This window comes from Calliphora vicina, chromosome 1, assembly GCF_958450345.1.
Source record: "Calliphora vicina chromosome 1, idCalVici1.1, whole genome shotgun sequence".
NCBI lineage: Eukaryota > Metazoa > Arthropoda > Insecta > Diptera > Calliphoridae > Calliphora > Calliphora vicina.
In genome coordinates, this window is record NC_088780.1 from 65317024 (window position 1) to 65879954 (window position 562931).

General features: G+C 30.5%; 3 protein-coding genes and 1 long non-coding RNA gene across 5 annotated transcripts; 3 read left to right on the forward strand and 1 right to left on the reverse strand.

The window, feature by feature from the left end:
- Positions 1-100362: 100362 nt before the first annotated feature.
- Positions 100363-454212, forward strand: nAChRalpha4 (nicotinic acetylcholine receptor alpha4). Its single transcript, XM_065514945.1, has 10 exons — positions 100363-100688; positions 226337-226491; positions 227122-227302; positions 347140-347255; positions 347847-348015; positions 348121-348257; positions 368384-368527; positions 377380-377499; positions 449025-449271; positions 453922-454212. Exons 1-10 carry the CDS (start codon positions 100485-100487, stop codon positions 454117-454119), a joined length of 1671 nt encoding a protein of 556 aa, XP_065371017.1. The 5' UTR covers positions 100363-100484; the 3' UTR covers positions 454120-454212.
- Positions 454213-507192: 52980 nt separating this feature from the next.
- LOC135949256 (RNA-binding motif protein, X-linked 2) lies at positions 507193-526066 on the forward strand. The gene is made up of 3 exons (XM_065498762.1): positions 507193-507332; positions 518730-519015; positions 525789-526066. The coding sequence occupies exons 1-3, from the start codon at positions 507319-507321 to the stop codon at positions 525969-525971; spliced, it is 483 nt and encodes a 160-aa protein (XP_065354834.1). The 5' UTR covers positions 507193-507318; the 3' UTR covers positions 525972-526066.
- Positions 526067-539023: 12957 nt separating this feature from the next.
- On the reverse strand, positions 539024-539837 carry Vha14-1 (V-type proton ATPase subunit Vha14-1). Its single transcript, XM_065498763.1, is given in 3 exon segments — positions 539024-539204; positions 539271-539618; positions 539675-539837. Coding segments are annotated over 3 exon segments (435 nt in total). The 5' UTR covers positions 539729-539837; the 3' UTR covers positions 539024-539171.
- Positions 539838-545666: 5829 nt separating this feature from the next.
- On the forward strand, positions 545667-547863 carry LOC135963170 (uncharacterized). Of its 2 annotated transcripts, XR_010576826.1 has the most exons (5): positions 545667-545948; positions 546110-546213; positions 546271-546363; positions 546424-547492; positions 547602-547863. It is a non-coding gene; the product is annotated as an uncharacterized LOC135963170 (long non-coding RNA). The 2 variants fall into 2 exon arrangements; XR_010576825.1 differs by having other exon boundaries at positions 546271-547492.
- The last annotated feature ends 15068 nt before the right edge of the window (positions 547864-562931 follow it).

Consider the following 562931-nt stretch of genomic DNA (forward strand, 5'->3'; position numbering starts at 1 on the left):
GCTTGAATTTTTTTTTAGTCCTTCAGTGCTTATTGGGTTAGTGAATTAATAAATACTTCATTTTATGCTATTATGAATACCTATGAAATATACGAGCACTTATATACAGTGATTTATATAAGTTTTTGGATTTTACTACATTAATATGAATTAATATGAAAATATACACAATTTTGTATATAATTTCCAACCAGTTTAAAGGCAACGATAACGCTAACTTGGAATAATGTTGTTGTAACAGATCCGTATAACCGGCAATATTGTAGGGAATGTTCAAAAATATTTCGACATCGGTATTTGATATTCTTTTGGCAACGGTGTCACTTATTAAATAACCAGTTCCTTTACGCACTTTTCAATTCGAATTTTTGCCTTTTTTGTAAGTAGTAATGTTTTATATCCGGGGACTTTTGACATTTAAAATTTGGTTTATTTAAAAGAAATAAAACACATTTTTTTTACTCTATATTTGTTGTGAAAAATGTTTCAAATTTGTATTAACAAGGCTGATTTCATTGTATATGTTGCTATTGTCTGGTTCTCCAGGTTTGTTTATACAGTTTTTGCATTTGAATAATATACCGCTGTGTTTTAAAGTGCAAAAAATCCATCTTCTACCCCAGCACAGTGTAAATGAAACCATAACATATTGCTTTGATTTTTATTAGACTTGTGCTTAATAGTTCATTTTAATGACCGCTCATTTTAGTTCATAGTTCAAAAATGAACTAGGTAACTCTTCTAGTTCAATCGCTCTTTTTGACTTCTGAACTACCTATTTATAAAAGAACAAGAATCTAGTGATACATATTAAAATTGTCTCTCTGTTCTGAACTAAAACAACAGATATGACACTAGAGCTAAAATGCTCCTTGAGTTTTTAATTTGCTTTCAGTTGCCGTATAATTCTGAGATTCTATTCATTATGACCCTTATTTTTTCGGCATTATGTCAGAATTCGTATAAAAAGAAGCAGGAAAAACAACGAAAACTCGCATTATGTAAGAGCGTTCATTTTAGTTCATAGTTCAATACTGAACTAAGCACACAGAAAACAGTTTGGTTGGAAATCGATTATTAATATTTAATTAAATGAACTAAAAGTTTATTATAACTATGGAAAATGTATTAATTCAATAGATTTTCCACATTTACAGCTAAAAATATATGCTTATAATTGTATTACGATTCCAATAATTGTTAAATTGGTTTATGTAATCAATTTGTGTGAGATTAAAATAAATTGAAGTGATTCGGTAACTTCAACCGATGTGAATTCCACTTTTAATAGTAAATATGGTGGTTAAAATGAAATTCTCGGTTGTATTAAAATATGTTCTCCTAAAAGTATGCTTCTAGTTAAAATAACCAATACTTATTTAAACTAATTTACAAAATTCGGCGTTCACAACCGTAAAAATAAGTACATAATCCAAGCGAACTATTTGTTGACTTATTTGACAATGAAAAATATGTTATTATAACAAACCAGAAATAACAAGCCAAAAAAGGGTACTACAGTTGCGGTTATAAATCTAACATTAATGTTAAGAGATTTCCTTGCTACTTTTAGATTTACTCTGGTTTAATAAGTATAAGGACGAGGTCTAATTTTTGGTGAAATATTTTGAATCTCCATGCTTTTCCATTTGATGCCTTATTGAACTATTACGTGTTTGGTGCTGCTGTTATCTCTGCTACAACCGTTTCAAAGGAAATATTGAGAATTTAAAATAGAAAATTTTAACCATAGAATAAACACATAGAACGGAAGGAGAGAGTAATATATATGAAAAAATTACACTCTTTTCACACATACGGGTGATACAATAACAAAATACATGCAATACATTCTCATGAATTAGGTTTTTGACATCAGGCTTAGGTTTTTAGCTCTCAGTTACCTATCTAGTTGTTGCCTATGATTTTAACTGCCATGTAGATGTACCAAAAAACGGTAAAAAGAAAAGTTCTACCGTTTATGCTCCCACCGCCAATTTTAAAGATCAATCTTTGTATTTTGTATTACACACTTATTTTTGGAAAATAAAATAAATAAAAATCATTTTGTAATCATTTTTATAGGAAACATAAATTCGGTACTTGCAATCGATTTATGGATTGGTATGGTAACCGATTGAATTTGAAAAAATTCGGCTGTCATAACAAATTTATTTTCTCTGTATACCAATAAAGTGCCATTAGGACCTCAAAAATTCGGTATTTGCAACTGATTTATTTGATAGTAGATGTAACCGACTAAATTCGATTGGCGACAAATTTGGTTGCCATAACGAATCTGTTTTCTCTGTGAGTGAGCATTCGATTTGAACTAGTTCATTTAGTTCAAATAATGGAATCTTTCAATTGTACTAGTTCATTCATGAACTACCCAAGTCTAATTTTTATATTTCAAGCGCTTTCTGTTTTTAGAAATACAATTTATATTACAAACACGAAACATTTATCTTGAAAAATTTTAAAATTAACAAATAAGAGAGCTATATTCAGCTGTGCCGAATCTTATATACCCTTCACTAAATTATACTTCAAAATAAAAATTTTAAATATTTTTATGTAAACAAAATTTGTTTCCAGTTGTTTTTTTTTTAATTTTAAATTTTTTCAATTTTTTTTTAATATTTAGCGAAAAAAAAAACTTTTGCTGAAAAAAAAAATTCGGGATAAAAACTATTTTTTCCGATTTTGACCCATTGTAGGTCTACCTTACTATGGTCTTATATACGTCGCACGGTGGCTCATATCTCAATTTCATCGGCCAAAAGTCCAACTTTTTGTTAACTCCGATTTAAAAAAATTTAATGCTATTCAATAGTAAGAAAGTATGGTCGGTCAAGTCCGACCATATAATACCCTAAATTTCCCATGGCTATAGAGTAGGTGTTAATAAGTTTTAGTTTTGAATTCGGGTTTATAAAACCAAGGGCCCCAAAGTGGGGCACCTCGGGTATATCAAAAATTAAAAATGATGCCAAATTTTTGTTTGCTGTCCGATTTGAAAGATTTATATATATATGGAATGTACTAGACGATCTAGTGATCTACAAAAAACATTGGTTTAGCCATATATTATCTCTTATTGTTTACGAGTTATTCGCATTTGGAAAGTAAAATTTTATTTTATTTACCCACCTTGGTCTGGTTTTTTGCTAATAACGGATCCAATTCTTTCCCGATTTTCTTGAAATATAATTGTTTGAATTAACAAGAATTGTTTAAAAACCTCTACTGAGTCAAAAGTTATGTCCATTCAAACTTAAAAAAAAATAAAAAAGGCGTTTTTACGCCATTTTTTTTTTCGGAAAAAGTACTTATATTAATTTTAAATTATACAGAAAATAAGAAAAAGATAAATAGTGTATTTATATTTTTCTGAAAGACAACATTTCTGGAAATATTATAAAAGCAAAATAATATCAAAATTCGTATTATTGCGTGGTACAGAGCGAAGTAGACCTATTTTTTATATAAATTTCAACTTTAGACAACATTTTCTCAAATCGCGTAGCTGATTTCATAAAATTAAGACCTGTTTTGTATGTCCCAATATGTTCTTCAATATTGTGCAAAGGGATTTCATAGCCCCGAGCTTGATCCCTTCAATAAATCAAAAAATCTAAAAAATCCCAATTTTGGGATTTTTGGAAAGTTTTTTGGAAATTGTGGGATTGTCATTAACAATTCACAAATATCTTTTTCACTTTGGGATTTGGATCGAAAGTTTCTATATAAGTGTAAAATTTCATTAAAAACGATTAATAAAAAAAACTGTTATTGCATTTTAATAATTAAAATTTTCCAAAAAAATCAGCTATAATTTTTTATTCCCATATTTTTGAAAAAAGTCTTTTATAATTTTTTTAATTATTAAAAATTGTGTACATTTTTGAAAAGAGAACATAATTTCCTACATGTTGATATATAATATGCATATCTTTTCTTTTGCTAGTAGGGTATAAATATTATCAATTGTGTTAAAGTCAAATATTTTATGTCATTTTAAAAAAATTGTGATTTTTGTAAATTTGATCAGAAGTAAATTATCATTACTCACAAACTATTATCGATAATTGGATGATTTTTTTTGTTATGTTGGTAGAATAATAGTCTTTAAGAACTCGTATGATTTGTCACTGTACCGTTTATACCTGCTGTGTTATTAAATTTTTTCTCAAGTACTATAATTTAGTCAAATTTGAATTTCAGTGGAATAAAAGTTCTTAGGGTCAAAAGGTGTTAAACAAATTTTACTACCACGAAAAAGTTGGGAACCCTGGTGCGTGAAAGTCAAAATTAGAATGTCTCTGCAAAAATATTTTCAAAGAAACGTATAAATTTGTTTATTAAAGTATTTAAAACATATAAACTTTTTTAACTAATAAAACAAAGAGAAAAGAACGTGAAGAAATTGAAAGATGCCTGGTAAAAGTCGCCGTAGCATTAAAAACAACAAAAAAGTTTGTAATCAATGTAGAATGGAGGTAAAAGAAAACGACGATTATATACAATGAGACAAGTGCGCTAAAACCATGGCGTAATGATTATAAGGTGTATGCGTTATGGCAACAAATACAACAATACAAAAACAAATAACTTTTATAGTGTCAAAAACAACTGACATAATGTATACAAACTACAGCAAAAAAAAATTTTGACAAGATTGAAGTTGTAAACAAACTCGAGCAAAAAAATAATCAGCTGTTTGATTAATGTCACCTTGTATATCATTACACCATGGCTAAAACATTACATGCAATATGTACAAAATTAAATAAGAGCGAATTCGAACAGCTGATAGAAGATGAGAGTATGGAGTACATTTGTCATTTATGTAGTAATAATGGCAGCACAGTCAAAGAAGAGCTAAATGACATTAAAACACAATTGAAAAAAACTTGATCAGCTGTCTGAGCTACAACAAACAATGATGTTTATGTCCAAACAATATGATGATATTTTACGAGGGGTGGCTGATAACAAAAAGAAAATTGAAAATGTACAAAAAGAAAATCAAAAATTAAAAAATGAAATAACAGTGTTAAAAGATTCTGTTAAACTATTGAATAATGAAAGAGTAAAAAAGGCTTGCATTAGGGTTACCAGATAACAAAAGTCAAATAACTGGACCATAAGAAAAATTTAACTGGATTTTTAAAAAATAATTGGACAATTTAAAAATGCGCTTATAGTTCAAAAATGTTAAACTTTAGTTAAGTTTTTTTACAAAAATAAAGAAACGTTAAATTCAGTCCTACATACATATCGTCACCTAAAATGCAAAACAACATATCGTCAAAAAGTTCGAAGTTGATTTTATTATTGATTGCGATTTACTACATCATATTACATATGTGTAAAAAATTTTAAACTTTAACTTTCTAAAATAACCAAATTATAACCAAAATTCAAACAACGTAACATGATTTTCATAAACAAAATAACGTTAATGCTTTGAGTAATTAATAAATAGTATTTTACCCTATTTTAGGTAGTTTCCTTATATTGTTTAATAAATTTGTTGCAATAGAACGGTTCCAAAGGCCCCTCAAATCAATCATCGGAAACCCTTTCCACTTCAAAAATATCGGGATTTGAAAATTTAAAAATTTGTTAAAATTATATCCAACATAATGTTTGATTCCATTTTAAATGCAAAGATATTGCCCTTAAAATTGTTTACTTTCAAAAGGTTAAAGATTAATTTTCGTAGTAATGTAAAAATATCAAAGATCGCAGTGCTAAAAATTCAAAAAAAAAAAACATTATCTTGCGGCAAAAGCAACATGTCGTCAATTATATTTGATATTTCTAAAACTTTGGAAGCTTTGATAAGTAATCCCACGATAAAAGGGATTGTTTTAAATTTAAAAATTAAATTTTGTTGTAAAGCGATTCGTCTCCGAAATCATATCATTGCTCTAATGCCCAGTTTTTGACTTGTTATTTAAATACGTATTTAGTTAATTTTAACTTAAAATTAAGTTGTATTTAAATACAGTTTGAGTTTTTCAGTGCTACATAATTTGTCTTATTTAAATAAGATAAAAGTATGGTAGCACTACTAAATATCAAAAATTTATCGATAGTTTTGCTTAAAACAGCTGTTCAACCAAAACAAAAATTGATACATTTTGCCCAATAAGAAATAAAAGTTTATTAAACAATAAAATTATTGGTAGGAAAATGCACAAAAGAAGCTCCAATTGCCCCGCATCGGAATTGTAGTTTTTGCAAGACGCTTTTTTTAGCAAGACGCTGTTGTTTGTTTTTTTTTACTACAATAGAGTGAAAAAAAACCAAACAACAAAAGTCAGCTGTCAAAAACATATGGTAGTTTATGAAACTTAAATAGAATTTAAATGACCAACGTCGGCCATTTAAGTATCACTTAAAAAAGCACTGAGAAACTCATTTTCGCATTTAAATAGAACTTAAATATAATTCATATTTAAATACGAAGTCAAAAACTGGCTCTAAGTACGCAATATAATTTTTAAAAATTGATTTGCTTCTAATTGTAAACGTTTTGTTCCGAAAGATGAAATCTTTTTTAAAATAGTTACAACTTTGCTTCCATATTTTAACCGATTTTTAAGGCAATTCAAAAGATTACTCACTGTACAGTTCTATAATAGTAAAGGAATCACTTTCTAATACAAATACAACTGACTATACATTTGCACTCACAATTGTATAAATTTTCAAATATTTCTGTACAAAATATTAATTAATAAAAAATATTATTAATAAAAAAATATTTTGCAAAATGAAAGAAATTATTTTTTAACTGGACAAATTGTGTTTTAGCTGGAAACTAGACAAGACACAAAAAACTGGACAATCCAGGCCATTCCAGGCCGTCTGGCAACCCTAGCTTATATAGTTAGCGGAGTTGAAGTTGAAGATAATAAAACCGCGGTTGAAACACTATTAAATATTTCTTCTAATGCTGGTTTAAACATAGAAGATAATGATGTGGAAACAGCGTATTTTTTAAATAAAAAAAGAGTGCCAAATAAGAAAAATACGATGGTAGTAAAATTCAGTTCAACTATGTCGAAGAATAAATTAATGTCAGAGAAATCCAAACTTAAAGAAAAATCTGAAACGAAGTCGATTTATGTTAATGATTTTCTGAGCAAAGAAACTTTAAACCTTTTCCGATATGCAAGAAGCCTTAAAACAGTTGGTTATCAGTCAGTATATAAACTGCATGGTAAAGTTTATGCTAGAAGAAATGGAATATCTACTCCTAGATTTATTAAGACTGAAGAATATTTTAAGAAGTTTCAATTATTTCTGAATATTTTCAAAAAATATTCAGAAATAATTGAATATTTTCAAAAAATATTCAGAAATAATTGAAACTTCTTAAAATATTCTTCAGTCTTAATAAATCTAGGAGTAGATATTCCATTTCTTCTTTCAATTATAAAAATTGCCATAATTTAATCACAAGGCCTGAATCTGGTACATCAATAGATAATGTATTCTGCAACATTACTGATGAAATTTTTATTGACACAATTCGCTGTTCACTTACAGATCACAATATATTATCGTGTAAATTAAAAAGGGAAACAACTTGCGTAGAATATGTTGAAAAAACACAAACTTTTTGTAATTATGATGTTGCAAAAGGAAAGCTTTGTACTTTTTTACGTTCATTTGTAGAAACTGGAAATCCTGCCTCAGATCTTTCTCAAATTACATCGTATGTCTCTAATGCAATTGAAAATGCAACTGTGCAAAAAAGAACCAAACGAATTTTTAAAGGTGAAATGACACCTAAACACAAACTTTTAAAACAAAGAAAAAAATATAAAACGTATGAAACTGAACAAAGGCTTACGGCCATTTTCACAATGTACGATTAAAAGTTAACGTGAACTTTAACCGCAAGTTAGGCTAATATGAATTTCACAATGTACGATTAATTCTTAACTGACACTATTTAACAACAAAGTTGCTGTTAAATATAACCGAATAAATTTCGCCGGTTAGCACCTTAATTGTAAGAAATATAATAAAAGAACATGGAAAAACATTTATATTTTTGTAATATTTATAATTTTTAAAAGTGTAAAGCGAAGAAAAGTAAATTTTGCACGGGGTGATCCATATACCACCCGGATATTGCACTTACAAACCAAACAACAAATGTGCACTTTTCCTTTTTGGTTTTCAGTAATTGTTGTACAGTTTGTTCTGTAAATTTTACAGTTAGGTACCTTAATATTTTTGAGTTTTATACGTTTTTTTATTATACCACTAAGAAAACACAAATTATTATTTTTTATGCCGTCTTTTAGACAATTTTTTATATTTCAATCTTTCATTACACTTTTTTTCGTAAACAAATGTATGCATTATTGCCATACTTTCTACTGAATGCTTTGGTTAAGTAATCAAATAATGGTGAAACGTAAATCGGTAACCGTTGGTTAAATGGTCCCCGTTAAACAAACCGACAGTTAGTTAATTTTCCGGTTAAAATGAAATAATCGTACATTGTGAAAATGGCCGTTAAAGTAAAGTTGTAAAAAATGCATGTAAACAATGTGTGAATAATTATTATGCTGAAACTCTTAGCACAATACAAAGTGACCCAAAAAAATGTTGGAAATTTCTAAATGATAATTTAGGAAGAAAATCTAAGGCTAAAGCTGTTGTAACAAATTCGGATGAAGAAATAATTATAGATGATCAGATAAAATGCGATGAAATCAATCGTTACTTTTTACAAATACCTGAAATTTTAAGACTTCAAATTCAAGACTTACCTGGTGACTCATATAATGGTTTTCGAACACTAAGGCAAACTTCAACTATTTTTGACTTTAAATTTACAACAGAAACTGAAATTTTAGAAATAATTTCGAACTTAGATTTAAGCAAAAGTTGCGGTTACGATGGAATATCATCAAAAATGTAGTACAAATGTCGAGATATTGTAAACCTATATCGGATGAAAATATTTAACTCTATGATTGGACGCTCTTTGTATCCGGATGCTTTAAAAATTGCAAAAGTTATACCTATACCTAAGAATACTTCTAGCCTGCAAATAAACTCATTTCGACCTATTGCGTTAGTTCCTGTGTTTGATAAAATATTCGAAAAAATATTACATAAACAACTACTTGAGTACTTCGATGAAAATAATTTCTTGCTAAGATCACAATATGGATTTAAAAAGGCTCTGGAACCGATGAAGTAGTTGCGAATACAATAAATAAAATTTGTGAAGGACTGGATAAAGGTTTCAGCGGTGTATGTGGTATATTTTATGATCTTTCTAAAGCATTTGATCTTATTGATCCAAAGATTTTAATGCAAAAACTTCAGAAATATGGTTTAAATCAAAGATCACTCCAATTATTGTGGCATTTGATAAATATAAAAGTTATCTAGGTGATGTTAAATATGGTGTGTTGGGTCCATTACTTTTTACTATTTATATTAATGATTTTTTAAATATTCAATTATTTGGAACCACATACTTGTTTGCAGATGATATATGTGTAATTTATCCATATAAGCATGAAACAATGTTAAAAATTCAAATGGAAAGAGATTCAGCTTTAATAACTGAATATATGAGAATGAACAAATTGATTTTAAACACAGAAAAAACTAAAAAAGCTGGTAATCTAAACTTCAGTATACTTGTAGATGCAAAAAATGTTACAGAAACTAATACAACAAAATATCTTGGAGTACATCTACAAAATAATTTGTCCTGGGATATTCATATAAAATATTTAAAATCAAAAATAACGTATGCCATAGCATTGATGTATAAATACAAAAACAAAGCTACTTATATACTATGCCTTAATTCACAGTCATTTGAATTATTTGCCAATGATATATGGTTACGAATTTATGGTCCGAATTTAAATCCCTGCAAGAGTACAGAATAAAGCATTGAAGTGTGTTTTTAATTTGCCCATAACATATTCAACTTCGGATTTATATAATAATATTTCAAAAACTATTTTGCCTGTCCATGGTTTATATAAAATGCAGCTTTTGCTATATGTATATAAAGAAATACATAATATTGGTCATCATACCATTATATTTAACAGAAACCAAATAGCTTTCAACACAAGAAACAGTACAAATCTACGAGTAGCAAGATGCAGATTGGAAACTACAAAACAACGAGTGGAATATATGGGTAGCATAGAATTTAATAATCTTCCACAAGATCTAAGAAATTTAGAACGAATTTCAGTTTTTAAAAGAAAATTAAAACAATTGCTACTTGAAAATATTGAAATGCTTTTTTTGTAAATCTATATAAATTAGACTTGCCACCTTTTGAAATTTCCAAAACGGGACACCACTAAATGATCTGGGAAAAATTCAAATAAATTCGTTTATAATTATTGTCCTATTTTATTTATTAAAATCAACAATTTAGACTTTAAAAAAACATAAACGTAAATAAAATAAGAATAGTTAATATTATAGGAATATGTTTATTTGTTTGTGACTTATAGCAGAATAAACCACTGGACCGATGGTCTTGAAATTTGTTATGTATGTTCCCCTATATCTGGATGGACCAATGGGCTATTTGAAAAATTCAAGTGTTCGTCGTACTTCCCATACAAAGTAAATAGTTATTATGGAATATCTGATGAACTATAACTGTGAAAGCCGCAAAACTTTGCAGAATTTACTTCGGTATAATTGTGCGCATCTTGGCTAAAAATGGGCGTGACACATACAAAGTAAATAGTTATTTTCGAATATCTGGAGAACTATAACTGTGAAAGTCTTACAACTTTATACGAGCCAATTTCTTATCTGTGTATGAAGTCTTACCATAAATGGGACTGATCGGAATAGGGGGTGTGGCACCTTTCATAGAGTGTAAATAGTAATTATCGAATAGTGGAAGTCTTAAAATTTTTCCCTAATATCACCCTTACTATTCTACATAGTTTGGGTGAATATGGTATTGTGTTAGTGGGTGTGGCACCTCTGATACACAGTAAATACATAATTTCGAATATCTGGAGTACTATAATTGTAATGTATTTAAACTAAATATGAATCAAATTCTAATTACTGTACGGAGTTTAGCTAAAAATGGTCTGGATCGGAACAGTGGGTGTGGCACTTTCCATACAAAGTACATAGTCAATTTTAAATATCTGGATAATTAAGACTGCGAGATTTTCAAACTTTGTCTGAAAATTTATTTTTTATAATTTTATCTAATTTTTTTATTTTACTACGATAAAATTTAATAAAGTTTAATTATTTCAGTCCATAATTTTGAATTTATATTTTTAATCAATTTTATCAGCTTTTATTAAATCTTTATTTGAAGTAATAAATTCAACAAATTTAGCATATCTTAGCTCTGAAATTGGAATGGACCAACAACTCAGCTTTAACTAAAGGTACAAGCATCCTTGAACGATTATCGTGCCATTTATGTTTCATGAATGTATACTGTAAACATTATCTTCTTCTTTATTTATATAATTATTCTGTACGTCTGTTAGTTACTGAACTCCTCCTTAACGGCTGGGCCGATTTCGATGAAATTTGTTGTGTGTGTTTGAGTGAGTCCCTGGATGGTTTAGATTCACAATTGACCTATATAGGTACAATGGGCATGGCACCTCCGATACAAAGTAAAAATTTATTAATGCATATCTGGAGTACTATTATAGTGGGAGTCTTCAAACTTTGTGGGAGCTATGGCAGAACAACGTTTGCCGGGACAGCTAGTTTAACCTTCGCTTTACCAATACCCACACGGGTGACCACATCGATTTTATTGGTTTAATATTTTTTAATTTTGTTTCGATTTAAATGAAATTTGTACTCACTGAACAAATTCTAGAGTTCTATAGAATTTAATAGAACCATTTTAAACTTTTTATAAGGTTTTTTAAATTTCTTAAAATTTCGTTCGTCGTATATATTTATAGAAGTGTAGTGTCACCCGGGTGGGTATTGGTAAACCATGTACATAAAAAACCTTTGGTAAAGCGAAGGTTAATATATAATTGAATGAGTTTTTTTGGAACTCATAGAAGTTAATGCACTAAAGGTTTATAAAACAGATTTTGTATGAAAATTTTATTTTATAAAGCTTTTATAAATTTAAAATATGAATATGGAGTAAGAATATGTTGTTAAATAGTGATTTTTTGAGAAAATACTATATTTCAGAAATTAAAGCATCCTTGTCTTGGTATTTTAAATTTTTGATTTCTGTATACTTTTGTGGTAATTAATGAAAAAGTTATGTTTTTTTTTCAAAACGGGACAAATGGCGTCCCGTTCAGAGTATCGCCGGCACACGGGACATTCGACTCTAAAACTGGTCTGTCCCGTCGAAAACGGGACGGTTGGCAAGTCTAATATAAATATATAAATGTCTTTGTAAGTTTGTTTGTTGGTTTGTTTATTTGTTTGAGCATCACGCCTAAACGGCTGAACCGATTTTATTGAAATTTGGAACGTAGATAGATCCTTACTGGGAAGCGTCAATAGGCTATATATTTTTTATTTTACTACGACAGGGGTAGCGAAGCGCACCGGGTCAAGCTAGTATGAATATAAAAATGAAATTATGAAATAATCACTTCATATTGTAATATTATTGCTTCTTTTATTTTTATATTATAAAATTGTATAAATTTTTGCATTGAATTATAATGCCAACTTGCCTCAATAATGTCTTCGTGACGCAGAGGCACTAAACTTTATGGAAAATAAATAAATAAATATGAATTATTATCACTAAAAAAAAAAAAGTATATATGGGCTTAAAGAGGACACAAGCCCATATATACTTGTTGACCTGTTTGTTGAACACTTTTTTCATTTGAATGAAATTACTCCCAAATTTTTTTTCTATTTTTATTTTACCTGTTCATATGACTGGCGCAAAGTACAAGTCGCAATTTGAAGATATTGCGATAAAATTTGGTACATAAATTTTTTTCGCCCCGAAGACTATTGAAACTGGCTGAAATCGGTCCATTATTTTACCTAGCACCCATAATAATGTTCTCCCGAAATTAAACTTTATCGGTCGTAAATGGTTAATACCATTTACCTATATAAGTATCTACACAAATTTTGCTCCAAATAAGTTTTATATTTCTTTTTTTTAACGCTTTATTGATTTATTGAATCTGTATATTTTGACCTTACAATAAGTATTTAAATCTTATAACTAAAATTAAAACTATTTGCTCTTCAGCAAGAGAGCCATAATGGTAAACTGTCACTCATCTTAGCGGGTTGGTAGATCTGCTCTATGGAGCCTGGATCGGGTTTGGGTCTGCACAAGTTGTTTTGTAAGAGTATTGGGATGGTTTCGCAGCTTCACAATATATTTCTCACGGACTTTCTTGAACTCTTCCTTTACCAATGTCACTTCTAGGTCTCTGTGGATGTTTTCATTTCTTATGTACCATGGTGCTCCCGTCATGGTCCTAAGAATTTTAGATTGGGCCCTCTGTATAAGATCAATACTGGTGTTGCTAGCAATTCCCCATAATTGAATTCCATATGTCCAAATTGGTTTTAAAACGGTCTTATACAGGATGACTTTATATTCAAGGCTTAATTTTGATTGGTCACTGATTAACCAATGAAAGCTAGAGGCTTTTAACTTCATGTGAAGTCTCTTGGTTTCTATGTGTCGGCGCCAAGTAAGCCGTCTATCTAGATCAGCGAAATGCAAACTCACACCACTACAGTTTTTAGATATTGTAGTTGTATGAGTTGAGAATTATTCTCTAGCAAAAACAAAAACAAATAGCTGAAATAAACAAACATAAAAGCGTAACACAACCTGCTTCTATCAATGCTCATGCGAGACTGACTGTTTTTATACAATGTGTGTGCTTGCGTACATGTGAAAATAAAAACAAGAGAGCTCATCTGAGAGCTCACTGCAGCTCGCTGATCTAGATCAATGATGTTCATTTCATTGTGCTTTCGCGCTGAGTAACAACACACATATTCTTATTCTCTTTAAAAGAGCGTAACAAATGTGTAATTTTTTCAGAAATTCATTAAGCATTGTTGTTGGTTGGTTTTTGGACGAAGCAAAGCAAACACACGCGTTTCAATTACAATTGAACACAAAACAACAAAGTCAGAAATAAATAAAAAATTTAAGAGAATTTCGGCTGTATAATGTGTATTCTTTTATTTCCTTAAAATGTAAATTACATTCATTTAATAAATCGGTTATATCTGGCAAAAATTCTAAATCTAAACATTCTTTATTTTGTTCTTATTTTAAGTGTTTGACATTATGTTTGCTGGGTAGCTCTCTCACCAATTCATCTTCATTTTTATTTTTGAACATCACTGATCTAGATGAATACCAAGGTAGGTGACATAATCAGACTGCTGTATATTAACGTTGTTGAGTGTGACAGGTGGGCAATTTCCTCTCCTTAGAGCGAACGTAACATGTTTACTTTTCAGTTCATTTACCTTTATTCGCCAGTTTTTCAACCATGACTCCACACGTACGAGGTAATTCTGTAGTTGACTAGATGCCATGAGTGGGTTTTCGTCTGAGCTAATAATGGCGGTATCATCAGCAAATGTTGAAATTGTTAGTTTATCGCACGTAGGGAGGTCGGAGGTGTAAATCAAATATAGCGTAGGTCCTAGTACACTTCCCTGTGGAACGCCAGCTCCAATATTGTATTCTCTCGTCACATAATCATTGTACTTAACTCTGAAAAGTCTATTCAATAAATAAGACTCCAGCAATTTATGAGTACATAGTGGTAGTAAACATTTGATTTTATGTACTAGACCAGAGGTTCGCAAAAATAAATCCTCTCACCAATACACTTACTCTCACCAACACATTCAATTCTTTATTTTATTCAGTGCACCTACAAACACACAAATACAAAAACTGAAAAAATAAAGAAAAAGTCATACACCAGTGCTCATGCGTATTCCTAGTTGTCTCGTTGATTGGACAACGACTACTAAAATGTAAGAGCATAAGAATACGTGTGATTTTATTTTCCACAATTGTGGTATGGGTTGCGCATTACTGTACTAGACCCTTATGCCATACCTTGTCAAAAGCCTGAGCAACGTCTAAAAAGACGGCAGACCAATATTTCTTTAATTCAAAAGATTTTCTAATCTCTCCAGTTAAACGATTGACCTGTTCAATGGTGCCATGATGTTCACGGAAACCAAATTGGTGTACTGGGATAATGTTTCCATCATTCAAAAAAGGTATTATCTTTTCCTGGAATATTTTCTCGAATAGCTTCGACAAACAAGGGAATAGGTTAATATGTCTATAAGAAGATGGCAGGGTTAAATCTTTACCCGGTTTAGGTATCATTATTATTTGAGAAATTTTCCAATTTTTTGGATAAATTCCTAGTTTCAAGATCGCATTAAACAATATAGATAGCACAATTATTGCCACATTTGGTAGGTTCTTAATCATTGATGGCATTATTAAATCATATCCCGGTGATTTTTTCAAGTCTAATTTATTTTTAATTACTCTATTAACATCCTCAGGACTAATATCGAATTGGGCTGCATTAGCCATTGTTGAATCTGGCAGTTCTTCTAGTTCAAACTCATTTGCCGTGGAGTTGGGTTGAAATACTTCACTTAAATGTTCAGCAAATACTGAGGCTTTTTCTATAGCACTTCGTGCCCAGGTTCTGTCAGCTTTGATCGGTCCATAATTAGTCATAGCTCCCATATAAGGCCCGCTTCCGAATATCACTTTAACGAGCATAAATCTCTTAAAAATGTTGGTATAAACACAAAATTCAACACAAATAATTTCCATGTAGACATAAATCACAATAACTAATTTCATGGCGATCGGTCCATAATTAGTCATAGCTCCCATATAATGCTCTCTTCCGAAAATCTCTTAAACGAGCATAAATCTCTCAAAAATGTTGCTATAAACACAAAATTCAACAGACAGATGGACATGGCTTAATCGACTCCGCTGTATATAATGATCCAGAATATATATACTTTATAGGGTCGGGAAATTATATTGTGGAAATTAAAAACGGAATGACAAACCTATATAATATATATATTATACCCTTCTCACGAAGGTGAAGGGTATAAAAATAAACGTTTCTTTATAACGTCTTGCAAAATAAGGGCATAAATTAGTAAAACCAGAATTAAATGTTATGCACTACTGCTAAGTACTGAGATTTTGGTTAAAATGTGCAATTTTTCTTGTTTTTTTCAAATGTGAACAATAACGGTTAATCAGAACCTTGGTGTATATAAAGAATATATTTGTTTATATTGGATTAACATTTTAACGTCCGCTAGTGGATACATTTAGAATAGATTTAAGATCCCATTTAATTAATGGCAATAAATGTTTGTAACACTAGTCTTAAAAATCTCTTACATAATGGATGCGATTTTCGGTGCTCCTATGACGGAGCATCTTAAAAACTATCGATTAAAATTTGACCAAAATCTACTAACGCACAGTCGTATAGAAAAGTTTTTAGGAAATAATTCTGTATATCGGGAACTATTGAAGATATTGTTACGAAATTTCACATGGTTGGAGCTGAGGCATTTTGATTTGCACTTGTTCAGCTTTAGATAAAAATTTTTTAATTGAAATTAAATTTTTATTTATGAATATTTTTTAATAAAATTGTATAGATTTTGCCATTGAAAATAGAAAATTAAAATCAAATTTTGAAATTTGTAGTCAGGAATCCCTCGATTCCCAAAAAATTGTTGAAAAATCCCAAAAATGGGCTTTTTTAGTTTTTGGCTATAATATCCATACCAAGGCGGGGTTATCGGAACCCTTAACAAAACAATTACAAACATATTTGGCCATCTAAAATGGGTTACTATATTTTGATATCGAGTATGCGATTTCAGAATTTTTGCCCTAAAGTTGAATTTTAGATACAAAATAGGCGTTTTTTGGGGTACCGTGAAATAACTTCCAAATGAAATAACTCCCCACGAAAAGATGAAATAACACCCAACAAATTTTTCATACAACTTAGGACTTATTTCATAATGAAACAACTCCTAACGCGTAGGGTGTTATTTCATAATTTTTTGTTTGGAGTTATTTCATAATGCAATAACTCCCAATTAAACAACTCCCAATGACATTTTTGTTGGGTTTTATTTCATTTTATATTAGGAATTAGGAGTTATTTCACTGTATTGGGAGTTATTTCATTTCTCTTGGGTTCTACTTTGCAAAAGCAGAACCCATAAATATCAAAAACTGGCTTCACTCAGAAAAGTTTTTTGCATTGCCGGCCTTCGGCAGGGCGCTAAGGTTTTCTCCTCTGGGGTGTATCAGAAACTGGCTTCGCTCAAAAAAGTTTTTTGCATTGCCGCCCTTCGGCCGGGCGCAAAGGTTTTCTCCTCTGGGGTGTATCAAAAACCGGCTTCGCTCAGAAAAGATTCTTTTTACATCGTCGGCCTTTGTCAGGTTGCAACGATTTCTTAATCTGGTGCGAAATGAAAATCAGCTTTCTGAAATATTATAAAACCTTTCTGCAATGAAAGAAATCTTTTCTGAGCGAAGCCAGATCTTGATACACCCCGCAGGAGAAAATCTTAGAGTCCGGCCGAAGGCCGGCAATGCAAAAAACTTTTCAGAGCGAAGTCAGTTTTTGATACACCCCAGAGGAGAAAACCTTGGTATCAAAAACTGGCTTTTCTGAGCGAAGCCAGTTTTTGATACACCCCAGAGTAGAAAACCTTAGCACCCGGCCGAAGGGCGGCAATGCAAAACAAATTTTCTGAGTGAAGGCAGTTTTTGACACATCCCAGAGGAGTAAAATTTTCCTTTTTTCAGATTACATAAATAAATTGCTTCGGATTGGGAATTATTTCATTTCTATTGGGATTTATTTTATTGGGAGTTATTTCGCTTTTTTTGGAGTAATATTTTTAAAATTATGAAACCGCCGATTATTGGGATTAATTTCATTTTACCATTTGGTAGTTATTTCATTTTTCAAGTTTGGGAATTATTTAATTTTTGATGGGAATTATTTCATTGGGAGTTATTTCATTTGGGAGCCGTCACGGTACCGTTTTTTGGATGGACCTGGTACCCTCTTCAACAATTTTCAAATTTGTTTTCATTTAAAATATTTATTGTAAAGTTAGCTTTTCAAAAAGTATAAATTCCTGATACATCTTTTCAGAATTTTTTTAGATAACTTAAAAAGAAAAAAAGTACTTTTTTCCCAAAAATTAGCGAAAAATCGCATTTTTTTAAATTTCTTAAATTCAAATGCATATAACTTTGTATTCAGTCACAATTTTTAAACAGTTCTTTTTTTATTTGATACATACACAGAAAAAATTATGACTAAAATAATTTCAAACATGCATTATTATTTATTTTATTTTTTTTTTATAAATATTTTAATTGGTTTTAAATTTTATTGTTAATAACATGATATAATAAAATTACAAGGTAGTTTCATTTATATTTTTTTTGACAAGAAAGGGGATTTTTGAAGTTTATTTTATTTGTAAATATTCAGTGAAGCGTTGCCACATTTAGAAAAATGTTACAATACTCCGAGAAATTTTCAATGAAATATTTGTAGTATGTAACAGTTCACAATACTGCAATTTATATTTAAAATATATAAAAAACGGATTAATCTAAGACGTGTGCTTTTATATCACATAGGCCATGACAATTAAGAGCTGTCCGAAGATAGTGATACCTTTTTCAATCAGACTTTTAACAAATGGATGTTTTTAAATTTATCAGAGGAATTCTAACGTTGCCTCAATTGTTGCATCAAAAGGATTTTGTGGTCGACTTTCTTTTATAAAACTAGCCTATGCTACAAACTTGTTACTGCAGTCTTTACTGGAACTACTCTATGTGTTGGCTAGAGATTTGAGAGATAAAGCGCTTCGTAAAGGGACAATTCCATTGCATTGCCGGAGACTTTGCAGTTTATTTTAGAATCTTTGGTGGAGGATAAGAAGATATTACCACAACAGAGCCAGCTGTTGAATGATATAGTGGAATATCGTCAACTATTCCACTGTATCATTCATCATATCGGAGAGTTGTCCCAATGAAATTGTCTCTCAAATATTATTAAGAGATTACACAAACGGTTGTACATTCGTAAAATTGTTCTCTTATTCATAGAGGTGCAAGAGGTTTATGCCGGCAAACAGCTTTGTGATTTAGTTGCAGATATAACCACAATCAAGCATAACCTAAATACTTATATTAACGATACTCAGGAATTGAAAACCTTGGCCAGAATTGTGTTGCTGCTCAATGCCTTAGATAAACGCACAATAATATTTTGAATAAAATATTTTTAAATATACTTCAATAAAGGCAAGTTCAATGAATATGATAGCTTTGTTTTAGATATAAACTTCAAATCCCCTTTATTGTCAAATGCTTAATTAGGTTGACATAAAGAGAAAATGAAACTACCTTGTATTTTTTATATCATGGTTAATAATGCTAACAACTTTTTGTTAATAATGAGAAACGTCTATTTGTTTTGTAAATCTTTTAACATAAGGTGTGTTCGCGTACTTTCCAGTAAAAAATATCCAGTAACTTTATTTTAGAGAGTAAAAATAAATTACTCTCAATCTGAAAAGTAACAAAAAAAAGTATGCGAACAACAATTTGTAAAAATAAGTTGTATTTTATTATAAACTAGCTCTAACCCGGTGTGCTTCGTTACCCGTACCGTAAAGATTTGCAATATATTTAGTCTATCTAAAATTAGTTTCTGTTCATGTGAAAAACATGGATTTTCTAGATTTAGTCCGCAAACTTGCAAAGACTGACGTTGAGCTTTATCAATTATCATTGCAAATACTAATCAAATAGGAAACTGCAATCGAATAAAATCAAATGGCATTTCCGAAGTTATAATTCCCAGTTATAAAGGTCGCTCCGATTAGATTGTTCATTAATTGCCTTACTGTAAGTCGAGTGCCATTACAAATACGCAAACAAACACACATTGACTTTTATATATATGTATATACATATATATATGTAAATTAAATATGTCAGTTGTTATTTGAAAATCGGTCGCTCCGATTAGATTGTTCATTAATTGCCTTACTGTAAGTCGAGTGCCATTACAAATACGCAAACAATCATACAAACAAACACACATTGACTTTTATATATATATACATGGGGCATTTCACGTCAAGTGAACCAACTTTTGAAATCGATGTCTTCCGATCGCGATGAAATTTGCACCAATGTTAGTTCTATTGGATAGTAATTCGGACACCATTTTTCACCATTTTCGGTCAAGAACTCTCTGAGTTATAGGAGGTCAAAATTTGACATTTTGGCCAAACAGGTGTTTTTTTTTATCCATATAACTTATTACCTATTGTTCTTAGCAAAATGTGTCCCAAATAGTTTAGATAGCTATTTATGCAATCTTTCGAAAAAAAAAATTAAAAAAATTAAAAAAATTTAATAAAATATTTTTGATTTTTTTTTTAAATCAAAAATATTTTTTACTTTTTTTTTCAAAATGGGCCCTTTTTATTTTTTTTTTTATTTTTTTTAAGAAAGCTTAGGTCTTTTCCTAAGCGACCTATATGGTCGCTTAGTGGGATGCGAGTGGGATATCTATCAAAAAAAATATTTTGTAACTCAAGATTTAAAATTTTTGAATTTTTTTGCAAAATCAAAAACTTTGTTGACTTTTTTTAAAAAAAATGGACCCATTTTTTAATTTTTTTTTTTTTGCTCAGAAGAAAGCTTATGTGTTTTCCTTTAACACCCTTTTTGTCGCTTAGTGGGATGCGAGTGGGATATCTATAAAAAAAATGTTTTGTAACTCAAGACATAAAATTTTTTACTTTTTTTTTGAAAAATCAAAAACCTTTTTGACTTTTTTTTTCCAAAATGGACTCTTTTTTTATTAATTTTTTTTTCTCAAAAGAAAGCTTAGGTCTTTTCCTTTAAAACCTTTTTGGTCGCTTAGTGGGATGCGAGTGGGATATCTATCAAAATAAATGTTTTGTAACTCAAGACAAATGTTTTTAAATTGATTTTTTTCATATTTGTGTGTAAGTGTTTCTAAAACCTTAAAAATAAAAACCACAACAACTGACCGATAATAGCCACTGCACATAGGTCTGGCGAACCACATTTTTTGGCCAAAACTCAAAACTCTTTTTCCTATATTTGTTGTTAGGATGTAGTAGCAAACACTTCAGATAAACAAAAAAATATTTTGTTTTTACAAACTTCAATTAACCGTTATTCTATGAAGGGAGAAAGTTCAATGTTTTAAGTGCAGTGGTAAACTGAAACACGTGGTGTAATTTTTTGTTTTCTTTGAGTCACATATTACACGAAAATAAATAAACTTTTTAAGTCAGTTAGTTATGGATATTAATGACGATGGAAAGTAGTTAAATTTTTAATAGTGAAATATTCAATAAAAATTATGGTAATAAGAAATTACATAAAAAACTTTCATAACCTAAAAATCAGTGATTTTAACTTTTTATAAAAAAAAAATAGTATATAACTTATATAATTTCAACCGATTTCAACGAACCAAAAACGCACAAAATTACAGTGATATTTTGTGCTTAGGAATCATCCATAACTTTCTGCTAGTTTTTGCTTATTTTTAAGAAATCAATTTTTGTTTCAGGATACTTTTACTTCAAAAATTGTGATTTACTCAGAATTTGGCAGAGTGGAAGTAAAAAACAAAAAAAAAATTAAATTATTAAAAACTTAAAAAAAATATGTTTTTTGTTATTAATTGTATCATTTGTATGAATTTATGTATATAAGTGAATATTTTAGTTTTGGCCAAAAAAAGTGGGTCGCCAGACCTATGTGCACTGGAGGGGTGCAATATGAGGCCGACCGCTATTAATTTTCCACCCCCAAAATTTGTCTGAGTTTTGTATCTTGCGGCTTTTTTAGTCAATCCTAGAGGTAGTTTTCAGCGCACGTGATTTTCATTGTTAAAATATCAGGTGCCCCAGAAACAAATTTTTGGAATCAAGTGGAAATATTTTATGGCCCTTCTCCGAAGTACCAGTTTATTTATTATTTTATGACATTTGACTTTAAGAAGTGGGTGGAGAGGTAGAAGTTGACAGGTAGGTTATTTATATGGTGGTTTATTTTTATTATTATTTGTAACATTTGGTTAAACTAGGTACTTTAGTATGTAAGCCCTTCTTGACCCTAATAAAAGATTTTAGACTCATTCATTAAAACGTACTACCTATATGATCTTAAAAAACTATTTATTGTCATTCTGAAGACATACGGAAATCAGTTTTTTAGAAACAGCGTTAAAGTTAAGACGTGTGTTATTTACATAAATACTTACAAAATTCAAAATGTCTACGACTTCTAAAAAGGCTAAGGTTGAAAATGAAATTTATTCGTCTTTTTGTTTTAATCCCTTTAACAAAATGAAGCACAGATCATCAGATATGTGAAATATTTCCGACGGCTTATTAAAAAAATTCCCTACGCTGTCAAAACGATTGAAAATTTGTGGATCATGCAGGAAAGAGCTCGGAAAGTTGAACGAATTACCGAATTTGAATAGTAATGAGCCTTGCGTTGAAGTTATTCCAGATGAAGACAAAAGTAATTCCGAGAATGAAGACAGAACTGTTGATGATGATGGTTATTCTAACTTTTCAAATTCAACGAATGAGTGTCGAAACCAATACCATAAGGATGCAGTAGAAGTTCTTGAACAAATAAAAGAGAAATACAAAACGCCACAGAGTGAAGCTGAAAGAATTCAACTTCTCACGCTTGCTCCAAGAACATGGAGTTCTGCAAAAACAATGACTGAGTTTGGAACGTCTCAACGAAAAGCAAGAATTGCTAAACAATTGGTTGCTGAGCATGGGATTCTCACACTCCCAAACAAAAAGAAGGGAAAAACTTTGGAGTGCGATACTAAATCTCTAATAACTCAGTTTTATCAGCGAGATGATATGAGTCGCCTGATGCCAGGGATGAACGACTGGATGTCTGTACGAATCGATGGCAAGAAAGTTCAAATGCAGAAGAGAATGGTTCTCTGTAACCTGAATGAATTATTCGCAACATTTCAATCTGAATACGAGGATGTCAAAATTGGATTCACAAAATTTACACAACTGAGGCCAAAACATTGCGTTTTGGCAGGAAGCAGCGGAACTCACACAGTATGTGTTTGTATTTACCATGAAAATGTTAAATTGATGTTGAAGGAAATCAACTTAAATTACTTAAAAGATGATTCATCAGAAGATTTACACCATTACCGCGATTGCCTTAAATTGACTATGTGCCCTAATGCTACAACTTCTTGCCACTTAGGTGAATGTTCGAATTGCCCGGAAACCACATCCATCAAAGAAAATTTAATCAACTCTTTTGATCGAGAGTATTGAGGAGTTAAAATTTGAATCTTGGCTTCAGAATGAAAGATGCACACTGAAAACCATAATTTTAAATGTGGATGATTTTGTGGAAGAACTGTGTAGAGGATTGCTAAATTTGAGAACCCATGACTTTTTAGTCAAAGAGCAGTGGTCATTCTTCAAGGACTTGAAAACACATTTGAAGTCTGGTGAATTCATTATTTCATTTGATTTCGCAGAGAACTATAAATATGTTCTTCAGGATTCCATACAAGCATTCCACTTCAATAACGACCAAGCAACTATATTCACAGTAGTTATTTACTACATGAAAGAAGAAAACCTGGAACACAAAAGTATGGCAATCATATCCGACGATTTAAAACATGACACCGTTGCAGTTTATGAGTACCAGAAGATAATACTAAATTATCTAAAATCAAAATTTACAGTAGAAAAGGTATACTATGTTTCGGACGGAGCTCGTCAACATTTTAAAAACAAAAGTAGCTTCGCAAATCTTACAGCCCATGAAAAAGATTTTGGAATGCCAGCTGAGTGGCATTTTCATCCTACTGCTCATGGTAAAGGAGCATGTTATGGTATTGGAGCAAACCTCAAAAGAAATGCAGCGAAGTATAGCCTCCAGTGCTCTCATCAAGATCGCATCTTAGATGCGACTGCTTTATTCCATTGGGCAAAGAATTATTGTAAAGAAACTAAAATAGTTTTTAGTAGCAAAGAGGATCATGAGGAAACATTGAAAACACTAAAGAGCAGATTCGATGCTGCGGTAACAATCGATGGCACTGCTCAATATCATGCTTTCATACCGCTTGTCGATGGAAGACTCAAATTAAAAAAGTTTTCTGCATCTACTTAATGCGATTTCTTTCCAAAGCCAAAAAAGAAGCCAGCAGCGAAATCAGTAGCTGAATCTAATAACGCCAAGAAAGGATTGACAAAAAAAAAGCAGCTAATAAAGGTGACAAATAAGGAGGATAAAAGTATGGATATTTGAAAATTTAAAAACTTCATAAATTAAGTGTAAAAATAGTTATTATATAAATTGATCTATTGTGATTAAGATTAAATTTTACTAAATTATTCATCTTTTTATTATTATTATTATTATTATTATTATTATTATTATTATTATTATTATTATTATTATTATTATTATTATTATTATTATTATTATTATTATTATTATTATTATTATTATTATTATTATTATTATTATTATTATTATTATTATTATTATTATTATTATTATTATTATTATTATTATTATTATTATTATTATTATTATTATTATTATTATTATTATTATTATTATTATTATTATTATTATTATTATTATTATTATTATTATTATTATTATTATTATTATTATTATTATTATTATTATTATTATTATTATTATTATTATTATTATTATTATTATTATTATTATTATTATTATTATTATTATTATTATTATTATTATTATTATTATTATTATTATTATTATTATTATTATTATTATTATTATTATTATTATTATTATTATTATTATTATTATTATTATTATTATTATTATTATTATTATTATTATTATTATTATTATTATTATTATTATTATTATTATTATTATTATTATTATTATTATTATTATTATTATTATTATTATTATTATTATTATTATTATTATTATTATTATTATTATTATTATTATTATTATTATTATTATTATTATTATTATTATTATTATTATTATTATTATTATTATTATTATTATTATTATTATTATTATTATTATTATTATTATTATTATTATTATTATTATTATTATTATTATTATTATTATTATTATTATTATTATTATTATTATTATTATTATTATTATTATTATTATTATTATTATTATTATTATTATTATTATTATTAATATTAAGTTTAATTTTTAAGGTTTACACACAAATATATGAAATATAGTGCAAATTTAAAAACCTTTGTCTTGAGTTACAAAACATTTATTTTGATAAATATCCCACTCGCATCCCACTAAGCGACCAAAAAGGTTTTAAAGGAAAAGACCTAAGCTTTCTTTTGAGAAAAAAAAATTAATAAAAAAAGAGTCCATTTTGGAAAAAAAAAAGTCAAAAAGGTTTCTGATTTTTCAAAAAAAAGTAAAAAATTTTATGTCTTGAGTTACAAAACATTTTTTTTATAGATATCCCACTAAGCGACAAAAAGGGTGTTAAAGGAAAACACATAAGCTTTCTTCTGAGCAAAAAAAAAATTTAAAAATGGGTCCATTTTTTTAAAAAAAGTCAACAAAGTTTTTGATTTTGCAAAAAAATTCAAAAATTTTAAATCTTGAGTTACAAAATATTTTTTTTGATAGATATCCCACTAAGCGACCATATAGGTCGCTTAGGAAAAGACCTAAGCTTTCTTAAAAAAAATAAAAAAAAAATAAAAAGGGCCCATTTTGAAAAAAAAGTCAAAAATATTTTTGATTTAAAAAAAAAATCAAAAATATTTTATTAAATTTTTTTAATTTTTTTTTTCGAAAGATTGCATAAATAGCTATCTAAACTATTTGGGACACATTTTGCTAAGAACAATAGGTAATAAGTTATATGGATAAAAAAAAACCTGTTTGGCCAAAATGTCAAATTTTGACCTCCTATAACTCAGAGAGTTCTTGACCGATCTTGTTGAAAAATGGTGTCCGAATTACTATCCAATAGAACTAACATTGGTGCAAATTTCATCGCGATCGGAAGACATCGATTTCAAAAGTTGGTTCACTTGACGTGAAATGCCCCACATATATATACATATGTAAATTAAATATGTCAGTTGTTATTTGAAAATCGGCAATTTTAAATTATTCGAACAGTTAACCGATTAACGGTTCTACAAATACATGCCCTTTCAGAATTATAGGGTCGCTATTCTGTTCCAAAAATGCTGTTGGTCAGTGTTATTGAACAGCTTTTTTTTAATAAATGTAAACAACAGTTTAATTTGGATAATGAGCTGAAATATGATAAAGTGATTGAAGTTGTTAAAAAATTGGAAATACCGATAGACAAGGATGCTTTATTTTCTGCAATATGTTTTCTAAATAGTAGTTTGTCAAAACTGAATATCACTATTAAACAATATAAACTTCTATGAGTACCCAAAAAACTCATTTAAATACAGTAATCCAAAAGTGGTTAAAATTTGTTGATAACGGGGAAAGTCTAAATTTGTTTATGAGGAAAAACCAAGCGTCTTCGAAAATATTTTATTTATGCTTCTAGAAGAAACAATAGAATAAAAAATTGGTTTGAGGACATAAATAGGGTTTTCAACTCGGGAATTCCCGGTACAAATTTCCCGGGAATTTTGCCAATTTTTCACTACCCGATTCCCGGGATTTTTAGTCGGGATTTCCGGGAATTAAAAATTGATGAAATTAAAAAAGAAACCATTTAGAACTCTCTTTTTTTCACAAAAAAAAAACGTGAAAAGTTTTTTTTTTACAGTTTTTCGTTTATATCTCTGCAATAATAGACCGCTTATTGTTATTATTTATTTGGAGTTTATCGAATGAACATTTAAAAAGACATGGAAACTACACGATCTAGAAATAAAGGTGAATTGATTAATCTTCAATTCCAAGATGTACCGGTGCGAATTATTCCAGAAACCTCTAGTAGACCGAATGTGTTGGTAACAATGACAGCTTTACAATGAGTGTGTTTTGCAGATATTGTACTATAAAAATTCATAATCATTAGGTACATTAGGGTGGTAGGAACAAATACTAGAACGGGATACTTGAGGCCAATGGCCCTTAGAGCAAAACATCGAGACAAAACCATTGATATATCATACTTGAAGATCTGACTGTAAATGTCAAAGATATAACGAAAAATATAAAAAAGCGACACCTAATTTCGGCAAAAAAAAAATTTCGTAACCTCTTTGCAAAAATTCTTTATATTAGGGGGTCTAATGTACATATCACATACATAACAAAGGATCGAAACAATTAACTCAAAATAAATTTTATCTCTTAACGATTCAGTTAAATGTATTAAATTCATTCCTTTCATTTACGCTTAAGAAAACTTTTCTTCAATTCATTTTGTAAATGATTAAAAGCTGAATAAAACTGAATGAAGAAAAAACATTTTTAATCAATTTGTAGTAGATTTGAATCAACAAAAATTTAATCATTCAAAGTTTGAATAAATTCTGTTATTAATAAACTTCAAAATTAATTGAATTTAAATTAAGCTTTGTAATGAAGCTTAAGAATTAGATATTGAGAATTGATTTATGGAATGAAAGACTGACATTTTTTTAATTACGGATAGAGATTTTAGTGAATTAAGCTCAAATTGAATTAATTAATTAATACTAAGCTCTATATATAATGATTATAACACTAAGTTTTTATATGAAATTTGTATTATATATTTCGGGAATAGCCGGGAATGTAGAACAAAATGTTTCCGATTCCCGGGAATCAAAAAAGGTCGGGAAATTAGACATAAAGGACGAAAGGATTGTGAGATAGTGTAGGTGTAGCCAGGGACATTTGGAACCAAATGAAATAAAAAAAACTTATTTATTCAAACATTTTTCTTTTTAAATTCATGAAAATAATTATACTCCTGGGTGAAAATTGATTGATTAGGAATTGAACTCCATGAAGCACTACCGATCATTTGTAATGCATGCAAAATGCTAAAATGAAAGTCATTTTAGCCGCTTCACTTTTGCAAAACTTCGGGTGGTGCTGACTCTTCTCTTTCCATTAATTCTTCCGCTATTACTCATTTGTTTTATTTTGTCTGTTCACGAACAAGTGAACCTAAAGGCTACAACAAAATCGCCAATACTAAGTGAAGATTTTTGGAATATGCTGAAATTCAATTTAAAACGGTTTCAACCAATGCACATAGGTCTGGCGACCCACTTTTTTTGGCCAAAACTAAAATATTCACTTATATACATAAATTCATACAAATGATACAATTAATAACAAAAAACATAATTTTTTTTAAGTTTTTAATAATTTAATTTTTTTTTTGTTTTTTACTTCCACTCTGCCAAATTCTGAGTAAATCACAATTTTTGAAGTAAAAGTATCCTGAAACAAAAATTGATTTCTTAAAAATAAGCAAAAACTAGCAGAAAGTTATGGATGATTCCTAAGCACAAAATATCACTGTAATTTTGTGCGTTTTTGGTTCGTTGAAATCGGTTGAAATTATGTATGTTATATACATTATATAATTATGAGTAAATCACAATTTTTGAAGTAAAAGTATCCTGAAACAAAAATTGATTTCTTCAAAATAAGCAAAAACTAGCAGAAAGTTATTGATGATTCGTAAGCACAAAATATCACTGTAATTTTGTGCGTTTTTGGTTGGTTGAAATCGGTTGAAATTATATAAGTTATATACTATTTTTTTTTATAAAAAGTTAAAATCACTGATTTTTAGGTTATGAAAGTTTTTTATGTAATTTCTTATTACCATAATTTTTATTGAATATTTCACTATTAAAAATTTAACTACTTTCCATCGTCATTAATATCCATAACTAACTGACTTAAAAAGTTTATTTATTTTCGTGTAATATGTGACTCAAAGAAAACAAAAAATTACACCACGTGTTTCAGTTTACCACTGCACTTAAAACATTGAACTTTCTCCCTTCATAGAATAACGGTTAATTGAAGTTTGTAAAAACAAAATATTTTTTTTGATTATCTGAAGTGTTTGCTACTACATCCTAACAACAAATATAGGAAAAAGAGTTTTGAGTTTTGGTCAAAAAATGTGGTTCGCCAGACCTATGTGCAATGGCGCAATGGATATCTATTTTCGAATTCTACCAATATAGTATTCATCGGGTATATTTAGATTTTAAACACATTCGAAATAAGTTACGAGATACATTTATACCAATAACTAAAATTGATGATAAAGAAAAACAAGAATTGTTGTCTTCCTTTGACGAAAGGTTGAAAATGTTTGTTAAACCAATACATTTGTCTGCTAGTATTCTTGGGCAATCATCCGATTGTCTAATTACTATGAAGTTTATTTATGATATGGGTACCAATTTGAATATAAAAATAATGGCGGACCTAGCAAACTATAAAGCTAGAGAGGATTTGTGGGCTAAACATTTTGTGTGGAACTGCATAAAAGAAATATCTCCTTCGACATGGTGGAAAAGTATTTGCGTGTAAATACACATAAAAAAATCTATAGGTTATATTGCCTAAAAATATAGTATAAATTCAACTAAGCGCAAGTGTAGAATGGCATTTACAAAGTTATTTATTTATTTTGAAAGCCGCAAAACTTCGCGGAATTTTCTTTGGTACCATTGAGCTCTTCTTGGTTGAAAATGGACGAAATTCTAAAAATGGGCGTGGCACCACCCATACCAAGTAAAAAGTAATTTTCGAATATCTGCAGAACTATAATTGTCACAGTCTTCAAACTTTATACGAATCAATTTGTTATCAGTTTATGAATTCTAACCAAAAATGGAATGGATCGGAACAGGGGGTGTGGATCCTCCCATACAAAGTAAATAGTTATTTTCGAATATCTGGAGAACTATAATTGTAGAAGTCTTCAAACTTTGTCCGAATAGCAGCCTTAGCATTTTACATGGTTTGCCTGAAAATGGGCGGTATTTAATTAGTGGGCGTGGCACCTACCATACAATGCAAATGGTTTGTTTCCATTATATGAACTATAATTGCAAAAGTATTTAAACTTTGTACGCATTAATTTCTTATCACTATACATAGTTTGGCTGAAAATGGGCGGGATTGTATTAGAGGGCGTGGCGCATATCATACAAAGTAAATAGTTATTTTCCAATATCTAGAGAACTATAATTTTGAAGGTCTTTAAACTTTATATGAATCAATTTTGTATCACTGCATGAATTATAACCAAAAAATGGGAGGAATCGGAACAGGGGATGAGCCACCTCCAATACAAAGTAAACAGTTATTTCTAAATATCTTGAGAAATATAATTACGATATTATTCAAATTTTGTCCGAATAGCACTCTTATTATTTTACATATTTTGGCTGAAAATGGTCGGGATTGGATTAGTGGGTGTGGCACCTCCCATACAAAGTAAATAGTTAATTTGGAATATCTGGAGAACTATAGTGGTAAAAGTATTTAAACTTTGTATGAACCAATTTCTTATCTTTGTATCTAGTTTAGCTAAAAGTAGTCGGAATCGGAACTGTGGATGAGGACCCTCCTATACTAAGCACATGGTAAATTTTTAATAACTGGATAACTAAAATTCCGAGAATCTTCCAACTTTGTCAATTTTGAATATCTGGATAACTAAATTTGCGAGATTCTTCAAACTTTGTCTGAAATTTTTTTTTATAATTTTACGTATGTAATTTGTCTAAGAATGGGCGGGTCATTATTGGAGGAATAATATGGTTTTGTATGTTTATTTTTGTTCACGGCTAAACGACTGTTTTAAATGTTTACATGTTCCTGTATGTCTTTTTACATGAGCAATTCCACCGTTTGTATAAATATTTGAGGCAAAATATGGGAGTAGTAGCTACAGAGGGCGTGGCACTTCTACCATCAGTAGGACAAGAATGGGCGGACTATCAATAATGGGCGTGCACCCTATATGCAAATTAAATACTATAATTCATATCTACCTGTATATCTAATTGTAGTACGTAAAGCCTTAAAATTGTGTATGAATTACTTATTTAGGTCAAAAATGGATAAACTAGCAATAGAGGTCGTGGCACCTTCCGTAGATGTGACAAATTAATGTTTATTTGTTTGTATGATTGTTTGCATATTTGTACTTCATATGATGCTAAACTAAGAATTACTTTCAGACACCACGACTTTGTAATGGTACTCGACTTACAGTAAAGAAATTAATGAACAATCTAATCGAGGTGATCATTATAACTGGGAAGTATAAAGGGACAGATGTTTTGCTGCCACGTATTGCCATGATAACTTCGGAAATGCTATTTGATTTTAGTCGATAGCAGTTTCCTATTTGCTTAGCATTTGCAGTGACAATTGATAAAGCTCAAGGTCAGTCTTTGCAAGTTTGTGGACTAAATCTAGAAAATCCATGTTTTTCACATAGACAGCTTTCATTTGCATTTTCGGGAGTGGGAAACAAATAAACAACAAATAATTAATAAAAAATGTTATATACAGTAGTAAACATCAAATACAAGTATTATTAGTTCTAAACTTTTCTATTTTATTACAATTCATATTATGGTTAAAAAATAAAAAATAATATACTTTTTATTATATTAGAAACTAATTTTAGATAGACTAAATATATTGTAAATCATAACAGTATGGGTAGCGAAGCACACCGGGTTATAGCTAGTTTTATATATATGTATGTATTGTGACGACAAAAGTCGTAGACTCGTTTTTGCCACCATTAAATATTAATTTTATTATTTTATATATATTTTATTTTATGTTTAGTTTTAATCTGATTATTTTATTTGTTTTATGTATTTAAATTTAACGGTTTCATTTATATGAGTACGCCATCTGTTGGTAAATAATAGAGTCAATTTAATATCACTACCCCAAAATACAACCATGCAGAATGTAATAAAAGTACCATAGTACGATCGTTACCAACGATGGTTGTAGTCACTTAGTTGTCCGACACGGGTATAAAAGAAGGCACACTGTGAAATTGAAGTCAGTCTGCCAACAGGAGGCCAAGCGGTAAGAACCACTCGACGTTAGCGACGAGTAGTACTAACTAATTGGTTAGCTTTAAAAGGCAACTAGTGGGAAACCAGTGGTACATCCAGAGGTTATACCTCTACCTTGTAACACTCTTGTCCGACACTTACGACGTTAGCGACGTGGTGTAAACAAGTCCCAATAGAGGCATTTTAAGACTAATTGGCTATTCTAATAGGCACTAGTGGGAAACCAGTGGTACATCCAGAGGTTATACCTCTACTTTGTAACACTCTTGTCCGACACCTACGACGTTAGCGACGTGGTGTAGGCAAGTCCCAATAGTAGCTTATTGATCTAGCTCACCAGGGTACAACTAATTGGCTATTCTAAGAGGCACTAGTGGGAAACCAGTGGTACATCCAGAGGTTATACCTCTATCTTGTGACACTCTTGTCCGACACCTACGACGTTAGCGACGTGGTGTAGGCAAGTCCCAATAGTCGCTTGTTACTTTAGCCCAACAGCGTCGTCGCCAGCAGATTTTATCTCAGCACGACTGACTAGTTGCTACCTTGCTTCCCGTGGCTCCACTCAGACAGTTGGCGTTACTCTAGATTGAGTTTTTGTGTTATTTGTAAAATTAAAATAAAGTGATACGTATTATAACGTTTAAGAGAACTACGTATTTTATTCTCTTTACTGAGACGACATAGGAGAACTTTGTGGTTTCTCTTCAATCAAGACAACAATACGACCCTGGACTCCGCTGAGACTACCCCGGCAACCAGCGGAAAAACGTGTCGTTACAGTATATGTAGATTATTGTTAGGGAAGTCTATGGTCCGCGAACTATTGGCTATTTTGTACAGTCCTTAAATTCATCACAAAAGGACCGTCTTATGATACAAATTCTCCTGTTTGTTGAGAGAACGAAAATTTCCATTTTTGATATTGAAGCCCTTCCGAATGTAAGTGATCTAGTCGCGTATCATGCAATATCTACATTGTTCTGACTCAAAATTACCAAAAAACGAATTGATTTTATCTAAGACCACAATGTCTGGCAAATAGCCCCGTTAGTACTCTAAGATCACTCTTTTCCAGCATTGGCAGCTTCTGAGATTTACATCTGAACAGAAAATCAACCCATTTGCGAGCGGTTGCAAAGAAAGGCTTAAAATATACAATTATTAAAATAAATTTTATTAAATAAAATTTGTACAAACCTTTTTTCTTCATAAATATACAAAGAATAACAACTTTGTAAATGTTTTTAAATTGACAATAATTTAAAAAAACACACAAAAAAATGTTCGAAGAAGATAACTAACAACAATAGTAGAATTAACATAGTTTTTAGTTAAAATGTATTGTATTAATTAACTACTGGCATAGGTAATACAACTTATTTATTTAGTTTCATATAAAAATAATTTAACTTTGCCAGCTAAGGTAATATTACCTCGAATAATTTTGTGTGTAGTATTAAGCAGAATAGCGGTTCATTATTTTTCAAGTGCTCTGTAAGCATTTCAATTTATATTTATTATAAAATTCTTGAAATTTTTAAAATGTTTTTAGTATGTCCTGCTTGAAAAAAACTTCCCGGTTTTTAGAACAAAAAGCATGTTCTGCTAGCTGTAGAAGACGTAAGACGAAAAATATTTTTTTTAATCAGATCTGCAGACGTTTGATAAATGTCCAGCGGGCTGCACACCAGAACCGAGGAGGATATATTTATATTGTAGCGCCTAGTAATTGCTATGTAGAGCGTGTTTTCAGCGTCATGAAAAATAAATGCATGATACTCGCTCTAGGATGCTGTGCCTTTAGTTAAAGTTGTTGGTTCATTTTCTTTAGCTTCATATTTTTCTGGGAGTGTTTTAAAAATATAATTTTTATAATAATGACATAGTTTTGATCAAAGAAACACAAAATTAAATTTTTTTTTGAATTGTGATTTTTTGACTTTTGCTATATGGCAATAATTTTCTTCAATGTAAAAAAAATTTTGGGTTATCGTATTGATTTTAAAATTTGTTTGTTTACAAGTTTAAATTTTTAAAGGTTTTTTGCAAGTAATCTTAAAATAAATTAAATTTAAATAGTACAGAAATATGTATTTTACCTACAGTTTTTTATAAAAGATTGGACGCTTGCAGATCAGCCCTACTTCTGGTATGGTCCAGGGACATTTTTTCTATCGAAAGTCATCCAATTTTTTGACAGCATATTCATTCCGAAGATAGATCTTCAACAACTTCTATTTCTTCATATTCAATATTAACTTCATAGCTACCTCCGGCAAAATTTCTTGCCTGACAAAAGAATGTATATCATAAAAAAAAATAATTTTGTTGCAAAATTATATTAAAAAAAGTGTTTTAGAAAAATCGCTTTTTTCTCCAAAAATACCGATGCATATAGAGTATACTTCAAAATCCATTATGAACTACTTAATTTGCCCAAAATAAATATTTTTTATTTGATGTTAGTACCTACATATAGCACAATTAGAAATAATAAAAAAATTATGGATTAATCAATTCAGAAAAAAACACAGGCTAAAAAAGTTGATGTTGCCATATGGCAACAAAATCGCGAAAGGGTTAATATGTGCACAGTTTGTTGAATTTATTACTTCAAATAAGATTTAACTATTCCTATTTTATTTATGTTTTTGTTATGTTAAAGTTTTATGAGTCTAGAATTTACGCAATTCTAATTAATGTGTTGTTGTTGATTTTAATAAATAAAATCAACAACAACAACACAGGAAAAACGTTCGACAAAATAACCACTAATATTAATTTAAAAACACCGGGCACGGTGGTACATGTTTAATGATCTTCTGTAGTGACTGATAAACAGAATCAACATAGAAGAAACAACAAAAACAAACATAAAAAAACAACAATTGCTTCATTGTTAGCTGACAACTGACTAAAGCAAAACAAAACAAGTAATAATACTAAAGAATACAACACTGAAAAAGCTCGTAAATTTCGTCTAACTCAATCAAAGTAGAAACAGAAATAAGATTAAAAAATGCTTTGATATAGAGTTGGGTTTATTAGCTCAGTGAAGTGACCGCTCTTTTCAGCTCAGCTCACTGAAATGAACTAGGTCGCTCTTTTAGCTCATTAGCTCAGTATGTTGTATAATGACCAGCGTTGCCACTCATAAAATATTTTTCCTACCAAATTTCTAATTAAAAACTACCAAAACCTACCAAATTTATAATATTTGAGAAATGCTATATGGATTCGTTTCAAAATTAATAGTTAACTTAAAATTATATTATTGCTGCTATAAAATTACCCACACAGAGAAACCGAATTCGTGATGGCAACCGAATTTGTTGCCAATCGAATGATTCTACCTTAGTAACCGAATTTTACAGTTGTGGGTAAAAATTTTTAGAAGGAGTAACAAAAATTTGGTTATTTCAACCGAATTTCTTCTTTATTAACTGACTTTCTGTTGAAAGAAGCGAAAAATTCTATGTGTGTAACCGAATCATTTGATTGGCAACAAATTCGGTTGCTACTACGAATATGTTTCTCTGTGCAGAGGATGAAAGTTATTTAATAACACTACAATCATAAATATGTTAAAATCGTTCAGTTTTCGAGATTTTATTTTTGAGTCGATTTAACGATGTTCTTCCGTACGTCTGTCTGGCTGGTTGTCCATGTATTTCATATAGCCCCCATATAAATGTCCTCCAGAAATAAGACATTATCCGTCATAAATGCTTGATTTATATAGATATTAAATAACATTTTTACAAATAAATTACACCTAAAAATTCAATTCATAATTGACCATAGCTCCCATATAAGGCCCGCTTCCGAAAATTACTTAAACGAGCATAAAACTCCTAAAAGTGTTAGTATCCCGAAAAAATTCAACACAAATAAGTTTCATATAGAAATAAATTACGCGTCCTAATTTCCATAATTGGACATTTAAAGTGTCAGATGAAACTGAAATATTGAATAATAACACATATTATTAGAAAATAAAAGTTTTGAGAGCCCTTTGGCATTTTTTGAACTCAACACTACTAAATAAATACACATTTACCTGACTAAACTAAATATTTTAGAAAATGATATCTTCATATTTTGCAAATATGTAGTTTTATTATTTTGGCTTAACATAAGTAGTTTTTTCGTTATTATTTTAATTATTTTGTTCTTAAAAATACTGATGTATTCAGAAATATCGTAGCCTACCAAAATACGACAAATATCGGAACAAACCAACCAAACTACAAAAAGTCAATTTGTTAACTTGAAACTACCAATTTTGGTCCAATTGGACCAAAGCGGCAACGCTGATAATGACCATTTCATTTTGAGAATTGCTTGTAGTGAATTAAATCAATTATTTCTGTTGTTAGTTGTAAAAACACACAGTTTTTTGACAATTAGAGATTTATGCGTGAAATAATTGATTAAAATTTTAAAAAATAAAGTTGTATTTGATTTAAACTAATATTTTTGCGTAAAAAAGAGTTAATTTTTTATTATTTCTAATTTCAAATGGTAACCAAATGTTAAGACAATATTTGTTAAGCAGAACATTCACTAACTATAAGGTATTCTTTTACCACAAAATAATAAAATTACCAAAAAACAGATATTAACTGGAATCTGAAAAAGGAAAAATATTTTGATGATCTGAAAATTGTGATCCAAAATAAAAATGTGACAATAACTAAACCAAAATGAATATTGTTGCAATTTTTTGGGTGTTTTCCCATTTACATAATGTTAGTTATCAATTGGCAAAATATATAAAAATATATTAAAAAATATATTTTACCTGACTTTTACAACTTATTTATATATGATCAACAAAATTTCTACTAAAAATACGAAAGAAAAATAGTTTTGTGATACAATTTGTATATTTTCAACATTAACTTAATTATTTTATGATATAACAATATATAAATAGAATTTCTGAATTTAAGGAATAAGATTTTATAAATCTTATTCCTTAAATTCAGAAATTCTAAACTGTCATTCCAAAAAACAGCGAAAAACCCACGATAGGTCGCTCATGGCAGCTGACAAATGTTCTGTTGATGTAGCAGTATAGTAAAAAAGTGCATAAGATATATGTTTTCTAAAAAAAGTGATTGAAATAATATTGCTAATTTAATTAAGAATATCAGTACTTTGTATTTTTTTAATTATGTGTTTTGTTAGATATAATCCCACTAATGTATTTTTGAAATAGTATTTTTTTTTACTAATTACATACACAGAAAAAAGAAATTCATAATTGGAATGAATTTTGTAATAAATATTATTAATCGAACTTGACTTTTTTTTCCCAAACTATTTTCATTCAGAATAAGAACATATTCGTAAATATTATAAAATTGTACATGACGGAAATTTTTGCTTTTTTTACGTAAATTGTATGCTATTTTATAATAAATTACATTATAATTGTATAATCGATGAATTATTTCAAACATTTTTGCATAATAGCCATATATTGGCCAATATACATATGTATTAAGACGAATTATAAACATCTGAAACTTAAAAAATATAATTAATCATAATAAAACATCAAAGGAAAATTTCTAACATTTTTGAACAACATAAAAATAAAAATGAAATTGAAATAATATTTTTCAAGCCTTCTAGATTTTTTTTGAAAACATAAAATATGAACAAAATCATACTATTTAAGAAATTATTTATAAATGTTATGAATTGAATTCAATGAAATCAAATCATAATATTTATGTTGAAACTTTTTTCTGTGTACTTTCAATTACAATTATTATTTTAACAATAACAATTATGTATTTCCCTTTTTCATTATTTTTTTATGAAATTTACTTACAAACTGTAGCAATACTCTTTCTTTATTTCACTCTACATCACCATACCATAAATAAATTCACATTCATTCAATAGCACACATATAAAAATTCCTTCATGAAAACAAAAACAATTTGAATAACTCTAATAATTCTTGAAACAAAAATATATACGCGGCAGCATACGATCATATACATACATAACAAACCTACATTCGAATGATCGTTTTATTTTTGTAGGACACAATACTCACTCACTTTTCAATGTCAGTAAGCGAAAGAATGTTACAGAATTGACGAGCAAAGTGAAACATGTGAAACATTGAAGATGACAAATGAATGTGCTTGTGCAGCTCTTTCATGAGTACTGAAAGAAACATGAGCATAAAACAAAACCGCTCAGTTGAATTCGCTCAGTGCTGAGCTGAAAACGCTCAGTGAGTTAAATAGATGATATTTACAAGCCAGGGATGTTAAATGAAGTTTTCAATTTTGTACCACCCTCCAAAAAAAATTGTACTTTTTGGACCTTCGCGGTACCATTTTTTTAATTTATTAAAAAGTATCTACATAAAAATTCAATTGTACACAAAAAACTAAACTTAACATTAACATAGATTAAATTAGCTACTACCGACCAAAAACTACAAATGCTTTAATTTTTTACTGACTTCAGCTGAAGCTCTAAATTGATTACACAAGGCAACAAAATCGGAAAAAAATTTAGAGGATTTTTAAACCACTACAAAATTTTGATGTATTGTGGTCCAGTACTACAAATATGGTCCAAATTGTAAATTCTATGTAGAGGATTTTTTAAAAAAAATGTTTAAGTAAAATTGTGCTTTTTTATAAGTTTCTCCACATAAGTAATGATAACTCAAAAACGGTTACTCCGATATTATTAAAATAAACTTAAAAAAATTTAAATATACATAACCTATATTCCGTTTAATCGGCTCAGTAGTTTCGGATTTATAATAACAAATTAGGAAAAATATATTTTTTACGTGAAAATAGCTAATAGTTTTGTATTCAAAAACTCATGAAAAATCGAAACGGCAGAAATTGTTCAGGTTTAATGCTTTATCACAAAGCCACGTATAATAGAAACAACATGAGAAATATATCATAAAAACCATTATTTTCGAATTTATTCACAATTAAGTGAATTCGCCCATATTCGCAAAATTTTTGATTGAATTTTGAAATAATTTTCCCCATGCTATGTACAAATTTTAACATACATATCGTCACCTAAAATGCAAAATAACGTAACATCACTTTTCATAAGTTTATAGGAGAAGCAAAAAACGATATAATATGAAAACTACTTGAGATATTGAAACAAAATTTTCAAATTTGAATTACATTACTCTAATATATTTTATGAAAAAAAAAATAATTTTTTCAAAGCACACTTTAAGATACGTGGCTTACGTTTTTTTGAATTGTTATTTTCTGAAACAAAAAAACGTATCATCAATATAAATTTTTATGAAAAAATAAAAACTTAAATAAAAATATTTTTTTTTATTTTAAATAAAAGCAGTTTATATATACATTTTTTATTTTATTTTAATTACTAACAACTACTTTTTTAAACTAAAAAAGGTTCTTCATGAAATTTTCATTAAGACTGCAAAAAATATTCAATTGCAACAAATTTATTAAAAACAAATTAGGATACTACCTAAAATAAGGTAAAAACGATTTATTAATTAATTACTCAAAGCGTATACGTTATTTTGTTTAAGAAAATCATATATGTATTTGATGATACTTTAGTTTCAATTTTGGTTATAACTTGGTTATTTTTGATAGTAAAAGTTTAAAATTTTGTACACATATGTATGTAATATGATGTAGTGAATCGTAATCAATAATAAAATCAATTTCGAATTTTTTGATGATACGTTGTTTTGCATATTAGGTGACGATATATATTGCGTTTCAATCGGCTCAGTACTTTCGGAGTTATAATACCAAATTGAAACAAAAATATTGTTACGTTTTAACCTTTTCAAAACGTTTGGTTTATTTCCTTTAAATAAACCGGATACTTTTGATTGCAAATAAAAGCCGTTTAGTAGTTTGAAAATTGTAACAACTCTTTATTTATTTAAAATGTACAACAACAGAATTAAATAGTCACTCAGTGTTTTTTTATACACGTTTATAAATTCGCAGAAATAAAGACACACTTTATAATGTACACGAATTCAATTTAAAAAAACAACACACTTTAAGGCACTCAGTTGATGTTTATTCGAAAAGCGTCTCTGATAAACTCACTCACGACTGCAACCTCTGCCACTATTTATAACACTGCCATCTGCACTCTAGATTGTTACTTAACTGTCAAAATTCGAATATTCTAGATCTTACTAATACATACGCCATCTGTGGTGTTCTTTAACTGAATATTCGAATTCGAATACAGCGTTGCCAACTTACGATCAAATCAACTGAAAGCTTTTATTTAATAATGCCCACAGATATGTTAAAGTTTGCTATTACAGCACTGTTATTTGAAAGCATTATGCTACTTTTAAATCAGCCCTTAAAATCGTTATATTTGAATTCAAGTACAATTTCGTAACACTGCCTCCCGCTTAAGCCTGTTCGTCCCGAATAGGCATAGATTCACTTCTCCCATAGGCTGCTAGTCGTTTCAGATGTTCAACTTTAATTCCCGATATCGGTCTTCCACATTTCCGTATTCTATAAACCATGTCGTCTAATTTCTTAACTACTCTATGTGGTCCTTTGCAGTGATTCCTTAATTTGGATGACAAACCCTTATTACGTTGTGAGCTATATCTGGTTTTCATTTGGTCATTTGTCATTTTAATTCGTCTTCGAACGAGTTCATGCATTTCTTTTTATGCTGAAGCAACTTCACCCAACTTGGAACCCGGCCTGATGATCTTTTCTCTGCGGGACAGACCAAGCACTCCAACGGAAACCATTCTGTCGTTGCACTGTTCAACGAGGGCCTCCATTGTTACATGGCCACTTCTCACATCCGTCTATACAATCCTCCACTTCCTCACGGGCCCATACCAAATCCTCTGCCTCAGTGCTAGCTCTTTTTAAAGGTGGCTCCTGTAATGCTTGATGATTCGCCAGCTGGTTATTTCTTGATGGTGAAACATATCTGGTTCGTTTTCTTGGTGCTCTACAGTTTCGCTGAATATGACCAATTTTACCACAGTTATAACATTTAATTTTGGTTTTACATTGTTTCTCATTTAAAGCCTCTACAACTGCCTCTTCTTGACATTGAACATTATTCAAGTCCGACACCTTTTTATCAATGCCATCCACTCTGTTGTTAATAACATCAGACACTTTCTGAATTTTCTTATCTGTGACTCTAGAAGATTCTTGAAGTTTTGTTAGAAGTTTATCGTTGTTTACTCTGAAAGTTTCTTTAACTTCAGCTAACAGCTTCTCGTTGTTTACTTGAAGTTCAGCTAGAAGCTTCTCGTTATTTACTTTAAAAATTTCTCGAAATTCTTTAAATTGTGCCATCATAGCAGCAAACATTGTGCTTAAATCCATGCTGCTCGTTGTTGAACGTGTAGAAACTTCCATTTCTTCCTTATACTAGAATTCGTAAGTACCGATGTCAATATCACGCCGCTTGAATTCGTCTATCTGCCTCTTCTGCAATTCTGCCTTATTACCTGCTGTTGGTAGCTCCAACTTACTCAATCCTTTCTTGAGTTGTTCAAGTTCTAGTTCCTCAAACTTCATGCTTATTATTTTGCAATCCCACTTCTGACACCAATTGTTACGTTTTAACATTTTCAAAACGTTTGGTTTATTTCCTTTAAATAAACCGGATACTTTTGATTGCAAATAAAAGCCGTTTAGTAGTTTGAAAATTGTAACAACTCTTTATTTATTCAAATGTACAACAACAGCAGAATTAAATAGTCACTCAATGTTTTTTATACACGTTTGTAAATTCGCAGAAATACTGACACAATTTATAATGTACACGAATTTACTTGAAAAACACAACACCCTTTAAGGCACTCAGTTGATGTTTATTCGAAAAGCGTCTCTGATAAACTCACTCACGACTGCAACCTCTGCCACTATTTATAACACTGCCATCTGCACTCTAGATTGTTCTTTAACGGTCAAAATTCGAATATTCTAGATCTTACTAATACATACGCCATCTGTGGTTTACTTTCTACAATGTTCTTTAAATGAATATTCGAATTCGAATACAGCGTTACCAACTTACGATCAAATCAACTGAAAGCTTTTATCTAATAATGCCCACAGATATGTTACAGTTTGCTACTACAGCACTGTTATTTGAAAGCATTATGCTACTTTTAAATCAGCCCTTAAAATCGTTATATTTGAATTCAAGTACAATTTCGTAACAATATATTTATTACGTGAAAATAATAAAACAAATGTAAAATTTCCACTCAAAGTTTCGATTTTTCATGAGTTTTTTAAAACAAAAAAATTTGCTATTTTCACGTAAAAATATATTGTTTGCTTCAATTTGTCATTATAACTCCGTTATAAAATCTCAAATTTTCTAATTTATTTTAATAAAATCGGACTAACCGTTTTTGAGTTGTCATTAATTATGTGGGGAAACGTCTAACAAAATTTTGTAATTTTACTTAAAAATTTAAAAAAAAAATGACTCCATAGAATTGAAAAATTTTACCATTTTTGTACTTAAGCTTAGTACTCTGTTCATATCACAAAGTATACAGAGGCGTCACGAGACAGAAAATAATATAGTTCTATATTTGTTTCATTTTTAGTAACTGCCCTTTTCATTTTGTTTTAGTCTTAATTTTCTGCCGCAATAATTCAATTTCTTTCCGATTTAGTTTGATGCAATCATTTATTTTTGTAATATTTCACTTTTAATTGCCATTGTACATGTGGAGTTTTATTTTACAAATGTAAAAAACAACCAAGAATTTTGTTTCATTTAAATTTACACGTAAACAATACACACATTTTTATAATTTTCCATTTTAAACAATTTTGTGCCACAGACGACGAAAAAATTGTCTTACAAATTTATTTGTTTGTTCACATTTCTTTGTCTACCAAATTCGTGTTGTATATAGCGTTTTGCTTTAACACATCACTGATATTGTAGTACAAAATATATTGCTATCTCTTTTTATGAGAACTGGCCTAACATCTGATTTGGCGTTTTTTAAATGTCAAATTTGACACTTCTGTATATTCTGTGACCCAGACCTACTTTACGACTGCATATAAGGTGTTCTCATTTGCCCAGCTGATCATCAGCTGTTTTTGTATTGTTGTATTTGTTGCAGGGATTAGACTTGCCACCTTTTGAAATTTCCAAAACGGGACACCACTAAATGATCAGAGAACGATGGAAAAAAAACACGGAAAATGACCTAGTGTGGGTTATAGACTTGCTGAGTACATTACAAATTGTGTCAAAAAATTTCAGAAACTCCTTCAAATAGAGAAGTTATTCTGAAAAAACCGTTTACAGTGATGTTTTTCAACTTATCGATCTGTAACTCAGTCAGTTTTTGTTCAATTTTTATTTTTTTAACGTGTTGGGAAAGAAAACTTATTACGCTTCAAAATGACAGGCATTTATTGATACATTTGTAAGTTATAAGTATTGTTTTTGTTACGATCTTTTTTGATTTGAGTCGCTTTTCATTGCTTATTTTGATATGAAAGCTTATAAAAATTTATATCAATGTATGTATAAAGAAAAGTTCTTAATGGTTTTAATTTTTCAAATCGGATGAAAACTGTAAAAGTTATTCAACTTTTCATTAATACCTTTTTGAGTATTTTCTCCCCCAGCGCATATAAATTTAAAAAAAACCAGGGTAAATATTTTCGAACTTTTTTCGAAAAAGTTTAATAACTTTTGCAAATATAAACCGATTTTAATAAGTAATATCTCCTTTTTGTCTATATAAAATTGTCTTTAAAGCACTGTGCAAAAAAAAATTTGGTTTTCATAGAAAAAAATTAAAATAACTATTGTTGAATTTGAAAAATTATGAAAAAAATAAAAAAAAAATTTAACTTTTTTAATAACTTAAACAATTTCTTAGATTATTTTTTAAAATATTGAAATCGGTTTTAAAATGTCTGAGTTAGAGGTATTGAAGTACTACCTACCCTAAAACACTTGGTTCAAAATAACTTAAAATTTTGAGACTTTTGAAAGTCTTCGAACATTATACAGGAGTAAACTATAATTATTATACAGGAGAACTATAATTGTGGAAGTCTTAAAATTTTGCCCTAATATCACCCTTACTATTCTACATTTTTTGGGTGAAAATGTTATTGTGTTAGTGGGCGTGACATCTCTCATACAAAGTAAATAGTTAATTTCGAATATCTGGAGTACTATAATTGTAAAGTATTTAAACTTTGTATGAATCAAATTCTTGTCACTATACGGAGATTGGCTGAAAATGGGCGAGACTGAATTTTTTAAAGTAAATAGTTATTTTCAAATATCTGGAGTACTATAATTGTGAAATTTTTCAAACTTTATATGAATCAATTTCATATCACGACATGAAGTTTAACCAAATTGGGATGAATCGGAACAAGGTTTAAGTCACCTACCACACAAAGAAAAATAAATATTTTCAGAACTATAATTGCGAGATTCCGATAGCTCACTTATCATTTTACATAGTTTGGCTGTAAAATGGTCGGGATTGGATTAGTGGGAGTGACACCTCCCGTACAAAGTATATAGTTAATTTCGAATATCTGGAGTACTATAATTGTAATGTATTTAAACTTTGTATGAATCAAATTCTTATCACTGTACACAGTTTAGCTAAAATGGTTTAGATCGGAACAGTGGGTGTGAAACTTTCCATTCAAAGTACATAGTAAATTTTGAATATCTGGATAATTAAAATTGCGAGATTCTTCAAAATTTGTCTGAAAATTTATTTTTTATAATTTTACCTAATTCAGTCCATAATTTAAAATTTATATTTTTAATCGCTTTTATCAGCTTTTTTATTATTTGAAGTAATAAATTCAACAAACTCAGTCCATTTCAATGGACCAACAACTCACCTTTAACTAAAGGTACAAGCATCCTAGAGCGAGTATCGTGCCATTTATTTTTCATGAAAGTTACATAATGTTTACTAATGAGTTTATTGAAACTCATAGAAGTTAATGCACTAAGTACCTATGTATATTGTTAAATAGTGATATTCAGTTTTTAGAAAATACTATATTTCAGAAAATAAAGCATCCTTGTATCGGTATTTCCAATTTTTTGTGGTAATTAATGAAAAAGTTATGTTTTTTTTTTAAACGGGACAAATGGCGTCATGTTCAGAGTATCGCCGGGACACGGGACATTCGACTCTAAAACTGGTCTGTCCCGACGAAAACGGGACGATTGGCAAGTCTAGTAGGGATGAGTACACCTTATATGAATTCGCCTTGCAATCAACTTTATTTTTTCATTACTACTATTTTTTACTTTTAAAATTTTTTACTTTTCTACTTCTTGTTTTTTACTTTTCTACATTTATAATTTTTTACTTTTAACTTTTATAATTTTTACTTTTCCACTTTTTTAATTTTCTACTTTTTTTGTTTTCTACTTTTTTACTTGAAAATTTCGTTTTATTACTTTAAAATAAGCTTTTTGTTTTGAAACTTTATGTACTTTTTGTTTTTTTTAAATTTTTTGCTTATTATTTACATTCATTGAAAAATATTTTCAATTAATTGAATTTGTGTTGAAAAAGTTAAGAAAGTTTTTTCAAATATTTATTTTCAAAAATTAACCATAAAATTTCTTTTGTTGTTAGGCTAATTAATTTTGTTGTTTCCAAAATAAAACATTTTTTTATTTTTTAAATATTATTGTTTAACAAATATTCATATTATTACAATAATAACTATTATAAAATATATATCTTATCGACAAATATAACTCTTTAATAAAGAATTTTTAAAAATTTGTTAAATAAATCATACATCAAATTTCAAAATAATATGCCATTCACATGCACTCGATTTTTAAAATCATCTAGATAATCCACAAATCATGTTATTTTCATAAGATTTCACATATTTTTTTTTCATACAAAAAATTTACCTTGATAATATTTAAGATATTTGCAGACTACACAGAAAGAATTATTGCTAAAATATTTTCAAACAATCGCCTGTCTGAAAATAATTTTATTTTCTATAAATATTTTTATAGATTCTATTAATGTTTTTGTTTGATTTTTATTTTAATACAACACTTGGGATAAAACAACAACACAAGCAAGTAAATACGGGTGTTTGTTTAAACCAATTTTTTTTAAAAATATTATTTAAAACAGACAAACTTTTCACTGAATCAGTAAAACTAAGAAATTCCAGAAAACCAGAATCAGTGAAATTTTTGTATGTTTTAAACAAATATTTGTTTGAAATTGTGTGTAATCAGGGCTGTCAGATGTGGCGATTTCTCGCCAAACGTGGCGATTTTTGATTGCCTTTGGCGACCAAAATTTCCAATTGGCGACATGGCGATTTACAGACTAGTTGGCGATTTATTTGGCGATTTTTTAACAAATTATTTATTTTTCTTGAAATAATTTTTTGATATTATAATCATATATATTTGAATGCAGGTATACATGATCAAATAGTTTCAACAATATTAATTTTTTTCTAATATGTTTAAGCCGTCATTTTTAAATAATAATGGAAATATTGATAACTTAATAGGCTCATTAAAATTGGCTATTGGTTCGACGGATTCTTTGGAATCCGGAATTTATCGATTTTGGCACAGAATTCGAAATGGAATTACAAATTATAAAAATGGAGTATTTTTCAAAAGTATCTGCAGGGGAATATGATGTAGAAATTTTAAAAGAAAATTATTTTTTGTACTTAAAAAGCTTTTAAAAGAAATTCTTAAACGGTTACCAGAAAATATAACTCTTTTTAAAGTACATAATGAATTTTCAGTATTGAAATGGAATGAAAATTTGCGGTAGTTCAAAATTCATTAACTTTATTTTTAAATTCAAAAGTATCTGCAGGGGAATATGAATTGCAATGGTCAAAACTAGTATATATCAATTGAAATCAGATCTTTAGAGGCAATATTCCAAAAAAATTTGTTAGATTGCCATGCAGGTGGAACATTTCACTTTAAGACTTAGCAATGACTTATGACTTATACCAAAACTCGCCTACGTAATAAAATTCAATATGAATGTTAATAATTTTTTTTACAATTCATTTCAGCCTACAGATAAAATGTTAAAAATGTTTAATTCTAATGCAATGTTACTTTTGATATCAATTTAATATAAATAACTAATGCATTTGATTTAAACCGAAATAATTGACTTTATAATACATAAAATTAGTATGTAAATACATACTAAAGCTAGGTACTCTGTTCAAAATTTCGTGCGAAATGCTGTCAAACTACATATAAAATATTTGGAATGAAAGATATGCGAAATAATTTCGCAAAAGCAGTAACATGTGAAATACAAAAACATGTGAAATACATCTGGCAACGTTATTTTTCCACACGAAATAACATACGCAGCACTTCTTTCGCACGAAATTAAAACCAACAGCATGTAAAATTTTTCGCAAGAAAAAACCATATTTTTTCGCAAATATGAACAGAGTACTAGGCTTTACAATAAAAAACTAGAAAAAAACATTTTGGCGATATTTGGCGATTTTTCGTTTAGCTTTTGGCGATGGAGGTAAATAAAATCTGACAACCCTGTGTGTAATTTCAAACAACATTTTTATTCAATAACGTATTTTTTTAATTGAAAAAAACAACAAATTGAAAAAAACAACCAAGAATTTTGTTTTATTTAAATTTACACGTAAACAATACACACATTTTATATGTAGTTTGACAGCATTTCGCACGAAATTTTGAACAGAGTACCTAGCTTTAGGTAGCAATGGTGCATCAAATCTATATAATGGTTATTCACGCCTTTTTTGCTGTTTACCTGTGTTATTGATTGAATCAAAATTTGCAATTCCCATTCGGGAACATTTTTACTAGTAGACGTACAATACTACTTGAAATAACATTTCCAGGAGTAAATTTATGGAACCAATTGCACTTCGTTATTAAGGTTGACTTTAATAATCTTTAATTTCTAACAATTTAATTAATTTTCTTTAATTTCTTTAACAATATCAATATTGATATTATGTTTACAAATTGCTTGTGGTTTTTGTAAAAGTTGTTTATATAAAATATTTTAAATTGTACCAAATGAGACGCGGTAGTACCACGGTACTTTAGAAGGTCAAAATGTACCAAAAAAAGTACAATTGTACCAACTTTAACATCCCTGTTACAAGCGACACTTACATCGACACAAAAGAGTACAGATGAGGGGGTGTTGGCTAACCCCGAAAATGCATTCCATTCTGCCGTGTTTCTAAATATAACTTTTTCAGTATTCTTTAGAATTATGAAAATTTAATAGAATAAATTGTATTTCTAAGGAAATCAATTTAATGAACTTGAGCCTAAATAATAATTAATAATATTAAAATAGGAATGTTTTTTCATACCAAAATGTTCTCCGTAAAGATACCTTACAGAAAAATATAAAATTGTTATACGATCTTAAATAAATTATTTTTTTTTAATAAAAAAAGTCACCTTTTCGCCCAAAAACATTTTTGAATATTTAAATTGAAAATCGTTTATTTTTGAATCCAAAATTGATATTGCTCTGAAATCTTTTGTATGTTATTCGCAATTTAGTTGTCTAACTAACAAACAAAATTAGAGTAAATTCGGTTTAAAATTACGACCTATATTTTTAAAAAAGCGGACCAAGGTATGTCAAAATTTTAAAAATATTAGAGATATACATATAGCACACGCAAGTATGTTTTTACAAGACCTAGCCCAGCGCTTTTCAAAAATATGAAAATCTTTGAAAAAATCGGACCAGCCGTTTAGAATTGCCAGATTTATTTCCAAACAAATTTGTCCCGTTTTGGAAATTTCAAAAGGTGGCAAGTCTAGTACCACCAAGAGTGTTAACCTAGCGTTTACACATGCAACATGTGTAGGTTATTTCTATTAGTTGAAGAGATATTTAGGTTATTGATTTATTTTTTTTAATTTAGCTTGATCTTTTTTGGTTTTTTAGATATAGCGGGCCTACGGAGGGTCCAAATTTATTTTTAAAATATCAGCTATATTGGTGATAAAATTCTAATTCTAATAAATAAAACTTGCTAACATTTATCTGGTCCCTATAAAAAGTTACACGCATCCAAAGTTGGATTATGTAAAAGCGGCCGTATTTTTGAAGTTTTTTCCCAAAAAATACCATATATTTTTTCTTTTGTAAAAAAAAAATTTCTTCGGGACTATACACAATTTTTATCTGATCCGGAAAGAAAACTTAATGAAAAAGCGTGGAAAGTAAAATTTGGCTCCCTTACGAGGACCTAGTCCCCACCAGGGCCATACAAACTTGGCCAATTTTAAAAAAAATTTTAGGTTTGAGTAAAAAATTCTAAAAAGGCAAAGCACCGATCCTCAAACCTTGCCCACTTGTCCAATTTTTTTTAAAATTAGACAAGTTTGGATAGGACTGGGGGTCTTATGTCCGCCTAAGTGAGCGAAATTTTTCTTTACACGCTTTTGCATTAAGTTATCTTTCCGGATCATATAAAAATTCTATAGTCCCGAAGAAATGTTTTTTCTACAAAAAATAAAATATATGGGCTTTTTTGGGAAAAAAATTTAAAAAATACGGCCCTTTTTACAAGTTCCAACTTTGGATGCGTATAACTTTTTACAGGGAAGAGATAACTGTTAGCAAGTTGTTTTTATTTTATTTAGAATTTTATCGCCAATAAAGCTGATATTTAAAAAATTAATTTCGTCCCTCCGTAGACCCGCCATATCTAAAAAACCATAAAAAGATCGAGCAAAATTAAAAAAAACAAGTAAGAGTGCTATATTCGGCTGTGCCGAATCTTATATACCCTTCACCAAATTATACTTCAAACTTTTAAATATTTTTAGGTAAACAAAATTTATTTTTTTTTTCCATTTTTTTAATTTTTTGGAAAAAATTTTTTTTCGATTGTTATTTTAATTTTTTTTTTTAATTTTAAATTTTTTTTTTTTAAATTTTAAAATTTTTTTTTTTTAAATTTAAAATTTTTTTTTTTTAAATTTTAAAAATTTTTTTTTTTTAAATTTTAAATTTTTTTTTTTTTTTTAATTTAAATTTTTTTTTTTTTAAATTTTAAAAAAATATTTTTTGTTTTGAAAAAAAAATTCGGGTTAAAAATTTTTTTCCCGACTTTGACCCATTGTAGGTCCAACTTACTATGGTCTTATATACGTAGTTTTTTTTTTAATTTTAAATTTTTTTTTTTTAAATTTTAAAATTTTTTTTTTTTAAATTTAAAATTTTTTTTTTTTAAATTTTAAAATTTTTTTTTTTTTAAATTTTAAATTTTTTTTTTTTTAAATTTAAAATTTTTTTTTTTTTTAAATTTAAATTTTTTTTTTTTTAAAATTTTAAAAAAATATTTTTTGTTTTGAAAAAAAAATTCGGGTTAAAAATTTTTTTCCCGACTTTGACCCATTGTAGGTCCAACTTACTATGGTCTTATATACGTAGTTGCAAATGTCTTTGAAATATCTATCATTAGATATCCATAGTGTCTATATTAATGTCTTAGTAATCCAGATATAGGTAAAAAATAGGTCAAAAATCGAGGTTGTCTTGGTTTTTTCCTCATATCTCAGCCATTTGTGGACCGATTTTGCTGATTTTAAATAGCAAAATTCTCGAAAGCATGTCTGACAGAATTATTGAAGATTTGGATCCCGAAGATATCTGGGGTCTTCAGAAAACTGATTTCAACAGACAGACAGACAGACAGACAGACAGACAGACAGACAGACGGACAGACAGACAGACAGACAGACAGACAGACAGACGGACATGGCTTAATCGACTCCGCTATCTATAAGGATCCAGAATATATATACTTTATAGGGTCGGAAATGAAAAATGTAGAAATTACAAACGGAATGACAAACTTATATATACCCTTCTCACGAAGGTGAAGGGTATAATAAATCAATAAACCTGAATATCTCTTGAACTAATACATTTGATCTTCTCAAGGACTATTTATATTCAAAATTTCAGCTCATTCGGATCATAAATGTATTTTTGGCGATTTTTTTAAAAAATTTCAGACCCGAGGTAACCAACTTTGAGGGGATACGTACTGGCATCCATTAGCGCTAGGAAGCTGAACAAACGTAAATCAACTCGAAAACACCTCAGCTAAAACCATGTGAAATTTCGTAACAATATCTTCAATAGTTCCCAAAAAAAAACTTTTTAAACCACTGTGCATTGGCCATCACGTGGTGGTATGGCAAAAATTTCGCCAAAATTATATGCCTAATGTACAGTACCTTAATCAAAAAAAATAGTGTTTATTTTAAATAGCTTCTTAAGAATACTATTGCATCTATGGTTTCATCTGCCATTCTGGAACGAATTTTGTTTCCGACATATGCTGCTGCCGAAAAACATCTTTCACATTGGCAGACCCATTTCCAAATACTTATAACAAATCTGCAAGTATTTTCCTCTTCCTTCAGAAATAAAATGATCTATTTATTTTACAAATTTACATTATAATTTGGTTTCGTTATTTTTATTTGGGTTTTTTACATTTATTAATAACTAGTTGATCGCCCCGGCTTCGCCCGGTAGAATTTACTAATGTTAGTTCGTCCAGTTTCTCCAACACTGTCTGTTCTTATTTATTTTCAAATAAAATATCTAAATGTGTACTGCATACTTTAGGGGCTTTTTTATTACAGTTGACTGGACTCAAAAAAGCCGGTTTTTGCCGTCATTTTTTCTTTACAAACCATCTCCTGAAATAGAATAATAAAAATCAGCCAAATCGCTCCAGCCGTTCTCACCTGATGACATTACATACATGGACCATTTCATTTTTATATATATAGATATCTATTAGCCTTTCATTTCGAAATATTTTCATTTTGTTCGAGCTCCTCACCTGAGATAAAATCAATTTCATTTGAAGAGGATTTAAATTGAGTTTTGTTAGATAACTTACAAAAATAGGTAAAGAATTGATTTTCTAGAGCCCCACTCAAGGAAAACCAAAAATACCGTTTTCCTTTATTAACTATATTATAGCAGGAGTTGAGCTTAACAACATCACTTTGAGATATTCGGGCATGTAGAATGTCAAAATGCATGAAAAAGGCACACAAAAATGTCAATTTCACCTATTTATTTATTTATTAAAAACGGGATTTGGTAAATCCCGAAAACCCCGGTATTTAAAATTAAAAAATACCGGGCCTCGGGATTTAGGAAATACCGAAAACCCCGGATTTCCGGGAACGGGATTCCCCTTTTGGCATCTCTAGTTGTGATATAGTTGAAGTATAGTCGTAATTTGTTTGGCTCCCGAGGTTCACTGGTATTTACTTTCAAATGAGTAACATCACTTTAAAATCGGTGATCATAAAAAATACGTTTTGGTCGCCTTCTCAAAATATGTGCCACTGAGAGCCGGTTAGAACGTCTATACCAATCATCGAAACCATAGCCGTTAAACTGTGGAATACCATGAAACTCTTTGGAGTTGCTCATAATCTGTTGTAATCTCCGTATTATATTTAAATATTAAAAGGCAGATATAAATTTTAATTTTTAAAATGCAATAAAAGTTTTGTTTATGAATCGTTTTTAATGAAATTTTAGACTTAGGGCGTGAAATGGTAGCAAAGTTCTATGGTAAATTACAATTTTCCTATGGTGAAAAAATTTCATAATTTTGCTGTTCCAAATGAAATATATTTTGACTCAAATAAATTTTGACAATTCTCTAGAAAATCCAAAATACTTAAGAACAAATTATTTGTTTTTCACTCTTCATATATATATTTTTATTTTATTGAATATATTAAAAATTAAATACAAATGAAATTAGAAATATATATGTATTTTAGTTTTGTATATTTTATGTTTGTCAAATATTTCTGTTTATTTGTCAAAAATTTGTGTAGCCCTATGAGCTAATGAAATTTTATTCATCTCATATCTATCAAAAATTTACTTTCGTTTCACACACGCCCTTATATAGAAACTTTAAATCAAAATCCAAAAGTGAAAAATATATTTGTGAATTGTTAATGATAATCCCACAATTGCCAAAAAAACTTTTCAAAAATCCCAATTCGCACTAATACGAATTTTACTTTTATAATATTTCCCGAGATTTTATCTTTTAGTAAAATATAAATATATATGTACATTATTAACTTTTTTTCTTATTTTCTGTATAATTTAGAAATAATGTAAGCACTTTTTTCGATAAAAATGGCGAAAATACACATAACATTTGACTCAGTAAATTTGTTGTTAATTCAAAAAAAGATACCTCAAGAAAATCGGGAAAGAATTGGATCCGTTATTAGCAAAAAAGCAGACCAAGGTAGGTAAAAAAACATAAAAATTTACTTTTCAAATGCGAATAACTCCTAAAAGTAGTAGATTCCATATATATAAAAATCTTTTAAATCGGATGGCAAACAAAAATTTGTCGTCATTTTAAATTTTTGATATGCCTCCTTGGTTTTATAAGCCCAAATTCAAAACTTAAACTTATCAACACCTCCTCTATAGCCATGGAAATTTTTATTAAAATCGGTGTATTCGTTTAGAAGTTACAGATTTATTTGCACTTTTTTCCTAGTTCCTGTGCAGCGTTCGAAATTTCGAACAGTCAAGTTTAGACCTACATATGTGAAGTCACCCATTTGCATGTAAATCATGGTTTTTATTGGCAATAATTCCTCATGTTTATTATTTTAGTTTTATTTTTTTTTATTATTTTTAAAAGTGTCTGAAAATATTGGTTGCAGAAATTTACCCCTACCATCCGGGGGAGGGGGATGTTCACTGCGGGATATAGTCTTTTATTTTCCTGATATTCCACCTTTTTTCACACCTGTACATTTTTTGGAAAAACGGTGATTTTTACTGTTCGAAAAATCGAACAGCGGAGCGAAACGGGTTAAACTAATTTTCTGATTGGTTAACTAATTTCAACAATATGAAAATAAAAAGGTTTTGAATTGTTTTAAACAAATTATGAATACCGATCATAATCAAAAAAATTATTTGTATTATTTGAAAATCAATACAATTTTTGTTTAGAGGATGAAATTGTATTATCTATATATATAAAGAGTAATTTTACTAGAACCATGACATTTTGACTGTGAGTTCCTCCCACCCCAAAACGATCCAATAAGAAGGGAATTTTGGAAATTCGTACATTTAGGGTGTAAAAAGGGTAAAAAACGGGTAAATTCGGTAACCATATATCTTTTAATCTAAGAAAGATACAAAAAAACTTAAAATTGCATGTTACTCGATTTAAAAAATACGGGGAGAAAACGGGTAAAAACCATATGTTGGTACTTTTTTGGCACCCCATGTATCTTTTAAACCAATAAACATAGAACAAAATTTTAAATCGTATGCTTTACTTATCAAAAAATAACAAATATAAAAAGGGGGTAAACACGGGAAAATACATTTTATTTCAAATTATTAAGCCAATTTTGATAAAACTTTTAACATAAAAATTAACTAAACAGTATTATTTGGAACTGGAGTGCCAATGTGTATATTGGGCCAAATCGGGATAAACAGTTTAGTACTTTTTTAAAACATATTTTTCTTGAGCTCATTAATACAGTTTTAATCGTTTGAAAATTGGAGTATTTTTTAAATTTCAAACTTGAGGTGTGTTCAAGAAGGAAAAGGGAAATTGGTACTTTTCTCCTAATGGTACTTTTTAATATTTTAGGTTATTTAACTTATCGACATCAAAGATAGCTGATATGTATCTGAGTGAAATTAGAGTTAGGAATAGGGGATAATATTTATGTACCAAAATGTGACAACTGAACTATAGAATTTTTCGTTCTTCTATGGTACTTTTTGAATTTTTTATAACAATGGACCTAAAAACATGAAATTAGGCATATATGGTCCTAAGTGAATGAGAATTCTAGGGTGAGACTTTTTGGTACTTTTTCTTTACTGAAATGATACTTTATGCTTCAAATAAAGCTTATATGGGTCCGATTGTGTGGACATCCACAAGTGGAGACCTTATGGCACTTTTTCTTTATTATAATGGTACTTTTGAATTTTCTATAATAATGGAGCTAAAAACATGAAATAAAGCTTATATGGACCCGGTTGAATGGGAAACTTTTTCTTTATTCGAATGGTACTTTTTGAATTTTCTGTAATAAAATTAAGCATATATAGTCCTAAGTCAGTGAAAATTCATGGTACTTTTTCTTTATTCTAATGGTACTTTTTGAATTTTCTATAATAATGGACATAGCAAAATTAAATAGGACATAGCAAAATTAAATAGGACATAGCAAAATTTGATAGGAATAAGATAGAATAAAGAAGTGTATAGAATAACAACGCCCCCTGTTATCAAAATGGAAAAAGATTTACAGATGTTTTTAACAACAAATCTACCGTTATTCTACAATGAATTGCAAGTCATTATAGGTGCGTTCACGTACTTTCCAGTAAAAAATATCCAGTAACTTTTTTTTAGAGAGTAAAAATAAATTACTCTAAATCTGAAAAATATCCAAAATAGTACGCGAACAACAATTTGTAAAAATTTGCAAGTAAAAATATTCTGTGATTGCAAACAGCTGATTAGTAATGCCAACTTTTTAATAAAAAAAATGGAAGTTATAAATGGAATGGAAATTATAAAATAAAGTATAGAAATATTGAACATGAACTATAATTTAATATTTTTTTACGTCGATTAATTATTTCTAACTTGAGGGATGTGATTTGAGCTAATGAATATTGTTTCAGAAACGTTTAAATGGGAAACGCTATAGTTGAATTAAAAATCGCTCGCATGGTATTACTCATATATAAAATAGTAAACCATCAAAATAAACAACACCATAAAAAAGAATAAATCATTTGCCCCCGAGAAGATAACAAACTCTGGCCAACAAACTTTTTTGGTTTTACTCATTTTTAAGAGAGTAAATAAAAAATTCTCTCTGAGAATAATTTGCTGCAGAGAAAATTGGGTGTTTTCTGCTTTACAAACCGAATTTTAAGTGCTGCCAAGTTTAAATACACGAATTTACTACTTAATTTATATAAAAGTCAATTAACAGTGAATGCCTGTTCTTCTTCATTTTTGTGCATGGGAGAGGATTTTCGGCCTCTAACAAACTTTTATTCATTTTCTAACAAACTTTACAGTCACTTTAACTAAATTTTTAATTTATTTAAAAATTTATTTAAAATGATAATAAAAAATAAAATAAATTACATTTTTAATTTATATATTAAAAACAAATTTATTTTAAAAAACACTCATGTTATGTATGCTTCAAAAACAAATAATAACGTTTATACAAAAAAATCACTCAAACCACTTTTTAGCCTATTGTTTAAAAATGGGGCCTTGTGCTAAAATTTGGAAAACGGGGCGTGATAGAGGAAGGTCTTGGCTACATTCCGCTATACTTGGTTTTTTCCTGTACGGATAGGCGTTCGAACAAATTTTTCAAAAAACTGTTTTTTGAAAAATCACTCTAACTATTTGTGGACATATATGGCAAGAATGGTTATTTGTGCCAAAATTTGGAAAACGGGACGTGATAGGGCATGTTCTTGGCTACATTTTCCCATACTTGGTTTTTTCCTGTACGGATAGGTGTTCGAACAAATTTTTCAAAAAACTGTGTTTTGAAAAATCACTCAAACTATTTGGGGACATATAGGGCAAAAATTGTTGTTTGTGCCAAAATTTGGAAAACGGGGCGTGATAGAGGAAGGTCTTGGCTACATTTCCCCATACATGGTTTTTTCCTGTACGGATAGGTGTTCGAACAAATTTTTCAAAAAACTATTTTTTGAAAAATCAATCAAACTATTTGGGGACATATAGGGCAAAAATGGTTATTTGTGCCAAAATTTGGAAAACGGGGCGTGATAGAGGAAGGTCTTGGCTACATTCCCCCATACATGGTTTTTTCCTGTACGGATAGGTGTTCGAACAAATTTTTCAAAAAACTATTTTTTGAAAAATCACTCAAACTATTTGGGGATATATAGGGCAAAAATGGTTGTTTGTGCCAAAATTTGGAAAACGGGGCGTGATAGAGGAAGGTCTTGGCTACATTTCCTCATACATGGTTTTTTCCTGTGCGGATAGGTGTTCGAACAAATTTTTCAAAAAACTGTTTTTTGAAAAATCACTCAAACTATTTGGGGACATATAGGGCAAAAATGGTTGTTTGTGCCAAAATTTGGAAAACGGGGCGTGATAGAGGAAGGTCTTGGCTACATTTCCCCATACATGGTTTTTTCCTGTACGGATAGGTGTTCGAACAAATTTTTCAAAAAACTATTTTTTGAAAAATCACTCAAACTATTTGGGGACATATAGGGCAAAAATGGTTGTTTGTGCCAAAATTTGGAAAACGGGCTGTGATAGGGGATGATCTTGGCTACATTTTCCCATACTTGGTTTTTTACTGTACGGATAGGCGTTCGAACAAATTTTTCAAAAAACTGTTTCTTGAAAAATCACTCAAACTATTTGGGGACATATAGGGCAAAAATGGTTATTTGTGCCAAAATTTGGAAAACGGGGCGTGATAGAGGAAGGTCTTGGCTACATTTCCCCATACATGGTTTTTTCCTGTACGGATAGGTGTTCGAACAAATTTTTCAAAAAACTATTTTTTGAAAAATCACTCAAACTATTTGGGGACATATAGGGCAAAAACGGTTGTTTGTGCCAAAATTTGGAAAACGGGGCGTGATAGAGGAAGGTCTTGGCTACATTTCCCCATACATGGTTTTTTCCTGTACGGATAGGTGTTCGAACAAATTTTTCAAAAAACTGTTTTTTGAAAAATCACTCAAACTATTTGGGGACATATAGGGCAAAAATGGTTGTTTGTGCCAAAATTTGGAAAACGGGGCGTGATAGAGGAAGGTCTTGGCTACATTTCCCCATACATGGTTTTTTCCTGTACGGATAGGTGTTCGAACAAATTTTTCAAAAAACTATTTTTTGAAAAATCACTCAAACTATTTGGGGACTTATAGGGCGAAAATGGTTGTTTGTGCCAAAATTTGGAAAAGGGGCTGTGATAGGGGATGGTCTTGGCTACATTCCCCCATACCAAGTTTTTTCCTGTACGGATAGGCGTTCGAACACGTTTGTTTATTTCCTTTAAATAAACCGGATACTTTTGATTGCAAATAAAAGCCGTTTGTTTAGTAGTACTCTTTATTTATTTAAAATGTACAACAACAGAATTAAATAGTCACTCAATGTTTTTTTTTATGCACGTTTATAAATTCGCAGAAATACAGACACATTTTATAATGTACACGAATTCACTTGAAAAACACAGCACACTTAAGGCACTCAGTTGATGTTTATTCGAAAAGCGTCTCTGATAAACTCACTAACGACTGCAACCTCTGCCACTATTTATAACACTGCCATCTGCACTCTAGATTGCTCTTTAACTGTCAAAGCTCGTATATTCTAGAGCTTTCTAATACATACGCCATCTGTGGTGTACTTTCTACAATGTTCTTTAACTGAATATTCGAATTCAAACAGCGTTGCCAACTTACGACCAATGGTCAACTGAAAGCTTTTATTTAATAATGCCCACAGATATGTTACAGTTTGCTATTACAGCACTGTTATTTAAAAGCATTATTCAACTTTCAGCCGTTAAAATCGTTATATTTGAATTCAAGTACAATTTCGTAACAATATTATTTAATACATTGTCGCCTTGATAATTTCAAAATGCGCATCAATAAATGTATAAACCATTAATTGTTTACAAGATATAGTAAAAAGTCGATTAAAAAAACAAGTCGAATGTTAGAAAAGTTGACTTTTGTAAATTACAAAAGGTCGAAAAGTCGACTCTTTAATAGTCGATAAAAGTCAAAAGGTCGAAAAGTCGAGTTTTGTTTCAACTAATAAATCCTATTATTCCCAAATTAAATTTTACACAAACGAAAAACTTTTAAAGCAAATCAGAAAATGTCTTTATTAGTATTTCAGAAATTTGTAATAATATTTATTAAATTTATTTTATAAAAATTACTATTACATATATTTTTATTGGAAATGGAAATTTCTAAAAAATTAAATAAAATAAGAAATTTCTGAAATATAACCGAAATTTTCTGAAATACAATTAGAAATATCTGAAATACAGTATAAAATATATATTGAAATGTAGTTGTACAAATCACATAGAGCGGAAACTTGAAAAAACACAAACAAAAATATTACTCAAATTAATCACACATACGAGTGTTGTTTTTGTTTTCACATAGTTTTTTCTACTAATACATTCTCACCACTTAGGTTTTTGACATCTGAGTTAGGTCTTTGGCAGGAGAGTGTCCGCTATATGTCTATTCTCTATGTTTAAAATGTTTGTATGAAAAACACTCAAAAATTATTTGAAAACTGAGTGATTTTCATACAAAAATTATAATATCGTTTTCCTTTCGTGTTTCTGAGTTAGGCCCTTCTTTACAAAAAATTTCATGTAAAAGTTTTCTAATTTCAAGATTTTCAAAAATATTTTCTTAGGAAAATCTGATGTACAAAAAGATTTTCTTAAGAAAGTCAGTTAAATCAGTTGATTTTCTTAAAGGGATGTAGCCAAGACATTCCTCTATCACGCCCCGTTTTCTAAATTTTGGCACAAATTACCATTTTTAACCAATTAGGCCAATAGGCCAATATTTTTCAAAAAATAGTTTTTTGAAAAATTTGTTCGAACACCTATCCGTGCAGGATAAAACCAAGTATAGTGGAATGTAGCCAAGACCATCTCCTATCACGTCCCGTTTTCCTAATTTTGGCACAAATAACAATTCTTGCCCTATATGTCCCAAAATAGTTTGAGTGATTTTTAAAAAAAACTGTTTTCTGAAAAATTTGTTTCAAATTTTGGCACAAGTAACCGTTTTTGCCCTATATGTCCCCAAATAGTTTGAGTGATTTTTCAAAAAATAGATTTTTGAAAAATTTGTTCGAACACCTATCCGTACAGGAAAAAACCATGTATGGGGAAATGTAGCCAAGACCTTCCTCTATCACGCCCCGTTTTCCAAATTTTGGCACAAATAACCATTTTTGCACTATATGTCCCCAAATAGTTTGAGTGATTTTTCAAGAAACAGTTTTTTGAAAAATTTGTTCGAACGCCTATCCGTACAGTAAAAAACCAAGTATGGGAAAATGTAGCCAAGATCATCCCCTATCACAGCCCGTTTTCCAAATTTTGGCACAAACAACCATTTTTGCCCTATATGTCCCCAAATAGTTTGAGTGATTTTTCAAAAAATAGTTTTTTGAAAAATTTGTTCGAACACCTATCCGTACAGGAAAAAACCATGTATGAGGAAATGTAGCCAAGACCTTCCTCTATCACGCCCCGTTTTCCAAATTTTGGCACAAACAACCATTTTTGCCCTATATATCCCCAAATAGTTTGAGTGATTTTTCAAAAAACAGTTTTTTGAAAAATTGGTTCGAACGCCTATCCGTACAGTAAAAAACCAAGTATGGGAAAATGTAGCCAAGATCATCCCCTATCACAGCCCTTTTTCCAAATTTTGGCACAAACAACCATTTTCGCCCTATAAGTCCCCAAATAGTTTGAGTGATTTTTCAAAAAATAGTTTTTTGAAAAATTTGTTCGAACACCTATCCGTACAGGAAAAAACCAAGTATGGGAAAATGTAGCCAAGACCTTCCTCTATCACGCCCCGTTTTCCAAATTTTGGCACAAACAACCATTTTTGCCCTATATATCCCCAAATAGTTTGAGTGATTTTTCAAAAAACAGTTTTTTGAAAAATTGGTTCGAACGCCTATCCGTACAGTAAAAAACCAAGTATGGGAAAATGTAGCCAAGATCATCCCCTATCACAGCCCTTTTTCCAAATTTTGGCACAAACAACCATTTTCGCCCTATAAGTCCCCAAATAGTTTGAGTGATTTTTCAAAAAATAGTTTTTTGAAAAATTTGTTCGAACGCCTATCCGTACAGGAAAAAACCATGTATGGGGAAATGTAGCCAAGACCTTCCTCTATCACGCCCCGTTTTCCAAATTTTAGCACAAGGCCCCATTTGTGGTTTGAGTGATTTTTTTGTATAAACGTTATTATATGCTTTTGAAGCATACATAACATGAGTGTTTTTTAAAATTATTTTTTTTTAATATATAAATTAAAAATGTAATTTATTTTATTTTTTATTATCATTTTAAATAAATTAAAAATTTAGTTAAAGTGACTGTAAAGTTTGTTAGAAAATGAATAAAAGTTTGTTAGAGGCCGAAAATCCTCTCCCATGCACAAAAATGAAGAAGAATAGGCATTCAATGTTGATTGATAGTTTATATAAATTAAATAGTAAATTCGTGTATTTAAACTTGGCAGCACTGAAAATTCAGTTTGTAAAGCAGAAACCACTCAATTCTCTGCATCAAATTATTCTCAGAGAGTATTTTTTATTTACTCTCTTCAAAATGAGTGAAAACAAAAAAGTTTGTTCAAAAAGTTTGTTATTTTCACGGGTATAATCATTTTCTCTTTATGTCAACCTAATTAAGCATTTGACAATAAAGGGGATTTGAAGTTTATGTCTAAAACAAAGCTACCATATTCATTAAACTTAATCCGATTTTTGCCTTTGTTGAAGTATATTTAAAAATATTTTATTCATAATATTATTGTGCGTTTATCCAAGGCATTGAGCAGCAACACAATTCTGGCTAAGGTTTTCAATTCCTGAGTATCGTTAATATAAGTATTTAGTTTATGCTTGATTGTGGTTATATCTGCAACTAAATCACAAAGCTGTTTGCCGGCATAAACCTCTTGCACCTCTACGAATAAGAGAACAATTTTACGAATGTACAACCGTTTGTGTAATCTCTTAATAATATTTGAGAGACAATTTCATTGGGACAACTCTCCGATATGATGAATGATACAGTGGAATAGTTGACGATATTCCACTATATCATTCAACAGCTGGCTCTGTTGTGGTAATATCTTCTTATCCTCCACCAAAGATTCTAAAATAAACTGCAAAGTCTCCGGCAATGCAATGGAATTGTCCCTTTACGAAGCGCTTTATCTCTCAAATCTCTAGCCGACACATAGAGTAGTTCCAGTAAAGACTGCAGTAACAAGTTTGTAGCATAGGCTAGTTTTATAAAAGAAAGTCGACCACAAAATCCTTTTGATGCAACAATTGAGGCAACGTTAGAATTCCTCTGATAAATTTAAAAACATCCATTTGTTTAAAGTCTGATTGAAAAAGGTATCACTATCTTCGGACAGCTCTTAATTGTCATGGCCTATGTGATATAAAAGCACACGTCTTAGATTAATCCGTTTTTTATATATTTTAAATATAAATTGCAGTATTGTGAACTGTTACATACTACAAATATTTCATTGAAAATTTCTCGGAGTATTGTAACATTTTTCTAAATGTGGCAACGCTTCACTGAATATTTACAAATAAAATAAACTTCAAAAATCCCCTTTCTTATCAAAAAAATATAAATGAAACTTCCTTGTAATTTTTTTATATCATGAATATAATTACATATTTTTATATAATAAATAAGTTATGCTTTGATAAATAAAAATGAACAAAAGAATGCTGGACGTTAAATGTTCACCAGAAATATATCAGTTAGTTGAAGAAGGTAAGTATGTAACAAAAGTGTTATTTGCTAAACAAAAATTAACTTTATAAATTAAGATGAAGATTATAGGGCGGAATGCTATGATGAAATTATATTTTGACCCAATGAAGAGCAATTGGATATAGCAGAAACAAATGATTTTCATAAGCAAAATTACAATCCGAATACTAATAGCTATAATTCCATGGTTTCCGAAGCAAGTTTTGAATTGTCTACTGATTTAACCGAACTTCCATGTAGCTCCGGAGTAGACGGAAAAAAGACATTGTGGTTGGATTCTTCAACAAAATTTTTAATTTCTAAGGTCAAAGATTTGAAACCAAAAGTTGGGAAAAGCTCGAGCCTCAAAAATAAAAAACAAATGTGGTCAAAGATTGCTGAAGAAATGTGCAACAAAGGATACAACTTCAGTGCAACTCAGGTGGAAGCAAAATTTTTCAGTTTGGAGCGGCAATATAAAAAAATACAGCTCCACAATTCTAAGACGGGCCGAAATAGGCAAACTTGTCCATTTCAAAGGTATTTGTACAGTTCTGTAATTTTTACATCTTTATTTATTATTTCAAAATATATATTTATTCAGCAAGTTAGATGAGCTCTTGCAGCAGAAAAAATCTATAAATCCCGACTATTTACTTGACAGTGAGGCTCCTGTTGTTTTAGATGAAACATTACCCAAGGAATCTACTGATACTCCTTTATCAGGTACTTTTAAAATTAAAACTTTTCAAAAATCACATAATTTATTAGTTTATTTTAAGAAAAATTGTATATGACACCTTCCTGTTCAAAAAAGAAAAAAACTGTACTGGAGAAGTTTTTAGAGGTGTCGGCGGAACACTCCAAAAACAAAGAGGAAACTGATTTAGCTTTACAAAAGATGTTGGAGGAAAGTATTAAAAAAAAGAGAAGAACGGACTGATAGAAAAGATGCTCTAGAAAAGAAAAAACTGGAGTTGTTGGAAAATATTTTGGATATATTAAAAAAGTAGTATTTAGTAAAAAGTAGTATACAGAATATGTTTAGTGTAAGAAATGTGGTACTTTTAATTTAAAATGATTTCGTTTTTTTTTTCGTTTTTTTTTTTATTTCATATTTTATTTATTGTATCTTCACAAAATAATGTGAACTATCAATAATTTGTTCAAATCTTAAATCTAAATATTATTTTTTTATTTACGTCCCACCACAGTTGGACGAAAATTTTTGTTTAATTTATAGATCCTATCATTAGCGCAGGTCTGTTGGATTCCTTCTTCTTAGTCGGATGTAGCCATTACTTCCCATTAATGTTCGTGCGAGTGGGTTTGGGTGAACTTCTAACTTTTTAAAATATGACTCCGCTTGTTTTTTTATTTCATTTTTCACCAGGGGGACACCTAGGTCCTTATGAATGTTAATATTTCTCACATACCAAGGCGCTGCTGTTATCATTCGTAATATTTTATTTTGGAATCTTTGAATTTTTTCAATATTAGAAGCTGAGGCCGTGCCCCATAATTGAATTCCATAGCACCATATGGGTTTTATTATTGAGCTGTACAGCAAAAGTTTGCAATCTAAACTCAATCTCGAGTTTTTACCAATTAGCCAGTAAATTTGTAGTAATTTTAACTTCATTTGAGTCAATTTCGTATCTATATGCTTCTTCCAGGTAAGACGTCGGTCTAGATGCAGACCTAGATATTTAACTTCAGTTTGTTGAGGTATTATATGATTATTTATTAGGATTGGAGGGCACGATTCTCTACGCAATGTGAATGTAAGATGTATACATTTTTGCTCGTTTACTTTTATTCTCCATTGTTTTAACCACCTTTCTATGTCGAATATATGGTCTTGTAACAGTACAGATGCTTCTTGGGGGGTTTTCATGAATGGCTAGTATAGCTGTGTCATCAGCAAAAGTAGATATGTGGGTTCGACTGTTTGTTGGCATATCACAAGTATATGGCAAATATAGGAAGGGACCCAGTATACTTCCTTGGGGTACGCCTGCTTCAATAGGCTGTGGTGAATTTATGAAGTCTCCCTCTTTAAGAACGAACTTTCGATGACTTAAATAACTTTCTAGAAGCTTGTGTGTGTTCACTGGTAAATATTGTTTTATTTTTATGGATAATCCTTCATGCCATACTTTGTCGAAGGCTTGCGAAACGTCGATGAAGAGTGCAGAACAATATTTTTTTTCTTCAAATGTCTTGGATATGATTTCTACCAACCTGTGAGTTTGTTCTATGGTGTTATGTTTTTCTCGAAATCCGAATTGATGAGTTGGAATACAATCAAAATGATTCACTATCGGCTTTAACTTGTGCATTAACAGTTTTTCGAATAGCTTTGATATATTTGACAATAGGCTAATGGGTCTATATGATTCTACTTTACTGTGATCTTTTCCCGGCTTAGGTATCATTGTAACTAAAGAAACCTTCCATTCTGGTGGATAATATTCAAGGCGTAATATAGCATTAAAAATAAATAGGATTATTCTTAATGCAATTTGGGGTAGCTCGAGGAGCATCTTGTTACTGATTTTATCAATACCAGGTGATTTTTTGGAGTTTAAATCAACAATAGCCTTGTTAATCTGTGAAATCTCAAAACGAAGTGGTTCAGCTGCAGTAATATGGGGTAATGTAGGTGGTAACTCTATTATGTCGTTTGACTCGTTTGGGGAAAATCCATTCTTTAGATGACTAACAAACAGGTTTCCGATTTCGTTTTCGAAATCGATTTTCTATACAGAATTGAATTTGTTAGTGCAAGAAATTTGATACTTTTTATTTAAAATGATTTCGTTTTCGAAATCGATTTTCGTTACAAAATTTGTTTAGTGTAAGAAATATGATACTTTTAACTCAAAATGATTTCGTTTTCGAAATCGATTTCCTTTACAGACCTGAATTTGTTTGTTTTTTAATATTAATAGGATGAATTAAATAAAATTTATGTCAACTTTTATTAAAATTTTTTGTGAACGGGACACAGTGGGAGGGATTAAAATGATTTTAAAATTAATCAGCAATTTCAATCTGGATTTTCCAATTACGTCAAATTTTACCGAGACAAGATTAATTATTTTCCAAATGATGTTGAATAACTTGTCTAATGGCATCTCGCACAGAATTTCCTGTAGAAACTTGCTCATTGTCTGGAACATCTTCAGTAACTTCAGGCATTGTATCTACTTCAAATTCTAAGTCATCTTCATTGGCAATATTGTGCAACACGCAACAAGCTCTTATGAAGTGACAAAGTTTTTTTATGCCGCGTAAATTACAATAATCTAATTGTCTGAATCTCTGCTTTAAAATTCTAAATGCATGTTCAATGCAAACACGACCAGAGCTTAGTTTAATATTAAACTGTTTTTGTGCTCTTGTGAGGTGCCCATTATCCCTGTATGGCGTAACTAAATATTTGTTACAGGGGTATGCAGAATCCCCCAGTAAATAATAGTCTGAGATATTAAAAAGATGAATTACTTTTATATATCAAACAATTTTCATGTGTATTACCTCCACAATAAGCCGGTAGCTTATAGAAAACTGGTGAGAATTTAAAAACCCAACTGTAACCCAACTGCATTATATTCGGACTTAAAGAACTTAAAAACATTGAAACTTTATGGACAATCATACTAATCGTCGAAAGGGACAAGTTGAAACGGTCAGATAAATCTCTAAAACTGCAAGCTTCATGACCAGCAAACCATAAAAAAACCAATATGTAAGTGCTTTCCGGAAGCCTTTTGTCATACCGAAGGTTTTTGTAGTGGTCACATTCTAAAAGATTTTGAATCAAATTTTCAAATAGAATTCTTGAAATTCGGAAATGTGTACGGAATTCTCGGTCACTGTAAGTGGGCACAATGTCTGCAATATAATTCTTTACAGTATTACGTTTATTTTTTTCCAATAACAAAAGTACATAATTTGAATAAATCGCGTGATTCTTCAACTTTTGCCTAATTATAAATTCTTCATCATCACTTTCCGATGTGGATGAATCCATCAACACCATTAAGGAATTTATAATAATGTTATTTTTGTCCGTAAAGCAATTTGTTCTTTATTGAAACACAACAGAACTTGAAGCTAAATGTATTTGAGACTATTTTTATGCAATTGTCCATACCTTCAATAGTTTCAACTTCATGTTGTGCTTTTGCAAATTTCACTTTTCTCACACTTCCTCTGACACATTTTCTTTTTGGCGGATTCTGAATTTTAATTCATTAAATGAATTAGCTCACATTGTATAACTTTTTTCATTTATACACTTACATTTTCCATTTCTAACGCCGGTAATATTTCTCCACTTTCCTCCCCGGAACACTTTCTTTTAGCGGGATTCTAAATGTTTATTTATTAAAAGTATTTGCACACATTTTGTTAAATTTTTCATTTTATACTCACATTTTCCATGGCAATTTTTAATTTTATGTTTTTTCTCGTTATTTATATTTTTTATTACTGTATGAATAATATACAATGAGTTGTATTTTATTATAAATCAATTTAAAACGTTTGTTTTGTGTTATTTTACTTATTTTCTTTGCAAAACATGTAAATTGTATTAATTTTCAACTTTTTTGTTTTGTTTACATTTGCAACCATATGTTTTAAACAAATTTTTTTATGTTGATATTTTTTACTGGACAAAAAATGTCCAGTAAAAAATATCATGTTCTCTATCTACGAACTGTCACTTTTCACACTCTCTTGTTCTCTCGTTACAAGTTTTTAAAAGTAAACCAAAGTAAATTAATAAAGTAGCGACAGTACTACAACAATTGAACAAAAATATTAATTTGGGAGGCAATCCGCAGCTGCGGTTTGAAGAGTTTTTAAAGAATTTTCAGAATTATATATAAAAAGAGAGTTTGGAAAAGCGATTGCTGTCATTTATAAGCAGTGTTGCCAATTCTTGGTGATCAAAAAGGGCTAAATACTTAGAAAAAAGGATAGAAAAGGCTAAAAAAGGGCTAACATTTTTTAATTAAAAAAATACATACATTTGACACAAAAAACAACTTAGAATGTTACATTTGGCTATGCCGAATAGACAAACAAAAATGTATGAATATAACACACTTTCAAATGGAAGAAAATAAGAATATTTATTCCTGTATGATGATCCTTAACTATAAAATAATGTAATATGTGGCGACACGTATATTAGGGATATAACTATTGACAATTTTTGCAAATATGCAAATTGGCTAGAATAGTCGAATAGAGCATTAAGAAATATGAAAAACCACGGTATTATTTTTTTGCGGTTGTTAAAAAAGTTCACGCACCAAACGCAATAAAGTTTTTCATGAAATATTTTCAATTATTTTGAAATACAATATATTTTATTTTAATAATAACAGCGGACAAACTACAAAAGATAATTTTTAAATAAGAGAAGTACTTGCAAAAAAAATTATGAAATTATTTATATAATTTTTCAGAGAAAAAAAAGTTTGGTTTATTTTAGAAATTGGTGTTGGTGCGTGATGTTTTTGATTCCAAATGACCTAAAAAAATGCTTTTCATTACTGATACAACATTGCCTAACGTATATCATATACAAATGTTTTTAAAACCTCGTATTTATCACCTGGCCTGCAAAGTGCTCCTAGGAAAATTTGTTATATGAAAGACAAATTATATACAAAGTAATCCTTTGTGATAACTTCGAAATCGATGGAGAATATTTTGATAAGTGAATATATGACAAATATGCCTCTCATGTAATGCAGAAAAAAATATTCTAAAAATTATACACGTCGCACAGTAGTATGAGAAAAAGAAAGAGGGAAATAAATCTGAAACTTCTAAACCCTTAGTCCGATTTGAATAAAAGGGGAAGTGTTGTCGAGTTTAAGTTTTTAATCTGGAGCTCATGAGATCACCAGGAGCTGGGCCAGAAGTCTCCAAAGTAGGACACCTCGTATGGTCAATTTTAAAAATGATCCTATTTCTTCGTTTGTGTTCCGATTTAAAAAAAATACACAGATAGAATCTTCTCATCGAGCACTACATAAAATCTCGTCGTAGCTATCAATTAATTATATTTTGTAACGAAATTTTGCACATACACTGATGGACAAAAGTCACCGCCATTTCCCTTTAGAATGTTTAAAGGACTACCACGTTATAAATATAATTGAAACACAAAATTTTATTTTTTCAACAAAAACAATAATTCATTTTGATTATACTTCAGTTAAAACAAGTCTTTTTAAATTAACCTAATTTACAAATACATAGCGTGGCGGTCCTTTACACATCCTAAAGGGGAAATGGCGGTGAATTTTGTCCATCAGTGTATATAGATTTTTTTATTAAAAATGGAAAAAGGAAAACTAATTTGGAAATTTGTAATCAGGAATCCCGCAATTCCCAAAAAGTATTGAAAAATTCCAAAAATGGGATTTTCTCTTTTTTTGCCTATAATAATAGGGGCGGGGTTATCGGAACACTTTACAAAATAATTAAGAACATATTGGGCCATCTAAAATTGATTATTATAATTTGATATCGACTATGCGATTTGAGAATTTTTGCTCTAAAGTTGAATTTTACATAAAAAATATGCATTTTTTGAATGGACCTGGTCCTGGTCCCATTATAATTTTTTTTTTTATTTAAAATATTTTATTATACATCCATTTAGAAATTTCTTAGATAACTTAAAAAGAATAAAAGTACTTTTTTCCCCAAAAAATAGCGAAAAATCGCCTTTTTTAATTTTTTTAAATTCAAATGCATGTAACTTTGGACTCAGTCATAACTTTTAAACAATTCTTTCTTTATTTGATATATACATCTGTTGTTAATCCTATAAAAGAAAAGTGGGGAAAATCGGGAAATATTTGCAACCGCGGTTATTAAAAAACTGGAGTAAGGTGGGTAAAAATGTTGAAAATTTAATTTTCAAATGCGAGATATTCCCATTTGATAATTGATAGCTACGACGAGGATTTATGTAGTGCTCGATGAGAAGATTCTAAATAGAGACTCAAACGAAGAAATAGGATCATTTTTAAAATTGAACATACCCGAGGTGTCCTACATTAGGGACCTCTGACCCAGCTCCGGGTTGGCTCATGAAGTCCACGTTCAAAACTTAAACTCAACAACACTTCCCCTTTGCGCACGTGAAATTTCATTCAAATCGGACTAATGGTTTAGAAGTTACAGATTTATTTCCCTCTTTTTGTTTTTCATACCACTGTGCGTCGTCGAACAGAATTGATATTCATTGGCAAAAACATAAATTTTGCCATTAGTTAGTAAACGTATCAAAACTACGGTAGCAAAAATATTTAATCAAGATATTAGAAATTTTTGAAAAAAGTTAATTTTTTATATTTGATAATGAACTGAATTTTTCTTTCTAAATTGGTTGGATTGTAGTCTTTGAAAACGGCATACATGGCATGTATAAGGTGTTATAAAATATTTTTTAAAGTACTAATTTATGTCAAATTTTAATTTTAGAGGAACCTATCCTTTAAGGATCAAAAAATACATCGCCCAAATAAATTTAAAAGTATTCTCTTTAACCCTATATATAATTTTATAAACACCCGGGCCCGCGAGTAAAACATTAACATTGATATTAATAATTTTTATTCAAATAACTCCAATTTTCTGTTTAATAGTTATGGCATTTTAATTTACATCTTTGTAGTCGTTTTTATTATACATGCTTATATTTATGAGTCTATACATTAAAAAAAATACAAAAATATCTCAATCGTATCAAAAGTTACAGAGTTTTGGCCGTTGAAACACAATTCTGAGCAATCATGCAAGAATACAACATGTATTTTGAATGCGTCCTTGATGCAAATAATAAAATGCTTGGGCAAAAATTTAAAGATATAATTTGAGAACTAGAGCAATTTTGAAGAATTTATGGAAGGTTCCAACAATTTGGATGTGCTTAAATTGTTTACTGGTTCAAAATTTTTAATTAATTTTTGTCATAATATTTTTGCCAATTTTTTTGAACAGATTTTACTAATTTTCAACACAAAAATTTCAGATCATTAGAGTAAATATATAAGTTTTTTTAGACATAAAAATGGCTAAATGAAAATAAAAAAGGCTGAAAAAATGGGTAAAGGCTAAATTAATTTTATTGTGGCTAAAAAATTGGCAACACTGTTTATAAGACATCACACATCTGATACAAAGTTTTAGCCAAGTTGTCATTACTCAATGACAAGTTGTCATTATTCAAATACAACTACGAAGTGGTATAATGAGAATAATATTGATGTTATACCAAAACACATCAAATTGTCCAAATCTTCGTAAAATCTAGATATATTGGACAGTTGTTAAACGTAAAGTGAAAAGAGTGCATGTACAGTAAATAACCAGATTTTGATGAGAACAAAGTGGAATAAATATGCTGGAATAACGGTAGAAGTGGGAAGAAAAGTTGTGCAGCTATTAATGGCAGGCATAAAAAGAAAAACCAATAAATTTGTTCGCAATAAAAACTCATAAAACTACAGTTACATTTTTTTAAAGCTTAATAAATTACCTTTAATTTTATGTATAAAATGTTAACATACGTTGGTTGTTTCATTTAACAGTTATGCTCGCTTTAATCCGTACCGATTTTAAGTGGCCACTTCTTTAGAACGATTAAATATTTTTAAAATTATGTACAAACGTTATTTGCTAATCAAATAATTTGGTAAGTTTAGATGTTTCATGCTACATAAGTAACACGTTTTTATACCCTTCAACTTCGTGAGGAGGGTGTACAGTGGTTGACAAAACAATGGAAACTTTTCCAAATATTCCATAGCCCATAATTTAAAATATTTTTTAAAAATAAAATTTTTTTTTAGTATTTTACTTGTATAGTTTTATTTATATAAATTAACTGAAAAACAAACAACATAATTAATTATATTCTGAAAAAAGGGAACAAAATTAAAAATATACACTATTTCGCTACTGACAAAACAATGGAAACTTTAAAACTTCTGCAAGAAAGAACTGTAAAACGAAAATAATATTTAAAAGAACGATGTAAAAAGCATCCTGTTTACGGTTATTTTATTTTTAAATTCTGGTAATTTTTCACAATTTATTTGTCTAAGTTTTTCGCATAATTGCTTTTTTTCAAAGTTAACAAAAATGGCTAAAGTTAAGATTTGTGAAGACTTAAAAATTAAAATAATTAACGATTTTAAAGCTGGTTTAAAACAAAAAAGTATCTGTGACAAATATTCAACAAATAAATCAGCAGTTTCAATAATTATAAAGAAATTTCGTGAGGTTCTGTAAAAACTCCACATTTAGGTGGATTACGAGGTCTTCCACCTAAATGAGGACTACTCCTAGACAAGATAATTTAATAGCGAGAGAGTTCAAGAAATTCCCAAAATTAACTCGAGAGGTTGTTAATAGTCTAAAATTAGAAATAAGTACCCGAACAGTTAGTCGCAGGGCAAATGAGGCTGGTCTTGGTTGCTATCGTCCTGTGAAAAAATCACAGGAAGAATCGTTATGCTCGTCTACAATTTGCCAGGGATCATTTAAACAGGTCGATACAGAAATGGAATACTGTCCTCTTTTCCGACGAATCCAAATACAATTTAAGAGGCAGTGATGGGAGAACATTTGTAAGACGACCAAAGGGAAAAGGATTAGATCCAAAGTACACAAAGAAGACTGTAAAGTTTGGCGGTGGCAATTTTATGGTATGAGGATGTTTTTCAGGGCAAGGTATGGGCCCAATTCATATTATAAAATATACAATGACAGGTATAGGATACAGAACCATATTAAACGATGTTATGTATCCATACTCTGAGGAAAATATGCCCCTAGTTTGGAGATTCCAACACGACATGATGCCATTACATACATGGACCATTTCGTTTTTATACCCTTCACCTTCGTGAGAAGGGTATATATAAGTTTGTCATTCCGTTTGTAATTTCTACATTTTTTATTCGTGACCCCACAAAGTATATATAATCTGGATCGTTATAGGTAGCGGAGTCGATTGTCCGTCTGTCTGTTGAAATCAACTTTCCGAAGCTCACAAATAACTAACATACCGGCTCGGTTGCTATTTAAAATCGAGAAAATCGGTCCACAATTGGCTGAGATATAAGGAAAAAACCAGGACAACCTCGATTTTGGGCCTATGTTAGACTGGATTACTAAGTCATTAATATAGAAAATATGGATATCTAATGATAGATATTTCAAAGAACATCGCGACGCACAGTGGGCAGAATCGAAATAAATCTTATCGGGATACAATTTTACTTGGGCGTAGCCAAGGAGCATTCGAGTTTAAGTTATTAAAATGAGCCATACAAATGCTCCAGGGGCGTCGATATGGGAGTCAAAGTAGGGTACCTTCGACATGTAAAATGTTTAAACACGTGCCATTTTTGTGTTTCCCATCCGATTTCAAAGCTTTTAATATTTGAAAAGCGTTCGGCTAGGTATTCAAAAAACATGTTTGTGTGTGCTATTTATTTCTTCTAATTTTCGAGTTATAGGCATAAAATTTAAATTTGGCCATACCTTTGCCCGCTCTTTTAAAAATATAGGGCGTAATTTTGGACCGAATGGACTCGATTTTATTTTTAGGTAGGCAACTAAATTGGTAATAATATACAAAAGATTTGAGGTCAATTTCTGTTATGGATCTATATCACAGATATTTTGTGATATGTTAATAAAATAATATGTTTGTATGTAAGTTATAAAGTATAATCCTGTATGTCCTATAATATTTCGATAAGAGCAGGGTGAGCGGCACCCACATAGGTAGCAAATATTAAATATCGCATATCTAAAGAAAGGCTTAATGCCATGTTTCCACGGCAGTCTGAATTACTTAATTCGCGTTTTGAATTACGATTGCGAATCAACCTGTTTACACGACAACATTCGTAATTCAGTTTGACATTTATTTATTTCTTCTTCTTGTTTTTTTCTTCTGTTTACATGTTTTGTTTTTTTTGTTTATTTTGTTTGTTTGGTGCGAATTTTAAATTTGTAATTTGGCAATGGATAAAAAAGGTAAGTAAAAACATAAAATTGTAGCATTATTAATTAAACAAATATAATTTAATTATTATTTTCATTATTAAAAAAAATGAAAAAGTGCAAGCAAGTGGGACCAGGGCAGCGAGCGGGCTTTATTAGAGGTGTGGGCTGAAAGAATGGCAGAGCTGCTACTTCTACAAATGAATTTAACTTTAATCAGACTTTTTATTTCTTATAATTTATTTATTTAATACAAAAATCTTTTTTTTTATTTTGTTTTGACATTTTTGTTTGGACAGCTGATTTTGATACATAAATAATCGATAAAAATTAGAGATGGCAGTCATTCGTTCGTAATTCATAAGGTAATTCAAACTGAATTACGTACGAACAAGGTAATTCGCACTTGAAATTTTGTATAGCGAATCATGTAATTCAGTTCATAATTGGGGGTTGAATGACGAATGAGAGCTTGAATGACGAATAATGCCGTCGTGTGAACATGGTATAAGACATAATGCGATTAATGATTAAGTTAACTAGCGGCGAGTCTTACCTGGCGTTTACACATGCAAGTAATTGAACACATTTATACGTTTGCTTTAACACAATCACTATGCATGTGTAAATTTACACTGTAACTTGCATGTGTAAACGCTAGGTTAACCCTCTTGGTGGTACTAGACTTGCCAACTTTTGAAATTTCCAAAACGGGACAAATTTGTTTGGAAATAAATCTGGCATTTCTAAACGGCTGGTCCGATTTTTTGTTTCCCATCCGATTTCAAAGATTTTCATATTTTTTATGTATATCTCTTATATTTTTAAAATTTTTACATACCTTGGTCCGCTTTTTTAAAAATATAAGTCGTAATTTTAAACCGAATTTACTCTAATTTTATTTGTTAGTTAGACAACTAAATTGCGAATAACATACAAAAGATTTCAAAGCAATATCAATTATGGATTCAAAAATAAACGATTTTCAATTTAAATATTCAAAAAATAGATGATTTTTGCTGTTTTTGGGCGAAAAGGTGACTTAACTCTTTTTTATTAAAAAAAAATAATTTATTTAAGATCGTATAACAATTTTATATTTTTCTGTAAGGTATCTTTACGGAGAAAATTTTGGTATGAAAAAACATTCCTATTTTAATATTATTAATTATTATTTAGGCTCAAGTTCATTAAATTGATTTCCTTAGAAATACAATTTATTCTATTAAATTTTCATAATTCTAAAGAATACTGAAAAAGTTATATTTAGAAACACGGCAGAATGGAATGCATTTTCGGGGTTAGCCACCACCCCCTCATCTGTACTCTTTTGTGTCGATGTAAGTGTCGCTTGTAAATATCTATTTAACTCACCAGTTTTTACAGAAATAGAATAAAGGACTTATATCAAAGCTTTCTTTAATCTTATTTCTGTTTCTACTTTGATTGAGTTAGACGAAATTTACGAGCTTTGTTGTATTCTTTAGTATTATTACTTGTTTTGTTTTGCTTTAGTCAGTTGTCAGCTAACAATGAAGCAATTGTTGTTTTTTTATGTTTGTTTTTGTTGTTTCTTCTATGTTGATTCTGTTTATCAGTCACGACAGAAGATCATTAAACATGTACCACCGTGCCCGGTGTTTTCAACAAACAAATTCAACAAACTCTGCACATCTTAACCCTTTCACGATTTTGTTGCCGTATGGCAACATCAACTTTTTTAGCCTGTGTTTTTTTCTGAATTGATTAATCCATAATTTTTTAATTATTTGTAATTGTTCTATATGTAGGTACTAACATCAAATAAAAAAATATTTATTTTGGGCAAATTAAGTAGTTCATAATGGACTTTGAAGTATACTCTACTATATGCATCGTTATTTTTGGAGAAAAAAGCGATTTTTCTAAAACACTTTTTTTAATATAATTTTGCAATAAAATTATTTTATTTTATGATATACATTCTTTTGTCAGGCAAGATATTTTGCGGGAGGTAGCTATGAAGTTAATATTGAATATGAAGAAATAGAAGTTGTTGAAGATCTATCTTCGGAATATGCTGTCAAAAAATTGGATGACTTTCGATAGAAAAAATGTCCCTGGACCATACCAGAAGTAGGGCTGATCTGCAAGCGTCCAATCTTTTATAAAAAAACTGTAAGTAAAATATTTCTGTACTATTTAAATTTAATTTATTTTAAGATTACTTGCAAAAAACCTTTAAAAATTTAAACTTGTAAACAAACAAATTTTAAAATCAATACGATAACCCAAAAATTTGTTTACATTGAAGAAAATTGTTGCCATATGGCAAAAGTCTAAAAATCACAATTAAAAAAAAAAAAAATTTTAATTTTGTGTTTCTTTGATCAAAACTATGTCATTATTATAAAAATTATATTTTTAAAACACTCCCAGAAAAATATGAAGCGAAAGGGTTAAGCTGAAGTTAAAATGAACCAACAACTTTAACTAAAGGCACAGCATCCTAGAGCGAGTATCATGCATTTATTTTTCATGACGCTGAAAACACGCTCTACATAGCAATTACTAGGCGCTACAATATAAATATATCCTCCTCGGTTCTGGTGTGCAGCCCGCTGGACATTTATAAAACGTCTGCAGATCTGATTAAAAATATTTTTCGTCTTACGTCTTCTACAGCTAGCTGAACATGCTTTTTGTTCTAAAAACCGGGAAGTTTTTTTCAAGCAGGACACACTAAAAACATTTTAAAAATTTCAAGAATTTTATAATAAATATAAATTGAAATGCTTACAGAGCACTTGAAAAATAATGAACCGCTATTCTGCTTAATACTACACACAAAAAAATATTCGAGGTAATATTACCTTAGCTGGCAAAGTTAAATTATTTTTATATGAAACTAAATAAATAAGTTGTATTACCTATGCCAATAGTTAATTAATACAATACATTTTAACTAAAAACTATGTTAATTCTACTATTGTTGTTAGTTATCTTCTTCGAAAATTTTTTTGTGTGTTTTTTTTTAAATTTTTGTCAATTTAAAAACATTTACAAAGAATAACAAAAAAGGTTTGTACAAATTTTATTTAATAAAATTTATTTTAATAATTGTATATTTTAAGCCTTTCTTTGCAACCGCTCGCCAATTTCTGTTCAGATGTAAATCTCAGAAGCTGCTAATGCTGGAAAAGAGAGATCTTAGAGTACTAACTGGGCTATTTGCCAGACATTGTGGTCTTAGATAAAATCAATTCGTTTTTTGGTAATTTTGAGTCGGAACAATGTAGATATTGCATGATACGCGACTAGATCACTGACATTCGGAAGGGCTTTAATATCAAAAATGGAAATTTTCGTTCTCTCAACAAACAGGAGAATTTGTATCATAAGACGGGCCGTTTGTGATGAATTTAAGGACTGCACAAAATAGCCAATAGTTCGCGGACCATAGACTTCCCTAACAATAATCTACATATACATACTGTTTAGGTTGCATCCTTTTGGTAATAACTACATTAAACGTATTATACTATTTTTAACAACGTTAGAATCTATTGTTGCTTCCTTTTTTATGCAACTTTGCTGGAAGTATTTTACTAGATTCTAGCGAGTAAACCGTTAACGGGTCCTTAAATATTGTTTGCCACCAAATTATGCTTGTTATTTTAGCATTAAAAAACACTTGTCAAATTGTCTTCGACATAAGCACTACGTGCATTTTACTAAGAAAACGCAATATATTCCTTCTACGAGGTAATATTTATTAACAATAAAAAGAGATCTTCGACTCTAATTTAAACTTGAAATTTGTTTGTTTTATTTTTATAACAATTTTGGAAAACTTGGATTGATGTCAAACATTTGGTCCTAGCGAACCGGATTTTGAAACGAGTACTGGATATTTAGGCATCATTGAACTCCATCATCCCTTGGCAACAATACAATCCACCGGCAATATATATTTATTACATATTTTATTTTTCATAAAATAAGGTACGTAAATATATTTCAATTTGAGCAAAAGTGAAGTGATTAAAATTATTTTGTTTTTAACGCGAAAAAATACATATTTCATTTGTGCTTTTTTTAAATATAAAACTCTTCGATTTTAGAAATATTGTCACTATTTCTTGTTTTGTTTGAACAAATAAATTAAATTGTTTAGCCGTATTATAAACTAACGTGATCATTGTCGATATTATTATTATTATCGCATACAAATTAGTAATTCTTACATTTTCTTTTGGGCGATTATTTGTTTACAGATTTACATCTGTAAATAACAATAATATATTCCTCTTCTTACATTGTATTGGTCACCCTACGGTCGGTCAGTTTGACTACAACATAGTTTCGGGATATATTTTTTTTATATTTTTGTAATTAATTTTTATATATTATCGAAAATTGAATAAGGAAAATGCCAGTCACTCCACTTAATAGATTCATTAGAGCATCGGATGCTCTTATTGCTTTTGAGACAAATTTTAATGATTTTCCTGAGGACATTCATAATGTTTATACCTTGGAAGTTCAGAGCGCTGAAATAAAAGTTTTATGGGAGAAAGTTAAGACAACATATGAGGCAGGTTTAGAATTTTTGGAGAATTCTGATACAGAGCCTAGTGATGTAGATGTAGCTGCGTCTAAATATCATGTCACATATGCAGCCTATATGAAATGTTTAGGTTCGATTAATGAGAAAGTGAGCAAATTTAAATCGGTACCGAACGCAAGTGATTCGCCAGCGGTGAATTCTGATTCTGGGCATACTTTGACTCTACCCCCTTGCGATGTCGACGCATTTGGAGGGGATTATGATTCTTGGCCGGCCTTTAGAGATTTATTTACGGCGATTTATATAAACAGCTCGCGCCTTAGTAATGTAGAACGTCTTTGTCATTTAATACGTAAGACCGAAGGTGAAGCTAAGGATATTGTTTTGAAAAGTCCGTTGAGTAATTAGGGCTTTGAAGTAGCCTGGCGGGATCTTAAGATTGCATATGAGAATCCTCGTATATTAGTAAACAACCAACTGAAATTTCTGTTTAGTCTGCCATCCTTTGAAAAGGAAACTAGTGTCGGACTTAAGACCTTACAACGCGGAATTAATAGTTGTCTTACATCCCTTTCTATTTATAAAGTGTCTACTGATAATTGGGACCCAATTATCATCTTTATATGCATACAAAGGCTACCTTCATCGACAGTTTCTCTTTGGGAACAGAGCGTAAAGGACAAGACGGCTCTTTCCCTTTGGCAAGATTTGAATAACTTTCTGACGGAAAGAATTCTGACATTGGACTGTCTTCACAATCTTAAAGGTAACGTTTTAGAAACAAAGTCACATCACGTGAACTATTCTGCACCTTCTGACGATGTTATTTCTTCGAATATTTCTTGTATTTTATGTCCTAACCAATTCCACTTTTTAAGCTCTTGTCGACGATTTAAGAGTCTTCCAATAACTGACAGAATTTTAGCTGTGAACGAAAATAACTGTTGTTCTAATTGTCTTTCAAGGACACACCATGTCAGCAATTGTAAAAGCAATAATAATTGTTTAATTTGCGATAATCGACTTCATCAAGAGCCAATAGAAAATTCAAACGTGGAATGGCCTACGACTTCTTCCGGTCAGAGTTCTGCTGAGGTTCTTCGACCCACTAACTCGTCACCGACTTATCAACGACCTTCTACTTCTACTAATGTTACGCAAACTCGACAAGTATTTCATACACGTCAAAATCAATCTGTTATCTTAGGAACTGCATCAGTAAATATCATACATAATGGCAATAGGTATCAGGTCAGAGCTCTTATTGATTCAGCTACGGAATGTTCATTCGTTAGTAATCGATTACGAAAAAGGTTTAAACTTCCCACGCATTCTGCAAATGTTAAAGTTTCTGGCGTAAATAATGCGGTTTCTGTAGTTTCGAGAAAGGCTTGTTCTCTGAAGATCGGCTCTGATTTGGATTCTTCTGTAGTAATGAATACCACGGCCTTTGTTTTGGCAGATATATCGGAGAATTTGCCTTCGATTTCTGTAAACGCCGACATTAAAGGATTATTGTCAAATCTTCATTTGGCAGATTCCAATCCTTTCCATAGCCGACCTGTTGATATTCTTATTGGGGCTGATTTATATCCGCAAATTATGTTACCGGAAATTCGACGAGACGTATTAGGGTCATTATTGGCTCAGAGAACAATTTTTGGTTGGATACTGACAGGTCCAGTTAATTCTATATAATTATCAGTTAATGGTATTTCACAAACTCGGGATTTCCTAAAAGACCTAATGCTGTCATTTGATTATTCCTCTTTTTATTACTATGGATCTACATCTATGAATTAAACACAAATGAATTCAACATTTTAACTAACATTCGAATTGTATATTTACATTATCATTAAAAAAGCTCATTGAAATATATTTACGATTTACCCTAGTATGTATTATTTTACTATATTCTTTATAAAAACCATTGCCCGCAAGGGTCAGTTGATGGATCTGTCTAAAAACCATTCAGTTGATGGATCTGTCTAAAAACCATTGCCCGCAAGGGTCAGTTGATGGATCTGTCTAAAAACCATTCAGTTGATGGATCTGTCTAAAAACCATTCAGTTTATGGATCTGTCTAAAAACCATACCTATGCTATTAACATTACAACATACATTAGTGTTGCAATGTGGACGGCAATGTTTAGGTTGCATCCTTTTGGTAATAACTACATTAAACGTATTATACTATTTTTAACAACGTTAGAATCTATTGTTGCCTCCTTTTTTATGCAACTTTGCTGGAAGTATTTTACTAGATTCTAGCGAGTAAACCATTAACGGGTCCTTAAATATTGTTTGCCACCAAATTATGCTTGTTATTTTAGCATTAAAAAACACTTGTCAAATTGTCTTCGACATAAGCACTACGTGCATTTTACTAAGAAAACGCAATATATTCCTTCTACGAGGTAATATTTATTAACAATAAAAAGAGATCTTCGTCTCTAATTTAAACTTGAAATTAGTTTGTTTTATTTTTATAACAATTTTGGAAAACTTGGATTGATGTCAAACACATACATATACATATATAAAATAAAAGGTATTTATAAATGTAAATAGTTTCAGGATGCATACATGCGAAATCATATTCCAATGACAGTAACATGATATTGAGGAAAATAAACCTGCACTGAGGATTCGACTGTGTTATATTTGCAGATAATGTTGTGAGGAAGAGGATAACACTTCTTCTTGCAATAACCTGCATTATCATGCAATCAGATTTAATGTTTTGGTTCTTTCTTTTATAGAATCTTGAAAACTTGAAGGGGTAGCAAAACATTTCTGAAAGATTGGATGGATGACTAAACTATGAAGGCTGTCATCGTTAAAATAACATTAATGTTTTCTTTTTATGAATAAATAAAGATAAATTAAATAAAAAAACAATATCATTGTTATTAGTACAATAGCATAGAAAAATAGTTAATTTAACTAAACAGATATTTTATTACATAGATAATTTACCAAAAATAAAAGTATAAATTAGCTTTGCTATCATTTGTTATTTTGAAAAGTTTATAAGAAAGTTTAACAAAAATATTTGTTGAATTTTCGAACAAGGAAATCAACTAAAATTTTAGGCATATTTACTAAATAACTTTGTAAATGACATTCTACCCTTGCGCTTAGTTGAAATTATACTATATTTTTAGGCAATATAACCTATAGAATTTTTGTGTGTATTTACACGCAAATACTTTTCCATCATGTCGAAGGAGATATTTCTTTTATGCAGTTCCATACAAAATGTTTAGCCCACAAATCCTCTCTAGCTTTATAGTTTGCTAGGTCCGCCATTATTTTTATATTCAAATTGGTACCCATATCATAAATAAACTTCAGAGCAATTAGACAATCGGATGATTGCCCAAGAATACTAGCAGACAAATGTATTGGTTTAACAAACATTTTCAACCTTTCGTCAAAGGAAGACAACAATTCTTGTTTTTCTTTATCATCAATTTTAGTTATTGGTATAAATGTATCTCGTAACTTATTTCGAATGTGTTTAAAATCTAAATATACCCGATGAATACTATATTGGTAGAATTCGAAAATAGATATCCATTGCGCCATCGGTTGAAACAGTTTTAAATTGAATTTCAGCATATTCCAAAAATCTTCACTTAGTATTGGCGATTTTGTTGTAGCCTTTAGGTTCACTTGTTCGTGAACAGACAACATAAAACAAATGAGTAATTGCGGAAGAATTAAGCATCAATGATCGGTAGTGCTTCATGGAGTTCAATTCCTAATCAATCGGGTAGTGTTTTCATTCCCGGGAAATTTGTACCGGGAATTCCCGAGTTAAAAACCCTATTTATGTCCTCAAACAAATTTTTCGAAAATAGATATCCATTGCGCCATCGGTTGAAACAGTTTTAAATTGAATTTCAGCATATTCCAAAAATCTTCACTTAGTATTGTCGATTTTGTTGTAGCCTTTAGGTTCACTTGTTCGTGAACAGACAACATAAAACAAATGAGTAATTGCGGAAGAATTAAGCATCAATGATCGGTAGTGCTTCATGGAGTTCAATTCCTAATCAATCAATTTTCACCCAGGAGTATAATTATTTTCATGAATTTAAAAATAAAAATGTTTGAATAAATAAGTTTTTTTATTGCATTTGGTTCCAAATGTCCCTGGCTACACCTACACTATCTCACAATACTTTCGTCCTTTATGTCTATTTTTTTCTACATTCCCGGGTACCCGGCTATTCCCGAAATATATAATAATACTGTAAATTATGAAAATTATAGCAAAAAATTTCATATAAAAACTTAGTGTTATAATCATTATATATAGAGCTTAGTATTAATTAATTAATTCAATTTGAGCTTAATTCACTAAAATCTTTATCCGTAATTAAAAAAATGTCAGCCTTTCATTCCATAAATCCATTCCCAATATCTAATTCTTAAGCTTCATTCCAAAGCTTAATTTAAATTCAATTAATTTTGAAGTTTATTAATAACAGAATTTATTCAAACTTTGAATGATTAAATTTTTGTTGATTCAAATCTACTACAAATTGATTAAAAATGTTTTTTCTTCATTCAGTTTTATTCAGCTTTTAATCATTTACAAAATGAATTGAAGAAAAGTTTTCTTAAGCCTAAATGAAAGGAATGAATTTAATACATTTAACTGAATCGTTAAGAGATAAAATTTATTTTGAGTTAATTCTTTCGATCCTTTGTTATGTATGTGATATGTACATTAGACCCCCTAATATAAATAATTTTTGCAAAGAGGTTACTAAATTTTTTTTTGCCGAAATTAGGGGTCGGTTTTTTATATTTTTCGTTATATCTTTGACGTTTACAGTCAGATCTTCAAGTATGATATATCAATGGTTTTGTCTCGATGTTTTGCTCTAAGGGCCATTGGCCTCAAGTATCCCGTTCTGTATCCCTAATGTACCACCCTAATGTCAGAAAATTGAAGCTCGCAAGAAATCATTAAACTTTTGCTAACAAAGCTTAAAGATGAACATTTCCAAATTATTAGATTCAAAGGTGTTCATTCACAAAATCACGACGATTATGAATTTTTATAGTACAATATCTGCAAAACACACTCATTGTAAAGCTGTCATTGTTACCAACACATTCGGTCTACTAGAGGTTTCTGGAATAATTCGCACCGGTACATCTTGGAATTGAAGATTAATCAATTCACCTTTATTTCTAGATCGTGCAGTGCCCATATGTATTTTTAAATGTTCATTCGATAAACTCCAAATAAATAATAACAATAAGCGGTCTATTATTGCCGAGATATAAACGAAAAACTTTTCACGTTTTTTTTGTGAAAAAAAGAGAGTTCTAAATTGTTTTCTTTTTTAATTTCATCAGTTTGTAATTCCCGGGAATCCCGATTAAAAATCCCTGGAATCGGGTAGTGTTTTCATTGGCATCGGGTAGTGTTTTCATTCCCGGGAAATTTGTACCGGGAATTCCCGAGTTAAAAACCCTATTTATGTCCTCAAACTAATTTTTTATTCTATTGTTTCTTCTGGAAGCATAAATAAAATATTTTCGAAGACGCTTGGTTTTTCCTTGGGACTGAGGAGGATATTGCAGTATCATAAACAAATTTAGACTTTCCCCGTTATCAAACAATTTTAACCACTTTTGGATTACTGTATTTAAATGAGTTTTTTGGGTACTCATAGAAGCAGAGTTTAAAATTACTACTATATTAGTCAAAAAATTGCAAAAAAATTCATAATTTTACATGAAAACTGCAACAAATATTTAACAAAATAATATTTCATTGTATACATACTAAAAATATAAATACTATTTACGAATTCCATATATGCACAAGCTTCATGGTAGAAATATTTGTCGCAGTTTTTCCAAAAATAATTTGCCTAATATAAATATATGTATATTTTTGGTTAGCAAAAACAAATGAAATTGCTTGTGTATAATATACAAAAAATTTACTACAAAAACATCATACATGCAAACAAACGATATGCGCAGTGAAAAATTCAAACAATGAAAATATGGAAGATGCTAAAAGTAGACTGCCAAACCATACAAAGTTGAAAAATGTAAAATACGAAATTGTGCAAAGTTAAAAATGTTTAAAGCGAAAATGTTTATTTTTAAAATATTTCCGCCGCATATATGGTTTTGTTTTGCCGCATATAGTCATTGAGTAGAAAAATGTGAAAAAAACTATGAAGTTGATTTGGATGTACAAAATAAAAAATTGTACTGAAATGTGTGTTAATAAAGAATTTTAGTGTAATGAAATAGAAGTTTTATTTTTGAGGTATGTAATTGTATGTATTGTGAAAGATAGCAATGCAGTGAAAATTAAATTAAATAAGATTCTGGACAAAGGATAGCTAGCGGAGGATATTATTATTGAATTTTTTGATTGATTGATTTTTTAATTCGAATTCAAATGTATTCATGCTGGTAGTAATAGGAGTCCAGAAAAATTAGTAAGAAAAAAAATAATTTTGTATGTAAAGCGGTTAAAAAGGATATATAATGCAACAACAAAATGTGACAACAACAGCCAAATACCATAAAAAACAGGATCATTCATTTTATGAATAAAATCTATCATAAAGTGTTGTACATTCAAAAGTTTCCTTTCGTAAAATTTGTAACAGGAGAACAAACAAAAAAAATAAGCCGCATAGAAAATAATTGTGCAAGAACAATTTTATGTGTAAGATATAATGCAAAAAAGGCACAGGTATAAGTACAACAGGAGCAAAAGGAAATTAACTGCAACAACATCAACTTAGGGCTAGTTTCTGGGATAGAGATAATCTACATTCTTCGCTTAAACCTAAATTAAACTAAAAATTGTGTTTCTCACTTATTGTTTATATGCTATATAATCTGGGTTTAACTGAGCATCATTGGCGAGTTAAACCTAAGTATAAAATGCCAAAGCACAAACAGATGGAAAATAAAATAAACAATTCAGCACAGCAGCTCTTTGTTTTTATTTGCTTTATTAACATCAATATAATTTTTAATATACATTTTATATACTTTTATGTCGCTTTTTCTTTTAGAAAGTTAAAATTTACAAAAAAAGTTATGTAACGCGGTTGCTTTTTCTTATAAAATGTATAGTATTGCCATATTTATATGAAAAAATTTGAAGAATAAACATATGATTTGACTGAAAAGTATGGCAATGCTAACAAAATTAATCCACTAGTGAGAAACACAATCATTGGTTAAATTCCGGCAAAATATGTTTCAGGATTAATATAACAGCGTGTTAAGCTGAGTTTAACTGACAAGTAAGAAACTAGCTCTTATACACACAAGTAGGTAATTATGATATAAAATTGCTGTATGTGTGACATACAACAACAATTTATGCAAAAATCATAAACAAATACATAAATAGGTTCAATCGTGATCGTGAGTGATTTTGTAGCAAGAGAAAAAAGGATAAAGAGGAATGATAGAAAATGTAAGCATCAACAAATGAAAGGAAAAGAGTTAAAAAGGGATAGAAAATGCAACAACTAGATTATGGAAGGACACATGTATGAAAGCAAGAATAATTTATCACTACAAATGAATACAAAGAGGTTATAAATAACAGGCGATACGAAATTTAAGAAAGTTCCTGACAAATATAATTCTGCAATGAAGAAAATTTTACTGTATACAAATATCAAGTGAGAGCGTAAATGATCGACTTTGTTTGTGTTTTTAAATGTTCATTCATATGTATCCATTCGTAGTATTTCTAACAGGAGAACAAAAAAACAAATAAGCAACAGAGAACAAATTATGCAACGAAGGCACAACAAATTTTTTACATAGGCACGAGTGCAGCAGGAGAAAAAGGAAATACAACAACAACTACTACCTCAACCCTGCCAACAATTACTATCCAAAAAGTGTCCCAAACGTATCATCTTGTAGTTGAAACTCATCGAATATGATATCGCTTTCTTATCGTAATAGTGTCACAGTGCGGGAGAAAACGTGCCACGCATATGATACCTACCAATTCTATCCATTTAGTGTATTATTATTATATCTAAATTTATGTCTAAAAAGTGTCCAGAGAGAAGATAATGTTTCCAATTCTGCTTCTTGCAGTAAAATGGAAATATTTTATTGCATTCCAGTTATGAAAACACTATGCATATAAAATAAATAAAATAATGATATAACTTAACTTAATACGACTTTAATTAAAAATTATGGTATAAAAAATTATATAAAATATGTTTCACTAATTAATTGGAATAAGTATTTACATTTAAAAAAAAATCACTAGTTATTGCACTAACTCTATACCTTTAAAAAAAAACTTTATTTATTGGTACACTTTTAACAAACACTTCAATTACAAATATAATTTAAATTAATCACTAATTATTTAATAAAACTTTATTTATCACTATTTAATTTGAACTTAAGTTAAAACACACACTTTTTATGTAACACAACCGATGATTTTAAAATTCATAAATATACTGAGTAGTGTCATGTTCTTCTTCTTTCTTTTAATATGTAAATAGTAAAAAGTCGGTATTAATGTAATTTGTTATTGTAAAATTTGTCACTAACCAAAAATAATATTCTTTTGTATACTAAAATGGATCGTTTTTGTATAATAATGTACTTTTTAATATTATCTATTAAGTTAATTTTTAGGGATCTTTGTTTGTAACTAAAATGTACTTTAAGATGAGCATAATTCGATAGTAATGTAATTTGTTTTTGTAAAATGTTTTCTATATGCTGAGTAACATTTTTGCTACACAAAAGAGACACATTTTAGTATACATATCGAAAATATAACTTCCAATTGCTGGCAGGGAAGTAATTTTGAAATGCAACTGTTGTATGTGTGTCCTCTAGCTGCATAAAGCAACAACAACACATTAAAAAATAGGAACAAATAGAAAGCAAAGGAATTTTTTTATTACGCATTACACAATGACAAGTGTACAAATAATAAAAAACAAATAAGCACAAAAATCCTTTACAAAAAACAACAACTCAGTGCACATGACAAAAATTCCTCGATCTAAAAATAAACCAAAATGCGTAATAAAAAATGATCTCTAACGGTATTCAACAAAAATCAATTCTACACAAACAATGCAATAATAATATCATCCGATATCCTTTGCTCATAACCTTATTGAATGTACTTTCACTGCATTCCTATCCTTCACGATACATATTTTTTTTTAGCATTCTATACTTTTTTTATTTTACTCCTGTTACAAACGCTCAGCCAATCATACTCATTTGCATTTCAGATTGCACAAGTTGTTGTTGACTTTTTAATTTTCTACATTAACAGTAAAGAAACAACAAAATGCAATTAATTGCAACGGTACTCCACCACATGTCTAGAAATTCCTTTGCTTTGTATTTGTTCCTATTTTTTAATGTGTTGTTGTTGCTTTATGCAGCTAGAGGACACACATACAACAGTTGCATTTCAAAATTACTTGAGGTAGTAGTTAAGTAGTTGTTGTTGTATTTCCTCGTGCCTATGTAAAAAATTTGTTGTGCCTTCGTTGCATAATTTGTTCTCTGTTGCTTATTTGTTTTTTTGTTCTCCTGTTAGAAATACTACGAATGGATACATATGAATGAACATTTAAAAACACAAACAAAGTCGATCATTTACGCTCTCACTTGATATTTGTATACAGTAAAATTTTCTTCACTGCAGAATTATATTTGTCAGGAACTTTCTTAAATTTCGTATCGCCTGTTATTTATAACCTCTTTGTATTCATTTGTAGTGATAAATTATTCTTGCTTTCATGCATTGTCCTTCCATAATCTAGTTGTTGCATTTTCTATCCCTTTTTAACTCTTTTCCTTTCATTTGTTGATGCTTACATTTTCTATCATTCCTCTTTATCCTTTTTTCTCTTGCTACAAAATCACTCACGATCACGATTGAACCTATTTATGTATTTGTTTATGATTTTTGCATAAATTGTTGTTGTATGTCACACATACAGCAATTTTATATCATCCCAGCAGTTCGAGGAGACAGTACCGAACTAGTGATTTTACCCATCATTTAGGGTGGGGGCTAGTCACTTCAATAGCCACGTGACTAGTCATTTTAACATGGGCATGTCCTAGGCAGGGGGTCAATTGTCTCTTTTTGATTACAATGAGACTGTCTTATAGCTGGTCCAAAGTAGTCAACGCATTGGATTCACATATTGGTTACATAGCGTCAGTTACCTTACTAGCTTTTTAACTGGTTACTTGATCAGCTACTTGACTAGTTATTTTAACACGTGCATGTCCTAAGCAGGGGGTCAATTGACCCTTTTGATTACAATGTGACTATCTGATAGCTGATCGAAAGCAGTCAACGCTTCTGGTGGGTAAAATAAAGTGCAGTACAAAAAAAGTTTGAAGTGACTTCACCATAGGTTACTAAGAGACACTAAAGTGACTATTGACTTCATACTATGTTACATGGGATATCAGTATACTTAAGCATAAATAAAAATAAAATGTATGAGCATTATATCAACACAATTTGTATAAAACCAGTTTGTACGAATTACTCACAAAACGTTTAAAGTGACTACACTCCAGATTACTTAGAGACACTTAAGTGTCAATTGTCTTCACGATAGATTACTTGGGATGTATAAAGTAACCAATTGTCTTCTCTCTGCACTACAAAGTGCAGACACGTGTCAAATGACCAAAATATATAAATTGGAGTCAGCCAAGTGATAAGACATTTGTGACAATTACTATCTTTAAGGGATGCATTGACTACTTGCTTAACTGCTGGGATAATTACCTACTTGTGTGTATAAGTTGATGATGTTGCAGTTAATTTCCTTTTGCTCCTGTTGTACTTATACCTGTGCCTTTTTTGCATTATATCTTACACATAAAATTGTTCTTGCACAATTATTTTCTATGCGGCTTATTTTTTTTTGTTTGTTCTTCTGTTACAAATTTTACGAAAGGAAACTTTTGAATGTACAACACTTTATGATAGATTTTATTCATAAAATGAATGATCCTGTTTTTTATGGTATTTGGCTGTTGTTGTCACATTTTGTTGTTGCATTATATATCCTTTTTAACCGCTTTACATACAAAATTATTTTTTTCTTACTAATGAAATTAAGCTTATATGGACCCTCTAATGGTACTTTTTTGAATTTCCTATAATAATGGACCTAGAGTTTACTAATTTTTCTGGACTCCTATTACTACCAGCATGAATACATTTGAATTCGTATTAAAAAATCAATCAATCAAAAAATTCAATAATAATATCCTCCGCTAGCTATCCTTTGTCCAGAATCTTATTTAATTTAATTTTCACTGCATTGCTATCTTTCACAATACATACAATTACATACCTCAAAAATAAAACTTCTATTTCATTACACTAAAATTCTTTATTAACACACATTTCAATACAATTTTTTATTTTGTACATCCAAATCAACTTCATAGTTTTTTTCACATTTTTCTACTCAATGACTATATGCGGCAAAACAAAACCATATATGCGGCGGAAATATTTTAAAAATAAACATTTTCGCTTTAAACATTTTTAACTTTGCACAATTTCGTATTTTACATTTTTCAACTTCGTATGAAAAAAAAAGGTACCCTTAAAAGTAACTTTAACTATAACGGCAAGTTGTAATACTGGCCCTAAGAGTATTATATTCGGCTGTGCCGTAGAAATCAACATTTTTGGTGAAGAAAAATTCGTTAAAACTCGTATATTTAATATATTTTTAATTCGGCTGGAGTTTGAACAATAGCTATTTTCGAGATTATAAACAGCAACATTCTCGGGACCATATCCAATATATTTATTTGTGAGCCTCGGAAAGTTGATTTCTACAGACAGATGGAAATTACTAAAACGCCTCCGCTATATGTATGTATATATAAAAATCAAAATTGTGAAAATTACAAACGGAATGACAAACTACTTTTAAAACTACACTTGCCAGTCTGCGCGAAGTGTAGAAAAATCAGCTGTTTAAACCCTCTTTCAAGTTCTGTATATACACGTGTTATGCATATACTTAAATTTATGTACATATATGTACATATACAAATCAGTTTCAGCATGTATCTATGTATACATATTTATGTACATACAACGATGATGGGGGATGGGATGGAATGGTTATGTACATGATAGTAGGAAGGTATTGTTTGTATATTTTTATTGTGCCATACATTTCTTATCAAACATTTCATTCATGACACTGTGTTTCAAATAACAATAGTGTTGTACACTGGAAAGTTACAAATGTACGAGAATGTATTCTGACTGTGATTGACTGGAAGGATACTTACAAATACATCTATATACGTATATGTATACATATTGCATCCTTCTTAACTTAACGAGAAGAGTGCTTAGATTTTAACAGCATCAGCATCAACCATCCAGTTTCCTGAGAAATTTTGCTTTGTTTGGTAGCTAAACGGATAATAATTTTTACGATTACAGCCAAAATGATTTTTTTCTTTACTTATTCAAATGCTGTTATATAAATGTATACCGAAGTGATAAAAAATCCATGTATATGTATAAATGTGTGCACATCATTTTTGTGAAAATTACATAAATAAATCGTTAAGAATTTTCAGAATTAATAAAAGAATTAATAAAATAAATGAATATATAAAAGTACTTGAAAAAATAGCCAAGAAAATTTAAAGTAAATATATAATACCAAGTAAAATACGAAAAATTAATCGATTGAAGACGAATGAAAAATGTATTTGAAAAAGAAAATCGAATTAAAAAGTGTTTAAAAGAAATAACTACTCGGTTGTGTTCTGAAATTATAAAAATAAAACATAAAATTAATAAAAAATTAAAATGTTAATTTTATATTAATTTTTATATAAAAATTTTATATGTATGTATGTGTGTAGATATTGAAGGGCGTATCTTTTCGATACCATAGTTGTGTGCAAATTTGATTATTTAATTCATATACAACCTATCTGCTATATGTATACGAAAAAACTAACACAGATATATGTACATATGAATGTGTATATGTATGTGTATGTACATACAATGTTTGTAAATATGTATGTATATATATGTACATATCTACATTAGATTGTCTCGATGAACTGCTTTTTGCGAATCTATTGTAGGGATATGTACCTGCAAACGGGGTGTATTGATGAGCTGAATACGGAAAAGATATAAAAAAATCTTCTATTCCTTAGCAGAGTACAGGATTACGAATTCAGAAGGACAAACAGTTTATCATTATTTATATAGTCAAATCTAATGTTGATTAAAAAAATAGGGGATGTAAAAAATGTTTTCCTTTAAGAATTTTTAAATTTTCCTTTACTAAATTCCCTTAACGTTATAATTTCGTTAACGATGGTGTCTAGTTGGAAGTGTGCTAAACCATCAGTATGGCGGTTGTGTACTTATAGCATACATGGGAATACATTACCATTGTTTTCCTAAATTACAATGTTTTTAATGAACTGTTTTCATTACTGATTATTTAAAAATTTGGAGTGATTAAATTATATCATTGTTTATATAAACAATGTTTATCAGCTGTTTATTTATTTACATTTTTTTCAGGCTCTTTCCTGTCGTCATAAATAATAAAACCGTAGGAAAACTGAGTTTTACAAATTCTTTAACGTAACTTGATCAGTTTACATTTGAATGTAATTTTTTTAAACAATTAAAATTATTAATTTTACATTTTTTTCCAATTAAAAATTCCCATGTATGACTTAAGGATCCATTAGTCTTTGCGTTCTGTAACGTTTATGTTCTGTAACGTTCTGTACGCATCAGCTGTTTTTGAAATAAAAAACCGGTGTTTTTTGAACTTATGCCATCAAGATATTACGCGAATGTTTTCATTTTCATAAATATATTGTTTGTTAATGAATTAATTTGCAAGATCTAATTTAAACTAAATTTAACTTTAGCGTCTTATAAATATAAATATGTTTCAAATTTGATCATATAAATTTAAAATGGTATACACAAATACGAATATTGCATATATTTACATACATCAGTACAAATTTATAAATATTTTATAAAATGTTAAATGTTTTTTTGAGAATATTATAATGTTCATTAGACTTGTTCATTTTAATGACCGCTCATTTTAGTTCATAGTTTAAAAGTGAACTAGGTAGCTCTTCTAGTTCAATCACTCTTTTTGACTTTTGAACTACATATTTATAAAAGAACAAGAAACGAGTGATACTGACTTATAATAAAATATTAAAATTATCTCTCTGTTCTGAACTGAAACAACAGATATGATACTAGAGCTAAAATGCTCCTTGGGTTTTTAATTTACTGTCAGTTGCCGTATAATTCTGAGATTCTATCCATTATGATCCTTATCTTTTCGGCATTATGTCAGAATTCGTATAAAAAGAAGCAGGGAAAAACAACGAAAACACGCATTAAGTTAAGAGCGTACATATGAACCATTTTATTTCATAGTTCAATACTGAACTAAGTGAGCATACGATTTGAACTAATTCATTTAGTTCAAATAATGGAATCGTTCAATTGAACTAGTTCGTTCATGAACTACCCAAGTCTAATGTTCATCCTTTTGTCAATGTTAAATTCATCCGCAGAATGATTTTCGCTTACTTTTAAGTAAAAATTATCCAGTAACTTTAATTTAGAGAGTAAAAATACAATTTATTATATTTTATACAAGTACTTCGACATGTATAAAAACGATAAGTTGACATTGGTTTACATAATTTTCATTAACAAACAAACTCATTTAAAAGCAAATATGTATTTAATGCAGAGAAATCTAATTATAAACATATTTTAAGTGTTTAATATTATTTTACATTTATTCATTTGAACAATTACAATATTTGTGTATTTTAAGTTTCTGTCCTTTGTTTACATAATATTCTTTATCTTCTTTATATATATAATTCTTCTGTACGTATGTTAGTAACTGAACTCTTCCTTAACGGCTGGGCCGATTTCGATGAAATTTGTTGTGTGTGTTTGAGTAGGTACAATGGGCATGGCACCTCCCATACAAAGTAAAAATTTATTATTGCATATCTGGAGTACTATTCAAACTTTGCGTGAGCTATGGCAGAACAACGTCTGCCGGGACAGCTAGTATAATCATATATTTTAAACAAAAATTGCTCATTAACAAATATCAAGTTCACTATACACAACTTCCCATAAGCTAAACACAAAACAGCTAATTCGTTACGGAACGGATCGTATAAACTAATTAGGCCTTTAGAAGATATGTTTTTATTATGTCCTGTGCTTGCTATTAGTAACAAAGGACCACAATGAATCTATTCCATTCGATTCGGTTTGATGGTATTTGTTTTACTTCTCTCCACCTTGGATCACTACGGCTAACTTCGATGTTCAGTTGTAGGCGCCAGGTGTGTAACGGTCTGTGTCATCTGAAGGCATGCGCAGCGTGTGACCAATTATGCGCCATTTGCGTTTCAAGATATCAATATGAATTTATAGATAACAGCTGTCCATAAAGAGTGTGCATTATAGCATCACCTATCAGCAAATTGGTCTCTGTATCCTTAATGGGGTGTAAACATCTACAAAAACAAGAAAATATGTTCAAGAAGTAAAACAAACAGGCGAAGCAAAACAAAAAGTTAGACTAATTTGTTTACATTGTTTACAAAAATTCAAATAAGTTCTTAATTAAAGAAATCTTATACCAGATGCAAACAAAAACCGGCCTGCCGAATTATTGGGAAATATAAAATAATAGCAATCGGCCGTTTTTTAAACAGAAATAACGAGTTCGGTCTAGAAGAAGTTTCAGTTGCACTTTTGTTTTATTTTTTTATAAATTATTTGATAATATTTGTTGATATCACAATTATTGCTCTCAATCAATTAGAACATAGCTTCCCACCATTTTTTTTACCAATGCAGAATAAAAAACTGATGCAATAATCTATTATTCAGCCCAATCTACCTCAAACAGAAACTTATGAGTTTTAGTCGATGGATAGTTTTTAGGATTTCCATTAACTTAAAAAAAATCAAATAATTTGTAGTTGTTTACTAATTTTAGAGGCTGTGTTTATAAAAAAATTTCCCGATTCCTGGGAATCAAAAAAGTAATGGATAAAATACCAATTGTCAAAGAAAACACTTCAATGTATTTAACATACAAAATCAAAACATTTTGGAATCGAAATACTGAGTCATTGATTATATCTTATAACTAGTGTTTGGGGTTTCCCAGATAATTCAATAAGTCATCTGTCATCCGATTTCTTATTTTAGTGGCAAAGTTTCCAGTCACCGATAAAACTATTTCGCTTTCCACAGATGTTGGCTTTATCGTCAGTAAAGTATTATAAAGACAATATAAATTTTTTGTCAGATTGCTGCTTGCTTCAAACGACTTTCAGCATTTGATTTTAAATGTTTAGGATTTTCTTTTTCAATATTTGGGGGATTCAAACGGTCTCCTATTAGGACGTATTGCCATAATGTCATAAAATATTTTTTTAGTTTAAACAAATTTTTGTTGGGTTTCAAACAAAAAAGTTATAAACTAATAAGACTTTTTGAACTATGTTTATTGGTTTGCCATAAAATAACACTTTTTTTGTTTTCATCACAAGAATTTCTTTTAACTAAAAAAATATTTTACGACATTATGACAATACGACCTAATAGCAGACCGTTTGAATCCCCCAATTGATTGAATATTCTAATTCGTTTTTAAAATGTTAATTTTTAATAGTTTCATTATGTGCAATTGATTCTGAAAAAGTTTTTAAGTAAACTCATCGTCCTATACAATTTAGCATAATTGTAGTTCTTAAAAATTTGTATCGAAAGAGGTTTATATTGTATATCAGCAGTTTAGGTCTCAAATCAGACGAAATAATTGGTATAATCTGAATACAATGAATATAAAAAATTCACCAAAACTTTTTTATTTTTTAATTTCGGTCACAAATTTTAAAAACCGTTTAACCGAATGATATAAACCGGATAAATCGGTTAACCGAAAATCAACATTTTATATTAACCGGTTCGCAAAAACCGAGATTTTGAAGAAAAACTGGTTTTTCGGTTAACCGGTTTATAAACACTACCTATAATGCAATGGTTCATTCAAAGAATAGTTAGTTTTATGTTATAAACTGATAAAAAAGTAATTATGATATGTATATAGATAATGATCTAGATGTACACTTATATTAACATATGTCAACAAATTCAATAATATTTTGTATACACGTTTTCTATGGTCAAACTAAATTAAAAGTTCTTCAGAATTTCAGAATATTTAACGGAACAGCTGATCGTTTTTGTTGTGAGTAAAGTAGCTTAAGCTGGCCACACACGGAATGATTTGTTCGCCTGGGGCCAAATTACCGCATTCGTGATCGAATGAGCTATCGTATCGAAAAATGATTTCGATATCGAAATTATGATAAAATGTATTAAATTGTTTGCTCGATATCGAATGCCATAATCTCAAATAAGAAAATTACGATCAATTTTTCTCGATATCGAATGCGGTAATTTGGACCCTGATTTGTGATTGAAAATTTTCAATTACTTGTGATTTTCTTCGCGCACAGCCCCATTAACAAGTCGAACACGAACAAATCGGACTCACAAATCATCCGTGTGTGGCCAGCTTTAGCCAGATTTAATCATTTTTAATCCCATATTAAAGCTAATGAATAGTCGATTTTAAAGCTTGTTTTATAGAAATGCGTTATCTTCCATATATTTTAAAATAATTATATACAATACGTTTGTTGTGCATATTTTAATCAGAGTATGAAAACAAACAAAACATTTCGCAAACGTTTGCAAAATGTACAAAACAAATCAAAATTTTTATATTGTATTGTACATGAGCAAAAACAAAACAAAAACTTTTCAAGTGACAAAGAGAGAAAACGAACGTAACAATTAGCTTTTCACTCATCTGCATTATTTAAGTTACCGTTACAATCGTACATTTGAGTACAAAACAGATAGAGAAACGTATTTTTTATTCGTTTTGTTTTTTTTTGTACTGCATTCTCTATTATAATGAGTAAATCAATTACCAAACGTTTGTTAAACTTTTTTATCAGAATGTTTCAATATTGTTCTTAAGGTAGGGTCACACATGACAAATATTTACTCAAAAAATCATAACCACTTTTTTAACACAAATTTGTTTGACGTGTTTACTCTTGCAGGTGTTTTGTAAGATCAAACAGCATCAAATAAAAAAATAAAACTAAATTTTTTATTTTGATTCATACTAAGTAAAATAAGTGTTTGAAATAAATATACGAATTCAAACATATTCTAGTTAGTGGTTACGTCCTTTTCGTCAAATATTTGTCATGTGTGACCCTACCTTTACTCTTTTCTTTTCTAGCTGCGTACGTTTATATTAATGAACAGTTTGCGCTCATGAGCAAAAACAATACAAAACAAAATGGGACAATCATTCTCATTGTTTATGTTTGGTTTTTGTTTTACTCACTGCAAAGAACAAAAACAAAACGATAGCAAACGTTTCGATTTGTTTATTTCCGTACTCTGATTTTAATAACTGATTGTCCAATTTTTTAAAACATAGTCGAATATTAATCCTTGAAAGTTTTTCATTGTAATAATTAGTATGATTACTTATTACTAATTTTTAGGAAAAATATGGAAATGAGTTTCTAAGGATGTATAAGTAGAGTTTTTCTTTTCACGCACTTTTTCATTTCCCGGGAAAACGGAATTCATTTTGAAATTTCCCGGGACCCCGGGTATTCCCGCCTAGAACAAATTATTCAATTTTAAGAATGTAGACTTCGTTAAAAATCTAAAAAGTGTAATTGGATACAAATAAAATATCCAATAATTTTGATTTTATATTGTATTCACAAGTGCTTTTAGACAATTTACAGAAATTTCCCGCAGGAAAGAGATAAACTGATACGATTTCTAATTTTGATTATATATGTACAAACTTTTCACCATTTGTCTTATGTATCGGAATGGCTGCAATTTCCATTAGATTTTGTTCTATCTTCGTTAGGTAAATATATATGCTTATTAAATCAAAAATTAAGTAAAGATGTTAATTAAAACTGGTTGATAATCCAATAATATTTAACAAAATTCAATTCCACGGAAGGTGGAGCATTCATGAGTTTTTGGAATAATTTGAATAATGAACTTGTTATTGGTCTATTTGGATTAAATCTTTTTTCGTGTATGAATCTTCAGCATTTGTCCTGAAGCTTTAAGCTTCTTTTATAGAATATCAAGTTCAAAAACTCACATAAAACTAAGGTAAATAATTCCCGGGAATTCTCGCACAATTTCCCGGGATTTCGGGATTGAAAATTTTGCGGAATTCCCGGGATTTCTCGTTCTGGGAATTCCTGTGAAAAACTCTAGTCATAAATAATGGCTACTACATAGAATATTTGCTTTTAATTTTTGATGAATATTTCCAAAATATAAGTAAAATTCAAAATATTATGATATTTTTAAGGAATATTTTATGGTATCAGTTTATGTTTGTGACATACATATTTATCTTCACATTATGAGCTATTATTAAAATATGATTGCTTAACTCTTTCAGCCACGCTTTTTTGTGTATAAGTTTAAAATGAAAACAATTGCATTTTTACTTTAATCAAGGTCAGTTTATTATAAAAAGTAAGAAAAAATTTATCAAAACATGAAAAAAACACCCGATTCCAAGGTTTTTTGTGGAGTGAAGTGGTTAGTTTACTAACCACCGCGGTGCACCGCACAGAATTATAAAGAGTGGTCGTAAGCGCTGAAATTTGGCACCGATAATTATATGGACCAAACTAAGAAAAAAATAAAATTTTATCAAAATCGACCACGCCCATACAATCCAAATCGATTTTTTCGCATAAAATTTTTCCTATCCAAGTAAAAGTCTAGAAATTTGGTACGTATATTTTTTGAAATAAAAAAAGAACGCATGCCGAGTTTCAATAAAATCGGTCACGCCCACCGGCCACGAAACCCATACATAGATAAGAATTTTTATGATATTTCGTTTATTATTCGAAAAAAAATTTTTAGTTTTCATCCTGTTCCGAAAACTATTTTTTTTTAATCGAAACAAGACACTCCCAACTTTCATTTTATTAAAAAAACAGCTTAGGGGAAAGTGGGGCTACATTTTTTTCCCATGGAAAATCAAAAATAAAATAATTTTTAGAGGTTTATAGATTTGGGCATATCTTCTTAACGGTTTATGATATCCCCATAATTTTTTTTTTTATTTATGGAGAAATGTTATATTTTTCAAATATGTTAAAGGTAAATGGTATTATTAGGAAAATTATACATATATAAACCACTGAATTGCGTGAAAATATAAGTAAATTTTTGCTTAACACCCTTGCATGGACTTAACTTAAATTTTTTAAAAATAAAATAAAATTTTTCTTAAAACTATAAGTGTACATTTCATCTTTAAACATTTCTCTACAAAACTGCATCATTTGATTTTTGAAATTGAGTGTTTGAAAATTGACTTTTTGACACCAAAATCCCTCTGTGCACCGTGGCGATTGGCATTAAAAATAACTATGATAAAAAAAATTTGTTTCGTATATATTTTTTTGAAATCGAATATTTTTGACTAAATTTTCTAACCAAAAAACCGAAATATCAAAGTAACACTGAATTCCTTGAACAATAAACACTCTGTGCTTTTTTTTATTGAATGAGTGAAAGAAGGTCTCTTAAAAAAACTGATTTTTACAATATTTTCAAATTAATATATTTATCTAACCACAGCACCCTGACGGCAAAGTTTTGCAAAAAATCATAAACGATGTCTTCAAAAAATATAATTGTTTAGCAAAATGATAATAGAGGCCAATAAACTATGTTTTAAATACTATAGAAAATGTGGTTAGTAAACCACCAAACCGCAAAGAGTTAAAGGATTATTGTTTTCCTTCGGAAAAGGGGTTTTTGGTGTTGTACTCAAAGATACAAAGATATGCCTAAAAATACATTTGAAGTTTATTCATTATTCTTCGAAATACTAAGAAATTAGTTTGAAATGTTTATTATCTCGGGATCCCCTTATTGTTAACCATACAATTGTTTATAATTGTGAAAAATCTTTATAAAATGGAAGATATTGATTGTTCAATTAATATTTTTTGGTTTAATATCCTTTGTTCAAATAAAAGGATTTTTAGAAAAATATGGTGGCCAGCTATTTAGGGGCTAATATTTGAATTTTTGTTATCGACAGAATTTTAAGTGCGTTGGTGTCTAAACGAAAGGACCTAGGGGTATGAAATTAGTATTCTGTGTTGTTCAAAAAATGTTTCGAAAATCGATTTAACAGGTATGAATAAAAATATGTTAAAAAAGTTGACCCGCCTCAGCGTATATCCGCTGTTAATAAGATGATATGTCTAAAACAAGTGGAACTAAAAAGATAAAATATGGTCTGAATATTTTCTAATAATAAAAAGATAATTATATAAAAATTAACAAAAATGTTTCTTAAAAAAAATAATTTTTCAAGTTGTAGAAAGATCATACTTGTATGTTATAAAACATTTATTTTGCATACAAATTTGTGGAAATATTATAAAAATGAATTGAAAATCACAGTGAATTTGTCCTTAAATAGCTGGCCACCACGGTATATTAACAGATGGATTCTTATATAAAATAGATTAAAATAAATTATCGTTCCGTCTAAATATGATTATTTCGAGTCATAAACATAAAACGAAACCTTTCATTGTATAACACTATCTAAATCTTAATTCTACATAACACATATAAAATGAAACCAACGACCGGTGAAACCATTAGAGCATGGTTATTGTCTGCTCTAATGGTACATGGAGCCGTTGCCGGAAATCCGGATGCCAAGCGTCTATATGACGACCTTCTGAGTAACTACAATAAGCTGGTCAGACCGGTGGTCAATACAACAGATGTTCTTAAAGTTTGCATAAAATTGAAATTATCTCAATTAATTGACGTGGTAAGTTTTTAAATAAATTTTATATTTACGTATACTGTTTTTCTATTGTTTAAATATAGTGTTCAACTCAAAATTATACCTTTACCGATAAGGTACCGTTACCGAAATAATCCAAATTAGCGTTATCATTGCCTTTTAACCGTTTTGGATCGGTAGCCAACCTTGATAAATTCTGGTAATTAACTACTGACGCAATTGCATTTTAACTCATTATTTTAACACGGTAATCTTATTGAAGGCAGTTACTTCACTAAAACTAGATACAAGTAATAATTTAAATAACACCTTGATAATTAGGTCTCTCATAAATCATTATCAGCAATAAACAGAATGTACTAATCAAATGACTGGAAAATAAGCATTTTTTAGTAAACATATTGAAAGTAAGGTAGCCTAAAATTAGATAAACATACTATATAAACATATTTTATAAAAAAATGTGGTCCATTATTTTAACAAGCACCCATACAAATGGTCTCCCGGATTTGGACTTTAACGGTCGTTAATAGTTTATTTATATAGGTATCTACACAAATTTCTCTCCAAAATAGTTTTATATACATATTTTGAATTCATGTCACCTAATTTCCTGACGATCGGTCCATAATTAGTCATAGCTACCATATAAGGCCCTCTTCCGAAAATCATTCACGAAAATAAATTATAGTGAGGGTATTAACCGAACATACTTTTTTATATGTTTTTATCCACTTTTTCTGTGCAAAATTAATAACGACTACAAAATCATACACAGAGAAAACTGATTCGTAGTAGCAACCGAATTTGTTGCCAATCGAATGATTCGGTTGCACACATACAATTTTTCGGTTCTATTAACAGAAAGTATGTTGTTAAAAAAGAATTTTGGTTGTAGCAACCAAAATTGTGTTACCCCTTCTAAAATTTTGTAGCCACAGCTGTAAAATTCGGCCACTAAGGTGGAATGATTCGATTGGCAACAAATTCGGTTGCTACTACGAATCTGTTTTCTGTGTGTAGTATTCAAACCAAAACCTGAAAGAATTTCATAAGTAAGAATAACACTATTAAAAAAATTGAATTTGTAACCATTAATGCAAACATGATACATTAGTAATTTCATTAATAAAAATGTCCTCTTCACTTTCATTAATTCCATCGACTTGGTGGCTAAGGTGAAATTCTTCCATGGGTTCACTGTTCAATTACTTCAAGTAGAAGTGTGGAACGTTTCCACTTTTGTAAGCGCCTATTTAAAAATGATGTGGAAATTAATGGATCTGAAGTATCGACAGCTTAATATGAATTCGGAGCTTAAAAAATTCGTCTTCTCCGTTTTCATTGCATCTCAACAATTCTTTCAGCAATATGAAGTAAAATAGATTGCACCGAAACTTTGGGAAGGGTGTCATTTGCCTTTATCATTTTTCTTTTAAAATTTCAATAATGTATATTCGTGAGTAATTTTCGGAAGTGGGCCTTATAAGGGAGTTATGACCAATTATGGACCGATCGCCATGAAATTAGGTCGTGTGATTTATGTCTATATGAAAGTTATTTCTGTTGAATACTACCATTTTTAAGAGATTTATGCACGTTAAAGTGATTTTCGGAAGCGGGTCTTGTTTGGGAGCTATGACTAAATTTAATTATGTGACATGAATTCCGTATGTTTATTACGGGTTAGAAAGGGTAGGGTATATAAGGGACTTTATATATATATGTATGTATATTTGTTGGGTCAACAAACCTTTGAAGGGGAAGTGCAATATATATTAAATAAATATTTGTCCAATTCATAACCTAGTTGTATGTTGTACTTTGTATGTTACAACTATTGTGGTTGTGAACACAAATTTCGCCAAATCGTAAGTTTACCCTGCCGAGCCTTGACAATTCCAAACGAAGATGATAAAAAAAACATTCCAAACTCTATTAATATATAAATATATAAATTTTCATACAACATTCGAAAAACATATGTAAAAATGTTGTAGGTGTTGTACAAAACATTTATATAGTAATTATCAACAACATTTGTACAACTATTGTACATTCAGACGACTTAAAACTCATACGACTGTACAACGTCAGTTGTGAATTGAACAATTGGATTTCAATTTTAGGTTAATGTATTCAAATTATTTATTTTCTTATTTAGGATTTTGGTTAACATACAATTGAGTTTTAGTTTAGAGATTTATGTTTATATTGTAGGTTTTATTATATTCACAAGGTTTTTATAATTTAGTTTTTTAAGGTTTTATATTTAGTTTTGTGGTTTTAAAATATAGGTATTTAGGTTTAAGAGCTTTTTAGATTTTAAATGTTTTTAACCTTAGGTTTTAATTATTTGTAATTTTAGGATATTTAGTATTAAGTTTTAACCAAATTTTATAATATTAAGTTGCACTTTAGGGTTTAATAAGCACTTGCTGTTTTTGCTACAGAACAATCACAACTGATGTGTTTGTTTTGTTGAAGTTGGCTGCAGTTTTTTTGATTGACATCAGAGAGTTCACGGAGTTGAACACCGTATACATATATAAAACTTATTTGGATCGAAATTTGTGTATATATATATATATATATATATATATATATATATATATATATATATATATATATATATATATATATATAAATTAAACATTTATGAAAGATAAAGTCCAATTTGGGGAGGACAATTGTTTGGGGGCTAGGTGGAATAATGGACCAATTTCAGCCAGTTTCAATAGGCATCATCCTTGGGCCGAAAAATTATATGTACCAAATTAAGGTGGGTGTTAAATTAATATTTTTGGACGTTACAAACATCTGCACAAACGCATTGTACCCTCCCCATTATGGTGGTGTAGGGTATAAATAATGTATTGTTTGCGTTATATGCTTCTCCACTTCATCTTTGAAAACGGCATCAAAATTTTTATTTTTTTAATTTTCGTTAAGCCAAATTTTGAACAACTTTGCGTTTTTTAGAACGCAATAACCTAAAAAGTATGGTATTATTCTATGGAAATTGCTATTGAATGTAAATGAAAATTGCTTTATAACATTTCAATATATTCATTTGTGATTGCATTCAATCCGCGGATCTTCGCCGAAATTTTAAAAGCTTCCACGAAGTTACATTTTGAATACAGTCGCAGCACTTTTAATGTTATGTTAAAAAAGTGGCAAGTCCAACAAATTTATCACCTTTTTTAACAAAAAACATTAATACTTACTTAATTTATTCTCCATTTTCAATTTCTTCTTTATAACTCGCGAAATTATTTAAACTGGAAATTGAATCTTTGAAAGCAATGCGAGCTTTTCAACAAAATTTATTAAGTGATTACAATGCAATCTCTTTGACTGGGTGTTGTCCAATGAAATAAAATTTGGAGTATTAGTTACAAAATGGCATTAAAAGTGAAACAGTTTTGGTAGCCGTTTAACCTAATGTGCATTGTCATGATGCATAAAATCACATTTGACAATAAAAATTGTCAGACAATTATCTTACAATAATCTGGCAATGGCAACGTATGTAATGTGTTTACGATTGTCAGATGTCTAACAATATTATTGTTTCACAATGTACTGACAATGGATATATTGAAGGCACCAAGCTCGGGGCTATAAAATTCCTTTGCACGATATTGAAGAATATATTGCGACATACGAAACAGGTTTTAATTTTTTGAAAGCAGCTATGCGATTGGAGAAAATATTGTCTAAAGTTCAAATTTACATAAAAAATAGGTCTACTTCGGAAGGCTCTGAACCACGCAATAATACGAATTTAGATATGATTTTGCTTTTATCATATATCCCGAAATGTTATCATTCAGAAATATATAAACACATTATTTATGAACCTTTTACTTATTTTCTGTTTAATTTACATAAGTACTTTTTTCGAAAAAAAAAATGGGGAAAAAACTTTTTTTAAGTTTGAATGAACATAACGTTGACTTTTTGTTAATTCAAAAAAGACATTTAAAGAAAATCGGAAAGAATTGAATCCGTTATTAGCAAAAAAAGAACAAGGTAGGTAAATAAAATAAAATTTTACTTTTCAAATGCGAATAACTCGTAAACTATAATATATAATATGTGGCTAAAGCAATATTTTTTGTAGATCACGTCTAGTAGATTCCATATGTATAAATCTATCAAATTATTATACCCTTCACCATGAGTGGCAAGGGTATATATAAGTTTGTTTTTTACAAATGTCAGCTGTTTTTTTTTGCTATGCAATGCACGTAGCAAAAAAAGCTATACAGTTTTAGTATTGCGCAAAAGCAATGATGCTAATATTGCAATTTTGTGTGTTTTGTTGTTGGATTGCAAACAAAAGCTACAGTATTTTACATTTGCACTTTCACTTTCACAAGACCATACGCATCAAACACTGAACTCCGCTAATGTACTGACAATGTTTTTTCTAACGTTGCAATACAAAAATTGTAGGCAGCTTTGTATTGATATTAATAACATAAAATAGTAAGTTCACACCGTAGTTACTAGGGTATTCAATCGATTAACCGTTAATCGGTTAACCGATTAATTTTGGGCGGTTAACTGTTCGAATAATTTGAAATTGCCGATTTTCAAATAACAAATAAACCGATTAATTTGTTTCGATTAACCGATTAACCGAAATTCCTTTTTTTTTGCACTTTAAACAATTTTTTTGTATTTATTTTTCCATTTCAATTCAAAGACAAATTTCAAATTAAAATTAGATATTTTTGAACATCCAATAAACATGATTAGTGAGTATGTATAACAACTGACATATTTAATTTGCATGTATTTGAAACTTTGTTTGTATTTACATGTATGGACGAAACTTTTTTTGAAATGAGTCTTTTATCATAACTAAACGAAACTATTAAATTGATCAAAATCTAAAACAATTCAAAAATGAATATTCCTTATCATGCTTTTGATTTCTCCAACATATACAATCAGCGAGAGAGTTTTTTTCCAAGAAAAGTTTTATTAAATCTAAAGAAAAAAATCGTTTAAATTATACAAATCATGCGATTTCAGAAATATAAATAGTAGATGTTAATATCTTTCTAATCTGTATTAAACCCAAATTTTTACTTATCAAATATACGAGAAAACATGAATTTTAATTTTGATGTTTACAACAAAAAAACACTCTCACACAAAAAATAATTGACTTTTTTGAAAACTGATGAAACTATATGAAAGATTATAGAACAGTTCATAAAACACGGATTTTAAGTTATGACGTTGTTGCAGCAAATAGGCGATATGTTTAAAAAAATTATCTCAAATACCTTATTTGCTGTTTTTGTACACAAAATTCGTTGTTGTATTTTCAATTTAAAATGAAAATAGAAATTATTCGGTTAATCGAATAATTTTAAATTAACCGATTATTAACCGAATAAATATAAACCTCGGTTAATTATTTGCTCGATTAACCGATTAAACCAGAAACCCGATTAATTGAATACCCTAGTAGTTACACATTTTCTGGTAATTTTTCTGACAATATTGAATATCTGACAACCGTGTATACTAGGGTATTCATTCGAATAATGATCGTTCGATTAATCGAATAATTTCTTACGAATAAATATTCGAACAATTTAAAAATTACCATTTTCTAATAACGAATAATCCGAATTTTGTGTAGAATAATCGAAAAAAACGAATAAATATACAGATATATTTAAATTTATTAAATTGCTTAAAATTTTTCATAATTCCAAATTTAAATAAGTAATAATGACTTACAAAAATTGTATTGTTTTTGAAATTCGACAAATAACTAAAGATAGTTAAAGGGAGTCTTTCGGTCACTGTAGATGAGTGGTCCGATAGCTACTTCTATAATTATATAAATATTAAAGCAAGAAGTTACAATTCTAAAAACATGTCTTTCAAAATGTTACAATGTACGAAATAAAATATTTGTTTTTTGTAAAAAAGGCTGACTAATTTTAGAATTGATTTCGAAACATACATTTTAGGGTCTAGACATGACGGGTCGGCTGTGGTGTGAACATATGCTGGCGAAATATTAGCAGAATTGCAATTAATAATCAAAATATTAACTTGGATTAAAGTGGTGTTGAAAGTGATGGCGAATGTGATTGAAACGGTCGAAAGTGATATTGAGAATGACATTTATAATGATTACGTTGAAATAGACGAAGGCCATGATCTTAGAATATGTACAAGTGATTGTACATGATATTAAACATCGTTGGATATCTTTGTCTAACATTGTAATCAACTTTTTGCGTATTCATAAATGCGTCAATAGTGCACTGTCTGATTTCAAATTAGTTCACTGCCAATTATATCAAACTTTGGACAGATTTGTGTAATTCCCTAAAACTACTTGATTAAGCAAAGATTCGGCAACGTTGATAGAACTTGCGGGTATAATACAATTTGTTATAAATAATTTTTGAAAAAGTGAATAATTCATTTACTAAAAAATTAGTTTAGTAAATTTTAAAACCCGAATTAATGAACGATATAAAAAAGTTCTTAATTCGTTTATATTGTACTTGAATTCAGGATCATGTCCAACTAGCTCACATTTTTTAAAGCATAACTCCAAAAGGGAAACTAAAGAGTTTGCTAGTCAATTGTGTTGCAGTCGAATTTTCCTTAGGAAAATGTCCCTCAATACGTCTGGGATGGTTATGGTGTTGAACATTTATGTAGTATTTTGGGTCGTAGGAATTGTGAAGCGGATGCGCCTACGACATGGTTGGGTGGCATCATAGAGACCAACACGTGTCCCTGGACATTCTTCGTGTGGTATGGTAAGTGGGATTGTCCCGCTTTTAGTCATAAAATCCCGCGTCCCGCTAGGGATTCGTAATTCCCACATCTAACAACTACTTCATATTTAGTTTAAAAAAACAGTTGATTTTGAATTAAATATTTAAATTGTAAATGACTTTTACGTTGAAAATTTATAAAAAATTCAACAAAACAATTAAATGGAACTGATGTGTATGTATTTCCCGAGTGTAAGTATTTATTCAATGTATGTTAAATTCTAAAACAGCATTTCTACATATGTTTGTGTAGCTCAAAAATAATGGATCTTAATAATCAATCGACTCAGAATAATTAAAAATGTATCTACCTACCGAAAAAAGTTTGAAACCCAAGAATTGGAAACATAACTCCAAGAAGATTTTTCATTCATTGGGAGCTACATGGAAATTGGGTTTTGAAAGACGATTTTTTATGTCTGAAATGCTGCTTCAACGCTATAAAAGAAAATCATTTTTGCACCGAATAATTACTTGCGATGAAAAATTGATCCATTGCGATAACCCGAATCGTAAGGGATCGCATGTGAACCATATGAATCTACACCAAAGTCAAATATCCATGGCGCTAAGGTAATTATCTGTATTTGGAGGGAGCAAAAGATTCCTATCTATTATGAGCTGCTGTCATCTGACCAGTCCATCACAGGGAACCTGTACCGAATACAACTGATTCGTTTGAAGTGGTTGGGAAGTTTTGCCTCACCCGCTTTATAGTCCAGACCTTGCCCCGTCCGACTATTATTTCTCTCGTTCGAGGCAGAACGCTCTCTCTGGAATACGCTTCATTTTGGAACAGAGTATCCTCAAAATATGATCACTTCTTTTGGTTCGGAATTAGGGGTGCCAGATTCAGATTCGCAAATAGCTGGACATTTGGCTTTAAAAAGATGGACAAATCAAAAAAAAAAACTGGACATTAAAAAAATTACTGAGAAAATGTTAATTTTGGTTTTGTGTAAATAATTTTTTCAAATATATTTTTAACTATTGTAATTCACTGTGCGACAGTGAAAAAAACTTGGAAGACTACCTAGCGTGGGTCTTGTTGAGAAACACCCTCTAATTCAGAAGTTATTCAGAATTTTTTTTCAGTGATGTTCGTCAACATAACGAACAGTAACTCAATCAGTTTTTGTGCGATTTTAATTTTTTAATGGGTTTAGAAAAAAACTGATTACGCTTTAAAATTAATTTTATTTGTATGTCCTCACTTGTTAGCTTTTCAAGTTTAAGGTTTTATTACCTACTAAAAAGACCTAAAATAATAAAAATTATTTTTTTGATATGTCGTAGTGGAAATTGTTTTTCCTCATGCCAAAAACTATCGAAAAATCGATGGCACAATATCGATTGCAAAATCGAAAGAGTTAAAGTAATAAATTAAATACTAAAAACACTGCCACTTTATTTCGTTTTTGAGCTTACGGATTTGGCCAATTCCAAACCTTTAGAGATTTGTAAACAATTTTGAAAATATTCCTCTAAATTTGTTCGTATTAATATTTCAGCTCAAACTAGGTCCAATGACATTCGGATCTTTCTTAAGTATAGAGACAGAAAAAGTAGTTAAAGTAGCAAACAAACGAACAAAACATGTTACATATTTTTTATACAGGACTAAATTTTCTTTAATTTAACTCTATTAATAGAATCTATATAAGATTTCTACATTTATTGCATAAATTTACAATTTCGGAAAAGTACAGTGTTATGAGGCATAATTGTTTATCTTTTGTCCCGCGGAAGTTTTGAAAATCCCGCCATTTTTCACCTATTTTTAAAATTGTCCCGCTTTTTGGAAAAATAATACTGGCAACACTAGTGTCGTGTCTGTTCAGTGTAGTTTTTACATTTGCATAACTGTGTGGATACGCGGCTGGTGAAAGGGTTGGAACCACCTGAGATCTAAAACATGCCCGAGTTAGTTTGGAAACCTCGCCAGGCTAACAGTTCCGTAACAATATGGCGCCCAGTTAAATGTGTCAACTTAAGCTGCTTCCCAAATATATATGTATACAACATACATATGAAGTGGAATTCTTGGATATAATGATCGGGGAAGTTTTACATATCGGAAGGAATAGCAGTAGCTTGAGAGTGACTTGTAGTGTCCCCAAATGTATTGTATTCGTTTCCTTTCTTGTTTGAGTTTGTTTTAGTAATTTTTCAGTGTTTAATGTAATGTCTGATATCCTGTCGAGTTGTCAGAGTTATATGCGTTCGTCCTGAAAATGACTGTTAAAGTTCAATTGTCAGTTTGGAGTGTTGCATAATGTCTGATAGCCTGTGTGTAGTGTGTAGTATCAATAATGTAAAGTATATCTGTGTACAATTTGTCCATGTAGTTACCCAGCTAGCATTGGCTAATTTTTAGACAATTGTGTATACAACTCTTAACAGAATCTTCTAATGATGATCTGACGAGTAGAGTAAGTTCGGGTAATGTGGTATACCTATTTTATATTTGACTATAATTTTTAGAATCTTAATTCGATTGAAACAGTTCTCAGCTGGTGTTCTACTGCAAGTGTTAGGTTTACATCCATGAAAGTGAAAAAGTAGTTTAAGTTCAAATTTCGGAAAAAGATTAAAAAAACCATAAACTAGCCATTAAAAAATACTATTTTAATTTGTGAATGAGTTGCGTTTTATTTAAATCATTTTCAATGGATGCGGTTAAAGTTGGCGGCTGACCAAACTTACCAGAAGCTCCTCAATACATTTTTCGCTTCGTAGGAGACATAAAAGACATTGAAAATAATGCGAAAATAATGTCCATCTCGTTGTTTATAATAGCTCAGATAGCTTTGTTCAAATCTTATGCTGCCCATTTTCTTACTTCACCTTTCTTTGGCATATCATTTGTGTGAAATTTTTAGCTATACCACATTAGCCGACCAAGTGGTTTATTAAAATTATTATAAAATTAAACATATACACTAAATATGCTATATTGTTGCATGTGTTATTCAATAGAAAAATATTCCCATTTGACTTTAAAATTAAATTAATGAAGTTTAAAACACGTGATTTTAGAAAAGAAATAATTTTTAACAGATCACAAGAAAAAGTCTACCACAAGATCACGCTGATTTTTTACAACTGACTACTTCCATGACCTGCAAAAATGAAGTACACTCACCCAATGTTAATTTTCTGAGATCATAAAACAAAGAGTTCAGTTGGTAATTTTGTAATTAAAAAGTGAAGTGTTTGTGAAATTAAAAACTAAGATTAAAATCTATTCGATGATTTTAATCTTATTAGAATTATACGGCTGAGCATTTCACGAGTTGTAAGATAATCCCTACATGAGTCTCATACGATTCTTGGCATGCTTTATTAAATACTCTTTAGATAATCTCTACACAAATCTCAAACGATTCTCTCTACGATTAATGTTAGCGTCTTTCGCTGTGTTGTGGAAGAATCTTACAGAAGAATCAGCAGCTGAAACAGTTACTCCCGTGCAAGAATCTTTTGTGATTAAAAAATGCGCTCGTCGACAATCAAAAACGCACTTCATGAGATTCCCAGTGGACTCTTCGACGATTGAAAATGCTAGCTGGGTAGTCTCTTTGATTTATATTTGTCCTGAAAAATAAGAAAATAAATTAGAAATTTGTAATTACTTACTTGTGTCTCGTGTATAAATATTTACTCACTGTCCCTAAGTGGAAATGCATTAGATTTCAAGGCCAAAGGAGAGCGTGCATTGACCATTCCGCTGTATATTGTGTGTAATATTATGCACCGGTATCTGTTTTTTGTTAAGGTTTTAATTGTGTTAGTGTTTATGTACTTTTATTTTTAGTTGCCGGGCAAATACAAAAGGATCAGCAAAAATTCTATGTGTTAATTTAAAATAAATTAGTGCGAGCCGGGTTTTGTGTTCATAGTACGTTTCTTTTCTTTTGTGTTAGAAATCCCCGGTTAAGCCTAGTACTCTGTTCATATTTGCGAAAAATTATGGTTTTTTCATGCGAAAAATTTTACATGCTGTTTGACAGCTAGCTGTTGGTATTAATTTCGTGCGAAAGAAGTGCTGCGTATGTTATTTCGTGTGGAAAAATAAGGTTGCCAGATTTATTTCACATGTTTCCACAATAAAAACAGAGTACTGCTTTTGCGAAATTATTTCGCATATATTTCATTCCAAATATTTTATATGTAGTTTGACAGCATTTCGCACGAAATTTTGAACAGAGTACCTAGCTTTAGACAGGAGACAGTTGAAAACACCAATAAGCACCTGTTAAACAGGAAACCTTCGGAAACACCAATGAGCACATATGAGGTCAAGTGGCCGAAGAAATTTAATTAATATTTCAAAAAGATAAAGGTAACGAAGTTAAATAACGTCCAAGTCTGGTGAGCAAAACGTGGCATCCCAATATAGACATACACACAGTTACTAAATTTTACGTACGATTTACTTTTTGGGACTTTTTTTAAAAAAATATATATTTAAAAATACAAGGCCTGTCTCATTCATTCACTCACTCACTCATGACTGATGAGTCAGTGAATGAGTGAGTGAGTGAATGAATGAGCCAGGCCTTGTATTTTTAAATATATAGACTTTTAAAAAAAGGTACAAAAAGTAAATCGTACGTATACTTTAGTAACTGTGTGTAGATATGGTATAGGGTTCTATAGCTGAAACAAAAAGTCGACTTTTCGACCTTTCGACTTTTTCCGTTTTTTAAAAAGTCGACTTTTCGAACTTTCGACGTTTTCGTTTTTTAAAAAGTCGACTTTTCGACTTTTGGTAATTTATAAAGTCGACTTTTCGTACTTTCGACTTTTTAGTTAAATCGACTTTTTTCGACTTTTTTAGACTATTTTCGACTTTCCGACTATTTTCAACTTTTTACCACTTCTTGTAACAAATACATAGTCAAAAATAAAGTACATTTTAAGAGAATTAAACTGGACTTTACTTAAGAGTGGACTTTAGGTCTATCATAGACAAGTTAAAGTATACTTCTGACGCTGAAGTCGACTCTAAATATAAAACTAGCTGAAGTTGTTTTTAACTCGTTTAACAACAGCATCAGCTGTTCTTCGCCGAGTAAAAAAGTTCGTCACAAAGTAAAAAATGTTTAACGGCCATTCTCACAATGTACGATTAAAAGTTAACGTGAACTTTAACCGCAAGTTAGGCTAATTTGAATTTCACAATTTACGATTAATTCTTAATTGACACTATTTAACAACAAAGTTGCTGTTAAATATAACCGAACAAATTTCGCCGGTTAGCATCTTAATTGTAAGAAATATAATAAAAGAACATGGAAAAACATTTATATTTTTGTAATATTTATAATTTTTAAAAGTGTAAAGCGAAGAAAAGTAAATTTTGCACGAGGTGATCCATATACCACCCGGATATTGCACTTACAAACCAAACAACAAATGTGCACTTTTGCTTGTTGGTTTTCAGTAATTGTTGTTCAGTTTGTTCTGTAAATTTTATAGTTAGGTACCTTCATATTTTTGAGTTTTATACGTTTTTTTTATTATACCACTAAGAAAACACAAACTATTATTTTTTATGCCGTCTTTTAGACAATTTTTTATATTTCAATCTTTCATTACACTATTTTTCGTAAACAAATGTATGCATTATTGCCATACTTTCTACTGAATGCTTTGGTTAAGTAATCAAATGATGGTGAAACGCAAATCGGTAACCGTTGGTTAAATGGTCCCCGTTAAACAAACCGACAGTTAGTTAATTTTCCGGTTAAAATGAAATAATCGTACATTGTGAAAATGGCCGTAAGTTACAAGATATTGGTAGAGATTTTGCAATTATTGAACAGTTATCAATAAAATTAGTACCAAAATATCGTAATTATGATATTAATCTTATATTTTCCATTTTTGATATTAATCTTATCTTTTCCATTTTTCCATAACAAACAACTTTCTTTCTTTAGATGTCCCGGTTACTTTTATTGTTTATGTTTTTTGGATTTTTTTTAATGTTGTATGTCAGCTGTTCATCGTTGCCACTTGTCTGTTTTTTGTTGTATATTGTGTGAAAACATTTTCTACATTTGCGGTGGCACCCAGTTAATAGGGTTTTTACACTTACGTACATTTTGGCGAAACGTATGGAAGATGTTGAAAACTTGAAAGATTTGTTCACACTTGCAACATCTAACATCTACCATCAGTAAAATTGCAAAAATATTAAAAATCATATTGTTTTTATGAAAACAAAATGAATTGAGACTGGTTTTCTTTTTTATACTATCAAATTAAATAAGAAAATAATTTCACAAGCAAATTTCAAACAAATAAAATGTCCCCTCATTATTATATTGTTACGTTTTAACCTTTTCAAAACGCTGGTTTATTTCCTTTAAATAAACCGGATACTTTTTAATGCAAATAAAAGCCGTTTAGTAGTTTGAAAATTGTAACAACTCTTTATTTCTTTAAAATGTACAACAACAACAGAAACAATAAAAGTAACCGGGACATCTAAAGAAAGAAAGTTGTTTGTTATGGAAAAATGGAAAAGATAAGATTAATATCAAAAATGGAAAATATAAGATTAATATCATAATTACGATATTTTGGTACTAATTTTATTGATAACTGTTCAATAATTGCAAAATCTCTACCAATATCTTGTAACTTACACATTTTTTACTTTGTGACGAACTTTTTTACTCGGCGAAGAACAGCTGATGCTGTTGTTAAACGAGTTAAAAACAACTTCAGCTAGTTTTATATTGTTGTTGTTGTTTTATACACGTTTATAAATTCTCAGAATTACAGACACAATTTATAATGTACACGAATTTACTTGAAAAACACCACACTTTAAGGCACTTAGATGATGTTTCTTCGAAAAGCATCTCTGATCAACTCAACTCACGACTGCAACCTCTGCCACTATTTATAACACTGCATTACCATCTAGAAAGCTCTTTAACTGTCAGAGTTCGAATATTCTAGATCATACGCCATCTGTGGTGTACTTTCTACAATGTTCTTTAACTGATTATTCGAACTCGAATACAGCGTTGCCAACTTACAATCAAATCAACTGAAAGCTTTTATTTAACAATGCCCACAGATATGTTACAGTTTTACAGCACTGTTACTTGAAAGCATTATTCTACTTTTAAATCAGCCGTTAAAATCGTTATATTTGAATTCAAGTACAATTTCGTAACAATATTATATTTGTTTACGTTTTTTTCTTAATATAAATGCCATTTTATTAGTGGGGACACTAGAATAATCGAAAGATGTTAGGTGGAACGAAATGAGATAGGAACATTTTTTAAAGATGTTGATGTTGGCACTCAGCGCTGTGCAATTATTATGGGAAGATGTTAACATCTTTCCAAATTGATGGTAGATGTTAGATGTGCGCTAGTGTAAAAACCCTATAAAATCGGTTCAATTTAAAACATACTTTTTATTTTAAAGTTGTTTTTAAAAAGAACCGACTTTAGTGTTTGACTATGATTATGGGCCATAGTTTCTACATTTATTGATGCGCCTTTTGTAATGTTTAGCAATAAAAATGAAATTTATCAAGGCGATAATAGTTAGAAGAATGTTGTGTAGAAAAAAGCTTTAATTTATAAACATTTATTTATTATTTATATTAGCATACACTACAAAAAATGCAAGTGTACCAAATTGCAATAGTTTTAGTATAATGTTGCAGTTAAATATTTTTTTTAACATTCTAAAAAGTCGACTTTTATCGACTATTCGACTTTTATCGACTATTTTCGACTTTTATCGACTATTCGACTTTTGAGATAACATAATCGATTGTTCGACTTTTTTCCGACCAAAAAGTCGATTTCGACTTTTCGACTTTTTCAGCAAAAGGTCGATTGTTCGAACAATCGACTTATAGAACCCTAATATGGTACAGTGTTGCCATTTTAGAAATGAAGAAAAGCGTCAAGTGTATAGTAAAAACGGGTAAATAGGGTAAAAAATTCCGAAAAAAATAGTACAAAATAGAGTAACAAAAAAATTTGAAAATTTATTTTTTCGCTTTGCAAATAACACATAGAAAACGGGTAAAAAGGGTAATATAATTGGCACTCAAAACAAGGATAAAAAGCAAAAAACTTTAAATATAAAAAGCAGGTTTAAATTTTGAATTAAAGTATTTATTTTATTATTTACTTAAGCTACGTTTCTGCATACTCGACATTCCATACATTTGCACCGAAAAAAAGTTCGTTTCAGCAAATTTTTTCGGTGCAAATGTGGGGAATTTCGTTTTCGGTGCCGATTACGGTGTATGCGGCAGGGTATTTGGAAAATATAAAAGGGTAACGAGACCAAAAAAGCGTCATAAAATACCCGAAAAGCGTCAAAATGGCAACACTGCAGAAAATAGTCAATCCCTCAGAGAGCTCTTTCAGGTTATAAACAAAATTGGTTATTTTTTTCCTGATGTGTAGATGTGTATTTATTTTTCATTTTGATTACTTTTTTCAAAACATTTTGTTATAGACAGATTTTTCATTATACGATCCTAACGAGATCGTATATTTAGTCTAAAGCCCGTTTTCTCAATGTATCGACAAACTGCCTGTTACTAAGGCCCTAATTTTATAAAACGCAACGCCTCCATTTTCTTTGCGTTGCATTAAATTACAGTTTGCAAATCACTGCGTTCAAGCAAGTGACTGCTCGCGTTTAACATCTGATTCTTACGTTATTGTGATTGCAGTTGTTTGAAATTGTACATTTTATACAACGCAACGCTTACTTTTTTTGTCACTTTGATTGTCAAATTTAACGCTTCAATTTTCTTGGCGTTAGTTTAAAAAGTGGTCAAATATTCTTAAAAAAAATAACAAATATTTAAACATTTTTAAATATGTATAATTGTTTCTGAAATAAACATACTTATGTAACTACTTTAGGTTTGGACTAGCATCAAATGTCTGCCCAGTACCGCAATTCTGTAAGTTTTTATTCCTACCGATGTTGTTAAGTAACGAAAAATATCGGTTGCTCTAACGAATTTAATATTCAGTATTTGAAGTTAACGATTTCTCTCGGTAATACATATTAACGACGAATATAGTTACAAATAAAAACTTCAATATTTTTAAAATTAAAAAAATCATTTTTATTTATTAAAATGTTCACTGTATTTTCGTGTTGGCAGATAAAATTGTAGTCGTGGGAATAAATAATCGCATTTATACATATATTCGCGAAACCTGAAAACTGAAGAACAAGAGTTTTTTTTTCTAAAAATCAGAGTAACCCAGTGTAATCCATATGTCTATGCCACCACAAGTGATCATTGATTCAGAATTTAGATATTTGTTGTTATAAGGACCGTCGAAAAATTCGGATGAATTTCCTTCTAAGAAAACGGTCTTAAAAACGATTTTTTTAGCTTTTATATAAGTTTATACTCGTATCACATCGCCAAATAAATTTGAATATAGGGATAAAAGTTGCTCTTAAAATTCGAATACTATTTTTTAAAAGCAAATGATAATTAAGGCAAGTTAATTTGTATATTGAAAACTCAAATCAGTCTGTATCTAACGAACACAAAAAGGTTGACCAATCGTACTTTCAAAGAACGGCTTATTTCAAATATTTATGTTACAAAACTAACTTCTTAACAATTATCGTTATGGCTTAACTAGAACATTTTATTTATTGTTAACCTGACAAATGTCGTTATTTACCGACTATTTTTAACGAAAATAATCCGTATAATTCAATTCGGAGTATCTCTTAACGATAAGTATTGTTAACTTATGAATTTTGATAACTTAACGACAAAATTTTGTCGTTAAAAAGTTACAGAATTCCGCTACTGAGCTTCCACAAGTATCGTTCTCTACCCCAGCAGAAAACTTCACTTTTATGTTTTTAATATTTATTTATTTTTTTTTTATTTTTTTGTTATATTTTTGTGTCTTCTTTGGACAAATATTTTATGGATTCAAAAGTAAATAAACGCCATACAGCTGTTTGGCTTACAGCATTGCCAACACGATATAAGTACATCTTTTTGTATGTTTTTATTTTAAATTTTAGTATCAACTTATACAATGGCAACCACGGCTACGTAGAGATTTGACAATAGAAGTGACAACGAAATATTTCGGCGTTGACTAAACGCAATGCCGTAGTGATTTATAAAATTTTATATTTTTTGTTACGCGTTCACAACAGCGTTGGTGAAGCGTTTAACGCAAGTGATTTACACAATTAGGGTTTAAATGTCGACATAAATTTATTAGGCCGATAAACTGTCCGTTAACAATTTGGGTTTTCTCAATATGCCGACAAAAAGCATTATTTTCAGATGGCAATACCTCTCAAAATAGATGTGAAAGTTGGGAACCCTGCCTTCAAGTGACAACATGTTTACCTAGCGTTTACACATGCAAGTATCTAATAATAATAGGGAAAACTTAACAACTCGCTGAGAATTTACCTAGCACTGTTATTTACATCCATTAACATGGTGTTATGTAGGCAACATGTTTTTTTATGAATTTCTATTACTATGTTTATACGCACGGCTTATTCGCAAATAAAAGTATTGCATTTAGAAAAATTTGCCGCATAAACAGTGAATTATTTTTTTATTTGCGAATAGCTAACTCACGAAAACAATTCCTGATTAACGACACTATTTGCAAATAAGATTTTAAGCATTGCCATATGTTTTAACATTTTTAGTTTATTAAGACTTTTTTTTAAATATTTCATTGTGTTTATGCATTAATTGGATTGCGAGACAAATATGAATTTTAGATTCTATCATTTTTGCATTTAAAAAATAAAAAAATTATCATATTTTGTTCAAAAACATTACTACCAATTTATTAAAGTTTACCATCCGGCATCACATAAAAACATAAATTTTCCGACTTATAAACAGTGAGTTAGTTAATTGCAAATAATTTTTATTTGCGAATAGGCTACGTATAAACGTAGTTAGCTAAATTATATGCGAGTTGTTATGTTTTCCCTAATTTATTTGACACGTAAAAAACACAAGGTAGACATTTTATATATCAGTGGATAGAGGATTTTGTCTACTTTTCAAAAATGTATATATCTTTTGACAATTGAAAAATTCATGGAATACTTTTTTGAAAAATATGACAAAAAATGCTTTTTATTGAATTTTACATAGATACAAATTTTTCAAATTGAAATAAAATTTTTATTTATGAATATTTTTTAATGAAATTTCACAGTTATGTAGATTTTTCTATTTAAAATGGAAAAATAAAAACAAATTTTGAAATTTGTTATCAAGTATCCCACTATTCCCAAAAAAATCTAGAAAAGTCCCAAAAATGGGATTTTTCGTTTTTTGGCTATAATATCCATAATAGGGGCGGGGTTTCGGAACCCTTTGCAAAATAATTAAGAACTTATTGGGTCATCTAAAATAGGTTAGTATATTTTGATATCGAGTATGCGATTTGAGAATTTTTGCCCTAAAGTTGAATTTTATATAAAAAATATGCATTTTTTGAATGGACCTGCTCCCGTCGGTATCAAAAATTATAAATGTTTTTTTCATTTAAAATATTTGGCGTAAAGTTAGCTTTTCAAAAAGTACAAATTCATTGTACATCCTGTTAGAAATTTTTTATATAACTTAAAAAGAATAAAAGTACTTTTTTCCCAAAAAATTGCGAAAAATCGCCTTTTTTAATTTTTTTAAATTCAAATGCATGTAACTTTGGACTCAGCCATGATTTTTAAACACTTCTTTCTTTATTTCATATATAGATCTATTGTTAATCCTATAAAAGAAAAATGGATCAAATTGGGGAATATTTGGAACCGCGGTCACCAAAAACCTGGAGTAGGGTGGGTAAAAATGTTGAAAATTAAATTTTCAAATGCGAATATCTCCTAAGCTGTAAGAGATAATTGATTGACGAGGTTTTATGTAGTGCTCGACGAGGAGATTCTATATGTGTAATTTTTTTTAAATCGGAACACAAACGAAGAAATAGGATTATTTTAAAAATTTAACATACCCGAGGTGTCCTACTTTGGGAACCCCTGGTCCCGCTCCTGGTGGGGTCATGAGGTCCAAATTTAAAACTTAAACTCGACTACTCTTCCTCTTTGCGCATGGGAAATTTCATTTAAATCGGCGTAAGGATTTAGAAGTAACAGATTTATTTCCCTCTTTTTTTATTCTCATACCACTGTGCAACGTTGAAAGAATTTTTAATACTGTAAATTTAAATAAAACAAAAATCAGAAATGCTTTGGATTCTTCAACATTACAAGGAATATTGTTTTCAAAAGATTATCTTAAGTGTTTTAATATAGAAATTAAAAATGACTTATTAAAAAAATGTCACACAGAAATCACATAATACCAAAATTAAATTATAATTAAATTTTTTTTTTATTAAATAATAACTTTATTTGCATGTAAATAAAAAAAAATATTTAAAAAGTTAATAAAAAAATGTTTTTGGTATTTTTAACGTATTTTTGTCTTGACGATTTCTTGACAATTTTTTCTTTTTAATTTGACGATTTTTTTTTTGTAAATTGATTTCTCCAAAAAAAAGTTGGCAGCACTGACCAGCCTTTTTGTATTTCTAGGGCTCTGAATTTTAAAGCAATTATTTTAACTGGAATGTGTTTTTACCTCTGGTCGACTAATCAACAATTAAACTCCTTTTTCACAAGGGATACACATCATTCTTTATAGATCGATGATTATTTGAGTCATTTTTGATCGCTTGATATAACTAGGCTTGCCAGATTTGAAATTGTCAAAAAACGTACATCGAAGTTAAAAAAGCAGTACAATTGAGTAAAAAGAAGTACATACAATTGTTTATTTTCAAAATTTATTTAATTCAATAAAAAAAACTAACAAAATATAGTTCACAACAGTAAAGGCCTAATTAGTTTGTACGTTCCCTTCCGTTCCGAATCAGCTGTTTTGTTTTTAGCATAAGGAAATTTGTGTATGTCGTTAGTTTTTCTGTAACGTTGCCGTTCTGTTGCGGATGATGCATTAAACACATTCAAGACAACAGGCTACACGACTACACGAACACAAATTCTGCTGGTTACAATTGTGGTCGTGTGGCAGCTACTGAATTATTTTAAAGACGACAGCTGCAAAGTAAACAGCTGATTTAAAATTCAGTGGTGCCACTTTAATAAAAAATAACCGTACAAAATTCCAAAGTAATTAAGATTGAAACAATTATTTTGAGTAAAAATATATATATGGTTATAATTAATTATACACCCTTTATTAATTTATTTCAATATGGTTATCAGAAACATCTCTTAATTAAGTAAAAAAATACATTTTTTTAAGCACTAATTTGATTTACATTTTTTTTATTATATTAACAACACTATTTCTGTTTTGTAGTTGACAAAAATAGAAATTAGCCTAATTCGGCTACAGCGGCATGAGTATTCGTGTGGCCGTGTAGCTGTGCTGTCGTTAAAATAATCGTAAACGTGTGCATTTTATTTTTGACAGATTGAAGTTGGTAGCCTGCTGTCTTGAATGTGTTTAATGCATGAATCTGTTGAAAACTGATTTTGTCCGCAACGTTAAGTGACAGCTAAAACAGCTGATATCATATACACACAAAAATGCTAACAATATGAAAGCAATGGTGCCAACATTTTTGAAAGGAAAATATTTATTATTAACAGAAGAATAAAAAATATAATATTTTCAAAAAACATTGAAATTTAATAAAATAAATCAAGGACTTAATAGTTATAACTTTTATTCGATAAAAATTGAGAATAATTATTAATAATAAATTATTATTTCATTTATTAAGAATAATTATTATTTCCAATTCTTATTTTTAAAAATATTATAACTATTACTATTCGATAGATATATTATTAATTATTTTTAATAGTTATGAATAAGAAATAACATAACTGTTATAACTCATTTTATATAATAAAGTTTAGTCACACAGTTTTTTTAATAAATGATGTTTTATTGCAGTTAACCCTTTCGCTACATTGTATCCATATGGATACATTTTAGATTTTTGCACATAACTTCGACAATTATGAATATTTTTAAAAAATAGTCTTTGAGTCTATTTTTGGAATATATTTAGAGATGTTTACAATTTATTTTATTGAATTATCGCTATTCGTGTTCGATTGATAGCAATTTGAAAATGTGTGAAGATAGATTTTTGAATCCAACATTTTTTTTAAAAAAAAGTGCCTTTGATTTTTTGCATATAAAATTTGTAAAAACTATAATTTTGTAATAAAAATTATTTAGAATGCTTAGAAACATATTAGGGAAATATAAAAATAAAAAATATTTAAAAAAAAATCATTGGGGGCTTCAGGATAAGCTTCCAGGACTAAAAATTTAATTTGGTATAACGGATAAACCAGGACACGTAGGACCTTAATATTAATATCAGTCAATATTGATATCAATACCAACCATATGATAAACTTAAAACATCTATTAACACCTCCAGTTAAAACTTGTAGCGAAAGGGTTAAGTGGTTTAAATTAAAACAAAACATAAAAACATTGCTCTATTTAAAAAGAAATAACACTTGTTTACTTGAAAATTATTGTTAAAATCTATAATAAAAAGGGAACACCAAAATTACAACTGCTATCGCAACGAAATATGATATCAATATTTTATGCACTTGAAAATTTCTTATACATAAATATTAAAATAATTTATATTGTCCCGTTACTTTAGTTTCATTGCAATTGCAAAGCCTATTATATGATCAATGAATACAAATCAGGTTATTCACCTAATGTATCCATCCACATGCATAATCTACAAAAATAAAACAATTAATATCAAGAAAATATTCAAAATAATTATTATCGTAAATAAAAATAATAAAAATCTTTACTAATAGTTATCTGTAAGAGAAATTAATATTTATTGATCATAATAGTTATGAGCCAATGTAAAAAGATATTAATTGGATATAATAATTATGTTTAATAAATATTTATTTTCATTACACATAATAATTAAAACCAATTTTTATAAAATATTTCTGAAAATGGTAAATTTTTTGGTACCTGAGAAATGAACATAATTATTATTTAGGGTCCTTGAAATAAATATAAACTTCTTCTAATGTATGTAAAAAAATTAGGTTAAATTAAATCATTAACAAACAATATATGTATATATTTATAAAAATGTTCACAATAATATGTTGACGGTCTAATACAAAAAACACTAAAAATAGTAACAAAATCACCAAGTTGGTTTTTTGGTTATTATTTTAAAAACAGCTGATACGATCTTACGGAAAAACTAACTACAATATAACAGCATTCAGAACATCACAGAACAGAAACGTTACAGAACGCAAAGACTAATGGAGCCTTAACAATGAAGAACATAAAAAAAGAGATCATAACTACATATTTCTATTTAATATAAAAAAATGAACTTAAAATTTAATTTAAATCAGTTTTTGTGATTTTAAATCTATTGAATTTATATATATTTCAGACTAGACTAAAAACAATGTATATATGATAGTATTATTGGTTTCTCAAAAATAAACAAAAGCTTAGATATTATCCTTGAAGACCCTTTTGGTCGCTTAGTGGGATGCGAGTGGGATATCTATCAAAATAAATATTTTTTAACTCAAGACTTACAATTTTTGACTTTTTTTTTTGCAAATACGATTTTTTTTCCAAATATCCCACTCGCATCCCACTAAGGGACTAAAAATATCTTAAAGGAATGGACCTAGGCTTTCTTTTGAGCAAAAAAAAAATTAAAAAAGGGCCCATATTGGAAAAAAATTTTGATTTTGCAAAAAAAAATTAAAAAATTGTATGTCTTGCGTTACAAAATATTTATTTTGATAGATATCCCACTCGCATCCCACTAAGGGACTAAAAATATCTTAAAGGAATGGACCTAAGCTTTCTTTTGACTACAAAAAAAATTTTTAAAAAAGGGCACATTTGGAAAAAAAATCGTATTTGCAAAAAAAAAAGTCAAAAATTGTAAGTCTTGAGTTAAAAAATATTTATTTTGATAGATATCCCACTCGCATCCCACTAAGCGACCAAAAGGGTCTTCAAGGATAATATCTAAGCTTTTGTTTGACCTAAAAAAAAAGATTAAAAAAGGGTCCATTTTGAAAAAAAAAGTCAACAAAGTTTTTGATTTTGCAAAAAAAGTCAAAAATTTTATGTTTTGAGTTACAAAATATTTATTTTGATAGATATCCCACTCGCATCCCACTAAGCGACCAAGTAGGTGTTCAAGGAAAATATCTAAACTTTATTTTAAGAAAAAAAAAAAAAAAAAAGGACGTATTTTAAAAAAAAGTCAAAAAAGTTTTTGATTTCGGAAAAAAAATATTAAAAATTTTTTATTTTTTTTTTTAAATATTTTTTTTCGAAAGATCGAAGAAATAGCTATCTATACTATTTGGGACACATTTTGCTAAGAACAATAGGTAATAAGTTACATGGATAAGAAAAAACCCCTGTTTGACCAAATTGTCAAAATTTTACCCCCTATAACTCAGAGAGTTCTCGACCGATGTTGTTGAAAAATTGTGTCTGAGTTACTATCCAATAGAGCTAACCTTGGTGCAAATTTCATCGCGATCGGAAGACATCGATTTCAAAAGTTGGTTCACTTGACATGAAATGCCCCATATACATTTTTAATTTTGGAAAATTATTGACTTTAAAATTTACTGATACATTTAAATAAATTATAAATATTTTTCACTTTTTTTGTATTTGTTGTACAATTTCATTTTTACCTTTTTCGGTTTTTAAAAAATTTAAAAACTCAGTACAACTGTATTCAAATATTGTTTTTATTATTAACTCGCTTTCCAAATTTTCTATTAAAAGTTTATTTCGTTCTTTCCTCCAAAAATTATACATTAAACTAAAAATTCGTTCACTGGCTGCATTAGAATGAGGAATTGAAAAGGCGAATCAACAAATCTTTTCAAAATTAGGAAATGATCCACTATTTAAGAATTCTTTCCATTTTTCTTCTGCAAATTTTTCTTTTTCAATGTTTTCAGCAAATGTTTTTAATGATATATGTAAATTCGTCAAAAAGTTGATCTAAACCAATATTTTTTATTGAAAATAATGTAATTAAGATGGAAAATTTAAAGTTTTTCAAACTTATTATTTTCTAAATTGAAACGACCTTTTATATAAGTACTTATATTCAATAAAAACTCTGCTGAGCGTTTTTTTTAAAAAGACAAATCTCTTGCTGATTATTGCAACTACTACATATACGTTCGGCTAAACACCCATAGAAAACCCCAATTTTCATCCTGCTGTTGTTCAAATTTGTCGTTTAAGTGACATGTTTACCTCTATAAAATTATGGTGATAGTACAAAAAAGTACAGATACTAAAAAGAAGTACATTTGCGTACTTCTTTAGGGGTTATGCAGTTAAAAGTACAAAAACCTAGATATAACTCTCAATGTTACCAATGTTATCGTTCGTTTGATTTTGTTTTATTTTTCTCAACATTCGTTATATCGAGTACAAAATTGTTGAAACGTTCGTTATATAAGGTAGTTAATGTTAAAAATATGGTTGTACGTTATATCGGATTTTCGTTAAAGTGAGATTCGTTATACCGGGATTTGCCTGTATATGGTTTTGGTAAAAAAAAGCTATACTCCAAATATATGTGCAATCGTTTAGATGGATTTGAAACCTAAACTGCTCTTTCAATAAAATTTTTTAATAATTACAATGATTGTAAAAACTTTTTAATGAAACTATTAATAATTAAATTCCGCGTAATTCTAGAAGTTTAGGCTAAATTAAATTTCAAAATTTCGCTGGTTTTTGCCTGATTTTTTGATTTTTTTTTTGCCTTTTTCATGCTTTTTGACCATCTAAATGTCCGAATATCGCAAAGTTATGTTCAGAAAAGTTGTTAAGCTCAACGCCGGCTACAACATAGTCAATAAAGAAAAACTGGAAAATCAGTTTTTCATATTTTTTTTTGTTGTTAGTTTTCATACAAAAATCAATTAAAATCATCTAATACTATACTCAGAGAAATAATATAGTTGTACATGTAGAACAGCGAAATGCAAACTCACACCACTACAGTTTTTAGATATTGTAGTTGTATGAGTTGAGTATTATTCTCTGGCAAAAACAAAAACAAATAGCTGAAATAATGAAATAAACAAGCATAAAAGCGTAACACAACCTGCTTCTGTCAATGCTCATGCGAGACTGACTTTTTTTATACAATGTGTGTGCTTGCGTGCATGTGAAAACAAAAACAAGAGAGCTCACTGCAGCTCGCTGATGTAGAAGCTTCTACTTAAAGTTTTGTGTTTTGTGCCATGTATTGGGACATTTTTCCATATGTAAACATATACATGTAATTCCATATGTGTCGAATACATGTCCCAATACACAAGAAATACATGCCGTCTGACCCCCCTATTATCAACAATGTTGATAGAGTGCAGTTGTTAGCACTGTTTGTAAGTGTGGCAACACTAACAGCCATATGCATAAACATTTACAAAAGGTTTATAAACCAATTATAGGAAAATTTTCATAAAGTTGTATTCATAAACGATTAATAGCTTAAAATACCTTTGATAAACAATTGTTAAATGTAAAAATTTTATAGTAGGTTCGGCCCTACTTTAAACCTACTTTAAGGAATTCTTTTTGCTTTTTATCTTAAAACAGAGGATTTTAAAGATAAATTTGGAATAATAGATGATACTATTGCAATTTCTAAACACAATTTCCACTCCGCTGGCGATTAAGTTCCATTTTAATAGTATATGATTTTGTTTGATATTCCTCCGGCAGTGAACTATATGAGGTTCACAAGTGAGTTTGATTGGCATTTTTGTCATTTACTTTTAACCTGCAACGCCATATAGTAATAAAATGTGTAAACATTGTGGAAGAAGGTCCACAGAATCTAATATACCCACTCCGGAATTAAAACTATGTGTTTCCACATAGAAATTCATTTGTTGTGATGGTGTAATAAAAATGCTATGAAATAATTGAATATAAAAAGTGTTTTATTGAACGTGTTATTTCGCCGTACAAAAAGGAAGTAAAGAAGGTTAAAATAAAAAAAGGATAGATATAGGAAAAAAGCAGAGTTGTGATTAAAAGGCAGTAAAGCCGTGTGGCCAGATTTTCACACCAACACCTCCACTAAAAGCTGGCTATACGAATGAAAGTCCCAATACTGCCGTTTCTCCTTTGGTAAGGGTTTTGTTAGAAAATCGGCTGCCATATTTTCCGATGTTTCATATTTTAGATGTACATGACCATCATTTACCTTTTCCCGCACAAAGTGATGACGCATATCTATATGCTTGGAACGACTATGGTATGCGTCAGTTGATGCCAGGTTCAATGCACTTTTATTGTTGCAATAAAGTAATATATTATTTTCAAAAACATCTCCAAACATATCGTGTTGAAACTGTCGAAGCCATTCTGCTTCCTGTACAGCCGCAGCCATGGCCATGTATTCGGCTTCTGTTGTTGAGAGGGCCACTGTTGTCTGACGCTTGCTACTCCAACTAATAACACCTTGATACATGAAAGCGTAACCGGTACAAGATCTTCTGTCAGAAACATCACCGGCGTAGTCTGCATCACAAAATCCATGCATTTTAAAAACATCACTTTTCTTGTATGTAATTTTTGCATTTATTGTACCCTTTAGGTACCTGAATACTCTTTTCACTGCCTTCCAGTGGGAATAGTCAAAATCATCATTAAACTTACTTAGGTAGTTCACCGCATAGGCAATATCCGGACGTGTTCCCTGGACCAAGTAGAGTAAGCAACCAATTGCCTCTTGATATGGAATCTTTTCAACGGGTTTAGAATTTGATGACGGTTTTGACAATTTTACATTGCAATCAAAGGGTGTAGAAATCGATTTGCAATCATTCATGCCAAAACGTTTTAAAAAATCCCTCGTATGTACCGACTGGTCGATATAGATTTCGCCTTTTTCACGATTTCTGGTTATGCGTAAACCAACACAATTTTTCGCCTCTCCCAAATCTTTCATCGCAAATAATTTCTCCAGTTGCGATTTCACTTTAGATTTCAGTGTTGTATTGTTTGAGAAAATAACAAATCGTCTACGTAAACTGAGATAAGCAATATTTTGTCGCCACTTATATCAAAATAAATGCATGGGTCCAGTTTGGACTGTTGTAACTTTAAACTCTTTAATGCGCCATCTAATTTCTTATTCCATTGGCGACTTGCCTGTCTCAGCCCATAGATTGCCTTATTGAGTTTACATACCTTTCCATCGACTTCGCCTACAATGCCCTCTGGTGGTTCCATAAATATTTCCTCCTTCAGATCGCCCTGCAGAAAAGCAGTCACTGCATCCATGTGATCTATGTCTAGATCATAGCTGTAACTTGTGAATAAAATACAAAATATAAATATTTTTTATATTATTTTAGTTTTTGTTTCCAATTACAAATATTTATTTTACAAATTATTTGTTAGTTAAATATAGTATTTGTCTAATTTATTATTAATATTTACAATTAAATTTATGCATATTTATATCTTTTAAAACCAAATAAATTATAAATAAAATCATTTTATATTAGTTTAATTAAATTATATTGATATTTTTTAGAAAATAGTAAAATTTTATATATTCAAATAAAACAAAGTTGAATAAAATTTAAATTTATTTCATTTAGATACAAATAAAATCAACTAATTTCTTTGGAATATTTATTCAAACAAAACACAAAAAAATAAAATTATTCAAACAAAAAATGATTGAATAGAAATAATTCTAATAAAACTTTAGAAATATTTTTATTTCTCTCAAATTTGAAACAAATAAATTTATTTTTCCAAAAATTACTGAATAGAAATAATTCTAATAAATGTTAAATAATATTTTTATTGCATTCTGAGTTGAAAAAGTTATTTTCGAAACGAATTACAAATTTTTTTTAACTTGTTTTTTCTTAGTTTGGGAATGGAAAAATTCCGGGAAATTGGAACCCTAGTTCTCTGATATCTAATATTCTATTTTTAAAAACTACTAATTAATCATTGATTATCTCTAGAATATGGACACAGATTAATGGTTTCAATTGGAGGTTTATTATTAATTTAAATTGTGAAGAACAAAATTCATTAATTATTTTTAAAAACTGCTTTTAAAGTAACTAGTTGTTCAAAATCATCGTCTTACATGGCATTCCTTCTAGGGCTATTTAATAACCCTGCAAGTGAAATTAGACGTTCAAAATATCGTTGAATTATTTTTGAGCATTGCTTCTGTTTATTTATAGCAAACTAAGGATCTTTTTCATAATCCTCGGAAGAAAAATCTTTATCGTCCGAGCTCATTTTCACAAACAAAAATATTTTTTTATAAAATTTTTCAAAAATTTGTTGTTAAAATATTTGACTTTATTTTCACAAATAAAATTATTCAAAGAAAATTTCTATGAATAAAAAAGTATTCAAACATTTTTTGTTGATTATTTAAATATTTTTTTTTTTTTTGGAGAAATAAATTTATTCAAAGAAAATTGCTTTGAATAAAATCTATCAACAAATTTTCGAATAAGTAAAATAATATTTTATTCATATCTAGTTGAATAAACTAAATTAATATTTAATTTTTACTATAAAAATACAATTTGAAAATAATTACATGATATCATATTGATTAGAATATTTTAAAATCTATTCATTACATAACAAATAAAATACAACTTATTGTTACTAAAATACTAATAATATTATTATAATTTCATAAATGTTTATTCAAAACTTTTAAGTATAATTTATTTAATATCGTATTCTAATGAAATCAAATAATATTTAATGATTTATATTCTAAATAGATATATGTTAATTAGTATCCTATTTTGAATAATATTGAATGATTTCAATATAAATTTATTTTTTCAAATATAACGAAAATTCAAAAATAATTAAGTTTTTGGAAATATTTTGAATAAAAATATTCACAATTTACAGCTATGGTCTAGATTAAACTGAGCTGCCACTGATAGAAGATATCGTATAGACGAGTAGCGCACTACAGGCGAATATGTTTCCTGAAAATCGATACCGGGTTTCTGCGAGCATCCCTTGATCACTAATCGGGCCTTGTGACGTTGGACATTCCCATTTTCATCTCTCTTTCTCTTGAATACCCATTTGCTCTTTATGGGCTTTACACCAGGTGGCAAATCAACCAGCGTCCAAGTATTATTTTTCACCAAAGACATGTATTCACTATTCATCGCCTGCCTAAACTGCTCACCATCAACACCATTGAGAGCCTCATCAACTGTATATGGATCACCAGCACTTTCTGCCTCCACTAAATATAGATGATAGTTATCCATGTTAACTGGTTTTGGTATACGGGTCGTGCGTCTGACATTTCCATCTTGATTGATTGATAAACCGGGAAATGTTACGCTTTCACTTGCAACTGTTTCATTAGGCTCAAAAAATTCCTGAGAGTTATCACTTTCATCATCAGTAGTCAACTCATCTCCATCATTTATACCATCACTATTGTTTGTGTCTTCTCTATTATTAGTGTTATCTCCATCATAAAATAAATAACATTCTTCGATTGAGGCAACATTTGTGTGTTGAAAGTAATTTTCAAAAAATTTGACGTCTCGGCTTTTTGTTAATCTCAAGTAAACGGTAACCTTTTGTGTTCTCGCAATAGCCAACAAATATAAAATCTTTTGCCTTCGAGTCCCATTTCTTTCTTTTCTCCTTAGCTACATAAGAAACCGCTCGACAGCCAAACACACGAAGATGCGATAAATCAACTTTAGTGCCGGTCCATTTTTCTTGTGGAATATTTTTTGCAATTGCGGCAGAAACGGAGCAATTTAGGACGTAAACAGCGTTTGCAACAGCCTCAGCCCAAAATTTCTTTGGCAATCTGGCATGAAGAAGCATACAGCGGGCTTTTTCAACGATTGAACGATTCATGCGTTCCGCCACCCCATTTTGTTGGGGACTGTATGGTACTGTGGTCTGATGACGTATGCCACTCTTGTCCAGTATCGTCAATAGCTCTTTGTTGCAAAACTCTGTGCCGTTGTCCGTACGCAAGCATTTTATTTTAAAGCCGGTCTCATTTTCGACCCTGGACTTAAATTGAACAAAGCATGCTAGTACCTCCGTTTTTGCCTGCAAAAAATAAACAAATACTTTGTGTGTGAAGTCATCAATAAAAGACAAGAAATACTTAGCTCCACTTATAGATGGTTCCTCCATTGGACCACATAGGTCAGAGTGCACAAGCTCAAGTATTCCATTGGAACGAGAATCAGAAGATTTAAAGGGTTTTCTAGACATTTTACCTCTAAGACATGACAAACAATCTTCTGCCGGAGACTTCTGAAATTTCATACCATTAACCAGTCTGAATAGTTTAAATGCCCCATACGAGCATGCCATATATTAATGTTTAAATTTGTCGCCACCATACACATATGACCTGTGCTGCCATCAAGCTTGAACATGTTTTCCACCAGACTGGCTGTTGCCATTATTTCATCATCCCTTTCAATAACACATTTGTCACCCAAAAAATTTACGCTATAGCCTTTGTTTGTAATTCGGCTCACAGATAGGAGATTCACTGTTAAGTCAGGTACATAAAGCACATCATAAATTTTTATGTCAAGCACTTTACCGTGCGTCTGAAGCTGGATGTCAATGTTGCCCATACCTTCAACTTTTCTCTGTTGGCTACATATATTTCTTTTATCTGTGAAGGCTTTATATCTACAAACCAGTCTTTTCGCATAGTCATGTGTAGACTTGCACCTGAGTCCACAAACCAATCATTGGCATTAATTACACCTGCCACATACACCGTACAAAAACCATGTTCTCTATTTTCTGACTTCTTCTTATTACGACAATCTGTTGATATGTGACCGAAGCGGTTGCAATCTGTTTTTTATTGTTGTTGGTCTTCTTCTTATTTTTTCCAACGAAGTAAGCGGCACTGTTATCAATATTGGCTTTTTTAACGTCTTGTAAAAGTTTCGTCTTGATCGAATCGCACGATATTTTCACCCCTGAGCTTTCTATACCCATAATCATAGGGGAATACTCTTCTGGCAAACCTGCGAGAAGCAGCGTACCGATCCATTCGTCATTCACGGGCATGTTGACTTCCTTCAGTTTATGAGCCGTCGAAACTATTTTGCTTACATATTCCTCGGTACTTTCACATGATGAAAAATTTGTGGTTATGAGTTGGCGAAGCAATCCAACACGGCGCGTAAGACCCGAATCTTGAAATGCAGCTTTTAGACTGTCCCATACTTCTTTCGACGTTTCAGCATTCTCAATGTGGACATAATTAATTTTATCAACTAGCAAAATTATCTTTGTTTTTGCTCTGGTGTCCAACTTCGCATTCATTCCGGTTGTAGGATAATCTCCCTGGACGGTATCCCACAATTCTTCATGCTGAAGCAGGTTTTTCATGGCAAATGCCCACGATGCATAATTTTCTCTACCAAGTAATTTTTCTATACTGAAATTTATAGGATTAGCCATTTTAACAATTTAATATAACTCCGACACTTTTGAAACGATTCAATTAATTTCATTGAGCACACTCTGGGCCCATAACCTGTTGTGATGGTGTAATAAAAATGCTATGAAATAATTGAATATAAAAAGTGTTTTATTGAACGTGTTATTTCGCCGTACAAAAAGGAAGTACAGAAGGTTAAAATAAAAAAAGGATAGATATAGGAAAAAAGCAGAGTTGTGATTAAAAGGCAGTAAAGCCGTGTGGCCAGATTTTCACACCAACATCATTAAATTTTGTTAAAATTTAACAAAATGTCAATAAAAATAAATTAATAAAACAAATTATAAAACAGTGATGTTTATTTTATCACAGAATATTCGTCATTCGAATACTTTAAATAATAATTGAAATAAACTATATAAAAAAGTTTGTACATTAATACATTTTAGCTTAATATAAATTTACTAGAATCAGATATACATTTTTTTATCTAAAAGTTAGTTATCTTCAAAAATTTATTATTACTAAAAACAATTAATGAAAAAAAGAAAATTAACGAATATTTTATCCTAATTGAAAGCAACACTAACAACAAAAAAGGGGAAATAAATGAGAAGCATTGCCAGCTTAGACAAAAATCAGTACATTGGTTATTGCACCTTTATCAAACTTTTATGAATACAATTCTTTTATAAATGGTTTTTAAAGCTAAAGTGTTCGTTAACAAAATTGTGTTTTAAATCTACAATAAGGTTTTTTTATGCATATAGCCGTAAATCTTTAAGCTGCTTATATTAACATCGGAGGCTCTAGAATTCGAATATACGAGTTTTGACCGTTAAGAACAATCTAGGCTACTCAGATGTAGATGGTAGTGTGCATAGACTAACATAGACCCGAATCAGCTGTTTTTAGCAACATGGCATAATAAACCACTGTAGATTTAAAAGAGGGACAAACATATAAATTTATCTTTCTATATCTCGTCTCACACACTCATCGATTTTTTACTACATTTTATTTTTTCTCTCGCTCTAAGATCTGCCTTAATGGCGGAATTGAAAAAATGTTAAAAAAATGTAAAAAACCATACGGTTCGAAATTACTTGTTTGACAGCTGTCAATGGTCTCTTATCTGTAATAATCTGTGGTAGTGTGTATAAATAGTGACTGCGGTTGCAGTAGTAAATTAATTTATTATAAACGCTGTTAGAGTTAACATCAACTGTCTTGTACATTATAATGTGTAATTTGAGTGTGCGTGTGTGTTTTAAAAACACATAATGTTGTTGCTATACATTTGAATAAATAAATTAATAAAGAGTTGTTACAATTTTAAACTACTTAACTGCTTTTATTTGCAATCAAAAGTATCCGGTTTATTTAACCTTTATGTGCTCGGGATTGTAAAATTACGTTGGCGGTCGGAAGTCTACATTTGTAGCAAATATGTACAGGCAAATCTCGGTATAACGAATCTCACTTTAACGAAAATCCGATTTAACGCACGGTCAAATTCGTAATATTGACCACCTTATATAATGAACGTTTCAAAAATTGTATGCTCGATATAACGAATGATGAGAAAAAACTAAAAAAAATCAAACAAACCACCAAATTTTTAACATTGACAACCTTATATAGCGAATATTTCGAAAATTGTACGCTCAATATAACGAACAGAAAATATAAAAAACAAAAGTAGTAATGAATGTAAAAATAAGTCGTTACTGTACCGTTTTCAATGGTTACTTTCTTTAATAATAGGTGCTGTCTTTTTTTCTATAGTGGTTTTAATTGCTTGTTTTCACAATATCGAATGAAAGATTTCGTTCGCATTCTAAGCAAAAGAAAACTGATTCGTTCACATTAACATGAAGTTAATGAATCCAAAATCAGATTTCTTCCGCTTAGAATGCGAACGAAATCTTTCATTCGATATTGTGAAACAGGCTATAATTCACGTGAATTAAATATGGAAAACCGTAGAAGAATTTTATTGAACCAAAAACTAAAAATTTAGATGAATTAATAACAAAATTCTCAACATGTATTTTGAAGAAAATAAAAACAATCATTTTATCGTGACTAAGTTTTTTCTGTAAATTATCTTTACACAAATTAAGTGGAATCTTCAAAATCTGTTTTTTTTTAATGTTTGTCCGAGTTTAATTTTCTACAGGTTGAATCAGTTTCAGATTCGAAATCCCTTACAATGAAGGCTTTATTAATCGTGGAAAATACACCAAGCCATCCTCCAGAAGAACAGTTAGTAAAAACTACTAAAGATATACAAATTTTAACGATATTCTTGCCTCCTAATGTCACACCGCTCATCCAACCTAGGGATCAAAACGACATAGGTTTAGTTAAATTCCAAAATAGAAAAAGTTGTCCAAAATTAAAAAAAAAATCATCTCGATATAACGAATTTTTCAATTTAACGAATGGGCCTGACAACATATCGTTCGTTATACCGGGATTTGCCTGTACTTTCTTTTTTACGTTGAAAATTAATTGAATACTAATAAGTGAGAGGTTGAAATCAATTTTAGCACTTTTTAACCTTTTGTGACCAATAAAAAAAAAATTTTAATATTATTAATGTTATTAATGTGCACGATTCACGAAACTAAAATACAGGTCAATAGCGAAAATTATTATAGAAAGGTTGTAACATATTTTGAAACTCACACTTATCAGCTGAAAGGGTCTACAAGTTGTAATAAAGGGTATTGACTGTAATGTTGAACCACTCGAAATAAAGCAAAGCTTAGAAGATAAAGCTTTAGGACAAAGAATGTGATAAATATTAGAAATCGCGAAAAAAAACCCCAACCACTCTTCCGTGTTGAACTTCAACCCGGTGACATAAACCTGAAAAAAAAGAAACACATCCCATATATAACCTGAAGTACTTATTGCATCGTAAAATTACGGTAGAAGAACCACATAAACGATTTGGCCCCGTCCAATGTATGAATTGCCAAGAATATGGACACACCAAGCCATATTGCAAATTGCCACCAGTATGTGTTATTTGCGGGGAGTTGCATAACACATCCCAATGTAACAAATCCAAAGATGATCTAAAAAAAAAAATGCACCAATTGCGGAGGTAACCACACAGCAAACGCCAATTTTCATTTTACCCGACTAGAATCTACAATAGAAACTCTTGTGCAATCGGTAAGTCCCGGTCCACACTGTGAAACATTTGCTGCAAAACATTTGAGTTTGTTGATGAAAGGGGAAAGATGAATGAAAAAGGAACTTTGTTTCATGTACATGAAGTTTTTGTTGAGTATGTCATCCACATTTATTCGTTCGTATTCGTACTGTACAGAAATATCAAAAACTGAAAAGCAAAAACTTCACTGTGTGGACACGAATGCAGTTTCAAATGAGAATTTAAAAATGTTTTGCAGCAAATGTTTCACAGTGTGGACAGGGACTAAATAACTTTACAAACTCAATGAGTAACATGATGCAAGAAATGCTTAAGATGCAATGAATGTTATTGAAGGCTGTGCTTAACAGACCATGAACTGCCTAAGAATATGTTTTTGGAATGCAAACGGCATACGCCAACACAAAAACGAACTCGAATATTTTTTAAGAAACCAACAAATTGAAGTAATGTTGGTTTCTGAAACTCATTTGACGTCCAGAAGTTCATTTCGAATAAACGGATATGTAATATATGAAATCAAAGATCCCAGAGGTAGAGCATGCGGAGGCTCGGCAATTTTAATAAAAGCTCGAATCAAACACTACTTAATGTGTGATTTTTGCGAAGATTATCTTCAAGCTATTACAATCTGTCTTGAAGATTTTCATCGAAACTTAGTGATTTCATCGATATACTCACCCCCTAGATTTTCAATTACAGAAAGTCAATATAATAGATTTTTTAAATCACTAGGCCCCGTTTCCTGGCTGCTGGCGATTATAATGCTAAGCACACATTCTGGGGATCACGAATGAATGTGCTTTCGAACGACCAACCTACTTACTGGTCTACTGACCCACGAAAAATACCGGATGTTATTGATTTTAGCGTGACGAAAAATTGAATCCTCGCTGGAACTATCTTCACATCACTCACCCAATTTTGTTACTTTATTGAGCCCCCTAGAAATTGTATCCCCGACTGGAAATTTAGCGATGGCAGGCCCAAGAATAAATTGGCTCAAATATGAAAAATACCTCAGTACACATTGCTCGGAAAACATAACGCTAAGAACACCAGAAAACATCGATCACTCTCTTATCAATTTCGATAAAAATCTCAAACTGGCTGCTCAATATGCTACCCAAACCCCCCGACAAATTAGATATAATAGAATTAATTCTGCTGATGTCGAACGGCTCTTAAATGAAAAAGAAGAGTTCGAAGAGAGTGGCAATTCCACACTCCCCCAACTAAAATCGAAGCTTAAAGATTGTATAAAAATACTTAAAAAGCTCTTGGAATTTCGAAAAATTAATAAATTGAATTGAATAAATATTTAGAAATCCTGGACGCAACCCCGCAATCGGATTACTCATTATGGCGTGCAACAAAAAGTCTTAAAAGACCCGTTATATGTAAGTCCCCCTTGTGAAATTCAAGTGGTGGTTGGGCAAGAAATGATACTGAACAAGTAAGAGTGCTATATTCGGCTGTGCCGAATCTTATATACCCTTCACCAAATTATACTTCAAAATTTGAAATATTTTTAGGTAAACAAAATTTATTTTTTTTTTCCAGTTGTTTTTTTAATTTTTTGGAAAAAAAATTTTTTCGATTGTTATTTTATATTTTTTAAATTTTAAAATTTTTTTTTTGTGAAAAAAAAAATTCGGGTTAAAATTTTTTTCCGATTTTGACCCATTGTAGGTCTAACTTAATAAAAAAATTATGGCAACTCTGCCTGAGTAAACGTGTTTGTTAACAGCTGGTCTTTTTCATTTTACTTTTTCTATTAAATAGCAATAAAAAAATATAATAGAGCTTAATATATATCCTGACTTAATTCTGATTGAGGAATATATTAAGTTTAATTAAAAATAAAGTAAATTTGTTTAAAATTGTTTTCGGTTGCTGATGTTGAAGCTGATTGCTGTTGTTTCTTTTGCTTGTTCTGCCGCCATTGCCTTGTTATTTTCTTATCTATTTTTTACGTCCTTTATACAACTTTAAAATGCCTAATAAGTGCTATAAGTGCGGTACTTGCTCTCTAAACATTGGAAAAACACAAGCTAGTGTGCAATGTAAAAGCTGTGGAGATTGGTTTCATGCTCAATGTTCCAATATTAATGACGAGATTCTTACATTGCTCAAGGAGGTAAAGTTTTTATCATTTACATGCGACAAGTGTGAAGCAAATCCTCGTAAGGTAAAGTCTGAAATGTTGTCATGTCGTAAGGAACTACAAGAAGATATTTCAAGATGAAGCAAACTCATAAACCAAATTGATTCGTCCACGTCGACAAAAATATCTGCTCTTGAAGACGAGAATAACATTTTACACAGGAGGATAAACCGTACAAACTTCATTATTAGTGGCCTACCTGCTGGTTTGGATGATCTGCTTGCTCCTGTCATTAAGATTGGCCCCATATACAACGTCAATTTAACTACTGATCAAATACAACATTCTTGCTATATCAATAAGGGCAAGTGTATACTTGTTAAATTGAACAATGTTCTTCTGAGAGATAAAATTATGAAGGAATATTTCAAGACTCGTACTATGAAGCTGTGTGATGTTATTGGTGGCAATATTGATAACCGTGTTTACCTGAATGATCATTTTTCTCCTGCTGCGAGTAGACTTAATGCAATGTAAAAGCTATTAATGCAATGTAAAAGCTATTAAAAGCTATTAATAAATTCAAAATATTGAATAAGGATAAGCTTGAAGTGGAAATAACTCTTCCGAATAATGATATTGTCGTTTACAGTGCTAAAGGATGTGCTGCTTTACTTACTGGAGTTGGGAATGATGCTACTGTTTAATACAATAAATATAATAGGTTTTATATACACACAGCCCCAAAAGATTTTTATTATCTTAAAAAAAAATCAAATAATTTTTGGTGTATACTCACTTTTGAGGCTCACTGTAGATTGTTTATCTTGGATTGTAAGTTCCAGGGCACACTTAGAAAGGTGACTGCATCACTACAACAATACAAAAACAACAGGGACTTTGTTTTTGTTAAAAAGTAGGTGAACTGTCAAAGTTGCCTGTTGTTGTTTTTGCTTTTGGGTTTGTTGTATTTTTCGCCACAACAACCACAAGTGAATTGACAATTCAAACTGAATAAACAAAAATAATCAGCTGTTTCATCGCAGTCACCTTTCTAAGTGTGCCCTGGTAAGTTCTATTATTTCTATATTATTCTACTTTTATCTTTTCCTTTTTTATTTTTATTGTTCTTTATGTATAATTTGATCTCATGAATTTCTTATGATTGGCTGTTAATTATAGTTATGAAATAATCTATAAATTTATTTTTGTATATGATTAATTATTATTTTTGTTTTTTTTTTCATTTTTGTTTTTATGGTTCCCCAATGTAATGTATTTTACCTGCTTCGATGTTACCTAATATTAATATTGGCCCAATAATAAGTGGTAATACTGACATTAGTAATTTTTTTCAATTGGGTGGTAATTACCTGAATGTAGCGCACTTGAATTGCCAGAGCATCAGGCCGTATGGTAATTATATGAAATTTAATGAGTTAAAAAGTTTTTTAGAAGGATCGCAATTTGATATTTTTGCTATTTCAGAAACGTAGCTTAAGCCACATATTTCGGATTATGCTGTAGGTATTTCCGGATTTAAATTGTATAGAAATGATCGTCTTGATTCTAGGGGAGGAAGAGTTGGAATTTTTGTTTCTAATAGATTAAAATCTCGAGATGCATTTAAAGTATCGGTTATTGGTGCGTGGGAAAGTTTATTTTTAGAGTTAGGCTTCGGGGATTCTAAGGTTCTCTTTGGAGTTGTTTATCTCCCGTATGGGGATATTACTACATTTGAAAACGAACATTTTCTACTTTTTTCTCAATTTTCTAATATAATTATAGTTGGCGATTTTAATTGCAATTTATTTGATTTAGCTAAGTCATCTACTGTTCGTTCCATGTGTACGAGGTTCAATTTGAATATTGTTCATAACAATAAACCGACTCACTTCGATGTTTCATATGATTCGACATCACTTATAGATTTTATTTTAATTAGTGATTATTCTCTTTTGTGTTGCTCTACTCAATTTTAATTTCCTTCGATTTCGCGACATGCTATGATATGTGCTTCATTTGATTTGAGTGTTGAGTATGTGCAAGAATATATTCAGTTTCGTGACTATAGAAATGTGAATTGGAATGATCTTCTTCAGTTTTTATCTGAATATGCTTCCTCAATTATTTTTGCCACTAGTAATGTTGACGTATTGTGTTGTCGTATTTACTCTTTACTTAACAACTTATTAGCTTTTATTCCTGTAGTTAAAAAAAGAATACACTATAGACATGATGATTGGATTGTATCGAGGGAAGTTGTTTTAGCCAGGTCTTTAAGGGATCTTGCTTATGGTGCTTATTTGAATGATAGATCTGTTCTAAAATGGAAAGTTTATTGTAGGCATCGGAATAAGTTAAAGAGTGTGATGCGTAAGACAAGGAGGAGGTACTATACTGCGTTGTTTAGGAGTTTGGATAATGCTGGTGTATGGAAGGTTCTAAAAGGTACTGGTTGTTTGGGAGATAAGGGGCCTACTTGTGATTTTGATGCTGATTGTGTAAATGATTTTTTTGCGAATATTTCTGGGCTGAGTAGTGATGAAATAGTTGACTTTAATTGCTTTGATGATTCTGAGATTGCTGGGTCGTTTAGATGTGTTAGTGAGGTGGATGTAATTATGGCTGTGAATAAGGTCAAGTCAAAATCTGTTGGTACTGATGGGATTGATATCAGGTTATTAAGATTAATTTTTCCTTATGTTTCGGGCTATTTAGTTCATTTGTTTAATACAATTTTGACTACATCTATATTTCCTAGTTGCTGGAAGACTGCTCGGGTTGTTCCCATACCTAAATCAAAGGTTGTGAATAGTCCCGATGATCTTAGGCCTATATCGATTCTTCCTGTACTTTCAAAAATTTTTGAACATTTGATTAAGGACCAGATTTTGGAGTCGTTTAGGATCAGTTTATATGAGTCACAATTTGCATATCGTAAAGGACACAACACTACATCAAATCTACTGAGTATGACTGATGCAATTAGGAATAACATTAATTATAATAGGATGCCTGTTCTTGTCTCGCTTGACCTTTCTAAGGCATTCAACTCTGTTGATCATTCTAAGTTGGTACACAAGCTTCGTGGTGAATTCAACTTTTCGAAATCTGCATGCAAACTTATTTATTCTTATTTGACTGGAAGATCGCAGTTTGTGACTTTGAATAATGTGAATTCGTTTTTGTTGCCTCTTGCATCGGGAGTTCCGCAGGGTTCGATCCTAGGTCCTCTTTTGTTTATTCTTTTTATTAATGACCTGCCTAGTGTTGTTCAACCTTGTGTATGTAGGACTTATTTGTATGCGGATGATGTTGCCTTACTTTTTGACTGTGATTATGACTTTGTTGATGTTTTGGAAGGCAGTATTAACTTTAGCCTCCAGTCTGTTTCTGTGTGGGCTTCATTGAACTCCCTGTCTATTAATAGCTCAAAGACTAAGGCGATAATTTTTAATCCTTTTAATAGATTTAATTATGGCTTAAATATTTTAATGGGAGGTTTGAGGATTGACATAGTGAATCAGTTTCGGTACCTCGGGATTACGTTGGACAGCAAACTGGATTTTGTATCCCACATTAATATATTGAACGGAAAGATTTTGTTTACCTTACGGAGACTTTTTTGTACATACATATTTTTGCCGGAGTACATTAAGTATAGGTTGGCTTATTCCCTCTTGATGTCACAGATTATGTATGGATTAGAGGTCATAACTGGTACAATTGCTGGTAATATAGCTAAATTGAATCGTATTGTTAATACGATTGTACGCTTTGTGTATGGGGTTAAAAGGCGCGAACATATATCTGAATATGTTGCTAGATTTTTGGGATGTTCTTTTCCAAATTTTATTAAGCTTCGTTGCATGATTTCATTCTACAAACTGATGAGATTGGGTATGCCTTTGCCGTTATATAGGTCTTTTGTTTTTACTCGATCATCTAGAAGTCCTCAGATTCGGATCCCCAGGATATCATGCTCAATATTTGAAAGATCGTTTTTGATAAGAATAGCTCGATGTTGGAACTACTTACCAATTGAATTACGTATTTTCTCACATTCTAACAATGCTTTCAGATTGAAACTTATTTCTTACTTATTGAATTCAAGTACCTGAATGATTTATAGGTGTATTGGTCAAAACTTTTATAAATATATGTAAATGCATATCCTAATTTTGTGGCAATGTGTTATTAGGTATTAACTGTTTGTTTGAATTATCAATTTCAGTTACCACTTGTTGTTATTTTGGGTCTAGGTTTTTACAACATTTTGTAATGCAAATTATTTTGTACTTTTTTTGGCATTACGGCAGGGGAGCCATACAAAAAACAAAAATAAAAATAGTGAATTAAAATTTGTGAATTTTCTGAATTTTTGATTAATTTGTATTTATTAGTATTATTAGGCATATTTTTTATTTACCTTGTAATATTGTTATTTTGGCCTTATAGGCTTTATATTACATATATGGAATAATAAATAAAATAACTTACTCTGGTCTTATATACGTCGTTGCAAATGTCTTTGAAATATCTATCATTAGATATCCATATTGTCTATATTAATGTCTTAGTAATCCAGATATAGGTCAAAAATAGGTCAATAATCGAGGTTGTCTTGGTTTTTTCCTCATATCTCAGCCATTTGTGGACCGATTTTGCTGATTTTAAATAGAAAAATTCTCGAAAGATATCTGGGGTCTTCAGAAAATTGATTTCAACAGACAGACGGACATGGCTTAATCGACTCCGCTATCTATAAGGATCCAGAATATATATACTTTATAGGGTCGGAAATTAAAAATGTAGAAATTACAAACGGAATGACAAACTTATATATACCCTTCTCACGATGGTGAAGGGTATAAAAAGGGAATCTGTTTGTTAATCATTTTAAAAAAGTATTTACACCGAACACATCAAACGAAGCAATTGAGTTGCCACCTGTTGTACCCCATTTTGGAGCAGCCGTACCCCTACGTTTTGAGATTCGAGAGATCGAAAATGCTATTGTTGATTTAAACCCCAAGAAAGCGCCTGGTATGGACAAGATCAGCAACAAGATGCTTATGGAGCTACCCCGGATAGCAATTAAAATATTATCCTCCAGAATGGAAGGTTTCACTGGTTACCATGATACCAAAGCCGGGAAAAGATCACACAAAGGTGGAATCACACAGACCCATCAGCCTATTGTCTAATATATCAAAGCTATTTGAGAAGATACTTATGAACAAGTTGTACCCGATGTTAAATTAAAACAATTGTATTCCCAATCATCAATTTGGATTTAGAAGAAAACACAGTACTATCGATCAAACCCATAGACTTGTAAATATGGTGAGAAAAGCGTTTGAAGAAAAGAAATACTGTTCCGCACTCTTCATCGACATCTCTCAAGCGTTTGGCATGCTGGATTAATATACAAATTGAGTCTAAATTTACCCGCAAACACACATAAGCTGTTGGAAAGCTATTTCCATTTAAGGTTAAATACTTTTTAAGTACTGCACAACCCATTAAAGCTGGAGTCCCCCATGGCAGTATCCTGGGACCTTTTTTATATTTGATATATTCGTCTGATATGCCAACTAACAATCGCACTCATACATCAACATTTGCTGATGATACTGCTATTCTAAGCATTCACGAAAACCCTCATCAAGCGTCTCGTTACTTACAAAACCACATATTTGAATTAGAAAAATGGTTAAAACAATGGTTAAAGTTTCCCAACTCTGACACATTCTTATTGTTAATCTTCATAAGAAACCATATGATCCTTACATTTTACGTATAAAATGTCTTCAGCAAATTTATGTAAAATGTTACGAAGAACATTTTGGTATAATATGTTAACCCTCTAAATCCCCAAGACATGGGTCTTTTTTGTCCTTCTTTTAAAAAAGAGCAACAAACCCCATTAAAACAGGGATTTAAGGGGTTAAAATGTTCCGCAAAAATATTATCCATGAAATTTTACTATGAGTCATTAACTACACCAAAATGGAAAATTCAACCAGAAAGTCAGAAATAAGACACAACAAAAGAGAGCTTAGGGTTAATTTCGTATTTATTAAGAATTTGGATAGGAAGTCTTCATTAATTACATTTATTTAGCTCTAGGCAAATTCCACTTCATTACCATACGCATATTTCAGCTATAAGCGTTCTTCACTGGGTGCGCATGTTAAATTTTTGCGGTACTTTAAAATAACATTCTTAATAAATGCGAAATTAACCCTAAGCTCTCTTTTGTTATGTCTTATTTCTGACTTTCTGGTTGAATTTTCCGTTTTGGTGTATTTAGGGACTTATTGTAAAATTTTACGGATAATATTTTTGCGGAACATTTTAAGCCCTTAAATCCCTGTTGTAATGGTGTTTTTCGCTCATTTTTAAAAGAAGGACAAAAAAGACCCATGCCTTGAGGATTTAGAGGGTTAACATATTCTACAAAAATATTCTCCGTAAAATTTTACATAACTTTGCTGAACACATTTTATACCTAAAATGTAAGGATCACATGGTTTCTTATGACGATTAACAATATGAATGTGCCAAATGAAATTCAGATGTAAACTTTCAAAACGCCGATACACGTGTCTTTTTTTTTGTCTCCTCTATCAAAATTTATTGGTCGGAACTCGTAATTTTGTTTGGTGTTGTGTAGTGTTATTATACATACATACTACATATATATAAATATGTATAAATTAAAATTAAACTAGTATTTTCACTGGGGATTTTTGGGGATATCACAAACTGTTTTTTGGGGAATTTCGGGGATGAAAAATTTAAATTTGGGGATAAATCTCGAAAAAATCTGGGAACCCTGATCAGATCCTTTAATTTCTTCGCTACGTGTGAAGAGTGTGAAATATTAGCACATTTTTATTTTTTTTTTCATTTTCATTTATTTATTGTATCTTCATTATTTAATGAACTAACAATAAGTGGCACAAATCTTATATCTAATAATTATTATTTAATAAGTCCAGCCAGTGCCGGACGAAAAAGTTTGTATTCATGGTTGTTTTGGTTAAATTGGCATTCTTCCTTCTAGATTAGGTCTGCTTTTAACCATTTTGTTTTATCTTTGTTTAAAGTCTGCATAAATATTTAAATTATATTTTTAGTGCAATTTTTAACAAAACGGGCAAGGTATGATAAAATAAATTGATTGCAAATATTTTCTTACATATTGGTCTAATTCTGGGTTTTTATATTTTTCTTAACACTTTTAACCATTTTGTTTTATATTCATTTCTGTATAAATATTCAAACTATATTTTTTAGAAAAAGTTAGCCGTTATAAAAAGTGCAATTTTTATCAAAACGGGCAAAATGATAAAATAAATTGGTTGCAAATAATTCCCAACATATTGACCTAATTTCGCTTTTCATATTTGTCTCAACACTATTAACCATTTGTTTTATTCTTATTTAAAATCAGTACAAACATTCAAACCAAATATTTTAAGTAAAAAATTTCTTTTGATTGCAAATATTTTTCACCATATTGCTCTAATTTCGGGTTTATATACTTTTCTCAACACTTTTAACCATTTTGTTTTATCTTTGTTTAAAGTCTGCATAAATATTTAAATTATATTTTTAGTGCAATTTTTAACAAAACGGGCAAGGTATGATAAAATAATTTTATTGCAAAAATTTCCCAACATATTTGCCTAATTTCGGGTTTTTTTATTTTTTCAACACTTTTAAACATTTTGTTTTATTCTTAATTAAAGTCGAAATTTTAATGAATAAAAATAAAATTTTTGAAAAAAAATAAATTTTTGAAGCAAAAAGAATCTTAAGAAATTGCTATTTTTAACGTAACGGTCAAGTTATGGCAAAATATATTAATGGCAAATAATTCATAACATATTGGTCTAGTTCGCTGTTTGATAATTTCTTTTGTTTTATTCATAACTGAAGTCTGTATAAAAATAAAAAATAATAATGGCCTACCAGGATGTTGATAATCATCGTGTTTTATTTTTTATAATTATAAAAAACAGTCTATGTTTTTATAATAGAAGGGTTTCATAGCATATCTCAGCTGTTTTAATTGAGAAATTTGGGCTGGAAACTGGAAAATTTTCTATTTTCTTTTTAAGCTAGTTCTAAAGACATTTTTACATTTAATTACTTTACATTCTTCTTCAAAATCACTCTATTAAAATCCATTAAGAAGAGAAAAGTGTAAGGAGAACAAAAAAAGTTCGAATAACGGTTAATTTTTGCTTTGTTTCTTATCTATGTTTTAATCGTACGTTCGCGCCCGAAAACATCATTTTATTGTAATTGCTTTGCATTAAACGTCAACTGGAGCCAGCCAGAACATATTTTAATTATGTTCGGTGTCACTAATTTGTAAATAAACAAGTAACAGAGCTATATTCGGCTGTGCCGATTCATATATGTATACCCTTCACCAAAGTATACCTTAATTGTATGTTAAAAAAAATAACAAAAATAAAAAAAATAAACCAAACGCACTCAAATACATACAAATTATGCACGCGTGTGTTTGATTTGTAATTCTCATTTCATTCCACATTGTAGATTCTACCCAACAACAACTTGTTGTTGTTATGTTAAGCCAAAATAATAAAACTACATATTTGCAAAATATGAAGATAGCATTTTCTTAAATATTTAGTTTAGTCAGGTAAATGTGTATTTATTTAGTAGTTTTAAGTTCAAAAAATGCCAAAGGGCTCTCAAAACTTTTATTTTCTAATAATATGTGTTAAACTCTGCTTCAATATTTCTGTTTCATCTGACACTTTAAATGTCCAATTATGGAAATTAGGACACGTAATTTATTTCTATATGAAACTTATTTGTGTTGAATTTTTTCGGGATATGCTTTTAGGAGTTTTATGCTCGTTTAAGTAATTTTCGGAAGAGGGCCTTATATGAAAGCTATGATCAATTATGAATATAATTTTTTGGTGTAATTTATTTGTAAAAATGTTATTTAATATCTATATAAATCAAGCATTTATGACGGATAATGTCTTATTTCTGGAGGACATTTATATGGGGGCTATGTGAAATACATGGACAACCAGCCAGAAAGACGTACGGAAGGACATCGTTAAATCGAATCAAAAATAAAATCTCGAAAACTGAACGATTTTAACATATTTATGATTGTAGTGTTATTTACTTTCTTCCTCTGTGTAATTTTATAGCAGCAATAATATAATTATATAGTTAACTATTAATTTTGAAACGAATCCATATAGCATTTCTCAAATATTTTAAATTTGGTAGGTTTGGGTAGGCTTTGGTAGTTTTTAATTAGAAATTTGGTAGGAAAAATATTTTATGAGTGGCAACGCTGGGCGTGAACATCACTGATCTACATACATATATACCAGTGATGTTCATCCCATACAACAATTGTTTAAAAAATTTAAACACATTTGTTACGCTCTTTTAAAGAGCATAATAAATGTCTAATTTTTTCGGAAATTCAATAAGCATTGTTGTTGGTTGATTTTTGGATAAAGTATAGCAAACACACGCGTTTCAATTACAATTGAACACAAAAAAACAAACTTAAAAATAAATAAAAAAATTTAGAGTATTTCGGCCGTATAATGTATATTATTTCATTTCCTTAAAATTTAAATTGTATTCATTTAATAAATTGGTTTTATTTGACAAAAATTCTAAATCTAAACTTTCTTCATTTTGTTATTATTTTAAGTGTTTGACATTATGTTTGCTGGGTAGCTTTCTCACCAATACATCTTCATTTTTATTTTTGAACACTACCCCTGCTAGCAATTGGAAGTTATATTTTCGATATGTATACTAAAATGTGTCTCTTTTTTGTCGCAAACATGTTACTCAGCATATAAAAAACATTTTACAAAAACAAATTACATTACTATCGAATTATGCTCATCTTAACCTTCGCTTTACCAAAGGTTTTTTATGTTCATGGTTTACCAATACCCACCCGGGTGACACTACTCTTCTATAAATATATGCGACGAACGAAATTTTAAAAAATTTAAAAAACCTTATAAAAAGTTTAAAATGTTTCTATTAAATTCTATAGAACTCTAAAATTTGTTCAGTAAGTACAAATTTCATTTAAATCGAAACAAAATTAAAAAAAATATTAATCCAATAAAAACGATGTGGTCACCCGGGTGGGTATTGGTAAAGCGAAGGTTAAAGTACATTTTAGTTACAAACAAAGATCCCTAAAAATTAACTTAATAGATAATATTAAAAAGTACATTATGATACAAAAACGATACATTTTAGTATACAAAAGAATATTATTTTTGGTTAGTGACAAATTTTACAATAACAAATTACATTAATACCGACTTTTTACTGTTTACATTTTAAAAGAAAGAAGAAGAACATGACAATACTCAGTATATTTATGAATATTAAAATCATCGGTTGTGTTAAATAAAAAGTGTGTGTTTTAACTTAAGTTCAAATTAAATAGTGATAAATAAAGTTTTATTAAATAATTAGTGATTAATTTAAATTATATTTGTAATTGAAGTGTTTGTTAAAAGTGTATCAATAAATAAAGTTTTTTTTTTAAGGTATAGAGTTAGTGCAATAACTAGTGAATTTTTTTTGTTTAAATGTAAATACGTATTATATAATTTTTTATACTATAATTTTCATTTATAGTCATATTAAGTTAAGTTATATCATTATTTTATTTATTTTTAATGTAAATAAGTATATGCATAGTGTTTTCATAACTGGAATGCAATAAAATATTTCCATTTTAATGCAAGAAGCAGAATTGGAAACATTATCTTCTCTCTGGACACTTTTTAGACATTAAGCCTAGTACTCTGTTCATATTTGCGAAAAATTATAGTTTTTTCATGCGAAAAATTTTACATGCTGTTTGACAGCTAGCTGTTGGTTTTAATTTCGTGCGAAAGAAGTGCTGCGTATGTTATTTCGTGTGGAAAAATAAGGTTGCCAGATGTATTTCACATGTTTTCCACAATAAAAACAGAGTACAACTTTTGCGAAATTATTTCGCATATATTTCATCCCAAATATTTTATATGTAGTTTGACAGCATTTCGCACGAAATTTTGAACAGAGTACCTAGCTTTAATTTAGATATAATAATAACTAAATGGATAGAATTGGTAGGTATTAGGGTATTCAATCGACTAATGATCGTTCGATTAATCGAATAATTTCTTACGAATAATTATTCGAACAATTTAAAAATTACCATTTTCGAATAACGAATAATTCGAACAATTTTATGTAGAATAATCGAATAAAACGAATAAATGTTCATTCATATATGGGGCATTTCATGTCAAGTGAACCAACTTTTGAAATCGATGTCTTCCGATCGGGATTAAATTTGCACCAAGGTTAGCTCTATTGGATAGTAACTCAGACACAATTTTTCAACAACATCGGTCGAGAACTCTCTGAGTTATAGGGGGTAAAATTTTGACAATTTGGTCAAACAGGGGTTTTTTCTTATCCATGTAACTTATTACCTATTGTTCTTAGCAAAATGTGTCCCAAATAGTATAGATAGCTATTTCTTCGATCTTTCGAAAAAAAATATTTAAAAAAAAAAATAAAAAATTTTTAATATTTTTTTTCCGAAATCAAAAACTTTTTTGACTTTTTTTTAAAATGCGTCCTTTTTTTTTTTTTTTTTTTTTTTTTTTTTCTTAAAATAAAGTTTAGATATTTTCCTTGAACACCTACTTGGCCGCTTAGTGGGATGCGAGTGGGATATCTATCAAAATAAATATTTTGTAACTCAAAACATAAAATTTTTGACTTTTTTTGCAAAATCAAAAACTTTGTTGACTTTTTTTTTTCAAAATGGACCCTTTTTTAATCTTTTTTTTTAGGTCAAACAAAAGCTTAGATATTATCCTTGAAGACCCTTTTGGTCGCTTAGTGGGATGCGAGTGGGATATCTATCAAAATAAATATTAAAAATTTTTTATTTTTTTTTTTAAATATTTTTTTTCGAAAGATCGAAGAAATAGCTATCAATACTATTTGGGACACATTTTGCTAAGAACAATAGGTAATAAGTTACATGGATAAGAAAAAACCCCTGTTTGACCAAATTGTCAAAATTTTACCCCCTATAACTCAGAGAGTTCTCGACCGATGTTGTTGAAAAATTGTGTCTGAGTTACTATCCAATAGAGCTAACCTTGGTGCAAATTTCATCCCGATCGGAAGACATCGATTTCAAAAGTTGGTTCACTTGACATGAAATGCCCCATATATTTAAATTTATTAAATTGCTTAACATTTTTCGTAATTCCAAATTTAAATAAGTAATAATGGCTTACAAAAATTTTATTGTTTCTGAAATTCGACAAATAACTAAAGACAAAGGCACTTTCGATAGCTTTAAATATATAAATATTACTGCATGAAGTTAGACCCCTTTCACACTAGGCAATATAGTTGCGCAAGTCTCTTGCCCAACAACAAAACAGCATGTAAAATTGTCTTCTCCTTTGCCCGACATTACCTCAGCAATCAACAAACACGAGAGACTTGCGCAACTAAATTGCCTAGTGTGAAAGTGGTCTTGCAATTCTAAAAACATGTCTTTCAAAATGTTTAATTTATGACTTGAGTCAATGAAAATAAAAGGTACGGAATACAATATTTGTTATTTGGTAAAAAAAGGCTGAATTTGGAATTGATTTCGAAACAGAAATTTTAGGGTCTTAACATTACGGGGAGGCAGTTGTGTGAACATATGCTGGTGAAATATTAGCAGAATCGCAATTAATAACACTGTACAACACCAACAAAAATTACGAGGTCCGACCAATAAATTTTGATAGAGGAGACAAAAAAAAAGACACGTCTATCGGCGTTTTGAAAGTTTACATCTGAATTTCATATGAGGGGGGTTAAAGTTTCCCAACTCTGGCACATTCTTATTGTTAATCGTCATAAGAAACCATGTGATCCTTACATTTTAGGTATAAAATGTGTTCAGCAAAGTTATGTAAAATGTTACGGGGAATATTTTTGTAGATATATTTTTCCCATGCCCTAAATCCTCAAGGCATGGGTCTTTTTTGTCCTTATTTTAAAAATGAGCAAAAAACACCATTACAACAGGGATTTAAGGGGTTAAAGAGAGCTTAGGGTTAATTTCGCATTTATGTGCCAGAGCACAGTGGGGCAGAATCGAAGTTTTTTGGAAATAAATCTGGCATTTCTAAACGGCTGGTCCGATCGGGATAAAATTTGAGTTGGGTGTAGCCAAGGAGTATTCGAGTTTAAGTTATTAAAATGGGCCCTAAAAATAATCCAGGGGCGGCGCTATGGGGGCTCAAAGTAGGGTACCTTCGACATGTAAAATTTTTAAACACGTGCCATTTTTTTGTTTCCCATCCGATTTCAAAGAATTTTATATTTTTGGAAAACTCCGTCCTTCAAAAATATTGCACTTTTTCATACTAAAATTTTTTTATAAATTTTCTTTCACAGTATGAAAAAGTGCAATATTTTTGAAGGACGGAGTTTTAAAGTGGCATATTTTTGAATCTAATTGAGATATTGACTTGAAATTTTTTTTGTAAGACCAAAAATTAACTTTTTTAAACAAAAAAATATAGCTCGGAACAAATATGGATCAAATTGTTCCTAATATTTGCAATCCTATTAAAATTTTGATATAAATTTTAGTTTTAGAAAGTCAATGAATTTGTAATATGTAATAAAATCTTTATTTATTAACGAAACTCAATGAAATTTTCAGCGTTTTTTAAGTTTCTCATTCTAAATAACAAGGTTGTCAAAAGGTCAAAGGGAATCCCGCAATTCCTAAAAATTGGAGCGAAAATCCCAAAAATGGTATTTTTTACAATTTTGTCTATAGGGTCCACATTTCCTTCGGGGCTGGGAAAATACTTTAGGGATAAATAGGGAACACATCAGGGTTTCCAAAACTGTTTCCGTTTTCTGATCCCAGCTTTGGGATTTTAGAACATGTGGACCAAAGTTGAAATTTTGATAAAAAATAGGTCAATTTCCAAAGGGTGTAGGGCCGACATGTTCAAAAATAGGACATGAAGTTTTTTAATAAAATAAGAGTTATGTCACTTTTTTGTCCAAAAAACAGCAAAAATATACTATTTTTTGAATTTTTAAATTGAAAATCTGTTATTTTTGGATTCGTAATTGATATTGCTCTGAAATCTTTTGTATGTTGTTGGTAATTCAGATGTAAACTTTCAAAACTCCGATACACGTGTCTTTTTTTTTTGTCTCCTCTATCAAAATTTATTGGTCGGAGATTGTAATTTTGGAAAAAATTTGTTTTTTTTGTATAGTGTAATCAAAATATTAACTTAGATTAAAGTGGAGTTGAATGTGATGGAGAATGTGATTTTGAAACGGTCGCCGAAAGTGATATTGAGGTTGACATTTATAATGATTACGTTGAAATATATGAAGGCCATGATCTTAAAATATATGTATATAAGTGATGTTATTAACCACGTATTTGTAAAAGCGTCAATCGTGCACTGCCTGACTTCAAATTAGCCACGTTCACTGACAATGATATCAAACTTTGGACAGATTCCCTTTATTGTGTAATTCTCCAAGACCACTTTATTAAGCAAAGATTCGGCAACGTTGATAGAGCTTAATGTATAATACAATTTGTTATAAATAATTTAGAAATAGTGAATAATTAATTTACTAAAGAATTAGCTACTCAATTTAAACGCCGAATTAATGAACGACATAAAAAAGTTCTTAATACGTTTATATTGTATTTGAATTCAGGATCATGTCAAACTAGCTCAAATTTTTTAAAGCATAGCTCCAAAACGGAAACTAAAGGGTTTGCTAGTCAATTGTTTTGTAGATTGTTCGGGAGTTAATCTGATCAGAATATTTCTGTTGAAAATTTAATAATGGACATTGTTTTCGAATGTTTTTTAACATTACCAATACTTGAATTGTTAACATTAATGTTATTTTTTGTTTTTCTTTAACAATAAAATATTACAAAACCGACATAAAAACTTTATTCTTTACTTTTTTAAAAAAATGTAAATTATTCGAATAATTCGATTAATTTTAAACGTGTGATCGAATTATTCGAACAAGTTAAAATCTCTTATTCGAATTATTCGTTTTATTCGAACAAGAAAAAACTCGAATAATTCGAATACCCTAGTATGTCCCGCACTGTGACACTATTACGATAAGAAAGCGATATAATATTCGATCAATTTCAACTTCAAGATGATACGTTTGGGACACTTTTTGGATAGTAATTGTTGGCAGGGCAGCAATTGGAAGTTATATTTTCGATATGTATACTAAAATGTGTCTCTTTTGTGTCGGAAAAATGTTAGTCAGCATAAAAAAAAAACATTTTACAAAAACAAATTACATTACTATCGAATTATGCTCATCTTAATGTACATTTTAGTTATAAACAAAGATCCCTAAAAATTAACTTAATAGGCAATATTAAAAAGTACATTATGATACAAAAACGATCCATTTTAGTATACAAAGGAATATCATTTTTGGTTAGTAACAAATTTTACAATAACAAATTACAGTAGTATCAACTTTTTACTGTTTACATTTTAAAAGAAAGAAGAAGAACATGACAATACTCAGTATATTTATGAATATTAAAATCATCGGTTGTGTTAAATAAAGTGTGTGTTTTTAACTAAATATAATTTATAAGTTTTATTAAATAATAAGTGATAAATTTGTAATTGAAGTGTATGTTAAAAGTGTAAATAAAGTGTCAATAAATAAAGTTTTTTTTTACAAAAGTGTAGAGTTAGTACAATAACTAGTGAATTTTTTAAACAAGGTAAATACGAAATTGGAATTAATTATTGAAACTTATTTTATATAATTTTTTATATTCCAATTAAAGTCATGTTAAGTTATATCATTGTTTTATTTATATTTAATGTAAATAAGTATATGCATAGTGTTTTCATAACTGGAATGCAATAAAATATTTCCATTTTAATGCAAGAAGCAGAATTGGAAACATTATCTTCTCTCTGGACACTTTTTAGACATAAATTTAGATATAATAATACACTAAATGGATAGAATTGGTAGGTATCATATGCGTGGCACGTTTTTTCCCGCACTGTGACACTATTACGATAAGAAAGCGATATCATATTCGATGAGTTTCAACTTCAAGATGATACGTTTGGGACACTTTTTGGATAGTAATTGTTGGCAGGGTATATGTACATGATTTCATGAAACACTAACAAAATACATGGGCTTTTGTGTGTTTTTGCTTATATCTCGGCCATTTGTGGACCAATTTTCACGATTTTAAATATCAACCGAGCCGGAAGAATTCCGGAGATTTTGATGTATCAATCATTTTTGTAAGTTATTTAGGGGATTTGGAAAGTTGATTTCAACACACAGACGGACATGGCTATATCGACTCCGCTATCTATAACGATCCAGAATATATATACTTTATGGGGTCGCAAATGAAAAATTTAGAAATTAGAAACGGAATGACAAACTTATATATACCCTTGCCACTCATGGTGAAGGGTATAAAAAAAACTTCTGGGTTGCAATTAAATGAAGTTTTTTTTTATTTGCAAAATTTCGTACGTTCGTGACCGTAACTAATTTTTTTTCATAGAGAATGCATTTATGTTCTTAACACGTATCAGAATGATGCATTCGATCTCCTGTGATTTTCTATGACTCAGAATAACTTTCTGAGTCGATCTGAAACTATGTTCGTCCGTCCGTCCGTCTGGCTGGCTGTCCATGTAAGCCTTGTGCGCAAAGGACAGGTCGCAATTTTGAAGATATTTCGATAAAATTCGGTACATATAATTTTTTCGACCCTAGAACGATGCCTATTGAAACTGGTTGAAATCGGTCCATTACTTCACATATCCTCCATACAAATCTCCGTACGGAATTAGACTTTATCGGTCATAAATATTTAATTTATATAGGTATATACACAAATATCGTTCCAAATAAGTTTTATATATAAACTATAATGTAAATATTTTATTATTTTCTTTATTTAACTAAAAAATCTGTTGGATAAGTGTAATATTGTACAAAAGTCGACGGTTTATTTTAGTACACTTTTTCTCAAATACCCTGTAATTTGAAGTTCACAAGTATTTTGTTATAAACCGTTATTTCTTTACTCTTATAATATTTATTATACATATATAATAATATACTCTCTGTACCAATTATTTAGATTTACAACAACAATAACAAATGAACACTGTTTTAGGTTAAGCTCACATTTTGTTATATATATGAACGATTTGTATTTGAGCAGTAGAGTTGAACACATTTAAAATAAAATAAAGAATACAGAACAATAAGCATAGTACCAACATGATAGGAATATATATTTTTTTTTTTGTAATTTACGAAAAATATTTTATTTTTGATTCATCGCGGTCTAACGTGTAGTAGGTTTTTCAAAAAACAGAAGTCCAAAATTTGTATATTTCAAGTGTTTACTTCAACATTGCAGTACCAAAAATGTCATCGCAAGATTTGAGTTTTGGCCATAAATTGTGTATTTCTAGACCTATGTGGATTGATATAATTGGTCAATTCACAAGGTATCTTATAAGTCACATTGTCATAATATATCACGACTCGGCGGCTTGGCTTAACCGACTCTTAAGGCAGAATTAGTCTTTACTTTCTGTTACGTTCCGAATCAGCTGTTTCTCTTTTGTACATGAAAAACATGTATAAGTAGTTAGTTTTTCTGTTCCGGACGAACCTCTTAAAAACGAAAATTGTCTACGTAATTGTAAGTGACAGCGGCTTTTCAAATAAAGAAAAAAATTATTTGTTATTGATTTTGTGAAATTTAATAGAAATTTGGAAAAAACGAGCCGTCTGGTCGAAAAAATCAAAGGAAATGGGAATGCCAGGTAAGTTAATGTGTTTTAAAGAGGAATTATGTGTTAAAAGAAAAGAAAAATTATATATTTTGTCACAGAACAACTAACTGCCATAAGTAAAATCCAGAACGGAACAGAACGCAACAGCAACGGAAAGTAAAGACTAATGAAGCCTTTAGGCATTCGGCGCAGGTATCTGCTGGTTGGTTACGATAACACAATAAACATAGCATAGAAAATAGTATTTTTTGCTTGAAAAGCAATAAAGACCATTATGAAATATTAGGACATTATGAAAATATGACATAATAAGAGACCTTGTGAATTGACCAAATGTGTATACAATTACTATAAAAAATTCACCAAAACATGAGATCTATTGAGTTTAGTCCCAAATTTTAAAAACCGGTTAACCGAGTGATATAAACCGGTCAACCGAAAATCAACTTTTCAAATTATGCGGTTCACAAAAATCCGAGATTTCGAAGAAAACCGGTTCGCAAAAAAACGTTTTTTCGGTTAACCGGTTTATAAACACTACTTCTTAGTCGCTAGAAACTCTGGTGATACAGTAATTCTCATATGCCACACTTATTGGTACGATTTAGTGCGCGTTGCTTTGCCCTACATTTAGTCTAACATTTTGAAATAAAGGTACATCTTATACACGCTTAATTTATACATAGCTGTTAATTTTGGATTACGATTAGTAATCAATTAGATTATTTTTTAAAAATATGTAATTTAATTGATTATATAATTCTCTTTAGAACAATTTCTGATTACTAATTGATTACGATTACAAATAATCAATAATCAAGATTATTTGCGATTACGAGAAAATAATAAAATGTAATCAAAAAATAATCCGACTATTTTCAAAGATTACTTTTGATTATTTTAGATTATTTAAAATTTTGCATTTACATCATTTTAATTTCAAAAAATTGCATTTACAACGTGAAAAATTCTAGACAAATAAAACAAAATTAGATATTTTTTCATACAAAAATATACGTATATTAATTTTAATAATAACACAAACAATAACAATTTTTGTAATTCCCGACTCAACAAAAAAGGGAAAATACATGAATAAAATAATAAAGAAAAAGAAATACATTCAGTGTACATTAAATCATTTTACAAAAAAGGGCTATAATTTACATAGCATTTAGCGCCAAATTATCGTAAGCGACATTTTCGAAATTTTTTTATTGCAGAAAATAACTTAAAAAATATAGGGGGTAAGATTTTATCGTAAGTTAATGTTTACATTTTACAGTAAACTAATTTTATCGTAAGCGACACACAGTGGTATAGAAAAAAAGAGGGAAATTAATCTGTAACTTCTAAATGATTAGATTGGTTTGAATGAAATTTCACATGCGCAAAGAAGAAGTGTTGTCGAATTTAAGTTTTGAACGAGAACCTCATGGACCCACCAGGGTCGCGACCTCAAAGTAGGACACCTCGGGTATGTTACATTTTTAAAACGATCATATTTCTTCGTTTGAGTTCCGATTTCAAAAAAATTACATATATATATGTAATATAGGATTACACTGCGTATAGTTAAGCTAAACGGACGTGTTTTTTTCTATCTCCGCAAATATCTCGTTTTTTTTTTGATGATATTGACGGCTAAAAATAAATTAAATATAAAAAAAAGAATATATATATATCTTTAACGCGAATGGACGCGAAATTATATTTAAATATACTATCGTTTTTTGATTAAGTCATAAAATATAATATTAAAAGTGCCAATTAAAGTTATCTTTTATTATTTTCGTTCTGGTGTTTGTTTTCTTTTTTCCACCAATAAAGAGCACAAGTGCAAAAAAATAAACAGAGAATACTCTTTATGAGTTTCTCAAGTGGTAATCATAGTGAGCGCAGGCTTAGCATGAACGGCAGAAATGCATATGTGTTTGTGAATGTTGAAGAAAATTCGAAAGAAAACAAAAATACAAGAGTTGATGACAGCTTGTATTTGACCGCCAAACAAAGTGATCGAGCTCGTTCATTATCCCCCGCTTTGTTTACGAAAGGTGTTTGTACAACAAAAGAAAATTTGCCGTTGACAGCTGTTGATGGAAATATGGTAACCAAAAGTAAACTTTTAGTAGCGCCTGAAGGTATGCTAAATAATTCACCCCCTAAAACAAAAACCTGCACAGTAAGTACAAACCCAATTAACCATAGTACGGGAGCAATACCTAAAAATGTTCAGCCCAAATATAGTGCACAAAAACCACAAATCCAAGTGGGAATTGATAGGTACATTACCGTACTGAAACGAGGACGCAGCCCAAGATCCTCAAAAATCGCATCAACCGCAAAAATTCCTAAAGATAGGGAAATTGAAAGGAAAACTACCGAAAACAGATTTTCTATTTTGCAAGATGAAGCAGCTGACCACCCAACATTACCCAAGTCGTCCAAACCCCCTCCTATTTATCTGAGAGAGCAAAATTAGAATGCTCTAATTAAGAATTTAATCTCGTTGGTCGGAGAAAATTCTTTTTACGTTGTACCTTTTAAGCGAGGTAACATAAGCGAGACTAAGATACAGGTAAATCATGAAAATGATTTCCGTAAGGTTGTTACCGAATTTGAAAACAATAAACAAAGTTTTTACACATACCAATTGAAGAGTAGCAAAGGGCTTCAAATTGTTATTAAGGGTATTGACTCTTGTGTAGATCCTGAAGATATAAAGGCTGCTTTGGAACATAACAAGTTTAAAATAAAAAATGTAGTCAACATTAGAAATCGCGAGAAAATTCCCCAACCAATGTTTAGAGTTGAACTAGAACCAGGTGATGTTAATCTCAAGAAAAATGAAACACACCCAATTTACAATTTAAAATATTTATTGCATCGTAAAATTACGATAGAAGAGCCACATAAGAGATCGGGACCAGTCCAGTGTTTAAACTGTCAAGAATATTTGCGTGGTGTGTGGAGAATTGCATGGTTCTACCCAATGCGATAAATCCAAAAACGACTCAAAAGTAAAAAATGCAGCAATTGTGGCGGAAATCACACAGCAAATTACAGAGGATGCCCAGTATATTCTATAGTTAAAAGAACATTAACACAGAAACCCGGTATTTATCCTGTGCAATCAAAGAACCTAGTTGATACCCATTATCCCCAAATCTCGCAAACCATGAATAATAAAGGTTCATACGCTAGTGTTCTAAAAACGAATCCAACTTTTGCTCAAAACCCACCAATAGGAAAAGAAAATAACCCTAATATCAATGTGGAATTTGCAGACCAACATCCCACTTTTAATTTTAGTCGACTGGAAGCTACAATAGAGACCCTAGTGAAATCGGTTAACAATTTTACCAACTCTATGAGTAATATGATGCAGGAAATGCTTAAAATGCAATCCATGTTATTACAAGCTATCCTAAATAAGCCATGAACTGTTTGAAAATATGTTTCTGGAATGCAAACGGCATACGCCAACACAAAAACGAACTCGAATATTTTTTAAGAAACCAACAAATTGATATAATGCTGGTTTCTGAAACTCATTTGACGTCCAGAAGTTCATTTCGAATAAATGGATACGTAATATATGATACCAAATTTAATAAAAGCTCGAATTTTAATAAAAGCTCGAATCAAACACTACTTAATGTGTGATCTTTGCGAAGATTATCTTCAAGCTACTACAATCTGTCTTGAAGATTTTCATCGAAACTTAGTGATTTCATCGATATACTCACCCCCTAGATTTTCAATTACAGAAAGTCAATATAATAGATTTTTTAAATCACTAGGCCCCCTTTTCCTGGCTGCTGGCGATTATAATGCTAAGCACACATTCTGGGGATCACGACTGATTACCCCTAAAGGTCGTGTTTTGTTTGATACAATTTCTAAAATGGGTTTGAATGTGATTTCGAGCGGCCAACCTACCTACTGGCCTACTGACCCACGTAAAATACCGGATGTTATTGATTTTAGCGTGATGAAAAATATCCCTGGAGAAATGATTCAAGTTGAATCCTCGATGGAACTATCTTCAGATCACTCACCCACTATTGTTACTTTATTGAGCCCCCGAGAAATTGTATCCCCGACTGGTACTTTAGCGATAACAGGCACAAGAATTGATTGGCTCAAATATAAAAAATACCTCAGTACACATTGCTCGGAAAACATACCGCTAAGAACACCAGAAAACATCGATCACTCTCTTATCAATTTCGATAAAAATCTCAAACTGGCTGCTCAACATGCTACCCAAACCCCCCGACAAATCAGATATAATAGAATTTATTCTGCAGATGTCGAACGGCTCTTAAATGAAAAAAGAAGAGTTCGAAGAGAGTGGCAATTGCACAGATCCCCCCAACTCAAATCGAAGCTTAAAGATTGTATAAAAAGACTTAAAAAGCTCTTGGAATTTCGAAAAATGGAATCATTGAATAAATATTTAGAAAGCCTGGACGCAACCCCGCAATCGTATTACTCATTATGGCGAGCAACAAAAAGTCTTAAAAGACCTGTCATATGTAAGCCCCCCTTGCGAAATTCAAGTGGTGGTTGGGCAAGAAATGATACTGAAAAAGGGAATCTGTTTGTTAATCATTTGAAAAACGTATTTACACCGAACACATCAAATGAAGCAATTGAGTTGCCACCTGTTGTACCCCATTTTGGAGCAGTCGTACCCCTACGTTTTGAGATTCGAGAGATCGAAAAGGCTATTGTTGATTTAAACTCCAAGAAAGCACCTGGTATTGATAAAATCAGTAACAAGATGCTTATGGAGCTACCCCGGATAGCAATAAAAATAATTCTTTTTATTTTTAATGCTATATTACGCCTTGAATATTATCCTCCAGAATGGAAGGTTTCACTGGTTACCATGATACCTAAGCCGGGAAAAGATCACACAAAAGTAGAATCATACAGACCAATAAGCCTATTGTCTAATATATCAAAGCTATTTGAGAAGATACTTATGAACAAGTTGTACCCGATGTTAACTGAAAACAATTGTATTCCGAATCATCAATTTGGATTTAGAAGAAAACACAGTACTATCGAACAAACCCATAGACTTGTAAATATGGTGAGAAAAGCGTTTGAGGAAAAGAAATACTGTTCTGCACTCTTCATCGACATCTCTCAAGCGTTTGATAAGGTATGGCATGCTGGATTAATATACAAATTGAGTCAAAATTTACCGGCAAACACACATAAGCTGTTGGAAAGCTATTTAACTGGTCGAACATTTAAGGTTAAAGAGGGAAACTTTTTAAGTACTGCACAACCCATTGAAGCTGGAGTCCCCCAAGGCAGTATCCTGGGACCTTTTTTATATTTGATGTATTCGTCTGATATGCCAACTAACAATCGCACTCATACATCAACATTTGCTGATGATACTGCTATTCTAAGCATTCATGAAAACCCTCAAGAAGCATCTCGTTACTTACAAAATCACATATTTGAATTAGAAAAATGGTTAAAACAATGGAAAATTAAAGTCAATGAGCAAAAATGTACCCATATAACATTTACATTGCGTAGAGAATCATGCCCCCCTATTCATATCAATAACCAAACAATAATTCAACAATCGGAAGTGAAATACCTCGGAATACATCTCGATCGTCGCCTTACATGGAAAAGTCATATAGATGCAAAGTTGATTCAAATGAAATTGAAGTCAATTCAAATTAATTGGCTTATTGGTAGAAACTCTAAGCTTAGTTTAGATTGTAAACTTCTACTTTACAACATGATCATAAAACCGATATGGTGTTATGGCATACAGCTATGGGGCACGGCCTCAGCGTCAAATGTTGAAAAGATCCAAAGACGCCAAAACAAGTTTTTAAGAATGATCACAGTTGCCCCCTGGTATATCAAAAACGCGAATATACACAAAGATCTAAACGTGCCCCTTGTAAAAACTGAGATCACGAAAAATGCAGAAAAATATTTAAAAAAACTTGAAATTCACCCAAACCCACTGGCCCGCAACATATTAAATAACCGTGGCCACACTCGGTTAAGAAGGAGGGACACAGCAGACCTAATCCAAAGAATAGAAGGAAGAATGCCAATTTAATAAAAGCTAAATGAATAAACAATTTTTCGTCCGGCACTGGCTGGACTAATTAACTTATAATTATTATTAGATATAAGATTTGAAGTACTTGTTGTTAGTTCATGAATGAAGATACAATAAATAAAAAATAAAATTAAAAAAAAAAAAAAAATATATTGTATATGTAATTTTTTTGAATCTTCTTATCGAGCACTACAAAAAATCTCATCGTAATTGTCTATTATCTCTTATAGCTTAGTAGATATTCGTATTTAAAAATTAAATTTTCCACATTTTTACCCACCCTACTCCAGTTTTTTGTCAACAGCGTATCCAAATATTTTCTGACTGTCTTCAGTTTCCCTTTATTGGACTAACAACACATGTATGTGTCAAAGAAGAAAAAGAATTATTTAAAAATAATGACTAAGTCCAATGTTATATGCATTTGAATTTATGAAATTTTAAAAAGGCGATTTTTCGCTAATTTTTTGGGAAAAAAGAACTGTATAAGGAATTTATACTTTCTGAAAGCTAACTTTTCATAAAATATATTAAATGAAAAAAAATTAAAAATTGTTGTTACCGAGGGGACCAGGTCCATTTAAAAACACCTATTTTTTATGTAAAATTAAACTTTAGGGCAAAAATTCTCAAATCGCATATTCGATATCAAAATATAGTAACCGATTTTAGGTGGCCCAATATGTTTCTAATTAATTTGTATGGATATTAAGCCAAAAAACTAGAAATTCCCATTTTTGGAATAATAAATTTCAAAATTCGTTTTTAGTTTTCCATTTTGAATAGAAAAATCTACATAACTGTGAAATTTCATTAAAAACTATTTATAAATCAAAATTTAATTTCAATTCGAAAAATTTGTATCTATGCAAAAATTCAATAAAAAATATTTTTTGTCATATTTTTCATAATTTTTAATTGTCAAAAGTTATAAATATTTTTGAAAAATAGACAAATAGCTTGAACGAAATTATATTATATCGCATCATAAAATTTTTAAAATTTGTGTTTTGTCGCTTACGATAATTTGGCGCTAAGGGCTCGATATATGTATTTGCATTCATAACAACTATTTTTCAAATGAAATATCAGTGAAATCAAAAAAATCTGGCAAAGTCGATAAATTATTAGTTTTGGTTTCAAAATTAAATGTTATGGAATTTTGGGCGTAAAATTTGTAAATTGTATCCAAAACTCTGCTACATATATTCTTGACAGTTAATTCTGGACTTAACAGAGCTATATTCTTATATGTATATATATATGTACTTCACCAAAGTATACCTTAAGATAAAGATTTTTGTTAGAAAAATATTTTGTGTGAAATTTGTATTTTGTGTATCAAAATATTGTGATACACAAGATTTTCTTGTCTGTGTAAAACACGCTCACGTGTTAGTTATGAAACCAAAATGTGATACAACCTAAAAAAAAAAATTATAATTTTCACATATTTTTTTTTATGTGTGTAAATATATAGCAGATAATACCATACAATTTTACACTCGTTACTTTTATGATAAAATTACTAACTGCTGAAAATTATGACCCCGATTACCGTTTACAATAGTTGTTATTTTAGTGTTGTATTTTTTAAAATGCGATCATGATTTACAACTGTTGTCGGCACTGTTGTATTTGGAGTTGTTTCATGCGCAAAGAGGAAGTGCTGCTTAGTTTAAGTTTTGAACTTGGACGTCATGACCCCACCAGGAGCAGGGCCAGGGGTCCCCAAAGTAGGACACCACGGGTAAGTTCAATTTTAAAAATGATCTTATTTCTTCGTTTGTGTCCCGATTTCAAATACACATATAGAATCTTCTTGCCGAGCACTACATTAAACCTCGTCGTAGCTATCAATTATCTCTTACAGCTTAGGAGATATTCGCATTTGAAAATTAAATTTTCAACATTTTTACCCACCCTACTCTAGTTTTTTGATGACCGCGGTTCCAAATATTTTCGGATTTTCTCCATTTTACTTTTGTAGGATTAACAACAGGTATATATATCAAATAAAGGAAGAATTGTTTAAAAATCATGACTGAATCCAAAGTTATATGCATTTGAATTTAAAAATGACGTTGCAAAATCGACAATGGTTGGTGTCATTTTGACACCATACGGTGCCACTTTTTTATGACACCGTATGTTTACAATTTGTAAACAAACGGGTACGAATCGACAACGCAATGTTGTTATATTATTCGCCGACGCATCTCAACATGAGTTGCTGACAAGTTATTGTCAAAGTAGTGCGGCGAAACTTTTTGCTCTACTTTGTTTTTATAAGTGAGTTTTAATTTTATTTACATTAAAAAAGTGAAAATATTTAAAAACGAAAATATAAAAGAAAGTGTAATTTTGTTTAATAGTGAATTTGTGTTGATGCAGATGAAGATGAAGATCCAGGCAGTGCATGAAATGAGAAGATCACCGATTCCTGTGAAGACATACAACTCCAAAAATTCCTGGAAACAATAAACATGCCTTCAGATTTTGTACGTATAAAAGGAAAGCAGAGCTATATATATATACAGTTGCGAACAAGATAATAGCAGTACCACGAAATTTTGAAATATTTTAACTTTGTTCACAGTGTACTGTGTTTGACATACAGAAGAGGATGGACGTCGAATATATTGACTACAGCCTGAGCTTCCAAATAAAACCAGTTTAGACCCGCCAGTTCACAAAATATTGCGATATTTGCTTGCAAAACAGTCGGCATTCAGCGTACTCCAAACGAGTACCACTATGTATTTTTGTTAATAGTGGCTTTTTCCTTGGACTTCGTTCTGTGAAGTTTGCATCTAGAAATCATCTCCTTACTGTCATACCAATAACTTCTAAATTTCATTCGGTTTTTATTTGCTTGACAGATTAAATGGATTGCATTTGATGATTCTGACGATATTTCGATCGTCCTGAGGTGTAGTTTTCCGTTTGCAGTCCCTTTTTTTATTTTTTTCTTTCTATTCAATAGCGTTTGATATAATGTTGAATATGTGGAAAAGATTTTCCTTATTTTTTTAACTTTAAAATTAATTTTCCCTAAGCAATAGTGCAATGTATTGCGCGACCCACTAAAACAGGAATTATATAAAAAAGAACTGTTTTTAATCTTAAATATACAATAAATTCAGCATATTTAACTAAATTGTACTTAAATCTTGAAAAATATTTGACTTCTTTAAAAAAAAATTAAAAAAAAATTAATTCAATAATCCGGCACTGCTATTATTTATAAAAAATACATATTGTCATATATAAGAGCCTTTATTTTCAAAGTTATCATTATTTTTTCAAAAAGATTACATCACACAAAATTTACAGGATTGACCGATTATGGGTATAAACAAAATTTTAAGTTTAACATTTTTAAAGACGTTGTACGCCGTTTCAAAAAAATTTCCTAGTGGTACTGCTATTTTCTTGTTCGTAACTGTATATATAATTATCAGCAATGTAGAATACAATAAGTATTTGTTTTATTTTTTAGAATGAGGACCTGTGGAAGCAGTGCCACAATTAGGGATGCTATTTGAAATTTCACATACAGGAACTCCGACAATTGACACCAATGTTTTGCCACATTTAAACATGGAATATTTATACATATGTATTTTATATTTAAGTATTTTTTAGTACTGTATTTAAAAATTAATGTAAAACATAAAGGAATTATTATTTATTTATTTCAATTGCCAAATCGTACACGAACGGTATCAAATCGACAACATATGGTTTCAAATTGACAACGGTGCGGTATCAAATTGACAACGGTATGGTGTCAAATCGTACACGAACGGTGACAAATTGTCAACGGTCTGTTATAAAATCGTACACGAACGGTGTCAAATCGACAACGGATGGTGTCAATTCGGCAACGGAATGGTGTCATATTTTCGTTGTCAAATTGACACCGTTCGTGTACAATTTGTACACATACGGGGTTGATACACTATTGACACCGAATGGTGTCAAATCGTACACGGATGTGTTCATTTTTTCTCTGGGTGTATGTATCAAAAAAGAACAAATCGGTTATATTACTATCGACAATGCCATGTTGTTTTGTCTTTATTGAATCTTTCTTTTTAGAAATTTACAATAAGTATTCAAATCTTAACCTAAACTAAAACTAAAGTTGTTATTACCGCTGCAATGTCCAACATGAGTGCTCGTTAAATGATTATCTGGCCAGATCCAGTGTTTCCAATCGCCTCAGTCGTCTATGACCCACAAATGACAGCAACTCCCTGGCGAGGGGGTTTGGATGATCCATTAGTTTTGAAATGTATTTTAGACTGGAGAGTTTGATGCGAGGAGATCAAACTCTCTCTATTATGGGGACATTGAGATCCCTATGGATATTACTATTGCGAATGTACCATGGGGCACCTGTTATTGTCCTTAACAGTGCTGACTGCTTTCTTTGCAATTTTTCAACGTTAGATGAGGAGGCTGTTCCCCATAGATGAATGCCGTGTAGCCTTATCGGTTTTATAATTGTTTTGTATAAAAGCACTTTGTATTCCAAGTCTAGAGCAGACCGTGGGCCAATTAACCAGTACAACTGAACTGACTTTAATTTTATTTGCGTAACCTTGGATTCAATATGGTGGGACCATGTTAAACCGCGATCAAGATGGATACCGAGATATCTCACATGCCTCTGTTCTGGGATTTTGATATTATTTATCTGTATGGAAGGGCAACTTTCTCGTCTTAAAGTAAATGTAACGTGAATACATTTTGTTGCATTGACCTTAATTTTCCATTTGTTCAGGTATTTTTCCAAATCGCCGATGTGAGACTGGAGTTGTTCAAAAGCTATTGCGGGTTTTCATGTGTACTTAAAAAAGCGGTATCATCCGCAAATGTGGATGTGTGAGTCAGTGCGCTCGTAGGCATATCTGCAGCATATAAAATATATAGGAACGGCCCTAGAATACTTCCCTGTGGTATACCAGCGGATATTTTTCGACGTGTTCACATCCTTTGATCTGATTTGAAAAGATCTTTCTTGTATGTAATTTTTAAGCAGTTTATGTACGTTCGCAGGTAGTAATCTAGTAATTTTGTGTATTAGTCCATCGTGCCAGACTTTATCGAAGGCTTGAGATATGTCAATAAATAATGCGGAGCAATACTGCTTGCTTTCGAAGGTTTTGCGAATAAGTGTAGTTATCCGATGTACCTGTTCGATAGTACTCTGTTTCCTTCTGAAACCAAATTGATGGTCAGGAATAATGCAATTTTCGTCAAGATGCACTGAGGATGAGAAATATCCAATACGTAGTATTGAGTTAAATATGAACAAAATAATTCTCAGTGCTGAGATGGGCAGATTACTTATCATCGTGGTAGTAATTTTATCAATACCAGGTGATTTTCCAGCCTTAAGACCTTTGACCGTCGTCCTCATGTCAGAGAACCGGAGTTTTAGTGTGGCTGGCACCACATTATTTATGACATTATCTCTAATATATGAATTTGTATCATTTGGGGTAAATATATTCTCCAAGTGATTGGCAAATGCTTCGATTTTTTCTGAAGTATTTTTTGCCCATTCTCCGTTATGAAGGCGTATGGGCGACTCATATACAATAGGACATTGCATATTTTTGACAGCTTTCCAGAGACTATATTCAGTTTTCTTAGTAGGGTCTAAGATTTTAAGATAATTTCTCAGGTTCTTTGGCACTGATTAAGTTTAGCCTTTACTTTCGGAGATCACGATTGCTGCCATTGACGTCTGAGTGTTCTCTTTTCTCTGATAAGAGACTCAATGTTTTTAGGACATTTTGAATGTCTGTAATTCTCCAGCGTGACTGGGGTCGTGGACACTTTAACGGCGCACAGTGGTATGAGAATAAAAAAAAGAGGGAAATAAATCTGTAACTAAAACCTTACGCCGATTTGAATGAAATTTCACATCTAGTCTGTTAGACGATATTGCTTCTAACAGTTGCCTCCCTCTAGGAGTAATAAGGCGAGAGCACCAAAATGTATGTTTTGCATTGTAATCACCAGCTGCTTTAAATCTTGGACCTAGAGCCCTAAAATATTCGATAAACTGCTCTCGATTAATATTATACCTTGGAGGACAATATATTGAAGATATTGTAACTCTACCATCAGGTATATTTATAGATGTGGCCTGGTTGTGGTCCGTTTTATATTCTGGCATTGGGAAATGTCTAATATCCTTTCTCACTAATATAGCTGTTCCACCACAAGCTCTACCACTTGGATGTTTGTATCATAAGTATAGTATCCGTTAATTCTGAAGCAGTTCTTTATGGTAAAGTATGTTTCAGAAACGTGTAGTACATCAATTTCCTGAAGGTGGAGAAATTGTTGTACTTCATTCTTATTTTGGTTAAGGCCGTTAGCATTCAAATTCTTAGAGAATTCATTTTTTATTTAGCAGGATCTGCATGAGCATGCTTTGATTCTGCATCAATTGTTGAAACATATGTTGCATGTTCGTCATGAAACTGTTCATGGTTTGAATTAGATTCTCAATAGAGCTTTGAGAGTTATTGTCGGGTACTGGTACACCCTCTTTCAATGCATGTGCATATGAAAATAATGGGGCATTATTTCCATTGCTTCTTTTCATTTGGGTAACTGAACCCTCATTTGTCGTATTGGCATACGATTTGTTTTGATAATTATCATTTATGATACCTCTATATTGAGCACTAGAAGCACCATTGTTTGTTTTCACTTGGGTAACTGAACCCTCTTTTGTCGTATGGGCAGACGATTTATTTTGATTATTGTTTTTTATGATAATTCTATATTGAGCACTAGAAGCATCAGGAAGGCTTGGAAAGTTGGAAGCCTTATATTGAGCATATAAAGGTCTTCTTGCCTTCGTTGATTTCTGTATGCGTAGGAAGACTGGGCATCCCCGGTAGTTTGCGGTGTGATTTAGACCACAGTTACTACATTTTCTTATATTATCTGTTTTTGGGTGGGGGCATTCTTCACTTTTATGAATATCTCCACATCTTACACATTCAGAATGTTCGGGTGTGACCGAACTCTTGGCAATTAAGGCACTGAGGTGGACCTTTGCGCTTAATTGGTTCTTCTACAATTATTTTACGACTAGCAGACCCGGTGCGCTTCGCCACCCCAATTAGAAGAAAGAAATAGTACTATTAAGTCTCCGTTTGTGAATCTAATTGTAAATGTCTAATTTCATATTTCTGGGTCCATTATTACAGAAAATGCAAAATGTGTTCCAAATTTTAAATTTTTATGTTTATTATTATAAAATATTCAAAAAGTACCATTGCAATAAGGAAATAGTACCATTGATTATCACTTTTAAATTCGCATTCACTAAACCATAACCCGTCAAGTTTGAATTTTAGATTTGTATATCATTTCCTATATTATCAACTAATTTTGTTTCTATAATACTTAAGATTTAATAAATTATCACAAAACCGAAACCGATCGGTTTTTAATTTTTTACAACCGAAACCGCGGTTTTGAAATTCTTCGATTTTTTGGAAACTCTAGGTCCGTTATTATAGGAAATTCAAAAAAGTACCTTTAGAATATATAAAAAGTACCAAAAATCCCCCACTTGTGGTTTCCCACTCACTCTGGTCCATATAACCTTTATTTCATGTTTCAAGGTTCATTCGAATAAAGAAAAAGTACCAAAAAGTCTTCTCTAGAATTCTAACTTACTTAGGACCATGTAGTATGCTTAATTTCATGTTTTTAAGTCCATTGCTATAGAAAATTAAAAAAAAAGTACCATTAGAATAAATCACTTAGGACCATATACGCTCAATTTCATATTTCTAGGTCCATTATGTTATAGAAAATTCAAAAAGTAACATTAGAATATAGAAAAAGTACCAAAAAGCACCCACTTGTAGTTGCTCACCCACTCGGGTCCGTATAACCTTTATTTAATGTTTCTAGGTTCATTGGTGAAGAAATTACAAAAAGTACCATTTGAATAAAGAATAAGTACCAAAAAGTCTCCCCCTAGACTTCTCACTCACTTAGGACCATATATGTTTAATTTCGTGTTTCTAAGTCCATTGTTATAGAAAATTCAAAAAAGTACCATTAGAATATAGAAAAAGTACCAAAAAGCATCCACTTGCGGATTCCCACTCACTCTGGTCCATATAACCTTTATTTCATATTTCAAGGTTCATTGGTGAAGAAATTACAAAAAGTACCATTCGAATAAAGTAAAAGTACCAAAAAGTCTCCCCTAGAATTCTAACTCACTTAGGACCATGTAGTATGCTTAATTTCATGTTTTTAAGTCGATTATATTATAGAAAATTCAAAAAGTACCATTAGAATATAGAAAAAGTACTAAAAAGTATACACTTGTGGTTTTCCAGTCACTCGGGTTCATATAAGCTTTATTTCATGATTCTAGGTTCATTGGTGAAGAAATTACAAAAAGTACCATTCGAATAAAGAAAAAGTACTAAAAAGTGGCCCCCTAGAATTCTAACTCACTTAGGACCATGTATGCTTAATTTCATGTTTTTAAGTCCATTGCTATAGAAAATTAAAAAAAGTATCATTAGAATAAACAAAATGTACCATGAAGTATCCGCTTGAATTTTCAATCACTTAGGACCATATACGCTTAATTTCATATTTCTAGGTCCATTATATTATAGAAAATTCAAAAAGTACCATTAGAATATAGAAAAAGTACCAAAAAGCACCCACTTGTAGTTTCAAACTCACTCGGTTCCATATAAGCTTTATTTCATGTTTCTAGGTTCATTGGCGAAGAAATTACAAAACGTACCAATCGAATAAAGAAAAAGGACCACAAAGTCTCCCCATAGAATTCTCACTTACTTAGGACCATATATGCTTAATTTCATGTTTCTAAGTTCATTGTTATAGAAAATTCAAAAAAGTACTATTAGAATAAACAAAAAGTACCAAAAAGTCTCCCCCTAGAATTCTCACTCACTTAGGACCATATATGCTTAACTTCATATTTCTATATCCATTATTACAAAAAATTCAAAAAGTACCATTCGAATATAGAAAAAGTACCAAAAAGCAGTCACTTGTAGATTCCCACTCACTCCGGTCTTAATTTCATGTTTTTAGGTTCATTGGTGAAGAAATTACAAAAAGTACCATTCGAATAAAGAAAAAGTACCAAAAAGTCTCCCCCTAGAATTCTCACTCACTTAGGACCATATATGCTTAATTTCATGTCTCTAAGTCCATTGTTAAAGAAAATCCAAAAAAGTACCATTAGAATATAGAAAAAGGACCAAAAAGCCCACACTTGTGGTTTCCCACTCACTCGGTTCCATATAAGCTTTATTTCATGTTTCTAGGTTCATTGGTGAAGAATTTACAAAAAGTACCAATCGAATAAAGAAAAAGTACCAAAAAGTCTCCCCCTAGAATTATCACTTACTTAGGACCATATATGTTTAATTTCATGTTTCTACGTCCATAGTTATAGAAAATTCAAAAAGTACCATTAGAAAAAAGAAAAAGTACCAAAAAGTCTCCCCCTAGAATTCTCACTCACTTATGACCATATATGCTTAATTTCATGTTTCTAAGTCCATAGTTATAGAAAATTTAAAAAAGTACCATTAGAATATAGAAAAAGTACCAAAAATCCCACACTTGTGGTTTCCCACTCACTCGGTTTATATATAAGCTTTATTTCATGTTTCTGGGTTCATTGGTGAAGAAATTACAAAAAGTACCATTCCAATAAAGAAAAAGTACCAAAAAGTCTCCCCCTAGAATTCTCACTCACTTAGGACCATATATGTTTAATTTCATGTTTCTAAGTCCATTATTATAGAAATTTCAAAAAAGTACCATTAGATGAACAAAAAAGTACCATAGTACAGTTCACACATTTTGGTACCTAAATATTATCCCCTATTCCTAACACTAACTTCACTCAAATACATATCAGCTAACTTTAATGTCGATAACTGAAATAATTTAAATTTTAAAAAAGTACCATTAGGAGAAAAGTACCAATTTCCCTTTTCTTACTTGAACACCCCTCAAGTTTGAAATTTAAAAATATTCCATTTTGCCAAAATTGTTTATGCTACAGGCATGTATCAAAATATTAAAATCTGTGTTAATGTGCCCAAGAATAAATATGTTTTAAAAAAAGTACCAAACTGTTTACCCGGATTTGGCCCAATATACACCTTGGTACTCGAGTTCCAAATAACACCCTGTTAGTTAATTTTTGTATGAATCCAGGAACCAACGTTAAAAAAATTATCAAAATTGGCTTAATAATTTCAAATATAATGTATTTTCCCGATTTTATCCCCTTTTTGGTACCTTTTTTATCCCCATTGAGGTGGTACAATTTCATAGAAATAAATTTCTGTAACGTGGTGGGAGCTCATAATAAAATATTCGTATGTCTATGTCAAATTATAGAAAAACATATTTTATGAAAAAGTACCAAAAATTAACACAATTTTTATCCCTTAAAGGTTCGAATTTCCAAAAAGTACCAAACTTATATTTTTTATTTTTTGTTAATTAAAGAATACGATTTAAAATTTGTTTCTATGTTTATTGGTTTAAAAGATACATAGGGTGCAAAAAAAGTACCAAAATACAGTTTTTACCCGTTTTCTCCCCTAAAAGTTTCGAATTTCCAAAAAGTACGAAACACCTGTCAGCTTATTTTTTAAATGGAGTAACATGCTATTTTAAGTTTTTTTATATCTTTATTAGTTTTGAAGATATAAGGTTACCGAATTTACCCGTTTTTACCCTTTTTTACCCCCTAAACGTTCGAATTTCCAAAAATCCCTTCTTATCGGATCGTTTTGGGGAGGGAGGAACCCACAGTTAAAATTTCGTGATTCTAGCTTCAGCCGTTTGGGCTGTGCGATGATGAATCAGTCAGTCAGTCAGTCAGTCAGTCAGTAACGTTACTCTTTTATATATATAGATTAAGAAGATATCTTAAATCGTATATGGGATGAGTGTCACCCTTTTTCTTTAATTGAGAAGAGTTGAATGTAATTTCAACTCTAAAAATTGGTTGATGAATTTTGTGCTTATTTATTATATTGTAAATGGCCTTTTTTATATCATCAGTAGGCACAGCACTATCTATGCCTTTGATGACTACTGTCAAACCTTTAGCACTTTTTAGTTGATATGTATAGTAGTTTATTTTCTCGGAATCGAAATTATCTACTACTATTCTGACATTTTTTTCCGAGTAGGTTTGTATCTTTGTCTCTTGTATATTTCCTTTACGCAGAGACAATTTGTTCACCAAAAATTTTTGTAGAGGGTTCACTCAAATATAGGGGAGGTGGCTTATAGTCTGTTACAGGCTTTGCGGGTGTTTTTTCACTTTCTTGATTGGCAAGAATTGCAAAAGGATTTTGACTTACCGGATTTTTCTTCGCCTGTTTTGGATTTGGTTCCAATTTTGATGTCCTAGGACTGGCCTTGCGTTTAGTTATAGTGATGTAACGGTCCATACCTGTTAGGATTTTTCCCGTGTTTTTCACTATACTTTGATTATTTTTTGGTAATACACCAGTATTTTTTGGTATGGCGCCAGTATTTTTCAGCATTGAACTTAATTGGTTTTCATCACCGGTTATTATAGAGTTAATATTATCAATACCAATATTTGTGACATTGATCACGGTAGCATTACTATTTTCATCAACCATTTGAGTTGTTGTTTGTTTTTCTATATTTTCTTTTATGTTGTCTTCAGCACAATTGTTTTGTTTTGGCGCACTAGAGAGTGATCTCTCGTTTGTTGTTGTTCTTACACTTAAATACCTAGCAGTTTGAAAAGTGCCAATTGGAAACCTTGCACTAGCTATATTACTACTTCTACAACTAACTAGTTCGATGTGTCTGCTAAAGTGGTAGTTAAATGGTTATCATTTGCACTACATTTCACCAGCATATTCAGTAATAAACAATAGTAAGATATTTGTCTTTAGTTTTTGAAAATAAATTCAAGAAAAATAAAATCTTCTAAAATATACCACTTCGATGGCCACATGTAATGCTGAATGTGGCCGTTTGTGTTTTCATTCTCAGTGATGATGTAGAAAATGCAAACATAGAGAGTAGACTCACATGTTATTCTTAATAACAATTAGAGAACAGTACAAATAAGAGCTCTGTGGTTTAGTGGTTAGAGCATTTGACTACAAAACGAGAGGTTATGTGTTCAACCCCGCTCTCAGAAAAATTTATTTTTTCTTTTTTTCCCAAATGCTGGAGTATTTTCACTATTGAATTTAATAGTGAAGTGTTATGCAGAGTGTGCCAATCGGCCACTTGCAATGACATCCCCGTGTTAAATTCACCAGTCAATAATGTTGCGATTGGGTTGAAAATTCACTAGTAGTAGTTCTTAGTGGCCAACGAATTCGACGTAGCGGAACTAGTGCAATGAACTGCAGGGTAGTTCTTGTGATCTTTTGGATCATATGTATTTTTATTGTTGTATGGAGAGCTCACAACAATGTATGCATTTTTCCCATTGCTGCTGAGCCTCCTTTCACTTGACGGAGAGTAAGAGAAACTCATACACAATAACACAAACACTACACTCTTTATTTAAGATTTTATTTATGTTGTTGTTTTTTTTGTAATACTTTTTGTTTTGATTTTTTTTTGTGATTGTTAATATTTGCATTAACAAAACGACAATTTATTTTTGGATGTAAAAATTTATTTTAAATATATTACTAAGCCCTAATTTTGTAAATCACTTGCGTTATACGCATCACCAACGCTGTTGTGAACGCGTAACAAAAAATATAAAATTTTATAAATCACTACGGCATTGCGTTTAGCCAACGCCGAAATATTACGATGTCACTTCTATTGTCAAATCTCTACGTAGCCGTGGTTGCCATTGTATAAGTTGATACTAAAATTTAAAATAAAAACACACAAAAAGATGTACTTATATCGTGTTGGCAATGCTGTAAGCCAAACAGCTGTATGGCGTTTATTTACTTTTGAATCCATAAAATATTTGTCCAAAGAAGACACAAAAATATAACAAAATAAATATTAAAAACATAAAAGTGAAGTTTTCTGCTGGGGTAGAACGATACTTGTGGAAGCTCAGTACCGGAATTCTGTAACTTTTTTTTTAACGCTTTATTGATTTATTGAATCTGTCTATTTTGACCTTACAATAAGTATTTAAATCTTATAACTAAAATTAAAACTATTTGCTCTTCAGCAAGAGAGCCATAGTGGTAAACTGTCACTCATCTTAGCGGGGTGGTAGATCTGCTCTACGGAGCCTGGATCGGGTTTGGGTCTGCACAAGTTGTCTTGCAAGCGTATTGGGATGGTTTCGCAGCTTCACAATATATTTCTCACGGACTTTCTTGAACTCTTCCTTTACCAATGTCACTTCTAAGTCTCTGTGGATGTTTTCATTTCTTATGTACCATGGTGCTCCCGTCATGGTCCTAAGAATTTTAGATTGGGCCCTCTGTATAAGATCAATACTGGTGTTGCTAGCCATTCCCCATTATTGAATTCCATATGTCCAAATTGGTTTTAAAACGGTCTTATACAGGATGACTTTATATTCAAGGCTTAATTTTGATTGGTCACTGATTAACCAATGAAAGCTAGAGGATTTTAACTTCATGTGAAGTCTCTTGGTTTCTATGTGTCGGCGCCAAGTAAGCCGTCTATCTAGATGAATACCAAGGTAGGTGACATAATCAGACTGCGGTATATTAACGTTGTTGAGTGTGACAGGTGTTCAATTTCCTCTCCTTAGAGCGAACGTAACATGTTTACTTTTCAGCTCATTTACCTTTATTCGCCAGTTTTTCAACCATGACTCCACACATACGAGGTAATTCTGTAGTTGACTAGATGCCATGAGTTGGTTTTCGTCTGAGCTAATAATGGCGGTATCATCAGCAAATGTTGAAATTGTTAGTTTATCGCACGTAGGGAGGTCGGAGGTGTAAATCAAATATAGCGTAGGTCCTAGTACACTTCCCTGTGGAACGCCAGCTCCAATCTTGTATTCTGTAACTTTTTAACGACAAAATTTTGTCGTTAAGTTATTAAAATTCATAAGTTAACAATACTTATCGTTAAGAGATACTCCGAATTGAATTATACGGTTTATTTTCGTTAAAAATAGTCGGTAAATAACGACATTTGTCAGGTTAACAAAGCCATAACGATAATTGTTAAGAAGTTAGTTTTGTAACATAAATATTTTAAATAAGCCGTTCTTTGAAAGTACGATTGGTCAATCTTTTTGTGTTCGTTAGATACAGACTGATTTGAGTTTTAAATATACAAATTAACTTGCCTTTATTATCATTTGCTTTTAAAAAATAGTATTCGAATTTTAAGAGCAACTTTTATATGGGGCATAATATCCTTATTTAACACATTTCTGGAGTGTATAATGTTTATCCCTATATTCAAATTTCCTAGTGAGCAATTTATTTAGAGATGTGATTCGAGTATAAACTTATATAAAAGCTAAAAAATCGTTTTTAAGACCGTTTTCTTAGAAGGAAATTCATCCGAATTTTTCGACGGTCCTTATAACAACAAATATCTAAATTTAAAATATCACTTGTGGTGGCATAGACATATGGATTACACTGGGTTACTTTGATTTTTAGAAAAAAAAACTCTTGTTCTTCTGTTTTCAGTAGGTTTCGCGAATATATGTATTTGAGGGAGCTGGTGTTTGATTTTTAAATATAAATGCGATTATTTATTCACAAGACTACAATTTTATCTACCAACATGAAAATACAGTGAACATTTTAATAAATAAAAATGATTTTTTTAATTTTAAAAATAATGAAATTTATATTTTTAACTGTATTCGTCGTTAATATGTATTACCGAGAGAAAAATCGTTAACTTCAAATACTGAATATTAAATTCGTTAGAGCAACCGATATTTTTCGTTACTTAACGACATCGGTAGGAATATATAAAAACATACAGAATTGCGGTACTGGGCAGACATTTGATGCTAGTCCAAACCTAAAGTAGTTACATAAGTATGTTTATTTCAGAAACAATTATATTTAAATATGTTTAAATATTTGTTATTTTTTTTTAAGAATATTTGACCACTTTTTAAACTAACGCCAAGAAAATTGAAGCGTTAAATTTGACAATCAAAGTGACAAAAAAAGTAAGCGTTGCGTTGTATAAAATGTACAATTTCAAACAACTGCAATCACAATAACGTAAGAATCAGATGTTACAACGCGAGCAGTCACTTGCTTGAACGCAGTGATTTGCAAACTGTAATTTAATGCAACGCAAAGAAAATTGAGGCGTTGCGTTTTATAAAATTAGGGCCTAAGTATTTGATTAGCGTCCACTCGCTGTTACTTATCTTTGTATATATGTATATATTTATTTGTATTTCTATTCACAATGTTATTTCCTTGTGAGAGCGATTTAAAACACGTATATCCACTATGACAGCTACGTTGACAATGCCATGTGACAACACAATATCTGATATAAAACATAAACCAAATATAATATTGTTTTACAATCAGACAAAGGGTGGTGTAGACGTAATGGGTAACATGTTAGGACAATATACAACGAAACGCCAAACAAAACGCTCGCACTTTTTTATAATATTTTAGACATATCAGCACTTTCGGCATACATTATTATATTCTGAAAACAACCCGTCACATTTTGCATCAAAAAGAGGTAATTATTTTTTATAAAATTCAATCCGAAACAAAGAGGTAATTATTTTTTATAAAATTCAGTCCGAAACAAACATTGCAATTTATAACAAAATAGGTGCACGTCGCACGGTGCTTTGTCTCATAGACGAAAATCAAAAAGTTTTGGTCTCAAAATATAATAAAATATATGTTGATCGATAGCTAACAACACAGCTCAAATAAAATTGTAAGAATAGGTTTTATTTGACTCTCTTAGACTTCACCAGAGGTCGCTAAAGTCAGTCAAATTTAAGAAAAAATTAATTAATAAAAAAATGAATTGAATAGCTTCAAGAAAATTATTCTCAAAAATTCATGTTTGTAAAAATAAGTTTAAATTTTTGTTTTTTGAGTTCTTAGAGTTTTTGAAAATCGGCAGTAATAAAATTTTTATTAAAAATTTCGACTAAAATTTTTGTTATAGCTCAAAAAAATACATTTTTTTAAAAAAAATTCAAAAATTACAAAAGTTTGTTGGAATTTAAAAAAAAAACGTATAAAAACGTACATTTTTTTATTTCGTTTTTTCTTAGTATATAGTGTTGGTAAAAAGGCTGTGAAAAGATTAGTACCAACTTTTTGCCACAACTTAAAAAAAAATGCATTTTATAGAGTAATAATGTTAAAGTTATGTTTCAAGATATATGAAATAATATTAATATCTTAAATTTAACTAAAGAAATAGTCAAAACGTATTATTATATGGATATCAAATTGTGCATCAAATCTTAACAGGAGTGCGCTAATATTATATAATTTTAAGCAAGATGAGGTAATACTTTATATACCCATCTATTTTTGTGACACATCTCTGTCAATATTTTTCTTATGGATTATAATTCAACAACAATCTTAAAATTTACAGAATATTGCCATTTTGTAATGTATTTGCACTGCATTGCCGACTACTGCATTACCGAAAATCGGAGAACACAACAAGATGAAGTTAATTACTGTGAGTTATGAATTTTGATGCCATTAATGAGACTTTTGGAAAATATAAGATATATGTACATATTATATATCAACGTTAAGGAAATTGTGTCTTCTTTTTAAGAATATATTAAATTTTTAAGAATTAAAAATTTGATAGAAGACTTTTGTCAAAAATATGGGAATCAAAAATGGTAGCTGATTTTTTATAAAATTTTAATATAATAAAAGTTTTGTTTATGAATCGTTTTTATCGAAATTTGAAACTTATATAGAAATTTTTGGTCCAAATGTATGAAAGAAATTTGTGAATTCTTATTGAGAATCCCACAATTCAAAAAAAAAAAAAAAAATCCCAGAAATGGTATTTTTTAGGTTTCTGACTTTGTTTAAGAACATATAGGAATGGTTTTAATATTTTAAAAGCATGTGATAATAGTTAATTTGGCTATGGAACTCGCAGATATAAAAGTTTTGAAATTATTTTTCTTTTATAGTTCTTCCAAAATGTTATCTTTGAGTAAAATATAAACACATTATTTATTTTGTTTTTATTTTCTGTATAACTAAACATTAATGTAAATGTTTAGTTATACAGAAAAAAACTACTTTTTAAAATATTTTTAATTTAAAACTTTTGTATTAGTATAGATTTTAAAATTATTATTTTTTTTTCTATTACTAATATATTTGTTGGTAGTTCAAAAATGTATATTTGAACAAAATAGAAAGAGATTTGGATACACTATTAGCAAAAATCCAGATTAAAGCAGGAAAAAAACATGAAATTTTAATTTTCAAATGTGAATATCTCGTCAACTATAAGAGATAAAATATAGTTCATGCAATATTTTTTGTAGCAATCTTCTTGTAGATTCTACACCTATAAAAATCTTTCAAATCAAATCGAGAACAAAAATTTGGCATCATTTTTAATTTTTGAGGCCCCGCCAAATTCAAATATTAAACTCAGCTACACCTCCTCTATAGCCGTGGAATTTTATTAACATCGGACTGTTGGTTTAGAAGTTACAGACTTATTTCCACTTTTTTTTCATTCCCCCCACTGTGCTCGAGAGGACATTTGTATGGGGGCTAGGTGTAATCATAAACCGATTATGACCAAAATTAGCAAAGTTGTTCCTTGGCTCGAAAAAGTGATGTCGACCAAATATTGTGGGAACATGTTTAAAATTGCGACATATACATACCTTGATTAACAAATTTACTTGGACAGACAGATGGAGACGGACAAAGCTTATTCAACCCAAAAAGTTATTCGGTAAATTCAAATAAACATACAAAGTTTCATTACAATCAGATCATTTTTGCAAAAGTTATAGAATTTTTACAATTAAGGATATATGGCAGGACCAATAGTCCTTGCTGCAATCACAATAAAAATCAACAGAAAGATTGTAAGCTTAGTGCGTATAACAAATGCAGATTTTCATGATTTTTAGATCAATTATGTAGCCAAAATTAAAAATTATATTTTTAGTGTATATGGTTTTTTCCAAAAATTTAATTTTTCTTAACTAAGGTATTTTATATTGGCATACCAAATTTCAAGGCTCTACGGCAACTCCTTCTATTTTTGTCCCATCGTTATATGGGGACAAAGCACTGTGCGTCGTTTGTTTCTACAAAAATCAGCAGAACAGTTGTGTATGCCAATGATTTTGAAGATAGCTAAAATTCCACGAGTTGTGTAATTTTTTCCAACGAAGAATGCAATAGTATGCATTCTAGGAGCACCTATTCACTAGTTGACTAGCTCCACACAGGAAGATTTTGTCCCTGATGAAGATGACCGTGAGCATTCAAAGGTAAAAGGTTCTTGCTATATGTGCTACCAAGAACAACATAGAAGAAAGCGATGTACCAGAAAAATATGCGTTCAATGTAAAAAACCTGTCTGCCTTGAACATAGCAAAGTTCAAACCAAATGTAACCAATGTTTTAAAAATTGATCTTATAGTTTTTCAATACATTTATTTACTTATTTATCTGAAAAAATAAATCGAATTGTATTCAAAAAACACGAACATATTGTTACGTTTGACCTTTTCAAAACGTTTGTTTATTTCCTTTAAATAAACCGGATACTTTTTATTGCAAATAAAAGCCGTTTAGTAGTTTGAAAATTGTAACAACTCTTTATTTATTTAATATGTACAACAACAGAATTAAATAGTCACTCAATGTTTAATTTTAACACGTTTATAAATTCTCAGAAATACAGACACACGTTATAATGTACACGAATTCACTTGAAAAACGCAGCACTCAGTTGATGTTTAATCGAAAAGCGTCTCTGATAAACTAACTAACAACTGCAACCTCTGCCACTATTTATAATACTACCATCTGCACTCTAGATAGCTCTTTAACTGTGAAAGATCGAATATTCTAGATCTTACTAATAAATACGCCATCTGTGGTGTACTTTCCACAATGTTCTTTAACTGAATATTCGAATATACGGTCGCAGCAAACAGCGTTGCCAACTTACGATCAATGGTCAACTGAAAGCTTTTATTTAATAATGCCCACAGATATGTTACAGTTTGCTATTACAGCACTGCTATTTGAAAGCATTATGCAACTTTAAATCAGCCGTTAAAATCGTTATATTTGAATTCAAGTACAATTTCGTAACAATATTATAAAAATTATTCATATTGTTACGAAATTGTGCTTGAATTCAATTATAACGATTTTAAGGGCTGATTTAAAAGTAGCATAATGCTTTCAAATAACAGTGCTGTAATAGCAAACTGTAACATATCTGTGGGCATTATTAAATAAAAGCTTTCAGTTGACCATTGATCGTAAGTTGGAAACGCTGTTTGCTGCGACCGTATATTCGAATTCGAATATTCAGTTAAAGAACATTGGATAAATAGAGCTTTCTAGATGGTTATGCAGTGTTATAAATAGTGGCAGAGGTTGCAGTCGTGAGTGAGTTTATCAGAGACGCTATTTGAATAAACATCAACTGAGTGCTGTGTTTTTCAAGTGAATTCGTGTACATTATAAAGTGTGTCTGTATTTCTGCGAATTTATAAAAACAATTGAGTGACTATTTAATTCTGTTGTTGCACATTTTAAATAAATAAAGAGTTGTTACCATTTTCAAACTACTAAACGGCTTTTATTTGCAATCAATAGTATCCGGTTTATTTAAAGGAAATAAACCAGCGTTTTGAAAAGGTTAAAACGTAACAATATTTACAAATGTTGTGCAAAAAATAACGGTAAAATTTATTTATTTTTTATATATACTTAGAAAGAGCATACAAAATTAGTCACTGAGTCCAAAACATATCCAAATCGGATCAGAAATGCACCACTTATAGCTATTTGAAAATGTAAATAGAATGGCAAAGAGTATATATATATTACTTACAATTAATTTGTATTTTATCATAGGTATGGACTCACTATAAGGCAAATTTAAAAAAAATTTGCTGCAAATGAAAGAAATTTTCCATCCGTCCACAGAAATAAGTTTGAGCTACTAACAGAGCACTGTGGAACTCATCTCAATGCAATCCCAAGTGAATCCAAATGGTTCTGCAAAATCAAGAAGATTCCAATGGGGCGGAAATAACATTTAGACCTAAGGAGCCTTTACAGACAGTTGAATCTGCCGAACCACAATTGCCAAAAAATCGCAGAAAGAAGAAGTTGGGGGACGAACGTTAACAAATATTAAAAATCAAAAAATTAAGAGAAGATTTTAGAGACTTCGATAAGGTTGGAGAGTAGTTCATATAAAAATTACCAAATAAATAAAAAAATTTATGAATTAAAAAAAGAAGGCTGACCTGCAAATGAAATTGATAGTAGCCAAACTTCAATTAACAAATAAAAGAATTCAGAATTGTGATAAATAGCTTTTATTTTGGTTTACTTTTTATTTTTTTTTTACTTTTTATTTGTTTTACTTTTTATTTATTTACTCTTTATTTTTTTTACATATGAATAAGTTTTTAAATTTGTCTTTTTTTATATTATTTTTAAGATCAAGTGAATTAAAGCAATAAATATGTTAACAACAATTTTTATTCATTTAAAATTGCAAGCATTAACTTATTTCTAATTTGTTGTGCAGACTTTTCAATGTTTGTTACTATAGGTTCTCCGCCTTCTACTTCTGGGTCTAATGGAAAATGCAATTCTTCAATAAATTCAGTTTTAAAATCTTTGCTTAAATTGTGCAATGCGCAACAAACATTTGTAATTTGAGTGCTTTTTCGGGAGTGCAAACCTCTCGCAGAGAGTAAACAACGGCTTACTTGTGATCCCTCAGCAGCATTTCGAAATGGAGTTATTAAAAATGGTTCCAACGGATACCCAGCATCACCTAAAAATTTGTGAATTTAAAAAAAAGAAATACGAAAAGATAATTTGATACCGTACGTGTGTACCATCTATATATCCAATTACTCCTGGAAATCGCGTTTTAGAGAAAAATTACATTTTGTTGGAATTTTTTCTTCTTCAGTCATCCGGGCGTTTATCCATTTTTTGCATATTTTTCTTTCAAAGAATTCTAATATATCCTTCAAAATCATGCAGACTGTTGGTTGCGAAACTCCAATTTAAAGTCGTTACCGCTGCTTCTTTGGTGCTACAGAATTGCTAAAATAAATCACAAGACTAAATTTATCTTGAATCGGCCCATATTTGACTGTAGTGATGGTCGTTGATTATATATATTTTTATATTATACTTTGTTAATTTTGTTTTGATCAAGTAATATCTGAAAATTCATTTATAAAAATGTATTGATTTTTAATTGTAATTGGTTTTGAAAATTGTATAAAATAAAGAAACATTTGCTTTATAAAATAAAATAAATAAATATAAAATTGTAACTAAAATTGGCGAACCTGCCAGGAGCTTTGTAAAACATCGTAATTATTTTACAAATCTGTAATCTGCGATTACACTAAAAGCCTGTATGAAGATTATAATTATAAAATTGAGAATTTGCAACTATTTTACTTAATTTAAATACTAATTGAGAACATGAAATTTTAATCAAACGAGAAAAACTGCATAACATATTCGCATAAAGTTTAATTTGGCGAAAACAATAATCATTATTATTTGGAATAATCACAGATTTTGGGAATCTAAAGGAAAAGAACAAATTAAAATAAATAGAAGTCAAGATTCAAGATTATATTCAAATTTCAAGATACTAATTTCACGATCGAGAATCTCCACAAATTACGATAAGTTCTTGCAATTTTTACATAACTATTAATTTCAATATGAAACATACTCACATATAGATTTAAGTTTCTTACTATTATTTTCACATCATAACAGTTTAGTTAAAAGATTTTTTTTATTATCTACACATTTTTTTTATTATTGTAAACGTCACTACGATTACCAATATGATTCGGTCCCCGGTTAATTCTCCAACACGTTCTAATAATATAAATCCTCAAGTTTCTGGTAATAGTACTAATAGTTCATCTTTAAATGTTACATCTAATAATTTAAATAGCAATGCACAATTAGAAATTTGCGCTACTTCAGTAAAATTACCTCCCTTTTGGGTGGATCACCCAGAAGCGTGGTTTATTCATGCTGAAACTCAATTTAACACTAAGGGTATAACTAGAGATAATACAAAATATGAACACCTTATTGTATCGCTTCCTCAAGATGTAATAGTATCGGTTATTGATGTTATTCAGAATCCACCGGATGAAAATCGTTATTTAAATCTTAAAACAAAACTTCTTGAACGTCACTCGCTTAGTGAACAAAGAAAGCTTGATAAGCTATTGTCAGATTCCGAAATAGGTGATCGTAAACCTATGGTTACTAAAATTACCATGAAATCTTAATATTGCGTTGGTAGGGTCTAATGTTGTCAATATTGAGGATTTGCTTAAATTAGCTGATAATATTTGGGAAGTGACAAATAAGGTAGAATTGTGTACCCTAGAACCCAAAGATTCGGTACAGAGTAATTGCTGGTTAGATAAAACAGTGGATACTTTGGTTAAAATTACATCAGCGATGCTTGATAAGTTTACAAAACTATCTATGGAAATAGCTGATGTTAGACAATCTTTTCAAAATAGTCGTTCAAGGACACCATTTAGAAATAGGGGTCGTTCTAGGGGACGTTCGTCAAATAGTAAATGGCTTTGTCGTTATCATTATCGTTTTGGTAGCAAAGCTAGAAGATGTGAACAACCATGTTCATATGAAGCATCACAACAGGAAAACTAAATTGTCCTATTATCCTGACGGCTGATAATGGACACAATATTTCTACACGCCGTCTTTTTGTATATGATTCGGAAAATAAATTAAATTATTTAATTGATAGTGGCACTGAAATTTCAGTACTTCCATTATCTAAATTTAGAATGTTTAAACGGTCATCAGATGTAGTTTTAACAGCTGCAAATGGCAGTAGCATTAAAACATATGGTAGGAAACTACTAAAGGTGAATTTGGGTTTGAGAAGAGAGTTTTCTTTTATATTCACGATAGCAAATATTTCAAAGCCTATAATAGGAGAAGATTTTCTCTCGAAATTTGGTCTACTTATTGATCTCAAAAGGAAAACATTAATCGATCCTTTAACAAAAATATCAATTAACGCAATATAATCATTTAGTAAAATCTTAATATTGCGTTGGTAGGGTCTAATGTTGTCAATATTGAGGATTTGCTTAAATTAGCTGATAATATTTGGGAAGTGACAAATAAGGTAGAATTGTGTACCCTAGAACCCAAAGATTCGGTACAGAGTAATTGCTGGTTAGATAAAACAGTGGATACTTTGGTTAAAATTACATCAGCGATGCTTGATAAGTTTACAAAACTATCTATGGAAATAGCTGATGTTAGACAATCTTTTCAAAATAGTCGTTCAAGGACACCATTTAGAAATAGGGGTCGTTCTAGGGGACGTTCGTCAAATAGTAAATGGCTTTGTCGTTATCATTATCGTTTTGGTAGCAAAGCTAGAAGATGTGAACAACCATGTTCATATGAAGCATCACAACAGGAAAACTAAATTGTCCTATTATCCTGACGGCTGATAATGGACACAATATTTCTACACGCCGTCTTTTTGTATATGATTCGGAAAATAAATTAAATTATTTAATTGATAGTGGCACTGAAATTTCAGTACTTCCATTATCTAAATTTAGAATGTTTAAACGGTCATCAGATGTAGTTTTAACAGCTGCAAATGGCAGTAGCATTAAAACATATGGTAGGAAACTACTAAAGGTGAATTTGGGTTTGAGAAGAGAGTTTTCTTTTATATTCACGATAGCAAATATTTCAAAGCCTATAATAGGAGAAGATTTTCTCTCGAAATTTGGTCTACTTATTGATCTCAAAAGGAAAACATTAATCGATCCTTTAACAAAAATATCAATTAACGCAATATAATCATTTAGTAATATATCCCTTCCGAAAATATTTACAGTTGACAATAAATATACAGATCTATTAAAGGAGTTTAGTTCGATTACAGGATCCCCGGACTATAACAAAGAAGTTAAACATAACACAGTACATAGAATTGAAACTAACGGTACACTTCCGTTTTCGAAACCACGAAGATTAGATGCAAAGTATAAAAAGTATAAAATGTCGAAGAATGAATTTGATTTTTTAGTATCTACGGGCATATGCCGCCCATCAAAATCACATGCATCATCTCCATTACATCTAGTTCCAAAAAAGGAACCAAATGATTGGCGTCCTTGTGGCGATTATCGCAGGTTAAATTGTGTCACTGTACCTGACAGGTATCCAATTCCACATATACACGACCTGGGTATAGATTTAAGGGATAAATATGTGTTTTCTAAATTAGATTTGATTCGGGCCTACCACCAAATTCCAGTTGCAGAATGTGATATTCATAAAACGGCTATTACAACTCCTTTTGGCTTATTTGAATTTGTTCGAATGCCTTTTGGTTTAAGGAATGCCGCACAAACATTCCAAAGATTTATTAATGAAGTTTTTCAAGGTACAGATTTTGTTTTTGTATATTTGGATGATGTTTTAGTTGCTAGTAAAGATGAGGAAGAGCATATTGAGCACCTTCGTGTTGTTTTTGAACGACTAAATAAATATGGATTAAATATTAAAATATCAAAATGTATTTATGGAGTGCCAAATATTGACTTTTTGGGTTACAATATTTCACATGATGGGATAAGACCATCAGACGAAAAAGTAATGGCAATTCGTGAATCAGTAAGACAATTACAAAAGTTCGTTGGAATGGTCAATTACTATCACAGACATATACCGAAAATAGCAGAATTACTAAGTCCTATACATAAAATGTTGAATGATGCAATTAAGGAAAAAGTTAACTATTGATATGGTCAGAAAAAGCAAACGGTTCATTCACAAAAGTTAAGGAGAGTTTTGCTAAAAATGTAATGTTGAATTTTTTTAATCCTGAAGCTAATTTATCATTAACTGTAGATGCTTCAAACATAGCTATCGGGGAAGTCTTACAACAACAAATAGGCAACCAAATTGAACCTATAGCATTTTATTCGAGAAAACTCACGTCTTCAGAAGTGAAATATAGTTCTTTTGATAAGGAGTTATTGGCAATATTTTTGAACATAAAGCATTTTAAAATTTTTTTGGAAGGGAGACGTTTTGTTGTTTATACAGACCACAAACCGCTTACTCAAGTTTTAAGCTCACGTGTTGAACGTAGTCCACGACAGACACGCCATCTTGAATTTTTTGCACAATTTACAGATGACATTAGGTACATTAACGGAGCTTCGAATATTATTGCGGACACCTTATCAAGAACTCCAGTAGTGCGATTCACTAACTTTTAACGAACCGACAATCGTAATGTTTATCGACATAAATAATCGCTTGCAGTAACGATAGTGTGATTCAGTAATTTATTTTTAACGATTGTTTAAGATATGACATCTCTGTCTACAAAATATCAAAATAAGCGAAAAGTAGAAAACCATCATTTGACACACAATGAAATAATTAACCAGTGGTGTAGTGCGTACAACGTTGACTAGCAATCGGAAGGTTGTTGGTTCGACACTTGGCTGCGACTTACTTTTTTTATTTATTTTTTTTAGTAAATACATAATTTTATAAATAATTCTATTAGCAAAACAACTTATTTCCGTCCAAAATGTAAAGGATTACTTTTGGGACATCGCAAACAAAAATAAGTACTTCTTCCAGGTGAATAATTAGTAGTATAATCTTCAAATTCCCCTATTTTTCAGCTTATTATTTTATATTTTATTGTAAATATTAATAAGTTAAGTAAACTAAATTGTGTTTCCATTATTTTTACGATAGTTCCAGCTACAAAAGATGAAGATGACCAAGAAAAAATTGCAAATACACTTTATCGATTAAATAAACACAATTTAAATTATTGTCGCTAACATAACGAAAAAAAAACTGCTTTAAGTAACAGCTGACTTCAATCGACAGCGAATGTCGTAAAAAATGTTACTGAATAGCAAATTCGATAAATTTTCGTTATATTTATTTTAACGATACGATTATCGTTATAAAAGTTAGTGAATCGCACTACAGAGATAGATTCTTTTGATAGTGACACATTAAACATAACCGAACTATCTAGTGAACAAATTAAAGACGGGTGTTTAAAGAAGCTTATTGAAGACAAAAACAGCTCATATAATTTAAGGAATGTTTATATACACACGCATAATGTTTATATATGGTGCGAGGAGTCTAATGGGAAAATTAGACCATATAGATTCCTTTGGAAATGAGAAAACGTATTTTTAATAAACTGCACAATATTTCACATCCAGGAACTAGAGCTACAAGGAGATTAATTGTTTCGCGCTATTTTTGGCCAGCAATGAATAAAAATATAAATGAGTGGGTCACCAATTGCTTGCATTGTCAAAATGCTAAAATTTTTAAACATACAAAATCGGAAGTTCAAAAGATTGATATTCCTAAAGGACGATTTGAACATATTCATATCGATATTGTAGGTCCGTTACCAATATCAAATGCATACCGTTATATTCTTACAATAATAATAGATAGAACTACTCGATGGGCAGAGGCTTATCCACTTAGGAATATAACTGCTATATCTATATGTAACATTTTTTTAAACGAATACGTGTCTAGATTTGGAGTTCCCTTGCGTATTACAAGTGATCAGGGCACACAATTCACCTATTTTATATTCAAAGAAACTTTCAAAACTATTAGGTATTGACAACATTGTGACTACTGCATATCATCCTCAGGCCAATGGGCTAGTCGAACGATTTCACCGTCAATTAAAAGCGTAAATTTTAGCACGCGGAAATGTGGTTAATTGGTCAGAGGAACTTCCTTTGGTTTTATTAGGGTTACGTTCAGTAGTTAAAGAAGATTTAAAAGCGTCACCGGCGGAAATGGCTTACGGGCAATGTTTACGATTACCTGGAGAGATGGTTGTGGATTCCACGAAAGGATTTGATAATTCTGAATTTTTAAGGAAAATCAGAAATCATTTTAGTAATTTTCGTTCCAATATTTCACATCATAAAAATTCATTTAAAGTTTTTATACCGAAAAATCTTGAAAATTGCCAATATGTATTTATTCGCGAAAACGTAGGTAAACCAGGATTATTTTGTCCATATATCGGACCATTTAAAGTGGCAGAGAGAAATGCAAAATATTTTAAACTTCAAATGAACAATAAAACGAAGAGTGTTTCAATTGATAGAATAAAACCCGCATTTTTAGAGGATGAATCATTAAATTCTATAACTATAGAAATAAGAAAATGATTACTTTTAATTTGAATAATATTACTTTTTCGAAAGGGGGGGGGGGGGGGGGGGTAATGAAGATGGTCGTTGATTATTATTTTTTTAAACATATATATATTATACTTTGTTAATTTATTAATTTTGTTTTGATCAAGTAATATCTGAAAATTCATTTATAAAAATATATTGATTTTTAATTGTAATTGGTTTTAAAAACTGTATAAAATAAAGAAACATTTGCTTTATAAAATAAATATAAAATTGTAACTAAATGACCATAGCCCCCATATAACGATCATTTCTGAAAACACCTAAACATAAAGCATAAATTTCTTAAAAATATAGTTATCAAGTTGAAATTCGAAACAAAAAATTTCAATATATATAAAAATCTCTGTACCAAATTTTAAAATGATCGGCCCATAATTGGTCATAGCCTCCATATAAGAATCACTTCCGGAAAACACATTAACCTACCCAAATGAAATTCTACAAAATTAGCCCTTAAAATGACAATCGAATCACAATAGGTCATAGCTTCCATATAAGTCCTACAATCCAGAAATACATTAACGCATATAAACATTAATATCGATAAAAATTCCAATCATAATGCTTGATTTTGTGACTATGGGTTCATAATTACATATAAGGCTCATATCAGGAAAATTCATTAATCGCGATATATATTAAAATTTTGTTATATAACTCATTTACATATGCAACATTTTGAACTTTGTCTAAATATATTTGTATACCCTTTTTTATACATGTTTATTCACTTGAGGTTAATAATTTTGTTATTTATTTTTTATTTATTAAAACAGTTTATTTTATTTTTTATTTAAGGACATTATATTTAGCTCCAGAATAGATCACTATGATGTGGTTGCTTTGAACACTTCTCTAGAATTGATTTCGTATATTTCTTAGCAATAAAATAAATTGTTCGTGGACGATTATGATTGGTCAAGTTTATTTCTTAATCTTTCTTACGCGTTGTGTGTAAATAGACAAAAAAAGAACATTAGATTCTGCATTCCCAATTATAATGAAAGACTTGCACTTAGTAACAACGTAAGTTATTAAGACAATCTTGGACATGTTCGATCATGTCTATTGTTTTTGATTTTAAAACAATATACTTACGTACGTATGTATGTGTGTACATGCGTATGTAAGTTAAAGCAAATTTCTGAATGCCCAATCATAACAGCTAGCAACAATTAAAAGCGTAAGAAAAATGAAATGTAATTTGTTCAAAACAATCACTTAGTAACAACTATTACCTAAAGCATTATAAAAAATATATTAGGGTGGTACATGATTTATTATATGTATTTTATATAATGCTGTTTATTTTACATGCTGTATAATAATATATATAAGTGTATAAATATGCACATGCATATAACTCCCCCATCATTAGATTGATGCTCCGAGGAAATAAATTTGTTTATGTACATTTGAAAACAGTTTTTCTTTTTTTTTATAAGATTATTTAAGTTAATATTTAGAATATAATTAACATTTTTCTTAATATAATTACGTATGTATAAAACAACTAGTATTTTCTTATGATAATATGTCTTTGTACATTTATGTGATACTTTATATACATATATATATTATTTTTTACAATGCTTTATATGAATATTTTTGTATTATTTTATATGATTATATTTTAAAACAAGTAAGAAAGTATGGTCGGTCAAGCCCGACCATATAATACCCTACACCAAGTAAATGAGTAAAAATATTTTTCTTTTAAAATATCAATAATTTATATTTTTGAGTGATTTTCGGAAGTGGGCCTTATATGGGAGCTATGACCAATTATGGACCGATCACCATAAAATTAGGTCGTGTTATTTATGTCTATATTAAAGTTAACTATGTTGAATTTTGTGTGTATACCAACATTTTTAAGGGATTTATGCACGTTAAAGTGATTTTCGGAAGCGGGTCTATGTGGGAGCTATGACTAATTATGGACCGATCGTAACATAATTTGGTGACATGAATTTTGTATATATAAAACTTATTTAGAGCGAAATTTGTGTAGATACATAGATAAATTAAACTTTTATGACCGATAAAGTCCAATTTCGAGGGGACATTTGTATGGGGGCTAGGTGAAATAATGGACCGATTTCAGCCAGTTTCAATAGGCTTCGTCCTTGGGCCGAAAAAGTAATATGTACCAAATTTGATCGAAATATCTTCAAAATTGCGACCTGTACTCTGCGCACAAGGTTTACATGGACAGCCAGCCAGCCAACCCTCCCCACTATGGTGGTGTAGGGTATAAAAAACAAATATTTATGAATATGGCTTACAATTTCTTTTTCCTTTTAATATGGGATTTATAATACTTGTGCCTTGTTTGACTTATATCGTGGTCCTCATCCAATATATCTGCTTGAATCTTTCTAAATTTGGCATGGTTTTTCCCACCCCTATCGCTTTTGAGATATATTTCTCCGGTTTGAATTTCGCAATCTTCACGGTAATTATTTAATTTCGATATAGACTGTTCCTTACATTTCAGGATTTTTTCCTTTATTTTCGGATAATCATCAACTGTTATGAAACCGTTCTGAAAATCTGTAGGTTTGCAACCTGTTGTCGAGTGAATTGTGTTGTTATAAAATTTAATCACTTTATTCATTTTTTCGTCAACACTATCGATTTCCCTCGACGGATCGTGTCTTAAAAGACGAATGTGTTCATTAATAGTATTATGAAGACGTTCTATATCTGCATTGGATGTGTGGTTATTATTGGAGGTATAATGAATCTCAATATTATTTTCTCTTAAAAATTCGGCTAAAGGCAATGCCTTGAAACCTAATTCATTGTCGGTTATGATCCTCCCAATACCGCCTACAATACTCATATATTGAATTAATGCTCTCTTAAATTCTACCCAAGATCGATTCTGAATCCTGATCGCTTGAGCGAATTTAGAAAACTTGTCAATAATTGTCAAGAATAATGTTTTCTCCAAGCAATAAAATACATCAATATGAACTATCTGGCCTGGTTTGTCAGGAGTTTCTGTAAACTTAAATTTTTGCCTTATTGGATTTCGGTCATATTTCTCTACGTTACAGATATGACAATTGTTTATAAATTGTTGTATCCTTAGCTTAAGGTTTGGATGGTATATTTTTCGTTTTAGTTGCTCAAAATTCTCATTTATGCCGCGATGATTATTTCTCTCGTGCTCTTCTTGAATATGTTCAAGAAGGATATATTCATCTTGAATATCATCCAAGCAATTACTACACCTTGTTATTTTCAGATATGGGTTGTGTGAAAAATATTTGGAAACAGTTTTCTGAAATAGTTTGTAGATCAGGTTATCCTTAATAAGAACAGCATTTAGTCCCTTAGGGTGAAAATGATTTCCTATGATCGTCATCATTATGGCCTCGTTGAAATGATTCACACTAAAAATTTTCCTCATGTTTCTAAAAATGTCCTTATTTTCTATTTTCAATGATGGTGAATTTGAGCTTTCTATAATAACCTGATTCTTATAGACATTAAGGGGAGAGGTACTAGAAGAAATTATATTTAGTTGTGGCTGTTGTATCAGATTTATTTGAGGTTCTATCCTGGAAAGCGCGTCCGCATTTTTGTTATCCATACCCCGTTTATACTTAATTTCGTAGTCATATTCCTCAAGTTTTAGTCGCCATCTTATTAATTTTGAATTTGGTTCTCGAATAGATACAAGCCATTGTAATGGTTGGTGGTCTGTGTGTATTATAAACTTTCTCCCGAACAAATAAGGACGGAAATATGTTACGGCCCACACAACAGCTAACAATTCTTTCTCAATCGCACTATAATTAATTTCATGATGATTCAACGTTCTACTTGCATAACAAATGGGGTGATTTTCCTGCGATAGAATTGCTCCTAGAGCGAAATTGCTTGCATCAGTGTTTAAAGTAAATTTTTTATTAAAATTTGGATAAATCAAAACTGGATAATTGGTTAAAATTAATTTCAACGTCCTAAAACTTTCTAAATATTCGAGATCATTTGTATCCACTTTTACATCTTTCTTTAAGTAACGAGTCATTGGTTTGGCAATTTTAGAATAGTCCCTTATAAATTTCCTGTAATAACCACTCAACCCCAGAAATTGTTTGATCTGTTTTTGAGTTTTCGGCAACGGGTAATTAGTAATACATTCTACTTTTTTCGGGTTCGGTTTTATACCCTCCTGTGTTATCGCATGGCCTAAAAACTCTGTCTCTCTCTTTAAAAACTCACATTTGTCGATTTGAATCCTTAAGTTTGCGTTTTTTAATTTATCAAAAACTAGACGTAATGAGTTCATGTGTTCTTGAAGAGAAGTTGAATACACAATTATATCATCAAGATATACTAAGCAAACTTTATTTATCAAATCTCCAAGAATACTATTCATAAGCCGTTGAAACGTGGCTGGTGCCGTCTTGAGTCCAAACGGCATTCGAGTGAACTCATAATGTCCTCCTTCTACTGAAAATGCGGTCTTATGAATATCCCTCTCATCAATTTCAACTTGATGAAATCCCTTAGCCAAATCTAATGTCGTGAAATACATACTTCTACCTAGTTTCTCGAGAATTTCATCAATATTTGGTATAGGAAAACGATCGTCAATTGTTTTTTCGTTAAGTTTTCTATAATCGACTACTATACGCCATTTCCTAAGTCCACTAGCGTCATCCTTCTTCGGGACTATCCATATAGGAGCGGAGTACGGTGAATTTGAAGGTCTTATTATCCCATTGGCTAACATATCCTTGATTTGGTTTCTAACTTCGTCCTTATGAACGTAAGGGTACCTATAAGTTCTTGAAAACACAGGTATGTCATCTTTGGTAATGATTCTGTGCTTAATTGCATTTGTATAACTTAAACTTGAGTTTGCTTCATGAAATAATTCCGCATAGTCCTTTAAAATCATCCTTAAATTAAGACTTTCCTCTGAATTTAAATGATTGGTTCTTATTTTTCCTAATAAAGGTTCCTGAAAATAATTTTCACTATCAATTAAGTGGTAATTATCGCGCGTAACTGGCCATGAATTATGTTCAGAAAGATGTATAACATCTGGACATGTGGCGAAAGTTTCAACTTCAACTTTAAAATTCTGAGCATTGTAAAGATTTTCCCTAACAATCATCTCACCTTTACCATCATAAGTCCCTGCTGAGTACTAGTGATCAACATAATTTCCCGAAGATCCGAAAACAACAATGGCAAAATTTTACCATTTATTCTAAGTTTATTACTTTCATAATTTACTACTGCCCCATAAGGCTGAAGTATATCATTACCTATAATTCCATCGTAATTGTCATGGAATTTACATTCAATTAAAAAAATGTTTTCCTTTTCATCTCCTAATTCGGGAAACATTGGTACCCTGTAAATTGTATCTGTCAACACTTCATTTTGAAGAGTTTTTAAAGTTAAATTTGTTGAATTAATTCTCCATTTCGGATTACATAATCCAGGATTTACTATTGAATGTGTTGCCCCAGTGTCTATAATGAATTTGAGATTGTTTTTTAATATTATATGAGGTAGCTGTCCGGTGAGGCCGGAAAAGGAAAATTTTGTAATGCATTATTTCCATTTACTATGTTTGAGTTGTTTGGTTTTTGAAACTGGTTGGGTAAGTCGATATAATTTGTTTCACATGAACATTTCTGCACATTATTTAAAAAATGTTGATCCATAACATTACCTCTCGATTGACTACTAATTTGATTAGAAGAAGGATTCTGGTTACTCGAATTAGGATAATTACATCTTGACATATTTTCTAGTTCCGAGTTTTTCGGAAAATGATTTGGAAAATTAGAATTTTGAATGAAATTAATATCCATTGGCTCTGAAATAGGTTGCCTATTTTGATTAAAATGTGAAGAATTGTGTCCGTAGTTTTGATTATAATTATCATGATTATGGCTGTAGTTATTCCGGTTATTGTCATTATTCTTCTGATTTCCATTAGCATAATTGAATCTGTTAAAATTACCTTCACCATTTCCGTTATATTGACTATTGCCATAACTGTTTCCAAGTTTAATCGAACTGTTATTACTTCCAATATTTTGAGTATTTTTACGATTTCCGTTACCATTTTCTAGACGAGATCGATTTGAATTTCTATCATAACTATAATTCTTTCCATTTTCCCCATAATTAGCGTATCCTGATATAAACAAAATATTCATTGCATCTTCAAGGCTCTCTGGATTCCTACACGCTAATACTGTCCTCATTGGTTCCGGAATTTTTGCCTTAAATATATCAAGGGCAGTTCTCATGTTATTTTTACCAATCTGCTCACTATTCAAGTTCACTCCTAATTCTAAAGCTGTCTTATTATTCAGATTACGAAGTTTATCTTTAATTTCGTTATAGAAGTCAACTACATTTGTTCTAAAACATACAGATCGGAGATTGTGGTAAAGTTGCTCCACACTATGATATTCTCCAAAATAATTGCATAAAATGGTCTTTATTTCAGGCCACGTTTGCGCCTGAAAGTTAATTTCAATGGCTTCTTTGGCCTTACCTCTGAACCTACTCTTGACCAAAATCCATAAAAAAATAATTGGGACTGTGCATCATACTGAACAAAAAGAGGATTAATTCTATCTACTAGAGAAATAAATGTATACAAGTCCTTTTTATCACCTGAAAACTCGAGTAATTTTGCAAGAAAATCAATGGGGTTTAAAGCTATAGAGTTAAGAGCCATTTTTGGGAAGAAAAATATTTTAAATAACGAAAAATAAGTTAAATATGGAGGAAAAAGAAAATTATCTACCGAAGTCAAAAAAGCACAAATATTTAAAAAAAAAATTTCATTCAATAAGTAAAATATTTTGTTATTTTTCTTTTTAAACAGAATTTATAGGACAACTAATTTATGATATAAGTATATTAGACATAAAATAAATATACTATAAAAATTATGGTAGGTTTTAACAATTTTAAGAAAATAATAAATAGAATACTTATTGTAGGTTTGTAACTGCTTCCGCCTTTAATACAAGTTTTTCCTTTATGTGTTGCAATGCCCATTAAAGATTTGTTCCAAATGGCCTTTTATATTTTTCCTTGAGATATTTCGATTAAATTGACATTTACTTTGTTTGTAGATTGAAGTTTTGTTTGTATTTTAATTTAATGTTTATTCTTGTTTTTAACTATGTTTTTGAAAAACAAATTTAAAATTTTTTTTTTTTGCCACTTATTATTTTTATTTATTTTTTGTTTATTGTAGTTTGCAGTTTAGTTTGTATTTTATTGTTTTTAGCTATGAAAAACAAAAAAAAAATTTGATCTTCTTGCCACTTATTGTCCTTATTTTATTTTTGTTTATTGTGGATTGAAATTTAGTTTGTATTTTATTGTTTAAACAATTTAGTCTTCTTGCCACTTATTATTATTTTTTTTTTTTTTGATTTCTATTTAAACATTAATTGATTTATAATTAATACTTTTTATTAAATAAAATATTTGTTTTTTAAGTTTTCTTTATTTTGTAAGAGTTTTCTTATTTTGTTTAGAGAAAAAAAGATTTGGCAGAAATACCCAATTTAACATAGATATGTTAAGTATCCTGTATTGTAATATAATATTCACTTATAAAAAAAAAATCACCAGGATACTCGGGTATCCTACCGACTGCGCCAATTTTGTTATTTATTTTTTATTTATTAAAACAGTTTATTTTATTTTATAAAATAATTTTTTATTTTATTAATTTTTAAGTTTTAAATTAATTTATTTATTTTATATATTTTATTTTTTATTTAAGGACATTATATTTAGCTCCATAATAGATCACTATGATGTGGTTGCTTTGAACACTTCTCTAGAATTGATTTCGTATATTTCTTAAGGTAGGATCACACGATTGCCGCAATGCACCAATTATTGGTCTATTTTATACGTCAATCGTGTGATTTCACAACTTATTGGCTCATATGTCAAACCACAACAATATTGTGCTTATTTGGCCCAATCAAATGCAACCCTGGTACGGCAATCATGTGAATGCTTGATAGGCAACATGCACCAATAAAAAAGTTAAAAATACACCAATATTTATTGTGTTCTAGTGCGGCAATCAAAGAAGACAATTAGCGCCAATATTAATTTTTGTAAATGAAATATTGTTTTTGTGAGCCACTCTCTGACCCACATACATCTTTTAACATTTCTTTATTAATTTTTTTATATGATAATTAAGGCCGACGCAATTTTCTTTTTTTATTTAACAAATATTTTTTCAAAAACAGATTGGTTTTACATTTATGTAAACAAAACAAAATTTAACATCTAGCACAACAGCTGTTTCTCTGAGTTGCCGTAAACTAGAACAATCGTGTGACTGAAATGCGACAATTATTGCCACTAAATCGCTTTGCGCCAATTTACGACAATCAAATTTATATAAAATGAAGCAATCATGTGACTGCAGAGAATTTGATTGGGACAATTTCTTTATTGGGCCCCAATTCAGCACAATAAAATTTGTATTAAATTGGTTCATTGCGGCAATCGTGTGATCCTACCTTTAGCAATAAAATAAATTGTTCGTGGACGATTATGATTGGTCAAGTTTATTTCTTAATCTTTCTTACGCGTTGTGTGTAAATAGACAAAAAAAAAACATTAGATTCTGCATTCCCAATTATAATGAAAGACTTGCACTTAGTAACAACGTAAGTTATTAAGACAATCTTGGACATGTTCGATCATGTCTATTGTTTTTGATTTTAAAACAATATACTTACGTACGTATGTATGTGTGTACATGCGTATGTAAGTTAAAGCAAATTTCTGAATGCCCAATCATAACAGCTAGCAACAATTAAAAGCGTAAGAAAAATTAAATGTAATTTGTTCAAAACAATCACTTAGTAACAACTATTACCTAAAGCATTATAAAAAATATATTAGGGTGGTACATGATTTATTATATGTATTTTATATAATGGTGTTTATTTTACATGCTGTATAATAATATATATAAGTGTATAAATATGCACATGCATATAACTGTTAATAAACGTGTGATATTAACAATAATTGGTTAACCTCAATTTAAGCTCAACATTTATATATAAGTGACAAACTGTGTTGAAATAGAAGAATATGTATTTATTTCAATCATAAATTGCTGAATTAGATTAAATTTTTTTACATGGTTAACCTTGGGCCTTAATTTTTTTTTAAATATAAGCTATTTTTGCTATAAAATTCTGAATAAAATCAAAACAACTTGCTAACGAAGGAGATATAGGGTTAAGATCTTCCGCAAAAATGATCTCCATAAATTTCCACAATATAACTCTGACAATTCGAATTCTTTCGATAGGTCGGATGAACATATCTGTGGACATTTGACAAAACGGCTTCTTTTTAAAAAGTCAACTTTTCAGGAGAGCGAAAAAACTGTAAAAACTACTAACAAAAGTTTTTCTGTAGAAAATTAAAGAAGTGTTATATATAAACATTATAGAAAAATATCCAATAAACAATTAGCGCTTTTTCTTTTGTTTGAAAGAGCAATAGTTTTCTTTAAAACAGCAACAACAAATTTTAAGCTTTTTTGTCAAATGTATTTTTAGCAAACAAATTAGCTTGTATCATATAAGTCGTTTTGTCAAAATTGTTTTAATTAAATTAGAGTCGGCTTATGTAAAAACAAGTTGTTTTGTGAAATTGAAATATAAAAAGAAAGTCGAAAGAAGTTGATTTGACAAAACATATTTCGGTATTATTAAAAAAAATTATTCAACTTTTTCGGTACAATAGCCAAATAATTAACCAAATATAAAAATATTTCTTTAAAAACAGTAAATATTTGATTAGGTTAAATTTTAATATAAAAATTAACTTTTAAATAAAATAATAATATCTTATTATAAGAAGAAAACAGTAAAAAATAATATTTTGCGATTTACTTTGAGAAACTTTATCGAGTTTTTTCTTCGTCAAGATCCAGATAGATTTTAAACGATCTTTATGCTTTAAAAAATGTGTAGATGGGTATTTATCAGTGACAGCATATCCATCAAATCGCGGTTTTTGTTATGTGATACGACTAATGGAGACATGTAACTTCGACCAATTATGGAATCGGCATCTTTAGACGACGAGGGTTGATCTAGCTTATCCTGGGTATATGATTTGTACTGCAAAACTCCAGGTTTACTTTACTCGTACCGCATCCATCGAACCTATTTTCACTCAAATTAAAATAAATAAATATATATTTATGTAAGTAGTAAAAAATTAATATATAATGTAGCCTATAAATAAAATTATCTTTATAAATACCTGAAATGTTGCATTTCCTCCATGTGTATTTATCTTTCATCAGACCAATAACATCTAAAAAATAGTTTTGGTTTAATTCGTGAACGATTTGTAGCCGTTATTAAATTTTCCCAGTCGTGTGTATGGTATATTGAAAAGGATGAATTTTTCTTAATTTTTTTCAATTTGCTCATGCACTGTGTAAAACTCAAGATGCATATGACCCACAACTAGAAATGTATGATCAATCCATTCACATGATCGAAATTTTTGGCAATCAAAGTATTTCCATCACTTGAACCATATATTTTTCTATTTTTTGGTCTTTGGTCGAAAACAAAGACATATTTACGTGTTCTTTTTTCACTTTATTGGTCATAGCCTTAAATTTTTTTACTTCATTTATTTACACGAATTTTAATTTATTTTCATTTATTCTACTATTAAGTAGCAAAACAGCTTCTTTTCTTCTTTTTTCCATTTTTAAAAGCACTTATATTAAGATAAGAATTAACTTTTTTAAATTTTCGTTTTTGTAAAAGAACCTCTGTCTATACAAGACGTTTTGTCAAAACGAAAATTCGCGATCAGCTGATTCAAAAATCTACTTGTCTCAGACAAGTGGTAGGTTTTTCAATCTTTGCTTTCGACAAAAAGACTTCTTTTGAAAGAAGCTCTTTTATCAAAAAATAATTGTCAAAAGGCAGTTACTAGTTTTTTTAAAATGTTTTGAATTCTATGAGAGAAGTTGTTTAGTCAAATTGAAATTGGGGAAAAACCTGAAAGAGGTATTTTTTTCGATTGCGTATCTTATGTTCAAAAAGTCATAGAAATACGGCGATAAGACCAAAAGAAGCGCATTCAAATTTAATATTTACTACAAAAATCCTGTAAACTTGTCCTATCTCAAGAGAAGTCGTTTTCTCAAATGTCCACAGATATGTATTATCTTTTAAATCAGAGAGCAAACGAAGAAACAGTATTACGACCGTGAGGTCCTAATTCAAAACTTTAACTCGACAAAACTTCCTCTTTTCGCATGTCAAATTTCATTAAAATCGGACCAACCGTTTAGAAGTAACAGATTTATTTCCCTCTTTTTTTTCTACTATACTGTGCAGCGACCTCTAGCGTAAGTTTTAGGTAAAAATAAATATAAAAAAATAATTTCCCGACCCCAAAAATAATAAGATACCACAACTTTCCCGGATAATAAAAGTAAATAGGCATTGTTTTATCAAATTTTTAATAATTTTTTCTTGTTCGCCAGCGCACATAGGGATGGCTTCATACATTTTTGTGCAAATATTATAAGGAGTGGTCGTAGAGCATTGAAATTTGGCAACGATAAAAATTAAAATTTTTATATCCAAGCAAAAGTGTAGAAATTTGGCACATAAATTTTTTGAAACAAAAAAAGGAACGCATGCCGATTTTCAATAAAATCGGTCACGCCAACCGGCCACGAAACCCATACATAGATAAGAATTTTTTTGATATTTCGTTTATTATTCGACAAAAAATTTTAAGTTTTCATCCCGTTCCGAAAACTTCCGAGAACTATTTTTTTTAATCAAAACAAGACACTCCTTCATTTTATTAAAACAACAGCTTGGGGGAAATTGGGGCTACATTATTTTTTTTTCCATGGAAAATCAAAAATAAAATAATTTTTAGAGTCTTTATATATGGCCATATCTTCTTAACGGTTTATGATATCCCCATAATTTTTTTTATATTTATGGAGAAATGCTATATTTTTCAAATATGTTAAAGGTAAATTGTATTATCAGGGAAATTATACATATATAAACCACTGACTTGCGTGAAAATATAAGTAAATTTTTCCTTAACAAACTTGCATGGACTTTACTTAAATTTTTTAAACATAAAATACAATATTTCTTAAAACTATAAATTTGATCATTTGATTTTTGAAATTGAGTGGTCGAAAAATAGGGTTTTTGACACAAAAATTCCTCTCTACAGCGCACATTGTCAGATTTTGCCAATTTATGGGGACTAAAGTCAAAATTTTGTTTGCGTTTTTTTCCTTAAGTTTCAATTCAGAATTAGAGACAATTGTCCAAATAAAAAATAAATGCATATCAAAGTGAAGAAATGTGAACCAAAACAAAGTAACGGTGCTCCGAATGTCGTGTTTATTACAGAAAATAAAAATCCAATTTCTACCCGCTGCATGTTCACTAACTTTGAACAATGATAACGTTTTGCTTTTTGGATATTTTTTGCCAATTTCTTTTTTGTTTTCTCAAGTTTTTATTCTTTTTAATAATAGTAATAAAGCTTTTTAATAAATAATTTACGATAAATTTTCCGTGGCGTTTTAGATAAATCGTTTTACTATAAGTATATCTGAAAAGTAAGAAATCTTTCATGGACTCAAAAATATAGAATACCATTTGATTCCAGGGTTCTGTTGTCATCACATGATAAATTGATATATAAACTATTGGGGTTACAAAATATTTTGTGCAACCTTTTGCATACTGCATACACATTTTTTCAAAAGTTCAGCAAGATAGTTTTCAGGGTTAAAGTGGTTTTTCATTGTTATGATTAAGGGTAAACGTTTACCGATTTTAGTAAAACTTTCAGACTATATTAAAAATTATATGCACTATAATATTCTTCATAGGTTTTACTTAAAATTCGTAACAGTAAGGAAATTGGTATCATTCGCAAAAATATGGCCAAATAATTAGTTTTTCTCGAAAATTGTAAAATTTAAATCGCAGGTACGGAAAAACTATACGAGATATTTTCATACTTTTTTCATATTTTTATTCCCTATTATATTCTCAATAGGGTCTTTCTCAGAGGTGCCCTTGGGCGGAAAGCTTTCTGTCTGCTATCCACTTGGGGATAGCAAGAAGCGATTCCTCTGATGAAATTCTCAAGCAGCTCACTACTCCCGGTCTCAAACCAAGTATTCCCTGGTAATGTCGTACAGACACCCGTTTGTCGGCAGCTAGAGTGAGAAGGCGCATAGCTGAGTAACCTGATCGGCTCGCTAACACCGACACGTCTCAGGAAAATAGGTGACAGAAGGAACGCACATAGTCACTGAAACTCAGCCGTGTATCATAGTCGGGATGGCGACTATAAACTGGCAGCCCCAGTACCATCATAGGATACAGTGGACCAATCACCCGCTTATCTGAAATATAAATGATTAATGAAACTAATACAAGAGAAATAGAAAACATATCCCCTACATTGATGACAACCTTTGGCACACGAAAACGGATACGAATTGGACAATGGAACGTTAGAACGCTAAGTGAAACATCAAGACTAGCTCAATTAGAGGCTGAAATGGTGAAATTTAATGTTGCCATTCTGGGTATTAGTGAGATGCGGTGGTGTGGAAATGGGCAAATAGTATCTACAAATAGAAATATGGTATTGTACAGCGGGAAGGAGAACAGATGCGAAAGTGGAGTTGCATTTGTAATATCTAAAGATTTAAAATCAACCTTACATTCATGGAATCCTATATCGGATCGAATTATAACAACCTGATTCTTCAGTAAGGTTGGGAAATATATCACTATTGCTCAATGTTACGCACCAATTTGTTACTTTAGGTGGTGTAAGTGTTTTAAAAGTGGCCAATCGTGGAACCCCGCAGGTGGGTGTTTTATCACCACTTCTGTGGAATTTGGCTATGAATTCCCTGTTGATCAGGATGGACAACAGAAAGATCAAGACAGTCGCATATGCTGACGATGTTGCAGTTTTTATATCTGGTAAATTTCTGGATACAATATCCAGTTGTATGGAATCAGCATTAAGTACACTGAGTGGAGTATTTCATGTGGACTTAGTGTGAACCCACAAAAAACGGAACTGGTTCTCTTCACTAGGAGGTATAAGATCGATGACTTCAGACCACCTAGACTGAATGGAATCAGTCTTGAGATTAGAGATAATGCGAAGTATCTTGGCATCATTCTAGATAAAAGATTGTCCTGGAATTTGAATATTCAAAACAGGATTAACAAGGCTTATGTAGCCATCTACTCCTGTAAGAAGGCAATTGGTACAAACTGGGGTATTATGCCGAAGGGTATCAGTTGGATCTTCAAAGCAGTTGTTAAACCCATCTTGTTCTATGGTGTGTTGGTGTGGTGGCACGCCTTGGATAATGCTACTCACCGTAAGGCTGTGGAACGAGTTCTCAGGACTATTGCGATACTGATTACAGGCGCTATAAGGACTACCCCCTCTAAGGCACTTTTTACTATCCTGAACTGGTTACCAGTTGATTTGATGGTGATACAAATGGCTCTCAACTCTGCTGTGAGACTAAATGCTGGATGTTCGTGGTATGGTAAAGATCATGGGCACTCTAAGATACTGAACTACTATGGGTACTTACATAGTAATGTCGATTACTGCATCGCAAAACCATTTTTCGATATGCATTTCCATATTAAGATCCCGAATAGGGATTCATGGCAGCGCGGACTCTTACCCCCTGATGATGTCATAAGGGTATTTACTGATGGCTCAAAGAGGGACAATAGGGTCGGTGGTGGTTTCTTTATTGAGAACTATGGGATTAAATCCTATTTCAGGCTACCTAACTTCTGTACGGCTCTTCAGGCGGAAATTACGGCCATTAAACGTGCATCCAACTGGCTGAGGTTTTATCAAATATCTGGTGATATATGTATATTTACCGATAGCAAGGCTGCCGTTAAAGGAATAGCGGGTGTCTTTACGACATCTAGGTTAACCGAGGAATGCCGGGTATCCCTTAATGAGATAGCGAGACATTCTAGGATAACGCTTATATGGGTCCCTGGCCACGATGGCAATCAGGGTAATTGTATAGCTGACGAACTGGCCAAAATGGGGGCGATGATGGATGATGATGAGATCGACCCCTTTTCTGGTATTTCCCTTGCTATATGCAAGATGGCTGTTCAGCGGACACTATATGAATCTGCACAAAGCAGGTGGACCAATGAGTCTTCCTGTGTTACAACGAGGTCTACTTGGCCCGTATATGATGCCAGCAGGACGAATCTACTTATGGAATTTCGTCGTGAGCAAATAAGGCTAATTGTCTCCTTCATTACAGGACACTGTATAATTGGGACACATGCTTGGAGATTGGGCCTACGGTATAATGACTACTGTAGGAGCTGCCATAATGAAGAAGAGGATGAGACGGTGTCACACCTATTCTGTCAATGCCCGGCTCTGATAAATCTGAGGGAACGCATCTTCGGAACACCATTCCTATCATGCTTAGATGAGCTATCAAGGATAAGTCTTAGACGAATCTACTCTTTCATCAGAGAATCTGGTTGGTTTAGCCTGGAAACAACGGACGTATAATTAATACCAAGATGTTTACCCCTTGGGTATCACAATGGGATCAGTTTTGAATGGACCCAAGTGAGCTGCTTGAAGAGTGGCTACCCATGGAACCTAACCTAACCTACGCACCAACGGAAGACGCTGACGATTCAGTCAAGGACGAATTTTATGATCAATTAACTACTACGGTACATAATATCCCTAAACGCGACATACTTATCCTCACTGGTGACTTTAATGCTAAGATTGGAAACGACAACCATGGCATATCCCAAATCATGGGAACACATGGCATGGGAACTAGGAACAAAAATGGTGAGCGGTTCATAGAATTCTGTCAGACCTTCCAATTAGTTATTTTTGGTTCAATCTTCCCCCACAAGAACATACATAAATATACGTGGACATCTCCAAACGGTAATACTCAAAATCAAATAGATCACATTTGCATTCGCCGTAAATGGAGAGGATCATTAATAGACGTGTGCACTAAAAGAGGTGCTGATATAGACAGTGACCACGAGCTAGTGGCGGCGACAGTAAAAATTAAACTAAAGAAAATGTTCAAAAGGGATACACAACGGATACGTAAACGTTTTGATGTTGGGAAACTACGGGACAGAGTGAAAAATAATGAAATTGGAGAAGTTCTAAGAGAATGTATACCGGAAAACAACACAACATGGGAAGAAACGTGCAACTCACTCAGGGCCATTGCAGAAGAGAAAATAGGTTACAAACAAAGAACAGAAAGAAATGGCTGTCAGACAACACCTGAAAACTAATTCAAGAAAGGAACAACTTGAAACAACGGAAGATTGATAACCCAAACTTCAACCCACAATATACCACCGCTGCGAAAGCCGTAAAGAAATCAGCCCGAAACGACAAAAGGAAATATATTGAAACTATGGCCAGTGAAGCGGAAGCAGCTGCTGGCGCGAACAATATGAGGGAGTTATACCAGATAATAGGTCGCCTCTCAAACCAAAGTATGAATCGAAATCATGCAGTGAAGGATGTGAATGGCCAACTGCTTACGAACGTAGAAGAACAAACACAAAGATGGCGGCAACATTTCGAGGAAATCAGCCACATTGTCGATGATAACACACAAAGCTCCACACATACTGATGCGTCTTCAAGTACCAACGACACAATATCTACAGATACCCCTAGCATTGAGGAAATAACATCCGATGTACGAAAACTGAAAAGAAATAAAGCGCCGGGTGAAGATGGTATACCCCCAGAATTACTCCAAGCTAACCCAGGAATAGCAGCAGAAATCATCCATCCGTACATATGCGATGCTTGGTTAAACAAGCAGCTACCTAATACCTGGACAAAAGGCGAAATAGTAAAGCTACCAAAGAAAAATTATCTGACTGAGTGCGATAATTGGAGAGGTATTACTCTGCTCAACACTGTTTACAAAGTTATTGCTACCATAATAAATAACAGATTACACAGCATCGAAAAATCACCACGTGATGAGCAAGCAGGCTTCCGTCTACACCGCAACTGTGTAGATCAAGCCAATACGCTCCGTGTAATAATAGAGCAATCGGTCGAATGGCGAACACCGCTTTATTTAGTATTTATAGACTTCAGAAAAGCATTTGACTCAATAAAACGTAGTGCAATATGGCAAAGGTGTACCAACAAAATTGATAAATTTGATCAAAGCTATGTACAACAATAGCACACTCCAAGTTCGACACAATGACATGATCAGTGAATCTTTCATGACTAATGCTGGAGTTAAACAAGGTTGCCCTCTATCTCCATTATTGTTTGCCGTTGTTTTGGACGAGGTTATGTTACAGTATGCAGTAAAAGAATGGGAATTATCTGGGATCTCCAAAACCATCTAGAAGATTTGGATTTCGCTGACGATATTTGCCTCATATCGCACAAGTTCAACGATATGCAGAGCAAAGTAAATGATTTGGTTGCTGGAAGTAAATATTGCCAAAACACATGTAATGCGTATAAATAACACTACTGACAACCACTTTGTAGTACAAGACCTACGCATAAAATATGTTAAGTCCTTCTGTTATCTAGGATGCATGATGTCGATAGATGGAGGATAAGGCAAGGTCAGCTTTTGGTCGGTTAAATAAAACGTGGAGATCCCCCCAAATCTCGAAGAATACAAAGATCCGTATTTTCAATGCCTGTGTGAAATCCACACTATTGTATGGAAGCGAAACATGGCTTATGACGAATACTATAGCTAGAAGACTGCAAGTTTTCATAAACAAATGTTTGCGCATAATATGCCGCATCTTTTGGCCTAACCAACATTGAACTCTGGCAACTAACAAACGAAGAGCCCATAATTCGCCAAATAGCAAGACGAAAGTGGAAATGGATAGGCCACACATTGCGAAGACCAATTGGCAGCATCACAAGGACTGCACTAAAATGGAATCCCTAAGGTAGCCGACGCTCAGGCCGTCCTAAGAATACCTGGCGCAGAACAGTCCTAAGAGAACTTAATATCCAGAACAAATCGTTTGACGAAATAAAAGTTATATGTAATGACAGAATAAGTTGGAATTTTCTTGTAAAAGCCCTATGTTCCCAAGTGGAATTAATAAAGGATAAAAAATATATATTCTCAATAAAACCCAATGTGATGACAAAAAAATACTAAAATTAGCTTAACAAAATTTTTAAAAATTTTAAAATGGAGTTTTGAAACTGCCGTTAATTATATTTAATTTTTTTGATCATACCTGATTAATGGCATCCTACGACGACAAAAACTCATAGACAAATAAATATGGATATACTATTATATATATATTAAAAATGAGCTTATTATTTTAATATTTCTCAAAATATGTTAATTTTCTTTCTTGTTCTAGTGGCTTGAGACAAGTTAATGGTCTGGGGATTTTTTAATAACTTTAATATTTTTAACCAATTTTTGTCTTTTATATCTCATTAGAACGACCATTATGTACACATTTCGATTCATTTAAATTAAATTGTAAAAGTAATTACTTAATGGCTAAATTTTTACAAAAACTGAAAAATTTTTGTAATTTAATTTTTTCCCCTTGTAAATGCACCTCAAAACTTCAGCGTTGTTGCGGCACCAGTTAGCGTTATCCTATCATCCTAATATTTTACACAACGTGTTTCTACAATTCATAGAACAATTCTAGAGGGGGATGGTAAAAATTCGCAATTTTATTTTTTTGGAGCAATCTACAGGAACTGACGGTGGTCGTTCCAGTTGTCCGATTTCGCCCAATTTTTCAAAAAAGATTCGTGTTTTCATGGTAATAACTTGTGGAAGAATTCGTAGCTTTACCCAGCAAAAATTTTGTGAATTTTTGTAATGACAACTAGTTATTTCATGCATTCTTTTGTAAGGACTGGTGGTTACCCAGCACATTATTTTATTTACTAGAATAAGTACTTATTTTTATACAGGCTGGTAATGAACTTTTGCATTTAGCACAGCTATCTAGTGTGTTTGACTGGAAAACGGGAAGTTAGTGGTTCGCCACCTGTCAAAGCCATTAATTTTTTGTTCATATCATATTCATTTATATGTTGATGTTAAGCAGCTTGACTATCAAACACAAGCAAATAATGTGACTGTTCGATTCCCACACAAGGCAATATTTTTTGTGTTCTTTTTTAGCTACATATTCTTGTTGTGAATTTACTACTTATTTCTCAACAGATTGTAAGTACATTTGTAAGCTTAACCCATGCATTTTTTAAAAATCTCGAACAAAGATAAGTAGTTATGCCTTGGCTCCAATGTTACTTGCTGGCTTACTAAGTAAAGTTTTTGCTGGGTACCTTTAATAGTTTTCAAAACACAGATTTTAGTTCCGATAAAATGGAAAAATCTGACACTGTGCAGCGTTCCAAAATCACTAACTTCAAATGCGTGTAAAAAAAATCTAGCGCTGAACTAAAAAATGCCTTGAAAGTTTTGTAATGGAAAACGTAAGCTTTAATTTGCTTTTTGATTCATCCCATTCCGATTCGGAAAGTTCGATTTTGTGTCACGGTGTTATTATGATTAGTAATCATTATTTAACAGCTATGAATTTATATAAGAAAGCCAAGGTAAAACAAGATATTCGTTTATCGGAACGCCTGCTGGAATGATGACATCTGGAGCCCGGTGATTTGAACGGGTCGAAGCTATTTAATTTCCAGTGTATTCTTTCCCTGTTAAAACGGACAGATCTAGTACACGTAGCGTTTATGTTTTCATCCACGTCCACTGTCATTTTAGTGACTGGGATACAAACATTAAGGAGACCTCAACGGTCTCCTCAGGGTCCAACTACCGCAGGATTTCTGAATGTAGCTAGGTACAACTGGAGAGGTTGCTAATATTTTACGAAATCAGTTAGTCTCAGCTACAAAACTTGCTCCAAGTTTTCATATTTACATTCCTTATATTTCAGAATTTCCTATTTACATATATGAGGAAACAAATTGATTTTTTGGTATTTTTATAATATTTGGGTTGAAATCTTCTAGAAACAATCAAGTTAGCAACATTTTTTGAATTTTTATACTAAGTAAATGGGTTATAAAAAATTGTTCTTAACAAAACGTACAACACTAGTATAAAACGACAAAAATAATTGATCAATTCACAAGGTCTCTTATCAGCATTGTTGCCAATTTAGCCATTTTCCGGCTAGATCTAGCGATTTTATTTTCATTTAGCCATAAAAAAATGGCTAGATTTAATCTAGCCGGAAGATTTAGCCATTTTATATTGTCCTACCCATTTTTATTTTAAACTTTTCTCGAAATTTTTTTAAAAATAAAATAATATTTTTAATCAAATGACAAAGAAATAGTATTTTTTAAAAAAAATCTTATGTAGAGGATTTGATGAGAACAGACTGCGAAATTGTTTCCAAAGCAAACACATCAGTCATATTCAAAAATCAATTTTGCATTTATTTAATGGATCCGATTTTGTTTATAAGTGCCCAGAAATTTGTTTATTTTATCAAAAAGGAACCAATTTTTATTGATATTGCAATTTTTAGTCTGCTAAGAAATGTAATATTATATTGTTACGTTTTAACCTTTTCAAAAGGCTGGTTTATTTCCTTTAAATAAACCGGATACTTTTGATTGCAAATAAAAGCCGTTTAGTAGTTTGAAAATGGTAACAACTCTTTATTTATTCAAATATACAACAACAACAGAATTAAATAGTCACTCAATGTTTTTTATATACGTTTGTAAATTCGCAGAAATACAGACACAATTTATAATGTACACGAATTTACTTGAAAAACACAACACACTTTAAGGCACTCAGTTGATGTTTATTCGAAAAGCGTCTCTGATAAACTCACTCACGACTGCAACCTCTGCCACTATTTATAACACTGCCATCTGCATTCTAGATTGCTCTTTAACTGTCAAAATTCGAATATTCTAGATCTTACTAATACATACGCCATCTGTGGTGTACTTTCTACAATGTACTTTAACTGAATATTCGAATACAGCGTTGCCAACTTACGATCAAATCAACTGAAAGCTTTTATTTAATAATGCCCACAGATATGTTACAGTCTGCCATTACAGCACTGTTATTTGAAAGCATTATTCTACTTTTAAATCAGCCCTTAAAATCGTTATATTTGAATTCAAGTACAATTTCGTAACAATATATATGTACTAGTAAAGTCGATCTCACTAAATAAAAAGACAATATTTATCAAATAGTTTCAGTTATTTTGGGTTTTAGCCATTTCTAGCCATTTTTAACTCTTAAGCCTAGTACTCTGTTCATATTTGCGAAAAATCATGGTTTTTTCATGCGAAAAATTTTATATGCAGCTTGACAGCTCGCTATTGCTTTTAATTTCGTGCGAAAGAAGTGCTGCGAATGTTATTTCGTGTGGAAAAATAAGGTTGCCAGATGTATTTCACATGTTTTCCACAATAAAAACAGAGTACAACTTATGCGAAATTATTTCGTATATATTTCATTCCAAATATTTTATATGTAGTTTGACAGCATTTCGCACGAAATTTTGAACAGAGTACCTAGCTTAAATCTAGCCATTTTCTGAGCTGAAGAGTTGGCAACCTTGCTTATCAGTCATATAGCCATAATGTCTTTTTATTTCACGACTCGGCCGCTCGGCTTAACCGACTCCAAGGCGTCCGGCGCTTGTATCTGCTGGTTGGTTACGATAACACAACAGCGGCAACGCTACATTAAATTCCAAATTAAAAAAGAAATACATATAAAAGAAAATCTTCTAATATATAACATGTAAGAGTGCTATATTCGGCTATGACGAATCTTATATACCCTTTACCTTTGTTGTGGATGCATTATTATTTTTTATAATAATTAGTATATGTACTACATATTATGCAGTATGTATTTTGCCCACTTTCAGCGTACAGCATCCTAAATATATCAAGAACACTTTTAAAAATTGTAGAAGTTACAAACGAAACAAAACACCAAAAAATAAAATACGCAAAGCAATAAAACCAACACACATCCAAACATACGTTTTGTTGTATTAAAAACAACAACAACGCCAAACAAAACACCAGAATAAACAAAACACAAAAAAAAAATACGCAAAGCAATGAAATCAACACACATCCAAACATACGTTTTGTTGTATAAAAAACAACAACGTCAAACAAAACACCAAAAAAAAAACAAAATACGCAAAGCAATAAAACCAACACACATTTAAACATTGTTGCTTTTTTGTCAAAAAAAAAACAAAAACAAAATACGCAAAGCAATGAAACCAACACACATCCAAACATACCTTTTGTTGCTTTTTTGTCAAAGCATGCAATAAATTGAAGTTTTTTGATGAAATTTTCAGAGGTTGTTTAGGATTTTTGCTCATATCTCCGTTATTTATGGACGGATTTTGCTGATTTTAAATAGCAAAGTTCTCGAAAGCATGTCTGACAGAATTATTGAAGATTTGGATCCTGAAGATATCTGGGATCTTCAAAAAATTGATTTCAACATGGCTTAATCGACTCCGCTATCTATAAGGATCCAAAATATATTGTTACGAAATTGTACTTGAATTGAAATATAACGATTTTAACGGCTGATTTAAAAGTAGCCTAATGCTTTCAAATAACAGTGCTGTAATAACAAACTGTAACATATCTGTGGGCATTATTAACATTGAAAAAAAGCTTTCAGTTAACCATTGATCGTAAGTTGGCAACGCTGTTTGCTGCGACCGTATATTCGAATTCGAATGTTCAGTTAAAGAACAATGTAAAAAGTACACCACAGATGGCTATGTATTAGAAACCTCTAGACAGTTAATGAAAAATATAGAATGCAGATGGCACTGTTATAAATAGTGGCAGCGTTTGCAGTCGTTAGTGAGTTTATCAGAGACGCTATTCGAATAAACATCAACGGAGTGCCTTAAAGTGTGCTGTATTTTTCAAGTGAATTCGTGTACATTATAAAGTGTCTGTATTTCTGAGAATTTATAAACGTGTATAAAAAAACATTGACTGACTATTTAATTCTGTAGTTGTTGTACATTTTAAATAAATAAAGAGTTGTTACAATTTTCAAACTACTAAACGGCTTTTATTTGCAATCAAAAGTATCCGGTTTATTTAAAGGAAATAAACCAGCGTTTTGAAAAGGTTAAAACGTAACAATTGGTGCCAGAAGTGGGATTGCAAAATAATAAGCATGAAGTTTGAGGAACTCAAAGTTGAACAACTCAAGAAAGAATTGAGTAAGTTGGAGCTACCAACAGCAGGTAACAAGGCAGAATTGCAGAAGAGGCTGATAGACGAATTCAAGCGGAGTGATATTGACATCGGTGCTTACGAATTCGAGTATAAGGAAGAAATGGAAGTTTCTACACGTTCAGCAACAATCAGCATGGATTTAAGCACTATGTTTGATGCTATGATGGAAAAATTCAAAGAAACAAATGAGAAATTTGCTGAAGTTCAAGAAACTTCTAAAGTAAACAACGAGAACCTGGAAGCGAAATTGAACGAAAATTCTAGAACCATCTTAGAAACTTCTAAGGTATACAACGAGATACTTCGTGCTGAAGTTAAAGAAGAAAATAAAATAATGGAAATGAAATTAGAAGAAACTTCTAGAGCGACAGTCGAGAAGCTTCAGCAAATATCGGAAGTTATAAACAGCAGAGTGGATGGCATTGAGAAAAAGTTGTCCGACTTAGAAAGCTGTTTAGAAATACAAGCCATAGACGTCAATAAAAAACTCTCCGACTTAGAGATTGGTGTCGACAATAAACTGCACGATCTGCAAATAAAAGATAATAATCTTCAATGCCAAAATGGAGTTATTTCAGAAGCATCTAGCAGAAGGTTGTCGATGAAAATAATAGAAGTATGGTCAACGAATTAAAGGAATTAATAGACTCAGTTTTAAAGGCTTTAAGTAAGAGACAAACTAAAGCCAAAGTTAAATGTTATAACTTTGGAAAAATGGGTCACATTCAGCGAAACTGCAGAGCACCAATAAAGCGAATCAGATATGTTTTAGCATCAAGAAATAACCAGCTGGCGAATCAGCAAGCATTACAGGAGCCACCTTTAAAGAGAGCTTGCACTGAGCGACAGGATCTGACACCCACACCTGATGGCCCTACCATGTCCATATCAGTACTGCAGCAGGAAAATAACAATCTTACTGCTAGTGGGTACATCAACGGTCGGAAGCACATCCTTACTATGGACACGGGAGCGTCGCAGTCTATCATCAGAACAGATTTAGTAAAGAAATCGATGGAACCAATTTGCAATGTAAGTCTACGCACCGCTACTGGAGAGCCTGCCGCTGTCCATGGTAAAGTTAATGTGAAACTAACTATTGGTGGTATTAGCGCAAATCATGTCTTTGTTGTTGCCGATATTGTGGACGGAGTAATCATTGGTGCAGACTTCATGATTAGTCACAGCATTACTTTGGATATGGGACAAAAAGTCATGAATTGGCGAAATGTTAAAATACCCCTTGACGTCGGATATGAGAGCAAGTCTCAAGTAAGAAACTTAGTTTTTGTAAAGCACAAAAGGTTGCCATCGCAGTCAGAGGATTTGGTATGGGCCCGTGAAGAAGTGGAGGATTGTATAGACAATGGTTTGTTGGTGTTGGAACCATTGGATGTGAGAAGTGGCCATGTAACAATGGAGGCCCTCGTTGAACAGTGCAACGACAGAATGGTTCCTGTTGGAGTGCTGGGTCTGCCCCGCTGAGAAAAGATCATCAGGCCGTGTTCCAAGATGGGTGAAGGTGCTTCAGCAGAAAAAGAAATGCATGAACTTGTTCGGAGACGAATTAAAATAACAAATGAGCAAATGAAAACCAGATATAGCTCACAACGTAATAAGGGTTGCCATCCAAATTAACGAATCACTGCAAAGGACCACTTAGGGTAGTTAAGAAATTGGACGACATGGTTTATAGAATATGGAAATGTGGAAGATTTAAAAAAGTAGCCTAATGCTTTCAAATAACAGTGCTGTAATAGCAAACTGTAACATATCTGTGGGCATTATTAACATTGAATAAAAGCTTTCAGTTGACCATTGATCGTAAGTTAGCAACGCTGTTTGCTGCGACCGTATATTCGAATTCGAATGTACAGTTAAAGAACATTGTAGAAAGTACACCACAGATGGCGTATGTATTATAAACCTCTAGACAGTTAAAGAAAAATCTATGTTGCAGTCGTTAGTGAGTTTATCAGAGACGCTATTCGAATAAACTTCAACTGAGTGCCTTAAAGTGTGCTGTATTTTTCAAGTGAATTCGTGTACATTAAAAGTGTCTGTATTTCTGAGAATTTATAAACGTGTATAAAAAAAAAACATTGAGTGACTATTTAATTCTGTTGTTGTACATTTTTAAACAAATAAAGAGTTGTTACAATTTTCAAACTACTAAACGGCTTTGATTTGCAATCAAAAGTATCCGGTTTATTTAAAGGAAATAAACCAGCGTTTTGAAAAGGTTAAAACGTAACAATATATACTTTATAGGGTCGGAAAATTATATTGTGGAAATTACAAAGGGTACATATACCCTTCTCACGAAGGTGAAGGGTATAAAAAATCTCGGGTCACAATGTTTGTGTTTGAACTCCTCCGAAACGGCTCAACTGATTTTTATGAAATTGTGTAGGTGTATTAGGTTGTATTTTATGAGAATAGCTCGTAAAGTATATTTTATACCGCTAGGACCAGTTTTTTTTTTAATTTTTTGCCAAAAACTTTTTTTAGTATTTTTTTTATTTGTCATTAAAAAATACATATAACGCCAAGTTTTCATCAACCAACCCTCACCCATCCTTATTTTAGTCGTGATTTTAGTATTTTGTATGAGCAATCTTTTTGAAATTTTGTATACATATATTTTTGGTATTTGTGTTAGCTAAATACAGATTGACAAAATATATTGTACAATCATTGCTCTTCGAAATTATTGTTAATATTGTTACGTTTTAACCTTTTTAAAACGCTGGTTTATTTCCTTTAAATAAACCAGATACTTCTGATTGCAAATAAAAGCCGTTTAGTAGTTTAAAAATTGTAACAACTCTTTATTTATTTAAAATGTACAACAACAGAATGTTTGTCACTCAATGATTTTTATACACGTTTATAAATTCGCAGAAATACAGACACACTTTAAAATGTACACGAATTCACTAGAAAAATACAGAACACTTTAAGGCACTCAGTTGATGTTTATTCGAATAGCGTCTCTGATAAACTGACTAACTACTGCAACCTCTGCCACTATTTATAACACTGCCATCTGCACTCTAGATTGCTCTTAACTGTCAAATTTCGTATATTCTAGAGCTTTATAATACATACGCCATCTGTGGTGTACTTTCTACAATGTTCTTTAACTGAATATTTGAATATACGGTCGCAGCAAACAGCGTTGCCATACTTACGATCAATGGTCAACTGAAAGCTTTTATTCAATGTTAATAATGCCCACAGATATGTTACAGTTTGCTATTACAGCACTGCTATTTGAAAACATTATGCTACTTTTAAATCAGCCGTTAAAATCGTTATATTTGAATTCAAGTACAATTTCGTAACAATATGAATTTAGGAATGAATTTGACAAAAAAAAAGAAAGCTCAATCAAAAATTTAAGAACTTTCACTACAAAAAATATATTTTTGAATAATTTATTTACAAGAAGGACTTTATTTAGCGATGCCGCCTACCGCGTTGTATGGAGGAGAAAGTCCCTAAGAGCGGCATTCTTGGTTCTGACTCAGTCACATTAAGAAAATTTATACAAATTTTTTAGTATGAAAAAGTGCAATATTTTTGAAGGACGGAGTTTTAAAGTGGCATACTTTTGAATTGAGATAATGACTTGAATTTTTTATTTGTAAGTCCAAAACTTAACTTATCTTAACACAAAAATATAGCTCGGAATAAATTTGGATCTAATTGTTCCTAATATTTGCAATCCTATTAAAATTTTGATATAAATTTTAGTTTTAGACACTCAATGAATATTTAATATATAATAAAATCTTTATTTATTAACGAAACTCAATGAAATTTTCAACGGTTTTTAAGTTTGTCATTCTAAATGGTGTAAAAAAACTTGTCAAGGTGTAAAAAAACTTGTCAAAAGGTCAAAGGCAATCCCGCAATTCCCAAAAATGGTATTTTTACAATTTTGCCTATAGGGTCCACATTTCCTTCGGGGCTGGGAAAATACTTTGGCGGTAAATAGGGAACACATCAAGGTTTCCAAAGCTGCTTTTTGTTTTCTGATCCCAGCTTTGGGATTTTAGAACATGTGGCCCAAATTTTAATTCTTGATAAAAAATAGGTCAAATTCCGAAGAGCGTAGGGACGACATATTCAAATAATAGGACATGTTTTCTATATCAAAATGTTCACCGTAAAGATATCTTACAGAACAACATAAAATTGTTATATGTTCTTAAAAAAAGTTTATTTTTAATTAAAAAAAAGTTAAGTCACCTTTTCGCCCAAAAAACAGCAAAAGTCAACTATTTTTTGAATATTTAAATTGAAAATCGTTTATTTTTGGATCCATATCGACGTCCTGGAGCATTTGAATGGCCCATTTTAATAACTTAAACTAGAATGCTCCTTGGCTACGCCCATGTAAAATTTTATGCCGATCGGACCAGGCGTTTAGAAATGCCAGATTTATTTCCAAAAAATTTCGATTCTGCCCCACTGTGCGCTGAACAGCTGACATAGAAAATTAAAAAAAAACCAAAAAAAACCAAAGTGGAAAAATGGAAAAAATAAGATTAATATCATATTTAGGATATTTTGCTAGTAATATTATTGATAACTGTTAAATAATTGCAAAATCTTTGCCAATATCTTGTAACATAAACATTTTTTACTTTTTGACGAACTTTTTTTACTTGGCGAAGAACAGCTTATGCTGTTCAGCTAGTTTTTATATTTAGAGTCGACTTTAACGTCAAAAGTATACTTTAACATGTCTATGATAGACCTTAAGTAAAGTCGAGTTTAATTCTCTTAAAATATACTTTATATGTGCCATTATGCCATTCATTCAAAACATGAATGAAATAAAGAAGATTACGACATCGACAATTCCGTTATTTTAGTGTACTCTTTTTTCGTGACGTCAGCAATGATTGTTTTCTTATGTTTTGAATGTAAAATACTTACTTTTTATATGAAATTTCAAAACAACTAGTGAAAAATAAATAAAAAAATTAATTAAAATGTGGTGTGCAGTCAAAAATTGCAATAATAATAATAACTAGGATCGCCCGGTGGCCGAAATTCGACCACTTTTAAACGCTTTTTACCACTTTTATGGAAAGAATTTAAAAAAAATATGATGTTCTGCAAATCTAGAGAAAATGACCTTTTAAACCATATCCTATTTATATATAAGATAATAATAAAAAATCAAAATCGTGAACTAAAATATAGCAAAAATATTGAAAATTAATAAAGTAAAATATGTCTAATAACATAAAACCTAAAATACATTTTATTTTATTAAACATAAATAACTTTTAAATATAATTATTGACTTTTCCATTATAAATCACATACAATTTGCATATAATACAATCAGTTTTAGTCAATGTTGACGTCACTGAGCTTAAGAGAATTTTTTTAAGAGAGCGAAGGCGCAATCTTGTTTATTTCATTCATGCATTCAAAATATTATCGTTTAAAAAAAACGCATAAAAACGTTGGCTCTTTTTCGAAACAACTTTAAAATAAAAACCTGCTTTTAATTATTTTGCAACTATAGTTAAAATTAAAGTGTGTTTTAAATTGAACCGACTTTAACTGGGCGCCACCTCAAATATAGAAAATGTTTTCATACAATATACAAAAAATATAGACAAGTGGCACCGCTGAACAGCTGACATAGAAAATTAAAAAAAAAACTAAAAAGGTAAACAATAAACAAAAAAGTTAAAAAACAGCGAAATCTAAAGAAAAAAAGCAAATTGTGGTGGAAAAATATTTTGGTTCTAATTTTATTGATAACTGTTCAATAATTGCAAAATCTCGGCCAATATCTTGCATCATAAACATTTTTGACTTTTTGTCGAACTTTTTTACTAGAATGAAGAACAGCTGATGCTGTTATTAAATGAGTTAAAAACAGCTTCAGCTAGTTTTATATTTACAGTCGACTTTAACGTCAAAAGTATATTTTATCTTGTCTATGGTAGACCTAAATAAAGTCCACTCTTAAGTAAAGACGACTTTATTTCTCTTAAAATATACTTTATTTCTGACTATGATTATGGGCCATTCTTTTTAATTTTGTTTTTAACAAAACGTACTTTTTTTACTTTATTTTTTAACAAAAGGGTTCTTTTTCCAAAATAAAAATGGTTTTATATCAAACATCCATAACATTTAATGTGGTGACTTATGGCAGTTAGATGTATCTAATGATAATTAAGAAACTTTTAGGGTATTAATTGGATTAATCTTATCTTACGAATAATTATTCGAACCATTTAAAAATTACCATTTTCGAATAACGAACAATTTTGTGTAGAATAATCGAATAAAACGAATAAATGTACATATTTAAATTTATTAAATTGCTTAAAATGTTTCATAATTCCAAATTTAAATAAGTATTAAAAATAAAAAAAAATATTAAAAAACTTACATCAAAACTTTACTTTAAAAAAATTTTATTCGAATAATTCGATTAATTTTAATTTTAAATGTGTGATCGAATTATTCGAACAAGTTAAAATCTCTTATTTGAATTATTCGTTTTATTCGAACAAGAAAAATCGAATAATTTGAATACCCTAGAAACTTGTTACCATTTTCAGGTTCATATAGTTTTTTAAGGTGGCGAAATAAATTTCCCAAAAATTTTAAATGAGTAAAAAAGTACCTTTTGTTCTTCGGCTCCTCATATACTAGTATAATAGGAAAATTCTGAGATAAATTAGATATTTCTGAAATAGAATAAAAAATTTCTGAAATATAACCGGAAGTTTCTGAAAGATAATTGAAATATTATGAAATACAATTAGAAAATTGAGAAATATAATTGGAAATTATTGAAATTCAAACGGAAATTTTTGAAATACAATTAGAAATATCTGAATTACAATTGGATTTGGCGCAGTTGAATATAGCACTCTTACTTATCTTCTATATATATTCAAATTAAATGGTCCATGTATGTAATGACATCACGTGAGAACGGCTGGAGCGATTTGGCTGATTTTTTTTATTCGATTCGAAATTCTCAGGAGATGGTTTGCAAAGAAAAAAAAAATTAAAAAATTACGGCTAAAACTGGCTTTTTTGAGTCCAGTCAACTGTAATAAAAAAGCCTCCCATACAAAGTAAAAATTTATTATTGCATATCTGGAGAACTATTATAGTGGGAGTCTTCAAACTTTGTGTGAGCTATGGCAGAACAACGTTTGCCGGGACAGCTAGTTTCTTATAAAAATCTTAATCTTTTTACTCATAATTTAAGTTCCAGGGAAATGGTTAGAGAAACAAATCTAAAATACAAGCAAGAATTTATGAAGTTGTGAGGACGCAAAGTCACACATTTGTTTTGGCCCACACATTTATTTATTTTTGTCTTATTTTATTTAATTATCTTCTCTTTTGCTAAAATACTAAATTACAATTTAATTATCCTTTAATTTAAATTTATTTGTTACGCCATCTATATGTCGATGTATTATTTATTAACTACAACTCTACCAACAGAGTTGTATAAAACAGTACTAGTAGTCAACTGTGGCTAGTAGTCAACAGTGTGTATGTCTATGTATGTATGTGTCTGTGTAATTGTACTATGTGTATAAAAGGCAGGCACAAACCACAGAACAAGATCAGTTGGTTTTGGGCTGTTTAATAGGTAATATGTTTGTTTGACTATTATCTATAGTAAAAAAGAAAAACACTTGGTAGAGTTTGTATGGCCTGCCTTTTGTTTACTTGATAATTAGTGTTGTTCCCTACCACGCGTACGGTTTTAGAGAAAGTGTATTTAAATTTAATAAAAAGTTTTATAACGTAATATGAAAAAATATATTGTGTTATTATTTTAATAAATTCTGATAACGACCCTGGACAACGTTGAGCTACCCCAGCGTTGAGGAGAAATTCCGTCGTTACAGTGGCGCCCGAGCAGGGACTTTTAAAAAAAAAAAAAAAAAATGATGATCTTTACAAAAAGACATTGAAAAAAAAAAGTCATATTGTGAAAAATAATGTTGTGTATAAACTGTGCGTGTTACTAAGTGTGAAATAAAAACGGAACTTTTGCTAAAGAAAAGATTCATAAATATTAAATAATAGTTAATCGGGCTTCAATAAATGGATTATCGCAAAATAAAAAAATTAACTAATATACGGATAATATTTATGATATTAGCAAAATATCCATATACGTCAACTGTGTTTATGTCGTGTTCGTCATAAATATAAATAAATTTATATTTAACGCGCTTCGGAAAAAAAAAAAAATGTTAATCGGGTCGAAAATTTTAAAAATAAATATAAAATTATAATAGCGGAAATGCACTGTAATACACGTTGCACATTAAACATTTGCTCACAAATCTCTACGAAATAATTGAAAAAAAATATATATATTTGTTTATGTCGTGTTTGTCATAAATGTAAATAAATTTATATTTAACGCGTATCGAAAAACAAATCGGGTCGGAAAATATAAATATAAATTTATCATCGCGGAAAGGTTTTATTCAATGGAAGAAAAAAAAAATAATAATAATTGTGAATCATGTTAAAAATTTCCTGGGCCTACACATTACGCAAGGATGACTTGGTATCCTACTTGGACGAGTTTGGAATTCAACCGGCTGGCAGCGTGGACGAGATGAGAAGGCAGATGGCACAATTTATTGGTAGCCCACACTCTCCTGACCAATTACATCGTTTACTAGAATTGCAGGCAAAGTATGAAAATTCCTCAGGTAACTCTCCAAATCCAACAGTGTCACCATCGAAAGCTCCCAGATTATTAATAAACGGAGAATCGAGCCCACTAAAAATGGAATCAGGTACGTCATCAAATATTAATGCCAGGAAAACAGATGGATACGATACAACCGTACATAAAGTGGAAAATAGGGAAACTGCATTAATCAACACGATTGATTTAGTTCGAAAATGGGGTATACGTTATGATGGAGGAAAGGATCCCCTCATATTCATTGAAAGATTAGAGGAAATGTCGGAACTATACGGTGTCGATAAAAATTTCTTACCAAGAACTATGCCAGAGTTATGTAAGGAAAAGGCATCGATATGGTTCCGAAATAACAACAAACATTGGAACACATGGGACTCTTTCAAATCAGATTTTTTAAAATTTTTCCTTACTTCTAGATATTTTGAAAAGCTGGAAGATGATATCCGAAGAAGATGTCAACGATCTCGGGAAACTTTTAAAGATTATGTCCTGGCTCTGCAGAATTTAATGCGACATGCAGAGATGACAGAGGAACAAAAATTGGAGCGGATTTATCGTAATGCGCATCCCAACTATTTGTTATATATTCATCGAAGGGATTTTACCAACTTGAAGGAACTGCTATCCCTCGCCGATGATTTCGAAAGTATACCCACGACAAATAATCCACCAATAAATCCCCAACCCCCTCGATATGAACAACATCGGATGATGACTAATCAAACGCCCAACAATTATAATTCCATCGAAAGGAATTTAAACCAATCTGGTCAACATCGCCAAAATTCTAGGAATGAGGAAATTCTAGAAAATGCGATCCAACACCCATCACCACCTTTGGAGTTAATAAATCTGAGATGTGATGAAAACCGAATAAGTGTAATTACTAAAATTGGAGTGAAAACCATAAACGCTACCATTGACACTGGAGCCACTAGCAGTTATATTAATGAAAATATGGCTGAAACTGTTTTCGCAGCTTATCCAAAAATTACCACCAACCTTGAGGTCATACTAGCCGATGGATCCACCAACCGAATATGGAGTGCTATTGAGAGCCCTGTGAAAATTGGTCAGGAGTTACACAACATAATGTTCCTGATTATGCCTACAGCCATAGAAGAGATGATCATCGGTCTAAATCTACTTAAAATCTTCAAAACTACGATGTCATTTAGTAACCTATCTCTATGTTTGGATGATACCTCATCTGGAGCCGACCCAACGTGTATGGTTATGCAAACCCAACCTGGTTGTTCCGGAAATCCGTCACCAACATCAACAGAAGAAATTGAGATAACACATACCCAACATGAGGAACAAGAAGTTGTACCTAATCCGGTAAGTGTATCCATTTCAATGACAGACGGGACTACTAATAATGACAAAGACGCAGAAAATCAAGAAACAATTAATGCATTTATCGAAGAGGAATTGCAGAAATTTAGAGATATTCACGGCCCTACGAATCTAACGGAGCATCAGATAGTCATGAAGGATGACCGTCCCATAAAAATAAGATACTCAAATCGCAACCCAGCGATGCAGTCAATAATTGATGCGGAAATCAATAAATTACTCGCGAAAGGATATATAGAACCCTCTACCAGTCCATATAGTTTTCCCATAACACTAGCCAAGAAGAAGAATGGCTCATGGAGACTTTGTATGGATTTTCGTCAACTTAATAATCGTTCGATCACCGATGCTTACCCTCTACCGCGTATTAATCATATTCTGGACCGATTAAGAGAAGCAAAATACATCAGCTGTATCGACTTGGAAAACGGTTATTGGCAGATACCAATGGCTGAAAATAGCAGAAAATATACAGCATTCACCGTACCTGGCCGTGGTCTATACCAATGGAGAGTCATGCCATTCGGACTACATTCAGCGCCAGCCACATTTCAACGAACCCTTGATTACGTTATTGGTGCAGAGATGGAACCTCATGCATTCGCGTATTTGGACGACATCATCGTTACGAGTCGTACTTTTAAACAACATATTCATCACTTAAAAGAAGTATTTCATCGATTGAGAAGAGCAAAATTGGTATTAAATTCCGAAAAATGTGAGTTCTTCAAAAGGGAAATTAAATACCTTGGTCATGTCGTGTGCGGAGAAGGTATCAAAACCGATCCCGACAAAATTGCAGCTATCATCAAAATACCAACCCCGAAAAATGTGAAGGATGTACGAAGATTTCTGGGAATCACCTCCTGGTACAGACGCTTTGTTCCAGACTTCGCAAAAATTTCACAACCATTAACATTTTTATTGAAAAAGGGAAGACATTTTAAGTGGGGTCCGGAACAACAGAAAGCTTTCGGAGACTTGAAATGCAAACTCACCGAATCCCCTATATTAGCTTGCCCAGATTTTTCGAAATCGTTTCAACTACAAACCGATGCCAGCGATTACGGACTTGGAGCAGTACTCACCCAGGAGATAGACGGGTTGGAACGAGTAATTGTCTACGCAAGTCGTCACTTAAATCAAGCGGAGAAAAACTATACAACTACAGAGAAGGAATGCCTCGCCATCGTATGGGGAATACGTAAAATGAAAATGTATTTAGAAGGATATACATTTGTGGTAATCACCGACCATTTGTCGTTAAAATGGTTAAATTCGATTGAATCACCAACAGGCAGACTAGCCCGCTGGGCTTTAGAACTCCAGCAATATCAGTTCACAATCCAGTATAGAAAAGGATCTCACAATGTGGTTGCCGATGCTTTATCTCGACAACCTTTAGAAACTTTTCAACGTATGGTAACCAGTGAAAAATCAATAGAATGCCCGTGGTTAAAACGAAAAATTAAAGATGTCAAAGAGAATCCCGAAAAATACTCAGATTATTTAATAATAAACAATTCTCTTTACAGACATTTTCCAAGAAACCATTGTGATGAAGATTGTCATCCATGGAAACTTTGTGTGGGAACGAATCTCAGAGAACGTGTATTGAAGGAAAATCATGATGATGCAACAGCCGGCCACCTCGGAATTCGGAAAACAATTAATCGCGTTTGTAATCGCTACTATTGGCCAGGCCTATTCAGAGACATCAGTCGTTATGTGAGAAAATGTTCATCGTGTCAGAAATATAAAATTAGCCAACAAAAGCCAGCAGGAGAAATGTTAGTCAGAATACCAGAGGAACCATGGGCTACCATTTGTCTCGATTTTGTTGGACCATTACCACGTACTAAACACGGAAACACCATGTTACTCGTTATCATCGATCGATTTTCAAAATGGACGGAAATCATACCCCTACGGAAAGCAACATCGGAAAACCTAATTAAAGCATTCAGAGAACGTGTATTATCTAGATTCGGAGTTCCCAAAACAGCTATCACAGATAATGGCTCACAATTCACGAGTAGAGTGTTTCAGAAATACTTGGAAGAAATTGGTGTTACGCAACAATTAACTGCACCATATACACCACAACAAAATCCTACGGAACGTGTCAACAGAACGATAAAAACGATGATATCGCAGCTATCGAATAACAAACACACCATTTGGGATGAACATCTCCCTGAAATAACCTTAGCTATAAATACAAGCTGTTCTGAATCAACCGGTTATTCACCAGCATACATTGTACAAGGTCGAGAACCTCGGTTACCAAGTGCACTATACGATGCAGTAACCATAGGCTCAGGTGCTCCAACACTAAACCCAAAGGAGAGAGCAGTACAATTAAAAGAAATCTTCAGGATAGTAAGAAGTAATCTAGCCAAGGCTTCACAGGATCAAAAACGACATTATAACTTGAGACGTCGTATATGGAAGCCGCAAATCGGAGAACAAGTATTGGTCCGTCAACATCAGCTTTCGAAAGCTGTAGACCAATTCACAGCTAAACTTGCACCCAAGTTCGATGGTCCTTACGAGATAATTGAAATGCCATCCAAAGTCATTGTGAGACTTAAATATTTTTATAACAATGTTCTAACAATTGTTTTATCTTATTAATAGAATAATGGACAAATAGACAGATGAGAAGAAATTCCAACCAACTCACGAGAATTTGAGAAGAAGCTATGTTATTATCAACCCTCTATCTCTAGAAATGTACCATACGTGCCACGGACACAGAGATCTCTTCGGTGCACAGTCCGACAAACCATCATTGTGCCAGACACTAATCAGCAAACAACAACTATAAATATAAACGAAAACAACAATTTATACTTTACCACGACGTACATCGGGGCTTACCATAGCCAGCCCAATTCGAAACACGATTCATCAACCCAGCCATAGATACATCGGATTTTGATGACCATAGCGTGTACCGGCTACAAATCCACCCCAACCGAATAATTATAAAATTCGTCAACCGACGAGAGGAGGACGTGTGAGGACGCAAAGTCACACATTTGTTTTGGCCCACACATTTATTTATTTTTGTCTTATTTTATTTAATTATCTTCTCTTTTGCTAAAATACTAAATTACAATTTAATTATCCGTTAATTTAAATTTATTTGTTACGCCATCTATATGTCGATGTATTATTTATTAACTACAACTCTACCAACAGAGTTGTATAAAACAGTACTAGTAGTCAACTGTGGCTAGTAGTCAACAGTGTGTATGTCTATGTATGTATGTGTCTGTGTAATTGTACTATGTGTATAAAAGGCAGGCACAAACCACAGAACAAGATCAGTTGGTTTTGGGCTGTTTAATAGGTAATATGTTTGTTTGACTATTATCTATAGTAAAAAAGAAAAACACTTGGTAGAGTTTGTATGGCCTGCCTTTTGTTTACTTGATAATTAGTGTTGTTCCCTACCACGCGTACGGTTTTAGAGAAAGTGTATTTAAATTTAATAAAAAGTTTTATAACGTAATATGAAAAAATATATTGTGTTATTATTTTAATAAATTCTGATAACGACCCTGGACAACGTTGAGCTACCCCAGCGTTGAGGAGAAATTCCGTCGTTACAAAGTACAATTGGAAACATTTAAAATATGTACAACTGAAAATTCCGCAAATGCAATACGACTACATTACAAATATTTGTTTTTATTATTATTTCAGAATCTTAAGAATCAGATAATGACAACTAATTTGTGGGTAGAGCAGTCTTGGTATGATTACAAACTAAGATGGGAACCAAAGGAATACGGAGGGGTACATATGCTTCATGTGCCATCTGATCATATTTGGCGGCCGGACATTGTACTTTATAATAAGTAAGTATAGAAAAGTACTAGTTATATTTTGTCAATTTGAAAATAATTTTTTGGACATTAATATTTTCCACATGAGCAAAGATCAGCGATTGCATTTACAAACTTTGATATTTTTAAAGGTCGATTTATGTAAAATAATAATTCAATTTATACTTATATCAAATAAGTTTTTACAGATCTGATCTCACAGCAGCTCAGTGTTTAATTTAAATGAATTCCAACACACCTTTCACCAAAACATTTACAAATCATTTAAAATTCACACACTCACTCACTCACTCCCATACATACGAATAAATTCAAGTCTTCATAATTGTTCATTATTAGTATAATTAAAAAAACAAAAATATTCTCACATCCATTCATACATATGTATGTATGTATTAAAGAAATTTTTAGAAAACTAATTGTTTTTTTTTTAAATTTAATATACTCATTCACATTTTGTATGTATTTATGTATTATCTTAAAATTAAATTAAATTAAATCAAATGTAATGTAATTAAGCGAAATAAAAATGTAAAACAAATGTACAAATACACTAACACACACACATCAACACAATATGCGTTCACGATTTCCTAAAATCGTAAACGTTATTTGTAATACATGTTGAAATTAAATGTTCAGTGCCGACGGCAACTTTGAGGTGACACTTGCGACAAAAGCAACAATTTACTCTGAGGGATTAGTTGAATGGAAACCGCCGGCAATTTACAAATCATCCTGCGAAATAGATGTAGAGTACTTCCCCTTTGACGAACAGACTTGTGTCTTAAAATTTGGAAGTTGGACATATGATGGGTTCAAGGTAGGTTTTATATTGTCGTTTTGCAAAAAAAAAAATCCCAAGTGTCCATGTACTGTCTTCTCAATCTATCTATATTATTCTCACCCCATTACCAAAAAAGAAAATACAAAATTAAATAATAATAATAATAATAAAAAGTATTATCTATACATGCCTGTTCTTTTCTGTTTTGTTATCTGAATTGTATTTAATTATTTCGTTCTTTTATTTTTCTATCTCATAAAACTCCTGTGAATGTAAATTAAATTCAACAAATGTATATTATTGTAATCATTTCCCATCTCTTAATGTCCCCCCACACTATAACTATTTACTGCACACACCCTACTTGCATATAAAACTTTCATACAAACAAGAATGTACAGCAATCTATAATAAAAACATCATCATCATCATAATTCATCCAGCATCCATCACACAAAAATTTAATTATCTACATAATTTAGTTAACTGAGTAGTTAAGTGGATGTGGTAAACTGGTCCATATTTCTGAAATTTTGAAAATACCCCAAAAACGTTGAGTTATAGTTAAAAAAGGATTTTCTGTTACTTTACACATTTAACTAATAGTAACGCAGTCATTTCTTACAAAGCTTAACAAGATGCAAATTTAGTTTTTTTTTGCTAAATTGTTTTAAGTTGTCGGCAATTAAGTTTATAAATATGTTTGAAATTAACATTATGAATGAATTTTCTAATTTAGAGTCCACACGTTCATGTTTTAGCTCTCAAGTTTCAATACACTCACACTTTTTAAAATTTCCAGTCGTGTGTTTCAATTTGCAGTCAAGAAAACAGCTAATTACAATTCTTATGAATAATTTTTTATTTTTATACCCTCCACCACCACAAGTGGTGAATGAGGCTATATATGTATAAGTTTGTCATTCCGTGTGTAACGGAGAAATATTCATCTGAGACCCAACAAAGTATATATTTTATGAAATTCCAAGTCTGTCCGTCTGTCCGTCTGTGTAAAACACGCTCACGTCCAAAATACGCAAACAAAATTGGTAGACTTGCAAAAAATATGTTTATTGTTGTCCTAAGCAATTTGGTATTGAAAATCAGCAAAATCGGTTTAGTAGAACCAGAGCTATGAACCAAAATGTGAGACAACCTAAAAAAACTGACAGGTCATAATATTAAAACAACCTGTTATATATTTCAATGGGTAAAATGTTGAACATAGGTATTTATATAAATGCATAGTATTAAACAACCTGGTGTATACATGAATTGCTAAAATGTTTAACTATTTATATTACCTATACCGCAATTCTGTAACTTTTTATATTTTCCTACCGATGTCGTTAAGTAACGAAAAATATCGGTTGCTTTAACGAAATATGGTTTAAAATTCTCACTAGGAAATTTGAATTTGGATAAACATTATACACTCCAAAAATGTGTTAAATATGCCCCACATAAAAGTTGTTCTTAAAATTCGTATACAATTTTCTAAAATTAATATAATATATGTCCAAATTTATCTTAAAAAGATAATTAAAGCTTGTTAATTTTTATATTTAAAACTCAAATCAGTCCGTATCTAACAAACTCAAAATAGTTGACCAATCGTACTTTCCAAGAACAACTTATTTTGAATATTTATGTTACAAAACTAACTTATAAACAATTATCGTTATGGCTTAACTAGAACATTTTATTTGTCGTTAACCTACCAATAAATTTCGTTATATACCGACTATTTTTAACGAAAATAATCGGTAAAATTTAATTCGTAATATCTATTAACGATAAATATTGTTAACTAACGAATTTTGATTATTTAACGACAAAATTTTGTAGTTAAAAAGTTACAGAATTGCTTTAAAGTTGCTTGCAACCTACGTCACAGCTGTCAATTCTAATGAATTTTGACAAGCAGTATGTGTGAAAAACCCGGGATCCCGGGAATTCCAGCCTAGAACAAATTATTTAATTTTAAGAATGTAGACTTCGTTAAAAATCTAAAAAATGTCTTTGGGTTTAAATGTAATTGGATACAAATAAAAAATCCAATAATAATTTAATATAAAGATATAAGCTGACACGATTTCTAATTTTGGTTATATACAAACCTGTCACCATTTGTCATTTGAATGGCTTTAATTTTCATTAGATTTTCATCTACCTTCAATAGATTCCAATTACATAATTCTGTTAAAATAAATATTTAATTTTTTTAAATTTTGAATTGGAAATGTTTTGCTTATTAAATCAAAAATTAAGTAAAGATGTTAATTAAGACTTGAAGAAAACTTAATAATATTAAACAAATTTAAATTTCACGGAGGTGGTTTTATTCCAAACATATTTGTTATACTCTTTGTGAAAAAGCAAAATCTATATAAGTAAAAAACAAAAGGTAGACATTAGGGTGGCCCTTAATAAACGAAAGTTGGATTTTGTTAAATCGGTTGGGGATAAGACGTGCCGCAAGCCCTCTGAAGTTTTAAGATGCATTTACAAGGGGAAAAAATGCATTTTTTTCAGTTTTTGTAAAAATTTTGCCATTAAAAAGTTACTTTTGCAATTTAATTTAAAAGAATCGAAATGTGTACGTAATTGTCGTTCTAATGAGACATAAAAACAGAAATTGGTAAAAAAATATGTTAAAGTTATTAAAAATTCGCCAGGCCATTAACGTGTCTCAGGCAACTAGAATAAGAAAGGTAGGAACAAAATTAACATATTTTGATAAGTATTAAAATTAAAGCAAATTTTTACTTAAAATATGTCCATATTTACTTGTATATGAGTTTTTGTCTTCGTAGGATACCGCTAACCTATTCATAGGTATTAACAAAAAAATAATTTTTTTTAACGGCAGTTTCAAAACTCCATTTTAAAATTTTTAAAAATTTTGTTAAACAAATTTCAGAATTTTTCGATCATCTCATTGGGATTTATTAAGAATATAATAGAGAATAAAAATGTGAAAAAGTTATGAAAATATCTCTTATAGTTTTTCCGTACCTGCGATTTAAATTTTGAAATTTTCGAGAAAAACCAATTATTTGGCAATTTTTAGGCGAGTGAGCTCTATTTCCTTACTCCTATGAATTTTAAGCAAAACTTATTCAGAATATTATAGTCCAGATAATTCTAAATATACTCTGGAACTTTTAATAAAATCGGAAAACGTTAACCCTTAAATCGTGAAGGTCAAAGGTCAAATTTTTCAATATTTGGAATTTCTCTTGGAAAGATTTCGAAATGTTCGAAATGTTGTGTATTTTTGGGCCGATTTTGATCAAATTTAACAAAAATATAACACAAAGCCTAGTATTTACAAAAACAGCAGAACAATTAAAATTAACCCTATATAGCACTTGGGGTTAAAATGACCCCAAACTTCTAAAACAATAAAAAAATTATTATTTTAAAAGTTTGGGGTCATTTTAATCCCAATTGCCATTAAGCGTTAATTTCCATTCTTGTGCTGTTATTATAAACCCTAGAGTTTATGTTATATTTTTCTTAAGTTTCATCAAAATCGGCCCAAAAGTATATAATATTTCGCATCTCTCCATGAAAAATTCCAAATATTGAAAAATTTGACCTTTGACCGTCACGATTTAAGGGTTAACGTTTTCCGATTTTAGTCAAACTTTCAGAGTATATTTAGAATTATCTGGACTATAATATTCTGTAAAAGTTTTGCTTAAAATTCATAAGAGTAAGGAAATAGAGCTCATTCGATTAAAAATTGCCAAATAATTGGTTTTTCTCGAAAATTTCAAAATTTAAATCGCAGGTACGGAAAAGCTATAAGAGATATTTTCATAATTTTTTCACATTTTTATTCTCTATTATATTCTTAATAAATCCCAATGAGATGATCAAAAAATTCTGAAATTTGTTTAACAAAATTTTTAAAAATTTTAAAATGGAGTTTTGAAACTGTAGTTAAAAAAATTGTATTTTTTTGTTCATACCTAAGAATAGGTTAACGGTAGCCTACGAAGACAAAAACTCATATTAGCTTTAATTTTAATATTTATCAATATATGTATGTTAATTTTGTTCCTACCTTTCTTGTTCTAGTTGCCTGAGACACGTTAATGGCCTGGCGAATTTTTAATAACTTAAACATTTTTTGACCAATTTCTGTTTTTTATATCTCATTAGAACGACAATTACGTACACATTTCGATTCTTTTAAATTAAATTGCAAAATTTTTACAAAAACTGAAAAAAATGCATTTTTTCCCCTTGTAAATGCATCTCAAAACTTCAGAGGGCTTGCGGCACGTCTTATCCCCAACCGATTTACATAAAATTTTTTCAGGATGATTTTTTTACTAATATTCACCAAACTGGAGGGTAAGAATGGCGAAAATCCAACTTTCGTTTATTAAGGGCCACCCTACTAGACATGTTATATATCAATGGATAGAGGATTTTGTCTACTTTCTAATAATGTATATAACTTTTGACAATTAACAAATTCATGGAATATTTTTCGAAAAATATGACAAAAAATGCTTTTTATTGAGTTTTTGCATAGATAGACATTTTTTTAATTGAAATAAAATTTTTATTTATGAATATTTTGTAACGAAATTTTGCACTTATATATATTTTTTTATTGAAAATGGAAAAAGGAAAACAAATTTTGAAATTTGTGATCAGGAATTCCGCAATTCCCAAAAAAGTATTGAAAAATTCCAAAAATGGGATTTTCTCTTTTTTTGGCTATAATATCCATGCCAGGGGCGGGGTTATCGGAACACTTTACAAAATAATTAAGTACATATTGGGCCATCTAAAATAGATTATTATAATTTGATACCGACTATGCGATTTGAGAATTTTTGCTCTAAAGTTGAATTTTACATAAAAAATAGGCATTTTTGAATGGACCTGGTCCCCTCGGTATCAAAAATTATATTTTTTTTTATTAAAAATATTTGACATAAAGTTATAGAAATAAAATTTTTATTTATGAATATTTTTTAATAAAATTTTACAGTTATGTAGATTTTTCGACGTCAAATGAAAAACTGAAAACAAATTTTTAAATTTGTAATCTCGAATCCCGAAGTGTTGAAAAATCCCAAAAATGGGATATTTTAGTTTTTAGGCTATAATATCCATACCAGGGGCGGGGTTATCGAAACCCTTTACAAAATAATTAAGAACATATTGGGCCATCTAAAATGGATTACTATATTTTGATATCTAGTATGCGATTTGAGAATTTTTGCACAAAATTTGAATTTTACATAAAAAATATGCGTTTTTTGAATGGACCTGGTCCCCTCGATATTAAAACATTCATTTCATTTAAAACATTCGATGTAAAGCTAGCTTTTCAAAAAGTATAAATTCTTTATACATCCTTTTAGAAATTTTAGAAATACCAAAAAATAGCGAAAAATAGCCTTTTTAATTTTTTTTAAATTCAAATGCATATAACTTTGGACACAGTCATGATTTTTAAACAATTCTTTCTATATTTGATATATAAATTTATTGTTAGTGCAATAAAAGCAAAATGGAGAAAATCGGGAAATATTTGGACCCACTGTTATCAAAAAAACTGCAGTAGGGTGGACAAAAATGATGAAAATTTAATTTTCAAATGCGAATATCTCCTAAGTTATTAGAGATAATTGATAGCTGCGACGAGGAGATTCTACATATCGTTTTGAAATCGGAACACAGCCGAAGAAATAGGATCGTTTTAAAAATGTAACATACCCGAGGTGTCCTACTTTGGGGAACCCTGGCCGCACCCCCGGTGGGCCCATGCGGTTTTTTTACTGAAAGAAAAATTGACCACGACTACTTTTACGCCCACTTTTACGATTTATCCGAAAACGGCTGCACCAATTTTGGTAATTTTTATTAAATAATCGTAGTAATCCAATTTAAGTTTTTACTAAAACAAAAATTAACGACATATGATATATCTAAAATCGCAGAACGCATGGACGGATTTGGTGTGTTTTACTGAAAGAAAAATTGTCCACGCCCACTTATCAAATACATCTGCAAATATGTAACCAAAGGCAATGACTTGGCTGAGTTAGTGCGGATAATTCCAACGATGAAGTCAATCTACTTCAAATGGGCCGATATGTTAGCAGTAACGAAGCAATTTTGCGCATTTTTCCATTCATGAAAGACATTGGAAATTGTCCAAAAAGTGTACTTTACTGAGGAGAATGTATTACAGCGAGTTGATCGAACGCCATCTACAACATTGACCAGATGTTTAGAAATGTGCCCAAACGCTGCTATACTCCGAAATGCCAATATATTACTTGGAATCATTCGACAAAGAAATTTCAATGGCGGAAACAAGGAAATTCAGTTCCAGGTTTCCCCCATTTATTTTTATACGACGCATTGGGTCCCATTTACACAGTCCATCCAAGAAACGATGAGTGTTTCTATTTGCGTTTGCTATTAGTCAACGTTCGTGGCCCAACATCATTCCGAGATTTACGAACTATAAATGTTGAATTGTGTAACGTATAGAGAAGCATGTCAATGCATGCGATTGTTAGATAATGACACTCATTGGAAATAATCCCTCGGAGATGCAGTGCTTTCGTGAAATGCTCATCAAATACGTACATCTCAACATATGGCAAGCATGTTGAGATAAACCGACTGATTTGTGAAGTAAGTATTATTAGAAATCAAATCCAAATTTGCAACTGGGAGAGGAATTTTTTCAACTAGGCTTTGATATTAATTGAGGACATGTGATTGATGTCGAAAAAGGTATTATCTGAGTTAGGCATGACAGCTCTCAATCGTCCGATGCACTACGCATTTAATCAAGAGTTGCGATGCGAAAAACAATCAGTTCGAACAAAAGTTCCACTGTTGAATCGTCAACAAAAATATGCGTACGACACTCTTATGAAAGTTGTGAAAGATGGAACTGTAAGGATAGTTTTTGCACGCTCCCGGTTGAACTGGAAAAACTTTTTGATCGCGTTTATTTTGGCAACGATACGCTCGCAGAATGATATTGCACGTGCTTCATCAGGAATTGCAGCTACAATCGAGAATTAGTATTTCCCTATTTTAATTGGTTACCTGAACATCGATCTTTCAATTAAAATGTAAATAAAACACCTTAAGATTCGTTGTACATACATACATATTTTTACACATTTTAAACAGCTCACAAATTCACAAATCGAACTTTTTTCTAATTTGGACAGGACAACGTCTGTCGGGTCAGCTAGTACTAAAATAATTCCACTTTGAATAGAATAGAATTCTGTGGCAGCCGTGAACATTCACGAGTTTTTGGAATATTTTGAATAATGAACTTGTTATTGGTCTATTTGGGTTAAATCTTTGTTAATGTATGAAACTTCTGCATTTGTTTTGGAGCTTTAAGCTTCTTTTAGAGAAAGTCAAGTTCAAAAAACATCAAATAAAACTAAGGAAAATAATTCCCGGGAAATTTTGTGAGAATTCTACTTATGACCATAGTAGAAAAATAGAAGGTAGTTTCATTCTCTCTTTATTTTTTAAAATTCTACGTCTGACATGCTTAAGGATTTTGACGTTTTCGTTAAAATAGTAATACCATATTAATTAAAAATTTTCCCATATATTCTTTGAAGTTTGTGAAAAAATTAATACATAATTTTCATTAATTTGAAAAAATATTAAAAAAAATATAAAAAATATTTACTATCAAATTGGGATCAAAGGTAAGATTTTCAATTTCAAATATTTCAAAGCTAATTTGTGAACATTATTTTAAGATTTAACAAACATGAGTTGCATTTTACCCAACTGCGAAAATACCAAATATTTTTGCAAAAATTCAAATGTAAATTTTTTTAAAGTCCCTACATTACCTAACAAACGACAACAGTGGCTGTATGTATGTAAAACTTTCGAATTCGATTTTTAAACCGCCATTTAAAAGATACAAAAAATGTTCATAGTAATAAAAAAATGAAAAAAAATCTTACTTAATATACCTATAAAAATGGTCAACGTGTTTTAATTATAAGTAAGCGAATGTTAGGAATTTAATCATTAACTTCCAACACAACATACTTAATACATTTTTATTTAAATACTAAATTATAAATTACACATTTTTTGTAAAAAAATTTCTCTAAAATAAAAATCATTTTTAGGAATGTGGCAACGCTTTTTATAATGCTCACAAAATAAGGAAACTTCAAAAAACCTTATTTGAAAAAAAAATTTTGATTGAAACTACCTTCTATATTTTTATCATGCTTATGACCTTAATATTATAAATATAAAAAGTGAACGTCTCTAAGTACCTGTCACGCCCATTTTTTTTAGAAACATAAAACGTGGACTTAAGGTAGGATCATACAAAGAAAATATTTGACCAAAATGACGTAACCACTAAATAAATTATATTTTAATTCTCTTATTTATTTAAAAAATCCAGATTACTTAGGCCAATTCAAAACAAATATTTAGTTTTATTTTATTTGATGCTGTTTGATCTTACAAAAATTACTTGTAAAAGTAAACAATATCAAACAAATTTGGGCTAAAAACGATTTAAGTGAATATTTGCCATGTGTGACCATTAGGGTGGCCCTAAATAAACGAAAGTTGGATTTTGGCCATTCTCACCCCCTAGTTTGGCGAACATTAGTAAATAAATCATCTTGAAAAAATTTTAGGTAAATCGGTTGGGGTTAAGTCATACCGCAAGCCATCTGAAGTTTTGAGATGCATTTACAAGGGGAAAAAATGCATTTTTTCCGTTTTTGTAAAAATTTTGCCATTAAAAAATTACTTTTCCAATTTAATTCCAAATATTGAAAAATTTTACTTATGACCTTCACGATTTAAGGGTTAACGTTTTCCGATTTTAGTAAAAGTTTCAGAGTATATTTAGAATTATCTGGTCTATAATATTCTGAATAAGTTTTGCTTAAAATTCATAAGAGTCCAAATAATTTCCAAATAATTGGTTTTTCTCGAAAATTTCAAAATTTAAATCGCAGGTACGGAAAAACTATAAGAGATATTTTCATAATTCTTTCACATTTTTATTCCCTATTATATTCTTAATAAATCCCAATGAGATTATCAAAAAATTCTGAAATTTGTTTAACAAAATTTTTAAAAATTTGAAAATAGAGTTTTGAAACTGCCGTTAAAAAATTTTTATTTTTTTGTTCATACCTAAGAATAGGTTAGCGGTATCCAACGAAGACAAAAACTCATATACAAGTAAATATGGACATATTTTAAGTAAAAATGAACTTTTATTTTAATTTTTATCAAAATATGTTAATTTTGTTCCTACCTTTCTTGTTCTAGTTGCCTGAGACACGTTAATGGCCTGGCGAATTTTTAATAACTTTAACATTATTTGAATAATTTCTGTTTTCTATGTCTCATTAGAACGACAATTACAAAAACTGAAAAAAATACATTTTTCCCCTTGTAAATGCATCTCAAAACTGCAGAGGGCTTGCGGCACGTCTTATCCCGATTTACCTAAAATTTTTTCAGGATGATTTTTTATTAATGTTCTCCAAACTGGAGGGTGAGAATGGCCAAAATCCAACTTTCGTTTATTAAGGGCCACCCTAGTGATCATTCCTTTAAAAGCATTTTTTAAATACAGTGCAAGTTCGGTATTCGAACTTTTACCTGTTTTTTTTTAATTTGATTACAATGTCTATAACCAAGAAAGGGTTTTTTGATATATTAACCTTTTTGTATTATTTAGATCTTCAATTGTGCAAATATGTACATCTCTTAATATGGGAAAAGTTCAACATATTTTTTTTTTGGAGATTCTATTAATTCAATTTGAGTGAATTACAAGTTGCATAAGTCTTCGGTCTACCGCGTTATAAAGCATCAAACTTCATTAAAAAAGTTCGTACATAAATACAACAGAAAGTGGCCCTGCCAAACGCAGCACCTTAAAGAAAGATGAGTACCGAATAATGGAAAAAATTCTGTATACATAAGTGGTTTGTAAAACAAAGATCAGCAGCGATCAAAAGTCAGTCATTTGTGTTCCAAAATTTATCAAACCAATTCAGGTTTCAATGCCAGTGAAGGATGGTTGAATAAATTTAACTTTCGACATGGAATTAGATTTATTGATCCATTTGTGAAAAAGTTTAAGGAATACGTTGATGAGCATGGATTGACTCTTCACCAAATCTACAATGCCTACGAATCCAGTTTATATGCTAGGATGCTTCCAAATAACACTTTTGTCACTCATATAATGAGAAAACGGCTCACAGAAGAAAAATATGTAAAGAGCGAATAACTTGTTTACATGTTCAAATGCAAATTGCACAGACAACCTGAAATAATCCTGTAATATACAACTCGAGTAATAACACCTGGATGACATCATTTATATTCAAGGACTGGTTCCATCCAGTTTTGGTTTTAGATAAAAGTGATGACGGCTTCATTATAGAAATGAATGTCCCACCCAATTGCACTGCGCTTATTAAACCGTTAGATCAAAACGTTATATTGGTCAAATTAAATTATAAAAAATAACTGCTCACCCACTTGCTTGTCTAGAAGGCAACAAATTTGGAGCTCAAACTAAAAAACTCAAAAATGCAGTTCAGATTTTAACTACGTTCTGAGATAAAATATCAATGTCCAATATCCGAAAATCCTGGAACGCCTTGTTCCATTCAGTAATGGAGTGAAGACGATAACATGCCCTTAAATATTTCACAAAATATAACTCAGGATGAAAACGAAGATCTATCAACTATTGGTACACTTGTAGCTCAAATTGGTACGGAACATCAAATGGAATTATCAGATACGGAATCGGAGGATTTACACGATAGAGTTCATACAGAAAACTAAATTAAAGTGGACGATTGTATAACATCGATAAACACATGCATACAATGGGATTTGGAAAATGATAAGCCGACAACAGCACTATATAAACTATGTGATTTAGCTGTTATTTTAAAAAATAATTTGCCAAAATTTCTTTAAAAATATTTAAAATGTAAATATATTACTAAAAACAATTCTAATTTTAAAAATGTAGTAGTATATTTGTATAGTATTATATTTATGTGAATAGTATTGCATATTTCTCCATGTGTATTTATAATTTTCACAGTGTACCTATGATATTTCACTAATCTAAATAATTTTCCTGCTCATTTATATAAAGTAGATATAAGCTTTTTATAAATATATACCTATCCTTTTCATTTTCATTGCCTAGCTTTAAGTTATGAAACTGATTGTTACTTAGTTTTTAAGAAGAACATCATAATAAAGTGTGACGTTAAACCGATAAGTTGTGTGTATCTTTTACTACAAAAATTACATAAAATTTTTCAATAAAGTGTTTTTTTTTTTAACTTTTTTATTTATTTATTGAATCTGCCTATATCATTAGGCCTAACAATAAGTGATTAAATCTTATAACTAAAATTAAAACTAATTGCTCTCTAAAGAGAGCATTGTTTGATGCATGAACATCATCTTAGCGGGGTGGTAGATCTCCTCTACAATGCCTTGATCTGGTTTGGCTCTGTGCGAGAAGCTCTGGGTGTGATTACAGTTTCAGTATATATTTATCGCGGACTTTCTTAAACTCATCCTTCACTAGTGGCACTTCCAAGTCCCTGTGGATGTTTTCATTTCTTATGTACCATGGTGCACCCGTCATGATCCTAAGAATTTTCGACTGGGCCCTCTGTATAAGCTCAATACTGGAATTACTGGCCGTTCCCCACAATTGGATTCCATATGTCCAAATTGGTTTTAAAATGATTTTATACGGGGTGACTTTATAGTCCAGGCTTAACTTTGATTGGTCACTTATTAACCAGTGAAGGCTACATGCTTTTAACTTCATGTGAAGTCTCTTGGTTTCTATATGACGGCGCCATGTAAGTCTTCTATCTAAGTGAATACCAAGGTATGTAACATAATCGGACTGAGGTATATTAACATTGTTAAGTGTGACAGGTGGACAGCATCCCCTCCTCAGTGTGAACGTAACATGTTTGCTTTTTAACTCATTTACACGTATTCTCCATTTGTTTAACCATGTTTCCACACATCTTAAGTAGCCATCTAGTATACTAGATGCTATATATGGGTTTTCATGCGAGCTAATAATTGCGGTGTCATCAGAAAATGTAGAAATAGTCAATTCATCGCTCGTAGGCAAATCAGAGGTGTAAATCAAATAGAGGGTAGGTCCAAGAACACTTCCTTGTGGTACTCCTGCTCCAATCCTATATTCTCTTGTCACGTAATCATTGTACTTAACTGTAAATATACGGTCCGATAGATAAGATTCCAATAGTTTATGAGTAGATGGTGGCAGAAAACATTTTATTTTATAAAATGTTGGGTTCTGTTTTCGCGATAGGTCTGGTTTTTAATTAGTCTCGAATACCGAGCTTTCACTGTATGTATTCTTTATTCGTTATACTACTTTTTAAATATGGAATATTTTTAAGAAAGAAAAAAATGTAAAGCTTTTATCCAGATTTTTGAGACATGTGTACCTATTTTCTATTGAAATAATGTTTTTAAATAGATTAAAATTTAAATTTTAAAAAGGTAAAATACGTGTGCGGTGTTATCAATATTTTTGCTGTACGTCACACAGTGGCGCCATTTCAGTTTTTTCGTTGCAAAAATCATAACTTTTGAACCAAATGAGATAATCAAAAAATGTAAAAGTCATATGATAGATTAGCTGACCCGGTGCGCTTCGCCACCCCAATTAAATGAAAGAAATAGTACTATTAAGTCTACCATTGTGAATCTAATTGTAAATGTCTAATTTCATATTTCTGGGTCCATTATTATAGAAAATGTAAAAGAAAATTACGGCGGCATGAAATAACCCCCCACGAAATAACACCCCAAAAATAAAATTAAATAACCCCCCCCCCCCAAATTTGGGGCCTTATTTCATATGCAATAAAACCCCAGTTTTGAAAATGAAATAAGACCCCAACGAAATGAAATAATTCCCCAAACAGAAATGAAATAACACCCCATTATTGGGGTCTTATTTCATATGAAATACAACCCCAATTTTTAAAATGATATAAGTCCCCAAACACAGTGAAGGTGATCAAAAAGGCGGCATGAAATAACCCCCCACGAAATAACACCCCAAAAATAAAATGAAATAAACCCCCAAAATTTGGGGCCTTATTTCATATGCAATAAAACCCCAATTTTGAAAATGAAATAAGACCCCAACGAAATGAAATAATGCCCCAAATAGAAATGAAATAAAACCCCATTATTGGGGTATCGCCTCATAATATTCCTGCAAGATCTTCGCATTAGTCCTTAATTATATTCAGAGCCTTTAACTCCTTATACAATTCTTTTTCGTTCTTGTGGTTGTGCTCAACATAATATAATTTTCTTAACACAAGTTGTTAATATATCGGAACATAATTTACAGATTAATTTACGTTTTCTTTATAAATTAAAAAATGAAATTATCCCCCAAAATTTATATTGGGACTTATTTCATAATGAGTTTTTGAGGTATTATTTCATATGAAATAACCCCCCAATTAAAAAAATTAAATAATACCCCAAAAAATTAAATAACTCCCCAAAAATCGTTGTTGTTGCTCTCTGTACTAATTTTTGGGGGGTTATTTCATTTTATTTTTGGGGGATTATTTCGTGGGGGGTTCTTTCATACCGCCGAAAATTACAACTAAAGTCACCTTTTGTGAATTCAAATTCATTCAGAATCATGTGTGCCTGATTTTAAATTTTTAGGTTTATTATTATAAAATATTCAAAAAATACCATTGCAGTAAAGAAATAGTACCATTGATTATCACTTTTGAATTCGCATTCACTAAACCATAACCCGTCAAGTTTGAATTTTAAATTTGTATAGCATTTCCTATATTATCAACTAATTTTGTTTCTATAACACTTAATATTTAATAAGTTATCACAAGACCGAAACCGAAGAGTGGATTTGAACGTCTTTTTTATGTCCATTATTATAGAAAATTCAAAAAGTACAATTAGAATATATAAAACTTACCAAAAAGCAGCTACTTGTGGATTCCCACTCATTCGTGTCCATATAAGCTGTTTTTAAGGTTTCCAGGTTCATTGGTGAAGAAATTTCAAAAAGTACCATTCGAATAAATAATAAGTACCAAAGAGTCTCCACCTAGAATTCTCACTCACTTAGGACCATGTGTGCTTAATTTCATATTTCTAGGTCCATTATTATAGAAAATTCAAAAAGTACCAATAGAATATAGAAAAAGTATCAAAAAGCTGGCACTTGTGGATTCCGGATCCATATAAGCTTTATTTCATGTTTCTAGGTTCCTTGGTGAAGAAATTACAAATAGTACCATTCGAATAAAGAAAAAGTACCAAAAAGTTTCCCCCTAGAATTCTCACTCACTTAGGACCATATATGCTTAATTTCATGTTTCTAAGTCCATTGTTATAGAAAATTCTAAAAGTACCATTAGAAGAATAAAAAAGTACCTATAGTTCAGTTCTCACATTTTGGTACCTAAATATAATGCCCTATTTCTAACACTAACTTCACTCAAATACATATCAGCTAACTTTAATGTCGATAAGTGAAATAATTTAAAATATTAATAAAGTACCATTAGGAGAAAAGTACCAATTTCCCTTTTTCTCCATGAACACCCCTCAAGTTTAAAATTTAAAAATATTCCATTTTGCAAAAATTGTTTATGCTACAGGCATGTCTCAAACGATTAAAATCTGTGTTAATGTGCCCAAGAATAAATATGTTTTCAAAAAAGTACCAAACTGTTTACCCGGATTTGGCCCAATATACACCTCGACACTCGAGTTCCAAATAACAACCTGTTAGTTAATTTTTCTATGAATCCAGTAGCCCATTTCTGTATTTCTCAAATCGAAAAACTTTCCGAGCCCTTTTTCTAATTCATTCCTATGTACACTGATTTGAAGAATTTAAAAGTTCTATCAAAGAAAAAGTATTAATAAGTAGTTTCTTGTAAATTCCAACTTTTTTCAGATATATTTAATGTTTTCAGGCTGGTTAATTAAGAAAAAACAAAAGTAGATCCCTAATCGTTAGCGAAGCTAATCAACCAAAGTATAACGCAATTGAGAAAATTAATGTTTAATTTGTTAATTCACGGATTTGGGAATTAGCTTGTTATTACCAAAAATACTGTAAGTACAAATGAGGAGCCGCACAACAAAATGTACTTTTTCGAACTGGTTCAGACTGGTTAATTAAGAAAAAACAAAAGTAGATCCCTAATCATTCTCTGGAATATAGATGTGCACTTTAATTCTGATAAGCTTATTGATATAATAAATCAGTCTCAGATAAAAATATTAACTCCCTTTTAGCTATAACCATACTAAACTTAGGTAGATGAGTATAATGCAAATAAAGAAGAAGAAATGTAATCAGAAGAAAGAACACATTTTTGAAATATCTAGAAATTTGTATTTTACTAAGTTCATAAATCAGGGAAATCAATAAGTAAGATAAAAAAATACAATTATGTATCCATTTTTTGTATAATTTGTTCTTGTTTTTCATGAATTTTATGGTAATATTTACAGAGTGATGTGATTTTTTTCTTAAATAATAATTGGCAAAATTAAATTTCCAACATCTAAACCTTATTTAAATACATATATTATACCTTTTAAGCTCCAAAAATCAAAATTAAACCGTAATTAGTGACACTCTAATGAACATACTTAGATTCTAATGACAAATATTTGACGAAAAAGACGTAACCACTAAATAAAATACATTTGTATTCTTTTATTTATTTCAAAAACTTATTTTACTTAGGATGATTCAAAACAAAAAATTGAGTTTTATTTTATTTCATGCTGTTTGATCTTACAAAGCACTTGAAAGAGTGAACACGTAAAAAAAAGAGGTTACGCTTTTTTGAGCAAATATTTGCCGTGTGTGACCCTACCTTAAAGAACGAAATGTATGATTTAGAGTGACGTAACTCACGCAGTTGAGAAAGCCGGCTGTGTTAAATTATGTAATAATGTGTATCAATAAATTAAAGCCTATTCACATATGATTTTTGACAACAGACCTAGGTTTTAGGCTCTCATAAGAAATATTTAAAAAAATACTTTCAATTTAAATTATTGAAACAAATTTTCAATAAAAGTAAATAATAATAAAATTAAAAATACTGTTTGAAATTAGTTTTATGGTACGAAATTTAAGATAATCGTAAAATTTATATATTTAATATTGACTTTTCAGCTTTAGTGGTTAGGGTGTTAAACATTATTATTGACAGTTCATATTTGGCAGTCGTGAAGTTGAAGTAGAAATTAAACTTTTATGTGTTAATCCAGTAAAAATTGAGCTTCTATCAAAGCACTTAAGAAAAATAGCATTTTTAATGAACTTAAAGGCGCTTCTTAGGTGAATTATCAAATTTAAGCGAGAAAAGAAAAAAGTGTTAAGCAATATAAAATTGTGCTATGATGAATTCCACTTGTATTTATTTTATTCGGTTTTAATCATAGTTTTGTCGTTTGTCTCTATTTCTTCGATCCTTGACTACCCATATACAATGCACAAACTCTATGTTGTTAGTTAGGTTCAATAATTATAATGAAAATTAACATGATGTCCCATACTGATATACATACTTTAATATTTATTTGTTTAGCTAATCTGGTTCACATAGCTTTTCCAGAAGCACTCTCATTAACTATAAGAAGCTTTATCCATCTTAGAGATCCTCAATACACTTAGGATAAATATTTATAAATTCACTTTTTTCCCTTTAGGGTTAAGGTCAGCGTTGCCGCTTTGGTCCAATTGGACCAAAATTGGTAGTTTTAAGTTAACAAATCGTCTTTTGGTAGTTTGGTTGGTTTGTTCCGATTTTTGTCGCATTTTGGTAGGTTTTTTGAATATGTATTTTTAAGAACATATTAACAAAAATCTTAACAAAAAAACTATGTTAATCCAAAATAATAAATTTATTTATAAAATATGAAGACAGAATTATCTTTAATTTTTAGTTTATTCCAATAAATGTGTACGTATTTAGTAGTGTTCAGTTCAAAAAATGCCAAAGGCCTTGTAATACTAAAACTTTTAACGTATTATACATTTAATTTACACATTTTAAATATTTCAAAAATAAGTTTGCGTACAAACTACTTTATATATTTTAACAGGCTATTTTAGTCGTAAGTAACAACGGTAATCATTTGAAATTTGTTTTTATGTATAGATAAACATTTGAAAATTACGATAGGTATTTTCTTTTTGCATTTGCAAAGTTTGGTTTAATTAACAGCTTAAAAACAATGGTATACAAACTTTTCGTGTATGCAAAAGTATGCGTATACGTAAAATTATTATACATTTGCGGAAACAAGGGAAAACTTTGCGCGAAATCGATCAAGTAGTTAAACGTACTCACTCCTCCATCCAGAGAGTGATAAACAATTTTAAAAATACTGGAATTTTTGTCCCAAAGCCTCGTTCTGGTCGTCCAACAAAATTAACTGAACGCGAAAAAAGGGTTATAATGCAATCTGTGAAGAAAAACCCCAGATTTACTGTATCGAAAATGGCTGAAAACTTAAATTCACAATTTAATAAACATGTGTCCAAAGACACTGTGCTCAGAATTTTGAAAAAGGCCAACTATAGAAGCCATGTAGCACGGAAAAAGCCGCCAGTTTTGATAGTTAATTAGGGTATTCAATTAATCGTGTTTCTGGTTTAATCGGTTAATCGAGCAAATAATTAATCGAGGTTTAGATTTAATCGGTTAATAATCGGTTAATTTAAAATTATTCGATTAACCGAATAATTTATATTTTCATTTCAAATTGGAAATACAGCAACGAATTTTGTTTACAAAAAAATACAAAATGGCAAATAAGGTATTTCAGATCATTTTTGTAAACATATCGCCTATTTGCTGCAACAACATCATTACTCAAAATCCGTGTTTATTGAACTGAGTAATACAAAATATGCGCTGTTCTAAAATCTTTCATATAGTTTTATCAGTTTTCAAAAAAATAAATTATTTTTTGTGTGAGGGTGTTTTTTTGTTGTAAACATTGTAAAAATTCATGTTTTCTCGTATATTTGATAAGTAAAAATATGGGTTAAATACAGGTTACCCCCAGTAACACGAAGTCTGGTTATGTTTTAACTAATAGTTATACTGACAGTTTTCATATAAAAATAATTTTAACCGGCAGTATAACTATTAGTTAAGGCATAACCAGACTTCGTGTTAATGGGGGTTAGAAAGATATTAAAATCTCCTATTTAAATTTCTGAAATCGCATGACTTGTTGAAAATTTATTTAAGAAATAGTAAAATGTCATAAAATATTCAAAGATGTTTTTCTCGAAACGACTTTTTTTGATGTGTGAGCGATGTGTGAGTTTTTTATAGTTTTAGTGAGATCTTCTGAAATAATCTTTTATAAAAAGAATATAATTTAAAAGATTTTTTTCTTTAGATTTAATAAAACTTTTCTTGGAAAAAACTCTCTCTCTGATTGTATATTTTGGATTGTTTTAGATATTGATTAATTTAATAGTTTCGTTCAGTTATGATAAAAGACTCATTTCAAAAAAAAGTTTCGTCTATACATGTAAATACAAACAAAGTTTCAAATACATGTAAATTAAATATGTCAGTTGTTATACATACTCACTAAACATGTTTATTGGATGTTCAAAAAATATCTAATTTTAATTTGAAATTTGTATTTGAATTCAAATGGAGAAATAAATACAAAAAAAAAATTTAAAGTGCAAAAAAAAGGAATTTCGGTTAATCGGTTAATCGACACAAATTAATCGGTTTATTTGTTATTTGAAAATCGGCAATTTCAAATTATTCGATTAAATTATTCGTCCAAAATTAATCGGTTAACCGATTAACGGTTAATCGATTGAATACCCTATAGTTAATAGACAAAAACGAATTGCTTTCACTAAAGAACACCTCCAGAGTTCTGGAAAACACCTAGTGAAAGCAACGAATTGCTTTCACTAAAGAACACCTCCAGAGTTCTGGAAAAATGTTCTGTTCACGGATGAATGCAGGTACTGCATCTTTGGCATAAAATACTGTCAGTTTGTTTGGAGAAAGCCTTGTACAGTACTTAGTCCCAAAAATATAATACTAACAGTTAAGCATGGTGGTGGTGCAGTGATGGAACGGGGGTACATGACAAGTGAAGGCGTGGGAAATTTAGAATTTATTCCATCGACAATGGATCATAAGGTCTATTTAGACACTTTAATGAAAAATCTTACCGAAAGTGTTAGCAAATTGGGATGATTATATATTCCTGCAAGACAATGGCCCAAAGCATACTACACACAACACAAGGCTTTGGTAGTTGTTTAATAAAACAAAAACAATTGGAAACTTTTCCGCAGTCACCAGACCTAAATCCCATAGAACATTTATGGGATTTGCTGGAGTGAAAAATACGAAAACATGTAATAACATTAAATGAAATGCTTCAAACAGTATTAACTGAGGAATGGAGAAATATTAATTCCAAATACACCGAAAAACTGGTTTCCTCAATTACAAAACGCATTCATGATGTTCTTGGTCGTCGGTGTTTTCTAACTAATTATTAAAATACAGTTTAATTTATAAAAATCAGTAATATTTCATTTTTTATGTACGCAAACTTTTGCCTACATGCGGAATTGAATTTTTTTATGAATTGAATTCTTATATGTTTTGTTGATTCTTAAATATGCATTTTACAATGCAGTTGTGTTCATTAATATTTAAGAGTTTTATATAAAAAATTTCAAATGAGTAGCGTTTATTTTTATATCCAAAATTAGAGTAACTTTTAATTTTCGTTCTTGTATGCAAACTTATGCGGCCAAGTGTAAATTGTGTGTAGTCATGTTAAAAGAAGTAACCCTAAGTCTCCACGTAGCAATATTTATTGCTGCAATTGTCAAATTTGATTGCGTCAATGAAATTTGCGAGTGTAGACCGCAAATTGCCATATGTAGCAATCCATTGCGCAATGATTGCTCTACTGATTGCCTGAGCAATTATTCCTAAGCAATAAGCTGTCAGATCAGTTGTTATTAATGTAAAATTTCTTCTTTCTATGATTCGGTGCGATTAATTCATACATATTTAATTTATTTAAGTACCAAAAGTAAAAAAACAAAGAAATTAGTGAAAAAAATCATGCAATACAAAATATAAACAAAATACACCAAAGTTTTTCATAGAAATATTTGTGACGAACGTTTTCTCCACTTAAAGCAATCAGCAATCACTCTGCTGTTGTTCTGCCGACGTTATTGCTTGAGTTTAGCAATAAATATTGCTACGTGGAGACATGGGGTAATAAGTAGTGAGCAAAAGCATTTTTCTTTTAAAATTTCAATAATTTATTTTCGTGAGTGATTTTCAGAAGTGGGCAGCTATTACCAATTATGTACCGATCGCCATTAAACTTATTTGTGTTTAATTTTGTCGGCATACCAACACTTTTAGGAGTTTTATGCTCCTTAAAATAAGTTTTAGAAATGGGCCTTATATGGGGCTCATGGTCAATTATAAAACGATTCACACACAATTTTTAGATGTGACATAATTATGATTGTAGTGTAATTAAATAATATTCATCCTCAGGGTAATGCTATAGCAGCAATAATATAATTTTAATTTAACTATTAATTTTGAAAGGAATCCAAATAGCATTTCACAAATATTTAAAATTTGGTAGGTTTTGGTAGGTTTTGGTATGTTTTGGTAGTTTTTAATCTGAAATTTGGTAGGAAAAATATTTTATGAGTGGCAACGCTGGTTAAGGTTACTGTTTCTATTTTCAACACCAATAGAATTCAACTAATATAATTCACCATTGGTGAACAAACAATTTTGAAAATAAAATAATTTTTTAAATATGAAAAAGAAACGTTGTGATGTAGTCCAATGGTTTAGATTCCTGCTTTGTAATCGAACAACATGGGTTCGAAACTCTATGGCAGCGCAACAATTTTTATTAAAAAAAATAAATAAAAGTACACAATATAAAATAGGGAAAAAATACTTTTGAAAAAAGTACCAAATTATGTGTATTGAAGTTTTTCCCCTTTTTACACGTTTGTAATAGAATTTCAAATAGTGTGTTAGTTTTTGAAGGATTTTAGGATTGTCTGTTTTATTTTATAATTTCGTTAATGTTAGATAATAAATGTCCTTTTTTACCTATTTTTTGGCCCTTTTTTGTCCGCCGTGAAGAAATAATTTTCAAAAAAGTACCTATTAATTATCAGTAATACGTACTATTTGAAAATAATAGTTCATGGAATTTTTATTGAGAAAATACATTTTGATAAAAAAAGAATACAATTTTTAGGCCTTAGGAATTCGAATTTCAAAAAAGTACCAAAAAAATTTCTGTCTTTATTGATCTGAGCCAGATGTATTTAATATAGTATTTCTATGTTTATTTATGTAGGAGATATACATGTTAACAGAGGGTTTTACGGGGACTATTTTTACACCATATGGCCACTTGAATTTTGAATTTCAAAAAAGTTTCTAGCTTTAGCCGTTTGGGCTGTGCGATGATGAATGAATCAGTCAGTCACGTTACTCTTTTATATACAGTGACGGACAATACAATAGAATCACTACATATAAATTTAAGTAAATCATTAAAACTACAGAATTTAGTTCAAAAATTTAAATTATTTCAGTATATATTAATGCCTATGGTGTACACAAAAAATAAATAAAACTAAATAAAAAATTAACACATTCTTATGTTACAAACTATGACAAATATAAAAAAAGTAAATGAGATACGCGACATTAAAATAGAATCAATCAGTCTAATACTTCTAAAAATTAAAGAACATCTTAAAAACGCATCGTTTTCCTAATATTTTGTTGCATAACCATTATTTTTGATAACAGCATCACATCTTTTTGGCATTGAATTTACCAATCGTTCGCATGTAGAACGAGGAATAGCGTACCAGATTTCCTGAATTTTTTGCCATAATTCTTTTAACTTTTTCAGGTCCAAGTTTATCATTGACTATTTTCCATAGGTTTTCGATAGGATTTAAGTCAGGGGATTGCGAGAGCCACTCCATAATATCAATTTTGTTATCTGAAAACCACATTTTCGCAAGACCTGAAGTGTGCTTTAGGTCGTTATCTTGTTGGAATACCCATTTTAAGGGCATACTCCATTCTGCATGTGGCTTCATAGCATTTTCCAAAATATTCACGTACAGGTGCTTATCCATATTTTCCTTAATCCAGTATATTGGGCCAACGCCATACCAAGAGAAGCATCCTCATACCATAATATTTCCACCACCATGTTTGAACGTTTTTGTTGTATACCGAGGATCTAATTCAGCATTTTTTGGACGTCTGACCCATGTTTTACCATCGATACCAATCAAATTAATTTTTGTTTCATCCGTCCACAACACATTTCGCCACTTTTTTATATTTTCCGGGCCACACCAATCCTTATGTTCTTTGGCAAATTTCTTTCTTGCTGCCACGTGCTTTTTAGTGAGCATAGGAACTTTTCTTGAAGTTCTGCCATGCAGACCAGCATCCATCAATCTTCTTTGAACAGTTCTTGTGGATACTTCACAACCAACCTCCTTCCGGATTGCGTCAGCGGACTTAAATGGATCTCGTTTGGATATTATAACAATTAAATTATCTTCATGATGACTAGTTTTTCGTGGTTTTCCTATGGAACATGGCGGCTTGCGGATGGATAACGCATTGAAAACAAATTTCTGGGATCGTCCTACTAATTTAGCAATTTCACGTTGAGATCGGCCGGAACAACTTAAATTTTTAATAATTTTCCTTTCTTCTTCAGTGCAATGTTTTGCGCGACCCATTTTTTGATAAATATTTTATTACCGATAGCTAATATTTAAAATTACTATTAAAATATTTTCTCATTAACAAAAAAATCCAAAAATGAAAAGTCAGAGCCAACTTTTAATTTAATTTTTTAAATGTGATTCTATTTATTGTCGCAATGTATTCAACAAAATTTACGTTTCATATCATTTAATTTGAAAAGTAACAATGTTATTAATATTGTAATAAGTTGTAATTGTAAGCGTTGACCACATAGACAAAATTCAAAGGCAAAATAAAAATAGAGTTTAATATATTATATATAAATCATAGTTTTATATGAAATATTGGTAGTGATTCTATTGTAATGTCCGTTACGAAATTGTACTTGAATTCAAATATAACGATTTTAACGGCTGATTTAAAAGTTGCATAATGCTTTCAAATATAATGTGGACATTATTAATATTGAATAAATGCTTTCAGTTTACCATTGATCGTAAGTATGGCAACGCTGTTTGCTGCGACTATATTCGAATTCGAATATTCAGTTAAAGAACATTGTAGAAAGTACACCACAGATGGCGTATTTATTAGAAAGCTCTAGAATATACGAGCCTTGACAGTTAAAGAGCAATCTAGAGTGCAGATGGCAGTGTTATAAATAGTTAGTGCGATATTATTGAAATAAACTTAGAAAGGTTAAAATAGCCTTTAATTTGTACATATATTGCGTTTTAATCGGCTCAGTAGTTTCGGAGTTATAATAACAAATCGAAGCAAAAAACATATTTTTTATGTGAAAATAGCTAATTTTTGTGTTTTAAAAAACTCATGAAAAATCTTGACATAAAATTCAACCTGTGTAAAAGGTATTAAAAAAAATAAAATTTCATACTTTTGTTCATATTTTTTTTAAACAAAAAGTTAAAAACAAGACTTTTGCAACAAATTTTTGTTGGTTACTTTTTTAACATTTTGGTTATTTTTTTCATCAAACTTGGTTACAAATATTTTGAGGTTGTGGCAACACTGCTCACAATCCGTAAAAGAAGGTATATCTAATGGGTTTTCATTGTTATATGTCATAAATTGCCCAAAGATACATGCAACACATTTTGGGAACTATGTATTTTTTAAACATTTTACCTCTAGCAAAAAAATTGGACGGGCAGTTGTGAATTTTTGCATTAGGAATAATCAAAGAACTTATTTTGAAAATATTGCAAATATAGAAATTTATCAAGAGTTATACGGGAATACAAAATTAATATTAAAATTAATTAATATTTGTAAAAATATCAAAGCTTAAACAAAACTCCAACAATAAACAGTGAGTTTATCTTTTCTTACATTTGCGAAATGGTTTGTTTGTTCTCATACTCTGATTTTCGAGATACTGTATCTGAAAGCGGACCAAATTACCTATAAATGGTCTGTTTTTTTGAACACTGAAAATCAGTCGCACTGAAATAAATTTAAAAATTTAAAGAAAGCTTAAGAACTATCGAACACAGTTCTGTAGAGAACCAGATTCTGCATCATATTGTGAATTTAAGTTGAGATTTGCAGTTCCGGGACAATGTTAAAGTCAGGGAAGTTAAGAAAATTACATGCGTTTTTATTGATTTTTGTCGGTTTTAAGGTTTTATGTGATTTTTTTTGGCTAAACCAATTGATTTAATTTTTCGGTGAAATACTTGATCAACAGCTATTTTCAGTAATTAAAAAAAAATATCTTAAATAGTGATTATTTCTTAAAAAAATAAATGTACGTACGAGTACCTATATACCAACTATCAATATAATACGAATATTGTTATGCATTTTGTATAAAAACATTTTCGGGTTCACCCAATTTGATTAGATTAATATTTTCTATTACAGTCAAATATCAGTCCGAACAAAGTTTTATATGGGAGCTATGGCCAATGATGGACTGATCGCCTTAAAATCCAGTAGTATAATTTTTGCATACATACAACTGTGAAAAATTTTGGTTCGATTTAGATATTTATTTTTTTAATTTTTTTTATTATTATGTAAATATTTTGCATCATTTAAATTACGGTTTAAAAACCGAATTCAAATTTACATTATTTATGTGCAACAAATTTAACATATAATTTGGGATACTTGACAAAGTATTGCCATTAGTGTTTATAAAAAACCGACTTTTTAAAAAACAGGTTTGTCGGCCGAAAATTAATCCACCCTCTGACTCAAATGTTATCCCGATCGGACCAGCTGTTTAGAAATGCCAGTAGTGCGATTCACGAACTTTTATAACGATAATCGTATCGTTAAAATAAATATAACGAAAATTTATCGAATTTGCTATTCAGTAACATTTTTAACGACATTCGCTGTCGGTTGAAGTCAGCTGTTACTTAAAGCAGTTTTTTTTTCGTTATGTTAGCGACAATAATTTAAGTTGTGTTTATTTAATCGATAAAGTGTATTTGCAATTTTTTCTTCGTCATCTTCATCTTTTGTAGCTGGAACTATCGTAAAAATAATGGAAACACAATTTTATTTACTTAACTTATTAATATTTACAATAAAATATAAGAAAATAAGCTGAAAAATAGGGGAATTTGAAGATTATACTACTAATTATTCACCTGGAAGAAGTACTTATTTTTGTTCGCGATGTCCCAAAAGTAATCCTTTACATTTTGGAAGGAAATAAGTTGTTTTGTTAGTAGAATTATTCATAAAATTATGTATTTACTAAAAAAAATAAATAAAAAAAAGTAAGTCGCAGCCATGTGTCGAACCAATAACCTTCCGATTGCTAGTCAACGTTGCACTCACTACACCAGTGGTTAATTATGTTATTGTGTGTCAAATAATGGTTTTCTACTTTTCGCTTATTTTGATCTTTTGTAGACAGAGATGTCATATTTTAAACAATCGTTAAAAATAAATTACTGAATCACACTATCGTTACTGCAAGCGATTATTTATGTCGATAAACATTACGATTGTCGGTTCGTTAAAAGTTAGGGAATCGCACTACAGATGCATTTCCAAAAAATTTCGATTCAGCACCACTGTGAATAGTTAATGCATTATGATCGGTAATGATTAGAGATACATATTATCCCCTTAATAAAACAATAGTGTATAATTCTTTTGCCATTTCGAAATAATTGAGTTTAAAAGTTTTGTGTTAGTAGACATCTAGAACAAAAGTAATATTTCAATTGATCTTTTGACCCACTTTGTGGAATTTTGACCACATATAGAATCAGTTATGTAGATTCTTATTATGCAATAAAAAAAATAATGGTGTATATGCTTATACACTAGTGTTTTATTGAGGGGACGATATATACCCCAAAACATGTTTACATATTAAGTAGTATTTTGAAGTTACCTTGTGGTCATTGGGACAGCATTTCTATCCAATCTCACATGTTTGGTATTAACTGAAATATTGGTAAATCTTCAGCGCAAGTTTTACATATATCCAGCCATTGTTGTTCTTTGTTGGGTAATGTAGGGACTTTAAAAAATATGTTTGAATTTTTGCAAAAATATTAATTCTTAAAATAATGTACTCAAATTAGCTTTGTAATATTTGAAAAGATCTTACCATTGATCCCAATTTGAAAGTAAATGGCCCATAATCATAATGAAAAATAAAGTATATTTTAAGAGAAATAAAAAGTAGTCTTTACTTTTGATGTTAAAGTCGACTATAAATATAAAACTAGCTGATGCTGTTTTTAACTCATTTAATAACAGCATCAGCTGTACTTCACCAATTGAAAAAGTTCGACAAAGATATTGGCAGAGTTTTTGCAATTATTGAACAGTTATCAATAAAATCACAAATGAAATTGCATAAATATGATATTAATCTTACCTTCTCCGGTTTTCCACCATAAACAGCTTTTTTTCTTTAGTTTTCCCGGTTACTTTTATTGGGTTTTTATTTTATCGGGTTTTATTTTAAAGTTGTTTTTAAAAACAACAGACTTTAGTGTTTCACTATGACACAAAGATCCATAATCATAGTCAGAAATAAAGTATATTTTAATAGAAATAAAGTCGTCTTTACTTAAGAATGGACTTTAGGTCTACCATAGACAAGTTAAAGTATATTTTTGACGTTAAAGTCGACTGTAAATATAAAACAAGCTGAAGCTGTTATTAACTCATTTAACAACAACATCAGCTGTTCTTCGCCATGTAAAACAGTTCTGCAAAAAGTAAAAAAAAAATAAGTTACAAGAATTTGGCAGAGATTTTGCAATTATTGAACAGTTATCAATAAAATTAGTACCAAAATATTCTAAATATGATATTAATCTTATCTTTTCCATTTTTCCACCCCAAAAACCTTTTTTTCTTTAGTTGTCCCGGTTACTTTTATTGTTTACCGTTTTTGCTTTTTGTTTTAATTTTCTATGTCAGCTGTTCAGCGGTGCCACCTGTCTGTATTTTGTTGTATTGTATGAAAACATTTTCTTTAATTTTGACTATAGTTGGGAAATAATATAAAGCGGGTTTTTAATTTAAAGTTGTTGCAGAGTTGAAATAAATAACCTTAATAAATTTGTATGAAAAAAAAATTTTTTAAAAATCATCAAATTGCAGAAATTATCAGAACGATATTTGTGAAAAATTTTAAAAATTATCTGATTATTTCAAAAACGCTTTAAATACGTTTTGAGTTATGATTTATTAACTAAAACAAAATCTGAAAGAGTACTACAACTTCGACAATCAAATTTAAGTGAAATTAGCTTATTTTATTATATGGAAGTCATTTTTGGAAGTCATATTAAATTCCGTTCGACAACACGCAGTCAAAGACATTGCATTGTAATCACTAAAAAAATTTTGCTGAAATTCCTATATTGCTTTCAATTGCTCGTTTAAATAATTTCGCGAGTTATAAAGAAGAAAGTGAATATGGAGAACAATAAATTAAGTAAGTATTTAAGTTTAAGGTGATAAATTTGTTTGACTTGCTTGAAATAAAGCCACTTTTTTAACATAACCTTGTGTTACAGTGTTGCGACTGTATTCAAAACGTAACCTCGTGGAAGCTTTTAAAATTTCGGCGAAGATCCGCGGATTGACTGCAATCACAAATGAATATTCAATAGCCGTTTTCGAATAGTACCAAATTTTTTAGATTATTTCGTTTTAAAAAATGCGGAGTTGTTTGAAATTTGGCTTGATGAAAATTCAAAAATACCGTTTTTGCTTTTTGTTTTAATTTTCTATGTCAGCTGTTCAGCGGTGCCACCTGTCTGTATTTTGTTGTATTGTATGAAAACATTTTCTAAAACATACTTTAATTTTGACTATAGTTGGGAAATAATATAAAGCGGGTTTTTAATTTAAAGTTGTTGCAGAGTTGAAATAAATAACCTTAATAAATTTGTATGAAAAAAAAATTTTTTAAAAATCATCAAATTGCAGAAATTATCAGAACGATGTTTGTGAAAAATTTTAAAAATTATCTGATTATTTCAAAAACGCTTTAAATACGTTTTGAGTTATGATTTATTAACTAAAACAAAATCTGAAAGAGTACTACAACTTCGACAATCAAATTTAAGTGAAATTAGCTTATTTTATTATATGGAAGTCATTTTTGGAAGTCATATTAAATTCCGTTTGACAACACGCAGTCAAAGACATTGCATTGTAATCACTAAATAAATTTTGCTGAAATTCCTATATTGCTTTCAATTGCTCGTTTAAATAATTTCGCGAGTTATAAAGAAGAAAGTGAATATGGAGAACAATAAATTAAGTAAGTATTTAAGTTTAAGGTGATAAATTTGTTTGACTTGCTTGAAATAAAGCCACTTTTTTAACATAACCTTGTGTTACAGTGTTGCGACTGTATTCAAAACGTAACCTCGTGGAAGCTTTTAAAATTTCAGCGAAGATCCGCGGATTGACTGCAATCACAAATGAATATTCAATAGCCGTTTTCGAATAGTACCAAATTTTTTAGATTATTTCGTTTTAAAAAATGCGGAGTTGTTTGAAATTTGGCTTGATGAAAATTCAAAAAAAAGAAAAATTTTATGCCGTTTTCAAACATGTAGTAGACAAAATTGAAGATAACATATTTTCAGATGAAGTGGAGAAGCATATTACGCAAACAATACATTTGTTATGTCCTACACCACCATATTGGCGAGGGTACAATGCGTTTGTACAGATGTTTGTAATGTCCAAGAATATTAGTCTAACGAAGCCTGGCTGAATTCGGTCCATTATTCCACCTAGCCCCCATACAAATGTCCTCCCGAAATTGGACTTTATCGGTCATAACTGTTTAATTTATATAAGTTTGTGTAGATACTTATATAAATTTCGCTACAAATATGTTTTATATATACGAAATTCATGTTACCAAATTTTGTTATGATCGGTCCATAATTAGTCATAGCTGCCATATAGACCCGTTTCCGAAAATCACTTTAACGTGCATAAATCTCTTAAAAATGTTGGTATATACACAAAATTCAATATAAATAACTTCCATATAGACATAAATCACACGACCTAATTTCATTGTGATCGGTGATCATAGCTCCCATATAAGGCCCACTTCCGAGAATAAGTCGCGAATATAAATTATTGATATTTTAAAAGAAAAATGGTTTTGCACATTTACTTAGTGGATATGGACGGGCTTGACCGACCATACTTTCTTAATTGTTTTTTGATTTTAATTTAGAAAATGAATTAGATTTATGCAATTACTAAAAGTTTAAGTATAATTAAAATAAATGAATGAATACAATGTTACATGTTTGCATTAATGGTTGCAAAAGGATTAATTTTTGGTCGTTAGTGGGTTAAATTCCATTTTTTTAATAGAGTTATTCTTACTTATGAAATTCTTACTTTAAGGTCTTGGTTTGAATACCATGATTTTATAGTCGTTATTAATTTTGCACAGAAAAAGTGGTCATTTGACCTGTAGTGCAATGTTGAACAATTTTTAGGAAATAAAAAATCATTAAAACATGAATCCATGTTATTTTGCATTAAATTTAGATTATGTGGGGTATTTTCAAAATTTAAAAAAATTTGGCGATTAAGTACTCAACCAGGCCTGGCTGAAACCTACTAATAATTCACTTGGCAATTTTATTATTTTTTTTCAAACAATTTGTGTATACATAATATGGTTTTTAACTTTTTAATTTCGAGCAGTGGAGATTGTATTGTAATATATTTTAAGTGAAATCGTATAATGTTAAACCGTGAGCAGGCTCTGAAGTTTGGAAGTTTGTTTACAAGGGATTTTTTTTTAATTTTTAAAAATATTTAGTAATGTTTACTCGTGGAGTTTCCTATTCGATAAAGTTATCGGTTAAAGGGGGGTCAGACGGTATGTATTGCTTGTGTTTTGTGCATGTATTGGGACATTATTCCACATGTAAGCATATACATACCGTGTGATCCATGTGAAACTTTGTGTATGTAAAATACATGTGTATTACTCGTGACATTTTTGGCAATTAGAGCATTAGAGCAATTATAACAGTGTTGTATTTTGAAATACAACACTGAGTGAGTGCGAAATAAAAAAAAACAAAACAAAAAAGAGTAAAGAAAAATCATAACAAAATAAGTTTCATTGTATTAAATATATTTATTGTGATTTAAAAATGTTTTAAATAAATATATTGTTAAAAACAACAAACATATAAACTAATAGAGGTTATGTCACATGCAATTACATATTAACGTTTGAACGTGGAAATTATGAATCGTAAGTATAACGTGAATTTTGACATACACATGGAATTCTATATGTATCGTATACATGTCCCAATACACACGCAATACATGCCGTCTGAACCCGCTATTAGGTATTTTACGATTTCAGTAAACAAAAAATTACCTTTTTGTCCGCTGATGGGAATCAATAATAGATCTTTTATAAATCTGAAATAATCTTGGATAATAAAATTACCAATTTTTTCATGCATTTTTCTGTATAGAATATGTATGTATGTAAAATGTTTTCCCTTTAAGCGTATTTTCAAATTTCAGAGCCGAAGCGGCTACTTAACATTAGACGTATTGTATCATATAATCCGCACTCCTCGAAATTGAGTAAAAACAACACCACATGTTACACGTTAAAACGTCATACAAATCAAGAATCATAAATTATTATAACAAATACATAATCATTTCATACATAATATGTTTAATATAAAAACTACATACAATTTCATACCGAAACCTACATGTAAATAGTGTTCATCCTATATATCTCTCATATACATACAAGTATATTTTAAAATTAAGACTAAGACAAATATCTCGAGTAGTTTCGATTTCTTATTTATTTACTTATTTTTTAAAGGAAGAGGTGAATGTTTATTTTTTTTTTTTACATATTTGTATATGTATTTACATTGTTTACATTTTCTTTTAAGATATTCATATGTATCTTACATATACAAGAACATCATACATCACAACATTTTGTAGGATATAAATATTTTACAGTCACCTACTGCTATTCATAACTATTAAATACAATCAATTATTATACAAACATAAATACCGAATAATAATTCATACATATTTACTCTAAACTGGAACTGATACATATTATTTATTATACATATGTACTTTATGTAATAAGAAAATACACATTAACAACATCATCGCGAATATGCGAAATCTAAAATAAGTAATAAAAAATAAAATGTAAAAAACTATAATACTAACTAACCTACATATATAGCGAAAAAATTAATGGTTTTAAGGCATTGTACTCTGTAATTTTAGTATAATTTTTATTATTATTATTAGCACTCATTTCTTATTATTTAACTATTGTAACTACATACTATTGTAAAATCAAATCGGTTCATGTATTTACTACTTATTAGCATTAAAATTACATCTATCAAAACACCGGAAATACATTCAGCCCAATCTACATACATACCTATGTATGTACACTAGAGCGACTCACTTGGTTTGTTTTAGGTTGCCTCCAAAAATATTTTGGCGCTAGCTGGACAATTTTCAAAAAGTAATTTTTTTTAAGTGTTTTGATTATTATAATATAATATGAGCATACAACTCTATATTATTTGTATTATTCTATAATTTATAAGATTTTTCAAATATTGTTTATGAAAATGTTTATTATTAAATTTAAATATATAAAAATTTACTTGATTTAAGAAATAGTTTGTTATCGGACAGTCAATCTAATAAACATTATGTTTCCAACATGGCACAGTGGTTTAGAAACTTTTTTGGAAATAATTCGGTATCTTGGGAACTATTGGAGATATTGTTGCGAAATTTTATATGGTTTAAGCTGAGGAGTTTTCGAGTTGATTTACGTTTGTTCAGCTTCCTAGCGCTAATGGGGGCCAGTACGTATGCCCTCAAAGTTGGTCACCTCGGGTCTCAATTTTTTTTAAAAAATCGACAAAAATCCATTTATATTCCGAATGAGCTGCAATTTTGAATATAAATAGTATTTGAGAAGATCTACAAAAAATACGCTTACAAGTGTAGGTTATCTCTATTAGTTGAAGAGATATTCAGGTTTATTGATTTATTTGTTTAATTTTGCTCGATATTTTTATGGTTTCTTAGATATGGCGGTCTACGAAATTAATTTTTAAAATGTCAGCTATATAGGCGATAAAATTCTAAATAAAATAGAAAAAAAAACTTGTTATCTCTTCCCTATAAAAAGTTATAAGCATCCAAAGTTGGAACTTGTAAAAAGGGCCGTATTTTTTACGTTTTTTCCCAAAAAAGCCCATTTATTTTTTCTTTTGTAGAAAAAAAAAATAGAATATATAGAATTTTTATATTATCCTGAAAGATAACTTAATGCAAAAGCGTGTAAAGAAAAATTTGGCTCACTTAAGCGGACATAAGACCCCCAGTCCTATCCAAACTTGGCCAATTTTAAAAACAAAAAATTTCGGTTTGAGTAAAAAATTCTAAAAAGGTAAAGCTCCACGAAAAAGCTCCATATTTATATAACACCATATGTGTCTTAAATACCTACTAAGTATTTTTACTATCACACTGTAAATAACGTCACAATAGGCAATATCTCCAATAGTTCTCAAGATTACCAAAATAAAATGTTTTTAAACCACTGAGTATGGTCAGTATGGGTATCAACATTATTGTTTTGACAAGTAAATACTTGTACGTGTGCAAAATAAAATTGGGATTTTGCAGAATTAATATATTTTTTACAATTTTAGTAAACTATTTACTATTTAAGTTGGCTCAGTATGAATAAACTAATTTATATTATTTAAATATGTGTCAAAGTTTAATAACTCGCAAAGTTAAGACATCCTCAAATCAATTTGTTAATGCGTTATAACAACAAATATTTTTTAAATTCGCAAACAAATTATGCTGGCCAAAAGCGGCCGGTAATTTCGTTTTAATTTTTAGTCCAATTTTGAAATAAATATACTTTGGAACTAGATTAGCTTCAAGTATTAATTAATTTTACGCTACAGTACCATGAAAAATGCACAAACATTTTGATACCCATATTATCCATCTTAAATCACCTATATTTTAAATAAGCCTTAACTAATAGTTATACTGTAGTTAAAATTATTTTTGTATGAAAACTGTCAGTATAACTATTAGTTAACACATAACCAGACTTCGTGTTACTGGGGGTAAGTAGTTTAATTTACTTTCAAAATAATAATAATTGTTATACATAAAAAAATCCTTGAAAAATCGCTGGAAGAGCCTTTTCAAACCGCATTTTATTTTATTTTGGGAGAAAATACTAATAAAAACTAAAAATAATTTATTTTTGAAAATGGTCCTGCTCATGAACCTTTTCCACTAGCCAGAAAATATTTTGAGATTATTCCTAAACCAAACCAAAGATTATTTTGAGGGGGAAACAAAATCACTTTTTTCTGGGTGTCGGTCTAATGTACACATACACACATAAAAATCATTCATCATAAAATGTTTTCAGAATAAGTATTACAAAAAAAAAAACGGATCAATGGAAATATACATATGTACATACCTACATATCTGTATGTATATAAAAGTATGTATTCATAACATGTACTTTATGGGGATGTATTAATGAACACATACACAAATACGTATACGTTCTGTAAAACACATACATACATGCATATTCTGTAGATTACATAATAAAAGTCATGTAAGAGATTTAGGTCTGACGATTTTCAACATGTTGTATTTAATAATAATATTTTTTGAGTCCCCGGCCGCCCTACATTGTACAATGGATCAGAATTTAAATATGTTGGAAATAAATTGGCCATTCCTTATGAATGAAAGAAAATAATGAAGTTTCATACATTTGTAACTGAGGAAGCTTGGGTTCCAAAAGTAAGTAGGTCAACTGAGATATGGACCAATATATTAAAGTATGTATGTACTAAATTTTAACATGAAAATTAATGTAATAAATATGATTACTAGATTATGCACTACATATGCAATTATACGAAAACATACGTTTTGTAGTAGTTCATTTTTATTAAAGGTGTTTCAATACCTTGTGATTTCTCCAGTGATTTTCCAAATATCAGCCAAAATTTTGGACTAATTTCTTTTGAAATAATTTGTTTATAATGTACATACATGCATATATACTAGTTTATTTTTGTTCGCATAAAAGTTGAAATCTTTTTTCTTATTCGAACGAATATCTAGCAACAAACAATATTAAAATAATAAAAAAAATATACATATGTACAATGTACATATGTTGTACATATGTATATATTTAAAACCAGAAAATTTCCAATAATTTGTTTGTTGACAATGAAGAAAAATACAAAAATAATAGAATCGATTTGTAAATACTACAAAACATGTAAGTACTGTCGGGTATGATAAACTATATGATACCTTATATCAGCTGTGTATATATAGAAATCATTTTACAAATTCCAATTCTATTACAGATACATACTTTCCTAGGTATTTATTTGTGATCTTAATTCGAAATCCAATAAAAAAATAAATGCAGAAATTAGTTTCAAATAAAATTTCCGAAACCGATATTTTACAATATTAATCAGTGACAAAGACTAGAAAACTCTGAAATTTCTCTTTTGGCCTATTGAAAACGGTTCATGTTTTCATGCAATTTTTAACACATACAAATTTATCAAACATTCCAGATATGTACATATGTATATGAAATTTATTAATAAATGAAATTCATTATAAATAAGTGTGCAGTAGCTGTGTTAGGGCATAGTCGGACATATATTATAGAAAATTATTCGAATAATATTTTTACTTGAATTTTCGTTCGAATAATCGACGTAATTTAAAAAATTAATAGATCACTCGAATAAAAAAAATGTTAAGTTTTATTCGATCACAATTAAATACGAATAATTGACACCCTTGTGTTATAACACGGACAACGAACTTCTTCAGACAGTCCTTTTATATAAACACATTCAACGTATTTGAAGTTTTCAAATGTTTCAAATATACTGAAGACAGAAATTTGTATACATATTTATGCAGGAACATATCTTTGTTCAAAAATAAAAACCGGAAATATCTGTAACTCATAAAGTGTAAGAGATAATTTGTTTGTTAAAATTGTTCCTTTCCGAGGAACCCAACTTTGGGAACCTATGGCGCTTAAACTAGAATACACCTTTGTTACAAATATATAGAATTATTAATAAATTAAAAACGACAGATTTATTTCCAAAATATTTCGATTCTGCTCCTCAGTAGTTGCCTGTGTAGGCAAGTGTGGCCCGAATACGTACGAGTGCATTAGTGATGTAAAAGTAATGAGTTTATCGGCATTGAGAACTCAATAAATTCAGTACTCGATACTACTCTATACATTTAGAGTTGTACTCGTATCTAGACATCTTTCAATGTAATTGCATTATTAACATATGTATTTTAAAGTAAGTTTATATTGTGTAGACATTTTCTGTGGAATTAACAAGCCTTCATCAAATTGAAAAGGTTATAAGCTTTTCAAATATGTATATATTCAGTGAACAGAAATGTGTTAATTTATTAAGAAACGGTTAAAGTATTAAGTAGAATTGAGTATTCAATCGGAAAGTGCTGAGTAGTGTCGAGTAGTCAAAAGTGTCTATATTTTACATCATTAGACTGCACAGGAACGATAAAGGTAAATTGTCTTTAGGGGAAAGTGAAAATTTTATAAAAAATGTTAATTCATTTCATTGAAATCCACAATGTATGTATGTGTAAGTCTTCAACAATGAGAACAAAATCAATTAATTACATAATTTACATCTACAAATTTCTGAATAAAAATATGTATGTATTTACTATGTTCATTAGGGATATAACTAATTTTGGCAAAATGTTTGGCATACCACCAATGTTGTATAAGTAATGAAAATATTTTGTTTTAAGTCATTTGGAATCAAAAACATCACGCACCAACACCAATTTCTATAATAAACCAATTTTTTTTCTCTAAAAAATTATATATGTATGTATGTAAATAATTTCATATTTTTTTATTTTTGAAGTATGTCCGCAGTTATTATTAAAATAAAATACATGTATTGTATTTCAAAATAATTGAAAATGTTTAATGAAAAACTTCATGCGTTTGGTGAGTGAAGTTTTTCAACAACGGCGAAAAAATAATACCGTGGTTTTTCATATTTTTTAATGCTATATTGCCTAATGTACATACATACATACATATATGTATATTAGGGTGTTCTTTTTTGTATAAACATTTCTTTTTTTAATACAAATAATTCGAAGAGTGTGTTTTAGAATAATGTTACATTTGATATATAACTGTAATGCTAAATTAACCAGGTTATGTTAACTTGAACGTAAAAGGGTAAATATTAGAAAATCCCTTTAATGTCGTTGTGACATAAATGAACCGAATAACAACGTATTTGATGTAAATGTAATGCATTGTACTTTTATAGTTGTCACTAAAATCTTAGTTCAGAGTTAAAAATGCTCCCAATGATTTCCTAAGAACTAAGTAATTATTTAACTTCATTTGAAAGCCTTTATTTTAATATAATTAATTCCTTATTGAATTTATTCGTAATGTAATTTCAAGATATAATTTGTATTTATTGAAATATAATACAAATGAATTGAAAATATTCTTGAATTATTTTGGTTGGTTTTTGTTTTCCTAAGATTAATAGATTTGAATTGAAGAATCATTCAATAAATAATAAGAAATAATTGTATGATTCAATAAGGAAATAATTCTCGAAGGAATTCATTTGAAGTCCAAATGAATTAATAATACGTTACTAATCTTGATTTTTAAAAATAAATTTGGAATTAATTCTTTCGAATTTAGTCCCGAATCGTACTATTTGCACTCTTTATGTATGTAGGTCGAATAATTGTAGAACTTGGTATAATAGTCTAACTTTCGAAATTTCTGTCAAATCAATAGAAACTATTATTCGAATTATTTACTAAAATATATTTAAAAACAAGAAAATGCATAAAAATTGATTTTTTGACAATGAAGAAAAATACAGAATTAACAAAACATACATGCAAATAAAAGAAAATGTCCCACATGAACCACAAAAATTCTTATAATGAAAGTCATTTTCATACACACATATCTGGAAATCATAAACCGATATCAATAGGTTGCAACATTTGCCAAAATCAAACATTTCATCACGTTACATTTAAAATTGCGACACACTTTTCATGTTTTAATTAAGTTTGCTAATGTTGTAAACTTGAGATCTTAATCCAAATCTATGAAAATTAAATGTAGAAACTAGTTTCTACTAAAATTTCCATTGATGAACCATCGTACCGTATGTATTAGGGTGGCCCTTGACAAAAAAGTTTGATTTTTCCCAGTCTAGTAATTATAATAACAGCACAAAAATGGAAATTAACCCTTAATAGCACTTAAAAATGTTTTCATATTTTTATTCCCTGTTAAAAATATCCCAAGATTTTTAAAAAATTTAAAATGGTGTTCTAAAACAGCCGTTAAATTTTTTTGGTCATATGTTAACGGTATACTTCGAAGACAAAAAGTCACATACAAGTAAATATGCTTTTATTTTAATATTTCTTAAAATATGTTAATTTTGCCCCTACATTTCTTGTTCTAGTGGTCTGATACACGTAGATGGCCTGGGGAATTTTTAATAACTTTAAAATATTTTAACCAATTTTTGTCTTTTATTTCTCATTAGAACGGCAATTACGTACACATTTCTATTCTGTTAAATGGCAAACTATTTACAAAAACTGAAAAATTTGCATTAATCGGCTTGCCCATATAGCTAAGGGCCACCCTAGTAGGTATACACAAATAAAAGCAAAAACTAAATGGTTAATACCTTTCAGAATGTATGCCATACTATTGCTATTTGTACTTTAGGATATCGAAAAACAAATCATATATTAATGTGTTCAACTAATATGATCCGAGCAAAAACTTAAATTACAAAGTAATGAGTTAAAATGCTAATATAATTACTCTTCACTACTGATACATTGGTATTGTAATTATATTGTAACGTTGGATGCAAGTAATTATCACAAACGCTTACAAACACGGAGTTAAATAAATCATTCGTTAAATAAACGATTCGAAATGGCAACGCAAATTTGGCATATCGGTAGCTTAGTGGTAATGATTGTTTCGGCGTGACTCATTTAAATAATAAAGGCCATAAAAATAGAAGTAAGGTGTCATTGGTAGTTCAATTTAAAATTATTTACAGAATAGCTGTAATGGTAACGATACTTTAGTGGTAACAGTAATTGGAGGTAGCTTAGCAGTAAACTATATAAAAAGATATTTTAGGGGTAACGGTAGCCAACATTGATATATGGTGAAGATTTTACAGAAATTGGGAAACATTAACCCTTTTGTGGATTTCGGTGAAACACAAAAAAATATTTCACCAAATAAAAATTGAAAAAAATAATGTTAGTCATTTTCGACCCCAAGTACCAACATATTATGGTTAATTTTCCTTTTCAAAAATCCAATAAAATAAAATGTTTCAGAGTTCATTTGTCAAACATTTTAATCAGAGAGTGTTTTTAAACTATATATATTTGAGTGTCCCTTAGAATTAATTTTTTTGGAATGTTGAGACGGTATCCCCTGAAAACTTTCGTAATGACATAAAATACTACCAAAAAGATTTTTTAGCTTGTTCTAAAAAGGGCAACCCGAGGTGCATTTACAAGGGGAAAAAATTAATTTTTTTCAGTTTTTGTAAAAATTTTGCCATTAAATAATTACTTTTGCAATTTAATTTAAAAGAATCGAAATAAGTAATAAGTTTGTCATTCCGTTTGTAATTTCTACATTTTTCATTTCCGACCCTATAAAGTATATATATTCTGGATCCTTATAGATAGCGGAGTCGATTAAGCCATGTCCGTCTGTCTGTCCGTCTGTCTGTTGAAATCAATTTTCTGAAGACCCCAGATATCTCCGGGATCCAAATCCAATAATTCTGTCAGACATGCTTTCGAGAATTTTGCTATTTAAAATCAGCAAAATCGGTCCACAAATGGCTGAGATATGAGGAAAAAACCAAGACAACCTAGATTTTTGACCTATTTTTGACCTATATCTGGATTACTAAGACATTAATATAGACAATATGGATATCTAATGATAGATATTTCAAAGACATTTGCAACGACGTATATAAGACCATAATAAGATGGGTCAAAAAAAAAAATTTTTAACACGAATTTTTTTTTCACAAAAAAATAAACAATCGAAAAAAATTTTTTCCAAAAAATTAAAAAAAAAACTGAAAAAAAATTAAATTTTGTTTACCTAAAAATATTTAAAATATTGAAGTAAAATTTGGTGAAGGGTATATAAGATTCGGCACAGCCGAATATAGCACTCTTACTTGTTTTTACTTAGAATATATCGATATTTACTTGTATATGAGTTTTTGTCTTCGTAGGATACCGTTAACCTATTCCCAGGTATAACCAAAAAAAAAATAGTTTTTTTGACGGCAGTTTAAAAACTTCATTTTAAAATTTTTAAAAATTTTGTTAAACAAATTTCATTTTTTAATCATCACATTGGGATTTATTATAGTTTTTTATCGTTTTTTTGTACCTGCGATTTAAATTTAGCGATTTTCGAGAAAAAATAATATTTTGGCCATATTTTGGCGAATGAGCCGAATTTCCTTACTGTTATGATTTTTAAGTAAAAGCTATTCAGAATAATATAGTTCAGGTAATTTAAAATATAGTCTGAAAGTTTTACTAAAATCGGAAAACTTTAACCCTTAAATCGTGAAGGCCAAAGGTAAAACTTTTCAATATTTTAAATTTCTAATGAAAAGATAGCGAAATGTTATATATTTGTGGGCCGATTTTGATGAAACTTTAGAAAAATATAACACAAAGCATAGCATTTACAAAAACAGTAGAAAAATTAAAATTAACTCTTAATAGCACTTGGGGTTAAAATGACCCCAAACTTCTAAAACCATTAAAAATAGTCAATTTCAATAGTGCTGATGAAAATTTGATTTTTATAGGAAACAAACTTCAAAATATTGTATTGTGTATTGGAAAATAGTATTACTAAGCCATTTTGAAACATTTTCACATTTTTGTTCAATTTTGACCACACATTTTTCAAAGGGCAAAATATTGTATAATACAATTTGTATTTATACCTGATTTTTGCTTTAACAACGTAATTAATATTTAATTGAGGATTTTTGAGTAATAAAATTGATTTTAAGAATAATATAACATGATGTCTAGTTTTTATAATAACAGCACAAAAATTAAAATTAACCCTTAATAGCACTTGGGGTTAAAAAGACACTCATCTTTTAAAATCACGAAAAACACATTCAATATGAATGGTGCTAACTTTAATGTTTTTCAGAGTTAAATAAACTCAATAATTCAAGTTATTTTTTAAATTTAATAAATCAAAAGTACACTAAGGGGTTAAAATCAATTTTATTATTCAAAACTCCTCAATAAAATATTAATTACGTTATTAAAGCAAAAATCTGGTATAAATACAATATTTTGCCGTTTGAAAAATGTGTGGTCAAAATTGAACAAAATTGTGAACATTTTTCAAAATGGCTTCGTAATACTATTTTCTAATACACAACACAATATTTTAAAGTTTTTTTGATTTTTATAGGATAAAAATCAAATTTTCATCAACACTATTGAAATTGACTATTTTTTAATGGTTTTAGAAGTTTGGGGTCATTTTAACCCATAGTGCTGTTATGGGTTAATTTTAATTTTTCTGCTGTTTTTGTAAATACTAGGTTTTATGTTATATTTTTCTTAAGTTTCATCAAAATCGGCCCAAAATTATATAACATTTCGATATATTTTCATTAGAAATTTAAAATATTGTAAAATTTGACCTTTGGCCTTCACGATTTAAGGGTTAAGGTTTTCCGATTTTAATAAAACTTTCAGACTATATTTTAAATTATCTTAACTATATTATTCTGAATAGCTTTTACTTAAAAATCATAACAGTAAGGAAATTCGGTTCATTCGCCAAAATATGGCCAAAATATTAGTTTTTCTCGAAAATCGCAAAATTTAAATTGCTGGTACGGGAAAACTATAGAAGGTATTGTCATATTTTTTTCATACTTTTATTCCCTATTATGTTGTCAATAAATCTCCATGTGATGATCAAAAAATTCTGAAATTATTTTAACAAATTTTTTAAAAATTTTAAATTAGAGTTTTGAAACTGTTGTTAAAAAAAATATTTTTTGCGAATAGGTTAACGGTATCCTACGAAGACAAAAACTCATATACAAGTACATATCGATATATTCTAAGTAAAAATAAGCTTTTATTTTAATATTTCTCAAAATATGTGATTTTTGTTCCTGGCCTGGCGATTTTTTAATAACTTTAAAATTTTTTAACCAATTTTTGTCTTTTATATCTTATTAGAATGACAATTACGTACACATTTCGATTCTTTTAAATTAAATTGCAAAAGTAATTATTTAATGGCAACATTTTTACAAATACTGAAAAAATTAATTTTTTCCCCTTGTAAATGCACTTCAAAACTAAATCGCTAAGTCGGCACGGGTTGCTCTCTTAGAACTAGCTAAAAATTCTTTTGGTAGTATTTTATGTCATTACGAAAATTTTCAGGGGGTACCGTCTCAACATTTCATAAAATTTAATTCTGAGGGACAGTTAAGTCGGCACGGGTTGCTCTCTTAGAACTAGCTAAAAATTCTTTTGGTAGTATTTTATGTCATTACGAAAATTTTCAGGGGGTACCGTCTCAACATTTCATAAAATTTAATTCTGAGGGACAGTCTAATGTATATATTATATTTTAATTCAAATTTAATCTTCATAGCTAATGGAATATATATATCATAAAAGTTTAAATATAAAAGATAATTCGATCCATATATTTTCTATGGATTGATTATTAAAATTCTAAAATTCTAAATTTTATTACAACTGAGCAACAGAACAAAATATGTAATTGCATTTAAAACAAATTAATGTCAAAAATTTAATTTTTCCTAAAATCTTCAAACCCCAAATACGGCAAATTATGAGAGATATTGATCTTATTATCTTTTTGTTTTTATTCTCGTACATAAGTATTCTTAATCAAATTCAAAATAGCAGTTATTTTTTAATTTTAGAATGTCTTTAACAAAATTACAAATATGTATGTATATTGAAATTTGAGTTTTGAAAATGATGAAAAAAAATGTAAAATTGCATTATAAAATTTACCAAAACGCATAAAATTTGTTTTACATTACATTATCCTTTACATGATATTTATTATATCTTTTTAGAAAGATGAATAAAATGTTTGTGTAAACATTTCAATATTCCCCTTGTATACGCACGAGTTAACATTACGCGATTTGAGTCAAATTTGCAACGTTCCAGTTTTATAACAGTGTCACACTTATCCGAACCGCTCTCCTCAAAATTCGAATAAAAAAAAATAAAAGAAAAACACCCTAATAAACATATTTAATTAGTTTTGATTTTGTTTTTCTTATTAATTTAATTATCTTTATGTTTTCCAAAAAAAAAATATAAAATAAAATGTATGAAACAAAATTTTAATTTAGGCGGTTTTGTCATTTTTACAGTGCTGACGGGCATTATGAAGTCACTCTAATGACTAAAGCAACAGTCCATAGTAATGGATTGGTTATATGGCAACCTCCTGCCGTCTATAAATCATCATGTTCAATTGATGTTGAATATTTTCCCTATGACGTACAAACGTGTATCTTAAAATTAGGCAGTTGGACATATGATGGTTTTAAGGTGCTCATATTTCTATTTATTTTCTTATACAATTTACTTGCATATAACTACTACCACTTACTACTTCTACTACTACTACTACTACAACAACTATCAACATACTACATATACATAATAAAAATAAAAAAATACTAAAAAACAACTACATAAAAATTCAATTAAATATTTAAATTTAAATCTTACATATCCAAATATATACATATGTATATATAAATATATATGTATATATAAGTATATAAATTAAAAGAACATTAAATACCTATTTAACGAAAAAATTAGAATTAATAAACAAACACAAACAAAAATAAATAAAATTAAAAAAAGGTATATACATATATCAGGCGCGTATCCAGGTCAACCATTTGGGAATGGGGGGTTTTAAATCAAAATTTTGTTCTACATTTTTCTTTTTGTCTTCTTTTTTATATGAAAAATGTTCGGTTTTGGGGGATCCGCGCCTGATATACATGTATGTATACTTTTACCACCTACAAACAGACAATGATAAATAAATGAATTTTTATACAACAAAACTTAACTGAATATTTGCCACAAATAACTTGTGCATATGTATGTATGTACAATGTACATACATATGTAATGTATTGTTTGTACATACATTCCCCGAAATACATATTTATAAGACAAAAATAGTTTTTGTTCTAACTCGAGAACTATTGCCGAAATCATAAAATAAATCGACGCGTACATTCTTTTAGTTGCCAAACATCTTTTGTAATATTAAAAAATTGGGTTCTATTATTCCTATTAAAAAATAACAGTACTTTAACGTTCATATGAAATAATTACACTGTCCAACAGAATTTTTGGAACAGAATAGAATAAACTTATAGTCCAGCTGGTCTCAGTTTTATTTTAAAGTGGGTCAAAGTTTTAATTTTTTGATAGAAGGGAGCATTATACTAAATGAAAAAAAAACGTTATAAGTCAATGTCTGAGAGAATTCTTATTATCAGAGTTATATTGTGGAATTTTATGGAGATCATTTATGTGGGGTCAATTTGAACCTTTATTCGAGAAAATCAAAAAAAAGTCCATTTGTTTGCCGAAAAAATTCAGTGGGGCTCACCAAAGATACTAAAGTTGTAAATAAAGCTCTTTATACTTGATTAGCAATATTACACGCCACTTTGGGTCTCACATTTTTTTTAAAAAATCTCCAAAAATCCATTTATGATCCGAATGGGCTGATATTTAAAATATAAATAGTCCTTGAGAAGGTCTACATAAAACGTGCATACATATGTAAGTTATCTCTATGAATTCAAGAGATATTACGTTTGTTTATTTTATTTCGTTCGATTTTTTTCGTTTTTTATTTATGGCGGGATCGAAATTTTTTTTTAGAAAATCAAAACAACTTGCTAACAGTTATCTCGTCCCTATAAATAGTTACACGCATCTAAAGTTGGAATACATATGTAAAAAGGGACGTATTTTTACGTTTTTTTTTCCCAAAAAAGTACCTATATTTTCTTGTTTTGTATAAAAAAATTTCCTCGGGACTATATACAAGTTTTATACGACTCTGAAGGAGAACTTAATGCAAAAGTGTGTAAAGTAAAATTTGGGTCACTTGTCGAGCATAGCTAGCAATTATCTCTAATAGCTTCGGAGATACATATTTGCATTTGAAAACTAAATTTTCAACATTTTTATTCCAGTTTTTTTGGTAACAGAGGGTCCAAATATTTCCCGATTTTCTCCATTTTAGTGGACTAACAAATAAAGTATATGTCGAATAAAAAAAGAATTGTTTAAAAATGGCGATTTTTCGCTAGGTTTTTAGATAAAAGTACTTTTTTTCATTCCAAGGTATCTAAAATATGTACTTCTAATAAGATTTATAAGGAATTTATACTTTTTGAAAAGCTAACTTTACATCAAATATTTTAAATGAAAAAACTAGCCTTTGCTCGTTTAGAAGGTACAGATTTATAACCCTCTTTTTTCTATACCACTGTGCGTCGCAATTCCCAAAGCCTAGACAACAAGTTTCATTCTCGCCTACCAAAATAATTTCGAATTTATATATGGGGCATTTCACGTCAAGTGAACCAACTTTTGAAATCGATGTCTTCCGATCGCGATGAAATTTGCACCAATGTTAGTTCTATTGGATAGTAATTCGGACACCATTTTTCAACAAGATCGGTCAAGAACTCTCTGAGTTATAGGAGGTCAAAATTTGACATTTTGGCCAAACAGGTGTTTTTTTTTATCCATATAACTTATTACCTATTGTTCTTAGCAAAATGTGTCCCAAATAGTTTAGATAGCTATTTATGCAATCTTTCGAAAAAAAAATTAAAAAAATTTAATAAAATATTTATGATTTTTTTTTTTTAAATCAAAATTATTTTTGACTTTTTTTTCAAAATGGGCCCTTTTTATTTTGTTTTTTTTATTTTTTTTAAGAAAGCTTAGGTCTTTTCCTAAGCGACCTATATGGTCGCTTAGTGGGAAGCGAGTGGGATATCTATCAAAAAAAATATTTTGTAACTCAAGATTTAAATTTTTTGAATTTTTTTGCAAAATCAAAAACTTTGTTGACTTTTTTTAAAAAAATGGACCCATTTTTTAATTTTTTTTTTTGCTCAGAAGAAAGCTTATGTGTTTTCCTTTAACACCCTTTTTGTCGCTTAGTGGGATGCGAGTGGGATATCTATAAAAAAAATGTTTTGTAACTCAAGACATACAATTTTTTACTTTTTTTTGAAAAATCAAAAACCTTTTTGACTTTTTTTTTTCCAAAATGGACTCTTTTTTTATTAATTTTTTTTTCTCAAAAGAAAGCTTAGGTCTTTTCCTTTAAAACCTTTTTGGTCGCTTAGTGGGATGCTAGTGGGATATCTATCAAAATAAATGTTTTGTAACTCAAGACAAAGGTTTTTAAATTTGCACTATTTTAATTTTTTTCATATTTGTGTGTAAACCTTAAAAATTAAACTTACGCAGAGAAACTAGACACATTAGCCTTTCCGATGGTATGTAACATACCCAACTAAAATTTCATAGCCTCGATACTGTAATACCCATAATATATTAACCTCAGGAATAAAAATCACTTTTTTTCTATGGAAATGTTGAATAGTTTAATTTTGTTATTTATTTGTAATAATAATTAATTTAATATATAATAATAATAATAAAAAGATGAATAATTTAGTAAAATTTAATCTTAATCACAATAGATCAATTTATATAATAACTATTTTTACACTTAATTTATGAAGTTTTTAAATTTTCAAATATCCATACTTTTATCCTCCTTATTTGTCACCTTTATTAGATGCTTTTTTTTTGTCAATCCTTTCTTGGCGTTATTAGATTCAGCTACTGATTTCGCTGCTGGCTTCTTTTTTGGCTTTGGAAAGAAATCGCATTGAGTAGATGCAGAAAACTTTTTTAATTTGAGTCTTCCATCGACAAGCGGTATGAAAGCATGGTATTGAGCAGTGCCATCGATTGTTACCGCAGCATCGAATCTGCTCTTTAGTGTTTTCAATGTTTCCTCATGATCCTCTTTGCTACTAAAAACTATTTTAGTTTCTTTACAATAATTCTTTGCCCAATGGAATAAAGCAGTCGCATCTTAGATGCGATCTTGATGAGAGCACTGGAGGCTATACTTCGCTGCATTTCTTTTGAGGTTTGCTCCAATACCATCACATGCTCCTTTACCATGAGCAGTAGGATGAAAATGCCACTCAGCTGGTATTCCAAAATCTTTTTCATGAGCTGTAAGATTTGCGAAGCTACTTTTGTTTTTAAAATGTTGACGAGCTCCGTCCGAAACGTAGTATACCTTTTCTACTGTAAATTTTGATTTTAGATAATTTAGTATTATCTTCTGGTACTCATAAACTGCAACGGTGTCATGTTTTAAATCGTCGGATATGATTGCCATACTTTTGTGTTCCAGGTTTTCTTCTTTCATGTAGTAAATAACTACTGTGAATATAGTTGCTTGGTCGTTATTGAAGTGGAATGCTTGTATGGAATCCTGAAGAACATATTTATAGTTCTCTGCGAAATCAAATGAAATAATGAATTCACCAGACTTCAAATGTGTTTTCAAGTCCTTGAAGAATGACCACTGCTCTTTGACTAAAAAGTCATGGGTTCTCAAATTTAGCAATCCTCTACACAGTTCTTCCACAAAATCATCCACATTTAAAATTATGGTTTTCAGTGTGCATCTTTCAGTCTGAAGCCAAGATTCAAATTTTAACTCCTCAATACATTCTCGATCAAAAGAGTTGATTAAATTTTCTTTGATGGATGTGGTTTCCGGGCAATTCGAACATTCACCTAAGTGGCAAGAAGTTGTAGCATTAGGGCACATAGTCAATTTAAGGCAATCGCGGTAATGGTGTAAATCTTCTGATGAATCATCTTTTAAGTAATTTAAGTTGATTTCCTTCAACATCAATTTAACATTTTCATGGTAAATACAAACACATACTGTGTGAGTTCCGCTGCTTCCTGTCAAAACGCAATGTTTTGGCCTCAGTTGTGTAAATTTTGTGAATCCAATTTTGACATCCTCGTATTCAGATTGAAATGTTGCGAATAATTCATTCAGGTTACAGAGAACCATTCTCTTCTGCATTTGAACTTTCCTGGCATCAGGCGACTCATATCATCTCGCTGATAAAACTGAGTTATTAGAGATTTAGTATCGCACTCCAAAGTTTTTCCCTTCTTTCTGTTTGGGAGTGTGAGAATCCCATGCTCAGCAACCAATTGTTTAGCAATTCTTGCTTTTCGTTGAGACGTTCCAAACTCAGTCATTGTTTTTGCAGAACTCCATGTTCTTGGAGCAAGCGTGAGAAGTTGAATTCTTTCAGCTTCACTAGTTTCTCTGCGTAAGTTTAATTTTTAAGGTTTACACACAAATATGAAAAAAATTAAAATAGTGCAAATTTAAAAACCTTTGTCTTGAGTTACAAAACATTTATTTTGATAGATATCCCACTAGCATCCCACTAAGCGACCAAAAAGGTTTTAAAGGAAAAGACCTAAGCTTTCTTTTGAGAAAAAAAAATTAATAAAAAAAGAGTCCATTTTGGAAAAAAAAAGTCAAAAAGGTTTTTGATTTTTCAAAAAAAAGTAAAAAATTGTATGTCTTGAGTTACAAAACATTTTTTTTATAGATATCCCACTCGCATCCCACTAAGCGACAAAAAGGGTGTTAAAGGAAAACACATAAGCTTTCTTCTGAGCAAAAAAAAAAAATTAAAAAATGGGTCCATTTTTTTAAAAAAAAGTCAACAAAGTTTTTGATTTTGCAAAAAAATTAAAAAATTTTAAATCTTGAGTTACAAAATATTTTTTTTTGATAGATATCCCACTCGCATCCCACTAAGCGACCATATAGGTCGCTTAGGAAAAGACCTAAGCTTTCTTAAAAAAAATTAAAAAAAAAATAAAAAGGGCCCATTTTGAAAAAAAGTCAAAAATATTTTTGATTTAAAAAAAAAAATCAAAAATATTTTATTAAATTTTTTTAATTTTTTTTTTCGAAAGATTGCATAAATAGCTATCTAAACTATTTGGGACACATTTTGCTAAGAACAATAGGTAATAAGTTATATGGATAAAAAAAAACACCTGTTTGGCCAAAATGTCAAATTTTGACCTCCTATAACTCAGAGAGTTCTTGACCGATCTTGTTGAAAAATGGTGTCCGAATTACTATCCAATAGAACTAACATTGGTGCAAATTTCATCGCGATCGGAAGACATCGATTTCAAAAGTTGGTTCACTTGACGTGAAATGCCCCATATTGTAATTCAGAAGTCTTACAACTCAACAAACACAAATTTATGAAATACGTTGCCGTCCAATTTGTTTTATATTTTAAGAATTATTGGCTTAATATTTGATTTGAACTATTTTCTAGAATCAGATGAAAAATGTATTTAAATATAGTGCAATATTCTCTTTATTAAAAACAAAAAAAAATATTTTGAATTTTTTATATAGAACCGTAATTTTAAATAGGAATAAAGGAACCTTATATGTATTTCAATATAAGAAAAAATGTTTTAGTTTAACTAATATTCATGCCAAAATTTTTAGAGATTGCAATGATAGTTTTGGAGTTATGACAAAAACAATTTTTGTCTTTTAAATATTTTGGGGAGTGTATGTATGTTTTCCATTATTGTTATCACTAAATATTTAGATTACAAATTACATATATAAATATATAAATTATTCATTCACACCTTGGGATGATATGATTAATGATAATAATGGTATAATGTAAATGATAATATTTAATTGGAATATAACATTAGTGGGTAATTTGATGGCAAATTCGACTGAATGTTCTTTTAGATTGTTTTTTAGAAATGTTCTTCTTTAAAAATTTTTACTAGATGCCAAATAAAAATTTTGTGGATATTTTACAAATGGACTCAATTGCGAATCTATAAAGATCTTTCGAGGTCGGTAATTTCTTAATTTAAGAAGCAAAATGGCTGTTCCTTTGAACGCTTTTTATTAAAACAGTACTATTTAGTTACAAATTTATTTATTGTTATTTTCATAAATACAATTGAAATGAGTTAATAAATATAATAAATTAATTGTATCTAATAAATTCACAAATTAAAGTGTGATCTTCACTCGTGCAGTGCAGAATGAATAAATTGTAAAATTTGATAAAATCGAAAATGACGTGTTAATAAAGAACATCGCTCTCTCAATCTCTCATTGTAAATATCTGCAAAGTTTATATGTGGTAATTGCCATGTATGTATGTCTATTATAAACATTAGTTAAGATATTTTGAATATTCAATGATGTTTGTTGCATTTTGCATGTATCTTCTATCTAATACTTTATTTTCATATCGTTTGTCTTTTTTTTAGCTTTTTGCCCTTATAAATTTATAAAAGTGATTTTTGAATGCTTTTCAATGTTAATCTAATAATATTTTCTTTATTTTTATGGATGAAAAAATGTTTTTTCGACTGTTGAATGCATTCGAATATTTTGCATGATCTTGAAAATAACATTGCACTGAATATAGCATGATTCGAATTAAAAAATGAATAAAAATATATATAATTATTATAGGTACATAAATTTTAAAATATCGTTTAATGTAAGAACAATCTAAAATAAGAAGTAAAGTAATTAAGAAATAAATAAAATAAAGGATTTCAAATGCCAGGTCACAAAATTCTTCTTCAATTTAAACTATGTGTTGATAATCAATTCACTACATATGACTTTAAAATATATAAAAATATATTGAGGTTTTATATTTATAAGGATTATTTGCAGCATATATACACCTATTTGAATATAAGCCCTCGATTTGTAGTAAGTAATATGTTTTTATTTTTTGTTTTTGAGAACTTCGAGGAGTGTGGATCGGATTATTATGACACTGAATAAAATAGTACAACTCTGAATATTTTTGTCAAATATGATAATGTTAGCCCGCATGCGCTTAGTTTACAAATTATTTTAAAGGGAAAACATTCAAATTTATCATTTTGTGTAAAAAACGTGTTAAACTCTGTTGGAAAATTTTTTAGTTTTGAGTAAAAATTGTTTAGAAAATAAGTTTCTAGTTTCAACTTCCCAAGGTTAATACAAGCTCTAATATAAATTTTAGTCCAACTATTACAATTCCGAAATTTTTAAACATTTTGTTAATACTGATCTAATTCTTGAAAATTAAAAAGAATTAGATTCACTGCTCTGGAATCTTAATATCAGCACTCTGCTAAAAACAATGGAGCAAACATGTTGCACAACTCCTGCTTATGCGGACGATGTAACTACGGGAAAATATTAGAATGGTGCCAGGAATGTGAGCTTGAAGTAAATCCAGCCAAAACAGAACTAGTATTATTCACAAGGAGGTACAAAATCACTCAATTTGTTACCTCTAGAATAAATGGAGTAACACTATAATTATTCTCTAATGGCAAATACTCGATAATAAACGAAATTGGAACTGGAACTCATAGTCTAGGACCATTAAAGCGGCAAACTGCATTGACTGCTGAAAAAAGTCAATTGACTTAAAAACGTATACAGTAAATAAGATTTTGTTATCAAACCAATTCCATTTAACGGGACTATTAAAATAACCGATGCAATTAGGACTACTCAATTTAAGACATTGTTCACTATTCTTAGCTAGTTACATCCAGAGAGTGCAATGTTCAAAAGTGACACAACTCAAAATTTAAATTTTTCAGAAATCAAAAATAAATATATACCAATTGAAACATAATGAAAGACATTATTGTTTTTTTTAGCCACAGTTAACAACAACAGAATACACTGATATCTTTTGTATAGATAAACATGCGTATTGTGCATAGTTTAAGCGTAACATTAATTTTTCGGGTTTATATAACCCGACAAATTAATTTTGAGTTGTGTCACTTTTGAACTGAGTGTGCGATATGTGCATACATATGTAAATAAATCCAAACAAATTATTTTCTCTAAATAATTAGTTGTAATGTCAAGCATCTCAATAATTTTCTAAGAACATACAATTTTAATTTGTATTAAGTCAACCTACTAGAAATGTTAATTTTTCTGTTTTAAATAATTTTTTTTTAAAAATTTTTTTCTGAATTTTCTGTTGTGGCTCAAAAATTTTAGTTGGGGTTACAAAAATTAAGTTGTTTAAATTGCAGGATATAATCGAATCATTCGATTGTCAAAAAATTATTTGTGCTAAAATAATACTATAAAGAAGTGGCCACTTTAAATCCGTACGCACTGTAGTAATCATAACAACGCCCCATTATCAAAATGGAAAAATATTTACATACGTTTTTAACAACAAATCTACCGTTATTCTACAATGAATTGCAAATCTTTATGTTTAGTTTTAAAAAGTGTAGACACAATGGAAAAAGAAGCTAGAGAAAGAATTGTGCACAAATATCTAGAAAATCCTACTTTGTCGGGATATAAGATAGCCAATATCTGATTTTCGACAGATATCAGATAAAAAATTTTGCTCTCGGCAGCTCGAGGTTGTGTGGCCTTTAAATATGAATACGTAAAATTTAACAAAAATATTAATTTTGCAGACAATCCGCAGCTGCGGTTTGAAGAGTCAAGCTTTTCAGATATGTTTTTAAAGAATTTTCAGAATTATATATAAAAAGAGAGTTTGGAAAAGCGATTGCTGTCATTTATAAGACATCACACGTCTGATACAAAGTTTTAGCCAAGTTGCCATTATTCAATGACAAGTTGTCATTACTCAAATACAACTATGAAGTGTTATAATGAGAATAATATTGATGTTATACCAAAACACAAATTGCCCAAATCTTCGTCCAATTGAGATATATTGGGCAATTGTTAAACGTAAATTGAAAAAGATTGCAGGTACAGTAAATAACCAGATTTTGATGAGAACAAAGTGGAATAAATATGCTGGAATAACGGTAGAAGTGGGAAGAAAAGTTGTGCAGCTATTAATGGGAGGCATAAGAAGAAAAGCCAGAAAATTTATTTGCAATAAAGACACATAAACCTACAGTTATATTTTTTTAAAGCATAATAAATTACCTTTAATTTCACGTATAAAATGTTAACATACGTTGTTTCGTTTAAAAGTTATGCTCACTTTAATCCGTACGGATTTTGAGTGGCCACTTCTTTATTTTTAAAGAGAAATTACCGAAATTTCCAAAAAAAAAATTCCCGAATAGGAATCCTAGTGTACATACATGATCAATGGTTACAAATCTTTTACAACAACTTCTGTAGAAGCTGTGACTGTCCAGCATTTGGGGACCTGAGACGTAGAATTAATGGTCAATAAAGACTTATTGACAAAACCTGTATATCGAATTGTGATTTATGTAAGATATACACCTTAATTGGCGTTACAGCGGTTGGTTGGTGATTTAAGGATTTGATCAATAAGTCATTAATTTATAGTATTGCTCAGTTTTAAAGAACAAATTCAGAATAATACATATTAATCAATACGTGGAACATATATACTGAAGACTTTAAATAATTTGTAAAACGTTAACCACGAAGACCGTAACCGTGTCAAGTATATCAAAGGTTTGATTTTATTCTAAAAGGATCTTCAGACCTTGTAGAATACTGCTTTGTTTAAAAAAAACTCGATTAAGAAATATATAATAGTTCGAATTCATTTTATTACAAATTCCAAATATTTAAAAATATTTCCTTTGACGCCAGTGGTGAAATTGTTAAAATTTCCCAATTTCAATGAAAAACGTGTGCTTTCTCGAAATCCTTTAAGTTCAAATCAAGGAGAAGTGTTTACATAATAATTACTTTCGAGTTTTGATCTCCTATTTGCTCTTAATAAAATCTTTAAGTTTAAAATTAGAGTTTTGAGTTTCAATTTATTTGAAAAAATCAAATCAGAGATTTTACGAATCTTAAAAAATGTCAAGCATTATAAAATATGTATTCAAAAACGAGTAAATTGTATTGTTAGATTTTCTAATCGATTTTTGTTGTAAATGCGACTTAAAAGTATTATTTGCAAAAATTAAAAAACCGGCAGGCACATCGACATACGTTAACATTATCCGATTTTACTAAAATTTTCAATGTTGGATTTAATATCAAGTGTCACAATTACACGCACTCCTCGAAATTACAAAAAAAACTAAAAAACAGTTCTGTTAATTTGTCCTTTCACATGTCTATGATTTTTTACACACCTGTACTTTCAATTATTGAAGTTAGAAGTTTCATTTTTCTATTCGAATGTATAGATCGATTGACAATTTTCGAATTGTCAAGACGTATAGCGAAGTTTGTCATTAGGTGTTGTCATTATATCGATGCTAAATAATTTATCTCCATCGCTTTATTAAGAAATAAATCTATACTCGAACCAAAAATATGCCTCTTCCTCAATATTTAAGAAATTATAAAATGGGTAGTAGAACGTCTTAATATATACGTAGTACTCATCAGTTCTGGTACTCGATTGATTGTACCGATTTTAGAAAATCACTGAACATACATTGCATGTCTATGTTGTAGTGGGCCGATCGCAAAATAAATAGTAATAATTGTGTATTTTAATATCACTAACCTCTATATTCACAATGTTTAGTTATTTTTTAACTTCCCAGTAATAAATATACAAATTATTTTAACAGACCATATCAAAAGTTAGGTTTAAAACATACACGAAAGTATAGTCGGTCAAGCACGACTGAGTAAATGAGCAAATACATTTTTCATTTAAAATTCCAATAATTACTGTATTTTCGTGAGTGATTTTCGGAAGTGGGCTTTATATGGGAACTGTGACCACCTATGGACCGATCGCATTAAATTCGGTAATTTCTTTCAATATCAAATTTACATATTTATATAGAACTGGTTTTGGATACTGATATTTTTAAGAATTTTATGCTCGTTAAAGTAAATTTCGGAAGTGAACGATATATGAGAACTTTGGTCATTTATATATCGATATGCACAACGTTTTTAGATGTGATATATTTGTATATAAAACTGATTTGGAGAAAAATTTGTCTGGATATCTTCGACATGTAAAACTGTACCGAATTTCATGAAGATTGGTCTATAATTGATCATAGGTCCAATATAAGGTTCTCTTCTATATAGATTTGATGCATCATGGCTACCTAAGTACAAAAATTGTAAAATTTTTCAATTCTATGTATAATTTTCTCAACAACAACTAGTCTGATATTATTAATGGGAACAAAATGATATATCAATCATAAAAATCGATGGAGTCTTTTCTTAAAAATTTGTACATAACATGGGGAAAATGTTTTCAAAATTCAATCAATCGAAAGAAGAACATTAAATACTAAAATTTTTTGAAAATGAGCGAATTCACTTAATTGTGAATAAATTCGAAAATAATTAATCGATTTTGATCTATATCTTATTTTGTTCCTATTATATGTGACTTTTTTAAAATCCGGTTTGTCGGTTAACCGAAAATTGGGCTTTTTTAGAAAACCGGTTTTTCGGTTAACCGACTTCGAAAAAACTGGTTAACCGACATATATGTGAAGAAAACATAAAATGTCCAATAAAGTATACATAGCTTTAAAGTTTAATATTAAATAACTATAAATATGCAAAAGTGCTAAGTCCATTTTATTTTGTAAAAATTTCAAAATTATTATCTCAGTCGAATGGAATTGAGTATAAATATGATACTAAATATTCATTAAATTTCAACCAAAATATGTAAGTCACAATTTTTTTAATTAAATACATATTTAATAATTTTAAACCTCAACTTTCTGATATGAAACAGAAAATGTTCCAAGTCCCAAAAAAGGACATATAATATTCAAACTCAATTCTTCTTAACTGTGATTATTTTTCATTATAAATCTTACCAAATAATTAATAAAACTACATTGACAGATTTCAAAAATATTTGAAATCATGAATTTTAGACTGTTTATTTCTGAAAAGGAACTTTCTACAATAAGAGAACATTTCGAACAAAATACAGTAATGAAGTCAAATTTATTGACAGAAATCATACCTAAGTTTATAATGAATCATTAGTAAGATTTAGCTTAACTTCTAGAATTATGCGGAATTTAATATTAATTTTTAATAGTTTCATTATGTATAATTTATTCAGAAAAAGTTTTTAAGTAAACTCATCATCCTCTACTATTTAGAATCATTGTAATTCTTAAAAAGTTTTATCTAAAAAGGTTTATATTGTAAATCAGCAGTTTAGGTTTCAAATCAGACCAAATGTTTGATATAATGTGGATATAAATGCAACAAAACATGAATTTTATTAATTTTAGTAAACCGGTTAACCGAAAATCAACATTTTAATTAACCGGTTCGCCAAAAACCGGTTTTTCGGTAACCGGTTATCCGGTTTATAAACACTATATAAATCTGAAAAATTTTAGCAGTTTTCGATTTTTCATAATTTTTTTAAAACAAAAAAAATTTGCTATTTTCACGCAATATATAAACGGATTAAGATTATGTAAATCTCAATTTTTCTATGTTTATTTTAATAACATCGGACTAACCACTTTTGACTTATAATTAATTATGTGGAGAAACGTCTAAAAATATTTATAATTTTACTTAACATTTTTTTTTTTAAAAAAAACCTTACCATGGAATTTAACCTTCCGTTAGTCGCAACTGATCTGGTTGATACAGGCAAACATTTTTTTATTGTAAATTTTTTTAATCACCCTAAATTTTAACCTATTTTTTTGATAAAATAATATTTTTACTGCAATTTTTTATGTATTGCTCTTTTAAATACATTGCATTTAATATTGTTTTTATGTTTTCGTAATAAAAAGTGAAGATTATTTTAAAACGCTCCTTTTTTATGGATTGATATCATTTGATACATTGCGACTAGTCTCGATTGAAAATGATTGCGACTAACGGAGGGTTAAAATTTGGACCATATTTGTACTACTGGAACCACCTTTAAAATTTTGTCGATTTTGTTGTTATTGTTTCTTATGAAATTCTTAGCCGATTGAGCCATGTCAGCTGTTCTCATGTCCAAAATCCACAAAAAAACTTTACAGTATTTTCAAAAAAAAATGTTGTGGGGTTCTCATATCAATGACTTTTCCAATAGAAACTCATTCCGATGTAAAATTATCGCTATTTGAAAATTGAAAAATTTGTTACAATTGGCTAAAATTATATACACATAATTGCCTATAACTTTGAAACTATTCAAAGACCAGCATAATTTTTAACTCCATTTTAAAACCAAAGACATTGTCCTTATAATGGTGTGAATAAAATAGTTTACTCCCAAAAGGTTAAAGATCAATATTCGGAGTATATATTTCAATATAAAAAATATCAAAGATCGCAGTGTTAAAAATTAATAAAGAACATGGTATGAGGACACCTAAACTCTCTACTATATTCGTGCTAAAAAATTTCGATGGAAACTCGATTAGTTCAGGCGTTATAAAGAAAAACGTTATTAAAAGTACGTTTTTTCATATAAATTCATATAAAAATTTAAGCACTTGTGTTTTACTATATAAATTTAATTTTATATGAAAAAACGTACTTTTAATAACGTTTTACTTTATAACTCCTGAACTAATCGAGTCTCCATCGAAATTATTTTGCACGAATATAGTACAGAGTTTAGGTGTCCTCATACCATGTTCTTTTTGAATTTTTAACACCATTTTTGTTATTTTTTACATTGAAATATATACTCCGAAAATTTACATTTTGGAAGTAAACAATTTTATTCACACCATTTTAAGGACAATATCTTTGCTTTAAAATGGAATCAAAAATTATGTTGGACTTTGAGTGGGCAATTATGAGTATATAATTTTAGAAAATTTTTACAAATTTGTCAATTTTCAAATAGCGATATTTTTGAAATGGAAAGGGTTTCCGATGGAAAAGTCATTGATTTGAGGAATCCTTTGGAACCGTAATATGTCCGAAAATCCGAAAATAGCTGTTTTCTGTCCGTTTTGATATGGATTCTCCCTATTGTCATTTTATTAAGAAAATTATAAAAAATTTCAATATATTTTTGAACATTTTTGCCAATTTATAAAAGAACAAGTTATACCAAAGACTAACATTTATTATATTTTTTTATTGTGATCGGTCCAAAGTGGAATGTCAAGATTTTAACACATACATTTGTACATATGTATGTAGATATAATTGAAGAATAAACTTATTTGAGAATTATAAATTGAGGTTTTCTAAAACGAATGGGGGTTAGTCTATCTAAAGTTCAATGTGTATAAATATGTTCTATACTTATGTATGTATATTAAAATCATTTGATTTCTGGATGAAATGCATGCAAGTTATGAAAGAGGAATATGTTTATATATATATATATATGTATGTATCTAATTTTAATAGATGTGTTGATGCATGAAAAGAACATGATATTTTGTTAAATATAAAGCTGTTTGACCAAATTGGATGTGGCATGTTATGCTCCTTGCAACAGTGTCCTTTATCTTTAATTACATATTTATTTGCGAATATATTTTAACATTTTATTCATCATCAAACTACAAAAGTTGCATGCGTATGAGGGATCTGAAGGGCATGTATCTGAAGCATGAGAACGAACACTGCATGTTAAATTTCCGTTAACGATGAGTTTATATCTCCATTTTTGCATGATTTAGATAATAAATACCTATAGAAAAAATACAGTTGTATGTATGTAAATGTTTAAACATACAGACAAACATACATATGTACTTATTCACATACATTATTATTATTATATATTATACATATCCTATGTAATTATTATATGTATATACATACACACATACATACATAACTACATATGTATGTATGTATGTATTTTGTAATTATATAGTTCTATATTGTTTAAACAGTTTCGAACGCCAATAAGAAGAATTAGATTAATAAATAAATAAATAAATAAATAAAAAATATTTATTATTGATATGATCAGATTTGCATTTTAAAACACACAAACCAACCCGTACCCCTCTTTTTCCCATCTTGTGTATAATTCGTAGTTGAATGCATGTTTAATTTCTGATCTTCCGTTGATTCAATTTGGAGATGATAATGGATGATCGATTGTTTGTTTCCAAAGCTCATTGAATATTCAAAACATTTGAAAACGTTCAAAAAATAAAAATAACACATATTTGCGTTTCTTTATTACATGTATGTATCTTCTATTTAACTCCTTTGTGTGTGTGTGTATGTTTAATAAATTATTTTAATTTTTTTCATTATTAATTCCGTTGCTTTAAAATTTTCTAAAAATTTATACGTAAACATGACAACTACTTATAACTAAATTAAATCAGTGATTTCTAGTGCAAGAACTAAATTGAAAACACATACCTATGTACCTGCAGGAACATTTCAAACACTATAAATATTTTATAAATAAACTGTAGTTATACTTCAATTTATTAGGTCGTTTAATCGAAAATGGAATGTGAATTCTTAAGATCCAAAAGATTTTCGATGAACGGGTTCGCGCAAATCGATTTCATCCACAAATCAATTTAAGGTCACTCACTTTGAAGATCTTAATGGTAAAAAGTATTTCTTTTTTATAAATTTCAATTTTTACAACAATGAATTAAAAATATGTATGTACGTTTTTAAATGAGTTTGTTTTTCATTGAAGATCATAAATGTAGTATATAAATCAATGTCGGAGTATTTTCATTTAGCGATTTAGGAATAAAAAACATTTTTTTCTAATTTTAAATGTTCAACAAAATATATATCTTATTACCATTAACTGTTATTTTTACAGTTTGTATGTGTTAAACACATTGTGTTTGTTGCTTAAAAATCATTATATGAACTTTTTGTTTCTTTGTGATTAAACAGCGATTGTTATTTTTTTTAATAAAAGTTTTTACAAATTGTTGTCCGCGTACTTCAGATTGAGAATAAATTTATTTCTATTCTCTAAAATAAAGATTCTGGATCATTTTTACTGGAAAGAACGCGAACACAACTATAATAAACTGACGTACAGTGGTATGAGAGAAAAAAAAGAGGGAAATAAATCTGTAACTTCTAAACCCTTAGTCAGATTTGAATGAAATTTAACATGCGCAAAGAAGAAGTATTTTTGAGTTTAATTCTTGAATTTTGACCGCATGGGCCCACCAGGGGCCATTACATATATAGAATCTCCTTGTCAAGCACTATAAAAAACCTCGTCGAAGCTATCAATTATCTCTTATAACTTAGGAGATATTCGCATTTGAAAATTAAATTTTCAACATTTTTACCCACCCTACTCCAGTTTTTTGATAACAGCGGGTCCAAATATTTCCCGATTTTCTCCAATTGTATTTTGTTGGACTAACAACAAATGTATAAAAAGAATTATATACCAAACCAAAAAAGAATTATATAAAAATCGTGACTGACTCCAAAGTTATATGCATCAGAATTTAAAAATTTTAAAAAAGGCGATTTTTGGTTAGTTTTTTGAAAAAGGTGTATTAGGAATTTATACTTTTTGAGAACCCTTTACAAAGTAATTAAGAACATATTTGGCCATCTAAAAACGGTTACTATATTTTGATATCGAGTATGCGATTTGAGAATTTTTGCCCTAAAGTTGAAATTTACATAAAAAAATAGGCGTTATTTGGATGGACCTGGTCCTCTCGGTATCAACAATTTTGAAATTTATTTTCATTTAAAATATTTAGTGTGAAGTTAGCTTTTCAAAAAGTGTAAATTCCTAATACATCTTCCTAGATATTTTTTAGAGAACTTAAAAAGAAAATAAGTACTTTTTCCCAAAAACTAAAATCACCTTTTTTAACATTTTTAAATTCAAATGCATTTTGGAGTCAGTCACGATTTTTAAATAATTCTTTTTTGTTTGCAGTTTTTTGTTATCAAAAAACTGGAGTAGGGTGGATAAAGATGTTGAATTTAATTTCCAAATGCGAATATCTCCTAAGTTATAAGAGATAATTGATCGGAACACAGCCGAAGAAATAGGATAGTTTCAAAAATAGAACATACCCGAGGTGTCCTACTTTGGGGAACCCTGGCCGCACCCTAGGTTGGCCCATGCGGTCAAAATTCAAAACTTAAACTCTGCAACACTTCTTCTTTGCGTATGTCAAATTTCATTCAAATCGGACTATGGGTTTAGAAGTTACATTTTATTTCCCTCTTTTTTTTCTCATACCAATGTGTGACGTTTAATTTTAATATGGGCTTAAGAATCACATATGACTAGGATATCGTCTACAATTTCCGATTTTTTTCTACAAAATCAAGTTATGCAAAGATGTAACGAAAAAATCTGAAAGAAATTCTTAAAAATCGTTTGGGTCAAAAGAATACATGTTCCTATGTAAGAGAAAAGAAACGCGTGATCAAAAAAATCAGTCATGTTCAAAACTAAAATAAATGTTTACATCATTTTAAGATATCACTTCTCAAAATATTTGTCCTAGAGCTAGATGTTGGTAAACTTTCATATGACACCTACATATATTATTGAATGTTGAAATTAGGGTTTGGGGTTTCCCGGATAATTTAATTTCCCGGGAAACGGGAATGAAAAATTTCATTTCCCGTGATTCCCGGAAATACCGGGAATGTTTTTTAACTAGAAAAATAAGTAAAAAAGAAAATTATTTTATAAAATTGTGTCATTTTATTAAAAAAAAAAGAAAAACAATACATTACAATTCAATTGTACCCACATAAAACCAAAAAAAGTTTGTTAAAATATTTGGAGATCACTTGTTACTATAAAATTAAATATTTGCGGTATTCATAATAATTCGAGTTATTCGTTTATAATTCGAGTAGATTAAAATGGTAATGTGATTTTTAATGCATTTTTTAGATTCTTTCTTTTGATTTTTTCTGTTATATTTTTTTTTTTTATATAAAATATATATATTTTAAAATTAAATTCATTTTAAAACAAAAATATGAAATTCAAAATTACCTCATATAGTTTAAGAGTAAAGCAGTAAAAAAGTAGTTCTAATGTATTTTGTTTTCTGCTAAACTGCTACTTTGCTATAGAAAGTACTCTACATTGTGAATACCGCTATTATATCATAAAAATAATGTTATATGTCCGTCATAGAACTATTAATATAATATAAACTATTATAATTTTTAAAAAATTGATTTGTCAAAATTACTAATGCATTCAATAAGTCATTCGACGAGAAAACACTTTCGCTTTAAACATGTGTTGGCTTTGTCGTTATTAAAGTATTATAAAGACAATCAAAATGTATTCTCCGATTGCTACTTGCTTCAAATAAATCTAATTCCCGCTTAAAACTTTCAGCATTTGACCTTAAATGTTTAGGGCTTTCCTTTTCAATATTGATTGAATATTCTAATTTGTTTTTAAAATTTTGTTCCATTTGTATTTCGGAAACCTCATCATCAACGCTTTAACAGATGAGGGAACATTGTGGTCAAATAGACGTTCATACATTTGCTGTCAATAAATTTTTAACATTGTGTTTTTATATTATAATTTATCTTATAATGTTGAAGTTTTTAGGTTTAATTTAATTGAATGAACCGTTTTTTGAGAAATCGTAGAATTTTTAGATAACTGCTGTTCATAAAGTGTGTTCATTATAACATCACATATCAGAAAAATGGTTTCATTTCGGCTTAATGCTTCTACTGTATCCTTAATGGTGTTTAAAACCTCCACTAATATTTGGAACAAGCCATTCATCAAGCAGAGATGTCATATTTAAATATATTAAAGTATTTTTAATTAATTTTAAATTTCCCGGGAATTCCCGGACCCCAAACCCTAGTTGAAATTGATCCAGCTTATTATCGGTAACACCTAGAAGAAACATTTTGAGAAATGGATCTTTAAAAATGTAAACATCTTTAATTTAAGTGGAAAATATTAAGAATTCTAAATGTAAATTTAAAACAATATAGATCAAATATTAATATCATGGCTGCTCCAACAAAAATAGCTATTTGTAATTAAAATAATATCTGAATATCAAAGTATTATACAGGCGCAACGATCATATACTACATACATATATTATTATTATTTATTACAAATATACTTACATATGTACCTACATACTTTTGTATTGGAAATTATACAATAGGAATCAAAGACATTTGAAATTTCAAAGGTATCGAGTATAGCATGAACTCAAATGGAATCGGACCAAATCAGTAAGTGTTACGTTTCTCATTTTCCAATCTTTAGCAAATACAATAAAAATGTATATTTGTTCAATTCACAATTTGTAGTACATACATATGTATGTATATTGACTGATTTAACAATAAATAGTTGTACAAATGACGTATTGTTTGGAAATTTTTCAAGGAATGGCTGATATACATACATGTATGTGTATGTATTTCAAAATATAATTACGAAGACATTAAGTTATGGTAAAATTATGTTAAAACAAGAAATATTTAAAATTTTATTGGTGCCGAACAAAAATTACCTTTTCCATCCTTATTAAATGACAGAAGAAATGAAAAAATAATGATTTGTACAACTCTAGAATACGTTGTGAATTGACCAAATAATTTGTAAGTATACGAAGCACATTGGCGGAAAGCAGATATAATTTTAGGATTATATGCGATTATTTTTAATAATTAGCGTTTACTTTAAATGACACTGTTCCTCTAAATGTGTGTTATAATTTCATATTGAATGCAATTAAGAAGTTATACATTAAGACGAATTTATTTTCAGATAGTCCCAATTCTACAACAAATACAACTCTACAAAAAATATGTATTTTATTTTTGTAAAAATATTTCTTAGCGGTCAACAGCTAAAAAACAACTGAATGCTGAAATCAACAACAGGGGTGGAGATAAATAAAGACTTGAAATTTACTTTCGCGGTGTTCAGCAATGCATTTTATTAATATTTTTTTTACCTAAAATGCAAAATAACGTAAAAATACCAAAATCAAGAGTTTGATTGATAATGAAGAATAACTTAAAAATAATAATAAAAAGAAAATTCTAAATTCGGAAATGTATTTGTTATTCTGTTTAAAGATAAAATCGTAGAAGTTAAGTTTATATCATAGATACTTTTCTTGTTGTAATGGTTTTTTGTCCATCACTTTTACTATTGAGGAAATGATATTATGTTATTTTGTATTTTAGGTGACGATATGTATATTATTTAATACCATCCCTTATTCTCTATTCCACTGTTTTAATTTAAAACAAAAGCGTAATGATTAAATAAAAATTCTGTCTAATTTGAATGTCACAAAAGTTGAATATTTAAATTTAAGTTATGTTAAATTAATTTTTAAATGACTGAACGATTTTTTAATTTTTTTTAATAAAATAAAATAATAATTTAAGCTTAATTTATAAAAATACTTCCACATCTATGTTTTATAGAAATGAAATCATTCTTATACACTTAAACACTAGCAGTTCGAGGTTCCATCATCAAAAAAAAACTTTATAAATATTAAATTAAAAAAAAACTGTTTAGCTAACTAAGGATTAAATAAACGACTTACCCCCAGTAACACGAAGTCTGGTTATGTTTTAACTAATAGTTATACTGACAGTTTTCATACAAAAATAATTTTAACCGACCGTATAACTATTAGTTAAGGCATAACCAGACTTCGTGTTAATGGGGGTTAGATGGTTCAAATTTCACAAAATCGTTTAATATTTTGTGACAATAGCAGTTAATTCTAAAAATTTAATTAAACGCCACTTTGGACACAACTGAACCCAATGTGCGAAGGTTTGTTCTTGTGAGTACAAAACGATGGAGTAATGTTCTAGAAATAAAAATACTGAAATTGGTACCTGATGCCATTTATCTGTCATAGCCTTTTCTCCCAAATTCCAAGTATTTCATCCTATGATTCGCATTTCCATTTATTAAGTGCAATTAATTTTGTTTAATGTCACTCAACAGTATTGACGCATTCAAATCCAATTCTCAAAAATCTTAATCATATACATACATATCGCACACCCATTTCAAAAGTGACATAACTCAAACTTCAAAATACACTGATATTTTTTTTTATAGATACACAAGTGTATTGTGCATAATTTAAGCATATAAAACCAGTGTTTTTGAGTTTAATTCTTGAATTTTGACCGCATGGGCCCACCAGGGGCCATTACATATATAGAATCTCCTTGTCAAGCACTATAAAAAACCTCGTCGAAGCTATCAATTATCTCTTATAACTTAGGAGATATTCGCATTTGAAAATTAAATTTTCAACATTTTTACCCACCCTACTCCAGTTTTTTGATAACAGCGGGTCCAAATATTTCCCGATTTTCTCCAATTGTATTTTGTTGGACTAACAACAAATGTATAAAAAGAATTATATACCAAACCAAAAAAGAATTATATAAAAATCGTGACTGACTCCAAAGTTATATGCATCAGAATTTAAAAATTTTAAAAAAGGCGATTTTTGGTTAGTTTTTTGAAAAAGGTGTATTAGGAATTTATACTTTTTGAGAACCCTTTACAAAGTAATTAAGAACATATTTGGCCATCTAAAAACGGTTACTATATTTTGATATCGAGTATGCGATTTGAGAATTTTTGCCCTAAAGTTGAAATTTACATAAAAAAATAGGCGTTATTTGGATGGACCTGGTCCTCTCGGTATCAACAATTTTGAAATTTATTTTCATTTAAAATATTTAGTGTGAAGTTAGCTTTTCAAAAAGTGTAAATTCCTAATACATCTTCCTAGATATTTTTTAGAGAACTTAAAAAGAAAATAAGTACTTTTTCCCAAAAACTAAAATCACCTTTTTTAACATTTTTAAATTCAAATGCATTTTGGAGTCAGTCACGATTTTTAAATAATTCTTTTTTGTTTGCAGTTTTTTGTTATCAAAAAACTGGAGTAGGGTGGATAAAGATGTTGAATTTAATTTCCAAATGCGAATATCTCCTAAGTTATAAGAGATAATTGATCGGAACACAGCCGAAGAAATAGGATAGTTTCAAAAATAGAACATACCCGAGGTGTCCTACTTTGGGGAACCCTGGCCGCACCCTAGGTTGGCCCATGCGGTCAAAATTCAAAACTTAAACTCTGCAACACTTCTTCTTTGCGTATGTCAAATTTCATTCAAATCGGACTATGGGTTTAGAAGTTACATTTTATTTCCCTCTTTTTTTTCTCATACCAATGTGTGACGTTTAATTTTAATATGGGCTTAAGAATCACATATGACTAGGATATCGTCTACAATTTCCGATTTTTTTCTACAAAATCAAGTTATGCAAAGATGTAACGAAAAAATCTGAAAGAAATTCTTAAAAATCGTTTGGGTCAAAAGAATACATGTTCCTATGTAAGAGAAAAGAAACGCGTGATCAAAAAAATCAGTCATGTTCAAAACTAAAATAAATGTTTACATCATTTTAAGATATCACTTCTCAAAATATTTGTCCTAGAGCTAGATGTTGGTAAACTTTCATATGACACCTACATATATTATTGAATGTTGAAATTAGGGTTTGGGGTTTCCCGGATAATTTAATTTCCCGGGAAACGGGAATGAAAAATTTCATTTCCCGTGATTCCCGGAAATACCGGGAATGTTTTTTAACTAGAAAAATAAGTAAAAAAGAAAATTATTTTATAAAATTGTGTCATTTTATTAAAAAAAAAAGAAAAACAATACATTACAATTCAATTGTACCCACATAAAACCAAAAAAAGTTTGTTAAAATATTTGGAGATCACTTGTTACTATAAAATTAAATATTTGCGGTATTCATAATAATTCGAGTTATTCGTTTATAATTCGAGTAGATTAAAATGGTAATGTGATTTTTAATGCATTTTTTAGATTCTTTCTTTTGATTTTTTCTGTTATATTTTTTTTTTTTATATAAAATATATATATTTTAAAATTAAATTCATTTTAAAACAAAAATATGAAATTCAAAATTACCTCATATAGTTTAAGAGTAAAGCAGTAAAAAAGTAGTTCTAATGTATTTTGTTTTCTGCTAAACTGCTACTTTGCTATAGAAAGTACTCTACATTGTGAATACCGCTATTATATCATAAAAATAATGTTATATGTCCGTCATAGAACTATTAATATAATATAAACTATTATAATTTTTAAAAAATTGATTTGTCAAAATTACTAATGCATTCAATAAGTCATTCGACGAGAAAACACTTTCGCTTTAAACATGTGTTGGCTTTGTCGTTATTAAAGTATTATAAAGACAATCAAAATGTATTCTCCGATTGCTACTTGCTTCAAATAAATCTAATTCCCGCTTAAAACTTTCAGCATTTGACCTTAAATGTTTAGGGCTTTCCTTTTCAATATTGATTGAATATTCTAATTTGTTTTTAAAATTTTGTTCCATTTGTATTTCGGAAACCTCATCATCAACGCTTTAACAGATGAGGGAACATTGTGGTCAAATAGACGTTCATACATTTGCTGTCAATAAATTTTTAACATTGTGTTTTTATATTATAATTTATCTTATAATGTTGAAGTTTTTAGGTTTAATTTAATTGAATGAACCGTTTTTTGAGAAATCGTAGAATTTTTAGATAACTGCTGTTCATAAAGTGTGTTCATTATAACATCACATATCAGAAAAATGGTTTCATTTCGGCTTAATGCTTCTACTGTATCCTTAATGGTGTTTAAAACCTCCACTAATATTTGGAACAAGCCATTCATCAAGCAGAGATGTCATATTTAAATATATTAAAGTATTTTTAATTAATTTTAAATTTCCCGGGAATTCCCGGACCCCAAACCCTAGTTGAAATTGATCCAGCTTATTATCGGTAACACCTAGAAGAAACATTTTGAGAAATGGATCTTTAAAAATGTAAACATCTTTAATTTAAGTGGAAAATATTAAGAATTCTAAATGTAAATTTAAAACAATATAGATCAAATATTAATATCATGGCTGCTCCAACAAAAATAGCTATTTGTAATTAAAATAATATCTGAATATCAAAGTATTATACAGGCGCAACGATCATATACTACATACATATATTATTATTATTTATTACAAATATACTTACATATGTACCTACATACTTTTGTATTGGAAATTATACAATAGGAATCAAAGACATTTGAAATTTCAAAGGTATCGAGTATAGCATGAACTCAAATGGAATCGGACCAAATCAGTAAGTGTTACGTTTCTCATTTTCCAATCTTTAGCAAATACAATAAAAATGTATATTTGTTCAATTCACAATTTGTAGTACATACATATGTATGTATATTGACTGATTTAACAATAAATAGTTGTACAAATGACGTATTGTTTGGAAATTTTTCAAGGAATGGCTGATATACATACATGTATGTGTATGTATTTCAAAATATAATTACGAAGACATTAAGTTATGGTAAAATTATGTTAAAACAAGAAATATTTAAAATTTTATTGGTGCCGAACAAAAATTACCTTTTCCATCCTTATTAAATGACAGAAGAAATGAAAAAATAATGATTTGTACAACTCTAGAATACGTTGTGAATTGACCAAATAATTTGTAAGTATACGAAGCACATTGGCGGAAAGCAGATATAATTTTAGGATTATATGCGATTATTTTTAATAATTAGCGTTTACTTTAAATGACACTGTTCCTCTAAATGTGTGTTATAATTTCATATTGAATGCAATTAAGAAGTTATACATTAAGACGAATTTATTTTCAGATAGTCCCAATTCTACAACAAATACAACTCTACAAAAAATATGTATTTTATTTTTGTAAAAATATTTCTTAGCGGTCAACAGCTAAAAAACAACTGAATGCTGAAATCAACAACAGGGGTGGAGATAAATAAAGACTTGAAATTTACTTTCGCGGTGTTCAGCAATGCATTTTATTAATATTTTTTTTACCTAAAATGCAAAATAACGTAAAAATACCAAAATCAAGAGTTTGATTGATAATGAAGAATAACTTAAAAATAATAATAAAAAGAAAATTCTAAATTCGGAAATGTATTTGTTATTCTGTTTAAAGATAAAATCGTAGAAGTTAAGTTTATATCATAGATACTTTTCTTGTTGTAATGGTTTTTTGTCCATCACTTTTACTATTGAGGAAATGATATTATGTTATTTTGTATTTTAGGTGACGATATGTATATTATTTAATACCATCCCTTATTCTCTATTCCACTGTTTTAATTTAAAACAAAAGCGTAATGATTAAATAAAAATTCTGTCTAATTTGAATGTCACAAAAGTTGAATATTTAAATTTAAGTTATGTTAAATTAATTTTTAAATGACTGAACGATTTTTTAATTTTTTTTAATAAAATAAAATAATAATTTAAGCTTAATTTATAAAAATACTTCCACATCTATGTTTTATAGAAATGAAATCATTCTTATACACTTAAACACTAGCAGTTCGAGGTTCCATCATCAAAAAAAAACTTTATAAATATTAAATTAAAAAAAAACTGTTTAGCTAACTAAGGATTAAATAAACGACTTACCCCCAGTAACACGAAGTCTGGTTATGTTTTAACTAATAGTTATACTGACAGTTTTCATACAAAAATAATTTTAACCGACCGTATAACTATTAGTTAAGGCATAACCAGACTTCGTGTTAATGGGGGTTAGATGGTTCAAATTTCACAAAATCGTTTAATATTTTGTGACAATAGCAGTTAATTCTAAAAATTTAATTAAACGCCACTTTGGACACAACTGAACCCAATGTGCGAAGGTTTGTTCTTGTGAGTACAAAACGATGGAGTAATGTTCTAGAAATAAAAATACTGAAATTGGTACCTGATGCCATTTATCTGTCATAGCCTTTTCTCCCAAATTCCAAGTATTTCATCCTATGATTCGCATTTCCATTTATTAAGTGCAATTAATTTTGTTTAATGTCACTCAACAGTATTGACGCATTCAAATCCAATTCTCAAAAATCTTAATCATATACATACATATCGCACACCCATTTCAAAAGTGACATAACTCAAACTTCAAAATACACTGATATTTTTTTTTATAGATACACAAGTGTATTGTGCATAATTTAAGCATATAAAACCAGTGTTTAAAAAACTAGACTACAAGTAGCAGTAGCAACGAAAAAACACAAGTAGTCTAGTTAAAAAATTAATTAAAACTCGGAGTCAATCAATTACTACTACTACTGCTACCTACACATTTTGGTAGCAGTAGTTGTCGTAGTACCAATAAAAGAAAAATTTAAAAGTAGCAGAGTAATTTATTTTCTATTGCTACCTTAAAAAAGAAAAAGTTTTGATGTAGCAGAGTCATTAGATTTTTTTATTAATTCTGCTACTTTTAAAATTAGGAGTAATAGAAGTAGCAGTTGAGGTAGTAGAAGAAGTAGCAGCTAAGTAGCAGTTGAGGTAGCAATAAAATAAGTCAAAAATAAAAATATTCAGCCAAAAAAGTATATTATGTGTTGTTGTTGTGAATGTATATTTGTGTAAGTTGGTCGTGTTGTAAACAAAAGTTCGGCTTTTTTGTTATACACCAGTGATGTTCAAAAATAAAAATGAAGATGTATTGGTGAGAGAGCTACCCAGCAAACATAATGTCAAACACTTAAAATAATAACAAAATGAAGAAAGTTTAGATTTAGAATTTTTAAAACTAAAACCAATAAAACCAATTTATTAAATGAATGTAATTTAAATTTTAAGGAAATGAAAAAATATACATTGTAAGTCCGAAATTCTCTTAAATTTTGTATTTATTTTTGACTTTGTTTTATTGTGTTCAATTGTAATTGAAACGCGTGTGTTTGCTATGCTTCAAACAAAAACAACCAACAACAATGCTTAATAAATTTCTGAAAAAAATTGCGATAGTCCGTCACATATGGTTTCTTCGCATTCTCAGCGATGAATGAACAAAAGTTTTTAAAAGAGCATAACAAATGTGTGTAAATTCAAACAATTCAAACAATTGTTGTATGGCGTGAACATCACTGGTTTAATTCTGTCAATTTTGGTGTTATGACTGAAGATTTTCTATTTTGACTATTTTTATTGCTACCTTAACTGCTGCATCAACTGCTACTTAACTGCTACCTTATTTCTAAATAATAAAAATTAAAACTCGATATAGAGCAATAGCAATGATTTGTATTTTTATGCTACTACTTCATTTACAATTCATGTTTTATTACTACTGCTCTGTTAAGAGTTTTATATTTTGAAGGTAGCAGTAGTTTTAAAAAAACAAGAAAACGAAACAAGACAAATGCTACTGCTACCGCTACATACACTTTTTTGAAGCAGTATTTGTAGCAACAGTTAAAAATTTGTTAGTTATCGTAGCTTTTTAAACACTGTATAAAACCGAAAAATCAATTTTGCGCTGCGCCACTTTTGAACTGGGTGTGCGATATGTATGTCATAAATGTACATTAATATAAAGTGGAACTGATTCGATAGACTTATAAATACAGATATTGCAATATCATGAAAAATTATTAATAATGTGAATTTTTTAAATAAAAAGTATTATTATCTTTATTTAAAAATAGTTTTATTTAAATAGCTTCTTTATCATGTTGTAGGTCCACAACGGAAATGTTTTTTACTTAGGTTTGGTTGTTGCATTACACTTGATCAATAAAGGACGATAAATATTTGAAGATGTTGGAAATTCTATTGTTTCCAACAGCATATTTCACATCACAATGACCATACAATGCTTCGTACAGTGGACGTTTGTTGGAATTTTTGAAGGACGTTGACACAAACGTTAATCTTTATCAATATGCTCGATAGCGTAATCCAATCTCTTTTTCATGTTCACTTTTCGAACAAGGGGCTTCTTACGGCTTATTCGACCATTGTATCCATTTAGTTTAAGAGTGTTTCTTACAGTTTGGGGGTTTGCCGTTAATTCATCACTAATTTTCAAGTTTCCCGCAATTACACATGCGTTAATTTTTGGATTACCTTCTACAAATCGTACAATTCTTCTCTCTAAGTGGTGGTCTATTTTTCTTGGATGGTCAGTTCTTTGTTTATTTTCCATTGTTCCGGTTTTTTGAACTGTTGAATAACGTACTTAATGGAAGAGCGTGGTCTTTTTACAATATTCTTGATTTCGGTTAGATTTTTTCCTTCATTTTGCAAGTTAATAATAATTTTCTTTCTATCCATTAAAATTTGCTTATTATTGGATTCCCTGACAACAAAGCTGGTCCATTCCATGCACAGCCATTAAAATGAAGCAATTGCTCAGAAAGGAGGACCTATTACATAATAAATTCAATTAAGATTAATATTGGGATTCCTTGCCTTAAAAAGGTTAACTGTACGGCGACTTTTTTGGTGATACTTTTCGTACAATTATTGAATTTATGTAAATTTTTATGTTTTTAATGAAAATGTTTGTAGTTTTTTTTATGTTGATTTCTAGTTTATACGATTTTTTATAAAATGAATTAAAAAAAAGGTTTAAATATGTATTGAAAAGTGACCATAATTTGCTAGTTAATATTATGAGTATGTCTGTACGGAGACTTAATTGATTCAGTGTATGTATATTATGGATCGTTATAAATAGCAGAGTCGATATAGCCATGTCCGACTGTATGTTGAAATCAACTTTCCGAAGCCTAGAAATCGCTTACATGCATGATTGATACATAAATATATCCGTTAGGTTGCTATTTAAAATCGAGAAAATCGCCCAATAAATGACTGAGATATAAGAAAAAACTTGTTGTTTTTACTATTTAGAACGTATAGCGTTGCCACTAGGGTGATCGGCCTGGTTTATAATAACCGGTTATAACCGGTTTTTTGGTTAAGTCGGTTTCGGTTTTTTTGAAAATTGAAGAAACCGAGTTTTTCTCCTCGAATAGCCGGTTTTTTCTAAAATTGTTTTTTATGAACTTTAGTATATTAAAAGTTTAAAAAATATTAAATATACAAAAAACTTATTTAAAACAAATACTTGAAATCAACTTTCCGAAGCCTAGAAATCGCTTACATGCATGATTGATACATAAATATATCCGTTAGGTTGCTATTTAAAATCGAGAAAATCGCCCAATAAATGACTGAGATATAAGAAAAAACTTGTTGTTTTTACTATTTAGAACGTATAGCGTTGCCACTAGGGTGATCGGCCCGGTTTATAATAACCGGTTATAACCGGTTTTTTGGTTAAGTCGGTTTCGGTTTTTTTGAAAATTGAAGAAACCGAGTTTTTCTCCTCGAATAGCCGGTTTTTTCTAAAATTGTTTTTTATGAACTTTAGTATATTAAAAGTTTAAAAAATATTAAATATACAAAAAACTTATTTAAAACAAATACTCCAACTATTTAAGAATATGTACTTTTAATGTCAAATGTCACAAGCGATCTGGAAAGCTTGAAGATCATTTTCATTGTCTAGCTTTATAAAAACAAAAGAAAAAAATGTATATACTACAATGCATTTAAACCTTCATAAGGTCTTAAAATTTACTGACGTTGACGATCTTCAAGTAGAATTTAAAATAAATAGAAAATATATATTTTTTTATGTAATTTTTTTTTTAAAAAAACCTAATTGTTGAATTTAAATAAAAGTCATAAAATATCAACCACTCATTTTAGAAAAAATTAAATTTTAATTTAAAAATGGGTCAAATTGAATGATAAGAAAATATAGCTTGGTATTTACTCGGGAAATCCCAGTTTTCATAAGTATAATGTTCAGCCAGTATGATTGAACTTAATTGTGCCTAAGAAAAATTCAAGGTTTTTACTCCAGGTCAATTATGACCCAAAGACCTTAAGTGCAAACAATTTTATAGCTATTTTTCTCTTCAATTTGTGTTTCTAAAAACCTAAACCTTGAAATTAATTAAAATCCATAAATATACAATATGTAATAAAAATATTAACCACTCACTTTTAGAAACAAATATATTCTAACTTTAAAATGGACCAAATTTGACCCGAAGACCTTGTGAATGTTAAAAGAAGCAATCAAAATTAGAATAAATGTAGAGTAACTTCGGGTAATGTGGACTACCGTTCTGTGTTTTCTAAATTTTGGCCACAATATATATGGATATTAAAAAAGTTGTGAAGGATAAAAAATGTATGTGAAAATATTGTAAGGAACCCAAAAACCAGCATTAAAAAAATTGGAGGGTAATATCCCTGCCAGCAATTGGAAGTTATATTTTCGATATGTATACTAAAATGTGTCTCTTTTGTGTCGCAAAAATGTTACTCAGCATATAAAAAACATTTTACAAAAACAAATTACATTACTATCGAATTATGCTCATCTTAAAGTACATTTTAGTTACAAACAAAGATCCCTAAAAATTAACTTAATAGATAATATTAAAAAGTACATTATAATACAAAAACGATCCATTTTAGTATACAAAAGTATATTATTTTTGGTTAGTGACAAATTTTACAATAACAAATTACATTAATACCGACTTTTTACTGTTTACATTTTAAAAGAAAGAAGAAGAACATGACAATACTCAGTATATTTATGAATTTTAAAATCATCGGTTGTGTTAAATAAAAAGTGTGTGTTCTAACTTAAGTTCAAATTAAATAGTGATAAATAAAGTTTTATTAAATAATTAGTGATTAATTTAAATTATATTTGTAATTGAAGTGTTTGTTAAAAGTGTATCAATAAATAAAGTTTTTTTTTAAGGTATAGAGTTAGTGCAATAACTAGTGAATTTTTATGAATTTTTAAATGTAAATACGTATTCCAACTAATTAGTGAAACATATTTTATATAATTTTTTATACTATAATTTTCATTTATAGTCATATTAAGTTAATTTATATCATTATATTATTTATTTTTAATGTAAATAAGTATATGCATTAGGGTTCTATAGCTGAAACAAAACTTTTCGACCTTTCGACTTTTTCCGTTTTTTAAAAAGTCGACTTTTCGAACTTTCGACTTTTGGTAATTTATAAAAGTCGACTTTCCGAACTTTCGACTTTTTAGTTAAATCAGCTTTTTTCGACTTTTCGACTTTTTTAGACTATTTTCGACTTTTGTAGACTATTTTCGACTTTTTTAGACTATTTTCGACTTTCCGACTATTTTCGACTTTTTTCAAGTTTTTACCATTTCTTGTAAAAAATACATACTTTCTACATTTATTGATGCGCCTTTTGTAATGTTTAAAAATGAAATTTATCAAGGCGATAATAGTTAGAAGAATGTTGTGTAGAAAAAAGCTTTAATTTATAAACATTTATTTATTATTTATATTAACATATACTACAAAAAATGCAAGTGTACCAACTTGCAATAGTTTTAGAATAATGTTGCAATTAAATTTTTTTTTAACAATCTAAAAAGTCGACTTTTATCGACTATTCGACTTTTATCGACTTTTTTCGACTTTTATCGACTATTTTCGACTATTCGACTTTTGAGATAACATAATCGATTGTTCGACTTTTTTCCGACCAAAAAGTCGATTTCGACTTTTCGTTTCAACGCACCATCGTCGCCGCACTGGATTTATCCAAGGCTTTCGATACGGTCGATCACTCGATGCTGATTAATGACATCGTGAACTTCACACTCCCAAATGATGTCAAACGCTGGATAGCCAACTATCTATGTGGAAGACATGCGTTTGTCGAATTCAGAGGCCAGAAATCAAAATACCGCAAGATAAAAATGGGCGTGCCACAAGGAGGAGTACTATCACCGATGCTCTTCAACATATATCTTGCTCAGGAAGCTTGGCAAGATATAAATATCTCTATGGTGTCGTATGCAGATGATTGCACTATAATTTCATCAGGTGTCAACATCGACAACATAAGGACCAAAATCACCCAATACCTGGCCACCATAACAGACTTTTTTCAGGAACGAAAACTAAGGTTATCTGCTCCAAAATCCTCGATGTCCCTTTTCACCTCTTGGACCAAAGAAGTAAGGACGGCGCTCAACATCTCAGTCGAAGGTCGAATTATCCCAACGGTTCAAAACCCAAAACTTTAGGGGTAGTCTTCGACAGCCTCCTTCACTTTTCAAGGCACACAACCTACATCAACCAAAAGGTTAGAAATAGGAACAAGGTCCTTAAAGCTCTAGCTGGCACCTCTTGGGGTATTAGCAAGGAGACGATTGTAGCGACATACAAAGCGATTTGTCGCTCTCTTCTCAATTACGCTGCCCCAGTATGGACCTCATTCCTTAGCGACACCCAATGACGCGGTTTACAAACGGCCCAAAATAATGCTCTCCGGATCGCAACCGGTTGTGTCAAGATGACGAATGTGGATCATCTACATGAGGAGACCAGGTTACTGTCGGTCAGACAACATAATGTGTTGTTGACTAGACAGTTCCTGTTGGCATGTCATCTGCGAGTCACCCAACCATCAGATTCTGATGCAGGATCCCCTTCCCCGACACATCCAGATGGATTTTCGACGCTTTCGCAGCGACATCCAAGACGTCATACCATCGGACGTCAACCGATTGTCTATTGCAAGTGCTCGAAAATTGTTGCATCAAACGGCGGTTACTGAAGCCATTAATGGATACAGATGCAACAGAGTCCTAAACGAACACCCCCTGCGATATCGGATTGTGATAGACAATTGCCCAGGCATTCAAGAACTATATTAGCACAATTAAGAGCCCGTTGGTGCAGTTTCCTCAACTGCTACCGAGAACGAATCGTTCCTGGCACTTTAAACCGTTGCCCCGCCTGTCATCACGATACAATGCACTTATTTAATTGTCCCACCAGGTCTACAAATCTGCGCCCCATAGACCTGTGGTTAAGACCAACTGAGGTGGCGCAGTTTCTCCAGCGCCCACTACCAACTACTGACATAAACACAAATAATTAAAAAACTTATATTCTTGTAATTTCAGGAAAGAACAATTGGTCACAGTCGAACTGTTACAACAACAACGAATAAGGGGAAATAAATGAGAAGCATTGCCAGCTTAGACAAAAATCAGTACATTAGTTATTGTGCCTTTAACAAACGTTTATGAATGCAACAATTTTATAAATGTTTTTTAAAGCTAAAGTGTTCGTTAACAAAATTGTGTTTTAAATCTACAATAAGGTTTTTTTATGTATATAGCCGAAAGTTTTTAATACACTAAGGCCGGGTAACTTATCAAAATGTTAAACAAAGTTAAAGCTTAATCAATGTTTAAATATATTGTTTTCATAAGTTACCCGGCCTTAACCCTTTGACGCATATTCGGGGCACCGGTGTCATAAATGTTTAACATTGGATATTTTAAAATTAAAATTCTTTTTGTAATCAATTGTAATACAAACCGACTATTTATAAACAAAACTTTATTTTCTTTAAAGTTTGGTACCACTGATCAGGAAAAGTAAAACAAATAATTCAACTTTCATTTTGGTAATTTTGAAGTTTTTTTTTTATAATATTAAAAAGTGTTTTGTAATACATTAGTGCATTTCTCAAAGCTGTTTTTCGATTGATTTTGTTAGAATGTTAAGTAAAGATTGTCATTAAATTGAGTTTTGATATAAAAGAATATTTTTAACTATCGAAATACGAGATTTCTTGTAAGGGACACCGGTGTCCCAATATGCATGAAAGGTCGAGAGTGTGGAAATTATCCATACAATGTTTTATGATTGTTATATAACATTTTTATATATTTAGGCCTATAGAACTACTAGAATATTCCGAAGCTACTCGTCCACTGAACCATGTATGGGAGAGTCATGTATAGCTTCTGCTATGCCTCTTTCACGGTTTGAGGAACTAAGAACAAATTTACATTTCTGTAACAAGAGTCACAATTATTAACTTCTCTTAAATTTAGACAAGTATAAGTACGCCATACCATCAACATCCATAACAAAAAAGGGTAATGGAAAAAAAACTTCACGTAAACGATGTATGCAATGTACTAAAAGTGGAATATGCAATGTTCATTTATGCTTCATATCAAACCGAAATTGTTTTGTAGCTTTTTAGAGATTTTCAGTAATCTACTTACAATTTTTATTTTTTATTTTTATATATGATTAAAATAGCTCTTAATACTTCACAAAGTGCACTCAGATTCACAAAAAATTTTGCGTACAAGTTTTGTGCGTGAAAGGGATAAACTCACAAAAATACACTTTTAAAAAAAACCGACTATTTTTTTTATTATTATTATTATATTTATTTAATCAAAAATCATATACAGGTAAGCCTCCATTTACGCGGTACTTTATTTACACGAATTCAATATAACGCGAACTCAAATTAGCAACCATTTTTTTAAATACACGACTTTTTTTTACACGATTTGTATATAACGCGGCAACAATGATGAGTCTACCGAAGATGAAAGCACAAATGCCACAACTTTTCAACTTTTCAAATGGCTCAAGAGTTGGTTGAATTTTCTGCTGAAAATGATCCTTAAGGATCAAATCAACATACGTTCAAATTTATTTCAATATGCTGTTAAAAAAAATTGTTGCATTGTATGAAGAGCTTTTCAAACAACAATAAGCGGAAATAAACAGAAACGATAAACAGATTTATTTTTTGAAAACTAATTGCATTTTTTTATTATTTTTAAATTACTTTGTTAATTTTCATGAATTTTTTGTTATGTTTTGATCTTTTTTATGTATTGGAATAATATTTTGTTTTCTTAATTGACATTTTTTTCTTAATTTTCGATAAGAAATAATTTTTTAGTTGAGTTTTTTAATTTACTTTTGTTTTAAGTTTTTAAAAGTTCAAATAAAATAAGTTTACTTATTTACTAACTTACGATTTAACGCGATATTTAGGTCCCAATTTCGTTTTTGTTATGTGACCGACGTATTGTTTTACGCGAAATAAAAAATTATTGGCCCACAGAAGCATTTCGTTCTAAATTAGAACCTTGCTTTACGCGAATTTGATTTACACGCAACTTTTTTGGGCCCAACAAACCGCGTAAATGGAGGCTTACCTGTATATAAAAGTTCATAAATTATTTTATAAAGAGATATGGCTTAAATCTACCTTACATCTATAATAATTTTATATTTTTAAGACGAAAGAATAAAAATTACGAACAACGCAAGGAAAAGGAAAATATTTACAAAAACCTTCAATAAAATTTGCATAAAAAGGTTTGATGAGGGAAGATTACGAAGACTTCTTTTTCTAGTGAAAAAGATAGCTTGTGACTTTCCATCATTGATTTTTATTTTCCATTTAAATATAAAATATCAAGAGAATTTTGTATGTTACCAAGAGCTAACTGAGGGGAAAGATCTGAACAATAAATTGCTGTATCATCAGCATAAAAAGCATAGTTGCAAACCGTGAGTTTCGGAATGTCGGCACAATAAATGATACTAGGATCGCCTGGTGGTCAAAATTCGACCACTAATAACGAAATTATACAGTTACTTTTGAGTATACGCAAAAATATTTTTCACGTTTGTATACAAATACACATGTATTTAGATGTGCATAAACATATTGTTGTTGTTTTTCAAGCAAATTTAAAATGCTTTTTACCACTTTTTTGGAAAGAATTTTTAAAACAAATTTATATTGTGCACATCTAGAGAAAATAACCTCTTAAAACATATAAGTTTCATCAATATTGGTGAACAATAACATACTTAAAAGTGTACCACAAAAAAACGTGTAGCCTATTTATATATAAGATATAACAGAGGTCCTTATACAGAACCCTGTGGTACTCCCGCATCTATCGAAAATATGTCAGAAGACACAGAATTAATACGAACAGTAAAACTGCGATTTGACAAAAAGCTTTGAATAATTTTTACGATGTATCCCGGAAACTCGAATGTGATTAGCTTGTATAGTAGGCCCTTATGCCATACTGTGTCAAAAGCTTTTTCGACATCTAGTAAAACCATTGCTACTGATCTTTTATTCTGAAATTCATGTCTGACGAACGAAGTAATACGTTTAACTTGTTGAGTAGTATTATGGGAATGTCGGAAACCAAACTGTTCGTTAGGTATGATATTTCTACTACTATCAATAAAGCTACTGAGTTTCTCTTTTAAGACTTTTTCAAACACCTTTCCAATTCCGCTTAGCAAACTAATAGGATGGTAGCTTCCCGAATCATTAGCGGGTTTTCCCGGCAATGCGCCAAGAAATAGGAAAATATTGAAATTTTAAGCAGGAATTTAATATGAATGTGAGCAGCTTGATTCCAGAATTTGGAAGATTTTTTAAGAATTAATTTCTAATCATATCTTCACCATAAGATTTTCTGGGTTTTAAGCTCTTTAAGATATATTTAACATGCATTTCCGAAATAAATTCAGATTCAGGAGTTCTATGGTTCACTGAAGTATTACAAGCCAAAACGTCATTCACGACATCTACAAGATTTGAGCATCCTAGACTATCAGATACATGATGGTTATTATGAAAAGTCTCCGCAAAATAATTTGCCCTCTCAAAATCCGTAGTTATTGTCAGATTACCATTAATCAATGTAGGTATGTTAGAAATCTTCTTCCTCAAAATTTTTGCTATGTTCCAGAATGGTTTTGATCGATTATCAAGCCTACTTAATCTTTCATTCCACTTTCGATTTCTATAATTAAATATTGCAAATTTAACTATTCTATCATAATTTTTGTATTCCTGTAGATCTGAATAATATCTGTGTATTTGCCATTGTCTCCTATAATAATTTCTTTTACGTATAATATCAATAATCTCTCTTGGTAATTTCATACAATTTTGGTGTGAATTTGGAACGATTGGAGTACTAGCCTCAATAGATCTAATAATAGCATCGGAAAATGAGTTCACATTAAGGTCAATTTCTGAAATATTATTTATTTCATTCATTTCAATAGTCGTATCAATCATTTCAGAATATCTCCTCCAATTTGTCCGGTTATAATCATACTTCACAGTTTCTACCATATAATAAGAAGTATTCATCGAAAATAATACTGTGAGGTGGTCTGAGGAAAGTGTATCTAAGACCTGCGGTTGTGAAATATACTCAGGAATGTTAGTGAGTAGAATATCTATTGTAGAAGCACGCGACCTGGCTGTGGTTGGTATGTGAGTAGAATCATTTGGGTACATAATAGTAAACGGAATGGTAAAAGTAAGATCATTGAGTAAATTTCCATAAGTGTTTGCCCTAAAACATCCCCAATTGCGGTGCTTACTATTTAAATCACCACATAAAAAAAAATGTCCTTGAATGCTTAGCAATTTTCTTATGTCTCTCCGATAAGACGGCAAAATATCGGAAGTTCTTCCACTGCCAGGAAAATATACACAATATAATTTCAGAGAAATATGATCTAACATAATATCAATTCCTATATTCTCTATTCAATGGTTTTTATGCACTGTAATTGTCGATATATAATTGTCTTTTTAATTACAATTGCCACACCACCGCCCTGTCTGTTAATACGATCTACGCGCATAACATTAAACATTGGATGTGAGAATTTAGATTTCTCATTTAACTAAGTTTCGTTTACTAAACAAATATCAATATTTTTATGAATTATTAAATTAAAAAATTCAATTATTTTTCCGCCGATACTTCTTGCGTTCCAAAACATTATTTTAACTTGCGAGTTCATTACTTAATATTAGAATATAAATACTTAATTGTTAATTCAGCCATTACATTAAACTGCTGCAATCTCTTAATTTATTTACCAATTCAATCGATAATTGAGTTAATTCTGTCATTGTAAACAGATCGCTTTTCTTAAACGTGTTATTGCGTGGAACATCTTGTGATGCATTGATTGACTGGTTATATTGTTGTTGTTGAGAGCTACTCTGTTTGGGTAACTGAGGGAATTGAGTGATATTGTAAGTAAATTGATCTCTTTTATTTGAGTGTGGAATAGTACGGTTATTTGATTTTTTATTTGTGATCTTATTTCTTATACTTAAATACATCTCTCTGTTTGGACAAGAGAGATCATACGATTTATGATTTCCATTACAGTTGGCACATTTTGTAATGTTAATATTGCAATCCTCAGTTTTGTGCTTTCCCGTGCAATGAGCACATCTAAAACCAACAAAGCAACCTTTCTCGCCGTGACCCAGTATTTGGCAATTATGACATTGTACAATTCTGTTTTTGTTCTTTCTTTTAAACTCCCATCTCACAATTGTACGAAATAAGCATTTATGGTCTCTTTTGAGATCATTCAATTTAAGAGAACCGTTCGCAAAATAAATTATGTAAATAGTATCAGTAAGGTTATCATAAGATTTGTCTACACGTTTGACACTAATAACCTTCAGATTTCGTGAAGTCAATTCAGTTTTTAATTCAGTTTCTGTTTTATTTTCAAGACCAAATAAAACTACTTTAAATACACGATCCCTTTTTTTATCATGCGTAAAATATTGGCAGTGATTTTCACTCAATATAGTCTTAACAACAAAATGTACCCATTGTTTCACAAAAAAATTTTGTACCAATTGACATGCGTTTAAGCTGGTAATTAACAATACCTTTTGTAGAAAGTAACTTGTGAATAAAATCTCCACTTTGCGCTAAGACCTTTTGGTGGAATGTGGTCTTTGACAATATTTTCCGCCGCTGCAGTCCTCTGATTAGAAAAAACCGGCTATTCGGTGAAAAAACCCGTTTTTTTCAATATTCGATATGAGCTTTTCAAAAAAAATCCGAAATCGACTTAATTAAAAAACCGGTTATTAAAAACCGGGCCGATCACCCTAGCCCTAACTCGTGTTCTTTTAAGTCGAGATTCTTTTGGCTAATTATGATACATATGCTCGGACCATTTATCGAAATAAACGAAAATCTGGATTTACAAAAAAACACGAGTTAGAGCCCTTTTATATTAAGGCATCGATATTTACTAGATTTTGGGTGTGTTATTAATCAAGATATGGATACAAAAGTTTTTTTGTGTTTCGTGGTATGCTACTCTGATATCTTGGTTAAATGAGAACAAGACGTCAATGCGAAAAATCTAATGTGAAACATATACCATTGATAGATCCTAAAAATGTCGTTTTACCACCACTCCACATAAAACTTGGTTTGATGAAAAATGTTGTCAAGGCGACGGATAAAGAGGGAGATGGCTTTTTATATTTAAAGACATTTGCGGTATTCACAATTGTGTGGAAATGGTCTAGCATCATTTAAGTGATGACAAGCTATAAGAATGTATATTTGTGGGACCGCAAATAATACGCACATTGATGAAAGGCACTAATTTTGATAAAAATCTTACTAACAAGGAACTTGATGCCTGGTTTTCACTGAAAGCTTTTATAAAAATGCCGAAAATGCAGAACAGCTACTAAACGACATGTCAAAAGAATACTAAAAGTTGGGTTGCATAATGTCATTGCAAATTCACATTCTTCACATTCATTTTTCTTTCTTTCCATCTAATCTTGGTGCGTTCAGTGATGAGCAGGGTTAGAGGTTCCACCAGAATGTAAATAAGCTTGAAAAACGATTTCAACGCCATTGGGACACAACTATGCTAAGTGATTACTGTTGGCGATTAAAACGAGAAGATCATTCAAAGCACAAAAGAAAATGTTTAAGTTTCACGATATTTAAAAGTACATATTATAAATACATATGTATGATAATTAAAAAAAGATAAGTCAGTTTTGTTACAATCAGAGCCTAAAAAGTAGAAGTTTAATGAAAGTAAATTTGTAAATTTCATTTGCCATCCCTGTCTCATAACAAAAACATTTTTAATATGTATAACAAGAGGTTTAGAATCTGTTCGTATTAAACAAATCTTTTAAATGATTATAATTATGACGAAAATTTCGATTTTTTAGAATAAATTTCGATATAATTTCGGAACGTAAGTCCAGATATTTTTCAAACTTTTATTTTTCTTAATTATACCATATTTCATAAGTCTAAGACTATTTCTTCAATTTTTACGCCTTCGCTGAGCGGCATGGATTTAAGTTTACAACTATGTTTGTCTGTATCTCAGATACTATGAGTTCTACATGGAGAATGTATATATCAAATAATTTATGAAAAAGTTATGAGATTTGGGTCGACAATGGGCAAATTTCGGGAAATATATTATGTTAACACGACTGTTTGGAAAAAATCTTGAAATAGTATATAGCAGATTAAGCTCTAATTTAACGCATAATACGATTCAGCATGTGATCAAATGCCAGAGATATTAGACGATTTTTCAAAAAAATTCCTGCCTGGCTTTCACATAACCAGGTATCAAAAAAGTGCATTTCAAAATAAGTGAAAACTTCTTTCAAATTCATTTCATTTTTCATAAATCTAGTTTTTGTAATATACATGTACATTAGGGTGGCCCTTAATAAACGAAAGTTGGATTTTGGACATTCTCACCCCCCAGTTTGGTGAACATTGGTAAAAAAATCATCGTGAAAAAATTTTAGGTAAATCGTTTGGGGTTAAGACGTGTCGCAAGCCCTCTGAAGTTTTCAGATGCATTTACAAGGGGAAAAAATGCATTTTTTTAAGTTTTTGTAAAAATTTTGGCATTAAAAAATTACTTTTGCAATTTAATTTAAAAGAATAGAAATGTGTACGCAATTGTCGTTCTAATGAGTCATAAAAAACAGAAATTGGCCAAAAAATGTTAAAGTTATTAAAAATTCGCCAGGCCATTAACGTGTCTCAGGCAACTAGAACAAGAAAGGTAGGAACAAAATTATTATATTTTGAAAAAGATTAAAATTAAAGCTCATTTTTACTTAAAATATGTCCATATTTACTTGTATATGAGTTTTTGTCTTCGTAGGATACCGTTAACCTATTCTTAGGTATGAACAAAAAAATAACATTTTTTTAACGACAGTTTCAAAACTCCATTTTCAAATTTTTAAAAAATTTTGTTAAACTAATCTCAGAAATTTTTGATCATCTCATTGGGATTTATTAAGAATATAATAGGGAATAAAAATGTAAAAAAATTATGAAAATATATCTTATAGTTTTTCCGTACCTGCGATTTAAATTTTGAAATTTTCGAGAAAAACCAATAATTTGGCAATTTTTAGGCGAATGAGCTCTATTTCCTTACTCTTATGAATTTTAAGCAAATCTTATTAAGAATATTATAGTCCAGATAATTCTGAATATACTCTCAAACTTTTACTAAAATCGGAAAACGTTAACCCTTAAATCGTGAAGGACAAAGGTAAAATTTTTCAATATTTGGAATTTTTCATGGAGAGATAGCGAAATATTATATACTTTTGGGCCGATTTTGATGAAACTTAAGAAAAATATAACATAAACTCTAGGGTTTATAATAACAGCACAAGAAAGGAAATTAACGCTTAATGGCACTTGGGGTTAAAATGACCTCAAACTTTTAAAATCATAATTTTTTTGTGGTTTTAGAAGTTTTTAACCCCAAGTGCTATATAGGGTTAATTTTAATTTTTCTGCTGTTTATGTAAATACTAGACTTTGTGTTATATTTTTGTTAAATTTCATCAAAATGAGCCCAAAAATTTCGAACATTTCGAAATCTTTCCAAGAGAAATTCCAAATATTGAAAAATTTGACCTTTGACCTTCACGATTTAAGGGTTAACGTTTTCCGATTTTAGTAAAAGTTTCAGAGTATATTTAGAATTATCTGGACTATAAAATTCTGAATAAGTTTTGCTTAAAATTCATAAGAGTAAGGAAATAGAGCTCATTCGCCTAAAAATTGCCAAATAATTGGTTTTTCTCGAAAATTTCAAAATTTAAATTGCAGGTACGGGAAAACTATAAGAGATATTTTCATAACTTTTTCACATTTTTATTCCTTATTATATTCTTAATAAATCCCAATGAGATGATCAAAAAATTCTGAAATTTTTTTAACAAAATTTTTAAAAAAAATTTATTTTTTTGTTCATAGCTAAGAATAGGTTAGCGGTATCCTACGAAGACAAAATCTCATATACAAGTAAATATGGACATATTTTAAGTAAAAATGAGCTTTAATTTTAATATTTATCAAAATATGTTAATTTTGTTCCTACCTTTCTTGTTCTAATTGCCTGAGACACGTTAATAGCCTGGCGAATTTTTAATAACTTTAACATTTTTTGACCAATTTCTGTTTTTTATGTCTCATTAGAATTACAATTACGTACACATTTCGATTATTTTAAATTAAATTGCAAAAGTAATTTCTTAATGGCAAAATTTTTACAAAAACTGAAAAAAATGCATTTTTCCCCCTTGTAAATGCATCTCAAAACTTCAGAGGGCAACTGATTTTCCTAAAATATTTTCAGGATGATTTTTTTACTAATGTTCACCAATCTGGAGGCTGAGAATGGCCAAAATCCAACTTTCGTTTATTAAGGGCCACCCAAATGTACATACTTATTTTCCCGGATATAATCGAAAATATTTTCATATTGGAATTAATTGGAATAATATCAATAAAATACTTTAATGTACATTGGATCGATTGAGACAATGTAGTGTAAAATGGCAACTCATCAGAAGATTTATAATACAAATTATGGAAGAAAATATTCAAAAGTATTTTATTTCTCAATACTAGTACCATAGGGTAACATAGAGACGAGACGTAATTGTCAAAAACCTAAGTCTGTTGTCAAAAACCTATCTCTGACAACAACAAAATACATACTAGTCAATATATTTTGTTGTTATATCAGACATATGATTTGTTGTATTTTTGTTTGATAAATCGGAGTGTCTCGTCTCTATGTATAATTCTCTATGACTAGTACAATATGTTGACAATGTATAAAATATACATACATATAAATGTCATTCATATTATGTATTTTAGATAATAATATTATATATGTATGTACACCAGAATGGCCCCAAAAAAACTTATGGATGTTCACAACTAAAATTATATTCATCCATTCTAATGCATTAAACACATTCACGACAACAGGCCACACGAGTATTTTAAAGACGACAGCTTCAAAGTAAACTGGTGATTTATAATTCAGTGGTGCCGCTTAAAAAAAATAACCGTACAAAATTCCAAAGTAATTAAGATTGAGTAAAAATATATATATGGTTATAATTAATTATGTACCTGTTATTAATTTATTTCAATATGGTAATCATAAACTTCTCTTATTTAAATAAAAAAATATATTTGATTTACATTTTTTATTATATTAGCAACACTATTTCTGTTTTGTAGTTGACAAAAATAGAAATTAGCCTAATTCGGCTACATCGACATGAGTAGTTGTGTGGCCGTGTAGCTGTGCTGTCGTCAAAATAATTTTATTTAAATAATTTTTGACAGATTGAAGTTGGTAGCCTGCTGTCTTGAATGTGTTTAATGCATAAGATACTCGTATTTTTTGTTGTTGTCCTGACATCAGTATTTGATACAGTATTTAAAGATTTTTTTTCGCTTTCAATGTCATATCTAAAATTATCGTGAAAACCTTAGTACTCTGTTCAAAATTTCTTGCGAAATGCTGTCAAAAGCAATACTCTTCGTATTGTAAAATACATCTGGAAACCTTATTGTTTAAATACGAAATAATATAAGCAGCACCTCATTCGGATGAAATTAAAACCAACAGTTGATCATTTGTAGCATTTAAATTTTTTTGCAAATATGGACAGAGTGCTAGGATTAAGTGAAAAAATATTCGAACTTTTGTATTTTTTTGCTAAAATTTTATGTTTTTAAGTGTTTACGTAGGTATAATTATTTAAAATAATCAGTTTAAATTAATATGTATGTACATAATTTCACTCAACCAAGTTTTTCCGTTTTTCGAAATTCAATCTATTGTAGATATTTCGAATTTTATTTGAATTTTTGGAAACCTATTTTCTTTATATATATGTATAAAAAATCGTATAACAATAATTTTCAAATATGTTATAATCACATTTTTTCATTTATTGCATAAAATAAATAAACTTTAATTTTAGTTGGGATTATTTTCCTCTATACAAACGGGGCCACCCTAATGTACACATATACTACATACTTATATAGAAATGTCATATACACACATATGCATACATACACATTAATACATAAGTATTTAGATTAATTTTTAGTTAGTTTATAATTAAGTACTTGCATCAATATTTTGATGTACATATTTATAGGGACTTGAATGAAAAGTGTCTCTGTAAAATTTAATGCATGCACATACATATATAGTTTTTAAAATTTGACACTCACTTTTACATTAATTGATAATGTTAATTAACATTTCACAGGCCCGACCACAATTTTATATATCTTTCATTGGAAAATTGTAAAATACAAGGCATAATGGGAAATTAGTAGTCCATACACATATAAAATATACTTAGATATTTTACAAATTATATTCTGCATGTTTGTTTACTTGTACTTTACTACACAAGTGCTTAATATCATTTTATTTAGATATTCATTATATATTTTAGACTTTCCTGCATATGTTTTAATACATATGTACACATTTTGATAATCATTTACATTATGATACACACAAAATCATGTTTAAATGATCACAATATCATTTCAATAGATTTTAACCAAATAAAATTTCGCTGGAAATGAGATTTTGTCAAAATTGCATCAAAAATTTTATTAAGGTTACACATGGCATAGCGTAACCACTTGTTTTTAGCACAAATTTGTTTCATACAGCATTTAATAAAATAAAACTAAATATTTTTTTTAATCATCCTAAGCAAAACATGTTTTTGAAATAAAAAAATAATTCAAATTTATTTTATTTGGTGGTTACGTCTCTTCGTCAAATATTTGCCATGCCTGACCATATATATAGACTTACAAATTGAGCTAGGTACTCTGTTCGAAGTAGTGAAATTTAAATTTCACGTTGAAAATCTGAGTACTAAGTTGCATGAACATTTTTGAATACATTGATGGATTTGGGAATACTTTTTCACGTGAAATCTAATAGAGTACCTATAGGTATTTTGTATTTTGAAAACTATATCGATAAATCTATAGCTTAATCGATAGTTTTCAAAATACAAAAAATACTAATTTTCTCAATGTGTTTGTGAAATGCTAAGTTAAAATTACACTACTTTTACTTTTGTTGTTTACATACAAAAATTTGTAAAATTATTATAAAACTATGACAATACAAAGGTGCTGAATTTAGCAGTGCCAAATAAAAAAAAATATTTTTCAACTATTTGTTTTTTGTACGAAATTATGGAAAATGTCAATCATTAATATAAAATATATGTATAATTTTGTATAAACGTTTATGTTTGAATTAAATAATTTAATGAATTTAATTCCCTCTGTTTTTGTAGAAGATTTCAGAATTATCCCAGCAAAAACTTTACTTACCTAGTAAGCCAGCAAGTAATATTGGAGCAACGTAAGAACTACTTATTATTTGACTGAAACACTACACCATTTTTAATTGAAATTGAGAACATTATACATGATATTGAGAAAATTGAGATTTTCCATTTTAAATTGAGAAAATTCCAATTGAAGATGAGAATTTCCATTTTAAATTGAGAAAATTTTAAATGAAGTTGAGAATTTCCATTTTAGATTGAGAAAATTTCAATTGAAATTGAGAAAATTCCAATTGAAATTGAGAATTTCCATATGAAATTGAGAAAATTCCAAATGAAATTCTGAAAATTCCAATTGAAATTAATAAGATTCCAAATGAAATTGTAAAAATGTTATTTTACTCTACAAACAAACAAATATGAAACAAATAACATAAATATGTAATGTTATTGACCAACAGGCAATTCCAAAGCGCTTTGTTGGAATGATGTTGTATGTTGCATAGCTCTACTGCAATCTCCAGTAGTTATACAGGACTTGGAATCGTTAATTATTAATTCTTCAAGATATAAAATCATCTTGACTTCCGAATACTTTTGATTTTGGACCAAATTATTTTAACAAGGTTAAGCATTGGTGAAAATTTTACGTTGACGACTGTGACAAGGGGCATTGTCACATGCAAGAACGAGTTAAGATAACTGATTGCCCAACTCTTGTCATCTATCAAGAACGCTTTTGACCCATTCGTTTGCGCTTTCTGCGGTGAACGAACCTCTGCGTCTATCCATTTGAATAATGCCTGCGGTACCAATTACACCTATTAGGTGGTTGTTGTGGCCACGGGAAGTAGGTATCGAACCGTTCGGGATCCAACACGAGACCAACCATGTTTTCTACGACAAAATAAATTAAAATTTGTCTCTCTATCCAGACCACCACATCTTTCCACATCTGATAAATCTTTAGTTTTGTTTTTTTAATATAAAATAATTTATATAATGTTTCTCAATTTTATTTAGAATTTTCTCAATTTCAAATTGAATTTCTCAATTTTAAATGGAAATTCTCAATTTCATTTGGAATTTTCTCAATTTTACTTTGAAATTCTCAATTTCATATGGAATTTTCCTAATTTCAATGAAATAATTCATGGGTCCAACATACAAATGTACTTACATTCGACACAGATAACAAGAATATGTCGCTAAAATAAAAACAGCAAAAATTGTGCCTTGTCTGGGAACCGAACCGATACATTTTGTTTGATAGTCTAGCTGCTAACTCACTGCTCCATGTACCAGTTATTTTATCGTAAATTAGCGATGGTTTTAACGTAAACATATAAATTACTGAAATATGAACAAAAAAATTAATGATTTTGAATGTTGTCGATCCACTAACGTCTCGTTTTTCAGTCAAACACACTAGATAGCTGTGCTAAATGCGAAAGTTCATTACCAACCTGTATAAAAATAAGTACCTACTCTACTAAATAAAATAACGCTGGGTAACCACCACTCATTACAAAATAATGTATGTGGTAATTAGTTACCATTACAAAAATTCAAAAAATTTTAGCTGGGTAGTTATTTCTTCATTTGTGTCGTTATATTTATTAACTTTTCCGCTTTAAAATTACTTGATAAAGTTTCAGTTCCATTTTGCAATATTGGGCCTAATTTCGAAGTAACCAAAATAAATTTATTGAAACAATTTCAGAACATTTCATATTGAACAGAGGTAATAATCACCCCTATCCCTATCGGCAATAACATGTGAAATTTTGTTCGCATGAAATATCCATTTCCCTCGAAGGGAAAATTGCTATCGTGATATTCCCATGAACTTTTCATTCACAATAGTTAATTTTGTTCGTAACAGCTGTTTATTGTTTACAAAATTCCATCTAAAACAAAGTTGATGAACGAAAAAAGGAAAAGGGAAAATATTTCATGTGAAATATTGATTCGCGATAGGGGTGAATATTTCTGAATGGTTTATAAATATATAGTATAGCTTTTTTCAATAACTTTAAAAATTTTCTCTTTCAATATTGCATAGTTATTTCTTTTTAAACGTTTCGGTATTCGGAAATATCTGAATATGTATCTGAATAACGAAAACTCACTGAAACCGAATATTCGATCGAATTCTAAGCATTACTGACTAATAAAAAACGAAATGGATCAAAAACCCATAAATATACATATGAAAAAACAATGATCAAATATATGTCAATTAAAATCCCAATCAGGTTGAAAAAATAGAATAACTTATTAATTTATAATAATATAGGTACGTATAAAATGTATCTTCAATGTAAATGAATATAAATATAAACAAAATTAAAATTATTTTTGAACAAGTGATATTTATTTCCAAAATATTTTTTTTCACCATCTATTCAAATGTTATTGCAGCCATTATGCCATTATGCCACTTGATCATTTTGTATTTTATTCGTATTGAATAGGAAGAATAAACCAAATTTTAACATATTCCACTATACCAGACGCAGAGTCTGGTCAACCAATAAAACTTATTTTATTATACATACTTAAAAAATAGATTTGCTTTGGATGGGTCTTATTTATCGTATAACAAGAACCCAGGAAGTCGATTGAATGATCTATAATTGGGTAAACAGTGACAATTTCTTATAAAATGTTGGCTATTAACACATTTTGCAATATCATATTATTAAATTTTATCTTCCAGAAAAAACTATCTCTCCAAAGAAATCGAAGGTAAAATAACCAAGTTAATAACATTTTCCCCACCCCATAATTTCACAAAAATTATTATCTACATAAAATTGCGGTTAAAATATGCGTAAACTAGCAGTTTTTCCTGCTAACAGATTAGCGATGCCAATCGGGATTGATTTTTGAAAATCAGGGTTCAGGATTTTGATAAAGAAATAAATCCCGAAAATTATAAGAAATAAACGTACATTTTTACACCTTCACCTTCCTGAGAATGTTATGTATATGGGGGATTTCACGTCAAGTGAACAAACTTTTAAAATCGATGTCTTCCGATCGGGATGAAATTTACTCCAAGGTTAGACGTATTGGATAGTAATTCAGACAAAATTTTTCAACAAGATCGGTCCAGAACTCTCTGAGTTAGAAGGGGTCAAAATTTTACATTTTGGCCAAACATGTGATTTTTCTCATCCATGTAACTTATTACCTATTGTTCTTATCAAAATGTGTTCCAAGTAGTTTAGATAGCTATTTCTTCAATCTTTCGAAAAAAAATATTTAAAAAAAAAATAAAAATTTTTTAATATTTTTTTTCCGAAATCAAAAACTTTTTAACTTTTTTTTCAAAACGGACCCTTTTTTTAATTTTTTTTTTTGCTCAAAAGAAAGCTTGGATATTTTCCTTTCAGACCTATTTGGTGGCTTAGTGGGATGCAAGTGGGATATCTTTCAAAATATATGTTTTGGAAAATTCAACAAAGTTTTTGATTTTGGAAAAAAAGGAAAAAATTGCATGTTTTGAGTTACAAAACATAGATAACAAACTCGCATCCCACTAAGCGACCAAATAGGTCTTCAAGGAAAATATCTAAGCTTTATCTAAACTATTTGGAACACATTTTGCTAAGAACAATAGGTAATAAGTTACATGGATGAGAAAAATCACATGTTTGGCCAAAATGTCAAATTTTGACCTCTAACTCAGAGAGTTCTGGACCGATCTTGTTGAAATATTGTATCTGAATTACTTCCAAAAGGTCTAACCTTGGTGTAAATTTCATCCCGATCGGAAGACATCGATTTTAAAAGTTGGTTCACTTGACGTGAAATCCCCCATATATAAGTTTGTCATTCCGTTTGTAATTTCCACAATATAATATATATAATATATATATTTCACCAAAAAAAATTTTAAAAACAAAAAAAAATTTAAAAATTTAAAAAAAAAATTTAAAATTTAAAAAAAAAAAAATAAATTTAAAATAACAATTCGAAAAAAAAATTTCCAAAAAAAATAAATTTTGTTTACCTAAAAATATTTAAAATTTGTATTTTGAAGTATAATTTGGTGAAGGGTATATAAGATTCGGCAACGGCCGATATACATAGATCTCTTACTTGTTTATTATCATTTCATTTTTATTACACACTAAAAAGCATTGAGGTTCATTTACAAGGGGAAACAAATTTTAAAAAATATAAATATAAATAATCAAAAAATGTTGAAATAAAACCAAAATAAAAGTAACCGGGAAAACTAAAGAAAAAAAGCTGTTTGTGGTGGAGAAAAGCAAAGATTAATACTTATTGTTACGAAATTGTACTTGAATTCAAATATAACGATTTTAATGGCTGATTTAAAGTTGTATAATGCCTCTCAAACAGCAGTGCCTCTCAAACTGTAACATATCTGTGTGTATTATTAACATTGCGGTGGAACATATAACATTGAATAAAAGCTTTGAGTTGAACATTGTTTGTAAATATGGCAACACTAAATGATCAATGATTAACATCGAAAGCTCTAGAATTCGAATATTCTAGTTTGACGATCATTGTAGAAATAGAGCTTTCTAGATGGTAATGCAGCGTATATAAACTGGCCATGAGAACACCAAACGATTGAGTCTAATTTGAAATATCGCTATGTATCGTTAAGCAAAGACATCAACTTTATTACCTGTGTAATATACTTGTACATTATAAAGTGTGTGTATTTCTGCGAATTTATAAACGTGTAAAAACATTGAGTAACTATTTTAAAGTGATGCTGTTTTACGGCGACATGAAATAACACCCAATGAAATAACGCCCAATTAGGAAAATGAAATAAGATCCAATAAAATTGGAAAAATTTTAAATTGGGCTTTATTTAATTTTTTTGGGGTGTTAATTAATTTTTAAATTGGGAATTATTTCATTATGAAATAGCTCCCAAATGAAGTAAATTCAAAAAGAAAAAAAAATGGAGTTTACTTCATATAAAATATTTTTGGGCTTTATTTCATTTGGGCCTTATTTCATTTTCATAAAAATGATTTGTTGATAGTTAGGTACGACTTAAAATATTCTTGATGCAACTTAATAGCATTAGAATTGGACTACTAGACGATAGAGTGTTGGGCTATCAATCTGAGGGTTGCGGGTTCGATTCCCGCCAGAGACTCTGGGTGTATCTGCAGACAAACAAAACGCTTCGCAGTTTGTGTTTGTTTTTTAATGAGTAGTCGCCGTAGAAATAGAAAATTGTTGTATTTTATTACTGAACATCAATTATACTTAAAAAATCATTATACAGAAATACAGTGCTCTACATGTACTACAAAAAGAAGCTTTACTACTGTAACAAAAATCGCCGCGATTTCTCTACTATTTCTCGACTGCGGTGCTACTCTTTTTTCCATTACAAAACTTAAGCTTAGGATTAATCATTCCTCAAATCTTAATGTGAATTTGTTCTTGTATTTCCATTAACATTTGATCCTGCAAAGGTTACAACCACTTATTTAAATATTTTAATTCAGAGGTGTTAAATTTCAATGCAGCTACACAAAACTAACTATGAGCAAGGTCTCCGTAAGGCAATACGAACCGTATTTTCAGGTTCCAGAATATTTGGATGCTGGTTTCATTACTGCCAAGCATTACGTCGACAAATAACATCGAAACACAAAAATTTAGATAAATTCATATATGAAACACTAATAAACACATTTCATTAAAATTTAAAATATTAGGGTCTTATTTCATTTTTTTTGGGACTTATTTCATTGGGCTTTATTTCCATATTTTTTGGAAATTATTTCATTATGAAATAAAACCCAAATATTGGGAATTACGTTGTAATTTTAATTGGGAGTTAGTTCATTGAAATTGGGTGTTTATTCATTTTTTTTTTCATTTGGGAGTTTCATTTTTCTGGGTTTTAATTTATTGGGACTTATTTCATTTTCCTAATTTGGCGTTATTTCATTGGGTGTTATTTCATGTCGCCCTGTTGTACATTTTAAATAAATAAAGAGTTGTTAAAAATTTTAAAGAACTAAACTGCTTTTATTTGCAATCAAAAGTACATATTTAAAGGAAATAAAGACCCGTTTTTAAAAGGTAAAAACGTAACAATATCATATTTATACTATTTTGATACTAATTTTATTGATAACTGTTCAATATTGCAAAATCTGTTCCATATCTTGTAACTTAAACATTTTTAACTTTTTGACTTGGGGAAAAACAGTTCATGCTGTTGTTAAATGAGTTAAAAACAACTTCAGCTAGTTTTATATTTACAGTCGACTTTAACGTCAAAAATATTCTTTAATTTGTCTATCTTTATATATATAATTCTTCTGTACGTGTGTTAGTAACTGAACTCCTCCTTAACGGCTGGGCCGATTTCGATGAAATTTGTTGTGTGTGTTTAAGTGGGTCCCTGGATGGTTTAGATCAGAGCTAGGCATTACCTATGCACGCGTGCTTTTCGGCCGTTACTAAATTTATAACAACGTACTCACACGTATTAAAACAGGGAAAGGCAACCTATACTATTGCATTTTACGATTGTATTAGTTATACACTCTCTCCACTCTCACCACGAAACGGTGTTGCCAGTAAACTTTCGTCGCTTTTCCCCAATTAAAAATGTAAAATCTCATATTGTTCATCATACATCTTTAAATGTTGGGACATATTTTTTTTCACTGGCAACGCTGATTCTTAAATTGTGCAATAAAAAACGATACACAACCTGCTTGTTTGAGTTCTCAAGTTAGACCGATTAGAAGTTGTTTATTTCTCTACAATGCGTGTGCACACGTACGTAAGAGAAGAGTAAAGGCCTAGTTAGTTTGTACGTTCCGTTCCGTTCCGAATCAGCTGTTTTGTTTTTAGCATAGGGAAAGTTGTGTATGTCGTTAGTTTTTCTGTAACGTTGCCGTTCTGTTGCGGATGAATCTGTTGAAAACAGAATTTTGTCCGCAACGTTAAGTGACAGCTAAACAGCTGATATCATATATACACAAAAATGCCAACAATATGAAAGCAGTGGTGCCAACATTTTTGAAAGGGAAATATTTATTATTTACAAAAGAATAAAAAATATAATATTTTCAAAAAAACATTGAAATTTAATAAAATAAATATAAATATCTTTTAATGTATGTACTATGTATGTAAAAAAATTAGTTTAAATTAAATCATTAACAAAAAATATATGTATGTATTTATAAAAATGTTCACAATAATATGTTGAAGGTCTAAATACAAAAAACACTAAAAATAGTAACAAAATCACCAAGATGGTTACAGAACGCAAAGACTAATGGAGCCTTAACTTTTTAATTTCGATTACCGTACAGCCCTAAAAAAATACCGTTTTTTAAGTAAAATTACCGTATGCAAAGTTTTGTACAAAAATAATAATATTTTCTTATTGAAACAGGTTTATTACTTGAGTTATTAAAATTCGGTATGCTACAATTATGATTTTAAAGCAACTACTGAATCTCACATATAATGCCATCTGTCAGTTTTTAATGTGATTTATTTAGATAACGGCTAATAATACAACATAAGATAAAAAACACTTTAAAAGTAGATACTTTTTAAGTAAACTCCAACTTTAACCATTAATTGTTATGCCATGGAAATTATATTTTCCAAAAACATGTTCAGCATTCAAAAATTAGTAAGAACACATGAATTGCAAGAAGAAATTATTCCAAAAAAAATATTTGAAAATTAATTATTTGAAAAGATAGAGACTTTTGCATTCGGAAAAAATTAATTGTATAACATAGAGAAATAACAAAAATGCAAATAAAATAGCAAAAAACAATATGCTTGTAAGAAATTCACATCATAGATGAGGGTTGTTTTACTGAACATTTTACCATCAAAAAGTAATTTTCATGAATATCAAAGATAGAGGGTTTTGAATATAGGACCAAGTTTGTAAAACAGCAGAATGCCATTTTTATCAACATCTTTTATTTGCCTTATAAGCATAAATTCCTTATCAATTTCATTAAATTCATCCATTTGAACATTTTCTGGGAAATGCAAAACTAAAGGATATTTTAATATTACAGAAATATTGGCATCGAACAATTGGAGATTTATTAGTCAACGTTTTTAATGATTGCATTTGATTTGATTCAAAAAAATGTTTGCAATCAGTTTTTAATACAATTTGTTTGTATTTGTATCCATACTTGAAAGACTTGCGGTAGTTGGTTATCATCATCCTCAAAATTTTATTATTATTTTAATGAGAAATATGTATATCATATGTAGACACATTATGGAAATATAACTTTTGCGATATAATTCTTAAAAATTTAAACTTTTTAAAATTACCGTACAAATGTAGAAATTACCTGCCTACCGTACGGAGGACTAAATTACCGTACAATACGGTAATTACCGTACGGTTAACATCACTGGCGCCATCGACAATTCCGTTATTTTAGTGTACTCTTTTACTCTTTTTTCGTGACGTCAGCAATCATTGTTTTCTTATGTTTTGAATGTAAAATACTTACTTTTTATATCAAATTTCAAAACAAATAGTGAAAAATAAATAAAAAAAAATTAATTAAAAATTAAAATGTGGTGTGCAGTCAAAAATTGCGAAATTCGACCACTTTTAAACGCTTTTTACCACTATTATGGAAAGAATTTTAAAAAAAATTATGTTCTGCAAATCTAGAGAAAATAACCTTTTAAACCATATATGTTTCATTAATATTGGTGGACAATAACATACTTAAAAGTGTACCACTGAAAAACGTGTGGCCTATTTATATATAAGATAATAATAAAAAATCTAAATCGTGAGCTGAAATATAGCAAAAATATTGAAAATTAATAAAGTAAAATATGTTTAATAACATAAAACCGAAAATACATTTTATTTTATTAAACATAATTATTGACTTTTCCATTATAAATCACATAAAATTTTCATATAATACAATCAGTTTAGGTCAATGTTGACGTCACTGAGCTTAAGATAATTTTTTTAAGAGAGCGATGGCGCAATCTTGTTTATTTCATTCATGACTCATAACAATACTCATAACTTATGAGTATTGTTTGCGATCGTGTTGTGTACATGTTAAGGCCCAACTATAATATGCATAAGCTAGCTTAAATTAATGTCAAAACCGAACGAAAAGACTGGCAAATGCTTAAGAAAATTAGCCCCATTTGCACATTTATGTGCAACACGTAATTAAAAAAATACGTATTTTTTATTATTTTTTATTATTGTATCTTTGTATACAATAAACAAACTTACGGAATGTGCGACCAGCTTCGCTCTTTGCTTAAGCAAATAAAATTTGACGAAACTTGACGGAACTCTCTTAAGTACATTATAGTTTGTCACATACGTTTTATATGTATTCGAACAGTTTTAAGCTGACTTAAACTACTAGTGTATGCATATTATGGTTGGGCCTTAAATTGACGAAAATCTTCATATTCTGGACAATACTAGCGTCGGTATACATATGTCTTAAAGCATACTTTATGTTTGACTATGATTATACCCCAATGGCCCATACATAAATCATTAAAAAAATGTGTACATTAGGGCTATAACCAAATTTTGGCCCTAGCACCACATGATAGTGAATGTTGTGTTATTTAGGAAAAAAAATGTCGGGTCAAAACGATTTTTTAAAATCTCCCCCAAAAAAAAGTACATTCATTTGAAATATTTTATGAATATTATTCATTGAATATAAAATAGTAAAGTGAAAAATGTTATATATTTAAAAATTATATACTTACATACACTAAAGTTGTGTTCGCATACTTTCCAGTAACTTTATTTTAGAGAGTAAAAATAACTTATTCTCAATCTGAAAAATAACAACAAAAAAAAGTACGCGAACAACAATTTGTAAAAATGAGTTGTTTTTTATTATAAATCAATTTAAAACCTTGTTGTGTTATTTTACTTCTTTTCTTTGTAAATCTTGTAAATTGTATTAATTTTCAACTTTTTAGTTTTATTTACATTTGCAAGCATATTTTTTATGTGGACAAAAAATGTCCAGTAAAAAATATCATGTTCTCTATTACAAGTTTTTAAAAGTAAACGAACGGAATCCCGTAACTTCACGTGATAATTTGTACAAATTACCTTTTTTAAAATTAAATTTTTAACTCAACTACATGTTTATTTTATGATTTGCGTTTTTAATTTTAAAAAGTAAAAAACCATTTCAGAGTATAATAAACCATTTTTAAATTTTCTTCTTTATTTCACCCGAAAGATTATCGGTGCTGCTAGTTCTGTGAGTGTGGTATAATCTGTCGGTCTTGTATACCTTATTTCTGGACTCAGCCGTATCCTCTCCAAAACAACCCACCGGAAGCAACGTGTTTAACATTATTTCTTTTGAACGAATTAGGACCTTATGGACCGTAGGCTTCATGGAACACCAGACGTAAATATTTTGAATAAGATGCGCGGTTTCAAAACAATAGTTTAAATAGTTTAAATCCTCCTACTTTTGGCATATCAACACGGAATCCCAGCTTGGACCAAAATTGGGTTTGAATGCGCTCTTTTCTTGGCTTTACATTCTCCTTATCGGCATTGTCTCTTATTCTCCACCTTTTGAAGTCGCTTTTATATGCCAGCAGTGCGATTCACTAACTTTTAACGAACCGACAATCGTAATGTTTATCGACATAAATAATCGATTGCAGTAACGATAGTGTGATTCAGTAATTTATTTTTAACGATTGTTTAAGATATCACATCTCTGTCTACAAAATATCAAAATAAGCGAAAAGTAGAAAACCATTATTTGACACACAATGAAATAATTAACCAGTGGTGTAGTGAGCAGCGTTGCCGCTTTGGTCCAATTGGACCAAAATTGGTAGCTTTAAGTTAACAAATTGACTTTTGGTAGTTTGGTTGGTAGCATTTTGGTAGGTTTTTTGAATACGTATTTTTAAGAACAAATTAACAAAAAACTTAACAAAAAAACGATGTTAATCCAAAATAATAAAATTATTTATAAAATATGAAGACAGAATTATCTTAAATTTTTAGTTTAGTCAAGTAAATGTGTACGTATTTAGTAGTGTTCAGTTCATAAAATCCCAAAGGCCTTGCAATACTAAAACTTTTAACGTATTATACATTTAATTTACACATTTTAAATATTTCAAAATTATAACACATTATTTAAATTGTGTGTAGTCATGTTAAAAGAAGTAATAAGTATTGAGCAAAAACATTTTTCTTTTAAAATTTCAATAATTTATTTTGGTGAGTGATTTTCAGAAGTGGGCAGCTATGACCAATTATGTATCGATCGCCATGAAACTTATTTATGTTGAATTTTGTCGGGATACCAACACTTTTAGGAGTTTTATGCTCCTTAAAATAAGTTTTAGAAAAGGGCCTTATATGGGGCTTATGGTCAATTATAAAACGATTCACACACATTTTAGATGTGACATATTTATGATTGTAGTGTAATTAAATAATATTCATCCTCAGGGTAATGCTATAGCAGCAATAATATAATTTTAACTTAACTATTAATTTTGAAAGGAATCCAAATTCACAAATATTTAAAATTTGGTAGGTTTTAGTAGTTTTTAATCTGAAATTTGGTAGGAAAAATATTTTATGAGTGGCAACGCTGGTAGTGAGTACAACGTTGACTAGCAATCGGAAGGTTGTTGGTTCGACACTTGGCTGCGACTTACTTTTTTTAGTAAATACATAATTTTATAAATAATTCTACTAGCAAAACAACTTATTTCCGTCCAAAGTGTAAAGGATTACTTTAGGGACATCGCGAACAAAAATAAGTACTTCTTCCAGGTGAATCTTCAAATTCCCCTATTTTTCAGCTTATTTTTTTATATTTTATTGTAAAAATTCATAAGTTAGGTAAACAAAATTGTGTTTCCATTATTTTTACGATAGTTCCAGCTACAAAAGATGAAGAAAAAATTGCAAATGCACTTTATCGATTAAATAAACACAACTTAAATTATTGTCGCTAACATAACGAAAAAAACTGCTTTATGTAACAGCTGACTTCAACCGACAGCGAATGTCGTTAAAAATGTTACTGAATAGCAAATTCGATAAATTTTCGTTATCTTTATTTTAACGATACGATTATCGTTATAAAAGTTAATGAATCGCACTACAGGTGTAGTATAAATTCAAAAAACCTAATGTGGCAGTGTATTGGACTTATACCATATTTCAAATTTTATTTTTTTTTTGGTTGGAATCTTTCCGATTTGTAATCTTTAATTTTAATAAAATCTGTATCGCTTCACATGTGGGACAATATTGTGTTGATTTGGTTAATGTCAGAATATTTAAAACGGTCAAACTCATCCTGAATGTATTGTAAGGTTTTCCAGCTCTTCAATCTGTTTGCTTAATTGAGCACCCTCTTTTAATACAACTTCTTTCGTCTCCTTTACGAATTCCAGTTATATTGGTCTACAAAAACTTTTAGATTGGGGAGTTCTATTGCAACAAATCACACTGTTGCTATTCATTACTGATGAAATGACATCTTTCTGCAATTCAACTAACCTTGTTGCAGTGTGTATTAAAAGCTGTTGTAGAGAAACTTTACCAGTGGTTTCACATACACAAACGTCATGACGCGTCATTTAGTCTACAGCCGAGGACGTTCACACGATGACGAAGGTTTGTCTTCTGAGGGTTCTTTCAAAAAAAAGATTCTTCAGTTGAGTCACATACTTTAAGATTTTTAAATATAATTGGGGGATTGAAACGGTCTCCTATTACGTCGTATTGTCATAATGTCATAAAATATTTTTTTAGTTTAAATAAATTTTTGTTGGGTTTCAAACAAAAAAGTTATAAACTAATAAAACTTTTAGAACTATGTTTATTGGTTTGTCATAAAATAACACTTTTTTTGTTTGCAGCACAACAAGAATTTCTTTAAACTAAAAAAATATTTTACGACATTATGACAATACGACCTAATAGCAGACCTCTGACAAACTCTGAAAGTTATTGATGACTAAATATCAGTGTAATTTTGTGTGTTTTTGGTTCGTTGAAATCAGTTGAAATATGTAAAGCTACTTACCTATATATTTTTTTTTTAATTTTGGAACTCATACCTTCTATTTTTTTTATATATATAAAACTATAGTTAAATATGAAATTATGTCTTTCTATCATGATTGCAACCCGTGTCGACTTGCGATTTAGTTTTGAGGTGCATTTACAAAGGGAAAAAATGCAATTTTTTTAGTTTTTGTAAAAATTTTGCCATTAAATAATTACTTTTGCAATTTAATTTAAAAGAATCGAAATGTGTACGTAATTGTCGTTCTAATAAGATATAAAACACAAAAATTGGTTAAAAATATTAAAGTTATTAAAAAATCGCCAGGCCATTAACGTGTCTCAGGCCACTAGAACAAGAAATGTAGGAACAAAATTAACATATTTTGAAAAATATTAAAATACCTCCTATAGTTTTTTCGTACCTGTGATTTAAATTTTGCGATTTTCGAGAAAAACTAATTGTTTTGGCCATATTTTGCCGAATTTCCTTACTGTTATGATTTTTAAGTAAAAGCTATTCAGAATATTGTAGTCCAGGTAATAAAAAGCAAAAATCAGGTATAAATGCAATATTTAGCCGTTTGAAAAATGTGTGGCCAAAATTTAATAAAATTGTGAACATTTTTCAAAATGGCTTCGTAATACTATTTTCTAATACACAACACAATATTTTAAAGTTTGTTTCCTATAAAAATCAAATTTTCATCAGCAATATTGAAATTGACTATTTTTTTAATGGTTTTAGAAGTTTGGGGTCATTTTAACCGCAAGTACTATTATGGGTTAATTTTAAGTTTTCTGCTGTTTTTGTAAATACTAAATAAATGCACCTCAAAACCAAATCGCAAGTTGGCACGGGTTGCAATCATGATAGAAAGACAAAATTTCATATTTAACTATAGTTTTATATATGTATATATAAAAAATAGAGGGTATGCGTTCCAAAACACCAAAAAAAAATTTTGGGACACTCTACTATACACGGATGTTAGATTGTCAGAAACATGCTCAGAAAATGGTTAACACAACCATGAGAACTTATGTTGAAACATCTGGTTGTTAACAATTTATTGAACATTTTCTGACAAATTTGTAAGAATATGACAACCGTGTATTAGAGGACTAATTAGTTTGTACGTTCCGTTCCTTAACGAATCAGCTGTTTTGTTTTTAGCTTATGGGAAGTTGTATATGTCGTTAGATTTTCTGTAACGTTGCCGTTCTGTTGCGGATGAATCTGTTGAAAACAGAATCTTGTCCGCAACGTTAGGTGAGAGCTAAAACAGCGATGTCATATACAGATCAAAATGCTAACAATATTAAAGCAGTGGTGCCATTTTGAAAGGGAAATATTTATTTTTTACAAAAGATTAAAAAATAAAATATTTTCAAAAAAACATTATCGTTTTTCGTAACGACAAAGAAGTGGCCACTTAAAATCCGTACGCACTGTAGTAATCATAACAAAGCTCCCAGTTATCAAAATGGAAAAAGATTTACATATTGTTACGTTTTAACCTTTTCAAAACGCTGGTTTATTTCCTTTAAATAAACCGGATACTTTTGATTGCAAATAAAAGCCGTTTAGTAGTTTAAAAATTGTAACAACTCTTTATTTATTTAAAATGTACAACAACAACAGAATTAAATAGCCACTCAATGTTTTTTTTATACACGTTTATAAATTCTCAGAATTACAGACACAATTTATAATGTACACGAATTTACTTGAAAAAAACACAACACACTTTAAGGCACTTAGATGATGTTTCTTCGAAAAGCGTCTCTGATCAACTCACTAACGACTGCAACCTCTGCCACTATTTATAACACTGCATTACCATCTAGAAAGCTCTTTAACTGTCAAAGTTCGAATATTCTAGATCATACGCCATCTGTGGTGTACTGTCTACAATGTTCTTTAACTGATTATTCGAACTCGAATACAGCGTTGCCAACTTACAATCAAATCAACTGAAAGCTTTTATTTAACAATGCCCACAGATATGTTACAGTTTTACAGCACTGTTACTTGAAAGCATTATGCTACTTTTAAATCAGCCGTTAAAATCGTTATATTTGAATTCAAGTACAATTTCGTAACACTGCCCCCCGCTTAAGCCTGTTCGTCCCGAATAGGCATAGATTCACTTCTCCCATATGCAGCTAGTCATTCTAGATGTACGACCTTCATTTTAAATCTCAGGCTCTTTTCTTTCTGTATTCTGTACACCACGTCGTTTAATTTCTTAATCACCTTGTATGGTCCATCCCAATGGGTTTGTAGTTTGGGAGACAGTCCTTTCTTGCGTTGTGGGTTATACAGCAGTACAAGTTGGCCTTCATTAAATCCATCAGAATTCGCTGCTCGATCGTATCTGGCTTTCATTTTGTCGCTGGTCATTTTTATTCGTCTGCGTACGAATTCGTGAAGTTCGTTAAGGTCATCTTGCTCTTAGGAAGTGTTTTCATTACTTGATGAGGGCTTAATACCGAATTCTAAATCACCAGGCAACTTGAGTTCTGTCCCGAAGACAATTTTTGCAGGTGTTCGAGAGGTTGAATCATGAACAGCTGACCTGTATGCCAATAGAAATTTTGGTATGTGTTCATCCCAGTCCTTCTGGTGTGCACTGACCACTTTTCTTAAATATTCCTCCAGGGTGCGATTGAATCTTTCGACCATGCCATCAGATTGAGGATGCAGTGGCGTTGTTCTGGTTTTTCTTATTCCGTATAAGTCGCACATTTCCTTGAATACGGCGGATTCAAAATTTCTACCCTGATCCGAGTGCAACTCCAGTGGAACACCATAGCACACCCAGTTGTTCACAAATACGCTTATAACCGTTTTAGCTTCCTGATTGGGTATTGCATATACCTCTGGCCATTTGCTGAAATAATCCATAACCACTAGAACGTAACGGTTTCCAGCATCACTGACAGGGAAAGGGCCTGCTACATCCATCGCAATCCGCTCGAATGACGCACCTGAGTTATAGGTGTCCACGACTTCTTCTTACTGGGCCCTTCGCTGCTATGCATTGTGGACAATTGGCTACCCAATCGGCTACTGCTTGCTGACAACCCACCCAATAAAAACGTTGTTTTAGCTTCTCTAAGGTTTTTGTCACACCAAGATGACCACCACTGGTACCATCATGAAACTCTTCCATTACTTCGTTTATTTTAGAGGATGGTACAACAATTAGATTTGTCACTGTTTTACCGTCAGCACTTTCCCATATGCGGTATAAGCAGCCATTTAACAATTGTAGACTATTCCATAGGGCCCAATATGATTTCATCAGTGGACTTTCGGCCGATATTTCATTGCGGGCTGGCCTTCTGCCTTCTTCTTTTGCCGATATTATTTTTGACAGTATGGGGTCATTTCTCTGCGATACAGACCAATCTGCACTGGACTCTATATGCATTAGTCGAACGTCAATGACACATTCCTTTCTCTCGGCTTTTGCGCAATGCTTGCATTCCACGTTGCAAGGCCGTCTTGAGAGCGCGTCCGCATTGCCGTGTTTCAAACCCTTCCGGTGCTCGATGCTAAAGTCATAGCTCTGAAGCCGCTCAATCCAACGAGCCAGTTGCCCTTCAGGTTGTTTAAATTGCAACAACCACCTGAGGGCAGAATGATCGGTTCTCAGTTGGAAGTGCTGACCATACAAATACTTGTGGAAATGCTTCACACACTCCAATACTGCCAGGAGTTCACATCGCGTTACGCAGTAATTTCTCTCAGGCTTGGAAATCGGCTGTAGTAGCCTATGACCTTTTCCGTCCCGTTGATCACCTGCGAAAGCACACCGCCTATTCCGTATCCACTCGCATCGCTGTCTAGCACAAACTTCGCCCCTGGGATGGGATATGCCAAAATTGGGGCTGTACACAACAATTCCTTTAACTGAAGGAATGCCTGTTCTTGAGATTCACTCCACAGGAACGCTCGCGACTTCTGCGTTAGCTCATGTAGGCTTGCGGCAACACTGGCAAAATTCGGTACAAATCGTCGGTAGTACGTGCAAAGGCCTAGAAAACTGCGCAATTCGTGAAGATTTCTCGGACGAGGCCAGTCCTTTACGGCTCGTATTTTATCCTCATCTGTTGATATGCCGTCTGCTGTTACGCGATGCCCTAAATACTTAACTTCTTTCTGGAACAATGCACATTTCTTTACGCTAAGTTTTAGTCCAGCCGCTGCTATTCGTTTAAGGACTTCTTCAAGGTTTTTCAAGTGTTCATCGAAAGTCTTCCCCATGACAATTATGTCATCGAGGTACACCAAACATGTCTTCCAGTGAAGTCCTTTCAACACATGTTCCATTAAACGCTCGAATGTGGCTGGAGCATTGCAGAGTCCAAAGGGCATCACATTAAACTGCCATAATCCATCACTAGCACTAAACGCAGTTTTCTCTTTGTCTTTTTCTGCAATCTCTACCTGCCAATAACCACTTTGCAAGTCCAATGTGGAGAACCATTTTGTTCCAGCTAATGTGTCCAGGGTGTCGTCAATTCTTGGTAGCGGGTAGCTGTCTTTTTTAGTAACGTCGTTCAGCTTTCTATAATCGACGCAAAACCTAGTGCTGCCGTCTTTCTTTTTAACTAACACAACAGGCGAGCTCCAAGTACTTGAAGATGGTTCGATTACTCCATCCCGCTCCATTTCGTTAACCAACTCCTTCACCTCACTTCGTTTTGCTAGAGGAATACTTCTGGGCGCCTGCTTTATGGGCCTCGCTTCGCCAGTATTTATTTGATGCTTTACAATTGCCGTTCTACCTTGGCTTTGACTTTTTAAGGCGAAGACCGAGGTATGTTTCTTCAGAAGCTGTTTGGCCTTATTTCTATCGGGCGGCGCTAATCCTCCTACCCATTTCCCCACATATTCCGCTAGTAGCTCGTGTTCCTTGGTGGATTTATTGGCATGTTCCGGGTTTTTCTCGCAATTGATTACTGCCTCTGCTGAAGTGCATCGACCTATTTCGGAATTTGGCTTAACGATTTTTACAGAGCTGGACAGGTTAAGCACTCTTACAGGAACTATTTTGTTGTTGCAGGGTTTAACGAGGGCTTTTGCTGTTATAAGATCACTTTTTATTTCTGCTGGTTCTACCACCCACAAACTGTTGTCCTCACAATCTCCCTCCATACAGGCCCATACTAAAGTTTCTGACTGTGGTGGTATTCTCTGATGCTCGACGGTAACTAGCTTTCTTACTTGGGTCCTATTTTCATATCCGACGTCAAGGGGTATTTCCACATTTCGCCAAATCATAACTTTTTGTCCCATATCCAAAGTAATGCCGTGAGTAATCATGAAATCAGCACCAATGATTACTTTGTCCACAATATCGGCAACAATAAATACATGATTGACGCTAACATTGGCAATGGTTACTTTCACATTTACTTTACCATAGACAGTGGCTGGCTCCCCAGTAGCTGTGCGCAGACTTACCCCACGTAATGGTTCAATTGTGTTTTTGACTAAATCGGGCTTGACTATGGACTGCGACGCTCCTGTGTCTATAGTAAAAATGTGTTTCTGACCGTTGATGTATCCACTAGCCGTAAGATTGCTATTTTTCTGCTGCATTACTGATATGGAGATTGTGGGGCCCTCAGATGTGGGAGCTAGCTCTTGCCCCATAGTGCTAGCTCGTTTTAGTTTAAAGGTGATTCTTGTGACGATTGATGATTTGACGGCTGGTTGTTTCTTGGAGGCGAAACAGATCTGGTTCGTTTTCTCGGTGCTTTGCAGTTTCGTTGAATATGACCAGATTTACCGCAATTATAACATTTTACTCTGGCTTTGCTATGCTTATCATTAAACACCTCCAAGACCTTTTTTAATTCATCGACTATATTTCTATCGTCTTCAGCAACAACCTCGATATTGCGCACCTTGCATATTTGCGGCTTTGAAATTATTTTCGCCGTTTCTTGCGCCAGTGCAAATGAGACTGTTTCAGCAAATGATGGTTTATGTGTAGCACAAACCGCATGTTTTATTTCAGGATCGCGAATGCCATTGACGAATGCCTCTATCTTGATAGGGTCCAAAAATGGGTTGTTCTCCCCTGGATAAGTAAGCTGTAGCAAACGCTCGATTTCCAACGCAAAATCTTGTAGCGTCTCATTGGGTTTCTGCACTCTACCACGCAATTCCATTCGGTATAATTATTTTTTATGTTCGCCACCGTACTTACGTTGTAGCGCATCCATTATGTCATCATAACAATTTCTGTTGCTTGCTGGCACGCTTTCAAGAACTACTGCTGCATTCCCTTTTAAGGCCAAAATCAATTCTATAGCTTTTTCTTCATTGTTCCACATGTTTCTAATGGCAACTGTATCAAACTGGAATTTGAACACATTAAATGGTGTAGTGCCATCAAAACTAGGGGCCTTTATTCTACTAGAGGATTCTGGAATAATTCGTACCGCTCCTTCTTGATACTGATGACTATTCACTTTTGTTACCAAGTCGGACACCTTTTTGTCAATTTCATCCATTCTGTTGTTAATAACTGCTCCTTCTTGACATTGAACATTATTCACTTTTGTTTCTAAGTCCGAAACCTTTTTATCAATGACATCCACTCTGCAGTTAATAACCTCAGACATTTCCTGAATTTTCTCATTTGTTACTTTAGAAGATTCTTGAAGTTTCGCTTCCATTTCCGCTAAGTGTTTTATAGTTTCTTTGACTTCAGCTTTAACCTCAGAACGAAGTTTCTCATTGTCGGCAAGAAGTTTCTCATTGTTGACTCTAGATGTTTCTTGAAATTTCATTTCCATTATTTTATTTTCTTCTTTACCTTCAGCAAGAAGTTTCTCGTTGTTTACTTTAGAAGTTTCTTGAACTTCTGCTTTAACTTCAGACAGAAGTTTCACGTTGTTTACTTTAGAAGTTTCTTGAACTTCTGCTTTAACTTCAGACAGAAGTTTCTCGTTGGCTGTTTCCATTTTTTTCATCATAGCCGCGAACATTGTGCTTAAATCCATGCTGCTTGTTGTTGAACGTGTAGAAACTTCCATTTCTTCCTTATACTCGAATTCGTAAGCACCGATGTCAATATCACGCCGTTTGAATTCGTCTATAAGCCTCTTTTGCAATTCTGCCTTGTTACCTGCTGTTGGTAGCTCCAACTTACTCAGTTCCTTCTTGAGTTGTTCAACTTTCAGTTCCTCAAACTTCATGCTTATTAATTTGCAATCCCACTTCTGACACCAATTGTTACGTTTTAACCTTTTCAAAACGCTGGTTTATTTCCTTTAAATAAACCGGATACTTTTGATTGCAAATAAAAGCCGTTTAGTAGTTTAAAAATTGTAACAACTCTTTATTTATTTAAAATGTACAACAACAACAGAATTAAATAGCCACTCAATGTTTTTTTTATACACGTTTATAAATTCTCAGAATTACAGACACAATTTATAATGTACACGAATTTACTTGAAAAAAACACAACACACTTTAAGGCACTTAGATGATGTTTCTTCGAAAAGCGTCTCTGATCAACTCACTAACGACTGCAACCTCTGCCACTATTTATAACACTGCATTACCATCTAGAAAGCTCTTTAACTGTCAAAGTTCGAATATTCTAGATCATACGCCATCTGTGGTGTACTTTCTACAAGTTGCCAACTTACAATCAAATCAACTGAAAGCTTTTATTTAACAATGCCCACAGATATGTTACAGTTTTACAGCACTGTTACTTGAAAGCATTATGCTACTTTTAAATCAGCCGTTAAAATCGTTATATTTGAATTCAAGTACAATTTCGTAACAATATGTTTTTAACAACAAATCTACCGCTTTTCTACAATGAATTGTTTAGTTTTAAAAAGTGTAGACACAATGGAAAAAGAAACTAGTGATAAAATTATGCACAAATATCTAGAAAATCCGACTTTGTCGTGTTGAAAGAAACCCAAAATCTGATTTTTGGCAGCTGTCAGGTCAGAAATTTTACATCTCGGCAGCTCGAGGTTGTGTGGTCTTAAATTATGAATACGTAAAATTGAACAAAAATAATAATCCGCAGCTGCTGTTAGAAGAGTCAAGATTTTCAAAAATGTTTTTAAAGAATTTCCAGAATTATATATAAAAAGCAATTGTTGTCATTTATAAGACATCACACATCTGATACAAAGTTTTAGTCAAGTTGTCATTACTCAATGACAAGTTGTCATTACTCAAATACAACTATGAAGTGGTATAATGAGAATAATATTGATTTTATAGCAAAACACATCAATTAAACAATTTGCACAAATCTTCGTTCAATCGAGATATATTGGAGAATTGTTAAACATAAATTGAAAAAGAGTGCAGGTACAGTAAATAACCAGATTTTGATGAGAACAAAGTGGAATAAATATTCTGGACTAACGGTAGAAGTGGGAAGTCAAGTTGTGCAGCTATTAATAGGAGGATAAAAAGAAAGGCCAGAAAATGTATTCGAAATAAAGACACATAAACCTGCAGTTATATATCTTTTTTAAAGCTTAATAACACTGTACAACACCACCAAAAATTATGAGGTCCGACCAATAAATTTTGATAGAGGAGACAAAAAAAAAAAGACACGTGTATCGGCGTTTTGAAAGTTTACATCTGAATTTCATTTGAGAGGGGGTTAAAGTTTCCCAACTCTGGCACATTTTTATTGTTAATCTTCATAAGAAACCATATGATCCTTACATTTTAGGTATAAAATGTGTTCAGTAAAGTTATGTAAAATGTTACGGAGAATATTTTTGTAGAATATGTTAACCCTCTAAATCCTCAAGGCATTGGTCTTGTTTGTCCTTCTTTTAAAAAAGTGCAAAAACCAGCATTAAAACGGATTTAAGGGGTTAAAATTTTCTGCAAAAAAATTATACGTAAAATTTTACATAAGTCCCTGAATACAGCAAAACGGAAAAGTCAACCAGAAAGTCAGAAATAATACATAACAAAAGAGAGCATAGGGTTAATTTCGCATTTATTTTGAATTTTATCTTAACCCAGATATGCCAGCGGCTTGAGCTTGATCATTTTAAAAGTACTTTTATATTATTTTGGAAGCAAACGAGAAATAAAAAACAGTGCAATTAAAGTTTTTTAAAAATTTATTGAAAAAAGTGGTTTTTTAAGTCGTCCTATATATAGGCCTTTGGGGTCTCAAAAAAAAAACTAAAACGCAATATTGAAACATTCATGCATATAACAATCAAGCTACTCTTCATAAATATAAATTCCAAAAAAAATATAGTATTTATTCACTTGTAAATGTACAAAATTTTACTTTCAGTACAAACGAGATGTGTCCATAATGACTAAATATGGGCATTTTGAAAATATCACAAACTAAAAATTCAATAACTCAAAAATAGTAGCAAAAAGTAATGCGATCACACAATCTCCCATGAGGTAGTGGTGAGTACTAAGTATGTGAACAACAAAAAATGGTATTTTGATAAACGTGACGTATCCTGTAAACAAGAACTACATGTAGTACAGTCGGCATATCTGGGTTAAAGAACATTTTAGGTATAAAATGTATTCAGCAAATGTATGCAAAATATTACGAAGAATATTTTTTTAGAATATTTTAACCCTCTAAATCCTCAAAGCATTGGTCTTTTTTGTCCTTTAATTTCATGTATACAATGTTAACATACGTTGTTTCATTTAAAAGTTATGCTCGTTTTAATCCATCCGGATTTTAAGTGGCCACTTCTTTAAACCTCCAATTAACATTTTTTTGTATGAGAACTGTCAGTTTATCGTCACGATAAAAATAACCAGAGATGGAGAAAATGGGGGTGAATATTTTATAAAATATATATAAATTTGTACTAATGTTTGACCCCTTTCACACTAGGCATTTAGTTGCGCAAGTCTCTTGCCAGAGGTAATGTCGGGTTAAGGAGAAGAAAATTGTACATGCTGTTTTGTTGTTGGGCAAGAGACTTGCGGAACTAAATTGCCTTTGTAAAAAAATTTGTAAATAAATTTATAAAATCTTGCAAATAAATTCATTAACAAACAATATAATATATCGTCACCTAAAATGCAAAATAACGTAACATCACTTTTCATAAGTTTATAGGAGAAGCAAAAAACGATATAAAATGAAAACTACTTGAGATATTGAAACAAAATTTTCAAATTTGAATTACAATGACTCTAGAAATATATTTTATGAAAAAAAATAATTTTTTCAAAGCACACTTTAAGATATGTGGCTTACGTTTTTTTGAATTGTTATTTTCTGAAACAAAAAAAGTATCATCAATATAAATTTTTATGAAAAAATAAAAACTTAAATAAAAATATTTTTTATTTTAAAAAGAAGCAGTTTATATATACTTTTTTAATTTTATTATGTTTTTTTTTTATTTTAATTAATAACGACTACTTTTTTAAACTAAAAAAGTTTCTTCATTCAATTTTCATTAAGACTGCAAAAAATATTAAATTGCAACAAATTTATTAAAAACAAGTAATAGTGCTATATTCGGCTGTGCCGAATCTTAAATACCCTTCACCAAATTATACTTCAAAATTTTAAATATTTTTAGGTAAACAAAATTTAATTTTTTTTACAGTTGTTTTTTGAATTTTTTGGAAAAAAAAATTTTTTTTTGTTTGTTATTTAAATTTTTTTTTTTTAAATTTAAAATTTTTTTTTTTTAAATTTAAATTTTTTTTTTTTAAATTTAAAAATTTTTTTTTTTTTAAATTTTAAAATTTTTTTTTTTTAAATTTTAAAAATTTTTTTTTTTTATTTTTGAATTTTTTTTTTTTAAAAAAAAAAATCTGGTTCAAAATTTTTTCCCGATTTTGACCCATTGTAGGTCCAACTTTCTATGGTCTTATATACGTCGTTGCAAATGTCTTTGAAATATCTATCATTAGATATCCATATTGTCTATATTAATGTCTTAGTAATCCAGATATAGGTAAAAAAATAGGTCAAAAATCGAGGTTGTCTTGGTTTTTTCCTCATATCTCAGCCATTTGTGGACCGATTTTGCTGATTTTAAATAGCAAAATTCTCGAAAGCATGTCTGACAGAATTATTGAAGATTTGGATCCCGAAGATATCTGGGGTCTTCAGAAAACTGATTTCAACAGACAGACAGACAGACGGACAGACAGACAGACAGACAGACAGACAGACAGACAGACAGACAGACAGACAGACAGACAGACAGACAGACAGACAGACAGACAGACAGACAGACAGACAGACAGACAGACAGACAGACAGACAGACAGACGGACATGGCTTAATCGACTCCGCTATCTATAAGGATCCAGAATATATATACTTTATAGGGTCGGAAATGAAAAATGTAGAAATTACAAACGGAATGACAAACTTATATATACCCTTCTCACGAAGGTGAAGGGTATAAAAATTAGGATACTTCCTAAAATAAGGTAAAAACGATTTATTAATTAATTACTCAAAGCGTATACGTTATTTTGTTCAAGAAAATCATATACTATTTTGTTTTTGCAAAGTAGAACCTAACAAAAATTAAATAACTTCCTATACAGTGAAATAATTCCTAATTCTCATAATAAAATGAAATAAAACCTAAAAAATTCATTGGGAGTTGTTTCATTGGCAGTTATTGCATTATGAAATAACTCCCAGCTAAAAATTATGAAATAACTCCCTATGCGTTAGGAGTTGTTTCATAATGAAATAATTCCCAAGTTGTATGAAAAATTTGTTGGGTGTTATTTCATTTTTTCGTGGGGAGTTATTTCATTTGGGAGTTATTTCACGGTACCTATAATTAAGGATGAATGCGAAGATGTTCCAGGAATATTAAGGGTCATACCTCTCCAATGAGCTTAATAAGATTTGAGTTGTATGTTAGTAAGTTAAAAAATATTGTTCTATTTCCTATTGTTGCTTTCCGAGGCAGCAATTCAATTTATTTATTCACATTTAAATAAATAAAAATAAAAATTATGTAGATTTTAATTTTTAAAAAGGGGTACTTTTTCATAGGAAATTTGTATATTTAGTCAGCTTTAACTTTTTTAATAAGAGCTATAAGGTTTAACTTAAAACAAGTTTAGTTGAAATATTGATTTGCAAATTACTGTAATGCTTTATAATCAACTTGCTTATACATTTTTAAAGTTACTAAAAATTCCCCAGAAATGAAGGAACAAAATTAAGATATTTTGAGAAATATTAAAATAATATTAAATATTTACTTGCATTTGAGTTTTTATCTTCAAAAAACTGAATTTTTTTAACGGCAGTTTCAAAACTCCATTTTAAAAAAATTTACAATAACAGCTCAAATATGGAAATTAACCCTTAATAGGGTTAACTTAACTTTGATAATCACGAAAAACAGTCTAATGTTTTAATAGAATTAAATAAACTGAATTATTCAAGGTTTTTTAAATTTAATAAATCAAAAGTACACTAAAGGGTTAAAATCAAATTTATTCTTCAAAAATCCTCAATAAAAAATTAATTACGTTATTAAGGTAAAAAAATCAGGTAATGTAATTAACATTTTTTTTAAATGTGTTAGCTTAGTATTTTCTAATACACAATATAATATGGGTTCATGGTTACCTAGTTATCAGGTTATAAAATTAAAAACAACATCTGTGTACCATGAAACACCCTTTTGAGTTGCTTTTTTTTAAATATTGATTGACTTGCAATTTAGCTTATGAAATGTATGTAATATGCTCTTCATATCGAGGGTTTATATTCAAATAGTGCTATAAGGAAAATCAACATTTTACAGGAGAGCGAAAAAACTGTTTTCTCATTAACTTTAAGAGTAATAACTAAAGTTTATTTTACAATGTTATTTAAAAACGACGTCTAAATCCTACATATGTTAAGTTTTTATTAATTCCTGATATTCGCGCTTATATGTTAGATAGCACTTGAAGTTTTTTCGATTCTAACAGTGAAATAAGCAGATAGCACTATTTGAACAAAAATAAAAATGAGCTTTAATGTCAACTTTGAGGTTTTTATGTAAGTAATAGGGTTCATACACAACACCATCAATGATGTGCCATCAAGCGATTGTGCAATTAAGCTGGACACACACACTATAACCAGCATGCTGGTACAAAATAAATTTTCTTACCAAAAATTGTGTGGAAATGTTTGTAATGAATAACGATAAAATATGTAATACATTTATTATTGCTATTATCCTAAAACGAAAAAGGAGTAAAAAAAACGCGTTTGGATGAAGAAATTGCTAGAAAACAAGGAAAGCTAGGTTTTATTTAACTTTTATGAGCTAATTTTACAACACTCGATTTAATCATACTGGTTCAATCAAAAATAAATCAAACTATTTTTGATAAAGCAGCAGCAGCTGGTACAATCACACTACAAGCTCATACACGGCCACTCAGCTGGCACAATCGCTTGATTGCACATTCATGATGGTGTAGTTTATGGGCCCTATAACACGAGTTTTTAATATTTGCTTAGTTGAATAACACATAGTTTTACATACGTGAAGAACTTCGTAGTTGTAAGAAAGTTTATACATAAAGCTAATCAGCTTTCTAGAATTTTCCACAGAATTTATTTTTGTAGGAAGCTGTGCTACATGGGTCTTTAAAAAATTTGCTTACTTTCTCAGGACATACTCCAAAGCGTTTCAAATGTAGGCTGCAGGGAATTAATTTTGTTGGTTGATCGGGCTTGCCCGACTATACCATTTTATTTGTTAATTAAAAAGTGTTCTTCGTTTCCTTTCACAACGGTTTTTGTTATATTTTTTCGAATCAAATATTAAAATAAAATATAAAAAATCAAAGAATGCAAATTTAAAATATTATTTAACACTTAAGCCTAGTACTCTGTTCATATTTGCGAAAAATTATAGTTTTTTCATGCGAAAAATTTTATATGCTGTTTGACAGCTAGCTGTTAGTTTTAATTTCGTGCGAAAGAAGTGCTGCATATGTTATTTCGTGTGGAAAAATAAGGTTGCCAGATGTATTTCACATGTTTTCCACAATAAAAACAGAGTACTGCTTTTTCGAAATTATTTCGCATATATTTCATTCCAAATATTTTATATGTAGTTTGACAGCATTTCGCACGAAATTTTGAACAGAGTACCTAGCTTTAAGTAGTGAAGATAGAAGGATGAAATTTTGGCATGTGGTATTCAATATTTGGAATTTTAACTCACTATTTTTTGGAAAAAAGAATTATTGGAAATCTAAAAGGATATTTAAGGATAAAAATTTTAAAGGACATTTTGAAAATATTTTGATCCCGACAGGATAAAAACAAAATAATACGAAATATTTTACAACCCTTCTTGATCAAATTTGGCATAGCAGGATGATCAGAAGTACTTTAAAACATTTTTTCAAAAATTTACTGCTCTGAAAATTTGAAGTCCTTCTAAAATTAAACAGGCTCACGAAATGAAAAACTGAAAACGCAGTTTTTCTCCATATAATTTATAGTTTAAGACGCATATCATCCGATTCGTGTCTAATATTGAGTGTCGTATGGTGTAATATATATTATATTTTATAAGAAACACTTTTAATATTTTATTTCATATGCATATAGCACTTTTTTACTAACAAAATAAATTGTGTATTAGATAGCACAACACAAATTTTATTGGAAATATTTTTTAAATTTAAATGACAGATGACAAATTAGTCAGGAAATACGTTGATATAAAAAAACTCATTTTCGCGAAAATTTCGTATAGCACTATTTGAATATAAACCCTCGATATATGGAAATGTTAAAGGTTTTTAGATTTATAGACAGAACACACACCGACCAGTGCCATGTATTGATAAAAAACTAGAAAATATATTTTCAAACGATATAATTATAAATGTACAAGTTCGAATTTACAACTGCCCTTGGATTTGTAACTCGCAATCCGGTTGTACCATCTAAACACGTCGTTGTGTCTAGATGGTGCAAGATGGCACGATAAATTGCAACAATATATGGAGGGGAGATGGTGGGGTGGTACCCTGAATTAAATTACCGAAAGAGTATTTTTAAATAAATTACTGAAGTATGTATGTACATTCAATACGGCAGTGCGACTTTGCTCCAATAAGTTGAATTTTGTGTATACTAAGCATATTACACACAGATGTGGGTAGCCCAGGATGCTATCACGATTCCAAAGTATTTATTTAGTGGTGAAGAATGGATTGCATGTGATTCCGCATACCATTCTCATTTCGTTTTCGATTTTCTTTACAAAACTAAAAATTGAATAAGCATAAAATAAAAATACAAAAATATAAATAACATTTTTTGAAATAAATTTGTATTATTTTCCACTAGAAATAAGCAGATAACCACATAAGCTGTAAACATAACAGGTATGAGTTGGGCAAAGTTGATTATATTTTTGTTGTTGTTGTTGAAATTTTTTATTGTTGAAATAATCCAATAACCAGGCAACCGTGAACACCTTAATATTCTTTACTTCCAAATTTTGGAGTTAACAAAGGTTTTTATGGTCTTAGAAGTTTGGGGTAATTTCAACTCCAAGTGCTATTAATGGTTAATTTCCATTTTTGTGCTTTTATTGTAAATACTAGACTTTATGTTATATTATTCTTAAGTTTCTTTCAATTCGGGCTTCTGCTTTACATTTGACCTTCACGATTTAGGGGTTAACGTTTCCCGATTTTAGTAAAACTTTCAGAGTCTATAGTTTAGCAGGTACAGAGGTATTGACATACTTTTTTCATATTTGTATTGCCTATTATATTCTTAATAAATCCCAGTGTGATGATCAAAAAATTCTGAAATATGTTTAATGCTAGGTATACAAGTTACGATAAGTCGTACGATAAATCGTATAAGTATGAAATTAGTAAAGTGTATCATGTTGTCGTACTAACGAAGTATGAAAATCAAGAATTTTTGATTTTTGTGATATTTTTATTATTTGTCATTTTTTTCAAAGGAAATAGTACGATTTGTAGTAACGTCTATCACAAAACCGTACTTCAACTCATACTACGATTAGTACGAAAAATTGTATTGTGTATATCCACCGGGTATGGATTTAGGCGGTAAAAATTCGCAATTTTATTTCTTTGAAGCACATTGTTATTTTTCATTCGAAATTATTGTTTTATACCTTCTTAGAAAGATAATTTTCTCTAGAAGCTTAGGTTTATTGCAAATGTTTAAAAAACAGTATTCAAATATGGAATTTTTTTAAGATATCGGAAAAAGTACCATTATTTACCCAATTTTACAACTTTCTATCGATTTCCGGCACGTGTTCTAGTTATCCGATTGCACTTAAATTTTGCAGTAGTTATTTTTAGCTGCTAATGAACAAAATAAGTCCCATCCAAAGCAAATCTATTTTTTAAGGGCATGTCTAATGTACATACATGTGTTCATTAGAGCGTACCACCTTACAAGCAAAAAAAAAAGTTCGCCGTACAACACCCCCTATTTCAGCAAGGCAGTTACGAAAATTTTTTTATTTTTTGCCGAATGTAGGAGTCGCCTTTTTACATTTTTTGTTATATCTTTGGTATTTACAGTTTGATATTAAAGTATGATATATCAATATTTTTGTCACGAGGTTAGCAAAGGTTTAATGATTTCTTCCGAGCTTCAATTTTCTGAAACTATGGTGGTGTGTTAAAGTAGAAGGAACAGATATCTACTGGATAAATACTAGAACCTGATACTTAAGGTCAATGGACCTTAAAGTATAACATTTATCTCGAGAAGACAAAAACATGGAAAAGATATAACGAAAAATGTAAAAAGGCGACCCCACATTCGGCAAAAAAAAATAATTTTTTTTCGTAACTGTCTTGCAGAAAAACTTCATATTAGGGGGTGTACGGCGAACATTTTTTGAGTTACGGTCTAGTATACATCTTCATACGTAGTATGTAGGCGTTCAAATGAGTGTTTTTATAAGGTTTTGTAAAATTAGTGTGAAGTGATAATATTATAAATAAAAGATCATCTACAGATGTCACATTCATACTTACCTACATACTATTTATTGCTATACCTGCTAATATTCATAAATACATACATAAATTTATACATACCTACTACATATATTCATACATACATATATATTTAGAGATACATGCATACATATATTCGTAATATTTATTTATTAATTAATGTTGCCTAGTTACTAATTATTTAAAATAAATGAGATGAAATTATGTTTACTAAATTAGATTGTATCCTCTTACACTGTCTAAATTATTTACTTATTTGAATTTTCGTTTTGTTTAATATTATTAACATAATTTCTTACTTAAAGATTTTTTAAATATTTTTTTACCATAAAATATAAGTGCATGCGCTTTAATCAATTAATCTATTACTGCATTTTATTGGTTGTTGATCTCTATGAACTGCTTAAATTGTACAATAACTTAATAACAATCACTTGATGTCATTCGATTTCAAATCGACTACAATAATATATATATATATTTTTTTAATTATTATTGATATTTTTGCGAATCAACAAATACTTCTTGAATGCTAAAATAAGGTTGATTTACGACATATGGATGAACAGCAAGGAAGTAATATAGTCGATGTGGGAGTAGATCTCTCCGAGTTCTATATGTCGGTCGAATGGGATATCTTGGAAGTACCGGCAGTAAGGTGAGACACATAAAACCATATAAATATGTACATTAGGGAAATAACTTTTTTCAATGCAAATGCATGCAAAAATCTTTAGAAATATGATATTATTTTTTTACAATAGTAAAAATAAACGCGATGAAGTTTTGTATAAATATTATTATACCCTACACCAACATAGTGGGGAGGATATTCTGCGTTTGTGCTGATGCTTATAACGCCCAATAACATTAGCCTAACGCCCACCTCAAAGTTAAATAGACTCAGGTTTGGGCGACTATACTTTCTTACTTGTTTTTATAAAATTAGTTAAATTAACTATATACTAATTGGTCATTTGATTTTAATATCTTTAACAGAAAATCATATTTTTTTTTGATCGAACCGAGTGTTTTATATAAACGATGCTTTAATTAATATTTCCACATGGTTTGCAATATATTAAAAATTTTAATTAATAAATTAATTAAAGCATTTTAGAAATCACTTTCACATGACTTCAAAAATAGGTTTTTCTTATCAATACTTATTTTGCGGGCAAAAAAGTTATACCCTAATGTACGTTGTAATACAAATAGATTCTTAATTTATTTAATTTTGTTTTGATAGAAATGAAAAATTTTACACATGTTGTGACGAGCCGTACCTAGATATAACATTTAATATAACTATGCGTCGTAAAACTCTCTTCTACACGGTGAACATTATTATTCCATGTATGGGTATCTCATTCCTCACAGTCCTTACATTTTATCTGCCATCCGACAGTGGAGAGAAGGTGAGTAATGTTACATTTGATAATTAATATTAAAATTGTGCAACTATTATGAGTATAATTGCTTAATATGTAAATAAAATAATTAAATGTATTTGTCTTCAACAGGTTACACTATCCATTTCAATTCTTATTAGTCTCCACGTGTTCTTTTTACTAGTAGTGGAAATTATACCGCCCACATCATTGGTAGTGCCTCTACTAGGCAAATATTTAATATTTGCTATGATATTGGTATCTATAAGGTAAAATAATTGCATTAATATTTCCATATAACCGCTTCTATGAGCAACATTTTTATACCCTACACCACTGTTTGTGCTGATGTTTGTAACGCCCTAATAACACCCATCTTAAAGTAAACCGATCGACTAAGAATCACTTTCTGAGTCGAATTAACGATACAAATGTGCTCCCGAAATAGGACTTAATCGATCATAAATGTTTAATTTATATACATAGGTATCTATACAATTTTCAATCCAAATAATGTACATATCCATTTATGGTGATCAGTCCATAATTAGCTCCCATATAATGACCACTTAAAAAAATTTTCATATAGAAATATGTAAATCACATGGCGATAGATTCATAATAGCTCATTGCTCCCATATAAGGCCTACTTCTGATCACTCACGAAAATAAATTATTGAAATTTTAAAATAAAGATATTTTTTCTCATTTACTCAGTGTATTAATTGGTGTCGGGGAACATATTGTTAGATTTTTACCTTTTAATAAGGGTGGTTTATTTCCTTTAAATAAACTGTATACTTTTGATTGCAAATAAAAGCAGTTTAGTAGTTTAAAATTGTAACAACCTTTCAAATTTAATCTCATATTAATGCCCGACTTCGAATATACATATTTAAAAAAAATGTATATAAATTGTCTTTAAAACATATCTTTTAAGCAGCGACTGAAAATAAAAGGTCCACTTTCATTTTAATGCAAAATTCATTGCCTTAACCATTGAAAAATCGTGTTTTTTAGGTGAGTGGTTAAGAGAAACAGAAAAAAAACAAAAGTAATCAAGAGATTTATTTATATTGTTACGAAATTGTACTTGAATTCAAATATAACGGTTTTAACGGCTGATTTAAAGTTGCATAATGTTTCTCAACCTTTCTATTTTATGTTAACAGCAGTTAACATAGCTGTGGAACATACAACATTGAATAAAAACCAGTCAGTCAAATTTTAAGCATCGTTAAGTAAACACAAATTAACTGCCTTTAAGTGTGCTGTATATTCTCGTTCATTATAAAGTGTGTAATTCTGTGAATACAAAAACGTGTATTTGTATAAGAACACTGAGTGACATTTAAACTGCTGTAGTTGTACATTTGAATAAATAAAGGGTTGTTACAATTTTAAACTACTAAACTGTTTTTATTTGCAATCAAAAGTATCCGGTTTATTTAAAGGAAATAAACCACAGTTTTTAAAAGGTAAAAACGTAACAATACTTTTTTCGTACAGATCAAGTTATAACCTTTAATTGTTATAACGTTTGAAGCGTGCATTGGCCGAAAAACGACCAGAATATGTGACCAGACATGAAACCGTAATATTCCATTATGACAATACTCGGCCACATGTTGAAAGCTATTTAAAATGAAGTGGTTGGGAAGTATCGCCTTATAGTCCAGACCTCGCTTCGTCCGACTACTATTTGTTTCGATCGTAGCAGAACTTTCTCTCTGGGATACGCTTCACTTTGGAACAGAGTATCAGAAATTGGCTTCATCAATAAATGAGATAAGAGCAGCTTGTTATGTTGAGTATTAGAAAAGAACTGTAATTTATTAAAACTTCAAATAATTCATTACATGACATAGTGATATAAACTTAGTAACTACTTTGTATAAATAGGTTATTCAAACATTTACAACATTCCGCCTGTATAAATTATTTATACGATTTATTATATAAATATTAATTTAAACCAGATTTAGAGCTTAGTAATTTAAGCTTGTCAGCACTAACTGCCTTAGTGAGAAAATCAGCAACCATATTACTGGTGTCCATATATTTCAAAATAACCTCCTTACTCTCAAGCTTTTCTCGAATGAATTTCGCTTTCAGGTCGACGTGTTTAGTTCTGTTTGAGAATGAGTTGTTTTGAGCTACATTAATCGCACTTTTGTTATCGCAATTGAGTATTATCTGTTCTTGTTGTCCTTGTACCAATTCTCGATGTAAACGTTGCAACCAAATACACTCCTGCAGAGCTGACACCATCGACATGTATTCCGCTTCAGTTGAGGAGAGTGCGATTGTGCGTTGTCGCCTTGTAGACCACGAGATTGCTCCACCTTCAAATGTAAACAGATATCCTGTGGTTGATCGCCTGTCATCCACATCACCAGCCCAGTCTGCGTCACAAAAACCAACCAGACCACCTTGACCACACTGATACGTGAGTCCTTTATCAATTGTGCCTTTGAGATACCTCATAACTCTTTTAACTGCAGCCCAATGAGTTTTACCGGGGTTTGCACTAAAACAGCTTAACAAATTCACTTCATAACTGATGTCGGGGCGAGTAATTTGTGCTGCAAATAAAAGACGAGTTAACGATAAAAGAAGAGGCACATTCTCCATTTCCTTTTTTTCAATTTCATTGGTGGGACACATTTCCGATGTTAATCTTTGACCAACATCCATAGATGTCGATACTGCCTTACATTCAGTCATTGAGAAACTCTTCAATATATTTTGTCTGATCAATTCTGATTGTGTCATCCTTATAATCACGGGTAACTCTCACTCCCAAAACTGAATAAGCTTCACCCAGATCTTTCATCTTGAAGTTTGTGACCAAATCATATTTTAGTCGATTGGTCAAGTTAATGTCGTTGCAAACACCACTACATCGTCGACATAAATTGCAACATATAAAATAATCGAACCTTTTATATACATAGTAATAAACACATTGATCGACATCGCTCCGCTGCAAACCGAATTTCAGTAGCACTTCATTGAGTTTCTTATTCCAAACGCGGCTAGACTGCTTCAAAAAATATAGCGAGTTCTTTAAACAACAAACGCGACTGCTGCCGTCATTAAAACCTTCCGGCTGCACCATAAAAACCTGCTCTTCGAGGTCGCCATTAAAAAAACGCTGCAGCGAGCTGTTACTCGTAAGATGTAAAGATGTGTATCGCACTACAGGTGCAAACGTCTCCTCGTAGTCGATGCATTTCTGCTGACTACAGCCTTTTACAACCAGTCTTGCCTTATCATATATTTCGTCACCATTCGCGTTGAATTTTCTTTTAAATACACATTTGCACTTAATGGGCTTTTTGAGGCAAATTAGTCAGACACCACGTATAATTTGCCGTTAGGGATTCCATTTCTGAAATAATCACTGACTTCCATAAATCGGTATTTGTAGCTTCGTCGAATGTTTCACCCTGTTCGCCTTCAAACTTAGTGTGCGTAACACATAAATTATATCTTCGTCGAGGCTTACTAGCAATGCGATCTGATCGACGGACATTGTGCTCATTTTCAGGATCACCATTGTTCTGCTCATCGCCATTGCTGTTGGTAGCTCCGATAATGTCAATTGCATCCTGAAACTCATCACTATCAAAACCAATGAAGTTTTCCTGTTCACCAGTTGACAATTCTTTTTTTTAATCAAATAAATAAAAATTTGCTAAGTTATCCCACAACAATAATATATATGAATATTCGTTCTCTACGACTAAACTTCACCCCTTTCCTAGCTAGTTTGCATAATATTATAAATAATTTAAACTTCATTCTACTTGTGGAGACAAATATCAGCAATGATGAACAACAAAACTACAATATAAATTTATTTAATTCTTACTTTTTAAATAGAGATAGCAGAGGTGGAGGTGTAGCCGTCTATATCATAAAGAAATAAACACAGATGGCGACATGGCTCTCTTAAAAAAATTCTCTTAAGCTCAGTGAAATGTATGAAAATTGTATGTGATTTAGAATGGAAAAGTCAATAATTATGTTTAAAATTATTTGACATATTATAAAATAAAATGTATTTTAGGTTTTATGTTATTAGACATATTTTACTTTATTAATTTTCAATATTTTTGCTATATTTTAGTTCACGATTTTGATTTTTTATTATTATCTTATATATAAATAGGCCACACGTTTATTTGTGGTACACTTTTAAGTATGTTATTGTCCACCAATATTGATGAAACATATATGGTTTAAAAGGTTATTTTCTCTAGATTTGCAGAACATAATATTTTTATTAAATTCTTTCCATAAAAGTGGTAAAAAGCGTTTAAAAGTGGTCGCATTTCGGCCACCGGGCGATCCTAGTTATTATTATTATTGCAATTTTTGACTGCACACCACATTTTAATTTCTAAGAGAACTTAAGAGAGCCATGTCGCCATCTGTGTTTATTTCTTTATGTATAAAACAGGGAAAGGCAAAACATGGGCGCCGCGTTTTTCATTAACTCTTTTCTTACGTACGTGTGCACACGCATTGTAGAGAAATAAACAACTTTTAATCAGTTTAGCTTGAGAACTCAAACAAGCAGGTTGTGTATCGTTTTTTATCGCACAATTTAAGAATCAGCGTTGCCAGTGAAAAAAAATATGTCCCAACATTTAAAGATGTATGATGAACAATATGAGATTTTACATTTTTAATTGGGGAAAAGCGACGAAAGTTTACTGGCAACACCGATTCGTGGTGAGAGCGAAGAGAGTGTATAACTAATACAATCGTAAAATGCAATAGTATAGGTTGCCTTTCCCTGGTATAAAAGAACAAAAGAAAGATGTAAACCAGGGTGCGGAAAGCATACTTTTTCAGGGTGCGAAATTAAATAATTTTAAAGTTAACAAAAATAATAAAGCAATAAAATGGAATGAATTAGTAAATCAAAATATGAATACTATGATATATATAATCAAATTTATGCAAATTTTAAAAACATCTATGAAACATCTAAATTATATAACACACAAAATAAAAAACATAGAAAAGTGAATCCGTGGATGAATGATGATTTAATAAAATATTGTGAAGTTCGGGATAAACTTTATATCAAATGGTTAAATAACAAAAACAATAAAACTTATGAATATGAGTATACAAAATTTCGAAATTGTTTAAACAAAAAATTGAATTACGAAAAAAACAACTACTTTAAGATAAAATTCATAGAAAATAGAAACAACATTTTACAACAAGTTACGTGGCAACTTATAAATGAAAATACCGGAAAAAACAACCAATATTGACTCTTCTATTATAAAAAATTTCAAAAGCGATAATATACTAAGCATTGCAAATAACTTCGCGAAAAACTTTAATGATAATGTTAATAAAATTTTACATAAATGTGATATTAGAACAGTGATGTTCATCCCATACAACAATTGTTTAAAAAATTTAAACACATTTGTTACGCTCTTTTAAAGAGCGTTTTTTTCAGAAATTCAATAAGCATTGCTGTTGGTTGGTTTTTGGATGAAGCATAGCAAACACACGCGTTTCAATTACAATTGAACACAAAAAAATAAAGTTAAAAATAAATAAAAAATTTGAGAGTATTTCGGCCGTATAATGTATATTCTTTCATTTCCTTAAAATTTAAATTATATTCATTTAATATATTGGTTTTATTTGACAAAAATTCTAAATTTAAACTTTCTTCATTTTGTTATTATTTTAAGTGTTTGACATTATGTTTGCTGGGTAGCTCTCTCACCAATATATCTTCATTTTTATTTTTGAACATCACTGTATTAGAACTTGCCAAAACCAACCAACAACAATTCAAAACTCAATGTTTCTCTCTCCCACCACCGATGAAGAAGTATATAGAATATTAACAAATTTAAACATACGAAAAGTTGCAGGAGCTGATGGAATAAGACCGAGAGACCTAAAACATAACTCTGCTATTCTTACGAATATATACTTACAAATTTAATTAATTCAAGTATAGACAATTCTATTATACCGAATTTGCTAAAAACATCAATAATACGTCCGATATATAAAAGTGGTCCCAAAAACAATTTCAACAACTACAGACCCATTGCAATACTACCAGCTATAGAATAAGTTTTGGAAGAGATTCTTGTACGAAGGCTAAACGATTTCCTAAGAAAATTCAAAATTATAAATCCTAATCAATATGGATTCCAAAAAGGAAAAAACATAAATAAATTATTAGGAGATTTCTCAAACAATATAAACACATGTTTAGGAGAAAATTTACAGTGCCTGGTACTATTCATTGATTTCAGTAAGGCTTTTGATACATTATCGCATTCTAATTTAATTCACACACTAGAACGAAACGGCGTAAGAGGCAAATCTTTGGAATGGTCTAAAAACTACCTAGAACTCAGAACATACCGTGTCAAAATTACGGAAATACTAAGCGATGAAACCTGCTCCAATAATGGTGTCCCACAAGGATCAAAACTTGCTACATTTATCGCACTTTTGTTATCGCAATTGAGTATTATCTGTTCTTGTTGTCCTTGTACCAATTCTCGATGTAAACGTTGCAACCAAATACACTCCTGCAGAGCTGACACCATCGACATGTATTCCGCTTCAGTTGAGGAGAGTGCGATTGTGCGTTGTCGCCTTGTAGACCACGAGATTGCTCCACCTTCAAATGTAAACAGATATCCTGTGGTTGATCGCCTGTCATCCACATCACCAGCCCAGTCTGCGTCACAAAAACCAACCAGACCACCTTGACCACACTGATACGTGAGTCCTTTATCAATTGTGCCTTTGAGATACCTCATAACTCTTTTAACTGCAGCCCAATGAGTTTTACCGGGGTTTGCACTAAAACAGCTTAACAAATTCACTTCATAACTGATGTCGGGGCGAGTAATTTGTGCTGCAAATAAAAGACGAGTTAACGATAAAAGAAGAGTTTCTCAATGACTGAATGTAAGGCAGTATCGACATCTATGGATGTTGGTCAAAGATTAACATCGGAAATGTGTCCCACCAATGAAATTGAAAAAAAGGAAATGGAGAATGTGCCGTATATGCAGCACAGCCTGCATATACGGCACATTCAATATATTTTGTCTGATCAATTCTGATTGTGTCATCCTTATAATCACGGGTAACTCTCACTCCCAAAACTGAATAAGCTTCACCCAGATCTTTCATCTTGAAGTTTGTGACCAAATCATATTTCAGTCGATTGGTCAAGTTAATGTCGTTGCAAACACCACTACATCGTCGACATAAATTGCAACATATAAAATAATCGAACCTTTTATATACATAGTAATAAACACATTGATCGACATCGCTCCGCTGCAAACCGAATTTCAGTAGCACTTCATTGAGTTTCTTATTCCAAACGCGGCTAGACTGCTTCAAAAAATATAGCGAGTTCTTTAAACAACAAACGCGACTGCTGCCGTCATTAAAACCTTCCGGCTGCACCATAAAAACCTGCTCTTCGAGGTCGCCATTAAAAAAACGCTGCAGCGAGCTGTTACTCGTAAGATGTAAAGATGTGTATCGCACTACAGGTGCAAACGTCTCCTCGTAGTCGATGCATTTCTGCTGACTACAGCCTTTTACAACCAGTCTTGCCTTATCACATATTTCGTCACCATTCGCGTTGAATTTTCTTTTAAATACACATTTGCACTTAATGGGCTTTTTGAGGCAAATTAGTCAGACACCACGTATAATTTGCCGTTAGGGATTCCATTTCTGAAATAATCGCTGACTTCCATAAATCGGTATTTGTAGCTTCGTCGAATGTTTCACCCTGTTCGCCTTCAAACTTAGTGTGCGTAACACATAAATTATATCTTCGTCGAGGCTTACTAGCAATGCGATCTGATCGACGGACATTGTGCTCATTTTCAGGATCACCATTGTTCTGCTCATCGCCATTGCTGTTGGTAGCTCCGATAATGTCAATTGCATCCTGAAACTCATCACTATCAAAACCAATGAAGTTTTCCTGTTCACCAGTTGACAATTCTTTTTTTTAATCAAATAAATAAAAATTTGCTAAGTTATCCCACAACAATAATATATATGAATATTCGTTCTCTACGACTAAACTTCACCCCTTTCCTAGCTAGTTTGCATAATATTATAAATAATTTAAACTTCATTCTACTTGTGGAGACAAATATCAGCAATGATGAACAACAAAACTACAATATAAATTTATTTAATTCTTACTTTTTAAATAGAGATAGCAGAGGTGGAGGTGTAGCCGTCTATATCATAAAGAAATAAACACAGATGGCGACATGGCTCTCTTAAAAAAATTCTCTTAAGCTCAGTGAAATGTATGAAAATTGTATGTGATTTAGAATGGAAAAGTCAATAATTATGTTTAAAATTATTTGACATATTATAAAATAAAATGTATTTTAGGTTTTATGTTATTAGACATATTTTACTTTATTAATTTTCAATATTTTTGCTATATTTTAGTTCACGATTTTGATTTTTTATTATTATCTTATATATAAATAGGCCACACGTTTATTTGTGGTACACTTTTAAGTATGTTATTGTCCACCAATATTGATGAAACATATATGGTTTAAAAGGTTATTTTCTCTAGATTTGCAGAACATAATATTTTTATTAAATTCTTTCCATAAAAGTGGTAAAAAGCGTTTAAAAGTGGTCGCATTTCGGCCACCGGGCGATCCTAGTTATTATTATTATTGCAATTTTTGACTGCACACCACATTTTAATTTCTAAGAGAACTTAAGAGAGCCATGTCGCCATCTGTGTTTATTTCTTTATGTATAAAACAGGGAAAGGCAAAACATGGGCGCCGCGTTTTTCATTAACTCTTTTCTTACGTACGTGTGCACACGCATTGTAGAGAAATAAACAACTTTTAATCAGTCTAGCTCAGGGAAAGGCAACCTATACTATTGCATTTTACGATTGTATTAGTTATACACTCTCTTCGCTCTCACCACGAATCGGTGTTGCCAGTAAACTTTCGTCGCTTTTCCCCAATTAAAAATGTAAAATCTCATATTGTTCATCATACATCTTTAAATGTTGGGACATATTTTTTTTCACTGGCAACGCTGATTCTTAAATTGTGCGATAAAAAACGATACACAACCTGCTTGTTTGAGTTCTCAAGCTAGACTGATTAAAAGTTGTTTATTTCTCTACAATGCGTGTGCACACGTACGTAAGAAAAGAGTTAATGAAAAACGCGGCGCCCATGTTTTGCCTTTCCCTGGTCTAGCTTGAGAACTCAAACAAGCAGGTTGTGTATCGTTTTTTATCGCACAATTTAAGAATCAGCGTTGCCAGTGAAAAAAAATATGTCCCAACATTTAAAGATGTATGATGAACAATATGAGATTTTACATTTTTAATTGGGGAAAAGCGACGAAAGTTTACTGGCAACACCGATTCGTGGTGAGAGCGAAGAGAGTGTATAACTAATACAATCGTAAAATGCAATAGTATAGGTTGCCTTTCCCTGGTATAAAAGAACAAAAGAAAGATGTAAACCAGGGTGCGGAAAGCATACTTTTTCAGGGTGCGAAATTAAATAATTTTAAAGTTAACAAAAATAATAAAGCAATAAAATGGAATGAATTAGTAAATCAAAATATGAATACTATGATATATTTAATCAAATTTATGCAAATTTTAAAAACATCTATGAAACATCTAAATTATATAACACACAAAATAAAAAACATAGAAAAGTGAATCCGTGGATGAATGATGATTTAATAAAATATTGTGAAGTTCGGGATAAACTTTATATCAAATGGTTAAATAACAAAAACAATAAAACTTATGAATATGAGTATACAAAATTTCGAAATTGTTTAAACAAAAAATTGAATTACGAAAAAAACAACTACTTTAAGATAAAATTCATAGAAAATAGAAACAACATTTTACAACAAGTTACGTGGCAACTTATAAATGAAAATACCGGAAAAAACAACCAATATTAACTCTTCTATTATAAAAAATTTCAAAAGCGATAATATACTAAGCATTGCAAATAACTTCGCGAAAAACTTTAATGATAATGTTAATAAAATTTTACATAAATGTGATATTAGAACAGTGATGTTCATCCCATACAACAATTGTTTAAAAAATTTAAACACATTTGTTACGCTCTTTTAAAGAGCGTTTTTTTCAGAAATTCAATAAGCATTGCTGTTGGTTGGTTTTTGGATGAAGCATAGCAAACACACGCGTTTCAATTACAATTGAACACAAAAAAATAAAGTTAAAAATAAATAAAAAATTTGAGAGTATTTCGGCCGTATAATGTATATTCTTTCATTTCCTTAAAATTTAAATTATATTCATTTAATATATTGGTTTTATTTGACAAAAATTCTAAATTTAAACTTTCTTCATTTTGTTATTATTTTAAGTGTTTGACATTATGTTTGCTGGGTAGCTCTCTCACCAATATATCTTCATTTTTATTTTTGAACATCACTGTATTAGAACTTGCCAAAACCAACCAACAACAATTCAAAACTCAATGTTTCTCTCTCCCACCACCGATGAAGAAGTATATAGAATATTAACAAATTTAAACATACGAAAAGTTGCAGGAGCTGATGGAATAAGACCGAGAGACCTAAAACATAACTCTGCTATTCTTACGAATATATACTTACAAATTTAATTAATTCAAGTATAGACAATTCTATTATACCGAATTTGCTAAAAACATCAATAATACGTCCGATATATAAAAGTGGTCCCAAAAACAATTTCAACAACTACAGACCCATTGCAATACTACCAGCTATAGAATAAGTTTTGGAAGAGATTCTTGTACGAAGGCTAAACGATTTCCTAAGAAAATTCAAAATTATAAATCCTAATCAATATGGATTCCAAAAAGGAAAAAACATAAATAAATTATTAGGAGATTTCTCAAACAATATAAACACATGTTTAGGAGAAAATTTACAGTGCCTGGTACTATTCATTGATTTCAGTAAGGCTTTTGATACATTATCGCATTCTAATTTAATTCACACACTAGAACGAAACGGCGTAAGAGGCAAATCTTTGGAATGGTCTAAAAACTACCTAGAACTCAGAACATACCGTGTCAAAATTACGGAAATACTAAGCGATGAAACCTGCTCCAATAATGGTGTCCCACAAGGATCAAAACTTGGACCAATATTGTACCTGATATATGCAAACGAAATGTTTAACATTCTTAAGGAGTGTTAAATGTTTGCATACGCGGATGATACAGCTATTATAGTATCACATAGAAATATTGATACAGCTCGTGAAATAATGCAAAAACAACTAAATGACGTCTCAAAATGGTGCCATGATAATGGCCTTGTAATAAACGCTACTAAGACTAAAATTATGCACATTAGACCACGTCATTTCTCTAGAACAGATGCAAAGATAATATTCCACGACTACCAATGTCTTCACAACATAAACAACACTGGATATACGGACACATGTAAAACAGCCATAGAGATAGTACAAACATATAAATATCGCGGAGTGCACGTTGATGAACATTTCAAGTGGCTGCCGCACATACAACAACTATCGAAGAAACTGCGGAAAGCCGGTTATAGTCTCTACCATCTAAGCAACTGCTCAACCTTTGATGTTCTCAAACAAGCATATTTTTCGTTAGCAGAATCATATATTAGGCATGGTATTACAGCATGGGGAAACTCAACATATTGCAGATCTCTACAGCAAACGCAAAATCAAATTCTTAAAATAATAATGAAAAACAAGCTACACAACCAACAACAATTACAAATGTCGTTAATATATCAAAACAATTCCAACCAATATACTAACGACATACCAACAAATCCCAACAACAACCCCAGCAGTTCGAGGAGACAGTACCGAACTAGTGATTTTACCCATCCTTTAGGGTGGGAGCTAGTTACTTCGATAGCCACGTGACTAGTCATTTTAACACGGGCATGTCCTAGGCAGGGGGTCAATTGTCTCTTTTTGATTACAATGGGACTGTCTAATAGCTGGTCCAAAGTAGGCAACGTATTGGATTCACATACCGGTTACATAGCGTCAGTTACCTTACTAGCTTTGTAACTGGTTACTTGATCAGCTACTTGACTAGTTATTTTAACACGTACATGTCCTAAGCAGGGGTTCAATTGACTCTTTTGATACAATGTGACTATCTGATAGCTGATCGAAAGTAGTCAACGCTTTTGGTGGGTAAAATAAAGTGCAGTACAAAAAAAAATATGAAGTGACTTCTCCATAGGTTACTAAGAGACACTAAAGTGACTATTGACTTCATGCTATCCCAGCAGTTAAGCAAGTAGTCAATGTATCCCTTAAAGACAGTAATTGTCACAAATGTCTTACCACTTGGCTAACTCCAATTTATATATTTTGGTCATTTGACACGTGTGTGCACTTTGTAGTGCAGAGAGAAGACAATTGGTTACTTTATACATCCCAAGTAATCTAGCGTGAAGACAATTGACACTTAAGTGTCTCTAAGTAATCTAGAGTGTAGTCACTTTAAACGTTTTGGGAGTAATTCGTACAAACTGGTTATATACAAATTGTGTTGATATAATTCTCATAGTTTATTTTTATTTTTGCTTAAGTATCTGGTATCCCATGTAACATCCCAGCAGTTCTAGGAGACAGTACCGAACTAGTGATTTTACCCATCATTTAGGGTGGGAGCTAGTTACTTCAATAGCCACGTGACTAGTCATTTTAACACTGGCATGTCCTAGGCAGGGGGTCAATTGTCTCTTTTTGATTACAATGGGACTGTCTAATAGCTGGTCCAAAGTAGGCAACGCATTGGATTCACATACTGGTTACATAGCGTCAGTTACCTTGCTAGCTTTGTAACTGGTTACTTGATCAGCTACTTGACTAGTTATTTTAACACGTGCATGTCCTAAGCAGGGGGTCAATTCACCCTTTTCATTACAATGTGACTATCGGATAGCTGATCGAAGGTAGTCAACGCTTCTGGTGGGTAAAATAAACTGCAGTACAAAAAAAGTTTGAAGTGACTTCACCATAGGTTACTAAGAGACACTAAAGTGACTATTGACTTCATGCTATGTTACATGCGATATCAATATACTTAAGCAAAAATAAAAATAAACTGTATGAGAATTATATTAACACAATTTGTAAAAAACCACTTTGTACGAATTACTCACAAAACGTTTAAAGTGACTACACTCTAGATTACTTAGAGACACTTTAGTGACAATTGTCTTCACGCTAGATTACTTGGGATGCATAAAGTAACCAATTGTCTTCTCTCTGCACTACAAAGTGCACACACGTGTGAAATGACCAAAATATATAAAATGGAGTCAGCCAAGTGATAAGACATTTGTGACAATTACTGTCTTTAAGGGATACATTGACTACTTGCTTAACTGCTGGGAATTAGCACACCAAATATCAACTTTAATGTTGCTAACAACAACAGCAGCAACAGATTCCAAAACAACATAATTTCAAATACCAACATTGCCAGCAACCTACAGATTTTAAAAATTAAAAGCCTATACTACAACACATTGATCAACGAATTTTATAATGATCCCCGATATCTGAAACCTATAAACCACGCATACAACACCAGAAGGCGTGCAGAAGGAAGATATAAGGTCGACTAGTATAAGAACAACTATGGCAAACTCACTGAAAATCACATTACTAAACATATTTAACAAATTACCTGTATATTTATTAAATTTAACAAATCCATATAATAGAAAATCAAATTTAAAAAAACATTTCATAGAATCGCAATGAAAACAACAAATAAAATGTATATATTTAAAGGTATGCTGAGGTCATTGCAGCTTCCGCCCAATAGTATACTCGGTAGCATCACATCCAAAACGTCGGATTTACGCTTAATTGGCACAACGAAGACTTTTCTTGAATAATCATCGACAAAAATCTTGCACTTGTCGGCTTCAAAAAGTACTTTATTTCCCTTTAACGTCATTTGTCTCACAGACAATAAGTTAACGGACATTCCAGGAACATATTCAACGTCTCTAAAAACTGCGGTTGTCTCTTTCTCACCTGATTGTAAAACAACATTTACGTCTCCGGCACACTCAATCGTCATTTTCTCGTTATTTGCAATTACAACATGTTTATCGTCGACTTTCTTTGTATTGCGCAAAATACTTTTGGTATTTGTCATGTGTGAAGTCGCCCCTGAGTCAATAAACCACTCCACAGTGGTTTAGAAACTTTTTTTAAATAATTCGGTATCTCGGGAACTATTGGATATATTGTTACGAAATTTTATATGGTTGGAGATGAAGTGTTGATCTACATTCGTTCAACTTTCTACCGCTAATGGGGTCCAGTACGAGCCCCTCAAAGTTGGTCACCTCGGGTCTCAAATTTTTTAAAAAAAATCGCCAAAAATCCATTTGCGAACTGAATGAACTGAAACTTAAAATATAAATAGTCCTTGAGAAGATCCACATAAAATACACTTACATGTGTATATAAGAGATATTTAGGTTTATTGATTTATTTATTTTAATTTTGCTCGATCTTTTTTTGGTTTTTTAGATATAGCGGGCCTACGGAGGGTCCAAATTTATTTTTAAAATATCATCTATATTGGTGATAAAATTCTAATTATAATAAATACAACTTGCTAACATTTATCTGGTCCTTATAAAAAGTTACACGCATCCAAAGTTGGAACATGTAAAAGAGGCCGTATTTTTTAAGTTTTTTCCCAAAAAAGACCATATATTTTTTCTTTTGTAAACAAAAAATTTCTTCGGGACTATACACAATTTTTATCTGATCCGGAAAGAAAACTTAATGCAAAAGCATGTAAAGTAAAATTTGGCTCCCTTAAGGGGACCTAGTCCCCACGAGGCCCATACAAACTTGCCCAATTTAAAAAAAAATTTGAGTAAAAAATTCTAAAAAGGCAAAGCACCGATCCTCGAAAAAGCTCCATATTTATATAACCCCATATGTTTCTTAAATACCGACAAAGTTTTTTTTACTATCACATGGTAAATAAAGTCACAGTAGGCACTTTTCTAGAAAAATTCACTTTTTATAACATATTTTCCCCGTTTTAGGAATTTCGGTATTTAAAAATAAAAAATGTCAAAAATTAAAATGCCATTGTTTTAAGGACACTCGGATCTACATTATTTATATATTTTGTTATTAATTACATTAAAATTTTTTTTGTTAAAATTTTACATTAATTCAAATTTGCTATTTTTCTTCGTGAAAAATAACAATATTACAATTTTTTTTAGTTTTTAAGCTAAATGACTTATATTTCATGCAAAATGTTACTAACATATCAAATGTTAATTTTGAATTCAAACTAGAGTGATCAAATATTCGATATATTCCAAAAACCGGTTTTCGAATAATTCGAAAAATCGTAATTTTTAAAAACCGGTTTTCGGTTTTTTCAATCTAAAACCGATTCGAATAACCGGTTTTTAAATTTTTTGTCCATTTATGAAATGAGGCATAAATTAAGCTTAAATATTTTTTTTTATTAAAACTAATTAAAAAAATCATTCAGTCTTTTAAAAATTTATTTAACTTAAATTTATTTAACACAACTTTAAATTTGTTTAATATTTTAAATCAAAAGAAATGATATACATATATTAATATAATATTAACACGTAAAAAATACAACTAACTATTAGGTTAGTTGTATTTTTTAAAATAATTGGAGGATTCAAACGGTCTGCTATTAGGTCGTATTGTCATAATGTCGTAAAATATTTTTTTAGTTTAAACAAATTCTTGTTGTGCTGCAAACAAAAAAAGTGTTATTTTATGACAAACCAATAAACATAGTTCTAAAAGTCTTATTAGTTTATAACTTGTTTGTTTGAAACCCAACAAAAATTAATTTAAACTAAAAAAATATTTTATGACAATACGACCTAATAGGAGACAGTTTGAATCCCCCAAATATTTCAAGAAGAGAATACAATTTAAATGATTTGAGGACACACGATTCCTCAATTTATTTTTGATTAAAAAAGTAACACGATAATTTTTGGTTGAAATTGCATTGTATAAAAGATTTACTTTATTTTAACTTTTTGAAAATTTGTGCAAGTACTCAGAATCTGGTTTAAAATCGCTAGTTGTTGTAATACTAGTTTTTTTGTGTGGATTTCGAAGTTCTTTTATTGTTAAACTGAGCTGAGCTTCTAAATTTTGCGAGTCAAATTCAATATATTCTAAACCTATATCTACGTATAGGAAGGTGGAACGATTAATTATTAAAATCAGTAGTAACAATGGCAGTGGTACAGTATCAATGACTTTTTATGATATCCACCAATTTAAAAGACACGCTGTTGGTATAAACTACGTAGAACAGGAAAAACAAAAATGAGCCAGAAATAGTGACAATGACGCTCGACTGCGCATAGTTCTCGATGTATAACTTGTTAATGGCATTCAACATGAAATCATAACACACATTTAGAAGAAAAGTGTTGTTTAAAGTAATCCCTAATAATTAAAAGTAATCGCAGAATCTTAAAATAAATAAAAAAAAATATTCGATTTTGTCGAATAACTCGAAAACCGTCCTTTTGTAAAAACCGGTTTAAAAAACAGCAAAAATTGGAAAATAACCGAATAATTCGAAAACCGGTTTGACCCTCTAATTCAAACACATGCTTACTTAGCAGAAAGTTTGGTGTAAACTCATTTTGCATGCAATATATGAAAAAATTTACAAATTTGTCAAAGGGGGCAAGGTTTGTGGAACTTCTGAGGAGTAAATATATAAGTATTTGATATTGTTGAAAACCTTAGGATTGGTATACCATAGATTGATATTTTAGTAAAATTAAATAATTTTATAAAAGTTTGGGACTTCATTTATCTTAAAAACTAAAAAAATTTTCATATGGTGATTTTCCACGAATAAAAATATAAAATTTGAATTAATGTAAAATTTTAACAATTAAAGATATCATAACAAAATTTGAAACCAATATAGACTCAAATGTCCTTAAATCAATGGCATTAGAATTTTTAAAATTTTTTATTTTCAAATACCGAAATTCCTAAAATGGGAAAAATGTGTTCCACAAACTGAGTTTTTTTAGAAAAGTGCCTACTGTGACGTTATTTACCGTGTGATAGTAAAAATACTTAGCAGGTATTTAAGAAACATACGGGCTTATATAAATATGGAGCTTTTTCGTGGATTTTCGTTTGCCTTTTTAGAATTTTTAAATCAAACAGATATTTTTTTTTAAATTGGCCAAGTTTGGATATGACTGGTGGGTGGTATGTCCGCTTAAGTGAGCCAAATTTTTCTTTACACGCTTTTGCATGAAGTTATCTTTCCGGATCATATAAAAATTCTATATAGTCCCGAAGAAATGTTTTTTCTACAAAAGATAAAATATATGGGCTTTTTTGGGAAAAAATGTAAAAAATACGGCCCTTTTTACAAGTTCCAACTTTGGGTGCGTATAACTTTTTATAGGGAAGAGATAACTGTTAGCAAGTTTTTTTTATTTTATTTAGAATTTTATCGCCAATATAGCTCTCGTCTCTCCGTAGACCCGCCATATCTAAAAAACCATAAAAAGATCGAGCAAAATCAAGGACTATTTATATTCAAAATTTCAGCTCATTCGGATCATAAATGTATTTTTGGCGATGTTTTTAAAAAATTTGAGACCCGAGGTGACCAACTTTGAGGGGCTACGTACTGGCCCCCATTAGCGCTAGGAAGCTGAACAAACGTAAATCAACTCGAAAACCATGTGAAATTTCGTAACAGTTCCCAAGATACCGAATTATTTTCAAAAAAACTTTTTAAACCACTGTGCACTCTTCAATATTGTTGTTGTTTTTTGCTGTATGTAGACAAGACGATGAAAATAAAGAAGTTGCTAACGAATTTCTTTCTTCATTTTTCTTTTTTGTTGCGTTTGATTTTGCTCTTTGTGGACAATTTTTCGCCATATGTCCTTCTCTCTTGCACGCATAGCATTTGAATTTGCAAGTGTTTTCTTTCTTATTAGAAACCAAGGATTTGTCCTACACTTTTGGAGAATCATATTTTGCGTCCTGAAGCAGCAAATTTTTCACCATATCAACGCTTAATTTCGACTTGGAGTTCTCCACTGCCATCACGAGTGATGCAAACTTGTCTGGTAAACCGGCCAGCATGAGTGAGGCTACCAATTCATCATCGAGTTTTAGCCTACTTTGTTGAACATTCAGCGACATGATTATCATTTCGCTAAATTTAAAATTTATAAAAAATAAAGTTAAACGAATTTAAAAACCGATTTAACATGTTCTGGAAATATTTTTTCTACTTTTCCTCTTTACACTTGTTCTCTTTAAATTTCGCGCGTCATGAGTCCCATAACCTGTTGTGTTGAGTATTAGAAAAGAACTGTCATTTATTAAAACTTCAAATAATTCATTACATGACATAGTGAATAAACTTAGTAACTACTTTGTATAAATAGGTTAGTCAAACATTTACAACACAGCTACTTATATTCATTAAAAATTTTACCATTCACTTTTGTTGGAAAGAGAGTAATTTTGTTTACTATTTTCATTGTCATTTCTCACTCCTTCCCTTCTATGTATTTATTCTATGATATTATATTTTTACGAATTATTATATTAATGTCGAAATTCTTGCTACAATTTGATAACGTGCTATAATATATTTTTTTAATTCTTTGAGATTGATACTTACATACATTACAAAATTAGTGTTCAAATGGCAGCTGGATTTAATAAGATGGTGCAAATACCAAACGCTTTTTGTAAATTACACCTGATGAACCGATTGTTTGGAAATTACAAAAGTATTCACGTCCTTATGAATAGTCCATGATTTTACTTAGCATCCATACAAATGTTCCCTCTGAATTTAATATATTTGGTATTTAATTTATCCAACCAAGTAAATGGTTTACCCCCGATGTAAAAATGACATACATATAAATGATGTAAAAATTACATATAAATATACATCACTGCTAAATTATGTAGTAATGGGTTCAAAATTCAAGTTTTATATGAAGACCTACTCTCACCAAACATCAATATAAGGAAAAAATACAAAAGGTCATAAAAAACAAGTAAGAGTGTTATATTCGGCAGTGTCGAATCTCATTAATATGTAGTTTTGGACTTCTATTGGGACTTGAATCAGTTATCTGAACTGTACAAAATTTGATAAATTACAATCTCAAAAACGGTTTAGTTTATTGAATAAACTGAAAAATCGAAATTCCGCAATTAAATTACATTTAAGTAAGGCTTAACATTTTTTTAATCTGCGCATTCGTTTTAGAAATACTTTGAATTTTTTCCGCATTTTCCAAGCTTTTATGCCGTTTTAAAAACAAAAATTTCGAAATTTTGCAAAAAATGTTAAGCCTTGCTTAAAGGTAATTTTATTGCGGAATTTCGTTTTCAGGTTATTTAATAAACTAAACCGTTTTTGAGTTACGCGAATATATATTACCTAAAAAAACGGTTAGCACCACTGAACTAAGCGTACTCGAATTAGTTTAAACCACCCCGCGATAGTTTTTTCAACTAGCACAGTGTTATTATATATAAAACTTTACGGTATAATTTCAGTGTACTTAGAACTAATTTGTGTAAAATTCGATCAGGATTGGCGCACAATCATCACATTTATGACTGCTCAAACAGTATTCCAAGGGGACATTTGTATGGGGGCCAGGTGAAATCATTAACCGATAATTGCCCATTTTCAATACCAAACAGACCTTATCAGTGTGCTAGCTCCTTTCGTTTGGGCCCTATCGTGTTTTCAACAGACGGACGGACATAGCTAGATCGTCTGAGAATCTTATGAGGACCCATATATAGTATACTAATGTGGGTCTGCGACAAATATTTTCATGTGTTACAAACGGAATGACAAAAACAATATACCTCCCATAATGATGGTGGGTATAAAAATGTGTTTGCTCTATTGCTACACCGTAACTTATAACTTTTTCTATAATTTTTCATTTGAGTGTTTTTTTTTAATTACACGAGTCGACACGAATTTTTAACAGATTATTATTTATTAAATGACTTTAATTTATTCATACATATTGAGGAGCAGCAGATAAAATGTACTTTGGGAAATTGATTTTTTCTAGAAAATGTCAACCCAAATATAAAAATAACAAAAAATCAATTTGTAAAAAAAATTCGAAAAAGTACCTTTTGTTCTGCGGCTCCTCATATGTACTTATTACTTAATACATACTTATGTACATATGTATTTTTCATTCTTTCTTTAAGCATCTGTGTTACTGTTGTGGTTTTAAACGTACACTTTCGGTCACCACAGACACATCGAATGGCCCCTTGGGTGAAAAACGTGTTCATAGATTATCTACCGAAATTTCTTTTCATAAAAAGACCTAAATATAGTTTTGAAACAAGGTAAGTTTATTACATTATATCTTAATACATATGAAAGTGTTTCCTATTTCCTTCATCGTATTTTTCATATTAATAAAAAAAAAGTTAACATTAATATTTCTATATATGTACATATCGTCGCCTGGGGGTTTATGTGCTCCATATGCCATTTAGAAAATTTTGAGTTAAGGACGCCACCTTAGGTTTTCGACATCAAATTTTTCAAATCTACAATCCTTTTTCGGCTATCTCATCTCGTTGTTGAGATAAATCGTGGCCATTTTGCTCTATATTATTCAAAACAGAACTTGTATCTGCCATTTGTACAAACTCATGAAATTGATTACTGCTTTTGCTCTACGTGCAATTATTATTGTTGAATGCTAATATTTTCCAATATATTTTTCTGTTATAAAGAATTATTAACAGTACTTCTTTTTATATAGAATACTGCTGTAAGGCATAATCTCTTACAACCAAAACTAAAAGGCTGTGGAGTAACTAATATCTCACTGTAAACGTATTTTCAGTCAACGCAACGCTTGACGCGCTTTTTAGGTTTAGCTGTTACTCTTTAGTGTGCATTTGCAACAACCCTCCAACTGTGGATGAAATTGAAAAATTCGATATCTACAGAAATTAAACGAAATTATAGTGGAACGTGACGTATATCGCCGAAAACAAACCCCTTTTACTGTTATTGTATGTTTTGATTAGGGTTCCTAATTTCGCGGACTTTTTCACTTCCCGGGAGGAAATTAAAAAAGCTATTCATTCCCGGGAATACCCGAGAATTTTTTAATACTAAAGTAAACCAAAAAACATTAAAATTTTTTACGAATAAGTAGTTTTAGAATTTTAACAGCGTTTTAAAAGATGTATAAAATAACTCTATTTGGTTGTACAATATTGGTCTCTGTAAAGAGTTTATACTATAATAGTGGCATTTGACATGTCTTGTCACACACATAGTTTTAATCTGTATAAAATCAATAAATTATATTATTTTAGTAAACAACTTACAAACTCCGACTATGTTAAATCTGGAAAACATGCGTAGTTCGTTTCGAAAGAGACATTTCGCAAATCAGATTGTTTATACACAAATTTAAACCACTATTATTATCTTCTCTAAATATGAATATCCTTAGAAGATGTAATGTTAGGCGCACTAATAATTCCTTTAAGAACATACAATTTCAATTTGAGTATTCTAAATGGTAAAATTGATCTGCTGTGGCTGAAGAATTGTAGTTGAGTGATAAAAATTCGTTTATTTCAATGCTTCATTGCCAACTGACTATCTGTTGCTAGAACCGAAAAATTATAGATGTAATGGAATCATTCGACTAGCAACAAATTTGGCCATTATAACAAATCAGAATATTGCAAATTTAAGAAGAAAACGTATAAAGAAATTCCCGTCAAAAATTTCCCGAAAATTTCTTACAAAATATTCCCGGGAAATTTTTCCCGATTTGCAAATCAAAACCCTAGTTTTGATTTCCAAATCGTTTTCAATCTTCCTAAGGTTTTGCATTGTCTTTTTATTACATACAAGCATGTTAACAATATAAGCATGTCCTAATAAGGAACAAAATTACAACTGTCGTAAGTAATGATATAAGTAGTTGTATATACAAAATACTAAATACTCTGATAGAACATATTCAAAATATGTATAGTTATGTGGAGTGATTAGTGCGTTGCCCAAAATAAAAACCAAATTATGTCCACAGCTATTTTAAAATTTTGTCAGACCATTTACAGGTCAAAAATATATCGAAAAATTTTCTGAGTTTGGTCATTCACAAATCCAGGAAATCGATTGCGTTCATAGCCAAATATTTAGACAAATATCTGAAACGTTTAGAAATTCATAGTATTTTGTCGATCGTTAATTATTTGAAAAAATTTAAAACTTGTAGAAATTCAATTCTCACATTTTAAGAATTTTAAATAAATTGTTCGATTCTTCCATTTACTAAAATAAAAGTTCTTCAATATATTCCAAATAAAATTAAAAACTCAATTTTGCAGCCTAATTTCCAAACAGAAAATATTTATAATATATAAAAATATACAGAAGTTATTACCTAACAAAAATAAATTAAAATGTTAATTTCTTTATTATCATTTTGATATATTCCATAATAATTTTGAGAATAGCTTATTTTTGGTGTTTTGTAAATTAATATATTTATTACTTAAAATTTTAAGTGTGTTGTTGCTTTGTTAATGCAACTTTGCTCTACGTGTATGTATTTGCAAGGACATTTGCTTAAGATGGCGTATAGAGCAAACAGGATTTTTATTACCGTTAGAAAATATCCCGTTGTAGATGTGATCGGAAGAAAATTTTTCCTCAGAATCATCTTTTTAAAACAACTACAGTCAGCGTCAAAAGAAAGTGTACAACTTGTTTTTACATTTAAAACGTTTTATTTACATATTAAAAAACAATTTTTTCTCCAGTTCTAGTATATTTAACAAAACACTTAATTGTTCTGTTGCAATATATAAACAAAAAACTAAACTATTTCAACTGCAACAAAAACAGTAACAACAAAACCAAAAATACTCCATTTTTAACGCGTCAGAAAAAAGTGTACACATTTAGAATTGCAATAAGATTTTTCTAGCTACATAAAAAAATATATTGTTATTCTTTATTTTTGCCTAGATTATAATTTTTTGTGGATCTTGCTGCTAGTCTCATGAGATTTTAAGATAGTACCTTTTCTTGTTTGATCGCGAGAACTTTAAAACCAAAATGGGAAAACAAACTGCAATTGAAACAAGAAAGTAAGTCATAAAATTTAAAAATGAAGGCAAATCGTCACGTGAAATCTCCTCTATAATAGGAAGAAGCCATAATACTGTAAAAAAAATTATAGACAAACAAACAAATTTAGAATTTTAGAAGATCAGCAACGTGCCGGAACACCAAAACGCCTTAACAACCTTGAAATATGGTCGATTGTGAGAGCAGTGAAGAAAGTATTCACAGTAAGTGCAGTAAAATTATGCGAAGAATTAACAGAATCGTCTGGAGTGAGAGTTAGTAACAGTACGGTTCGCCGAGCGCTACACCCAAATGCTCTATATGGTGGAGTTCCGAGAGAATAACCCCACATTTCCAAACGAAATAAAGAGCGACTTCGGGAATTCGCAAACAGGTATAAAAACCAAGAAAATTGTTTTGGAATAATGTGCTGTTTACGGACGAAAGCAAGTTTGAGATTTTCGGAAGTAAAAAAATGAGTAAAATTTGGAGAAGCAAAAATCAAGAGTTCGACCAAAAAATGTACTATCCACCGTAAAGCATGGTGGTGGTTAGGTGATGGTGTGGGGGTGTATGGAGGCAAGTGGCATGGGAAAACTCATATTTATTGATAGTTTGATGAGCAAAACCTATTACCTAAACATTCTTATAGAAAATATGGAACCCATCATTAGAAAATTAAATCTAGACCGAACCTGGATCTTCCAACAGGACAACTATCCGAAGCATACTTCTTAACTTGTTAAAGAATGCATCATACACCGAAACAACGAGAACAACCCCCACAGTCACCGAACATTAATCCCATTGAACATCTGTGGTAACATTTGGACAGACAGATCAGAAAACGAAATATTACCATCAATGACTCTCTACACGAAATCCTGCAGGAAGAGTGGTTCAACATCCCAACATCGGTGACATCAAAATTGGTAGAAACAATGCCAAGGAGGGTTGAAACTGTTTTAAAACCCAAAAGATGTCAAATAAAATACTAAACACGTTTTTTCTTCTAATTTCCCTAAACTGTACACTTTCTTTTGACGCATTAAAAATGGAGTATTTTTGGTTTTGTTGTTACTGTTTTTGTTGCAGTTGAACTAGTTTAGTTTTTTGTTTATATATTGCAAGAGAACAATTAAATGTTTTGTTAAATATACTAGAACTGGAGAATAAATAGTGTTTTAATATGTAAATAAAATGTTTTAAATGTAAAAACAAGTTGTACACTTTCTTTAGACGCTGACTGTATATTGTAAAAATCTCAAAATCCTGTCACAGATGAAAAAAAGAAAAGTCTCTTGTTGAGTATTTATTCACGAAATTAAATAAAACACTCTAGAAGTAATTTTAATAATAAAATAAAAATAAATTAAAAGATTAAACAAAAATATAAAATTAAGCGGTGTTTTGTCAGGACGTGTCTTGTACGAATCAAACAATAGACTCAACTATACAAATACAACTGACCGTTGACTATTCAAAAATATATATACACAAAGCAAAAATAATAAAAACTGGGTTGTCATCTCAGTGTTGCCTACTTTACAGTTGACAGTTCGGCCAATCCTGAACAGAAGTCGTCCTCGGCTTCTTCCTCAAGACCCAGTTCTGGAGACCCATCGCACCACCTCTTCATCTTATCGGAACTGTAAACGGAGCAGAACATACGCGAGGTGATTCGCGAGGGATGTCTTCGACGAGATAACCATCCTTATCAAGCACACGGGTTATTATATATGGGCAACGATACCTTGGCTCCAATTTTCGAGATTCGCCAGTAGCCTGTAGTTCATTTTCGAGAACAACCAAATCGCTTACTTCGTATACATTGGGGGTATTATGCTTGTTGTCGAATCGCCTTTTCCATTTTTCTCTCTCCTTCTCGATATTATGGGATGCAAGTTCACGTTTCTCTTCAATCGTTGTATCATTCTTGGCAACACACTCGTTGAACAGCGGCAATAATTCGGTTTTGGACCAAATCAATTGGTCTATAATCAAATACGAGTTCATTCGGTCTAAAACCGGATGTATTATTCTTTTGGGAATTAACCGACCATTGCAATTTATGCAATTGTAAATCCCAATCTTTCGGCCCACTTGTTGTGGTTCGTAGGTAATTCAGGATTATTTGGTTGGCCCGCTCAACTTGACCGTTGGCCCTCGGAACATTTTGGAAGTAAACGCAATTCCACGGTATATGTGTATTTCCTCTTTTACTTCGTATGAACGTCCCTAGATGATCAATATGAATTTGACGAAACGGTAACGGCTCTAATGGACCGTATTGTAGGACGCCTTCTGGTTTACCACCTTTCGATTTGTTGTAACAGCATTCAGTACAAGCCGCAATGTACTCCTTAACGTATTTCCGCATACGATCAAACCAAAAGGTTTCCTTCATTCTCTCCAATGTCTTTTCGAGGCCATAGTGTCCAACATGTCGTGGCAGTGTTTAGCGATTCGCCATCTAGTTGAATTGGGTACAACAAATTTAAGACCATTATTCGTCTTCCTGTAGAGACGTTGGTTTTGGATCACGTAGTCAGTCTTTATCTGCTTGACCTGGTCTGATACCAAGGTGCCGTTTAAGACTTCCATTATATTACGTAATTTTGCATCTTGTAGTTGCATAGTAAGTAACCCATCATTACTGTTGACTTCGACCTTCGGTGGCTTTTCTGGAGATCTGCTGAGAGCATCTACGTGGGACATACGTGACCCTTCACGGTGAACGAACTTACAATCATATTCCAATAGTTTCATAAACCAACGTGCGATCTTGGGGATCAACTCCTTGTGAGTTTTAGCTTTCGTTATAGCGGCGCAATCGGTTAACATTCGAAACGGCTTTCCAATTAAATAAATTCGGAATTGATCCAAAGTTTCCACTACCGCCAATACCTCTAGCTCGTAACTATGGTATCTGCTTTCAGCTTCGGTTGTGTGACGACTGTAGTAGAACACGGAATGCCAATTTTCGCCATCAGTTGACTGTAACCACACTGCTGGAGTCGGTGAGGACTACATGTTGAAATCAAAAATTTCTAGTACGGGTTTACTGCAGAGTACATCGACGAGTTTCTCAAAAGCTTCCTGTTGCGTACTACCTCATACAAAATTTGACTCTTCCGACTTTCGTAATAAATCAGTTAACGGACGTGATATATTAGAATAATTTTCCACGAATTTTCTAAAGAATCCGGTGAGAACCAAAAATCGTAGGAACTCAGTGACGTTCGATGGGGGTTTAAAATTTTTGATGGCGCTTATTTTATTGTCCCCAGGTGCAATCTTATTTTTACCTATTTTATGTCCAAGGTACGAAATTTCTTCTGCAAGATAATTGTATTTGTCCATACGAAGGGTAAGACCATTCCTTTCCAATATCATTAAGAAACGGTCCAATCGCTCGATACCCTCATCAACATTTTTGCTCGGAATTGTGACATCGTCAAGATAGGTTAAGACTTCACCAGGTTTCATTAATCGTGCCACACGATTCATTATCGCTTGAAAAACGGCGGGGGCATTTACTAAGCCAAAGGGCATACGGTTAAATTCATAATGTCCGCCCGTGGTTACGAACGATGTATTCTTCTTCGAGACCTCGGCGATTTCGATTTGGTGATAACCCATGCGGAGATCAATAGTGGAAAAATATTCGTTACCAGCTAGTAAAGCAAACTGCTCATCAATTATCGGCATTGGATAAGGTATCTTCACGGTTACTCGATTCAACTGCCTATTGTCTACGCATAAACGGTGTTCTCCGTTTTATATCTCTTCTACAATTGGGCGCTTGGAGAAGGCAATACGGTACGGTCGGGTGCATACAGGTACGTTGGAAGTAACGTTAATATGTATCACGTTAACAGTATATTTTGGGCGATAAAATCATCCTCAACAACAAACATTTCTGTTTCAAACGTATTACCTTCAATTTCCAAATCGGCTGCAATTTCGTTCGTAAATTTATACTCGCCACCGGAAAAACCTTTTAAAAGAATCATACATGGAGTAGTTTCACCTACACTAGCTGCAAACGATTTTCTAACGTTGCAACGGTTGCAACAGTGTTCAACACAACACTTTTTTTAAATCAGCAATCGATTCCAAAGTATTTGTAATATTGTTCACGTTGGAGGGTTGTTTATTGCCTTTTATTGCCCTACATTCGGTTGTAGAATGTGTTGTACGGTTACAGTTCTTACAACGTTCCTTTCTTTGCGGTTCGGGACATTTAATTGAATAGTGACCGTAGCCAAAACAATTAAAACACTTAACTTTATTAATTGGCGTATTCAAGGCGGATTTATACAAGGTGGAGTCAGTCAAACAGCTGATAATTTTTTTTCGCTTTTTGGTTCTAACAGTTATCAAAGCTTGTTTTTACATTTAAATATCTACATATTCTAATCGTATCTTATCACTATTCAATTATCTACACTATATTAAGTTTAAATATTCATTTTGGTTTTTTGACATTTGTTAAGACCAATCGTTGGTTTTGTAGAACTGACACCACCTTGTATGAATTCGCCTTGGGCGTATTGTTGCTGTTGTCGGGTTTCTTCGAAACTACAGAGTTACTAAACGATTTTTCATTCGACGGCGATGACTTTGGTTTCTGCTCAGTTGCACCAGCTGTGGCATCTTCGTTATAATTGCAATAACTATTTACGTCACAATACAATTGGTTGCAATTAGAATATTCGTTAGAGATCTTACGTCTTAAATCGGTGTCACTGATACCATTTACGATGTGTCTGGCGATAGCAGATTCTGGTTATTACCTTTGGTAACAAATGCAAACATTCTGAAGTAGTATTCCTGCGGTGACTCATTTACTTGGCGCTTCATCTGAGACATTTTTATATGTATATCGGCGACGTTATCGACGTGGGGAAAATCTTGTAGAAATTTCCGTACGAAATCTTGCCAAGACAAGAATACAATTTGAAGGAAGTCGACCCAATATTTTGCGGACCCTTGCATTATCTGTTGCACGGCGAATATTAACGATTGGTCGTCCCAGCCGTAGGCTGATTTGAGAGTTTCGACGCGTTTAACAAATGGATATAAATTTACGGATTCATCAGACGATGGATTGAATTCGGGTAGAATCGATATCATTTCACGTACATTACCATATGGGTTCATAGAAAAGTTATGATTCTGTACTGTCGGTAAGTACGATGAATACGGCTGTTGTACGAAAACATTGTGTGATGGCGGAACTTGTTGTTCCATACGCGGGGCAGATGATTCGGGTAATATGGGTCGTATGTATCCGTGTGTAACATTGTAGGAAAAATCACGCACTGGAGACTCAGCAGGCGACGTGGATGATGTATCAGTCGGTTCGAAACGGGCAGATTGTACTCGTAAGTCAGCAATCGTCTTTTCCAACAACGCAATACGATCATTCAAACCAGGTGAATTGTGTTTCTCCTCGAGACGTTCAGTTAATTGATGCTTCTTACCGGTACTCGGCAGACCGGCTTCCTTGCATCTCGCTTGTAATTCCTTAACGGTTAAACGATGAAAATTTTCCATGTCGTCAGCGTTCTGCGAAGTTCTTAAAATTCCCACTTCTGAGAAAATGTCACAGATTAAAAAAAAAGAAAAGTCTCTTATTGAGTATTTATTCACGATATTAAATAAAACACTCTAGACGTAATTTTAATAATAAAATAAAAGTTCACGTTTATTCCATTTACGTATAAATTAAAAGATTAAACAAAAATATAAAATTAAGACGTGTTTTGTCAGGACGTGTCTTGTACGTATCAAACAATAGACTCAACAATACAAATACAACTGACCGTTGACTATTCAAAAATATATATGCACAAAGCAAAAATAATAAAAACAGGGTTGTCATCTCAGTGTTACCTACTTTACAGTTGGCAATCCTATCGAGTAGTTTCTTAGAAAAACTACATATGTTAAAATTCAAAATCGATTGACTCAAAATGCATTTTTGGCACTTAGAGCACTTAAACCCCCGGACGACGATATGTACATAAAAAATTGTAATATTAAAATTGAAATTTCTTGAATCACCCCGCCTTATTTACAGTAAACTCTTATTTAAAGACTCCCACGCTTGTTTCTATCCATACTTTCCATCAACAAACATTGATCACAGCAATTCTGTACACAGTCGAACACCATCTAAGGAGGACTTGTCTCCATCAAGGTTAAAAATATTTTAATAGTTTATTTAAAAAACAACAGCAAATTTACAAAGAGTATCTTTGTAATTTGAAGAGTGTGCCAAAATATAGCACGCACCCACTGTTGCCAGATTTGCCGATTTATCGGCATTTTGGCGATTTTTGATTGTAAAATTGGCAAAGTGCGATTTGCCGATTTTAGTTCTAAAAATGACGATTTTATGAAAAGTCTATATTTACATCAAGGTTTTCATATAATTATTTAATTAACAAATATAATGAATACAAACTGAACATTAATTGTTTTTGTAAGATAGAAAATATAATCCGAATTTAAAGAGCATAAATTACTTGATTTTAATAATTTAATGAATCAAAATGAAAAAGTTTTGTTAAGATTTTAGAAAAAAAATTGTGAAATTTTTAATTTTTTTTAGCCGTGCCGATATTTAGCCAAGATAATATTAATAAACAGTTAAGTTGTTTCTACAAAAATTACTTGAGGGATTGTTATAAACCTTTACTAAAGACTTTTCAAAATTAATTAAGCCTGATACATGATTTTCCCGAAATTAACATATTGTTGGTCTCACCATCGTATGCGTCGTTGGGATGTCTTTGAAATTCTTTTCGTATGATGTCTGAATTGTTTATGTGCATGACTTAGTATTCGAGATATAGGTAAGTCATACCTTTTTGCATACGTGAATTGGATTTTGGCCATTCTCACCCCCTAGTTTGGTGAACATTGGTAAAAAAAATCATCCTGAAATCATCTCCTCTGAAGTTTTGAGATGCATCTACAAGGGTAAAAAAATGCATTTTTCCAGTTTTTGTAAAAATTTTGCCATTAAAAAATTACTTTTGCAATTTAATTTAAAAGAATAGAAATGTGTACGTAATTGTCGTTCTAATAAGACATAAAAAACCGAAATTGGTAAAAAAATGTTAAAGTTATTAAAAATTCGACAGGCCATTAACGTGTCTCAGGCAACTAGAACCAGAAATGTAGGAACAAAATTAACATATTTTGATAAATATTAAAATAACAGCTCATTTTTACTTAAAATATGTACATATTTACTTGTATATGAGTTTTTATCTTCGTAGGATACCGTTAACCTATTCGCAGATATGGCCAAAAAATAAAAATTCTTTAACGGCAGTTCAAGAATTTTTTGATCATCTCATTGGGATTTATTGAGAACATAATAGGCAGCGTTGCCACAAAGAAAATATTTTTCCTACCAACATACACTCTAAAACCTACCAAATTCTGTCCTATCCTACCAAAAATTTAATTTTAAATAAATATAAGCATTTGATTACACAGGGCAAAAAAATCATTTTGATGCTATTACATGTGGGTTTGTCATAATGCAATAAATCTGAACAATTTCTGCCGATTTCGATTTTTCATGATTTTTATAAAACAAAAAAATTGGATATTTTTACATAAAAAATATTTTTTTTTTTCAAAATTCAGTCAATCGAAAGAAGACCTACTCAATTTTATGTATATCAAACAAAAAAGTAAAATTTTGTGAAAATGAGCGAATTCACTTAATTGCGAATAAATTCTAAAATAATTAATCGATTTTTATATATCTCGTTAAGTTGCTATTATATTAGGGTTTGTCATAAATTATGTTTTCGTTCTGCAGCAGCAGAACTATTTGGAAGTGAAAGTATATTAAAAATAAAATTACATAAGTCACTATAACAGAGTTCATTGAATCCATCTTTAAGTGTGCTTACATTTTCCCGAACAAATTTATGCGAGCATTAATATCTAAAGATATATCACTTAGCCGATGCAAATTCCATTATTTATGTGGGAGCAGTGATTTAAGATTGTTTTGAAACATACAATGAAAAACAGCTTCCATCTTTCTCCTGCAACCAATCAAAAAGTTGAATCCACTCACTCCTAAATTTGCGATTCGTTTTGCAACTTTATTCACTACAAAAAAGTAAAATTATAGATATTTTATTCATATTTATGTTCTATCATTGCCGTTTGATGTTTGGTTTTCTCCATCAGCATCAATTGCCAGTCTTGGAGTTTTTGAAATATATCTAAAAATACTACATATTTTAACTATTAAATAAAATTGTAAAAAAAATTACTTTTTTGCGGCCTTTTGTTTAAGAAATACAAGTGTTTGTTTACATTTAATTTGCACTGACACTATGATTTTGATGTTTTTCATATAAATGCAAAGATGTTATACATTTAACGGCGATAAGTTCAATAATCAGGGTTTCCAACTATTTTATTTCACATATGTTTTTTATTTGTTATCTTTAAATTTAAAAACTATAAATTTTAAAAATATTAATTGTATTTCCTACCAAAAAATTAAAAACAATTGAACAAACCAACCAAACTACCAATCGTACTTGTAAATAAAATCTACCACTTTTGGTCCAATTGGACCAAAGCGGCAACGCTGGTCAAAACCTAATAGACGTCATAGTGAAAATGAGAAAACAAAAGAGAATTGAAGAGACTTGCTAGTGCAAGCAAGTTTGTACCCATCTTCTTTATACTTGCCTCTCTCTCCTATAAACTCTAAACTTGCGCAAGAAAACTTGCCCTGTGTAAAAGCAGACTTATATCTTGGCAATAATAGACCGCTTATTATTATTATTTATTTTGGGTTTTTCGTATGAAAATTTAAAAAGAGAATTCATTATTTATAGATTTTATTTCTTATTAAATCATTCTAATTTCTTTAAATTTCTTCTTCAAATCCATAACAAAATAGCTTCAAAAATTTATTAAATGATTAAATTTTTCTTCAATTAAAATCTACAAAAAGGTTTAAGTCAATTTTTTCAATTAATTTTGTAAATGATTTGATTTAAGAAAAATGTAATCATTCAAAGTTTGAATAAATTCTGTTATTAATTAACATTAAATTAATTCAGTTTAAATAAAGAAATTGGAATCTAAAAAATTAAATATTAGGAATGGATTTATGGAATGAAAGGGTGACATTTTTTAATTACGGATTAAGATTTTTGTGAATTAAGCTCAAATTTTATTAATTAATTCGAAGCTCTGATATATAATAGTTATAACACTAAGTTTTTACACGAAATTTGGCTATAATATTCCTAATTTACATTATCATTATATATTTCGGAAAAGCCGGGTACCCGGGAATGTAGAAAAAAATTTCCCGATTCCCGGGAATCAAAAAAAGGTCGGGAAATTAAAAACCCTAGTCTCATTAGAACGACAATTAAGTCCACATTACTATTCTTTTTAAATTAAATTGCATAAGTAATTTTTTAATGGCAAAATTTTTACATAATTTTTCGCAAATAGGCTTAATTGTACAAAAATGAATATAAGAAGTATCTACGCGAATAAGGGTATATAGATAAATATGTTAAATTAATCCATTTACATCTATTTATTAAACATTTGTTTAAAAATCCATCTAAAAATAGTACCTATCGAAGACACGATTTTATCATATTATTTTAATCACCCTTATTCTTATTATTTTAATCACCCTTATATATCTCAATTTCATCGGCCAAAAGTCCAACTTTTTGTTAACTCCGATTACAAAAAATTTAATGCCATATAGTAAACACATTGAAACTAAGGTAGCCAAAAAATTAGATAAAAATATTGTCAATTGTGTGCGTGGCATGCTGTTAAAGTCAAATATTTTATGTCATTTTATAAAAATTGTGATTTTTGTAAATTTGATCAGAAGTAAATTATCATTACTCGCAAACTATTATCGATAATTGGATGATTTTTTTTGTTATATTGCACGATGGGGCCAATGACCAGTTTTTGAGGCAATAAATCAACAGCTAGACCTTTCAAATTTCGTACAGATGATAATAATGAGCTTTTAAGTCTTCAGTAAAAAAATTAAATCAATCGGGCAGTGCCACGCCCATTTCCAGTATGTGGATTAAAGTACTACTGCGGTTGATGATCACCGGGAAATAATAAGTTTCTGAATTTCAAATAGGTCACATAAATGCTCACCTAAGACTTTAGTAATCATTTCAAGTCAATCCGCCTACTGCCACACCCACCTCAAGTGACAGGAAATATATGCATGGCTATAGGCGGATCTTGAAATTAAGCGATAATTGCATCAGTCTGTTCAAGATACATTTATTTAGAAACTTACTTTAAATAAACAAAATAATTCATATTAATACATTTAAGAAAATTACTTAAAAATATAATAAAATTCTTGCTGTGTGAGTGTTCACAACATACTGGGAGTTTGGATTGTATCATCAATATTTAATTCTTCTATAAAATTTCGGAGAAATCCAGTTGGTAACATTAATGGGTTTTTTTATCATTTTCCAACAAAAAGTTAAAAATATCCAAATTGTTAAGTTTTACGCTATCTGGAAATAGATTTTTACTACATCTAACTTTTTTTGGAAATTTTTAATAGCATTTTAATTTACATACCTTCACAAGTGTTTTCCATTTTACAAAATTTTTATAATTTTAAAATTTGATGTTTGATTACCAAAATTCCTTTATTGTTTGTTTATTTGACAGTTCGGCATGTCGTCATGAGTTGCCACCTGACTTTAATTTTTTAATATTTGAGTGTTTCAAAGTGTTAAATATAAAATTCCGTTATTATTTTTTTTAAATGGTTGACTTTAAAAAAGTACTCAAAAACCTGTCATTGGCCCCTCGTGGATCGTTATAAAAGTGGGCCTTACATGGGTGCTATGTCTAATTAAAGACCGATCGACACAAAATGGTGCGATTTCGGCTTATATAAAACTTATTTGTGCTGAATTTGGTTTGGATATCTATATAAATATTTTTGATCGTTATAAACATCAGCACTAACCCAATATACCCTCCCCACTATGGAGGTTTAGGGTATAAATATCCAAATTTTTAAGTTATACGCTATCTGGAAATATTTTTTTATAAACAGCGGCAAATGGCGGCAGATGGTTTTTCCAAAAAATTATAGTACACATTATTACCTTTCCCCACACATATATTTTTTCACGGATACGCTCGGATAAACAATGTTCTATTCCAAAGAATATATGGACGACAGCAAAAACTTCACAAAAAAGACAACACAAGGTGACACAAAAAATTATTTACTACATATAACTTTTTTTTGTCGAAATTTTTAATAACATTTTAATTTACACACCTTTACAAGTGTTTTCCATTTTACAAAATTTTTATAATCTTAAAAGTTTTTGTTTGACGACTAAAATTCCTTTGTTGTTTCATTATGATTGAATGTCGGATATAGCACGTCTGTCTGTCTGTCCGTCTGTCTGTCTGTTGAAATCAGTTTTCTGAAGACCCCAGATATCTTCGGGATCCAAATCTTCAATAATTCTGTCAGACATGCAAAATCGGTCCACAAATGGCTGAGATATGAGGAAAAAACCAAGACAACCTCGATTTTTGACCTATTTTTTTACCTATATATGGATTACTAAGACATTAATATAGACAATATGGATATCTAATGATAGATATTTCAAAGACATTTGCAACGACGTATATAAGACCATAGAAAGTTGGACCTACAATGGGTCAAAATCGGGAAAAAAAATTTTGAACCAGATTTTTTTTTTTTTTAAATTAAAAAACAAAAAAAAAATTTTAAATTTAAAAAAAAAAATTTTTTGAAAATTTAAAAAAGAAATTTTTTTTAAAATTTAAAAAAAAAAATTTTTTTTAAATTTAAAAAAATTTCAATTTAAAAAAAAAAAATTTTAAATTTAAAAAAAAAAAATTAAAATAACAATCGAAAATTTTTTTTTTTCCAAAAAATTCAAAAAACAACTGGAAAAAAAATTAAATTTTGTTTACCTAAAAATATTTAAAATTTTGAAGTATAATTTGGTGAAGGGTATTTAAGATTCGGCACAGCCGAATATAGCACTCTTACTTGTTAACTTTAAATTTTAAATCTCTCCATACCTAAAAAATATGATATATTCTTGATACATATATATTAGGCATATAACTAATTTTGGCGATATTTTTGGCATACCACCACGTGATGGCCAATGTTGTATAAGTAATGAAAATGAAATTGAGAAATTCTAATTGAAATCGGAAAAATTCCAATTGAAATTAAGAAAATTCCAAACGAAATTGTGAAAATGTTATTTTTCTCTTCATAAATAATATATGTACATTAAACAAATATGAAACAAACAACATAAATATGTAATGTTATTGACAGGCATATCTTGCATATGAAATTGAGAATTTCCATTTTAGATTGAGAAAATTCCAAATGAAATTGAGAATTACCATTTTAGATTGAGAAAATTTCAATTGAAATTGAGAATTTCAATATGAAATTGAGAAAATTCCAAATGAAATTGAGAAATTCAAATTTAGAAAATTTCAAATGAAATTGGGAAAATTCCAATTGAAATTAAGAAAATTCCAAATGAAATTGTGAAAATGTTATTTTACTCTTCATAAATAATATCGAGGTCCTATATTCAAAATCCTCTATCTTGAAAAACACAACTTTTCAGGAGAGCCAAAAAACCGTTTTTTTATGATAGATAGAGGGTTTTGCTTTTCAAAAATATTCAATGTGTATGTATGAAATGATCAGATAGAGGGTTGTGCACTTTAATAAAAATTAATTATTTTGATTTCATTTATGCCATCTGTTAGTTTTTAACGTTATTTATTTAAGAAAACTTGATTTATTTCAGATATCGTCTAATAATACAATATTAAACAAAAAACAAGTAAGAGTGCTATATTCGGCTGTGCCGAACCTTATATACCCTTCACCAAATTATACTTCAAAATTTTAAATATTTTTAGGTAAACAAAATTTTATTTTTTTTTCCAGTTTTTTTCATTTTTTGGAAAAAAAAATTTTTCGATTGTTATTTTAAATTTTTTTTTTTTAAATTTAAAATTTTTTTTTTTAAATTTTAAAAATTTTTTTTTGAAAAAAAAAAATTCGGGTTAAAATTTTTTTCCGATTTTGACCCATTGTAGGTCCAACTTACTATGGTCTTGTATACGTCGTTGCAAATATCTATTATTAGATATCCATATTGTCTATATTAATGTCTTAGTAATCCAGATATAGGTCAAAAATCGAGGTTGTCTTGGTTTTTTGCTCATATCACAGCCTTTTGTGGACCGATTTTGCTGATTTTTAATAGCAAAATTCTCGAAAGCATGTCTGACAGAATTATTGAAGATTTGGATCCCGAAGATATCTGGGGTCTTCAGAAAATTGATTTCAACAGACAGACAGACAGACAGACAGACAGACGGACAGACAACCAGACAGACAGACAGACAGACAGACAGACAGATAGATAGACAGACAGACAGACAGACAGACAGACAGACAGACAGACAGACAGACAGACAGACAGACAGACAGACAGAGACAGACACAGACAGACAGACAGACAGACAGACAGACAGACAGACAGACAGACAGACAGACAGACAGACAGACAGACAGACAGACAGACAGACAGACAGACAGACAGACAGACAGACAGACAGACAGACAGACAGACAGACAGACGGACATGGCTTAATCGACTCCGCTATCTATAATTATAGAAAAAATGTTTTTACATATTTTGCTTTTTTAAGAAATTATTTCCAAAAAATATTTGAAAACTGTTTTTTTGAAAAGAGAGGGTTTTGAATTCAGAAAAATTATTTGTGTAAGATAGAGAAATAGCAAAAAAAATGTTTGTTATAAAATTCACACCATATATGAGGGCTGTTTTATTGAACATTTTACCATCAAAAAGTCATTTTCGTGAAAATCAAAGATAGAAGGTTTCGATATACATTAAACAAATATGAAACAAACAATATCTTGCATATGTTGTATAGCTCTGCTGCAATCTTTAGTAGTTATTCAGGACTTGGAATCGTTAATTATTAATTCTTCAAGATATAAAATCCTCTGCTCTCCTACATTAGGAGAATTTACGGATGGTATATTCATCCTTGACTTCAGAATACTTTTGATTTTTGACCAAATTATTGCAATAAGGTGAAAATTTCACGTTGACGACTGTGGCAAGGGTCATTGTCACATGACAGAACGAGTTAAGATAACTGATTGTCCAACTATTTCATATACCAAGAATTCTTTCGACCCATTCGTTTGCGCTTTCTGCAGTGGACGAACCTCTGCGACTATCCTTTTGAATTATGCCTGCGGTACCAATTACACATATTAAGTGGATGTTGTGGCCACGGGAAGTAGGTATCGAACTGTCCAACAAGAGACCAACCATGTTTTCCATGACAAAATAAATTAAAATTGGTCTCTCTATCCAGACCACTACATCTGATATTTTGCTTTTTCAATATAAAATAATTTATATGTATAATGTTTTTCAAGTTTATTTAGAATTTTCTCAATTTTATTTGGAATTTTCTCAATTTCATATTGAAATTCTCAATTTCAATTGGAATTTTCTCAATTTCATATTGAAATTCTCAATTTCAATTGGAATTTTCTCAACTTAAAATGGAAATTCTCAATTTTAATTGGAATTTTCTCAATTTAAAATAGAAATTCACAATTTCATTTGAAATTTTCTCAATTTGGAAATTCTCAATTTCATTTGGAATTTTCTCAATTTCAATGAGAAATGGTGTAGTATTATTAAAAAGTTAACTATAAATTCTAAATATAAATATATTTAAAATACACCCTAAATCTATAAAAAAAATACACCCTAAATGGGTAAATACCGGACATTATGTATTAAATATAAAATTTGTAATTAAAATCTTCCAAACAGATAAATATGAACTGAATGCATGCTAGTGGAACTCAATGTTTTTTAAAAACAAATATTTTTACGGTCAAAATGTGATGTAACTCATTAGTAAATCAATGGTACTTTTTTAATAATACTTCACTTTGTTTTTCTAAATCATTGAATACATATTTCGTATGAGGCCATGGTGCTATTTGTTTCTTCTTTTTGGGATTGTAACACAAATAATCTCTAATCCGCTTGGTTTTTAAAAACATTCAAAAAATGAAGAGAGCCATCCGTATCTCATATAAACATAACATTTTACGTGATAAATATGTCAAAACCCATATATAATTTAAAGATACGATAAGACAACTTATGCTTTATAATAATGAAAAATTAATTTCACTTGATGTTGTTATGGAAACATTACTGAACAAATCTCTTGAACAATTGACTAAAAAACCAAACATTTTGAAAAAATAGGTGGATGATTTATTTTGTTTAATTTCAGATAATGAAACAGAAAATATGTTAGTTATCAACATTTAATTCATTTCATCCTAAGATTAAATTTACTATAGAAAAGGAAAGTAAATCTATGTTTCCTTTTAGATACTTTAATAATAAGGAGGGGGAAATACTAGATAGGTACCAAAAGCCTACATCTTAAGTTTATTTTTTTTTCTAAACAAATTTAATAATTAATAAATAGTTAAATAATGTGAATTACATCTTTCTCAAATTGAAGATGAAGAGACTGGCGTAGAGTGAGGCCAGTGAATAATTTCTGCTTGACTTGTGGCCAAATGCTAATTGAGTACCTATGTATGTGTGAACACTAAATTTAATGGCGCAATTAAAATTAAATTGAGACAATTAAGAATGCATATCTGAACATAGTATATATATACATTAATTCCTGTTGTTCCTATAAGGAGCATAGGGCCGTAAAATCTGAACATAGTATTAAGGCCTAATTAGTTTTTACGTTCCGTTCCGTAACGAATCAGCTGTTTTGTTTTTAGCTTATGGAAATTTGTATATGTCGTTAGTTTTTCTGTAACGTTGCCATTCTGTTACGGATGAATCTGTTGAAAACAGAATTTTGTCCGCAACGCTAAAGGCCTAATAAGTTTGTACGTTCCGTTCCGTAACGAATCAACTGTTTTTAGTTAATGGAAAGTCGTGTACTATGTCGTTAGTTATTCTGTAACGTTGCCGTTCTATTACGGATGAATCTGTTGAAAACAGAATTTTGTCCGCAACGCTAATTGACAGCTAAAACAGCTGATATCATATACAGACAAAAATGCTAACAATATGAAGGCAGTGGTGCCAACATTTTTTGAAAGTGAAATATTTATTATTTACAAAAGAATAAAAAATATAATACATATTTCCAAAAAAAACATTGAACATTTTATAAGATATATATAAATTTCTACTGATGTAAGTATGTATGTAAAAATTTTTATTTAAATTAAATCTTGAAAATGAATTCATTAACAAACAATATACATATGTATTTATAAAAATGTTCACAGTAATTTGTTGACGGTCTAAACACAAAAAATAGTAACAAAATCACCAAGTTGGTTTTTGTGTTCTTATTTCAAAAACAGCTGATACGTTCTTACGGAAAAACTAACTACAAAATAACAGCCTACAGAACGGTACAGAACAGAACGTTACAGAACGCAAAGACTAATGGAGCCTTTAGAAGAAAATATTTTGTATACAAAAGTTTATTTAAAATATCAACAAATAATATTAATAACAGTTGTTTCACAAGCTCTGATAAGAGAAAATTCTGATAATGCTCATTGAATATCATTCTCAGTGTCCATACGTGATCGGTTCATTGTTTTGATTGTTTACGAGCGGTAAAAATTTGTAATATCCCAGCAGTTAGAAGTGCCAATTGGAAACCTTACACTAGCTACATATCGCACTGGTTCCTCTAAAGAGCGTCAACTCAAAATTTTTCACTTTTTGCAAGAAATCGATGTTGACGCTTTTTAGAGGAAGTTGACGCTTTTTAGAGGAACCAGTGCGATATGTATATTACTACTTGTACAACAAACTAGTTCGCTGTGGCTGCTAAAGGGGTAGTTAATTGGTTAGTTATTAGCTGCACTACATTTTACCAGCATATTCAGTTTTTGAAAAAATATTCAAGAAAAATAAAATCCTCTAAAATATACCACTTCGATGGCCACAAGACGAATTTATTAGAGGTGACGCGTCACATAGAAAGAAAGAGACTTCACATGAAGTTAAAAGTCTCTAGCATTCATTGGTTAATCAGTGACCAATAAAAATTAAGCCTTGAGTATAAAGTCATCCTGTATAAGACCGTTTTAAAACCAATTTGAACGTATGGAATTCAATTATGGGGAATGGCTAGCAACGCCAGTATTGATCTTATACAGAGGGCCCAATCTAAAATTCTGGTATATAAGAAATGAAAACATCCATAGGTATTTAGAAGTGTCATTGGTAAAGGAAGAGTTCAAAAAAGCCGTGAGAAATATATTCTAAAGATGCAAAGCCATCCCAATGCGCTTGCAAGACAACTTGTGCAGATCCAAACCAATGAAGGCTCTCTTTTTGAAGAGCAAATGGTTTTAATTTTAGTTATAAGATTTAAATACTTATTGTAAGGTCTATAAAGGGCATATTCAATAAATAAATAAAGCGGTATAAACAAAATCTGCTCGATAACATCATACCTTTAACTATTGGTAAGTTGTAAAAATGGTAAGGCTTTTTGATAATTCTATTTAAATTTTGGAAGGTGTTAATCTGCATACATGATGAATACTCCAAAATCCATTGGAATGACACACGCACTCCAAAGAGTTTTTTAAACATTATTTGGAACATACTGGTCCTATAAAAATTGGGGCACATGGAATAGTAAAATGTTATGCCACTAATTACTTAAAAAAAGTTTGAAGTATTAGTCAATTTGAAAGATGAGACAAATTAATTGAATAAGATTGTCCTAGAAACTTTACGGAAATAGAAAACAAAGATTTTAAAACTTAAGTAAACACATAGTAATTTATTGGTAAATATAATAAAATGAATTGAATCAAGCTATTTTCATGTAGTGCCAAAGTCACTAAAATCGAAATTTAATCCTGTAATAACCAATTTTAATTTTGAGCTCAATATTTAATTTACTTCTTATATATTTTTTAATAAAACTTTGAAATCAAACAATAACCAACTAATTTTTAATGCATATTTTTTATATTTTAAGAGCATATTTTTCGTTTTTGAGTGTATATTTTATGCGCATAAAATACATATTTTAGAGCATGTTTTTGGTTGCCCTGGTCATGTAAAACTTTAATTTTGATTTCGTTTTACATACATATCTTGAGATAAACATTTCAAAGGTCTATATCTCTATAATGATAATAAATGAACCGTTAGAGCTATAGAAGGAACAAATTATTCTATATTCAAGTATAGTTCAAAAGTTGTTGGCAATTATTCGAGTTCGAGTTATTATTTGAATTTAACGTGTAAAATATATTATTCGAATAATTTAATACAATATACATAAAACCAGAAAAATTTTAATAATTAACCACTAACCACTATATAGATTTGATGCATCATGGTTACATGGTTAAATACAAAAATGGTAAAATTTTTCAATTCTATGGCTAGATTTTTTTTTAAATTGTTTTTTCTAAAATTGTGAATTTTTTTTAGATGTTTCTCCACATAATTTATGATAACTCAAAAAGGGGTAGTCCGATATTATTGAAGTAAACTTAGAAAAGTTTAAATTTAAATAACCTTTAATCTGTTTATATATTGCGTTTTAATCCGCTCACTAGTTTCGGAGTTATAATAACAAATTGAAGCAAAAAATATATTTTTTACGTGAAAATAGCAAATTTTTGTATTTTAAAAAACTCATGAAAAATCGAAAACGATAGAAGAAGATAAAAATCGATTGATTCTTTTCGAATTTATTCACAATTAAGTGAATTCGCTCATTTTCACAAAATTTAACTTTCTTGTTTGATATTCATAAAATTGAGTAGTTAATGTTCTTCTTTCGATTGATTGAATGTTGAAAACATTTTCCCATGCTATGTACAAATATTTAAGTATATATTGCGTTTTAATCGGCTTAGTAGTTTTGGAGTTCTAATAACAAATTGAAGCAAAAAATATATTTTTTATGTAAAAATATTAATTTTTTTTGTTTTAAAAAAATCATGAAAAATCGAAAACGGCAGAAATTGTTTAGATTTATTGCTTTATCGCAAAGCCACATGTAATAGCAACAAAATGAGATCATAAAAAATAAAAATGGATTATTTTCGAATTTATTCACAATTAAGTGAATTCACTCATTTTCAGAAAATTGTATGTGCGTACAAGTGTGTACTTTGAGTGTAAATTTTACATTCGTTTCATTCGTACACGTTCTCATGTTTATATATGAAATTTTTTTTGTTTTTCAAATAAGATATCTCCAACGTATACTATACGCTATAGTGAGATTTAAGTGCAATTCCAAATGGCATAAGATATTACCTTTTAATTGAAATTTCTTGCGAAATAATTGATCGCAAAGTTTTGTGACGCACGTTACAAAAAATTTTAGCGAATTTTGCATACAAAATCTTATTCTTAAAAGAAAGATGAATGAAAGAGAATTCTAATATAACTAATTTGCATGAACAAACATTTACCGTTTTCATAAAAAGCCGAAAACATTTTGTGACGCACGTTACGTAACACTCGTTCCAAATTATCAAGATGCTTGAAAAATATCTCCTTTTCCGTGAGAAGTTGTGAAATAATTTTTGATAACTCAAAAACGGTTATTCCGATATTATTGAAGTAAACTTAAAAATGTACAAATTTACATAACCTTTAATCCGGTTATATATTGCGTATTAATCGGCTCAGTAGTTTCGGAGTTATAATAACAAATTGAAACAAAAAATATATTTTTTACGTGAAAATATAAATTTTTTTTGTTTTAAAAAAATCATGAAATATCAAAACCGGCAGAAATTGTTTATATTATTGCTTTATCGCAAAGCTACATGTAATAGGAACAAAATGAGATATCGATCATAGAAATCGATGGATTATTTTCAAATTTATTAACAATTAAGTGAATTCACTCATTTTCAGAAAATTATATGTGCTTACAAGCGTGTACTTTGAGCGTAAACTTTACATGTGTTTTGTTATTGTAACAAAAATTTTAACAAAAACTTGTACGCACATACAATTTTCTGAAAATAAGCGAATTCACTTTATTGTGAATAAGGTTTCTAAGTTTACTATTTTAATATCGGACTAACCCTTTTTGAGTTATCATAAATTATGTGGAGAAACATCTAAAAAAAATTCAAAATTTTATAAAAAAAAATTTTAAAAAAACTCCTTCATAGAATTTAAAATTTGGACCATATTTGTACTACTGGAACCACAATACATCAACATTGTATAGTGGTTTAAAAAGCCTCTAAAATTTTTTTAGATTTTGTTGCTCTGTGTAATTATTGATTGAAAGACTTTAGATTTCAAAGTATTTTTAAATTCGTATAAGACTTTCAGTACATTTTTAAGGAGTTTGACGATTATAAATTATGTCTATGTTGTTTACTAATTAACTGATCCAAAGTTAATTGGAAAATTAATGTAGAAATTCGTATCTAATAAATTTTTTTAATGGAACCAAGTTGGAATAATATTGTAAACTTTTGGTCTTGTTTCCTTAAGATATTTTTCTCCACATTTTTGTTTATATTTCACTATTTTTCTCTATTTTAACTTGAAAATAAATTTATTCGATAAGCGAAGCGAGTATTGATCGAATAATTTTTTATTCTAAGTTGAAAAATGTTAATTTTTTTACTTAGAATAACACAAAAATATATCATATACATATGCTTTTTAAAATGCATTTTCAATCAAAATTAAATTGTATATAAGTAGATGGTAGGGTATTCAATTAATCGGGTTTCTAGTTTAATCGGTTAATCGAGCAAATAATTAATCGGGGTTTAGATTTAATCGATTAATAATCGGTTAATTTAAAATTTTTGGATTAACCGAATAAATTTCTATTTAAATTTTAAACTGAATATAAAACCACGAATTAATAAAATACTTATTTAAGTATTAAAATTAAAAAAACAAAAACATAAAAATAAGCAAAAACTAACAATAAGCTAAAAAATAAATAAATAATATTTTTCAGTTTTAATAAAACTCGACTTGGAAAATACTCTCTCCCTGTTTATAGAAGTTGAAGAAACCGAAAGTAAGGCATAATAAAGAATATCCAATATCTCAGTTTTTTTTTTTGTTTTTCCTAAGCATATAAAATATTCCATTATAATATTGGGGTTCTTTTAGGTTTTGAATACTTATAATAATTTCGATAAGTTCTGATAAAAGACTCGTTTCAGAAGTATCCCCAGTTTCGTCTATTATCGTGTTCTCATCCGAGAAATACATGTAAATTAAATATTTCAGTTGTTATACTCACTAAACATGTTTCTTGAATGAATTGAATTAAAACGGAGAAATAAATACAAACAAAATAAGTACAAAAAAAAAGAAATTTCGGTTAATCGGTTAGTCGACACAAATTAATCGGTTCATTTGTTCGAATAGTTAACCGACGAAAATTAATCGGTTAACCGATTAACAATTAAACGATTGAATACCCTAGTAGATGGTCAAAATGCATTTTATGTTACTGGTTTTAAACATAAATCTGGTTTAAAATCATACATCCTCCTCAATTGACGTTCCAATTTTGCATAGGCTCAAATGTACATTGTGTAAAGAAATTTTGCAGTTTCTGATTAAAATTTGTTAAATCTAATATGAAAACAAAGAAAACTATTCTCGCGGCTCTAGGTATTCAGTGGTTAAAAAACGGAATGTTTGACAATATTATATGTATAAGATAATGGATATGGAACTTTTTGTAAATTTGCTGTATTATTACGTAATAAATTAAGGTAAATGCACCTAAAAGTTCTGTCAAATTTAAGAGAAAAATTTAAGTTTGGAGTAAATATAAAATGATCCTGCTCTAACAATAGGTAATTTTTAGAAATTTTCAATACACAAAGTAATCAGAACATTGGCAAATAGTAAAAGAAGCAGGTAAACGAACAGACTGTAAAATGATTTCTAAACGTTGGGGTCAAAAATACATCCTAAATGGGTAAATACCGGACATTATGTATTAAATATAAAATTTGTAAAAAGGCCATGGTGCTATTTGTTTCTTCTTTTTGGGATTGTAACACAAATAATCTCTAATCCGCTTGGTTTTTTAAAAACATTCAAAAAATGAAGAGAGCCATCCGTATCTCATATAAACATAACATTTTACGTGAATAAATATGTCAAAACCCATATATAAATACATACAATTGGTCAATTCACAAGGTGTCTTATCAGTCATATTGTCATAATGTCCTAATATATCACGACTCGGTGGCTTGGCTTAACCGACTCTTAGGCATTCGACGCAGGTCTCTGCTGGAGTAGTATTATTTTAGGACATTTTTTGCTTGAAAAACAATAAAAACCATTGTGAAGTATTAGCACATTATGACAACATGACATGATACGATACCTTGTGAATTGACCATATATTTATTTTTCATTGTTAAATGTTGCACAAATTTAAATTGTAAAATTACAACTGAATCTAAATACATATTCTCCCCTAGGAAGCCAAGTTATGGTACAATTTCGGTCGAAAAAGTACAATTTTTAAATGCTGATTGGTACAATTTTTAAATTCCATTTGTCATCCCTGACACACATATCTTATTATCTTTTGTTTAGTCGTCACTTAGACAGCGACGAAAGCACATGCTAAGTGGCTGTATTGCTATTTTGTGATGACCACTGGAAGAAATATTTGGATTGTTTAACATATTTCGAACATAAATAAATCATTGAAGTCTTTTTACGTTTTTTCCTTCATTTTACTTCTGTGCACAATTTTTGCAGATTTAAAATTAATTTCATTAAACCAATGCAATAAAATAAGCCAAAAAATATTGTAATGTAAAAATGAATTAATGAGCTGTTGACTTCATTATTAACAATGAAAGCCTGATAAATACTGACATCTTTGTTAGTTCACTAAACATTTCTTTCAGTGGAGATTTCTTTCGTTCACCAATACAAATACAGTTTTAGCTTTGGACATCCCTGCAGTAGATCAGAGTCAAGGCGAATTCATACAAGGTGGTGTCAGTTCTACAAAAACAACGATTGGTATTAACAAATGTCAAAAAACCAAAATGAAAAATTAAACAAATAAGTATTTAAACTTAATAAAGTGTAGATAATTGAATAGTGAGGGCTTTACTTATTTATGTAAACAATAAATATTTTGTTAATAAGCTTAGAATATGTAGATATTTAAATATAAAAACAAGCTTTGACAGTTGTTAGAACCAAAAAGCGAAAAAAAAATTATCAGCTGTTTGACTGACTCCACCTTGTATAAATTCGCCTTGATCAGAGTCTTTCAATTCATAGCCATAGCTGCCAGATAGAAAACTAGCGATTTGACGATTTCTTTCTCGAAAGTGATTTTCTGCATTATGAAAATATGGCACTATTTTATGAAACAGTAAACAAATTTTCTCATTTTATTGGAGAACAGGAAAACCAACATTTAGATTTTGAATTTCGTGAATTAAAACTTTCGGATTTTTGAAAAACGATTACTGAAATAAAACGCAACTTTTTCTATTTTGACATAATTTATTCAAAATATAATAACATTGCCCCAATCAATTGATTTTTAACTTAAGAATGGACCACCTACATCGTATTCGCAGTCTACATTTGAATGAAATTATCTGTAAAATTCTTCTTTCGGGTCATTATAAAGATTCAGGCAATATTTAAATATTTCTACTTAACGTTTAGTATGAAGACATAATAATTAGAGTATCCAAAACCGAAAACCGGTTAACCGATTTTTCATCTTTGTAAACTCCACCGGTTTCGGTTTTTGTAAGACAGTTAACCGGTTTTAGTGACTTATATTTTCTAAAGCTCAATCAAACATACATATTTATGAAAAACTTTGATACCATTTTTAAAAATATTGATTTATTTTATAGAAAATTATAGCATTTGACAATATTTCGTAAAATAATTGCATAAAGATAGAGCCTTAAGAATTCAAAAATGCTAAATTTCCGAAGATTTAGTTCACAATTATTAACACATTCCTATTAGCGCCCAAAAATAAAAATAAATTTAAGATACCTTTTTCATATTAAATAAAAATTTATTATAAACCGGTTTTTTTGAAGACAAAAACCGAAACCGCTTCACCGGTTTTTTTAAGAGACAATAATAAAAACCGGTTTTTTCAAAAACACACTTCTTCGGTTAAACCGGAAACCGGTTTCCTAAATTTGCCGGTTTTTTGGACACACTAATACTAATATTTGAATTTAACTATACTATTTAGAGTCAACTCTGTACATTGATGAAAATGGTATAAAAGCAGCGTCACTGCTGTGAAGAATTTTAGTAGAATTCTAAAGCTCAAACCAATGCGAATTTATATAAGGTGGAGTCAGTCAAACATCTGATTTTTTTTCGCGTTTTTGTTCTAAAAGTTGTCAAAACTTGTTTTTATATTTAAATATCTACATATTCTAATCGTATTAACAAAATATTTATTTTTTTCATAATTAAGTAAAGCCCCCACTATACAATTATTTACACAACATTAAGTTTTAATACATATTTGTTTAATTTTTAATTTTTTTTCATTTGTTAAAACCAATTGTTGTTTTTGTAGAACTTGTATGAATTCGCCTTGGCTCAAACAATACAGATCATTGTCCAGACTTATTACAAGTACGGGACGTGCACTTTTCGTTGAGTATAGGATCGTAAACTACTAGTGAAAGGTATTTTTGATTAAATTCTTAAATAAGTAGTTTAAATTATAAATGTTGTGTTTTTAATTAATAATCTTCGTAATAAGATTGTCTCCCCTTTACTTTTTTATTCATCACTTGCTTATTTATAAACTTCAAGTTTAAGAAATATTTTTTGATATATTTGGGATTACATGTCAAGTGAACCAACTTTTGAAACCGATGTTATCCGTCTTTTTAGTCGCTTAGTGGGATGCGAGTTGGATATCTCGATACAAAATCAGAGTATGAAATTGTGAACATTTTTAATCGAGAAATATATAAATTTTCAATTGCTTGCCGCTTTTTCAGAAGTGATTTTGACACGGAAGACAAGGATCGCCCAGGCCAGCCACTAATTCATTGGCCGAAAAACGCCCAGAATATGCTGCCAGACATGAAATTTTAAAATTTTTCAGTAGAGCGTAAAAAACTGTTGAATTGATCAACATTTGTCAAAATAATAAAATAATTATCAATCAATACAACAGTTTTATTTAAAATTCCACTTAAGTATTTTTGTCAAAAGTCCACAGATATAATCTTTCAAAATAGTAGATATTAAACTATATATTCGTTTAATAAGTTCTATCAGTGTTTCTTCCCAATTTAAATACAATATTATTTATAAATTCACTCAAATTTCTTGATTTTTATTTCTCAAAATTTAAAAAGCATTATTATTTTGTTGAACATTAAAATCACACTTTAAATACCGCCCATATTTTCAATGTTTTGTTATAAATACATCAAAAAAACATTAACTTTCTAAAAATTATTAAAATCGAACAATAATTTCAACACCCAAAAAAAAAATGGATAAATAATTTATAGCTAATTTTATTTTTACTTCTATACACCTTTAAATTTTTACTTAAAAAAGAAAATCGTTATATTAAAGAATGTATACAAACCAATGTAAACAAACTTTGACAGCTAGAAGTTAAAAAAACAAATCGAGCAAAAAAGTAGTCAGCTGGCTTTTCGACGTCACATGTAATAAATTCGCCATGTGCTCTGCTACTTTTAAATTTTTCTTTTATAGCTACTACTACAACTATTGTGGATGTAGCAGTAGCAAATGATTGACTTCAAATTTTTATAAATATTTTAACTAGACTACTGTGTTTTTTCGTTGCTACTTGTAGTCTAGTTTTTTAAGCACTGATTTTTTTTCATTTCGTTTGTTTTCGTACTCTGTTCTCTATTAAAATTAGTAAATCAATTACCAAACGTTTGTTCTCAGAATGTTTCTATATTTTTCTTGCTCATTTCTTTTCAAGCGTACGTTGCCAGAAAAAATTTACCTCATGTCCCCAATCTGATAATAGATGTCCCCAAAAAATCCCCATTTCATACTTGAAATTCCCAATTTTGTCCCCGAAAACCTGAAATGAAAACAATACTGTATTCTGTAAAATACTGTTTTCGTTTCTATAAATAGGTGAAGTTGCGGAAAGTTACATGATAATTTTAACAGAAGTCATTGCAAAACTTTTTGTCCTAATAACTTCCATATGTCCAAATAATTTCAAAGGGATACATTTAAAATTAAATCAGTGGCGAAAACCAATTTAATATTGGGTGAATGACATTAAAATGCGGGATTTTTTAAAATGATTAGCATTTGATGGCTTAAACATTTGTACAATATAAACTTATTGGCCATTGTTAGCTATGACCTTTTCCCATCATTCTGGCAACATATGGACTCCAAGCCAAAACAACGATTGGCCTTTTGAGGCCAAGAACGATTCAAGCCAATACGGATACTCTGTTCCAAAGTGAAGCGTATCCTAGAGAGAGCGTTCTGCATCGATCGAAACAAATATTTGTCGGACGGTGCACGGTCTGGACTATAACGCGGGTGAGGCAAAACATCCCAACCACTTCATTCTGAATACTTTTTAACAGGTATTGAAACATGTGGCCTAAAGTTGTAATGATGTAATATTACGGTTTCATGTCTGGTCGCATATTCTGGGTGTTTTTCGGCCAATGTACGCTTCAAACGAATCCGTTGTATTCGTTACAGGTTCCCTATGATGGTATGTTCAGATAAAACCCTTTTGCTCCCACTAAATACAGAGAATTAGCGCCATGGATATTTGGCTTTGGTGTCGATTGAAGCCCGGCCAACCAGCCGGATTATCGTACTGGATTAATTATTCATCGCAAATAATGATACGGTGCAGAAAAGATTTTCTTTTATACCATTCAAGCATTATTTCGGACATCTTTCACTCTTGGCCTTAAATCATATGGTACCCAATTTTTTGAATGAATCCTGCTGCTCGCAAAACGTTTTGAAATTACTGCTTGAGTAGCTCCCAATGATTTCGCAAGCTCTTGTTGACTTTCCGCGTATGACGCTTTGTTGACAGAAAATTCGACATTACACTATAATGTTCAATAACTATATCACTTATAAGTGAGAATAAATGACAGATATGTACACTTCAAAACTTATAAGTTATTAAAAACAAAAACCGCGTTCAAAAGATACGCCATCTATTGTAAATCCCGCATTTTAAGTCCAATTTTTTTTAACTTTAGTGAAACCCTTTGTTTCTATGTTTCATTTTTATTAATTTTTTGAAATTAAATTAGAAACTGTCCTAGAAACAAAAAAATCGCTAATTGCATGTCAAACATTTTTGCGTTTTTCTCGAAATTTAGAAACAATGTGAAATTTAATAATTTTTTTTTTTAAATAAAATTTGTTTACACGAAATTTTAGTAAATAGTTTAAAGTCTAAACATAACAGTTTAAACCATAGAATAATATATCCATAGAAGCGTTACTGAGAGGGAAAAAACCTAAGTCTGTTGTCAAAAACCTAAGTCGTGAGAATGTATTAGTACATAGTTTTGAGGTTGTATTGGTGCCTTTTTAATTTTCACCAGACACACAGAGTTCTATAAAAATGTATACATTTTTATTTATTTAAATTTTGTTCTATTTTCAATACCAACAATTGAAACTCTGTTCTATAAATTAAATTCTACCACAATAAAATAAAGTGTCAAAAATTAATAAAAAATATTTTTTTTCATTTGAGCAAAATTAATGAGTTTTGGAAATAAAAGTGTCCTGCAAAGTATTCAAAAGAATTGCCAAATATTGTGTAGAAGTGTAATAAAGTGGTTCGGTCTTTATTTAGTGGGAAAATCAATGTTAAAATTTGAAGTACGCTATAGAAAAACAGCACATTAATGTACATTTTGCGCTCACGAACAAAAACAATACAAAATGGCACAATAATTCTCATGGTTTATGTTCTGTTTTTGTTTTACTCATTGAAAGAACAAAACTAAATCAAACGTTTCGTTTTGTTTGTTTTCGTACTCTGATCGAAATAAATGTTTTGTAACTCAAAACATAAAATTTTAGACTTTTTTCAAAATCTAAAACTTTTTGACATTTAAAAAAAAGCTTAGTTTTATTCCTTTAAGATGCAAGTTTTGAAAAAGAAATCAAAAATTTTTTGATTTTGTAAAAATAATTAAAATTTCTCAGATACCTATCTAGTTGTTGTCTATGACCTCGACTTTCTGATATGAAACAGAAAATGTTACAAGTCCCAAAAATGGACCTATAAGAAGCAAACGCACTTCTTAGCTGTGCCAAATATGTAAGTAAACTCCATTATCAGATTTCATAAATATTTCAAATCATGGATTTTAGAACGTTTTTTGTCTCTCCTGTAATATTTCCGAAAAGGACTTTGTACACTAAGCTAACGAAATGATTAATAAAATATAATTTTAAGAACAAAACACACTAATGAAGTCAAATTGATTGAAATAAGGTATGCATATCAAATTCAACTTAACGTTTGGTAAAATCATCACTAAGTTTATAATGAATTGTTATTAAGATTTAGCTTAACTTCTAGAAATATGCGAAATTTATTTTTAATAGTTTCATTATGTGCAATTTATTCTGAAAAATTTTTAAGTAATTTCATAGTCTTCTACTATTTAAATAGGTTTGTATTGTAAATCAGCAGTTTAGGTTTCAAATCAGACCAATGTGTACAATGAATATAAAAAATGCACAAAACCATGAGATTTCTTAATTTTAGACCTACATTTTAAAAACCGGTTAACCGAGTGATAAAAAGCGGATAAACCGGTTAACCGAAAATCAACATTTTAAATTTACCGGTAAAATATTTACCCCCTCTAACTCAGAGAGTTCTTTAATGATCTTGTTGATGAATTACTATCCAATAGGACTAACCTGGGTGCAATTATCATCCCGGTCGGAAGTCATCGATTTTAAGGCTGGAAATCAATTTAACCTGGTATAGATAAAATTACTACCACGATGATAAGTAATCTGCCCAACTCAGCACTGAGAATTATTTTGTTCATATTTAACTCAATACTACGTATTGGATATTTCCCATCCCCATGGAAAATATCTGATATAGTTATGATACCAAAACCGGGAAAAGATATCACTCAAGTGACATCATACCGTCCCATTAGCCTATTGTCAATATTCTCAAAACTTTTTGAAAAGTTGTTACTTGAGAGACTTATAGTGCACCTTGACGAAAATTGCATTATTCCGGACCATCAATTTGGTTTCAGAAAGAAATATAGTACTATCGAACAGGTACATCGGATAACTACACCTTCGAGAGCAAGCAGTATTACTCCGCATTATTTATTGACATATCTCAAGCCTTCGATAAAGTCTGGCACGATTGACTAATACACAAAATTACTAGATTACTACCTGCGATCGTACATAAACTGCTTAAAAATTACATACAAGAAAGATCTTTCCAAATCAGATCAAAGGATGCGATCTCAACACGTCGAAAAATATCTGCTGGGAAGAATTCTACGGCCGTTCCTATATATTTTATATACTGCAGATTTGCCTACGAGCGCACTGACTCACACATCTACATTTGCGGATGATACCGCATTTTTAAGTACACATGAAAACCTCGCAATAGCTTCTGAACAACTCCAGTCTCACATCGGCGATTTGGAAAAATGGCTGAACAAATGGAAAATTAAGGTCAATGCAACAAAATGTATTCACGTTACATTTACTTTAAGACGAGAAAGTTGCCCTTCCATACAGATAAATAATATCAAAATCCCAGAACAGAGCCATGTGAGATATCTCGGTATCCATCTTGATCGCCGTTTAACATGGTCCCACCATATTGAAGCCAAGGTTACAAAAATAAAATTAAAGTCAGTTCAATTTATAATAAGCTGCAACGAGTATTTCACGTCTCCGGAAACCTCTTTCTTGTAGCATATCATTTCGTGTTGAATAGGGAAGAATTAAAAAAAGAATGAAGAATAACGACATTTACTATTAATCATTTTAATTGTTTTCGTTATTTGTTATTAGTGTATTGACAATAAAGTGTATTTATTAGGTTTTTAATAACCGGTTATAACCGGTTTTTTTGGTTAAGTCGGTATTGGTTTTTTTGAAAAGCTCACATTTCGAATATCGAAGAATACGGGTTTTTCTCCTCGAATAGCCGGTTTTGTCTAAAAGTGTGTTTTTATGAGTTATAGTGTATTAAAAACTTTAAAAATAATAAAAATACAAAAAACGTGTTTAAAAAAAATACTCCAACTATTTTAGAAGACTTTTTAGAAAAATGTTATAAGCAATCTGGAAAGCTTGAAAACTTACTCAATGCTTTGTTAACAACATATACGTCCTACAAAGAAAAATGAGTGAAAGATCATTTTCAATGTTTAGCTTTATAAAAACAAAGGAAACAAATCGATATACTCCGAAGCATTTAAACTGTGTTTTATTGCTATGAGATTGTTTTAACATTCATAAGGTCTTCAAATATTTGTCGTTAACGATCTTCGGTTAAAATTTAACCCGAATAGAAAATATATATTTTTTCTATTTTTTTTAAACCTAACGTAGTTGTTGACTTTTGAAATGAAATAGAAGTAGTAAAATATTAACCACTCACTTTAGAAAAAAAATCAATTTTAATTTCAAAATGTGTCAAATTTGACCCGTATATCTTATGAAGGATAAGAATGTTTTCTTATCCTTCATAAGATAGCTTTGGTACAAGGGGAATCCCAGTTTTCATACAAACATAATGTTCAGCAAGATATATGTTAGTGCTACCAAAGCTCTGAAAACATTTAACTTAATTGTGCGTAACAAAAATTTAAGATTTTAGCTCCAGGTGAAATTTGACCCAATGACCTTAAGTGCAGATTTGTGTTTCTAAAACGTAATTGTTGATTTTTGAAATTAAATAAAATTCATAAAACATCAAATATATGAACCACTCACTTTTAAAAAAATTCAATTTTAATATCAAAATGGGTCGAATTTGACCGGAAGACTTTGTGAACGTTAAAATAAGTAAATTAGAATTAAAAAGTATTTAAGCGTTTTAAAAAGGCTTATTTTTTGTAATTAGAATACATGTATATTCTTTATCATAAGTATGAGATCTTTAATATAAAATAAAATTTATTTTCTTCTTATTTCTAGGCGTTTTAATATTTTGCCAAAAAACCGGTTAACCGGTTATTATTAAAATTTTATTATTTTCAAAGAAACCGAAAACCGGTTTCTAAAAAATGTCGAAGAATCGATCACCCTAGTATTTATAATAAAAACTAAATAAGTTGTAAAATATTATTAAAATGGGTATGTGTAGGTTATAACATTTGAAAAGTTTTAAATTGTTGTTGAAATTTAAACAATTTCAATGATAAACGGCTACTACGAAATAATTCGATGGGTGGCTAAAAAAAAAAGGTTTGTGCAAAGTGTGCGATATAACTCTCGTAAACCATAAACCATATAAGCACGTAACAAATTGGAATGCCATTAATTAAAGTGAATCCATCGAACAATTGCATGCAATAACTACTGAGGATCATGCAATCTGGATAGCTAAAACTAAAATATGTACCTTTCTTTGCTTTTTTTGCTAATACGTTTTTGGACTCTAAAATTGCACAAAAAGTAACTTTAGGTCCAATATAGTAACCAGATTAATCCATCGTTTAAAAAATATATGCTGAATATTATTATAACACGAGGCAATTGTTTTAGCATTGTTATGGATGAAACCACGGATGTGTATATTAAAAACAATGTGCTTTATGTGTGTCATTTATTACCATCCAGAATCTGGAAAAGCGGAAGATCTAAGTAATGCTAAGATCCAATTTGGTGGCTTTGCAAAATTTAATTGGGTTTTCGTCAGACAAGTGTTATGGCAGGATCACATAATTATGTTTTTAGTCGTCTTGTAACGAAAATGCCAAAACTTATGTTTTTTTGTTCGACTTTGATCAGGGAAATAGGGTGGTTCTTGTTTGGCCGTTACACTCATTTTAAAAAAAAAGAAAGATAGATAGATAGAGGAGGATGAATGAAAATAGATTTTACTTTATCTTTACCTGGTTTTGCTACTTTTCGTCAATAAAAAATATTAATTTAAAATGTCATTTTTAGTAACATTACTTTAATGTAATCGATATTATCGATAAATTTCAGAAAGTCGCACAAAAAGGGGATTTCGTAAAAAAGTCGCACAAAAGGGGGATTTTGACATTAAAAAGGGGCATCACATTTAAAAAGAAGAAAAATAAACAAAATAAAAATCGTTTAAATGTTTTATATGATGTATACATATTTAATTTTCGGAATTGTGATATATTTAATTTTGATCATATTATTTACAAAATCTTAACAATTATTTTTTTTATTCATCCTGTTTCGATAAAATGCAAACAGTCGTAGGCGTTTACGCCAACTACGAAAAGGGTGATTATACGTATACTTCTTGATAAGCTCATCACTTGGCACCCAGTTTTCCAAATCTTCATTCAACAAATTTTATGCTGAAAGCATGGACTCACATGTGTCCACTTTTATCCTATTTATTTTTCATTAAAGTTAATTTTGAAAATACTCTTTCAAGGGACGCAATACGTATGTAGCAAATGCATATAATTAATTTAAATTATTATTAAGCCTATTTTTGAAATTTCCTATTTTGTTTCAAAATTCTTCATGCATTCTTCCAAGTTAGTATCTCGGTCATTTATTATATCATTGTATTCCGAAATCAATTCTGTTCAAAATAATTTTGTTGTCCAGTGTTATATGAAATCTCTAAATATCATATTACTCTTCGCTTGTTAATTATGTATTTTGTATATCTTATTTTTGTATAACAAGTCAATCAGTTTATTGCAGTCGTCTCAGTCAGTTAGTCTACGCATCATTATTGCATAATAAATTGTTAATTGTACTTAAACTAAAAATCAATAATCTGTGTTTCAATATAATAGATCCAAAATCTATGTAAGGAATTTTATCAACATTAATTTTGGTCCTTCGAGCCGGTTCGTCCTTAATCGGATCGGTCTTAAATTATTATCATTAATTTAAAAAATCTATAATTTGTTTTCTGTGGCTTATTAATTTTAAAAAAAATGCAGGGTATCTTAAAAATGCATTTTTGATGCAGAAATAAGAAAAATAAAAAAGAACGGTTTTAAACAAATATATAATATTTTTGGGAGTACTTTTTAATTTGCTGCTGATGCTGTTGTTCTCACATGAAATATCATCATCAAAATCGCTGAATTGGCCGCTGCTGCATTTTGCTGCTCATAAATTATTCTCTGCTCATATTTTTTGGCTGCACTAATCATCCTGCTTTTCTCCTATTTACTTACATCATACGCTGTATCTCTGCTCACATCTCTTCACTGTTAATATTTGTTTTTTGGATTATTAATATCACATCATTCTTAAGCAAATATTTTACAGTGAACATATATAAAATAATTGTACTCGCTTTAATATTATTTCAAATAATATTAATAAAACCGAAATGACTGAAAGTCAAGAATCACTTTTACTTAGCAAGGAAATGACATTTTCACATATAGAGACAGCATTGATGTAATTTAATGCGCTTTCCAAAGAAGAATGTAATCAGGCTCAAGTGCAAACCAGATTGTCCATATTAGATGCTAACTGGAGTAAGTTCAAAAGTTGCCATGATAAAATTACACGCACCAGTAGTGCGATTCACTAACTTTTAACGAACCGACAATCGTAATGTTTATCGACATAAATAATCGCTTGCAGTAACGATAGTGTGATTCAGTAATTTATTTTTAACGATTGTTGAAGATATAACATCTCTGTCTACAAAATATCAAAATAAGCGAAAAGTAGAAAACCATTATTTGACACATAATGAAATAATTAACCAGTGGTGTAGTGAGTACAACGTTGACTAGCAATCGGAAGGTTGTTGGTTCGACACTTGGCTGCGACTTGCATTTTTTATTTATTTTTTTTTAGTAAATACATAATTTTATAAATAATTCTACTAACAAAACAACTTATTTCCTGCCAAAATGTAAAGGATTACTTTTGGGACATCGCATCGTACTATAATCGTCAAATTCCCATATTTTTTATATTTTATTGTAAATATTAATAATGTGTTTTCATTATTTTTACGATAGTTCCAGCTACAAAAGATGAAGATGACGAAGAAAAAATTGCAAATACACTTTATCGATTAAATAAACACAACTTAAATTATTGTCGCTAACACAACGAAAGAAAAACTGCATAAAGTAACAGCTGACTTCAACCGACAGCGAATGTCGTTAAAAATTTTACTGAATAGCAAATTCGATAAATTTTCGTTATATTTTTTTTAACGATACGATTATCGTTATAAAAGTTAGTGAATCGCACTACAGATTGACTGTGGAGATAAGGAAAAACAAATATTTTACTGAGGATATGTATGCAGCCTGCGAGGAAACGTATGTCAATTCCAAGTCATTAATGCTTACATCTCTAGAAGAGTTTCGCAGTAACCAATCTACTGATAATAGCATCATGAATCAGTCCATAAACAATTCCTTTCATTTGCGCTCCTTACCGAAAATTACACTACCCAAGTTTTCTGGCAGTTATCATGATTGGAGGCCATTTCATGACTTGTTCACATCCATGATTCATTCAAATAGTGACTTAACAGCCGTTGAAAAGTTTTATTATCTAAAAAGCAGTCTCAGTGCTGAAGCACTACAATGTATTTCAAATCTACCAGTCTCATCGGAGAATTTTGCACCAGCTTGGAAACTCCTGTGTACGCAATATGAAAATACGCGGATGTTAATTAATTCTCATTAGGATAGCATTTTTGAGTTGCCACGTCTTCAACGAAAGTCTTCGTCAGAATTGAAGAACCTTTTGGCAACTGTCAAAGAATCGCATGGTGCTCTAGAAGCCTTAGGTTCACCAGTAGCACAGTGGGATCACATCATCGCCTACATGGTCGTGCGACGTTTGGACTCATCATCACATGAAGCATGGGAATTATGTCGTAGTTCATCCAAAAAGGCAGCAACATTTTCTGAACTAGACATTTTTCTCAGTGGCCGCATTCAAGCCCTAGAAAGTGTAGAGTCTAGGGCTGGTTTAACAAAAGTTCCCAAAAAATCAGCAGCTCACACACATGTATCTACATCTGCAAATCAGAAACGTCCTGTTGAGGTTCCCAATAAATTACCTTTGCAAACAAATAATTATTCTTGTTCTCTTTGCAGCTCAAATCATTATATTTGGAGCTATGACATCTATAATGGTAAGACTCTTCAGCAGAAACATGATGTCCTCACCTCAAAAAATCTTTGTTATAATTGTCTTGGTTCTCACCGGGTTGCCCAATGTAGAAGTTCAAAACGCTGCAGATACTGCAATGGCCGTCATCATTCCTCAATTCATGGTTATCGGTTTCAATCTGAATCATCTAGTTCTGAAAATCCAACAACGAGCACAAATAATCCACCACCAACAGCTGTCAGTAATCATGTCACTTCTGCAGCATTAAACTGTACGTCCAATATTTTGCTTGCCACAGCTTTAGTACGCATAAAATCTTCTCATGGAGTTTTTTCTAACGCACGAGCTCTGCTTGATCAAGGTTCTGAGGTAACGCTTATCAGTGAAGAATTAGTTAATAAACTTCATCTAAAAAGACATAAGGGAAACTTAATTGGCGTCGGTGCTCTTCAATCTGGTGCGACCAAAGGTTTAGTATATTTCACGCTATATCCACATTTTGAATCGAGCTTTCAGTGTACCGTATCTGCATACGTTTTGACAAAACTAACTACTCAATTACCATCGTGCACAGTTAAGCTTAACAATACCACGTATCTTAAGGATATCCAACTTGCAGATCCATATTTTATGGTCACTAGTAAAATTGATCTTATAATTGGCGCTGACTTATATGGTAATATTTTGGAAGGGGAAATTATAAAAGGAGCTACAAATACTCCTGTTGCTCAACTCACATCTCTTGGGTGGATATTATCTGGCGGCGTTCATAATCTGGAATCCAATGCAAAATCTTCTCATTCAGTTCAAGTATTCCAATGTCGTGTAGATCATTCATTGGTCGCAAGAAGAAGGAAAAACCACATCATCTATTTTGTCTCCAGAAGAGCAAGAATGTGAGGCACACTTTCATGCTACCCATCGCAGAGACTCATCAGGCAGATATATTGTCAGATTGCCGTTCAAAAGTTCACCTAATACTCTTGGCGATTCTCGTAAAGCAGCAGAACGAATGCTTGCAAAGTTGTATCAGAAATCAGAATCTAATCCTCAGTTTTTTAAACTCTACTCAGATTTTCTCAACGAATATGAATCTTTGGGTCACATGGTTCCATCATTTCAGGCTACAATTCCTACAACAGAATACTTTCTTCCACATCATGGAGTTCTTAGGGAGTCCAGTACAACAACTAAACTGAGAGTTGTATTTAATGGATCATGCAAGACAAGTAGCGGTCTCTCTTTAAATGATATCTTACACACTGGGCCCAAGTTTCAGTTAGAGATTTCTGATGTGATCACAAGATGGCGTCAATATCGGTATGTTTTCTCAGCCGATATTGAGAAAATATTTAGACAAGTGATTGTCGATTCACGTGACTGGGCAATCCTCGCCTTATCTTTCAAATCGAGTATTAAAACAACTTGCAGCAGATGAAGGTTCTTGCTATCCTTTAGCAGTCGATATTTTGAATAATAGCACTTATGTAGATGATACATTTGGTGGAGCAGATTCTATAGAAGAAGCTCAAAGTGTAGTAATTCAACTGCATAAAGTCTGCATGGCGGGCGGTTTTCATTTGCAAAAATGGACAGCTAATAATTCTAACGTTCTTTCTACCATTTTACCAGAACGATGTGTAATCAAACAAGTGATTCAACTTCAAGAAAACCAATATATTTGTACACTAGGTATCTGCTGGCAAACAGAAGAAGATGGTTTTGGTTTTTCATCGCCATTTTCCAGCACACCTATGTAACGTTCAATACTGTCAAATATATAGCGCTTCTTTGACCCCCTTGGCTGGATATCTCCAGTAACAATACAAGCAAAAATATTAATGCAAGATATTTGGCTCTCAAAATCAGACTGGGATGAAGTGGCCAATGAAGATTTGACGGATAGATGGTCAAAATTCATCAACGATTTAAATAACGTCAATACCTCGATGGGTTGGAATTTCACCAACAAATCTTGGAATTGAAATTCATTGTTTCTCGGATGCCTCCGAGCATGCAATGGCAGCTGTCATATATTTGCGTATTATTACCGAATTCGACTCAGTTTCTGTTCATCTCATTGAAGCAAAAACAAAAGTAGCTCCAACAAAGAGGCAAACGTTTAGAGCAAAAAGAGTAGCACATTTTAAGTCCATTTTAAATCTTAATCATGTGTCCACTCATTTGTAGACTGATTCTTCTGTTGCTTTAACTTGGATTAAAGGTCATCCCTCCCGTTGGAAAGATTACGTTGCAAACCGTGTTTTAAAGATTCAAGATGTTTTACCCCAGGCTAAATGGCATCACATTTCAGGAAAGTGTATCCCTGTCGATTGTGCATGTCGAGGGATTGCAGTTCAGTAGCTTATCATCCCTTATGGTGGCATGTGCCGATATGGCTTTTAAATCATTCATCATCGTGGCCATATGCAGAAATAAATTTGGGCAATATCAATTTAGAGGAAAGATTATCAGATCGAACTGTAAACATAGTGCGTCGTCATCAAGAATAGCTAATCTGGGACCTGATCAACAAATTTTCAAAATTAACACGTTTGATAAGGGTAACTGCTATTTGCCGTAGAATTTTCTCAAAAAATTACAATAAATCTATTATAAAACAACCATTGAGTCCAAAGGAGCTAGAACATGAGCGTATGTTTTGGATAAAATTAAATTTCATCTACGAAGAATTATTGGCGACACTGCCTTATCCTATGAAGAGCTAACTACTCTTTTAACTCAGATCTATTATAAAACAACCATTGAGTCCAAAGGAGCTAGAACATGAGCGTATGTTTTGGATAAAATTAACACAAAATTCCTATTTCTCGTCAGAAATCAAAGCTCTTCGTGCAGGTCAGCAGTTGCAAAATTCTCATCCTCTAAGCAACTTTACGCCATTTATTGACGCTTATGGTTTACGCAATGCTCTTATTGATCCAAATGCTAAACACCCCATTCTTTTACCATTCAAATCAACGTTCACCAATCTTTTGATAGCAGAAGCTCACGAAAAGACCTTGCATGGTGGTGTCCAGGTCATGAGTGTATATTTGTGGCAATCTTATTGGATTCTTGGTGGTCGTTCAGCTATTAAAGCATTCAATCGTCGATGTGTACGTTGTGCAAAAATTAGAGGAGCAACAGCTCGATAGCTCATGGGCCAACTTCCATGTATTCGAACAACTCCTGCGAGGCCGTTTCTTAACTCGGGTGTGGATTATGCCGGTCCATTGTCTATTAAGACATGGCGTGGTCGCGGAGCAAAGCAATACAAAGGCTATATCGCTCTTTTTGTATGTCTATCAACATCTGCCGTACACCTTGAAGTCGCTTCGGACTATTCAGTTGATGGAATTCTTGCGGCTTTTAAAATATTCGTCTCTCGAAGAGGAGTTTGCTCCACGCTAACAAGTGATTGTGGCACCAACTTCATAGGCGCCGATGCAGAACTTAAGCGTCTTTTCACTCAGTATTCAAAGGAGTACTCAAAACTGTCAACAATTTTGGCTAATGACGGCACTCAGTGGAAGTTCAATCCCCCATCCGCTCCACATTTTGGTGGAAAATGGGAGGCTAGTGATAAGTCTGTTAAATTTCATATACGAAGAATTATTGGCGACACTGCCTTATCCTATGAAGAGCTAACTACTCTTTTAACTCAGATCGAGGCGGTCCTGAATTCTATACCTCTATGCACACTTTCAGATGACCCTTCAGATGTAAACGCAATTACTCCTGCCCACTTCTTAATTGGATCAGCGCTGAATGCAGTACCAGAGCCATCTGTTCTTGATTTTTCTGTTTCAAGATTATCTCGTTTACAACTCATTCAACAAATGATTGAAAGCTTTTGGAAGCGTTGGTCCAATGAATATTTACAGCGATTTAGATCAATGTCCAAATGGAAACATCAAGAAAATTCGATCAAAAAGTGGTCATTGGTTCTTATTGCCGACGAAAGATATCCTCCTATAAAATGGCCTTTAGGTCGCATCTTAGATGTTCACCCAGGTCCTGATGGACTTATAAGAGTAGTTACTGTGAAGACTGCATCGTCAACTCTAAAACGTCATTTGGTTAAAATCTGTCCACTTCCAGTCGATGAAGAAATGGATCTTAGAAAAGACTCAAACATTTAAGCATTTTTCTAATAAATTTATAGTTTTAGAGATAATATTATTTTTTGATTTAATATTTAAAACCTTAAATTCTTAATATTTGTTGTCCAGTGTTATATGAAAACTCTAAATATCATATTACTCTTCGCTTGTTAATTATGTATTTTGTATATCTTATTTTTGTATAACAAGTCAATCATTTTATTGCATTCGTCTCAGTCAGTTAGTCCACTCATCATTAGTGCATAATAATTTGTTAATTGTACTTAAACTAAAAATCAATAATCTGTGTTTCAATATAATAGATCCAAAATCTATGCAAAGAATTTTATCAACAAATTCAATATTGTTTATTTCCACATTGGAATGAGTTAAAACTGAAAGCTCTTTATTATTTACTAGCTTGACCCGGTGCGCTTCGCTACCCCTGTCGAAGTAAAATTAAAAAAATGTGAAAAGATTTTATAAGCAAACTAGCTGAACCCGGTCCACGTTGCTGGCCTTTTGAAAACATCTGTTTTATATTGCATCTCGATCTCGATTTTAATATACAGTATCGGAAAAAGTCGGTAATCCAACCTTCAATGTTAATACATGTGGTGGCATTTCGGCTGGTTCCAATGAATTAAAAAATTAAGTAGGACAAGTGACGACTTGTTCTTCGTTCATTACTGTGTCAATAGATTTGTATTTTATTGTTTCGCCAGATACTTTCAATTGTATTTGGTCATCGAGCTTGTTAACATCATAATTTTTTGATTAAAAGTAGATTTCATTTGATTAAAAGTAGATTTCGTGCACCTAATATTACCCAAAAGGCTTTTCTGTAGATTCCGTGAAAATTTTATCAAAATCGATCCAGCCATTTTTGATTCCATACGGAACATACATACACACATCCATTTTTATGAAATATATGTATATGTTTACACGCCTCTCCCCACAACTTTAGAGTGTTACCCGTTAGTCTATTCTGAAGATTCCCTGATATTTTCATTAAAATCGGTCCAGCCGTTTTTGAGTTCATTCGGTACATACATACATTTTTATATATACAAGGTGGCGCAAAAGTAAACTTCCGATGGTTTTTGGCTGTAATTAAAAAAAATGAAAAACTTTGATTCTTCTTGTGGATTATTTTTATTTGGTCTTTTAATTTTTTTTACATCAAGTCGAGAATATGATGTCATGTAAATCTCTTCACATTCTTGACGGATATTGTATTTAAGAGCTGCAAGAGTCTGAGGCATGTTGACATAAACCCGCGACTTCAAAAAGCCCCACAAAAAGAAGTCTGGAGCGGTCAAATCAGGCGATCTTGCTGGCCAGTGCAAATCTCCAAAACGGGAGATTAGGCGCCCGGGAAATGCATCATTCAGCATATCGGTTGTGGCACGTGCAGTGTGTGCCGTTGCACCGTCCTGTTGGAACCACATGTTTTCCAATCCCAATTCATCAAGTTGCACTCACCATTCACAGTAACCGTTTAGCCCGCGACGTCTTCGAAGAAAAAAGGTCCGATGACTCCTCCAGCGAAAACTGCACACCGTACAGTGACTTTGAGCGGGTGTAATGGCTCGTCGTGGGTTACACGCGGATTTTCAGTGCCCCAGAAGCGTAAATTTTGCTTATTTACGTACCCGCTAAGATGGAAATGGGCCTCATCACTCATGATTAATTTTGATGAAAAAACCGACCGATTACACTGTGCATCAAATTTCGGGTCATTAAATCTTTCCCGAATGAGACCAACGGGAAGTGATAGTAGAACATCAGTAGACGAAAACCCCCAAAGGGTTTTAAAAAGTTAGCTCGTATTTTAAAGTTATGCGCCTTTAAAGTTCAACTTTTTTGAGTAAAAATTTTTCATATATATTTAATTTTTAAAATTTAATTTGTATTTTTTTTACATAGTTTGTATAAAAATGAACTACTTTATATAGTTCGAGGTCTTTTCTGCTCTGGTGGATGCTCTGTAGAACCAGAATTTGAAGTAGACAAATTTTGTAGTTCACTTCCTGTGTTTTCTTCTCCTTCATCATCGTAATGCAAGTTCTTGCTCCACCAACAAATTTCCGCTAATACAGCATCGGGAGACTTTTTTCCTCGATATCTGCAAAATTTGTGTTAAAATGTATTGGAAAAAAAAGTATATGTATATTAAAAATTACCTCATTTCAAATGGCATTGCAATTTGGTGGTATTGTTCACCTTGTTCATCTGATTCGGTCGCTAGTTGCTGACCGAAGTAGTATAGATGATGATGTAGGTAATGAATTTTGAGCGACATATTAACGCCTATTTTAGAAAAAGCATTCATCATTGCGTTAACAGATCTCTGATAGCTGTCAGACCTATTTTTACCCAACAGATATAAATTCTTCTGTAAACGAACCATGTTTTAACATTTGTGGTATGAAATGGCCACAAACGTAACAAAAATTGTTTATATTGCAAGACATTTCACAAACTTTATTAAATTAAAAATATTTTTTTTAGTAATTAACTTTTTTTAAAAACTTCTTTTCACTTTATTAACAAATAATGGTTCACAAATTCACAAAAAGTTGCACTATTATAACAGGTAACTACGATTTGATTTCAAAAAATTAAAACAGCTTAATACTTTGTTCAGCAATAGTGCTGCAGCAATGTATTAGCAGACATCCCTCCTTTTTAGAAACATTTTAGGTTTACAAGATTATATCAATAAATATTTTTAACTTTTTAACTATTATTCCAGTTTTTTTAATATTTTATTCTGATTTGAAAATTGTTTACGCTAAGAGTTGCATTTCTAATATTGATTTGAGTTGTATTTATAGTAGTGATGCATTTTTTGCACCATAACCGTTAAATTTAAATAAATTAAATTGTAAAAATACAAGTCTAAAAGTATTGAGTAACTACTTTTGAGTATTGAGTACTCAAACAATATGGCAAATACTCGATACACGATACCCACTACTCAATACTTTTACAGCAATATTCAGCAATTCTCCTAAAATTGGTAATTGCGTATCTAAGTACCAAAAACTATAAAAATAAAAAAATAAATCTGCAAAAAGTGTTAAAATTAATGAATTTTAAGTATATTAGGACTAGAACATTCAACTAAAATTACTTTATATAAATATTGACTTACTTCAATAGATTATTCATAAAATATATATGAAACATTTTTACTCAAAAAAGCTGAACTTTAAAGGCGAATAACTTTAAAACACGAGCTAAAAACCCTTTGGGGGTTTTGGTTACTAATTATCTACTTTCATTTCCCGTTGGTCTCATTCGGGAAAGATTTTCTTGTTGCACAGTGTTATTGGTCAAATAAATAGTCAGCAATATTCCGCGTTCTGGAGCAGTGTAGCGTAACATTGTTTATTAACGTGTATTTCGCATGTGTTTACTACGCAAATGTCAAAACAGAACTGACATTAGGGGCCAATCTCAAAATTTATAGCATTTTCTGATAGGAGGAATTCTTTTGCGCCACCTTGTATATATGAAAAATGTTTGTATGAGAAAATTCGAAAATCTTCTTTACGAAATCACCGAATGGACCTAATGTAGTATTTTAGGTGTCCAAAACCATATTCAGAAAATTTCCTTTCCAATGATACCAGTTTGGAGCTAATCGGTTGGATGGTCTCACAGTCTATAACGGACATAGGTAGAAACATTTTTTGTATTTTATATACATATATATATATATATATATATATATATATATATATATATATATATAGATAAATGAATATAATTAATACCGGAATTTCTTGTTTGTGATTAATTGCATACTATGCCGTTGAAGGTATATAAAAATCTTGAAGCTGTTTTTCAGAATTCGCCTATTTTTAGTCAGACTCCTTATAATGATATGAAAGCTATTTATTATAATAGTTAAAGTAATGCTTCAAATTAGTTATTTTGTTACCATTGTAGATAAAATATGTATATAAATATTCGAATATCAAGTGAATCTAATTGTAAGAGTCTTTAAACTTTGTGTAAATTACGTTGATGCCAGTGTCCTGTTATTCCAGAAATTAAGAAGGGGTGCCACACCCCTTGTTCCAGTCCGTCCCATTTTTGGATAAACTTCATGTACTGATAAAAAATTGATTCGTATAAAGTTTGAAGGCTGTCGCAATAATAGTTCTGCAGATATACGAAAATACTATATACTTTGCATGGGAAGTTCCACGCCCACTTATCCACTCCCGCCCATTTTCAGCTATTCTATGTAAAATGCTAAGAGAGCTATTCGGAAAAAGTTGGAAGAATCTAGTAATTATAGATCTCAAGATATTTAGAAATAACTAATTACTTTGTATGGGAGGTGACTCACCCCGAGTTCCGATCCTTCCCATTTTTTTACTAACTTCTTGCACTGATAAGAAATTAACTCATATGAAGTTTGAAGCCATTCACATTTACAGTTCTCCAGATATTCGAAAATAACTATTTACTTTGCATGGTAGGTGCCACGCCCACTAATTTAATACCGCCCATTTTCAGCGAAACCATGTAAAATGATAAGGGTGCTATTCGGACTAAATTCAAGACTTCCACAATAATAGTTCACCATATATTTGAAAATAATTATTTACTTTGTATGGGAGGTGTCACACCCCCTGTTCCGATCCGTCCCATTTTTAGTTAAACATCAAACAGTGATACGAAATTGATTCATATAAAGTTTGAAGATAGTCACAATTTTAGTTCTGCAGATATTCGAAAATAACTATTTACTTTGTATGGGTGGTACAAATTTTGACCTCTTTTGTCCCTTTGTGGTCCAACTTAAGAAAAACTATATAGTCTATTATTGCTTCCAAGTAAAGGAATATCTATGTTCCAAATTTCAATCAAATCGGTGCAGCCGTTTACTCTTGATTGTTTAAGAACTAAAGGTACCAATTTTACCGGATTTCCCCCTTTAAATCTCTTTCTAGTCCAAGTATATATATATATAGCCTATTGACGCCTCCAAGTAAGAATCTATCTATGTTCCAAATTTCAATAAAATCGGTTCAGCCGTTTAGGCGTGATGCTCAAACAAACCAACAAACATACTTACAAAGACATTTATATATTTATATATATGGATTTCTTGAAATCCATATTTCTTTACAGAGTATGTGATAAAATTTACCCCCATATTCATAAATAGTTTTTAAATTTGTCAAAGGTTTCTAAAACAAATTTTGTTATATATATCCAATATATATTTTTAGTAGTTTTTTAACGTGTGAATCGCCCATAAAAACAATTTCTTCTATATTTATTTTTACAAAGTTTTTAAATATTTCTAATACAATATCTGTTGTTCTAGAAACGAAATGATATATATTATTTGCGATGATTCGCTTTGTATTTAATTTGTTCATAGTTTTAAGTATATATACTAAAAAAATTTTATAAATTTTTGTAATTGTTGACAAACCAAAAAGGGTCAAAAATCATAAAAAGTGGCAGATTTATATATTTATAAAAGGGTAAAAATGCGACTTTAGTCTCACAACGATAACGCTGTTTCATGGTAGGCGTGCTGATTATTAGAGAGCCGTGATGTGCCCTCTAGTCCATGCCTTATGTGAACGTCAATGTTTTAAGCTGGAAAGATGAAAGACGAAAGTCCTTCGCCTTCTTATGACTTCTTTTGCCAATTTTGGGAATAAAAACGACCTTAAACTTCATCCAGTTAACCGGAACATGATTGAGGCAGAGACAGATCGTAAATATTCTACGAAGCCAGGGAAGGATATGCCTTTTTGCACTTTGTAGCATCTTTGATCCATCCAGGTGACTTGAATGGTGAGAAACTATGTATCAATCGCCCATGATATCCTGTCATAGGAGATGATGATACTGTCGATATTGGATATAGTCCTACCTTCACTCTCAATATCCGTAGCAACATCCTTGCAGCCTGGGTATGCAGTGAGTATTCAGTATAATGTGAAGTGACTCTTCTGAGGATTCGGACCAGGAGTAATCCTTCCTTCAACCTCATCCGCTTCCCGTACCTGAGGACCGAAACACTTTCACCTTAGCGTCCCTGACCCCGAAGAACAACTTAAAGAACACCTTAGGACCAGTGACGGCGTACATGGACTAGACAAAAATAGTTGCAACCGGCCTGTGTCCTAGCACCGAAGGGGAGCTGTTAGCGACTAATCCTCTTCTACCACTAATTAGCCATTCAGCTTCTCGGCACTGCTACCACATACGTTAACCTTACAAGTGGGGGAAGGGATAAAAAAGGGAGGAGAAGGAGTAAAAGGGGAAAGGAAAAGTGAGGGAAGGATAAACTTTGGTTATGAATTGGACTAAGCGCTTTTGCCCTTTAATACAAAACAACAACAAAACATGTTATAACTGTATTTTTTTGTAATCAATGTTTTTTTACTTATTGTACATTACTGCATTAAAATCTCAATTTATACAAAAGTGGACTTAGAACTATTGCATGTTAAGCAAGCGTAATAATTTTCCAGTCATTCCCACTATGACAATCCCGCCCAATTTAAATATAATAATGTGATTCAGAAAAGGCTTAAATTTCTGAAATTACAATTTCTTTGTAATGGAGGTCGCGCATTTTTAGCTAAACTTCGTACAGTGGTAAGGAATACATCCTTACTAAGCTTAAATACTTTCACAGTTATTGTTCTCAAAATATCCGAAAAAAATAGTCCAATTCGGCATTTTTTTAGCAAACTACGTACCATAATTACGAAATAAATCCTTCAAAGTTTTACGGATTTCTCTAATACACTTCATCAGATATTTGATATCATTTTATTTTGTATGTCAGGTTCCAGTTTGAAGAGTCTTGCAATTATAGTTTTCAAGACATTATAGTTCTCAAGATAATTTGTATTCGAGGTAATGCTATGTTCACACTTGGGCTTTTAAACGCGTTTAAGCAAAATTTTGATTAAGATAATCAAAGCCGTTCACATTACATTTGAGATGATTAAGTTGACACTAAAATGATTAAGTTGACAAATAAAAAACAACAAACAAATTTATATTTCTTTAAGGCATTAAATATGGAAATAAATAATTTATTAAAGATATCAGCAGATTATTTTAAACTTTTTAATTATGAAATTGTGAACATTGATGAATTATTTAAGTTTTTTTAAGGAAAAAAATAAACTTCTGTCAAAAATTATATATAGGTACTACACTAAAAGGTGGCCTATGCTACATCATCATCAGTTTGAGGTATGTTCAGTTGATCCTACGTGATTAATGAAGTGATTAAGATTTAATCATGTGAGTAATACTATGTTCACATTTGCAGAGTTAATCATCTCAAACGTGATTAAGCTCTAATCACTTCAAAATCGAGATGATTATCCATACATTTAAATGATTTGTTAATCACTTCAAATTGACATGATTAAATCTTAATCACTTCATTAATCACGTAGGATCAACTGAACATACCTCAAACTGATGATGATGTAGCATCGGCCACCTTTTAGTGTAGTACCGATAAATAAATTTTGACAGAAGTTTTCACTTTTTTCCCTAAAAAACCTTAAATAATTCATCAATGTTCACAATTTCATTATTAAAAAGTTTAAAATAATTTGCTGATATCTTTAATAAAGTATTTATTTCCATATTTAATGCCTTAAAGAAATATAAATTTGTTTGTTGTTTTTTTATTTGTCAACTTAATCATTTTAGTGTCAACTTAATCATCTCAAATGTAATGTGAACGGCTTTGATTAACTTAATCAAAATTTTGCTTAAACGCGTTTAAAAGCCCAAGTGTGAACATAGCATTAAGCTAGCGTATGCATATTATTAAGTTCTATCAAAGAATATAAATCATATAGAATGCGCATCATGTATAAGGACAATTTCTTATGGCGGGTTGTATCATTACGACCCGCTCTCATATAATTTCGCTCTCGAATTTTGCAAACACAATTTGTTGTTGGTTTGTGACAGGATTGGCAAATGACACTTTGAAATTGTACAAACCAGCGTTTTAAATTGTACTTTTTTGATCCTAATTGTACAAAACACATTTTTTATTGGAAATATATTTTTTATTTTAATATATATTTTAAAAAACATAACAAAAAAGTACATAAAAATTCAATTGTACAGTTGTAACAAACTAAAATTATAGTAATTAATTTGATGGAGAAATTTAATTTTTCCAAACAATAAATATCATATTTTCTATAAATTAATAATGTACATATATATATTTTTTATAAAAACAGTCTATATTTTGTAGAGTTTTTTACTATAGTTTTGATAACAAATGTTTCGCTATTTCATAATTATAACAAAAACAGATTGATGAATTTATTAAATCTTTAGTTTGTATTAAACCAGAAAGTGTAGTAACATGCAATCTATTTCTCTCTTTTGTTTTAATTATATTTTGATATGAAAAGATTCGTTCCACATTTTCGGATGAATGAGGAATAGATAATATCCCTCTTACTACTTTACTAAGTTCTGAAAACATATCTGTGGACATTTGACAAAACGGCTTCTTTCTAAAACGTCAACTTTTCAGGAGAGCGAAAAAACTAAAAACTACTAACAAAAGTTCTTGTGTAGAAAATCAAAGAAATGTTATGTATAAACATTATAGACAAATATCCAATAAACAAGTAGCGCTTTTTCTTTTGTTTGAAAGAGCAATAGTTTTCTTTAAAACAGCAACAACAAATTTTAAGCTTTTTTGTCAAATGTATTTTTATCAAACAAATTAGCTTGTATCATATAAGTCGTTTTTTCAAAATTGTTTTAATTAAATTAGAGTCGGCTTATGTAAAAACAAGTGGTTTTGTGAAATTGAAATATAAAAAAAAGTAGAAAGAAGTTGATTTGACAAACATATTTCGGTATTATTAAAAAAAATTATTCAACTTTTTCGTTACAATAGCCAAATAATTAATCAAATATAAAAATGTTTCTTTAAAAACAGTAAATATTTGATTAGGTTGAATTTTAATATAAAAATTAACTTTTAAATAAAATAATACTATTATCTTATTATAAGAAGAAAACAGTAAAAAATCATATTTTGCGATTTACTTTGTGAAACTTTATTGAGTTTCTTCTTCGTCAAGATATATTAGATTTTAGATTTTAAACGATCTTTATGCTTTAAAAAATGTGTAGATGGGTATTTATCAGTGGCAGCATATCCATCAATTCGCGTTTTTTGTTATGTGATACGACTAATGGAGACATGTAACTTCGACCAATTGTGGAATCGGCATCTTTAGACGACGAGAGTTGATGTCTAGCAGCTTAAAAGCCTATCCTGGGTCTAGTGATGATTTGTACTGCAAAACTCCAGGTTTACTTTACTCGTACTGCATCCATCGAACCTATTTTCACTAAAATGTTTTACCTGAAAAAGATATATGTATGTATGTAAGTAGTAAAAAGTTAATATATAATGTAGCCTATAAATAAAATTATTTTTATAAATACCTGAAATGTTGCATTTCCTCCATGTGTATCTATCTTTTATCAGACCAATAAAATCTAAAAAATAGTTTTGGTTTAATTCATGAACGATTTGTAGCCGTTATTAAATTTACCCAGTCGTGTGTATGGTATATTGAAAAGGATGAATTTTTCTTAATTTTTTTCAATTTGCTCATGCACTGTATCAAACTCAAGATGCAACACAACTAGAAATGTATGGTCAATCCATTCACATCATCGAAATTTTTGGCAATCAAAGTATTTTCATCACTTGAACCATATATTTAGCCAAAGATTTTTGTAGTTTATGGTCTTTGGTCGAAAACAAAGACATATTTACGTATTCTTTTTTTCACATTATTTGGCCATAGCCTCAAGTTTTTTACTTCATTCATTTATACGAATTTTAATTTATTTTTATTTATTCTAGTATTAAGTAGCAAAACAGCTTCTTTTCTTCTGTTTTCCATTTTTAAAAGCACTTATGTTAAGATAAGACTTAACTTTTTTAAATTTTCGTTTTTGTAAAAGAACCTCTGTCGATACAAGACGTTTTGTCAAAACGAAAACTCGCGATCAACTGATTTAAAAATCTACTTGTCTCAGACAAGTGGTAGGTTTTTCAATCTTTGCTTTCGACAAAACGACTTCTTTCGAAAGAAGCTGTTTTATCAAAAAATAATTGTTAAAAATGTGCTAAAACTAAATAGAGATAGGCTGTTTTGTCAAAAGGCTAGTTTTTTTTTTAAATGATTTGAATTCTATGAGAGAAGTTGTTTTGTCAAATTGAAATTGGGGAAAAACCTGAAAGAGGTCGTTTTTTCGATTGCGTATCTTATGTTCTAAAAGTCATAGAAATACGGCGATAAGACCAAAAGAAGCGCATTCAAATTTTATATTTACTACAAAAATCCTGTAAAATTGTCTTATCTCGAGAGAAGTCGTTTTGTCAAATGTCCACAGATATATTCATTTGATTCGTTTTTAATTTCAAAAACTTTGGCCCAAAAATTGCTTATATTTTTATTTTTATATGATTTTATAATTTCTTCATTTGTTGATATATAAATATCTACCTGTGTTCCGCAATAAATCTTCTAATGGAAGATGATTATCTTCACAATTTAGATCTAAATTGGATATACTATTCTTATCAAGTACATCTCTTTTTTCAAAAAATTACGGCCCATTTGGCGGAATAAAAATGTTATTCGTTCTAAAATTATATGAATTCGAGCATCTTCTGCCTGCATTTCTAAATTTATTGATTATTTATTTTTAACGCATACAGGTAGGCCTCCATTTACGCGGTTTGTTGGGCCCAAAAAATAGCGTGTAAATCAAATTCGCGTAAAACGAGGTTCTAATTTAGAACGAAATGCTTTTGTGGGGACAACAATTTTTTATTTCGCGTAAAACAATACATCAGTCACATAACAAAAAAGAAATTGGGACCTAAAAATCGCGTTAAATAGAAAACATACCCTAGTCACCTTAATGAAAGCGGACAAAACTACACAAAAGAATACTCTATTATTATTGATTTTATAAGTTATCCTGTAAAAACAATAAAAATGTAGTTACGTCCATTTGCATTTAAGGCAACGATATATCGAGCCATAACCGCGAAAATAACGTAAGCGCCAAAATTCAAATTTTATAGGAGAGAGTTTTTTTCGTTTTGTTTTTAAGTTGTGTGAAGGATTTCTTTGAAAATTAAAATGTAGTCTAATGATGGTATCATACATGCGATAAGTGCATTTTTAAGTTAATTTAGTGAGCAACAAATTTGTTTTGGAGCTTACGTTATTTTTACCGTCTCTATTACAGGCAGCTGAGACTAAATTGTGGCGCATACGATAAATGCTTTACAAAGAAAAAATATTTTCTTAAGTTTCGAAAAAATATATTTTCTTAAAGTATGCATTAAATTAAACATTTGTTATAAATCATTGTAAAGATTTAACATAATATACTAGGTACTTAGGAAATTAAGGCACATCTTCTTGTTTCGTTTAAGGCGTCTTTAATATTTTGGGAATGTTTTAGGCCAATATATTCGTTATGAAAACATTGAGGAATACTATTTTTATTGCGAAGAGCTTTTATATCATTGAATTTATGTGACAAAATTTTTAATTCTGTGTTGTATAGCGGAGGAGGTCCACGGACCGTAGAAGTATTTAAATCAACGTTAATAGTCTTTTCCTCGCTATTGTCGAAATAGCTGTATTTAATTGTAATCTTATTTTCTTTGGAAGAAGCTGATCAGAAAACATTTTTCAGTTTAGGAAATCAGAGTGGTTTAACCATATACTTTCATAACCGTAAGGGTTTGTTCTTGCACTTCGAATAACTGTAGGCCACTCACTAGGAGCCCATACAGTTCGGTTTCGAGTAAATGATTCTATTGTGCTGTGAATAGAATCAACAGGCATCATGGTAAGACCTGGTAGTAAGTAATTTTAATAGATTTAATGAATTTGGATAATAGAATGAAATAAGCTATCATGGTTAGCATGGCTTTATTATGATTTTGCCAGGCACATCAATCGCAATACAAACCTAAATCGTTCACAGTTTTCCGTTCATCTAAAATAAGCAGATATTTGTACATTTCAGTACAACATCGTTTGCCATATTTTTCACCCCATAAAAAACACAATCCATAAACACTTAAATTGTAATACTAGTATTTTCTTGAATAAAACAGTGTAATATTTATACCCTACACCACCATAGTGGGGAGGGTATTATGCGTTTGTGCAGATGTTTGTAACGCCCAAAAATATTAGTCTAGCACCCACCTTAAAGTATACCGATCGACTCAGAATCACTTTCTGTGTGTGAGGGTATTATATGGTCGGGCTTTTTTCTTAGTGTAGGGTATTATATGGTCGGGCTTGAACAACCATACTTTCTTACTTGTTTTACTATTCAAAACTTTTTTAAGGTCGAAACTAGCACAAAAAAACAAAACATTTTCCCTCCTTTGTTTTTGTTCCTTCAAAAAAATTCTTAAACTTAAATTCTTCTGTTTGGATCTGACTGCTGTCTAAATTTTTTCCATGATCACATTTAGTTAGGGTTGCCAGACGGCCTGGAATGACCTGGATTGTCCAGTTTTTTGTGTCTTGTCCAGTTTCCAGCTAAAACACAATTTGTCCAGTTAAAAAATAATTTCTTTCATTTTGCAAAATATGTTTTTTATTAAGCTACCTAGCTAGCAACCGACCGATTAAGATATCCTTGGTCAGCAGTAAAGAAGTAAAAATACCTCTTCAAAACGGTTGTCGAAAAGTCACATGGGAATTTGTTATAATGATGATGAAGAATATATGGATGAATGTTTCTCAGAGGACTATTTGTATTTTATGTATAACGTAATGCATGAATTTAACCCTAGAAAGTGGAATCACTTTCTTAAATATTAAATATTTAATATTATAGAACTGTACAGTGAGCAATCTTTTGAATTGCCTTAAAAATCGGTTGAAATATGGAAACAAAATTTTAACTATTTAAAAAAAAAACATTTCATCTCTCGAAACACAACCTTCATAATTATAAGCAAATCAATTTTTAAAAAATGATATTCCATACTTAGAGCAATGATATGATTTCGGAGACAAATCATTTTACAGCAAAATTTAATTTTTAAATTTAAAAATATCCCTTTTATCGTTGGATAACTTATCAAAGCTTCCAAAGTTTTATAAATATCAAATATAATTGACGACATGTTGCTTTTGCCGCAAGATATTTCATGTTTTTTTTTTAATTTTTAACACTGCGATCTTTGATATTTTTTACATTACTCCGAAAATTTACCTTAAACCTTTTGGAAGTAAACAATTTTATTTACACAATTTTAAGGACAATATCTTTGCATTTAAAATGGGATCAAAAATTATATTGGATTTTGAGTAGTTTCAATATTATGGGCAATTATGTGTATAAAATTTTATACAATCGTAACAAATTTTCAAATCGCGATATTTTTGAAGTGGAAAGGGTTTCCGATGATTGATTTGAGGAACCCTGTTAAATGTTAAATTTTTATTTATTTTTCTAATAAAAACTTAACTTAAATTAAACTTATTTGAACTATAAGTGCATTTTTAAATTGTCCAGTTATTTTTTAAAAATCCAGGTAAATTTTTCTTATGGTCCAGTTATTTGACTTTTGCTATCTGGTAACCCTACATTTAGTACATCTATCTTCTTGTATTTCAATTTCTTTTGATTTTCTCTCTAGTTCTTTGGCTACTCTTACTTTCATTTACTGTCCCTTTTTGTTTTTATGTCGCTTACGTTATTTTTGCGGTAAAGCAAAAAGGTGAGTGTCGCTTACGATATAATTGAAATTGCGATATCTCTGTATATATAAACACTTAATTTTCATTATTTCGGGTGTTGATGCGCACGAAAGTTTTCTATCGATTTTCATTAAAAAGTAAATTTTGTAAAAAATGTCGCTTGCGTTATTTTTGCGGTTAGGGCTCGATATATTTAAGTAAACTTATTTTATTTGTACTTTTAAAAACTTACTTAAAACAAAAGTGAAGTAAAAAAAATAAACTAAAAAAATTATTTCTTATCAAAAATTAAGGAAAAAATGTCAATTAAAAAAACAAAATATTCTATTACATAAAAGAGATCAAAACATAAAAAAATCATAAAAATTCAAAAAAGAAATCTGTTATTCGCTTGTGTTTTTTTCGTTTCTTGTTGTTTGTTGTCGCGTTATATAAAAATCGTGTAAAAAAAGTCTCGTATTTCAAAAAATGGTTGCTAATTTGAGTTCGCGTTATATCGAATTCGCGTAAATAAAGTACCGCCTCCATTTACGCGGTACTTTATTTACTTACCTGTATTTCAAAAACATAAAGATTAGTTTAAAAATGGGATTTGAAAATACGGATATAATAAACTTTAATTTAAAATTTTTGAACTCAGCTTCAAAATCGTTCTAAATCCTGTTCTAAAATCCTTTCAATAACTTCTTGACGAGACAGCCACCTTGTACTAGAATATTTTAAAATTTTGTGAATACTTGTACCGAAGTACTCTTGAAACTGCATAAAATCATCTCGACGCACAGTGGGGTCAAATGCGCCTTTTTTACGGATTTATTAATATCTCAACAACAATAATAGCGACGCTCGCAAAATTTTACATGCGTAGCCCTTAGACCAATCCGCATATTGTAACAAAATTTTATGGATATAGGAGGGGGAAGTCAATTACCCACCATATAAAATAATTATTAACTGTGCGATATCTATAGAACTACAATAGTTATGCACACTAAATTTGCTGCGGGTAACTCTAAAAACAAACTACACGTTCCTCCAAAATCGGAAGGGTATTCGAGGGTGGAATCGGGTTCCCCCCATACAAATGAATTATTAATTCTTCTATATCTATAGAACTACATCAGTGAGACATACTAAATTTATGCATGTTATTTAAAAAAAAACTACCATATTGTTTTAAGATGATATCATTATATTAACTAGTAATGGGAGGTTGAATAATAGAGATCTTTCCCAACTCCTGCCACTAAAAGACTTGCAAAGTTTAAATGCACTGCTTTGAAATTTATATAACACAATATTTGAAATGAGACAATATAAAAACTACAGATCTGAACGTGAGTGATAACTGGCTCCCGATATAAAACTTTAAAATTCTCGCGATCGCGCTCACTAACATGATTTTTTTATTAAGCTAAATTGCCTGCTATCGGATGACTTCGTATTAACCACAAGAAAAACTTCAAATTAATCACAAAAAAAACTTTTAAACAAGCATATACAAGCGTGAGTGCATGAGAGTAAAATTGTTAAAATTTCGCTTTCTATTCATTCACGATTAGAAAATCAATGGATGGAAAACTAAACTGAAATAAAGAAAAGTAATTGGTAAAAGTTTATTATTGTTTATCTCATTATAATACAAGAATATAGCCACGTCCAGGCCTGACTCACACGTGACTTTCGTATTATAAAAAAACAATGACAATAACAACAACAACGACAGCAATAAAACGTTGATCAGAATCGCAAAGTGTTTTTTGATGGTAGACTTAGAGCCAGTTTTTGACTTCGTATTTAAATATGAATTATATTTAAGTTCTATTTAAATGCGAAAATGAGTTTCTCAGTGCTTTTTTAAATGATACTTAAATGGCCGACGTTGGTCATTTAAATTCTATTTAAGTTTCATAAACTACCATATGTTTTTGACAGCTGACTTTTGTTGTTTGTTTTTTTTCACTCTATTGTAGTAAAAAAAAAACAAACAACAGCGTCTTGCTAAAAAAAGCGTCTTGCAAAAACTACAATTCCGATGCGGGGTAATTGGAGCTTCTTTTGTGCATTTTCCTACCAATAATTTTATTGTTTAATAAACTTTTATTTCTTATTGGGCAAAATGTATCAATTTTTGTTTTTGTTGAACAGCTGTTTTAAGCAAAACTATCGATAAATTTTTGATATTTAGTAGTGCTACCATACTTTTATCTTATTTAAATAAGACAAATTATGTAGCACTGAAAAACTCAAACTGTATTTAAATACAACTTAATTTTAAGTTAAAATTAACTAAATACGTATTTAAATAACAAGTCAAAAACTGGGCATTAAAGGCTGAAGCTTTTACTAATTTAAATATAACTTATGAAGCGCAGCGATGCGCAACCTAATTTTTTCTGAAACAACGCCCAACTGTTCAGGCTATTAAATTATATTAAATTCTCTGCCCAGTTGAGCCCAGCTAATAACTTTATGTCCATTTGAACTGACAAAATCCATTTTTTTTTTGCAATTCCAATATAAAAACTAATATCAAAGTCACTTCCACAAATAATTCAAATTTAACCAAAACATATCAATAAATACCTGAACTTGATGGTTGCATAATTAGATTTGTTATTTTTTTTAAATTACCTATCACAAATAGTATTTATTTGCGCAATTTTTTATTTTTTTTTTATAAATTTTTTAGGTTTTTTTCTCACAATATGTAATTTCAACACGTGACTATAAAAATACCTTTTAATATTTCACATTAATTTTTTGCCTGCTGACGTAGAATTTTGTGCTCTTTAAGCTGGCACTTTCAGTTTTCACGATACTTGAAATTTGTTTTTTCAATTAATCCGCAAAATTAGTATGTTTGGCCCCTCTGTGCGACGACTTGAACTATTACAAAAATCATTATTAATTTCTTTAATAAATGTATCAATTTCAACCGGAATAGAAAAATTAGAAGCTGCCAACGAAACTAAATTTAAAATATGGTAAATACAGCCATTTGTATATAAATGGGGGACTATGCTCTAAATTTTGTTTGAACGCCACACAGTGGTATGAGAATAAAAAAAGAGGGAAATAAATCTGTAACTTCTAAACCCTTACGCCGATTTGAATGAAATTTGACATGCGAAAAGAGGAAGTGTAGTCGAGTTTAAGTTTTGAATTTGGACCTCATGAGCCCACCAGGAGCGGGACCAGGGGTTTCCAAAGTAGGACACCTCGGGTATGTTCAACTTTTAAAATGATCATATTTCTTCGTTCCGATTAATAAAAAAATTACACATATAGAATCTTCTCGTCGAGCACTACATAAAACGTCGTCGTAGCTGTCAATTATCTCTTATAGCTTAGCAGATATTCGCATTTAAAAATTTAATTTTCAACATTTTTACCCACCCTACTCTAGTTATTTGGTGACCGCGGTTCCAAATATTCCCGGATTTTATCCATTTTTCTTTTATAGGATTAACAATAGATCTATATATCAAATAAAGAAAGAACTGTTTATCATAGCTGAGTCCAAAGTTACATGCATTTGAATTTAAAAAAATTAAAAAAGGCGATTTTTCGCAATTTTTTTGGGAAAAAAGTACTTTTATCCTTTTTAAGTTATCTTAAAAATTTCTAAGAGGATGTATAATGAATTTATTCTTTTTGAAAAGCTAACTTTACGCCAAATATTTTAAATGAAAAAAAACATTTATAGTTTTTCATACCGCCGGGATCAGGTTCATTCAAAAAATGCTTATTTTTTATGTAAAATTCAACTATAGGGCAAAAATTCTCAAATCGCATACTCGATATCAAAATATAGTAACCTATTTTAGATGGCACAATAAGTTCTTAATTATTTTGTGAAGGGTTCCGATAACCCCGCCCCTGGTATGGATATTATAGCCAAAAAACGAAAAAATCTCATTTTTGGGATTTTTCAAGATTTTTTTGGGAATTGCGGGATACTTGATAACAAATTTCAAAATTTGTTTTTATTTTTCCATTTTAAATAGAAAAATCTACATAACTGCAAAGCGTTGCAGGTCATCTTGGGAGCATAAAAAATGTTTACAAGCTAAATTTCAATTCAATTGCTTTTAAATTAGAGTTTATGCAAAAAAAAAACGTAAAAAAAACCAGTGTGCGATGTAAATTAAATATGTCAGTTGTTATACTCACATGTTTCTTGGATGTTCGAAAAAATATGTAATGTTGTATTTGAATTAAAATGGAAAAATAAATACAAAAAAATGTGTTAAAGAGCAAAACAAAGAAATTTCGGTTAATCGACACAAATTAATCGGTTTATTTGTTATTCGAAAATCGGTAATTTTGAATTATTCGAACAGTTAACCGACCAAAATTAATCGGTTAACCGATTAACGGTTAACCGATTGAATACCCTAGTCCATATTGTTTAGGGGAATATTATTTTCTTTTAATATTTTTGTAGTGGATTCAAATATGCCACTAGCTGAGCATTTTCAATTTTTACTAAACTTAGAAAACGGTCATGACATTTTTGATCAAAAATTCGTATAATAACTGCTAAATTGTTTGAGATGCTGCAGTCTGTGCTGTCATCAATGATTATGGAATAATAATTTTTTTCACAAAAAGTTGTATATTCCTTATATTTTCATGACCTGTAACATCCACCACTATTTGTTTTGCTTTCTTTCTATTTATATTAATTTTTTTTTATTATCTGCGAGTCGGGGATACCTTCTTTCAATAATCCATTTAAATGGTCCAAAACAGAAAATGGTAAATTATGCTCCGCGATGAATATTGTTAATAAAATTTCTAGTTTTTTAGCTGATTGCTCTGTTGGACAATAGGTGTTTGTTAAAAACGTATCTATTATAAGTGTGCTTTTCACTACCCCCACATTTTTTCGGTGGGTTTCACACGATGCATGTCTTTTTATGTGGACAATTCCACCCATGATATTAACATTTCATGGCCTACACCTTTTGTAATTCCCGTCTCGTACTAACCATGGAAACATACTGGACCATTCCTCTTTAAAAGGAACTATGTACGGTTTGCTCTTATTTGTACTAAAATTCAAAAAAAAACTATTATTGCTTTATTACATTGCAAAATGTAAATATATTACCTAGCTTCTGCGGCTTCCATTTTTCGTTCAACAAAATTATATTAAATTGAAATTTTCACTTCGTTTTTATTGTAAAACCTATAGTTTAAACAATTTCAAATAGATTCACCATTTAATAATTACACATAAGCTAAACGACTTTAAAGAACTCAAATTTTTTGTTTTACAATTGTTTTGTTCGTTTCGCGCTTTTTGTCAGTTAAAACGGTATTTTTGTTACATTAATATGTGTTTAAAACAAATGCAGCAACAACAGTATTATAGAGTACGATTTTTTTTGTTGTGTGGTAGCAAGGCGAATTTATAGAAGGTGACGACTGAACAGTGTTGCCACCAAGAAAATTATAAACTACACATGCCTCATGCCTAAATTACACATACGAGGAAAAATTACACGCAAATAAATTTTCGTGATTTCAATAGGAGAAATTGTCTAAAATTGTCATGAATATAAAAGGTTTGTCACAGTGGACTCTGGGATGTTTGGACCAAATACGATCACTTTATTGTCAATGGACAATTTTCACTTGCGTTGATTTTAATTTATCCAGGAATTGGATATATGAGGGATATTAAAGCAAGGTTAGCAATCTCAGCCAATCATCAGCCAAAAATGTCAATCCCAAATACGCTTTTATACAAATATTAATCAATGTCCATTCGGAAATTGTTACATTTCTATTAAAAATTTAACAATATTTAAAAAATAGCACACTGTTTGCTTTCGAATTTTATTTTATTCCTAATTTATATTAACTGCTTTGAAATCAGTTTTATTTTCAGTTTCAAAGATAAATATTTTTTACTATTTGTTTAAAAATTATAACTCTGGCCATTTTCCTTCCCAGTAAATACTTTACCAGTAATTTATCTTGTAACGTTTATATTTTTAAAATTTGTAGTTATAAATTTGAAATAAAGCTTCCAAAATAGTAGGTAAATTTTATTGTTTATTATTTAAAACACAAACCAGAAACCAGACAGACAATAGCATAAACACAAAACAGTTCTTACGGGTATAAAAAATAACTAGTAACAATTTGTAAATAAATTTTTCTCACACAAATTCCTATGTTCTCGTTTTTTCCTCTTAAAATTGGCTAACGTTACCCCGAAATAACTCCAATTACCGTTACCGATATAATAGTTTATACCGTTATCTGTAAATACCGTTACCCTTATTCTATAAACAATTTAAAATTATAAAAATACAAATTTTCGATTTTGGGTTATCTTGAAAATTAACGTTTTTCCAATAACAATTTGTAATAACTTGTAAAAATGTATAGTTATTGAATAGTATTTGTTGTGTTATATTTTTGTCATGTTGGAATTAAAAGTCTTATATACATATAAACTAAAATTTTGTTTCTATTACCAATATTACGCAAACAAAACTATCACAAACGGAGAAATGTCCACCTGGAAAACCAAACTCCAAAATATCCAAATTACTTATCCTCTTTTTCTGCAAACCTTAATGTTAATTTAGTTCAAACTTGATTCTTACCTTCATCTTATATATACGTTTTTTGGTGATACACTTTTAAGTATGTTATTGTCCGCCAATATTAATAAAACACATATCCTAGTACATATAATTCCATAATACTGAGTAACAAACGAGTACAATATAATAAATATGAATACATTTAGAGATACTGGATTTTTATTTATCAACTAAAATAGAGGATATAGCTACTTTCCCTCATATTAATGTACATATTTATTTCAGTCGGTTTTGAAATCTGAACAATCCATAATTCATTCATTCAATTAAAATCCAAAATATAGATAAAAGACATCCATTGACAATATATTTTGGATATAATTGGAATTTAAAATTACACATGAATTACACATTCACTCAATTACACATGGGCTACACATCCAAGTTAAAATTACACACAATATGTGTAATTACACATGAAGTGGCAACACTGCGACAGAAGAACGTCTGATTATGTGACGAAAAATACAACAAACCCAATAACAACAACATGCAACTTTTACAGTTCACTTATCTTTTAACAAAAACAAAGTACCTGCTATTTTTGTACATGTTGTAGTTCTGTCGTCACCTTCTATAGATTCGCCTTGTGTGGTAGTTAAAGTAGCAAAAAAACTTAAGGAAGGAAGACGAAAGAGACAAATATTCATTATAAATTGACAGCCAAAATGAGTTGCCATTTCAAATTAATTAAAAAGAAAAATTGGGAAAACGTTTAAATTGTACAAAATGGGTCATTGGTGTACCAATGTACTTTTGATGTTTGAATTGTACCAAAAAAAGTACAATTGTACCAATTTTACCAACCCTGGTTTGTGATCACACTTAAGGCTCCATTAGTCTTTGCGTTCTGTAACGTTTCTGCTCTGTGCCGTTCTGAATGCTGTTATATTGTAGTTAGTTTTTCCGTAAGATCGTATCAGCTGTTTTTAAAATAATAACCAAAAAACCATCTTGGTGATTTTGTTACTATTTTTAGTGTTTTTTGTATTTAGACCTTCAACATATTATTGTGAACATTTTTATAAATACATACATATATTTTTTGTTAATGATTTAATTTAAACTAATTTTTTTACATACATAGTACATACATTAAAAGAAATGTATATTTATTTTATTAAATTTCAATGTTTTTTTGAAAATATATTTTTTATTCTTTTGTTAATAATAAATATTTCCCTTTCAAAAATGTTGGCACCACTGCTCTCATATTGTTGGCATTTTTGTGTATATATGATATCAGCTGTTTTAGCTGTCACTTAACGTTGCGGACAAAATTCTGTTTTCAACAGATTCATCCGCAACAGAACGGCAACGTTACAGAAAAACTAACGACATACACAACTTTCCCTATGCTAAAAACAAAACAGCTGATTCGGAACGTACAAACTAACTAGGCCTTTAGAGTACTGAAGAGAGCAAAAATCCACATGCATTAAAACATACACATGTTTGCTCTTTTTACAATCCAATTTGTTTATGTGAGTGTGTGTTTTTTTTTTGTTTCTTTTGCTAAAAACTGGTTTTTGATACTTTTTACTTAGGCCCTAATTTTGTAAATCACGTCACCAAAGTGATGTTTATGTGCAAAGCAAAACAACAATTCACACATTTTAAAAATTTGTTTTTGTTTTGTGTACACAATTTTCAAATTATGAAAGGCAAATCAACGCTTGAATTTTTGTGCGTTTGTTTGGTTCACAATTTGTACATAAAACAAAAACAAATTTTTGAAATGTGTGAATTGTTGTTTTTGCTTTGCACATAACTATCACTTTGGTGACGTGATTTACAAAATTAGGGTCTTAAATTTGCTTTGTTGTCAAACAATTTATGTGCAAATAACCAACGTAAGAGCTAATGCGTCCGATTGTGTAATTGTAGGGCAAGAGTATGTGTTTTATTTTTGTAAAACTTAAACTAGTTACTCCAAAAACTGAGTGCTCACAGCTATTTTGATTTTGTTAATGCATATTTTTATTAATAAAAAATAAGTATTTTAAAAATAAAATTTATTTTTATATTCATTATTTATTATAGTTTAATATTCTATACTTAAAAACTTAAAAAAACATAATATTATTATATAAAAAAACAAAAATAAAACTTAATTTTCACGTACAAAAATTTAGTGCTCACTTATGATTAATTTAAAAAAATCACTTGAAACAATATTTTCAATATTTTGTTTGACCTCCCTTATTTTTAATTATGGCTTCTAGTCTTCTTGGAATAGAATTGACCAAATTTTGGGTCACCTCCGATGACCCATTCTTCTTGCAAAGCCTGTATTAAATCATTTTTGTTCCTAATTTGCCTTTCCCTAATTTTTCTATCCAAGTGTTCCCAGAGAATTTCGATTATGTTTATATCAGGAGATTGAGGAGGTGTTTCCATCCATGTTGGAACGTTGTACAACAGCCACAGCTAAGTATTGTTGGCGGTATGTTTGGGATCGTTGTCCTGGGTAAAAATATAATTTGCGTTTTTAAAATGTCGATATATTTTTTGTGGTCCATAATGCCATCTATTATTTGTAAATTTCCAACACCACCAGCACTCATACACCCCCATACTAAGACTGAGCCACCCCATGTTTAAATGTGGGACATAGATTCGCGTCATTTAATTCTTGGTTGGTCTTCCTCCATACCTTGCATCTTCCATCATTACCATACAAATTAAATTTACTTTCGTCTGTAAAAATTACGCGATTCCAATATTCCATAGGCTTATCTTTATGGGATTTAGCATAGTCAAGACGTTTCTTCTTATTGACTTTGCTTATATACGGCTTTTTTCTCGAACTCGGCCATGGAAACCAGCTTTATACAGCATATTACGAACAGTATTAACACAAATATTGTAACCAAACATTATGTTAAAGTCTTTTGTAAGTTTTGTAGCTGGTAATTTTGGATCTTTTTTGATTTCCCAAACTATAAAGCCTTTTTGGGCTTCAGATAACACGTCCAGATCTTGGCTCGTTTGTTAACTTTTTGGTATTTTTATATTTGTCAATAATCTTTTTAACGGTGGTCTTTTAACTATTTCTCCAATTTGCCTGATTGATTTTTGAGATTCACGCAGATTTATTATGATTTGTCTTTCCGCCTCGGTAGTTTCTTTTCGTTTAGGAGGCATGTCCGCAATTACTTTTTTTAAAGTTACTTTTATAACCACGCGTGTCACCAAAATTTTATTAATAGTCTTTAAAACGTTTATTATCCCAATTTACTTTGTTTTGTTTTTGCAAAAGTGCCGTTATTTTCTCAATTAATAACAAAAAAACAAGTGAGCACTCAATTTTTGGAGCAAGTTTAGAATTTTAAAAATCTCTTAAAATTTTTAAGTACATAATAATAAACTATACTGCATAGTAAATAAAATAATACAAATAGAATTTACAAAATACTTAAATTCTAGTTAAAAAACTAACGAAAAGACTAAATTAATTATTGAGCACTTATTTTTTGGAGCCACTGTATATCGATTCGCACCGAATTATAGTTCCCTTTTTGTAGACAATTTAATTATGTACTTACAATCTAGAGACCTGCATTAATACCATTAAAAGAGAAAAATGTGAAAAGTGTTTTCTCTACAATTATATTATTAATGCAGTAAACGTTGCTATTGCTACAGAATACAGAAACCATATTGGAACCGTTTGTTTTTATGGGTTTTTGCCTGTTTTTTGAAAGTAAAATAAAAATGTTCGTTTGAGAATATATATTGAATCGACAATAAAAAACTAAAATTTGTGTTTGTTTTCAATATAAATTCCCAAATGGAAATTTTTATTTTCTAAAACAGGCAGTGAAATTAATGTGCATCTGATTTTAAGCAATTAAGGTTTTTCCTACATTTTATGGTCTTTTACTGCCTAATAAGCCTGTTTGTTTCATACAGGTAACAAAACGCGCGAAACCACATCATAACATTTTTTAACGAAAATTCATATTTTTAAATAATTCTTATAGGTAACAAAACCCGCGAAAACACATCATAAACAAGAGGTTTTTCAACATTTTTCAATGAAAATTCATATTTTTAAATAATTTGTATAGGTAACAAAACCCGCGAAAACCCATCATAAACAAGAGGTTTTTCTTTAAAATTTTTCAATGAATTCATTTTTTAAATAATTTTTACAGTTATATGATATATATTATATATTATACAATATTTTTTATAAAACATTTCTGTTTCAAAGCTGCAATGACTAAAAAAATTACAAATAAAAAATAACGCAATAAATAAAAACATTCTGTACTAAAGCAATGAATGCGAGTACAAAAAACAAAAATAATTTGCCATCGGGCATAAAATGTTGCATAAAAAAATGTCAAAAATCGAAAAAGCTTTTCAATGGTTTAAAAATGTTTAAATTTCCTTCGTCGGACATGATACTAGGTCAAATTTGGCGGAGAAATGTCGAATTCCTGAGAAGGATTTTAACAAAAATATATGCGAAAATCATTTTTCAAGTTCATATGTTGGGGAAAAAATTAAAGGCGGACGCCATTCCAACCGTACATATGGATGAAATGGAGGAAGAACCGGAAGATTTTAACGCAGAGTTCAGGTACTCCCTAAAAAGTTTAGATTTTGAAAATTTCGAAGCCCCCATCTGCGCAAATTGCGAAAAACAAATTCTGCTTGTAGATCATCATCATCAAAAATTAGAAACTGTGTGAATATTTTTGTCCCCTTAAAATTGAACTTCGAAACGTTCACCCCTATCGTGAAAATCATGTGAAATTTGTGTTCCTATGAAATATCCATTTCCCTCGAAGGGAAAATTGCTATCGTGATATTCCCTTAAACTTTTCATTCACAATAGTTAATTTTGTTCGTAGCAGCTGTTTATTGTTTACAAAATTTCATCTAAAAATTTCACAACATGGGGAATTTTTTCACGTGAACAAAGTTTATGAACGAAAAATGGGAACATATCTCATGTGAAATATTGATTCGCGGTAGGGGTGATTAGTTATTTATTTTTTCTGAAATGTGCCAACTTATGTTCGTTTTAACATATATTTCAATAAGTTATATGTCAATAAATATTTTTTTGAAACCCGTACCAAAGTTGTGCCCTTCGTTTAAAAAATATGGACGATTAAAGATAAATCTGTATGCTGTGTGAATATTTAAGTCCGGCACTGTATGTGATCAAGCTCGACCAACCGAAAATGTTTTTCCAACCTTAAAGTATCTGTGGAAAAGACATTTTTTGAAACTAGTGATCAAAAAGTATTTTGCATGTACGATTTCCCACATTTAATTAAGTCTTTGCGGAATGGGTGATTAAAGTGTGACATAAAATCACAGGATGGAACGGTCAGCTTTCAAGTTATTAAGGAATTGTATGAAATGGAAGCAAATGCAAAAACAAAAATGTGTCCAAAATTAACACGGCAACACATTTACCCCAACACTTTTGAAAAAATGCGTATAAAATTTGCAACACAAATTTTCAGCAGAACTGTTACGGCTGCTATCAAAACTATTTCCGAAACCACAAAATTTAAGATAAATTCCACAGAATTGGAAATCTAGCTGCTCCATCATTCAAACTAATGGATGCAAGCAAAAGACATATTTTAATATTTCATAAAATCTTTAAATCTGAGCCCCAAAAAATTGTTATAAAATCTTTTATTATTGAGTCGACGTTTGTTCTCAACCCAGAATAGAAGTTTTGGACTTTCTACTATTAGTACTTCTCCGAAAGCATTGCTCTTGGTCTTTAGAAAAAGGAAGTTCCAAGACAAGAAAAATACAAATTTTATCAAACGAATGATTTAATTTACTAAAATATAATAACTTTGTTAATTTTACTAGAGTGATTAAATACTTTTTGATGCTAAAAAATATAAAGTGGAAAAATATTTTGAATTTTCTTACAAATATAAAAAAAAAATTATTTTTGTATATATCTTTTTTTACATTTGTGAATAGAAATAAATTAAATTTATTCTGAATATATGAGAACTAAATTTATTTCATTTCCAAGCAACATGGTTAAATAAAAACCAAATAAAATTCCTTAAGAATGAATAATAATATGTTTTATTTAATCTCTTTTTAAATATCTTTAATAAGAATATTTCTACTGCACAGCTATGAAATAAATATACAACATGGTTTGACAAAAGACCCCAAAAGCATTGTGTGGCCATGCCGCTTTAATAAACAAAATATTTTTTATGAACAAGGCAGTTTATGTTGTTATTTTTATACAGTAATTTTGACTTACCTGCACAATCAACTTTGCACGATATTTTGTTCAGGTAAGTTAAAAATGCAGTTAACCTCAATGCACTTACCTGCTCATTGATGCTGGTAAGTGCATTTACAGTTTACTGTCCAAGCAGTTTACTGTATTAAGCAGCTAAATTAAATTTTTTCATGAAAACCAGTTATAGCTTCCAAAAGTATTGTGCACTTATAAATTAACGAATTAATATGGAGTTTGGTAAATAAATATACAAAACACAAGTTTTGTGCACTTATATGCAAAATTCTTTTAAGTAAAAGGTATTTAAATCAAAACTACTGTATTCCTATAATTCTTTAATTTTAGATAAAAAAGCATCTGAATTTCGGTGCGAATCGATATAGTTTTACCTGTACAACAATAAAACACATGCTCTTGCCCTACAATTACACAATCGGTCACATTTGCTTTTATGAAGGTTATTTTCACAAAAATTGCAAGAAACAAAAATTCTTTTGTTTTGTTTTACAGAAGACAAACAACTTTTTCGTAACTTCACAAAAAACATTACTAATAAAAACACGAAATTTTACTCATAATATAAACATTTAGTAAAATATTTTAATCCATGTTGTTGTAATCCCTTTTGGTAAAATCTTAGTTATAACTAATTTTTTAAAGAAAAATTACTTTTTCCTCAATTTTTTTCAACTTTATTTAAAAAATGTGAACTTTCACAGCTGTTTATAAATAAACTGAATGGCCAATTGGCATTTATGTCGTCGAAGTGTTAGGAATTGAACCGTAAAATCTTTTTTTCAAAAAGCGAAAGTTTAACATTTGAATTTTTGCCGCAAAAATTGGAAATGGTCACATACTGGACTGTCACAATTATAGTTCTGCAAATATTCGAAAATAATTATTTACTTTGAATGGGTGGAGAAAAGTCGTTTTATTTTTATCAAATATGAAAGAGAGAGCACTTGTTATAAAATAAGAAAATGCTAAAACGTTGCCTAATTTGATAACAATAAGACTCCTTTCACACTAGGCAATTTAGTTGCGCAAGTTTCTTGCCTAACAAAACAGCATGCAATAGTTTCTTTTCCGCATAAGAGACTTGCGCAACTAAATTGCCTAGTGTGAAGGGTCTAACAATATAACGGTACTTAAAAATTGATTATTTTTGAGTGAATTAAAAAAAACAAAAACACTTACATGAAATTGCTCATTTTTAAAAGCGTGTAACTTTTTCTTGGAATGGAATTTTTTAACGATTTCTTTTTTGTTTTAAAGCAGTGATGTTCAAAAATATAAATGAAGATGTATTGGTGAGAGAGCTACCCAGCAAACATAATGTCAAACACTTAAAATAAGAACAAAATAAAGAATGTTTAGATTTAGAATTTTTGCCAGATATAACCGATTTATTAAATGAATGTAAATTAAATTTTAAGGAAATAAAAGAATACACATTATACGACCGAAATTCTCTAAAATTTTTTATTTATTTCTGACTTTGTTGTTTTGTGTTCATTTGTAATTGAAACGCGTGTGTTTGCTTTGCTTCGTCCAAAAACCAACCAACAACAATGCTTAATGAATTTCTGAAAAAATGAGACATTTGTTACGCTCTTTTAAAGAGAACAAGAATATGTGTGTTGTTACTCAGCGCGAAAGCACAATGAAATGAACATCATTGTTTTAAAGCTCAACATATTCGATGTAAATATCATGAGAATTTATTATTAGAACCTGGCAAATTCTTTTAGTTATTTCATTTAAACAATTACTCTTTTCGTTAAGTTAACCAAATTAGTTTTAAATGAACGTCTGAAGTTTTGACGATTAAAAAAAAACAAATAATGCGTGATAAGACCACATATGTACCACGAAATTTATTTATATGGCTTAAAACACCCAAAAATTTAAGGCTTGACCGTTCCGTAAACCACTTGTGGAAAAATAAGCTGTAGTTCTAATTCTGATATTGATTATAAGCAATTACAAAGTTTTGTAAGAATTGTGTATATTATATTTAACCCTAGAAATACGTCAAAGAATTTACGCATGCTCTTTGGAAAGCTAAATTGTAGCATTTTTTTGATTAATTTAAAATAAACTAAGGTTGATTACTTTTTTCAATATAGCTGTAAAAACTGTATTTGACACTCCACAGTAAAATCATTTACAGTGGAGTGTCAAATTTGGTCAGATCAGCAACCAATACAATTAAATATAAACATACAAAATTCATTAAGGGACGTAAAAAATAAAATTTTAATACCTAAACTGATGTGGAATGAAAAGAATAAAAACAACTACCGTATCAGAGTTAACCAGAATCTGAATCACTTGAGTTTGTATAATCCGGAGGCTGATTTACAAGACCTTAGTCAAGTAATAGTTGATTCCTATATATCACCTACAACAAGAGGAAATAAAATTGATTTTAAGCGTAAGTGGTTCGATGTGCAGTGCAAAGTTTCTAGAGAAAAAGCTTTTAATGCTTTAAATAAGTTCCGAAAAACTCAAAAAAATGAGGATAAACAAGGATACTTAGAGAAGAAAGAACTATTCAAAGAGTTGTGTAGAAATAAGAAGCAAAATTACTATGATTTACTAGAACGGAAACTAAACTATATTACTGACAGCATACAATGGTGGCAGTTAGCAAAAGAATTAAAGCAAAATAATAATTGTATTGAAAGTAATATAAATGCTTATTGTTTTAAAGAATATTTCGAAGCACTATTAAATCCTACACTTGATTCTATGGTACATGAGTATGCAATAAATCGAATTATTGATGATGATCTTGAAAAACATTTTAATATACAAGAGATTAAACTAATGCTTGGTAAAGTTAAGAAAAATAAGGCTCCAGGAGAAGATAGAATACCATATGATTTTTTTATAAACGCAGGAGATGACTTTTTAAGATCATTGGCTGATGTTTATACAAAATTATTAAATGGAAATGGCTCAATAGAAAAATTTGAAAAAGTATTATTTTACCTTTATACAAAAAAGGGGATATCGGTCTACCTAATAACTATAGAGGTATTTCATTCATGAATTGTATAGCCAAAATTATGATGGGAGCAATACACGAACGTCTGACGGAGTGGATAAATAAATACCAAATACTTAATGAGTTTCAAGCTGGGTTTCGCAAAGGATATTCAACAATTGATAATATTTATAACCTAACTACTATAGTAAATATCAAATTCCATGAGAAGAAGAAGGTTTACGCTTTCTTTGTCGATTTTAGAGCTGCTTTCGATTGTGTCCCAAGAAAATCCTTAATATATAAGCTCCATCAATTAGGAATTGCTACAAAAATAGTAAATTTTATTGAAAACGTATATAAATGTACCAAATCTGCAGTGTGGACTGGGACAGAGCTTTCAGAGTACTTTGTTACAAACTCAGGTGTTAAACAAGGATGTTTACTATCTCCATTATTATTCGCGATGTATTTAAATGATCTAAGCAAAATGGAATTTATTTCTATCAGTTGTGAGGGCAATCGAATCCTATGGATCTCAAATTTGAGGTTATACAGGTTTTGAAAATGTGAACAAAATTCAGAGATTCTTTACGAAAAGGATATTGAAGCTACCTGAAAATACACCAAATTACGTGATAGCATTGAAAACTGGACAAGAAGAAGCGCATATTTATACATATAGCCTACATTTAAAATATATTTCTAAAACAATATTCGATATGGAAAGACACAGACTACCACATATACTTTCCAAGATTATTATTAACAGAAGTATTTATTGGCATAAGGACTTATCTGAACGGGCCCACAAAGTATGCAGAGGCGACACGGCAAAAAAAATATATTTGTCTCTTTCGCTCGAAACAATTTCAACTGGTTTGGTTTTGTGCTTATTTATATAGTTGTTTGTTTTAACGCACTGTCTGTATTAAACCACAAATTTGTTTTCTCTTTCTATCGAAACAATTTCAAAAAAAGCTGATTTTAGTGTTTTTGAACTGTCAAATTTGACGCCTCTGTATACTTTGTGACGGGCCTCTAGTTACGAGCTAAATTTTAGAAATATTGATAATTGTAAACTTGTCTGGAATAATACATGTATTCAACTGATACAAAAAATGAAAACACAAATTACATATGATTATCATATTTCTGCTCTACAAAGTCTGAGAAGAACATATGTATATTTAGATCATTTTAAAGGAAACTCGTACTGTAATGAGAACTTTAACAGTAATGTGATATCAATTATAATGAGAACTCGTGGCGACATCCTTTGCCTAAATGCTAATCCATACATGTCAGTACAAAGCAGAATATGTTCGCTCTGCAATCTAAATGAAGAAGAAACACTACTCCATTTCTTAGGTAGATGTCCCGTGTTAAGGGAAATTAGATATATGTCATTTTCTTGTTCAAGATTGGCAGATTGTGAAATGTTTGAAATTTTGAATGGTGGGTAAAATGAAAATTGGTACCCATTATATAATTATATAGTAAAGGCCTTAAATTACAGAAAAATACTAATAAATGAATATAATTTTTAAATTGTTTTGTTTTTAAGAACTCTTTTCATAAATTTATACTTTTTCAAGAAAAATCTAATTTATTATTCTAATAGGAAACTTCCGGCAGACGATTATAAACCATGCCGTAATATCTTTATTATTTTGTGTATTACATATAAGCACTATTGTATAAAAATGTAAAACTAAAGAAAAAATTAATAAAGAATCTAATCTAATCTGTAAAAACTTGAATAAGAAAACAAGTCTTTACTGGTTGAATGTTTATAAATCATTGATTTATTTATTAAATTTAAATTCTTAAGAGCTAAACATTAAAATCTAACAACTAACCTAGAATACATGCGTACGTGATAATACGCATGCGACTTATCTATTATCCTTATCAATGTGTGTGGTAAACATACACACACGATTGATAAGAATATTTAATTAAACCAAATGTGTGAAATGAAAAGGGTCTTATTTATCATCTACACACAAGTGATACTTTTAACACTCAGGACATATTATTAATATTATACATAAACAAATATAAAATAGTTTTATATACCATGTTCAATAATTTGAACAATAGCTGAAGTAAAAATACACGAGTTCTAAATATGTTTGTATATACATATTTATTATCAGAAAAACAAAACTTCAGTAATTGACAAAACTTTAAATATAATATTCCTTTGAATACTTATTACCCATTTTTGGGCTTATAATCAGTCATTTTAAAGAATATCCTAAATAAAGTAATTATTATAAAATACATACATATATGAAGGCTTTTAAAAATTAGTCAGATACAACTATGACAAAGATCGATCGAATAGCTCATCTGTAGTCATGTGGTTGTCCTTTTTCACTGCTGTCATTGCCAGAATCCCAAACAAAGCGCGAATTTCAACTTCGCACATATCCCGAAATGTAGTGCTGGTCATAGATTTACTTATTTGCAAAGATATTTCGGCATTAGTCCATTTTACGACTTCCTTAATTTCCTTAAAAACTTGTTGAAGCATGAAAGGGGATCATGAAGATTGCGACACATCCGTGTAGGACCCCTTTGAGATCTAAAAATATTCAATGCTGGGACTCGGCCACGTCTACTTGATTTCGATATCGATCAACAATGTGTGTTATTTCCTCTTATATTTCTCTGTGAAAAGGTTATTATTCGCCGAGATGCTGGTTGCTCTACATTAACTTCGTATATGTACTCGCCTGCGATAGGCGTCGTCTGTTCTTCGGTCTCTACATCTTAGAAAGCCTCTTCAATATCGCGCTGCACATCGTCTTCGCTCTCATGGTTTTCTATATCGCTATCCGTTTCTTCACAAGTAATCTTCTCGTCATCAGCCTTTAAATGGGCGGCTAGGATAGCTACACTATGAAATTTAACAATTTATGCACAATAAGAGTTTATAAAAAAACAAACATCACGTATGTTCATGAAAATAAAAATCTTGAAAGTCACTCTAAAGCAGTGTTGCCACTTCATGTGTAATTACACATATTGTGTGTAATTTTAACTTGGATGTGTAGCCCATGTGTAATTGAGTGAATGTGTAATTCATGTGTAATTTTAAATTCCAATTATATCCAATTGTCAATGTATGTCTTATATCTATATTTTGAATTTTAATTGAATTAATTAATTGTAGATTGTTCAGATTGCAAAACCGACTGAAATAAATATGTACATTTATATGAAGGAAAGTAGCTATATCCTCTATTTTAGTTGATAAAACAAATCCAGTATCTCTAAATGTATTCATTTTTATTATATTGTACTCGTTTGTTACTCAGTATAATAGAATTATACATATGTACTAGGATCGCCCGGTGGACGAAATTCGAAAACCATATATGTTTTATAAATATTGGTGGACAATAACATACTTAAAAGTGTACGACAAAAAAACGTGTGGCCTATTTATATATAAGATGAAGATATGAATCAAGTTTGAACTAAATTAACATTAAGGTTTGCAGAAAAATACGATAAGTAATTTGGAGATTGCTATGTTTGGTTTTCCAAGTGGACATTTCGCCGTTTATGATAGTTTTGTTTGCGTAATATTGGTAATAGAAACTAAATTTTAGCATAGATGGGCACTTTGCAGTACCAGTACATTTTCAGTATATATTTATTTTTACTGATTACTGGAAAAAAAATCAGTATTCGGTAAATTTTACGGACTACTGGAAAAAATTCAGTATTCAGTAAATTTTACTGATTACTGAAAATAATTTACTGATTTTTTTTTTCAGTAATCAGTAAAATTTACTGAATACTGATTTTTTTTCAGTAATCAGTCAAATTTACTGATTACTGATTTTATATTTCAGTAATCAGTAAAAATTTACTGGTAATGAAAATTATATTTCATTACCAGTAAGCATTTACTGATTAATGAAACGCTTACTGCAGTAAAAAAGTAATGCAGTTTGCCCATGTATGAATTTTAGTTTATCACATTCAACATGAAAAAAATATAAAACAACAAATACTATTCAATAACTATACATTTTTACAAGTTATTACAAATTGTTATTGGAAAAACGTTAATTTTCAAGATAACCCAAAATCGAAAATTTGAATTTTTATAATTTTAAATTGTTTATAGAATAAGGGTAACGGTATTTACAGATAACGGTATAAACAATTATATCGGTAACGGTAATTGCAGTTATTTCGGGGTAACGTTAGCCAATCTTAAGAGAAAAAACTAAGAAAGTAGGAATTTGTGTGAGAAACATTTATTTACAAATTGTTACTAGTTATTTTTTATACCCGTAAGAACAGTTTTATATTTATGCTATTGTCTGTCTGGTTTCTGGTTTGTGTTTTAAATAATAAACAATAAAATTAACTTACTATTTTGGAAGCTTTATTTCAAATTTATAACTACAAATTTTAAAAATATAAACGTTACAAGATTTTACTGGAAAGGAAAATGATCAGTGCTATAATTTTTAAACAAATAGTAAAAAATATTTATCTTTGAAACTGAAAACAAAACTGATTTCAAAGTACTTAATATTAATTAGGAATAAATTAAAATTCGAAAGCAAACAGTGTGCTATTTTTTAAATATTGTTAAATTTTTAATAGAAGTGTACCAATTTCCAATGGAACAATCACCTAATGGACATTGAATAATATTTGTTAAAAGCGTATGTGGGATTGACATATTTGACTGATCTCAAGAATTCATTAAATTAGAAAAGTTCACTAAAAAAAGAGATTGCTAACCTTGCTTTAATACCCCTCATACATATATCCAATTCCTGGTTAAATTAAAATTACCGCAAGTGAAAATTGTCCATTGACAATAAAGTGATCGTATTTGGTCCAAACATCCCAGAGTCCACTGTGACAAACCTTTTATATTCATGACAATTTTAGACAATTTATCCTTGAAATCACGAAAAATTTATTTACATGTGTAATTTGTTCTCATATGTGTAATTAGGCATGAGGCATGTGTAGTTTATAATTTTCTTGGTGGCAACACTGCTCTAAAGCAGCGAAATGCAATGAGCTCTCAAATGAGCTCTCTTGTTTTTATTTTCACATGTACTCAAGCACACACATTGTATAAAAACAGTCAGTCTCGCATGAGCATTGATAAAAGCAGGTTGTGTTACGCTTTTATGCTTGTTTATTTCATTATTTCAGCTAGTTGTTTTTGTTTTTGCCAGAGAATAATTCTCAACTCATACAACTACAATATCTAAAAACTGTAGTGGTGTGAGTTTGCATTTCGCTGCTCTAAAGATAAACATGCGTAATTTTGACTCACATATTTCAAATTTAGAGACACCTACCGCAGAGACGTTTGTGTCTGATTAAAGATCTGATCAACGACTGAGATGTAATTCATTTTACGCAGATTATCTTTCTAGGGTTAAGCTAAGGTCGCAAGCAGTAAACCGAACAAAATAGGATTTTGTAAGTCGCTATGGTGCCTGGTTAAGCACAAACTTTGGCGCTTTTTCACTTTTTGATTATCCAAAACACCTTGTACCAAAATTCATAGCTTAATTTTTTTCCAAGATACTTGATTTTGTCTCCCTAGTATGGCTAAATCTTACACTGTGCTATGGTAGCGAAGTAAATCCCGCGAAGTCTGGGGGTTTTTACGATGATAGTTCCCCAGATATTCCATAATTACTATTTACAAATGTTTAAAAAATAGACTATAAGTAGCAGTAGCAACTAGGGATGCCAATCCCGAAATCCCGAAAATCCCGGGATTTTTCGGGATTTCCCGAATTCCGGGATTTGTGAAAAACAATCCCGATATTTTTCGGATTAACAAATCCCGAAAATTACGAAATTTCTTAATATTTTAGGATGAAACCTAGAAAGCTAAATTTCAGCATACTTATAATACTAATATAAAACAAGTAAGAGTGTTATATTCGGCTATGGCGAATCTTTTATACCCACCATCAATATGTAGTTTTGGTCTTCTATGGGGACTTGAATCAGTATTTATGAATGAATGAATGAAATTTATGTTAATTTCATTATATACAAATTATTTATTGACAATAAAATATTTTCTGATATAGAGGTTATATTATTATGGACTGGTCCTCACAAGAGTTGGTAGAAAGATTAATTTTCATATACAACTTGTTTATTCAATTTTATCACTATATTTATTATAAAACAATTATGAATGTTAAAGTCATTTTCTGAAGGGGGCCATGTATGGGGACTAGGGATAAATGTAGCCCGGTTTCCGCAATACTTTATATATATTTTAATTCAATGCATTAGTTTTTGCTTTGTTATATTTCTACTTAGTTTATTAACGAAATAAATAGTTTTTATTGTTGAACTTGATGTTTTTTGACATTTAATTAAAATCCCGAAAAATCCCGGGTTTACATTTCTAAAATACCGAATCCCGGGATTTGTAAAACCCAGTCCCGTTTGGCATTCCTAGTAGCAACACAAGTACATAGTAAACAAATTTATAAAAACTCGGAGTCAATCAATTGCTACTACTACTGCCACTTTCATATTTTAGTAGTTGTAGTATTAGAAATAAAAGAAAAATTTAAATGTAGCAGAGTAATTTGTTTTCTATTGGTAACTTAAAAAAAAGAAGTTTTAAAGTAGCAGAGTCATTTGTACAAAGTAAATAGTAATTACTTCGAATGGGAGGTAGCCAAGCCCACTTGAAATTTCGAAATAAGATGTAGCATATTGTTTCCTGCAGATATAGAAGAACATAGAACACAAATTTCAAAGAGATATACACATATAAATAGTTATACATTTAAATATATTAAGAAATCGATATCACTTTGAATAATTATTCAAATTAATTATAATTATTGAACAAAATATATATTTCATATAGAAAAAATACTGGTTATTTAAATTGTAAGATTTTTAAAAATAATTTGGTATATACATATAAGCGTATAAAGTTTGTTAATTCTCATAAAAAAATTAAAAACTGAAAACGTTATTCGTTCTACAGGGTTAATCCATTGTCTAAGAATTAAGTGTTCAAAGTTTCATTAAATTATATTCATAATGTAGTCTCATACATAGAGCATGGTAAAAACAATTCCTTGCTAATAAGTATATGTCGACAAGTAAAAATATTATTATAACATGACGAAGCTAACACAAATAAGGGTTGAACCCTTGTTTCATTTGTCTATTAACCCCTTGTGGACCAAGACTTTAAATCGTTGAAAAAGTTTTATTTTTTTATGAAATATTGAAATTTGTGAAGGACCTGCAAGGATCCGAAAGGGACCTGGTACCGTTGGGTCAGCATTAGAGTGTCCAAAAAACCTGCAAATATGAAAAACCGGTTTCCGGTTTAACCGAAAAAGTGTGTTTTTGAAAAAACCGGTTTTGATTATTGTCTTTTAAAAAACCGGTTAAACGGTTTCGGTTTTTGTCTTCAAAAAAACCGGTTAACCGTTTATATTACATTTTTATTTAGCATTTTTCAATTTTTAAAGCTCTATCTTTATGCAATTATTTTATATCTGTCAAATGCTATAATTTTCTATAAAATAAATCAATATTTTTAAAAATTGTATCAAAGTTTTTATAAATATGTTTGATTGAGCTTTAGAAAATTTATTTCATTAAAACCGGTTAACCGTCTTATAAAAACCGGTTTGTCAAAAAACCGTAAAGTTAAAACAACCGAAACCGATACAAAAATGAAAAAACCGGTTGACCGGTTTTGGATACTCTAGTCAGCATCAGCCAAAAGATAAAAAAAACTCATGGAATTTTGTTTAAATGTTATTAATTTATTGATTAGTTTTGTAACTTTTACAACATTTTCTATTACAAGTCTATTTTATGGTATTTTACGAAACAGTATTTTTTATCATTACAACATAAACACCACAATGAGAACATGAAATAATTCACCGTTATTCTGGGAAGCGAGTTTGTCAATAGGCAAAAAAAAATATAGGTATTATTCCAAAGATGATAGTGTACTTCAGAGTACTTTTTGGGCAAAAGGGTCAAAATATGATTTGTTGTCATTTTGTAAGCTTATTTTTGTTATGGTACTTATAAGTACCGTCGGTCGACAAAGGGTTAACATAAATTGCGAAAAGCAATTATTCTGATAAATGTTTAATAGCTTTTAGAAGCTAATATAATAGGTATATACATAATTAATTTTACAGAACTTTTGATGAATTTTCTTTTATAATATTCCTCTATCTATGCATACGTATACATATTATATGTATATACAATAAATATTATTTGTTTTTTGATAAGTATATATTAATATACATATAACTATATATTTATATTTTAATGTTTAGTCTCACCGGAAGTGGTCCATTCGGCGGCAGCTGTCAAATACACGGCCCTATTCCACCTCTAACACAATCTGAATCTGATGATATGACTGCAGTTCCTGATTTAGAAGTAGGACCATCTGGTATTAAGAGTCCTATTTTAACTAATCCAGCATTTTCACACTCAAAATGTCCACCAAGAGTTCATCGCAGTTGTTTTTGTGTACAATTTATAGCAGAGCATACAAAAATGCAAGAAGATTCAACAAAGGTATATTTTATTAAACATTAATATTATTATTAATTAACACAAGTTGGTCAAATCCAGAAAAATTAATCCTACTTGTTGAAGGCCTACATAACTCAGAACTTTGATCATCAACGGCTTCTTTAATCATTTGAATATAATTTTTTTTTATTTTTGTAACAGATTTTAATAACGTTTCCGATACAAGTTGTTGCAGTATAAACAATTTTTCAATATTTAATCGCTCTTTCGGCACGTTGTAGTTAGCGTTGCTGTCAATTATTATGCTGAAATTGTTACTATTTTTGGAATGATTCTAGAACTTGTTCTTAAATTAATGATTGTGGTTTGAAATAGCTTCCTAGTATGAATTCTATTCGAAAGAAAAAATAACAAATCATAATATATTATATTTCTCCAATTCAAATGAAATAAGACTTAGATATTAGAAGCTATTTTGAAACTAATATATGGAATATGACCAAAACTAATAAAAATGTAACTTCTAACCTAATTCTGAAAATATAACGCCTAGATGACCACTTTTAATTTCATCCTGTATCAGTCTGGTTTTGTGAATAAAATTAAAAGTTGTAGACTGATTTTAATCATTTAGTGCTTGGTTTATTTGGAACTTCGTTTTCTATACGTTTTAAAAAACAAAAATTTCGAAAATTTTCTAAAAAATTACGACTGCGGAGATTAAAAACATGTTAAGCCAAGGTGGTGTCAGTTCTACAAAAACAACGATTGGTCTTAACAAATGTCAAAAACCAAAATGAAAAATTAAACAAATAAGTATTTAAACTTAATATAGTGTAGATAATTGAATAGTGAGGGCTTTACTTATTTATGTAAACAATAAATATTTTGTTAATAAGCTTAGAATATGTAGATATTTAAATATAAAAACAAGCTTTGACAGTTGTTAGAACCAAAAAGCGAAAATTATCAGCTGTTTGACTGACTCCACCATGTATAAATTGGCCTTGTGTTAAGCCTTACCTAAAAATGATTTTGTTGTGGAATTTACCGTTTTTGACAGAAAAAAGTATCAATTTCGTGCACAGTGTTGTCATTAAATAACAAGGCTGGGATTCCCAAACCTGCTGAAACCTATTAAAACTACATATAGGGAAATCATTAAAATGTGAATATTTCTTCTACAAGGGTTAATATTTTAATTTGGGGTTTCCACTAAAATCACTTAGACCCCTTTCACACTAGGCAATTTAGTTGCGCAAGTCTCTTGTGTTTGTAGATGCCAGACATAATGTCGGGTTAAGGAGAAGAAAATATAGCATGCTGTTTTGTTGTTGGGCAAGAGACTTGCGCAACTAAATTGCCTAGTGTGAAAGGGGTCTTAAATTCAAAATTTCTGTAATGTTTCTTCTATTTTTGCAATAATATACAACTATAAAATTTTATTTACATATGGGATCGAAATAATCATTTTCTAAACTAAAAATAATAATTTTGGAATTTCGAAATTTGAGGATTCACAAATATATACGGCCGTATTCATAAAAATTTTATTCATAAACGTATTTTAGCTTAAAATACATGCATACATATGTATTTTATGTATTTTTATGTATATACATATGTATTTTATTTTAAATAAACGAATTTTAAAATTGGTTCGTGCCTATTTTAAACCTATTTTAAAATATTATTTTTACATTTTATCTTAAAAAAACGAATTTTTAAGATAAATTGCAATTGCTAAACATAATTCCAACACCGCTGGGGAATAAGTTCCACTATAATAATATATGATTTTGTTAGATATTCCTCCGGCAGTGAGCTACATGAGGTTCACAAGTTAGTTTTATAGACATTTTTGTAATTTACTGTTAACCTGTAACTGCATGTAGTAACTAAATGTGTAAACATCGTGGAAAAAGGTACACACAATCTAATGTACTCACTCCGGCATTAAAATTAAGAGTTTTCTCATAGAAAATCATTAGATTTTGTTACAATTTAACAAAATGACAATAAAAATAAATTAATAAAACAAATCATAAAACAGTGATGTTTATTTTATCACAGAATATTCGTCATTCGAATATTTTTAATAATAATTAAAAAAATAAATAAAAATGTGTTTTTATATTAATACACTTTAGCTTAATATAAATAGGAACGGATTTTTTTCGCTGAGTGTGCAAGTTTAACAACAAGTTTAATCTGTAATTTCAGATTTTATTTACTGGAAAAAAATAGTACGAGTACTTTATTATTTAATATTGTAACGTTTTAACATTTTCAAAACGTTGCTTTATTTCCTTTAAATAAACCGGATACTTTTGATTGCAAATAAAAGCCGTTTAGTAATTTGAAAATTGTAACAACTCTTTATTTATTTAAAATGTGCAACAACAGAATTAAATAGTCACTCAGTGTTTTTTATACACGTTTATAAATTCGCAGAAATACAGACACACTTTATAATATACATGAATTCACTTGAAAAATACAGCACACTTTAAGGCACTCAGTTGGTGTTTATTCGAATAGAGTCTCTGATAAACTGACTAACGACTGCAACCTCTGCCACTATTTATAACACTGCCATCTGCACTCTAGATTATTCTTTAAAAGTCAAAGCTCGTATTTTTGAAGCCTATAGCATACGCCATCTCTGGTGATTTTTCCACAATGTTCTTTAACTGTCATAGCTAGCAAACATTCAGCGTTGCCATTTGCAATCAATGATCAACTCAAAGCTTTTATTTAATGTTAATAATGCCCACAGATATGTTACAGTTTGAGAGACACTGCTTTCAAATAGCATTATACAACTTTAAATCAGCCGTTAAAATCGTTATATTTGAATTCAAGTACAATTTCGTAACAATATTTATTATTTTGCTGCCCTACGATTGAAGCGCCTCATAAAAGTTATAGTGTTACCATCACAGAATTAAAAAAAAAAACTTAAAACACTGATTACTTAAAATGCTGATTAAGAATACAAATTTTTAACAAAGCTATTTTAGGCTTAAATGTGTTGTAACTAAATTGTATTTTAAACCTTAAAATTTATTTTTTATGAATATTGTAAAAAAATGATAAAAAAATTAAAGTTGTAAAAACCGCTGTACGATTTGAATTAAAAGCCACAATTCCCAAAAATCAAACAAAAAGTACCAACAGTTAATTTGGCCTATAAAGTGCATATTTGGACACGAGATGGTAAAATGCTAACATAGTTGATTTGAAAAAAATCATACCACCTAAAAATGTTTGCCGTTTGGGAATCCCAACTTTGGCCTAAATTGAAAACTTCGATATAATATACATAAGCGGTATTCACAATAAAAACAAAATACAATAGAAATTGAAATGTTTGTCAATAAATAGATCTTCTGCTTTTTTACTAGGCCAAGTACTCTACATTGTGAATACCGCTATAGTTTAAATTAGAAAAAGCCTTTTTGGTGATATTTTTCTTTATTGAATTTTCTTTTAAGAAATTTACAATATGTATTAAAATCTTGACCTAAACTAAAACTAAAGTTGCTATTGTCGCTGCAATGTCCAACATGAGTGCTCGTTAAAATGATTATCTGGCCAGATCCAGTGTTTCCAATAGCCTCAATCGTCTATGACCCTCAAATGACAGCAATTCCCTGGCAAGGGGATTTGGATGATCCAATAGTTTTGAAAGATAGTTAAAACTTGAGAGTTTGATCTCCTTGCGTATTATGGGGACATTGAGACAGTGTTGCCATTTTGACGCTTTTCAGGTATTTTATGACGCTTTTTTGGCGTTACCCTTTTATTTTTTCCAAATACCCTTTTTTAAAAAAGGGTATTTTTTGACGCTTTTTCCATATTTTGTGGCGCTTTTGATGCTTTTTGTTAAAACCATGTGATTTTGTAACAAATCAAACTTATAAAAGACCTGGGGGCTAATTATCGCAGTCGAACACGATCGAATACTTAAATGACTTAAACGAGTATTTCATTAAAATCGTTTTGTGGCCCGGTGATGATGATTATTAAAAAGATGTATGAAAATGAAATTGTTTTTCTATAAAAAGTTATCCTTAATTTGTTTTTTATTGAATTGTTATTTTATTTTAAGGTTTTGTTTACTCCTAAGTAAATAATAAAATAAATAATTTAATTCAAAATTTAAACCTGCTTTTTATATTTAAAGTTTTTTGCTTTTTATCCTTGTTTTGAGTGACTCTTTTTTCGTAATTTTTTTACCCGTTTTTACTAAACACTTGGCGCATTTCTTCATTTCTAAAATGGCAACACTGCATTGAGATCTCTATGGATATTATATTGCGAATGTACCATGGGTCACCTGTTATTATCCTGAGAAGGCTGTTCCCCATAGCTGAATGCCGTATAGCCATATCGGTTTTATACTTGTTTTGTACAAAAGCACTTTCTATTCCAAGTCTAGAATGGTGACTTTTTGACGGCAAAAAATACGATAATTCAACATTTTGTCAATTTTAAAATCTATTAGTTTTGGACTTTTAGAAAATATTCCCTGAAACTTCTTTTGTGCGAGGTACAACTATTGCTGGAGTTAACAAGAGTTCATTACCAGTAGTATGTACATATATTAAAAAATTCCGAATCGCAAATTGATATGCTCTTATAAATAAATAATAATTTAATCATTATAATTGTTTTCTTTATTTCCAGGTCAAAGAAGATTGGAAATACGTGGCCATGGTTTTGGATAGACTATTTTTATGGATTTTTACCTTGGCCGTATTAGCTGGAACAGCTGGCATAATTCTTCAAGCACCAACACTCTATGATGATCGTATTCCAATTATAGAGCAAAAAGACATTGATTTTTCAGGAACTTCTGCAGGTCGATGTCGGCCTCCGCAATAGCAGCCTCCCATAAGATCAAAATACGTTTACTAAGTCGAAACAATACTTACAATGAATTATCAAACGAAGATTAATATTACAACAAAACTCGGTTAAAACGAACTACTTTTTATGGTCCCTCGAATACAATTTTCCCTTTTTATAATGAACGTCCAAAAATATGAGCTAAATAAATTTAAATACTTTTAGAAATATGTAAATGTAAACGAAAGTCAAATGTGAATAATTGTAAAGAAACTGAAATACAGAATATGATCTATATTAAATAGCTTATTACGCATGAACATTGTTTATAACTGACTAATTTCAATAATCACAAAGAGTCGTTATAACCGAGTTTTACTGCGTTAATAGAAAAGGAATACTCCAATTTTGTAACACTAACACTCAATACGGCACTATGAATACAAAAGTCTCAAAAGAAATAACACCCACCCAAAAAGAGTACAAAAACTTAAATTGGACATTAATTTAGTTTTAATACAATTTTATAATAGCTTCGAATTTTCATTAGATAAGTGAAATACACTAAACCGACAATTGCCATGTGTACATGTAAAGGTAGGGTCACACATGGCAAATATTTACTCAAAAAAGCGTAACCAGTGATTTTTAAGATCAAACAGCAACAAATAAAAGTAAAATATGTTTTTTAAATTAATAAATTAATTAAAATATATTTTATTTAGTGGTTACGTCTTTTTCGTCAAATATTTGACATGTGTGACCCTACCTTAAATCGTTTTCAAAGAGATTTGTGAACGTAACAATAAGGTAAATTTATGTAAACAGTATTTATACCCTAAACCACCACATGGGACGGGTATATTGCGTTTGTGCACATCAGTGTTGTCATCTTAGGGAACTTTTGCCAAATTGGAGATTATTTTTCGAAATTTTGGATGAAAATTTAACTTTAGAGTTACGGGGATTTAATGGGTATTTAAACTGAATTTTGAGGATTTTTAGAACAGTTTTCAAAACACAATTTTTACGTTTATTTCTTCGTTTTACGGAATGATTCACAGACTCGTTACATCAGGTATTTTATTTCATTTAGTCCTATTTATTTCCCTGCGTTGGGAGTCACATTCCTTTCCGACGAGACATTTCGTCAGGTTTGGAAACACGATATAACCATTCGAGGCTAAATCCAGAGAATAGGGTGGAAGATAATTTTTGCCATTTGTACCCTTTTGTTAAGATTACTCATACTCCACAATCTCTCGCACTTTCAATCTCGCAGAATTCCCATAGTATTTATCTTAGCCTTTATTTGAGTGATGGTTTTATTCCGCAAAAAAAATAATGCTTAATGAGCAGGCGAAATTCATATTATTCCAATTTCTATCTGGAATAAAACTAAATAATGCAATTTGTTCAAATCAATATATTGTACGAGTTTTTCTATAAATTGAGTACTAATATTCTACAGCAGTATAAAATATGGCTTACCGACCAGATTATTGCCAAATATTTTAGTTTTCTTAACCTAAATATTTTTAGCATTTCTTAAATTTTTAAAATTGGTTTAAGAAAATTTTGAAATTGGAGTTTTTAATAGATTATAACATAAGATTTCATACAAAATTCAACTATGTATTAGCCTTTGATAAATTTAAAAATTAATTATTTTCTTTTATTTTTTTTTTTTACATTTTACAGATTTACGGTAAGAAATATTTTAGTAAAACATATGTCTAAAATATACAATTCCTAATAATATGGATGATAATTCAGTGATAGTTAATTTTTATTTGGATGTTTTATCATTTGGGACTTATCTCGGCCTGTTGAAAATGGGAGTAATTCCGTTTTTAGATACGTAAGATGTTACAGTATTTTAATAAATGATTCGAATCTTGCAAGAACTATTGTTTCTGCATATTTCTTTCTTTTTACTTACTATTAATAATATAAGCTTTGTTCATTTCAACGTTCACACACATTTCTACTAATACATTTAGCTCTAATTCAAATTTTACGGTTACATTTTCAATACAATTACACACCAGATGAATTTATTATTGAAATATCAGTAATATGACTTAAATTAATCAATAAATAATTTAAGTCATTTTCTAAAATATGGAAAAAAGGTAAATTGTAAGGTCAAAAGTCTGAACAAATTAAAAATTGCCGATTTTTGGCGATTTTGAACACTTTGGCGATGAAGGTGAACAAAATCTGACAATCCCGCTTCCAGCTTCACTGGCAAGATAATTTATTTTATGACACTTCCCTGCCTGGAATTGGAAGTTATATTTTCGATACATACACTAAAATGTCTCCTATCTGAAAATAGTTAAGCTGTCATAAAATACCTTAATTACATAAATAGATATCCAAATAAGTTTTATATAAGCCGAATTCGCATTACCAAATTTTGTGACGATCGGTACATAATTAGTCATAGCTCCCATAAGGCCCACTTCCGAAAATCACTTTAACATTTCTTAAAAATGTTGGTATTCAAATAAAATTCAACACAAATAAGTTTTTTATATACAGAAGACATGTCACGTAATTCTACGGCAATTGGTCCATAATTAGTCATAGCATCCATATAAATTTTAAAAGAAAACTGTTTATAATCATTATCTCGGTGTAGGGTATCATATGGTCGGGCTTTCTTTTATATGCTTTTATATGTTCGTTAGTCCCCTTTTACAATGCAGAAATTAAAAGGCAGACAGACGAAGTTTGTGGGCGAGGGGTTCAAGAGGTAGAGTGTTAATTACACAGGTTTAGGTTAGTTCAAAAGAGAATGAGAAATATGTCTGCCTTTCAATTTCTGCATTGTAAAAGGGGACTTACGAAGTAGAAACAATTTAGTGTATGTATCGAAAATATAACTTCCAATTGCTGGCTGGGTACTTTAGTATTTTGTTGCAGGGTAAGAGATAATTACTGTTTAATTAAATGCCATTCATATTTTAAAGAAACGCTATGAAGTGCGATTCACTATTAATTTTTTACGATAATTGTTGTTTTTAGCTAAATGATGACTATTTTTGTGTTGTTTACGAACACATGTAATAAACACAAACAAAACACAATTCTTGGTTAAGTCGAGCGTATTAACTATGTATCTGTCAAACTAATCTGCTAATGCAACCAAACAACTAAAAAAGGTCATAATCCTTAAAATAACAATGGAAACTTCTAACCAATTGTATTGTATTATTATGTTACCATTTTTTACTTGTAAAAATGCAAAATCTACACCACACTGAAAAGAGAATTACATTTAAACAATTTTAAAAATTGTTAAAATAAACAGACAAACGGACAAAGCTTTATATATGTATATTTATTTTACAATAATTACTAAATGTAAGTATTCTAATATATGATGTATTAATGTAAGAATTTATCCATGTATGTTTACGTATAATTTATTTACGAACTTGGTCAATTAACAGTCGTGAAGGTGAACAGAAACGAAGAAAAAAGCTAAAATAATATAATTAAATGTTTTCAATACTTTTATTTTTTTAATATACTTAAATATGTAGTATAGAACTTTTTTTTCAAAATTATATGTTGAGTTGAGATAAATGAATTTTAACTGTCGGTTAGAATATTTTCGTGTTCATCTGTTTCAGTAATATTTAACACTCAAATTTTAAAAGTTCAATTTATCTGAACAAATTTCTTAAGCATTTTAACTAAATTTCTTCAGCATGCACTATATATATACAAGAGATTTAAATTTTTGTATAGGAATCCGCGGATCTGGTGTAATTATCCAGTCAAATAAAAATGTCATGCATTAAACACATTCAAGTCAACTTCAATCTGTCAAAAATAAAATACACATATTTATATGAATACGATTATTTTGACGACAGCATATCTACACTGCCACTCGACTACTCATGCCGATGTAGCCGAATTAGCCCAGATATGCCGATTGCTTGAGCTTGATAATTTTAAAATTACTTTTATATTATTTTGGAAGAAAATGAGAAATAAAAAACAGTGAAATTAGAGTTTTTTAAAAATTTATTGAAAAAAGTGGTTTTTTAAGTCGTCCAATATAGAGGATATTGGGGTATCAACAACAAAACTAAAACGCAATAATGAAACATTCATGCATATAACAATCAAGCTATTCTTCATAAATATAAATTCCAAAAAAATATAGTATTTATTCACTTGTAAATTTACAAAATTTTACTTTCCGTACAAACGAGATATGTCCATAATGACTGAATATAGGCATTATGAAAATATCACAAATTAAAAATTCAATAACTCAAAAATAGTAGCAAAAAATAATGCGATCACACAATCTCCCATGAGGTATTGGCCAGTGTTTGTATTGCTTGCTTGAAATTAGCAAAAGCACCTAAAAAATGCTTTGCTTACAGTTTTTCAGCAATTGCGCCCAAGCTATAACAGCAAAAGTAAAAAAATAAAAAAATGCTTGTTAGCTTATTGTGGTACAGTGAGATGTTATCTGCTTGCGCAGGCAGTCACAGCAATTAAATTCTCAAATGCTGTGAGCATTTCAGCATTTTTGTTTTTTCCTATGCTTTTGCTGTGCTTTTTGCTGCGCTCTTTCACTTGGAAATAACTGCTTAAGGTTTTTTATTAATGTTCAGAAATTGAATGTGTGTTTGCACTATTCTATAATTTAATCACTGTGACTGGCTGCACAAGCAGATAACTTCTCACTGTATCACTATAAGCTAATAAGCAGTTTTTTATTTTTTGACTTTGCTGTTTGACTTTGCTTGTTTATTTTCTCGTAGTTGTAGTTAAGCAAATAAGTAAAACTGAAACACAGTGAAGCAAAAACAAACTCTGGTATTGGCAAAGAATATGCCCAGCAGTTTGAAAAGTGCCAATTGGAAACCTTGCACTAGCTATATTACTACTTGTACAACTAACTAGTTCGATGTGGCTGCTAAAGTGGTAGTTAAATGGTTATCATTTGCACTACATTTCACCAGCATATTCAGTAATAAACAATAGATATTTGTCTTTAGTTTTTGAAAATAAATTCAAGAAAAATAAAATCTTCTAGAATATACCACTTCGATGGCCACATGTAATGCTGAATGTGGCCGTTTGTGTTTTCATTCTCAGTGATGATGTAGAAAATGCAAAAATAGAGAATAGACTCACATTTTATTCTTAATAACAATTAGAGAGCAGTACAAATAAGAGCTCTGTGGTTTAGTGGTTAGAGCATTACTTCTCAGTGATGATGTAGAAAATGCAAAAATAGAGAATAGACTCACATTTTATTCTTAATAACAATTAGAGAGCAGTACAAATAAGAGCTCTGTGGTTTAGTGGTTAGAGCATTTGACTAGAAAACGAGAGGTTATATGTTCAACCCCGCTCTCAGAAAAATTTATTTTTTCTTTTTTCTCAAATGCTGGAGTATTTTCACTATTGAATTTAATAGTGAAGTGTTATGCAGAGTGTGCCAATCGGCCACTTGCAATGACATCCCCGTGTTAAATTCACCAGTCAATAACGTTGCGAGTGGGTTGAAAATTCACTAGTAGTAGTTCTTAGTGGCCAACAAATTCGACGTAGCGAAACTTGTGCAATGAACTGCAGGGTGTATATGTGAACAACAAAAAATTGTATTTTGATAATCGTGACGTTTCTTGTAAACAAGAACTACATTTAGTACAGTCGGCATATCTGGGTTAGTCCCCTTTTACAATGTAGAAATTGACGAAGTTTGTGGGCAAGGGGTTCAAGAGGTAGAGAGTATATTACACAGGTTTAGGTTAGTTCAAAAGAGAATGAGAAAAATGTATGCCTTTCAATTTCTGCATTGTAAAAGGGGACTTAGGATAATTTCTATTTTTATCAACTACAAAAAAGAAATAGTGTTGATAATATAATAAAAAATGTAAATCAAATTAGTGCTTAAAAAAATATATTTTTTTTTTACTTAATTAAGAGAAGTTTCTGAAATAAATTAATAACAGGTACATAATTAATTATAACCATATATATATATTTTTACTCAAAATAATTGTTTAAATTTTAATAACTTTGGAATTTTGTATGGTTATTTTTTATTAAATCAGCTGTTTAATTTGTGGCTGTCGTCTTTAAAATAATTCAGTAGCTGCCACACGACTATAACTGAAGCCAGCAGAATTTGTGTTCGTGTAGTCGTGTAGCCTGTTTTTTACATTTAACCTTCACGATTTACGGGTTAAAGTTTTCCGATTTTAGTAAAACTTTCAGACTATATTTAAAATTGCCTGGACTATAATATTCTGAATAGGTTTTACTTAAAATTCATAACAGTAAGGAAATTAGATCGTTCGCCAATATATGGCCAACAATTTAGTTTTTCTCGAAAATCGCAAAATTTAAATCGCAGGTACGGAAAAACTATAGAAGGTATTGTTCACAATTTTATTCCCTATATTTTATTCTCAATAAATCCCAATAAGATGATCAGAATATTATGAAATGTGTTTAACAAAATTTTTAAAAATTTTAAATTGGAATTTTGAAACTCCGTTAAAAAAAATAATTTTCTTTGGTCATATCTGCGAATAGGTTAACGGTATCCTACGAAGACAAAAACTCATATACAAGTAAATATGGATATATTTTAAGTAAAAAGAAGCTTTTATTTTAATATTTCTCAAAATATGTTAATTTTGTTCCTACATTTCTTGTTCTAGTGGCCTGAGATATTTTGTTTTTTTTGTTTTTTTATCTCATTAGAACGATAATTACGTACACATTTCGATTCTTTTGCATTCAATTGCAAATTTAATTACTCAGTAGTAAAATTTTTATAAAAACTGAAAAATGTGCATTTTTCCGAATTTTAGACATATGTAATACAGTTTGTGGATCATTTTGACCCAAAGGAGATATAGGGTTAATTTAAAAGATTTTTTTACTGTAATTTTTATTAATATAAACAAATCTACATATTGCTGTAAAATACTGAAGAATGTTAAAGAGTTTCACAAATTTATTTCATAGAAATAGTAAAATTTTGCATATGGGGCATTTCATGTCAAGTGAACCAACTTTTGAAATCGATGTCTTCCGATCGGGATGAAATTTGCACCAAGGTTAGCTCTATTGGATAGTAACTCAGACACAATTTTTCAACAACATCGGTCGAGAACTCTCTGAGTTATAGGGGGTAAAATTTTGACAATTTTGTCAAACAGGGGTTTTTTCTTATCCATGTAACTTATTACCTATTGTTCTTAGCAAAATGTGTCCCAAATAGTATAGATAGCTATTTCTTCGATCTTTCGAAAAAAAATATTTAAAAAAAAAAAAAAAAAATTTTTAATATTTTTTTTCCGAAATCAAAAACTTTTTTGACTTTTTTTTAAAATGCGTCCTTCTTTTTTTTTTTTTTTTTTTTTTTTCTTAAAATAAAGTTTAGATATTTTCCTTGAACACCTACTTGGTCGCTTAGTGGGATGCGAGTGGGATATCTATCAAAATAAATATTTTGTAACTCAAAACATAAAATTTTTGACTTTTTTTGCAAAATCAAAAACTTTGTTGACTTTTTTTTTTCAAAATGGACCCTTTTTTAATCTTTTTTTTTAGGTCAAACAAAAGCTTAGATATTATCCTTGAAGACCCTTTTGGTCGCTTAGTGGGATGCGAGTGGGATATCTATCAAAATAAATATTTTTTAACTCAAGACTTACAATTTTTGACTTTTTTTTTGCCCATTTCCAAATGGGCCCTTTTTTTAAAATTTTTTTTGTAGTCAAAAGAAAGCTTAGGTCCATTCCTTTAAGATATTTTTAGTCCCTTAGTGGGATGCGAGTGGGATATCTATCAAAATAAATATTTTGTAACGCAAGACATACAATTTTTTAATTTTTTTTTGCAAAATCAAAATTTTTTTCCAATATGGGCCCTTTTTTAATTTTTTTTTTTGCTCAAAAGAAAGCCTAGGTCCATTCCTTTAAGATATTTTTAGTCCCTTAGTGGGATGCGAGAGGGATATCTATCAAAATAAATGTTTTAACAAAAAAATTGTATGTCTTGAGTTACAAAACATTTATTTTGATATATATCCCACTCGCATCCCACTAAGCGATCAAAACCATCTTAAAGGAATAGGCCTAAGCTTTCTTTATAGCCCATTTTAAAAAAAAGTCAAAAAAGTTTTTGATTTTGCCAAAAAATCCCACTCGCATCCCACTAAGGGACTAAAAATATCTTAAAGGAATGGACCTAGACTTTCTTTTGAGCAAAAAAAAAAATTAAAAAAGGGCCCATATTGGAAAAAAATTTTGATTTTGCAAAAAAAAATTAAAAAATTGTATGTCTTGCGTTACAAAATATTTATTTTGATAGATATCCCACTCGCATCCCACTAAGGGACTAAAAATATCTTAAAGGAATGGACCTAAGCTTTCTATTGACTACAAAAAAAATTTTAAAAAAAGGGCCCATTTGGAAATGGGCAAAAAAAAAGTCAAAAATTGTAAGTCTTGAGTTAAAAAATATTTATTTTGATAGATATCCCACTCGCATCCCACTAAGCGACCAAAAGGGTCTTCAAGGATAATATCTAAGCTTTTGTTTGACCTAAAAAAATTGTAAGTCTTGAGTTAAAAAATATTTATTTTGATAGATATCCCACTCGCATCCCACTAAGCGACCAAAAGGGTCTTCAAGGATAATATCTAAGCTTTTGTTTGACCTAAAAAAAAAAGATTAAAAAAGGGTCAATTTTGAAAAAAAAAAGTCAACAAAGTTTTTGATTTTGCAAAAAAAGTAAAAAATTTTATGTTTTGAGTTACAAAATATTTATTTTGATAGATATCCCACTCGCATCCCACTAAGCGACCAAGTAGGTGTTCAAGGAAAATATCTAAAATTTATTTTAAGAAAAAAAAAAAAAAAAAAAAAAAAGAAGGACGCATTTTAAAAAAAAGTCAAAAAAGTTTTTGATTTCGGAAAAAAAATATTAAAAATTTTTTATTTTTTTTTTTAAATATTTTTTTTCGAAAGATCGAAGAAATAGCTATCTATACTATTTGGGACACATTTTGCTAAGAACAATAGGTAATAAGTTACATGGATAAGAAAAAACCCCTGTTTGACCAAATTGTCAAAATTTTACCCCCTATAACTCAGAGAGTTCTCGACCGATGTTGTTGAAAAATTGTGTCTGAGTTACTATCCAATAGAGCTAACCTTGGTGCAAATTTCATCCCGATCGGAAGACATCGATTTCAAAAGTTGGTTCACTTGACATGAAATGCCCCATATATCTGACCTTTGACCTCGCTGCGCGTCCCGAAATCGTTGTCCGATTTGGCTTAAATTTTCAGCACTTAACTTTTAGACCTAGTGTTACAATATTCCACCCGGCACTCTTTGAAATCTAAAAAAACCGGCTGTCACCCTAGTGTGCAGGTTAAGGTTATATACATAGTTGCTACAAAAATATGACATTTTAAAATTTTAGAAACTTTTGAATTTTTTTAAAAGTAGATTTTTTAAACTTTTTTGAAATACGACTTAATCGACATTTCATCTTTTTAGATTTATGTATTTATACTGCACCATAGTGGGAAGGGTATTACAGCAACATCATATAATTTGGCACAATATCATATAGTTACAAACTACACTAGCAAAACGATCTGTCCATTATAACTTTCATAGAAGGCTTACTTCCTAAAATAATTTGTACACTAAGTTTCATCCCAAAATTGAGCTTTAACTATTCCCAATTATTATATACATATTGTAGTAGAAATGCTTCTACGTTTTCGCACGGTGTAAGGTACACGTTTTATATGATTGGTGTTGACCTAATATTGTAAAGAATTCGTAACTTTTGATGAATTTTGGATATATTAAACTCTTCAGTGTAAAATTTTGAGATTGAAATTGTTTTTTTTTGTTTTTCATTTATTGTATTTTCATTACATAATGAACTAACTACGATCATTTTTAAAAACTTGTTTTGGTGTCTTTGGATTTGTTCTACATTTGACGCTGAGACTAACAACATATCAGTTTTATGGTCGACTTATAAAGTAGAAGTTTACAATTTAAACTAATCGTAGAGTTTCTGCCAATAAACCAATTAATTTCTGCCAATAAATTTATAGTGCATTTTCGTAATAGTATGTTTTTCCGGAAAGTAAGCGAATACTCACTATATTTCCTTAATGGAACTGAAATACAATTTAAACAAAGAATAAAATACCTCGGTATTACCTTTAATAATCTTCTGAAATTCAATAATCATGGCAGTATTGACTAAATGTCGAAGAATAGTAGGCACATTTTCCACACTGAAAGATCGATTAAAATATTATAAATTACAAACGACAAAATTTAAATTAAAAATAACAAATTAATTGAAAATTTTAAATATTTTGACTAATCTTATATGTATGTATATAAATAGGCCACACTGCCTGCTCTTGGAAGGTGTTCAAGAAGGCCTATGAATCCCCTTCTAATAACAAGTGGTTAAATAAAAATAATCTACATCAAAAAATAAAATACTCTGCATCTCTTTGATTAACTCTCTTTACAAAATTTACAACAATAAATTGCTTGATGTGGCTTCTTATTTATTTTTGTTGTTTTTTAAGTATGTAATCAGAAATTATCATGTTTCAAAAAATTAAACAAACAACTTCATTTTAATTCTTATTTTTATTTTAGATCTTCTAATAAGACTTTAAATAGGTCTTCCATGGTAGACGTTCTATAAAACATGAAAATGCACGACTTGACTTTTCACAGGCCGTCCTTTGATGCCTTATTCTAATGTTTTTTCTCTTTTAGGCACTTTATTAGGCCTTCTCATGTAGCCCTTCCATAAGACTTTGCAGTAGTCCTACCTTTCTACGCATTCCATATGGCATTCCTCTACAGACCTTTCATTATATCAGTAATAACAGGTTTTTTTACAGGCATAAGACCATATAGCAGCCCTGCGAATAGCCCTTCCAAAGTAGACTTTCTAATAGCTCTTCCCAATTAGGCCTTCTAAAGTATGCCTTCTAGTAGCCCTTCGTAAGTAGGCCTTCTCTCAGCCCTCTAACAGCAGCGAGTGTGCAAGGCCTTTTCCCGCTGGGAAGTAACACCCCAGCGGGAAAAAGATTCAGTAAAGGGACCTTCCTAAATACCACATTTTGCAGACACAAAGACTTCTAGCCGCATGGCAAAATCAATTCAAATTTACACGGCGTGTCATTGCGAGCCAAGGCCTTACATACTCGCTGCTGTTAGACGGCTTAGAGAAGGCCTACTTATGATGGGCTACTGGTAGCCCACAAGCAATTTATTGTTGTAAATTTGCAAAGAGTATTTTATTTTTTGATGTAGACTATTTTCATTTACTCACTTCTTATTAGAAGGGGATATAATGGCCCATAATCATAGTCAAACACTAAAGTCGGTTCTTTTTAGAAACAACTTTAAAATAAAAACCTGCTTTTAATTATTTTGCAACTATAGTCAAAATTAAAGTGTGTTTTAAATTGAACCGACTTTAACTGGGTGCCACCGCAATTGTAGAAAATGTTTTCATACAATATACAACAAAATACAGACAAGTGGCAACGCTGAACAGCTGACATACAAAATTAAAAAAAAATCCAAAAAACGTAAACAATAAAAGTAACCGGGACATCTAAAGAAAGAAAGTTGATTGTTGTGGAAAAATTAAATATATAAGATGAATAGCATAATTAGAATATTTTGGTACTAATTTTATTGATAACTGTTCAATAATTGCAAAATCTCTACCAATATCTTGTAACTTAAACATTTTTTACTTTCTGCAGAACTTTTTTACTTGGTGAAGAACAGCTGATGCTGTTGTTAAACGAGTTAATAACAGCTTCAGCTAGTTTTATATTTAAAGTCGACTTCAACGTCAGAAGTATACTTTAACTTGTCTATGACCTAAAGTCAACTCTTGAGTAAAGTCGAGTTTAATATTTTTTTTATATTTGTATCCGCCAATATCAATAAAAAAACGAAATAATTGCGGAGATGGAAAAACACGTCCGTTTATCTTAGTTTTTCAACAGAATATTTTTCGACAAGACTTCTGTAGAAATTAGCTCGAATTTTTACAAAAAATAGTGTCATACAAAATACCATTTAAAAAGCAATAATTTTTTAAATCTAAAAAAATTGAATTAAATTTTGACAAAATCTCATGAACTAAATTTTGTTTTGTTCCCATACATCATAACTCTTTAAGCCACTCTTTTTTGTGTATAATTTTAAAATCAAAACAATTGCATTTTTACTTTAATCAAGGTTAGTTTATTATAAAAAGTAAGAAACAATAAATCAAAACAAAAAAACCACCCCAAGGTTTTTTGTGGAGGTTGGCATTAAAAATAACTGATACAAATTCTTGTTTCGTCTACATTTTTTTGAAATCGAATATTTTTGACTAAATTTACTGACAAAACAACCGAAATAGCAAAGTAACACTGAATTCGATGAACAATAAGCACTCTGTGCTTTTTTTTATTAAATGCGTGAAATTCTCTTAAAAAAAATTATTTTTACAATATTTTCAAATTAATATATTTATCTATCGCTGACGGCAAAGTTTTGCAAAAAAATCATAAACGATGACTTCAAAAAATATAATTGTTTAACAAAATGGCAATAGAAGCCAATAAACGATGTTTTAAAGACTATAGAAAAGATGGTTAGTAAAGTGACCACTCAGCCGCAAAAAGTTAATAAAATCTAGTAAAATAAACTAGATTGTGATTGAAATCTCATTTAAAGTAGAGTTCCGGTATATATGGATGAGAAATTAGTCGACTTTTTGACCAAAAAGTTTATTTCAATTGTAGTTAGTATAAGTCAACATCTTGTATAAGTCAATATCTTGCAAGGATATACATAAATAAGTTCATCATTTAAATTAAGCAAATCCTTATGTAATTTATACTGCCAATATTTAAAACTATATTAGGTTGAATGATAAATGGATTTCCTGCAATCAGTTATTGCAGATAGGGACGCAAAGATAAAAGAAAATACAAATTAAAAAAAAAAATTATTTGTATCATTTCAATATTGACCCCATCCAATTTATTTATTGAAAAACATAAAATTATAGAAGAATAAATTTATATTTGTGACCAAATATTGGTAAGAAAAATGTCAAAAGTATTATTGAATATTAATCAATAAGCAAAACAAACAAGATATTAATAAAAAAATATTAATACAATTAGAAAGAAATTGTGAAATTAAAGTTAACATTTAGATAATAAGTTACATCATTGTTGAAGTTAAATTAAAAAAAAAATATATATAAAATAAATATGTAATTTGTTAGAGACATAAACGAACAACTAAATAAAAATAAATTATAAAAAAGAAAAAATATTAAACGAGTTTTTAATTCTACAGTGAGTAAAAAGAGTACATCGTCGGCGTTTTTTCGGATTCGAATGCACACTATTCTTTATTTTATCTTTAATCTTGTACGAAACAGTCGTAGGCGTAAGAGGTTTACGCCAACCACGATAAGGATGATTGTTTATTGACCAATGAAATTATTGATTGATACTATTGGCTAAAAATTACTTGTTGCTCAAACTTTGTTCAGACATGAACAGACATTAGATTACTGTTAGTTATATTAATAAACCGAAATATCATTTAATTGTAATTAATCAATGATAATGCGAATCATAGGATGATACTAGGAATTTGGGAGAAAAGGCACTGGCATTAGGTATATCAGAATTAATTTTTTAATATATATTATAATCGAAAAATGCTTTTTTTCCCAAACTTTTTTCATTCAGATAAATATTATAAATTTTTATTTTTTACGTAAATTTTATGCGATTTTATAATAAATTGCATTACAGTTGTATTACCTAATGAATTAGTTCAGAAAAATTTGCATAATAGCCATATATTGGCCAATCTTTCAAGATGAATTAACAAAATATGAAACGTAAAAATATAATTAATCATAATAAAACATACACTAATATGAAAGCATTTCATCCTCTTAAGAAAAAAAAATAATTTTAAAAAAATGTCCAAGGAAGATTTCAAAAATTGTTTAACAACATAAAAATATAAAATAAATTGAAATAATTGGGGTATTCACACGGTCTACTATTTGGTCATATTGTCATAATGTCCTAATATATTATGATGGTTTAATAAAATTTTTGTTGTGTTTCACACAAAAATGTTCTAAACTAATTAGACTATTTGAACTATGTTTATTGTTTTGTTATTCAAAAACAAATACTCATTGAATAAAGACGTATCGTGATAAACAACCGCATATATTATCAGTGTTCCTTTTTAACAAGTGGTTCTTTTTACACAATTACTCTCAACTAAACTTTTTCTCTGTTACAAGTGCATTGAACATAAAACACTCATAGTAAATATTAATTATTTAAACATGACTTCTAAGACTGGAGGCAATTATTTTGCCTCACTGGACCCAAATCCAGACCCTAATCCAAAAAGAAGACGTAAAAAAGCCCAATTATTAATTTAAATAATTTTTTTTTTATTTCATATTTTATTTATTGTATCTTCACAAAATAATGTGAACTATCAATAATTTGTTCAAATCTTAAATCTAAATATTATTTTTTATTTACGTCCCACCACAGTTGGATGAAAAATTTTGTTTAATTTATAGATCCTATCATAAGCGCAGGTCTGTTGGATTCCTTCTTCTTAGTCGGATGTAGCCATTACTTCTCATTAATGTTCGTGCAAGTGGGTTTGGGTGAACTTCTAACTTTTTAAAATATGACTCCGCTTGTTTTTTTATTTCATTTTTCACCAGGGAGACACCTATGTCCTTATGAATGTTAATATTTCTCACATACCAAGGCGCTGCTGTTATCATTCGTAATATTTTATTTTGGAATCTTTGAATTTTTTCAATATTAGAAGCTGAGGCCGTGCCCCATAATTAAATTCCATAGCACCATATGGGTTTTATTATTGAGCTGTACAGCAAAAGTTTGCAATCTAAACTCAATCTCGAGTTTTTACCAATTAGCCTGTAAATTTGTAGTAATTTTAACTTCATTTGTGTCAATTTCGTATCTATATGCTTTTTCCAGGTAAGACGTTGGTCTAGATGCAGGCCTAGATATTTAACTTCACTTTGTTGAGGTATTATATGATTATTTATTAGGATTGGAGGGCACGATTCTCTACGCAATGTGAATGTAAGATGTATACATTTTTGCTCGTTTACTTTTATTCTCCATTGTTTTAACCACCTTTCTATGTCGAGTATATGGTCTTGTAACAGTACAGATGCTTCTTGGGGGTTTTCATGAATGGCTAGTATAGCTGTGTCATCAGCAAAAGTAGATATGTGGGTTCGACTGTTTGTAGGCATATCACATAGGCATATATATATAGCAAATATAGGAAGGGACCCAGTATACTTCCTTGGGGTACGCCTGCTTCAATAGGCTGTGGTGAACTTATGAAGTCTCCCTCTTTAAGAACGAACTTTCGATGACTTAAATAACTTTCTAGAAGCTTGTGTGTGTTCACTGGTAAATATTAGCGGTGTTCAGTATTAAGTGCGAATGGTATTGCATCATTGCAAATGCAAAATTGTAAATGTTTTTGTGTGTATTTTGTTATTGGATTACGGTAAAATTTTGCATTTGCAATGATGCTAGACCATTCGCACTTAACACTGAATACCGCTATTGTTTTATTTTTATCGATAATCCTTCATGCCATACTTTGTCGAAGGCTTGCGAAACATCGATGAAGAGTGCAGAACAATATTTTATATAACTCTATTATGTCGTTTGGCTCGTTTGGGGAAAATATATTCTTTAGATGACTAACAAACAGGTTTCCTTTTTCAGTATCGTTTCTCGCCCAGCCTCCACTAGAATTACGTAGAGGAGGTCTGCTCATAACAGGTCTTTTTAATTTTTTTGTAGCTCGCCATAGAGAGTAGTTTGAGTACTGGGTGGCATCTAAGTTCTCCAGATATTTATTAATCGATTCAGTTTTGCGTTTGTGAAGAAGCATACTGAGGCGTTTGCGACATTTTCTAAGCTCCGTTTTAAGTTGAGGGGATCTATAGAGTTGCCACTCTCGACGAACTCTTCTTTTTTCAGCTAATAACTGTTCAATGTCTGCAGAATAGAGTCTATTGTATATTATTTGTTGGGTTATTTGAGTGGCGTGTTCAACAGCAAGTTTTAAGTTTTGTTCAAAATTTTTGACAGCACATTCAAATTCAATTTAGAAATTGTATTAAAAAAAGCGCGACCTTTCGGGGTTACAAGTCTTGATCCCCAGTGAGTATGCTTAGCATTATAATCGCCAGCTGCCAGGAATCGCGGTCCTAGTGATTCGTATTTGTTTTCAGTAATCGAAAACCTTGGAGGTGAATATATCGACGAAATTAATAGGTTTCTGTAGCAATCATCCAAACAGATTGTCGTAGCTTGAAGATAATCTTCACAAATATCACACATTGAATGGTGTTTGATACGGGTTTTAATTAAAATTCCAGAGCCTCCACATGCTCTATCTCTTGGATCATTTGTGCCATAAAAAACATATCCATTTATCTTAAATAAACTTCTAGACGTCAAATGGGTTTCCGAAACTAACATTATATCAACTTCATGACTTTTTAGAAAATACTCGAGTTCGTTTTTATGTTGGCGAATGCCGTTTGCGTTCCAAAAACATATTCTTAGGCAGTTCATGGTCTGTTAAGCACAGTCTGCAATAACATTGATTGCATCTTAAGCATTTCTTGCATCATGTTACTTATTGATTTTGTAAAGTTATTTACCGATTGCATAAGAGTTTCTATTGTAGATTCTAGTCTGGTAAAATTGAAAGTTGGCGTTTGCTCTCTTACCTCTGGGTTCATATTTTGGTTTTGTGGTTGACGGACTTGCGTCTGAGTTTGGTTGTTTCTTAGTACATTTGCATATGTTTCTTTGTTGTCATATGTCTGTTGCAACGGGGGTAGTTAAAATTGATGTTATTTAATGGCTGAGCGGGGAAAATCTTCGGTTTATGGCTTTGTGATTTTTTAACAATTGAGTTAGTAGTAGGATCATCCTTGGATTTGTTACATTGGGATGTGTTATGCAACTCTCCACAAATAACACATACGGGTGGCAATTTGCAATATGCCTTGGTGTGTCCATATTCTTGGCAATTCATACATTGGACGGGGCCAAATCGTTTATGTGGTTCTTCTACCGTAATTTTACGATGCAATAAATACTTCAGGTTATATATGGGATGTGTTTCATTTTTTTTCAGGTTTATGTCACCGGGCTCAAGTTCAATACGGATGAGTGGTTGGGGTTTTTTTTCGCGATTTCTAATGTTTATCACATTTTTTGTCTTAAAACCTTTATCTTCTAAGCTTTGCTTTGTTTCGAGTGGTTCAACATTACAGTCAATACCCTTTATTACAACTTGTAGACCCTTGCTTCCTTTCAGCTAATAAGTGTAAAAACTTTCCTTTTGAGTTTCAAAATCTGTTACAACCTGTCTATAATCACTATTGACATGTATTTTAGTTTCATGAATCGTGCCTTTCTTGATTGGGATAACGTAAAAAGAGTTCTCACCTATTAATGAGATCAGGCTCTGAACCAGTGAGTTTGAATTATTTTCTCTCAAGTAAAAAGGGGGTGGTTTTGTAAAGGTAATTTTATTTACTGGTTAATCTGTTTCACATTCCAGAATAGAAAAACGATTTTCATTATTTAATCTAGCAGGTTCACTATCCTTATATAATTTAGCCAAGGGTGCCGCTTTCGAAGACTTTGGACTTCTTGCCCTTTTTAATACTGTAACATACCGGTCCATTCCAACCTGTATTTGGGATTTATTATATTTATTTAATGGTTGACTAATTTTGGGTATAGCGCCGCTTAATGGGTTAATTTTAATTGTAGTCGGTGTGGTGGAGCTGATATTGCTAGCATACTTTCTGGCGTAAATAAAGTATTTGTATTTTTTGGTAACTCCAGATTAACAGCTGTTGGGTTTTCTTTTGTTTGACAATCATTAGTTGTTGACAATGCGGGGGAACAAGAACGAGCACGGTTAACAGGCTTGGCGGTTAAAAACAAGCTGTCATCGATTCTTCTGTTTGTTTTGTTTATATTTTTTGATCTGCATTAACTGTTACGTATGCATTTCTGCCGTTTACACTCAACCTTCGCTCAATGTTTTCGTTTAAGAGACTCATTTAAGAGTAGTTGTAAATAATTTAGTTAACACTCTTGATCTTTATTTAATGATAATGTACAAAAAAGTTTCAAAAAAGAAATTTTCTTTACTTATTTGTCTTTTAGTTTATGTTTTGATTTTTTTTTTATTTAATATTATTAAAATATAAGCGTCCTTTCGCGTTAATAAATAACAGGTGTAATTTATATTTATTTCCCGATAAAAACATTAGGATAACGAATAAACTGGGAGTAAAAATAAAACACGTCCAATCTCTATCACAGTCGACATCTATCACAGTCGACATGACACTTCACATCAACATACCTAATTCTAGGCCAAAATTTTGTAAGCCAAGACCAATTCCATATTCCCGTTATGAATCTTTTAAAAAGGAGGCTGAACAGTTAACGCAGTTAGGAATATGGAAACCTGTCAAATTTAGTCAATGGGCATCGCCATTAGTCATAGTACCGAAGCAAAACAATAAGATTAGAGTCTGTGTAGACTTCAAAGTAACAATTAATCCACAAATGGATGTAGAACAGTATCCAATTCCACGAATTCGTGATTTATTTCATAAAATGAAAAATGGTAAATCGTTTTCAAAGATAGACTTGTCAGATGCGTATCTACAAATGGAAATGGATGAGGAATCGAATATCAAAGATTACCATTTGGTGTAGCAAGTGCTCCTGCAATATTACAACGCCTGAATGAACAAACAATTAGTGGTATTCCAAGATGTGTAAACTACTCAGATGATATAATATTCACTGGTTCAACTGAAGAAGAGCACTTGAAGAATCTCCGATTATTGTTCCAAAGTCTAAAAGATAGTTGTAATTATTCTAAGTGTTGTTTTATGCAATCAAAAGTTGAATATTTGGGACACATAATAAACTGCAATAGAATTTTTCCCTCAGAATCTGGAACAAAGGCCATAAAAAATCTCCCAAGACCCAAAAATATAGCCGAACTTCAATCCTTTATGGGAAAAGTTAATTATTACTGCTCTTTTATAAAAAATTATTCAACAGTTTGGCTGACTTCCAAAATGTTAGTTGCTTTGTATTTGAACAAAGTATACTGTTTCATAATGCCGGCATACAAAATGCCGCCAATGAGTATTTTGAATGCAGTAAAAAAGCAATCACGCATCGGTTTTATAGTTGATGCTTTCTTTGATAATTTTTTACTTACGCACACAAATAAAAAAAGAAAAGAATATAGAGAATGGCCGACTCACAAATGGAAGTAATATTTTTTTTTTTTTTGGATAAAAAACTTAATATAAGCACCAAATAAATACTTTTATATATTTTTCAGTGAAAAAAAATTATAATTTGCATTATGTTCATTTCATATCGTAAATGTAAACAAAGTACATAGTTGCATTGTTTAGGAAGTTTAAATATGTACATATGTAATTAAAATACCCTAAGAGAACTGCATACAAACTTTGTGTTGATACATTTTGGAAGTCAGCCTTTGTGGTCCGCTTAATCTTCTTCATAAGAAAAATCAAAGATTTGTTTGGGGTATCGAACAAGAAAACGCTTTTCATGAATTAAAGAGGTTGAATTAGCTCACCTGGTACACTTTGATGAGAAATTACCTGTTGTGTTAGCTACATATGCATCTTCATATGGTATTGGTGCTGTAATTTCACACATTTATTCTGATGGTTCAGAACGACCCATTGCATATGCTTCAAAGACTTTAACTGACCATCAAAGGAACTACAGTCAGATCGAAAAGGAAGGCCTTTCCATTATTTTTGGTATTCAAAAATTCCATCAATATTTGTACGGTCGAAAATCTATACTTATTACTGACCATAAACCTCTAGTATCAATATTTAATCATAAAGTAATTCATAGTACAACTGCACATGGGCCTTAATATTATCAAGCTATAATTATGAAATACGTTATAAGAATACAAAACAGCATGGAAATGCCGATGCCTTATCGAGGCTTCCTTACAAAGGAGATTCCAATTTTGATGAACTGATTGAAGTAAATGACATTACTACAGATGAAGAGCTTCATAATTTTCCAATAGATTCAAGAAAAGTAGCTGAATGAATATATTATGAATGGTTGGCCAGATAAAGTGACGGAAAAGGAATTGATTCCATATTTTCGTCATCGATTTAACATAACACAAAACAAAGGTTTTTGATCATGCAGACAGATTACAGTCGTATTGTTATTCATTGGGGAATTGTTCATATGAAGCAAATAAGTAGACGATATTGCTGGTGGCGACGCATTGATGAAGATATATCTAATATAGCATCATCATGTAATGCGTGCAAACTTGTTTAAAGAAACAATTAGCCAGTGTTAATGATTTGAATTCTTCCCTTTTAGCTTATCTCACTACGTACAGATCAACTCCTAATAAAGATAGAAAATCTCCAGCTGAAATTATTCATGGCCGCCAACCTCGTACCCTACTTTCCTTACTCAAACCTTCTGTCGTTACTTCAAATAACAAATCAAGTCAGAATCGTTTTCAAGTAAATGATAATGTGTTAAGCTAGGTACTCTGTTCAAAATTTCGTGCGAAATGCTGTCAAAATACATATAAAATATTTGGAATGAAATATATTCGAAATAATTTCGCAAAAGCAGTACTCCGTTTTTATTGTGGAAAACATGTGAAATACATTATTTCCCACTTCTTTCGCACGAAATTAAAACTAACAGCTAGCTGTCAATAAGCATATAAAATTTTTCGCAAATATGAACGGAGTACTAGGCTATATGTAAAAATTTTGGTTCGGGAGAAAATGGCAACGCGGAATTATTTTGAAACGTTTGGGAAATATAAGAATCAGCTAAAAATTTGTAGAACTAAATATGAATATATTGATGTTGACCAAACAGCACGTAATTTATTGCAAAACTGCGCTGCACTCCAGCAACTCAATTGATTTCGGAAAAATTACCTTCTACTTCACCCCAAGTAGAGACTGTTCCAGCTAATTCAAATGAATTTATTTCCACATCTAGTCAAGCTATTTCCCTTCGAAGGAATACAGATGATGTATCAACTTCGCCACCTAAGTTAAGAAGATCAGAGCGATTGAAACGGAAGCTGAAGAGATATTGATCAGAAATTGGCAAGGAGGAATTGATGTGTTTTCTACATTAGTTTTATAATTTGAAATTTACTTTACGAAATTTATTTATTATAATCATTTTAACTTTGAATTTATGTATTGAAAATTTCCTGAAATAATAGTTGAGAATTTGTGTTCAATAAAAAAACATATTACCTACCTAAACAAAAGCGTAAAGCTAGAGGACCACACCACGCGTTTTACGCTTTCTCGCATTCTACGCGGCTGTCAAAAAAGTAGAATCAATGTATTTGTACGCTGCAAGTTACAAGTATAAAAGCGTAGAATGCCTTGACGCGTAGAATGCTTAAAGTAGATCTACTTTCTACTTTTATAAGCGTCAAAAGCAGCGCACGAACATGTCAGCTGATTTTGACAATTTATATTCTTTTTAATGTGTATTTTTCAATTATAAAAATTAAAACAAGTTTAATGGTGAAAAAATGCGAAGTTTTTTAATAATAAAACAAAAAATTGACGCTTAAAAAGCATCGCATGTAACTTGAAGCGTAGAATGCGAAGTAGGTATGAAAAGCACACAATTCTGTGATGCGTAGTGTGGACCTCCAGCTTAAAGCCTAGTACTCTGTTCATATTTGCGAAAAATTATTGTTTTTTCATGCGAAAAATTTTACATGCTGTTTGACAGCTAGCTGTTGGTTTTAATTTCGTGCGAAAAAAGTGCTGCGTATGTTATTTCGTGTGGAAAAATAAGGTTGCCAGATTTATTTCACATGTTTTCCACAATAAAAACAGACTACTGCTTTTGTGAAATTATTTCGCATATATTTCATTCCAAATATTTTATATGTAGTTTGACAGCATTTCGCACGAAATTTTGAACAGAGTACCTAACTTAAGGCGGAACGTTTTTTCCGCTTAGCTTTAACGCTGAAATGTCATACCTAAATAAAAAATAAACAACCCGTATTATTTAAACAATAAAGCAGGGTTTAAAATTAGTTAAACGATTTTACATTTGACTACCGACTGCGCAATAAATATGAATCGTTTTCATATTAATGTGCACAAATACTGAAAATATACAAACTATAAACCAATGCCATATATGCACAAGCTTCATTGTAGAAATATTTGTGGTAGTTTTTCCAAAAATATTTTGCTTTACAAAATATTTTACGTTGAGCTACAAGCAGTGTTGCCACAACCACAAAATATTTGTAACCAAGTTTGATTAAAACAATAACTAAAATGCTAAAAAAGTAACCAAAAAAAGATTTATTGCAAACATCATGTTTTTAACTTTTTTTTAAAAAAAATATGAACAGAAGTATGTATGAAATTTTATTTTTTTTATTCATTTTACACAGGTTTTTCAAGATTTCAACATTTAGAATATTTTGAAAATAAATTCTTAATAGCAAAATATTCTGAAAAATCGACAGAAATAAAGTTTAATTATTTTTAAAATATTTTTTTCCAGTTTCATGCCTTTTTTGATATTTTTTATTTTACACAACTATTTTTACTGAATGTAAATCTTAAATTTTTTTTAAAATGTACTTTATTTTGTCTAACCTCTACATGAAATACCTGACTTAAATACATACATATGTATATCTTTTCAAATAGTGGCATAGATTTTCAAATATTACACTTTTGCTGTATTGCTGAACATTTTTCATTTTACTTATCTTATTTGCGTTACTGGCTACAGTAAGAAAACTATTTTTATAAAATAAATTTTTAATAAATAAAACGAATTGAATTGAAATATCATTGTCTAATGTAAATACAGTTTTATACAGATGTCTGTATGCATACGACATTGGTAGTTTTAATTAGAGTATTTTTAATAAAATCTAAACCAATAGCAAAGGTTGAACCTAGCTAAATATTAAAAATAAATATTCTTGTTTAGAATTTTCGGAATACATTTTATTTATGCTCAATAAACCGAAAAAGAAACATCCATCAGAATTATTATACTAAAAGGAATCATATGTTTACGTAGAACAGTTTAAAAACTTTCATATTCTATGCTGTATTACTCAAAATTTAGAAGAAAAACTCCAAAAAATAGGGTATGTAATGTGAATATAAAATAAAAAATCGATATTTCGAAAATGCGTGCTGACTGAAAACAAATAAGTGTAACATAGTACTGAGAGTTCATCAACTCGTACAAAATGTAGTTGAAATTTCCGGCACCAAAATGTCTGTTCCGCTGGTGTAATTAAACCAATATTTGGAACTCATTTACATACATCCCTAAATCACAAAAATCGTAAATATCGTTTAAAACAATTTTTCTTTCTCAAATCTTTTGGCTTTAATTGCCAATCACGATCGATATAATTTGTTTATGAAAACTCTCATGTAAAATTATACACCTACAACAAGGATTAACACAAACCGATGTCGAAACATTTTATTTAGAGTACAGTCTGAATTATACGATCTCGTTAGGATGGTATATTAAATATTGAAAAATCTGCCTATAACAAAATGTTTTTAAAAAAGTAACCAAAATGAAAAATAAATACACATCTACACATCAGGAAAAAAAATAACCAATTTTGGCTATAAATAACCAAAACGGCAACACTGGCTACAAGACAAAATGATAATTTTTAATTTTTAAAACATTTGCTGCCTAAATATATGTATATTTTTGGTTAGTAAATAAAAACAAATGAAATTGCTTGTGTATAATATACAAAAAATTTACTACAAAAACATCATACATGCAAACAAATTGCAGCGTGAAAACCATAAACTGCAAACGATATGCGCAGTGAAAAATTCAAACAATGAAAATATGGAAGATGCTAAAAGTAGACTGCCAAACCATAGGAAGTTGAACAAGTAAGAGTGCTATATTCGGCTATGCCGAATCTTATATACCCTTCACCTTTGTTGTGGATGCATTATTATTTTTTATAATTAGTATATATGTATGTACATTGCCCACTTTCAGCGTACAGCATCCTAAATTTATCAAGAACACAAAGAACAACAACAACGCCAAACGAAACAAAACACCAAAAGAAAAAACAAAATACGCAAGACAATGAAACCAACACACATCCAAACATACGTTTAATTGTATAAAAAACACAAAAAAAACAAAATACGCAAAGCATGCACATTCAAACATACGTTTTGTTGCTTTTTTTGTCAAAGCATGCAATACATTGTGTTTTTTGATGAAATTTTCAGAGGTTGTCTCGGATTTTTGGTCATATCTCCGTTATTTATGGACGGATTTTGCTGATTTTAAATAGCAAAATTCTCGAAAGTATGTCTGACAGAATTGTTGAAGATTTGGATCCCGGAGATATCTGGGGCCTTCAGAAAATTGATTTCAACAGACAGACAGACGGACATGGCTTAATCGACTCCGCTATCTATAAGGATCCAGAATATATATACTTTATAGGGTCGGAAAATTATATTGTGGAAATTACAAACGGAATGACAAACTTATATATACCCTTCTCACGAAGGTGAAGGGTATAAAAATGTAAAATACGAAATTGTGCAAAGTTAAAAATGTTTAAAGCGAAAATGTTTATTTATAAAATATTTCCGCCACATATATGGAAATATAGTCCCTGAGTAGAAAAATGTGAAAAAAACTATGAAGTTGATTTGGGTGTACAAAATAAAAAATTGTATTAAATGTGTGTTAATAAAAAATTTTAGTGCAATAAAATAGAAGTTTTATTTTTTGAGGTATGTAATTGTATGTATTGTGAAAGATAGCAATGCAATGAAAATACATTAAATAAGATTCTGGACAAAGGATAGCTAGCGGAGGATATTATTATTCTTGAATTTTTTGATTGCTTGTTGGATTTTTTAATACGAATTCAAATGTATTCATGCTGGTGGTAATAGGAGTCCAGAAAAATTAGTAAGAAAAAAAAATAATTTTGTATGTAAAGCGGTTAAAAAAGGATAGATTTATGTATATGATATAAAATTGCTGTATGTGTGTACATTAGAGTGCTCCAAGATTGTATGGACGATAAAAATTTTCTAGGTACAGGCCGTCCCCCCCTCTAGAATGGTTCTATGTATTGTAGAAACTCGTTGTGTATAATATTAGGATGATAGGATAACGTTAACTGGTGCCGCAACGACGCTGAAGTTTTGAGGTGCTTTTACAAGGGGAAAAAAATGCAATTTTTTCAGTTTTTGTAAAAATTTTGGCATTAAATAATTACTTTTGCAATTTAGTTTAAAAGAATCGAAATGTACACGTAATTGTCGTTCTAATAAGATATAAAAGACAAAAATTGGTTAAAAAATGTTAAAGTTATTAAAAAATCGCCAGGCCATTAACGTGTCTCAGGCCACTAGAACAAGAAATGTAGAAACAAAATTAACATATTTTGAGAAATATTAAAATAAAAGCACATTTTTACTTAAAATATATCCATATTTACTTGTATATGAGTTTTTGTCTTCGTAGGATATCGTTAAACTATTCGCAGGTATGACCATCAAAATCGACCCAAAAATATATAACATTTTGCTATCTTTCCATGAGAAGTTCCAAATATTGAAAAATTTGACCTTTGACCTTCACGATTTAAGGGTTAACGTTTTCAGATTTTAGTAAAACTTTCAGACTATATTTAGAATTACCTGGAATATAATATTCTGAATAGTTTTTGCTTAAAAATCATAACAGTAAAGAAATTCGGCTCATTCGTCAAAATATGGCCAAAAAATTGTTTTTCTCGAAAATCTCAAAATTTAAATCGCAGGTACGGAAAAAGTATAGGAGGTATTTTCATATTTTTATTCCCTATTATGTTCTCAATAAATCCCAATGTGATGATCAAAAAATTTGTTTAACAAAATTTTTAAAAATTTAAAATTGGAGTTTTGAAACTGCCGTTATACCTGCGAATAGGTTAACGGTATCCGGTATACAAAAACTCATATACAAGTAAATATGGACATATTTTAAGTAAAAATGTGCTTTTATTTTAATATTTCTCAAAATATGTTAATTTTGTTTCTACATTTCTTGTTCTAGTGGCCTGAGACACGTTAATGGCCTGGCGATTTTTTAATAACTTTAACATTTTTTAACCAATTTTTGTATTTTATATCTTATTAGAACGACAATTACGTGTACGTTTCGATTCTTTTAAACTAAATTGCAAAAGTAATTATTTAATGCCAAAATTTTTACAAAAACTGAAAAATGGCATTTTTTCCCCTTGTAAATGCACCTCAAAACTTCAGCGTAGTTGCGGCACCAGTTAACGTTAACCTATCATCCTAATATTTTACACAACGTGTTTCTACAATACATAGAACCATTCTAGAGTGGGGGACGGTCAAAATTCGCAATTTTATTTTTTTGGAGCACTCTAGTGTACATACAACAACAATTTATAAAACAAGTAAGAGTGCTATATTCGGCTGTGCCGAATCTTATATACCCTTCACCAAATTATACTTCAAAATTTTAAATATTTTTAGGTAAACAAAATTTAATGTTTTCCAGTTGTTTTTTTAATTTTTTGAAAAAAAAATTTTTCGATTGTTATTTTAAATTAAAATTTTTTTTTTTTAAATTTAAATTTTTTTTTTTTAAATTTAAAATTTTTTTTTTTTTTTAAATTTTAAATTTTTTTTTTTGGAAAAAAAAATTCGGGTTAAAATTTTTTTTTTCCCGATTTTGACCCGTTGTAGGTCCAACTTACTATGGTCTTATATACGTCGTTGCAAATGTCTTTGAAATATCTATCATTAGATATCCATATTGTCTATATTAATGTCTTAGTAATCCAGATATAGGTAAAAAATAGGTCAAAAATCGAGGTTGTCTTGGTTTTTTCCTCATATCTCAGCCATTTGTGGACAGATTTTGCTGATTTTAAATAGCAAAATTCTCGAAAGCATGTCTGACAGAATTATTGAAGATTTGGATCCTGAAGATATCTGGGGTCTTCAGAAAACTGATTTCAACAGACAGACAGACAGACAGACAGACAGACAGACAGACAGACAGACAGACAGACAGACGGACATGGCTTAATCGACTCCGCTATCTATAAGGATCCAGAATATATATACTTTATAGGGTCGGAAATGAAAAATGTAGAAATTACAAACGGAATGACAAACTTATATATACCCTTCTCACGAAGGTGAAGGGTATAAAAATCATAAACAAATACATAAATAGGTTCAATCGTGATCGTGAGTGATTTTGTAGCAGGAGAAAAAAGGATAAAGAGGAATGATAGTTAATGTAAGCATCAAAAAAAGATAGGAAAAGAGTTAAAAAGGGATAGAAAATGCAACAACCAGATTATGGAAGGACATGTCTATATTTTGATCCTCGGTTCCAACATGCCACGACAAAAAACAAATAGCCATAAATTATATTAAAAATTTATGAGATAGATTTGTTTCATTAAATAAAGATTTTGTAAGCAATCAAACTAATGTTTTGGATGTAAGCAACGCCGTTGAAGAGGATGACATACTAACAGCATTTTTAAGACAGGATACAATAGAAGAAAGTGAGATCAACATATATACCAAAATGTAAAGACTTACGTTACCATTTTTGAAAAGTAATTCATGTGTTTTAAAATATTGGAGGGAGAGAAAATCAATGGATGAAGAGCTATATACACTGAATCAATTAAGTCTCCGTACAGAAATACTTGTATTATAAACTAGCAATTTAAGATCACTTTTCAATACATATTTAAAAATTTTTTTTATTAATTTTATAAAAAATTTTATAAGTTAAAAATCAACATAAAATAATACAAACATTTTCATTAAAAACATAAAAATTTACATAAATTTAATAATTGTACTAAAAGTATCACCAAAAAAGTCTCCGTACAGTTGACCGTTTTAAGACAAGGAACCCCAATATTAAAATTAATTGCATTTAATATGTGGTAGGTCCTCCTTTCTGAGAAATTGCAGCATTTAAATGGTAGTGCATGAAATGGACCAGCTTTGTTGTTGTTAGGAAATCTATTTTATACCACTCTTCCATTATAACGGCTTTTAGCTGATCTTTACTCGATATATTGTGCTGCCGAATCTTTCTTTCCAAGTGATTCCATAGATGGTCAATCGGGTTGAGATCAGGTGACTCAGCTGGGCGATTTAATTGCTTAGGAACATTATAAATAAGACATTTCTTTACTAATCCGTAGGTGTATTTGGGATCGTTGTCTTATTGGAAGCAATACAAACGACCCAACCATAATTGTTGCATCACTTTGTTTTAAGTTTTCTTTTAAATATTAAGGTATGCATATTTATCCATCGTATTTTCAATAAAAATAAAATTTCCCACTCCAGATGAAGCCATGCAACTCCTACCAAAAACTAACAAAAAATAGTTCACAACAGTAACAATGAAGAACATAAAAAAGAGATCTTAACTACATATTTCTATTTAATATAAAAAAATGAACTTTAAATTTAATTTAAATCAGTTTTTGTGATTTTAAATCTATTGAATTTATATATATTTCAGACTAGACTAAAAACAATTTATATTATGATAGTATTATTGGTTTCTTAATTTAACTGAATAAAAACTCAAAAACAAATTTTCATTGTTTAATACTTCAAAATTAATTTAAAAAGTATAATTTTAATGGTATACTTTGATATAAGTACATACATATATACATTTTAAATTTTTGAAAATTATTAACTTTAAAATTTACTGATTTAAATAAATTATAAATATTTTTCACTTTTTTGTATTTATTGTACAAATTCATTTTTACCTTTTTCGGTTTTTAAAAAATTGAAAAACTCAGTACAAGATTGTTTTTATTATTAACTCGCTTTCCAAATTTTCTATTAAAAGTTTATTTCGTTCCTTCCTTCAAAAATTATACATTAAACTAAAAATTCGTTCACTGGCTGCATTAGAATGAGGAATTCAAAGACAAAGCAACAAATCTTTTCAAAATTAGGAAATGATCCACTATTTAAGAATTCTTTCCATTTTTCTTCTGCAGATTTTTCTTTTTCAATGTTTTCAGCAAATGTTTTTAATGATATATGTAATTTCGTCAAAAAGTTGATCTAAATCGATATTTTTTATTGAAAATAATGTAATTATTTCCACAAATTCATGAAAAGAAATGTTTGAATTAAGATGGAAAATTTAAAGTTTTTCAAACTTATTATTTTTTAAATTGAAACGACCTTTTATATAAGTACTTATATTCGATAAAAACTCTGCTGAACGATTTTTAAAAAGAAAAATCTCTTGCTGATTATTGCAACTAAAAACCCATAGAAATTTTCATCCTGCTGTTGTTCAAATTTGTCGTTTAAGTGACATGTTTACCTCTATAAAATTATGGTGAAAGTACGAAAAAGGTAGAAAAAAAGTACAAAAAGAAGTACATTTGCGTACTTCTTTAGGGGTTATGCAGTTAAAAGTACAAAAACTAAAAAAAAAGTACGCGTACTGCTGAAAACAGTACGTCTTACAAGCCTAAATTTTCAAGTTTCCCGCAATTACACATGCGCTAATTTTTGGATTACCTTCTACAAATCGTATAATTCTTCTCTCTAAGTGGTGGTCTAGTTTTCTTGGACGGTGATTTCTTGGTTTATTTGCCATTGTTCCGGCTTTTTTTCACTGTTGAATAACGTACTGAATGGGAGAGCGTGGTCTTTTCACAATATCATTAATTTCAGTTAGACTTTTTCCTTCATTTTTCAGGCAAATAATAATTTTATTTCTATCCATTGAAATTTGCTTATTTTTGCATTCCCTGACTGGTCCATTCCATTTAAATGCTGCAATTGCTCAGAAAGGAGGACCTACCACATATTAAATGCAATTAATTTTAATATTGGGGTTCCTTGCCTTAAAACGGTGATACTTTTAGTACAATTATTGAATTTTTGTAAATTTTTATGTTTTTAATGAAAATGTATGTATTTTTTTATGTTGATTTCTAGTTTATAAAATTTTTTTATAAAATTAATTAAAAAAATGTTTAAATATGTATTGAAAAGTAATCATAAATTGCTAGTTTATATTACAAGTATTACTGTACGGAGACTTAATTGATTCAGTGTATATTATCGAATATTATTTTCGGTGTTCCTCCCACACAGGTAAATTTTAAAATTATATTATTTTCTTTATATTGTTACGTTTTAACCTTTTCAAAACGTTTGGTTTATTTCCTTTAAGTAAACCGGATACTTTTGATTGCAAATAAAAGCCGTTTAGTAGTTTGAAAATGGTAACAACTCTTTATTCAAATGTACAACAACAACAGAATTAAATAGTCACTCAATGTTTTTTTTATACACGTTTTTAAATTCTCAGAAATACAGACACAATTTATAATGTACACGAATTCAAGTATTACTGTACGGAGACTTAATTGATTCAGTGTATGTTATCGAATATTATTTTCGGTGTTCCTCCCACACAGGTAAATTTTAAAATTATATTATTTTCTTTATATTGTTACGTTTTAACCTTTTCAAAACGTTTGGTTTATTTCCTTTAAGTAAACCGGATACTTTTGATTGCAAATAAAAGCCGTTTAGTAGTTTGAAAATGGTAACAACTCTTTATTCAAATGTACAACAACAACAGAATTAAATAGTCACTCAATGTTTTTTTTATACACGTTTGTAAATTCTCAGAAATACAGACACAATTTATAATGTAAACGAATTCAATTGAAAAACACAACACACTTCAAGGCACTCAGTTGATGTTTATTCGAAAAGCATCTCTGATAAACTCACTAACGACTGCAACCTCTGCCACTATTTATAACACTGCCATCTGCACTCTAGATTGCTCTTTAACTGTCAAAGTTCGAATATTCTAGATCATACGCCATCTGTGGTGTACTTTCTACAATGTTCTTTAACTGAATATTCGAATTCAAACAGCGTTGGCAACTTACGATCAATGGTCAGCTTTTATTTAATAATGCCCACAGATATGTTACAGTTTGCTATTACAGCACTGTTATTTGAAAGCATTATGCTACTTTTAAATCAACCCTTAAAATCGTTCTATTTGAATTCAAGTACAATTTCGTAACAATATTATTTGACAAATCTCTTGATATTTGTTTATAAGATTCACGAAGGAGCAGTAATAGATACATGGTTTATCGTTATCTATTTCTTCAGATATTTCAAGCATTTTGTAAATCTTCCCAAGAAAATAGCACATTTTATAAATTTAAAAATGCAATTTTTTTTAAAAAAAAAAGGAGTAATCACCAAAGTTGTAACGATTTTCTTATAATTCCGTCTTAAAAGTCTTATGTTCATTAAGCGAAATTTTTTTTCAAAATGCTTTTAACTTTGGTGCCAAACAATTTGTTATGTATTAAATTTTGAGGCTATTCATAAGTACGGTGGTCATTATATCGTGCAACTCTAAAAATGTACAAGGGTCATTATCAAGAGTTGTAAATTCCTGCATTATGTTTTGCATAAAATATAAAAATGCAAAATACACTACAAGTGTTGGGTGTACATCAATGAAAGTAAAAAAGTCTATGTCTCCACGTAGCAATTTTTATTGATAAGCACAAGCAATAACGTCGGCAGAACAACAGATTACTTTAGGTGGAGAAAACGTTCGTCACAAATACAAAATTTTCAACGCGAGAAGTTCTATGAAAAACTGGTGTGTTTTACTTATATTTTGTGTTGAATGGTTTTTTCACTAACTTCTTTGTTTTTTTTACTTTTGGTACTTAAATAAATTAAATATGTATGAATTAATCGCAGAAAGAAGAAATTTTACATTAATGACAACTGAACTAACAGCTTATTGCTCAGCAATAATTGCTAACCCTAGGCCAAGGCGAATTTATACAACGTGAAGTCACACAGCTCATTTTTTTTCGCTTTTTGGTCCTAACAGTTGTCAAAGCTTGTTTTTTATAGTTAAATATCAACATATTGTTTAATTTTTCATTTTTGTTTTTTGACATTTGTTAAGACCAATTGTTGTTTTTGTAGAACTGCCACCACCTTAATAAATTCGCCTTGATAAAAGGCGTTGTGAAAAAAACTGATGTAAACATTCGTGTACGTTTGACTTAAAACCTTATTAGTTTGTACGTTCCGTACCGAATCAGCTGTTTTGTTTTTAGTTATCTATTGTGTATGTCGTTAGTAGGGTTCTATAAGTCGATTGTTCGATTGTTCGAACAATCGACTATTTCCTGATAAAAGTCGAAAAGTCGAAATCGACTTTTTGGTTGGAAAAAAGTCGAACAATCGATTTTGTTATCTCAAAAGTCGAATAGTCGAAACTAGTCGATAAAAGTCGAAAATAGTCGATAAAAGTCGAATAGTCGATAAAAGTCGACTTTTTAGATTGTTAAAAAAAATATTGCACTTGCATTTTTTGTAGTGTATGCTAATATAAGTAAATAATAAATAAATAAATGTTTATAAAATAAAGCTTTTTTCTACACAAAATTCTTACAACATTATTCTAACTATTATCACCTTGATAAATTTAATTTTTATTGCTAAACTTTACAAAAGGCGCATCAATAAATGTAGAAACCATGTAGTTTTTACAAGAAATGGTAAAAAGTTGAAAAAAGTCGAAAATAGTCGGAAAGTCGAAAATAGTCGAAGTCAAAAAAGTCGATTAACTAAAAAGTCGATAGTTCGAAAAGTCGACTTTTCATAAACTAACAAAAGTCCAAAGTTCGAAAAGTCGACTTTTTAAAAAACGGAAAAAGTCGAAAGGTCGAAAAGTCGACTTTTTGTTTCAGCTATAGAACCCTAGTCGTTAGTTTTTCTGTAACGTTGCCGTTGTGGATGAATCTGTTGAAAACTGAATTTTGTCCGCAACGTTAAGTGACAGCTAAAACAGCTGATATCATATACACACAAAAATGCTAACAATATGAAAGCAATGGTGCCAACATTTTTGAAAGGAAAATATTTATTATTAACAAAAAATAAAAAAAAATAATATTTTCAAAAAACATTGAAATTTAATAAAATAAATCAAGGACTTAATAGTTATAACTTTTATTCGATAAAAATTGCGAATAATTATTAATAATAAATTATTATTTCATTTATTAAGAATAATTATTATTTCCAATTCTTATTTTTAAAAATATTATAACTATTACTATTCGTTAGATATATTATTAATTATTTTTAATAGTTATGAAAAAGAAATAACATAACTGTTATAACTCATTTTATATAATACAGTTTAGTCACACAGTTTTTTTAATAAATGATGTTTTATTGCAGTTAAGTGGTTTAAATTGAAACAAAACATAAAAACATTGCTCTATTTAAAAAGAAATAACACTTGTTTACTTGAAAATTATTGTTAAAATCTATAATAAAAAGGGAACACCAAAATTACAACTGCTATCGCAACGAAATATGATATCAATGTTTTATGCACTTGAAAATTTCTTATACATAAATATTAAAATACTTTATATTGTCCCGTTACTTTAGTTTTATTGCAAATGCAAAGCCTATTATATGATCAATGAATACAAATCAGGTTATTCACCTAATGTATCCATCCACATGCATAATCTGCAAAAATAAAACAATTAATATCAAGAAAATATTCAAAATAATTATTATCGTAAATAAAAATAATAAAAATCTTTACTAATAGTTATCTATAAGAGAAATACATATTTATTGATCATAATAGTTATGAGCCAATGTAAAAAGATATTAATTGGATATAATAATTATGTTTAATAAATATTTATTTTCATTACACATAATAATTAAAACCAATTTTTATAAAATATTTCTTAAAGTGGTAAATTTTTTGGTACCTGAAAAATGAACATAATTATTATTTAGGGTCCTTGAAATAAATATAAACTTCTTCTAATGTATGTAAAAACAAGTAAGAGTGCTATATTCGGCTATGCCGAATCTTATATACCCTTCACCTTTGTTGTGGATGCATTATTATTTTTTATAATTAGTATATAGGTATGTATGTACATTAGAGTGACAGCCGATTTTTTTTTCTTAGATTTCAAAGAGTGCCGGGTGGAATATTGTGACACTAGGCCTAAATGTTAAGTGCTGAAAATTTGAGCCAAATCGGGCAACGATTTCTGGACGCGCATCGAGGTCAAAGTTCAGATATATGCAAAATTATACTATTTATATGGAATAAATAGGTGAAACTCGTTAAATTTCTGCATTGTTTTCTAGAAATGTATAGATTTATTTATATTAATGAATATTACATTAAAAAACATTTTTTGGAAGTTAACCCTGCATCTCCTTTGGGTCAAAATGACCCAAAAACTGTATTATCGCCAAAATTCGGGAAAAATGCAAATTTTTCAGATATTTTAAAAATTTTGCTACTAAATAAATACATTTGCAATTGAATGCAAAATAATCGAAATGTGTACGTAATTATCGTTGTAATGAGATATAAATGACAAAATTTGGTTAAAAAATTTTAAAGTTATTACAAATTCGCCAGACCATTAACGTGTTTCAGGCCACTTGAACATAAAATTTAGAAAAAAAATTAACATATTTCGAGAAAATTTAAAATAAAGGCTAATTTTTATTTAAAATATATCCGTATTTACTTGTGTACGAGTTTTTGTCTTCGTAGGATATCGTTAACCTATTCGCTGGTATGGCCAAAAAAAAATATTTTTTTTAACGGCCGTTTCGAATCTCCATTTTCAAATTTTTAAAAATTTTGTTAAAGAAATTTCAGAATTTTTTGATCATCACATTGGGATTTATTGAGATCAAAATAGGGAATAAAAATATGAAAAAATTATGTCAATACCTCTTACAGTTTTTCCGTACCTGCGATTTAAATTTTGCGATTTTCAAGAAAAACAAATTTTTTGTCCGTATTTAGGCGAATGAGCCCAATTTCCTTAATGTTATAAACTTTAACTAAAACCTATTCATAATATTATAGTCCTTGTAATTTTAAATATGGTCTGAAAGTTTTACTAAAATCGGAAAACGATAACCTTAAATCGTGAAGGTCAAAGGTCAAATTTTTCAATATTTGGAATTTCTAAAGAAAAGATAGCGAAATGTTATATATTTTTGGGCCGATTTTAATGAAACTTGAGCAAAATATACATTGGGGTCTAACATTTACAACAACAGTGCAAAAATGGATTTAGTCCTTTAAGAGCACTTGGGGTCAAAATGGCTGTGTTTTTCGTGATTTTAAATGTTGAGGGTAATTTGGACCCCAAGTGCTGCTAAGTGTTAAATTCCATTTTTGTGCCGTTATTTTAAATTCTGGACTTTAAGTTATACTTTCCTCAAGTCTCATTAAAATCGGCCCAAAAATATATAACATTTCGCCATCTTTTCTTTAGAAATTCAAAATATTGAAAAATTTGACCTTTGACCTTCACGATTTAAGGTTATCGTTTTCCGATTTTAGTAAAACTTTCAGACCATATTTAAAATTACAGGGACTATAATATTATGAATAGGTTTTAATTAAAATTTATAACATTAAGGAAATTGGGCTCATTCGCCTAAATATGGACAAAAAAATAGTTTTTCTTGAAAATCGCAAAATTTAAATCGCAGGTACGGAAAAACTGGAAGAGGTATTGACATAATTTTTTCATATTTGTATTCCCTATTTTGATCTCAATAAATCCCAATGTGATGATCAAAAAATTCTGAAATTTGTTTAACAAAATTTTTAAAAATTTGAAAATGGAGATTTGAAACAGCCGTTAAAAAAAATAATTTTTTTTGGCCATACCTGCGAATAGGTTAACGGTATCCTACGAAGACAAAAACTCATACACAAGTAAATACGGACATATTTTAAATAAAAATTAGCTTTTATTTTAATTTTTCTCGAAATATGTTAATTTTTTTTCCTAAATTTTTTGTTCAAGTGGCCTGAAACACGTTAATGGTCTGGCGAATTTGTAATAACTTTAACATTTTTTAACCAAATTTTGTCATTTATATCTCATTACAACGATAATTACGTACACATTTCGATTATTTTGCATTCAATTGCAAAAGTATTTATTTAGTAGCAAAATTTTTAAAATATCTGAAAAATTTGCATTTTTCCTCAATTTTGGCAATAATACAGTTTTTGGGTCATTTTGACCCAAAGGAGATGCAGGGTTAACTTCCAAAAAATTTTTTTTAATGTAATATTCATTAATATAAATAAATCTATACATTTCTAGAAAACAATGCAGAAATTTAACGAGTTTCACCTATTTATTCCATATAAATAGTATAATTTTGCATATATCTGAACTTTGACCTCGATGCGCGTCCAGAAATCGTTGACCGATTTGGCTCAAATTTTCAGCACTTAACTTTTAGGCATAGTGTCACAATATTCCACCCGGCACTCTTCAAAATTTTAACAAAAAATTTTTTCCATACAACTGATTGTCACTCTAATGTACATTGCCCACTTTCGGCTTACAGCATCCTAAATTTATCAAGAACACAAAAAACAACAACAACGCCAAACGAAACAGAACACCAAAAGAAAAAACAAAATACGCAAGGCAATGAAACCAACACACATTCAAACATACGTTTATTGTATAAAAAACAACAACAACGCCAAAAGAAACAAAACACAAAAGAAAAACAAAATACGCAAAGCATGCACATTCAAACATACGATTTGTTGATTTTTTGTCAAAAAAACCAACACACAACCAAACAAAAGTTTAGTTGTATAAAAAACAACAACCACGCCAAAAGAAACAAAACACAAAAAAAAAACAAAATACGCAAAGCTTGCACATCCAAACATACGTTTTGTTGTTTTTTTGTCAAAAAAACCAACACACAACCAAACAAACGTTTAGTTGTATAAAAAACAACAACAACGCCAAAGCAACAACCATACGTTTTATTGCTTTTTTGTCAAAGCATGCAATACATTGTGTTTTTTGATGAAATTTTCAGAGGTTGTCTCGGATTTTTGCTCATATCTCCGTTATTTATGGACGGATTTTGCTGATTTTAAATAGCAAAATTCTCGAAAGTATGTCTGACATAATTGTTGAAGATTTGGATCCCGGAGATATCTGGGGCCTTCAGAAAATTGATTTCAACAGACAGACGGACAGACAGACAGACAGACAGACAGACAGACAGACAGACAGACAGACAGACAGACAGACAGACAGACAGACAGACAGACAGACAGACAGACAGACAGACAGACAGACAGACAGACAGACAGACAGACAGACAGACAGACAGACAGACAGACAGACAGACAGACAGACAGACAGACAGACAGACAGACAGACAGACAGACAGACAGACAGACGGACATGGCTTAATCGACTCCGCTATCTATAAGGATCCAGAATATATATACTTTATAGGGTCGGAAATGAAAAATGTAGAAATTACAAACGGAATGACAAACTTATATATACCCTTCTCACGAAGCTGAAGGGTATAAAAATAGGTTAAATTAAATCATTAACAAACAATATATGTATATATTTATAAAAATGTTCACAATAATATGTTGACGGTCTAATACAAAAAACACTAAAAATAGTAACAAAATCACCAAGTTGGTTTTTTGGTTATTATTTTAAAAACAGCTGATACGATCTTACGGAAAAACTAACTACAATATAACAGCATTCAGAACGGCACAGAACAGAAACGTTACAGAACGCAAAGACTAATGGAGCCTTTATTTTCTCTTTCCAACTTGTGATTTTCATGTTGATAAATAAATTGCTAGTGTGTCATTTTCCATCACTTATTTCTTGCAGGGACGTATTCCCCACACAAAAGAACATAAATAAATTTCCCTACAAGAAATGACTGATGGAAACCAACACACTACCAATTTATTTACCAACACATGCTTAACACGGCACAAGTTGGAAAGACAAAACAATAGTTGGAAAGATAAAACATGTCACACGTACACTAATGTTTACATAAGTTTTGTCATATTGCCATTAATAATACCATTCCCTAGACATTGAAAAGGCCTTTGATTCAGCTTGGCATGCGGGAATTCTCTACAAACTAATTGAGCTTGAAGTTGATCCTTTCCTTGTGAAGATGTTTGAAAGTTATTTCACAAACCGCAGGTTTTGTGTACAAATCAACGATTCAACTTCTGGTTTTGACAATGTAAAAAGCGGTGTACCCCAAGGGAGTGTACTAGCACCATTCTTGTTTAATCTTTTTCTAAACGATTTTCCTCACTGTGTAGGAAACACAAAGGCCATCTTATATGCGGATGACTGCCTAATATATTCACACCATGCATCCCCATTACAGGCATTGCTTAAGCAATGCGTCAGGTAAATGTCCTTATTACGTGGTTCCAGAAAGTAAACTTCTGAATCTTTCTCTCAACGGAGTTGAAATTCCATTCAAATCTGGAATAAAGTACCTTGGCGTCAACTTTGATAAGCTGGTAAAATTTAATAATCATGGAAGAATATTTCTTACCAAAGCTAAACGTATAACTGGTATGTTTTCCACTTTATTTAATAGTCCATATCTTCACCAGAACACAAAGATCCTTCTGTACAAAGTTGCCATCAGATCAGCCCTTATATATGCATTTCCGATCTGGTTTTCTATTTCACCTATAGTCGCAAGGGAATTGGAAATATGTGAGAGGGGAATATTACGTAAATGCATTGGGAGAAATTTTCAAACCTTGACTAAGAGATACTCCAACTCGTATATATATACCAAGTCGGGGTATATATATACCTCGTTTTTTGAACTGTTTTTTTTTACTTTAACTGTTTAATGAATTGAATTTTGTGAATTCCGTTTTTATGTTTTGAATTTTGTTTTCATATACAATGTATGTGAATACATTTCGATATTGGTTATGAGGAGAATCTGTGATATCGATGTTCACTGTTTGACAATATTGTTTACAGTTTTGTTTTATTTAATTTTAAGTGTTATTTAGTTTTAATTTTTATTTTGTTTAGCAGTCTTCTCTGTTGGTTACTGTAAATGCCGGGAGCAAGCATTGTTTGCAAATCAATTTAACAGTTCAATGTTATTAACATATATATTTTTCAGCAAGTTGCATTATCTTTTAAAGTGTATTAGAACGAGACAAATATAGTTTTAAGATTTTATATTGTTAAAATGTCGATTTTGTATCTCACTCTGTAAGAATAAAAAAGAAAAGACTCAAAAAATGATTTACTTACTTACTTGCCATTAATAAATTGATGGGAACTATGTTTTTATAAACCCATCAGCACTACCCATCAGATGATGCATCAAATGACTTTCACTGTTCTTGTAGGGTTGTGTCTGTAATTCTGCCGACATTTTATTCTTGTGAGCAAAAAACCATGTCTTGTCAAGACGTTTGATTTACCTGGTCAAGGCAAATTTATTTACAGGTGTTCACATCAGTGAACAATAGAATATACCCATCCCTGATGACAATCATCACCCTCATCTCAACTGCAACCAACTTCAGTGTTTGTAAACTGTCAACTGCAGCCCCCTTTTTATCTTCACTTCTCTTTTAAACCTGTCTTAAGACGAACTACAAGTGTGCTTAATAAATCCTTACATCTAAAGTGAAAAAACTAAAATTCTTATTAAACCCCATAAAATAATTTATAAACAAACCCTAAATATATATACACCTATGTAAAATAGTTCAATAAACATATATTTACATTTTATAACGTTTTAAACAAAGTTAAAGTGTTGTTATTTACTTTATTTAATTATAAGGTCAAGTATTACCCAAACCCTATAAACCCGTTTAAACATGGTCCTATCGAACCTCTAAAAGAGAAGCAGTGACATTTCAAAAAAAAAAATACAGTCCATAATAATAATAAATAAATAAATTAAAACCCACCCTTAAATAAAATAAACAAATAAATAATACCCTACAAAAAAAAATAATACTAAACAATACAACACTACATACAAACATAAAAACTAATAAGGGCAAAGAGAAACAACGTCAAACCAAATTTCAAAAAGTGCACGAACAAAAAGTTTTAAAATATTACAAACAATAAAAGCACACACAACATTTACAAAAACAAATACACAATACATATTTTTACAAAATTAAAAAACATTATTACACAAAAATAAACACACGTTTAATCATACATATCAAACCCAGCTTACAATATTACAGCAACAACAACACTACACAAAAGATCACCACACATCATAGCGGGAAGAAGGTGTAAAGAAGAATTGACAACACAAGAGATTTTATTTTTTTGGTTTGTTTTCTCTTGTGAAGGTTTGTACCCTACCCCCAGCAAACAAGGTAAGTGTGTATTTTACATCTTATTAAAAAATTTAAAATTTCCATTTTTTTTGCATTAAATTAGTTTCATTTATCAAGCAATATAGTATAAAAATAATTCATACTCACCCACCCACCCTATTCAAAGATTTTTTCGAAATATTTTTATATATTGCTTGAGATAAACTAATATTGCCACCCAAATTGTGTAACGTACACATACACGCATAAAATACCCAGTTGGAAATTCTTGTTTGCTGGTGCATTTTTTTTGCTAAAAGGTTAAAAACTTTAAAGTTTAGATAAAACCTAAAATAAAAGTAATTTTATAATAATATACCCGTTCTATAATAAATATACACAAAATGTCCGATTTAAAATCTTTGGCCGCCGATTTAATGCTATATATCCAAATGGATTTAAAGTCATTTGATGACGATTATCGCTCTACCCCAGAAAGTTTCCAATCTTTACCCGCATTAAAATTTAAGAAACGCGAATTAAGCGAATTATGGTCAAAAATTGACCGTAAATATACTCAAATCAGGGAATCTTCTGATTTAATTGACCCAAAGATGGCTGAAACCATAAATTTAACGGAAATTGCACAAAACGTTAGATCTGCTAAGAGTTTTTATAGAACATGTATGATCTCGATAGATGAATCGATTGATAAATTCAATAAGGCCAATGAAACCCGACCCTCTTTACCCGAACCCCCACGACCCGATAATTCCGTAGCATTTAATGTACCACCGTGTGATATGCCAACATTTAATGGAGATTTCAAATCTTGGCCCTCTTTTCGAGATCTTTTCAAAGCCATCTATGGAAACAATGCCCGCTTAAGTGAAGTTGAAAAACTCTTTTATCTTAAGCAAAAAACAAGCGGCGAAGCCAAAGAAATCGTTGACGATGCACCCTTAACGAATGAAGGCTTTCTCATTACGTGGACCCAACTCGTCTCTCAATTTGATAACAAACGAATGCAAATTAATGCGCAATTAAAAACCCTTTTTAATTTACCCTCAGTAAGCACCATGTGTAGTGCTTCTATAAGAATACTGCAGAGAAAGATCAATTGCTGTATTGCAAATTTAAACTCATTAGAGATTGATACGGATAATTGGGATCCTATCTTTATATATCTCTGTTTAACGAAACTACCCAGGGAAACTAGAAGAGAATTTGAAAGAACTCTTCATGATTGCGCTGAAATGCCTTCTTGGACTGATCTAGATTTGTTTCTAACAAATACATTTAAAGAACTTATATCTGTCGATGATCTTCCAGATACTAGTTCATACCCTAACCCATACCCAAAAACTAAACATAGATCAGAAAATACAAATCACAATCATAGAAATTACAATGTCAGTAGTGTTACCCATGAAAACGATACCCGTGACAAGAGAAAGCCTCAACCCAAACAAAATCTCTCCTACCCTACCCAAACCCTACACACTAATAAGCCTAATGGCTCAATATGTACGCTTTGTAATGCTACACACACTTTGAGAGATTGTCCATCATTTATTTCAATGGAAGTAAATGACCGGATAAATTTTGTAAAAAACAATGGATGTTGCTATAATTGTTTGGCTATATCTCATGGCGTCAAGGAATGCTCTAGTTCATTCACTTGTAGATACTGTGGAGGTAAACATAACACATTCCTTCACAGACCCAATCAAAACACGAGTTCGAACCCTAACCCTACAGATGAACAGCCTTCGGTGTCATCTCAGAACTCTTCACAATAATTTTCTACTCTGACCCATCATAGTGAAACATTATTGGACGATAGGAAGAAACTACTGGGAACAGCAGTTTTGAATATCGAAATTGATGATTCTCTATTACCCGCACGAGCTCTTATAGACCCAGCATCTGATTTGTCGTTTATTTCTGATCAGTTTAGACGAAGTTGTATCAGCTCGTTCAAACCAAATGTGTGAAGTTACTCTTAGGTCCAATACCCAAAAAGAGTTTAGTTTAGAAATCCAAGCGATAGTGATCGAAACGCTAACTAGAACATTACCCACCCAAAGCATAAACCCAAATATCAAAAAAGATTTAAAAAATATTCAGTTAGCAGATCCAAGGTTTTACGAAAGTAGACCTATCGACCTTATAATAGGAAGTGATTTCTACCCACAGATTATAAAATCTGGTGTTAAGAATAATATTCTTAACACACTTTTAGCTCAAGATACCAAATTTGGTTGGATCTTGACAGGACCTATTGAAGAGACTCACCATACTCGAACCCAACCCCAAAGAGTAGTCTCATATTTCAGCTCAGTAACCCAAAATAAAAGTTCAACTCAAGAACGCAGTAAGTCTGTTGAAGAAACTAAATGTAAAGATATATTTACACAAACTACCCAAGATATACCCGATGCGCGTTATCAAGAGCTTCGTACCCGTAAATTAAAATTGAAAGACTGTCGCCATAAGGCAAGGTCATATTTACGAAAACAGAAGAATGTTATGAAAAATCCACAAACAGAAGCTGATAACGTGCTTCAAGAATGTGTTGATCTATGTCACACGACACCCACCCAATTCAAAAAAGATAGTTCTTCAACGACTTGGAATTTTCTACCCCATCATGCCGTTGCTACACCCGATCATTTTATGACGAATTTTAGTTTCAATGATTTGAGCGAAACCTTGAACGATAAAAGCTTAATTGACGCTTTGTACCCGAGTCCTACCCTAAAGAATGAATACCCCACAGAGTTAAATAAAGGATGTCCTCCAGCCGATAGAAATGTGATCTGATGAGAAACCCTAACCCAAATGTTACTCCTTCAGACCTACCCAATTGATACTCTAAATTTGTTATGGCGGGGAGATTGTTCACACTGTGAACAAATGGTACCAAATTGGTCATGGTATCATCTATTGAATAAACATCCAATCTCTGAAGTATCTTACATACAATTACTCTATCACACTACCCATTTCTTTGAACACATAAAAATAATTGTCCTTCTTTTCACAGGTATCCAGGCCCGGGAGGATGTTCACATCAGTGAACAATAGAATATACCCATCCCTGATGACAATCATCACCCTCATCTCAACTGCAACCAACTTCAGTGTTTGTAAACAACTGTCAACTGCAGCCCCCTTTTTATCTTCACTTCTCTTTTAAACCTGTCTTAAGACGAACTACAAGTGTGCTTAATAAATCCTTACATCTAAAGTGAAAAAACTAAAATTCTTATTAAACCCCATAAAATAATTTATAAACAAACCCTAAATATATATACACCTATGTAAAATAGTTCAATAAACATATATTTACATTTTATAACGTTTTAAACAAAGTTAAAGTGTTGTTATTTACTTTATTTAATTATAAGGTCAAGTATTACCCAAACCCTATAAACCCGTTTAAACAACAGGTATACCCAATTCTACAACAAATACAGCATTATTTGGTAGCTGTCAAACAGCTTAACAACAGCAGACTGCAAAAATCAAAAACAGGGGTGAGAATGAACTCCATTCACTTTTATATTATCAATTATTCACTTTTCTACTATTTTATATTTTTTATTAAAAGAAACAAAAACGTTAATTTAAATTAATAAATAAATGTAAACAAACTTTGACAGCTAGAAGTGAAAAAACAAATCGACCAAAAAATAGTCAGCTGGCTTTTCGACGTCACCTTATTAGATACGCCTTGTACCTGTCGTTTACACATGCAAGTAACAGTGCAAGTAATTGAACACATTTATGGCAGTCTGAATTACCTAATTCGCGTTTTGAATTACGATTGCGAATCAACCTGTTTACACGACAACATTCGTAATTCAGTTTGACATTTATTTATTTATTTCTTCTTGTTTTTTTCTTCTGTTTACATGTTTTGTTTTTTGTTTATTTTGTTTGTTTGGTGCGAATTTTAAATTTGTAATTTGGCAATGGATAAAAAGGTAAGTAAAAACATAAAATTGTAGCATTATTAATTAAACAAATATAATTTAATTATTATTTTCATTATTAGAAAAAAGAAAAATTGCAAGCAAGTGGGACCAGGGCAGCGAGCGGGCTTTATTAGAGGTGTGGGCTGAAAGAATGGCAGAGCTGCGTGGCCTTAACTTTAATCAGACTTTATTTCTTTTAATTTATTTATTTAATACAAAAATCTTTTTCTTTATTTAGTTTTGTTTTGACATTTTTGTTTGGACAGCTGATTTTGATACATAAATAATCGATAAAAATTAGAGATGACAGTCATTCGTTCGTAATTCAAACTGAATTACGCACGAACAAGGTAATTCGCACTTGAAATTTTGTATGGCGAATCATGTTATTCAGTTCGTAATTGGGGGTTGAATGACGAATGAGAGCGTGAATGACGAATAATGCCGTCGTATGAACATGGTATTATACGTTTGCACTAACACAATCACCACCCTGCCAGCAATTGGAAGTTATATTATCGATATGTATACTAAAATGTGTCTCTTTTTTGTCGCAAAAATGTTACTCAGCATCAAGGCGTATTTAACAAGGTGACAGCAGTGGCGAATTGAAATAAATACAGGCGAATTCACTTATTTTTTATATATAGAGTTTGACATACGGACGTACGGGCGAATATTTTTTATATATGTAGTTTGACATTTGTGCGTACTATTTCTATAATCAGCTGTGCTGCATATAAAAAACATTTTACAAAATCAAATTACATTACTATCGAATTATGCTCATCTTAAAGTACATTTTAGTTAGAAACAAAGTTCCCTAAAAATTAACTTAATAGATAATATTAAAAAGTACATTATGATACAAAAACGATCCATTTTAGTATACAAAAGAATATTATTTTTGGTTAGTAACAAATTTTACAATAACAAATTACATTAATACCGACTTTTTACTGTTTACATTTTAAAACAAAGAAGAAGAACATGACAATACTCAGTATATTTATGAATTTTAAAATCATCGGTTGTGTTAAATAAAAAGTGTGTGTTTTAACTTAAGTTCAAATTAAATAGTGATAAATAAAGTTTTATTAAATAATTAGTGATTAATTTAAATTATATTTGTAATTGAAGTGTTTGTTAAAAGTGTATCAATAAATAAAGTTTTTTTAAAGATATAGAGTTAGTGCAATAACTAGTGAATTTTTTTTTAAAAATGTAAATACGTATTCCAATTAATTTGTGAAACATATTTTATATAATTTTTTATACTCTAATTTTTAATTAAAGTCATATTAAGTTAAGTTATATTTATATTTATTTTTAATGTAAATAAGTATATGCATAGTGTTTTCATAACTGGAATGCAATAAAATATTTCCATTTTAATGCAAGAAGCAGAATTGGAAACATTATCTTCTCTCTTGACTCTTTTTAGATAGAATATCAATACACTAAATGGATAGAATATGATATCGCTTTCTTATCGTAATAGTGTCACAGTGCGGGAAAAAACATGCCACGCATATGATACCTACCAATTCTATCCATTTAGTGTATTATTATTATATCTAAATTTATGTCTAAAAAGTGTCCAGAGAGAAGATGTTTCCAATTCTGCTTCTTGCATTACAATGGAAATATTTTGTTGCATTCCAGTTATGAAAACACTATGCATATTCTTATTTACATTAAAAATAAATAAAATAATGATATAACTTAACTTAATATGACTTTAATTAAAAATTAGATAAAATATGTTTCACTAATTAATTGGAATACGTATTTACATTTTTAAAAAAATTCACTAGTTATTGCACTAACCTTTAAAAAAACTTTATTTATTGATACACTTTTAACAAACACTTCAATTACAAATATAATTTAAATTAATCACTAATTATTTAATAAAACTTTATTTATCACTATTTAATTTGAACTTAAGTTAAAACACGCACTTTTTATTTAACACAACCGATGATTTTAAAATTCATAAATATAATGAGTATTGTCATATTCTTCTTCTTTCTTTTAAAATGTAAACAGTAAAAAGTCGGTATTAATGTAATTTGTTATTGTAAAATTTGTCACTAACCAAAAATAATATTCTTTTGTATACTAAAATGGATCGTTTTTGTATCATAATGTACTTTTTAATATTATCTATTAATTTAATTTTTAGGGATCTTTAATTGTGATATCCTTAATTAATGTTATCTGTATCTTAACATATATTACAAATAAATGGCATCATTCTTTTCTATGTTTTAATATTTAAATGTTGTCATACCATCTTATAAATATATTCCGCCATATCTCATTACATTACATTTTTATCTGTTGTATATGTAACAAGCGTAATATCTGTTTTCTTTAAATGTTTGATTAATACTTTTTTGAATAAAATGTAATTTCCAACTATTTCAAAACGCGTTTATCAATTATTAAGAATATAACAATTGGCGACGAGGATAAACCTAAGGAAAAAAAAATATAATATCAACAAAGAAATTATAACCTCAATCAAAATTTCTAAAGTGCACCATGAACGAAATGGAGAAATTGATCGATGCGCTGTCTAAAATGACTCAAGCCATGGTGGAACAACAATCACAACAAGCAAATGTTACCAGCGTTAACGTTATATCAAATTTTGATCCTTTCGACCCAAAGCTGGAGACTTTTGATATATACAAAGAACGACTTGAAATCCATTTGCAGTTAAAAGGAGTGTTTGCTAATAAAGATATGTGTGCAAAACTTATTTTACAATATGTAGGCTCATCAAATTATTCGCTATTGTCAACGTTAGCTGCACCAAAGAACATAAATGATCTGAAATATGAACAAATTGTAAAACTTTTTCAAGGTCACTTCTGCCCCAAGAAAAATATTTTTGTAGAACAACATAGATTTCTAAATGAAGTCCAAAATGAAGACCAAAGTATTTCAGACTTTGTTGCTGTTTTGCAGAAAAGAGCGGCGGTATGTGGGTTCGTATGCTCGTGTAATAAATCTGTGTCTGACATTTTTTCCCGTGCACAGTTCATAAGAGGTATTAGAGATAATGCAATTCGTGAACAATTATTACAAAATACAGATGATTCTTTCATGCAAATCGTCGAAAAAGCAAAGGTATTGGAGGCAGCAAAAATCAATAACAATGAAATAATAAATAATCCATCTACTAGTGATGTGAATCAAATCAAACAACAATTTCCACAAAAGCTATCGGGTACTCAAAATAAAAAACGTAATCGTTCTCCAGCTAAAGTTAATTATCGAAAACTTGGTTTAGAAGGTTTGTGTCTTCGCTGCGGACGAAATAATCATCTTTCAAAAGAATGCAAAATAAACAAAGAAAAATTAAAATGCTCAGCATGTAATAAAACAGGCCATATAAAACAAGTGTGCATAAAATCGAAATTAAAACAAAAATCGAACAATTTTTTTAATGTTGTTGAGTCGTGCTCGTCTGATGACGATTACTTTGAAGAAAACGATAATTTTGGCATTCATCAAATAATTGATATCTATAGCAAAACTGAGATACCATCTTCAGAATTACAGAAATTTTTCACAGCTGTTTTTATTGAAGGGAAAAAACAAACATTTGAGGTAGATTCGGGAGCCGGCTATACATTAATTCCAAAAAACGATTTTGATAAATTAAACTTAAATGTAAAAATGCAAAAGACAAAAATAGCTTTTCGAGCTTATACTGGTGATATTTTCGTGCCACTAGGAGTCGTAGAAGTGAACGTCAGTTATAAAGGTAAACAATCAAAAGAACAAATGTTTGTAGTTGAATGCCAACATTCTCCCCTGCTTGGACGGTTGTGGATACGACACCTTAAGATTGATTTAAATGAAGTAGATCGTGATCATAAAAAGGTAAATAAAAATTCAGACAATGCATCAGTAAAATCAATATCAGAAATAATTCAAAAATATTCTGAAATTTTTCAACAGAAGGTAGGATGTATTCCAAATTTATTATGCTCATTAAAATTACATGAAGGTGCCAAGCCGGCGTTTTTAAAAGAAAGGCAAGTTCCTTTTGCGTTACGTGAAAAGGTAGAAAGGGAGCTCGATTCACTGGAAAGAGACGGCATCATAACTAAAGTCAACACCAGCAACTGGGGATCTCCGTTGGTTGCTATACCAAAGCCTGACGGCACCGTACGACTATGTGTCGATTACAAATTATGTGTCAATCCTCAACTGGAAACAGCTCATTACCCTATTAAAAGAATCGATGAAATTTTCAACACTTTAAGGAATTCTAAATATTTTTGCAAGCTTGACCTTTTTAAAGCATATTTACATGTAGCTGTGGATGATGATAGCAAGCAGATTCAAACGATATCAACTCACAGAGGTACGTATCGAATGAACCGCTTATCGTTTGGTATAAAAACAGCTCCAAGCGAATTTAATCGTATATTAGATCAAATTTTACAAGGCCTTGAGGGAACAATTTCCTATTTTGACGATATAATCGTGCATGGTTCAACTAAAGCCGTATGTGAACAAAGGCTTATCAATTGTTTCGAAAGACTTCAGAAATATCATTTACATGTTAATAAGGATAAATGCGAATATTTCAAAGAGCAAATTCAATATTTGGGTTATGTCATAAGTCATAATGCGATTTCTAAATGTCCTTCAAAAACCGAAGCTATGACAAACCTTCCACGTCCAGAAAATGTTGATGACGTCAGGCGATTCTTGGGGATGGTTACGTATTATGCTCGTTTTATTCCAGATATGGCAACATTGACATTCCCATTACGAAAATTATTGGAAAAAGGAGGCAAATTTGTGTGGTCTAGGAAATGTGAAGAAGCCTTTAAAAAGCTAAAGGAAGAAATTTTAAACGACAGAGTTTTAGTACCTTACAATGCAAGCCTACCATTAACATTGACCTGTGATGCAAGTCCAACAGGGGTAGCGGCAGTACTTTCCCATGTCATCGATAATGCAGAACGTCCTATTGCCTTTATATCGAGAGCTTTGACAAAAGCCGAACAAAATTATAGTCAGCTCGACAGGGAAGCACTTGCAATTATATTTGCTGTAGAAAAATTATTTATGTATTTGTACGGAAGAGAATTTACTCTTGTTACCGACAATCGTCCCCTGTCGAGAATTTTACACCAGAACGCCAAAACACCAGCCATGACGTCAGCAAGATTACTTCGGTACGCATCTTTCCTACAAGGATTTAATTACAAAATTGAACATAAAAAAGCTGAAAATATAGCACATGTCGATTGTTTGTCTAGGGCTCCATTAAGAAATACCTCAAAATTTAATCATTTTCTCGATTCAGAAACACAAATTATTCAAGACCAAACCATAAATGAAATTTCAACGTTTTCAATTACAGCCACAACGATTGCAAAAGAAACTGAACGTGATCAAGAATATTTCAATTTGAAAAAATCATTATTAAATGGACACAATTTTGACCCTGAGTACTCAATACAAAGTGGAATTTTGTTCAAAGGAAATCGTGTAATGATTCCTTCAAGCTTGAGAGAACAAATTCTTAGAGAATTACACCATACACATGTTGGTATTGAGAGGATGAAACAGCTAGCCAGAAAATATTGTTATTGGAAAAATATTGATACTGACATAGAACGCCTTGTAAGATCTTGCCAAAATTGTGCCATGGTAAGGAAAAATCCACCAAAGGTTGAAACACACCAATGGGATGAGCCGACCCAGAATTTTCAAAGAGTACACATTGATTATGCGGGACCTTTCCAAAATCACCATTTTTTCGTTTTGGTCGATGCAAAATCCAAATGGCCGGAAATCCGCATAATAAAGGAAGCTCCAACGTCTGAAAAAACGATTTATTTGCTACAAAACATTTTCGCAACACATGGCCTTCCCGAAATTATCGTGTCGGACAATGCCACAATATTTCAAAGCGCCATGTTCAGATCGTTCTGTACAGATCACGGCATTATTCAAAAATTTATTGCACCGGGGCATCCCGCCACAAATGGTCTTGCTGAAAGACACGTCCAGACTCTGAAAAGAAAATTAAAATCAATGGAAGATGAAAATATGCCACTGCACATAAAAATTCAAGAAATTGTTTCGAGATATAGAGCCACGCCAATGGGAAACGGGAAAAGTCCGGCCCAACTTTATCTTGGTCGTGAACTACGTATTAAATTGGATGCTATTCGCCCAATGCAACACGCTAAAAACAATGCAAATAATTTTACAGTACGCGAAATTAGTGTGGGAGAAAGGGTCCAAGTACGTTGGTTTGAGAAAAACGTTCCCACTTGGAAATTTGGCACCGTCCTAAAGAAACTCGGAAACCTTCATTATCAAATTCGACTAGATAACGATTATATTTTGAAACGACATATTAATCAATTATATAAGTCAACGGTACAAATCCTAAATCAACCAGCTGTACTTCAAAATTCTTCGGAAAAAAAGAAACCTCAAATAGAAGAAATCATTATTCATCGAAACCACACACAGCGCTTACCACAAGTCGCTGCGGAACCACAAGAGCCACGGACGCCAGGAAGTGCCAGGCGCTCTAATAGGCCTAGACGATTACCAGCTCGTTTTGGAGACCATGTCATCTATTAGTGTGGGAGATTGTGATATCCTTAATTAATGTTATCTGTATCTTAACATATATTACAAATAAATGGCATCATTCTTTTCTATGTTTTAATATTTAAATGTTGTCATACCATCTTATAAATATATTCCGCCATATCTCATTACATTACATTTTTATCTGTTGTATATGTAACAAGCGTAATATCTGTTTTCTTTAAATGTTTGATTAATACTTTTTTGAATAAAATGTAATTTCCAACTATTTCAAAACGCGTTTATCAATTATTAAGAATATAACAGTTTGTAACTAAAATGTACTTTAAGATGAGCATAATTCGATAGTAATGTAATTTGTTTTTGTAAAATGTTTTTTATATGCTGAGTAACATTTTTGCGACACAAAATAGACACATTTTAGTATACATATCGAAAATATAACTTCCAATTGCTGGCATTGTATGCACGTGTAAATTTACACAATTGTGTTAGTGCAAAAGTATGAATGTGTTGAGTTTTTGCCACTAGTTGCTGTTACTTGTGTGTGTAAACGCTAGTTTACAATTGCAGCAATATTTATTGCTGCAATTGTCAAATTTGATTGCGTCAATGAAATTTGCGAGTGTAGACAGCAAATTGCCATATGTAGCAATCCATTGCGCAATGATTGCTCTGCTGACCCTATGTCTCCACGTAGCAATTTTTATTGCTAAGCTCAAACAATAACGTCGGCAGAACAACAGCAGAGTGATTGCTGATTGCTTTAGGTGGAGAAAACGTTCGTCACAAATACAAAATTTTCAACGAGAGATGTTCTATGAAAAACAGTGGTTTATTTTGCGTTGAATGATTTTTTTCACTAATTTCATTGTTTTTTTTTTCTTTTGGATCTTAAATAAATTAAATATTTATGAATTAATCGCACCGAATCATAGAAGATGCAATTTTAAATTAATGACAACTGAACTGACAGCTTATTGCTTAGCAATAATTGCTCAGGCAATCAGTAGAGCAATCATTGCGCAATGGATTGCTACATATGACAATTTGCAGTCTACATTCGCGAATTTTAATTTTTTCAAAATTAAATTATTTATAGTTATTGTCACCACCACAAAGTATACAGAGGCGTCAAATTTGACAGTTCAAAAACACTAAAATCAGCTTTTTTTGAAATTGTTTCGATAGAAAAAGAAAACAAATTTGCGGTTTAATACAGACAGTGCGTTAAAACAAACAACTATATAAATAAGCACAAAACCAAACCAGTTGAAATTGTTTCGAACGAAAGACACAAATATATTTTTTTTGCCGTGTCGCCTCTGTATACTTTGTGGTCACCACTGCTTACATTGTTCTAGTTAAGGCGAATTTATACAAGGTGGAGTCCAAGGTGCATTTAATAAGGTGCCATCGGCAGCACAGCTGATTATAGAAATAGCTCGCACAAATGTCAAACTACATATATAAAAAATATTCGCCCGTACGTCCGTATGTCAAACTCTATATATAAAAAATAAGTGAATTCGCCTGTATTTATTTCAATTCGCCACTGCTGTTACCTTGTTAAATACGCCTTGGTGGAGTCAGTCAAACAGTTGATAACTTTTTTTTTCGCTTTTTGGTTCTAACAATTGTCAAAGCTTGTTTTGATATTTAAATATCTACATATTCTATGCTTATTAACAAAATATTTATTTTTTACATAAATAAGTACACTATATTAAGTTTTAATACTTATTTGTTTAATTTTTGGTTTTTGATATTTGTTAAGACCAATTGTTGTTTTTGTAGAACTGCCACCACCTTTTAAGAATTCGCCTAGGTTCTAGTGTATGGGTACTCGGTATCCATATATTCGATTTGTTGTCAAACATAAATAAGACAACAACATAAAAGATAAATATTAGCAGCATTTATTTATTTATTTATTTATTTTATTTAACATAAATAAATAAGACCAGAACATAAAAGCCTCCAATGCCACTTAAGACAAATTATTTAGAATGAATCCTTTAACGTAAGTTATTATTTATTCTCAAATCTTAACTAATATAATTACAATTACATGCTCTATTTAAGGACTTAAATTTAAGACTAACTGAAATTTGTTTTACAATTAATAGTGTTTCAGATTGTAAGACTGATGGTGTAAATTGTTTTTCCCGCTCTCTTTTGATTTAGAAGTTATATCATACCTTGTATTTATATTGCAATAAAATTTGTTCTTTCAATGTGTCGGATATGAAAACAACTTCGTTCGGCCAAAAACCAGCTACTAAGATAAATATGCGAAGCCGCTTTTCGATATCTTCCGGAGGTAAAAAACCTTCGCCAGACCGATGGCCGAATACTCAGGAAACATTTTGTTCGTCATATGCATGAGAGTTTTCATAAAATAATGGAACAAATCTACTTTATGTGCAGCATCGAAAAAAACTAAATTTCTTTTATTCGAATTGGGGTAGGAAGGTGATTTAAATTTTAATTTCAATTTCTCATTCATGTCACAGCTTTAAATTTTGACAACCAGTATATCGTTAGCGAATATGCAAAAAGGCGTAACTAACAAAAAATTCAAAATCGAGTTTTTGATTGATTATTATGAATGCAATTAAACTTCATGTCTTGGCAAAATTTTACACTTCTGCGATCAAGAATTACGCTTTTATTAATTAAAAACAAAGGGACGTAACTAAACTATTTGATAAATACAAAACTACGTAATTACATACATATGTTTTCTAACAGAATATAATGCAATTGTTTTGTTTGAAGAATTGTATGGATGACTTATCATGTTTTTCTGACGTTGGTTAGTAGAATATCAATATCAAATTGACTATTTCAAATTCAATTTCTTGCATTACTAATACTCTTTGAAACATTTACAACAATTATCGTAAATTATTTAAGAAATGCTGTTATTCCATGACATGCACCACATTATTCTCTATTGTGATGTTTTTTTTTACCAAAATATAAATGTGGTTCTGTCTCAATACTATAGCTTCTTTTTGCGTAGCAAAACCATCACAATAGAACACAAATACAATTAAAATCATCATCAAATTGTTCAATTAAAAGTACAAGACCCTATTCCTTTCTTTGCTGTCGTTACTTTCTTGTGTGATGGTGCGCCTTCAGGTTCGGTGTCGGATGAGGATCTGTTGTCATCTGAAAAAAACAATTTTTTTAATGAGTCAGTTCAATTTTGTGACGTATCCGCGGAGGAAATTCCCATTGTATCGTCATCATCTTTAATGTCGGGATACTATGTCTTTTATCTTTCGCCCCTTTATCGCGTTTCCATGGGCATGGCCACTTGATGGAAGCGCTTCCATGTTCATCCGACTCTGTGGCTAGCTGCTTTCTGATGAATACGAGATGGTGACGCAAGAAGTGTATTTTAAGAGACAAGTTTACTTCAATTTTCTGGAAGTATTGCAACATCTTGGTCACAAGAGCGGTATAATTGTGTACTCACTTATTTCCCAAAAAATATCGTATGACTTTCTTCACTGCCCTCCACACAAGGTAATCATAACCGTCTTTAAATTTCTCAATGTAGTATCAGATGATTTTAATTGAGTTTTGCTAGATAACATACGAAAACAATTTTTTTACAGGATCCCATTCAAGGAAAACCATAAAATACCGCTTTCAACTTTGCTCAACGTCACTTTGCGATATTCGGACATTTAGATGGTCAAAATGCATGAAGAAGGCACAATTTGCTAGTAACTTCAGATCGATATACATATCTCTATTAATATAATTTTTTTATTACCGATATTACTTTTCCCGGTAAGCAGTACCCCCTCCGATTTTTGCTGTCGCAGTGTTTTTAATTCGAATATCTTCTTTAAACCGAAAATAGACATTTTATAAAATACTTCAACTAAAGTTGTTACTACCCAGCAGTTTGAAAAGTGCCAATTGGAAACCTTATACTACACCATTTCCAATTGTATTTCAGAAGTTTCTAATTGTATTTCAGAAATTTCCAATTGAATTTCAGAAATTTCTAATTATATTTCAGAAAATTCCAATTCAATTTCAGAAATTTCCATTTATATTTCAGAAATTTCCATTTATATTTCAGAGTTTTTTTTATAAAAGATTATTTCAGAAGATCTCACTAAAACTCTAAAAAACTCACACATCGCTCATTTGCTGCAACAACGTCATAATTCAAAAAAGTAGTTTCGAGAAAAACGTCTTTGAATATTTTATGACATTTTACTATTTCTTAAATAAATTTTCAACAAATCATACGATTTCAGAAATATAAATAGTAGATGTTAATACCTTTCTAATCTGTATTTAACCCAAATTTTTACTTATCAAATATACGAGAAAACATGAATTTTAATTTTGATGTTTACAACAAAAAAATACTCTTACACAAAAAATAATTGACTTTTTTGAAAACTGATGAAACTATATGAAAGATTATAGAACAGCGCATATTTTGTATTACTCAGTTCATAAAACACGGATTTTGAGATATGACGTTTCAGCAAATAGGCGATATGTTTACAAAAATGATCTCAAATACCTATTTGCCGTTTTTTATGTTTTTGTACAAAAAATTAGTTGTTGTATTTTCAATTTAAAATGAAAATAGAAATTATTCGGTTAATCGAATAATTTTAAATTAACCGATTATTAACCGAACAAATCTAAACCTCGATTTATTATTTGCTCGATTAACCGATTAAACCAGAAACCCGATTAATTGAATACCCTACTACTTGAACAACAAACTAGTTCACTGTTGCTGCTAAAGTAGTAGTTAAATGGTTATCATTTGCACTACATTTCACCAGCATATTCAGTAATAAACAATAGTCAGATATTTGTCTTTAGTTTTTGAAAATAAATTCAAGAAAAATAAAATCTAGAATATACCACTTCGATGGCCACATGTAATGCTGAATGTTACCGTTTGTGTTTTCATTCTCAGTGATGATGTAAACCTGTCATTTGGGGCCGAAACGAAAACAACTTCAAGTAGGTTGTTTTCGGTGCTATAGGAACGAAATTATTTTAATTATTTTTTTATTTCAAATTTAAAGAAAATCAAAATGAATAAAAAATACATTTTTTTTACAAAAAAATACATATTGGAAGAGGAAAAAATAATAGATTTTGTCAAAAATAATTAATGTGCGACATCCAAAATTAAAAAATAATTTTGTTTCTGTTTTATGCCGCACGCACCCAACTGAAACGAAAACAATTCAGAAACTAGACGATGACGAACACCAACGTCTTCAGTTTTCGTTATCGGCTCCGATTACTGTGTATGCGGAAACCCAGCTTTAGTAACAATTGTTACTGAAAAAGCGTTCATTAAATCAAAAAACTTGCAAGTAGAAAAAAAATCAAAAGCGTATAAATTTTAGAGAGTGTTCTCTCGTTGCAAACTATTACAAGTTCTATTTTGAACTCGTAATAGTTAGCAGCATAGTAGAAAAATAGAAGGTAGTTTCATTCTCTCTTTATTTTTTAAAATTCTACGCCTGACATGCTTAAGGATTTTGACGTTTTCGTTAAAATAGTAATACCATATTAATTAAAAATTTTCCCATATATTCTTTGAAGTTTGTGAAAAAATTAATACATAATTTTCATTAATTTGAAGAATATTAAAAAAAATATTTACTATCAAATTGGGATCAAAGGTAAGATTTTCATTTTCAAATATTTCAAAGCTAATTTGTGAACATTATTTTAAGATTTAACAAACATGAGTTGCATTTTCCCCAACTGCGAAAATACCAAATATTTTTGCAAAAATTGAAATGTAAATTTTTATAAAGTCTACATTACCTAACAAACGACAACAGTGGCTGGATGTATGTAAAACTGGTCAGAGGGTGGATTATACAAACCGAACACCAGTTTTTTAAGCCTTTTGGAACGTTTAAATTAATTTTTTTTAAAATTTAATGAAAATTCTTTGTCAGGTAGCCCAAATTATATAGCGAATGTTAGGAATTGAATCATTAACTTCCAACACAACATACTTAATACATTTTTATTTAAATACTAAATTATAAATTACACATTTTTTGTAAAAAATTTCTCTAAAATAAAAATCATTTTTAGGAATGTGGCAACGCTTTTTATAATGCTCACAAAATAAGGAAACTTCAAAAAACCTTATTTGAAAAAAAAAAATTTGATTGAAACTACCTTCTATATTTTTATCATGGTTAGCAGCATAGACAACAACTAGATAGGTAACTGAGAGACAAAAACCTAAGTCTGTTGTCAGAAACCTAATTCATGAAAATGTATTGCATGTATTTTGTTTCTGTATCACCCGTATGTGTGAAAAGAGAGTAATATTTTATTCTCTCCTTCCGTTCTATGCGTTTATTCTATGGTTAGCAGCAAGGCGAATTCATACAAGGTGGTGTCAGTTCTACAAAAACAACAATTGGTCTTAACAAATGTCAAAAAACCAAAATGAAAAATTAAACAAATAAGTATTTAAACTTAATATACAGGTATGTTCTGTAATCCACGTGATTTCAAATCACATACCGTTTTAAAATCACACATGTGATTTGTGCCTGTTCTGTAAATCACACTGTTATTATATTTTTCGGTGTGATTTTAAATTTTCGAAAGCACAAGAAAACAGCTGATTCGTTTATTTTAAATGTTTTGTTTTGCTAATGTGGAGCTTCTGTTATATCTTTAATGGAATTAAAAAGAATGGAACTACATTTTATAAAAATTTTGCAAAAACTATGGCGCAAGCTCAACCACTATGTCAAAAAGAAAACAAAACAGTAAAGCTGCCACAGTACACAATTGCTTTTGGTTACCACTTGCTTCAACTTTGTTGCATTTTTTTTTCCAATTTGCGCAAAAAACTTAACGCATATTGATAACTTATAATATAATCTAACAAATATTATGAATTTTATGACGAATTCTATAATTAATTTAAAGATATTGAACATATTTTAGACAAACATTAAAAAATTTTAGTCCGGCAAGCTTCCATGTATTTTCGAAAATCATAAACAGCTGACAACTGAAAACAAACCTGAAACCACAAAAGAAATCACAAAAGCAAATAAACTTATTACAGCAGAAAAGGTGTCTCTAGATTTTTATTAAATTGTAGGTGTTTTTTTAATAAAACAAGTAATTCTATAAGAAAATTAATAAAGGACATATTGTTTAATTTATTTAAATAATTTATTTTAATATTTTCCATTCAATAGCCGCAGAAATAACCAAGTGATTTGAAAACATTAGTGACTTTGTTGAACGTTTTAAAATCACAAAATTATGTGCTCAGAACACCATTTATGTGATTTCAAACCACTTTTATAAAATGTGATTTGCAGAACATACCTGATAGTGTAGATAATTTAATAGTGAGGGCTTTACTTATTTATGTAAAAAATAAATATTTTGTTAATAAGCTTAGAATATGTAGATATTTAAATATAAAAACAAGCTTTGACAATTGTTAGAACCAAAAAGCGTAAAAAAAAGTTATCAGCTGTTTGACTGTCTCCACCTTGTATAAATTCGCCTTGGTTAGCAGCTTATATTTCATATGTTTTGTGTTATTGTTTATTTATTTACAATTTATTCTTGTGGTGAAAAAATTAAAAAAAAAAGAATTTTCAATAAAATTGAAGAAAATGTGAGTATTTATACATTTTAAAAGAAATAAAATAAGAAAATTGTGTGTATAAAACAACTGTTACTGGAAAAGCGTTCATTTACTTTTTACTATTTTTGATAATTTAAGATAGTAATTTTATAAATTTTGATTTTATTCTCTCGTTGCAAGTATTTACTGGGAATGTAAATGAACAGACCTTATATGTTTGAACTTATTTGTTGTAGATACGTCTAACATAAGTCTTCAAATAATTGACAAAAAAAAATGTTTTTGTTTAAAAATAAATTTGTCGGTGTGTTTAAAGTGGAATTAGAAAAAACTACGTTAAAAATGTTTATAGTTGTTTTCATTTTAAAAATTTTTTTGCTTCTATAAAATTATATAGTCACATACGCCTTTTTGCATTTTAGCTAATGATATATAAGAGACTATCAAGAAAAACTTGATCCTGTTGCTGCAGGGTAACTTTTGAACCGATAGAGATATTTTTGAAAAAATTTTGATGGACAGATACTTTTTTGAACTTTAATTTTTTATAGCATTTTGTATGAAAATGCGTTTTTTTTTGTTTTTTGCATCAACTATACTTATAAAAAAGTTATAAGCTGATAAAAACAAGTATGTTCGGTCAAGCCCGACTATATAATACCCTACAATATAATTTATTTTCGTGAATGATTGATTGGAGATAACAAGAATTGTATATTCGTTATACACTCGATTTTATTATATTTTAAATTCGTTCTTAAGTACTATTTACAAGAATCTTAAACTAGTCTAGTAGGCATGCGTACGTGACGTTGTGCACTAGAGTGCTCCAAAAAAATAAAATTGCGAATTTTGACCGCCCCCCCCTCTAGAATTGTTCTATGTATTGTAGAAACACATTGTGTAAAATATTAGGATGATAGGATAACGTTAACTGGTGGCGCAACGACGCTGAAGTTTTGAGGTGCATTTACAAGGGGAAAATGTGCAATTTTTTCAGTTTTTGTAAAAATTTTGCCATTAAATAATGACTTTTACAATTTAATTTAAAAGAATCGAAATGTGTACGTAATTGTCATTATAATAAGATATAAAAGACAAAAATTGGTGAAAAAATGTTAAAGTTATTAAAAAATCGCCAGGCCATTAACGTGTCTCAGGCCACTAGAACAAGAAATTTATGAACAAAATTAACATATTTTGAGAAATATTAAAATAAAAGCTTATTTTTACTTAAAATATATCCATATTTACTTGTATATGAGTTTTTGTCCTCGTAGGATACCGTTAACCTATTTGCAGGTATGACCAAAAAAATTAAATTTTTTTAACGGCAGTTTCAAAACTCCAATTTCAAATTTTTAAAAATTTTGTTAAACAAATTTCAGAATTTGTTGATCATCACATGGGGATTTATTGACAACATAATAGGGAATGAAAATGTGAAAAAAGTATGTCAATACCTCCTATAGTTTTTCCGTACCTGCGATATAAATTTTGCGATTTTCGAGAAAAACTAATTTTTTGGCCATATTTTGGGGAATGACCAGAATTTCCTTACTGTAATTATTTTTAAGTAAAAGCTATTCAGAATAATATAGTCCAGGTAATTTTATATATAGTCTGAAAGTTTTACTAAAATCGGAAAACGTTAACCCTTAAATCGTGAAGGTCAAAGGTCAATTTTTTCAATATTTGGAATTTCTCATGGAAAGATAGCGAAATATTATATATTTTTGGGCCGATTTTGATGAAACTTAAAAAAAATATAAAATGAAGTCTAGTATTCACAATAACAGTACAAAAATGAAAATTAACCCTTAAGAGTACTTGGGGTCAAAATGAATGTGTTTTTCGTGATTTTAAAAGTTGAGGGTCATTTGGACCCCAAGTGCTATTAAGGGTTAATTTCCATTTTTGTACTGTTATTGTGAATACTAGACTTCATTTTATATTTTTTTTAAGTTTCATCAAAATCGGCCCAAAAATATATAATATTTCGCTATCTTTCCATGAGAAATTCCAAATATTGAAAAAATTTACCTTTGACTTTCACGATTTAAGGGTTAACGTTTTCCGATTTTAGTAAAACTTTCAGACTATATATAAAATTACCTGGACTATATTATTCTGAATAGCTTTTACTTAAAAATAATTACAGTAAGGAAATTCTGGTCATTCCCCAAAATATGGCCAAAAAATTAGTTTTTCTCGAAAATCGCAAAATTTATATCGCAGGTACGGAAAAACTATAGGAGGTATTGACATACTTTTTTCACATTTTTATTCCCTATTGTGTTGTCAATAAATCCCCATGTGATGATCAACAAATTCTGAAATTTGTTTAACAAAATTTTTAAAAATTTGAAATTGGAGTTTTGAAACTGCCGTTAAAAAAATTTAATTTTTTTGGTCATACCTGCAAATAGGTTAACGGTATCCTACGAGGACAAAAACTCATATACAAGTAAATATGGATATATTTTAAGTAAAAATAAGCTTTTATTTTAATATTTCTCAAAATATGTTAATTTTGTTCATACATTTCTTGTTCTAGTGGCCTGAGACACGTTAATGGCCTGGCGATTTTTTAATAACTTTAACATTTTTTCACCAATTTTTGTCTTTTATATCTTATTATAATGACAATTACGTACACATTTCGATTCTTTTAAATTAAATTGTAAAAGTCATTATTTAATGGCAAAATTTTTACAAAAACTGAAAAAATTGCACATTTTCCCCTTGTAAATGCACCTCAAAACTTCAGCGTCGTTGCGCCACCAGTTAACGTTATCCTATCATCCTAATATTTTACACAATGTGTTTCTACAATACATAGAACAATTCTAGAGGGGGGACGGCCTGTACCTAGAAAGTTTTTTTCGTCCATACAATCTTGGAGCACTCTATTGTGCACACTTTCTTATCTATAATGCGTACGAGAAGACCTATGATAACACAAACATCCCTCGGACATGCGAGAATGATAAGGGTTGAGTTTTATTATCTACTAAACGCACACATGCGTGGTAGAAAATGTAAACAATTATATATTTCGATTTACAATGATAAGATTAAACTACTCTAAGAATAGGTTTAAAGCAGTCATGGGCAAACACATGCCACCATGAGTATATTTGTGTGCGTTAAGCAGCAGAGAGATGACTGACTGTAATAAAAGAGAGAAAATCATAAACATAAAAAAATCCGCAACATAACCTTGCTTCTACAAATGCTAAACAGCAACTGATTTGATCTCTGAGATCGTAACAAAGCAACAAACAAGTGGTCATTTCAGTAAAACACAGACACACTAATACACACAAGCTTATAGTGTAGGTGTGTCAACAAAGCGTCAGCAGAATTTTTTGGCCTATGCACGCGTGCATTAGAATCCCAATTTTGCTCGTGACTGCTGTAAAGTATCAAAAGTACATACTCTAAATTTCTGCTTCAATTACGTGCCATTCCAATAACAAGAACGATTTCAGTGCATTCTCTTTTACATATTTTGAGACTTATTTACGTCTATGCTTATTTGGCCAAACCATGTATTTGTATGTCGAATTTTTTTCAATGGATCATTTATTTTTAGTTATAAACCTAATTATGGTCAAACTCTATGTAATTTCTAATATTTTTTGCGATGTATCAAGTGTGTTGTCTTAACTTGCACACCAAATTAAGTTATTCATGTAAATACCCTAATAATTTCAAAACGTCCATGATTGTTTGGCCATACCCTGTATATGTATTCCGAAATTTGTACGACCATTATTTTCAATTACATATGCTATTCCAAGGCGAATTTATACAAGGTGGTGGCAGTTCTACAAAAACAACAATTGGTCTTAACAAATGTCAAAAAAAAAAATATTAAATTTAACAAATATGTATTAAAACTTAATATAGTGTAGATAATTAAATAGTGATGGCTTTACTTACCCAGCAGTTTGAAAAGTGCCAATTGGAAACCTTGCACTAGCTATATTACTACTTGTACAACTAACTAGTTCGATGTGGCTGCTAAAGTAGTAGTTAAATGGTTATCATTTGCACTACATTTCACCATCATATTCAGTAATAAACAATAGTCAGATATTTGTCTTTAGTTTTTGAAAATAAATTCAAGAAAAATAAAATCTTCTAGAATATACCACTTCGATGGCCACATGTAATGCTGAATGTTACCGTTTGTGTTTTCATTCTCAGTGATGATGTAGACAATGCAAAAATAGAGAGTAGACTCACATGTTATTCTTAATAACAATTAGAGAGCAGTATAAATAAGTGCTCAGTGGTTAGAGCATTTGACTAGAAAACGAGAGGTTATGTGTTCAACCCCGCTCTCAGAAAAATTTATTTTTTCTTTTTTTCTCAAATGCTGGAGTATTTTCACTATTGAATTTAATAGTGAAGTGTTATGCAGAGTGTGCCAATCGGCCACTTGCAATGACATCCCCGTGTTAAATTCACCAGTCAATAACGTTGCGAATGGGTTGAAAATTCACTAGTAGTAGTTCTTAGTGGCCAACGAATTCGACGTAGCGGAACTAGTGCAATGAACTGCAGGGTATTTATGTAAAAAAAAAATATTTTGTAAGGAATTTATAGACGTCAATATTGAGTATTAAGTATCATAACACAATTTCATCTTCTAAACAAAATTTGTATTAGATTTTCAAAAAACGAATGATTTTTTTGATTTACGTTCGGTATTCAAAATTTGTTTAAAACAATTAAAAAACTTTTTATTTTCATTTGTATCGGGTATGTATTTTTAAATACAAATAAGGCAAACAAAAATGTCAAGAAACTATAAAATAAAAATAAAGTTTTCAGAAAAATATCAATCAACAAAGAAATAAAATATTTGTAATACTGTAGTGCCGGGATCGGCAGACATATACTACTACATTTTGCACTTGTATAAGTGTAAGAGCGAAAAAACAAGAAATGAAAAATAGTTGCACTCTCATCTTCACTACAAGACAGACATGGGAAACTTAACATGTTAACTAACCTATTTGTCTAGCAATTATTGTGTAGATGCTAAAAAAGGTACAACAATAATATGAATTATCCACCTCTGCTTTAACATTTATTCATAAACATTCATGTGCTAAACCAAGAAACGAGCGACAACACAAACTTCTTCAATGACAACTCATAAGAGACTGAATTGTGTTTTCTATGTGAGTAGTCTGTGTAAATTTAGTAACGCCCACAATGCACTGTGCATAGGAGTTGCCGATCCCGGCTGTAGTGTAAACAATAAATGTCTTTCGAAACGATTTTTTGAAATACCGAATGATTTCAATAATATTTTAAATTTGATAAGTGTTAATACTCAGTATTGCCGTCTATAAATACCTTAAGATTGGAATATGTAGATATTTAAATATAAAAACAATCTTTGACAGCTGTTAGAACCAAACAGTTTGACTCACTCCACCTTGTATAAATTCGCCTTTTTCTATTCTTTATTTTTGGGCCAAATTTCAGGCATTTACATGAATAACCTTTTTTTCGAAACTTTTAAAACGTACATGATTTTATGAAGAAATAAAAAAGTTATGGATTGCTGCCGGAAATTGACCACCGTGAATTGTAAATAATTATTTTATAAAGGTTTCAATTAAGATATTATTATTATTAATAAATTTTTTTAAGACTATAGATTCTTACAATAACCTCTTCTTAAGCAATATCCCTTTGAATGTCTTCCTAAATTTAAATAACATATAAAACATATTTTTTCAGTAATATGAAAAATGTACTAAAACTCAGTGAACATGACTTAAAGGGTACAAATGGAAAGGGATCGTGGCACGATATGTATAAAGATTCGGCATGGATCTTTGTTGGCGGTTTTCCATATACCTTGACTGAAGGTGATATAGTTTGTGTATTTTCTCAGTACGGAGAAATTGTGAATATAAATTTAATACGCGACAAAGATTCTGGGAAATCGAAGGGATTCTGCTTTATTTGCTACGAAGATCAACGTTCGACAATTTTAGCAGTGGACAATCTAAATGGTATAAAGGTAAATAAATATAAAATAAAAAAATTTAATTCTAACAATATCAAGTGAAGTTGTATGCATTTTCCAGACCTCATATAACATAATACATATGTAGTTTAGTTTAGAAGGTGTGTACATTATGTGCACTTCCACTCGGAGACCTTGAAGTCCATTGTGATTTCCTTCAGTAGATAAACAGTCGCAGACTAAAGCTTAAATACACCTAAAAAATATTTAAACTTGTCGAGTGAATTTTATCGTCAACTTTTCATTCCTTTTACCTTTGGTAAAAAATAGGACCATATGAGGAGCCGCAGAACAAAAGGTACTTTTTTTGCTCATTTCATATTTTTGGGAAAATTAGTTTTATTTATTTCGCCCCTTAAAAAACTACATGAACCTGGAAATGGTGACAAGTTTCTTACTTATCAACAGATACATCAGCCATATGTCACCACATTAAATGTTAAGGATGTTTGATATAAAACTATTTTAATAAAGAACCTTTTGTTAAAAAATAACGAAAAAAAAGTTCGTTTTGTTAAAAACAAAATTAAAAGTATGTTTTTTTGTGTTTTTTTTAAACGATAATATTTTAAATTAATGTTTTTAATCTTGATCTAATATATAAACAAATTACACATTGAAATTAACTATATTAACGGAGTTCACTATTAAGTACGAATGGTATTGCATCATTGCAAATGCAAAATTGTATAGATTTTTGTGTGTATTTTGTTATTGGATTACTGTAACATTTTGCATTAGCAAAGATGCAAGACCATTCGCAGTTAATAGTGAACTCCGTTAATATAGTTAATTTCAATGTGTAATTTGTTTAACCACACCAGTGTCTACATCACCAAATGGCAATAATGTAAGAATATCTAACGAAATTAGAAATCTCATAATGAATAAAAGATACTTACGGAGAATATACCAAAGAACCAGAAATCCCTCAGAAAAAAATATAAATAATGCATCTAATTATTTAAAAAGACGCATAAAAGAATTTAAAAATGAAGCTACTAAGGATTTCTTGAAACATTTGGATGCAACTCGACCAACAAAAAGAAATATTCCTCTAAAAGATGCTAATTGAACTTGGTGTAGATCTGATCTGTCTAAAGCAAATGCATTTAAGGGACATTTAGAAAACGTTTTTCAACCGTTTGATTTTAATCAGCATCCACAAAAGGATGAAATTGAACAATTTCAAGATGTCGCTTGTCAAATGAGTCTTCCAATTAATCATATTACCCCTTCTGAAGTTCAAAAGGTGATTACAATAATTTTTCTAACCACATTATTTAATTCGGTGTTAAGATTGAATAATTTTCCATCTCAATGGAAGTACGCTGGAATTATTATGATTCCTAAACCTAATAAGCAAGAACATTTAATTATATCTTATAGACCAATAAGCTTACTGCCGATACTTTAAAAATGTTTGAAAAAATACTACTGGAAAGAATACTTCCAGTGTTAGAACAACAAAATATTATACCTGAACATAAGTTCGGATTCAGACATAAACATGGTACACCAGAACAGTGTCACCGGATTGTCGATGTTATATCTAATGATCTAGAACGCAAACTTTAGTGCTGTGCTGTATTTATGGATATACAACAGGCCTTTGATAGGGTGTGGCATTCAGGATTATTGTATAAATTAAAAAAGTTACTTCCTGCTCCCTTTGTATATTTTATTAAAATCCTACCTACACGAAAGGCAATTTTATGTTGTTATGTTGATCAATAATGAAAAATCTAATTTTGGATTGATTCAGTCTGGTGTTCCACAAGGAAGTGTTTTGGGGCCTGTATTATACACAATATTCACTTCAGATATGCCAACAACAGATGATATGACTATAGCTACATATGCAGACGACACTGCTGAAGCTTCTAATTTAATATAAATGGGAATGAATCTTATACAAGATTGGTTAAACAAGTGGAATATAAAGGTAAATACAGAAAAGTCAGTTCATGTAACTTTCACACTTAGAAAAAATGATTGCCCCCCGTATCCTTAATCGGAATAACTCTTCTACAGTCAAAGCATGTTAAATACATACGACTTCACCTAGACAGAAGATTAACTTGGAGTGAGCACATTAAAATGAAACGCAAGCAATTAAACAATAAAACAAAGAAAATTTATTGGCTTTTAGGTCCCAAATCAACTTTAACTTTAGAAAACAAAGTTATATTATATAAAACTATAATAAAACCAGTTTGGACTTACGGAGTACAGCTCTGGGGAACGGCAAGTAATTCAAACATCGAAATTCTGCAAAGATATCAGTCCAAAACGTTGAGATTAATTACGAATGCTCCTTGGTTTATGAACAATGATAATATACACCGTGATCTTGGTATACCAACTATCAAAGAATAAATAAATTCAGCGACAGATATCTTCATAGATTTAGCAACCATTCTAATATTTTAGCCATTAATCTTTTAAGTGATAGCGATGAAATAAAAATACTTAAAAGATATCACGTACTTGATCTCCCTTTTAAAAAATAGAGAATATTATTAATTTATTTATAAAATAATACATTTATATATAACTGTATATTTTTGTTTATTAAGTTCACTGGAGCTTAATATATGATATAAAATATATATGGGGCATTTCATGTCAAGTGAAATGCCCCATATTTTTGCGTTACAAAATATTTATTTTGATAGATATCCCACTCGCATCCCACTAAGGGACTAAAAATATCTTAAAGGAATGGACCTAAGCTTTCTTTTGACTACAAAAAAAATTTTAAAAAAAGGGCCCATTTGGAAAAAAAATCGTATTTGCAAAAAAAAGTCAAAAATTGTAAGTCTTGAGTTAAAAAATATTTATTTTGATAGATATCCCACTCGCATCCCACTAAGCGACCAAAAGGGTCTTCAAGGATAATATCTAAGCTTTTGTTTGACCTAAAAAAAAAGATTAAAAAAGGGTCCATTTTGAAAAAAAAAAGTCAACAAAGTTTTTGATTTTGCAAAAAAAGTCAAAAATTTTATGTTTTGAGTTACAAAATATTTATTTTGATAGATATCCCACTCGCATCCCACTAAGCGACCAAGTAGGTGTTCAAGGAAAATATCTAAACTTTATTTTAAGAAAAAAAAAAAAAAAAAAAAAAAGGACCCATTTTAAAAAAAAGTCAAAAAAGTTTTTGATTTCGGAAAAAAAATATTAAAAATTTTTTTTTTTTTTTTTTAAATATTTTTTTTCGAAAGATCGAAGAAATAGCTATCTATACTATTTGGGACACATTTTGCTAAGAACAATAGGTAATAAGTTACATGGATAAGAAAAAACCCCTGTTTGACCAAATTGTCAAAATTTTACCCCCTATAACTCAGAGAGTTCTCGACCGATGTTGTTGAAAAATTGTGTCTGAGTTACTATCCAATAGAGCTAACCTTGGTGCAAATTTCATCCCGATCGGAAGACATCGATTTCAAAAGTTGGTTCACTTGACATGAAATGCCCCATATATATGATATAAAAATACCAAAAACAAAACAATTTTTCCAAAAATGTAAAAACTACCTTTTGTTCTGCGGCTCCTCATATCATTTGACAAATCTATTGGTATTTGTTCAAAAACTTCATAAAGGCTGCAGTAATCGATATACATATCGCTCATTTGCTGCAACAACGTCATAACTCAAAATCCGGGTGTTTTGAACTGAGTAATACAAAATATGCGCTGTTCTTTAGTCTTTCATATTGTTTTATCAGTTTTAAAAAAAGTCAATCAAAATTAAAATTCATGTTTTCTCGTATATTTGACAAGTAAAAATTTGGGTTAAATACAGATTAGAAATTTTTGTTAATTGTAGTTTTTATATATAGTTAGTAGCTTTTATTAACCATATAAGGCCCTTAAGGGCTCGGTTATGTAAATGAAGAATTAATAAAAAAAAAAGATATTAATATCTACTATTTAAAACAGGTTTTATTTCTGAAATCACATAATTTGTTGAAAATTTATTTAAGAAATAGTAAAATGTCATAAAACATTCAAAGCCGTTTTTCTCGAAACGACGTTTTTTTAATTAGGACGTTGTTGCAGCAAATGAGCGATATGTACATTTATTTTGATAGATATCCCACTCGCATCCCACTAAGGGACTAAAAATATCTTAAAGGAATGGACCTAAGCTTTCTTTTGACTACAAAAAAAATTTTAAAAAAGGGCCCATTTGGAAAAAAAATCGTATTTGCAAAAAAAAAAGTCAAAAATTGTAAGTCTTGAGTTAAAAAATATTTATTTTGATAGATATCCCACTCGCATCCCACTAAGCTACCAAAAGGGTCTTCAAGGATAATATCTAAGCTTTTGTTTGACCTAAAAAAAAAGATTAAAAAAGGGTCCATTTTGAAAAAAAAAGTCAACAAAGTTTTTGATTTTGCAAAAAAAGTCAAAAATTTTATGTTTTGAGTTACAAAATATTTATTTTGATAGATATCCCACTCGCATCCCACTAAGCGACCAAGTAGGTGTTCAAGGAAAATATCTAAACTTTATTTTAAGAAAAAAAAAAAAAAAAGGACCCATTTTAAAAAAAAGTCAAAAAAGTTTTTGATTTCGGAAAAAAAATATTAAAAATTTTTTATTTTTTTTTTTAATATTTTTTTTCGAAAGATCGAAGAAATAGCTATCTATACTATTTGGGACACATTTTGCTAAGAACAATAGGTAATAAGTTACATGGATAAGAAAAAACCCCTGTTTGACCAAATTGTCAAAATTTTACCCCCTATAACTCAGAGAGTTCTCGACCGATGTTGTTGAAAAATTGTGTCTGAGTTACTATCCAATAGAGCTAACCTTGGTGCAAATTTCATCCCGATCGGAAGACATCGATTTCAAAAGTTGGTTCACTTGACATGAAATGCCCCATATATATGATATAAAAATACCAAAAACAGAACAATTTTTCAAAAAATGTAAAAACTACCTTTTGTTCTGCGGCTCCTCATATCATTTGACAAATCTATTGGTATTTGTTCAAAAACTTCATAAAGGCTGCAGTAATCGATATACATATCGCTCATTTGCTGCAACAACGTCATAACTCAAAATCCGGGTGTTTTGAACTGAGTAATACAAAATATGCGCTGTTCTTTAGTCTTTCATATTGTTTTATCAGTTTTAAAAAAAGTCAATCAAAATTAAAATTCATGTTTTCTCGTATATTTGACAAGTAAAAATATGGGTTAAATACAGATTAGAAATTTTTGTTAATTGTAGTTTTTATATATAGTTAGTAGCTTTTATTAACCATATAAGGCCCTTAAGGGCTCGGTTATGTAAATGAAGAATTAATAAAAAAAAAGATATTAATATCTACTATTTAAAACAGGTTTTATTTCTGAAATCACATAATTTGTTGAAAATTTATTTAAGAAATAGTAAAATGTCATAAAACATTCAAAGCCGTTTTTCTCGAAACGACGTTTTTTTTAATTAGGACGTTGTTGCAGCAAATGAGCGATATGTATATTTTATCGTTATCTATTTCTTCAGATATTTGATGGTTTTGTGGAAGTTTTTGTAAATCTTACCAAGCAAATATGTTTTTTTTGAATTTAAAAATGCTATTTTTTTAAAAAATGATTTTCTAAATAGCTGAACGCTATTTTAAAAAGTCGTCTACTTCAGTCTTAAAAGTTTTTTGTTCATTAGGCGAAATTTTTTTTAAATATGTACTGTTAACTTTGGTGCCAAAAACCTTGTCATTTATTCTACATTTGAGACTATTCATAAGTACGGTCATTATATCGTGTAACTCTAAAACTGTACAAGAGTCATTTTGCATAAAATATAAAAATGCTTCTGATAATCCTTCACATTCTTCTTCTTCATTGACATCATTATCAGAAATGTGCTGGAAACTGTACAGGCATCAAAAAAGCTAGACAATCCAGCCCGGCTATCAACCCTACACTCGCATCTCATTAAGCGACCAAATAAATCTTAAAGAAAAAACCTAAGCTTTCTTTTGAGCAGAATTTTTTTTTTTAAATGGACCCATTTTCGACAAAAGTTAGATTTTACAAAAAAAAAAGTCAAAAATTTTATGTCTTGTGTTACAAAATATTTATATTGATAGATATCCCACTCGCATTCCACTAAGCGTCCAAAACCCTCATAAAGGAATGGACTGAAGCTATCTTTTGAGCAAAAAACAATTTTAAAAAAGGGCCCATTTTTAAAAGTTAGATTTTGCAAAAAAAAGTTAAAAATTTTATATCTTGAGTTACAAAATATTTATTTTGATAGATATCCCACTCGCATCCCAAAGGTCTACAAGGAAAATATCTACATAGCTTTCTTTTGAGCAAAAAAAAAAAATTAAAAAGGAATCCATTTTGAAAAAATTGAGACATTTGAAATAAATCTAATCTTCTTTCCAACAACTTATATATGAAAAATACCACAATAACATACAAATTTAAATAATTGTTCAATTCACAAGGTCTCCCTACTATCATGTCATATTGTTATAATGTCCTAATATTTCGCAATAGTTGGAAAATGTTATTGCCTCTCAAATAGTAAATGTCCTAAAATAATACTATTCTGTATATGTTTATTGTGTTATCGTATCCAACCAGCAGAAACTCGCGCCGAACGCCTAAGAGTCGGTTAAGCCGAGCCACAGTGTCGTGAAATATTAGGACATTATGACATGATAGGAGACCTTCTGAATTGACCAAATATATTATTTACATCATGTTCATATTAATAATTATTTCTTCTTTAGATTTTAGAACGTACCCTTCGAGTTGATCATGTTGCTGATTACAAACCGCCCAAAGAAAACAAGAAAATGGATGCAGAGACTTTACAACTATATATGGAAGGTTGTGCTCCTAAACCGCACTTAATAGATATGAAAACCCCAAATGATAAAAAAACAAGTTCAAAATCTGCACGCCAAAAATAATATGTATTAGCCAAATACTAAATAGCTATCAACATTAGTTTTAGGTTAAATGAATAATAAAGCGATTTTTAATTTTATCATTTTTTATCACTTAATTATGCTTCAGATTTTTTGTTTTTCAATATTATTAATATTAATATATCTACTTAATACGGTTCTCTTTTACTGTTGTAAAAAACAACTAGATACTTATATCCCATTTACACCTAAGTTGAAATCTTGTTTGAATTAGATTTCGAGTAGAACAAGTGTTTTTTTTATTTTTTTTAACATACGAATAGAATAACAATAAATATTAATGTTATATACATTAGGGATGCCAAACGGGACTGGGTTTTACAAATCCCGGGATTCGGGATTTTAGAAATGTAAATCCCGGGATTTTTCGGGATCCCGGGATTTCGGGACTTCGGGATTTTAATTAAATGTCAAAAAACATCAAGTTCAACAATAAAAACTATTTATTTCGTTAATATACTAAGTAGAAATATAAAAAAGCAAAAACTATGCATTGAATTAAAATATATATAAAATATTTCGGAAACCGGGCTACATTTGTCCCTAGTCCCCATACATGGACCCCTTCAGAAAATGACTTTAACATTCATAATTGTCTTATAATAATTAATATGGTGATAAAATTGAATAAACAAGTTGTATATGAAAATTAATCTTTCTACCAATTCTTGTGAGGACCAGTCCATAATAATATAACCTCTATATCTGAAAATATTTTATTGTCAAAAAATAATTTGTATATAATGATATTCACATAAATTTCATTCATTCATAAATACTGATTCAAGTCCCCATAGAAGACCAAAACTACACATTGATGGTGGGTATAAAAGATTCCCGATCCCGAAAAATCCTGGGATTTTCATCCCTAATATACATACGTCTTACCCCCATTAACACGAATGACCTTACGTCTTTTTGGCGGTAATGACTCCATATGTATAAAAACTTAGTTTTTATATAATAATTGTGGAAGAATTTGGCATAGAAAGATCATTATTTTATATACATTTAGTTTTGAATGCACTAGAAAAAATACATGTGTAGCAAATTGCAGGCTATTATTTTATTTTTGTTATTGTGTAAATATTTAGTTTTAGTATACTGTTGCAATTAAATATTTTTGGATTTTTTCCGACCAAAAAGTCGATTTCGACTTTTCAGCAAAAAGTCGATTGTTTGAACCATCGACTTATAAAACCCTAATGTATATCTTATCTTTTCCACTAGTCAAATTTACGGATTCAAAATAAACAACAAACTAAAACTTTACACAATCGTGCCGTCAAGGCGAATTCATTCTTATATTTAAATATACAGTATTGGCCATAACTCAAGCATTTTTTTCATATGGTATTTTTTTGTATAAAAACAAAGTTTTAAATATCTATTATGTATTATTTTCATTTGTTAATATGTTTATTATTGATAAACAAATTCTTTCAAAGCTAACCTTTCTACAAGAGGTAACTTAAAATCAAAAAATATTTTAAGGTAGAAAATTAAACGGACAAAGCTAAAGCACCCCTTCAAGGATATACTATAACAAAAAAAATTAATTCATTTTTTGTTGCAAATCCTTTGTTTTGGATGGCACAAGAACATCTCTTAGCATAGAAGATATTATGTTTTTATGGCGTTTTTCGATATTCCTTCCCAGGCTATTTTAACGGCATGAAATAAATCGTGAAAATTGCCGATCCTTATTTCAGCAATTTTCACGATTTATTTTCATATTAATAATGTGCCACAAGTTCTCAATAGGATTAAGATCGGGAGATTGACCAGGCCAATGAAGAACATGAATCTTATTGCTCTGAAGCCAAGTCTTACAAACTTTGGAGGTGTGCTTAGGATCGTTATCCTGTTGGAAGCTCCCTATAAGTGGCATCTCTTCACTGTCATAAGGCAACATTACATCTTTCAATACATCACGGTACATGAACCGATCCATAATCTCATAAATTTTATGATTTGGCCCAAATCCTTGACCAGAAAAGCAACCCCAGACCATTACATTGCCTCCTCCATGTTTAATTGTTCCTTTGCAATACTTAGGATTCTGTCTTCCTCCTTTTGGTCTGCGTACACGCTTTATTCCAGCGGAACTTTTTAAGTTGTATTTGGATTCGGCAGGGAACAGTACTGTCTTTAATTTTTGGACACTCCAGTCGATGTGGGCTTTGGCAAATTTCAGTCTAGCTTTCTTGTTCTTAGCTGATAGAAATGTTTTTTTTGCTGGTCGTTAGCTGAATAATCGGGCTTCTACTACTCTTCTACGGATTGTTCTTTCGCTAACGCATAATCTTAAACTTGTTCGTACTTGAATAGCTGATGCTGTATGATATTTTTGTATTGCTCTTTTGATCAAGGAATCATAATATCGTGTGGTTTTACACGAACGACCTGCGGAATGCACCGGTGATATGCGGCCAGTCTTAAAAAATTTTGAAACGAGCCAGAAAATAACTGATCTGTTAATTAAATATATTTTACTCAATTCATGTAGTGATAAGCCCGTCCTCCTGTATTCAATAACTTTAATTTTAAATTCACTGGAGTACTTGTTCCTTGTCATTGTTTTTTTTAACAATAAACTGTATAAAACTTAAATTTTACACACTACGCCTTCCATTATTTTTATCTTTTGGAATTTTTAAATGTATTTATTGTGATTTCCGATAACTAACATTGCAAATATGCAGTACCGAATCAAATTTTTAAACATCTTATAAGAGGGTGCTTTTGTTTTGTCCGTTGCGTTTTGAGTTTTTATATGATTTATCATTTTAAATTAATTTTTAATAAAATTATCTTTTACTAAACGAATATTATATGAACATTAACAATATTAGTTAATAAAATATATACAAAATACATCCCAAAAAAGCCGTTTTTACCAAAAAAAAATATGATTTGAAAAAGTTTATTGAGGGGGTGCTTTAGTTATGGCCAATACTGTATGTACATACATATATCTATATATTCTAGGTTAGGAAGGGGTGTGCACTTCCACTCGGAGACCTTGAGGTCCATTGTGATTCCCTTCAAAGAGGATAGCCGTAGAGTAATAGAAGAGGCCAAAGTACCGCCTGTTGAAAAGAGAAAGAAAGATAGATCTTTTCACGGATTTGGAATCGCTGTAGAACGTCCCTTAAATAGCCACCCTATTCCCTTAATGAAACCTAGTATGTTGCTTAGTTTGCAGCCAGCAACACTACCAAGTTCGTCCAGAAATCAATTTCCTAGCCATCTAAGTCTGTGACCCTGTAACCTAGGGCAGTTGCACATAATGTGCTCTACTGTCTCTAGCTCCTCTGCATCCCCACACACTCTACAGAAGTCCTGTGTGCCATTATCCCATTTACCCTTAAAGGCCCCAATTGAGCAATGGCCGGTTATCACTCCTACTAGAATCCTGAGATTATACCTATCCAACTCTATCAGTGTCCAAGTCGCGCTCGCATTCAGTTTTGGCCATAAGGCCCTGGACACTTTGCAATCTGACCTACTGCCCCAGGATTGATTTGTATAGTCAAGGAATTTTTTGTAAATTAACCTATAGTAGTAACAAATGAGTGGTTTAACATCCCGTTCCCTAGTATCATGATCCAGATCAGAACCATGTCTAGCCAGTTCATCTGCTACCTCATTTCCCTGTATATCACAGTGCCTTGGAGCCCAACACAATCTTACTGAGTAGTGTACCAATAGCTCCTCTAGAGCTCTCCTACAGTCTTCTACTAGGTTGGAGTGTATTAGATGACACTCCAGAGCCTTTAGTGCGGCCTAACTATCTACGTATATTGTCACTTCAGCCCCTCTATTGACGTGTGCCTTTATCAACTCTGTGGCTTTCCAGATCGCGAAGATCTCTGCCTGGAAGACGCTACACTCGTTAGAGAGTCTATATGAGCGCTTGATGTCATAGTCGACCAAATATACCCTGGCCCCTGTACCAGAGTCCATCTTGGAACCGTCAGTGAAAACTGCGCACCCATCAAACAGTTGATCGGATCCAACCCACTTATCCCTAGTAGGGAACTCTACTGGGGGTGATGCACCGAAACTAAAGGTCGCGATCTTATAGTCAGAGATTCCAGATATAATAATGTCATGACCAATAAGACCTGCCTCATACAATATCATAGTGTGACCTATCCGCAAGGGTTTAACCAAAGAAGACTCTGATAGTCTGAGTAGGTTCCTTGCTGCCACACTCTCAACATAGTTCTCAATGGGTAGTAGGTATAGGATTATATACAAGGCCGCCTGGCGGGTGCTACCTAAGGCACCTGTGATGCCCAGACATGCGCACCTTTGACCATACTAGGTCGCAAGCCCCAGTTCTTACCAATTGAGTTCCTGCATGTATAGTAGGTATTGAGGCCCTTTCTCTCCTGCGTATTTATTTTCCATGACAGTTTATTGTCAAGGAAAGTTCCTAAATACTTGGCTCCGCCTGATAAACTCAGCTCAACACCGTCTAATTTCGGCAAATTGAAGCTCTCTACCTTGTACTTCCTAATAATAACACCCGTTAGTTTTCGCCCAGGACGAGAGATCGCCAAGCGATTCCTGCATGATGTCACTATCTTCCTACCCTTAGATTCGAAGGTCCTAAGAATAGAATTAACCGCCAGTAACCACAAAAAGACAAGAAAGCACGCTTTTCGATTGCCTTAAAGTGTGTTGTATTTTTCAAGTGAATTCGTGTACATTATAAAGTGTCTGTATTTCTGAGAATTTGTAAACGTGTATAAAAAACATTGAGTGACTATTTAATTCTGTGGTTGTTGTACATTTTAAATAAATAAAGAGTTGTTACAATTTTTAAACTACTAAACGGCTTTTATTTGCAATCAAAAGTATCCGGTTTATTTAAAGGAAATAAACCAACGTTTTGAAAAGGTTAAAACGTAACAGTATATTCCCTATGCTTCAGACTGTGCTCTATACAACCGACCACCTCATGAAGCGCACTCTCAACAGACTTACCCTTGAGGTAGGCATGTTGAGCGTTGCTAATGAGGTATCTATATTGCTCCTTAGATGTAGATCTATCAGTCGTTCTAATGTCTTCAGAAGAAAAGACGATAGGCTAATAGGTCTAAAATCCTTCGGTTTCGAGTGGCTGGCCTTACTGGCCTTAGGTATGAAGACAACCTTGACCTCCCTCCACCCGCACGGCAGATACTTCTAGTGAGACAACTCTTGAAGATATCCGCTACAAGAAATTGTGCTGTGTCCGGGATGTTACATAGCATCGCCGGAAATATTCCATCCGGACCCGGTGATTTGTGCGGGTCGAAAGTTTTCACCACCCAGGCTAGTTTTTCCCACATTTCCTCAATTTCCTCAATTTGTCTAGAGTCATGACTAGTACCCTCAGGCATATTAACCCCATGATCGTCAGCCCTAGTGCCTATACCTTCACAACCAGGAAAGTGCGTTTACATAAGCAGGGAGAGTGTTTCCGAGCTGGATTCCGTCCATGAGTTGTCAGCTCTTTGAATGTGACCTTTGGGTCTTAGGATAAAATTCCCCGAAACCTTGACAGCTCATTGACGCTATCAACGGATTCACAATAATTCCTCCATGAACTCCGCTTCGCTCTTTTCAGATCTCCCTTGTATTTATTGAAGCACACCTTGTAGTTGTTCCAGTCTCCTTGTAATCCAGTGAGCTTCGCCCTATTAAAAGATTTCCTAACCGTCGACCTCTGAACTCGAAGTTCCTTAGTCCACCATTTTGGCTGTTTACGCCTCCAGGGAAATTTTATTGGGTATGATTCATAGCTCTCATATAGTAAACGAGTGAAATTGTTCACCGTATATTCCAAATTGGATGGTATCAGTTCACATGATGTAGAAATAAAAGGTTATGTCCAATATGTCCGCCTAGGATCCCTAAATGGTACCCTTGCAGACGAGTTAAAATCCAAGGTGAAAGTAATCCTACAATGATCTGAAAAGGAGCAGTCCGTGGATACCCTCCAATCTCTAACGAAATTATCATTATGGTTGGTCAATATAATATCTATAACCGCCTGCCTATCCTTATTCATAAACGTGGGCATATTGCCTTTGTTACAAATAACTAGATTATTGACAGTTATGAAATCATAGACGCACTCACCTCTTTTATTAAATCAGCACTGCCCCACTGGCTGTGATGAGCATTTGCATCACATCCCATCACCAGGATAGCACCTCTCCTTTTTGCATACGCCGTTAGCTCCAGCACCTCGTTGCCTGGTGGATCTGCTGCCTCATACGGCATATACCCGAAGCCAATGTAAACGTCCGCTCACCCCTGGTTTCTCTGTTGATGACAGTGATGTCACCGCACCTGAAAGAATGAGAAATTATTAGTTTCAGTTCTCTCTTTGCCAGGATACACGTTCTTACCTTGTCCTCAGTGGACGGGATAAATAACGTGTATCCCGCTATCCCCAACCCGCAAACCTTATTTTGATTGATCCAAGGTTCTTGGATCAGGGCCACGTCGGTTTGGGATTTGGTGAGAAAGTTTGTCAATTCTGTCGAGGCCGCTTCACAATGATGCAGATTTATCTGCACCACTAACAGCCTCTTTGGTAGTGTCATGTTTCGAGTACCGAAACCTGACAGTGCCAAATCCAAAATTGACAACCCCTTTCACCTTATCCAGAATCTCGAGGCATTTGCGATCCACTGCGAACCGGAAATCCCTCCCGTTGTTCTCCTTACACACCATCGAGGCTACAGCCTTCCATTGGTCTATAGGGAGATCAACGTTCTGTTTTTTCAATAATGCCAGTATGGTTTCCACCGGTCTTACGGATGGAGGAATCCATACTGTCACTATTGACCTTAATGGTAGCTCCGAAGCGCGTATCACTTCTAGTTTTAAGGCTGGATTTAGGTCGCCAAGTTTCCCAACTACGGTCCTTAAAATTCAAAAGAGTTTATATTACCGCAGTTTATGACCTTGACTCCCTTAGCCCAGTCAGCACCTTTGAAAGATACGTCTTCAGAGCTACCACTATAGAAGGCCATCTCGTCAAGGAGTCTAGCTTCAAGCAGCTGCCATTGATCGGTACTGATCTTCCCATCCGGATCATTCCGACCAATTATGGCTGCCTGAAGATATACATCCTGACTCATGGACTTCTTTACCTTCTTTGTTGACGAGGTAGGCTGGTCGTCACCAGATCTAGCTCTCTTAATGGTCTCCTTTTGGGTACCCTTAAGAGTGCCAGACGGGGTTACAGCAGCATTTCCCGCAGCCTTGCTGTATCCTGGTGCCTTTGATGACGAGGGTTGAGGACCACCAGATCCGTTTCCCTTAATGTTACCCATACGGGCACTCTTAAAGGGATCGGCCGGAGGGTTCTTCACTTCCTTGGCACCTGACACCTTTATGGGTGGTTTCTTGCTACTATCCGCAGATCTAGCCGAAGCACCAATTTGTAGGATAGTAGAAGAGCCCCCCTCTTAGAGTTTACCGCACTGCTAGTGGTTGGAGCTGTCGACCTTATACCCTTTGGGTGTCAGCCAGATCGACAGCAGCTACCACTTGCTGCTCAACAGGAGAAGACTCTCCCAAGAGTACACTTACAGGGACGTAAATTCTTTCAAATCTAGCGACGTCCTGTCTGTGTTTCTTGAGAAGGTACTTCTCCTTTGCAGTTAATGACCCAGGATCCCTCTTTCCGATCTTTGCCAGAAAAGCTAAAGATTTTGTTTTTTAACAATTCTCACTTTTCAGTAGAGCCCAAAAACTGTTTGATGTTACATTTTATGAGAATTTGAAAATCCGAATAAAAAAGTCATTAGTAAGCAAATTCCGTATATTTACATTGTTTTTCTTTTAAATTTTTGCAGTTATTGCAAAAAATATCTATTTTTTGAGTTAATACCATTTTTCTGAAAAAATGTGAACAATTTTATTGTAAAAAGAGTCACATTTCAAAATACAACCAAATTCAAATAAAACAATTTGATTATTTTTAACATGAATAAATGCTTAAATCACCTTTTTTATGAAAATATGCGATGCATTTATATTTCATCTTTTGTATTAACTCAAATTAATACCTTTTTGTTGATATAACCTTTAGTCCCCATCCATACTGTGAAACATTTGCTGTAAAACATTTGAGTTTGTGGATGAAAGGGAGAGGAAGGAAGAGGAATAGCAACGGGTACTCTGCTTCATGTACATGAAGTTTTTGTTGAGTATGTCATCCACATTTGTTCGTTCATATTAGTTCTGTACAGAAATGTCAAAAACTGAAAAGCAAAATCTTCACTATGTGGACACGAATGCAGTTTCAAAGGAGAATTTAAAAATGTTTTGCAGCAAATGTTTCACAGTGTGGTCTCAAATGAGGTTTTCGAGATGAAAGAGTAATCGGAATACGTTGAAATTTTTAGATATTGTTATTTTGTTAGATAGATATTGATGTTGTTAGTTGATTTCTTGCAAAAAGTGAAATTTTAAAAATTTTGAGTTAACTCCCTCTTGTAGATCAATTGCGATTTGTTTGTTTTTGTAGAACTGCAATCACCTTGTATGAATTCGTTTTGTAATATATTTTTTTGAACTGCATAACCGAGGCCTGCATCACAGAGTATACTTTGTACCTGCATTACCAAATGAATAACTTACTGACTACTGCAACCGCAGTCACTATTTATACACACTGCCATCTTCATCCAAGTAGCCTAGATTTTTCTTAACGGCAATTAAATTTTTGTTTAACAATCTAATATGTCGTCTTTTATCGACTATTCGACTTTTGAGATAATAAATTCAACTATTTTACAACCAAAAAGTCGATTTCGACTTTTTCAGGAAAAAGTCGATTGTTCGAACAATCGACTTATAGAACCCTATTATCAACATTGTTGATAAGTAGACGCTTCTACTAGGGTTCTATAAGTCGATTGTTCGAACAATCAACTTTTTCCTGAAAAAAGTCGAAATCGACTTTTGGTCGGACAAAAGACAATGTATCTCAATAGTCGAATAGTTGATAAAAGTCGATTTTTTGGATTGTTAAAAACAAATATTTAATTGTAACATTATACTAAAATTATTGCAATTTTGTACACTTCCACTTTTTTTAGTGTATGCCAATATATGTAAATAATAAATAAATGTTTATAAAATAATACTTTTTTCTACACAAAATTTTTACAACATTCTTCTAACTATCATCGACTTGATAAATTTAATTTTTATTGCTAAACAAAAGGCGCATTAATAAATGTAGAAACCCTGTATTTTTTACAAAAAATGGTAAAAAGTTGAAAAAAGTCGAAAATAGTCGGAAAGTCGAAAAAAGTCGACTTTTCATAAATTACCTAAGTTCGAAAAGTAGACTTTTTAAAATCGGAAAAGTCGAAAGGTCGACTGTTTGTCGACTGCTATAGAACACTAGCTTCTACTGATGGACATGTTTATAAACATGATGAATGTTGCAGACAGTCGTTACAGACCAGAGATGTACATGAATTGATTCGCTTTTTTCTATATGAATGAAATCATACATGTGCTACTAATATTGCTTGCAGTGCTTGAGCTCTCACATTTGATTGCCATTTTCTCAATCAGTTTTTAATGCTGTTAGCTATAACAACTCAAAAATTATTACTGTATTTTGAATCATATGCAAAGTATTCAAATGATTCATAAAAGCTCGATGATAAGTCGAATGCATTGAATGTATAAAATTAGTACATTAATTTGTTTTAAATAAGCTTTCGCGCGTGGTTGAAGATATAAATTTCGTCTTACTTTGATACAATGAACTCCGAAATAATAAAAAATATTGAAAATGGCGTTTTAGGTATTATAAAAAATATAAATATGCATGAAAAATCCTCCATAAATGAATTCAAACATACTCATATAGGAAAGTGTATATTTACTCAAAGATCTCTGCGTATATTCAAAACACTCATATTGATTCGCTGCTTTTGTGAATGGTAAGAGTTTACAGAATATGCAAGCAATTACATGCATTTTGTAACAAAACACTTGCTGTAGTGAATCATGCACCTTTTAGTTAAATCGACTTTTTTTAGACTATTTTCGACTTTTTCAACTTTTTACCATTTCTTGTAAAAAATATATAGTTTCTACATTTATTGATGCGCCGTTTGTAATGTTTAGCAATAAAAATAAAATTTATCAAGGCGATAATAGTTAGAAGAATGTTGGAAGAATTTTGTGTATTTATTATTTATATTAGCATACACTACAAAAAATGCAAGTGTACCAAATGTCGACTATTCGACTATTTTCGACTTTTATCGACTATTCGACTTTTTCCGACTTTTATCGACTATTCGACTTTTTTCCGACCAAAAGGTCGATTTCGACTTTTCGAAAGTCAAAGTCGATTGTTCGAACTTTTTGACGAACTTTTTTACTCGGCGAAGAATAGCTGATGCTGTTGTTAAACGTGTTAAAAACAACTTTAGCTAGTTTTATATTTAAAGTCGACTTCAGCGTCAGAAGTATACTTTAACTTGTCTATGATAGACCTAAAGTCCACTCTTAAGTAAAGTCGAGTTCAATTCTCTTAAAATGTACTTTATTTTTGACTATGATTATGGGCCATTTATTTTAATAAATATGTAATTTGAATGGTATTCATGCACATCTCTGGTACAGACCGTTGAATTCAAAACGCTATTGTAAATTCGTAACAATATTATATATCAACGTGTAGGAAATTGTGTATTTTCAAAAATGTATAAAAGTTTTAAGAATTTTTCAAAAATATGAAATCAAATTTTTGTTTATGAATTCTTTTTGATCAAGGTGTATTCAATAAGGTGAAGTTACGAACTACGGTTATATAAGTCGATTGTTCGATTATTTGAACAATCGACTTTTTGCTGAAAAAAGTCGAAAAGTCGAAATAGACTTTTTGGTCGGATAAAAGTCGAACAATCGATTATGTTATCTCAAAAGTCGAATAGTTGATAAAAGTCGAAAATAGTCGAAAAAAGTCGAATAGTCGATAAAAGTCGAAAATAGTCGATAAAAGTCGAATAGTCGATAAAAGTCGATTTTTTAGATTGTTAAAAAAAAATATTTAATTGCAACATTATACTAAAACTATTGCAATTTGGTACACTTGAATTTTTTGCAGTGTATGCTAATATAAATAATAAATAAAGCTTTTTTCTACACAACATTCTTCTAACTATTATCGCCTTGATAAATTTCATTTTTATTGCTAAACATTACAAAAGGCGCATCAATAAATGTAGAAACTATGTATTTTTTACAAGATATGGTAAAAAGTTGAAAATAGTCGGAAAGTCGAAAATAGTCTAAAAAGGTCGATTTAACTAAAAAGTCGAAAATTCGAAAAGTCGACTTTTATAAAATACCAAAAGTCGAAGGTTCGAAAAGTCGACCTTTTAAAAAACGAAAAAAGTCGAAAGTTCGAAAAGTCGACTTTTTAAAAAACGGAAAAAGTCGAAAGGTCGAAAAGTCGACTTTTTGTCGACTAACTCTTGCAACAACAAAATACATGCTAGTCAATGTATTTTGTTGTTGTATCAGACATATGATTTGTTGTATTTTTGTTTGACAAATCGAAGTGTTTTGTCCCTATGTATAATTCTCTATGTTCACAATATTTAAATTGAAAATAATAAAAAAAAAACTAAAAATTGTTTAAAAATTTTTTTTAATATTTTGTGGTCCTCCATTCTGCTTAATTACGGCCTCAGTTATATCTTAACGTTTTATTTTCAGATTTTGGTAATATAAAATAGAGCGATATCCATAAACTGTATACTAATTTTTGACTGTTGTTTTTAAATTTTCGACGAAATCAATTTTAGTTTCTTTCTCTAATTATTTGCTGCAACGTCATAATTAAAAAAAAAATTCAAGAAACGCATTTTTAGTTTTTAAACCGATATATATATTTTTTTTAATTTTTTAAGGAAAATAACAAACAACAAATTATGTCACTTTTCTAGATAACTTAACAATGTTAAATACACAAACGGCAACGCACAACTGTTATGAAATTAGGAAAAAATGCTTCTATAGCGATCCTGTATGTAATTTAAGACGAGTTCACAAGACTTTGTCAGTTATTAAAACAGCTTTATGACGTTGTTGCAGCAAATGAGCGATATGTATATGACAGACAAACGAATTAATATAAGATTAGTTAAATAAATTTTAAAGAATGATAAAAAAATATTTAATTGCAATTCTATATTTTTAAACAATAATTCTATAAAATAACGTATTAGGTTAATAACAATGGATAAAATATATTTTAATAAATATTATTTACACATAACCAAAATTAACAATTGATTACTAGATTAATGAAACAGGTTGAATAATTTCTTTAATCTAGTACGAAACTGTCGTTGTCGTAAAACGACTACGCCTTACATGATAAGGCTGATTATTTTTATTTATCCAGCTTTTAAACTCTAATGTACAGCTTTTTGCTAATCTGAATCTGGCATTGTTATGCAGTAATGAACTTACGACATTGCTAAAACAAAACCTATTGAGTTTATGAACACTATTCATTGCAAATTGCATTTATAAAGTCACCCATATTTCTTAAAAGCTCTCTAAGAATCATTCTAAAATTGAAGAACATTTGTTTGATACTGTCAAATGAATTGTGAAATATTTTTTCTTTAGCTTTTAAACATTTTCTAGTTACATCAGGAGAAGGAATGAACTCAATAAAATCTGAAAGTGAAAGACAAAACTAACAACTAAAAATTTGTAATATATCAAAAATATTGCATCCTACATTAAATGAGTTAGGACTTTTTCTTTCAAACAATTTTTGAAATGAGTTTGGGCTTTTTTTAATTACTGTAAATCTGTTATTCGTCAACATAGGAAACTAAATTTTTTTTAAGAGAGGTGTGATTGAGTTTTGTCTACCAGAATATGACAAACAAAAAAAGAGATACGACCTTTCTATGAGTCATTTAAGTCATTGATATCCAACACATTACAAATTTATTACTGAACAATAATTTAAAGACATAAACACACTTTATTTTTTAATCAATTATGCTTTAAATATTTGAATGCCGATTAATAAAACATGATTGCAGCATTAGGAATGAAAACAAATACACACAAATTACACGCAATATTTTTACATATATATACATTTTTAACTTAGCGAACTAAGTCTTCGGGATTAAACATGCCCTATAATGAAAAAAAAAAAATATATATATAGTAGGTCAATTTGATTAAGTTTCAAATAATGCTTACTCTGGCGCGTCTTAATATAGAATCCTTACTAGCGTCATATGGATGATCTTTTGAAGGTATTTCGAGTACTGCCGGAACTGGAGAGGTGTGCGCATCAATCACATGGCGAATAAGTTCAGCATAGTTTTGGTTGATTAAAATAATGTCGATATCATCTCGTTTAAGGAAGCGTTTGAAGCAATCTTCAATTTCACTTACAGCAGTATCTATACACATTTTAATAATATTAAGTGATTGTTATTAATAAATATGTATATGTCACAAAAAGGTATCTACAACCATAAAGTTGGGGTGACGATTTTTGTTGATCTCACCTACTCCACCAAGCAGAAAACCAACACAAGTATCCTATAAACAATTTTGAATATTAGAAGTTAATTATTAATTAAAATTTATGTTCTTACCTCATCTCCAATAACAGAAATTAGTTTTCCTTTAACAGCAGAGTGTAAAGCCATTTTTTTACTTTATAATTTTTTACAAGTTTATATTGAAAATAAATTATAAAAACCCTCACGAATTTTTCAATTAGTCAGCTGACAAATGTCAATTGAAGCAGTCACGAGAAAAAGTAATGCCAAGTATGAATCCAAAATCGATATTACCCATTTAGCGAGCTTCATGCTGTATTTTCTTATTAGAATAAAACGCGAAATATGTTTGTAATGATTTGTCCAAGGACTGCAAGGTGGCAGTTCTATGAAAAAATGAAAAATGAAAAATTACACAAATATGTATTAAAAATTAATATAGTGTAGATAATTGAATAGTGAGGGCTTTACTTATTTAAGTAAAAAATAAATATTTTGTTAATAAGCTTAGAATATGTAGATATTTAAATATAAAAACAAGCTTTGACAATTGTTAGAACCAAAAAGCTTATCAGCTGTTTGACTGACTCCACCTAGTACAAATTCGCCTTGAATTTGTCGTATAAATCAAGGCGAATTTATAGGACAAATTCAAATTACACGCGATAATGTCAAACTATATATATAAAAAATATTCGCCGGTAAGCATTTATGTCAAACTCCATATAAAAAAATAGCGAATTCGCCTGTATTTGGGTACGTTCGTAAATGTAGTACAAGGTGCATTTAATAAGCTGCCATCGGCAGCACAGTTGATTATAGAAATAGCACGCATAAATTTCAAACTACATACATAAAAAATATTCGCCCGTACACCCGTATGTCAAACTCTATAAAAAATAAGTCAATTCGCCTGTATTTATTTCAATTCGCCGTGTTTAACAAGGTGACAGCAGTGGCGAATTGAAATACATACAGGCGAATTCACTTATTTTTTATATATAGAGTTTGACATACGGGCGAATATTTTTTATATATGTAGTTTGACATTTGTGCGAGCTATTTCTATAATCAGCTGTGCTGTCGATGGCACCTTATTAAATGCACCTTGTACGCCTTGATGCAGTACAAGGCGTATTAACAAGGTGAGTGCGTCTCGGCAACAAATACAACAATGCAAAAACAACAGGCAATTTGTTTTTGTTAAAATGTACGGTAAATGTCAAAATCAAGGCGAATTAAAATATTACTATGTTATTTACAATAACAAATGTAAACATAAACAAAGTTTGACATATAGTGTACATAAAACCACAGCGAATTAAGAAACAGCTGATTTTATGCACTCACCTTGATAATACGCCTTGATTCAGTAGTTGTGCATCACTGCAGCCAAAGTAAATTAATAAAGTAGACTCAGTAGAACAGCTGACTATTTTTTTTATTCAGTCTGAACTGTCAATTCACTTGTGGTTGTTGTGGCGAAAAATACAAGCCCAAAAGCAAAAACAACAACAGGCAACTTTGACAGCTCAGACCTTAAACCAACAAGTAAGAGTGCTATATTCGGCTATGCCGAATCTTATATACCCTTCACCTTTGTTGTGGATGCATTATTATTTTTTATAATTAGTATGTATATATGTATGTACATTGCCCACTTTCAGCGTACAGCATCCTAAATTTATCAAGAACACAAAAAATAACAACAACGCTAAACGAAACAAAACACCAAAAGAAAAAACAAAATACGCAAGGCAATGAAACCAACACACATCCAAACATACGTTTAATTGTATAAAAAACAACAACAACGCCAAAAGAAACAAAACACAAAAGAAAACAAAAAAACGCAAAGCATGCTTGTTGCTTTTTTGTCAAAAAAACCAACACACAACCAAACAAAAGTTTAGTTGTATAAAAAACAACAACAACGCCAAAAGAAACAAAACACAAAAAAAACAAAATACGCAAAGCATGCACATCCAAACATACGATTTGTTGTTTTTTTGTCAAAAAAACCAACACACAACCAAACTAAACTTTAGTTGTATAAAAATCAACAACAACGCCAAAAGAAACAAAACACAAAAAAAAACAAAATACACAAAGCTTGCACATCCAAGCATACGTTTTGTTGTTTTTTTGTCAAAGCATGCAATACATTGTGTTTTTTGATGAAATTTTCAGAGGTTGTCTCGGATTTTTGCTCATATCTCCGTTATTTATGGACGGATTTTGCTGATTTTAAATAGCAAAATTCTCGAAAGTATGTCTGACAGAATTGTTGAAGATTTGGATCCCGAAGATATCTGGGGCCTTCAGAAAATTGATTTCAACAGACAGACAGACAGACAGACAGACAGACAGACAGACAGACAGACAGACATTCATTCATGAAAACCCCCAAGAAGCATCTGTACTTTTACAAGACCATATACTCGACATAGAAAGGTGGTTAAAACAATGGAGAATAAAAGTAAACGAGCAAAAAAAAAGTAAACGTGCCCTCCAATCCTAATAAATAATCATATAATACCTCAACAAAGTGAAGTTAAATATCTAGGCCTGCATCTAGACCAACGTCTTATCTGGAAAAAGCATATAGATACGAAATTGACTTAAATGAAGTTAAAATTACTACAAATTTACTGGCTAATTGGTAAAAACTCGAGATTGAGTTTAGATTGCAAACTTTTGCTGTACAGCTCAATAATAAAACCGATATGGTGCTATGGAATTCAATTATGGGGCACGGCCTCAGCTTTTAATATTGAAAAAATTCAAAGATTCCAAAATAAAATATTAAGAATGATAACAGCAGCGCCTTGGTATGTGAGAAATATTAACATTCATAAGGACCCAGGTGTCTTCCTGGTGAAAAATGAAATAAAACAAGTAAGAGTGCTATATTCGGCTATGCCGAATCTTATATACCCTTCACCTTTGTTGTGGATGCATTATTATTTTTTATAATAAGTATATAGGTATGTATGTACATTGCCCACTTTCAGCGTACAGCATCCTAAATTTATCAAGAACACAAAAAACAACAACAAGGCCAAACGAAACAGAACACCAAAAGAAAAAACAAAAACAAAATACGCAAGGCAATGAAACCAAACATACGTTTAATTGTATAAAAAACAACAACAACGCCAAAAGAAACAAAACACAAAAAAAAACAAAATACGCAAAGCATGCACATTCAAACATACGATTTGTTGATTTTTTGTCAAAAAAACCAACACACAACCAAACAAAAGTTTAGTTGTATAAAAAACAACAACAACGCCAAAAGAAACAAAACACAAAAAAAAAACAAAATACGCATAGCTTGCACATCCAACCATACGTTTTGTTGTTTTTTTGTCAAAGCATGCAATACATTGTGTTTTTTGATGAAATTTTCAGAGGTTGTCTCGGATTTTTGCTCATATCTCCGTTATTTATGGACGGATTTTGCTGATTTTAAATAGCAAAATTCTCGAAAGTATGTCTAACAGAATTGTTGAAGATTTGGATCCCGGAGATATCTGGGGCCTTCAGAAAATTGATTTCAACAGACAGACAGACAGACAGACAGACAGACAGACAGACAGACATACAGACAGACAGACAGACAGACAGACAGACAGACAGACAGACAGACAGACAGACAGACAGACAGACAGACAGACAGACAGACAGACAGACAGACAGACAGACAGACAGACAGACAGACAGACAGACAGACAGACAGACAGACAGACAGACAGACATACAGACAGACAGACAGACAGACAGACAGACAGACAGACAGACAGACAGACAGACAGACAGACAGACAGACAGACAGACAGACAGACAGACAGACAGACAGACAGACAGACAGACAGACAGACAGACAGACAGACAGACAGACAGACAGACAGACAGACAGACAGACAGACAGACAGACAGACAGACAGACAGACAGACAGACAGACAGACAGACAGACAGACAGACAGACAGACAGACAGACAGACAAGCATGCAATACATTGTGTTTTTTGATGAAATTTTCAGAGGTTGTCTCGGATTTTTGCTCATATCTCCGTTATTTATGGACGGATTTTGCTGATTTTAAATAGCAAAATTCTCGAAAGTATGTCTGACAGAATTGTTGAAGAACAGAATTGTTGAAGATTTGGATCCCGGAGATATCTGGGGCCTTCAGAAAATTGATTTCAACAGACAGACAGACAGACAGACAGACAGACAGACAGACAGACAGACATACAGACAGACAGACAGACAGACAGACAGACAGACAGACAGACAGACAGACAGACAGACAGACAGACAGACAGACAGACAGACAGACAGACAGACAGACAGACAGACAGACAGACAGACAGACAGACAGACAGACAGACAGACAGACAGACAGACAGACAGACAGACAGACAGACAGACAGACAGACAGACAGACAGACAGACAGACAGACAGACAGACAGACAGACAGACAGACAGACAGACAGACAGACAGACAGACAGACAGACAGACAGACAGACAGACAGACAGACAGACAGACAGACAGACAGACAGACAGACAGACAGACAGACAGACAGACAGACAGACAGACAGACAGACAGACAGACAGACAGACAGACAGACAGACAGACAGACAGACAGACAGACAGACAGACAGACAGACAGACAGACAGACAGACAGACAGACAGACAGACAGACAGACAGACAGACAGACAGACAGACAGACAGACAGACAGACAGACAGACAGACAGACAGACAGACAGACAGACAGACAGACAGACAGACAGACAGACAGACAGACAGACAGACAGACAGACAGACATACGGACATGGCTTAATCGACTCCGCTATCTATAAGGATCCAGAATATATATACTTTATAGACAGACAGACAGACAGACAGACAGACATACAGACAGACAGACAGACAGACAGACAGACAGACAGACAGACAGACAGACAGACAGACAGACAGACAGACAGACAGACAGACAGACAGACAGACAGACAGACAGACAGACAGACAGACATACAGACAGACAGACAGACAGACAGACATACAGACAGACAGACAGACAGACAGACAGACAGACAGACAGACAGACAGACAGACAGACAGACAGACAGACAGACAGACAGACAGACAGACAGACAGACAGACAGACAGACAGACAGACAGACAGACAGACAGACAGACAGACAGACAGACAGACAGACAGACAGACAGACAGACAGACAGACAGACAGACAGACAGACAGACAGACAGACAGACAGACAGACAGACAGACAGACAGACAGACAGACAGACAGACAGACAGACAGACAGACAGACAGACAGACAGACAGACAGACAGACAGACAGACAGACAGACAGACAGACAGACAGACAGACAGACAGACAGACAGACAGACAGACAGACAGACAGACAGACAGACAGACAGACAGACAGACAGACAGACAGACAGACAGACAGACAGACAGACAGACAGACAGACAGACAGACAGACAGACAGACAGACAGACAGACAGACAGACAGACAGACAGACAGACAGACAGACAGACAGACAGACAGACAGACAGACAGACAGACAGACGGACATGGCTTAATCGACTCCGCTATCTATAAGGATCCAGAATATATATACTTTATAGGGTCGGAAATGAAAAATGTAGAAATTACAAACGGAATGACAAACTTATATATACCCTTCTCACGAAGCTGAAGGGTATAAAAACAAGCGGAGTCATATTTGAAAAAGTTAGAGGTTCACCCTAAACCACTTGCACGAACATTAATGAGAAGTAATGGCTACATCCGACTAAGAAGAAGGAATCCAACAGACCTGCGCTGATGATAGGATCTATAAATTAAACATAATTTTTCGTCCAACTGTGGTGGGACGTAAATAAAAATTAATATTTAGATTTAAGATTTGAACAAATTATTGATAGTTCACATTATTTTGTGAAGATACAATAAATAAAATATGAAAAAAATAAGCTTAGAATAGTAAGTAAGTAAGTAAACACTTTATTGAGACTTTTTTTTTTTTTAATATGAGATACAAACGACCGTATAACAAAATATAATCTTAGAACTATTATTGTCTTATTCTAATACACTATGTGTGAGGCAAAAGCAACTTGCTTAAAAAAATGAATAAGTAAAAGCGAACAGCTCAATATATGAAAAAAAATGCTTGCTCCCGGCATTAGGTGTGACGAACAGAGCGATAGTCTGTAAACAAAATAAATAAACATAAAACTAAATAACACTTAAACTAAACAGCTGTTAATAACAATAACAAACAGAGAACATTTATATCACAGAATGTTAACGAATTGTAAATATTACAAAGTGTAAAAAGTTCATAAATTGGAATAATTAAAATTAATTATAATAATATAAAATAGACAATCATTAGTATTCGAAAATACAAATTGTATAATAAAATAAATGTATAAATAAAATATCACAGTTTCTTTCTTATTTCCTTCCTTTCAGCCCCTATGGGAGCCTGGGAGTGTTTCCCTGTAGAAATCCGGTAGTATAAGCTGAACGGGATCGTCGTTGTCAATTAATTGGTTCAAAATACCTATTGGAGACAGGTAAGTACATCTTGACCACTCTATTTCCTTCTCAAACTCATACATATCGTTCATCAGTGTATTTTCATGGAGAGCTAAATTATCAGCAAATTTCCTCTGGAGCCGTAAGGCGTATTTGCAGAGTGGTACCACAGCAGATTGTCCATAAATGTATGTATTAGAAAATCGTTTTGTATAGCTTTGAAAATTCCTGCCAATACATTTCCTTAGTATTCTTCGCTCAAAAATTTCCAATTCCCTGGCCACCGTTGGAGAGATAGAGAACCATATGGGGAATGCATATATGAGTGTCGGCCTGATAGCTACTTTATAAAGAAGAAGTTTTGTCGCCTGTGGAAGATATTTGCTGTTCATTAAACCGGAAAACATACCCGATATTCTCTTGGCCCTCGTTAAGAACAATCTGGCATGATTATTAAATTTCATTAACTTGTTAAAATTAACGCCCAGGTACTTAATGGTGTCCTTAAATGGAATATCCATACCGTCAAGAGAGAGCTGCAAAAGTTTGCTCTCTGGAACCACAAATCTGGCACATTTACCAGAAGCATTTCTCAGGCAGATGGCTTCAGATTTGGCTGCATTAATCCTGATTCCCCAAGATTTGTAAAAAGAATTTACAACACCAAGATGGAACGCCGCGTTAGTAAGCGCTTGTATTGGAGATTCATTATGTGAGTAGATTAAACAATCGTCTGCATACAATATAGCCTTTGAGTTCTCAGTTGAATGCGGAAAATCGTGGAGAAATAAATTGAATAGAAAGGGTGCCAAAACACTACCCTGGGGGACACCACTCTTTACGCTATCGAAACTGGAGGATGAACCGTTTATCTGAACACAAAATTTACGGTCGGAGAAATAACTTTGAAATAGCTTTATAAGATAAGGATCAACTCCTAGCTCCACCAGTTTATACAATATTCCCTTATGCCAAGCGGAATCGAATGCTTTTTCAATGTCTAACGATAAAGCTACCGTACATATTTTATCTCTCAGTTTTTTTGTGATGTCACCGTGGAATTTCAGAAGAGCATGTTGAGTCGAGTGAAATTGTTTGAAGCCAAATTGAAATGCAGATATCGGACTAACTATGAATTCTCCTTCCAGTTTATCCTTCAAGACGTGTTCAAATATCTTTCCAATGTTTGAGAGCATTGAAATAGGGCGAAAATCTTCAATATTGTTGCTGTTCTCCTTTTTCCTCAACGGAATTATCTTAGCCGATTTCCACACAGCTGGAAAATAGTAATTGTTAATACAATTATTAAAGATGATGGTAAGTAGCTTTATTGCCGTATCAGGTAGCTTTTTTATAAGGAAATTTGAAATTTCATCCATGCCGCTTGATTTTTTGTTGTTAATTTCACGTATAATATCTTTTACAGACCCAACATTAGTAAAGTGGTATGCATCTTGGTTTTCAACAGAGTTAAATAATCCATCGAACGAGTAAATATGCTGGGGAATGACATCAACACAAGACGAAATACGGGCATCTATATCCGCAATGGCTCCTTCCGGAATATTTTCGCTGTATACTGTTGCATAGTATTCTCGGAAGTTCTCCGAAATTTCAGATTCATTGGAGATAATGGTGTTGTTGACACAAACTGATTTGCAAAATGTTGACTTTCTTTTTCCCATTAGTTTATATCAGTCATGCCCAAGCCCTATACTCTTGGTACTCTTTTGTTTTTGTAATTGCTCTTAGCTATAGGCTGTATGTTTTGTATACTCACTAGAGCACTCTGCACTAGCAATACAAAATACACAAACAACTTTGTCTTATTATTTTTTTGTCGTTCTTCACTGAATACACGCATGTTGAAAGCAACAATACTTTCGTATGCTTTGCTGGTAAACATTGACGACTGCGATCATCCATGTAGATTTTGTTTTTGTTTATCGTATGATATTTTAAAAATGTGTGTGTTGAAACTGAGTTTTTTTTTCTTTTTTCTTTGTATGAATTGGTTTTAGCAACAACAAATATTGAATAAAAAGTAGCTTTTCTTTAAATGTATTGGTGTTTACTCTTCCATAAGGAACTTGTGGGCACCCCTGGTTTATATACTTCCTTGAACGCAGATGGGCCTGGTTTAATTTTCTCAAGTTTACTATTAAAACTCTTCGCTTGTTCGATAATTACTAATTCTTTTATAATCGTCCTTAAAAGCTGGACTTGCTTCGATAGTATAATATACTCCTGACTCAGCCTGTTTCCGGTGCGATGATAAATCCTTTTTAACTCTTTTTGCCATCTATGCTTTACTTTAAAGAATTTTCTTATATTCTCAGAAAGTGGTAATTTGTTGTTCTTTATTTCAATTTTTTCCGTGTGGTTGTTATGAGCAGTTATTAAGTTGGTATTAAACACATTTATCAATCGGTCAATTTCATGATTCTCAATATTTCTATTCTCAGAAGGTAACAGACTGCAAGAGACATTTTCCATTTCGCGCTGAAAAAGGTTCCAATTGGTATTCTTGTAGGATGTATAACGGCGAGGTATTTGTAAAATGAATTCACAGGATTCTAATCTTAATTCCAATTTGATGGGATAATGGTCTGAGAACGAAGAAAGACTTGATGTTCTAAAATTATCAGAGCTGGTGTTAATTACATGAGGACTTAGTAAAAAGTGGTCAAGAAAAGATGAGCCATTCGGATACGAAGGCGTAATGTCGCAAAGCCGAACCACATCTAAAGCGTTATCAAGGAGCCAACTTTTGAGTACCTTTCCGTTGCCATTTTCAATTAAATCGCCCCAAACCGGATTCTTGGCATTTAGGTCACCACCTAATATAAAACCATCAAATCCACTGGCCATATCTAAAATTTTACTTAGTCCATCGGAGAGAGAAGAAGAAGTATAGTTGCACGGAATATATATGGAACCAATTAAAAACTTTTTACGTATTTCATTTATGTTAAAATCCACTTGAATAAAAATTCCATTGAATCCAATGTTGGAAATATCTATAAGATTGTAAGAAATTGTGTTCTTTATTGCTATAGCCACTCCAATATGTGAGCCGTCATATATGAAACTATAACCATTAAGTCTTACATTACCAGTTCTGCGTAGATGGCACTCTTGGATGAATGCGATGTCAATTTGGTTATGAAAAAGAGTATTCAAGAGATCAATTTGTCTACTTGTATCAACAAGAGATCTGACATTGAAGGTAAGAAAATTTATGTGTCTAGGGCCCATAAACGCTTTTAACTTTGTTAAGGAGGCTCAAAAATAAAGATTTGGCCTCAGGTTTTGACATAGATTTATATTCACATAGAAATTTATTTATCTCACGATCCAATGACTGTTCTTCTGGTTCCATAAAAAATTCAGCAAGCTTTAAAAATTCGTCTATAATGGTCGATTTTTGTTTCTGAGGATTTACGATATTCCTCTGACTATGGTGGAATAAACTCGCAAAATACTTTCCTGGAGAAATTAGAGGGGAGTTGATAGCCCTATGGACGTTTTCCTTAGCAATAGTTTTTACCTCCCGAGCTTTATTAATCCGTTCATTTCTTCCCGACACAAACTTCTTATAGGCTGAACAACCTCTCCAATTTGCTGGGTGGCCAGATTCGCCACAGTTGACACAAGTGGGCTCAGTGTCATCATTAAGTTGATTGCGGGGGCAAGCACCAGGATCATGTGTCGCATCACATTTTACACAATTAAAAGCAGAGTTGCAGTTTCGGGAAATGTGACCCCAATGCTGGCACCTATGACATTGTATTTCCTTTTCCTTCCTTTTCGGTTTTTCCCACCCTATGCATTGGTTTAGTAAAAATTTTATTGATGAGACATCACCCAATTTTTTACCGGGTACCAGTGTAATAAGAAAAAGACCTGTGTCCAAATTATTTTTTTTGGAATAAGTTGTCGTAAATTTAGTTACTTTAGAAACTATGCCAGGAAATGTTTCATCCAATGCGGCTTTTATGTCATCTACTTCGGTACTGTAATATAGACCACGGAGAACCAGCGACACTTGTTTCATTTCTTTTGGGGTAAATGAATAAGAATTAATTTTCTTTTCCCTCAATAAATTCATCATTTCAGCATGAACGGATACATCTGAAAGATAAAGTTTGGCTTTATGATTATTAACATTCTTTATCTTAAAACAAATTTTAGGTGTTTTTGCTTCCAGCTGCTGACACAAAAGTCCAACGTTCACATTATATAGAAAGATAGGCGGGCAAAAAGGTTTATCAGCAGGTTTCACAGGCTGCGCCTTTGCAATGTTGTTGCGTTTAGCAGTTGTGGCAGTGTTGTTGCATTCAAATTCTAAGTCTGCAAGAATAGAAAATCTGTTTTGCGATGTCGGGAACCTTCCGTTCAAACTTGAAACGTCAATACTAGTTGGTGGAGTCGCATCCAGTCTCTTCCTCTTCACACATATGTCCTCCAAACCATTCTCGTCATCAGTGGCTAAAGGTAAATTAACGGCAGGGCCATTTTCCTCATATTCAGCATCCATCCCAAGAGAAGAAAAACACTTCTCCATACAATTACGGTTGTTGCCAGTACAGGTTTACTGATCGTAATCTCCAATAAATTAAATTCAGGTAATAAAATACCAAAATTCGCAAAAAAAAAAGAAAAATTAAATATATAAAACAAAATTTTGTTATAAGCACGTCTATCCAGCTCAACGTCAAGATGTCAATCGTCAAGCTTAGAATATGTAGATATTTAAATATAAAAACAAGCTTTGGCAGTTATTAGAACCAAACTGTTTGACTCACTCCACCTTGTATAAATTCGCCTTGCGCAGTAGCAAAGCATCTGCAACAGCTGATCAAGCATCAGCAACAAAACTTGGCCGCACTGATCGTCGTGAACAAAACAAACTGGAAATAAAAGTAAACAAACCGGAAACAGCTGATTATACGAAATTTGGGAAAAAGAGCAAAAGCCCATAAACAAGCCATTGAAAAAATTGGAGGGTAATGTGGTATGATATTTTCTTTTGATATTGTATGCTAAACCACATAACCGATGCATAGTATTTTAATTTGTAAATGAGTTGCGTTTTATTTAAATCATCTTCAATGGGTTCGGGTAAAGTTGGCTGCTGACCAAGCCTACCAGAAGCCCCTTATACATTCTTCGCTTCGTAGGAGACATTGAATGACAATTTCCATTTGTTGTTTTTAATAGCTCAGATAGCGTTCTTCAAATCTTCCGCTGCCCATTTCTTTGGCATATTCTTTGCTTGAAATTCTTTAGCTATACCACATTAGCCGACCACGTGGTTTATTGAAATTATTATAAAATTAAACATATTCACTAAATATATTGTTACATATGTTCTTCAATAGCAAAATATTCCTATTTGACTTTAAAATTAAATTAATGAAGTTTAAAACACGTGATTTTAGAAAAAAAAATATTTTTAACAGATCACAAAAAAAGTCTACTGAATGCTCATTTTTTCCAACTGACTATTTCCATGACCTGCAAAAATTAAATACACTCACCCAATGTTAATTTTTTGAGATCATAAAATTCTTACGCTTGGTACCGCTACTCCTATGCTCTTAGTTTTAGAGAAAAGCAGCTATACCACATTACCCGCCTATACTACATTACCCGAACTTACTCTATATTTGTTAAGCTATGTACTCTGTTCAAAATTTCGTGCGAAATGCTGTCAAACTACATATAAAATATTTGGAATGAAATATATGCGAAATAATTCCGCAAAAGTTGTACTCTGTTTTTATTGTGGAAAACATGTGAAATACATCTGGCAACCTTATTTTTCCACACGAAATAACATACGCAGCACTTCTTTCGCACGAAATTAAAAGCAACAGCGAGCTGTCAAACTGCATATAAAATTTTTCGCATGAAAAAACCATGATTTTTCGCAAATATGAACAGAGTACTAGGCTTTATTGTGAAGTTTGATGGTTTGACTATCAAGTCTCACTTTGTGAATCTAATTGAAAATGTCTAATTTCATATTTCTGGGTCCATTATTATAGAAAATGCAAAATGTGTTCCTAATTTAAAATGTTTAGGTTTATTATTATAAAATATTCAAAAAGTACCATTGCAATAAGGAAATAGTACCATTGATTATCACTTTTAAATTCGCATTCACTAAACCATAACCCGTCAAGTTTGAATTTTAGATTTGTATATCATTTCCTATATTATCAACTAATTTTGTTTCTATAATACATAATATTTAATAAATTATCACAAAACCGAAACCGATCGGTTTTGAAATTCTCCGATTTTTTGGAAACTCTAGGTCCATTATTATAGGAAATTCAAAAAACTACCCATGAGAATAAAGAAAAAGTACCACGAAGTATGCCCTTGAATTTTCACTCACTTGGGACCATATACGCCTAATTTCATATTTCTAGGTCCATTATATTATAGAAAATTCAAAAAGTACCATTAGAATATAGAAAAAGTACCAAAAAGCACCCACTTGTAGTTTCCCACTCACTCGGTTCCATATAAGCTTTATTTCATGTTTCTAGGTTCATTTGTGAAAAAATTACAAAAAGTACCAATCGAATAAAGAAAAAGTACCAAAAAGTCTCCCCCTAGAATTCTCACTTACTTAGGACCATATATGCTTAATTTCATGTTTCTAAGTTCATTGTTATAGAAAATTCAAAAAAGTACCATTAGAATAAACAAAAAGTATCAAAAAGTCTCCCCCTAGAATTCTCACTCACTTAGGACCATATATGCTTAACTTCATATTTCTATGTCCATTATTACAGAAAATTCAAAAAGTACCATTAGAATATAGAAAAAAGTACCAAAAAGCAGCCACTTGTGGATTCCCACTCAATCGGGCCCATGTAAGCTTTATTTCATGTTTCTGGGTTCATTGGTGAAGAAATTTCAAAAAGTACCATTCGAATAAAGAAAAAGTACCAAAAAGTCTCCCCCTAGAATTCTAACTCACGTAGGACCATATATGTTTAATTTCATGTTTCTAAGTCCATTGTTATAGAAATTTTAAAAAAGTACCATTAGAATAAAGAAAAAGTACCATTAGAATAAAGAAAAAGTTGTTGAGATTGATTCGATGTTCAGGGATTTGTTGTATGATAGTGTCAGGAGGGTGATATTTGTTAGCATTTGGTTTGTTGTTAGTGGTTCGCACCACACGTTTGCTTCCGGGGAGTTTGTTTTTGTTGTTTATTTATAATTGCTGATTTTGATGATTATATGTTTTTTGTTGTTAGTTATTGTTTGTCTTGGTTATCATTTGTCTTATTATCCTGGTTTTGTTCGGTGATTGTTTATTTAGTAATAAAATTAAAATTGTAAATTTTTTTAGTTGATTGTTTTGTTTATGTTGTCTGATTTAATGTGTTTGATCATATGTATTTAGTTGTCAAAATAGAAACGTCAAAATGTGGAACGTGGGATAATGCAGTGTTGTATGTGATGACAGTATGGTTTAATAGACAATAACAAAAACAGGGTTTCCAGTATTAAAGAGAAAATGAATTGAAAATTCATGAAAATTTTTTCTTTAGAATTCACGAAAGATTTTCTTATATGTGTCTGATAGGAAAGTACGTTGAAACTTAACGTTAATGTAGCAATTTAGGTGTATTGTATGTACATTTCTTTGTTTTTTTGTTGAAATAGGTCATGTTAAACAAGATTTTTTTTGGACAGTTTTTGTTTGTTTAAATTGCAGTTAGGGTAAGAATATTTTTTAGAAATAAGTTTTGATAGTAGAACGATTCAGTTAGGTTTTGTGTTAAAATAAGTTTAGATTTGAGAAACTAAAAGATGAAAAGATGAGTCAGTTCAGAAGTGGCGGTTGAAAAACAATGTTTTAATAAACGAACCTAAATCAAATGATAAATTGAAATTAAAATTTAAATGGAAAGTGCCAGAAAAGAAATAAGTGCTATTGCAAAGAAAAGTGGAAGCACTAATTAGAAAGTTGTCTTCACGCACTTTTTACTAAAGAAGAGAAACGAGAAGAGAACAAACTGGAACTGTGGCCGATACGTTCCTAGAAGGAAGAAAACATCAATCTTCATCACCCTGAGAACCATTAGACATCCATTTGGCTACTTGCTGGAAAAATAATTGTTTTGTAATTTGAATGTCAATTGGATACCTTTAACGGCCGACCAAAGAAAGTGAGGTAACACAGTGTCATATTTAATAAGGAAGTGTTCGTCAACAAAATAATAAGAAAATCTACTAAGGCCACCTATTGGGCAAAATTTAATTTAAATTACCGTCCACAAAGTGAACCAATTTTTAGTTAATACATGAATCAAAAAACAATAATACATAATTTTAGTAAAGACAATTTATAGGAAAGTGGCATTAGGGTAGCGTTAAGTTTTGAGTAAGGAAATTTATATTAAGTAGAAAATATTTGTTTTTAGTTAAGTGAATTGTAAGATTTGTAAAAGGATCACACTAACAGATAATAAATAAATAGGAATCTAAAACCCGAGAAGGTGAAAAGATATAAAGAAACTCTTAGAACGTCTTTTAGAGAGCTCTTTCAGGGATTTTAATAGGGAAAATCTTTCTAATTAGTAAAGCTTGATTAGATTTATGGCTCAAAACAATGTGGTGTTAGCTGGTCCTTGGATAAATTGTTGAATTTGTGTTTTACATGTTAATTTATAGTGTTTAGGATTAGTTTTAGAATCAAGACAAATAGAAAAAGAATTCAAAAACCATAATATATGTATTATATAAGGAACAAACATTTTTAAATTTTGCTAAGAAAAATATAAACAATTATTGTTAATTTAGATATATATTTTTTTTAAACTTGACCTAGTAATTCTTAATCGGGTTTATAAAAGAAAAGAAACCATTCGATTCATAAAAATGAAAACATTAACGAAAATTCAAATTTATTCGAAACGTTCGTTATTATACAACGGGAAAATATAATTGTAACAAACAATATTATACTAGTAGAAAATAAATTGTTTAGAGAATAGCAAAGAACGATTAAGCCACTATTAGTAAGTTATTTATATTGTTTATGTTTAGTGTAAGTTTATTTGTAATAAATCTGTTTAAAAGGAAATAGACATCATGTGTTGGTAAATTGTTAAGAAGGTTAGGTACAGTGGGCCGTCTTGGATGATGGGCTTGGTGAGTATATGATAAGGTAAAAAGGGGTCATTTAAGATAGAAAGATAGTTGTGTTTAGGATCTTGTTTTTTGTTGATGCGAACCAGTGTGTGTGTATGCGGGTTGGGAATTCACGCCTCAAATGAGCTAGTCGAGGTGGCAACACACCCAAGATGAGAAAGAGGTTTCGTAACAATAAATGGCGCCCAAAGGAAGAAAAAGTAGGAATTATTGTAGAGGTTAAATAAAAGAAAAAAAAACGACTTTGTAACCGTCCTAAAGTTCTAAGTATGTTAGTTTGCGTGTTACATTAGTTTTCTTTCCGTCTAAGGATAAAAGTTCGTCCTAATACATGTTTTGATATTAGTTTGCGATTTTTAATGGACGGAAAATAGGAGTAAATAGAAGTCTCAAATTAATTTTAGGATAGTTTAGAATAATACAAATTCAATTGTCCTGGTTATTCAAGTTTTAACTAGTTTGCAATTGGATTTTCATATTTTCATATACTGATGCTATGGTCTAAGTCAGTTGTCAGATGAAATAGTTGATCTAGTTAGGGAATATAACACCAAGATTAGAATACGTCAGAAAATGGAAAAATTATTAATAATACTCACCAATAATATATCCAAAGATCGGAAATACCCACTGTAGCAAAAAACCTTCATCGTATAGTTATTGTAGTAAAGAAACTGAATATTTTGTATTGCGAATTTATATGTTTTTATTTGTTTAATGGTTATGTTAGTGTTTACTTATTTGTTTTATGTTCTTATTTATATGTATTTTAATCTATATATTCCCAGCAGTTTGAAAAGTGCCAACCTTGCACTAGCTATATTACTACTTGTACAACTAACTAGTTCGATGTGGCTGCTAAAGTGGTAGTTAAATGGTTATCATTTGTACTACATTTCACCAGCATATTCAGTAATAAACAATAGTCAGATATTTGTCTTTAGTTTTTGAAAATAAATTCAAGAAAAATAAAATCTTCTAAAATATACCACTTCGATGGCCACATGTAATGCTGAATGTGGCCGTTTGTGTTTTCATTCTCAGTGATGATGTAGACAATGCAAAAATAGAGAGTAGACTCACATGTTATTCTTAATAACAATTAGAGAGCAGTATAAATAAGTGCTCAGTGGTTAGAGCATTTGACTAGAAAACGAGAGGTTATGTGTTCAACCCCGCTCTCAGAAAAATTTATTTTTTCTTTTTTTCTCAAATGCTGGAGTATTTTCACTATTGAATTTAATAGTGAAGTGTTATGCAGAGTGTGCCAATCGGCCACTTGCAATGACATCCCCGTGTTAAATTCACCAGTCAATAACGTTGCGAGTGGGTTGAAAATTCACTAGTAGTAGTTCTTAGTGGCCAACGAATTCGACGTAGCGGAACTAGTGCAATGAAATGCAAGTATGTATGTCTTTTGTTTAAATTTTTTTATGTTTTAACTATATGTTTAATTGTATAAGTAGTTTATGTTGTGTTACATTAAGTGTTTTAACTTGTCAGTTTATTTAATTATAGTTGTTTTCAGCAATATTTAATTTGATTATTCAAAATATATAGATTTCAAAACAAGAAAAATGCCAATTCAAAGAACTACACCTAGGGAAGAAAATAGGTTATTAGATGATAATATCATTGATATGTCAGGGTCTATAAACGTACCAACAACACAACCAATGAATCCAAATCAGAATCCAAGGGGTACTGTACCGAAGAGATTGAATCCTTTACATTACTTCGATGCTAATATTCCACCGCCATCGATTCCTAGGGCTATTTCAATCGGTCAGATTCCTAGGGCATACGCAGGATTAATTAGAGAGTTGATAGCAGATTCTAATAGGGAATATAGGAATGAATTAGAAACCAGATTAGATGAGCGCATACAGAAAAGTTTACAGAGCGGATTCTCTGAAATGTTAAAGGAAATTAGAAAAATAAATGTTTCCGAAAAACAACCAAATGATGTTAATTCTCTGAATAGCGAAGATGAAATTCAATTTCTTAATCTAACTTGAGATCCAAGGAAAACAAGAAACTCAGAGGACAACGAGGCACATAGGAAATTAGATTAGATAGAATCCTAATAATACCTTTCTCCGAATAGATAAATGGGATATAAGTTTCGACGGAAGTAATGATAATTTATATATCGAGGATTTTATATTCCGTTTAGAATACTTAATGAAATACCACCGTTGTACTTGGGAGGAAATACAAGGAGAATTTCATAGGTTACTGAAAGGAGATGCCAAGGACTGGTACTGGCTACTTGTACAAAGCAAATCGTTAGATTCTTGGGAGGAAATGAAAAAGGCATTGCGAGTACAATACGGTTCAAATCGTAGTGAATACGAACGAATGCGCGATTTTGAAGAAAGACGACAAAAAGCTGATGAATCCATTGACGAGTACTTCCAAATAATGAGAAAACTTCGTTCTCGATTGAGAATACCATTACCAGAATATGAAGCCGTCAGAATTATCAAACGAAATCTCCGCATGAACGTATCTCAGATGGTATATCCCGTACAAGTCTTTGCCGTTGAACATCTAAGAGATGAGTGTAAGGAAATAGAAAAAAACTATCTACAAAAGGAAAATCCATCGATTCCACAGCCCAGACACAATTTTCCTAGAAGAAGCGTTGAAGAGATTATTGAAATCCAAGAAGAGATAAATGAGGTATATACCAATAAGAAAGAAAACCAAAATTTACAAGGAAATAATCAAAATTAAATTAGCTGGAATTGACATATCCCTGGACATGCTTTTATGGATTGCACATCAGTACAAAGAAGTCTGTTCTGTGGATTATCAGGAGCTATAACACCAACTTGTCCCAAGTGTACAAAAAACGGAATTGGGAACGGGAAGAGGATGGCGGAATCACATTCCACACAGACCACCGCCGAAAATTACAAGACATAGGAATCCAAACAGATAGTGATGAAATTTATAGGATAAATCCTGAAACCAATTTCAAACTTCTTAGGAGAGCTATTGAGAAAGAACGTTTAGGAAAAATAGAAATGGATAAGGAAAACGTACTAAGGGAAATGAGAAATGGGATATCAGGAAAAGTTAGGAAATTATAACAAAGCTAGAAATATAATATTAGAGGAAAGAGTAGGAAATTGGACAAAATTAGGATGGATAGGGATAGATTTAAACGGAAAAAGTTGTTATACAAGAATATAGTTGACTCTGTAAAATTTTGTAGTGAAATAGAAAGTAGACTAAATGATCATAGGGCTTTTGCTAAAATTAGGATAGGTGATGTAGAGATAGACAGACTCTTAGATAGTGGAGCTTCAATAAGCATATTAGGTAAGAACTCATTAGATATAATTGACAACATAGGAGCTAAAATAGTACCAATTTTGACAAAAGTTTATACGGCAGGAGGAAAGGGATATGACGTATTAGGCAAAATTAGTGTTATAGTAGATTATAAAGATAGTAAAGAGACAATGGATTTCTACATATGTCCAGAACTCTCTAGGAAAGTATATTTAGGTGTAGACTTTTGGAGAAAATTTAATATAGCACCGGAAATTTTCGAACTGGATGAAATAAATCCGGAAATTCTATCGGAAAGATTCCTTTTAGACCTAGAAAATGTAGAAAAACACATCCTTACTATAGAACAGAAATTAGATACAGTAACACAATTGTTTAAAACATTTGAGATAGACGGATTAGGATGCACAAATCTTGAAGTTCATACGATAGAGTTAAAAGAGGGTACTGAGCCAATTAAGGATAGACACTATCCAGTATCTCCTGCGGTTCAGGAACTCATATATAGGGAAATAGATAAAATGCTGGAACTAGGTGTGATTGAAGAAAGTCAAAGTCCGTGGAATAATCGCTGCACACTGGTCAGAAAACCTGAAAAGAATCGCCTGTGTTTGGATGCAAGGAAATTGAACGATAAGACCGTTAAAGATGCATATCCTATCCAGAACATAGAAGGCATTTTAAGTAGATTGGAAGAAACATACTTTATCAGTAGTGTAGACCTTAAATATGCATTCTGGCAAGTGGAATTAGAAGAAAAATCACGCGCATACACTGCTTTTACGATCCCCGGTAGACCCTTATACCAGTACGTGATTATGCCCTTTGGCATATGCAATGCGGCTCAAAGACTTTGCAGACTTATGGACAAAGTCATCCCACAGGAATTAAAAGCAAATGTGTTCATATATCTCGATGATTTGCTAGTGATTTCATCAACTTTTGAAAATCATATTAGATTATTGAGCATAGTTACCAAAATCTGTTAGGGAAATTAGAAGTTTCTTAGGAACAGCGGGTTGGTATCGTCGGTTCATTAAGAACTTTTCATCGTTAACCGCCCCTTTGACCGACCTAATCAAGAAAGGAACCAGTTTCACCTTAACGGAAGAAGCTATTTCCTTAGGCCTTAACTACAGCTCCTGTGCTTGCTCATCCGAACTTCAAAAAAAGGTTCTATATTCAATGCGATGCCTCGAGCTATGGCATTGGCGCTGTTCTGTTCCAGAAGGATCACGAGGATAATGAGCGACCAATCGAATTCTATTCTCAGAAACTGAATCAGGCCCAAAGAAAATATAGCGTCACCGAAAAGGAGTGTTTAGCGGCTGTAATGGCGATCAAAAGATTCCGACCTGGATGGAAGATTGGCAAGATGGGCCTTAAACTACAATCATTCGATTTCGAGATTGAACATCGAAAGGGCTCAGAAAATGTAGTCGCCGACACATTATCTAGGCTTGTAGAGGAAATAAACTTAGACGTAGAAAATATACTAGGTTTTGAAACTGTGGAATTTGAATCCGATGAATATAAGGATTTAGTCAAAACCGTTAATGAGAACCAAGGAAAGTTACCGGATATTAAAGTAGTAAATGGTATAGTTTATAAAAGGAATCAGCTAAACTCAGAAATGGGAGATTTGGAGGAATTTAGGTGGAAGTTATGGGTTCCCGGTAATCTTACAGAAGCTCTGATAAGGCAAGCTCATAATCCGGAGAATAAAGCACATGGGGGCATTCATAAAACAATAAATCATCTTCGTAACAAATATTATTGGCCGAATATGTTGATACATGTTCGAAATTATGTGCAGAACTGTACAATCTGTAAGGAAACCAAACCTGTTAACAAAAATCTAATGCCAGAAATAGGTTCAGAGGTTATAACTCTGAGACTTTTTCAGAAAATCTATATAGATTTTCTTGGAAAATACCCACGCTCCAAGAAAGGCAATTGGTATATTTTTATAGTCATAGACCACATGACAAAATTCGTGTTTTTGAAAGCTATGAAAGAGGCTACAGCAGCGAATGTGATTAAGTTTCTCGTTGAAGATGTTTTTCATGATTTTGGTGTCCCTGAGATCATACACTCAGACAACGGATAACAATTTGTTTCTAAAGAATTCAAAAAAATTACAACTTTGTACGAAATTAATCATATGCGAACTGCTGTACATGCTCCTCAATCAAACGCTTCAGAGAGGGTTAACCAAAGCGTGTTAGCAGCAATCAGAGCCTATATGGCCAATAACCATTGGGATTGGGACATTAACCTACCATCAATAGAAGTCGCATTACGAACATCTGTTCATACTGCGACTGGTGTAAGTCCGTTCTTTGCGCAATATGGTTACACCATGTTTACATGTGGTTCTGACTATAAATTGGCAAAACAACTCAAAGCTTTAGATGATAATGATATAACCATGGAAAGAACAGATAAGATGAGGTTAATTAGCGACAAGATAAAAGAGAATATACACAAGGCATACGAACGGAGCGCGTTACGTTTCAATCGAGGTGCTCGAGTTGTACGTTTTGTTCCAGGACAAGAAGTCTTTAAAAGAAACTTTATTTTAAGTAGCTTTAAAGATAATATAAATGCAAAATTTTGCAAAAAGTTTACTAAATGTCGAATACGAAAAGTCATTGGGATCAATATGTACGAACTCGAAAGCCTGACGGGTTCACCATTAGGAATATACCATGCAAAAGATATCAAACAATAATGACATTGACAATACAATAGAAGTTGGTTTTTAATACATTTTAACACTTAGAATAGATAAAATCATTTTGACTTGCTAATACAGCATATTATATATGTGCAATAGTAGGATGTGTTTTGTTTGTCCTGAATGTTAATTATATTTTTAATTATACTTATATTACTGTTGTCAATTATAATAGTAAAGATTGGGAAATAGTGCAATATATATTATAGTAGTAGATAAATTTAACTTACTGTGCAATTACGAAAATGTGCAATATTTATTCAGTTATTCTTCTGTGATATAGTATTGAGTATTATTCCAATTCATATAAAAATACACTTGGCAGATGGAATAATGGAACCGCACGTCTTAACATAGTACCTGAATAATAGTAAAATTTTGAACAAAGTAACATGCAAGATAATTAGGTAAAGTTCATAGGATACTTCCCTAATATTGAATTTTGAAGTTGCCCGGCTAACTAAGCGGAGAGTTGCGTGGATGTGACCTACGTTGGGCGATGGAATTGCTAAAATTGAAACGCAATTTCATATTACAAATTGAAATACTTACCTAGTACTACCTCCATAATCTCACTCTATCATTCCTGCATCGGGTCTGGGAATGAAAGAATTTTGTTGAGATTGATTCGATGTTCAGGGATTTGTTGTATGATAGTGTCAGGAGGGTGATATTTGTTAGCAGTTGGTTTGTTGTTAGTGGTTCGCGGGCACCACACGTTTGCTTCCGGGGAGTTTGTTTTTGTTGTTTATTTATAATTGCTGATTTTGATGATTATATGTTTTTTGTTGTTAGTTATTGTTTGTCTTGGTTATCATTTGTCTTATTATCCTGGTTTTGTTAGGTGATTGTTTATTTAGTAATAAAATTAAAATTAAAATTGTAAATTGTTTTAGTTGATTGTTTGTTAGTTTGTTTGTTGAGTTTTAAGTTACTCTGCAAAAAAAAAAACAGAGAATTATTTGGCAGAAAAGAAAACCCCAACACCAATTATGGACAACTTCTTGTCCCATGTTCAAGGTTTAACCGTCAATATATGATGATGATTGAGTGATGAATTTGATGGATGAATAATGCTTTGATTGAAGAATAATGAATTGATTGATGAATAAAAAGTCAATATCCCGCTATAGTTTGACATCAATGGATTTAATAAAATCAGTTAATATGAAAATTTTCTCAATTTTGCCGTCCTCTAGGAAATTTTCCAACGAGTTAAAATCAAGTAATATAGGGAAATTCGTTCTTGGTATTATATACGCAGCACAATTAAAAATTATATGTGATATGTCCTCCATCTCATCACATACTTCACATAGATTTGATTGAATAATGTTCATCTTGGCAAGTGTTTTACCACAAAAAGCATGCCCGGACAAAATTCGATTAGCAAGTTTCAAATCAGCTAGTCCAATCTTGTCCAAGTCAATGTCAATGTTCATAAACCAAGGCGATTTCCGTATTAAAGGAAACAGCCGCCCATACCCAATACCCTTAGTCCTTCCTACAATGTCATATTCATTCTGC

Bases quoted from the DNA above. Each gene is read 5' to 3' on its own strand.
- nAChRalpha4 (XM_065514945.1), top strand. From the start codon at position 100,485: ATGAAACCAACGACCGGTGAAACCATTAGAGCATGGTTATTGTCTGCT. The intron at 226,492-227,121 runs GTAAGTATAGAA...TTAAATGTTCAG, and splicing joins GACATTGTACTTTATAATAA to TGCCGACGGCAACTTTGAGG. The intron at 449,272-453,921 runs GTATATTTTATT...CTTTATTTCCAG, and splicing joins TGCAAGAAGATTCAACAAAG to GTCAAAGAAGATTGGAAATA.
- LOC135949256 (XM_065498762.1), top strand. The intron at 519,016-525,788 runs GTAAATAAATAT...TTTCTTCTTTAG, and splicing joins ACAATCTAAATGGTATAAAG to ATTTTAGAACGTACCCTTCG.